This window comes from Phoxinus phoxinus (genome assembly GCF_949152265.1).
Source record: "Phoxinus phoxinus genome assembly, chromosome: 9".
Taxonomy (NCBI): Eukaryota; Metazoa; Chordata; class Actinopteri; order Cypriniformes; family Leuciscidae; genus Phoxinus; species Phoxinus phoxinus.
In genome coordinates this window covers 1,638,728-2,206,227 of record NC_136884.1, presented here as the reverse complement: position 1 = coordinate 2,206,227, position 567,500 = coordinate 1,638,728, and the positions used below count along the sequence as shown (strand labels likewise).

The 567,500-nt window shown below is 37.8% G+C and overlaps 21 protein-coding genes and 5 long non-coding RNA genes across 47 annotated transcripts in view; 17 read left to right on the top strand and 9 right to left on the bottom strand.

Annotated features, from left to right (window-relative positions):
• The window catches only part of grm8a (glutamate receptor, metabotropic 8a), a 211,615-nt gene extending 126,905 nt beyond the window's left edge, over positions 1-84,710 (top strand). The window contains exons 1-9 of one of the 4 annotated variants that reach the window (XM_079622082.1): positions 8,471-8,623; positions 13,484-13,619; positions 20,243-20,397; positions 23,518-23,655; positions 41,335-41,535; positions 55,624-55,763; positions 60,064-60,999; positions 79,563-79,809; positions 84,034-84,571. In XM_079622082.1, the coding sequence (XP_079478208.1) occupies positions 8,530-8,623; positions 13,484-13,619; positions 20,243-20,397; positions 23,518-23,655; positions 41,335-41,535; positions 55,624-55,763; positions 60,064-60,999; positions 79,563-79,809; positions 84,034-84,086 (2,100 nt within the window). In that variant the 5' untranslated portion in view covers positions 8,471-8,529 and the 3' untranslated portion in view covers positions 84,087-84,571. Of the gene's footprint in view, positions 1-8,470; positions 8,624-13,483; positions 13,620-20,242; positions 20,398-23,517; positions 23,656-41,334; positions 41,536-55,623; positions 55,847-60,063; positions 61,000-79,562; positions 79,810-84,033 lie in introns of those variants that run through there. The other 3 variants (XR_013798735.1, XM_079622081.1, XM_079622080.1) reach the window with 3 other exon arrangements.
• Positions 84,711-96,994: 12,284 nt separating this feature from the next.
• On the bottom strand, positions 96,995-100,741 carry LOC307004093 (macrophage mannose receptor 1-like). The gene is made up of 5 exons (XM_079623041.1): positions 100,692-100,741; positions 100,509-100,612; positions 98,856-99,218; positions 97,683-98,018; positions 96,995-97,567 (listed from the first exon to the last, which is right to left on the bottom strand). The coding sequence occupies exons 2-5, from the start codon at positions 100,555-100,557 to the stop codon at positions 97,179-97,181; spliced, it is 1,137 nt and encodes a 378-aa protein (XP_079479167.1). The 5' UTR covers positions 100,558-100,612; positions 100,692-100,741; the 3' UTR covers positions 96,995-97,178.
• Positions 100,742-104,275: 3,534 nt separating this feature from the next.
• Positions 104,276-107,058, bottom strand: LOC307004220 (macrophage mannose receptor 1-like). Its single transcript, XM_079623324.1, has 5 exons — positions 107,035-107,058; positions 106,572-106,717; positions 105,925-106,275; positions 105,532-105,846; positions 104,276-105,424 (listed from the first exon to the last, which is right to left on the bottom strand). Exons 2-5 carry the CDS (start codon positions 106,603-106,605, stop codon positions 105,057-105,059), a joined length of 1,068 nt encoding a protein of 355 aa, XP_079479450.1. The 5' UTR covers positions 106,606-106,717; positions 107,035-107,058; the 3' UTR covers positions 104,276-105,056.
• A 12,435-nt stretch (positions 107,059-119,493) lies between these two features.
• On the bottom strand, positions 119,494-126,608 carry LOC307004627. The gene is made up of 3 exons (XR_013799085.1): positions 126,484-126,608; positions 121,313-121,445; positions 119,494-119,784 (listed from the first exon to the last, which is right to left on the bottom strand). It is a non-coding gene; the product is annotated as an uncharacterized lncRNA (long non-coding RNA).
• Positions 126,599-198,194, top strand: LOC307004629. The gene is made up of 5 exons (XR_013799086.1): positions 126,599-126,696; positions 127,526-127,670; positions 127,747-127,942; positions 190,398-190,630; positions 197,744-198,194. It is a non-coding gene; the product is annotated as an uncharacterized lncRNA (long non-coding RNA).
• Positions 198,195-233,128: 34,934 nt separating this feature from the next.
• gpr37b (G protein-coupled receptor 37b) lies at positions 233,129-249,591 on the top strand. Its single transcript, XM_079623972.1, has 2 exons — positions 233,129-234,683; positions 245,943-249,591. The coding sequence occupies exons 1-2, from the start codon at positions 233,685-233,687 to the stop codon at positions 246,750-246,752; spliced, it is 1,809 nt and encodes a 602-aa protein (XP_079480098.1). The 5' UTR covers positions 233,129-233,684; the 3' UTR covers positions 246,753-249,591.
• On the top strand, positions 240,467-243,951 carry LOC307004626. The gene is made up of 5 exons (XR_013799084.1): positions 240,467-240,575; positions 240,867-240,982; positions 241,268-241,338; positions 242,020-242,111; positions 243,101-243,951. It is a non-coding gene; the product is annotated as an uncharacterized lncRNA (long non-coding RNA).
• Positions 249,592-275,124: 25,533 nt separating the features above from the next.
• Positions 275,125-290,488, top strand: LOC307004257. The gene is made up of 6 exons (XR_013798960.1): positions 275,125-275,278; positions 275,805-275,912; positions 276,431-280,706; positions 280,917-280,988; positions 288,184-288,225; positions 288,323-290,488. It is a non-coding gene; the product is annotated as an uncharacterized lncRNA (long non-coding RNA).
• Positions 290,489-307,737: 17,249 nt separating this feature from the next.
• tmem229a (transmembrane protein 229A) lies at positions 307,738-309,020 on the top strand. The gene has a single exon (XM_079623536.1). It carries the CDS (start codon positions 307,869-307,871, stop codon positions 308,829-308,831), a length of 963 nt encoding a protein of 320 aa, XP_079479662.1. The 5' UTR covers positions 307,738-307,868; the 3' UTR covers positions 308,832-309,020.
• Positions 309,021-321,371: 12,351 nt separating this feature from the next.
• waslb (WASP like actin nucleation promoting factor b) lies at positions 321,372-344,948 on the top strand. Of its 3 annotated transcripts, XM_079623969.1 has the most exons (11): positions 321,382-321,789; positions 329,385-329,519; positions 329,606-329,692; positions 330,881-330,977; positions 331,466-331,489; positions 334,483-334,696; positions 336,654-336,696; positions 337,778-337,931; positions 342,222-342,733; positions 343,600-343,708; positions 343,812-344,948. In XM_079623969.1, exons 1-11 carry the CDS (start codon positions 321,682-321,684, stop codon positions 343,871-343,873), a joined length of 1,545 nt encoding a protein of 514 aa, XP_079480095.1. In that variant the 5' UTR covers positions 321,382-321,681; the 3' UTR covers positions 343,874-344,948. The 3 variants fall into 3 exon arrangements, with proteins under 3 accessions (XP_079480096.1, XP_079480095.1, XP_079480097.1); XM_079623970.1 differs by lacking the exon at positions 331,466-331,489 and having other exon boundaries at positions 321,372-321,789; XM_079623971.1 differs by lacking the exons at positions 321,382-321,789; positions 329,385-329,519; positions 329,606-329,692; positions 330,881-330,977; positions 331,466-331,489 and adding an exon at positions 333,644-334,100.
• Positions 344,949-346,782: 1,834 nt separating this feature from the next.
• Positions 346,783-353,070, bottom strand: lmod2b (leiomodin 2 (cardiac) b). The gene is made up of 3 exons (XM_079623968.1): positions 352,609-353,070; positions 349,339-350,727; positions 346,783-346,994 (listed from the first exon to the last, which is right to left on the bottom strand). Exons 1-3 carry the CDS (start codon positions 352,885-352,887, stop codon positions 346,968-346,970), a joined length of 1,695 nt encoding a protein of 564 aa, XP_079480094.1. The 5' UTR covers positions 352,888-353,070; the 3' UTR covers positions 346,783-346,967.
• A 2,147-nt stretch (positions 353,071-355,217) lies between these two features.
• Positions 355,218-365,094, bottom strand: asb15b (ankyrin repeat and SOCS box containing 15b). Its single transcript, XM_079623967.1, has 9 exons — positions 364,663-365,094; positions 364,525-364,580; positions 364,309-364,440; positions 362,199-362,357; positions 360,112-360,357; positions 358,979-359,150; positions 357,108-357,669; positions 356,582-356,735; positions 355,218-356,500 (listed from the first exon to the last, which is right to left on the bottom strand). Exons 1-9 carry the CDS (start codon positions 364,764-364,766, stop codon positions 356,331-356,333), a joined length of 1,755 nt encoding a protein of 584 aa, XP_079480093.1. The 5' UTR covers positions 364,767-365,094; the 3' UTR covers positions 355,218-356,330.
• LOC307004623 lies at positions 357,314-360,169 on the top strand. Its single transcript, XR_013799083.1, has 3 exons — positions 357,314-357,447; positions 358,826-358,980; positions 360,065-360,169. It is a non-coding gene; the product is annotated as an uncharacterized lncRNA (long non-coding RNA).
• Positions 365,095-368,465: 3,371 nt separating the features above from the next.
• Positions 368,466-388,819, top strand: ano6 (anoctamin 6). Its single transcript, XM_079623954.1, has 20 exons — positions 368,466-368,743; positions 371,001-371,068; positions 371,239-371,367; positions 372,439-372,507; positions 372,798-373,076; positions 374,938-375,051; positions 376,104-376,219; positions 376,465-376,599; positions 378,177-378,282; positions 378,756-378,816; positions 380,278-380,423; positions 380,528-380,605; positions 380,765-380,999; positions 383,042-383,211; positions 384,041-384,138; positions 384,272-384,402; positions 384,497-384,702; positions 385,612-385,820; positions 387,519-387,624; positions 387,715-388,819. Exons 1-20 carry the CDS (start codon positions 368,653-368,655, stop codon positions 387,913-387,915), a joined length of 2,748 nt encoding a protein of 915 aa, XP_079480080.1. The 5' UTR covers positions 368,466-368,652; the 3' UTR covers positions 387,916-388,819.
• Positions 388,820-388,935: 116 nt separating this feature from the next.
• Positions 388,936-396,148, top strand: pwp1 (PWP1 homolog, endonuclein). Its single transcript, XM_079624239.1, has 16 exons — positions 388,936-389,072; positions 389,161-389,343; positions 389,427-389,485; positions 389,786-389,967; positions 390,250-390,335; positions 390,524-390,620; positions 391,294-391,404; positions 391,520-391,647; positions 392,947-393,011; positions 393,098-393,194; positions 393,773-393,834; positions 393,922-394,033; positions 394,105-394,195; positions 395,176-395,297; positions 395,373-395,478; positions 395,591-396,148. Exons 2-16 carry the CDS (start codon positions 389,278-389,280, stop codon positions 395,671-395,673), a joined length of 1,467 nt encoding a protein of 488 aa, XP_079480365.1. The 5' UTR covers positions 388,936-389,072; positions 389,161-389,277; the 3' UTR covers positions 395,674-396,148.
• Positions 396,149-397,381: 1,233 nt separating this feature from the next.
• On the top strand, positions 397,382-401,102 carry mrpl42 (mitochondrial ribosomal protein L42). 2 transcript variants are annotated; one of them, XM_079623495.1, is made up of 5 exons: positions 397,382-397,692; positions 397,926-397,986; positions 399,251-399,335; positions 399,420-399,583; positions 400,973-401,102. In XM_079623495.1, the coding sequence occupies exons 1-5, from the start codon at positions 397,614-397,616 to the stop codon at positions 401,016-401,018; spliced, it is 435 nt and encodes a 144-aa protein (XP_079479621.1). In that variant the 5' UTR covers positions 397,382-397,613; the 3' UTR covers positions 401,019-401,102. The 2 variants fall into 2 exon arrangements, with proteins under 2 accessions (XP_079479621.1, XP_079479620.1); XM_079623494.1 differs by having other exon boundaries at positions 397,538-397,692; positions 397,923-397,986.
• Positions 401,103-401,638: 536 nt separating this feature from the next.
• On the top strand, positions 401,639-408,777 carry ube2nb (ubiquitin-conjugating enzyme E2Nb). The gene is made up of 4 exons (XM_079623012.1): positions 401,639-401,775; positions 404,229-404,475; positions 406,083-406,223; positions 408,074-408,777. The coding sequence occupies exons 1-4, from the start codon at positions 401,746-401,748 to the stop codon at positions 408,118-408,120; spliced, it is 465 nt and encodes a 154-aa protein (XP_079479138.1). The 5' UTR covers positions 401,639-401,745; the 3' UTR covers positions 408,121-408,777.
• A 3,904-nt stretch (positions 408,778-412,681) lies between these two features.
• On the top strand, positions 412,682-422,928 carry nudt4b (nudix (nucleoside diphosphate linked moiety X)-type motif 4b). 2 transcript variants are annotated; one of them, XM_079622234.1, is made up of 5 exons: positions 412,682-413,328; positions 420,519-420,629; positions 420,796-420,840; positions 420,944-421,031; positions 421,894-422,928. In XM_079622234.1, the coding sequence occupies exons 1-5, from the start codon at positions 413,233-413,235 to the stop codon at positions 422,088-422,090; spliced, it is 537 nt and encodes a 178-aa protein (XP_079478360.1). In that variant the 5' UTR covers positions 412,682-413,232; the 3' UTR covers positions 422,091-422,928. The 2 variants fall into 2 exon arrangements, with proteins under 2 accessions (XP_079478360.1, XP_079478361.1); XM_079622235.1 differs by having other exon boundaries at positions 412,909-413,328; positions 420,947-421,031; positions 421,894-422,603.
• Positions 422,929-425,548: 2,620 nt separating this feature from the next.
• dnajc2 (DnaJ (Hsp40) homolog, subfamily C, member 2) lies at positions 425,549-436,702 on the top strand. Its single transcript, XM_079623158.1, has 17 exons — positions 425,549-425,857; positions 426,938-427,128; positions 427,327-427,402; positions 427,487-427,585; positions 428,960-429,101; positions 429,177-429,257; positions 429,352-429,417; positions 431,589-431,680; positions 431,762-431,883; positions 432,764-432,913; positions 433,018-433,106; positions 433,225-433,294; positions 433,938-434,122; positions 434,206-434,306; positions 434,871-434,981; positions 435,491-435,648; positions 436,493-436,702. The coding sequence occupies exons 1-17, from the start codon at positions 425,797-425,799 to the stop codon at positions 436,559-436,561; spliced, it is 1,863 nt and encodes a 620-aa protein (XP_079479284.1). The 5' UTR covers positions 425,549-425,796; the 3' UTR covers positions 436,562-436,702.
• pmpcb (peptidase, mitochondrial processing subunit beta) lies at positions 435,513-455,294 on the bottom strand. Of its 2 annotated transcripts, XR_013798934.1 has the most exons (15): positions 455,022-455,178; positions 454,636-454,752; positions 453,544-453,630; positions 453,324-453,453; positions 453,044-453,242; positions 449,941-450,020; positions 447,785-447,891; positions 444,392-444,535; positions 444,155-444,315; positions 443,993-444,078; positions 441,441-441,529; positions 439,751-439,826; positions 436,724-436,798; positions 436,475-436,544; positions 435,513-435,629 (listed from the first exon to the last, which is right to left on the bottom strand). XR_013798934.1 is itself a non-coding variant. In XM_079623162.1 (13 exons), the coding sequence occupies exons 1-13, from the start codon at positions 455,100-455,102 to the stop codon at positions 436,743-436,745; spliced, it is 1,413 nt and encodes a 470-aa protein (XP_079479288.1). In that variant the 5' UTR covers positions 455,103-455,294; the 3' UTR covers positions 436,613-436,742. The 2 variants fall into 2 exon arrangements, 1 of the variants encoding a protein (XP_079479288.1); XM_079623162.1 differs by lacking the exons at positions 435,513-435,629; positions 436,475-436,544 and having other exon boundaries at positions 436,613-436,798; positions 455,022-455,294.
• A 3,264-nt stretch (positions 455,295-458,558) lies between these two features.
• Positions 458,559-468,640, bottom strand: med21 (mediator complex subunit 21). Its single transcript, XM_079623166.1, has 4 exons — positions 468,465-468,640; positions 467,395-467,509; positions 465,811-465,911; positions 458,559-459,739 (listed from the first exon to the last, which is right to left on the bottom strand). The coding sequence occupies exons 1-4, from the start codon at positions 468,504-468,506 to the stop codon at positions 459,560-459,562; spliced, it is 438 nt and encodes a 145-aa protein (XP_079479292.1). The 5' UTR covers positions 468,507-468,640; the 3' UTR covers positions 458,559-459,559.
• On the top strand, positions 468,553-485,236 carry tm7sf3 (transmembrane 7 superfamily member 3). The gene is made up of 12 exons (XM_079623159.1): positions 468,553-468,832; positions 471,254-471,408; positions 471,764-471,914; positions 472,033-472,153; positions 473,884-474,055; positions 474,754-474,931; positions 475,709-475,795; positions 477,908-477,991; positions 479,641-479,793; positions 481,094-481,191; positions 481,996-482,158; positions 484,004-485,236. Exons 1-12 carry the CDS (start codon positions 468,760-468,762, stop codon positions 484,255-484,257), a joined length of 1,689 nt encoding a protein of 562 aa, XP_079479285.1. The 5' UTR covers positions 468,553-468,759; the 3' UTR covers positions 484,258-485,236.
• A 409-nt stretch (positions 485,237-485,645) lies between these two features.
• On the bottom strand, positions 485,646-491,135 carry fgfr1op2 (FGFR1 oncogene partner 2). Of its 3 annotated transcripts, none has more exons than XM_079623164.1 (7): positions 491,057-491,135; positions 489,293-489,386; positions 488,812-488,948; positions 488,614-488,731; positions 488,403-488,545; positions 488,206-488,319; positions 485,646-486,698 (listed from the first exon to the last, which is right to left on the bottom strand). In XM_079623164.1, exons 3-7 carry the CDS (start codon positions 488,944-488,946, stop codon positions 486,561-486,563), a joined length of 648 nt encoding a protein of 215 aa, XP_079479290.1. In that variant the 5' UTR covers positions 488,947-488,948; positions 489,293-489,386; positions 491,057-491,135; the 3' UTR covers positions 485,646-486,560. The 3 variants fall into 3 exon arrangements, with proteins under 3 accessions (XP_079479290.1, XP_079479291.1, XP_079479289.1); XM_079623165.1 differs by lacking the exon at positions 491,057-491,135 and adding an exon at positions 490,649-490,842; XM_079623163.1 differs by lacking the exon at positions 491,057-491,135 and having other exon boundaries at positions 489,293-489,571.
• A 633-nt stretch (positions 491,136-491,768) lies between these two features.
• gas2l3 (growth arrest-specific 2 like 3) lies at positions 491,769-515,456 on the top strand. 2 transcript variants are annotated; one of them, XM_079623160.1, is made up of 9 exons: positions 491,769-491,965; positions 498,580-498,635; positions 501,993-502,170; positions 505,407-505,516; positions 505,609-505,747; positions 508,325-508,388; positions 510,247-510,382; positions 511,526-511,633; positions 513,148-515,456. In XM_079623160.1, exons 2-9 carry the CDS (start codon positions 498,609-498,611, stop codon positions 514,039-514,041), a joined length of 1,656 nt encoding a protein of 551 aa, XP_079479286.1. In that variant the 5' UTR covers positions 491,769-491,965; positions 498,580-498,608; the 3' UTR covers positions 514,042-515,456. The 2 variants fall into 2 exon arrangements, with proteins under 2 accessions (XP_079479286.1, XP_079479287.1); XM_079623161.1 differs by lacking the exon at positions 491,769-491,965 and adding an exon at positions 498,086-498,208 and having other exon boundaries at positions 513,148-515,450.
• Positions 515,457-519,296: 3,840 nt separating this feature from the next.
• On the top strand, positions 519,297-544,395 carry arid2 (AT-rich interactive domain 2). Of its 4 annotated transcripts, none has more exons than XM_079623465.1 (21): positions 519,297-519,716; positions 519,821-519,914; positions 520,567-520,664; positions 527,800-527,933; positions 529,936-530,154; positions 530,236-530,303; positions 531,391-531,460; positions 531,579-531,841; positions 532,794-532,890; positions 532,981-533,190; positions 534,523-534,687; positions 535,711-535,786; positions 535,867-536,001; positions 536,099-536,289; positions 537,154-539,273; positions 540,173-540,315; positions 540,413-540,551; positions 541,835-541,917; positions 542,010-542,136; positions 542,217-542,308; positions 542,908-544,395. In XM_079623465.1, exons 1-21 carry the CDS (start codon positions 519,625-519,627, stop codon positions 543,017-543,019), a joined length of 4,728 nt encoding a protein of 1,575 aa, XP_079479591.1. In that variant the 5' UTR covers positions 519,297-519,624; the 3' UTR covers positions 543,020-544,395. The 4 variants fall into 4 exon arrangements, with proteins under 4 accessions (XP_079479591.1, XP_079479593.1, XP_079479594.1 ...); XM_079623467.1 differs by having other exon boundaries at positions 519,320-519,716; positions 531,591-531,841; XM_079623468.1 differs by having other exon boundaries at positions 519,478-519,716; positions 531,591-531,841; positions 540,176-540,315.
• A 6,464-nt stretch (positions 544,396-550,859) lies between these two features.
• scaf11 (SR-related CTD-associated factor 11) overlaps positions 550,860-567,500 on the bottom strand; it is a 16,883-nt gene continuing 242 nt past the window's right edge. The window contains exons 1-15 of one of the 8 annotated variants that reach the window (XM_079623653.1): positions 567,495-567,500; positions 567,078-567,138; positions 566,775-566,905; positions 565,479-565,556; positions 565,311-565,390; positions 564,749-564,819; positions 563,011-563,045; positions 562,823-562,923; positions 561,124-561,240; positions 560,741-560,814; positions 557,364-559,739; positions 556,207-556,523; positions 553,199-553,369; positions 552,106-552,225; positions 550,860-551,697 (exon numbers count right to left, since the gene is read on the bottom strand). The exon at positions 567,495-567,500 is cut by the window's right edge and continues 242 nt beyond it. In XM_079623653.1, coding sequence (XP_079479779.1) covers positions 551,593-551,697; positions 552,106-552,225; positions 553,199-553,369; positions 556,207-556,523; positions 557,364-559,739; positions 560,741-560,814; positions 561,124-561,240; positions 562,823-562,923; positions 563,011-563,045; positions 564,749-564,819; positions 565,311-565,390; positions 565,479-565,556; positions 566,775-566,905; positions 567,078-567,099 — 3,798 coding nt within the window. In that variant the 5' untranslated portion in view covers positions 567,100-567,138; positions 567,495-567,500 and the 3' untranslated portion in view covers positions 550,860-551,592. Of the gene's footprint in view, positions 551,698-552,105; positions 552,229-553,198; positions 553,370-556,206; positions 556,524-557,363; positions 559,740-560,740; positions 560,815-561,123; positions 561,241-562,822; positions 562,924-563,010; positions 563,046-564,748; positions 564,820-565,310; positions 565,391-565,478; positions 565,557-566,774; positions 566,906-567,077; positions 567,139-567,494 lie in introns of all 8 variants that reach the window. The other 7 variants (XM_079623652.1, XM_079623654.1, XM_079623655.1 and 4 more) reach the window with 7 other exon arrangements.

Genomic DNA, 567,500 nt, shown 5'->3' with positions numbered 1-567,500 from the left:
TATTTGAAATTAAATAAGCTTGACTTGACCTTTTATTTCCAGTGTAATGGCGAGCAATTGTCTACTGAGATTTGTCTTAAAAACCTTCATTACTTAATTAGACCGCCAAATTTGACCCATTTGGGTTTGTTATTGTAATTTTTGTCAAAACATAATAACTTGCTCCACCTCTGAAATGACTTACCCTTTTCTACTAAAGTCATTAAGCTATACGGGCCATTTGGATAATTTAACCAATACCCTAGCTATTTTAACTCTTTCCCTGCTAGCATTTTTTATTTTTTCGTCCTAAATAGCATGCTACTACATCTGTACATTATACTTTCAATCAATGCATTTGATCAGTGCATGCATTCCCTGATGATTTAACCCATGACCCATGAAGTTGAGCTATGGGCACATGTTTGAAATATTTATCGTTACATAATGCATGCTGTTTTACACACTATTTTGTTTTAAATAGGCAGGATTTAGTAAGCAGGAGGCTAGTATTTACATCCTGAAAGCTTCTTTACAGTGTGTTATAGTGTGTGACGTCTCTATTATGTCTCTGCTTCTGTCCTTTGAACGATCAAACCCTAATGGTCTCCAGTGCTTCAAATGTGACGTTCTTTATACTCGACGCAGTCCACATTCGTAAGATCCCTCAGAGTAATTGGGCTACGAATCCAAAGACACATAAGGGCCGTCTAGAGTGCGTCGCTGTATTTTTATGTCATATAGCAGACTCTCAAAATCTCAACCAAAGGTTCACACACAAGTCCTGCTTTGATATTCTGTTGTGAGATGAATTGTGACTTTGTGTTGCAGACGAAGCTTGTGTTTTCATCTGCTTTGTTGTCCATCAGACAGAGCACTAATGCCAGGTTCAGACTACACAATATCAGCCTGATTTTTGGCACGATTTGGTGCTTAGGTGAATGGAGGAAAAGTTTGTGGATATTTTACCGTAAAGGTAGCCTGACTTCGTCATACTGATATTCTAGGCAGAATGTGAGTCTGATACGGCTCCACAGGGCTTTGATTATGAGGTGTGTCTTAATTGAACCAGGAAAAAAAAACCCCTCTGCACTCAATTGGATAGACCTACAACCAATCAGAGCAACGCATGTTGAGCGACGCACAGTGGTCAACAGCTCAACTGCACGCATGCTGGAAGAAGTAGTAAATTAATGCGTGTAAACGATCTTTGCCATTGTTGTAAAAATAATTTAAGAATTCGCGGAGTACTTACAAGCACAAATAGCATTTGTGAGAGAAATACAAAAGGTGTATATATATAAACAAGTTCTCCGTTTAGGATTATATCTCGACAATAAAGCAAATAAATCCTGTAGGAAGGACGGCAAACACATCTTTCCGATCGACAAATGCCTTGATTGCGGTTCTCTGTTCGTCTTTTAAAATGAATGCGCTGTCGATTTCTTGTATAACAGACGCGATAGCGGAATCTAAACATCTCAATCCTCCAGCGGTAGTCATCTTCATCTTTGTTGAAAACCAATTCAACCCAAGCGCTCTTTGATGACGTGGTGATTACGTAACCGCAGATCATCTGTCCATCATCGATTAAAGCCCGCCCTGGCAATTTGATTGGCTCGGCCTTCTGGGAGCCGATAATTACTCCTCAACGGATCAAGTCCAGACCGAACTTCCGACCAAAATATGTTGTGGCCGGGTTCGGGCTGGCACCCAGGCTACCGTAAAGGGTTAGTTCACCTAAAAATGTAAACTCTGTCAGTAATTACTCTCCCTCATGTTGTTCAACCCTCGTAAGACTTTCCTTCATCTTCGGAACACAAATTAAGATATTATTGATTAAATCTGAGCGCTGTCTCACTCCTCCATAGGCTTCTATTGTAATTGAAACTTGCCGGCCCAGAAAGTTAATAAAAACATTGTTAAAATAGTCCTACAAGTGACTACAGTGGCTCATTAAGTGACAATTGTGTAAGCAAACTTTTTATATTTTGCTTACTTGGCTTGTTAAACATGGTTACAAAGTGTTTCATTCTGTTGAGTCACTTATTTACTGAGTGCCCTTTAAAAATGTGAGAAACGTGATTTTTTTTTTCATGCATCCTTTAAAAATTGCCTGTAGCAAAAAAAAACAAAAAACTCTTTTCAAGCTCTATGCATCCTAGTTAAACTCATTTGGAGATTTGGCATTATTACCCAGCGCTGTGCTAACAGTAAAGCCGGGTTTGGTAATGATGAATCACGAGCCATCGCTCTGCAGTTTTGTGTATTATAAGTCACTTTGCAAATGCATCTGCTAAATGATATGTAACATAATTTCCCTCTTTCCCCATTCTCTTCATTAATCAGTCTAATCAGAGCTCATATTGCGTGCATTTAAAAATGTCAATATTTGAATTGCATAGTGAGACTAACAGAGCTGCAAAAATCTACACCCAAAAATCATCAGACGTGACGGTAGATGGAGGGGGAAGAACTTCATTTCAATACTAATCGAAAGACATATTCTTTTCTTTCCGCCACGGCACATTCACAACCACTGCGGTCTTATTATATGCACTGAAAAGGAAATATTCTCACTCTATATTCAGTTATACTCAGTTGTGCAGCAGCAGGGGTTATGTCTGTCATAATGGAGATGAATTTTTCATATCTTCTAAGAGAAAGTCATAACGTTCCCGTGAAATAAGTGTGCTTTTGTTGCATGTCGTCTGGTCTTTAGATTCTATTGCAGTTTATGATTCATGTTCATAATTTTCAGCTGGACTGGAATCGCAGTAAACAGCAGCTCTTGTTTTAAATGGGTTCATTCTTACTAGTAACTCTTTAGAAACTGATTTTTCATGTGCTTGACAGAATAGTTGAATTGAAGGTTCATCATTTCTGTTCTTCCCTTTTTGTCGTTCAAAAGGAGACATGTTGAAGAACTCTGGTCGTTGTCTTTCTAAGCGATTACATATAATATGCGCTGAACATTTCAAGCTTCAAAAAGGGAAGCAAAGGCACCATAAAAGCAGAATTAAAGTCATATGAAGCCACGAGAAAGTAAATTAACCCATAAACTTTCTCTCCAGTGAGCCGTTCATTGAGTTGGACTTGAGAATCTGATTCATAATAGAATGATTCATATTGTTTTTGTGAACTGAATCAAATGGTTTACTGAAAAGATCTGGTTTAAAGGAATGATTCAATTACAAATAAGGCATCTCTACAACTTTTAAAGAGTCAAAGTCACGACTGTTCCTCTTTCGTATAGTTCAGAGTGACTCGTGTGAGACGCTTTTATGCTATTTATGAAGCTTTTTTGAAGCTCCAGACCTCATTAAATGCAGTTGCATGGGGAAAAATTACCAAAATTGTACTTTTTATTTATTTATTTATCCCTTTAAATAAAATCATTTATACTGACAAATATTGATTATTTGTATGTTGCACTCTTAAAAATTAAAGTTCTGGTACAACTTTAGTTTAGGGTCCAATTCTCACTATTGGCTAGTTGCTCATTAGCTTGCATATTTCTAGGATATTGACTATTTATTAGTACTTATTAGGCACATATTAATACATGATTCTATTCTGTATGACCATATTCTACATCCATTAATACCTAAACTTAACAATTACCTTACTAAATATTAATAAGCAGTAATTAGGAGCTTAATGAGGCAAAACATTATACACTGTACAAAAATATTTTCATGATTTGTTATCACAACTTTTTATCTTTTGTTGAATCAACTTCGATAACTAATGTGTGAAGATAACATACTATTTAGAGTTTCTGTTTATTAAACCATTCTTCTTCATTGTATTAAGTCAAATGTTTTATTACAACAAACTCAAAATTTTAAGGCAACAAGGTAACTTGCTTTAAGTTAAACCAACATTTTTTTTTTTTTTTTACAGTGGAGGATATTAACTATTTATTAGTACTTACACTGTAAAACAAATTTAACCTCTCCAAGTCAAAATATTCTAGTGACTGGTCACATCTAAATTTTGAAATTGGCCCAAGTGAAATTCTGTAAAATAAATTGAATTAATTGTTGCAATAGTCTGTTAACATTGGCTCAATGAGAAATAATATGTCAGACTAATTGAAAAATTTAGATGTTACCAGTCACTAGAAAATTTTGACTTGGGGATGTAATTTTTTTTTACATATTAATACATGATTCTATTCTGTATGACCATATTCTACATAGGCCTACCTTAATACCTAAATTTAACAATTACCTTAATAAATAATAATAAGCAGTATTTAGGAGCTTGATGACGCAGAATTCACTCTAAAAAATGCTGGGTTGTTTCAACCCAATTTTGGGTAAAATATGGACAAACTCAAACGTTGGGTTAAAAATGTAATTACAAAATTTAACCCAACGGCTGGGTTTGTCCATATTTGAACCCAAAATTGGGTTGAAACAACCCAGCATTTTTTAGAGTGTGCATAGTTAATTAATAGTGCGAAGTGGACCGTGAAGAAACATGAACATCCACAAAACTTTTCCATTCCACATTCTTTATAGTGGAAAAAGGTTCTTCAGATTATTTTTAACAGAACTTAAGAACGTACAATTGTCTTTCTGTCTGTTTGTGTCTTATTGTTCTCCACAGGCGAGTCTAAGCCTGCTTTACTAGCTAGACGCTTGATTAGGATTCATACGGGGAAATGAGCTTTTTCTGTCGCAGCGGCACATCTTCACAGGCTTGCATTTGTACAGCGAGTGAGAAAGAGTCTGTCGAACTCCTCAGACAAAACAAATCCCTCTGACTCATTGATAAGTGAGCACAACACTTGAGAGAACAGGACGGTGTCTGGAACAAAGAGAATGGGACAGAAGGATTTATTACTGGGATTTAGATCTGACCTTGAGGCCGTGATGACCGGGAATCTGCTGTCGGTCACTCAGATTCAAGCGTAACTCGCTTAAAGCCTGAAGACATCTGATCCGTGCCATATCGAAGCCTCTCACTGATAAACATGTTAAAACAAATGTCATTTCTACATGATAAAGGTAGTTCAGGCAAGGATTCTGAAGAAAAACAAAGCGTACTCAATTTAAGCTTGTAGAAATTAAAGCAATATAAAATTAAGTTAAACCAACTCAACTTTTCTAAAACTGGTGTTCCCATCATGCACTGGGGCGTGAATAATAAATAAGGTTGACTTTTCACTGTTTTCAAGCTGTATTTACACGGTTTTATCATTGTTTCTGTTGTTAGGTTTAGTAACTTGCTGTTTTGTGACATCTGGATTCATTTTCTGCTCAAAATGACACATTCATACTCAAAAAAACGATCTATCGAATGTTAACGTCATTGTGTATTGTGTGTGTCTCTGTGTTCACCTTCACTGTAAATACAATTGCTGCGAATATTTATCACAACTTAAAATCCAACATTGTTTCAACTTTAAAAAGTATGTATTCATGCTTGACTTAAAATATTAAGTTAGTTAACTTTAGTTTAGTTTAGTTAAGTTGGATATTTAAGTTATCTCAACAAATTTTAAGTTGTTATAACTAATCACAGCCACATTGTTTACAGTGTTGTTGCTTTTATTGTGTAGATACAGTACGGTAATCTATACAATATCTATTGTTTTATTTACTTAGATGTTTCTAAGTCAAACCTACACTTTAAAAGTGTGGTTTAATTCAGTGTTATAGTGTTTGAGTAAAAAGTTAGTTTTCTTGAATATACTTGGGTCACTGTAAAAAAAAAAAAAAGTTGGTTTAACTTTAAAAAAAAAGCAAGTTACCTTGTTGCCTTGAAAAGTTGAGTTCATTGTAATTAAAAATTTGAGTTAATACAATGAAGAAGAATGCTTTAATAAACCGAAACTCAAAATAGAATGTTATCTTCACACATTAGTTATCGAAGTTGATTTGATAAAAAAAAAAGTTTTGATAACAAATCATGAACATATTTTTTTACAGTGAGATGTTAGTTAATTCCATATGTGAAATATATATATTTAAAATATAATTAAGTAATATTTACTTAATTACTTCAATTAAATGTTAAATGTCACTTAAACGTCAAATGAATGTTAAGTTCAATAGATTTCACTTGATAATAACATGTAAGTTATAACATAACAGAGCAGTTGCAGTAAAATTGACTTAAAATGTGTTAGTGCAAATTGTTACGGGGATTTTATCACGTAAATCCTACAAGTTATTTTTTCGAGTGCTGGCGGCTGTATCAGTCACAGAAACAGTAAGCATGATCTCAGCATTACCTCAATGCTTTCCCCTTCACAAACAAGACCAAGTGTGAGTCTGTCCCAATTCGCCAAAATCCAGTCCTCAGAATCCAATTGGTTGTGGTTCCCCGAGCACGAGTGAAGAGCTATACGTCCTTCTCTGTGTGTCTAAGGCTCGTTTCTACCAGATGCCCCACTTCAAAGTCTCCGCAGCACCATTTCCAATGTGCCTCTGGGCTGCAAAACACAAACTTGTCTTTTCTTGGAGTGTGGAAAGAAGCACTAACAGGTTTTTTAGCACTACGGGAACGGCAGTCGAAACTCGTGCTGATGCAAAGACGCTTTCACGGCTCCGGATCAAGTGTGTTTGATGTCAAAGTTTGCTTCATTTTGTTGGTTTACAAGCTGGTTTTCCATAACTTGCATTGCACAATAGCAAATCTCACCTTATTTATCTCATAATTCTGACATTATTTTTCATAATTGATTTTGTCTCATAATTCCAAATACATTTTTCATAATGACTTTCCATTATGCCTTTATATCTCATAATTCTGACAGTTTTTAAGTGATAAGTGACTTTTTATCTCATAATTATAAATATGTTTTTCATAATGAGTTTCCATTATGACTTTGTCTCATATTTACGACTTCCTTTTTCATAATTAAGCCTTTACATCTCATAATTCCACCTTTATTTCTCATAATTCCACCTTTATATCTCATAATTCAGACAGTTTTTTATAAGTGACTTTTAATCTCATAATTCCAAATACATTTTTCATAATGACTTTCCATTATGGCTTTATATCTCCTAATCCCAACTTCATGTTTCATAATTATGCCTTTATATCTCATAATTCAGGTAGTTTTATAAATATTATAAATATGTTTTTATAATGAGTTTCCATTATGACTTTGTCTCATAATTACGACTTCCTTTTTCATAATTATGCCTTTATTTCTCATAATTCAGACAGTTTTTCATAAGTGACTTTTAATCTCATAATTATATATATGTTTTTCATAATGAGTTTCCATTATGTCTTTGTCTCATAATTCCGACTTCCTTTTTCATAATTGAATTTGTCTCATAACTTCAACTTTATTTTCCATAATTATGAGTTTGTCTCATAATTGTAACACTAATTCCATAATTCTGACTTTATATCTCATAATTCCATCTTTTATCCCCCTCATAATCATGCCTTTATATCTCATAATTCAGACATTTATCATAAGTTATTTTTGTCTCATGATTCAAATATATTTTACCATTATGTCGTACCATTATGACTTTATATCTCTTAATTCCAACTTAATTTTTCATGATTATGACTTTATATCTCAAAGTCTTAACATATTTTTTCATATTTTTCATATTACTCACAACTCATTCTGCATTTATTTCTCATAATTATGACTTTATATATCATAATTCAGACATTTATCATAAGTGATTTTTGTCTCATGATTCCAAATATATTTTACCATTATGTCATACCATTATGACTTTATATCTCTTAATTCATAATGACTTTTTTTTATGTCTTTATATCTCAAAATCTTGACATATTTTTTCAGATTTTTCAAATTGCTCACAACTCATTCTGCATTTATTTCTCATAATTATGACTTTATATCTCATAATTCAGACATTTATCATAAGTGATTTTTGTCTCATGATTCCAAATATATTTTACCATTATGACTTTATATCTCTTAATTCCAACTTAATTTTTCATAATTATGACTTTATATCTCATAATTCATAATGACTTTCCATTATGACTTTATATCTCAAAACCTTGACATATTTTTCACATTATTCACAACTCATTCTGCATTTATTTCTCATAACTATGACTTTATATCTCATAATTATGACGTTATTTCTCACAATTCCTACTTTTTTTCTTTCTTTTTTTTTAATGATGTATCTCACGATGTGAATTTTATTTCTCTGACTTTCTCCATTTGAAGTATATCTCATAATTACCGTTTCATTTTCAACTTCTATGCATAACTGGGCTTCCATACAATCCCTTCCTATCTCTGGTTGAGTCTCTGTCTCGTCCTCAATCCCTTTAGTCCTGCTTTACTGCACAGAAATGCTCATAACTGACTGTGGTGTTCTTCACATTCCTCAGTCGTGTGGACCGGCAGCGTATGGCAGTGAATGTGTGTGTGAAACGCATGGCGTCAGGCGCGTGCGTGTGGGTGGATGCGGGTTGTGTTCCAACACCTTTGTGAGTCGCGTGTGTGGGTGGAGATGTTGAATAAACACGTTCCCGAAGCTTCTGTGCTGCTTTCACGAGCGAGAAACGCTCCCACATTTGATGTTCGGAGGAACTGACGACCGAATCACCTCTTGCAGAGAGCGGAGGAGGTCAGCGCCGCGGGGAAACTATAACACACACGAGATATTAGCCGGTAAATATGGATATAACACACACAGCCGTTCTGATACTTGAGTACTATTGAGCGTTATTAGCTTTGCCTGATATCTGCTCCTTCAGGAAGACCTCAGTGCTTCTTCATTTCAGAGAGTGGCACATTTCTCAACAACACGAGGAAGTACGCCACAGTTTTGTTGCTTAATGGATGGTGTAATAAGCCACTATAATAAGGAGTCCTGTGCCATTATCGTCCTGAAACATGCTTTGTCACGCAGGCGCTAATGTGGAATGAATCAAATATCCATTAAGGACACGTCTCGTGACTCGAGCCCAAACTAATGTTTATGAATTTCATGTTTGCATTTAGCTTTAAAAGCTCAACACACATCCACACCAGAATGACAGGCAGCGAATCCACTTCATTTAGCGCCTCTTCCTTCGGCTGTTTTAGTGTCGTTTTGTCCAAATAGGCAGTATCTCATTGTGATTTAATATACAAAACAGTTTTGGGGTTGATAATCTGGCAGAAATGCTACTGAAAATAAATAAATTGATGACTGGTGGCAACAAATCCACTTCATTGGTAGTTTTAGTGTCTCTTGGTCTGTGTTATACTATTAGTGTCACTATTTTAAAGTATTTTAGGGTTAGGGTTAGGGTTAGGGTTAGAGGTTAGGGTTAGGGTTAGGGTTTCATTGACAGTTTTAGTGTCTCTTGGTCTGTGTTATACTATTAGTGTCACTATTTTAAAGTATTTTAGGGTTAGGGTTAGGGTTAGGGTTGGGGTTAGGGTTAGGGTTAGAGGTTAGGGTTTCATTGACAGTTTTAGTGTCTCTTGGTCTGTGTTATACTATTAGTGTCACTATTTTAAAGTATTTTACTGTTTTTTTTTTCAATGCATTATCCAAAAAAAAAGTATGCATAACCTGATGGTGATTTAATATATAGTGCATTTTTGGGGTTGAAAATCTGGCAAAAACTCTTGAAAAAGCGAATTTGGTATAAAATGTATATAAAAAGCCATTTTGGACAGACTGACTGGCAACATATCCACTTCAATGTCATTGTAAGTGTCTTGTCCTCCGTTTTATACTATTAGTGCCACGGTTTTGGGTATTTTAGTGTGGATAATCCAAAAAATAGGCATTATCTCATTATGATTTAATATAAAAACAGTTTTGGGGTTGATAAAAATGCTACTGAAAAAGATAAATTGATGACTGGTGGCAACAAATCCACTTCATTGGCAGTTTTAGTGTCTCTTGGTCCATGGTATACTATTAGTGTCACTATTTTTAAGTATTTTACTATTTTATTCAATGCATTATCCAAAAAAAGTATGCATAATCTGATGGTGATTTAATATATAGTGCATTTTTGGGGTTGAAAATCTGGCATAAATCTGGATTTGGTATAAAATGTTTATTATAATAATTTGGACAGACTGACTGGCACCAAATCAACTTCAATGTAACCTTTAGGTTCTCGTCTTTGCTCCATTTTATACTATTCGTGCCAAGGTTTTGGGTATTTTAGTGTTCAATTAAATGGATTATCCCCCAAAATAGGCAAAGCTGGCAAAAATGCGATTGCAAACGATGGCCATTGGACAGAATGAATGTGTTATGGTGTCCTAGTCAGCAAATTGTAATCTCCGGTCAATCACAAAACCGAATGGCCCCCAAAACAGGACAGTTAATTACCCAAAGCGATTTACTTATGAAAACGTTGAGTTTCCCGCCACTGGAGATGAATTACAGCATTATTCAGCCCATGTGTGTGTTTGAGCGGCGACACGCGAGGTTGGAGACAATTAGATAATTCATGATTCATAAAGCAGTGAAAATCCAATCATTAAAGATTAGCAGAGACGCCGGAGCTCGTCGTGTCCCTGATTTAAGATGGATCATTTTATTATCACACTGCATCAGTCGAGCTGCTTAAATGACTCCACACTCCTGCTTTAAACAATTAGAGACGTCGCTGTACACTCAGAGTTATTGCAGTGAAGGTTTCGAGTGAGCGCGTGACGCTTTCACGGTTATCGTGACTAAAAATAAGCCAGCCTTATTTGAATGCAATCGTTCATGCATATTAATTGTGAAGTGACTAATTTCTTGGTTTGACACGTGTGTTAGTCAGCGGTAGGCGGAGCTGCTTATCTCAGTGTTCATGTCAAACCCCAGATCTTCCCGCTCACCCGCCGCAACATGCTGCAATCCTGATGTCTGCGCATGCAATCAATGTCTGAGCTTTAGCAAAGCAGCGCTCCTCTTCTCGCCGTTTAACTGAGTGTTTGTGTCCCCGCGCAGCACAAAGGCGGCTGTGTCTGCCGTTGAACGCACAATAAATGGAGAGGCACAAAATGTATTTGGTGTATTGAAAAGCCACCAAGCTCCAGAATGCTAATTCATTGGCCTTTTGATGTTTCCCCATTTATGGCACATAAAAGCCTCATTCTGCATTGGGAAGGAGATTTGGAGAGACATCAGTGAGTCGCTCTGTGGCCCGTGTTGACGCTACGTTGGTTTGCTAGCGTGACAGTAGCTTAGCTGTGTTCAGCTTTTCTTGTAGCAAGCAAAAAAAGAAAGACTGTTTTTGTCATGTTGCAGTGAGCTAACTGAGCTATATAAAAATAACTATCATTCAATAGGTGTGTGTTTCATGTTTGGGGTCATTAAGATTGTTTTAGGAAGTCTTTTTTGCTAACCAAGGCTGCGTTTGTTTGAATTGAATTTATTCCTGCATCATTACTCCAGTCTTCAGTGTCACATGATCAGTAATCATCCTAATATGATGATTTTCTGCTCAAGAAACATTTATGATTATTGTCATTATTGAAGACACTGCTTCATATTTTTGTGGAAACATTTCCTTCTGAATTCTTTGATGAATAGAAAGGCCAGAAACACTTTATTTTAGGGTCAAATTCTCACTATTTACTAGTTTCTTAATAGCATGCATATCAATATTGACTGTTTATTAGTACTTATAAAGCATATATGAATACATTATTCTGCATTACATCCCTAATCCTATACCTAAACTTAACAACTGCCTTACTAACTATTAATAAGCAGTAATTATTGAGATATTGAATTATTACCGTATTAATAAATTAATAGTGAGAATTTGACACTCGTCTAAAGTGTGACCAAACGTTCAAAACAACAGCATCGTTTGTAAGATTATAAATGTTTTTTCTGTCACTATTGATCAATTTAATGCATCTTTTCTGAATAAAAGTATTAATTTATTTTGAAAAAAAGAAGAAAAAAAACTGACCCGAAACTTTTAAAGCTTCAAAATAGTTATTTTTGATGGTAGCATATGTAGCTAACCACATTTTCAAAAAGATAACATTAGAAGGCTCGAAACATCACCATCAGGCTTTAATGTACAGCATAAATATAACAAATACACAGAAAGAATCACAGAAACGGCTCTTGCGTGTTTGGAAATGGCAGTAATGGGCTAAACGACTGCAGTGTAACCCAAGCAAATATTGCCCTGCATAAACTCACAATCATCACGGATCGGAGGAGGGCATGAGCGCAACAGATTGGTGATTACCATTGTGAGGGGCATTAATTAAAGCTAATTAGTATTTGTCATTGTGACAGAACGCATAAGGAGCCGCGTTGGTTTAGCGGGAACGCCGGCGCTCATTAAATGGACTGTAACAGGAGGAGATTACATCCAGGAGGAAGTCCATCATTCACCCCGTGTGGGACGTTAATGCTATAATCGAGCGCTCAAAGGGTTGGCTGCTTAACTTACATTAAATATGAAATATGACTCTGTCCACCTCAATATGGCCCGTCAAGACCTGATTTTTGTAAGTCTGTCGTGTTAAGTTTGAATAAATGATGTCAAGCACCTGGAGACGCCGTTTGAATGATGGAAAGAACATCTTTTATGTCCAGGTTGTAAATGTTTGAGTCATTTTGAAAGCTTGGTGTATTTTTTCTTAATTTGACTGCATGAAATCCTGCTCCAAACCACATAGCGGTGCTTCTTTAAGTTGTTTTATTTTTCTTTTGTACAGAATTTGTTGGTTTACCATCATCCCAGAATTCAAAAGTCTGAGGCTGGAAAGAAGTCTCTTCTGCTCACCGAGGCTGCATTTATTTGCTTAAAAACACAGTAAAAGCAGTAATATTGTGAAATATTTTTAACATTTAAAATGGCTGTTTTCTATGTGAATATATAGTCAAATGTAATTTATTCCTGGGATTTATTCCAGCTGAATTTTCAGCATCATTACTCCAGTCTTCAGTGTCACATGACCCTTCAGAAATCAGTATAATATGCAAGAAACATTTCCGATTATTATCAATGCTGAAAACAGCTTCATATTTTTTTGTGGAATCTGTGAAACATTTTTCAAAAGAACAGCATTTGTTGGAAATAGAAATCTTTTGTAACATTATAAATGTGTTTACTGTCACTTTTGATCAATTTAATGCATCCTTGCTCAATTAAAGTATGCTAATTTCTTCTTTTTTTTATGTGTGTATATATATATATATATAGGCTATATGTGTTTTTAATGTGCTTACATTTTTTAAATGTGGTGTACATCCTTAAAATATGAATCATTATGTTTAAAACTATAGGATTATCTATAAGCATTAAACATTTCAGTGTTGTTGTTTTGTTTTTATTAGTTTTTGTCTGAAAGTTGCACAGTCTGAATGATATTTTGTGTGCAGAATGAACAAAGCCTAATTTCTGTGTGTGTGTGTGTGTGTGTGTGTGTGTGTGTGTGTGTGTGTGTGTGTGTGTGTGTGTGTGTGTGTGTGTGTGTGTGTGTGTGTGTGTGTGTGTGTGTGTGTGTGTGTGTGTGTGTGTGTGTGTGTGTGTGTGTGTGTGTGTGTGTGTCTCTGTCTAGGTGGCGTGTGTATCGCTCAGTCTCTGAAGATCCCTCGGGAACCCAGGCCTGGGGAATTCGACAAGATAATCCGCCGGCTCCTGGAGACCCCGAACGCTCGGGCCGTCATCATGTTCGCAAACGAGGACGATATCAGGTGTCTCCTTTCTGTTCTTAAAGACTTTCCCTGGCTAACCGTTCCCTGTTCCCTCACAGATCTGCAGCTGAGAGAAACCCATCATCAGGGCCTTGAGAAAGAAAGGAAAGAGGAAGCAAACAGGAAGCTGGCTGCGTTCACGAATATAATACCTGCATACTGAATGCTGTTTATTATATATATATATATACCGCTTACTGCTTTAAAAAAAATTTAAAGTCCCCTGTAGTCAATCATTTTATCACTTAAAACTCATCTTTGATCTCCAAAATTACATATTTCCTTGAGAAAATAAATCGTCACGCTTTAAAATATCTTGAATGTAACTCGACACCCTTGCCTCATTTAGTATGCATAGTTCTATGAATATGCAAATGAGCCCCACCTCCACTCACTCACTCACTCAGAGATCCACTGGTTGACGATCAGACGTTGATCTGATTTTGTGACGTCAGAAACACCAGCGATTTCAAACCGTGTTTTTGAGACTGTCTTTGGTTCACTGCAGTTTTAAGCAGAAAATACTCAGCAATGCTGTCGACTTATGGATTTACACATGGTTTGTCTTAAAGCATATTAAAAACACCACACTGACATATAAACAACATTAAAAACTGTATTTTCACCATGCACAGGGGGACTTTAACAAGTGAATCAGCATGCATTATATACCAGACATTTCAAACACATCATCACATTGCATGTGATTGCAGAGCTGTCCAAACACACTCCTGACGTCTCGGCTAAAACAAGGCAAAATTTGGGCTGTCAGTGAACATTTTATAGATGTCTAACCATATCCCAAGAATAGACGAGTCATCAAGAACATGAGCATGTCAAAGAAATGAAACCAGACACCTTGTAATCACTGTTTACTTCGCTTACATGATGGACTATCAAACACCTTGCAAGTTATTTTGGCTAGAAGTGTGTTACTCATAGCCAGACTATGTGACCCTGGACCACAAAGCCAGTCACATGGGTACATTTTTTGAAATTGAGATTTATACATCATCTGAAAGCTGAATAAATAAGCTTTCCATTGATGTGTGGTTTGTTAGGATAGGACAATATTTGGTCGAGAGACAACTATTGAAAATCTGGAATCTGAGGAACAAAAAAATCTAAACATTGAGAAAATCTCCTATAAAGTTGTGCATTTATGTTCACGATTGTGCTGCATTCACTCACAAAAATACATGATTTATATATTTACGGTAGGAAATGTACACAATATCTTCATGGAACATGATCTTTACTTAATATCCTCATGATTTTTGGCATAAAAGAAAAATTGATAATTTTGACCCATACAATGTATAGTTGGCTATTGCCACAGATATACCCGTGACTGGTTTTGTGATCCAGGGTCACGTATCGGGTCGAGAGTTAACAGAGACGGTGAAATGACAGCTATTGCTGGCTGGGGATGGACATCAGTAACAATACTCAGGTAGACTGTGGCATTTAGAGGTTCAATTGGTACTAAGCGGCTCAAAGTGTGCCAGATAATGTGCTACACCCCATTACACCGGCAGCTGAGGCTTTAGTGTTGCTCACAGCAAACTCTGACCCGACCATCTGAACGTTGCAGGAGAAATCAAGACTCATCAGAACAGGCGACGGCTTTGAGTTGAATCCGTGTGAATTGTAGCTTGTTTGCTGTTCTCATCTGACAGGAAGAGTTTCTGTAGCTCTTCTGCTCCACGCTTGAGACGAGTGCTTGTTTGAGTTACTGTGACCTTTCTATCAGCTTCACCAGCCATCAGCCATTCTCCTCTGACCTCTGGCGTCAACAAGGCATTTTCACACGCAGAACTGCCGCTCACGGGATATCTTCTCTTTTTCAGACCCGAGAGATGATAGTGTGTGAAAATCCCAGTAGATCAGCAGTTTCTGAAATGCTCAGACCAGCCGTCCATCACCAACAACACATGACACATACAGTATACAGTCACTCTTTTCTTCCCCGTTCTGATGCTCAGTTTAAACCTCAGCACGTCGTCTTCACCATCTCTGCATGTCTACATGGATTGAGTTGCTGCCATGTGATTGGCTGATTAGATTTTTGAGTTTAGCAATTGAACAGGTGTACCTAATAATGTGGCTGTTGAGTGTGTGTATATGTATATAGACTGCGTCTGAAATTGGATGCTTTCTTGAGTTGGTATTTTGAATAAGCAATTCTTCACGAACGCTAAATAGTACGCTCTATGTAGTATGAATGTGTGTAGTATGAATGTGTGTAGTATGAATGTGTGCAGTGTAGTATGAATGTGTGTAGTATGAATGTGTGTAGTATGAATGTGTGCAGTGTAGTATGAATGTGTGTAGTATGAATGTGTGCAGTGTAGTATGAATGTGTGTAGTATGAATATGAAACTGTGCAGTATGAATGTGTGTAGTATGAATGTGTGTAGTATGAATGTGTGTGTGTAGTATGAATGTGTGTAGTATGAATGTGTGTAGTATGCATATGAATGTGTGCAGTATGAATGTGTGCAGTGTAGTATGAATGTGTGTATATGAATATGAATGTGTGTAGTATGAATGTGTGCAGTATGAATGTGTGTAGTATGAATATTAATGTGGGCAGTATGAATATGAATGTGTGTAGTATGAATGTGTGTATAGGAATATGAATGTGTGTAGTATGAATGTGTGTATAGGAATATGAATGTGTGAAGTATGAATGTGTGTATATGAATATGAATGTGTGTAGTATGAATGTGTGTAGTATGAATATTAATGTGGGCAGTATGAATATGAATGTGTGTAGTATGAATGTGTGTATAAGAATATGAATGTGTGAAGTATGAATGTGTGTATATGAATATGAATGTGTGTAGTATGAATGTGTGTAGTATGAATGTGTGTATAAGAATATGAATGTGTGAAGTATGAATGTGTGTATATGAATATGAATGTGTGTAGTATGAATGTGTGTATATGAATATGAATGTGTGTAGTATGAATGTGTGTAGTATGAATATTAATGTGGGCAGTATGAATATGAATGTGTGTAGTATGAATGTGTGCAGTATGAATATTAATGTGTGTAGTATAAATGTGTGCAGTATGAATATGAATGTTTGTAGTATGAATATTAATGTGTATAGTATGAATATGAATGTGTGTAGTATGAATGTGTGTATATGAATAAGAATGTGTGCAGTATGAATATGAATGTGTGCAGTATGAATATGAATGTGTGCAGTATGAATGTGTGTATATGAATATGAATGTGTGTAGTATGAATGTGTGTAGTATGAATGTGTGCAGTATGAATATGAATGTGTGTAGTATGAATGTGTGTATATGAATATGAATGTGTGTAGTATGAATGTGTGTAGTATGAATATTAATGTGGGCAGTATGAATATGAATGTGTGTAGTATGAATGTGTGCAGTATGAATATTAATGTGTGTAGTATAAATGTGTGCAGTATGAATATGAATGTTTGTAGTATGAATATTAATGTGTATAGTATGAATATGAATGTGTGTAGTATGAATGTGTGTATATGAATAAGAATGTGTGCAGTATGAATATGAATGTGTGCAGTATGAATATGAATGTGTGCAGTATGAATGTGTGCAGTATGAATATGAATGTGTGTAGTATGAATATGAATGTGTGCAGTATGAATGTGTGTATATGAATATGAATGTGTGTAGTATGAATGTGTGTAGTATGAATGTTAATGTGTGTAGTATGAATGTATTCACCATGCTGTCATTATCATGTGATCTATCAGCGTCAGTTGCGTCGCCTCACTGTCATTCACAAACCCTCTCCCGTGGCCTCATGGGATATAAAGTGTCCATCATATGCACTTTTATGAGTACTGTGAATTCGGACATACCTCTTTTGTCACACACTGTTTCTCATCTACTATATAGCAGGGAAGTGTGTGATTTGGGACGCAGCCAACGAGCGGTTTAAAGGGGAGGAACAGCTAAAACTGACTCACTAACACACCGTCCCTCCCAGCAGCCTTTGCTCAGCTCCCTCCTTTATCTCAGTCTCCACCTGTATATTGTCTAAGTTTACTGCACTAAGTACAGATGGAAAGCAATTAAAACGCTGGCGAGGGTGTTGAGTGAGGCTCTCTGTGCCTGGAGGGAGGGATGCTCTACTTTCCTCTGCGTCTTCAGATTGTGGAGGTCCTCGCAGCGCTCCTGAGCCGGGCCCCGAGGTGCTGCTCTGCACACACACATTTGGCTTCATCACACAGAGACGACTAAAACACGTCGGCTTTCCTGCCGTCTATACATATGTTTGTGGATAATAACAGCTGCTGAGGAGTCCAATCTTTATTTGTATGCCTTGAGGCGAATGCTAATCTGACTTCATACTCAAGTTACATAGACTTTTAAAGCAAGCTCAGGCAAAACGGGGGCGCGGGGGGGGGGGGGGGGGGGGGTAATGTTGGACTTATTAAGGCCCCATCCACACTACTGTGTTTTCGTTTAGAAACGGAGACCTTTCGCTACGTTTGCACCTCCCGTCCAGACTACAACGGCAAAAACGAAGACCTAAAACGGAGAAGTTTAGAAACGCTGCCGACCCCGTTTTGCGTTTTAAATCTCCGGAGGGCGATTAGTGAAGACGGTCAAAACGGAGGACTTTAGAAACGCTGACGCAGAGGCTTACGCTCGGCTCTATGATTGGGTGTCATCAGTCATGGCGTATCCTTCCCTGATTCGTCAGTCACCCATCACATGACCCGTCCCCGGGAAGAAAACATACAAAAGCAGCCTGGACTACGTAACGTTAGTGACTGCAACATGGATAAAGAATTACAAGCGTTAATGATGTTGATGTGTTTGCTAGCAGCTGTTGTGCAAGTAAATAATGCATTTTACAACGCTATACTGCCTACATGCGGCTGTTTACACCGGCACGCGCATACCAGTGTTGGTGAATGGTCACGTGATCCGCATTTTCAGCAGTTTTAATGTGGACGGAGATCAATTCTAATACACAGCTAAAATGTATTCGTTTTAATTCTCCGTTTCTAAACTAAAACGCAGTAGTGTGGATGAGGCCGAAGAGAGTGACCGAGGGCATAACTATTTCCCCCTGGTGAAAATATACGGAGAGACTTCGGTTTCAAATAGTGAGAGTAGAATTATATCTAACCTTTTATTTGATGACTGATAAGCATTTACTTTGATTCTGAATCAGATCTTTTCCGTTCCGCATTGGTTTTCTCAATTTCACTTTTTGGATGTCAACTTCTGTGACATATTGGAGATTCTTTACACAGTTAATCCAGATCTGATTTAATAATTCTTGGGTTAATTTGTTCTTTCCAGTCACTTCTCTCTTCATCTTTCACAGTGACAGAATGAGCAAATAGAGCTGAACAGAAATCCCTCTCAATAATATATATATACATGCAGTACATGAGACAAGATCTTTACAAGACACTTTACGATAATGTTCATTAGTTTACGTGAGTTAATTAGTTAGCACTAACTAATAATTAACTGTATACAGCATTTTTTTATCTTTGTTAATGTTAATTTTTTAATATTTAAAGGGGTGGTTGAATATGATTTCACTTTTCTAACTGTAGTTAGTGTGTAATGTTGCTGTTTGAGGATACACAACATCTGCAAAGTTACAACACTCAACGTTCAAAGCAAAGGGAGATATTTGCTTTTAAAGAAATCGTTTTTTAAGGACTACAACAAACGGCTGGTAGGAACTACACGACATTTCTCCCGGGTTAGTGACATCACCAACCGTAGAATTTACATAAACCCCGCCCCCGATAACGTGATTTATAGATTATCGTGACAGAATATGCTAATCAATGACTAGAAGATAACTACACATAAGCTTCATAAACTCACCAACTAACCGTTCAGAAATGTCCTTTTGCTTCTACATGTTGTCACTTCTTCTTGAGTCTCTCTATCATTGTCTTACTCCAGTTTAAACATAAAAGGCTAAACGTTTTTTAAATTTTCAGTGCATGTGTGTGTGTGTAAACTGTTGAAGCTCCGCCCCCTGTGCCGGGAGCAGCAGCTCATTTGCATTTAAAGGGACAGACACAAAAACGGTGTGTTTTTGCTCACCCTCAAAAAGTGACAATTTTAACATGCTATATAAAAATATCTGTGGGGTATTTAGAGCTAAAACTTCACATACACACACACTCTGGGGACATCAGAGACTTATTTTACATCTTGTGTAAAAGGCATTATACCCCCCCCCCCCCCCCCCCCTTTAATAAAAATCTTGTTAACATTAGTTAATGCACCGTGAACTAACATGAACACACAATGAACAGCTGTATTTTTATGAACTAACGTTAACAAAGATTAACAAATACAGTAACAAATGTATTGCTCATGGTTAGTTCATGTGATACATTAACTAATGTTAGCTATTGAACTGTATTGTAAAGTGTTACACATCTTCTTAAGGCTGACCATGAAATCCCAGCTTTAGACTCTCCGAGTCTCTGACATGAGTGAGGAACGAGAGTGTGTCTTTATCTGAATATCATGATGCCTGCAGTCCTGACACACATTTATCTGAACTCAAGCGCTTCACTAGATGAGATATGTGCTGTTCGAGGCTGATGTATCATTGTTTCTGTCTACAGACGAGTGCTGGATGCTGCCAAGAGGAGCAACCAGTCGGGTCACTTTCTGTGGGTCGGGTCTGACAGCTGGGGAGCCAAGATCTCTCCGGTGATCCAGCAGGAGAAAGTGGCGGAAGGAGCCATAACTATCCTGCCCAAAAGAGCCACGGTGGACGGTGTGTGCATGTGACATTTACTATCAATGCACTAATATTTTGTGTGACATTTACTATTAATGCACTAATATTTTGTGTGACATTTACTATCAATGCACTAATATTTTGTGTGACATTTACTATCAATGCACTAATATTTGGTGTGACATTTACTATCAATGCACTAATATTTGGTGTGACATTTACTATCAATGCACTAATATTTGGTGTGACATGTACTATCAATGCACTAATATTTTGTGTGACATTTACTATCAATGCACTAATATTTTGTGTGACATTTACTATCAATGCACTAATATTTGGTGTGACATTTACTATCAATGCACTAATATTTGGTGTGACATTTACTATCAATGCACTAATATTTGGTGTGACATTTACTATCAATGCACTAATATTTGGTGTGACATGTACTATCAATGCACTAATATTTTGTGTGACATTTACTATCAATGCACTAATATTTGGTGTGACATTTACTATCAATGCACTAATATTTTGTGTGACATTTACTATCAATGCACTAATATTTGGTGTGACATTTACTATCAATGCACTAATATTTGGTGTGACATTTACTATCAATGCACTAATATTTGGTGTGACATTTACTATCAATGCACTAATATTTGGTGTGACATTTACTATCAATGCACTAATATTTGGTGTGACATTTACTATCAATGCACTAATATTTGGTGTGACATGTACTATCAATGCACTAATATTTGGTGTGACATTTACTATCAATGCACTAATATTTGGTGTGACATACTATCAATGCACTAATATTTGGTGTGACATGTACTATCAATGCACTAATATTTGGTGTGACATTTACTATCAATGCACTAATATTTGGTGTGACATACTATCAATGCACTAATATTTGGTGTGACATACAGTAAATGCATAAATTATGTCACCATGCACGAATTATATCACAAATTATAGCACGAATTATATCAATGCACTAATATTTGGTCATATTTGGCACTAATATCAATGCACTATCGCTCAAATATTTGGTGTTTTTGAAAGAAGTGTATTTTGCTCGCCAAGGCTGCATTTACTTTACAGTGAAACGGTGATATTGTGAAATATTATTACAGTTTTTGATTCTTATTCAAATATAATTTATTCCTGTGATCAAAGCTGAATTTTCAGCATCATTACTCCAGTCCTCAGTGTCACATGATCCTTCAGAAATCAGTATAATATGATGATTTTATGCTCAAGAAACATTTCTTATTATTATCAATGTTGAAAACAGTTACTGTACGCTACTTCATATTTTTGTGGAAACCATGATGCATATTATTCTTTGATGAACAGAAAGTTCAAAAGAACAGCATTTATTTGTTGTATAACGGGATATGGAGGTGGAAAAATTTTGGGATGGGAGGAAAAAGTACAGTAGTCTTCATTTGAAGTGGATCAAAAAAGTTCATCAAAGTTGTTCGAGTAATGTTCAAAATTCATGTGTAACTTTGATGAAAGGTTTTGATCCACTTCAAATGTTGACTACTGTATATATCAATGCTTTTGCATTCCCTCGCAAATGTTTTGCGTTCCACAAGAAACTTTCCATGGGCTCCATAACAATTAATTATTAATTAAACATATTATTTGTTAGTAACCGGAATAAGCAAAACGACTAGATAAATATATAGCAAAGGAAAACCTGAACATATCAGGGAATTTATTGTGAAAAAGTCACAGTAAATCATAAAAAAATACGTGTTTTGTGAGTGTAATCTCTATAAAAAGTTTTTCTTTAAATCTAGAATTTACAAACAACTGGAAACAATATAAAAAGACATGGAAAAAGTCATGGCATATATTTTTATTTTATTTTACAAAAAAGGATTCAAGTAAACGGTCATATTTTACAGTCATCTCAACAGCATTAGGTTCTCAGTGTGCCTGAATTCTCCCATTAGATCGCAATGCTCAGACTTAGTGGAGACATTTATTTCTGCTCTCCAATGTTGTCAGACAAGCACTGCTAACAATTAGCATCGCGGTCCGACACTTAATACCGTATCCATACCGTGGCGAGTGCATCCGAGCCGCCTTCTGGTGGTTGTCTGCGCTCAAGTAATCATAGCACTGTCCCTCAAGCAGCGGCTCTCGGCTCTCAGGCAACGGCTTGGGAATAGACCCACCAATTAGAGCACTTTTGTCAGAACACATTGTATAATTGTGTCTGTGGGGACAGGGATTAGACATCCAGACAGGAATACCGCCGAGGATTTACACATGCTCTGCCACTTTACTGACACAAATGTGTGTCATTCCTTCAGATGCTTGTCTCCTTTCCCAGTCCATCATTTTAATTCATTAATACTACTACAACTAATAATAATAATACATTTAAAATGTATAGTGCATATACTGTTTATGTTGTTGTAGTGATTTTTTACTGCGCCAAAAAAAAAAAAAAGGCAGTTGCTGTAAGTTGTCGACCAATCACAACAGACTGGGTCATCTGACCAATCAGAGCAGAGTAGACCAATCACAACAGACTAGGCCATCTGACCAATCAGAACAGAGTAGACCCATCACAACAGACTGGACCATCTGACCAATCAGAGCAGAGTAGACCAATCACAACAGACTGAGCCATCTGACCAATCAGAGCAGAGTAGACCAATCACAACAGACTGAGCCATCTGACCAATTAGAGCAGAGTAGACCAATCACAACAGACTGAGCCATCTGACCAATCAGAGCAGAGTAGACCAATCACAACAGACTGAGCCATCTGACCAATTAGAGCAGAGTAGACCAATCACAACAGACTGAGCCATCTGACCAATCAGAGCAGAGTAGACCAATCACAACAGACTGGGGCATTTGACCAATCAGAGCAGAGTAGACCAATCACAACAGACTAGTTAAATGCTAATTAATGCTTAATGTTAATAAATTAAACCTTAATGTAAAGTGTTACCAAAACCATGTGAGCTGTATGATTTTTACGAGAACAATACACAAGAAATACTATTTCAGTCTTTCTACTTCAAGAACTTCACACTTAATCCAATGTGTTATTTTCAGTTTCTCTGTAATGCATTCCTTCAGATGCTGATCTCCTCCTCTCTCTCTCCTCAGCGTTCGACCGCTACTTCCGCAGCCGCTCGCTCTCCAACAACAGAAGGAATGTGTGGTTTGCCGAATTCTGGGAGGAGAACTTCGGATGCAAGCTCGGGATGCACGGGAAACGGCCCGGGAGCCTGAAAAAGTGCACCGGTAAGACGTGTTCGTGTTCGAGACATTATTTATTTAGGTCAGCCATTCATCTCGGAAAGAGTTTGGGGGTTTTTAAGAGGAAGATGCAACAAAAGCCAAATGGCTTCGAGAGGTTTTTTGAAGCGAGGTTCTTTCTGTGGACAGGAAGTGACACGTCTCTTTAGGGCTGTCAGGTGCCGTGCTCGAGCAGTCAATGCAGACGATGTGTTTCCAGTGTCTGACTTCCTCCCGCCGCTCTCTCCTCTCTCCTCTCTCCTGTCCGGAAGGTCCGAGTGTGCCAGGAATGACAGGATTGAACAGAAGGCACGGTTATGGGAGCACTAACCACACATTTGTTCCACTCGTTGTGCAAGTTTCTCTGACATTGTTCAAACATGCGACTGTAAATTTCCAGACCCACCATTCTGCGGGGAATTGATTGGATGGTTAAGCCCCGCCCTCATCAACAGATGATTATTCTGATTCAAGATTATGATGCACATGAATGAAAACAAATTGGTTACACTTTATTTTACGGTGTCATTGTTACAGTGTAATTATATATGTAAGTGCTGAGTAATATTAATTAGCTACATGTACTTACTATATGGTTAGGGTTTGGTTGAGGGTTAGTTGCATGTGATTATGCATAATTTACTGTTAATACTATGGTAAGTACATGTAACATATGTAACAAGGACACTGTAAAATAATGTGTTACCAAAAAATAATAATAATGAGATTCACGGAAAAGTCATTTATGATAATTTTTGACTTGGTACGTCATCATAAGTTTTACTTTTATATAACGACGTGCATCAACTGATATGCAACTGTATTTCTTGAATGCAATGCAAGTGGCTTTGGATAAAATTCGTAAGTGTGAAGTTTGTCAATTTGAATTTCATGGTGACTAAGACTTTAATAAAAATATAGATAACCAGTATTAGTTTTTTAAAAAACAATATAGGCTGATCTCTACAGTAACTGCCAGGGGGGATGTTGTATTGTTACAACAATTGGGAACCAATCTGCTGTCAGCCTGGAGCTGCCTGTCGACACACACACACACACACACACACACACGGTCAGATGGAGAGGAAGTTCAGTGTGTGAGTCACTGTGCTAATCTGAGGGGAACACAGTGTGTGTGATCTGGTGTACCTGAGCGACCTCGTCCCACAATATGAGCTCAGACAAACCCGGGTCAGAGTAACAGTGACCGTTAGCAGAGCCTGTGTGTGTGTGTGTGTGTGTGTGTGTGTGTGTGTGTGTGTGTGTGTGTGTGTGTGTGTGTGTGTGTGTGTGCGCGTGCGTGCGTGCGTGTGTGTGTGTGTGTGTGTGTATCAACAACAAAAAATATATATTCTTACTCAGTATTTTTTACTTGTTTTACGGTACAAATATTAAATCTAGATTCATTTACTCGAAAAGCCAAAAATGAAAATGTATTCACCCACATGTCGCTCCAAACCCATACGATTTATTTTCATCTTCATAACATAAATTAAGCTATTTTTAATTAAACCTATGATTTCCTATGAACCGAGTCTTCTGAAAAGACACAATCACTTTATACGATGAATAGGTGTAATTTAGGCTTTTATAAACATTGATCAGCAAACATAGCATTGAAATATATTGAACTGAAGACCAACTGTGTTTTTTACTCCTGTACCTTTAAGGCTTCTATATGTAAATTACCTTTATTGTAAAAGACTAATGTTGTAAAGTGGCTGAATCCTGCTGCACAGGTGATGATATGTAAATGTGCATTCATTAATATGTTAAAGTGTGTATGTCAGGTTAAATTTTTTTTTTAGATATATTAAATAAGGTTTAGACGTCTGAGTGAAAATGTAATTATCATTAAAATTATTACTGTAACTGCCCTACAATAAGCTTTATAGCCATTTCTGTCAAGATCATATTTTTAAAACGCAGCTGAGCTGTGACGTCATACAAGGGAGACGTGCCAACAAAGTTCTATTCAAGTATGGAGAGTTTTGAGTCTGAGGAGATGCAAAATCCCCCTCAAACCTATACGATGGCCCACAGCCATACAATTTTGAGTCTCCCAGGCGGGAGACAGATGAGGAGCCAAACAGAAATGTAAATAATTAATATCGAAGAAACATATATCTGGTGTGAAGAAGAACCAGTGGAGAGTTGGTCAGGTGTCTGGTAAGTATAGGCGTAACGGTATGTATTCGTATTGAACCGAAACGGTACGGGTGTCACGGTTCAGTGCATGAATATACACGGAGAATACACAGTATATATTTAAAAAAAATTTAAACTCGCGAGCAAATTAATTAATGCGGAACTACTGTTAGATACGCGGGTTATTTAGGGACACCTAATCTGTAGCTCCGCCTTAGCTCTGAAGCTCCGTGGCTATAATGAACAGGCTGCGATCGATGTCAATATTGCAATGCTGGAATATGTTGGTTGGTGTGTGTGTGTGTGTGTGTGTGTGAGAGAGAGGGAGAGGGAGGGGCGCGATCGACGTGCTTCTACTACATACACCGTAGCCCGCAGTCTCACTCGGGTTTTAAATCCCATTTTATAACTCATGAGATCTCCTACCGCGTAGTCCTTCTCAGTGAAATGGGCGCTGCAAATGACCGAAGTCTTGGATACCGAGGCAGCACTGAAGTCGGCGCGTTTGGTCCGAACAAAGTTGACCCAGGCACGGAACACAGTGGACTCTGTGACCGGTTTTAACGGTGTTTTTGCACCCAGCACAAACGCAGTAATTCACCATCGTGAAAATACGCCTGCGTATACTAACGACCTAACTTAAATAACTAAATAAATGTCCTAATCACTAATTATCTCGCTCTATCACTCGTGCAATTATCAACACAGCTCAGCGAGCTGGGGAGACGTCTCCCTGTTATGACGTCAAACGATTCGTTTGGAATGAGGAGCAGTTTTAAGGGAGGACTGAAAATAACGAACTTTTTCATCTTATATTCTGCCTTTAGGAATCGAAAAACATACAAAACAATATATCAACTTGTCAAACGTGTATTTCCCCTCACTATTTTGTGTTAATCAAAATAAAAAATTTAACCTGACATACACACTTTAATGAGCTGATGTTTGTGCAGATCGACTGCAGATTACATTACAGTTTTTCTACATGCAGCAGATCAAACTTTTATTATTTCAAACGAGCAAGAAAAATCCACAGTACGACCTGCTATCTGAGACAAAACCAAATACTAACTCAGCAGAGCTGCTATTAAATCTGCAGTAAAGAGAATGAAAGCAGCGGTTGAGTCGTATAAAGCCATTGTGAGTGACACAAGATGTGGATGTACGCTTGGGAAAGTGCGCAGGGGAACAGACGCAACCCTCGGCTTTCATATTAGGAAACTTCCGCCTCTTCTGAGAGAATGTGCTTGACATAATGAACATAATTATACCATCACACACACACACACACACACACACACACACACACACACACACACACACACACACACACACACGCACACACCGCCAGCACTCGTATTCTGTGACGTCTCAGTCATATATCAGTTGTTTCTCGCACTCAAACACAACTACGGCACCGCTAGGAAAGCGGAAACGCTTCATCACATGCTTTCTTCAAACAAACAAATCAAATTACCGGAAGTTCTCAGGAAAGCAGAAGCCGCCATTACATATTTAAAACAGTAATATCCTATACTAAACCTAAACTAATTTCAACGAACTATATATCATTTGAAAGCTTACAATCTCTAGTTTACATATTTGGTGACTGATTTGGTGACAGAGGAGCCATAATTTATCAATTTGCAACAAGAATATGTTCATACTCCTGAGGCGTGTTCAGACCTTTATTATGAAATGGTGATGAACATGAAAAATCATGAAAGAATGGTAGAAACCTCAGTTTGTTTTCATGCCAAGAGTTCAAAAGATAGCATCCGTTCAATTTTTTTTTTAGAAAAAAAGGTCTGAAAATGTTTTAAATATGAAGAAAACAATACTAGATTCAGCATTTTTGATGAGGCAGCGAGCTATAATGCACATACGTGATCTTTTGTGTTTCTTAGAGGTTGAATTCATTTTAAAATCTGCCAAACTTCCAATACTACTTCTGAATAGGATGTCTACTTCATAAATTGCATGAAAATAGTAAAAAATAATGGTTCAGATCACTCAAACAACATATGGAAATCGCGGCGTCCTTATATGGGCAGTAATGTCCACTAGTGGAGAAGTGTGGTACTGCGCCCAAACTAAATCTCACTGAACGCTCATTTTTTGAGACATCAACCTAAAATTTGAAACACAACTTGTTCAGATTTTTGGCTTTGATTTTTTTAAATATTAAAAATAATATTATATTACACAGTTATGTATATTTGTTGGCCAAATATACAGATTAAAAGTTTGGGGTCAGTACTTTACAAAATATTTTTACTTAAAATTGTATTTTATTTTATTCTATAATAAAGTATATATAGTATTTTATTTTAATTTGTAAAAAATATTTCACAATTTTACTGTGTTTTTGATCAAATTAATGCAGCCTGATGAGTCTTCTTAAAAAAAAAAAAAAAAAAAAAAAAAAAAAAAAAGTATAGTCGATATAATGCCCAATTCATCAATCATACAGTTTGTAAATTGATAGAAATCAAAGGCAGATTGTGTTTCCTGAGGACTACTATCAGCTCCTGGATCCAATTCAAATCAATGACACGCTTGACAGACTGTAAAGAGGAAAGAAACACAAACAGAAACATTAAGCCGTGCACAAACTCCAATCTCATCTCCATGTGTCACCGTGATGCTGTTAAAACCCAGTGTGTTTGACTGCTGCAGACGACACAAATAACAACTCAATAACAGAACACCTCGGCATGATGGGAAAATCTCCACAATCATGCGGCTGAAGGGAAAACAGCAGCACAATTTCATCACACGTCAACACTAATGCGTATCCACCACGTTTACAGCTTTTTTATTCTTCATAGAAAAGATGCACAGACCTGTCAGGCCAAGAAAAGCTCTTTCACAACCAAAGACGCTTCAGCCTGGAAGAAGTGTGCTTTCAAATATTTATGGACTTATCTTGTAGACATCTCCGCTGTTAGGATATCAGCGCTTCTACACAGCCGAGACATTAAATACAACACACACACTCCGCTGTTTCCTAAATGAAGCCATCGATTGCCAGCGTCAATATGTCTAATGATGGAAGCGCCAGGCGTGTGTGTAATGAAGCTGCGGATGGTGTCAGGGAGTGAGTAAACAAGGGCTAGTGTCCGGGAACACCTGGACAAACACACACACACACGCGTGTCAAGAGCGCTCGTGATACGAGGTGATACTCGTCACCTCTGCATCATCAACACCGAAAACAATCACGCGGTGTGAATCCGCCGGTGTCACGGATCATCAGCTGGAATTAAACGGCCGGATTGCTTGTAAAGAAGGACTCGAGAGCACGCCTGGGAAATATATTCATAGACTCGACTATGATGCGCACAGTCGGAGAAATCAAAGCAAATATCCAATCACGTATGTCTTAATGTTACCTCAAAAATTACCAGTAGCTACTTTAATAAACATAATTTGCATCTAAAAACGTATTACTACTATTGTATTGAATTAATTATGTGCATTCAGGGTCTAAAACGCACTTCTTGCCACACAATTGCCAGTTTACCAGGCAGTTATGACACCAAAATTTAGATAGCTGTGAAAATTCACAATTCGCCTTTGGCTAAGCCACACCCTAGAATGTAGATTGACCAATCACAGCGCAGCCAAGAACGAGCTCCACAGAGGGTCCGACACTTTTTCACAGCGCTCCATTGACTTTAACACAGGCGTCTCATATGTTTGGTCTCGGCAGGCTATTACCGTCGTAGTTTTATCAAAAATATGGTTAAACTTTGTGCCTGGGGCATTTGTAACAGATACGCGTTTCCCAGAGAGGTTGGAGGGGGGTGTCCGTTTTTTTCCCTTCCCAAAACCGAAGTCAAATCCTGACAAGTGTCGTCTTTGGATTAAACTGTGTGGACGTCCTCAGTCAGCGAAACCCCTCAAGATCAACAACACACTTTTGCTCTAAGATACATTTGCTTTTAACCGTACTGTGAAGTTATACTAGTTAGACTGTTATACTGGTTTAGGTTATGATTTCGGTTCTCTACCCTAATAGTTGATACGCTAGCACACGCTAATAATAAATACAACTTTATACTCGCGTAGTCTGTTTGCTTTTCTAATAAAGATTATAGAAGTGAATAGAGACCCAGCTTTGCATGAACAGTGTTGCTCCTGATATTGTGAGTCCCAGTCTCCGTCTCCATTAGGATATGCGGTGGTGACCATTTTTTGACTGTGACCGTTATGCTTTTGCCTCATTTTTGGATGCCTTGTTGTTGCTTGCGTTTCACCGTTTGTCTTGAATAAAGCCTTCGAACGCACACTGCAGCCCCTTTTGCGTACTTCTATCGGACACTTTATTTGCTGCTTTATAAAAGTTTGATAAAATTTCAGCAGGAAGAGCCGTCACAGCATAAGCCATGTTGATACCAAACCAGAGCCCAGTTGAAGTTGACGGACGTAGCAACAGTAACTAAGGGGGGCGGGGCTTAGCCAAAGGTGAATTGACCCTTCGCTAAGCCCCGCCCTTCTTAGTTACTGTTGCTACTGTTGCTCAACCCAATTTTGGGTAAAATATGGTCAAACCCAAACTTTGTGTTAAAAATGTAATGTAAAAATTTAACCCAACGGCTGGGTTTGTCCATATTTTACCCAATTGGGTAAAAACAACCCAGCATTTTTTTGAGTGTATGCACCGGTAGTCATTTTTGGCGAACAGGTGAAATATCTGAGAGAGCGAGACAGAAGGACTGCAGTGTGCATTCGAGGGATATATCCATGACATAATATGCAACCGATTAGAGAATAATTTCATCAAAATTGAAGCTAAAGCCTACAACGTTAGGTCCCAGCACTAGCAGCAGCGCCTCATACGCTGACCATTCAAATGGGAAACACACAGATTGAGGAACAGCTATGTTCAAGTTAAATGTGGAAATACACTAATATTTATAAATCAAACAGCTTATCCATAAATCGTGTGGAATAACACTAACACCGGGAGAGCCGCGATCGGATTGGGGTAAAATTACGTCAATTAACAAAATGTTTTTTAAAAGAAGTCTCTTTTGCTCATCAAGGCTGCATTTATTTGATCATAAATACAGTAAAAAAAAACGTAATATTGTCAAATATTATTACTAATTCAAATAACTGTTTTCTATATGAATATTGTTTTCAGAAATCATTCTAATATGCTGATTTGCGTCTCTAGAAACATTGCTGATTATCATCAATGTTAAAACAGTTGTGCTGATTTAAAAAATCCTTTGATGATTATAAAGTTAAAAAGAAAACCATTTATTTGAAATGGAAATCTTTTGTAACATCATAAATGTCTGCAGTGTCACTTTTGATCAATTTAATGCATCCTTGCTGAATACAAGTATTAATTAATTTAAATATAAATATAAATAAATAAATGATAAATAAATGAATGATAGTGTATATTATAATAGTTGTAATTCATCTGTTACATTAATAATCACACATGCATTATGCCTATTTAAAATAAAAAGTTCTCTATATTATTATATTTTAATGTTAACAGTAAATAAAAGTGTTACATTAAAGAAAATCGTCAAAACATGTAAATGAAAACATGAAAAAACCTTATGAAAATAATATACATTTTAAAACATTTTAAAAAAATGCTTCCTTTTCTTCATGCAAAATCTATGATAGCAAAATGTGCTTTCATGATAGTAACCTTGCTGTAAATGTTGCCAAGTTAAAACAAGTGCAGCGCTGAGTCTTCACAGCAGTTCTTACAGAAACAAAAGACACACACATCTGTACAGTAAGTGTGTGTCACAAGGTCAGAAGATGTGTGTTAGGAAGGGCATGATGGGTAATCGAGCTTTAGCATTCACAGCACGATCCTCCAAACACCGCCTGCCGTCTTCAAACCCCTTTACTCCATTATACGTCTTCTGTGTGAAGACAAGCGCTCTCATGTCGGAGGATCAATGAGTCTGGCGTGATCTTCAGAAGTGTGATGATGAACCAGAGCAAGCGGAGGAACAGCAGAGAAAGACAAACTTCCAGCGCTGTGTCCCACTGAGAGCTAATAGTTGTGTTATCCACTGGGAGAGGAAGACACATTTCTTTGTCTTTTTATCAGATGCACATGGGGTTTATTCACTTTAGCATTTCGGATTAAACAGAAGTAAACCACACAAGTGATTTTTCTTCTACGCTACAACAGCAGATCCTCCTCGTGTTGCAAAGTTAAAGCATTCCTGCACCGTTTCTGCATGAACATCAGACTCTGCTGGACTTGTCACATCACTATCGCCGCTGATACCGCTTAAGCTCGCATTGAAAATGAATAAATACGTCAGTGCAAATCACTGTCAGAGTGACCAAGATACTTTATGACCAACAGCAAGTGAAGCTCGAAAAATTTTAATATGGTGCAAAAGTTCATTTATTTCAGTAATTCAACTTAAAAGTTGAAACTAATATATTATATAGACTCATTACATGCAAAGTGAGATATTTCAAGCCTTTATTTGTTATAATTTTGATGATTATGAAACCTTTTCACAATATTCTAAGTTTGAATTTGGGGTTTTCATAAGCTATAAGCCATAATCATCAACATTATAACATATAATAAAGAATTGAAATATCTCACTTTGCATGTAAAGAGTCTATATAATATATTAGTTTCACCTTTTAAGTTGAATTACTGAAATAAATGAACTTTTGCACCATAATTTTTCCAGTTTCACCTGCGAAAGAGTTCAGAATTGTAGGTCAGTCCATGAAGGGTTTTAAAATAAATGTAATTTAGTTGAAATAAGTTTTTTTTTTAAATATTATATATGCTATATTATATAATATTATACAAAGTATGATTGATTATAAATACTACACTAATATTAATGTACTTATTGGTTCTTATTTAGTTTAGTTTTATTGTATTTTAAATTTAATTTAATATAACTACACATACATTTTCAAATTAATATATTTTTATATATATATATATCATTACATTACAATTTATTTATTTTTATGTTCTTATTAATTTGTTGTTGTTATTAATTAGTTTAGTGTTATATATATATATATTGTAGCTTACATTTGATTTATTTCATATCATTTTTATATTTAAATATTTATTTTATTTACATTTTGTATTATTTAAAACAATATGAAATTGAGATGGTGATGTGCGCCACTGGCATAAAGTTCCTTTTGAATGTATTTTTCTCATTTCAATCTTTAGATTTTGAAGTAAAATATGACCAGGACATGTTTCATGAGTTTTATTTTCCTTCTATTGCTCCATATCAGCTCGTGGTCTGTCAGTGTGAGTGTGTGATTTGGTGAGTGCTAATTAAAAGCCAGCATCGTCAGTGGGACTCACACCTCGCTGAGGAACAGGAAGTCTAAGTGAACAAACAGCCTTGACTTCCTCTCCTGACGCCGCGGATCCGACCGGCATCAAGAGCTCAGTTGGTCTCGCATCCCCGGAAAACTTTATCCCAGCAAACCCTGGAGAGCACAAGGTGGCCCGCAACTCGTAATGCGATTTCACGCTCCGCATTATTGCCAACAATAACACTAGTCTCTAGTGCCATGCCGTGCTTTGACTCGTTCCTCGACCGGGCGAGCGCTTGCACAATGACTAAACTGCTGAAAAGAGGAGAGCGAGCGCTTGGAAATAAAATAACAGTTGTCTGAATGTGTTTAGCCTTTCCTCACATGAATCAAAGCTGTTTAAAAGCCTGTATTGCACGGGCGACAGCAGACCGTGAGCAGTAATGGCTCGGGGAGAGAGGGCATCGGGTCTCGGCCAGCGTGAGTGTCAGTCTCATTTTGAAGTTCAGGAATCCCATCAGCTTGGAGAAATTGCAGTGATGGGTTAAGAAATGTGGCAAACCGGATCGGCTGTCTGGACCTCGGTCAGAATCTGGGGCTTTTTTGGGGGTTGTTTTGCAGGTCTCTCTCTGATTTTTTTAAGCACATTTATATTATATTCATCATTTAATGTGTTTAAGTGTTTGCATCTCAAGCTAAATTTTATATATGTGACCCTGGACCACAAAACCAGTCACATGTCGCACGGGTATATCTGTGGCAATAGCCAACAATACATATGGGTCAAAATTATACATTTTTATTTTATGCCAAAAATCATGAGGATATTAAGATCATGTTCCATGAAGATATTTAGTAAATGTCCTACCGTAAATATATAAAACATGTATTTTTGTGAGTGAATGCAGCACAATCGTGAACATAAATGCGCAACTTTAAAGGAGATTTTCTCAATGTTTAGATTTATTTGCTCCTCAGATTCCAGATTTTCAATAGTTGTGTCTCGGCCAAATATTGTCCTATCATAACAAACCACACATCAATGGAAAGCTTATTTATCCAGCTTTCATATTATGTATAAATCTCAATTTCATAAAAATGACCCATGTGACTGTTTTGTGGTCCAGGGTCACATATGTGAGATTATAATTAGTGTCTCTATTGTAATCTCTCATGCTTATTATTCTTCAGGACATAAATTCGGCGTGTAACTCGTCCCGCACCATTATCATGGACCCATGAATGAGGCGTCCAATCGTATCGCTTGATATGACTTTTATAATTGATCGGGCTTATACATTTTTCACCCAAAACTTCCCATAGTCTTAACATTGGCATGGACTTTGTGAGATCGTATCTCCAGCTCAGAATGCCACAAAGATTTGTGGGTTGGGCTTATTTTGTTCAAGCAGCCAATAAGTAGTGACATATACATTCAAAACAAGACCTAGCAACCAGTTACAGCACCCTAGCAACCACTAGACTTCCATTGAAAGAGAGATAGCTCTGTATCAGAACATCAGGGGTTGAATGTTTTTTACTCAGCTCCTCTAGTTTCACTTCTACTGGTTCCTATAAAGCCCCGTTCATACAGCGCATTGATCCCAGGGAATTACCTTAAAATTGCTAGAGTGCCTTCTGTGGGAACGCAAACACGTCCCGGGATTGATGCAGAGATGAGGACCTAGTAACATTGCCGGGATCAGCAGTGGCGCCTCCAGAAATTTTTCATAGGGGTGGCCAGATGGGGCCACTTAAAATCTTGGGGTGGCACACCAAAACTATAAACCATAATTTCAGAATTTTATTCTACTGTTGTAGTAACCCATTCAGAAATGTAATATATGACATATCCCTATATCGCTAGTGACGCCGTCATATATGTTAAATATAAGACAATATATTGCTATCACATATATACATATCTCTACATATATGTTGATATAGGTTTTTAACATATATAAATTTGACATATTAAATGAGTATATTGACATATATTAATATGATGTATATGATTATTATTTATATAATACTGTATGTTTTGACCATATATGTCACCGATATGTTTAATTTATATATGCCAAACTATTTACTATTTATTTCAAGTCTACAGATCAAGTCTACATATCCACATTTCATTTCAATTTCTATCTCATTATCCACATTTCATTTCAATTTCTATCTCATTTTCGAATCTTTTATAAATAAAATGTATTATTTATGATTATTTTACCTCTTCTTGACCAGCTCATAAAAACAAAACAAATACTACACAAATTCTATTTGAAAACTGATAATTATATATGTGACATGTATGTAAAAAAAACACTATTATACATACATCAAATATATGGGCTGGTTTTATATGTCAATTGTTCCATTTTCTAATAGGTTTTATATATGGGCATATATATTTTATATATGTGGATATATTTCATATATGTATATTTCATATACCTAGGCTATGTACATATATTACATTTCCGTATGGGTAAACTGGCCTGAAGAAAACTACCAGAAAGACTTAAGGAAACTCCCACTGATATACTTTGGTTTATTGTGTTATATTTAACGGACAGTGCATCACGTTGCATGAATTTCTTAAATGAAATAAACAGAGTTCACAAGCAGGTTAATAATAATACACACACTCCATTTCATCATTGCAAATAACACATATGACTCGACTGACAAAACTAGGAACTAACAGACACATGAAGTAAACTTGTGTGTAGTTTATAAAGTCCAACCTTGCACTTGAAAACAATCTAAACTCTGTTATTATGACGCAGCTCTTATTGATGCGACTTCCCAGCAGCGAGAGATGTGAGACTCTGCTGGTGGTGACGTAGCTCCGCCCGCAATATCACGCACACAAATGCGAGTGACGCAACAGCCAATGTCGAGTTTTCCCAATTAATGCATGAATTTAACAGCATTATTTAAACTCTGTTACACATATACATGCACCAGATAACGACGTTAGCTAGGTAACTCTTGTCAAAACATGTCAAAGACGCATCAAAAAGCTGTTGTAACAGTATACTGTAACCATTTGGCACTTAAAAAGCACGTCACGACACATAATTCCCCGTCTTCTTTTACTAAAGAATATTTTTTACTTATTTACTTACCGGTAGTCTTCGTCTTCTTTCTTAACTTCTTTTAAAATTGTTGACCGACGGGCACGCGCTGAGCTGTTGCTGTCTGAGCGCGCAACAGCAGCATGTACGGAGGGGCGGGGGAGGGGCGGGCTACTGTGTGCGATCGAAAGTCAGCTTGCCTGCCTGGCTGTGCATTAGGGATGAAATGCATAACTGATGCTACTAAAATTTATACTGGCCAGTGGGGTGGCCAGTGGGGTGGCCAGGAGTCGGCCAGGGGTGGCCACGGCCACCCCTGGCCACCCCCTGGTGGCGCCATTGGGGATCAGTCCCGGAACGCGCCCTGTGTGAACAAAAGCCGTAATCAATGCCGTAAGGTGTGTGTCGTAGTGATGACGCTGAAGCTGAGATCGTACGTTAGCTTAGTGGAACGGTATGCATTGCAACTAGCCTGGGTGCCAGCCCGAATCCGCCCACAAAATTTTTTGGCCGGGAAGTTCGGTCTGGACTCGATCCGTTGAGGAGTAATGATGCTCGGCTCCCAGAAGGCCGAGCCAATCAAATTGCCAGGGCGGGCTTTAATCGATGATGGACAGGTGATCTGCGGTTACGTAATCACCACGTCATCTAAGAGCGCTTGGGTTGAACTGGTTTTCCACAAGGATGAAGATGACTACCGCTAGGATTGAGATGTTTAGATTCCGCTATCGCGTCTGTTACAAAAGAAATCGACAGCGCATTCATTTTAAAAGACGAACAGAGAACCGCAATCAAGGCATTTGTCGATCGGAAAGATGTGTTTGCTGTCTTTCCTATGGGATTCGGCAAAAGTTTAATTTATCAGCTGCTCCGATGGTCGCTAAGAAGACGGGACGCAATGAAAACCAATGGAAGGGATGCGCTCACGATCTCTGTTCTCTGAAGCCTCAGATGAACACGCTTCTTCAGCCGGCTCTCTTTCAGCGTCTTTACATTTTTTAAAATCAGTCGAGTCGCGTTGCAACCGTGTTATAAAGTTGAGACAGGGCCGACAAATGCGAGAAGATTTATTTGCTTTATTGTCGAGATCTAATTCTAAACGGAGAACTTGTTCATATACATACACCTTTTGTATTTCTCTTAAAAATGCTATTCGTGCTTGTAAGTACTCCGCGAATTATTTTTACAACAACGGCAAAGATCGTTTACACTCATTAATTTACTACTTCTTCCAGCGTGTGTGCAGTTGAGCTCTGTTGACCACTGTACGTCGCTCAACATGCGTTGCTCTGATTGGTTGTAGGTCAATCCAATTGAGTGCAGAGGTTTTTTCCTGGTTCGGTTAAGACACGCCTCATAATCAAAGCCCTGTGGAGCCGTATCAGACTCACATTCTGCCTAGAATATAAGTATGACAAAGTCAGGCTACATTGCAATGCTAGTTTATGATCGAATCAGAAAAAAACGCACGAGCGTGATTTCATAAGAAATCGCAGATCATAAGCAAACTTAGACGCTGTGGAGATATTACACGTCACATCCTGACGTCACGTGTCTTTACGAGATGTGTGTGTGAACGCACTCACCGATTCTGAATGAACCAAAATCAAACGATGATCACATTATCCGTGTATTTTCAGGAATCTCTGTGTGAAAGTGACTTAACTAAGTTTGTTAACTACCCGGTGTGTGAAAGCCCCCATAGAGACCTGTGGGTGGACTCTTTCAATAGCCGTTTTTAGATTGACTCGGATAGTGATTGTGTGTCATTTGTTTGCACATGTATTTGTTATTTTAGCTTTAACCACATGACTATAACCAGCCCTGAACACTTCAGCTCAAGTGCTGCTGTTGACAAAGACAGGTTCGGATGTGTTTCCAAGCTTGGCTTGAGTAATGTAGTCAGATGTGCATATATTATGTAGCCGAAGTGTCCTCATTAGCATAAGATAGCATATAGAATGGTGATTATTGTCTCAATGTTGGCACACACGGCGTAATTCAGTGTGAGAGTTGCATAAGTTGGAAGCCGGACCATTTGTGCATATTCATGACACTGCCAGTCATAACGGTGCTCTGGATTCAAGCCAGATCTTGTTCCTTTTATATGATATTGTCAGCCTACAAACTCTAGAGAGAGAGGAAAGTATTTGGTGTTTTTAACAGGAGTAATCTCCAGAAATGGAAGCAAAATGAAAGGGAGGGAATTTAATTTGCGGCAGTAATTGACATTTAATTCAGACTCTTGTTCGTCTCATTAAGCTGTCCGTCATCCGTGCTGTCATCAAACACTCAATAAGCGTCAGTTTGTTTCCTCTCATCGCCAACAGAGACACAGCCTGTGCACAGGCCGTAATAAACACACATACAGGACATTGTTCTGTGATTATTGTTTTATCACTCAAACCCCCTCAGCTCCGGCTCTACACCCAAGGCAACATGTGAACTTCTGTATCGTGGCTCTGCTAGTATTGCCTGGAGTAATCGCTCATGTTTCCTCATTTGTAAGTCATTTCGATGAAAGCATCTGATGAATAAATAAATGTACAAGGTTGTTCAGAATACTAGCTCACTACCTGTGGAGTGCAGTGTGTGGGCTATTATTTTTTACATGTGAGTAGTTTCCATAATTTCTATATTATGTAATATATTATATAACTATTATATTATATTATATATATTATATTATATGTTATATTATATTATGTTATATTATGTTATATTATATTATATTATATATTATAGTGTGTTGTCAAATCGAATATATTATTCGGTGAATATATTATATAGACTCACTCATTACATGCAAAGTGAGATATTTCAAGCCTTTATATGTTATAATTTTGATGATTATGGCATACAGTTTATGAAAACCCCAAATTCAAAATTAGAATATTGTGAAAAGGTTTGATAATCATCAAAATTATAACAAATAAAGGCTTGAAATATCTCACTTTGCATGTAATGAGTCTATATAATATATTAGTTTAACCTTTTAAGTTGAATTACTAAAATAAATGAACTTTTGCACCATATTCAAATTTTGAGTTTCACTTGCTAGCATTGCTTTCCAAACATATCTCATGACTGTTGAGTTTGAGTGTAAATGTTCTGTCGCTGGTGAAACCACAAATAACCGTGATGTCCACCGTGTTTTGACACTGGGAGTGCTTTCCTCTGGCCTGTGTTTCTCTCTGTTGTATTTATCACACGGCGCGGGTCAGGTAATCCGTCTGCTTTCTGGAACACCAAATGCATCATTTCTCCATTGCTCTGAAAGCGCTATAAAAGCGGATTGGATTTCATTTACAGGAGCCTATTAATTCCTCCCTGACAGCAGAAGCGATGGAGGACTCCAGGTCTTGCTAATTCACCTTCATATTTTATTTATCTTTCATTGCGTCAAAAACTGTGGCGGGAGAAGAAAGATCTTCCTGGAGGCATCCGATGCTTTTGTTAAAAACACACCGACTTGGAAAGCGCTCTGGTGATTACGAGAGAAATAATCATAGATGCCTGGACCAAATTCAATTTACGCACAACAACAGCTGGAATATTTGTTCAGAACGGCAGGCGTGATATTACTTTTGCCGTCTCCAGAGATATGGTAGAAAACATTTGTTTGGAAAGATCACATTCTTGCTGTTGTAGAGTGTGTGCATCAGATGGCCGGCACACACACACTCCTCGAGGACTTGATTAGCTAATTACTCTAACGAGTGCATACGTTTGAGGAACATTAAAGAGCAATTTATTACAAAGAGAATTACTGCCTCTGCAAGAGTGCAGTCTCCGAATTAAACCTCGTATGCTCACCAGCAACAAAAACATGTTCGGTTAACGTTCTTACGAAAACGTTTTTTTCTAAATGTTTCCTAAATGTTTTTTTTTTAAAGGGTTAATTCACCCAAAAATGTGAACTCTTGTCAGTAATGACTCTCCCTCATGTTGTTCAACCCCGTAAGACTTTCGTTCATCTTCTGAACACAAATGAAGATATTTGTGATTAAATCTGAGCGCTGTCTCACTCCTCCATAGGCTTCTATTGTAATTAAAACTTGCCGGCCCAGAAAGTTAGTAAAGACAATGTTTAAAATAGTCCAAGTGACTACAGCGGCTCAACCTTAAGTTTATCAAGCGACCAGAATACTTTTTGTGCACAAAAAAACTAAAATAACGACTTTATTTAACTATTTTTTTCTTGTGTGTGGGGCTCTGAGTGAGTTCAGGTAGTGTAACAGCGCAGCGCTTCTGAACGGAGGCTCACTATTGGCCAGCATCACACGCATCACACACATGACCAGCGTCGGCCAATAGTGAGCCTCCGTTCTGACGTACAACCCAGAAGCGCTGCGCTGTTACACTACGTGAACTCACTCGAGTGAGTTACGGGGTTGAACAACATGAGGGAGAGTAATTACTGACAGAATGTTCATTTTTGGGTGAACTAACCCTTTTATGTTTTAAAAATGTAATGTGACCGTTAAGTGAACATTCCATTTGATCAGTTGCAAACATTATCGGAATGTTACACTCTAAAAAATGCTGGGTTGTTTTAACCCAATTTTGGGTCAAATATGGACAAACCCAGCCATTGGGTTACATTTTTAAATTGCATTTTTGATCCAACGTTTGGGTTTGTCCATATTTGACCCAAAATTGGGTTAAAACAACCCAGCATTTTTTAGTGTACTTTTGAATGTTCTCTGAACATTGCGAAACAAGTGGTGAACATTTTTTTAAAAACGTCCAACTACACTGTAAAAAAAAAATGTTGGTTCAACTTAAAAAAGCAAGTTACCTTGTTGCCTTAAAATTGAGTTCGTGGTAATTAAAAATTTGAGTTAATACAATGAAGAAGAATGGTTTAATAAACAGAAACTCAAAATAGTATGTTATCTTCACACATTAGTTATCGAAGTTGATTTGACAAAAGATAAAAAGTTGTGATAACAAATCATGAAAATATTTTTTTTTCAGTTAAAAACATTTCAGAAATAAAATGTACCATGAACTGATGTATAGATAATGTTTGTGTGCTAACGTTTTGAGAACATTATTAAAGACCAGATAACTTTGAATGGGAGAAATCTGTTCATAACTTTAAAAGAACCTTTGTTATTTAAAAGACGTGTGTTGTGTGTTTGCTTAGGCCTGGAGAAGGTGGGCCGTGACTCCAGCTACGAGCAGGAAGGGAAGGTTCAGTTCGTGATGGACGCGGTGTATGCGATGGCACACGCTCTGCACCGCATGCACAGGGATTACTGCTTCGGATACCCCGGACTCTGTCCCCGCATGAGCAATATCAATGGAAAGGAGCTGCTGGGATACATCCGGAGCGTTAATTTCAACGGTGAGTGCTCAGATCCTCGGCTGAACCGATGTTTGCGAGTCTATATCAAGTCTCGAGAGTGCTGCTCACAAATCTATGATGGAGGTCAAGTTTCAAGTCAATTCATTTGCAATGTACAGTAAGTGATTCAAGTCTGGTTTCTGCCTCTGGTTACACTTCACAACTACATTTAATACAAATATTATTATACACGTTTACATTATGTAATGCTTAATTAGCTTTGGGGTGAGTAGTATATATATATATATATCTAATATAAAATAAAATAAAATAATACTTTTATTCAGCAAGGATGCATTAAATTCATCAAAAGTGCAAGTAAAGACATTTAAAATGTTGCAAAAGGTTTCCATTTTAAATAAATGCTGTTCTTTTGAACTTTCTATTCATCAAAGAATCCTGGAAAAAATGTTTTGTTATATTATTTAAAAACTTTTTTTTTTTTTTTAATCAGCACAAAATCATGTGACACTGAAGATTGATGCTGAAAATTCAGCTTTGATCACCGGAATAAATTACATTTTACAATATATTCACACAACTTAAATTGTAATAATATTTCACAATATAGCAGTATTTTAAATCAAATAAATGCAGCCTTGGTGAGCAGAAGAGTCTTCTGAACATTAGTGTACATTCATACAGTTTGAATGTCATAAAATATGTACAAGTGATTAGTTTAATGAACCATATCAAATTAGAACATTTCTTCTTGGAGCACAAAAAAAGAGATGTTGAAGAATTGTTTGAGGACTCAAATTATTTGCTTTACAAAAAAAAAAAAAAAAAAAAAAAGTCCCTTGTGCACATTGTTGTGATTGATTATACGAGATTTAAAAACCAATGACATTTTAATTAAATATCATGGAATTTTGTATTCCAAGAAATGTTTTTTTTTTTTTTTTTTTGCAACATGAGGATGAATAAATGATCAAAGAATTCTCATTTTTCAATTATTCCTTTTAAGCCTCACAGTATAATGCGTGTTAAAGCCATATTAATGAAAGTTATTATACAGTGGTATGCCATATTTTACTATGCAATGCCGCTGGCATGTCTATTACCATGCAGCAGCTTATCTTAACAGTCGAGCTTCTCTATGTACATATTAAAGTGGTTTCACTCATTTTTCATATTTCTTACCTCTAGCATCATTCATTAATTCTCGTGATCACAGATCGCCCTGTGCACTGGCACAACTTTCCCTCTTGTGTTTGTCATTTCTGTGTCTTACGGCACCCTCGGTGACCCCTGGGATCATTACACATGCGTCAAAGTGCGCGTTAAGCGCAGGGATGGTCATATTTCTTCATAATGTGCAGTTCAGTGCATTAGCTAACTCACGAGGCGAGCTGCGCGTGATTGACTGTTTTTGTTCCCCTCGTGCGCCTTGAATCATGTTGAAACAAAAGAAGTTAAACATTCCCTTTGAAACGGAATCAAACGATTCATTTAAATATTAGTTTTTCTCCGTGCGTCTTCACTACTCTTTCATTTTTCTATCCCCCAACTCCGTCGTTTTGTTATCATCTGCTTATGTTTGCCTTCAAGTTGTGTCATTTGCATAACTGCAGTGGAGCGATTGCGGCGCGCGCGGAGGGGCGGGGCTGCGCGCGAACATTAAAACCTCATTCATTCACTTTCTAGCGGCCAATGCAACCGGGATTATTTGTTCCTCCACATTGCGTTCCTCATCTGACTGTGTTTGAAGAGAAAGACAGATACGGAATATACACTGACAGACAGCATGCTTTTTTTGTGACCAGAAACGTGAGAGAGAGAGAGAGAGAGAGAGAGAGAGAGAGAGAGAGAGAGAGAGAGAGAGAGAGAGAGAGAGAGAGAGAGAGAGAGAGCGAGAGAGAGCGAGAGAGAGAGAGAGAGCGAGAGAGAGAGAGAGATTATGTTTTTCTGCTCTGCTGTGTCTGATGTGTATCGATTGCACAGTTTGATGAAGCAATGGTTTAGACTTAAAATAGTTGTGATGTGCTGCCAATAATGGCAGGCGAACTGTTTGTTTTCTCTTCCTGTTTCTTGAGCAGCAAAACATCATATTATACTGATTTCTGAAGGATCATGTGACACTGAAGACTGGAGTAATGATGCTGAAAATTCAGGTTTGATAACAGGAATAAATTACATTTTAAAATGTATTCAAATAAGTTATTTCAAGGACGCCATATACTTCCCTTTTACAAAGTCTTGGTGTTGTTTTGGGGCTCTACTAGAACAGGTTTTCATGCTTGAATGTTCAAAAAACACATTATTTTCCCTCATATTCTCCATTGTTGCGGCTCCTCTCTTCCCAGTCTGTCAGTAACGCTCTGTTTACTTCCTGTCTCTATGAAGCCCCTCCTTCTGTAAAGCACACTGTGCTCTGATTGGTCGGCTGGAGCAGTTTGTTGTGATCTGAGTCCGATAATGAAAATGTGAAAAAACATTTCCATTCTGGATTGACCAGAAGTTTTTGAAGAAGAGTTTGTTTCACTGTTTTTATTAATTTTGAGGAATACTGAATCTGTTTTTGTGCAAGTGAGATGAGTAAATGCCTGTCCTCATATCTACAATAACCATCATGTTCACACACATTTTACTCACGATTCCTCTCAACATGAGGACAGGAGAGCTGTCAGTCATAACATGGGAAAACAGAGGAACTTGCATTACTTATTTGAAGAAAGATGTTTTGTTGTATATGTAAAAGTAATGCTTTACTTTAGGTAATCTGATTATAATCTTGCATTATTTGTAAAGCGTAACCGCCACTGATTGTGCCGTGGAAGAAAACTCAAGACTACAATGGAGGCGTTTCAGGAGTTCAGAAACTGATATAGAGAAGAACTCCCGCTGGAGGGACTTTGTAACTTTGCAGATCTTTTTCATGCTCAAACAGCAACATTACACACTAAAGAGAGTTGATCATGGAAAAAAGCATGAAAGGTTGCTGCCAATAATTTCAGTTAAACTTTGTCTTCTCTCCTTATTGAGATTTACTCAGCTGACACTGACTTTTGGCTCTACTGACTGCTGTTGGATTGTCATTGTCTTTGCTGGTGATTTGAGAGTAATAGACACCACTGAAGTTTCTTTATTTGTGTGTATAGCCGCGTTTCCACCGCAGGAACTAGGAACTTTGGGCTGGTACTCGGCAGTGTTGGGAAAGTTCACTTTCTACATTAACTAGTTCAAAGTTCAGTTCACAAATTTTAAAATGAACTAGTTCAGTTCATAGTTCACAGTTTCAAAAATGACCTACATGCTGCTTTTTGTTCTGATTTTAGTGATGAGTCGTTCATGAATCCATTCATTGCGTCTGTCACGTGACAAATGAACGAAAGACTCGAAAGGTAAAGTAATTATTTATGTTCCCTGTAAACGATTTTTGACTGCATTAAAATGATTAAATAATTCAGAATATGATCAAGATTGTAAGTGGATGTGTTCGGGGAATTTGCCAGTTAATAGTATAACATTTAAAGCCCCTTAAATGAACGAAATGACTCGGGAAAAAGATTTGTTCATTTTGATGAACGATGAACAGGAGAGTCGGTCGACACTGGCGGCGGGTGTTGCCAGATTGTGTGTTTTTTCCGCTACATATTAAGGCCGTTTACGGGGAGTTTTAGCCGGTTTTTGCCTGGAAGGCTCTATAGAAATCTGGCACCCTATTGAACGAAGTTAAACTGAGAGAGCGTGCCGTTCACCGACACCAGAATGAACGAGTTCACAGTAACGTTCATCAGGCAGTAATACAATACGTTCAGTTCACGTTCGCCCAAAATATGAACGAGTTCATGAACTATCGTTCAATGAACGCGTTCAGGCACAACACTGGTACTCGGTGTGTTTACACCGCAGGAATCAGGGTCTAAATGAAGTACCGGGTAAATATTTCTCCCTCAGAAAGTCCCTGCTGGCGAGGTAGTACTTTTTCAAAGTTCAGGAACTTTCGGGGGCGGGACTTGTGTGCTGAACATGCTGATTGGTTGTGTTCACGCCGCATTTTGATTGGATGACTCAACGCAGCATTCTATTTTAACCGCCATTTTAAAAAATCTATTGCGGTTCGTGGCTTCATGGCTACATACTCTTCCCGGTACTTTAGACCGCGGTATAAACGCAGAAAGCAACCGGTCTGGGGCAAAACAAGTTCCTGGGACAAATTGTTCCGGGTAATTTCGGTGGAAACGCAGGTTATGTGTGGTCTATTGTTTGGGTGAGATCAGGTTTAGATGCTCTTGTTTAAAGTTAATTGCGAGGTGAAGAGGACTCCGTATGTTCCTCGTTAATGATAAATCCAGCGGTGATCACGGGAGGCGTGCAATTCTGCGAAAAGACAGAAACAAGGGACTGGGATCTTTATTAATCCAATTCATCAAACCAACAGCGTATTCCTTTACATTCTCACCATGCGGGAAAATCACCACGGTGTCTTAAAGGTGGTAAGAAAGGCAAACCACAAATGAGATTTCCCTTAGACATCAATAGCTGTTTCCATGGAAGACATGCACATAAACTATGATGGAGAAACATTTGCAGAATAAATCCCTCAATGCACAACAAAAAACTCACGTGATTGGATAAATGGCCTATAATCAAAGTCAAAAGTCAATGTATCTTTATTTGTCTCTCCAAGGAGAAATTTGTTTTGGATGCAAGGAAAAATTGCTACCGAAGAATTAAAACAGAGACAAAACATAGATTAAGGATTCAAACAGTTAAAAGACAAAAAATACATAAAACATTAAAGCTACTCAGAGAGCTGTGCAAATTGCAATCCACCATTTTCTAAAATCTGTTTGAGCAAAAAGAAATATCATATCATGTCCATACATAACATTCAATCACAGATTGGACCAATCGCATCGCTCAGCATCTCAAGTGTTGGTTTGGTCGTTCTGAGTCAAAGTCTGTCATCAAAATGGTTGGGAATAATGACCTCAGAGATGTGTTTTACAAGATAAAACGACTTCTTCTGCAAGTCATTTATGATATATGAAAACAGAGTCATGTGGCTTCCCTGATCGCAGCAAAAAAACAGATATTTTGTGCAAATATCCCAGGAAGTGCCGATCTTCTTCTCTTAAACACATGGGATGTAAACAGTGCTTTATTTTCAAATGTTTTATGCGCATAACTTAAATTTGCAACTTAGACGAGATCAATAGAGAGCAAATGGAGACGGAAATGAAGACCCCCAGTAATTTTAAAAGAGATATCTTATGGATCTTTTAAAGTTGAAACTCTTATTTTGTCTCCTGAGCCGCCTCAAAGCAATACAGTTTTCCTCAAATGGAAAAGGAAATCAAAATCTAAATCGTTACTCTGCCCTGGAGCATTCTGGGAAAAGGCTATAGCTGCCAAACGAGTCTGTTTAACGATCCTGCGGCTCTTTTTCGTGCTGGTGTAACCTTTCTCAGCAGCATGAGACGGGCCGCCCGCGTGATCCCACGGTCCGTTGCAGACACTTGGCTGTTATTGACACCCTCCTGGAGTGGATCAGAAACTCCCGCAGACACGAGTTCCTCAGAGTCCTCACATAACATCATGAAGCTGCCGTAGGAAAGCAGATGTGGCCAAAACAATGAGAGAAAGCACACTTGTTAATTTCACATAACCAGTGTACTGTAAAACAATTACCGTTATTTTACGGTAAAATACTGTAAAAATGCTATGGTGCAAAACTGTTAATTGGTTAAAAGAAAGTTTCTGTACTATATATATGCTAAATAACTGTGATGGATCTAACCATACATTTAATGTAAATTTAAAGTATGTCTATAAAACCTAAAATGTTGCTACCGTACTTTTTACGGTAAATTTCTGGCAACCACAGCTACCGTTTTTTAAAATAATAATAATACATTTAATTTTTATAGCGCTTTTCTAGACACTCAAAGACGCTTTACAGTTATTGGTTTACATCGATTAAAAAAAAATCGGTTGATTTTTACCGTAATTCTTTTTACAGTAGGTTTTGGTGCAGTTATAACACAACAATCTGCAGTTAATGGGTTGCTCTTGATGAAACCAGAACTAGAGAAACATTTGCGATCAGATACGCGAGATGTGATTGAATGCGGATGTGCATCGCAGTGGATCAGCATTAGGCCTGTTCAGAGGTTGCATTGCCTCTCATTGCTGGACACCTGCCAATCTGAACTCTTTGTATCATTCGCCGCTGTTCTTTTTATGTTTTCTTTGCTGTATCTAAGGCAAAGTGGTCCTTACTGTGAGAAACTGCGTTGTATACTAATCTTGTAGAGTGTCTTCTACACATGTGTGACAGAAATCTGCCAGCTGTTCTCAGGCTGAGTTTATGATTGCAATCAAAAGACTTTTCGTAACTCATGAGAAATGAGCAGTGTTATTGGTGTTTATGCCATGCTCTAGTAAAGCATTAATTAATCTGGTTTAATATTTAGGGTTAGTGTTCCAGTCACTAAACCTATTATGCAATACTAATAATAATAGTAATAAATGATTTAGAAAGCACCATTAGATTAATGGAAACACTCTTGCCGATGTCATAGAATGTCAAGTGTGACGGAGCGAAAACATTCACATTTATACACCACTAATTCCTGTACGGTTGTATTTTTGGGCTAAAAAATTGTTTTGCAAAAGGAAATAGATAGATAGATAGATGGATGGATGGAGGGATGGATGGATGGATGGATGGATGGATGGATGGATGGATGGATGGATAGATAGATTCACCCTTTTGCGCCTATTAAGGAGTTCACACACACACACACACACACACACACACACACACTCTTGTGCTATTGTGCCGTAATGGTCGACGGATGTCCGATGTCTTGGCGTTTGGCCAATTTCACAGGGAAAGCGAAAGGTTTCTCATTAATCCGTCTGATACTGTGGAACAATTACATCTGAGCATCGGTTGATGAGTTAACTCACCCGCACTGGAGCTCTCGTTACTGCCTTCAGACACCACACACACACACACACACTGCATTAACTGCTGGCCAGTGTGTGATAATGAACACAGCGCTGGCCAATTATGACGAGAGAATGGAAAGAAGTGTTCGGAGGTCCAGAAAAGACCTTTTAAAAGTGTGAAGGGTGTGAAGAGTGCATGTGTGTGAGCAACAGGTGAAATGCTAGTGCACTGCATACTGCATACTAATGTCTAATGGAATGTTGCATAGAATTATTCAATGAGTAAGATGTTTCACAAGCATTTCACAAAATTGCATTAATGAGAGGCGTTTACAGTTTCCATAATTTACTTTTTGCCAAACCTGCAAATGGACTTTGTAATAAATAAAAAAAGATTAATAAATATTTCTTACATGCCATAAACTTTATTTATAGCAACACCCTAGCAACCACCCCAAATACCTTAGCAACATCCTAGCTACCACCATGAGTACCCTAGCAATTACACAACAACACCCTAGCAACCACCTTGAGTAACCTAGCAACCACCCCAAGTACCCTAGCAACCACATAGCAACACCTTAGCAACTACCACAAATACCTTAGCAACCACATAGCAACACCCTAGCAACCACCTCAAACTGGGATAATAAAGTAATGGCAGTCGCTCTGCATACAATGTTTTCTTCTGTCTTTTTTCCCCTTCTCTTTTCTGGGTGGGGGTGGGGGGGTGTCATTGCAAACGCTAGGATTAGTATGCCGTGTTCATAAGTGTGCACACAGAAGCGTTTGGAGAGAAGAGAGGCCACAGAAGCGGTAAATGGAAGTTGATACGAAGGCAGACGTCCAACTTCGAGCCTCACACTGCCTGCAGCTCCGCCACAATTACCCCCGCTCCAGTGCTTCCCTACATACGCTTATTTTTAGATTAGTGTTTTGGAGATGGACGGAGCGGGAAGTGAGATCGTGGAAGTGTGCATTCAGACGAGCTGTGGGGAAAAAAGGGATGATAATTGTGTTGTGTAAAACAAATCCCCTTGTAAGTCGAGGCGGCGTGACGGTGAATCTTAAAACGGAGAGCGGCAGCCGGATCTGCCGTTTAACTCCGTAACAGAGATCTCTCCTCTTCTCAAATCATCCTGCGCTGAAATAATACAGGAACGGCCTTAGGAGGTGTATCATATCATGCTCACAGAAAGACATTCTCAGAGACAGGCTATACTGAGAGGAAAGGCAGTTTGGCAACCCACTAGCATTGTACTGTGTGTCGCTCAAGTATGTGTGCATTTGCATACTTGTGTGAAATATATTCCTGGGGGTTGTTCAAATTCCTGTGGGTAACACTTAACTCATTAGCTAACATTAGTTAATGTATTAACTAACATGAACTAACAATGAGCAATACATTTGTTAATATATTAGTTCATCTTTGTTCATGTTAGTTGATACAAATACATTGTTAGTTCACAGTACCTAATGTTAACAAATACAATTTTTGATTTTAATAATGAATTAGTAAATGTTGAAATTAATATTAGCCTAACTAAGATTAATAAATGTTGAAGTAGTGTTGTTCATTCTTAGATCATGTAAACTAAGAGTTAGATAAGTCCATACACACCCTTCTCATCTCCGTGCGTGCTGTAACTCTGTCTGACGCACCCACGTTAGCCTAGCTTAGCACAAAGACTGGAGGTAAATGGCTCCAGCTAGCATACTGCTCCCAATAAGTGTAAAGTTCCCAGTATGTATACGGTTAGAAGATGGCTGTGTCTCATGTGACCTTGTTATTTGTACACGCTGTGACTATACAAATCACAACATGTAAATAGGAAAATGTTGGCGTTATTTTGTCACTTATTGGGAGCAGTATGCTAGCTGGAGCCATTTACCTCCAGTCTTTGTGCTAAGCTAGGCTAGCGGTGAGTGCGTCAGACAGAGTTACGGCACGCACGGAGATGAGAAGGGTGTGTATGGACTTATCTAACTCTGGGGGATACGGTGAATAAGCTAAAGTCCCCAAAAAGTCGGCGTGTTCCTTTAACAAATACAACCTTTGATTTTGATAATTTAAGTAAATGTTGAAATTAATACTAACTAAGATGAATAAATGCTGAAGTATTGTTCATTCTTAGTTCATGTAAACTAAGGTAGTTAACTCTAATGAATCTTATTGTAAAGTGTAACCAAAAGGTGTAGTAGTAGTAACAGTGATTTTTGCTGACAGAAGAAGATGTAAGGGTTGGCAGAAAGGTTAATCCCACGAGTGGTCCATAGTTGCGTCTGTCTGGTCTCCTGTAATCCTCAATTTCCCGCTGCCCCGGTCCTCCTGGAACGCCAAGCTTTGATCAATATCAGCGGATAAACTCAGTAAGTCGCTTCGTCTTCTGTGCCACTATCCTCTCCCATCAGGACCGTTTTCTTATGCACGGATTATGTTGCTAGATTAATAACGAAAGAATCTATCAACACGCGCACTGGCTTATTTACTTACGTAGGCTTGAGAAAGCCAAACACGTTTCTTCTTCCTCTGAGAATACATTTACTCCTCCTAGAGCTTTAACTCTACAACCACCAAACTCGCCTCAGACCTTCAAACTGTTCTGACGCGCATTGCTATATCTTTTCTAACTGATCTGACTTTGGAAACTCCCGTATCGGACTTCCGAACAATCACAAATTCCCATAGACTTTCATTGAGGGGGGTCAAAAACTCTAATAGAGTATTTAAGTTGTCTATCACTCGCAAAGTATAACAACTAGCCTAGAACAACATGTTAAAAAATGCACGCAACATGATAAATCATGCTAGCAACATGCAAAAACGTGTTAGCAATGTGCTAATTTATGCTTGCAACATGGTTGCAATTTGCTGATTCATGGTAACAACATGATAAATCATGATAGAAACATGCTAAAACATGTAAGCAATGTGTGAATTCATGCTAGCAATTTGTTAATTCATGCTAACAACATGCTAAATCATGATAGAAACATGCAAAAAATGTTAGCATTGTGCTAATTCGTGCTAACAACATATTAAATCATGATAGAAACAAGCAAAAATATGTTAACAATGTGTTTATTCATGCTAGCAACATGGTTTCAATTTGTAAATTCATGCTAACAACATGTTAAATCATGATAGAAACATGCAAAAACATGTTAGCAATGTGCTAATTAATGCTAACAACATGTTAAACCATGATAGAAACAAGTAAAAACATGTTAGCAATGTGCTAATTAATGCTAACAACATATTAAACCATGATAGAAACAAGTAAAAACATGTTAGCAATGTGCTAATTAATACTAACAACAAGACATGTCAACAATGTGCTAATTCATGCTAACAACATGCTAAATCATGCTAGAAATGTGCAAAAGACATGTTTGCAATGTGCTAATTTATGATAGTATATCTATTTATATGCCTGTCTGTCTGTCTGTCTGTCTGTCTGTCTGTCTGTCTGTCTGTCTGTCTGTCTGTCTGTCTGTCTGTCTGTCTGTCTGTCTGTCTTTCTGTCTGTCTGTCTGTCTGTCTGTCTGTCTGTTTTCTAATAGACTGTATTGCTTTCAAAATTGTCTTTAAGCCTTAACTATTTTAAACTTTAAACTACTTCAAACCGAAAACCTTCAAACTTTCTGGTCAGTCTTCCTCAAGCCAACACACTTGTTTGTCTTGACAAACTTTTTAATCTAGTGTTGATTTGCAGTGACAACAAGCTCGCGTTGATCCTGAGAGAGACGTAACCACCTTTGCCACGCGGGCAATGATGTTTGCACGCAAGATATTTAAAGACGATGGATGTCGTATCTCACAGGCAGCTCTCACATGCACAGCAAACACAAAACACTCACTGTCTTGGGTTTGCAGAAAGAAGCGGTATTTTCCTTCACTTGATGTCTCCTTAAATAAAAGAACAGAGCTGTCTGGATGCTCGCTGCTCAAGCGCTTGTCGAATCTGGCTCATTATATTCAATGAAAATATTGCTTCCGGAGGCTTTGCCCTCCTCAGCTCTCACTTTCCTTCATGGTGGGCGAATCAAAGGGGGTTTTGTGTATATAGATGCCGCGACTGAGGTCCGACTGAGGTCCTCTTACGCCTGAGCTCCAGACAAACGGTCCCAAGAGCCGCTGTAATGAGGAAGACGATGGCGATGGGACTGAAGAAAGTCGTAGAAAAGAGATTCGGCTAATCAGTGGAGAATCTCGGATACAAATGAGAATCTAAATGCAGATCGAAAGCAAACAAAAATAGAAACATCTTATTAGTGATGGTTGCACGATTCTTTCAGGGGTGTAGCAGCTTTTGGGAGGGAATCGTTTTTCACTTGGCTGAAGTAAGGAAATAATTGTAGCCGGAAGCGTACATTTCTATTTTATGTAGCATAGCTTTAGCAGTGGACTAACTTAACTATGCTGTGGCTTTTTTGTTAGACTTTCATCAAATCAGTTAACATTGTAAATATTCATAAGCAAAGCTAATAATACTGTAAATTGTGTCTCTCTCACTTTTCAGATTGTTCTAATATGATCCAAACTTCAGTCCCATGTTTGGGAATAAGATGAATGCAACCTGAAATTGTGTTTTTCACATGGGCAGTAATCATAATATTATAAACATAATATTACAAAACAAAATATTTGTTTTGAAGGGGTAAAAGTCTCATAAAACATAGCCATCTATTATTAATCTAAGATAATGTTCTTCATAAATACTTCATAAATTGTGTGATTAATTGCCCTTGGGATGTTTTCAAATGTTGGATTTCAAATATTATCAGTTTACAAAAAAGTAATTATTTCCATCCCTTGTAGACTTTATAACTGGTTTGTATGAGTTTAAAGCACTATGTTCATTTTTGTGTGAGTTTTTCTATCAAGGGTATGCATGAAGACATTCAACTTTTAGATTTACTGGCCTGTTAGATTGTTTTATGTTTTTAATTTGGTATATTTGAGGAGATGTGGTTGGCTGGTTGTGTTTCAGGGCCCCGGGGACAGAGTTCCTGAGATTTGTTAAAGTGTACTGCTTTTCTTAAGCAATTAAATTGCCACATTATTGTCTTTCTTAAGGCACTTGTTTGTGTAGTTTCATAGATCCAGTCTGTTTGCAGTCTTCTAGGGTTTTTGATCAGGTTGTTTAGTAAGTTAAACGGTTTGAGGTTCTCACAGATTGTTGCACTGTGTTCATCAGTTTGAAGAAGATGGATTTACTGATGATCCTCTGAGATTCAGATATCGGGCTCAAATTTTTGTTCATGTTTGCCAGAATGAGAAGCAAATCGGATCTTTGGTCACAGGGAATTTGCTGTCTCATCGTAAACCTACGTGTCCTTGCGTGTTTTTCTGAAGCCAGGACATCTGATGGTCAAAGTGCCCTTATCAAATCCTGAAACTAATAACAACCTTTCCAAAAGTCGAGGGCATGTACAAATGTTAAAACTTTCTTAGGACATTTTGATTTGCTTAGTACAAGTGAACGTATAGGCGCTGACATTTTCCATGCATTTTTTCTGCTTTTTTCACTTGAAAGGTGAACTTTCAGCCCAGACCTCCATTAGTTATACAGAAACTTTGGCGCACAATACAGAAAGATAAAAAAATCTTAATAATTCAATTTTACCATGTACAGTGTGGTCCACATTGACAAAATGGGATTTAACATGTACATTTGGTAAAGCTTTACTTAAATGCATTATTAAAGTATTTGAATGCTTTAATTATGCCTTGTAATGCAACATGCATTGTATAATCTCATGAATAATTGTAACCACAGTTATAATACTTACTATATCTATTCACTGCTACACCTTTAGAAAGTATAATGCATTAAAACACAATACAACCAATTTCAGATGCAACAAGGAATATGCAAATGTTATAATGCATTTAAGCTTTGGTTATACTTATTTATGAACAGCTATAATGCATTATAACACACTTTATGAATACCTTTAAAATGCATTATACATAAAGGTTTTAAGTAAAGAGTTACCTTAAAGTTTAACCTGGAAATAAACAAAGGTTGAGGACTTTGAAGAAAGTAAAATTTGCTCTTTGGATCATAATCATAATCGATTCAATAATCAACATTTGTCATGAAAATATTTGTGTTATGTTTGAAAAATGTCAATTTGACATTTAGTTCATTAATTTGATCTCAAAGCGCTTTTCAAAATGCAGGTTCGAATTCAAGTTTGAGCTAAACAACCAAACCAAGTGTCAAAACACCATCATTGGATGTAGAGGTCAGGTGGTATTTCTAAGACACTCACCTCAGGGAAAGTTCACTGATTTTATGACCTTTCCACCTTCTCACCTCCTCACAAGGTTGCAATGATCCTTGCATGTACAGCAGAAAGCTGCATGTATTATTTACACCGTGACACCCGATCCTGAACACTGTCCTGCAACGCAGCGGGTTTTGTGGAGCTGCGAGAATGTGTAAATGTGTAAATATTTTAATATCTTAAAGAGGACCTATTATGCCCTTTTACAAAGTCTATTTTTATGCTCTAGAACAGGTTTTCAATGTTCAAAAAACACATTTCCCATATTCTCCATTGTTGCGGCTCCTCTCTTCCCAGTCTGTCAGTAATGCTCTGTTTACTTCCTGTCTCTATGAATCTCCTCCTTCTGAAAAGCACACTGTGCTCTGATTGGTCGGCTGGAGTGGTGTGTTGTGATTGGTCAAGGGAAATGCCCCGCCCCTTACCATAACCTCCAGTTTCAACACACTACTAACCAACTCAACCAGGCCCCGCCCCTTTATTCTGCATATTAATTATTTAAATGAGGAATATTGTGACGTGTTCATCCCGGAAGAAACTCAAGACTACAATGGAGGCGTTTCAGGAGTTCAGAAACACTGACACTGATATGGAGTATAAGTATAATCTCTTTCTGATGAAGAGAAGTCAGGCATTTTCAACTGAAGATCCAGTTATGACACTTTAAATAAATATTTCAAGGTTAAAACATGACAATTGAAACATGCACAGATGAATAATTCACAATTTTTTAGGAAACAGACATGGTGAGTTTTTATTTCACGCTGACTTCGGTGCCTCCTTCAACAGTGTGTGGGTGGGGGAATTGTGAATATGATTTTTGTGATTTATTTGTCCACGAAACTAAAAAAAAACGTGCACCTAACAAGCTCCTCAACTGTTTTACAGGAAGTGCAGGGACTCCGGTGGTCTTCAACCAGAACGGAGACGCGCCGGGACGATACGACATCTTCCAGTATCAGATCACCAACAAATCGACAGCGGAGTACAAAGTGATCGGCCAGTGGACAAACAAACTGCATCTTAATGTGAGCGAAGAGCCTTTTCTGGTCCTCATGCTGAAATCCACCCATGCATTCATGCATCCAGTATATTTCCAGAGCATAATGATGTACGCATGTTCAGATAAGATACATTCAAGCATAAATGTTTGTTGGAAATCTCATCTTTGCTGATGATGCATGTGACATGAATACTCTCGGGCCTTCATTAGTCAACGGGATGGAAGATAAGCTTGTAATGTCTGGCTGCGAAACTAAATTAATGGAGCCAGAAACGAGTGGTGTGTTCATGGCTAGGAGTTTTTCAGGAGGTGACGGAGAATCACAGCTCCTCTGGGTGTGTGGGAGGGGAAGTGGTCGCTTTACAGAACTGTGATCCAGCCCCTTGTACTTCTCTAAATCTCACTTCTTACCTCAGGTATCAAACCCGCCCCTTAAGCGCTTAAACAGATCAGCGCTGGATGTGTTTCCGAGGATGGGAAGCGGAGTTAGGGAGATTTGCATTCAGCTCATTACAGAAAAAAGACTTCGTTAGCCCTGAAAAATTGCGGCTCTTAACATTTCATTTACGGAAAATCATTTTAGCAATTTAACTGTTTACAATGTGTCGTACTGAAAGATGTGGGCCACTTTAAAGGGAAACTATTAATCGCAAACTTTCAATATGTAAAATTGCTGAGGCAGTTATATGCTTTCCACTCAGATGCAAAAGATTGAGGGTGTGTAAAAGTCAAATAAATAAGTCAGATTACTTAGAAAAGTAACTGCACATCTCACAAGTCACACAGTTTGAGGGATTTGATTATTGCGCTGCAACATTTAGCACATGGGGTTAGAGATTACTTCAAATCCCTGAGTAATACTGATGCATGTAAATGGTTAGCGTTGATTCTGACCGCGTTTGAACCTCAAACGCCCTTCTTGTTCCCCATTAGTGTGTCTTCAGGATGAATACAACCGAATTAAACAGCCTAATTGTGAATGGTCAGCGTGGCTTTTGTTTCAGACAGAATGGGAAGAATCAAATGAAGGGATTTGGTCTTTCAATTATTCTTAAATACCCTTCATACCCTTTTATGTGATAAGTCAAATTAAACTTCTGTTCATTAGCAAATTCTGTCTTTTTTCATTTTAATATGTCCCCCTTTTTTTTTTTTTTGCTTCTCTAATTAAAGCCAATCTGTTTTTGCCAGGCGTAATTTGTCTCAGGCATGAATAATTCATTCACAGCCTTCTCTTTGCAGCAGCAACAGTGAGTACCATAGAGCAGAAGTGTAGAGCTGGCCTTATTTGATTGGTCTGGCAAAATCTCGCAATAAAATGTCTTATTCTACGGGGCTGTTGAATGCTTGAATCTGATTGGTTGACGAACATTCAAAAGTGTGTAATAATTTTAGGGAAATGCAGGGCTAAAGTAGTTCCAGCAGGACTTGACCGCATTACAGATCTACATCACTTTGCCAAATAACTTCAGTTATTTCAAAGGTCTTTACAGCCGACAACAGCAAAAGAACCACAACCCACAATGAGACTGAGGGCCCTATCTTACACCCGGCGCAATGCAGCGGCAAGCGGGACGCAAGTATTGTTTGCTAGTTTCAGCCCGACACAGTTATCATTTTCACGCCCTGCGTCACGTTGTTTAAATAGCAAATACATTTGCACCCATTTGTGCGCCCATGGGTGTGCTGGTCTGAAAACGAGGTGTGTTCGGGCGCATTGTTGGCGCGTTGCTATTTTGACCAACTGAACCCTGCTCTAAAGTCAATGGCGCAATATTTTTTTTGTTATTTAAAGAGCACGTTAGTAATGTGCGCCTATAGGCAGGTCCACAACGCGCGTACACTCTGCTTATTACACACACACTCTGCTTATCACATACACACTCTGCTAATTAAACACAAGAACGCACAGCAGCACACAAACATGCCAAATATTTCGAATAAATGGATTACAATGTAAAAGATTATTATTGTGCACATGAAGATATGGTGGAATCCGGCTTGTCCCGTAGATGCTCTGCTTGCGCACTTTCCGCTATCAAATTCCGCCATGTAAATAGCGAATCCGCCATGACGCGAGCGCAACTGGCATTTAAAGGGAATGGGAGATGAGACTCTGATTTGTTTAACGCACGTAAATCCCAAAACACACCCATTACTCATTAAGAAAATAGGGACAACCCTTTTAGACCATGCGCCGGGAGCGCCGACCACTTTTCCCGTCGTTAAACTAGCAAAAGGGGATTCGGACACAACCTAAGTGCACTTGCACCCTGCGCTTTAGACCATGTGTTTGGATCTTTAAAATAGGGCCCTGAGCAAGCAAATAAATATAGTAAACAAAATTATTTTCATGGTTTTTGCCCCAAATTAAGTTTTATTATGCTCTCTTTCTCCCACTCAAACACACACACACAGTACGGACACACACTTGCACAGAAATCAGCGCTGCTCTGACGATTTTAGCAGTAAAAAAGTGTATCAACTTAAAAGCTAAATGACATTTCTCACTAGCGATGTAATAATGGTGCTGTTCTTGAAGCAGATCAACTTACAGTTTCACTATTAGTAGAGACGCTGCTGCCGTACACTGATATTTTTTTGGGAACTAAATAATAACTTTTCTTTTTATGTCTTTATTTTTTGCAACCATAAAATAGCATTTCCAGGTTGCAGGGTAGTTATTTTTAAATAACGGATGTATGGATATGTAAGAATAAACATGATGATTAGAATAACAAACCAAAAACTTTTGATTTCTGTTAAGAACTTTCCTGGCAAACCTTAAAAAGATACATTTTTGGGAACCAGAAACTAATGTGATGAGATAAAAGAAATAATAAGCATTTTAAGGACAAAAAAAACTGACAAATGTCAAACATCTGAACAATGTCTTGAGGTAACTGTAGAAATTATTGGTAATTACTGTAGAAATTATTCCACTTAACTGTTTAAGTGGAATAATTTACTCTGGTCCATTGAATTATTAGAAATTTACATCATGGCCACATTACAACCTCGGGTGTGCATTATTTTTTTAATAATTCAATGGCCCGTCATCAATTATTCCTTACTTAATAGATGTGGGCATTCGATTTTGCCGTCAATCTCTGGGTTTGTCATGTTATTTATTTCATCTCAAATGCCTCTGGCACAAGTTTGTCCCAAAATATATCTGTCATCAAAGTTGCGCCCGGGAGCCAAACTGAAGCTGCACTTAAAAGAGCAACGCTGGCTTCTTATTTTCCACAGCTTTCAGGCACTGAGGAATAATAAAATGATTTCTTCCTCAAATATGACTCAACCTACATTGGTGTGATGCATCTGTGTGGGTAATGAGACTTCTTTTGAATGCACAGTTTCTAATTCAACACTGCGCCTCTGCTCTTCGTCTTTGACAGGACTTTTTTCGTTATCCTTTGCATGTGGACGTTTTTCTGTTTACAGTGTGTATGTGGGTCACATTAAAGGGCTGCATTTACTTACTAAAACTACTAACAATTCAATATATACATTGCTGAAGCAGTTATATTCTTTCCACTCAGATTTAAAAGACCGAGGGTGTTTAAAATTAAACTACTAGGGGTGTAATGATACCCTCATGTCACGATTCAATACATACAGGTGAAACTGGAAAAATTTTAGTATGGTGCAAAAGTTCATTTATTTCAGAAATTCAACTTAAAAGGTGAAACTAATTTATTATATAGACTCATTACATGCAAAGTGAGATATTTCAAGCCTTTATTTGTTATAATTTTGATGATGTATGGCTTACAACTATAAAAACCTTTTCACAATATTCTAATTTTGAATTTGGGGTAAGCCATAATCATCAAAATGATAACATGTAAAGGCTTGAAATATCTCACTTTGCATGTAATGAGTCTATATAATAAATAAGTTTCACCTTTTAAGTTGAATTATTGAAATAAATGAACTTTTGCACCATATTCATATCACGATACTGAACTCACAATACGATATTATTGTGATGCATATGATAAAAGGGCAACAAAAAATGTAGATTAAAATGCAGAATTTGATTTGACACTGTGGGTGTAAATGAACAGTCTTGGACTTGGTGCTGATAACCCAATGCACAGGACATCGGTGACACCAGAATAACAATATTCATGATTCTGAAGCTGAAAACAGAATTATTTCTCAGTCATGCTCTATTACACTCTAGTTTGAGTTAGAAGACATGTAGGTGCAACGTTATTTACAGTCAACAGAATGTGTTAAAGGGCCCATCAAAATAAAGTGAACCCCTTATTTTTCCACTATGCCTCTGGTCTTCATCTTTCCATGTCCTTTTACAGGTGGACGGCATGCACTGGCGAACAGGCGACCCCACTCTTCCCATCTCCGTGTGTAGTGTGCCTTGCCAGATGGGTGAACGGAAGAAGGTCGTGAAGGGTGTGCCTTGCTGTTGGCACTGCGAGCGATGCGAAGGCTACCACTTCCAGGCCAGCGAGTTCATCTGCGAGCTCTGTCCGTATGAGCAGCGCCCGGACCGCAACCGCACCGGATGCATCCCAATCCCCATCATCAAACTGGAGTGGCACTCGGCGTGGGCCGCCGTGCCGGTGTTCGTTGCGGTTCTTGGCATCATGGCTACTAGTTTTGTGGTGGTTACTTTCGTCCGTTTCAACGACACTCCCATAGTCCGTGCATCTGGTCGGGAGATGAGTTACGTGTTGCTGACGGGCATTTTTTTGTGCTACGCCATCACCTTCTTGATGATCGCCACTCCGACTTTGGCCGTGTGCTCCTTCCGGCGTGTGTTCTTGGGTTTGGGAATGTGCTTCAGCTACGCGGCTCTGTTAACCAAAACCAACCGCATCCATCGCATCTTCGAACAAGGCAAGAAGTCTGTGGCGGCGCCACGCTTCATCAGCCCCGCTTCCCAGCTGGTCATCACCTTCAGCCTGATCTCTGTGCAACTGCTCGGCGTGTTCGTGTGGTTCGCCGTCGACCCGCCTCACACGGTCGTGGACTACGGCGAGCAACGCACGTCCGACCCGGTGAAGGCCCGCGGGGTCCTCAAGTGCGACATCTCGGACCTGTCGCTCATCTGTTCGCTGGGCTACAGCATCCTTTTGATGGTCACATGCACTGTTTACGCCATCAAGACCCGCGGTGTGCCAGAGACCTTCAACGAGGCCAAGCCAATTGGATTTACTATGTACACTACCTGCATTATTTGGTTAGCTTTTATACCCATCTTCTTTGGCACCGCACAATCAGCAGAAAGGGTAAGTGAGATTTACGAAATCTGTACGAAATCCTCAATGTCATAAATAATTGCTTTTCATAGTGTGCCCTGGTTGTTCTCTCAGTTTTGGTAGGAACTGGCATGATTATTTGAGTACTCAAAAGTTACAGCAATGATCGATTATGCAAGTATTTTTTTTTTATTAAGAATTGTTGCTGTTATTTTCTTTTTTTGGCATTTCAGTCCCCTAATAGTCATCAACTAAACTTTAGTCAAGAGTCTTTTAAATTTTAATTAGAAGTCTTAGTCTTCTGCGACTAAGACTTCTTCTTAGTCGCAGAAGAAAGCCCTCCACAATAAGTGGCGAAAGTCACGTAGTACGACGGACAATCGATCGTTAACATGACTGGTTCATGTAGTAATTATCTTGGGGAGGAAATGTTCGCCTTTCATTTATTGACATCAAAAATGGCCTAATAGTTCCCTAACATTGGTCACTTTGTATGGCCGCTCTCTCTAACTTTAAGTAACTTTTCTTTACAGAAGTGTCTAGTTACTACAGGTGAAACTCGAAAAATTGGAATATAGTCCAAAAGATCATTTATTTCAGTAATTCAACTTAAAAGGTGAAACTAATATATTATATAGACTCATTACATGCAACGTGAGATATTTCAAGCCTTTATTTGTTATAATTTTTATGATTATGGCTTACAGCTTATGAAAACCTTTTCACAACATTCTAATTTTGAATTTGGGGTTTCATAAGCTGCATAATGATCAAAATTATAACAAGTAAAGGCTTGAAATATCTCACTTTGCATGTAATGAGTCTATATAATATATTAGTTTCACCTTTTAAGTTGAATTACTGAAATAAATTAACTTTTGCACCATATTCGAATTTTTCGAGTTTCATCTGTATGCATCTGGTTGTCCAGTCCTCCCGTTGGCTTTAAGAAGAGGATGTGGTGTGGCACTGCGAATGTTTGTTTCTGTGTGTGTGAGCTATAGGTGGCCGTGGGCTACAGATAATAACATCGCCTGCTGGTTACCCTTTCACCTGACCCAGCAGGCGATAGCCTCCACAACATTTCACATGTTAAAAGGCTAACCTAAGGAAGCCGAGACCAGGGTTTCACGTAGGAAAGCGACAAATGGGTCAGAGGCGATCAGTTGTGTTGTGTGGCAATATTGATCAGACAGTGTGCAACTCAAGAAGTATCTCTGAAATGTTTGAAGACTTTGGATAGCTTAGCCCTAAAAGGACATTTAAGTTCAGTCATTGTTTATGTTCCAGTCCTGTATGCTGTTAGTATTGCACTGGAAAATCATAAGTTTGGAACAACATGAGGTTATGATAGCTTGTTTTTATTTTTTTAAATTTGCAATTGCGTGTTATAAAGTCAGAATTGCGTGATATAAAGTCGCAATTGTGTGATATAAACTTGCATTCTGAGAAAAAAAGTCAGTCTTTTTTTCCTTATTAGACTTTATAACTCGCAATTGACATCTTTTCTCAGAACTGTGAGATATAAACAAGCAAAAAGCGTTTATTTCTCACAATTGCAAGTTTAACACAATGAATTCATCCAAAAATGTATATTCTGTCATTGTTTACACAACCTCATATGGAAGCTTGTTTCTGCCACAGAATAATATTTTTTCAAAGATAATTGTGACTTTATATATCGCAATTATGAGATAAAAAGTCACAATTATCTTTAAAAAAAAAATAGTATTCTGTGGCAGAAACAATCTTCCATATGAGGTTGTGTAAACAATGACAGAATATACATTTTTGGATGAATTCATTGTGTTTTTAAAAGCCATAGAAGTATATTTAAGTTATGCAGTGGTTGATCGAATGCTAAAACTCTTGTGTTTGAGTTGCTTTCACAGTGGATCACGATGAAAGCTCATTACCACATTGCTCTTTAGTCACATTAGCCTCTCACTGTGACTGCTGTGCCGTGTGCTAGCCAAGAGAGACAATTATGGATATACCAATTATTCCTTACACTAACAAGCTTATTTATATTCTTATTTAACGCTAGAACTGTGGGATGGATGGCAGTCTATTAGCATAGACCCCCAACCCATCGCATTACTCAAGATAAGAAAGCAACGACATGAATCATTTGATAAGGAAACAAAGACATCTTATTGAAAAAAATGTGCAGTTCCCTTTGTCACAAATAACAAAACATGGCCTTGAGTCTATATGTATTGAACTGTCGTCTGATTGGCAACCACACCAAGCAAAAGGGCTTCATAATTGGTTAGTAATGAAAAAATGACTAGCACTGAATTAATATCATTACAAAGAGTGAGTGTTGTATCGGTTGCAGCATTTGTGAAGAGAACCATTATAGAGTTGAGAAGTAGATAAAACTCCACCACCTGTAAAATATGCCTCCATTATTAAAAATGTGCTTTGGTTAATGCTTCAAAAATCAATTTGTGTGGATTTTCATTGCGGCGTCTATTACCTCTCCATTTTCCACTAGCATAAAGATATCAAGTGTGATACGATCTACACTCCTGGATTGGAGAATGGTATCACCGCCAAAAACCAATACGTGCACTTTGACATTTCCAATGCAGAGACTCTGCAGAATCATAAAGAGTCAATAAAGTGCTGCATGAACAGCGGCCAGCGCGCTCACGACGACTCGGGAAATCAATGCCTTCCAAAGGTGACTGGTTAAGATAATCACTCCACATATCTGTGGAATCAAATTACGGGTATCGCATAAATCACTGGCAGATCATTTTATTGGGTTTCGTTAAGTTCACCGTGTGACCCGATCTCCATTCGGGAGCCCCATGCGTTCCTCATATAATTGAAATGCATGGTAAACTGATTTAAGCTTGGATTTTTTTTAGATAAAGGTTTGATGTCTCTGTAGAACAATATAATGCGCCCTATTTTAACGATCTGAAACGCAAGTATCAAACGCGAAACGCAAGTAACTTTGTGGGCGGATCCCGGCGCTGTTGCTATTATACCGGCGGGATAAACGACTCTTGCGCCGACGCAAATCTAAAATGTGTTGGTCTGAAGTCGCTTCATTACTCATAGGTGTGGTTTGGGCGTAACGTGAAATAAACCAATCAGAGCGTCCTCTCACATTCCCTTTAAGAGCCGGCGCGCTTGTTCCACGGCGGATTGCTATTATAACGGCGGGTTTGCCGGCGCACGCAACTTACATGATGGTAACGGTGATCTCACAGTCTTCAGGATTGTGTTTCCTGGTTCTTGACGGACAACACACTTTGTCAGATGTCCTTATACACCGATGTGTCTCGCCACTATTGACCAAACAGGTTTGATCCGTCATTACTACAGTTAGTCTGAATAATTTGGGTAAATGTGTAAGATAATGCCTATTTTTTCACATCTTCATGGACACCACAATGATCTCCCTCGTGTGGTAATATTTTTCCTTGTAATTATGTATGGTTTGCAAAACTGGGAACTGCTGCGTCTGTGTAGATGAGAGAAGCAAAGTGTGTGTGTGTTGTGCACACGCTACATTATGGCCAAGCATGCGCGCTTAAAAATAGCATCTGAATAACACACCACTGTCTTTAGACTGGGTTTCTCCTGGTCTGTGGCGGAGTTGTTTTCTGAAACTGTAAAATAGCACCAGGGAACGTTTGCGCCGGAACGACTCCTCTTTTCACTGAACCGCAAGTTCATTCCCTAATTTACCGATGTGCGTCTGTGGAGGGAAAAGAATAGGAATGATACATGCGTCGGTGCAAGATAGGGCCCAATGGCTGTTAGCCAAAATGGACATTATTAACAGTTTTTTCTTTGGCGTTTTTCCCCATTATACAGTGCTATTTTTCTGATTGTAAAAGATGTGTTGGAAGTTGGCTCTGCGTGCTGTAGAATCACATCACAGGTCTCATATAAACAACTGAGAGATCGTTTTATTGGGTTTTAAATTCACCATGTGACCTGATCTCCATTCGGGAGCCCCATGCGTTCCTCATATAATTGAAATGCATGCTAAATTGATTTAAGCGTGGGTTACGTCAAGATTTGATGCGAGTCTCTGTAGAACAATATAATGTCTGTTAGCCAAAATTTACATTATTAGCAGTCATGAAGATGCATTTTTCCCCCATTATACAGTGCTGTTTTTGTAATTGTAAAAGATTTGTTGGAAGTTGGCTATGCATATTGTATCATATTACATGTCTCATATAAATCGTTGGCAGATTAAGTTCCTCCCCATGCGTTCCTCATATAATTGAAATGCATGGTGAATTGATTTAAGCTTGGGGTATTTTGATTTTTTTGAAGTCAAGTTTTGATTCTCTGTAGAAATATACAATGGCTGTTAGCCAAAACTGATAGAAATGTGTTTTTCTCCCGACTTTTTTTTTTTTTTTTGGTAATTGTAAGCGATTTGGCTCAGCGTGTAAATGCACATTTCGAGCGGATCAGTGGGTGAAATACATTGATATGCACAGTCATATTACAACATGATCTGAAACGTGGCAAAGTTCTTAGTAACTGCACTCCTGTTATGATAATCCTCTCGTGGGTGTAAGCATGTTCTCGCTGGAGCGTGAAATATTGTACTATTTTTCAGTGATGAATGATGTTATGAAGATTTAAGTTTGCATAAGGAATATTACGACGATCAGCTTGCTCTCCCTGCGCAGTAATTTCAATCACTCTCTCCGAGACACCAAACTGGATCTTTATGTGACATTTAGATGTTTTAGTGTCTTTAATTCCCTGAAGGCCAGCTTTGTTCACGATCAGTTCTGCCTCCTTTGTTCTTCGGGGTGTTGTGAATCAAAGTGTTGGGTGTTTGTTTTTTACTAATTTCCACTACAATCTTTGAAACTATTTTCCATATGTGTCATTTTGGTGACCTTAGAAATAATGCTCTGCTATTTAGATCCTGTAAAAAGAATATACACCTCATTTGATCTTCATAAATGTGCTAGCTGAGGTTGTAATATCTCATATCTGTTCTAGACACACACATCACGCTATTTCTCCTCCTGTGTAGGATCATGCTGTGCAAAGTTAAAGCCGTATTACCTCAGATTAGATAAGCTTTAGTTATTTGCTCTGCTAATATCATAATACATGAAGGTGAACCTGCCACAAAAAGCACTGGTCATAATGAAGTCTCCTCAGCGGATGATATTCCTGCCCGGGTCTTTAGTGTGCCACGCGCTGTGCTATTAATCACGAGTAATCTGTGTGTGATGGAGAAAATGGCCATGAGAGAAGACACAGTATAGAGGAATAGGTAGAATAGCTCAAGGTAGAGTCACAACTGCACACTATAAGCCAGGGATCAGGTCAGATACTGCCATACCAACAACACTCGTTTGAAAAGCGATTGGCTCGGCTTGTTTGAATGGTTTCTTTATTGCTTTCTCTTGCTTTTTCTTCACAGCCCAATCTCACACTGAGAAACAAGTCACTATATGTTCTCCAGTACAGTGTGTGTGTGTGTGTGTTGTGTGTGTGTGTGTGTGTGTGTGTGTGTGTGTGTGTGTGTGTGTGTGTGTGTGTGTGTGTGTGTGTGTGTGTGTGTGTGTGTGTGTGTGTGTGTGTGTGTGTGCATGTGATTTATGAGACACAAATTTGTATAATGACATGTGTATTACACTGGTATTACAATTTCATTTCATGAGTTCTCGTAATTCAAATTTCAAATAAAATTCAAATAACATTTTCATTACTCCAGTCTTCAGTGTCACATGATCCTTTTTTTGCAGAATTTAATAAAATAAATAAGTGTGTGTGTGTGTGTGTGTGTGTGTGTGTGTGTGTGTGCGTGTGCGTGTGTGAAAAACGTAGTTTAAACAGGTGAAACTATCGTGAAACTATAACTATAGAATATCATGCAAAAGTTCCTTTATTTCAGTAATTCAACATAAAAGGTGAAACTAATATATTATATAGACTCATTACATGCAAAGTGAGATATTTCAAGCCTTTATTTGTTATAATGTTGATAATTATGGCTCACAGCTTATGAAAACCCCAAATTCAAGCTGTAAAGCCATAATCATAAAATTATAACAAATAAAGGCTTGAAATATCTCACTTTGCATGTAATGAGTCTATATGATATATTAGTTTCACCTTTTAAGTTGAATTACTGAAATAAATGAACTTTTGCACGATCGAGTTTTATACAGTATTCAACATTTGAAGTGGATCAAAAAAGTTCATCAAAGTTGTTCTAAGACGAGAGCGGGTAATGTGCAAAATCCATGTGTAACTTTGATGAAAGGTTTTGATCCACTTCAAATGTTGACTACTGTATATATAACTCGTGTTAATAACCTGTCAGTTGTTCACATTGACAATTGTTCATGTTAGACTTTAGAAATGCATTTAATTAGTTTGATTGTGGTTGCATAATGTAGTTGCACTATGCATAAGGCGTATGTGTTAAAAGTCATACATTTATGCAGATGATGTATGATAACGCAGGTCCACTTCTGTTTAGACATTTCAATTTGCGTTGATATTTGATGTGCAAGTAAAAAAGAAAGAAAGTGAAGAATAAAAATAAAAGCAGCCTAATTCAATCAGTAATTTGCACAGGAAAGCATTGCTAAAGTGATGTTCCCGTTGAGCTCTCTCTCACACACGGTTTTCACATTACACATTGAAACACATTGATTTTTTTTTTTATAGTGTTCAATTAGCCAAATGATTCTGTTTATCGAACAGGAAAAATGACACTAAGCCACTGAGCGCTCGTGCACGACTTCAGACCCGTCGGTGTTGACCAGCCGAGATGCTGACCGCACCGCTGGACAGCTGTCATTTATACACAGAGCTGATGGGGTTTTCTTTGGATATTGTGTCACTCACACATGTCATTCTCATTCAGACATGCCCTCTCAGCTTGTCTAGCAGATTTTGAAAATATCTGTATATTATATTATTTTGAGTAATGGGTTCAAAGTTTGGAGTTTGCACTCTTCTAAAATCTTCTGCACACAAAGGCTGCATTTATTTGATCAAAAATATAGTAGAAACAGTAATATTGTGAAATATTATTGCAATTTAAAATAACATTTTTCTATGTGAATATATTGTAAACTGTAATTTATTTCATGAGCTGAATTTTCAGCATCATTAATCCAGTGTGTGTGTGCGTGCGTGCGTGCGTGCGTGCATGCGTGCGTGCGTGCGTGCGATCATTATCATTTGTCACTATATTGTTTTATTGTGTTGTGCCTATTCATGACACAGTCCTACATTTATATTGGAAAATACAAAAATTAATAAAAAAGCTTTTTTTTTTTCTCCATCGTAATCTAATTAGAATTTATTTTTTATTTTTTTTGGTCTTCGGGCAGCGAATTCTGCAATCAAACATTGCGGTTCCTTCATATATCTCCTCTTTCCGTCTCGCTGTTTTATGACAGACACGATGAACAACAAAATCAAGTTGTGCTCATGTTTGCCAGTCGACTTTGAGGGGCCGAGAGCAGAAGCGGTCAGTGTTTATAGGTTTAACATCTGTGGTTAGTTAGTGCACTGGCATACAGTGTGTGTGGCTAATCCTGCTTTGATTAATTGTCGTGCAACTGCGTGCCGTGTGATTGGGTGAACAGAAGGATGCCAGTCTCGCTTCCATCACCCTGATAACACACATGAACAGGAACATCAGCTGCTAACCGCTACCGCTAGCCTGTGTGTAACCCGAGTGTGCACACAACGCACGGACACTCAGTGAGAATTAATCAGTGGATGTTATAAGTCACCATGAAATCTAAATTCTTGGCAATACTTGTTTATTCATTAGATATTGCAGTGTGTAGCTATTATAAACATGGGCATGGAGCCTTACATCTGGCATGCATCTAATATGGACTTCCTAAAAAAAAATTATTTCAGTAATTCAACATAAAGGTGAAACTAATATATTATATAGATATATTAGCCATAAAAGGTTTCCATAAGCTCTAAATCATCAAAATTATAACAAATAAAGGCTTGAAATATCTCACTTTGCATGTAATGTGTCCATGAGCGTCGGAAGTAAAAAAAAAAAGTGTGTGGGTCCTCCCCCAGAAAAATATTACTGGAGTAAATGCCATTTCATGTATTCTTCTGGTGCCTTTTAATTAAAGAAGTAAACTAAACTCTGCTTCACGTCGGGCGGTTCTTTGCCTCCACGTCATACACGTCATGCATTAAATGCACAGCTGCCGATTATCCCGCTGATACCATGGCCATTTGCCAGCTTTGACAAGTTAAAGCGGTTATTGATGTTTGCAACGCAATATTTGACTGGAATTGTAACGTCAGTTGCGGCTCGTTAAGAAAGATAATGTATCAATTCAGCGGAAATAGAGTTTAATTTATTATCATTACCAATATCATTGGTTTTAAAAAGTATATGGTTCCTGACGCCCATGAATGAGTCTATATAATATATTAGTTTCACCTTTTAAGTTGAATTACTGAAATACATTTTTCGAGTTTCACTTGTATATCAAAACAATGGCATTAAGCGATTTCTCTGATGATGAGGGCGGGGCTTAACCTGTCACTCACATGAGATCAGCCAATAGCAAACCTCAACCATCCAATCAATTCCCCACAGACAAAATCAAGCCCCGCCCACATTTGCTCTTGTTTGAGAAGCCGTTTCACTCGGATATACGTCACAATAGGGAAGAAAAGACTAGCGTTTCATGCTGACTTTAACAAGTCATTGTGATTTTGATTCAGCTCGACTAAAAGTTAACGCAGAAATCTTGATATTGCCTAATACACTCTCTTGATCTTATTTTTGTTTTACTTGCTGAATATTCTGCTCCACTAAGTTAAATGAGTCGTGAACACAATTTCATGTTGATTTAAAAGTTTTAAGTAGTGGTTGAACTCTTCTGTGAAGTTAATTTCTTCAGACAAAGATTTGCAAACCATTTAGAGAGCTTATCCACTCTGATGCAAATCTGTTTTGAACATTAATTCCACATCATGTCAGAGTTATTCTCTCAAATATGATTTAATTGAGCGCGGTTTTCAAGCCTCTATAGTTGGGCTTTAGTGACCTAACGATTTCTTTTAAACAGCTTCCTGTTTTAATTCATTCAAAGAAGGAAATCTCACACACTTGTTTATGGCGACCAGCAGATGTTGTCTCCGCACCGGTGTTTTTCTTGCTGATTTTAAAGTATGCATGCTTTAAAGAAAGAGTTAACATTGACTATTCAGCTGTTTCTTATGACAAAAAGGAGAAAATATGTTTTGTACTTGTGCATGCCGTGAGCGACTCGCACAAAGTTAACTTGGTTGCTCTCGGGCATCTGTCACTCATAGTTCGTGTTTCAGAGGAAAAGCGTGAATTGGTTACGCATCTGTGCAAGTGCTGAACACATGCAGTCAAACCCAGATAACACAAATATAAGGGTCCATTAACACAGAACACATACACACACACACACACACACACACACACACACACACACACACATTTGTTAAGCGACCTTGGGTAGCCTACCATGAAAGGCGCTATATAAGTCTACACTCTTAGAAAAAAAGGGTTCATTGGGGTTCTATATAGAACCATAGGGTTCTTTACTCAACTCCAAAGAACCTTTTATGCTAAAAAGGTTCTATAATGACAAGAAAGAACCCTTTTGGCACAAAGGTTCTCTATTATTTGACAAAACAAAATTAATGAATGAACCCCTAAATGAACCCCTTTTGATTGAACCCTTAAAAAGGGTTCTGTATAGAACCTTTTAGGGGTTCCAAATACGCAGCGCCTATAGAACCTTTTAAGGTTCTATATAGAACCTTTTCTTCTAAGAGTGTAAGTTATTATTATTATTATTATTATTAACCCGTTTGCACTGCTTTTCCATTGTTTTTCTATGTGCATTTGAGCGTTGTGCGCTGTTGCAGCGCCTCATGCATGATGTTTATCATGCACAAGTTAATAAATAAATGCACAAAATGTATTTTTTTGCAGCAGATCGCAATTTGCATGGGATGTTTATGTGGAGAAAAAAAAAAACATGTTTTACTTTTACTATCCCAAACTCCACCCCAACACGAACACATGGGGTTGTGCTCGCCGACCCAGAAAATAACATGTGCCGTCACCTGAGAAATAGCCTTTACAAACCTGATCCATTGAGTTCTGTGAGCCGCGGGCTTTGGAGACGGAGGACTATTAGAAGAGCCGGGTGAGAGTCGGCTGCGGCTTCTGGACAGGGATTCTTCAAAACTAATTAAGAGTGACATGAGGGCATCGAGAAGCTTCATGAAACAACAGGGGAATTGGCAGGCAAAGGAAGGACTGACACTGCACAGGTCATTTCTGGTGAGCGCGCAGTGTGTGTGTGTGTGTGTGCTCTGCTATTGGATCATGCAGCAACAGTAATTCAGATTTTATTGCAATCCGTCCTTCTATTTGGGTGGGCGGCGAGGAAACACATCAGCAATAAACCACAGCATCTCCTCACCGGCAACCATAACACACAAGCTCTGATCCGAACGCTTGAGAGCTGCAGACAGCATGTTATTATAGGCTATATACATTCCTGCTTTTAGTCAAGTCAAGTCACCTTCATTTATATAGCGCTTTTAACAATATAGACTGTTTCAAAGCAGCTTTACAGTGATAATTGGGAATTAAAGTAACAGAGATTGTTTTGTCTTTACAGCAGCTCTAGAAAGAGTTATTGTCCAGCTAAAGTACGTTTTTTGATTGATTCACTTGTGTGGTAAAAGTCGTTAGTTATTAATTTAGGGGCCGCTTACACGACACCGTTTTAACTGAAAACAGAAAACGCTTAATGCGTTTTGGCCGTTCATTTGCATGACAACAGTGTTTGGTGGCTCGAGAAAGCAAACTTTGAAATAGGTTCAAGTTTATAAAATGTTTAAAGCGTTATGTAAACTTCAAAAACGTGAATCTGTGAAAACGGTGACGGCGGGCACATGGATATTATGTGTTTAGTCTATAGGTATGTGCGTTTGAATATGTATGTGCGAAGGCGCGTAGTCTTTCTTTACAAAGTGACATCAACAAATGACTTGTCTGACCTTCATAATACTGATTTTTAAAAATAATTGTTTTATTAAATGTTATAGCCTGATAAGCCAGACCCACATCAAGATGTTGGGTCTGGGAACACACCATTGGCAGGGCTCAATCCGAGGGGCGGGACAAACGGTTGTCTTTCATATTCCCTCTGCACGCAATAGGATAGCGGCGCTACAACCAACCAGAGCAACGAAGAAGGTGATGAAGTCCGAACACATCTTCCTTTTTTAAGAATGACTTCAGTGCTGTTTTTTTCTCAAAGAAAAGAGAAAAGAGTCGCGGCCAAAGCCGTTTCGAAAGACCGCTGTTCGCCGGCAGCCATCTTTGTTTTGAAGTAGCAGGGAATTCACACGGAACCGTCGCAACTCTGCCGCCATTGTGTTAAGCCCGCCCACCGACTCTACACACGATGTGATTGGCCTGACTAGAGTTTGGTTTTTCCAGCTCACAAGCCAACGGAGAGTTGCTAGACGACACTGGCTGCAAAATAACATTTAGTGCCGCCAGGGTTTCGTCTAGATTTCTAGGCTAAGCATGTTATATAAAAGAAACAAAATTAATGAATGTAAATGTAAACCAAAGAAAAAAGTTTGTCTTTGTAATAGGGCTGTAAACGATTAATCGCATCCAAAAAAAAAGTTTGTGTTTACATAATGTATGTGTGTGTATTGTGTATAATTATTTTGTATATATAAATACACACACATACATGTATATATTTAAGAAAATTTTGTTATTTATATATAATATAAATATAAATGCAAATATTTCTCAAATATATATATACATGCATGTGTGTGTATTTATATATACAAATTAATTATACACAACACAATACACACATATATATTATGTAAACACAAACTTTTATTTTGGATGCGATTAATCGCGATTAATCGGTTACAGCCGTACTTTGTAATCAACATATACTTAAAGGTACACTATAATTTCAGTCAATAGCCTACTGTACATCATCAATCCTTCTTCCAAAATGTGTTTTTGTCCTGATTCCTGTGTGTGTGTATGTGTGTGTGTGTGTGTGGTTAGATGTCAAAACATGCGAGAAAGGTTGTATTTTGTCATTATCTTTGCTGATGGCAATGTTGACTATGATCTTGACTATGTCCACCTACCATGTAGACAGTGCAGTCTTGAGCAGTTTTTTCCCTCTGCTTTTTCAGCTCTGATCATGTGTGATAGTCACCGCATATCTGCAGGTTAATTAAATACACAGCAGTTGTATCATTTTATTTGTCTTTGGCTCTGAAATGCATTAAGGAAAGTGTAATTTAGACTTTAAGAACAGCTATATATGGCACAATCGTCTGTTTAACTTCAGACCTCGAGGGTTTCTGAGAGGCTTCTGGGTAATCGACGTGTGATTAAGTGCTCAGTGTGACACCATTATACAGTCATATGCACTCTGTCTCTTTATGTTGCTGCAAAACTTCAGAAATTCACCGCGTCCTGATGTGGTTTTTGTTTTAATTATTCCTCTTGCTCATGTAAGGCTGAGTCTATTACAAACCTGCTGAGAAAATGTTTTAATGGTCCTTTGAGATTTGATTTATCCTCTATTTGGCTGGGATTTCCCATTATTATTCCAACTTTAAGAGCCTACGGGGTCATATGAAGAGAAATCAAATTTCCATTGATTAAAAGAGTTTGACGTATTGTGGTATAACTTTCAGAGCTCAAAACCTCCTTCCCAGATCAGAAATAGCTGCAAAAATTAATGAACTTCCAGGAAATTGACTTTCCCAGTAATAGTGTTTCTTAAAGGTACAACTAAAAATAATTAAAAAAAAAGGCCAGAAACAGCCATAAAGTTATGATCGAGGAAATATAATGACATAATAACATTATAAATCAACCTTAATAGATAAATACAATTTAATAAATAAAACATTGTGTGACATAAAACTCTGGCTCATTTTGAAAAGACATGTTATATATTGTGACACCACAGATATTATATGACACATACACAAAATTATCTCAAAGTAGCCTACTTGTTACAAGGCAAGTATTCTCATAAACACAAATGACAGATCACATGGAAAGAAATCGGATGTGTATCATTATATTGGATCGGTGCATTAGCTCTTAAAGCGACAGCAACCTATAAATACCTGCAGCTGTCTATATCATTAATGTTTAATGGGTGGTATAATGCCCTTTTCACAAGATAAAATAAGTCTCTGATGTCCCCAGAGTGTGTGTGTGTGAAGTTTTAGCTCTAAATACCCCACAGATATTTTTATATAGCATGTTAAAGTTGTCACTTTTTGAGGGTGAGCAAAAACGTACAGTTTTTGTGTCTGTCCCTTTAAATGCAAATGAGCTGCTGCTCCCGGCACAGGGGCGGAGCTTCAACAGCTCGTGTCCTTTTACCTCACACACACACACACACACTTGCACTGAACATTTCAATGCTTATGTTCAAACCAGAGTCAGAATGATGGAGAGACTCAAGAAGAAGTGACAACATGTAGAAGCAACCGGACATTTCTGAATGGTTAGTTGGTGAATTTATGTAGATTATGTGTAGTTATCTTCTAGTCATTGATTCGCATATTCTGTCAAGATAATCTATAAATTGTGTTCAGGGGGCGGGGTTTATGTAAATTTTAGGGTTGGTGATGTCACTAACCCGGGAGGAATGTCGTGTAGTTCCTACCAGCCGTTTGTTGTAGTCCTTAAAAAACTATTTCTTTAAAAGCAAATATCTCCCTTTGCTTTGAACTTTGAGCGTTGTAACTTTGCAGATGTTGTTACAACATTACACACTTACTACACACTTCTAAAGTTAGAAAAGTGAAATCATAATCAACCACCCCTTTAATCATACAACAAAACTTGTATCAATATTTAATTTATATTAAATGCCTTACACTCTGCTGTGAAATCTCTTAAAGTTGTGTGCAGTCCCTCCTGAGGGTTTCTGGGAGTATTAAGTTCTACTTCTAACAGTATAAGCCACTGATATGTGCCATTGTCTGCCAGAGCCGCTGGTCATAATACAGCGCGATTGCACAGATCGATACATGATATTCCCGCGGAGTGGAAGATGATGGCAAATAGCATCAGAGTTGTCATATATTCTATAGTTGTTCCGGGGAAAGCAGAATCTGAAGTTTGTGAGAACTCAGAAGTTTGGTGATTAAATATAATGAGCAGTGTTTCCTCTGACTGGTATTAACGGGCTGGTTGTTAGTCTGAGGTGATTTCTTTGATCTACAGGCAAATTAACACTGAGTTATGTGTAGCTTTTAGTGGGAAATCTCCAGTCTGGATCAATATCTGCGGAGCCGGTCTCAGGCGATTACCTGCAATTTCCGACCTTAGAAAGGTAGAATTATATCCACCGATTCATTGGCGGCTGCGAGTTTGAATTGTTTTTGTGTGTGTGTGTGTGTGTGTGTGTGTGTGTGTGTGTGTGTGTGTGTGTGTGTGTGTGTGACTCTAATTGATGATATGATGTATTATACGCATATACATATCAAAATCAGTACATTAATATGGAGTCAGTACAACTTTATATTTTTGAAGTCGCTTATGCTGATTTGAAAACAGTAAAATTATTTACTAATTATTATTTTATTTTGGTCCTCACACATAATTTTCCAAAGTAAAGAAGAAAAAAAAAATATATATATATATATATATACATACATAATAACCGAAAAAGGTGTAGGCTGAAGCCTATGTTTATTATGCCTACACTTTATACATACTTATTTAATGAGCGTCACTTTCCTCTCTGGATTTGATCCATTCAAAATAAACAAACATTTACATAAGACAAATGTAAGATGCACATACATGATTACAAAAGTACACATATCAGATATTATTTCAATAGTTATTTCAATAGTTTACATATGACATACACAAATGATTCATATTGAGTTAGCCTATATATTTATTTATCACCATATTTAGTTTTTAAATAATTTACATATGAAGTACACAATTTTAATTCCTTATCACAGTTATTCCATAGGTTTACCCCTTTAACATGATCAAATATTAATAATATTTGAATAAGTTTCTATGTGAATATATAGTAAAATGTAACTTTCTATGGGAATATATAGTAAAATGTAATTTATTCCTGCACTATAAAAAAAAAATTAACCTCTCCAAGTCAAAATATTCTAGTCACATCTAAATTTTTTAATTGGCCCAAGTGAAATTCTGTAAAATAAATTAATTGTTGCAATAGTCTGTTAACATTGGCTCAATGAGAAATAATATGTCTAAGTGACTAAGTGAAAGATTTAGATGTTATCAGTCACTAGACAATTTTGACTTGGGGATGTAATTTTTTTTTTACAGTGTGTGATCAAAGCTGAATTACTCCAGTCTTCAGTGTCACATGACCCTTCAGAAATCATTTGCTGCTCAACACTATTATCAGTGTTGAAAACAATTGTGCAAATGTCCCCAAATGTCTGAGCAGTTATGCTCTATTTGCTCTCTTTGCTTTCTTTATTCATGAGGTTGTTTGAGATGTGGTTCGATTCACTTATAAGGCAGATATGTAGGTAATAGTCTGCAGAGTCACTAGCTTTAGCAGCAGAGTTTTCTTTCTGCATTAGGCTTTAGCTAGTGTGGATTGAACACTTAGCATGTCTCTTTCCCATGAGGCAGCTCATATGTTGTGATCTTGCTCGACCAGCAGCAGCTTTAGAGGTTTGCGTTCGCTCAGTAAATGTCACTAAGCATTTCCCCGGTGGATTGTCTTTAAAAGCGCACCGATCACTGCTGTGAACATGTCGGCTCACCAGCCAATGCCATCCAGTGCCGTCCGGTTACGGATCAGGGATCAGCGGCTGGCTGGAGCTTTGCTTTCCATGGCCACGCTTTTCATTACAGGATGTTCGCGCTTCTACGTTTGCACACTTATTATCTGTCTTTCAGTGTTGCTGTGCGTTTGGACTCGAGCGTGTCTCGCCATCTGCCAGCAGTCATTCAGTGTGTGGCTTTACCCCCTGCTGGAGACAGAGATACACATGAGTGTTTAGCCTTTGAGGATTCTTCTGTGTGTGTGTGTGTGTGTGTGTGTGTGTGTGTTCTCGGCACTGAGTGTGTTGCATGTGCTCATGTCTGTTAATTGAGTAAGAGCTTTCATTTTTAAATTCTAATTAAGGAAAGTTGTAAATCTGTCTCTGAGTGCGAGCGTGTGTCCTTATCAGCTGCTAATTATGCTTCCAGCATCTGAGAAGTCTTGGTGTGTGTGTGTGTGTGTGTGTGTGTGTGTGTGTGTGTGTGTGTGTGTGTGTGTGTGTGTGTGTGTGTGTGTGTGTGTGTGTGTGTGTGTGTGTGTGTGTGTGTGTGTGTGTGTGTGTGTGTGTGTGTGTGTGTGTGTGTGTGTGTGTGTGTGTGTGTGTGTGTGTGTGTGTGTGTGTGTGTGTGTGTGTGGTCTGAGGGTGTCTGTGAAACTTTATCAAGCTCGAAATGCCTGATGAATAACAAGTCCTGACATGTTCTTTAATTTTAGCATATTTATTATGAGTTTTTATTCAGAAATTAACATGTACCACGAGTACAATATTTTTTTTGCCCCTAATTGTAATGTGTTTTGTATTTTATTGATGGATTTGATGTAGCATGTGTTGTCCTGATTTTTAGATAGATAGATAGATAGATAGATAGATAGATAGATAGATAGATAGATAGATAGATAGATAGATAGATAGATAGACAGACAGACAGACAGACAGACAGATAGATAGATAGATAGATAGATAGATAGATAGATAGATAGATAGATAGATAGATAGATAGATAGATAGATAGATAGACAGACAGACAGACAGACAGACAGATAGATAGATAGATAGATAGATAGATAGATAGATAGATAGATAGATAGATAGATAGATAGATAGATAGATAGATAGATAGATAGATAGATAGATAGATAGATAGATAGCAAACTCTATTTATAACTCTATTACACTTTGCCCCGTTTTCAAAATAAAATAGTAATTTTCTACAAAAATAAAATTCCAGTTGTCCTGTCGTCGACAGACTCAAGTGCTCGAAACTGAACACACATCTCTGTATCCAGCGTACACTATAATGGCTTTTATTTGCTTTTGACACGACGCCGCATCAAGTGAAGGCAAACATGCGCCGCTCAGCGACTGAACGCCGGTGGGCGGGGCCTGTGATGCGATGATGTATAACTATGCATCGATGTCTGGCTTTGGAAATGGAAATGCATATTCCCGTTTGACGTCACAGATCCTGCAATATCAAAACAAGACATTTTTAGAGCTTGATTAAATAAATGCTTTGTTTATAATGAGGAGGATTTTGGTACAAAGACCTCAAGACAAATCTGATCTCTCGTGTCATGACCCCTTTAAACTTTAAAACAGTTGATTATTATTGCTAGAGAGACTGTGAACTCTCTCTCTCTCTCTCTCTCTCTCTCTCTCTTTCTTTCTCTCTCTCAAATTCATGCATGAGTGGAGTTTTTATGATTGGAAAGGAAAGGAAAGAAAAAGAGGGAAAACCTTAACTTTTTTTATTTGTATTTTTTTATTTAGAAACGAGTGTTGGTGTTTCTAAGATGCTTTTTCATGTCTTGAGACTCTGGTTTTTTTTTTAAAATCCATTGCTTTTTTTGTCCCACTTTATATTAAGTGGCTTTAACTACTATGTACTAACATTAAAATTAATAATTTGATACAATGGACTTATTGTGTACATATATGTTTTTAAATTGTACTTATATTTAAAAAATACCTGCTTGTAATTACAGCGGTAATTCATTTATGTAATTACATTTGTAATTACACTGTTGACCCTTCCCTTATACCTTAACCCGACCCTTAAACTTAACCATACCAGCACACCTGTCCCTAACCTTACCTGTATCACACCGCAATAGCAGAAAAAGTATTTTACAATAAAACATGAACACAATAAGTACATTGTACTTATTTTTTTATGTAAGTACATAGTAGTTAAAGCCAGTTAATATAAAGTGGGACCTAACTTTTTACTAAAAATGTTTAACACAGTCTCACCCCATAACGTCACATACTGACGGGTCTTGAACATACGACGAAAAGTGTACCCTTTAACGTCCATGTGTGACGATTCGGGTTGGGTTGGGTTTAGGTATGCGTTAGGGTACCGCTAGGAGGCGCTGCTGGTGCGCTTATGTCTGCGTCTCATATTGACGTTATAGGGGTACCCTTTTCGTCGTATGTTGACGTATGGTCAAGACCCGTCAGTATATGACGTTTTGGGGTGAGACCGGGCTGAAATGTTATATCTTTAATGTATAATTAAAGTTTCAATGAGGTACTATGTGTAGTGATGGTAATGTAACGTGATGTAAGGTTCATAGAATAATAAAGTGCTTGTTAAACCTCTCTCTCTCTCTCTCCCTCTCTCCCTCTCTCTCTCTCTCTCTCTCCCTCTCTCCCTCTCTCTCTCTCTCTCTCTCTCTCTCTCTCTCTCTCTCTCTCTCTCTCTCTCTCTCTCTCTCTCTCTCTCTCTCTCGCAGATGTACATCCAGACGACCACCCTCACCATCTCTCTCAGCCTCAGCGCGTCTGTGTCTCTCGGGATGCTCTACATGCCCAAGGTCTACATCATCCTCTTCCACCCCGAGCAGAACGTGCCCAAGCGCAAGCGCAGCTTCAAAGCCATCGTCACTGCCGCCACCATGTCAGGAAAACTAGTGCCGAAGGGCAGCGACCGGCCCAACGGGGAGGTGAAGACCGAGCTTTGTGAGAGCATGGAGACCAACAGTGAGTATTTCAGAAAATCCCTTTCAAATGAGTGACTTTCCATGACCACTTGGCTTTTAAAGGTTAGGAGGCCACCTATAGTGCTAGTTAATAAGTTGCGTTAAAAAGACACAAAAACCAAGACTGATTTAATGAATTCCCATTGCTTTACAGGACAAGTAGTTCATTTACCAATTCGCTCATAGCAGGGGCCCTATTTTAACGATCTGAAGCGCAAGTATCAAACGCGAAACGCAAGTAACTCTGTGGGCGGATCTGTTGCTATTATACCGGCGGGATAAACGACTCTTGCGCCCGACGCAAATCTAAAATGTGTTGGTCTGAAGTCGCTTCATTACTCATAGGTGTGGTTTGGGCGTAATGTGAAATAAACCAATCAGAGCGTCCTCTCACATTCCCTTTAAGAGCCGGCGCGCTTGTTCCACGGCGGATTGCTATTATAACGGCGGGTTTGCCAGCGCACGCAACTTACATGATGGTAACGGTGATCTCGCAGTCTTCAGGATTGTGTTTCCTGGTTCTTGACGGACAACACACTGTCAGATGTCCTTATACACCGATGTGTCTCGCCACTATTGACCAAACAGGTTTGATCCGTCATTACTACAGTTAGCCTGAATAATTTGGGTAGCTAGATTTATGCCTATTTTTTCACATCTTCATGGACACCACAATGATTTCCCTCGTGTGGTAATATTTCTCCTTGTAATTATGTATGGTTTGCAAAACTGGGAACCGCTGCGTCTGTGTAGATGAGAGAAGCAAAGTGTGTGTGTGTTGTGCACGCGCTACATTATGGCCAAGCATGCATGCTTAAAATAGCATCTGAATAACAAACCTTTAGACTGGGTTTCTCCTGGTCAGTGGCGGAGTTGTTTTCTGAAACTGTAAAATATCATCAGGGAACGTTTGCGCCGGAACAACTCCTCTTTTCACTGAACCGCAAGTTCATTCCCTAATTTACCGACGTGCGTCTGTGGAAGGAAAAGTCAGAATAGGAATGATACATGCGTCGTGAAAGTAATTTGTGCTGGAGCAAGATAGGACCTCAGATGTTAATTTGTCTTTTTTTCTGATTTTCAAATAGTTTTTTTGCTTTGAATCGAATGCTGTGATTAATCTCGGAGCTGGTTGGTTTGGTTCAAGGCTTAAAGCTTTTGGTTGAAGTTTATTGAAATGTAGAAAATGAGAAGGAAATATGCTTTAATAATCCAAGTGCGCTGTAAACGTGTGTGGTTTACTCTTAGCGTCACATTCATCTCTGTTTTTCCTCCAGATGTTTGGTAAACGCTCCATCTGTATGTTGAACAGCTGTTTACTACAGAATGGTAAACTCAACCAAACACCAGTCTTGTTTTAAGACCAAAAGTTTCCCGCTGAGATGTTTGCCGGAGGTAGACAGGCAAAGTAAAGCGTGACATCAATGTCCCCGGTCTGATTAGCATATCCGACTAGCTGCGGTATTTGCCAGCTTGATTAAAAAAAAATTGGCTCTTTTTGATTTTTTTTAATTTATTTATTTTTTATTCTGTAAAGTGCGGGATTATGGAGTGTTGAAAATTTAATCACTCAGAAGTGATCCAAGGCTTTGAGGGGAAATAAGCCCATTTTAAGTCATCAAGCCAATTACTTTGCTCTGCTGTGGTGATGCTTTGCCTTCAGAAACATTAAAGCACAACTCATGTGTCAGAATCAAGACCACCCAGAACTCAATTAGGCAAGTTTGTGTTATACGCTAGGCCTTTTTGACACTTTTTTTTAGTAAAGAGAGGATTTTGGGAACGGGACATGCAGGGAAAGATTAATTTCAGTGAATCTTGTGAATCCGTTCACCAAAATGATTTATTATGTAACCCTTTTACATCACAACTTCAGTAGGTAGGTCTGTTTGTGTGTTATTAACGAATCATTGAATCATTCATTCAACAGATTTGTCTTTCACAACCTGAACAAGACTTTTTTATTCTTAATTAAAATGTAACAGTGTTTATTAAGACAATTTAGACACTCAATTGAATGGAAAAATACCCAAAAGATTCATTCACTTCTAGACAAATTTAAACTTGTTTGCATGAGAATATATTTGACATTAAAAATAAAATGCCAACTATAGGCTAACTTGTTGGGGTTTTTTACATTTGATTTTTGACATTTTTGACACATTTATGACCATTTGAATTCATTCAAAAACACTGATTCATTCACAAAGAACACAGCATCGCAAACTGCTCAATTTAAACTTGACAAGATTTACACATTTATTTGAGTGTCACATCTTGTGTTGTTAAAGGGTTAGTTCACCCAAAAATGAAAATAATGTCATTATGTCGTTCTAAGCCCGTAAGACCTCTGTTCATCTCCGGAACACAGTTTAAGATATTTTAGATTTAGTCCGAGAGATTTCTGTCCCTCCATTGAAAATGTATATACAGTATACTGTCCGTGTCCAGAAAGGTAATATAAACATCATCAAAGTAGTCCATGTGACATCAGTGGGTTAGTTAGAAGTTTTTGAAGCATCGAAAATACTTTTTGGTCCAAAAATAACACAAAATAAGACTTTATTCAGCATTGTATTCTCTCCCGGGTCTGTTGTCAATCCTTCACAGTTACGCTGATGGCGTAAGACGCTGATGACGTGTTATCTGGTGCGCCCGAGCTTCATTTATAGACTGAGGGAAACGCACGCTGTAAAAGTGTCTCATCCGCGACATGCACATTTACGCACCATTAAAAAAATTATATCCACGCAAACAATGTAGAATAGCTTGAATATAGCGTGCGTCTCCCTCAGACTGTAAACGAAGCTCGGGCGCACCAGATAACACGTCATCAGCGCCTTACGTCAGCAGCGTCACTGCGGAGTCCTGAACGCAGATTCACAACAGACCCGGGAGAGAATACAATGCTGAATAAAGTCTTATTTTGTGTTATTTTTGGACCAAAAAGTATTTTCGATGCTTCAAAAACTTCTAACTAACCCACTGATGTCACATGGACTACTTTGATGATGTTTATATTACCTTTATGGACATGGACAGTATACTGTATATACAGCTTCAATGGAGGGACAGAAATCTCTCGGACTAAATCTAAAATATCTTAAACTGTGTCCCGAAGATGAACGGAGGTCTTACGGGCTTAGAACGACATGAGGGTGAGTCATTAATGACATTATTTTCATTTTTGGGTGAACTGACCCTTTAACTGTCAGGGCTCACTAGTTTGTCATGGTATTGTTGTTCGTGTTTATTGAAAAAATTACTCAAATAAGGAGGACTCGCAATGAAACCTGCAGAAATGAATCTTTTTGGTGATTCACAAGATTCACGTACTGTAAATGAATCAAGATATCCAGGACTTTTTTCTCATTCCTTCCTCCAAGTCCTCTCTTTACTAAATAAAATTGGTTAAAAAAAGGCCAGGAATCAAATCAAATCTTGTCTAATTTAGTAGGCAAAGGCAAAATTTGGAACAACTTACACTGCCGTTCAAAAAAAGTCTGGGATTGGTTTATTTAAAACCTCAAAAACAATAATATTGTGAAATATTGTTACTGTTTTCTATTTGAATCTACTTTAAAGAGTAATTTATTCCTGTGATCAAAGTTGAATTTTCAGCATCATTACTCCGGTCTTCAGTGTCACATGATCCTTCAGAAATCAGTATACCGGTAATATGATGATTTGCTGCTCAAGACACATTTATGATTATTATCAATGTTCAAAACAGTTATGTACAAAAAAAAAATCAGGATTATTTGATGAATATGAAGTTCAATCTGAAATAGAAAGCTTTTCTAACATTATACACTGCCATTCAAAATTTTGGGGTCAGTAAGAATTTTCTATTAATCAAAGAATCCAGAAAAAAAAATGGTAACACTTTATTTTACAGTGTCCTTGTTACATATGTTACATGCCCTTAAATTATGCATAATTACATGCAACTTACCCTCAGCCAAACCCTAACCCTATAGTAAGTACATGTTGTTCATTAATATTACTTAAATATATAATTACACTGTAACAATGACACCTTAAAATAAATGTTCTTTTAATAATAACAAAAAAACATACAAAAACAACAAAAATCGTACCGATCCCAAACTGTTGAACGGCGGTGTAGATACAATTGCATAAGAGCATTGACCATAAAACAAGTGAGGCGGCCGCCAGAAATGCACTGGAGTGAATGTGATTGTCTAATGTGTTTTCCCTCCAGCAACATCTTCCACCAAGACGACGTACGTCAGCTACAGCAATCATGCCATCTGAAGAGGGTCACTCTCTGTGGGCAGAGCCGAGGGCCGGCCCGTCTGAAGCGGGTCGTCTGTCATGTGACATGCGCTGACCTGGGACGGGCATCTGAGCATGAGATTTTTATATCGTTCTGCATCAATCTAAAAACCCGCAGCATCCTGGGAGACGAACGGACATACGGGACCTTCCAGCGAGACTGCGTTCAAGAGCTACCGATCCTGCCATGAACACACAAGTGAACACGCACACACTCACAAAACTCAAGGTGCAGGCTTGCAGTCATACGAAAAAATTACTTTCCACAAATAATCGTGTAAACATTCTGCTGATGGAAACATTCACGGTTAACTTTGGAAATGTGGATGTGTAAAAAAAGAAAAAAAAAGAGAGAAAATATATGAAAACTAACAGAGTCGAACTATGTTTGTTGTTATTGTATTTTTGTGGTCGTGCAGATTTTTTCATTCTTGTCCCACTTTGTCAGAAACCTGCATTCTGAGATGACGTGTCTTGTATTGGCTGACTGAACCGTAACCGCGGGGTTGTGAAGCTGTAAAATGCCATGGTTGAAGCATGCTAGTTTTTATACCAAAAAAAAATGAAGATTTATTTATAATAAAGGAATGTTTTGCAAATGTGTAGCGTTGTTAGATGTGTATTTGACAGTCAGATTTGGTTCTCGTTTCTCTCATTCATATTCAATCACCTCCACAGTCCAAAACTGTTGCGCACAAAACTCAAACTCTATCCCATATAAACCCATTTTGATCATTATGGTTCATTATGGTCTCTATTACCGCAGAAAGATATTAAGCATGAGCAAGGCATTGATTTACCATCGTCACATAACCTGAAAATATCAGGAAATTGTGTTCTGCAGATCAAGATCTTCTCTCATTTTCTGGTCATTTTGCACATGTAATTTCTATCCACCGTATTCCTGACGACCTTACTGTGTTTTGGATTATGAATACAAACACTTCCGGTTTGGGGAACTTCAAAAAGGCTGAAACAAATAATTTCAAATCATAAGGTTGCCCTGCAGATAAAGCTGATCCGTCAGTTTGACAGGATGAGTTGTCAATTTTCCTTCATGATTTAATCATGAGAATAACGTTGTTATAACAGGAATATCTACGGCAAGAGCTCTTTTCAGTCGCTGCTTTCTTTTCCTCGTGATGATTCTTTTTCACTTTGGAATCCGCTTTAAAAGTATGAAGAAGGGCAACATATTCTGCATATTTGTGGTCTGTTCTCCCGGATTTAATTGACGATATATTCCATTAATAATTCACTGGAATGCACAAATAATCTCTCGTTATTCTCCTCAAATCCTCACGTCTCTTTCCAGGTTTGTTTTCACAGGAAAAATGCAATTTATAATCTGTCGGAAATCACTTTGAAATAGTATCACGTAATGCAGAAGTTAATGAACATTTGTGATTAAGGCAACATAAGTTACATAATGCAGATATATATTACTACAAAGATATTTAACCAAAAACTCACTTTTGGGGTTATTTGGTCTGTTGAAAGTACCTTGTTGATGCTTTTACACTTTTAAATGTCCTTTTAATGTTCGATAGTTGAGGGTGAGTAGATTAATGTCATCTCGTGACACTTTTTTAACGTATTGCGTTCATAGAGCGAGCCTTTCACTGATTGTTTACAGCTTAACGGAAGTTTCACATAATCCTCAATAAAAAAATCCTCATTCAGTGATCATGGATGTCTGGAAAAGTCACATTGATTCATTGGCCAAATAATGCGGGATCAACACAGAAATACTGCACTGTTTCAAAATAGAAATAATAAAACTTCAACATTATACAAACATGCTCTGTGCGAACACGTCAAAACTCGAGTACTTCCACCATTAATTATAGGAACTATGAAAACATTCCTCTGATGCGAAAGCCTCTATAGATCTGGGCGGATTATGAAAGAATAATCCTAAACAGAGTTTGTTTGTTTAAAGGTTTCGCAGCATGTTCTTTATGGAACCATTGATGCCAATAAAGAAACCCCCTAAAAGCAATTACTTTGGAAATGCATCAATTTTACAGATGAAATAACTCTCTCTATATATAATGAGCTTCACATTTCTGCTATTAAAGGAACACACCAACTTTTTAGGACTTTAGCGTATTCACCGTATCCCCCAGAGTTAGATAAGTCCACACACACCCTTCTCATCTCTGTGCGCGCCGTAACTCTGTCTGACGCACCCACCGCTAGCCTAGCTTAGCACAAAGACTGGAAGTAAATGGCTCCAGCTAGCATACTGCTCCCAATAACAAGTGACTATATTCTCAGAAGGCGAAGCACTGCTACTTCTGTGGAGTGATTAGCAGAACTCTGAGTGAACTCTCTGCTCCTCACCGCGGGGTTTCTCAGGCGCTGCGAGCAAATCCCTCCGCAGAAGTAGTGCTTCGCCTTCTGAGAATATAGTTCCCAGTATGTATACGTTTAGAAGATGGCTGTCTCATGTGACCTTGTTATTTGTACACGTTGTGACTATACAAATCACAACATGTAAATAGGAAAATGTTGGCGTTATTTTGTCACTTATTGGGAGCAGTATGCTAGCTGGAGCCATTTACATCCAGTCTTTGTGCTAAGCTAGGCTAGCGGTGGGTGCGTCAGACAGAGTTACGGCACGCACGGAGATGAGAAGGGTGAGTATGGACTTATCTAACTCTGGGGGATACGGTGAATAAGCTAAAGTCCTAAAAAGTCGGCGTGTTCCTTTAAACTTTCTGGAATGCCTTCCCCTATAGATGTACTCAACTGGGCGGATTATGAGATAATAATCCTAAAAAGAGTTTGTTTGTTACTTTAAAGGTTTCTTTATGGAACCATTGATGCCAATAAAAAAATAATAATAAAAGCAATTACATTGGAATTGCATCCATTTTACAGCTAAAATAACTCTCTCTATATATAATATGAGCTTTCTGGAATGCCTTGCACCATAGATGTCCTCAATTTGAAATAATGATCTTGAAAAGAGTTGATTGTTAAACTTTTCAGTCCTCGCCTCACTTGACAGAGCTGTGATGAGTCCTGAGACTGAGTGTGTGTGTGTGTGTGTGCATATATCCAGCAGTGGGAGGACATGTTGTGTGTGCGACGACCTTGGCTCGAGTCCTGACTGACAGCACAGCGCCCGTGGCACGACCCCCTCCCGCTCCGGTGGAACGATGCAGCAGGTGTTGAGTGAAACTCGAGGCTGTCGGTTTGCCCCGTGCACTAATCCCTGATATCTCCACCAAGCTAATTCAATTACTCTGCCCCCCGTACAAACGAGATTCAGAGAACATCCAATCTCACGTCCGTCTGCCTCGCGCGCACTTAGATGTGTCAGTCAGTGAGTAAAGAGGCAGATGTCGTCTCGGGTAAGACCAGAATCAACACACTCGTCTTTTGGAGGGATGCGGTTGCCATGGCAACCTAACAACCGTTGTGTCTTTAGACCTTGATCTGCTCTGGATTTTCTCTAAGGCCATTTTCACACTCGATCCGACTGCTTGATCTGAAACGGGCACAAAGGGATGCAATCCACATCTGGTTTCTTCATATTTTTTCTTCATATTTTGTTAATATTTTACAGAGCACCTAAAGTGGTGATGGTGATGGGAAAAGTATGAGATGGGAGGAAAGATTATATTTGAATGCTTTTGTGAAGGAAACTCAAAGTTTCTTCGGGGGAAACACAAAACTATATAGTTTTAAATATTATTTAATATCAAATATATTTTTCCTTCCATCTCATATTCACATGTCCCTTTAGGTGCTCTGTTAAATATTAATAAAAACATATTAATAAAACTGATCTGAACCAGATCCCTTTTTGTTATTGAAGTTTTTGTCCTTTTGGATTTTTTACAACCAAATTTTTTGCATAGACAGACTTTGCGCGAAAAAAGAAAAGAAAAAAAAAAGTGCACTAATGAGCATCATGATTTTTAATCCAAAAATGCATATGCACTATACCTAAACCATTATTATTCTCTAGTCTAAATATATCCACGATTCAAAATTATTCCAGTGGAAATGTTTTCCCAAGCAGAGAACTGTGAACTCAGATAAGTTTATCTTTTCCTTTCTGTGTTTCTTCCTCAACTTTGCTTCTCTCCCGACCCGTGGAAAGCTATTTTTGTGTGTGTTGGTTTTGCCTAATAAGATTTAGCTACAGTGAAAAACAGAATAATTTTGAGTCGAAGCGCCGTTTATTGTTTGCGGGACCGAGAATGTCCGTCCCCAAAGGAGGATGAGGCGGGAAATAAGTTTAATCTCCAGACTTCCAGCTGCCAGATAGCAACACAATTGCACCCGAATATGAACGTATGATATATTTTGTCAGTTGGTATATGAGACATAATCTCTCCGGGGAACCTGCATGAAAGAGGAACTTATGAGTGAGAGAAGCTCCAAAAGCACATGCAAAACACTGCGTTTACTGTCTTAACATTCATCTTTTTCTCCTCCACCATATTCAATCTCAAAGCTATGTGGAAATCTATTTATTTATTTTTTAAATGTAAGATTAAAGTTTAAAAATCGACCATTTACTTACTTATATCATTGTTTGCAATTTTATAACCATAACCAACATGAATGACTTTGTAATATGAGGTATAGAGGGTTTTCACCGGGCGGTAACCCGGATGCGCGGCCATTATGGAGACACTCGGATGTAAACAATAGCATGGATTGCACTGTGTATGTACGACTGAACACATTGTTACACTAATAAACCACGGAAAAAAAACACGTGGAAGCTGCGAAATCCTATAGAGAAGGATTTAGTAAGCAATATATGACATATATGTCCCTATATCGCTAGTGACGCCGCCATATATGCTAAATATAAGACAATATATTGCGATCACATATATACAAATCACTACATATGTTGATATAGGTTTTAACATATATAAATTTGCCATATTAAATGAGTATATTGACATATATTAATAAGATGTATATGATTTTTATTTATATAATACTGTTTTGACCATATATGTCACCGATATGTTTAATTTATATATGCCAAACTATTTACTATTTAACTATTTATATCAAGTCTACATATCCACATTTCATTTCAATTTCTATCTAATTTTCCACATTTCATTTCAATTTCTATCTTCTTGACCAGCTCATAAAAACAAAACAAATACTACACAAATTCTATTTGAAAACTGATAAGTATATATGTGACATGTATATAAAAAAACACTATTATACATACATAAAATATATGGGCTGGTTTTATATGTCAATTGTTCCCATTTCTAATAAGTTTTATATTTATTATATGTGGATATATTTAATATATGTACATTTCATATGTGTACATATATTACATTTCCGTATGGGAAGAGCGCAAAAATTTGTCAAACTAAAGTTAATATGTGGTAAAGATCTGAACAAGCTAACGTTAGCTTCTCTAGCAATTCTTCCATCCATTTCTTATCCCGACACTCAGTCCGGCTGAGGGAGTGTGTTCCCGCGGGAAAGTGACGTCAATGCATACCCTCTATTTGCATAGTGAATTCTGATTGGCCTACTTCATTGTATTTATTTGCATACTCAATTGTAATTGGTCTTTGTTTTGCTTACATCTAATTTAACCCTAACCGTCTACAACAGAATTTATTGCACATCATGTGTTGATTCTCATTCACAATTATACACTATTTAATTCATAGTAAACCTAAAATCCCTAAAAACATTTTAAAGTAATAAATTTTTTTATGGAATATTACAGTATTTATTATAAATGAATTATCGTGCACATCATTTGTTTTGTTTTTTTCATGTTCCTCATAATCTTGAATCAGAATAACTTCTCTTCTCTGATGACGAGGGCGGGGCTTAACCTGTCACTCACATGAGATCAGCCAATATCAAACCACAACCATCCAATCAATTCCCCACAGACAAAATTAAGCCCCGCCCACATTTGTTCTTGTTTGAGAAGCGGTTTCACTCGGATATACGTCACAATAGAGAAGAAAAGACTAGCGCAACTTCATGCTGACTTTAACGCTTCAGTTTTGCTGTCTTCCTTTACGAAACCTAGTGTTTTAGTTTAATTAGTATTGCACTGAAGCTCCTCAGTCCACTTGTTCTGTTATTTTTTCACAGCCTTGTGATTTCTCTCCCTTGGCTTCGGTACAAGAAAGCGAACATATGAATGACTCCAAAACATTTAGAAAAACACCACACCTGAGACACACGAGCTGTCAGAAATGCCATTGCTGTCAATCATCACGTCTCCATGAATGCCGTCGAGACGGAAGCGTTACTGGTGCTTCATCTGGTTAATTATGATCGGATCACTCGGGATTTTACGGCGAGTGAACACACACATGCTGTCTGATACAGGAGCGCACTGTACCACTGCCTTCTAAAAACCATCATTAATTCTTATTAATACAAATGTAAGTGCTTGTGTCTTAAAAAGAACATTTTAATACAGTTTTTTGCATGATAAGTTAGTGTTTCATAACCATTTTTCTCTGTATACTAATCATGCTTTTTTCCCCATGTTCTTCTTAAGTGTGTAATATTTCTGTTTGAGTATGAAAAAGGTCTGCAAAAGTTATCAATGCACACTGTTCCTGAACTCCTGAAACGCCTCCATTGTAGTTCTTCCGAGAACGAACAAGTCAAAATATTCCTCATTTAAATAATGAATATGCAGAATAAAGGGGCGTGGCCTGGTTAGTTAGTAGTGTGTTGAAACTGGCAGTTATGGTAAGGGGCGGGACATTTCCCAAACACGCTCGAAGCGCTCGACCAATCACAACACACTGCTCCAGCCGACCAATCAGAGCACAGTGTGCTTTTCAGAAGGAGGGGCTTCATAGAGACAGGAAGTAAACAGAGCGTTACTGACAAACTGGGAAGAGAAGAGCTGCAAAATAAGAAAAATAATGTGTTTTTGAACATTCAAGCATGAAAACCTGTTCGAGTAGACACTGAAATCAAGACTTTAAAAAAGGGCTATTTTTTATGTCGCTGTGCCTTTAAGACATTGCATGATGTGAAATGAGCAGCTGTGCTTTGGTTTGCTAACCAGAAGCTGTGGTTTGTTGTTTGGGTCCAATAAAGTTTGCATCTCATCTTCATTTCTTACTTTGGGAATCTTTAGAAGCGTCTGCAGAGCTGGATGTGCTACACAACCAAGATCAGCGCAAGGTTTGGCAGACTTTCCATGTTTTACTCTTATTAGTCATTAGTTATTCTGCTGAATCACAGAAGCCTATATCCTACTTTTTCCTTACCTCATATGACTGGCAGGACCAAATTGAGCACCAAATAAGAGTTATTTATGTGTAAATGTGTGATTTCATGTGTTATTGTTTTGAATATAAGTCATATTTTTGCTGCTTCTTTGAATAGATGGTCTTTTGGGGCTGTGAAGGAAACTTGTACATCTCACTGTTTTATCCTAATTATCAAGGAAACTGTGATTCAAATCTCCATTCTCTGAGTTGTGCAATGATACCAGTCTTTTATACGAAATTGTACATGTGTATCTCAACAAACTTGTCAGTCTTGCTCTTAAAATGCCGGCATGAAGCCGTCTTCTCATAGCAGTGCGATAGGCAGCCACGGGCTCGCTGTATGTGGGCTCACAGGCAGATCCTTTCATCTTGACAGCATCGCTGAGAAATGCCCGCATGCTGCAAAAATCCCAAAGCTGGCAGAGATCTGCGCTTGTGAAGCTCGTGTTTGTCATGCTCGGCTGCGGTCGTGTTCCCTTCATGCAAGCCAAACTCTGAAAAATGAACAAGGTTATATGTTTTTTTTTGTGGGAACATTTTTGTATAAAGCCTCTGATTTATGACCTCCGATATAATGAGATTTAGCAGAAATTCTGAAGAATTTATTAAATTTTTTATTACATTTATTAATAAAAATGTTCTGTTGCACTTGTATAATTTTTTTTTTTTTTTTTTAGAAAAACTGTAAATCAACATTTTAGTAAACGTGGATGATCTTATTGGTTCACCTAATTACATTGCCAGCCAGCTCCAGCATTTTTTATCATTTTCACAAAAATTTCATGGCACCCCAGAATATTTTGCTAATATATCAAAAGAAAGAAACCCAGCCAACATTTGTATGTGGGGCCCATATGGGTATGAAATGGGCTGAAAAATGAGCCCCATGTAGGATTGTCCTCGGCTTCCATAATGGCCCATGTTACCTATGTGGGTCCTACCTTGAGCCCATGTAGGCAGTCTATATGGGACTGATTGTGTTTGCCCATGTCTGACCCATATGGTTTGACCAAGTGGGCCCCATATGTATTTACCTATTCATATGGTGCGTTCAAGTCATCTCGTATAGATCGTATTTACAAGTTGAACGCACTTGAACGCCACCACAATGTCGTAAATACCAGTGGGAAGCTCGGGATTTTCTCTAAGCCCCGATCTTTACGAGTTGTGGGCGTGTCACTGAGAAACATGGCGGAGTAACACAATACAAGGTATTTAGCTTGTCAGGCTTTTCTATTTACAGCGCAGTAAGCTAATTGCCTGCACATAATATGATAGCATTATAAAACAACAATGTAATATGTAACGATAAAGTTTGCAGTGGCTTCGAAAACTAACTAAAAACATAAAAAACCAAAGCACACCTTATGCAAATCTTTGTTCTTCATTTTCTAGAACTGTTTTAAGAACCTCGCTGTATTTTTGTGTAATTAATTAAGAGAAAGTACTCCGCCATATTACTCCGACGAAAGTGACTTGAACGCACCAGCCGTCGTAAACACGACTTCCCACATCGTGCGCACGAACTTCCCAGGAGGACTTGAACGCACCAATAGTCCATATAGAGGTTACCTATGTGGGTACTACCTTGGGCCCATGTGGGCAGCCTAAATGGGATTGATTGTGTTTGCCAATGTCTAACCCATTTGATAAACCCAAATGAGCCCCATTTGTGTTGCCCATTTTGAGCCCATGGCCACTTGGTACCCACGTAGCCCAAGCATAAACCATGTGGGTCCCACATATACATGTTGGCTGGGAAAGAGCCTCTGCTTTTAAACAAACAAACAAACACACTGTTTTATTCTAGCTTCATGCATCCTTTTTTTTCAACATGAATGTTTGAAAGTTTCATAAAAAAGCAAGCAGATCACGTGTCCTGATGGGATTCAGAACGATCATCAAAACGAAGACCGAGTAGATCGAGTCCATCGACACCCCAAAGCTTCACAGGAAGCCTCGTTCTGGGTCAACATTTCATTCAGTAACGTTACGTAGTTTTGATTTACGCAGTAAGCAATGCTTCTATCGCTTGTTTCTGCATCATCTTCACCTGTGTTTTGATCAAGAGATTCTGAACTCTTTTAGAAGAGATGTAATAGCGCCCCCTATAGTAGAACAGTGAAAACATGGAAGTGTTGTGTCATATATGATGCAAAAAAAATAATCAAAAAGTTATGAAAGAGGTAATACCCAAAACGTTTTTACAGAAATAGGCATTTTTGCAGTTATACTATGCTGTATTTATCTACAGTTATGAGAACTGAGAGTAAACAACTCTTAATGATCCTAAAATAGTTTATTGCATTTGTTTGTACAGATTCAATGTTGGTGTTTAAGATACTAGAACTGAGATTTTGATTTAAGGCCCTTGAGGACAGAGAATTATTTAGACAAACCCACCCTTTTCTTAAGGAGTCATTGACCTTTTACTATAAAATCTGCAAAACTCATGTAAATCCCCCAGTTTCGTCTCCTGTTGCTTGATGAATTCCGCCTCCCTCTGTGTTTTCTGACCTTCGGGCGATATTCAGGGTTATTGATTTAAAACCGGCTGCTCTCCGGTGCTTTGGACTGTGACACTTTCAAGCTGCAGACCAAAGGAGGCAAGAGCATCTCGGCAGAAAGTCAGAGCCTCACTTTGAGTTCCCAGCCGATCAATTGGCAAAGTGGACATCAACAACCTTCCCAGAAAAAATCCTGGTTTTACAACACAAGGCTGGTTGTTAGAAGGCTCCGCAGTACTAAGTAGTTTGTTTTATTAATGTAAACTATGAATGAAATGGAAAATATTACAAATGGAAAAAAAAAATATATACTATTATATCTCAATGATAGCCTACTAAAATAAGTGTGCTGTGCATGTCAGCTTCAGACATAAAATAATCTGATCACATAATGCACGTTACTTGTAATGCGTTACTTTACTCGTTACATCAAAAAAGTAATCTGATCACATATTGCATGTTACTTGTAATGCGTTACTTTACTCGTTACATCAAAAAAGTAATCTGGTTACGTAATGCGTGTTACTTGTAATGCGTTACTTTGCTTGTTCCATTAAAAAAGTAATCTGATTACATATTGCATGCTACTTCTAATTTGTTACTTTTTTGTTCCATCAAAAAGTAATCTGATCACATATTGCATGCTACTTGTAATGCGTTACTTTACTTGTTCCTTCAAAAAGTAAATCTGATCACATATTGCATGTTACTTGTAATGCAAATGAAAACTAACAATATTAAAATAAAAAGCAATTATAAAATACTACATGTATTATATGACAGGCTACTCAAATAAACGTGCTGTGCATGTCAGCTTCAGGCATGCTCAAATCTCCACTTCTTTTCTGGATTACGATCAGCTACTTTAAAAGCTAGTTTTGCTTTAAAAGCAGTGGCCCGTTATCGTAATGACTCCAGACCTGGTCAAATGGGAGCCTCAGAGAACCCACGGCAATTTTCCACACATAAAACTTTTCAGCTCTAACGGGATTTCTCCTCTAATGGCAGACACGAGGGACAGCAATGCGGGTCGGCTCCATTTACAAAGTGCCGAGAGCCTTTTCACTCCGAGCTCGCTGCGAGTCATGACACATCTGCTGAGCGGTTTGTCGTCAGTCACGCACTTCGGTGAAGTTTTAATGAAGGTGCTGCTTTTGGTCCTCGAGTCCACAGGGCTGTTAGAGCCGCCGTGCCGTGCTCTGGGCTTGTGTATTGATGATCCCGCTGAATAGGTGTCTCGGAGCCGAATTTTTCGCCATGTGCATTGTGTGATATTTCATTCATCTCGGTGTTGAGTGAGAGAGAAAGGTGGGGATGATTGAAAAACGAGATGTGGATGACACTGGGGGCAGATGTAAGGGTCGAGTGGGTTGATGGGCCGTGTTACGATGATGGTAGAGGAACTGAACTTGCGCTAATAACCAGCCGTGAAGAGGGAAACATCTCGCTGATGCACAACCCTTTTTAAAGAGTGTCCTACCAAGGCTATTTATTTTTTTACAGGGACAATGCACATCAATAATACATAAATGTACAATGTGCCAGAATTAGCCAAAAGGCTATTTTACATCTGCTGTTCCTGGACTGGTGGTAAAATTATCACCCTAAAAATACAAAAGAAATAAATACAATACATAATACTATACATAACGTATAAATTAGGCTAACACGTAATGTGTTTATGTTCCTAATTAATGCCACGCACTGAATAAGTTCAGGGTCCGCGCTGGTGACGGTCACCCAGAGTTTGGCATTGGATCAATCCTCTAATAATGAAGTGCTCACGAGTGCTAGTGACCTCTGTGGTTCATGTTCAATGCTGCCTATGGGTCAGAAAGGTCAGCGAGTGTGGACACGGACCCCGAGGAACATCATCAACTCCATCCACGGCTGCGACCCCGGACATTTACAGTGTCCTTTTCCCCGAGCTCAGTCTGAAATGTCATACTGTGAAATTAACAATTAAGCCAAAGAAAAAATATCATGAAGAGCTGGAGCTCCACTTATTTTGAAACGTAATTAGAACTTTTCTCATGTGGTTTCGCAAGAAAAGGGTGTGTCGTGATTTTAAATCGTGACATTGATTAGGTCAAAATAAACCCACGGTAAGATGAGAATTCACTTCACACAGAGCAAAAACCAGTTTAACTTGATGGTCACAAGCAGAATATATATTTATTAGATTTTCACACACAGAATAGTATATTCTGGTTCTGTTCTATTTCTGAAAAAAATATCTGTTTACTTTTGAGTTGGTATAATATATCTGCACACATTTTTGTGTTATTTTTCTGTTTTTTTTGACAGTTTACTGGACAATAGTTTACTATTTTGGGGATTTCAGATTTGCTTGTGCTAAACCTCAAATAAAAACAGCAGAACAACGTTTATATAATTTTTTTTAGTTCAACCTTTCTCTCTCTGTCTGTATTGATTTCTGTCATATAATACCATATCATATAATACAATTTTGAATATTTGTAGCAAAATATTTTATTGCACTGTTATTGGATCGGAAAACTGTGGGTTTTTTATTATTTTATTATTTAACCACTTGAAGCAATATTGATACTGAATGAAATAATTCACAACTTGTAAGTATTTTAAATTACATTACATATTGTGACATTGATTTGTTCAAAATAAACCCCCGGTAAGATGAGTATTCACAAAACCAGTTTAACCAGATGGTCACAAGCAGAATATAGCCTATATTTATTAAATTTTCACACACAGAATAGTATTTTCTGAATCTTTTCTATGTCTGAAAAAAAATTAAATAAAACAAATATATCAGTTTACTTCACCATTTTTCTGATTTCAGATTGTCTTGTGCTAAACCTTAAATAAAAACAAAGCAACGACACAGAACAATTTGTTTTTGTTTTTAGTCCAACTCTGTCTGTATTTGTGTCTATCATACAATATCATATAATAAAATGTAGAATATTTGAAGCTACATTGCACTGTTTTTTTTGCACTTTTAGAAGCACTTTTTTTTTAACCATCACTTGAAGCAATATTGATACTGAATGAAATAATTCACAACTTGTAAGTGTTTACATTACATTTATGTCATCACATCATTTTTAGAAATTACACCCAACAACAGAAAAAGAGAATAGAGGATACATTCATTAATGAACATTAGCAGAGTACGAGATTGATTTTCAACTTTTGATTGAGTCAACTTATAGTGTCAAGTTTATTACACTTCAAAACACGAATTGATGCATAAACTTGACACTATAAGTTGACTCAAATTAACTCAGTCAAAGCAACAAGATGACTTGACTTAGTTAAGTTGAGTCAACTAATCTTTTTTTTACAGTGCATAAGACATTAAAATTAGATCTGCAGTCTTTATCACACCATTTGTATTGACCGTCCACCTCCTCCATGGCACCGCAGTGCTCAGACATCAGATGTTCTGGTTGTCTTCCTTCTTTCCAGTTGCTGTAGCTTCCCACATTAAGCCCGTTGATCCAAATCCAGAATCCGAAGAGTCGACTCTGTCTGAGTCCCACCCAAACTGGCCCGGAGATATTCCTTCTCTTTAGCTCTTGCTCCGTTTCTGCCTGATCCTTCTCAGAATGGATGGTCAGGAGTCCGGTCTTTGGTTGAGTGTCGCAGTAATCCAGAGCTTCCTCCCAGGACATATTACTGTCACTGACATGAATTAAGCTTTCTGAAGAAAAGTATACCAAAAAAAGAGTTACATACTTTCACTTTGAATTACAAAAAGCATGTGATGTTAGACCAGAACTTATTTTAATTTCAAAGCAAGTGTTGTGTTGTCTTACTATAGCATAGAGGATAGGAGGTACTACCAGTACTTCCATACCAACTCCCATTTAAATCCATGTAAGCTTCAGGATACTTAAGTTTAGATTCAGGGTTAGAGGACAGGTTCCAGTTTCTGTAAGCAGATTTTCCTCCATCTTCCCATTCCACACTGTCCTCCAGCAGGCCGATCCAGAAATTATTTGGTTCCCGTTCTCTTGCCTCCATCACTTGTTTATTTTCCGTCTCATTTCTGATACTGACTAAATCAGAGTGATGTTCTCTACAGTACAGCTGAGCCTCAAACCAGGTCCTGTTTTCACGGATCAAACTGTAGTTTCGCCCAACATCTGGAACTGCAAGAAAATTATATTGTTTTCATTAATTCTAAACTGTAATATGTCTGTAACCCTTATTTCTTGACTTGATTTCTTGATGACCTATGCGCGATTACTCAGTCTCTTCATCATAGGTAACATAAATGAAACACGGGTTACAATGCTGATAATTCACGTTTCTTCTTTAATCAGAAGCATCGGCAAAACCGCATCAACAGCCGCCGAACTCGCATACAACTCACTTCTCTTCTCTTTTCCCCCAGCACGCTTTAAGGGGCAGGAGCACAAAATAACCTCTACACAAATGAAATATATATAAAACTTCATAAAAGACAAATAAAAATGTTTGAGAAACATTTTCTTAAAGGGTTAGTTCACCCAGAAATATAAACTCCCTCATGTTGTTTAACCCCGTCAGACTTTCGTTCATCAGAAATGAAGATATTAGGGATTAAATCTGAGAGTGTCTCACTCCTCCATAGGCTTCTGTTGTAAATGAAACTTGCCGGCCCAGAAAGTAAGTACAAACAGTGTTAAAATAGTCCAAGTGACTACAGCGGCTCAACCTTAAGTTTATCAAGCGACGAGAATACTTTTTATGCGCAAAATTTTATTTAATCAAAAATATCTTAATTTGTGTCCTGATGATGAAGGAAAGTCTTACGGGGTTGAACATGAGGGAGAGAAATTACTGACAGAGTTTACATTTCTGGGTGAACTAACCCTTTAAATACATTATTATTGTTTATGTTTCTTTTTCCCCAAATCAAATAATCAATTAACAAATAGTGAAATAAAATAAAATAATGAACTAGCAAAATTTAAGGTTGCATTTATAAGGTAATATTTTATTACCTTGTTCATAACACATAAAGGATTTATTCCCGCTGCATTTGATAGATTCCCATCCTCCATCAGCCTTCATAGCAGCACAGCATAATGCCCCACATGATGCTGGAAGACTCTTGTTAAATGTGACATTATCACCGTTCGACCATTTCTTACTGATGCTCTCTCCTCTACGAGTACCAATCCAGCCACTAGGCAAGTTTTTACTTCTCATCAGGTTAGATAGTTCCGAATTGTCCTGTTGGTTATAAACTGTGACGAGGCCAATGTAGCTTGTGTTGCAATATTCCTCAGCAGCTGCTCTAGTAGTTTTGTTCGGTCCAATGTGGAATCCTCTTAGTCGATGCTCAGAAGCTGAAGAAGGAAATGCTGAGGAGAAATATTCAATTTATAAAATTTACTGGAAAAACTGGGAGAAGTGCATACAGCATGTTATGTACATAATGAAATAATGGATAAGTTTACATATGAAAACTTGATAAAGCTTTAGATATGCAGTAAAAAATAAATCCTTAAAAGCCTTACATTTTTAAGTATAATCAAATTGGCTGTATAAGTCATTTCAACTTAAATTATAAAAAACTGACTTATAAAATCAAGTTGGATCGCTTATAACTTAAAAAGTTAGTTAAAGTAAAAGTAAAAGTACTTTAAAGTTAAAGTAAAATTTTTAGTTAAAGTAATGTAAAAACATAAGTTGTCATGACTTATTGGTCATATTCATTTTTAAAGTGTCGTCATACTGTGGAAATGCTATTTATCATTTATAAAATATTACAATACTGCCTTTTGATGACCAGTGCGATACAGAAGATAATAACAAAAATATGCAATGAAAAATTTATAATATTAATTGTGCTTGCTATTGTTTTATTTATAGCATTTATTTGCAGAATAACATTGCTGTGGCATTTATTCACATAAAAACATTCAACTCATTATCAGTTGATATAATCATTTTGAAATCACCGTGATAAATCATTTTAGATATGCAGTAAAAAATAAACCCACCAATATCAACTCAAAAAGTTTACTGTACTATGCACAATTTAAGTCTCTATCTTAATTACAGAGAAAGTAATTAATATAAAAAAATACTTTTAAATTTTCACATGCTAAACATGCATAAAAAGCCTAAATTCAATCTGTTCATAATATAAAGCGATCAAGTCTCTTAAAAAAAAATTGGACTTAACCGCTCAACTCATATTAGTTTTACAATTTCTTTATGAACTTTCTGAAGCATCAAAGTGGTAGTTTGTCGATAGAGGGACAGAAATCACTCAGAATTCATTAAAAGATCTTCATTTGTGTTCCGAAGATGAACGAAAGTCTTATGGTTTTGGAACGATATGAGGATGAGTAAATGATGACATGATTTTAATTTTTGGGTGAATTAACGCTTTAAGGGGGGCATCTTCCCTTATCTTACCCTACACATGCGTTATGTGAAATATTAACTTTAATATATGGACATTATAGACATGCACCTGTCCAGGACCTTGGTGATAAAATCATGTAACTTGCTAAGTGATCTCTATCTTAATTACACAGAGAATATCATTAACATGAAAAAACACTGTTACAATTTCACATGCTGATTTTTTCTTTTGCAAATTTGCTCAGCAACATATGATATAATCATGGTTTAATACTCACCACATAATATGAGCAGGGCGGACAGAAATACCAGAGCAATGTTTGACATATTGTAAACCAGAATCTGATATTTTATCAAACGGCCTGAATCTCGTTCTTGTGATCTGATGAAAGAAAAATTAGAATTTGAGAAATCAAAATTGCCTCAATAATAATAATTACTTGTGTTCTTTTTTTAAACACCTTCAAATATGTAGAGTATGTCCTTTATTCGTGTGCTGACTTGAGAAAACAACATTATCTAAAGGTTAAAAATATTCAGCTTTTACATAAACTGCATTCTTGACTGAAGATAAACATAGTAAAGTCTGTTCAGTCTTACCTGATGAGAAGGTGATTACAGTTGATCATGTGCTGAAGAAAACCCGATACTTTTATAGAGAACTTCATAGGGGCTGGGGCAGTAGTTAATCAGTAACTTCACGGGTGTCATATTAGTAATATTCAGTCATGTATATGCATGTTTAGGGACATCACTATTAATCACTGATCAGTTTATTCATTTGATTATGCTCAGTGTTTAGAGACAATAAAATGGTGGTTAGAATAGGAGCAAAATGGTTCAGTATAGTGGTGCAAAAAGTGGTTTTCGTCATATCAATTACTTAGGATGGTCCTAATGTGATGTGGTGTGAATGTTACATTCTCAGAACTGCTATATAAAATATAAAAATAAAAATTAAAAACTAAAAGACAATGATGCATGCAGTAAATAAACCCTTGACGTCATCTGTGCATGTTAATATACTGTACATATGATCAGTGCAGCCACTGCTTCTTTTATTTAACAATAAATTCAAATCTGTTGTTTGAATTGATAAAAAAAAGCGTTCCCTCCTCCTGTTCCACAGAGCCTGCTTTCATTCATTCAGTATTTGTATAAACAAATTGCCTTAGTCAAATATCATCTAAAATGTGTCCATATTCAAATACACTGGGCTCTGCAATGCCCTGTTCTGATGTGCCTCAACTAACTCATTTTTATTCCAGTTTCACGTTCTTTCTAAACACTAAACTGACCGTTTATTCTCTGAATTCACAGCTAACAGGGAACCTTCTGGCAAGGTTCTCACAGTCAAAAACAATAACTTTAAAATGTAGAATTAAATTCTAATTTCAGTTAAATTTTCATGTTGAGTTTACTTAAATATACAGGTACACTTGAAATGAACACTAAGTTAAGTGAACTTTATTGTTTAAGTACACACTCTAAAAAATTATGGGTTGTTAACCCAATTTTGGGTCAAATATGGACAAACCCAGCCATTGGGTTAAATTTTTTTATTGCATTTTTGATCCAACATTTGGGTTTGTCCATATTTGACCCAAAATTGGGTTAAAACAACCCAGCATGTTTTAGAGTGCATTAAATAATCGTCAAGTTTGGTGAACTAAACAATTTAAGTCAAGTCTACATAAGCACCAAGTTAAGTAGGCTAAACTTAAATATGCACGTTTTGGGAGCCCCCATTACACAATTAAATTGAGGGAACGAGTTTACTCAAATCAATTGAGTTCAATCAACTTATTAGGGTTTTCAGTGTATGATCAAACGTTCTTCCAGTAACGGTAATAGAACGTCCATTCAAAGTGATCGGGTCTTTAATAATGTGCTCGAAACGTTAGCATAGAAACATTATTTATACAAGTGAAACTGGAAAAATTGGAATATCGTGCTAAAGTTCATTTATTTCAGTAATTAAACTTAAAAGGTGAAACTAATATATTATATAGACTCATTACATGCAAAGTGAGATATTTCAAGCCTTTATTTGTTATCATTTTTATGATTATGGCTTACAGCTTATGGAAACCCCAAATTCAAAATTAGAATATTGTGAAAAGGTTTTTTAGGATTTTGGGCCCAAAGGGAGGCGTGTTGAGATAGTCAGTAGGCGTATTTCCATTGCAGATTTGCGCAAAACTTATGCGATTTTTTTCTTCTTCTAAATGTCGACAAAAAACGATTGCGAAATCACGGCGTTTCCATTAACTGATGTTATGCGACTAAAACTTAATTTTCTCCTCTCGCGATAAGTCATTCAAAAAATCATGGCAACGGACGTTGGTTTATGCATAGATATACATAATAAAGGCTAGATGTCTTACGGCGGAGTCTCTAACGGCATCACCGGCGGCCATCTTGTCACAGGCAAGCTTTCTGGCGGGCTCTGTGGTTCCTGATGTAAGGCGAGTGATCTGCACGAACACAAATACTCTTATCTCGCTGAAAACAGATTTACAAACGGTTTGGTTTCGTATTAACGTGGCTATAATTCTGGATGCTTGAACATGTTGAAATATATAATATTATAATTATTCATAAGTGTGCAGTGTCATAACTACATCTCTGACATTTATAACAAACCAACCCGTTTAAAAATCGGTAGAAAATTGAGCAAGTTATGGTTATTTAAAAAGTACATGCACCATTAAAACACAATGTTACGAGTGAGCGAGCTGACTGTGACAAGATGGCCGCCAGGTGCGGACGTCGACCTCCATTGGCCAGCAGCGCAGACGAGACATCTAGACTTTATTATGTATATCTATAGGCTATATCCCAACCACTGCACTGGCCATTATTATTAATGGATGGAGATGTGTGTGTGTGGTGTGTGTGGTGTGTGTGTGTGTGTGTGTGTGTGTGTGTGTGTGTGTGTGTGTGTGTGTGTGTGTGTGTGTGTGTGTGTGTGTGTGTGTGTGTGTGTGTGTGTGTGTGTGTGTGTGTGTGTGTGTGTGTGTGTGTGTGTGTGTGTGTGTGTGTGTGTGTGTGTGTGTGTGTGTGTGTGAGATCCAATCATTAATGGCAAGGAAAGACCCTTAAACTTGTGAGTGTTTCTGGGTGTTTCTCCCTCATTTCTGCTTCGAGGTCCTGATTTTGGCATTTCTTTGAGGTTTATAATCCAGTATTCCTGTAATTATTTTGTCTTTTATGCATTTAATAAAGAACTCTGTCTCGTATTCTGTCCAAACACACCGCGTCATCTAAGTCACGTGACTGTAAATGCGGTAAAAAACTGTTTCCATTGCAGTTTTGCTAAATATTTATTTTTGGAATTGCCTGAAAAACCTCCTCATGCGAGCGTAAACTTTTTTTGCGATAAATGGGAGTTTTTGCGAAATTGCCGTACGTGTTTCCATTGAGCGTATTTACAGGGTAATGGTAACTAGTGTCCTGCAGCTTCTGTGCTGTGATTTAGAGATAAAGCGAAGCCTATGAAAGGGTCTGGATCAGAGTTCATGTTGTGATGGATCACAGACGCTGGCCGAGTTTGTTCTCTACATGACTGATGCTTCTGTATTTGCTCACACGGGAGACTTGGGCTGGTTGTAAACTGTGTTGCTCGTGTTATTTAATCACAGTGATCAAAGTGCATCTTTCCTACAGCCTCAGCGCTATATAGGATTGTCAATAAGTGCAGCGCTGAGTCTGCATTATGTGATGTAGGGTTTCTGTCACACAGACCAGCATCACATATGCCCAACTTCACTCCCTACAGCGGTTTTTCTAACTTTATAAAGCATCGAAAAGTGTGACGCTGATGTATAATGTCCCTTTTTGTGCTGTAAATATGATTTAAATGCAATATGTTGCATTTGTGATGTGTGTGTACCATGAATTTCTGTACATTTAGAGTCTGAAATCTACACAATATCATGTTGACATCGCTTAAAATATAACATTTTATACATCTTTACAAATACCTGAATATGCACAATCACTTAACATGATATACTCTCATTTATCAGAAGAGGAACTTTGTCTCAGAAAAACCTTTTTAATAGCAAATTTATCATCAAAGCTCAACAAGTACAATTTTACAGTGTATTGTTATAGTGTTTGAAAATCTATAGGCCTATGTCTAAAATATGTAAATGTGTTAACCAACAATCTCGTTTAATATAAATACTATCATTTTGTAAGTCTCTGAACTTGTTTATAAATGGGTTTATGTTTTAGATCAACATGTATATTTCAATGTCTATCCGTCCATAGGAATAAAATGTGTTAAAATCAAATTTTTGATTTACAAGCCTACAAATAAGTTTCTTCAACCATTTTCTGAATGTATTTTATAACCTCTCCAAACCCTTAAAAATCATATCCTAAAAATACATATGATTTACATCATCATAAATAGCCACTGTATTAAATTACAACACAGTTCTCTATTGTTAGATTTGCAAGTACAAATGCTATCAACACAATAAAAGGACTCAATGATATAATATGCATTAATGAACAACTTTTAATAATCATTTTTAGTATGAGACTTAAAGGTTTACAAAAGTAAAATTATTAAAATAAATGAGATAAACATAAAAATCAAACAGGCAACTGGATCACTAAGGATATAGCATTAGCTTTATGAGCTTTATATAAGAAATGAAGATAGAGCTGTTTATTGTTAAACACATTAACTATTTTTCCTCTTGTTTGGGAGGCAGATAAATTAATATGATGAACCAAGGGGTTTATATTACTTCACCTCACATAAAACTCTATATATTTTTCAACAAGATGACTTGACTTAGTTGAGTCAACTAATCTTTTTTTACAGTGCATAAGACGTGAAAATTAGATCTGCAGTCTTTATCACACCATTTGTATTGACCATTCTCCATGGCACCGCAGTAGTGGGAAATCTGTCCTGGTGGACTTCCTCCTTTCCAGTTGCTGTAGCTTCCCACATTAAGCCCGTTGGTCCAAATCCAGAATCCGAAGAGTCGACTCTGTCTGAGTCCAACCCAAACTGGCCCGGAGATATTCCTTCTATTTAGCTCTTGCTCCGTTTCTATCTGATCCTTATGAGAATGGATGGTCAGGAGTCCAGTTGTATTTGGTTGAGTGTCGCAGTAATCCAGAGCTTCCTCCCAGGACATATTACTCTTACTGACATGAATGAAGCTTTCTGGAGGAAAAAGAATATATAAAATTAACTAATTAAAATATGTTGCATGCTTTGATTTGTTAGAGCATATGGTTCATTTTAAAGCATGAAATATTTTGTTAACTTACTATAGCAAAGAGGAGAATATACACCCAGGTTACTTTTGGACCAAAATCCAGGTTTTGAGAGAAATGTAAAGCATCCTTTAGATGAACTATTCTGTGTGTAAGCAGAATGTCCACCATCAAGCCAATCAAGGCTGTAATTGTATTGGAGGCCGATCCAGAAAGAGTTGCTCCCATTTACTGCTTCTTTCACCCGTTTATTTTCCGTCTCATCTCTGATACTGACCAAATCAGTGTGTTTCTCTCTACAGTAGATCTGAGCCTCAAACCAGCTTCTGTTTTCACGGATCAAACTGTAGTTGTATGATTGTTGCCCATCTGTATGAATACAGACAATAATTTTACTCACATGGCATTTAGATATTTATGGGATATAAACAGCTCAGGGATCATTACCTTGATCATAACACATGAAGTACATTTTTGTTGAACTACAATTGACACACCCCCATCTTCCACCAGTGTTTATGGCACCACAGCATTTTTCCTCAGTAAAAGAGCCGCTGTATTTGGTGAATGTGGCGGGATCACCATTTGACCATTTACAGCTGTTGGCACCAATCCAACCACTCACACTCACACTCTTTTTGAGAATATTAACTAACTCATTATTCTCTTCTTCATCATAGATTGTGACGAGGTCAGTGTAGTCACTTCTGCAAACATTTTGTGCTTCATTCATAAGCATTGGTGTATCGATCAAGAAGAATTTTCTCAGTCGGCCTGTAGAAGTTGAAAGGGGAACACCTGAGAAGAGATATTCAGTTTTTAGTTAATTACTATTTTACATCTAGACTGGAAGAGCATTCATATCTTTCAAAAACATTTACTTATGAAACTTTGAAAAATCTAATTTAATAAATGGAGAATGTAGACTAATGTTCACCTTGTAAAATGTAAAAGATCTATAATTTCTTTTTCTTTTTTAAATAAATAAAATGTTTAAATGGGCTACATTTTCAATAAGCATAATATATATTTTGTGAGGAGCTTTTTTTTCCAAAGCTACTCAAATTATAATAAAGACCGGATTAAATACTCACCCCAGAGCAGAAGCAGGACAGATAGAAGTACCATGGTAATGCTAAGTGAATTATAAACCAGATCTTATATTTTATTGAATGGTCTCAATCTTATTCATGCGGTGTGATGATAAAATGTTTGTTGTTCGATTCAAGGATGAGTTTGACTGATCAGTGGATTGGAGGAAATAGAAAACAGAAAAATATGAGAGAATGCAAGAAATCAAAAATGTCTCAGTAATTACTTATTAATTATTATTCTCTCGTATTAATACAAAGACTAAAGACTTCTTGTATGACACCCCCAAACAGTAATATCAATTAATACACGTCTAAATGTGTGTCGCATCAACAAACAAACAATGACAGGCAATACAATCAGATACTTTGGTTATCCAGAAGGCCTATAAACAGTTAGTATATCATTTACAGGGTAAGTAATAAAAACTGATCATATTACAGAGAGAGAAAAGATCCTTCTTACCTGTTGAGTAGTTTGTTTGTTTGTGCCGTGCTGAAGGAAATGCCAGAATTATTCAAATCATGTCATAATTTTAGGACGGGCAGAGACGGACAGGCAAATTGAGTCGGATAACACTGGGCTATTGATGAAATGCTGTATCATTGCATATATGCAAACGGTGTAACACAAAAGTGTCTCATGTTTACGTGTCAAATCACAAAAGGACAGTTTTTACTGTAGCTAACGTTTCCTGTTTTACTCGTAAATTAGGTCTACGCATATTTTCATTAAAAAAGTTTAATTGAAAAGGTAGAGTTACTGTTATATACTGTAAAATATGCACTCCAAACAATGATTGTATGAAGAGTTCACGGACATTGAAGGAAGAAAGGCAGAGAGAAAATAGTCAGCTTTTGACTTTTAAATGCTTTTGAGAAGAAACTACAGTTTTCGTCTAGACTGTGAAGTCCTGCACATGTTAGTATAATTCTCCTGATACTTTATATCTCAGAGCCTGCTTTCATTCTCGTTTGGAAATATTTGCATAAACTGTAGTTAAATATTAATAACATCTGTAATGTGTCCTTATTCAAATATGTAGTTCTGCAATATTCCATTCTGATGTGTCACGCTCACGGAAGCACTATTTATTTTACACATTTTTAACATTTAAAAAACGAATAAAAAGGGGAAATGGCACCCTGGTTTGTGAAAAATAAAATCATGTTTTTGTTGCTTATACTGTATATATATATATATAATTTGTACAGTATCAGAATGAGTTATCAGTCAATGAGTTTAACCAGAGCATTTAACAGCAGCATTCAAGTAAGAAATGTATTCGTATTAAAGCTACTAAAGTTATTCAGTCAAGAGCAGCGAGTGATTTTTGTTTTTCTTTTTGTTGTTTGATTCATATTAACAGCATATTTAATTACGCTGCTTTCACTTTTAATACACAGATATAATATACACATGCAATTTATTTACTTGCTGTTTACATTCATATTACTATGAAAGTGTAGCAAAACTCGAAACCATGATGTGAATTTGAGAACTTATACAATAAATATTCGTACTTGTATACGCTAAACTTTACACTCACTGCTCTAATGTGAAAACCTGTGAAATAAAAATCTGATGTTGAATGTTGAGATTTGCACTGGCAGACAATAGTCACAACCCTGTATTCTGAGTTTGAAGCTGCAGACAAGTAGCCATTCACAAAAATACGATGACAGACACCCCTAGTTACATTTATTCTTTCATACACGTTTGCAGTACAACCTCAGGCACTTGCAACTTCTCAAATCTGCAATTACAAATGTCACTCCTTGACTTTTCCAACAATTTCTGTGCTATATTAGATGTGCAACTAACTTTTGCATTTGCAACTCAGTGGTGGCGAGAGAGAAATGCGGGGGAGGGGGAGGGCGCAAAGGAGTCGTTTTATTGGTTGGCGCCTATAGCCAATGAAACAGGACTTCTTTTGTACACAATGATGTCACGACACACCAATAGAGATGATAATCAAAACCAAACAGCTGTTTTAGTTTTTGGCAGAGTATACATACAGACGTTTGGTCTGGGAACGCCCCGTCACGTGATGTGAATTTAGCCCGTGGGGGAGAACATTGCCTTATCCTTCCTAATAAACACACAGAACCGGAAAGGAGGCCAATCGCTACGTAAAGACGCGAGGCGTGAACCTATGGAGTAGTCGAGGTCTACACTCAATACAGACTGCAGTCTGTGAGTTAGAGATAACTGTCAGCACACACTCTAAAAAATGCTGGGTTGTTTCAACCCAATTTTGGGTCAAATATGGACAAACCCAGCCGTTGGGTTACATTTTTAAATTACATTTTTAACCCAACGTTTGGGTTTGTCCATATTTGACCCAAAATTGGGTTGAAACAACCCAGCATTTTAACTTCATACTACTGATCACCGTTTTACAAAAGGATTAATAGTTTGGAGTGAAGCATACGTACAAGTGACAATGTTTTATGGAGTTATAGTATGGAACTTATACGAAAGTTGATTGAGTTATAGGCTAATGTTACCGCTATAGCTACCGGTAACTTACATGTCATACCTGGAGATTCAACCAGATAACAAAATATGTCTGGAAACGACACCTCCGGCCATTTGGTTGGGTCATTGACCCAGTTTTTAATTAAATAAGGGCAATCATAACCTATTGCAGTTCATTTTGCAATGTACCGTTGCTGGTCGGCAGGCGTCAATGACTCGCAATACAAGATTTTTGTCATTCAAATACACATGATGATCGCTGTGTTCCCGCTGTGATATTAGAATATCGTGCAAAAGTTCATTTATTTCAGTAATTCAACTTAAAAGGTGAAATTAATATATTATATACACTCTAAAAACTAATTCAGAGGACCTTTAGTCATTACTTAAATATACATATTGTTGTGAAATAAAAAATCAAGTTCAGAGATACAGTTAGACTTTTTACTTGTAATTGTTATTTTATTGAGCTTGGATGACACACAAATTATGCCTATTGATTCAATATACTATCATGACTTGTCAGAGTTTAACATTTTCAGTCAATCAAAAATAATTTAATTTTAAGTTCTGCTAATGTAAAATACAATTTGATGACGTGTAAACGGCCCACAGTTTCCGCGCGCATGCATGTTCAATGCCAGACGACGAGTGGGACCACACAGTTGAAACTCAATCTGGTGAATGGTTAGTAATTTTAATTACACATTTGCATTCGCTCAGGATTCTGTTGGTGATAGCCTACTGTATAGTAACCGAATACCGAAATCTCGAAGTCCTTATTCTGAAATTTGAGTTGTGTTGATAGTAGGCTATATGTAACTGTGCGTTCACACCGGACGCGAATAACGCGTCAAATTCGCGCCTGCCGCGTCTAATTTGACGCTTGAACATTTTGAATGCATTCGCGCGTCCAAAGGGTATAAAAAGCAAGCGTTTGGAGCGAAATTGACGCGAGTCCGAGGCGAAATCCGCTTCTTCTGGGAGAGGCAAGTGCTGTGGGAAATTTAAAAATACTACTGTTATTGTGTCACGAAATGTAGTTTTAAGAGTTGTTCAGTCGAGAATGTAGTTGTTTAAAGCTCAAATCTGTGGTTTATTTATAAAGATAGCGCCTATTTAAAACATTTGATCGGACGTTTTCGGGTTGTGTGAGACCCAGGGGATCACCGGGTGCTCAAGCCCATGTAAGCCGCCTGGAACAGCCTTTACCTCGGCTGGTCCTCCTGACGTCTACCGCTGGTAAACGACTCGAGAAATGTTTAAATTCACAATATATAGCGTCTGTTCTATTATATGAAAAATATAATTTAAAGGACATTAATGACTCGTTATAACGTATGTCAAACGACTTCTTTAATTATGTTAATAGTATTATATATTAATATTATAGTTCATTTAAATGTTTTGAAAGGGAAATATATTAAAAGATGAATGTTACATGTATGTTTAAAAGAGAAATATATTACAATTTAAAAATGGTGCTAAAAAGATAAATAGTGATTGGAAAGCTGTTTAAAAATATACATAATTCTTTATAAAAGTCAGTCATTTCATTTGTGTTATTTAAAATTAGGGCTGGTCCGAATACCATTTTTGAGCTTCGAAGCTTCGGTATGAAAAAACTTATTCACCTAACTTAAAACATTATGTTGGATCAACTTAATTACTTGCATTCATGTTGAAAATGATTAAGTTCATGTTACTTAGAAATGCGTTTTATTGTGGACTAAAAGGTAATTCACCATACTCAAAACATCACTTTGAATTAATGTAATTATGCCAGCAGTCTTAACTTAAAAATTCTAGTGGAAAACGTTAACATATTTTTTTTTGTTGACCCAATGTTTTATTTTTTAGAGTGTAGACTCATTACATGCAAAGTGAGATATTTCAAGCCTTTATTTGTTATAATTTTGATGATTTTACAGCTTAAGAAAACCCCAAATTCAAAATTAGAATATTGTGAAAAGGTTTTCATAAGCTGTAAGCCATAATCATCAAAATTATGACAAATAAAGGCTTGAAATATATCACTTTGCATGTAATGAGTCTATATAATATATTAGTTTCACCTTTTAAGTTGAATTACTGAAATAAATTAACTTTTGCACAATATTTAAAAAAAAATAGTTTCACCTGTATATCACATCTTGTAATAAAGGGGAATAATTGGTCTCCTTTAAAGGATAAAGGCTGGCTTTGAAGGAAATAGTCAATGTAGTACCCAGAATTTTTTTATTGTTTATTTTTTCCAGACAGATCAATTTTTTAACAACCAAAGACAACACACTCATGACACTAATGAACTGTCTGTGTGTCTCTGTTTACTTAAAGATTTGCTAAGTACAAATGCTATCAACACAATATTATGAGTAAAAGTACTCAATGATATAATATGCATTCATGAACAACTTTTAATATTCATTTTTAGTATGAGACATAAAAGTTTACAAAGTTAAAATAAATGAGATAAAGCAAAAAGGCAACAGGACCACTAAGGATAGCATTACCAATAGCAACTTACGGTTAGTTAGTGCTAACTGAGAGCTTTATACTGTATAAGAAATGAAGAGAGAGCCGTTTACTGTTGAACACATTAACTCTTTATCCTCTTGCTGGGGACGCAGAGAAATGAAAACTGCATATAATAAACCAAAAGGCCTATATTACTTCATCTCACATAAGACAGTAAAATTAGATCTACAATCTTTACCCGACAATTTGTATTGACCGCCCACCTCCTCTATGGCACCGCAGTAGTGGGAAATCTGTTCTGGTGGACTTCCTCCTTTCCAGTTGCTCCAGTTTCCCACATGAAGCCCGTTGGTCCAAATCCAGAGTCGACTCTCTTTAAGTCCGACCCAAACTGGCCAGGAGATATTCCTCCTTTTTAGCTCTCGCTCCGTTTCTTTCTGATCGTTCTCCGACTCGATGCGCAGGAGTCCTGAAAAGTTTCTGTTGCAGTAATCCCGAGCTTCATCCCAGGACATATTCTTCTCACTGACATGAATGAAGCTTTCTGAAGAAAATAATTATTAAAATAAAAATAAAATTAATTGCATGTTTTGTTTCATGTAGACTTGAATTTTTAAAAGCATACAATATTTTGTTAACTTACTGTAGCACAGAGCATAATAGATACCCGCGTTACATTTGAACCAAAATCCTCCTAGTTTATTATTTTCTCTTGAGAGAAATGTAAAGCATCCTTGAGATGAACTATTCTGTGTGTAAGCAGAATGTCCACCATCAAGCCAATCAAGGCTGTAATTGTATTGGAGGCCGATCCAGAAAGAGTTGCTCCCATTTACTGCTTCTTTCACTCGTTCATTTTCCGTCTCATCTCTGATACTGACCAAATCAGTGTGCTTCTCTCTACAGTAGATCTGAGCCTCAAACCAAGTTCTGTTTTCACGGATTAAACTGTAGTTGTATGGTTCTTGCCCATCTGTATTAATAAAGACAATAATTTTACTCGCATGTATATATTTATAGGATATAAACAGCTCAGGGATCATTACCTTGATCATAACACATGAAGTACATTTTTGTTGAAGTACAATTGACACACTCCCATCTTCCACCAGTGTTTACGGCACCACAGCATTTTTCCTCAGTAAAAGTTCTGCTGTAATTGGTGAATGTGGCGGGATCACCATTTGACCATTTACAGCTGTTGGCACCAATCCAACCACTCACACTCACACTCTTCACACTATTATTGAGAATATGAACAAACTCATTATTCTCTTTTTCATCATAGATTGTGACGAGGTCAGTGTAGTCTCTTCTGCAAACATTTTGTGCTACATTCATGGGCATTTGTGTATCGATCAAGAAGAATTGTCTCAGTCGACCTGCAGCAGTTAAAAGGGGAACACCTGAGAAGAGATATTCAGTTTTTAGTTAATTACTATTTTAGAGCATTTGTATATTTGAAAAACATTTATATGTGAAACTTGAAATAAATGGAGATTATAGACTAGTGCTCACCCTGTAAAATTAAAAGATCTATAATTTCTTAATAAAATAATAAGAAAAATACGGTAAAACTTTACAATAAGGTTCGTTAGTTAACATTAGTTAACTACATTAGTTAACATGAACTAATAATGAACTGCACGTATACAGCACTTATTAATCTTTGTTCATGTTAATTTCAACATTTACTAATACTTTATTAAAATATTGCACATTAGTTCAAGCACTGTGAACTAACATGAACAAACAATGAACGGCTTTATTTCTATTAACTAACGTTAACAAAGATACAGTAACAAATGTATTGCTCATGATTAGTTAATGTTAGTTAATACATTAACTAATGAACCTTATTGTAAAGTGTTACCAAAAATACTTACTGCTACATTTTCAACATGCATAAACATATGATGTGAGAGGATCTTTTAATAGATGTTCAAAGCTGCTCAAAATATAATAAAGACCGGATTAAATACTCACCCCAGAGCAGAAGCAGGACAGATAGAAGTACCATGGTAATGCTCAGATAATTATAAACCAGATCTTATATTTTATTGAATGGTCTCAATCTTCATGCGTTGTGATGAAAAATGTTTGTTGTTTGTTCTGTTCGATTCAAGGATGAGTTTGACTGGTCAGTGGATTGGAGGAAATAGAAAACAGAAAAGAGAAATCAAATATGTCTTAATAATTACTAATTCATTATTAGTCTCTCTAATTAATACAAAGGCTAAAGACTTCTTGTATGACACCCCCAAACAGTAACATCAATTCATAAAGGTCTAAATGTGTATCACATCAACAAACAAACAATTAGAAATGCAATTAGATTTGCTTATAGGCCTACAAACTGAATTTATTTGAAAGTAATAAAAAATGATCATAAAACAAAGAAAAGATCCTTCTTACCTTTTGAGCAGGGCATTTGCTTCTGCGGAAGGAAGGAAATACCAGACTTATTTAAATCATGCCATAATTTTGGGACGGGCTAACTTAATCTTAATAACACATCCGATTATTGATGATATGCTATATCACAATCACAAAAGGGCTGTTCTTACTGTAGCTCATGTTATTATGTAACAAAGCAGACTTTGTTTAATTAAAACTTTTAAAAAAAGGTTACTGTTATATAAAGTTACATAAAGCAAAATGCACTGCAAACATAATGATTTTATGAAGAGTTCACGGACATTGAAGGAAGAAAGACAGAGAGAAAATATTCAGCTTTTGACTTTTAAATGCTTTTGAAAAGAAACTACAGTTTTCATTTGCATAGTCCTGCACGAGAATAATTATCCTGAAACTTTATTGCTCAGAGAGCGTGCTTTCATTATCTTTTGGAAATTTGTGCATAAACTTGCTGCCTTAGTCAAATAATGTCTCAAATATTAACATCCGTAATGTGTCCTTATTCAAACATCTAGTCCTGCAATATTCCAATCTGATGTGTCACGTTGTGCCCCGAAGCACTATTTATTTTACACACGTTTTGAACACTTTAATTAAATGGAAATGGCATCCTGGTTAGTGAAAAAAATCCAAAATATGTTATCAGTCATTAATATGTTTACATTCGCACAGTTCGGTTATAAACAAATCGGACGAATAAGCTTCTTTATACGCCGTTATTGAGAAAAGCTTTATTATGTTCCTGCCAGATCTTTTTCTTTTGAAATTCATCAAGGTTTGGTATATGCTCCATTTGGCCAGGCCAAGATTTGTCTCCCTGAAGAATGAGTCTCAAACACACACTTTCTGCTTTATGGAACCCAACCAAAGTCATTAGACTATTAATCCATCAGATAATAAGGAAATCAATTATGTGGAAAAATAAAAAAATTGTGTTCTGAAGTTTTGGAAGTTGCAGGGACAGTCAAGATGTGATGACTTATTTTTACCCAGTGGATTATAAAAATGCATGCAGCACCATTAAATGTTCTTCACAATATACTTGTAGATATAGTGTTGCATATGTGAGGCATGTTGTTTCAAGTGTTGTCACAGAAACTCAAGGAGGATGGACAGTCAAGAGGTAGGTGAAGAATTATCACTCAATCCCTATGAGTCTGGCTCGTCATGTCCTCTCCTCGATCCATCCCAAGATCTAGAAGATCTTCTAAAGCAAATCTAAAGAAGATCATCCCAAGAAGTCCAGAAGATCTTCTAAAGCAAATCTACAGAAGATCATCCCAATATCCAGAAGATCTTCTAAAGCAAATCTAAAGAAGATCATCCCAAGATCCAGAAGATCTTCTAAAGCAAATATAAAGAAGATCATCCCAAGATCCAGAAGATTTTCTAAAGCAAATCTAAAGAAGATCATCCCAAGAAGTCCAGAAGATCTTCTAAAGCAAATCTACAGAAGATCATCCCAAGATCCAGAAGATCTTCAAAAGCAAATCTAAAGAAGATCATCCCAAGATCCAGAAGATCTTCTAAAGCAAATCTAAAGAAGATCATCCCAAGATCCAGAAGATCTTCTAAAGCAAATCTAAAGAAGATCATCCCAAGAAGTCCAGAAGATCTTCTAAAGCAAATCTACAGAAGATCATCCCAAGATCCAGAAGATCTTCAAAAGCAAATCTAAAGAAGATCATCCCAAGATCCAGAAGATCTTCTAAAGCAAATCTAAAGATCATCCCAAGATCCAGAAGATCTCTTAAAGCAAATCTAAAGAAGATCATCACAAGGAAGTCCAAGTGAGAACGTGCTGTTATCTTCTGAACAGACATAATCAGACCATCATGTTCTCCTCATGTTGGAGATTCAGACACTGATGTGAGTTTGAGTCTGTAAGGTGTTTGTTTGGTGTCTCTGTATAAACCACTTTTCTCCCCATGTCTTTTATCTGTTTTTCTCACTTAGGCCTGTTTACACCTGCTATTAAGAACCGTTTTGGTCAATCGGATCAAGCCAATCTTGGGTCTTCAGCTGACAAAGTTTAAATCCCAGTTGGCTAGCACTCAACCAGTAATGTTTACACATTAGATCAGTAGGTGGAGAGTAGATGGTCTTTGTTTGGCTGTTTGAACGCATTCGACCACATAAGCGTTTACACTATGAAAGCAATCCGGTCAAATGTGTTTTCAACTACCTCTGGAAGTGGTCGAAAGTGGACAAGCTAAAAACGTTCTAGACATTTACACCAGTATTTAGCGTTGTCCACTTGGGATCCAATCATAAAGGGGTGGAATAATGCCCTTTTCACAAGATGTAAAATAAGTCTCTGATGTCCCTTGAGTGTGTATGTGAAGTTTTAGCTCAAAACACCCCACAGATATTTTTATATACACTCTAAAAAATGCTGGGTTGTTTCAACCCAATTTTGGGTAAAATATGGACAAACCCAAACGTTGGGTTAAAAATGTAATGTAAAAATTTAACCCAAAGGCTGGGTTTGTCCATATTTTACCCAAAATTGGGTTGAAACAACCCAGCATTTTTTAGAGTGTAGCATGTTAAAGTTATCACTCTTTGAGGGTGAGTAAAAACGCACCGTTTTGTGTCTGTCCCTTTAAATGCAAATGAGCTGTTGCTCCCGGCACAGGGGGCGGAGCTTCAACAGCTTGTGTCCTTTTACCTCACACAGACACATAATTAATTGATAAGATAATTAATTGAGAAGTTAATACAATTCTTTGGACAAATATAATACCAAGTTTAATTGGAAAATGGCATTTAAGACTTTAATACTTTTTAAGACCCCGCGGACACCCTGTATACACACTCTACTACTGAGTATCATGTCCACAGCGGCCTATGGATAAACAAATCTCTTTATCTTTCAGTTTTACAGGAGCTGTTTGAATGGTTTCACTGCTCTAGCCTGAGAGACCATTCTGTTCAAGATTTGCTAAAGCCTTTGACCTCTGCTCAAAAGAGGAAAGGGAGTATGATGTTTTGACTCTCGGTAGACCTCGAGGAGCATCTCCTGTTTAGATTTACAGCATTTGAGTTCTTAAAATCAAACTACGAGTTTAACTGTGGTGAAAACTTCACACCAGAACCCAAACATCTGTGATATTTCACTTTTATGTTTCAATGCGACTGCATAATATGGTCATTAAATATGTCTGCTACTTCAAAATGGATGCGTGGTGCTTTTAAATGCTGTAAATCGGGTGTTTGTAATGTGTCATCAGTGCCACTCGGATTATTTCCACCTGAAATGTTTGTATTACTTTAGTTAATGCAGTTGCGGTGTCAAACAGATGATCAGGTGACACTGATTATTTTGTGATTGGATGGTTATAAATTAGTCTATCAGAACCTGCTTCTAAATTTCTAAGTATTGCAGTATTAAAGTCAACATGAAATTAAAATAGACCCCATGTACATCCTGGTTTTATTGTGTACAAATGCAGTTTGAGATGGTATTTGTATATTTTACTTGTATTTCACAAGCTTCACTGAAAAAAATATCCATTATATGCCCCATATTATCACCATTTTATCTTTGAGGATTGATAAATGTCACTAAGTCCCAAACTGCAGGAGTCTGTGTTTTTAATAAATATAATATGATCATAAATTAGCTTTTTTCATGTCCATAAGATCTCGTATGTCATCATGTTAAAGATGTAAAACTCAAATATATCATCTTGTGAATAAAGTCTCTCTGAGTTAATAGGATCTTCTGGTGTGTCATAAATCATAAATCAGCTCAAATGAGACTCTAAATAGTTACCTGAGAGAAATGAGCTGTAGAGAAACAGCAGCAAACCAACAAAACTGAAAATCAATTCATGACACAGGTCAGAAAACAGTGAATATTATTCATACTGAATAAATAAATGAGCTTTAAGGCTCATCAAACATCATGAGTTTCAGTCAGGAGTTCATTACTCTGAGGAGTTTGGTTGTTACAGAGACTAACTGGTTGACTGACCAAGATCACTTGAGGCTTTCAGTCAGCTGTGGATGCTCCTGTGTTTGCAAGAAGTTGTGGGTTTAAGACAAAATATAAGACAAACTTATAAGAAAAAATATAAGAAAACACCCATGACAGAAGAAAGACCAGTGGCTCAATGGTTTGAATGTCACTCGTTGATGTGGAGATTCCTGGTTTGAATCTCACTCTTAAAAACTTTGTTTATGAATGAATAAATCAGACAAAACCACAACAAAAAAAGAGTGACCCATGGATGTGCCAGTGGCTCAGCAGTCTGAGCGTTAGTTCTTGGCATGGACAAGCCTGGTTCGAATCTCCTTCAAGATAAGTTTGTTTTTACTGGTTTTTAATGAATGAAAAAGACAAAATTGCAACAACAACAACAATATAAAGAGAGAAGTAAACGTGAAAGGACCAGTGGGGCAGCGGTCTAAACGTCAGATCTTGGTGTGGACAATCTGGGTTTGAATTTCTCAGCTGAGGTGAAAACATTGTTTAGTTTCACTGGTTTTTCAATTAATAAAGAAGACAAAATTACCAAAAAGAGCAAAGTAAATATGAAAAGGCCAGTGGCGAAGCGGTCTGAACGTCAGTTCTTGGTGTGGGCAATTCTGGTTCAAATCTCTCTCTTGAGTTGGATAATAGTTTAGTTTCACTGATTTTTCAAGAAATAAAAAAAGACAAAATTACCAAATATATAAAAGTAAGTGTGAAAGTGCCAGTGGCTCAGTGGTCTGAATGTCAGATGTTGGTGTGGGAAACCCTGGTTCGAATCTCTCTCTTGAGTTGGATAATAGTTTAGTTTTACTGATTTTTCAAGAAATAAAAAAAGACAAAATTACCAAATATATAAAAGTAAGCGTGAAAGTGCCAGTGGCTCAGTGGTCTGAGTGTGTCCTCCTTGGTGAGAAGGACCTGGGTTCAAACCCCAGCCTGGTCATTGAAACATGGTTGCGTGAAGGTCATCGGGTCGTGAGCTGTGACAAGCTGCAAAGCGGATCGGATCATGACCAGGATGAGAGAAGGCAAGACATGAAGGGGGAGTAAAGATCCAGACAGCTCCCCCTGGGACTTCCAAGACACTATCCAGCAAGGGTTATGAGGAAGGAGTCCAAATTTTCAATATTTACTTATAAAAATTTCCAGACAAACACTAAGTAAATATTTTGGGTGTGGCTTTTGGACAACTCCCCTTTAATCTTGACTGTACCTTCAATCCATCACACAGAAATCTCAACGTTACCTGGCTTTCTCTGGGAAAACACATCAGGGCATTTCCACTTACACATGCTGAAAAAAAACACAGATGCATTAATAAACTGGATTTCGAATGAAGAAAACTTAACTGGTCTATTTTAGATTGGCAATCATTAAATTACAAATCAGTCACAGCTTGTCCAAATTAATAGACATTAAACTAAACCACGTGGGCTAGACATCATCTGAATAATTTGTGAATTTGACAGATGAGCTCATATTTCATTTGAAAAACTGATTAAATAACAGCAGGTGTTGATGTTTAGAAAGCTGAAATCAGCTGGAAATCATGAACGGCACACAAATTTCACATGTATCATTTTATTGTACACAAACTGGAGTGGATCATTGTCAAACACATGCAGGTTCAGTCTGTTGAAACCTTTATCCCAGAGAATGGGTATGAGCTGGTACCATTATCAGACAGGTCCAAGAGGTCTTGCCCAAAGGCACATTACAGCAGCAGAGTTCACTCCGTTGAGTCCGGAGAAAGGTCAGGTGAATAACAGTTGCTCCCCTCAAAAGACTGCATGCCAAAAGTCACTCACTGCTGTGGCTGCTTCTCCTCATGACCTCCAGCAGCTCAAACCAAGAGATCCCTAAAAAACAGACAGCAGTGAGACCATCAAAAAAACTTCACATTTCACTAATAAGTTCCTGTAGGACACTACAAAGACATTACAAGAGTAATGTTTATAGAATAATTTATGACCAATCAAACTAATGCAGCATCTGTAAGATATCAATCAAGCTCGGCAATATAATTAACTGTCAATTTGATGTGAAAAATACAAAACAATAAGTTACCATACACAATCCACTGGATGTTTGTGAGGCAAGTTATTGCATGTCTATGATCTACACCAGTATATCCCAACCCTGTTCCTGGAGGCACACCAGTATTTCACATTTTGGATGTCTTCCTTAAGGCGGGCGTACACGGTGCGATTTTTTGCTGTTTTACGAGCTCGCAGATGATTTTTTCACTCGGGAGAAATCGAGTGCAAATCGGTGATGCTCGCATGGTCGCGGCTCGCAGCGTGTGAGAGGAATTACGAGCCGAGCCGAGCACGTTATGAGCACCTCCCCGACCTCCCGATCATTTTTAAACATGTTTAAAAAATTCAGGGAGTCGGCCCGATTTTCACCAGCGTAGGCTGTCCCCTATTGCCAAATCATACACAACCGCCTCACAGGCTAGATCGATGGGGCTATAACTCAGTGGCAGCAACCACACAGCGTGCGCATACACTGTCACACACACACACACTCTCTCTCTCTCTCTCTCTCTCTCTCTCTCTCTCTCTCTCTCTCTCTCTCTCTCTCTCTCTCTCTCTCTCTCTCTCTCTCTCTCTCTCTCTCTCTCTCTCTCTCTCTCTCATGTTTTTATGTTGAACGGAATGGCTACTGTTACAGTATCTGCATTTGCACACACATTTCTGTCATTTTTCTATCTGAAGCTATTGCCTGAAACATTGAAAGCTCTCACAGAGACTGTGTTTAACCGCCAGCTCGGGATAAAATTTGTGCAGGAGGACAGTCGTGCCGTGTACCAGCTGCTTTGACGCGATTATCAGTTTAACTGACTCGTAACGTGTGCAATATCTCACGACCTCCCGAGTGTCCGAACTCGCACCGTGTACGCCCGCCTTTATCTGACCCATACATGTCTGGGCTTGGAGTCTCTAGAAACGAGCTGATGAGTTGATTCAGGTGTGATGGATTGGGAAGAGTTGGTCTGGGAAACACTGATCTAGAAATTAATTCAAATCAGGTGCAATGATCAGGTATGAAGACAGTGCTGCAATTAAAACTTCAGGTGACAGAGGGCACTGCAACATATAATGCATTAATGGATTAGGAACATACTTTAAAATGGAATATAATTTAAAATCTTAACAACTGAATGTTCAAGAAACAGTCAACTATTTTTTTAGAAAATAAAATAAAACTGTTGCAACCACGTACTGTACGTAAAAACAAAACTGCATTTTTATGTTATTAAACAAAGGGTAGTGGTCATTCAGTGTTTATGTGAAAACAGACTTAATAATAATGAAGTACAAGAGTAAGAGAACTCTACAGGTTACTTAAATATATATATTTTTTAAATATGATTATACTTACTACATTCAAAGAAGACCTCTCCTTCAGCTCACTGCGTTCATCTGATAGATTGCATATTGGCAACAGGTTGTCAGAATATTAATCACATTTTCATCCAATGGGATCACTGCTTGTAAAATAGTCCTGGCCACTGCTGATGGAACAATGTGTGATTAAGCCAATAAGCTTCTTACAAGCATCATCAGTCATAATATATTTAGAGAGCAAGCAACAATGTAATGCACTGTTTGAAAAAAATAATAAAAATTTAACGAGCAACTCTGTGGAGAAAACAAGAGGTTTAATGTCATCCTTCTCTAATCACTTCAGATCTGTATGACCGTTTGCAGTTAATCAAGTCAACGAAACTCATCCAACAGTGTAGATGCTGCTTGTAGAGAGCAAAAACCAAACGCAAATATGCCACAGCTGAGTAACTTATATTAACGAGTTTAACTAACGAGCTGTTGTGTTCACCATCTGATACCAATTTCCAAAACTATTCTCCATCTCCATATATATTAACGTATCAGAGTTCATGATAGCCTAATGCTGGCTGCACTTTCTTGTTGTGAAATAAAGCTTGTTCAGACTTTTTTGACTGCACGTTTCTAAATAAGTTTGTTTATTTTGTAATTGCAACTCTTCATGCTAAATGCCACTGCAGACGTGTTCTCATGTGGTTGCACCACTGCTTATATATTATGCTTTTTCAATAAACAGATTAATTTATAATTAAATTACAATTATGGTTATTAAATATTGTTAATTCCAGGATATATCAGTCAACATCTTGCATGTGCAATACAATAATACAAATAGCTTCATCATCACACCACGGCTACTTGTTAGAAAAAGTAGATTGTTACTGGAAAAGCTGAACTACTTTCATGCAACTATAAATGGTTAGCTAATAGCTAGATTAGAAGTAGTTAAACTTTTAGTCACTATTTGTAACTTTTAATTAGTCATCCAAAGACTGACATGTTAAAAAAAAAAGAGCCTGTATGATTGCCTTAGGGATCCTTGGCCTGAATGCTTAGGCAGTCTACATCAATCTGGATAGATTTGAAAACTGAGTTTTTGTTTCAAAACGCTCTCCATCCACACTAGCGTTTCCCAAAAGTTTATCATCCACACTAAAACACTCGGAAAACAATAAATATTCACCTTACAGCGCATGCGTAAACCCTCATAAAGGCTCACTGAGATGATAAAACAAGACAGTCAAGTTATTATCACGCAATTCTTCTGGCAGGATCATTTTATTTTGCGAAATATCTTAGCATGATGCGCATCAGGACGCTCTCACTCACCATTATATGTTTGGTCTAAATAAACGCAACTGCTGTCATGTTTTGCCGCAGGACAGCAAATGCCAGTGAATTTTTTGTCATCTTTGCAGGACTGTGAAATGAAGAGTGTGCAAAGTACCATATTTTAGTAACTGTAAAAGTGAATAGCACATAACAGTCACAATACCACTATAAACAGGCTGCGTTTACACTTGCCATTAACATGCGATCTCCATGATCCGCCCGATCAGTATATGCCGTGTTTACATTTGTTCACATTAAGTAGCCTCTGTATCTGGATAACCAATCGATTTCTGTTTCCTGCATTATATTTAAATTAAGAGTACCGTAAAGATGATCAAATAAATGTTTTGAACGAAGGAATAGGCTACTTGCAGAGTTGATCAAGAGCGCAAGAAAAAGTTCAGGTACGCTTAAGAGTAAAATGTAAGTGCCGGTACCGTCTACCAGTGAGTACCGCCCCACTTCGAGCACTGAAGGCAGCCATATATACCTATGGGTTCAATATGAGTCACATGACTAAACTAACGTAATCGTTTTAAAATACCTCAGTTTTCACAGTCCATACTATAGCGTTTTCAAATGTATCCACTTTGGAGAACGTTTTCAAAAAAGCTTAATTTTCGTTGCTAAAAACGCCGTCTCACTGAAGGCCGAACCGGATGCTTTTTCTAACGAAAACGTATTAGTGTGGAGAAGGCCTTGGCAGGCATGGACAACAACTTGTGTTTCACTCTGATGGGTTACCTTGAACAGAGAACAGCAGAGGAAAGTACTAATTTCAGACATTTTAAAGCTGCTTTTTTTCTTCTTCTTCTTCTTCTTCTGCAGTTGAAATAAACACTACTTAGCGTACATTATCCATCTCATCAATGCAAGACCACAGCTACAGCGGCAAGCTCTCATTGGGAAAACGCATTTTATTGAGCATTTTCTTTAATAACTGCCATAAATTATAAAATGGTAATTGGGAGTGAGTGAGCCACTGAGAATTATTACACACTTGATTTTGATTAAATCTAATTTACTTCCAAATAGTAATCAATGGAACCAAACCCCAAAATGCGGCCTAAAGTCTGAATTTAGTCAAATTTATCCAGTAAAGTGCTAATTGTGTCTGTCACTCTGTATGGAACATGCTGCAAGGCTAAACAATGTCTTATTTGAAACAATGTATGAGTAGTGCATGTTGGTTCATAACATCCATTGCACACACACACAAAAAAAGATTGTGAATAAAGTGCATGTTCAACATTTTATGCTGAGTTCAGTTTGCGATGCGTGGCAAAAAAAAAAAAGTGCCTTGCTTCTGGAACGCAGCATCATGTTGCTCATGTGGGCAGTGTTGTGTTAATATGGGCACCAAAATAAGTATGTGCAACTTATGAGCCACAAAAACACAATGTGTAAAACATCTACTAAACTACAACACTATTTGGACTATATACTTCCACACTATACACTTGCATACTTTTGTTGCCTGTACCTGGTGAACAATTGCCTCATATACAGATGTGGAGGTTTCAGACGGTCCGTATAAAAACTAGTTTGCTCTTGTATGGAAAATGATGCAAGGCTAAAGCAAGCCTAAATTCACAACATAAGCAAACGTAAAATTACCAGTGTCTAAAAACAATACAGAGAAAAGCCTAAGTTAGATGTTCCTGGTTCAAAGGGACAAACTTTAAAAATGAGGACCGACAGAGGAATTGAAGCAAGAGACACTGTTCAAATACGTGAAATATATGGTCCATTTAAACTGCAAAGGTTAATTATAAATTAAAATGATTGTGACGAATGTGAAGGGGGAGGAAAGGTTTCTCAACTAGAAACACTTCAACTTCAATTGAGATGTCCTTCAAGATGGCTAACTTTGATCAATATACGGGTCATGGGCCGGGTCAATGAGGAAGCATCAGTTTGAGTATAGAGAAGCATTAGAAGCGAGGTTTTCACAGTGCATTGCGGGACTTTTTTAGGGAAGCGAATGTTTTATTGCACTGGTAGGATGTTGCAATTGAGACAGCCCTTAAAGGAACACTCCGACTTTTTGGGACTTTAGCCTATTCAACTTATCCCCCAGAGTTAGATAAGTCCATACATACCTTTTTCATCTCCGTGCGCGCTATAAGTCTGTTTGACACACCCACCGCTAGCCTAGCTTAGCACAAAGACTGGATGTAAATGGTTGCAGCTAGCATACTAATCCAAATAAGTGACAAAATAACGCAAACATTTTCCTATTTACATGTTGTGATTTGTATAGTCACAGAGTGTACAAAAAACAAAGTCACATGAGACACAGACATATTTTAACCGTATAAATACTGGGAACTATATTCTCTGAAGGCGAAGCACTGCTTCTTGGGCGGAGTGATAACCGCAGCACCTGAGACGCGCTCTGAACGAACTCTCTGCTCCTCACCACGGCACGTCTAGAAGCAGTGCTTCGCCTTCTAGGTAAGCTAGGCTAGCGGTGGGTGCGTCAAACAGACTTAAAGCACGCACGGAGATGAAAAAGGTATGTATGGACTTATCTAACTCTGGGGGATAAGTTGAATAGGCTAAAGTCCCAAAAAGTCGGAGTGTTCCTTTAAAATGGCTGACTCTCTGATCTGATCTGTCCCCTGACTTCTGAACTAGGGAGCTGATTGAGATGCACCCATACTGTTTTTTGTCAAATATAGTGAGGAATGATTTCGGACGCAGTCCATAACTGGTTTATAAAGACAGTCACTTGCCGTAATGATGTAACCTGCCAAAAGAAATCACTGGACCATTCAAAAACATTGTTGACATTGACATACACTTTAACTCTGTTGTCATTTTTGTTAATATCATCATTATTAGGGGTAGTAGTAGTAGCAACAAATCAGCCAAAAGCACATTAGAAGTCTAAAACCTTTTAAATAAATGGCAAATAACATTTTTAAACTTAGTATATTAACTTTAGCTATATGCAAGCTAAATGAGTTAAAAGTCCATATTGTTATTAATTGGAAATAATCTATGCCTATGCAAAATACTTGAATTATTAAATCATTAAGATGTGTTTTCGGAGGTCTGTTGCATAGTTGAACAAACTAGTTTCAGAGTAAGTTTAGAGATGATAAAACCATACAAATCTAGCCTGGTTTATGTAAGGTTCAGAAGGCTCACAAACAATGATCGGTATAAACGGCACAATTCACTTGTTGAAGATGAAGAGATAAAATATCATGAGAAAAAAAAATATATGAAAAATATCATACATTTAAATGCATTTACAAGGCAGGAATAAACACTGCTGCTGAAGTGAGAGTTTGGGAAGGCAGTTGAAAGAAAATATGGAAAGTTTAATATCAATTATTAATTAATTTAATAATATGAATATATTAAAATACATCATTGTAATTAATATAAAATACATATATCATAGCCTAATAAATAACCAGCAGCAAAAGACGGACAATTTTCTCTCTAAATTTGTGCCCACAATAAACTGCTTTAATTGGGTGCAAGGGATGTGAGTGGCTTCATTGCATCGGATATGTCACTTTGCTCGAATAGTTGATTGGTCCCGAATAAAACCTGCTCCAGAGACGGTTAGCGTGTGTGTGTGTGTGTGTTTTTATTTTTTTATTTGCATTTTCAAAACATTACGTTCAATATCAAGTTCACATTTGGTAAGAACAATTTGAAACAACAATAATTTAAATAAAAGAAACAACAACAAAAAAGGAACTTAAAATAGACTGTAAAAGGTTTCACCCGGGTACGTGCTTCCCATACATGCATAATAAAAGTCTCATGCAACAACTTCACAATACACAAATTGTTACACCGTGTAAACCAATCCACCCTGGCTGAGCCCGAAAAAAATAATCTCAAACTTACCTGGATAGCTGAAATCGACTTCATGGCATGCAACAGGCCTCAAACTGTCACAAAGGACGTGTTGTCTTGACAAGACGCTGACGTTGACGACGTGCGCGCTCTGGTAGACGCGCGGCGCGAGACTTGAACTTGAAGGAAATTCACCTCAGCTGACGAGAAGTTGTGTTGACGGCGTTGTGGCTTCGCAATCCAATGTACCCTCCTTTGATTAAAGTAAGCCCATTGCAGTTCTTATATTTGACAACAACGACACATTTGTTAAGGTAAGTTGAAAGTGTTTCTCGAGTTTCACAAGTTTTATAGGCAAGTGCCAATCATCGTCGTCAAGTTCACACAGTAATAAACGGCATGTCTTGAACATGACTGTAATGTTTATGTTGTACATTTATATATATTTATTTGACAGTATATAGTTATATAGTTACGTACGTGTCAACAGGCGCGAAAGAAATCCGTTAAAAAAATCGTTGGGGCGTGTCAGCAAAATATATGAGTGTGTATAACTTAGTTCATAATTACTTTTACTCAGACTTGGACTATGAAATCATCATATAGCCTTATTCAATTACAGAAAATGCTAACTTTATTTCTAGATGTCAAAAAATACAATGTCATTGAAATAAAATTTAATATATTATTTTAATAAACATTTAAATCTCAGATGTTACAATGTGGTTTTACAACTTCAGAACTATACACCAGCACCACCATTTTCACAAAGTTGAGCGTTGGCGTGCTTTTTGCTACGACCACCCTTACTTAAGTGAACAGATGAGATGTCATGTTGTAATACAAATTTGAAAAAGCATGAATGAGGCATTAATATACCATAAATGCCTTTCTGTGAAACTACCTGTACGCTTAGATGCCTTGTTCAGGTTTGTCACATCAGAAATAAGCATTTAAAGTTGCCTCCAGAAGTATTTGGACTCTGCTTTTTTCAGTTGAGGTGCACAGGTATGTGTCACTCATCTCTGGTTTCATTAAAATTAATAGAATGATTAAATTATTCAAAGCTTGACATTTTTTTATTTTATTTAAGGAATTATATCCATGCCAAAATGTGAAAAAGGTGGGGGGAAAAGAGCAGAAGTAAGAAGAAACCTGAGGAAGGACATCAATTGGTGACGACAACATTCAGTGCAGAGATGAAGATTATTATAATGATGAAAGTAATAAGAATGAGGGTGAGTATTATAGTAGTTATAACATTTAATCTGGCAGTGAAGTCACATAATTATTGTTCCTCTCCTTCTCTGACAGGTTTTAATCTGTCAAGACAAGAGCAAGAACAAGCAAGAAGCAAACTTCAGAAGTGCCCATTCCTTCACTATTCACTACCACAGTGGGGCAAATGTTTAATGATGATCAGAAGATACTGAGAAAGCAAATATAAAGAAGAGGAGAAGAGACAACGCAGGCAAGTGACTGGGGAAAAACAGCGACACCGAGAAGTAAAGTAAGTAAAGATGATGACAGCACCATACATACTTTATTTATATCCTAGCAATGGCCTAGCCACCACAAGGCACTTAAAACTTAAACATTATTAGCAACTCCATCGTGTTACGGCAGACACGCTTAAAAAAAAAAAAAAAAAAAGATGTCATTGTAATTCAAGGTATATTCAATAAAATATGCCATTTCATTTTTGCCCATTTGGCCATCTGAAATGTTCACAAACACAGTGCAAAATGACTCCCAAAAAAATTTGAATGATACTCCCAAAAAAAGAAGTAAAAAAAAAAAGTTAAACTTAGAAAATCTGTCATACTGCCTGAGCTGCTATCATTGTCCCTGGTGTCTGTAGCAGTCTGTTCAATCTACAGTAATCCAAGTGACAAATTGAAATGGCCACTGTCCAAATCTGACCTATGGCTACAGTTCTCCCCTGTCTATGTGTTGACTGAATGCTCTTCCAGCAGCTCAAGTCAAAAGTGAATGAATCCGCAGTCTTGATTTTTAACTTTTTTTTTCTTACCTTTTCTAAATAGTTTTGCAAATCAAACTTTTGGTTTGCTGAGACGCTATTAGGCAAGCATAAGTATGTAATTGATGGTGCTGCAATGATTGCGGTGGCTTTTTGAAAAATTTGCCTAAGCATAGGGAGTTTTTCCACCTTGGATTTTAGAAAAACTGTGCATATGGTCAATAGCTCTGTTAAAAAAAAAATATATATATATATATATATATATATATTACTGAATTATGCATCAACATGCTTAAAGAGTAGCTCTTTTTGTTGGCAGCAGTGAATGTTCATGTGTTATTTATTTTAGTTTAAAGACAAAATAATAGTCTCTAACTTTCGTGCTCTTGCAATATTTGTCAAATATTTTGTTGTGATATCATTTTGGACCATATTGTGTGGCATTGCTTTAATCTGGCTGTAATGTAGCCAGATTAACAGTAATAGAGTAAAAGTGAAACGCATACAAATACAAACCATGATAGACTCATTTGGCCTTCATTGTCCCCTTCTGGTGTCCAAGCTACAGCTACCTTCTCATATATTTTCAATGGCCAAATGGACAAGATTTCATAATCATCTTTTTCAACCAAAAGGCTGAATTTATTTCTGCTCAGACAACCTCATTGTTCATTAGTGTTTCTTTGCAGTTGCTATAATGAATAATGTGTCCTGTCAGGCGCTAAAACATCATAGCAGACTAAATTAATCTAAGAGGAAAAGTTCTGCTCATCATTTAGCTAGTTCATACACTAACATTTTGTGGGATGTTTCCAAAGGACCTGTGCATTGTTTATCATCTAGACTTTATATGCAGTACAAGGCTTTTTTTCCAGTACAAGAAAAAGGTTTTCTTGTAAGAAAAATTTGTTGTAAGATGAATCAGAATGCTCACTATTCTAATAATTCAACTTAAGTTATGCTTTATTTGTTCTTTTTTTTTTTCACGCCAGAACTATCCTTACACTAGGGATGTGTAACTAATCTTATTCTTGATCCAGTATCAAGTACTATCAAGGCCATTATCCCTGCTGTCGTTACCAATATTGATGCTTCTACTAAATAATTTTTTTTCTGTGGTTCTGTAATTATAGTCATTTAGCAGTATATTTTAAAGTAGTTCAGGAGAGAAATAGTCCCTAACATTGTTCACAGTTTTCACGTTGAAACTTTTATTTTTCGAGGTAAATAAATAGCTACATTGAATTTAAACAAAATTGCGATATTATAAATCTGAAAATGCCAGCCATTCTAAAAGTAATTGTTTTATTTATAATTTTAGGAGAATTCTTAACGGTGTGAAGTACACTTGATTTTTACTGTAGGTTTCAATGTGTTTTAATGTACAGTGATCAGTCATTTTTTTTTTGCTGGAATATTGTGCTACAACCGAGTGTTTTTTGATTGCAGTGTCCAGGTCACGTATTTGGGTTGCTGCTATTAAGATGCTAACAGCTTTCTCCAAATATTTAGAAAAAAATTATATATATATTTTTTTTTTAATCAAATGTTTATTTGTTACATCTTTAGCTACTAGTTCACTACCTTTAGTGTATTCAGTAAAGAGTTTTGCAGAATTTTCTAGTTGCACCACATCTTAATTTATCCAAATTGAACCATGTCCCATCAAATTTGTAATTAAAACGCTAAACAAAGCGAGTCGGCCATCTCTCTTTTTGCCCTAAGGCTGTCTCATCTGAGTTTCCATGCCTTTAAATGTCAATGCAAGAGAACTCCTTTAAAAATTGAAAAAGTCCATTACCAGTGACATTTCAACATGTGTGTGCAACACATTCAGAATAGATGAGTCTGTCTAACTATATGCAAACCTCCACAGATCTCTTGTGTGTAATTGGAATTTTTTTTCCCATAACATTACTGTAACCCATATGTCTGGTGTCACATCCATAGTCACAATTCTGCCTTGATTGTGTGCACCAGAATGATTCATGAAAGATCAGAAAGTCCTCATTCTTTTAATGCATTTTAGTTTTATGTGTAAATGTCATTGTGGACTGGGTGGGAAGGGGTCGTCTACCATTATGTTGAATGTGAATCCTCCTTCATACACTGTACCCGTTTTTTTGGCAAGAACTGATATATAAGTTGAGTAGAAAGAATAGCAAGTCAAATGCATCTTAAGCATTTTTCTTTTTAAATTAGGACAGGAATCCATGGTGTTTAATTGTCGAGCTCTATGCCAAGGATAAAGAGTAATGTTTTCTAATACATTAATGTTGGTTTGAGTCTTTGCTCAAATATATCTTTGACTTTTGATCGACTGTAACTGTTCTATAATACTGCCAAATGACCATCTGTCTTCACTGGTTAAGACCCAAGCAATTAGTAAATCTCTTTCTGTAAACCTTATAGTAATGCACAGCATGGATAACATAGCTTTGAGTCTTGTAATGTATTCCTTTATAATCCCAATTCATTATATCACGACTGATGTGCCTGTAATAAGTTGTCAGAAGCTTTTTGGAACTAGGATATGAAACCTTTATCTGCTTCAGGGTCTTGATCGCCAGGCAAATATAAGCATGCTGTCTGATTCAGATGACTGGCAGCCAATTACTGAACAAAATGCAGAATCTATATTTTTACTCTGAATATGACAGAATACAAGTTACTTGTTATGAAAGGGGAGCCATTTACCCAGTCCTACCTCTATTTTCTGTCATGCGAACATTGCTTATTTTCAAATAACCCAGTATCTGATCCTGAAGGTTATTACAAGAATTTGAAACACTTTGCTGGTTGTGTATCGTTCAACGTCGTTCAGAGGCAGACTCAGTCAAGATTCTCTCCAGGGACACTTGAGATGAGATACAAACACAAGTGACAAGCCTGAGCTTAGCAACTGTATAGCACATTGTTTGATAAATGGATAAAACAAGCCCATCTGAAATCACTCAGACAAGATCCTCCAAGGAATATCACAGATCTGTTAATTCTAGTTTTGGTAAATAAAATTCTCCCACATCTTTATTTTTTTATGGGAGGGCAGCAGTATCTTATGAGGAAAGTGCAGAGGTCAAAAGTAACAACAACAACAACGCAAGTAAAACTCTGTAGGATGCTTAAATGTGCATGTTTTAAACCTCTTGTCCTTAGACTATTGGATCTCTATTTCATGAGTGGATTTAATTTTCCCTCACATTTTAACAACAAAACACCCTCAAAAATTTAAAAGCATTGTTCACGTTTAACATGGCACAATGTGACTTTTTATATCAGAGAGAGTTTACACAAACACTCTGATGATGTGCTGTTTTGGGGAGATCTATTGAAATTGTATGTCTCTTTGAAGCCTACCCTTGTGTGACCGTACTACCTCAAATTGATTTCCAGTGAATCCCACAGACGAATCACTGGCCTGTTCCTGCTTCACCTTCCTAACCTCGTTTCAATCATACTTTTGAGAAAAGCTTTCACTATTGTGCACAGTGCTTGCAAGACACTGTTGTATTGAAATTCTCCTGCACAGTTTTCTGCAGTTCAGTTCCAATTAAATAACACACAGACTTTATTTAAAAACGTTTTGTAGATAAAGTTACTTGCTTAAGAAATTGATTTTTTATGAATTGCATGACATTTAGAAACCAATTATAACACCTTAGCAAGTTTAGAGGAACACCCTGGTAACCATCCTCTGCAACTTATTGGTGGTGAAATCTACTCAACACTCAAATTGTTTATGGAAAATGTTCCTTAAATGTAGCTCAACTGACAGAGTAAAAGCTATGTGAATGGGGTCCAATTGCCAGGAGCATAAATGTAAAAATGTAGTTTAAAATAATTGTAGGACAACTGAGTAATTGCATAATACAGAAAACCATATGATTAATATTTCCTACAATTAAGTTCATACAATTAATATTTTGGTGTACCTTCATAACTTCTCCCCACCATACTTCTTTCTAACAAGTGTGTTCTGTCCAGCTAGGTGTGAAATATGCTGGAGACTGAAGCAGAATTTAAAGGAGGGCATTTGAGCAGCTTTTCCTCATTAGAGGATGCACCGCATGGTGAAAGGAGGCCTGTAGCAGCGCCACTGGTGTTCCTCTTGTTTATTCTTTTACCCGGCACTCTGACAGAGAGCTTGGCATGCCCTGTTTGTATGTGGAAGAAAGATTAGGTCCCTTTCTTGCCTTTTCCTCAGCTCCTGTGGTTGCTTTCCGAATGTAGTGGAGAATTTAGAGCACAAACTGCATCTCCTCTTGAATATAAATTGCTATTCTCTGAATTTTTAAAGGAGGGAGAAAGAGATAAATAAATCTCATTTTCTGTCCCAGCAGAGTTTCCTCTGCTCAACTCCATTTGTGTTTTCCCCCCCTGGCCTAACCTCGGCACCGAGGAAATTCAGATAGAGCTCCCCTTGATGCATTGGTGTAGTTCACCCTAAAATGAAAATCTGTAATTTACTCAACCTTCCTCATCTTGTTCCAAACCTGTATGATTTAGTTTATTCTGCGGAAAACTATTTTCGACAATATAGTGTTGTTTTGGACCCCATTTACTTTCATTATGTGGAAAAAAAGAGTCTTTAAAGGGGTCATGAACTAGCTTTTAAAAATGTTTTATATTGTTGTCTGATGTCGACTTATGACGTTGGCTTGGTTTTTAAATTTAAAAACATCAAAATTAATAAGTAATACGCTATTTTCTACCCTGGTTTTGAGCCTAGCTCCTGAAACGCTCGGTTTTTATGGGCGTGCCGCATTGAAGACTTGGAAGTAAACGCCCACTGCTATGATTGGATAACAGTTTTGCATAGTATAATGAGTTTCATGTAATGCGTGAATCGGTGGGCGGGGCTAAACAGGCGGTGTTGAAGTAGGCATTGATCTTCTTCTGCGGAGGCAGGGTTTGTTACCCTGTGACGTCATAGATCCCCACTTTTAAAAATCTGTCGTTCGCTGTGCCTGGTGTCAATAAAAGCTTTTATTGGACTAACAAGGAAGTTTTCAGTTCTGAAACTTACAGGATATTCTTATAGTATGATGACCTCTTATAAGTCAAAAGCTCAAGGAAATTTTTATTTCTCAGTTCATCACCCCTTTAAATTTTGTGGCCTTGTTCCTCTGTCAATAGGTGTAATCTTAGTTGTTACTATTTTTATTTTCTGGAATTTAGGAGAAACAGGTTGATAGCTAAATAAAAACTCTCTGGAGACTTTTCCTTATCTACTGGAGATTCATTGAGGGAAGACAGAACAATGCAAGAGAGAGAGAGTACGTAAGCCTTCTCAACAATTACAGTGTTTTAAAACTTACAAAGAAAATGTGTCAACAAGGCCCCATTCATTTTACATCTCTGCATTCATATCTATGTCTATAATCTCTGTTACTGCAGCCTGATTGCTTATGTCTCACTCAGCACATAATAGCACTTCCCTGGAGAGAGTCCCTGGCTTTCAATACACCATGCCTCTTTCGTTTGTTTCTATAAGCACTCGGTTATATAAATTCTCTTACTTCTGAACCAAAGGTTGAAACAGGCCAATTGTAAACAGGCCAGTATGTGAAAATATGAGGTCTGCTCTGAGTGATTTAGAGGCAGATTATCTGACTGAAGAGCTGGAAGAATGAAGAACCAGAAAAGTGCTTAAAATAAGTGGCATCGTTGAGAATTAGAGAAGTCACTATGAGTTGTGTGCGTGCTTACTCGTATAAAATGTAAAAATACAATGTGTTTATTAATTTTGAAAGGGACATTTTAAACATATCGACTCAAATGGCATTTGACGCTACCGACGCTAATAAAGCATCTTAACACTCCCATTGCAAGTCGCTAGAAAAGTTAGGATCTCAAAGCTTATACAACAAAGCTTGAAAAAAATTGTGCAATAAATCATTGCGACATTCACAGTGTTGGTTTATTTTATATTATCATTTTAAATGATTTCAAAGTTATTTGATATAATGGCCTGACCTAGATTAAACTTATTGAATGCTATAAACCCTTGTGAGTGTTTCAAGAAAAAAATAAAAAGAATTCTGCAACCCATTCAGTGAGCAAACATGACAATTGCTGCATATTTTAGATAACAGTGTGGGAGTGTCTAATAAATGTCAGGAATGTGCGTTTGAGTGGGTGGGTGCATATGTATTATTCAGTAACTGCATTGGCATACTTTATACTATAACTGTGCCTTGAATACTCTGCTTTGATTGGCTGTTTTCTTTCCTCTGAGAATGTTAATATCTGGCTCTGATAAAAGCCCAGTCAGTTTTTTTTCTTCAGAAGGTTACTGCTAGGTCACGCCTGATTAGTAGTCCTCAAGCACAGCTCCACAAGAAGTGTTAAAAGCAACGTTTATGCCAGAGTGAGCAGTATTTTTCTTCTCCATAACTGTCAAAGCTGGACTTTTAATTGATCCAGTGGTGTTCCCCACCTCCTAGACTACTGAAGACTCTGAAGACAGGATTTCTATTTAAGTTAAAGTATTTTCCTAAGCCATATCCTTCAGTATGTCTTCCTCTGGCTCTTCTATTATTTTCGTATTGCCAAGCCTTTGCTTAGGTGAGCGGTAACTCACAAACTGATAATGAACTAGACCCTTAAAAAGGGAAGATCGTTGAAGGATAAATAGTTTTAATTTTGCTCTCCACACCCTAACTGGAAGCTAAAACGTGAAATAATTCAGGCAGATTGGTGATCGAAATGATTCCAGAATGGTTCATCTTTGATTAAGCTTATGGTTGGTGAGATTTTTTTTTTATAGATTTTGGCAATTTATGTATTGTATTCCTGTTGGTATATATGCTGACTGTATTACATTCCATATTGCATGTACTAAAATTCATTAATTAATCCCATACCTTTTGCTACAGACGTGAATGATTCTTTAAAGGGATGGTTCGGAGTAATTTCAACCTAGGGTCCTTTGCACCATGACCTCGAGCCAAACACCAGGACTTTTACGGGCTTTTCCCAAATGACGGAAGTGACCTCGACGCCCGGGTTAGCGGTAGCATAAGCCATCAGGCAAGTGTTATTTAAATAAACTCCTGATGTACTTAACTTTCCAATGCCTCGTTTTATGAGTACAGAACCTATTTGTATCTACTGTATTAGGTTGGTACCATTCTGGGCATTATTTGTGGGGTAATTTACGAGATACAACCTTGGATCCATTAGCGCCTGCACTAAGCCATTCGGCTGATATCTCTAAATAAGCTCTAAGTTTAGCACGAGGTCATGGTCCAAAGGACCCTAGGTTGAAATAACTCCGAACCATCCCTTTAAATAATGTGGCCCATTGAGGAAATGCTGAGCTATTATTTTTCTAAACTATCTGATTTAAGATTTTGACCTGGCAGGCAATAAAATAGCACAACATATCTCAAAGACTCCTAAATATTTTGGGGTGGGGACTCCCTTTTCGATCCTTAGACTAACACCTAGGCTATGTACACACTGTCAGTCCATATCTGATTATTTGTGTATCCGATTGGAATCTGATCTAAAATTATTGATGTCCACATTGTGTAGCGCAACTGTTCAGATCCGATTTGTGTGTCTTTGCAGCTCTTGGTAGGAATACGCCAAAAACCACAACAACCGCAACATAGAGGGGTTTGCAATAGAGATGTTGTCTTATTTGCGTATTCTGAGGCAGCGGCAGAACCGTAGGAGGATTGTATTTCAAAATATGTTTTCGTTATATTGTCATTTTTCAAGAGAGAATTTCAGCAGGTTTCCTACAACAACGTCTGACGTGGCGTGAGAAAGTCACATAAACCACGCGAGATCCGATCCGAATTTCCAGAAATGCAATATGGATTTCAAACCACATATGGATGTAGCTTGAATCGCATTTCATGTGATATTTTGCCATTCCAGCAATCCAGCTAAATCTGATCGGATTTCAATCGGATATGCACAAAAATCGGATGTGGACTGACAGTCTTCAACATAGCCCTAGAAACCGCTTAGAACAAAGCTGCATTGTGGTGGTGAGTTTTGCATGGGCAAGCACTTTTCCCCCTTTTTTATGTTTTTTTGTTGTTGTAGGAATTATAATGGCATGATGCAGTTTGGTAAATCTCTGAAGAAAAGTGCTGGTCAAGATACACTTGCCAAATGTTTTCTTAACACATACCACATATATACAGTATAGTGTAATGTAGAGTAGGCACGTAGCATCACTGTAACCAAATGCAACAGGAAGACGGAAACAAGATATGGAGGGGGCATTGGTTTAATGATTCAGAGGCTGTTTTCAGGGTATTTTTGTCTGGCACTTTGTTGTTTTGTTCAGACCCTCCAGACTGCCTCAAGGGCCCAAACACTGTCCCTGCCTGGCCTGAGTGCTTACTTTATCTTCCTGTCATGATGCAAACCAACTACCTACAAACCACCCAGCATTTCTTCTCAGGAATTCCTATATGCATCTTTCCTACGCAGTCCGCGTCTTTGCAATGTACTCCATTCCCTTCAGCATGCATTTAGCATTCCTTGCATGTTACTAAAGCTATTATAGAATTTGTCGTCTGTCCAACCGTGTGCTTCGTTTTGGTCAGAAATACGGAATCCCCAAAGTCTCCGGGAAGCCGGCGTAATGCGTAACATTTACAAATAACCCCACGTCTCAGCAGAAATGCTGTTGCGTGAACAGCATCTGTAATAGAGCTACATAAATATTCTCCCGGAGCAAAACGCTGCTCCTCGCTAGTACTGATGAATAATGGATCCTATAGGCACGATTCTGTCAGTTTCCACTTCTTTGGCACAGGGTTGAGGATGGACAGATGTGTGTGTGTCAAATTAGAGGTATAAATTTTAACTGAAACCCACACAGATCTAAACCCAGCAAAAAAAGCGCTATATGCACATGGTTGTGCTGAAGAAATGAAGAGCCCTTGAATATTTTTTCTCTGTAATATAGTGTGTATTATAATTCACTGATGACAGACTCATTTTCAATTACATAAATTGGTCAGGCTGAGTTATCCTCTCTTATTGTTGTTGTAAGCTATAATGGCTCTTGTTGTGCTTCTCCTAATATGCTCATGAAGTAAACTAACGTATTTCCTTCAGTGCTGTACAGCTTGTATAAATCATTGTTATTATCCTTGGGCGAAAGCCCTAAGAAGCCGTGCTGTAGCGTGTTTAATTCATCTACATAAAGTCTCATCAGCCCTCAATTCTTTGACCGATGCTCACTCTATAGGTCCTTCTTTGTTATCTATAATAGTCCATAATGTGGAAAATGCACTGGTTTCTAGAATCCATTTTATCATTCATGACAGGACTTAAACTGCTTCCAACATTTCTACATGAAATACCAAGCTTTCTGGGATTTAGGTCTATATTCCAAGCCAGGTAATGAAATCTGTTGGGATGGGGGAGTTTGCACTTGCTTGATCTAGGAAAATTGAATTTTTGACTTAGAGATGATTAAAATATTTGAGGAAATAAAACATTAAGCATTTATTTTTTTAAATTAGTTTTTACTGTTTCAGGCCTAATGAGGCATTGATAAAGGAGAGAAAGTGTGTAATTTCTGCAGTGCTACTATCACCAAATGTAATTGCCAAAGTAAGGACCGTTTTCAAACTTCTGTCAAACAAATGATCAGGGTGATTTTGAATGTTTTACATATAGTTGACTGCATATTAAGCTGGGATTTTTTTTATTTTTTTTTTATTAAATTACCCACATCAGCTGTGCAGTTTTAGACTTCGACTCCCTGACATGTAGTTAAGGTCTGATGGACACTTTGGGTCTCATTCACAAATAATTGCATACGCTATTCATATTCATATGCACATTTGAACAAGCCCATACAACGTCTTATATGAGAATTTGTGGAGCCATGAGAGCACTTCAGCATTTGTCTTATGCTTACATATTGACTCTGTAATCTTATAAGGTTGAAGGCTTATTTGATAGTGCAAACTGGTGGGGGTGACAATCAATAATGCAATTTTCAGTAAAAAGAGCAAAGCAAGAAATTTGTGTCATGGCCTCCTGAAGCAGAAAGCAATGTGGAGGTGTGCATAAATCTGCAACAAGACAGAGAGACAGAGTTAATGCATTAAAGCGCAGCCTGCCACATTTATACATCCCTGTCCACACTCTTAATTATTCATATGCCTCACACGGTCACGTGCAAGTGAGGAAGAGGTGAGGTGGATAAATAACGGCTGTTGTAACTTTTATCAACAAAAACAAAATGGCCAATCAAACATGAAAACAGTCCACTGGAGAAAACTAAACGTAACCCTTACACACATCCTAACACCGTTTTGATTGATCATATTAAATGGAGACCCCAAAATACACTTGAACATTCCAGACACATTCATGTGTGAAATTCATATAAATAAAAAATGAAATGGTGTGGAAGAGCAACTTACCTGCTTTTTATTTAAGTCACAAAAAGTGCTAAGTGAAAATTAACAGCTAAAATGAGAGGAGAAAAATGGAAGTGCTGCAAACCGCAATCCCAGGCTTCTCCCTGCACACACACACACACACACACTTGTAAAGGGCTCGCGTTGCCATGGCAATATGGCCTGTACGGAACCAGTACAGATTCTGTTTCTCTAAAGCTCTTCCCTAGAGTCTTGCTGAATCCATCAAACTTGTAGTCAAAGGAAGTTAAGTGTGTACCATTGTGTTCTGTTGTTTCTTGCCTTGCTTTCTTCTAATGTTGTAGTGTTAGATGCTCATCAGTTCAGAGGCATGCCAATGCATTGCAGGCATCTATGACGTCCATAAAAAAAATTGTTTGTAGTTACTTATTTAGCTAGAATTGTACATTTTTGGAGACAAACATTTATTATTAAGATGCTCCTGCTAGGCTATTATGGATTATAATGTTTTGTATACTCCATGTACAGTTAACTTGAAGAGAACTTTTTAGACATACTGGTTTGATGCTGTCATGTTCTTGTCTCGAACACTGCGCTGGTGAAAAGGTTACGCATATTGTCATTTTCTGAGTGACTCATACCTGTAAAATTTCTTTAGAGACTCTTCTAACTGTCTCATGCTCAGTCTCGCTCTCTTTGCTCCCTGGTGTTAGGATCTGGGCCTGTGGTTTTCTGCCTAGCAGGGTGACATTTAATAGATGTCTCTCATCAGAATGTTAAAGGAGCCCTGCAGCCTCACCATGCCTGACAGATCGTGTGTGTGCGTGCGTGCGTGCGTGCGTGCGTGCGAGAGAGATGTGGCAGTCCTTCATTCATTTAGCCTGACACATATTCCTGATCTCCGAAAAGTCCTGAATGGGTAAATGAGTCTAGATGAGGATTAGTATAAAGACTGACAAGCATAATCTAAGTGCTTATAAAGACAGAGCAGTGCTCATTGATGTTGAAGATGATACAAAGTAATCACATACATTTGAACATCTTGAGTCCAGAGATACATTTCTGTCATTTACAGATGCAGGAGTTTGTCAAGAACAAACATGTCAAGCATAAAATACCATGACCTTAATAGCAGCAAAGATTAGGGATTTTTTTTTTTTACAGCCGATTTCTTGTCTTGAATATTTATCATCTTAATTATTATTTTGAAGGAGATATCTCTGCTCACAATAGAATGGGAATTAACCAAATTAAAGTAATGCCATTGCTGTCTAGATTTCGACACATTTTCAGAATAACAACAAATAAGTCTGGTTAGACTAACACAAAACCAAACTAGATTAAACCCAGTTGGTCCATTCCTATTATGATCAGCGGCACTATTTACACTTGATGCATCTGATTGCGACACACATTCACTAGACTAATGTTTGCAGAGCAACTCCAGCCACTTTTATTTCCCCTATTCACCTGATGTAATTTTATTTACAAATATGTGAATTGATTAAATTGCTTCAAATGTTAAAATATGTTATCAAAACCAAGAGCATGTTTGTTTTTGTAGGCTGGTTATGTAACAGTCAATCAGTAGCTATGTTTCAGTCCAAAATTGCGAATTTAAAGGGGTGGTTGAATATGATTTAATTTTTCTAACTTTAGTTGGTGTGTAATGTTGCTGTTTGTTCATAAACAACATCTGCAAAGTTACAACGCTCAAAGTTCAAAACAAAGGGAGATTTTTTTTTTTTCACATGCACACTCTGGGGACATCAGAGACTTGTGAAAAGGGCATTATACCCCTTTAACTCTGCGCGGAATTGGAATATCGCATATGTTTCCAACCAGTGTGTTCAAGAGAACAAAATTGTCACTTCCTGTGAAATTGATGCAAAATATCTGTAATAAAAATGGAACTTGCTGCATTTGGGGAAGCCACTGTGGCTCTTTTTTTCCTCCATCATAAAATACCTTGTGCCTCAAAGCGCTCGGACGAAACGCAATAAACGCTGTCATGTTATCTTGCGTGCCGATGCCTGGTGTTTGTGAACGCAATCGTGTGAGACTGTTCTAGGAGGTCATTATACCAAATACCTCTGCAAGGAAATGAGTCGGCTGGTTAGTCCAGGTCCATCACATCCTCTGTTGAGGCAAAGTCACTTGTTTATGTTGCGTATCGAGGGATTTATTCTGTAAATGTGTTTCCATCGTAGTTTATACGCATGTCGTCTTTTCGGATAAAAACTTACCCGACTTGATTGAGCGCATATGGGTTTTTTTTAATGAACTTTTTATTTTTTATTTATGTGCATCTTAGCTTTTCCATTCAGCATTTCCATCCCAAAATTTGAATAAAAATAGGTAAATGAAAACATGGCTAGTTAGTTTGTCGTAAAAGCTCACATTAGTGGAAACACTGGCTGATTCTGAGAGTTTCATGTGTGTCCAGCTGTCTATCAGCAACATTTCACACTACATTTGCTTTGTACAGGTAGAAAAGCTTGTTCATGGCATTGAGTTGTCCCACTAGATGAGGGTGAAAATCTATTAACCCAGCTCGGCTGCTGAGTCAGTTTTCCACTCTGTGTTGGGACATGCAAAGAAGACAACCTGATGATTCAGCCATAGACTTCATTTTACGAACTTGCTTATTCCATAAAGCAATAATTTGTTCTGTTATAAATCCACTGTGTGCCGTGTTAATGGTCATTTGTCAGCTTTGACTTGTCATGCATATGAATATTGATTGTGTTGGGTCTTGGACCATTTAGTGTTTTTTTGTTTAAAGTATTCTCGTTAACCCTTTGGGTTCAGAGCAGAAATTTGTGAACAAAAGCTTCACCCTGTTTGTTTTCTTTATTTTACAAAAAGATTTTGGTTTTATTTTGAGTGTACACAAATAGAATTATGTATAATATTATCTGTATGACAAAAATTCACTGAGTATTTTGAGTCTCTTTCGCACTGATAAGAAAAAAGCGCGGTGTGCGAGCTGGCGTCTAACTTTTAGCATATTGTTCAGGGTCCATTTCTTTTGAGAGTAACTCCATAGTTAGAACTAACAATTCTGCAACTCACAGCTGACAAGTAGATAATTCAGAGATATTTTCAGCCAATTAATAGATTTTGTGTATGACACAGCAAAAGTATCAAACCACATTGTTTATATTGTGTTTGTGTGATAATGAAGAATTTCAGCCTCTTAGTAACACCACAATCCTGTAAAACTATCATATATGGTTTAATTAGTGGTGTATAATTATGTGTGATCATTAGAGTTTTGTGAAATACTGAATCTGTGGACTCTGTAGGTTTAGAAATTGATTTAATTGGACATTGATTCTGACAAAGAAAGCAGCTGTAGCAATTTTCATTTTTGATTCGACAAGCCTCTGAATGCCATCTGAGAGCTTGAGCGTTTGTAGCAACAAGCAACTGAACTTTACAACTTTTACATATACAAAATATTTTTGGAATGGATTTGGATGTTTTAACATACAAGTTGCATGATATATAACTTTTAAAAAAATTATATATATTGGTAAACTCATTTTGCAAAGCACCTAAACTAAATTATATTGCACTTTTTAAAATAGTGTTGGTTTTTAATGCATTGAAAGTTGCTTCTCAACTGGTAAAAGAAAAAAAAGGAGACTGACCTGCAAGATGCTAATGAGATGCAGCTTGAAGGTTATAGCACTGTGCTATGTTATGACTATTCAAATATGCTTTAAGTCCAACCCATTTTAATTGTTCACAATTTACATGATTACTCTGAACCCGCTGATTATGTATTTCAGACTGTGAACCACAATTTGCACTAAATATGATAATTAACATAATTGTAGGGGAATAATTGGGCAATTCTTAATGCTTGCTTGCCATAATGTTATCATAATAATATCCCTTCTGCTTCAGTGGTTCTTTTTAGAAAAGGTCTTCTTGTCTTGTTTCTTGGTTACAGTATGAAATCTTTTTACTATTATTTCTTCCTTTTTTTTGGAGATGACATAATTGGGTCATTGCCAAAGGAGATTTAGGTGAGTGTGAAACAGAAGCAGACTCTGTTGTTGTGAGTTTGAGTTTGGGTTAGCTTGTGTAAAAGAGTAGTTTACCCATAAATAAAATATTGTCATCTACTCACATTCATGCGGATCCAAACCTATGATTTTTTTCTTTCTGCTTTAGAACACAAAGGAGCAGAATGGATATGTACTGGAAATGTCGAGCTCCAAAGTGACTAAAACGTCCAAATGTTAGTCTATACAACCGGTGTATATTCCAACTTCTCTAAAGGCACACAATATACTTTTGTGAGGATTAGATGAAGATTTAACCCTTTATGGTATGGAGTTTCCATATGGCAACAATATTCTTATTTACTTGTTATTCAGAGAATATATTGCACTATGGGAATTAAAAGGGCAGGCCTTAATGATGTGTTGTTTTTAAATGTTTTGAATGTCCCTCCAAAACTATCTTTCCCACTGTCACCATCACCCGGGTCTCCAGAAATTGCTTTATTAACCTAATTTCTAAATATCTCCTCTTATCTTTGATAAGTAAATTATATATTTTTATTCACAAATCAATTATCTCTAACCTAGTTTTACTGTAAAATGAGAAAATATAAATGTTTCCCATATGACAATGCTGCACCATTATGGAAAAATAGGTATGTTGTCACATGGCAATGATGTACCACAGTGGAATTGCAGTAATGTATTTCCGATTTTTTTTCCATAGATGGTAGCATCAACAATATGATTGCAGTTATGTATTTATTTGAAGTGTTTATATAGTTGTATTTATGTTTAAATAACAAAATGATTTCTTCTTTTCAGAGTGAGGATCAGTTAACCGAATTATAGGGATCAAATGATAGGGATCTTCTTATTTTTGGTTTGCATGAGTTCCAAGTATTTACAGTAGATCTATCAATTTCTAAAAGAAATGTGCATTTAAATGGATAACAAAAACTACTTTTTTTTTTACCATTTTCCATTGTGGTATAGCATGGCCATATAGCAATATTTCTCTAAGTACCCCCGAAAAAAAATCCTTTTTGACTTGCATGATTGAAGCTATTTCATGTAATTAAAACTTATTTGAAAAAAATATTTCATGGTTATAACATAATGCATACCATAGAGTCTCTGAATTCCTGCCTTACCAAGTTTTGAGCAACGTGGTGAGTAGATGACATAATTTGGATGAACTTTCTTTCAAAATTATGACCTTCCACAACTATTACCAATGAAATGTTCTTTTCCTCACAGAGCTACAAAGCTCTTAAAATAATAGTTCTGAGATGTGTAGACATGGGTAAGGGTTTTCAGAGCCAGCAGAAAGCCCAGAGCCTTCGAAAGTTTGAACAGTGTGACTTGATTGATAATCATTCACTCTGAAACAAAATCCGTAAAAATAGGGCACAATGTACTGTATTAATTTAACGGAATTTTCCGTATTGATTATTTTACAGGTGTATTTTTAATTTTGCACGTCATTACATTGTGTTTTAGGGTTAACTTGTAACACTTGTCCGATATCAAAGACAAAACACAACAACAAAAAATAAGGGGGGAATCGCATCCAAATTTAATTGCCAAACACCAGCTCAAAATGGAAATATATCAAAAAAATATATCACAACACCATAAACCAATAATACCCTACAATCACCCAAAACCCGGTCCAATGAGTCCTTCAATATTACTTCAGTCCATACAATGTACACACAAAATCATAAAATGATAATATGGACAAAATTACTGGATAATGTCCGGGTAATGAGCTGCCTGTACTTTTTCTGTTATTTTACAGATTTATTTTTTACAGTGTAGGGTATAGGATTGATTTTTTTTTTTCTCATAACATAATCCCACCTACAGATCAGAATCTCCTCACTCTTATTTTATTGCACAGATAGACATTAGACGTATGTTTAAGAACTTTGGTTGGTAATTAGTGTTTATACCATTATTTACTTAACTTAAAAGTAGCCCCATGATCATTACTTTACAGAACAGTCTGTATCTTCCATCTAACCTGAGAAATCAAGAAACAGACAAACTCCATAAATAATGTTTATTAACAAATTCATACTTCTTACAACTAATTAGGCACTTCAAACCATGCATTTGCATGTTTATATATTAATATGGAAATAGGCCAGCCACATCACTCACTAAGCAAATGTCATGTTGTCTTGTTTTCATCTCTTTCATTAGTGCCTTCCTTTCACTTGAATGGCTAGACAACTCGATGCATGCAAAAGTTCCTCTTCGGGCTTGAGAAATTTAATTGGAATATGTGGGTGGAGGCTTTCAGACCACCAGAGGTTGAAAACATTTCTCCATTGTGATATTAGTCACGTTGCACGTTCCCTAATATTCGACAATAACGCTGGACATAATTACATTTTGATAAAATGTAAATGAAAGTGTTTGATCTAATTTCACTGCATTTATGAGACTTCCACCAAAATGCAATCGCCCAAAATAAAATCAATGTGCAAACATTATTGTGCAAATTAAAATATGTGCCTGTGCTTTGTGTGGTTATGCTGCTAATGTTTGTGAATTGGTTTTTACATGTACATTCTCAAGATCTCTGCTCATGCACTGTAAAACCATGGATTGGGCAAGTCACCTTTAACAAAAAATTATAAATCTGATACAGAAAGGACAAGATTGTCATTTGCAAGGGGGTGCTTTCCAAACCTGTCCTAAAGATGCGCATTTACATGTCTGCCTAATTGAACACACACTCATTTCAGGTTCTTATCACGGAGCTGACAAGTTGAATCCGGTGTGTTAGATTAGGGAGACATACACAATATATATTGGTTGGGGATCTCCAGGACAGGTTTGGGAAACACTGCACTATAGTCAGGGTTTGAAATCGGCCAATTTGGCTACTAAATTTTTAAGTTACCGGCCATTCAGAACTTCTACTAGCCCAAAAAAAGAAATAAGAATAGGAAATGAATGTATGAAATCCAGTCATCCATCCTGCCTAACCTTCCTCTTTTATCCTCATCACCAAAAATGTATTTTAGGTGGACAGATCAATACAGTACAAAGAACATCCAAAAAAAATGAGGATTTTTGGAAAATAACAATGTCTTTTTTGTTAACCAAATGCTTTTAAATCTAAACAACAATAGGCACCAAGATGCTTCCGGGTGTCAGAACGCGAGCGGCTTCTACTGACCAACTGAAGAGATCCAGCCAGCGACTGTAACAGTTACATAGTTAAAAACATAATTGTTGATCAAAGTTGAAACGATGATGAAAATGTGTTGTGTTTGGGGTTGCGCTGCCAGATATAACTTTACAGCAATAGGTTTAGGGTTTTATTGATTTCCTGTGGGTGAGGAGGTTAAACGGCGAGTGGACGTCTTGTCGTGTCGTATCGTCAAAAGTAGGAAATCTTAATGATCCCCTAAATTATATGATTCATCCAACGTTTACCTTTCTGTTGCCAACCCTGCTTGCCCTTCTCTGCTTCGTGTATTCTCAAAACGGTCCATCGATCATAGCAGAGCATTTATCTTCAGTCGGGGAAATTCGAGACTAATATTAGTAAACTTGTCTCTTTTGAAGATCAGACTCATTGCCAGTCACTGCCTGAAGGAAAAGAGGACTGCCAACTCTCACGCATTGATCGTGAGACTCGCGCACACATCCATTTTCTCACGCAACTTACCGAAATGTATAATTCTCATACATAATATCAACCAATCAGTGTTTTTCAACCGCGCAAAGAGGTCCATATAACAAATGGAGAACAATTATGGAAAAGCCATTTAATAACCATGATATATAACACGTTATTTTGGCTAGAAAAAAGGAGCTATATAAGAGAGTATTTTGCTAATTATGTGTAGGCCCTCTAGATTACATATTTATTATATGTTTTACTTGTATCATAAAATACAGTTGTTATTATGATAAAAAAAAAACGCATTTAGATTTAATTAAAAAAATACATTTTATAAAAAATTTACTGCCGACGGTGGGTCTCCTTTCCAAGCAATGTACTAACGTTGCCATAGGAACGCGTCGGCTTTTGCCACCCGGAAGAACGTCTATTACTGTTGTGACGTCATGGTGAATTGTCGTATTGCTTCAATGCAAAGGAACAAGCGCAACGTTATTTTTTACGTAGTGGCGTGTTCAAGTAAGCCAGATATGTGCAGATTATGCGCAATACTCTGTATTTAATATATGAAGACTTCAGATGCAAAAGCCTTTAAGTGCCATCTGAAATTTTCTTCTAAAATTAGCATTTTTATCAAGCTCGTATATTTAGTAATTTCACTTTATTGACATTTAATAGGTAATTTTCATTGCCATTAAAGTGAAATAATTGAACATAAATATACGAGCTTGATCAAAATGATCATTCTAGAAGAAAAATTCAGATGGCTCTTCATATCATGATGACTCATGAGTTAAGTATTTGCGCTAAATCTGCGCGGACTTGGCTTACACGAACTTCCCCAGAAAAGTTAGTAAATATAATAAGTGTCCCCGCTACATTGGCAAGTGATTTGACAGCGTTACCCGGCAGTTGTTTTTTTTACCCACATTTGGCAGATGTTCATTTCAAACCCTGAGTAGTATTACAATTATTGTTAAACCAGCCCACTAACAAGGAGGTATCCGACTAATAAGAGTGCCTGAATATGAAGCGCAATACTTGATACTCCTTAACTGTCGACATCTTTATATCTAGCTATCCGAATAACATTCAACTTAAAGGCACAGACATTTGAAGGTAATGCTATCACCCCCTTGAATACACCAGTTATATATATTGGGATCACATTCTTGCAATACGTTGGGTAAGAATTCATGTTTTGTGTGCATGTGTCTGTTTCTGGTCTGAGAAAGTAGAACAGCTTCTAACTAGCAAGACATTGGATATTTCACACGTCATGTGCTGTCATGATTATTTTCCTAAACAGTTTGTCCATGCAGTGTGGAAGAGTGAAGGCCAGGGAGTCTGGTGAGTGTCCATGCCTCAGTTAACATGCCGCTTTTGGTGGGAGGGACCGGTGGGCTTTGGGAGACTCGGGATTTGGGGGCCAGTTTGACTGACAGCACTGAGCTTGATGTTTGTCCACTGGTAAAAGCGGAGCGTCTCTCAGGAGTAGGCCGTAACTCAGCATGTAAACACTCTCAGTGCCTTTGTGCGAGCTGTCTTCTCATAATGGAAACTCGGTCTCGGAGCTGACCAGCTGTGCTTCTTATTTTTCAGAAAGTTGGGATTACGATACAGCGACATGCCGTGAATAGTAGAGTTTAATGTGGTTAATTGAATGGAATGAGCTTTGACGCTGCTTTTTACACAAAGGACTTTATTATTAGTCGCGCTTGCTTAAGAGAAGTATCACTGATATTGCTCATACTATACGTAAGGTTCAATATAACTTTAATGTTATTATGAGACAGCGCTTTTTATCAGGACAAAGTTTTAAGGACTTATTTTTTACGATTTTTAGCACAAGTACATAATATTTTATAGAATTGTAATTATGTAGAATTTGTGGATAGGCCTGTCGCGATAATCAATATATCGACTTATCGCACGATATATGGAAATGAGCGTGATCATTTTTGGTACCGCGATATATTGCGACTGATCATTTTTTTTAGAATTAAAAATAATGAAAATATTTATTTTTACAGAAAAATGAATGTCACAAACATTTTAGTCGGAGGCGGGGCTCAGGCAGCGTCTCTGTCTCCACGCACACACACACACACACACACACACACACACACACACACAGAGCAGACACCGACAGGTAAAGAGAAGGTGTGAACCCACTGTGTTATAAAGTGTTCTGTTTCGTGACATCTACAGTCAGTTAGTAAGAAAAAGTCCAACATGGATTTGGTTTCAAAGCCGCAATCTTCAGCTCCGGTGTGGGAACATTTTGGCTTTAAGCCGAATGAGAGAGGAGAGCCAATTAACGTGAACGAGCCGCTATGTCGACTTTGATTTTAAAACAGCGGCAACGAAAAGAGGCAACACAACTAACCTAAAATCTCACCTAAAACATAACCATGATCCCACCACAGCTGGTAACATTGTAAGCCAAGAAAGATCCTGCCTTAAGCGCCACAAGGTAAACATGTTGGTTCCTTTCTCAGAATCTGCCTAACAATTAAAAACCGACTTTGTTAAACATGTTACTTTGTTTTAGTTAACTTTGTTTAGATCTAGTTCTTGTACCTTGCACTTTTTGTTGTTAACAAAAGTGTATTTATTATTTATTTGTTTTATTTATTTAGGATATATTTTTTCACATTCCGATTCCAATTTCTAAATTTATAAAAGATTGAATAGAATAGGAATAAAACGTTCTTTGTTCTTTGAAAGAGTGTACTTGCATTATTATGCTATTATATTGTCATTGTGTTATCAGTGGCATAAAATGGTCTGAAAATTACAATAATATTGTTTATCGCAATTAATTTTGGTGCAATATATCGCATAACAAAAAGTAGTTATCGTGACAGCCCTATTTGTGTATGTACTTTTTTTGATGTTGTCTAAGTTGGTTTTCATTATGTTTTACTTATGATGAAAACTTCCTTTATAGTTGCAATAAAAGGTCTTATCAGGAGACCAGAATGTAGACACTAGTTGGGATGTGCTTTATTGACTTGTGGTCAAAACCATCTGGAACACCACGTAGCAACACATTAAAATACTCTCATCCAATTGCCATTTCTGATAGAAAGCAAATTGTGTGTGTAGGAGCGTGTCACTGTCCTTCACATTAAACCAACATGTCTTTTCATACATTTATATTTGACTGGAAAAGCGGTTGCCATGGAAATGACGACGACCCTGAGGCTTTTTAGTCAGTCTTTTGTTTTGATGCCTGCTTGTGTTTGCGGGATGTTGGCGGGACTGGGCCTGCCAGATAAGACGCAGTATCAATAGCAGGAGTCGTGACTGTACTGTGATGCACCATTGGGACCGCTCAACACAGTTATCGTGAGAACGCCATAGAACAAAACGCATATACTGTCTTTGTGACACACCAAGATCATAATAACAAAGAATGAAGAACAAGTGACATGTTTATTGGATGTAGGTGCCATTCCTGGTTCAGCCTCAACGAATTCAATGGACTCTTATCAGGGAGAAAAAAAAGGCAATTAATTTGAGTTCTGAATATGTTCTGTCTAATTATGCAAAATTGACACTGGTCTCATAGCTCATTAGCTTCGTTTGCAGAGTTGGATTTACTGTATTGCTTACTGTGGTCATTGCTCCTTATTGCATTTTCCTATAATATATATATCTACATCTGATTGCCTCCTGTAATTAAAATGAAATATTTGCATAAACATAAAACCTATTGTTTATTGTCTGTCATTTAATGAAGACTCCACTCATTTACATTTGTATTTCCTCTTTATTCTACAAATGAATTAATTCGGCTCCAGCACCACTAAACCTCTCCAGTTAATTTTTGCTCAGGAAAGGCTAACTCCCTGGAGTGGTCAGATGATATTAATGGATGAGTTTATTTATTTATTTCAATGTTTTGTGGAAATGCACTGTGCAGCCAGGCACTGTGAAGCTATGGGTCTCTCCGCATTGTTTTGGAGCACAAAAGAAAATAAATGAATACTGTTTCCTCCGTACCACCTGATGGTTTGGTGTTGTGCCTGTGGCAATATAGGGCTCTAACAGGCAGCCATATTGGTGGAGTTAATGACATACCTTTTGTGTCTGGTTTAACATTTAGCACTTCATCTCAAAGCTGTGACTGGGCTCAGAACTGCAACATATCACTGTCTATTTAACTAGCCCCATGGGCTGGGTCAAAATCTAGCCACTTTTATTTCACTGAAGTAATTTGAATGCTTATACTTATGTTCTATGTTTCTTGCTTTTGGTTTTCTAGTATGATTCCCATGCCGCATATTACTGCTACACATTCATATATAGCGATACTGCAGTCAAATGCGTTCTTCAGGCAATGCTTGGAGCTAGAATATTCTCTTTTCTATGATCTATAATCACCTCATGTTTTATATGAATAGAATTCTGGCACACGTCTCATTTACCATGTGATAAGTGGAAAGTATTGGCAAGGAATAATCTTTCTCAAGCTTTTTGTGTATTTTTAATTAAAGTAATTATTATATTGCTATGTATTTTTTGTATTGCGTTAGCTTGGACATTTGTTAAGTGCCAAACTAAAGTTGTCAAAAGTACTGAGTCTAAAAAATGTGTCGATACCCTCTAGCATTTTGAGCGCTGTTGAACAGATTCTTAAGCACCTCTGATTGGCCGTTGTGTTGACGCTCTCAACATATGTCTCTGATTGGCCATTGTGTTGTCGCTTCAAAAACATGTTGTCTTTGACGCTCTTCATCGAGCGCTTGCACAGATACACACGGGAGTGTTTAAAAGCAGGCAGTGTACCTGCATTTACAGTAGATAGAGCATTTTCCTTCAGGTCAGTCCTATATATTCATTAAAAAAAATCTGTTTGAATGTCCCCTGCGATATCTTGTCCTTTTAACAGTTAAGGGGTTTCCCCGAGCCCATAGTCTTCTGTCAGTTGCGTCTTCCTTCTCCGTGATCACAAGTTTGAGTCCTTTCAAAGTAAAAGTCTCCTCTACTGACTGACTCACTCATAAACACAGTCTTTGCCGCCATCTATTGGCGAAATAATGTATGTAACTTCTGTTGCTGTTTACGGTCAGGGACTATTTTGTCCAGCGGAAGGAAGGCTTTTAGTGATTTTACTTCATGAAAGTTGCATAGATACAGATTTTTGGCTTTAATAGTTGTATTGTGTGGTAACCATTTTATAAAAGCAATAAGGTACTCGATGCAAGTGCTGTATTGTGAATAAGTCACATCTGTAGGGGTTACTCCGCTTCGCGTCGTGCCTAACAATGCCCTTCAGCCGTGACTTATTCACGATACAGCACTTGCCTCAAGTACCTTATTGCTTACATAGATTATACGCCTGCTTTTAAACGCTCCCATGTATCCATGTAAGTGCTTGGTGAATAGCTTCAAAGATGTCATTTTTGACCATTGTAGCCAATCGCCAAGACATATATGTTGAGCGCGTCAACACAATGGCCAATCAGAGGTGTTTAAGAATCCGTTCAACAGAGCTGAAAACGCTAGAGGGAAATGTCACATTTTTAAATTCCAGTACCGAAGTCGGTACTTTTTGACAACTCTAAGCCAAACTATTGGGAAAAAAAAACTGTGAGTCGAGTCTCTCATGCATGACAGTTTCGTGCTGCCTATGTAGAGCAATTCAAATCGGCCACCTATGAAATTCCATGACAGTTTGGATAAAAACTAGGCAGTAGACAGTTAGGCAACTGAGTTTTGGAAAGAGCTATTAAGAATATGTCAGTTATAGCTGCAAGCTTTGGACATTTGATATGGGCAAAACCCTGTTCCAGCATTGAAGCTGGAGCTTTTCTGCGTTTAGGCTGACACACTGTTAAACAGATCAAATTCACACAAGCTTCTGTAAACAACCTTTTCATTACGCTGTGGCAGCTAGGCTGAACCATGGGATTGATCTGACTCCATTGCTCTCTTAGGTGGGTGGCAGACACTATTTATATGTTCTTTGAGTAAATGAATACATTGAATGAATTCAGTGTGGAAAATTAATTCATTTAACCCTTCGATTTGTGTGCAAACTTCTGTGGTCCCAAAGACTGCAATTGTGAGCTGAAATTCTGCCTGTGTCAAAGGTAGATGATGCATGGCTGAGTCAAAGGGGTTTTTCCCTGAATTATCAGACATGCTTTTAGATTTACAACATACATTTCTATATTGATTGTTAGTTTGCTTCATTGCTGCAGAGTGAGAGGTATTGAACTAGAAAAAAATTTGGTAGACAATGGATAATCTATCGTACTGCTCTACCCTTAATGGCTGTAGCATTTAATAGTGAGATTAGGATTAACAGCTTGCCAGAGCAAGCATCACTAATAAGTGCTGATTTTAAATGTTAAAAGGATAGTTCACCCAAAAATTTAAATTGTCATAATTTGCTAACCCTCAAATTGTTCCAAACCTGAACATTTCATTTAAGTACCAAGTATTTATTTAACAAGGTGTTTTGTGACCCATTGCACAATTATTCAAATAATGCATTAGGCTCAGAATTCTGAATATTAATTAGAAATGGTTCAACTAATAAAAACCAAAAATAATTTTTGGTGGGGTACAATTATTATTATTATTATTATCTCAATTATTGTTTTGTTGTAACCAGTTACCATTTTGCAATGTAAAATACTTTTTCTGCTCAGGATGAACCAAAATTTTTATTTTATTTCTGGCACTTTTCTGCCATCTCTCAAATTTCCTGCATTCGTGAAACACTTTTTTTTTTTTTTTTCGTTAATTTCCCCCTAGTTTCATAGAATCGTTGTACTATAGAAGTCCAACTAATTCCTCAATTTGCCAACTAAGTATATGTTTACACGTCAACGATGTACTAAAAATGGTGTTGTGTAAACGTCCCTGAATAAATCCAATGTCAATCTCCCTACTTTTATTCCACTTGATGTGTAAGATTGGCTCAATATACAACACAAACAAATGTCACTCTCTGGAATCAATTACCTATTTCAGATGCTTTGGAGAAACCGTTTACTGACACGCTTTTTTGCGTCAAACAATCAGTGAACAGTATGGGTTTATTTATTATTTTTCCTGCAACTGCTACTTTTTTTTCATGTAGACAATGTCCAATTGTGAATGCAGTATGTAAATAAGGAGTGTGGTTGATTAGGCACAGGTTATTTTTTCAAACCTAAAATACACGAGAGATAACACTAACAAAATGATGCTCCTGGACTTGGTAATCCAACACCAGCTGTGAGTTGGAGTCAGGAAATGGGAAATGACACTTCTATCCCACTCATTGCTTTTAAGCTTGACATTTTGCTCATTGTTAAATGTAAATGAAACCCAATGCAGAGCTCCCTTAAACCTTTCAGAAACACACTGCTCAGACTAAAAAAAAAAAATGAACCTGTCTGAATAGTGCTACAAAAGAGCAATGGCTTCCTTCCTGACAGGAAGTGACTCATGTAGTGTCTTAGCCTTCTTTAATTGGCATTGACAGATAAGAAAATATGACCGGAGAAGCAGGTCTCATGAGAAGCCACCCTCTCTAGTAGACATGCCACCCTCAGGCTGTCAATCCCACAATCCTCAGGAGGAATCTCAAAGGCGGCAGTCGAACGGTGTCCCCCTACTGAGTTGCACCTGCCTGTCTTTATGCCAGAAAAGCTTACCAATGCACACATGTGCAAAGCATACAAATTCATACACAGCTGCACACCTTTGGGAATTACTGTCTTCAACTTTGTTCTGTATTTCAATAATCCCTACACCTTCCAGGTGTGCTATTTCAAAGAGTGGATTTGTTCTGAAGTTGGGAAGCCCATTCCCTGAGCTCAGACCACTAGTAAATGACTGTGAGGGTTGTCAAGCAGGAAATCAATATCCTGGCCAGGGATGTCAAATCAAATTGTCATTTCTCCATTTCCAATTCCTTTTGATTTTTGGAAGCTAGTAGAGTTGCACTGACAACCACAATGAGGGGAAAGAAAACTCTTGTTTGTTTCACCATATCCATGTCAGAACTGTGATCTAAGGAGTGACACATTTTGCATGTTCATATTTGATCTGATAGCGCTTGGTGAAGACCGTGCATTAAGATTGAAAAAATAGACTAACACCATTCCAGCTGAAGCGAAAGAGAGGTTTTCTCCTTTCTGCAATGAGAGACAATGTTATATGTACTGAAAATGTTTTTGACAGCTGACATCTCAACCCTTGATATTTTTTCCTCTTCTTAAAACTTTAAGCTCTTATCTGATTGACTATCTTCTGAGTCAGGGTGCACATGTTTTTATTATTCCGCAGGTAGACTGTTACATATACAGTGTGTTTTCTGCTACAAAAAGTGTTTCAAAAAGAGGAAATAATCGCTGGATTTATCCAAGTTTCAAGGTTAAAGATGGAAACTTAGAAAGTTGTTTAAGCCTCTTTTTTTTAGACCATTTAAATGATATATGCTCGACCACACCTGTACTGTATATTCTTGGTTTATATTTCAAAAAGAGAAGGAAAACCTCTTTTTTCCAGTTAAACTTTATGTAGCAGCCAACAGAATGCAAAGCTTTTCATTCCACTAAAATGTCTTATGGCTCAAATGCACATTTATGAGGAGGGGCGCCAGACATATTGTCAATCATGCTGACCCAAATTTTAAAGCCAGAGATGGCACAAAAAGGGTCTGTCAGCCTTTTTAAATGGGCCTTTCAAGTCTCTTCACAAACTTGAGGATGGTTTGATGACCCTTTATACTGTATCGTCTTTCAGCATTATAGACTGTCAGCTTGTATGATGTGTCGTTCACGTTTTCAGTGTGCTGATGGACAGCTTTTAGCATCTACTGGTTCCCGACAGAGCTTAAGTGTCGGTGTTCTCCTTATCAAAAGTAGTTTTACTAACAGCTGTAAAATTGTAAAAGAAAATAGTAGCGATTACAGCGTATGTCTCGCTCAGTTAAGGATGGCACAGAGAAAAAAAGAATTAATCTTTTTGTTTCAAGCACAACAGTGTTATCAGGCAAAAATTAATTACCACAGGTAGCTGCTTGTCGAATAATTTTGCAGGTGAAAAGTTCAGTTCCCTTCTCAAGAGTTATAATCCTCTGTACTTATCCAGTAATGGGGAAAAAATCCATTATATCACCGATTTAGTCCATATCCAAGGGGCACGACAAGATTGGGGGTGTTTCTTAATTAGCCGCTATCTCGTACATCCCTTAAAACAAAGTCTTTTGTTTTCCGTAGATCAGTTACGTTTTGCTGCAGAGATTCTGACGTGGAAAAATCTCATAAGCCACAATGCAATTCAAAATGTAATAAAAGAACAACACAATTCAGTTTCAGCAGTTAAGCCCATAGTGATTTACTGAATTGCACTGGTTGCCTTCCCTGAACCCGTATTGAGTTAAATGGCCAAAGAATGCGATGGGTTGCACACATTGCATCTGCTTTGTTCTGCTTTAACTCTTAAATGAAAGGAGAATTGAAAAAAGTGCCACCAAAAAAAGAACTGGCAGTGTTTTAGCTTAAGCAATCTGCAATAAAGTGAGACTTGACAGGGGCCATGAATCATATCTAACCGTGCCTCAAGCTGGTGATGAAAAGGATTGTCTGTATACTTTCTCCACTTGAAAAAACCTTAGGCATCTAGGTGAGGTGAAAGGTGACCGGGTCATAGTGGAAAAGCAAGACATACTTCCACATTTCACCACCATTCCTACTCGAGTCTTCTTGGGTGTTCAGGGGCCGGGGGTGATGAATGGTCCGTGGAATGAAGCCGGACGTTCAGGATTACCGCAATCTGTTCCGCTCTGCCACGATAGCATCTTCATTAGGAAATCATCTCGTAATTCAATATTCATTACTTTTCAGAACCAGCTGTCTTCATTTGCCTTCACATGTTCCCCAATAGATAAGTAATAATGAAAGACATGCTGTGATTTTTATATCTACGGTTTTAAGAATTAGTTGTTCAAAGAAGAGCATACATTTGATTTTGTCTATTTTTGTCTGGCTTTAATTCCACCCTCTTACCCCTGCTACACTGGTGTCTTTTCACATTGTACTATTTGGATCCAAAAGCCAAGCTAAAGAACCAAAGTGTGAAAAGCTCACTGAGAATTGTTTCAAGATAATGCAGTTTTAATGTGTTTTTGTTCCATATCATAAGCAGCCCATGTATTGTTCTTTCAGCTACAGAAAAGTTAACTTGTCAGTTATTTATAAGGGAAATTGGGTATCCCTAACTCTTAACAGAGGGTACTTTTTTTTTTTACCGTTGCAATATTTCCTGATGAGAAACTTTGTGCGCATTGAACATTAATAGTAATGGCACTAACATTTGTAGTATTTATTTTTCTAGTTTTTATGAGCAAGAGGATTAGTGATTCACTAAATTTCAGTATTATATTGAACTACAGATTAGCACTGGCAAATACAGAACACACACACATTTCTAGCTCGCTGGCTGAGCAGACGGTTTATATTTGTAAATGAAATACTTTGATTCTTTCTTTTCTCTCAACACAAGAGGTACACGAAACCATAGCTCTCAAACGGTAAAGGATTTGTATTGTGATGGCAGGCAATTAATTTTCTTTTCAGGTCAAATCCTTGATTACTTCAACAAGATCTTTTGTAGTTTAAATAGTGGTCTTGTGTTTTAAATGTCCTCAGTACACCACTTTCAATGTAGTTACCGTAATGCTCACCTACCCATTGATGTCTGCTTAAAGCTTACCAGATTAAACTCTCTGAAAGATCGTTTCATGTATATACTAAATTGTTTTAACGTAAGATGAAACAAGTTATTAAGGTCATTCTTTATGCATTAAAAACACTGTCAGTAAGCAATTTTATGCCTTTTTTCCTCTGAACAGAGATAACGAGCTTGGTATGGCCCTCTTTTCTTTGAGCACTTGAAAGTGTGCTTGTAGTAAAGAGACAGACTTTGTGTTTTCAGAGGCAGTAGGGGGGCTTCTGATGAAGAGATGAGACTTTAGGAGTGGAGGTCAGCTTGTCCTTTCCTTCTGACAATCATTACCGGTGTGCCTATGTGAACTCTTTGTAAATGAGCTGTTGTAGCACCAGAGAGTGGCAAAATAAATACTATGTATGGAAACATACTATATGCCACTTCACATCTCAGTTGTATATAACCTATTATTGGTATACCCTTTTAAAAGGGTATATCCTTTCCACTAGTCATAGCCAGACTATGAGAATAAAGTCCACATGGCAGAGATCTGGAATACACTACACAACTTTTACAGAGAAAAACTGTGCATCATAGACTACCAGACTTTCAAAACGTCCCAAACATAAAAACTGTGCTTCATTGATAGTAGAGGCATGACAGATGAAACAAACATGGATGTGCAGGAGATGATTTAGTAACATCTGTGTGTAAAAGAAAGATTCATAAGGAAAAAAAAACAAGCCAAGCGCATTTAGAGGTTGTATTGGGTGGGTATACGGTCAGTATGAACTTTACAGATTACAACGGGAGTTAGAGGTGAGAGGCGCCGACAGTTTGATCTGTGCTGATGACTTAAATGTTTTAGGCTAATTTCTTACGCATGTTCTGATGATTTACTTGTAAAAAAAAATTCATTGCAACACCAGGACAGCTTTGGTTTCAGTAGCGACATGTCCTACACTACAATATGCGTTATAAAATCAGCTCAACATATCAAACTAGTTTTGATCTCCGACTGGATGAAATCATAATCTGAAGCTTAAAAATCAGAGTCTGTCCATGATACATGCAATTTTCTTTGAAATCTGCCAACTGCCCAAAATCTGCAGACTGTTGCTGACTTTTGGCAACTAATTTTGACTCAAATCTGCAAATTAGGGCAAAAACCTGAGCAAATGTTCTGTTGTGTATTCCAGCCCTTAGTTATATTAGTCAATGGGACTGTAATTGCTGATTTCAAACAGCTATTGCCAGTTTTGTCTGCGGTATGTTTGAGATGCTCAGTAAACAGGCCAACCGGTACTGTCTGAGGGTCTTTTCACTTATGATCTGGAAATATTAAAAAGAAGTGAGTTAATACATGCCGAATAGAAATGTTGGCATTCTCTTTTATGACCATTCTCTGGGGGGGAAAAAAGCATGCGACTTTAAATGTGTGGAAAATGAGAAAATAATATTTTATTGCCCAGAAAGTGTTATTACTTATAAAAACTGTAGAGATCGTCTCTATTACGAGCCTAATAGAGTGCTGACTCCTTAAACTGCCATTCAGACGGAGCCCGAGCTTGGGAGTAATTTAATGACAGCCGAGCTGCCAAAATAACAAATGATAGTGCCACAGTAGGCTGATGTGCCGGAAGCATGGTGAGACACTAAAGAACCTGGATTCAAACCCTTCAAGAAAAAAAACTTGTCTCTGGATTCTTTCATCTTCATTCGACAAGTAAAATGTTAATAACTCTTCCGCAGTGAAATGTTCAGAGTGCTTTAAAAGCTGTTGATTCATTTGTTCTTTGCTGGTGAGGTTGCCTAAATGATTATAAGTTACCTCTTGAGTTGGCTGTTTTGTTCATGGTTGGCATTTCCAGTTTTACTGCTGATGCAAATTGTCTGTTTTTCTTGGAAGCACCTGAGGGAACGCTGTGCAGGTGGGTCTTTATCTATGCTGTGTTTCGTATTGTGCAGTAAGCAGGCTTGGCCAATGCTAATGATGACTGAAAAAAAAAACTTAATAATGCCTGAATAAGCTACACAATAGCCCTCCACTGCTTCTGAAAGTGTATTGTATACTGCAAATTAAAATTACTGGAAAAAACAACCCTATAAAAGCTCATTAGGACTTGCTAATGAATATTGCGCCAGTGGCGTACTGGGAAGATGAGGCCTATACAAAGAAATCAGACCAGTGTAGGTGCATGTGAATGTTTAGCTTTTTGTGATTTACACAATGAACCTTTGTGCATCTCGTTAAGAACTTTATTTTTAATGGAAGTAAACATATGTCAGCTGTGTGTATAGTGCTTTATCAGTCAATGACGAATTTAAAATCAGTGACGACAATTATTGCCTAATGAGACTTTAATGAGTCAGGGTTATCTGACTTCTGTATGACAGCAAAAACATAATGATAAAGATGTTTTAGAGAGCTGTTCTTCAAATGCATGCTTGAATAGAAATGCATTTAAGTAAAGATGTTTTTTGATAAACATTATGATGCATAATGTGATGAGTTCTCTGAACAATATTTTAATGTATTTTAAGTCAAGGACATAAACATAAGAACATTTGTGTGGAGGATGTTTTTAGCCCTTACAATTTAGTCTTTTTTATTAATTATTATTAATGATTTATTAATAAATCAGGTTATTTCCCAGTAGTGAGGTAAAAACATATCCCAATCATACGTGTATCTGACTCTGAGTATTACATTTATTATGTCTGTTGTTATGTTAAGTTAAGCATTAAAAAAACAGCAGAAATTGTTCTTCAGACTGTTTTTCTGCATGAGATAAGAACACATATTTATAATTTCTCGGGTCAATAGTCAGTTTTTACGATATATTTCCTCCTCCCTATAGCTAACGCGAAAAGCTCGCCCTGTCTGGATATCCTTAAATTCTTTCCTGTAAGTATACAATTCTTTTTTTTTTTAATCATAATTTTACAATGCAAAATTACATTATTTTTGCACAATATTTTATACTTTTTATTCTGAGGTGAAATACAAACCATAGTTGACACCCCAGCCTTCCTGAGATTCACCCAAATGCTTTAATGTTTCAGTTATTTTGTGGTTACAATAAACCAAGGTAGTGTAAAATGGCAATTTTTGGCTAAATTGTAAGATAGCACTGCATATCTTCTTGGGATATATATATATATATATATATATATATATATATATATATATATATATATATATATATATATATATATATATACGTATCAGAATCACAGTGACAGCTTGGCCTGCTCAGCCCTTCTTTTTATATTACATGAACGCACACCCTCCACTCAATTTAAAGTTTCAGCCCCTCAGAGACACTAAGGTTAGCAACAAATTTTGAAAGCTGCCAAAATGTTTCTCTTGGCCTTAAAACTCAATTTCATTGTGCAGTGTGTTGGATGAAATCTGTTAATTGCCAAGCTCACTGAAGACCTAATGCATATAAATGAACAGGAACCCCTTCGTTCCCTTCCATGTCATAGTCTGCACACAAACAGAATCAGAAACATTGATTCTTAATCTGAACGCCAGTCGAGGGTGAGATTTGCCAGTGTTTACTGTTGATCGTGAGCGGTTTATGCCCAGGGGTCTGGTCCATGTTACGCCTAATGAAGTTTTGCTTATACTTGCTTGTTAAGACGCCACCTGTTCCTATCCTAGTCAGCTGAACGTTTTGGTAAAAGTGAAGTGTAGTTTTCAGACTTATTGGCACCAAGTGGATTTGCAGTTTGATTGGGTGACCAGCATTGGCTCAAGTAATGTTTGCCAGCATTGGCACAAGTTTGGGGCTGGACTACTTGTTCTTTTTTTTTTATCATTCTTTTTTAATGAATGATTAACATTTCAGTGAGTATAGCTTTTCCATTATACACTTATGTGCTAAATGTGCCTGAATTCTAGGAACTGAGGAACTAGGAAAGTTTGCAGGCAAGATTGTGGAAAGTGTAATGAGATATGAGATATCCAACTGAGAACATATCCAGCACACAGATTTCCATGTTCAGAATATGCTTCTTGCCACTCTCCATTGCAGAGTTAAAGGGGTGGTTGAATATGATTTCACTTTTTTAACTTTAGTTAGTGTGTAATGTTGCTGTTTGAGCATAAACAACATCTGCAAAGGGTACTATACGGTTATCCGGACCACACGATGGCCTACCCCTAAACCTACCCGTCACTGTGGTTAAGACCAATCATACGATGGCCTACCCCTAACCCCGCCCCTAAACCTACCCGTCACTGGGGTTAAGACCAATCAGGGATGACTATACGGGACTAAAAGACACACGTGTGGTCCGGATAACCGTATAGTTCCCTGCAAAGTTACAACGCTCAAAGTTCATAGCAAAGGGAGATATTTTCTTTTAAAGAAATTGCTTTTTAAGGACTACAACAAAAGGTGGGAAGGACTACATGACATTCCTCCCGGGTTATTGACGTACGTCACTAACCCTAAAATTTACATAAACCCGTCTCCATCTTTCTTAATTCGGTTTTAAATTAACTTTAAATCAGCATTAATCAACCATCTTAACACCAACAAAGAGTTGTCTATTTAAATAAACCTATAGAAAGTTATTTAAAACTGCTTACCAGTCAAAAGGTCATCTTCTCTGTCTTGACTGCATACAATAGCTATGGTGTAGCAGTCATTAAATTCACAGACATATTTTTATTACTGAGTTTCAAACGGAGGCTGTGAAATTACACAACGAGACCCAGTATTCCACCTTTCTTGGAAGCCAGCTACTGTAATTAGAGCTGAGTAATTACTTGAGCTCAAACCTCCTTTTTTCCTTGCTGATTACATGACCTTCATGGTCACACTAAGTTAGCCCAAACAAACCCAGTCTCTGGCTCCCTGTATAATAAGAACACATGAACTGTGGACTGCAAAGAGTTTTCAAAGTCAACCCACCACCTGAATTTCGATGCACCTTGGGCCCAGTATGAAGTCAAAATAACCACTAGGCTAGCATGATAATTGCTACAGCTAATTAGCCTCTTGTGGCAACCAGCAGGATTTCCAAACTAGGGGAAATCTATGTAAGTCTTGTTTTGGGTCTTGATAATTATAGAATAATCAACATGAATTATGTCCTCCAAGTCAAACAGGGACTTTTTTTGTTAATAATTCATACATCACCTTTCCATTATACACATTTTTAATACCGCAATAACCTGGTATAAGACAGCATGGGTTATTTAAAGTAAGTTTTCTCATAAAAAGAATAGTTGAGATTGCAAAGCTGAGTAATATTCTTGCTTTTAGATGAGTATTTCTGAAATGTAAATGTGAGTTGTACGTGTTGCTGTGATTTGTAGAGTGTTGTGGGTGGTTGCTATGGTGTTGCTATTAGAGGTCGACCGATTCATCGGTTTTGCCGATTAATCGGCACCGATTGTTGACTGGTGGAACTATCGTTATCGGCAAAAATATATACCGATAGTTTTTCCTGGTTGCGTCCATTGCTGGAGCGGCTGAGAAGCGCGCGCTGTCATTCATTACACAGTGTAAGAGCTGAGAAGGGTCTGCTGGCATGATGCAGTACAAGAGCGGCCTCTAGAGGTGTAATAAAAACTTGTGCCTCGTGTTGTTTATTTCGACACGTGATTCTGCGTGCTGCACTGAGAGCACATGCTGCGTGGAGAGCGCTGACATCAGACGCGCGTTTAAAGCACCGACAGCTCAAATGTATGTATACAGTACATTGTCATATCATTATAAAATGATACATTTGTTGACTAAATGCTGCATTAGTAGAGAAAGAACAGCACAACAGTATGTTTGTTTGCCTTCGAGGCTGAGAGGACGCTAACATCAGTAGTAGCCTACCTCAAGCGGTTAAAACACTGACAAACATAAACGTAAGTCCGACCCGAATGTTTAATGTCACAATTGTTACCTCTATATTTGCATTAGTTCATATCCAGCTGGTCACTTTTATGCATTAAATATGCAGAGAAGTTGCATATTTAAAGCTAGAGACGTAAGCAAACTGATATGTTCATACAGCCGACAGAAACATAAACGAATCAGAAAAGCATTCGATTTCTTTTTTTTTTTTTTTTTTATCTTCACTTTAATACAAATTTTGTTACTTTATTATTAATTAAGTTGGCTTGAAAAGAACAGTTAAATAGTAAAATTTTGAATGTAACTGGTTTTATTTGTTATTTAGAGTATTACTTTTTGTTTCAGTTTGAATGAATGTCTTTTGACTTAAATATTTATTCACATTTATATATTTATTTCATTTAGCATGTTTTCATGGTTCAATACAGTTTTTTTTTTTTTATAATAAAGTTCAGCACTGTTTTACTTGGAGTGTTATGTTTGTTTTTATCCAGTATCAATTTTAAAAACTATCGGTTCATTAATCGGTTATCGGCAAGTATGGCCCAACCTAGCTATCGTTATCGGTAAAATCCACTATCGGTCGACCTCTAGTTGCTATACTGTTGTGAACGTGTTCTTTAGAACTGTGTGGTTGCAAGGGTTTTCCAGTTTCTAAGTGGTTGTTTACTGTCCCATGTCAAAAGAGTCTTTATGATATTCTGGCGCAGCTACCTCCCTTATATTTATGGATTTTTTTTTTCCCACCTGTTTTATTGTCTGGAAAAATCACAAGTCTGATCATTTTGGAAAATAATAGCACACCTCAGCAAGCCACAAAATGTGAGGTATAATTCTAAACCGTGCAATGAGTTGCATTTATTATTTGTTGCTAGATTAAACACAGAAGGCAATTCTTATATTTGATTTTGAAGAAACGTGTTTCGATATAAAATATACTATTAGGATTAAGCACCACTAATAAGTGATGCTTGCACTGCTAAATGCAATATACTCTGTTCACCTATGTATACCTACAATATTAAAAACCAGAATATCAAAGAGGGCATGATGTCTGACTACTTTAAATGCAATGAAACATTGTGTCTGTTCAGATGTTTGTGATTTGCTGTAACATAAAACGTGTTCTGAGTGTGCGGTTTAAAGTTTTGAGGGGATATTTTGTGTTTCTAGTAGTGAAAACATAAACAAGTCAATAAATAAACCATTAGAATACATTGGAAATACCTTGAGTCATGAATTTCATGTGTACTGTTGGCCATCTCCCTTGCGAGGTGCATCGGTGATATTGCTGTGAATTTCTCATTTTAGGTTATCATATTATTAAAGCTGACCTTGCGTTCCTGCCCCAGACCTCTCAGGAGAGGCAAGGGCGATTGTTTCACTATCATCAAAGGTCAGCGAGGTGACGTACAGCCATCTCAGGATTGTTCTCGCAAGTTTGCTATCGTGTCTTCTCATCACTCTGCTATGTGTGTTGCTTCAAACTCAATAAGAGACTGTGGCGTGTAAGGTCTGCCTGCAATCTCTTTTCATTTTCAGCTGACAGAATGCAACTCAAACCTCCAACCAGTGAACAGCCTTAAACATGTAACCTGACAATGAACTCACAGATCCCATCAAATTCCAGTGTGGATGCAAAGCAATTGCTGATTCTTTGATAAAGCTGAAGGTTTTGTTTATTACATTTACTGACCTGTGATAGTCTGAAATGTTATTTGCCAATTATTCTTACATGCATATCTTTTTTTTAAGCTGCCATCAGACTGGAAGGATGGGTTTAATACCACTTTACATATGCAATAAATTGCCTTCACTCAGGTAGATATTGTGTAAGTCATGAAGGCTCACCTGTTCTCTGATGGCGTTAAAGAGTTCTCCAGTGCAGAACGGATGTACAGACAAACTCATTCCTGGTGTTCATTGTGTCATATTATGTTTCCAACAAACAATCGCTTCTCATGCATAATTTAGCATAATTGCAGACACTTACAAAACATGCTAATGGAGAGGTCTCATCTTTTTGAGTGGGTAGACTACTGAAACTTTACTACAAATTTTACTACAATTATTTAGCTGTTAGTTCTGAGATAAATGGCTTCGTATTGTAAAGGCTGACATGAACATGCTCACCATACAGTATATTATGATTGGTGTCAGTGGCACCCTCTCACTTCAAATGCCGACCTATAATGTTTGTCCGAATGTTGTTATTTTTCTGCCAAATCCACTCAAAAGCATCTATTTTTGTAAAGCGCATGTACATTAGCTTTACTCTTTACCCAGTCCTTTTGCCAGATGAGTGATCTGTGATTGGTAGATTGGGGTATGGAAGGTTTATTTGGATTGCAGATTAAAGGAGGTATGATTATATTGTTAGCCTCAACAATTTGAGGCTGAGATAGCAATTTTGGCATTTTCACCAGTCATTTAAACCAGTTGGTAGTTTTTTTTTATTATTATCTTGAAATCTAGGAGTGTAGTAGAGTTGTCAAAAAGTCATTACTTGAATTAAAAAATGTGACGATACTGGCATTTCCCTCTAGCATTGAGTCTGATTGGCTACAATAATCAACAATGACATCTTTGACGCTCTTCACCGAGCGCTTACATAGATACACACGGGAGCGTTTAAAAGCAGGCATTCTAGACGCCGCTTTCAAATGCTCCTCTGTGCATCTGTGTAACCGCTCGATGAAGAGTGCCAAAGACAACATGTTTTTGAAGCGTTGATCATTGTAGCCAATCAGAGACATATGTTGAGCGCGTGAACACAGCGGCCAATCAAAGGTGTTTAAGAATCTGTTCAACAGCGCTCAAAATACTAGAGAGAAAATCGTCACATTGTAAAAATGTCAGTACCGAAGTTGGTACTTTTGACAACTCTTGAGTGTAGGAGACTAAAAATTTGGTAAAAGAGGATTGCTTAATTTCTCTATGCAGCATGTGGATTCGGCTCACTGAAGATCATTTATTATGAAACATAGGCTAAATGCTGGGTCTGCAACATGAGTACTTGCCCTGCCGTGATTCAGAACAAGAGGGTCAAAGCTGAGCTTCCAGCGGTCTTCCATAAGCCATACTTATAACTCTCCAGACTAAAAGAAAACTGAGCAATCACATTCTGCTGGTGGGTAATTGGACTTTCAAACACCCATCAAGGATGAATCGACGACAGTAATTTTAAAATCAGACCACCTTGTTCTTTTCAACCCCCACACAAAGACATTCATGCATACCACTGTAGTTTTGCTTTACTGAAGGACACGGTAACAGAACATTGTGAATGTTGGAGGTGTTTTTGTCTTCAAATCAGAAAGAAAATGAGCTCAACAGTGCAGCGGATTCTGTGCGTGTTTGATGCATTCTATCAGCGAGACATTCATAGATTCTGGGAATCCACCCGTGTTGCCATTTATCGCACCCCTTTCAACCACAGAGATTAAATACAGGGCAAGTGGCCCAACGTCTAAATTATTGCATGCTGAAATCGCCAATTTCTTAACTTAGCTGAAACATGTAGATTCATTTTTGCAGTTGTAATATTTCAAAAAAAAAATCGAAATGTAAATTCCTTCATGACAAAGCAACAAATAATGAAAGGCATTCGCAAACCAATTTTAATAGGAGTTTTTGTCCCAACCTACTCGCAAACACTGCATTTTCTTTGTTTCTTCATTTCTATTTTTGTGCTGTTGCACTACCCCTGTACACACGGAAATCTCATTAGACCAAAGTACTGCTCCAAATGTAGAAGTGTTATTCCTATAATAATATACGTCAAACATGGTCGATGACTGATTGTTGAAGTTGAGAAACGTTGGATATTATGACACATCCCCTTGAGGTCTTCAAGGAGAACCGGTCCAAATTGAGTCTTGCAAATAATAAAGTATGTGAATTTTAGATGTTTCATCTTTAATTATGTAATACATTTATTTTGTGTGACTGCGGTCATTGCTACATATAGGTCACTAATAAAACGGCTCTGACGTAAACCAAATAATTGTATGTGTTTGCCACACTCCTCAACTCCATAGACCACTAAGACCTCCACAGCCTGTGACTCTTTCAGTGCCTATTTTTGAGAAGCTTTTGTCAGTCTTGACAGAGATTATGCAGATGAGGCAGCCACACGCATCCTGGAACGGTTTAAACGGGTCGGTGTAAACAAAGAGTGTTGACTGCTTACATGCTGACAGGATCTGCCTCTCCATCACCACTTTCCCTCAGGGCTGTCGATGAAGGGGCTGCATCTCCTCAATTCAGAGCTCGTTTCACAGCCAACGCAGCGTTGTAAGCTTTTCTCCTCACCCACACAACCTTTTTCAGCTGCAGAAGGGATGGTTTTAATAAGCGATTATATATGTACTCATCATATAGTGCTTTTAAAAACCTCCACATAGCTACTGTAAAATCACTCAAAGGGTTGAATAGGCTGAAGGATAGATTCATTTCAAGCTGGTTTTGTTTAAAGATCGTGCATTTCCTTTTTCTGAGAGCAGGACAGATCACCATTGCTCACAATTGCTGTGTTTCTGGACCTCTGCCCCAAATTTGCATTATTTTCAAGTGGTGAATAGAACCACAAAATATTTACCTGTGGATAAAACATTTTGTTTTAAATATTTTTTTAGCATGCATTAAAAAAAAAATACTATTCTAGTACCGACTCTGATTTAGGACACATTTTACTTCAAAGGAGGACCTGGCACAGTTTTAAATTTGTTTGTTTTTTAAAAGAAAAAAAAAGAGTTGAACTAGTTAGCATGGTTGCTACTGTGTAACTGCTTCTGTGTTGTACGTCAGCACGTAGGCTCACTATTGGCTGATGCTGGTCATGTGTGTGATGTACAGCACAGAAGCGCTTCGTGAACTCCCAAACAGAAGAAAATGAATAGTTGAATAAAGTCGTTATTTTTGTTTGTATTTGCGCCCAAAAAGTATTCTCGGTGCTTGATAAACTTAAGGTTGAGCCAATGTAGTCACTTGGACTATTTTAAACATTATCTTTACAAACTTTATGGGCCAGCAAGTTTCGATCCCATAGAAGCCTGGAGGAGTGAGACGGCTCTCAGATTTTATCAAAAATATCTTCATTTGTGTTCCGAAGATGAACGAAAGTCTTACGGGGTTGGAACAACATGAGGGAGAGTAATTACTGACAGCATTTTCATTTTTGGGTGAACTAACCCTTTAACATATAGCACATTTTTCATTATAGACTAGTAGATTTTTACCAGTTTATTCTTGTGGACCCGTCATTTTGGTATCCTACCTATATTCCAGTGTATAGTTTGTTGCATTTTATTATCTGAGTTGAGAGAATTTGTTTCTTTCTGCGACCCAAGAAACAAATAGCTGCTGGCCAAGACCGCTTCTCTCAACAGGTGTGTATCTGGAATTTTTACAGCTCAGATGAATTTTCAGTTTTATGAAACTCATTAATTCTTTCACTTCAAAGACCTGGTGATTTTGAAGAGGATCAAACATGAATGATATCTAAGAAGAAGGGGCTTGCTTTTCTAGGTCAAAAAACCTTCACCGCTCAGGTCTGCCCTGAGCTTTGAGGAGATTTGCGTTCAACGTGATACACAGTTCACATATTCACTGGTATCTACTGTACACAGAAGACATTCGCAGTAGCCTAAGGCATGTTTACTGCAATATTCATCATAGCTATAGATTCTCTTTTTAATTTTATCCACTATCTTGTAGTTTTGTGTAAACTGACTAAAAATGACAACTCTCAAGGGTTTTGTTTTACCGTTTTTGTTCTCAAACATTTGCTAACCTGCTATGTTCTGCTTTAGGAGGCAATCAGATCTAAATAGAAGAAACTATTGCAATATACATTTCAAGATGCAACTTTAAAAGTGCTTCCAGCCTCTGGTGAGAAAGTCACTCCATCATTGAAATGTATTTGAATGTACATTTTTCCACCTTGATTATCCTTTATATGAAACTGAGTATGTATTTAAACCTGCTATAAATTTTAAGATTATGAAATGCAAACAGTATAAAATTGAACCAGTGCAGTACCAAGTATATTTTAACATGTATCATTTGCTATTTATATATATTTTTAAAACCAACATAGTATGTTATATTCCAATTATCTGAATAAAATCTAGTGTGACTGCACCTCAAGATTGGGGTCTCAGTCTGATCCATAGACGGATCTTTTCACGGAGGTGAGGGACTCATCTCTTCCTCTGACCTTGCATAAAACTTTATTTTATAGTGGACTAATGATGCCTGAGATTGTATTTCTTGAAGATTACATTTTATTCCTTTCAGATCAGACAGGTAGCAGTCCCATTAGGAGACCGGAAACATCATAGCCTGGCTTTGAACTACCAGTCAGGTATTTAAATAAAAGAACTAGAAAATACATGGCAATTAATTCACATATGCAATTTGTAATTAGAAGTCGGCATAAAACGGAAGTTGCAATCAGTTTTTTCTTCCCTGTTGTGACATAAATCGAGTGAAATCGAAATCGGCTTGAATTCGTCCTTAGGGAATTGATTGTTTAGTTGGCAATGCGCAGCAATCCAGAGATGGATCTGAATGCCAGTTTGCAGTCAGTTGTGGAGGATATTTAGTCACACCTTCTGGCGAGACGTACGTCATGAAAAGAACAGTTGCCATTTGGAGGGGGAGGGCAGGTTAATGTTTTTGATTAAAGAAGAGTGCACATGAATTTAAAAATAATAATAATTGTGTGCAAGGATAAATCCTTTATAATAAACACTGCAACATTCTGTAAAAAACTGCAGATGTGTATGTCTTCCTCTGATAGACCTGTAGTTTACATACAGGCAGATACAGGTATGACACAATAAAGAAAAATGTCATTCTGTGCTTCCTTCCTCCTAATGAACCTAATTACTGTATGTGCTATTAGAAAAAGATGCTGTTTCGCTTACTGAGTTTTTGCATTCAGATGGTTTTCAAATGTTTCACTGAGTTTAGCTGAGCACCAGCTTAGGGAACCGTCTAGGTTCAGCACAAGCTTATGGTAAAACATACAGTACTTAGTAAGCGTAGTTGTGCAACACTTAAAAATGTACCCTATCTTGTTTGTATATACATTCTTGATCTTGTTGTGAAATAATAGTTTGCAAAGGTGCCCCCTTTGGCGTGACCAAATATGCATGTGTTCATTATTTAGTGGCAGTCGTGGCCTTATGGTTAGCAAGTCCAAAAGGTTGCTGGTTCAATTCCAGTACCGGCATTAATTAACTGGGTGCCCTTGAGCAAGGCACCTAACCCCTTATCGCTCCACGGATTGCCCACTGCTCCGTGTGCGTGTGCGTCTGTGTGTGTGTGTGTGTGTGTGTGTTCACTACTCACTACTCTGCTCCTAATTTGTGTGCACTAACTTGGATTATAGGCTTGGGCACTGTTTTTGATGAGCATCTTAGATTTGATCTTAACAGTGCTACCATTGTAAAGAAAGGGCAACAGAGAATTCACCTTCTTCGCAGACTAAATACTTTCTCCGTCTCACCGGTCATCCTGTGCAGATTTTATCAGTCTTTTATTGAGAGTCTTTTAAATTTTTCTTCAATCTGCTGGTTTCATAATTTGAGCATCAAAGACAGGAATAGCCTGAATAATATTGTAAAGATTTGTTCTAAAATTATCGGTGTGAAACAGAGAGACCTAAATGTCTTCTGTAACCAGCAAATACTGCGGAAGGCAATGAGCATCCTGGCCGCCCCGGACCATGCTCTGGCAGGTGAATTCTCTCTGTTGCCTTCTGGGCGTCGCTACGCGCTCCCGGCATGTAAGACCAATCGTCATTCTAAATCTTTTATTCCTTATGCGATTAAACTCTTAAATTCCGCATAAAGTTCCTGGAGAAAGGAAAAAATGCACATAATGATGAACTTGTACTGCTGTACGTTATGTATGTGTGCGATGAACTTGTTACTTGTGTGGATAATGTGTGTGATTTGTATTATTTATTGTTGTTGACACGCTGCTCTTAACCAATTGCCCCGTGTGGGATCAATAAAGTTGATTGAATTGAATTGAATTGAATTGAATTGGATGGGTTAAATGCAGAGGACAAATTACGAGTATGAGTTACCATACTTGGCCTTCACATCTCACTTTCAAAGTGTGCCATCTAAATATAACTATATGTGAGGCGACTTTCTGTATGTACGCTTCAGATGTGTGCGTGAGTACCGAATTGATTTCTCTTTCTTATTGTGCTTGAATTTTTTTTAAATAACATAAAAATGCATCAATCAGCAGAATCAATTTTTTTTTATTTATCCTATTTTTTTATTATCCTATTCCTGACCTTTTCAATTCCCAATCCTAGAATCTTTAAATATTGTAAAGAATGGTGCAATGTACATGTTGGTTTGTTGAATGGAAATCGTTTATTTTTTTGTATGACTTGTAACGGACACTGTAGTCTTTCTGTTGTTCAAACAGTTGCTGTTGGGACTCATGCCACAGTGGATGGCAGGGTTTTGAACACACTGCGGTCAGTGAGTCATCTTTAAGCAGAAACCTGAGTGCTGGTGAAGTAGTCCGGCCAGCCTTTGATGAGCAGATAAAAAGAAGTGCTGGAACTCTGGCTTTTGCTCTCCCCCTTTTCAGCCTTTGAATCAGGAAGGGACTTTTCAGATGATTCCTGTTTGTTTGTTTGTCTTTTTTGACAAACAAATCCAGCTCTCTGCAAGCCCACATCTCTGTTTGATGAGGAAATGAAAGCCCAAGAGGGTGCATTATTCCCTCCAAAATTTCTGCCACTATCGGCATTGTTTTTCTGTTTTATCTTTGTTTGGCTGTATAATTCAACCAAACCTTCATCCTCTGTTCAGTAGGAGAATTTGGCCACGTGACTCTTCTCATAACCTCTCCACATTGCCTCCAGCATGTCATCTCTCACCCCAAGAGAGCAGAACCCTCTTTCACAGCTGTCAGACATGACCGAGAACTTCTGGACTTGCGTTGTGCAGGGCTCTTGCCACAAGGTTATAAGTTATCCATGCTGTGCCTTGGAGTCTCTCATACGATTGCCTTATAGAAGTAATCGCCCCCAGATGATTCAAGAGTCCAGTATCTTTCCCAGCCCACCCCACACATCAGCCAAGGTTAATATACTGTATCTGGAGACTGATTCCAGTGTGCCTTCAAGTCAAATAACACTGCGATCTTATTAAATAAGAGCAATTACATTCATGTGAAAAGGCCCAGGGGCTGAAATAAAGGGTGGAGGCAACACTGTTGATTTGATGTAATTCAAAAGCAAAAACCATGGGAGTGTACGAGGTAAGCATTACTTTTACTATTGCTTATACAGTGGCTGAGTACAACACCTCAGCACATTGGAGAAAGATAATACTCCCTTTTAATGAGTTTAAAGAATATTTAGTATTTTTAAGGTTCCTCTGTTCAGTTGCACATTGTATGTTCCCAGTGACATTTGTAATGATGTTCTTTAATTCTGAAACTCACAATTCAGACTCTGGTTTCTTAAGATCCTTCTTCATTTCTCTACAAAAGTTCCTTCTTTGTCATATTATATTCCCTTGGTCGTGCTGGCATTGTCATCAGCCCATTTTATTGCTTAGACAGGTTTTGGTTTGCCTCCAGAAGGGCTCCCCGGAGTCCATCCAATCACAATAAGCAAATGCGAATCCATCATCCCCAGGAGGAAGCTTGTCTTTACATTTGCCATTACATTTAGGTGAATTCCCCATGGAAAATACTGTACGTGTTTGTTTGGTTCAGTATTTAAGTTAGAGATCTCTCAATTAAGTGTGTTATGATTTAGAAGTTAAAAGGCATAAGTAATCTTCCATAATTTCTATAATGTTTATAGGTTCACACACAATAAGTGTTGTCTTCCATTGCATGGACACACCAGCAGGGAATATTGACTAAATGCATTAAAGGAAGTGTAAGTTATTGTGTGCAAAATAGCAGCTTGGACATTCTGCCTAACTCCTTTTGCATTTTTTGAGGTGGGTAAATGACAAGTTTTAATGTTCTTTTAACATTTAAGTAATTTTATGATCACATTTGTCAACTGAACTTAATAGGTGATGTCTTATTTCCCAATCAGGCAAAGTAAGACATGTATTTTCTACAGTGCAATCATCATGACACTTTGAGATAGCCATGACACAGTGAGATATATCTTTGCAAAGAAAATCCCGACAACACTTGTGCATTATAAATGGAAGTGACAACCATCATTTTGCATCAAGGTAATGAACCACCTTCAAATGCTAATAACAACTCAATGGACCAGCCCTGGGTCTGACAGCCAGTATACATTAGTAACTATAAAGCACAATTCAAACTCACTCAAATGCACATTGTGCTGTTTTGTTTTCGTTGTTGTTTGTTATTGTTGGGTTTTTTTTTCACTGCATCACCAAGATGTAATGAAGCCCATCGGATGTACTGGCACAAAATAATATTAGTCTTTATTTATCAAAGTCAAATCAATCTTGTAGTGAAAGCCTCTGCACACAGTTGATAAAGAAACATGAAGATTTTCACAAAAAGGAAGGCATTTCACAAAGGGGTAGAAGGGATCCTTTGACCCTTTTTAAAACCTTACTATCATTCAAAAGGGGGCACCCCATATCTTCAAAGGCCGCAGATGTTTATGCACCCAGATAAATCAGGAATTTCAGTGTACTAGATCATTTTTGTAATTACAACCCCTGGGCATCTTCACTTGTTTGCGTATATTTAATTTCTGCCAGTAACTTCCTCTGATATTACTCCATTGAAACTAAGCTCTCTAAAACACTATTTCTTACATCTTTTTTTTCTTTCTTCCTTTCAGTAAATGAATGTATAAAAGTATATGCTCAGATGCTTTAAGACTCCTTATTTACCTCCCTCTCTGCACTCATCCATAGGAATTGCCACTTTCCAGAAAAAAAAGTAATCTGCCAAATTTTGTTCATTTCTACATGTGGTTGTTGTATATATTCAGAAATGACTATGTGGCACCATGGGATGTCTTTGAGCTAGTGTGGTCTGTGTCTAATACAGAAGAAAAAAACTGTAGTGAAAAACACAGCCTGTCTCCCTTGTCATCTAAATAATGAGTTTCATTTAGTCTGACACCATACTGGGAAAGTTTCAGTATCTGCATCCAAAAATTGACTTCATTTGCCAGTCCCTTGCTCTCCCAGACAAGACGAAATTAATTAGAGCCAGATTGATATTACACTTCTCTCATAATGTGGTCCGTGGAGAAAACGTGACCCGCTGCCTACACCTTGCCTGAGGACTAATAAGTGATCTGGGAGGGAGGGAATCTAGGTCCAGCGTTTTCTTTCTGTAGTTTGCTTGTGCAGAAAGATGGGACACTTTTTAAATCGGAGAGCCATCTGCTTTGATGCAGACCGCCTGTTGTATTTGAACATTTAATTTCGTTGGAAGTGAAACAGAGATAATGACCCTCTCTCTTTGTGGGAAGCTTCCGCATCCAATGCAATTGTGTGTGAGTGTGTGTATGCATGTGTGTTGAGCACCAACATTTCTCTCCAGGATTAATTAGTTTGATTCACACTGTGACAGCCATGCCAACGTCCCTCCCTGGGGTAACTGGCAAACAAACAGCAGAAAAGAGATACCGTGTGTGTGTGTGTGTGTGTGTGTGTGTGTGTGTGTGTGTGTGTGTGTGTGTGTGTGTGTGTGTGTGTGTGTGTGTGTGTGTGTGTGTGTGTGTGTGTGTGTGTGTGTGTGTGTGTGTGTGTGTGTGTGTGTGTGTGTGTGTGTGTGTGTGTGTGTGTGTGTGTGTGTGTGTGTGTGTTAAGCTTGGGTATATGTGTGTGTTTCTGTGCTCAGCTTTGTCAGATGTGTTGCCCTGCATGCATTTACCCCCCTGAATTCTTTAATTAGCGTACAGTAAATACTTTGACGACAGCAGAATGCTTGGGAGTTTGAGAAGGGGAAAAACCCAAGGCTGCGTTAAGCTCTGGTAGAATGGGGAGTAAAAAAAATAGTGGCATCCGGTCTAACAGCTTGCGTAGCCAGCGATGCACCTCAATGATCTTGTTGCACATGGCACATTTGTGTGGCGGTGCGTATGCTCGTAAAAGCACGCTCTCTATTGTTGTGCAGCATTACACTTTGCGGAATGAGAATTTAATGAGTCTTAATCCGAAAGAACAAATCTGAGCCCAACCATTATAAGCATGCCTGGTTTGCATCATCTCTGGGAAAACCGCTCCAAGGCCGTTTACATGACGCGGCCATCCTGACAGTATATGTGTTGGGATTCATAATAAGTCTCTTATCTGCACTGGAATTGGCTACTTGTTGGTGGCTGTAAGTAATTGATAATATGGAAACTTGATGAAAACACTACTGTCACTGAAGCCTGGAGGCTGTGCTGTGATATATGTTTCCTAGAAGACAATATAATCAACTCCATAAAGCTAAGGCTCTCAGTTAATGGGGGTGACTGGTAAAAGAGGGAGGGAGGGGTGGATTCAGCATTGAACACCCACCAGGGAGCAATCTTTTTAGTTCGCATTTTAAGTGTCACATCCTCATTATATACCATATTGTTCTGAGTATAAGACAATGGTTTTTTGTTTTGTTTTTCGGAAATACATCTAAAAAAAATGTGGTTATATATGGGGTCTAAACTTTTACATGTCAATAATACACCCGAAACAATAGGTAATGCCAAATATGTGTAAAACGAGTGTGTTTCCCCCCTGGACTTATAAACGCAGCGGAGTCATCAGACAACTCTCATTAAGCAGTCAAGAAATACTCTGTCAGAGTGTAAAGTCAGTAGCCTGACAAGCCAGACCCACATCAAGATGTTGGGTCTGGAAACACATCATTGGCAGGGCTCAATCCGAGGGGCGGGACAAACGGTTGTCTTTCATATTCCCTCTGCACGCAATAGGATAGCGCTACAACCAACCAGAGCAACAAAGAAGGTGACGTAGTCAGAGCGGCAAAGATCCGGTCGGCAAAACTCTGAACACATCTTCCTTTTTTAAGATGACTTCAGTGACGTTCTTTGTTCTTATCTCAAAGAAAAGCTTAACTCCAAGTCTTCCAGAGTCGCGGCCTAAGCCGATTCGAAAGACCGCTGTTCGCCGGCAGCAGCAGCCATCTTTGTTTTCAAGTAGCAGGGAATTCACGCGGAACCGTCGCAACTCTGCCGTCATTGTTTAGCCCGCCCACTGACTCTACACACGATGTGATTGGCCTGACTAGAGTTTGTTTTTTCCAGCTCTCAAGCCAACGGAGAGTTGCTAGACAACACTGGCTGCAAAATAAAATTTGCTACCGCCAGGGTGCGTCTAGATTTCTACGCTAAAATCTTAGAAGATGGCGAGCCCAAAAAGACCGTTTTAAAAAAGATACAATACAAATATGTATTTATAAAGCACATTTAAAAACAATCAAGGCTGACCAAAGTGCTGTACAGAACAGAATAAAACTAATACAAATAAAAACTACCAATATGATAACAGTCAAAGAAAAACTTACCGCTGTCCTAAAAGCAGCCGCTTTGAAGAAACTGACAGGCAAGTTTGTCTGTACGTAGCCGGAAAAATAAATGAGGGGTTGCCCATAACCAGAGCCGTCATCCAGCTGAAGGCAGTGGAAATCGCCAAAGAGCTGAACTTGCCCACCAGCAAGGACTTCGTTTCTTATTTCGGCTACGTACTGACGCACTTGCCTGTCAATATCCTCGAAGCGGCCGCTTTGATGCGTCGTACTGAATTAGCGCTTGCCCTCCAACTTCAGGGAGAAACTGCTGTCTTTTCTGCACTGTGATCGGTCTATGGAAAAAACATTCATATCCCCTGAATCAGATGTAATGCTGATCAAACAGCGTGTTTTTTGACACTGTACATAAGAAAAAGTTTATTTCTGAATTTGATTGTTGTTGATACATTTTACCATTATTTACCATACTTTAAATACAAAAAGAAAATGTTTAAATATGCAATATGAAAATTATTTTCAAATAAAGCCGTTTCTTTAAAAGACAAGATTTGGTCTTCAAAAAGCCTTTTCCCAAACAGTACATCTTGAAAAGGGTTGTCTAATATTCAGGGTCATCTTATATTCAGAACAATACGGTAATAATGATAGAATCCATTCCAATTTCTTGCTTTGCATTATTAAAGCATAAATGTATAATTCTGTGCCACTAGCATCACTAAACAGAAAACATACACAGTTCAGCTATAATTGGTGGTGGTTTTAATTCATCCCCTAACCAAAATGATTTGTTCATTGATTCATTCAGTGATCACATCAGTAATATAGGTGTAGACCACTGAGTGTCTTTTAAAGGAATTTTGTATCATCATCAACTAATTGTTCAACGCATTAGGTCATTACTGAAACTAGTCTATTATGGTGTATTTAAAATGTCTACAGAACTACTAAGAGACTGTCTCCACAAATGACAACAACTCTACATTTTGTCAGCTGCTGAGAAAAGACAACAATAAAAGCCTACATAAATAATGAGTTTACCATCCTTTTGTGATTTTAATTGTGTTGTTATCAGTCATTTACAGATTCATAAATCAGGATCGTTCTTCATCCTCTTTTCTCTTCTTTGTTAGATCCAGTTGGCTTGTTGAAAAAGATTGACTCTCATGCCAAATTGAACAAATGACATGGCCCTTTTCTTCTGTCACTGTCGGAAAGTATTTCCTCATTCATGACAGGCATGCTTTGTTCAGTTCTTGAACGGCGTGTACCATTAATTTACAAATAACATCCCAGTTTGGTCAGTGCACCGTGTCCTAACCAGGCAATGCGATAAAATTCCAGCGACAAGTAATGTCTGTCCACACTAGACGCGACTGCGAGGTGCGTAAAAATCAATTAAACCCCACAGCCAATCAGAACAGCGTGTGGGCGGAGTCTTGCGGCGAGTGCACGGCACCAGAGAGTAATCTTGACTGCAATCGCAAGAAAATTGATAAGTAGGCTATAATCAAATATTACACAATTTAAACAGTATTCAAATACATAGGCTACTAAGTTACTAAAACAATCTTTGTCAAAGAATACACTTTTTTATTCACAGTTTGAACGTTCTTGTTTCCATTTGTTTCATTTCAAGATCTGAGGTGAATTATCCACTGTATCTTTTACAGCTTCAAAGCTGGAGCACTAAATGATATTCAAAGTCACATTACACACTTTTAACATTAAATAAAGCACATAAACAGTGCCTGAGATTATCATTGCCACACTTTGTGTTTGTTGTTCCAGCGCGACGCCGGAGAAAAATAGAAACCGTTTCTAAAATAGAGTCGCCGCGTGTCGCCGTCGCGGCTGGTTAGGACAAAAACTCTGATTAACATGGAAAAGAGGCATTTTATCGCGTGTCACGTGTAGTTAGGACACGGTGTTAGAGTTGCTTACTCTCAAAACATGAACATAAGGTCCTACCACTGATATTGCTCCTTTTGTAACCATCAGGTTAAAGATATGTGTTGGTGCTGCTATATGGTCAGTGTCTGAAGGCAGGAAAACAGTCACACATTTGAAAAGAGATGAAACAAAAAATATCTTCAGTGCATAGAGCACTGAAGATGATCATCAAAAATGATTTGTTTAAAAAAAAAAAAAAAATTCACTCATGATTGAAACACCACTATTGTTAATGCATTTGTTAACTCTGCGTCTCTGAACTTGCGGCCTGGAAGAATATGAGTCACCTGCTAATGTTGTGTAGAAACCCGAGGATGCAAATTATCTACAACACTGAGTTTGACATTTTGTGTTGACCATTCATCTTGCAAATGTCTATTATGAAATAATGGCTTTTAAAGCAGTTTGACAGTTACTCAGAGAGCACGGCTGCCTGTAAAAGTTTCTGTGTTATAGTTTACTTTTCTGATTTAATCATAGCACCGCATCATTAATCTTCATCTGCCGAACACTTTGGCATACACATCAAGAGATAATGGGGAATAAGAAATTGTGGGACGGGAGAGTTGGGGGTTCTAGTTTCAGATTGTGCTGAATCAGTGGTCACCCATAAGACTTGGTGCCCTGCGTGACTCTGAGAGTCTGTCAGTAATGAGAAACTGTTGGAAGCGCTGTCGTGGCGCTTGGTTCCTCCATGTACTGAGCTGGAAATGCATCGTCTGAACTACGAGTTTCAGTGTTCAAAGAACTTGCATATTTAATGAAGACGGAAGGCTAGAAGGTGAAATGTTGATACAATGCCGCTTAATCTTGACTAGACGTGTACCGGTATTCTGTAAATCGCGGTAATGAATATGCACAGTATTGGTATCAAGGGCACTTCAAAATACTGAGAATAATTATAGATGGCGCTATGCACATTAGCGTCTTTTCCATCAACCTATTAAAAAAATACAGCATGTATTCTGTGCAAAAAAGGCATGCACACTGATGTACTGTAAACAATCCCCACATGTAGAAGCACTGCTGCTCAAAAGAGGCACGCTAGTTTAATTTACAGGTGAAACTCGAAAAATGTATTTAAGTAATTCGACTTAAAAGGTGAAACTAATATATTATATAGACTCATTGCATGCAAAGTGAGATATTTCAAGCCTTTATTTCTTATAATATAATTCATGATTATGGCTTACAGCTTATGAAAACCCCAAATTCAAAATTGGAATATTGTAAAAAGGTTTTCATAAGCTGTAAGCCATAATCAAAATTATATCAAATAAAGGCTTGAAATATCTCACTTTGCATGTAATGAGTCTATATATTAGTTTCACCTTTTAAGTTGAATTACTGAAATAAATGAACTTTTGCACCATATTCTGTAAACAATCCTCACATGGAGAAGGAGGAACGCTGCCAAAAATGTATCCCCCTTCTAAAAGGGTAAAGTCAGAGGTTTGGAAATATTTTGGGTTTCCAAAAAATGCCGAGGTATTGCTGGTCGAAGACAGTTTTGGTCTTGACCCTGAAGACATAGGTGGAAAGTCGAAACACGTTCACTCATCTTCGGACTAAAGACCGCGAACACTTTATGAACTTTTTTTAGTGTCAAAGTGGTTATTGCGTAAACAGTAAATGGAGGAACAGAAATCACTCAGATTTAATTCAAATGTCTTCATTTGTGTTCCGATTAAATACAAATTTATTTCAAATTTCAGGCTTTAGGACCACAACATACTTTTGAAATTGAAGTGCAACATGCAACAAATAAATTTTCAGTGCTCTAAAATAAATAAAAAGAGAGATAACACAATAAATTTTAAAGCTTTTCATGGTCTTTATTTTACATCCAAATTCCCGATTTGGTGCTGCAATATGTAGGCTGGAGTGCTATGGCCATTGTTTCACAACCCACGGGCTTGTCTCTTCTTTGTCTCTACAGCTGTTTGTGAGTGGGGAGCTAAATAGGATTTTAAAGGGCTATTTTTTTATGTTTGTCACACACCATGTTAAACAAATCTCTCATCAAAGCCTCCTCTGCAATTAAGCCCACGGAACATAGAGCCGTTCATAGTCAGTTACAATTTACTCAACCACAAACATGATACCCATTCTTCAAGTCAATATGTCTCAAAATCCTTACAAGCTGAAGGTTGTGAGTGTGCATGTCTTGTTAAAATTTGTCATTAGTCATTCGGGGGGGAAAGTCATCCACACTTTTTCTTAAAATCAACTTATTTGCTTTTACTGTAAAAGCATCTTCTGGGTTCAAACGCAAGTTCTGCTGGCAACATCTGTGACGTGACATTTTTAATGAAATAATTAATTCATCAAATTATGAGATTTCTGCTTTTAAACTATCCGGAATGCCATGCACCCTTGATTTCAATTTGTAAGTGCATTACTGTAAACATTGCATGACTCATTTTGATTTGTTTTTTTCTGACTAAGAGTCAAAAAGTCAAAATTTCAAAAAGTCACAATTATTTTCTGTGGTAAAATACAGCATGCCACAAATGCTGTTTATAAAACTTGTACTGAACCTGGATATGGCCAGAGAAACTCTTGACCTAGATGAAGAAGTTATAATGGCTGACATAAGGCTGTCAACGCTCTGATTAGACTTCGCTAGAAAGGCCTTGTGAGTTTTAAAGGTGTGCTGATTGCAATATCTTTCAGAAGTCCTTTGAGAAGTAAATTGCCGTAACCTTGGAGTTTGGTAATTACCCCAGACTGCTATCATTCTGGTAGTAAAAGAAAGGCCTTTCTAAACTCATGCACAGCGTCTTCTTTAATAGGATATTCAGCCGGAGGCTAAGCAAAGGGTAATGACAAACGTCTGCTGTGACTTCTAGACACTTTAGTGCTGGACGACTGCTTCTCAGTGGGCTTTCAATGCTAAGTGATGATGGCTTTATGAGGGTAACGTCTTGCACTCCATCTGTCAGGAGTTGCCCTCACCCTTGCGCTTATGTAGAAGTCATCAACTTTGTCCGTTGGCACTTCATTATCCAACTTTGTTGCATGAACTTTTTTAGCAGTTCTATAAGGGGTTTATTTTGAGAGAAATGTTGCTTTTAATGTCTAACAACTTATTGGTATCAGCGTCTACACCAGTGGTTCTCAACCTCTCCTGCAGGGACCCCCTGACAGACCATATTTCTGTTTTAACCCTGAAATGGCACACCGGATTCAATTAATTAAAGGTTTAATGAGTAGTTGACTGATTAATTGACTAATTCCTTCTCTAATAACTACTCATTAAGCCTTTCATTTAATCAGGTGTGCCATTTCAGGGTTAAAACAGAAACATGGCCTGTCAGGGGGTCCCTGCAGGAGAGGTTGAGAACCACTGGTCTACACCATAGACTGTAAAAAAAGATGGACGACGCCCATTCGCTCTCTTCCATTGGTGAGAACTGAAGCCGACACTGTCCTGATATGGCGCTGACATCTTGGGACTTGAGTCTGTGCAGTAGCGATCTCGGGTCCAGACAAACAAGACGTTTTGGCTTCACTTTTCAGGGCTTGTACGGCACTCTTGGTCTACATCAGTGAAATTGTCTTTAAAAAATTATCTACTGGGATCTACGCCAATCTAATACGAACAATTTTCTGTATTATATAGTGCAATAAACAGGATTGCAACTTCCACTTCAAATTGCTTCTATCAGGGTGGCCACAGAATAGCAGCACAGAGTATTTAAACTTCTCATGGAAATCAACCTACATTAGTATTACTTAAAATTGTCTCTCCATAGCTGGGATAGGAGAAAGCATTCTAGCATCAAAATAAATGCACACTCCACCAATAAAATCTTTGTATGTTTACTTAGGTTATAGGGAGCACCGTTACTTTTCCAACTTTAGACTCAGTCAATCTGTGGCTTAAAGGGTGAATGACAGCGGCATACTTGATTTTTGTCATTACCGATGCTAACATATTTATAGTCACTGACCACCTGAATTTCCACTTTAAGACTGTAAATGTGTTGCCAAAGGCACAGCTTAGACCTATAGTTCAACAGCACCACTGAATATAAATGTCCTTTTCCTCTGCAAGGCACCACTTGCCACAAATGATTAAGACTGTTTTTATTCTTCTATATTTTTTTAAAGAAGTTAAATTACTGGCTTGGCAGCACGTAAGAGCAAAACTTCAGTTTATTTGACAAAGAACAGGTAATTGCTTTTTGTGCTAGACATTTACACCGGCCGGGCAACAGTTTGGAGAGTGCAAGCTAACGTTTCTATTCTTAGTGTGCTTCCAGTTATGTTGAGTTCTTTACTTTTCAAAACACTCACAGGTGCTTATCTGAACCCCAGATAAACCAGGAAACTCATGACAGAGACTCCCATTACCTAAACTTTGAGAGACAGAGCCGCCCTTTGCCTTGAGGGAGAGTAATGTTGAGCTCTGCTGAGGCGACCGGTAATGAAAGCCAGTGGCTCAGTGACGTGAGAGTGTCTCTCAGGCTGGGGGAATGGATGTGGATGTCTGTGGTGACACAAGCAAACATGTCAGCCCTGTCAGATAAACCGGGTGATGTGCTGCAAGCCGTTCTCCTTTTACAACACGCTGCCTTTTTCCACCCCAGCAACTGCTATTATACACGTCATCTTGAAGGGAAGACATAGGGTAGCACTGCAAAAACAATGCAAATAAATAAATCATCTCAGCAGATTTTCTGTATCTGAAACATAGCGTTCCAAATATGTGACCATGGACCACAAAACCAGTCAATATTTGGCCGAGATGCAACTATTGAAAATCTGGAATCTGAGGGTGCAAAAAAAGCTAAACATTGAGAAAATCTCCTTTAACCTGTTAGCCTTCACCAGAGCGAGGACGCTCTGAAGCGTTTTTTTTAAAAAATAGTTCAAAGTTACTATCAGATTTAATGTTATTACCTTGACAAACTATACATCTTTAAAAATATATAAGTCTCACGTTTCAGTATTTGACCACTATTGTATTCTGAGAAACTTATAGTGACAGTTATGTCTTAATTTGTGTCAGGATTTATGTAATGAAAAAATGAGTCGATACCTTTAATATGAATTATGAGCGTCAGCTGCTCCATTCAGAAAAAAACTCCGGTGCTGTTGTCTTGAGAACGCGTGACAAAACAACGTTCCTCAGGGCTTTTGGCTCAAAAATGTGCAGATTTGGAGAAATATTGATATATTATCATAGGTTTACATCATATTTCTATAGACAGGAATAATATTTATTGAATTTATATCCAAATGCGTCGATGTATACATAAAGAGCGCTGGATACTCTGATGTACTGTGTTTTCAATCCATACAGCAGAATGAGGGCGCTCTATGCACAGTTTTTTCCAAATATGGGAGCTCACGAAGAAGAACAATAACCTGTGACCTTCCAGGACGTCACTGACATAAACACAGCTAACGTTAGCTTTCAGAGATCGCTATAACATGCAGATAAAGATGTTTTGAAGACAATAAACATGATTGCAATGATATTTGATTTACCTGTGTTCTTCGAGCCATGTCAGGTATTTTTATAATAATAGATTATATGTATAATGCAATGCTAATCGATATAGACTTTACAAACATGCAGAATACCATAAACTCATTTATTTTCTGTCTGATTTTCTTTTCTGAAGCCAAATAAGCTCATAGAAGATTGTTTAAAACACTCGACTTGCGCTATAAAGTAAGTTTGGAGCATAAAACAGGGTTTTAATCTCATAAATTGTCGTGTATTGATGGTGTGCTAAGCTAACATGCTAGCTAGCTCTCTAGTTGCACCTGCCATCTAGCTGTTATTTTTTATGATTTTTTTTCTAAATCGGAATGCTTACTGAAATATTTCTTTATTTGAGAAAGGCATTTGATACAGTTTCAAATGTGAAGTGAAGATTATGAAAGAAATTAGGGGGTGAAACACCGTGATTAGCCAGTCGTTAGCGATTATAATGGAGACAAAGGAAAATAATATTTATGGCCATAAGCCGGCTGGAAAGGTGTAAATGTGAGCAGGAGAGAGTGACACTGAATGGGGCTCGTTTACACCACAAAACAATAGAGACAATAGACTGAATAGATGCTAATAGATGACAATAAACACAAGTTTGCATTTTAGAGTCAATTCAAAATAAAGTCATTTGAGATGATCTTGAAAAACATTTAACAAAATACAGAGTTTTAGACTTATCACCTTCAAATTTTAAATATAACATGGTCAGACATGTGTCTTTAGCTGGAGTGCATTTCTAGAGTGCTGACGGGCCAACTTCAATTTAATTTTCATGAAGATGTTTCATAAAAATAAATTTCTAATAACTTACACAACTTTGAAGCTATTCATAATTTTTTTTTCATTATGACAATAATTCATTCTACATTTCCAATAAAGTGCCAGGTGTCAGCTTTCAAATGAGATCATACTTGAGCTTTTAGGACGAAGGGTCAATGAATTGAATCTTTTTTAGGTTGGGTATGCAATTTCTGGGGATTTTTCAAAAGTGGCGCTGAAGGCTAACAGGTTAAAGTTGTGCATTTAGGTTTACGATTGTGCTACATTCACTCACAAAAATAAATGTTTTATATATTTACGGTAGGAAATGTACAAAATATCTTCATGGAACATGATCTTTACTTAATATCCTAATGATTTTTGGCATAAAATAAAAATCTATAATTTTGACCCATACAATGTATTGTTGGCTATTGTCACAAATATACCCGTGCGACTCGTGACTGGTTTTGTGATCCAGGGTCACATGTAGTCAAGCTGATGAATTGCCCAGTTTTGTAATGAAACAAAGAATCGGAGCATATAAAAAGACTCTCCCTGAGATGCGAATCCACAGGCGTTCAGAAAACCCTATCGCAGGATTTTGTGTTTAATATGGTTATCTACAACATTTTGGTGCACTACAGTTAGGCCGGTTCCAGCAGCAGATAATGGCCACCGCTGTCTTAGTTTCATAATAATGCTTTATTTCCTCATACTGTACATACTTATTAGTGAATGCATTTTGGCTCAGTTTTGTGATTCCAACATGATTTCTAATGGTTGTACATTTTTTCTTTGCCATTACTGAATTGCCTTATTGCAATACATTTGACTTTGCTCAAAATAAGATGCATTGCCAGCTTAAAGTGGGGTACTAAAATTGTTTGCACTCTTTCTTAATTTATCAGCTGACGATTTTGCTGGAAGCATTAAAATTCATTTTTGTTACTGGCAAACAAAACATGTTTTTGCTTAATATCTTTAAAAAAATGGCTTACAACAAAGTACTATGGAGCTATATACAGCTTTCCATGTGTGTGAGAGAGGCACTTGTTTGTGGTAAGAGTTTGTTGTGTCCCTGTTAGTGTCTGAGCTTAATCTAGGGCTTCACGATTAACCGAAATTAAGTGTTGAAGTTTTAATTAAATAAATATATGTGCAGCATATCTCATGGTGAAGCGCAGCACTGAGATCAGAGTGGAAAACACGCGCAAAACGTAATAAGAAGCATTTATAAACCTGCTGTCCAACAAAAGAGAACATTTTAATTACATATTTTTACTTCAAACTTACTTCATAACATCACTGCAAAGGCTTATGTAGTTGTCACCTGATGCAATGAATCCTACCACCACAGGAGAACATAAAAATAAAAAAAATGACTTGCCTCTGATGGAGGATGATTTTTCGGCCACTTGTTTCTTGGGAATATCCCGGACGAGCCCCCAGATCTGTTGCCGATTGTTTGAAATAACTTCCTTTTGTGATCTGATGTGGCTTCATGTCATAGAGTCATAGAATCGCAGAAATTATATTATTTTATAGTATTCTATACAGTGATAAAAACTATGTTGATTAGCATTGCATTATAAATGTACATACATTTTATGAAATACCCCAGATATCTTAAAGAACCATATATTGCCGCATTTGAATTTCCCTTTCATCAGTCAAACGTCTCTATCTGTGCTTTATTCTTCTACAGTGATATCTAGATGCATTTGTCTATATTAGGGATTTCCTGTTATGTCATAAGTTTTATGAATTCTTTGAGTCTCACTTGTGGACTTCCCTCCGGCTACCATGCATTCATAAAACTGTATGGAAAATTAATATCCTTTGTCTGAAGCATGCCTGTTTAAGTGATGAACTCCACTATTTGTGGTTGTTTTCAGAGGTGGTAGCAGACATTTTATACTTGTGCTACAACTGTGTGGCCTGTGCAATGTACAGCCGTGCATATATAGTAGATATGTAGTCAGGCTACATGTACGCCAAAATAAAAGAGTAATGCATTTTTGTGTGTAACTATAAATAGTCATTTTTCTATTCTGACAGGTGGAAAAATATTTTTTCCATGTGGTACCTCTGCTTTAAAGAGGACTTTCCTAAAGAAAAGAAAAATCAGTACTTGGTGAATGTGTGTAGTTGGCAGTTGTGCCATATATTGTCAAAGAAATGAAAAATATCATAAATTGAAAACTGTTGACAGGTATAAACAGTGATAACAATGATTTATTCTACTCAATTTTGACCGGCTGTTTTTGTCGTTTTAACCCTAAAGGCAACTGTTTATTTGGATGTGGGCGTAAAAGGTTTTCGACGGGGGACAGACAGACAGTGCAATTTACCCAGCTTTCCTGCAGCGATGCCGTCCCCATTTTCTATGACAGGAAGTAATGACAGGATATGACATAACAGACAGCTGAGCCTTAAGCAGAGGTTGGGAAAAAAATCCTTCGGTTTTCCTTCCCAACCCCTTTCTTCTTGCTTTCTCTCATTTCCTACCTTTACTGGATCAACTTTGAATGAGAATTCTTCTCACAAAGTAAAAGCCTGTAATGTAGACATACGTCTTCATACAATTATAGGAACTTTTGCTATTTTGATACAAGTAGTTTATTGATCTGGCTTCAAGTCTTCCTGTTTAAAGTAACAAAAAAAAGCCCCATTGGATTGAGTGTGAGGTTTCCATGAGCAGCATAATTTTCAATAAATATTGTCATAACCTTCAAACTTTGAATTTGAAGTATTCAGACATCACAACACCTGAATGACCTTAACATTGTTGTCATGCACGCCAACATTGCACTGTTTCTTTTCTAGTTTTTCTTCTTTTCCATTCCTCTGCAGGCTTGCTGCTGCTCTCTCCCCTCTCATATTTCTCCCCAAAGGAAAGTGCTTTTTTACGTTTAATTGCATACTTGATTATAAACATCTTTTCTTTTTTTCTAGCAGAGTATGCACGTGGTTTTTTATCATTAGCAAAATGCATGCTTAAGTAAAGTATAAGGTTTTGAAATGCTTACCTGTCAATTCTTGTCCGCCTCGTTTCAGCAATTTAACAGGAAGTTAATATAGCGTTGAATGGCTATTTGGAAGATATTTGTTGTTTTATGTCCACGTTGTTAAAGTGGGCGACCATATGGAACTTTAGTGTTATTGAATCACAACAGCATATGGCCGGAATCCATTAACTACATAGTCCAGAAATTTCCCATCATATTTATTTGAATCAACTCTCTGCGCTACCTTGTAACTTCACTGTTCTGCTGTATCTTGTGAAACCTGTAAATTAAAAAATAATCAATATGCTTGTGCACTGTAAACCCAAACGCTCAAAATAATTAATTGGTTTGAGTAGGACAAACTTAAATTAAACTAATTAGTTTAGTCAAATTAACTTTTATGAGTATTTGGCACTTTCTTTTTAAAGTTCACAGAACTGATATATTTTAAGTAAACTGAACTGTTTCATTGTTTTGAGTTTTATGAAATTATTTATTTTAATTTCGAGAAACTTAAGTTTAAGTGAAATGTCTATTTCCCAGCATCTTTTGCCGATGGCACTCGAAAGGGAGAGTAAATGCTAAAATTAAGTGTAATATAATGGGGTTTTTTTGTGCAAGATAAATGTTAATTTTTTTTATGTATTACTATAAGAAGAATCTAGCAGACTTTCAGAAGTATGGTCACAATTGATTAGTTAGAGTGGTTTTACAAAAAACTTAATGCATAGGATATTAAAGCGAGGAAAAACTTTTTTGTTTAAAAAATCGATTAGAGAAAATAAAACGCCTTTCTTCAATAAATTTGAAAGTTTGTCTTGTGCAGCATCCATCATCCACTCATTACATGTAAAACTGAATTAAGTTGCCTTGATACTGCATAGGCAGCCCAAGTTTTATTGAAAGCCCATTTTGTCAGCGGTGAAGTACCTCTTTAGGACATATATGATGATGAGGACATGAACATTTAATGTATAATGACCCCCATACCCTCTAGACATCACCCTGCATTAGATAAGCAAAAGGCACCAAAATGTGACAAATGACTCCACACAGCATTGTGTCAATCTGTCAGTGGATACCACGCACAGAATGAGCATGTGTGACCACGGTGCTCACTAAGGATAACTGGAGAGTATTGAGTATGACAGGCCTATTAACTTGCGATATGCATAATGCTACTGAGTTTGCGTCTGAAACGCTCTGTTTCCACCAGCGCTTGCTGCTCTCTACCTGTGGATGAAGGATGACGGTTGGGCATCTCTCGCTTCCCCTTAATAATGACAGATGAAACTCTTTTGCAAACACATGGCTGCACATGAAAGGAGAACAGAAGTTTTTTTGTGATTGGGAACGCTTTATTACGATGGTCCACTTTAGACATTGACTACGTAAGTAACTTTGCAACTTATTCTTCTAACCCTAACCTAACAGTATACTAATAATATGAGAGTAAGTTGACATGTAGTTACTTGTAGTTAGTAGAATGTTTAAAGTGGACCATCAAAATAAAGTGTTACCACATTTTTTTCTGTGAATCTTACAAAACATGTCAGGAACCTCAAAAAATTTGAATATCGTGCAAAAGTTCATTTATTTCAATAATTCAACTTAAAAGGTGAAACTAATATATTATATAGACTCATTAAATGCAAAGTGAGATATTTCAAGCCTTTACTTGTTATAATTTTGATGATTATGGCTTACAGCTTATGAAAACTTTTCACAATATTCTAATTTTGTATTTGGGGTTTTCATAAGCTGTAAGCCATAATCATCAACATTATAACAAATAAAGGCTTGAAATATCTCACTTTGCATGTAATGAGTCTATATAATATATTAGTTTCACTTGTATGTGTCTTATTTCACCTCAAAATCAAATCTTTTTGCTTGAAGGAAATGAAGCCAATTTTATTTTCATGAAATTCACATTACCATAATGCATATAATTGTAACTGTCAGCAAATTAATTAGAATAATTGTACATAAAAAGTATTTAATACAGTACATCATTGTAGTACTACTTTTTCTGTCTTTCATGTATGCTGATGTAAATTAAAAATATATCAAATTTTATATATATATATTTTTGTAATTTTATACATTTTATAGAAAATGTAATGTAATGACATTGAGAATAATGGAAAAGGCGAAATGCATTTATTTATTTTTTTCACAACAAATTTAAAACAAAAATAAAATATGATCCAGATGAGTTTTAATAATATAGGCTGGTTTGAATAAAACATGGCCTGTGTTTTTTTTTTTTTTTTTTTTTTTTTTTTTTACAAAAACATGCTACATTGAATAAATAATTTAAGAGTATTAGACATCTCAAGCAATCAGTTGCTGTTTCCCCGTATACTAAATGCAAGACGAGACATGTTCCTTAAGTATAGTCTCCTGTTATGTCACTGATTCAAACAGCTTTTAAACAATTGATAAAGACTGTATTCTTGCAAAGCCTCAGAAAACACCTTAAAATAGAACAATTTTCTTCAGAGGCACGATGGTCCTAATGAGTCTTGTCTCTTTTCTGGAAGAATCTGTCCATCTGGAGGTGCATTTGCTGCTTTTGAGATTTCACTTGGATTCGATCAGGTTTAGCAGGTTTAAGACTTTTCCGCTTGCCATCACTCCAGGTTTACAGAGGAAAGCACTCACGCTGTCTGACTGCTGTTTCTGCTTTCATTTTAACAGATCTGCCCTCTGCACTTACCTGCTCCCTGCCTGCCAGGTGCATGCTGGGTAGGGGCACCGCTGCTCTTCATGAGCCAAAAAGCAGCACTAATGGTTGACGAGAACTTTGCCATCACCAAAAGTGCCACAAGGGACTCTTAATAACACCATCACCCCGGCTCTCATTCTTTCTGCTCTTCTGTTCCCTCTTCATTGCACTGGCTTGAGGGATTTCAGAGGTTCACAAAACACCTGTAAGTAACATGATGAATGGAGCTGTTGTGTGGTTTCTGCGCTCCTGTATGAAAGAAAAATCACAAATAAGATCAAAGACATTTCATCTAGAAAGCAATTAGATTGAAGGTCAAGGTCAACATGAAATCAAAACTGACCCAATTAAATTTCTTAGTGCTTGTTAAATATTTAATCAAAAACTCTATAGATATTCCCACTTTGTTTTGTTTTTTGTTTTTTTGCAACCCAATCGATTCCTGGTGAATGAGATTTTCCCATCTTATTTGTTCTTATTGAATGTACAGTTTTACTCAGAAATATGTCTACATTTTAAAGTAATATTGGTTATGAGTAATGGTTATGAGTATAAGGGTGCTCTGATCTGGATTTTTGGGGTCGATCACCAATATCAATGTCTCAAACTGTGCTCAGATTTGCCAAGAAAACAAAGTTTACAGTCAAGTCCCAAAATGAACACATTTCTCATCCAATTGACCGTTCGCAAAGACCCGCCCCCCTTAGTTACTGTCGCTATGTCCGACAAGCTACGCCGCTCTCACTCAGTGAAAAATACATCGCGGAGCAGAGAGGACACTGACAACACACTGACAGACAGGACAGACCAGCTTACTTTTCGGTAACTTTTGATATTAAACATATTAAACAAAGTCTCACCTTTTAAATTTGGTAATTTTTTTAAAGAAATTTAAACAATAAATACATTTTTGTGGCTCTTTAATGTGTCGTGACAGATCGCTGTGTCGCCTCGGTTAAAGCTGCTCGTGAACCGATCATCTCTTCCTTCTAGTTCATTTATAGCATCAAATAAACATGAATGAACATCAGAAGGAATGTTGTTTTAACCGCGAAAAGACGTCAGTACACTCCGCTTCTCAAGTTCAAATCCTCCAATGTTAATCTACTAACTCTCTGCTTTGTTCGACAAAATGGTGGATTTTTGTCTGACAAAATGGCGGATGGCAAAGTTTGATTGGTCAGATCACCTGTCAATCAAGCTCCCTGCGAAGGGTCAATTCTTCAGTGTTAGCTCCCTATTCTTACTGCACGTCAACAATATTTCATTTATATAGCCAGAGGAATTTTAGAAGCAAAACTGATACTTAAATTAAGCTTGAAGAACATTAGAGAATATTACAATCTTCTTTTGGGTTGAGCCTGATGTTTTTTTTCTACAAGGAGACCTAGTAAGGTGGAGGTTCACACAACTGACCTTGTGTACAGCATGTGCTCTGTACGCCCTCTCACCTCTCTATACGGTACACAGGAACATGATGATGCTTTAGGAGAGACATCTCAGCGTAATGAGAGCTGATACACTTTTATTTACTCCACTCTTTCACACACTCTGAGCTAATCTGATTGAGGTTTGTTAGTTGCGCACACACAGACAGCAGCACTCAGATTTAATGAGCTGTTGTGTGTGTGTGTGTGTGTGTGTGTGTGTGTGTGTGTGGCTTGCTTTCACCTATGAGCCAGAGGGTGATGTCAGCAGCATCTTCTGTGACTCATCCGCCTGCCCTGGTGTTTGTGCATCAAAGCTGTACATATCTGACCTCTGACCTGAAAGTGCTGGACACAGCTTTCTGCCTTCTCAGCACACTGTGTGTGTGTGTGCGCCTACTTAACTATATTTTGGGGACAAACAGTAGTGACCGAAATCTCCAAAAACCTCCCTTTAAGGATGTCCTCATTTGTACATCTGGTATAAATATAAAGTAATTAACGTTTTTTTTAATGTAAAAATACATTTGTGTTATGTGTAGGGGGATAGAATACAGTTTGTACAGTATAAAACTATTACGACTATGGTATGTCCCCATTTAGGTGTGTGTGTGTGCGTGTGTTTCTGTTTAGTCAAATAAACATCAGCTTCACATGACAACATCAATCCTTTGTTGACAGTCATGAGATTTACTGTGTGTCACAGCTGGACTGTGACTCTACTTTCTTCTGGAAACAAACTTTGTTGCATTATTTTCCGGTTATCTCTGTAAAGCTGCTTTGAAACAATCTGTATTGTAAAAAGCGCTATATAAATTTTTGACTGTGGGTGTGTTTGCATTGTAATGACCGGTACACGTTGTATGATTTTGCCCTGTCTCAGATGAAAGATGACCAATCGTGCTGATTTCTGTGGTCGTGGCTCCTTTGGTCGTACATTTTACAGTGAGAAAAGTTCACAGTCTGCCATTGTCATTGTCTTGCAACCAAGCCTGTGATAATTGTCTGACAGTGTCAGAAATTTAGCATGATCATCTCAGTATTATGTCTACTGGCTAGCCAATAAAAATACAACGTGAAATGGCATATTGATCAACGCGACATGGTGCTAAACTTAAAACTACTTACCTCAAGCTCCATTTGCAGAATTGGTAAGCCAAGTTTGCCTCTTTTCTCTAGTCATGACCGCGTCCATATTCTCCTCTTTTTTTCAGCACACATAAAAACCACGATTGCCAAAGTATGATTCATCTTGCTCTATTTGTTTACCACTAGCGCATGCTGATGACGTTTTATTCTTCTATACTATACCTTGCGTCGTTGCCTACAGATCAATAGGTGTCATCATCGTACAGTCTACATGCATGTTGTACAGTGTGATTTGTAATGAACTTATAGGATTGTGAAATAGGCATAAAGTTGCATAAAGGCTTCTACTGTACGCCGTGTAGCTTTTGAAGTTGTATTCTTTGTATTGAGTCAAGAAGTCAGTATATGCTATATGAATTCACAGATCTGGATCTTTGGTTCACAGTGAAAAACAAAATACGCTTGTGTTTCTGCTCTCCCACAAACTGTAAATGGCTTATGGTTAAGATAATGAATTATATTGTGTGATTGAAGAAAAGTTTCAGTTAGTTCCAGTAGGACACCCATTACTCTTGGAGAAATCCCAATAACACGTTGCATATTGCTTCATTTTTTTTTTTTTTTTGGTGCCACAGAGAATTAGCAATTTAGTTAAACTTCTAGCAAGCTTTGTAAATAAAACTACTCTTTATTAATAGTAATCAAAATGTGCAGCAATTAAATTGTAATGTCAACATTCACAATTACAGTTTATTATGATTAATAAGAAGCAACTTATGCCATTCTCTAACTGACCAACACTGCAAAGTCAAGGACACAAATAAGTTTCCCACTGGTAATTATGACACTGTGGTGGCGTTCATGGGCATTCATCTCATAAATATGATAATTCCAACATGATTGGGAGAGAGTATTGAATGCATAGTATTGGTGCATGTATCAACACTCACAAACACACAATTACTTGGATCTTTGACTAGGCGCTGGATAGACCTCGCTGTATTGCTTTTAAAATCAACAAAATCTTTGACAGCCCCCCTCCACTCTTGCCCTTTATATAAACCATGCCGGGATCTCCATGGGACCCGTCATGCTCTTGTGAAGCTCCATGCATTATGTAATGCCACGTGCAAAGTGTTGTTGTGCTGTTGATGTTGCGCACCAGGGAAATGTAATGTAGGTCTGCTTGTCTTTCTTGGAGTGATCGATAAAGTGCCTCTCATTAGACCGTGGTTTTAACTACCGTATTTTCCGGACTATAAGTCACACTTTTTTTTCATAGTTTGGCTGGTCCTGCGACCAATTTTGACTTGTATATCAAAATTAATTCATACTGACTGAGATGAACCAAGAGAAAACATTACCGTCTACAGCCGCGAGAGGGCGCTCTAGTTAGCGGAGTTGTTCAGAAGAGACACAGAGGAAGAACTCAATGGATTCAGTGTTGTGGAGTGAGATCGGGAGCTTGGTGAACTTGCTTACCGGTAACTTGTTGGACTCGATGGCTAATGTTAATTTAGCCTATTCAGCCTCCCAGTATATGTTCTTTATTCTATTGTGTAGCTGAATAACTGTTAATGTGTTACGTTAACGTACCGGACACCTTCAGCCTGTTGTGAGCTGAATAACTTGCCTTTACAGATTAAATGTTTGTTCCTGGTCTTGGATTTTGTGAAATAAATTTCTAAATAAATGCGACTTATAGTCCAGTTCAACTAGTTTTTTTCATTTTCATGCATTTTTTGACTAGTGCGACTTGTACTAAAATACGGTAAGTAAATATTGGGTATTCACCTTAAAGAGGCCATATTGCTGCTAATTGCATGTAATTGAATGCTCGTAATGCTAGACTCTTTTCCAGAATAAGTTGCGACAGGTTGTTCAGAACTTGCAGTGTGTTGGCACAATTCCAAGCTCATGTGACCGCCTAGATTTAATGCCACTCACAGTGTCTGAATTGTAGATGTGTAAAGGATTCCACTGGAGACAGAGTTGTAGAAAGAACCCAAGTGCAGTTTATTACGAACAAGATCAAATATGAAACAAAAACATGGCGTGTGGCATGGCAAGACAAAAAAAAACGAGACCTTGAATTCGCACAACAGTGGTCACAGGAAACAAAACTTGACAAAGCACATGGCAAACAAGAGGGTTTAAATATACACAAGACTAATGACAAGACAAGGGACACCTGTGAACAATGAAACAATCAACCAATGACACATCAGACAAGGGAACACATGGCAGGATCACATGACTAACAGGAAAATCACATGACAGGAGACAGAAACATGACAATGAAAAAACCAAAACATTACAAGATGTTAGCCAATCATAACAGAGACTATTTACATAAACAAAAATTGCCAGTTGAATAGGTTGAACAGAGAAATAGTCACGAAAAAGGAAATTACAACTTTTTGGTGTGAGAAATCAACTAGAATTGGCCTCCAGTGGGAAAGTATAAAATGGGAAAACACAGTGGGGAAAATATAAGTGTTGAATATGAATATGTTGAATATGGAATATGAATATTCAAGTTCAGTTCAGACCACGAACAAACTAAAGATTCAAGAGAACCGCATTTAAATGCGGGACTGAGATTATTGTTATATAGGGGTGGTGATGGCGCAATGGATAAGACACATGCCTTTGGTGTGAGAGACCTGGGTTCGAATCCACTGTGAGACACCAATGTGTCCCTGAGCAAGACACTTAACCCCTAGTTGCTCCAGAGGCGTGCGAGCTCTGACATATATAGCAATTGTAAGTCGCTTTGGATAAAAGCGTCAGCTAAATGTAAATAATAATAATAATTCGTTACATTTATATAGCGCTTTATCTGAGACCTCAAAGCGCTTTACATAGAAGGGGGAATCTCCTCCACCACCACCAATGTGCAGCATCCACTTGGATGGTGCGACGGCAGCCATATTGCGCCAGAATGCCCACCACACACCAGCTTACTGGTGGAGAGGAGACAGTGATGAAGCCAATCAGTATATGGGGATGATTAGGAGGCCATGATGGACAGAGGCCACTGGGCAAATTTGGCCAGGATGCCGGGGTTACACCCCTACACTTTTTCGAAGGACATCCTGGGATTTTTAATGACCACAGAGAGTCAGGACCTCGGTTTAACGTCTCATCCGAAGGACGGCGCTCTTTTGACAGTATAATGTCCCCGTCACTACACTGGGGTGTTAGGACCCACACAGACCACAGGGTGAGCGCCCCCTGCTGGCCTCACTAACACCTCTTCCATGTAAAATGTTATATGTCCACATGACTAACTCCCGAAACTGCGATGATTGATTGACATTTTTTTGTAGGCTTGTTCTTGTTCGCTGTTGCGGTCTGACAGGCAGGGCTATATTTGAATTCAGAGCCATCGCAAGAGCCTCGCACCAAAATTAAGTGACAGCTGACTTGATGAACTTTAAAACTATTGGCTTTACATCATGTTTTTGTCCTTCGAAAGACTATAATGGCTACAATACAGAGCTAATAGTGAGACTGTGTATCATGATGCTGTATTATTCTGCTTGGTAAAATGTATTATGCAGTACAAACTTACAATTTGTCGCTGTCGGGCAGAAACCTTGCGTATCTAAAACCTCTACTTTTCAGGAAATGGAAAAAACTTTCTTTTTTTTTTTATAATTAAACACTGTGTTGTCAAAGTTGATATTTTGGCTTTATATATGGTCAGACACTTGCATATGTCATTATATAATTAACATTAGACCAAAATCAAGTGGAGGTTTTTGACCAGCGAATGTCGTGTTTTGTCCGTCATTAACGTCCGCATCTAACGCAGTAAGTGCATCGCATTATGTTTTCATCAATTTACAGATTATAACATTTATTGGAGCTATGTGGGCGCTCAGTTTTGTTTTGTTTTGTTTTTCGTTTGGCCAAAATGTCATGTTATTAAAGACGAAAGTGCGACACAGGTTATTTAGGACTTGCTATGAGGACTTATATGACTCGACGACAAATGCTAAACTCTCCGCTCCTCAAATACACAGTGTATTTAATGCATAAACCTTTATTTTTATATAGTGTTTATTGAGTAAAGAAAACGCTGAAGAACCTGTTCTTTTTTTAACCTTGCATTGCAAACAAGCAGAGATGGTCCAAATGTACAATATGCTGCACTTCTTTTAAGCATGAGTTAGTTTTAGTCACAAGCTCTTTTTAATAAGTTTCATTGGTGAAATATTTGCAAACCCTACGGACCGAAGTAAATGGTGACCAATAGTAATGAATTATGAAAAAAAATGTGATTCTTACCATTCATGTCAGAGCACGGCATCCTACGTCAAGTTCGTAGAGAACTTTTAATTGGTGCATTTTAAATTACAATTTTGGCCACCTCTGAAATGGGTCAAACCATAGATATTACTTGAAGTTCAAGTAAAAGCGCAATAAACCCGCGCTCATTCAACGACGTGCATTAATTGCATGGATAGAGAAGGAACATAATTTTGGCTATTTCTGAAACTGATGTGCACCATTTAGTTGAATAATAAAGTTTATCCCCGGTTTATCGGTCAGTCAGATGTGCATGAAAGTTGCGTTCATTACTATTGCACACCCTACCACCGCCCCTTGGGACAGCCCTGATTGAACTCATACCTAACTTTCTCTGCAGGCCTCGAATGCTAGCAACCCTTGGAAATGTAATGAAATTTGGTTTTCAGCAGAGATTGTTTGCTCAGTTTCCGGATGCCCTCAGCAGACACGACTTCCATCGCAATATTTCGAGGTATTCATTTTCTCCAGACGTTCTCTCCTAGATGCTGCTGATGTGAGAACAGAGGGAATTAGCTGCAAACCTCCACACACACACCCCACAGAACAAGGACATGACGACCACGGAAAATCCACGGAGAGTGTAAAAGGAGGGAAAACGATCACAGCAACTCATGAGGAGACGGGATTGAACTGTGACTGAAGATATGTGGCACTGACGTGACAATCTCTCGAGGGACTTGCTCACGTTCTCTGTCACCAATCTACTACAGGTAGTAAAATTAGTGTGTGTTTATGGATGTGTGAATATAAACGTGTTGGTGTTTTGTTGGTTATGTAAAAGTGAAGTGGAAATGTGCAAAGAGAGTCATTCTTCTTTCTCTCATCTTACTCTGTAATCTCGTTTATTGGTGATAAGATCAGCCCCCTCCTCTTCTTCATGTGTTCTCCATAGATGAGCCACGTGTCGTGAATATAGATACCACAGCGCCATCTGTTGAAAAATATATGCATCTGCATTTAATGCCATCCAAATGTCTACTAAGAAAATTAATGTTTTTATAACACTTTTTTTTTAAATTAAACCTTCACATGGGAAAAAATATATAACTTTTCAATGAATGATAATGTGCGATCAGCCAATAATTATTGCAAAATAAACCTTTGTGTGCTCATCCTGAAGGGGTTTATTTTGCAATAATGACCACCTGACTGTGTCCTATCCTTTTATTAAATGGCCACTTGGCAAATAAATGTAAAAAAAGGTCATGCAATATTGATTTGAGAGGGAATTGTTTTATCGAGACAGGAGTGATTATGTTTGTATACATACTGTTTATATATTAGGTTTCACGGCTGGTAAGAAATATTTCTGGCTTGTAAATATTCTTGATTCACTTTCCATTGGCAGACATGACAAAAGTTAATTTTCTACCATGCTCACACACATCTGACCATCCCACTGTGCTCATAAGATGTGGTGGTTTTGTCATTGGCAATGAAAAGCGTCACCTTAAATCCTTCTTGATCAATTCCTGTAGTAAATTGGGGGTTAGCGAAACAGAGCCGCTCAACCGTCCTCCACTGCGTGGCACATGTGATTATCTGCTCCTTAGCACATTTAAATCATTGATCGACACTTGGCCACGGTCACAGTGTCAGTGCAAGAGTGACGGGCAGATAAATTTTTATTCCACCCACTGGATGTTTGACTGGGTTTTGACGGGAGACTCTTCGGCTCCTCATCCAGTTTTAATCAGGAGCTTTTGTGTGGTGATTCAAAGGATCAATAGAAAGCCGCCCAGGAACCGATGTCTGCTCCGCGACAGTAAAAAATAGAGGCTGATTTTTGTTGCCGGTACTTTCCGAAGCCTCTTTTTTTTATTTGCGAGACTTTCTTTGAGTCGGGGTCCCTCTTCCTGTGAAATCTCTTCACGCAGCAGTGGATTTTCTGACAGATGATAATCAACGCTGAGCCTCTAAGATGCACAGAGAAGAAGCTGTATAAATTATTTGCTGTGAAGGGATCTACCACGCATTCATTGGACCCTCGAGGTGCTGTAAATATTGCCTGCCTCAAAAAAAACACAAAAAAAAAGATGAAGAGAAATGAGCGTAATATAATGCATGTTACTTATAACCCACAGAATCCTCTTAAATATTAACCAGCCCTACAGTATACCCAAACATCACCATCCTTAAGTACCAAACGTCACAGAGGAATAGAATCACATTAAACAAATCAATGCATCCACTGCACATTTTACATTCAACAGTTTATTTCTGCTAACTTAAGTGCACAATAGTCCAATGATTTGCTTCAGGACCTGCTGAACACAGTACCAGAATTCATATCATGCATATAGTAAATTAATTAAATCAGTTGTCAGTTCACCTTTTCGTGCATAATTACATTCTGTACACACACACACACACACACACACAGTTCAGTAATTAACAGGAATGACAACTGAATTAACTCCCAAAAAATGCAGGTAGTGACTATCACATTTACAAATATTGTAGAATTGCGTGATATAAAGTTGCAATTGCGAGAAAAAAAGTCTGAATTGTGAGTTTATATCGCGCAATTCTGACTTTATAACACTCAATTGCTACTATATATCACGTAATTCTCACTTTATACCATTCAATTGCTACTTCATATCACGTAATTCTGACTTTAAAACACTCAATTGCTACTATATATCACGCAATTCTGACTTAAAAACACTCGATTGCTACTATATATCACGCAATTCTGACTTAAAAACACTCGATTGCTACTATATATCACGCAATTCTGACTTTAAAACACTCGATTGCTACTATATATCACGCAATTCTGACTTTAAAACACTCGATTGCTACTATATATCAAGCAATTCTGATTTTAAAACACTCAATTGCTACTTTATATCACGTAATTCTGACTTTAAAACACTCAATTGCTACTTTATATCACGCAATTCTGACTTTAAAACACTCAATTGCTACTTTATATCACGCAATTCTGACTTTATAACACTCAATTGCTACTTTATATCACGCAATTCTGACTTTATAACACTCAATTGCTACTTTATATCACGCAATTCTGACTTTATAACACTCAATTGCTACTTTATATCACACAATTCTGACTTTACAACATTCAATTGTTACTTTATATCATGCAATTCTGACTTTAAAACACTCAATTGCTACTTAATATCATAAATAAATATCACGCAATAAGGTCAGAATTGCGAGATGTAAACTGTCGTAAAAGTCGCAATTATATTTAAAAATGTTTTATTTTGTGGCAGAAACAAGATTCCATTGAGACGCCAGAGCTTTGATATGGTCACTGTGCTGTCAAACATTGCAGTTTCGGGAGTGAGTCGTATTCAGCACACACACACGTGACGGACCGAATTTAGGGGGTTCACTCCTGCAACTTTACAGAGTGAACAAATGTCCCTTGAATTGCTCTCAATTTGCAGCAAGGATCATGTCTTAAGCACAAACAATTTTTGTCCATCTTCCAAAGGAACTTTTGCAATTTTGGGTCATATTTTCTTGTGTAGTTTTCTTCTTTTCTTCTTCTTTTTTGTCACACAACCTTTCCACGTTACCATCAGCCCAACTGACTGATGAATTCTGAATTTCAATTATAGACACTCAACCTTTGATGTTGACAACACATGACATGGTAAGAGTTTTCACTATGCTAAGTATGAGATTATACAGTTAGTTGTATTTGATCATTTCAGTTGTTTTGAACCTGCAATCTTTTTCTGGGTTGCGACCCACTGATACAGTGTGCATGCAGTGTAGGAGTGAGGGTTGTATTTCAAAGGCAGTTTGGACATGGTTGAAGTGGCTCATGCATTAGACAGCCTGCCTGAGATATAGGGAGAACTGTCCATCAGTGAGGCCCCCTGTAGGGCGTCCTTCTAAGTGCCTGTAGTGAGTGGCATGTTGAATCCCTGGATGGCTAGCACACTCCAGCAAAGCTTAATGCCTCGATGTCAGTCTTGCACTAAAAGAGCTCTATTCTTAGCATGTATTTCCATCAGTGCAACAAAAAAAAAAAAGGAAGGCCTCTTTTAAAGAGTAGATAAAAGTTTTTAACGTTGGTGCGGGTGCCTCCAGAGGTTATCACTCTGTCATGGTGGAATTACATGGATAGTGCTCGGTTATATATGGCAAGGCCACAGTATTTTATGATGCATAAAATCATGCATGTCTAGAGCATTGCATCAGCACTTTCACTCTGGTATTTCTAAACTTCATTTTCTAAATAAATTGTGAGTTGTACTTGCCAGTGGTGTTGTACTGGGTTGCCAGGGTGTAGCTATGCGGTTGAGAAGGTGTTGTGAGTGTAGATGTTTTTTTTTATAATGTTGCTATGTGGTTGCTAGGGTGCTCTTAAAGTCAGAGGGTTCATGGTAATATTATGAGTTAAAGTCCCTATGAAATCGAAATAAAAAATTTTTTTGGCTTTTAGTATAAATATGTTAGCCCTACTTTTATCTATAAGCTAGTGCTCTCCAAAACAATGAGAAAATTCGCATTTAGAAGATATAAGTGTTCAAAACTTAGTCTCTCACTTCCACCAATATGGATCAATGATATTGATGACATCACTCTGCACTTCAGCTTCTTATTAGATTTTCTGTCCAATCAAATGCTCTCTAGAATCTGAAGCTCCGCCCCCTACATTATAAATGAAGCTGCGGCTGAAAACGGTCACTTGTTCACATATTTACTATTTTCTACATGGTGAATGGCACATAGTACACTATATAGGGAACGATTCAGACACACTGTAAACCCTAACACTCAAAATAATGAATTGGTTTGAGTAGGACAAACTTAAATTAAAGTAATTAGTTTAGTCAAATTAACTTTTATGAGTATTTAGCACTTTCTTTTTCTTTCAAGTTCACAGAACTGACATATTTTAAGTAAACTGAACTGTTTCATTGTTTTGAGTTTTATGAAATTATTTATTTTCATTTAGACGAACTTAAAGGATAATTCCGGTATTTAACACCTTGAGTCTATATTGTAGTTTGTTTTGGATGAACAAGAGTGGTGGACAACATTTTTTTGACAATGGTTCCTCTCTCGAGTTTTTGACTATAAAAGAATTGGCCATGGACCCATTTAACATTGGAGTCAATGGGCATGTCCGAAAATGTCATTAAAACAACCTTTAACATTAGTTTTCAAAACTGTGCAACTCACCGAGTGATTAGTGATGTAAGTTGATGTTCCAGAAACAAAAAGTGTTGCGAAATACAGTTTCTGTTGTGTTTTATTCGTCATTTTCGAGCACTCAGTCCTTCAACAGAATTCAATGGGATTTTACAAAATGACGAATAAAACACGACAGAAACTGTATTTCGCAACACTTTTTGTTTCTGGAACATCAACTAACATCACTAATCACTCGGTGAGTTGCACAGTTTTGAAAACTAATGTTAAAGGTTGTTTTAATGACATTTTCGGACATGCCCATTGACTCCAATGTTAAATGGGTCCATGGCCAATTCTTTTATAGTCAAAAACTCGAGAGAGGAACCATTGTCAAAAAAATGTTGTCCACCACTCTTGTTCATCCAAAACAAACTACAATATAGACTCAAGGTGTTAAATACCGGAATTATCCTTTAAGTTTTAACTGAAATGGCTGGGATGTCTATTTCCCAGCATGCTTTGCCGATGGCACTCGAAAGGGAGAGTAAATGCTACAATTAAGTGTAATATAATGGGTTTTTTTGTGCAAGATTAATGTTAAGTGGGAGATTTAGTTGTGATTAATGTTTTGTTATGCTAATTTAGAAGAATTTCTGTTAATGTTGGTTTTAGGATAGTTACATCATGGTGACGAGTGGAGCATGAGATTGATTTGAGAGCAATTAATACCTTTATATTGTTGCACTCATAATGCAAGTACTTCTGTATAACATACTATTGCTAATGTTAGCAAATTAGTATGTTAGCAAATTAGCTTGTTAAAGCTTACTAAGTTTATACTAATAAAAGTGTTCACATTGAGATTACATGAAAGTTTAAAGTTAATTGTATGAAATAGTGTACTCAAACATTTCAAGTTAAGTACAATTAAAATGTATAAGTACAAAATAAAAATCTGCTAGTTCTTACTTAAACTTTGAATCTCATAACTAAAAAAAAATGGATTGACTTTAATATTTTGAGTTCTGCCAACTAAATATGTTTTCCATTGGGGCGATTGAAGTCTGGTTTGACGTTAGTGTCACGTGAACCGCCGCAGCCGCGGTCCAGAGACACGACACACAGAGCGGATCATGTGATCGAGTCGCCGCAGACCAGAAAACGTATCGGACCCGTTTAAATTCTGCACAATGCTGTATTTTAAAGCAATATTGAGGTGATTAGGAGGAGAAACGGTTAGAAATTAGGCAGATTTACCGAGCTTTAAAACGCTATTGGCTATTTTAAAAAGGGGGAGGAGCTGTTCAATATGCCCCGCCTTCACATAAAGTTATCAAATGACTTCAGAAGACAATCAACAGAATGCTTCGTTCAACAGTGAGCATCAAAAACCAGTCGAGGAACATTTAGATGTTCTCTAATAAGCTGAGATAGGACACTAACTCAAAGCTTGATTCCAATTGACAGTCTTACTCATATTCATTTCATATTGATTATTTATTTTGCGGAGTGCTGTAAAAAAAATATAATTTTTCAATGCCGACGGCCATTACCTTGAATATCTTCTAAACTCAAGGCTAAGCTTTTTTTTTCCTGTCAACTCTCTTCAGTTCATTTAGTTTCATTTTTAAAAACGTGTAATACATTTTTTATTGATTTTTCTAAATGTACAAGCTCATTTCTGAAGGCTGTAAACACGCAAACAAACACAAATCACAGTCAGTCAATATCCTTATACAAACCTTGTCTGAGGGCACAAAACAGACAGATGAGGAGTCGCTCTGCTGAGGTAAATTATCCTTTGAACATGAACGTCTTGAAGGAAAGGAAACGGAAAGCTCTGAAAAAGGCTCCCGCTGGGAATAGGTCTTATAATTGACAACAGGCCGTAAAAAAAGGGGGTTTTGTTATCTGGAACGTATTGAGCAGGGCAATGCTCTACCTTATTAAGGAATGGTTTGACATTAAGATTGAGTGCTGGGAATGAATTTGTGTGGGACTGGAGAAAACCCTTTGATTGTCTGATCCACTGAAGTTAAATTTGTTGCTGCTGAAGCCTAGACAAAATGAGATCACGCGTGAGTAGATGAAGAGAGAAAGAGTGATGGAGCGCTAGCGACTCAATTAGCTTATCGATCTACCAGCCAGCTGCTAAAATGATGCATGTGGCTTTAACAAGTCTTTTTTTCTCAGTGATGAGAATTCAAAACAACAGTCTCCATCTTTCTTATTGAGTTCAACCATGGAGAAGTTAAACCTCTGGGGTCTGAGGGGGTTTTGTGGCCCTGGAGAAGTTTTGACATGCCTTGACGTTTGTGCTTTTTTTTTTTCAACATATTAATGGCTAATGTCTGATTACACTGTACAGCACAAACAGGACTACAATAATATGTGAGCAGCATGTATGTACATGTGTGTATTTATGAGAAAATAACGTTTATGCGTGTTTGTTGAAAAAAAAAAAAAGAATGTTAAGTCACTGAAATAATGCCATATAACACATAGTAAACATTTGTTCACAAGACTTTTCAGAGCTGCATCTTGTAGCCTAGAGTTCCTAAAAATCTCTCTCAAAGATGAGACTGTGGTGTTTAACAAAACCTGGAATCAAAATGCACCCTATTTATTAACTTAATGCATGTCACTGCAAATCCGGTTTTACTTTGAAATTAGTCACTATACAGCAGGAAAATGGGATTCTTTGAAATCTCTTACTTTAGTCTGAAATGCGGGCAAATATTTGATATATGTGACCCTGGAAAACCAGTCACGTGGGTCAATTGCAATTGAGATGTATATGTAATCTGAAAGCTGAATAAATAAGCTTTCCATTGATGTGTGGTTTGTTAGGATAGGACAATATTTGGTCGAGACACAACTATTGAAAATCTGGAATCTGAGGTGCAAAAAAATCTAAACATTGAGAAAATCTCCTTTAAAGTTGTGCATTTATGTTTACGATTGTGCTGCATTCACTCACAAAAATACGTGTTTTATATATTTATGGTAGGAAATTTCCCAAATATCTTCATGAAATATGATCTTAATATCCTAATGATTTTTGGCATAAAAGAAAACATCTATAATTTTGACCCATACAATGTATTGTTGGCTATTACCACAAATATACCAGTGCGACTCGTGATCCATGGTCACATATGGATATGTGATTCATATTTAGCATGAGTCTTCATTGCATGTGGGTTTTTGCTTGCCCTTTACATGCACTTATGAGACATTCACAGTGCTTTAACCCAACAACAAATAAGATGGCATCTAATTGTTCCAATCTACCACTTTAAAGACCAGTTCTGATGACATCTTTGAGCTCTTATGGATCCAACTTGACCTCTTTTTCTTATTTTAGTTGTGTGCCTAAATGTGTGCACACAACTAAAATATGTATATGATTAAGCACAGATGCATGGTTGGGTTAATAACACCTTGGCATTTCAGATAAAGAAATATGAACAGTATCTGCCAGTTAATTGCTTTTCCTCTGTCCAGCAAGTGTCCATTTAAAAAACTGAATTTAGACATGTTGAAGACCTATAAGTTATTTGATATTATTATGCTATTATATAATTCAGCACAAATCTATGTAGGAGGAGGATATTTCTAAAGCGGTCTCAGCATGACAGAGTTTAGTTTGTGACAAAACCTCTTACAGTGTTTGCATTATATTGTTGTCTTTCACTGCTTATAATAATTCATACTCTGAGAGTAGAATTGAAGTGACATATTCATTACAAGTCGTTAAATCATTTTAAAATGCACTTGCATTGTTTTAGCCTACATTTTTTTTCAATGTTGGCTAAAACAATGAAAATGTTTTTTCAGATAATTTTCTTAAAAATAGTGTTAAAATCTTGTCTCGTTGATTTGATTTTTATTTGACCACTTAAATATAAAAATATGAAAACAGTACTCTGTGTCATATATTAAAATACATAAATAGTCAGGGATAACACAATAAAGCCCAAAGACTTATTTCCATTGTGGTCCCTACATTATCGTGAACCCAATCGTGTATCACACCCCTGATTATAATTTTTTTTTTTTTTTTTAATCAATGGCTATATAAATTTGATGTCACATTGAAAAAGTATTAACATCATTTGGTTTAGTCAGTCAAATTCAAACCCACTTGACATCAATACTTGTCCTAGTTCACTTGTTCATTTTCTGCTTGAAACCTCAAACATTTAACACCCACGGTGGGATTCGATGCGTTTCCAATGTGTTTTTATCACCGTAGACAGTTTTCCAAAATTACAATGTCCCTTTTCATCTTATTTACTTATGTAACGATTTAGTCACTGGAGGCAAGTTGTAGTGAGAGCCCAAATGCAATTTAGTAACAAAATGTGATCAAACATAAAACAAAGGCATGAAACAGGAAAACAAGAACATCGACATGAAACATTCAATACTCAACAAAGACACAGGGGCAAACATGAGGGCTTAAATACACAGACCAGGAACACCTGTGAACAATGATCAGACGATTAACCAATGACAAGACACATGGCAGGATCACATGAGCAAGAAACAAAACCCAAAACATGTCAAACTGCTATTTTGCAATATTTCCTTCCCCTGCTTTTCCTTTCATTCTTTCCCTTTATCATTTCTCCAGTTCTCGGCCAGCATCCCTCAGCACGGCCAGTGGTGATGAATTATTGTTTGCTCGCCTTGTGAAACTGCTAATTCATCTGTGTGGTCAGGCTTTGATGTGTTATGATGCAATGCTTAAGATGCATCATCAATTCAGTCTCTAATGCGCTCAAACGCCTCTGCGCGGCCCTTCCAGTGAATGCACAATACCCGCAGGAACAACAGGCAGGCCACACAGCAAACAAAAGCTGTCCTCCTCCGTTTCAAACCGTCTGTAGTGTTGTCTTCCCAGATACTTTTTCTTTTGCAAAGAGCTGATGGACATTTCCAATGTGCAGTGCCACAAACATTTGAAGATAACTCTGGCCAAGTTCACACTGCAACAGAATACGGTTGTCAGCTGTCTCTTGCAATGCTTTGCGCAACAAAAGCCCTATTCTCACGCGATTAGCATTACCTCGTGACCTCTAGTTATTTGTAATAATTGACCCTTCGCAGGGAGCTTGATTGACAGGTGGTCTGACCAATCATACTTCGCCATCCGCCATTTTGTCCAACAAAGTAGGCAGGAGAGTTAGTAGATTAACATGGGAGGAGAAGCGGAGTGTACTGACGCCTTTCCGCGGTTAAAACAACATTCCTTCTGATGTTCATTCATGTTTATTTGATGCTATAAATGAACTAGAAGGAAGAGATGATCGGTTCACGAGCAGTTTTAACTGAGGCGACACAGCGATCTGTCAGACACATTAAAGAGCCACAAAACGGTATTTATTGTTTAAATTTCTTTTTAAAAATGACCAAATTTGAAAGAACTTTGTTTAATATGTTTAATATCTAAAGTAGCTAATCTGGTCTGTCCTGTCTGTCAGTATGTTGTCAGTGTCCTCTCTGCTCCACGATGTATTTTTCACTGCGTGAGAACATGGTGTGTGTGTGAGAGCAGCGTAGCTTGTCGGACATAGCGACAGTAACTAAGGGGGGTGGGTCTTTGGGAACCTTCTTAATCCCGTGCCAATCCAGCCCGGTCTCACCCCAAAACGTCATATACTGACGGATCTTGACCATACGTCAACATACGACGAAAAGGGTACCCCTATAACGTCAATATGAGACGCAGACATAAGCGCACCAGCAGCGCCTCCTAGCGGTACCCTAACGCATACCTAAACCCAACCATACCCGAATCATCACACATGGACGTTAAAGGGTACCCTTTTCGTCGTATGTTGCCGTATGGTCAAGACCCGTCAGTATGTGACGTTTTGGGGTGAGACTGTGTTAGCCAATCGGCCATGTCTGTAATTTGTGAAGTAAAAATTCCCCTGCAAATGTCCTACCATATTTCTCCGAACTCAGTGGTCCTGTCATATTAGTCCCGTGTGAATCGGCATATCTGTGATTTGGCGGGGTCGTATATAATTTTTCATGTTTTTTTGTTTCCTGTGTACTTTTTTTTTATTAATCTTTCATGAAGAATGGAGTCTGCGTTGGAGTGTTTTGATAGTATTTTGGGCGCTGGGTCATATCGCTATACACCATACAACAATAAAATTTGCAGAAAGAGAAATCTGAAAACCATCAGAAGAATGATAAAAGAATGCTTAGATGGAGATTAGAGATGTGACAGGGATAATATTCTCCCACCGGTTAATTGACTTGTGACAACAACGATTAATCGCAACTAATCGTTTGCAGAACAAAAGTTTTTACATCATATATGTGTGTGTACTGGGTAAAATAATGATGTATTTATAAATATACACACATGCATGTATATATTAAAAAAATATTTACATGTTTATATAATTTTTTTTATTTAAATATAATTTATATTATATATAATTATAAATGCTTAATATATAAATATTTATTTTTTTCTTAAAAATTATACATGCATGTTTGTGTATTTATTTATAAATAATTATTATACACAGTACACACACATATATGATGTAAACAAAAACTTTTATTCTGCAAACGATTAGTTGCGATTAATCGTTATGCAGCCCTAGACAACACCGGTAATATCGGTTTCATCGGGTGGGAGGAGCGATGTAAAAAAAAAAAATCAAAATATGAATAAAACTAAATGTACTCTCTTACCTTTGTTCTTTGATTAAAATATTAATGACACTTTAAGACCAGCCGCTGCTGACAGACGCGATCTGACACGCGTCCCATTTCCTCACAAATCTCTAAATCACACGAGGTCCCCAGATAATACTAATCCAGTGCGAATAGGGGTTAATTGTTAGAAAAAAGTAGCTTGTTATTGTATGCTACTGGAAAATGTAATGTTACATGTTAGTTATTCACTCCCCAACACTGAAAGGAGAGAGGTAGGGTTTTGTTCTCCATGTGTTGTTGTTTATCTTTCTCTCTAGTGTTTCACAGGATGAAGCCTGTGAAAGTGACGCTCGCAGCCGATGTATCTAACAGGTTTTTTTTTCTTTTTTTCTCCACTTTCTCATCTTATTGAGGCCAGGAGGCTGCCGATGTTCCTCATATTTCTAGCTGACACGGGGAGTTGAGTACATCCCCAAAGAGAAGTCTGAGATGACTTGTTTAGAAATTGTCTTATACTTCAGTGCTTTCCTCCAGTTGTCTAGCTCACAAATCCATCCATGATATCCTTCAGCACGGTAAATATTTGAACAGAAAGTTTGTACTTCCAGAGCAATTTGGAGAATTCCCATGTGCCCTCGTGCATGAAATGATTTGATGTTCTCGGAGGAAGAGCCGCACACCGTCATGACGGCTGGCAGGTTTGATTTCTGAACTGTGATACAGTTTATGCTGAATCGAAGGGACTACGACCAGGTTTATGAAAGCAAAGATCCCTGATGTGTGAATCTGTGTTCTCTGCGCCTTTTTCCAGAGCTTTCTCTCAGTCTCCGAGTGGCTGGTCATTCATTATTTTCTTACAACCTTTCCCACATGAGATAAAATACTGTGGCGGGGCAGGTATGTTGTTGAATGAATGCACATGCATATTTCATGATGACACAAATCATATTAGATATCATTCAGATCTACCTTGCAATTTACATTTTTCAGTTTGAAAGGTCTCACCATGACTATGGTATTTCTTGTTGATACTAACTTAGCACTTTCTTCTTTTGCATCGCAAGATGAAATTCCAATATAATCAGAAATATGATCATATTGGATTGTTGTTTTTTTTCCGTTTTTTTCAATGCATTCTCGGGTTGGCTTTTCCACAAAATTTTGCTATAGCAATGAAGCTTGAGAATTTGTCCATGCAGGGAAGGTGTCTTTGAAGGCAGGATAATTATGCTCCCTAGCTTTTGAAACAGGATTTGCATCAGAAATGCATATGATGCCTAAAAATGTTTTCTAGGTCATCTTTTGAGTTTAACCAAATGTTCTTTCTGCATTTCTGATGTCAACATGCCAAGTGCAAATATAAAGCACAAGCTACACACACTCTAAAAAGTGTGGGTTGTTTCATCCCAATTTTGGGTCAAATATGGACAAACCCAGCCATTGGGTTACATTTTTTAATTAAATTTTTAACCAAACATTTGGGTTTGTCCATATTTGACCCAAAATTGGGTTGAAACAACCCAGCATTTTATAGAGTGCACCGTGTTCATTTGTTTTCCTCCATAGTATTATTTTTAGCATTTGTCTTAAATCAGGCAATGTTTTATTGTCATATTAATTCATTTCAATTAATTTTTTTCATCAGCCAAGTCTTAATTGGAACGGTTTAATTATTTTCATCATGTGCATTTTCATGTCATTGTTGACAAAATTTAAGAAACCACTCTAAAAAAATGCTTGGTTGTTTTAACCCAATTTTGGGTCAAATATGGACAAACCCAAAAGTTGGATAAAAAATGCAATTAAAAAATTTAACCCAATGGCTGGGTTTTGACCATATTTGACCCAAAATTGGGTTAAAACAACCCAGCATTTTTTTAGAGTGACCCTTTAACATTTTCTTTAGTAATTTTATGAAGCAGATGAACGTATTTTATGTTATACATAAAACTTTCAATCTTATGAAAAGAAATGTCACCACCAAAATGATCATCATAAAAAAAAATGGCCTTTTCCTCTCCAAAAAAATAATGAAGCCATAACTCTGTTATAAACAAACACTCAAAAATGTGCTGATGAAAGGTTTCAACCGCTGAGCCATTTGTCAGAATTATGAATATGGCGTTTTTGGAGGACATTAGTAATCAGACGGCATAATTCAATCAGGGAGATATTGAATTACGACCAGCGATACAAACACGTGAATATTAATGAATGCAAGCTCCACTGCAGTGCACTGCGCTGATATTGTCTCAAAGTGGCAAATAAAACTCCTGAATCAGCTGCGTGTGCCCAAGTCTTCACCATCTGTCCTCTCTGTAGCCCTCGTCTCATCCCTGCGGAGCGTCAGATATCGAGGCAGACTGCAACACTATCCACCTGAAGCACTGCTGAGCCGGCAAACACTTTCTCTGACGCCTCCATCAATATCTGAGTGCAGAAAACTCTCCCGACAGAGAGGAGGACACCTGTGATCATTCACCTTTTTTCATATGTTAATAGTTTTACATAATGCGGAGAAATCTCGATCTGTGGTCGCACAACCTGAAGGTGGACCGAATCAATGCATAAGTATACGTTAAGACTGAACATATGAAGGTGGATTGGATTAGTGTTAAAGATCTGGACTGGAGACCATGTGATTGTTGGCTCAAACCCAAAAGGGATCCATTATTGTGCACTTCAGTTCACGTCAGAGACGCCAGTGGCTAAATGTAACCCAAATATAAGCGTATGCAAAATGAAGAATAATAATGATATGCTGCAACAACAAAAACAGTACAAATATCTAAACTTGCATTGGCAGACATTTGTCATTGTAAATTCACTTAATTTTTCAGGAAAACTTGATTTAGATCATAAAAACAAGATATTTTTTGTTGTTTTTTGCAGTGTAGGTTTTTTTTACAGTTTCTGATGGGGGTTGTTTACATTTTTGCCCAAAATTTGTCTAAGCAAGCATCAATAAAAAAATATTTTCTTTAATTTGCCGACCATATTCAACCATATTGTCTTTAAAGATAATGTTGTAACTCAGTATCTTTGTCTTGTTTTCCTGTAAAAGTCCTTTGAAAAGCAAAATGCCATAATGTATTACATCTTAGTTTCAGAGTGAATATAGAATATTGTGAAAAGGTTTTCATAAACTGTAAGCCATAATCATCAAAATTATAACAAATAATACACTTTACATGTATTGAGTCTATATAATATATTAGTTTCACCTTTTAAGTTGAATTACTGAAATAAATTAACTTTAGCATGATATTCAAATTTTTCGAGTTTCACTTGTTGTGGCAATGGCACAAAGCATAAATTGACTGCCAAATACAGTATACTCCCCAAAATATATTGACTCATATAGACTGTATAGCGGTGCCACTCCTTAAGCCAATATCTCCCAGTACTAGGAGAGTTCCTCCCATTTCCTCGAGGGCCAAACTCATCCCTCAGGACAGAGTGAAACAAGGACAACGCTTACCGCGAATCCAACACAATGAGCACATCCACTTTTATCTTACACACGCATACAAACAAGCGGCTCCTGAAGACCAAAAAAGCTAATGACGTGTATTATTATTGGGATTTATTACATCGCTTGGTTGAATTCTAATGTAGAATGCGTTCTGTTAAGGTCCTTGCACACTGAGTCCGAAATTTTCGTATATGTTTTTTCATATTTGTAATTCGGTGGCTCTGAATTGTCAAAGCGCCATTCAAACTGCTTGTTACGGATGCGAAAATCGAACCCGTTTCAAATTTTTTTTTATGACGGACGAAAGTTTGGAGGCAGTGTGCAAGCATGATTGACATAACGTGAGGTCGTATTTATTTTTTAAAGTGCGAAAATTTCGGATGCGGATTTCGCACTCAGTGTGCAAGGGCCTTTATCAAGAAATAAGTATAACTCACTGTTGCCATGAAAAACAGAGCGTTGCCATGGACACAGTGTTCTTTAGCGGAAGCAATACAATCGTTTTTAAATCAATAAACTCCTATTTAAATCAATATTTTGTGTCAAATTATTGATTTATTTGGTAGTTAGCCATGTAATAAGCGGGATAATGTATAGCGAGGCGGTTGTTATATACACTCCCTTCAGGCTCCGCTTAGCGCCGGGGTCCCGATCAGCCTGTCGGTGTTGTGTTCACTATAACAACCGCCTCGCTATACATTATACCTTACTCATTAACACGTGCTTCAGACATCGGTCATCAACTCCACAAGATCCACTACAAACGTGAAATAAACGTTCCCTTTGAATTGAGATTAAACCGCCTTTTCATCCCTCACTCTTCACCCTCACCACATTCTACCTCTTCCTCCGTTCAATAGCACTGCTGATCGTTTCCCTCCCCCTTCGTGTGTGTGTGTGTGTGTGTGTGTGTGTGTGTGTGTGTGTGTGTGTGTGTGTGTGTGTGTGTGTGTGTGTGTGTGTGTGTGTGTGTGTGTGTGTGTGTGTGTGTGTGTGTGTGTGTGTGTGTGTGTGTGTGTGTGTGTGTGTGTGTGTGTGTGTGTGTGTGTGTGTGTGTGTGTGTGTGTGTGTGTGTGTGTGTGTGTGTGAAATGATTGCAGGCGAGCACAAGTGTTTGGTGTCGGTCTCTGTTACGAGGAGATGATGGGAAAGAATAAAGACTGAGTCACTTTCACTTCTGCATCACGTGTGGGTGAAGGTCACATTTCACCACATCACCAGGAAAAAAATGTGAAATTATAAGACATAAGGAAGGAAATGTTTTTAATTGTTAACTGTCAAGTTACCTTAATTTATATAGCGCTTTTTACAATATAGTTTCAAAAGCAGCTTTACAGAGATAACAGGACATTAATGCAACAGTTTGTTTCTGCTGTAGTCCAGCTTAAGTAACTTCAGTGATGGTTCATTCTTGTTGTAAAAAAGTTATCAATTTAGTTAATTTATATATCTAGCCGTTCTGGAGAAAACAGTGAAGTTATCGTCCGGCTCAGTTCTCATATAATGCTGTCAATGCAGGCAGATCTATAATATTGTTGAATATTTCACCACATTACACAATAGAAATTATAAGACGATAAGGGGGGAAATTTACCTAATTGTTAAAATGTATTATTATTTTTTAATAATGTGGGGTGAAATATGACCTGGACGTGTGTATGCGTGTCTTTTGATAATATGCATATTTGCTAGGGCTGTAACGATTAATCGCGATTAATCGAAAACCAAAATAAAAGTTTGTGTTTACATAATAAATGTGTGTGTATTGTGTATAATTATTTTGTATATATAAATACACACACATGCATGTATATATTTAATAAAAATGTGTTATTTATATATAAAATAGTTCTATTTATATATAATATAAATCATATAAAAATATATATGCAGTATATAAATGCAAATATTTCTCAAATAAATACATGCATGTGTGTGTATTAATATATACAAAATAATTATACACAATACACACACATATATTATGTAAACACAAACTTTTATTTTGGATTTCGATTAATCGCGATTAATCGTTACAGCCCTAATATTTGCCGCATTATTCGAACCCTATCGTCTCTTTATTTACAGTGTCGTGATTGAACTCGACGCACCGAACACAAATAGATTTGCTCAGTGCCTGCAAGCTTTAATGTTCCCCTTTCAGAGCGACTTTTAACAAACCGCTGTAAACAGAAATGGCAGGGATGTGGCAGAAGCATCTGCAGAGTTTAATCATGCTGTGCCTGCACTTATTGGCCACCGTTTCTCTGGTGCAAACTAATGCTCAGGTCTGTGCTGTTTCTTCACAGATGCTTCTTACATGGTGTCAACCTTAGGCTTTGCACCAAGTGTGATGGTTTGGAAAGTGTCTCAAAGACAGAAGGACGTCAAAGACAAATTGATCTTAAGTAAACCGCACATGTGAACTCCTAACCACAATGATGGCTGATGCTGATTGGGATGGTGTCGTATTTCACCTTTTATCCCCTGGATTCTCACTAGGTAAGAACACAGTGACAACTAGCTCAACACTAAAGAAGAAAAAAATTATTTACTTAATTTTCCTTTTGGCAAGTTTTTGCACGCATGTTTTTTAAGTACACTCTAAAAAATGCTTGGTTGTTTCAACCCAATTTTGGGTAAAATATGGACAAACGTTGGGTTAAAAATGTAATTTAAAAATTCAACCCAACGGCTGGGTTTGCCCATATTTTACCCAAAATTGGGTTGAAACAACCCAGCATTTTTTAGAGTGTAGATTTCACATATGGAATTAAGTAAACTACTTTATAAAAAAAATATATATATATATATAAAAAAAAATGATCCTACCTTGTTTGGATCTGTGCGATGCCTGACCTTTGTATTTTGAGCACTTCTTGCGTTATTTTTGCCTCTTCACGATAACTCGCTTGCTGTAGTCCTCAGTTGTAAGTCGCTTTGGATAAAAGCGTCTGCTAAATGACTAAATGTAAATGTAAATACTTAAGTTAAGTGAAAGTAACTAAGAAAATAAGTAATTTTAACTTGGCTAGTAAAAGGTTGAGTAATATCTATTTAGTTGAAGTTTCCTTTGCAATACATTTCACTCAAACAATATCACATTGAATTAAACCACACTTTTAAAGTTTATGCTTTACTTAGAAACATCTAAGTTATTAATACAATAGATATTGTGTGAGTCCACATATCAGAAGATATCATGTGAACGTAGAGAATTCAATACTTGGACAATACACAATGACGGAAACATTTGATGGATCGTTTTTGTGTTTGAATGTGTCATTTTGAGTAGAAAATTTACTCAATGTCACAAAATGGCGAGTTACTAAACCTAACAAGAAGCAATGATGAAACCGTGTAAAATCAACCTCATTAATTATTCAAGGCCCAGTGCATGATGGGAACATTAGTATCAGAAAAATTTTTACTTAATTTTATAACGTTGATATTTACGCTTTCATTTCTACACGATTAAATTGAGTACTAATATAGAGTTTACTTAGTTTTTTTTTTATTCTTGCCTGAACTGACTTTGTCATGTACACTGTAAAAAAAATGTTGGTTTAACTTAAAAAAGCAAGTTACCTTGTTGCCTTAAAATGTTGAGTTCGTTGTAATACAATGAAGAAAAATGGTTTAATAAACAGAAACTCAAAATAGTATGTTATCTTCACACATTAGTTATCGAAGTTGATTTGACAAAAGATAAAAAGTTGTGATAACAAATCATGAAAATATTTTTTTACAGTGTAAATAAAAAAAAAAATCTGTTTTTTTTTTTTTTTTCGTTTTTTTTTTCATTTTTATCAGAGAAGAAACACCCAGTTTACTGCTGATTGACATAACTTTATGATAAGTTATGAAATGGTTGATGAAATAGTGAGTAGCACTGTGTGTGCAGTAAAGTGCAGGGCTTTCACAATGGAGAGATTAATGATGCAGTAAAGCGGAGCACACACACACACACACACACACACTGCAGTCTCTGTCATACAGCACTGGTTCCCATACACACTAACAACCAGACAGACTCGCTCAGTGTGGCGACTTCAGCCCACACACACCCACGACATGAGTCTTTATCATTCTCTCGCTGTCACACACACTCATATGCTTGCACATCACACATTTCAACATTTGTTAGTAGTTTTAGTCAAGCATCACTTTCTGTTACTACTCATACTTGGGGGGTTAAAGGGATTGTTCACCCAAAAATGTCAATTTTGTCCTCATTTACTCATCCTCAAGTTGTTCCAAACCTGTGTGTTTCTTTCTTCTGTTGAACAGAAAAAAAGATATTTTAAAGAAAGGTAATCAAACAGTCGACAATAGCCATTGATTTCCATATGAAACTGTCTGGATATCAATGTTCTTAAAAATATCGTCCTTTGTGTTTAAACTCATACAGGTTTGGAACAACATTAGGTTAAGCAAATTATGACAATTTTTATTTTGGGGTGAACTATCCCTTTAAAGTCACTGAAGTGCCTTGAAAAACGTAGCATTATTCAATGTGTTGACGTAATTTAAACAGGAAAACTGGGCGGGGGCATATCGAACCGCTCCAGAGTCCGTCTACGGAGAACCTTGGCACTTCCTATTAGCCCCATTGTCTATGGAGCTAGATGGCTAAATGTGTCTCTTTCTCCTGCTTGTCGTTGAATCAACGTACATTTTATTGATTCCACAAGTTCAATATAGATTATAGTCCAAAAGTCGAATGAATGAGTACTTATGTACTTTGATTTCTTACAGGTTGGGCCGTTGTTGGTCGGAACACGCATTGCTAATGAATGCTGATTGGTCAGTGACGGACTTGTGACTGATTACGAGCAGAGACCCCGTTTGATGGCACCTGAACCTAAAGCAGAATCAGAAACGTTAACACATAACTCGTGTATTAACCGAAAGAGCCTTACCTCCAATAGCAGCTGGTGTTATCGTTGCCGATGCCACGAGAAAGGAAGCCATGAAGCGGAAGTGCCGAAGTGACTCAGAAATTGATTTTTAGAACAGAGAAGTGAACTTAAAAATGCAATTTTCCGCTATATTAGCTGTATTATCTTGCCCCCCCCCCCCAACTTTCAAATTACTTGACAAAAAGAGCGCCCCCACATGGACAGAGACGTGTTACTGCAGCCAGTCCAGAAACCGGAAGTAACCAGAGAGTGCCAATTCTCTTCCTATTAGACATTCTCTGACAGCTCCTCCCCTTTTTTTAAATAGCCAATAGCGTTTAGTTTATATCACAGCTCTGCGAGAGCTGTTGAGCTTGGTAAAGCCGCAGTTTCCTCCTAATCTCTATCAGTTTCTCCTATTCACCTCAATATTGCTTTAAAATACAGCATTCTGTGCCAAATTCAAACGGGTCTGATACGTTTTCTGGTCTGCGTCGACTCGATCACATGATACGCTCTGTGTGTCGTGTTTCTGGACCGGAGCTGCGGCGGTTCATGTGATGCTAACGTCAATCCAGGCTTCATTTTCCCTATATTTACACTGTCTGAATCGTTTCCTGTCCCCTATATAGTGCACTATGTGCCATTCACCATGTAGAAAATAGGAAATATGTGAACAAGTGACCGATTCAGCTTCAGTAGGGGGCGGAGCTCTTGATTGGACAGAATATCTAATGAGAAGTTAGCTGATTAAGTTTTGAACGCTTATATCTTCTAAATATGAATTTTGTCATTTTTTTCGTAGAGCACACTTCGGGTTTGTTTAAATCACTAACCTTTAGCATCTAACTTGTCTTACATCGTTTTTGTTGCAAATCCCTTGCAACTGAAACCAATTTAAAATACCATTGCATCCAAATGCACTGTAGCCGTGACTTTTGCATGGGCAAACACCCCTCAGATTCCCTGAAGAACATGTAAAATCCTTGTTTATATTGTCCTCGATCTCCTACAGGTTTATCCACACATGCACATTCCCTCACACTATCAAACACACTCCCAATGAAGCATGCTAGAGCCTATTAGTGGCTATAGCACAGCATCTCTCTCTCTCTCTCTCTCACTCTCTCTCTCTCGCCTCAGGCACTAAAGCGGAGAAGCACAAGAACTGCAGCGGTGTAAAGAGCTCTACCTCTAACACTTAATTGTTTCCCCCAGTGTTTGTAATTGCGTTCTCTCGCACACTTGTAATGACGGCGCATCTGTCACTGCGCCACAGTGCCATCTGCTGACAGCTTGAGTCATGAGCCTTTCCACACACAACACAACCTTGTAATAAAAGTTAAGACGCCACCGATCGGCGTGACAAATGGCCCTATTTTAGTTTTTTTTTGGCCAAAGATAACAAAGCCGTAACTCTGTTATTTACAAACACTACAAAAAGGCGCTGATCAAATGTTTCAAGTCCGGAACCATTTGTCTGAATAAATGACGTTTTGGGGGAACGTTAAGATTACATAATTCAATCTGTCAGAGGAGATATTGAATTATGTGCAGTGATCTTCTGTCTGAGCTCTGGATCAGAGTTTGAATTGGACAGACGCACTGTGGGCTCAGCGAGGCTTTGGGTCAACGCCCGTCCAATTCCTATCCCATAATCCTCGCTGAGAAGCCCCTCCGGATGGGCTTTGTTGTTGATTGGCACGTAGGCCTTGGATTACAAGTCTTCCGCTTGATCAAATCTTGTAGTTCTGTTGTTAGTGACACTTTCGAAGGCAAGATATCGTTCTTATTTAGTTTTACAAACTCAAATTTGTGACTTTTGCCTGGCAGACGATAAAACAGGCAAAAACGCCATCGATTTACACGGAGCCGGATTCACGAAGCATTCTTAAGAATAAAATGTCCTTCTTATTTCCTAATTTAAAGGGGTGGTTGAATATTTCTGTTTTCTAACGTTAGTTAGTGTGTAATGTTGCTGTTTGATCATAAACAACATCTTCAAAGTTATGACGCTTAAAGTTCAAAGCAAAGGGAGATATTTGCTTTTAAATAAATAGTTTTTTAAGGACTACAACAAACGGCTGGTAGGAACTACACGACATTCCTCCCGGGTTAGTGACATCACAAACCCTAAAATTTACATAAACCCCGCCCCCTGAACACGATTTATAGATTATCAAGACATATGCTAATCAATGACTAGAAGATAACTACACATAAGCTACATAAATTCACCAACTAACCGTTCAGAAATGTCCTGTTGCTTCTACATGTTGTCACTTCTTCTTGAGTCTCCATCTTTCTGACTTCGGTATGAACATAAATGGGGCTAAAAGTGTGTGTGTGTGTGTGTGTGTGTGTGTGTGTGTGTGTGTGTGTGTGTGTGTGTGTGTGTGTGTGTGTGTGTGTGTGTGTGTGTGTGTGTGTGTGTGTGTGTGTGTGTGTGTGTGTGTGTGTGTGTGTGTGTGTGTGTGTGTGTGTGTGTGTGTTAAAAGAGCTGTGTCGGGAGCAGCAGCTCATTTGCATTTAAAGGGACAGACCCTCAAAAAGTGACAACTTTAACATGCTATATAAAAATATCTGTGGGGTATTTTGAGCTGAAACTTCACACACACACTCTGGGGACATCAGAGACTTATTTTACATCTTGTGAAAAGGGCATTATACCACCCCTTTAAGAATAAAGTTAAGAATATTTTGTATTCCCCAAAAAACATTTCTTAATGTTCTTATCTTTTATTTTAGGATCATTATAAAGACACGTTTTTTCTTTAAGAAAAACTTAAATTCCTGAAGAGCGAGTTCCTAAAAATCCTCAAAAAGGCAGCATGTTTTTGATTTTATAATTATTATAACAATGTTCTGCAACATTCAGCACTTACAGGACACATTCATTCTACAGAGAGAGAAAGAGAGACTAAAAAGAGAGAAAAACTGAGATCAAATGAATCCAACAAGCTTTTTAAATATAATTATTTAAAATACACATCAAAAAATGTTTTGATTATTAAGGTAATCTGAAGTTGGCATACAATCTTTTAACACCAGAGCCGTTCATTTTCTTCTTTAGAAAAAAAGTAAGATGTTCTCAATTAGACATTTGAGAACTTCTTCTTTTAAGGTTTTTCAAGAATTGCACATAGAAACATTTTAATCTCAGGAAATTGTATTCAAAGTGAACCTAACACTATTTCGATGGTCCACTTTAGACATTCTTCTAACTTTAAGTAACTTTGCAACTACATTTCAACTAACTCTCATTATAATATCTGAACACTTTATTCTGACACTTTTATTTGATTTTATATTGACTCTGATCTCTGGCAACTATAGCATTGCTGTGCTAGTTTTGCATGGGAAAGCCCAATGCATTTTATGTTATTATGTAAAAAATATAATTATATCTTTAGTTTTAGTGATAACACAACTTTTTTTTTGGCCCAAACTCGTTTGTTAAATGCAGCAGATTAGACTTTCAGAGGTGAGAAATAAATCCAAACAGGGCTTTTGAAAATATGCTTAAATATTTCTGTCACGCTTTTGTCTTGCGCTGGATCAGGATCCTAATCCGTTGTCTTAGAGTTGTGGCGACCGGAGACGTTTTAATGAGCGAGTTTTCAGATCTCACACTTTGGTTTGGAGCAGTTGTCCCAGCGCTGCCGTCACGTCAGGTTTGACGGCCTCGATCTCGAGGGTCAGACGTGCCGTTGCCACTGGGAAACTTAATTTGTGTAATTGGCCATTAAAACTATTTGTTGAGAAAGTTAAAGCCCAACTTTACCGGCATCACACACTGCTGGAGATGATACAGGTGTCACTGCAAATCTCCCTTATTCATTCTCTGCACCTTTTCTCAGCAGTCAGCAGTTTCACCGCACACTGAATCCGAATAAACCGTACTAAGGTGGCAAAGACGTGTTTGTGTCGCTAGCACTTTAATGAAATATGACAGGAAGGCGTACTGCAGAAAGAGTTATGATTTATACAACCATTCGCCTGGTGACTAGATTTCATATGGGCTATTGTAATATGCCACCGGTTTCATTTAGAATTGTTTTTGTTTTCTTTTTATTATTTTTCTATCAAACATGATGCATTTTTCCTTCAGTGATGATGAATTGTTGCCGTTTGCGGCAATATGGATATGAATTGTTCCTAAGGGAGAGAATATTTCGGTAGTTTGGTGTGGATTTGTTAGTATCGGACTGTTCAATAATGCCGGCCTCCCTCGGTAAATGTCTTGTTTTGATCCCACTTAGTCTTGCTTCGTATTTACTTCGTCAGCGTATTTTGACGTTGCTTAGACAAGCATCGCTATACTTCTCGTACTTATGGTAATAATCCCACAATTATTCCATGTCGATGCATAACTCACTGTTTCTGCTACTGGCATAAATGATACTTCAAATGCATTGCTTTTCCTTTTCTAAGCAATTTGAATGTAAGAATTTAGCCTTTGGATGATAGAATGGGTGCAAATGTTTACGTTGCGGATGCATTTCTAGAGACTAGAATACAATTCACAATTGAGGTTTTGACTTGGGCCAGTAAGCATCCCATGGAAGCTTGTGTCCGCCACAGAAAGAAAAAAATATAAAAAAAGGTGATTGCAATTTTTATCTCACAATTCTGACTTTTTTTTCAACAATTTGGGATCTTGTGATGTAAATTCGCAATTGCGTGATATAAAGTCGTAATTGCGTGTTATAATGTCAGAATTGCGTGATATAAAGTCGTAATTGCGTGTTATAATGTCAGAATTGCGTGATATAAAGTCGTAATTGCGTGTTATAATGTCAGAATTGCGTGATATAAAGTCGTAATTGCGTGTTATAATGTCAGAATTGCGTGATATAAAGGCAGAATTGCGTGTTATAATGTCAGAATTGCGTGATATAAAGGCAGAATTGCGTGTTATGTCAGAATTGCGTGATATAATGTCAGAATTGCGTGTTATAATGTCAGAATTGCGTGATATAAAGGCAGAATTGCGTGTTATGTCAGAATTGCGTGATATAATGTCAGAATTGCGTTATAATGTCAGAATTGCGTGATATAATGTCAGAATTGCGTGTTATGTCAGAATTGCGTGTTATAATGTCAGAATTGCGTGATATAAAGGCAGAATTGCGTGTTATGTCAGAATTGCGTGTTATAATGTCAGAATTGCGTGTTATAATGTCAGAATTGCGTGTTATAATGTCAGAATTGCGTGATATAAAGTCGTAATTGCGTGATATAAAGTCGTAATTGCGTGATATAAAGTCGTAATTGCGTGATATAAAGGCAGAATTACGTGATATAAAGGCAGAATTGCGTGATATAAAATCGTAATTGCGTGATATAAAGTCGTGATTGCATGATATAAAGTCGTAATTGCGTGATATAAAGTCGTAATTGCGTGATATAAAGGCAGAATTGCGTGATATAAAGGCAGAATTGCGTGATATAAAATCGTAATTGTGTGATATAAAGTCAGAATTGCGTGATATAAAGTCGTAATTGCGTGTTATAAAGTCAGAATTGCATGATATAAACTCGCAATTGTGAGAGAAAAAGTTACATTTACTTTTTAAAAATATATTATTTTATGGCGGAAACAAGCTTCCGTACCATCCACCTAGTAACCATTTAGAAACCTGTAGGGATTCACAATATATCGGCCTGTCGGCCACCATATCGGTATCGGACGATATATCAGGCTGGTAAGAAAAGTTGGCCGATATATTAAAGCCGATAAATAATGCATTATTTCCTTCAGCTGAGACACACACTCACACACACACACACACACACACACACTCTCACACACACACACACACACACACACACTCACACACTCACATACACACACTCACACTCACACACACTCACACTCACATGTTCAACATGATGTTATTGAAATGCTTGAAATATGATTGAAATCACTTCAAAAAAGGAAAATACAGATCAGTGCAGCACAAATCTGTCATATTGGCTACATACAATTATTATGAGAACATTATAATTGTGTGTTTGTGGCGTGACTTATATTGGTGAAACTTTTTTATAATCAGGCTCTCAAAAATTATATACAAATTTGGAATTAGATTTATCGGCCAATAAATCGATTATCGGCTTTCAAATATAAAAAATTATCGGTTATCGGAATCGATATATCGGTACCAAAATTCATATCGGCGCAAAGAAACCTGCTAAAAAGCACCCAGGACACTTTATAAACGGCAAAGCAGTGCGTTAGAAACCGTCCACAACACTGTAGCGTCCCCATATCTCAAGCAAAGCTTTGTTAGTGGCATTCGGGGGCGAACTAACACTAAATATTTGAAAAATACCTTATTGATTCAGGACTACGGGATTGACTTTATTCCAGAAACTGAATGTTGATCAATGTTTGGTCTGTGGGTTAGATGTCGAAATCATAAGTCATAACCATGCAGAAGGTTGAAATGATCTACTCCCTGTGAAAATGCTGATATGTTTCAGTGTGAGGGAGAGTAAAGTGGCTCCAGTCATCCTCTCGGCTCCGTCTGTGTCTCATCTCGGTATCAGTGTGTGTATCATCCTTCAGCGCTGTCTGAGTCGAGCCTGCAAACCCGATGATAGCAGGATTCCTGTACGGCTGCCAACACACTCTCGCTCCCTGGCTCGGCTTCAGCCCTCAATTTGAGCCTGTAATAGAGACGATGTAAGCGAGATGCTGTTTTTTCTCTTTTTATGAGGGCTCTACAGTCAGCCAAGATGATAAGATTAGAAGTTAAAATTGCAGTCTTGTAAGAGAGTGTCAAATCTCTTCAGGAATGACACTTGAGGATTGACTAGTGAGCGCCATCATGTGGACAAGTTAAAAAATACACCTTAAGGCTGTAAAAAAAGATACTGTGACTTACCTTACTATATACTGTAAAAAAAAAATGTTGGTTTAACTTAAAAAAGCAAGTTGCCTTAATTTTTAGTTCGTTGTAATAAAAAATTTGAGTTAATACAATAAAGAAGAATGCTGTAATAAACAGAAACTCAAAATAGTATGTTATCTTCACACATTAGTTATCGAAGTTGATTTGACAAAAGATAACAAGTTGTGATAACAAATCATGAAAATATTTTTTTACAGTGTTTCAAAAGTAAACGATACATAAAAATGTTTAAAATACATTATACTGTAAAAGTGTTATTTTTTTAATTGTTTTTAAATAAAAAATATGAGCCGCCTTATTTATTGTAACTTAAATTATATTTAGCATATTTATCTATATTTAAGCACACTGTAAAAAAAAATATTTTCATGATTTGTTATCACAACTTTTTATCTTTTGTCAAATCATCGTCGATAACTAATTTTGATATGAATATTGTGAAAAGGTTTCATAATCATCAAAATGATAACAAATAAAGGCTTGAAATATCTCACCTTAATGTAATGAGTCTATATAATATATTAGTTTCACCTTTTAAGTTGAATTACTGAAATAAATGAACTTATTGCACGATTTTTTTTTGAGTTTCACTATTTCTTCATTGGAACACAAAAGTTAATGTTTTTCTTTGAAAGTGAATGGTGACCAATTTGAACTATAAAAAAAACAGTAGTTGTTCTTCTAAAGCCATACGATAGGAGGCCTGATCTTTGTTTTGGCAAAGGTTGCTTGAGGAATGGTGTGTGTGTTATAAAGGTGAGTTGGTCTTTGTTAGTGATCAGCTGGTTGATTGAAGAACAATAGCTCCTCTATTGTCATCCGGCACCGAGTTCTCGGCTGCGCTCCAAATGGCTTTTTGTAACGAGGTTCTGTGTGTCTGTGAATAAAGGGAAGTGTGTTTCTCTCTGCTTTTGTCAGTTGTCAATATGTGTGTGAGTGTGTCAAATGCGAAAGGAATTGTCCTTGAGGAAGCGGTGGAAAACAAGACAGCTGTTTGCATGTCAGAAAGCGGCGGGTTTACGATGATGAGTTAGTCTCTGACAGATAGATCCTGACGTACCTTTTCACCGGCACATATTGATTGAGATTTCCACCGAATGCATTGTGACACAAACCTCAGACGTATTGTATTTATCAAAAACTAAATTAAAAGCTTTCTTGCATCGTGTCTGGTCCAATGTGGATCAACAACATAACATGTATGATAATGATCCTCTCTGGTACTGTTTGTGGGCTTTATTTAATGTAAAAAGCACCTAATGTGAGTGTGAATATCATTTATAGCCGTACTGAATGCAACAATTATCTTAAAGAGGTGGTATAATGCCATTTTCATAAGATGTAAATTAAATATCTGATGTCCCCAGAGTGTGTGTGTGAAGTTTAAGCTCAAAATACCCCACAGATATTTTTATATAGCATGTTAAAGTTGTCACTTTTTGAGGATGAGCAAAAACGCTGTATTTGTGTTTGTTCCTTTAAATGCAAATGAGCTGCTGCTCCCGGCACAGGGGGCGGAGCTTCAACAGCTCATGTCCTATTACCTCACACACACACACACACACACAAACACTGAACATTTCAAAAACGTTTAGCCTTTTATGTTCAAACCGGATTCAGAAAGATGGAGAGACTCAAGAAGAAGTGACAACATGTAGAAGCAACAGGACATTTCTGAACGGTTAGTTGGTGAATTTATGCAGCTTATGTGGAGTTATCTTCTAGTCATTGATTAGCATATTCTGTCTTGATAATCTATAAATCGTGTTCGGGGGCGGGGTTTATGTAAATTTTAGGGTTGGTGATGTCACTAACCCGGGAGGAATGTCGTGTAGTTCTCTACCAGCCGTTTGTTGTAGTTTCTTTAAAAGCAAATATCTCCCTTTGCTCTGAACTTTGAGTGTTGTAACTTTGCAGATGTTGTTTATCCTCAAACAGCAACATTACACACTAACTACAGTTAGAAAAGTGAAATCAGATTCAAACACCCCTTTAAAAACACTGTTAACTTAAGGCCAATTTATACTTCTACGTCGGGTGCGCACAGTAGGTACGGCGTAGCATACGCATAGACGTGTACCATACGCCGTACCCTTCGCCGTACCCTGACGCGCACCTCCTCAAAAATGTAACTACACGTCGCGACGACGCGGACTGCAAGATCTGTGATTGGTCGGCTTGGTAGCATTGCGTTTCCTCCTACGCGTTTCCGGCGTGTTCTTCTGCACCGCCCGCCATTTTTAAATTCAGAAGTTCTGTAAATTCAGAAATTTCACTAAAATTGACTGTTTTTCCAACTCAATAAGCTCCAGCTCCAACATGATCCGCTCTCTTTCAGTCGCCATTGCTCTGCATAATGTACAACTACCACAAAAGTAATGGAGAGGTGTGCTATTAGATCTCTATTTAATCTGACAGACAATTATAGCCTGTTGGATTCGCAATAAAGGAAGAACTCGAGCCATTTCTAGAGATCGGAATAACAAAGACTGGCTTAGCTCATAAGCAACTACCTGGCAACCACTTAAAAACACATTATAAACTGCTTAGCAACGCCGTAGAAAACATTGCATTGTTATTTTAATTGGTGCTTAAACATTGCATTACTGTTTTGTAATAGTGTTTTGCTCTTTTTAGCAATTGAATGGCGAATAATTCACATTTATAAAACAAAAATCTCATTGGACAAATCCTGAACAAGCTCCGAGACGTATTTTCTGAGTCATCCAGAGCAATCCGAGAGCCATTACTGACCGTCCTCTCGCACTCGCCACTGCTGTCATCACACCACTTCTCTAACGGACGCGATGCTTCGGCCCTATTGTGTGGAGAATTGAATGGCTTTTACTCAGACCTCTGCTGACCCAGTATGAGTGGTCATGTGACATTTTAACCCATTAAGCGGCGCCCCCTTTTTTTTAATAGACATGAAAATGCACATTCCGAACTTACATGGTTGTAATTCAAGAATGCTTTGGAATAAAGATGTAAGATCTTGTTTTAAAGAAGACATTTGGCAGATGTTTGTAGAAGTGAAATAAATTAAGAAAGTTAAAGAGAAAAAAAGTTTTAGAAGTTTGAGTTTATGAAAATGTACAATGTTAAAAATTTAATTATTCATATTTTATATAAAATATATACATTTTTCAAAACCTGGTGGACTCTAAAAATGCAAAAAAATCAAAGCCAAAAATCTGAACAAGTTGTGTTTCAAATGTTAGGTTGATATCTCAAAAAATGAGCGTTCAGTGAGATTTAGTTTGGGCGCAGTACCACACTTCTCCACTAGTGGACATTACTGCCCATATAAGGGCGCCTCCATTTCCATGTGTTGTGTGAGAGATCTGAACCATTATTTTTACAATTTTCATGCAATTTATGAAGTAGACATCCTATTCAGAAGTAGAATTGGAAGTTTGGCAGATTTTTAAATGAATTCAACCTCTAAGAAACACAAAAATATCCTGTATGTGCATTATAGATCGCTCCCACATCACTAATGCTGAATCTATTATTATTTTTCTTTATTTGTAAAACATTTTCAGACTTTTTTTTTCTAAAAGAATTGAACGGATGCTATCTTTTGAACTCTTGGCATGAAAACAAACTGAGGTTTCTACCATTCTTTCATGATTTTTCATGTTCATCACTATTTCAAAATAAAGGTCTGAACACGCCTTATAGGAGTATGAACATATTCTTGTTGCAAATTGATAAATTACGGCTCCTCTGTAAGTTATTTTGAAAATCAATCACCGAATATGTAAACTAAAGATTGTAAGCTTTCAAATGATATGTTTGTCAAAATTAGGTTAGGTTTAGTATATATTACTATAATATTATATAATGTAATATTAATATAGTTTTAAATATGTAATGGCTGTGCTTCAATATGCCAATATAAGGGGTTTAAGATATTGTCCTGTCTTTCTCTGTGATGCTGTTATGAATGTTTCATCTTTAAATTATGTAAATGTTTCATTTCTTTTCAAATATGGAAAACAGAAGCCTAGACATTTTGCTAAACTTAAAGAGAAATAAAAGAAATAAAAAGTCAAACAGATTTGGAACGATACGAGGAAGAGTAAATGACCAAAGATCTTAATTTTAGAGGAAATGCACTCCGACTGATTGATTGATTGATTGATTGATTGATTGATTGATTGATTGATTGATTGATTGACTGACTGACTGACTGACTGACTGACTGACTGACTGACTGACTGACTGACTGACTGACTGACTGACTGACTGACTGACTGATAAATGCCGACTCTTATCTGTGATATTGTGAATCTAGCAGTGAGGTATAGCTTCTGCTTGTTCAGATATATACGAGTCATTCATCATCTCATGTGGACAGCGGGTGATTGATCACAGAAATATACACCGTCTCCGGGTGTTTCCAGCTTCATTCTCCTCAGTAACCGTTAGATTTGCATCGTATTAGACACCCTGTCTTCCATAAGTGTGTCTCTTTCGAGGGTGAGTTTGTGTTTGTCTCTCTGTCAGTTCTCACACTGCATTAATTATGTTTCTGCAGTATTGCTTTACACCGCCAGGTGGCGCTTTAGATCGCGGCAATATCTGCTCAACTCAATGACCAACCCAGTTGCTTAGTGATGCAAACAGCTGATGCTTTTTGAGCCTGTCATGTCTTCATATTTGCCTAGTTAAATCATCTCCAAACTACAAGCATATACAGTATATGAGCGTCTTGTTTTCTCATAAAGGTAATCCCAAAACAAAATTACATGACAGAAGCTTATTTCAGAAGATATATCTCGAATGTAAGTGTATTTTGGCCTTTTGTTTTCATCTTAATGTGATGAAAAATGCATGTTTAAAAGAATATGACAAATTTTGATATTTGGAGGTGGTCAATCATGTTTATATTCAAGATATTTATATATCATGTGTATATAAGATCGGCCTATGTTCTTTTGCAAGTTTTGCTTCTCATGAAACTATTTTTTTTTTTTTAAGGTTCACTCTAAAAAATGCTGGGTTGTTTTAACCCAATTTTGGGTCAAATATGGGCAAACCCATACGTTGGATCAATAATGCAATTTAAAAAGTGAACCCATTGGCTGGGTTTGTTCATATTTGACCCAAAATTGGGTTAAAACAACCCAGCATTTTTTAGAGTGTTGTTTTGTTATCGTCTTTCTGGATTGTTTAAGATTTTTAAGGTTGTACTGTAAATTTTACAATATTCTACTGTAAATATTTTACAGTAATGTTACTGTGAAATCTAAAGTAAATAACTGTAGATTTCACAGCCATTTTTTACAGGATCTCGAATGTAAGTTCGTTTTATATCTTAATGTGATGAAAAATGCATGCCTAAAAGAATATGAAAAATATTGCTATTTGGAGCTGGTCAAAAATGTTTATATTTAAGACATGCTTTATATTCTTTAGCAATGCAGTTTTGCTTCTCATGAAACTATCTTTTTTTTTTAAGGTTGTTTTGTTATCGTCTTTCTGTAAATCAGGACATATCGGCCCTAGTGATTAGGGGAAGAAAAGCTATTTAAAGAAGGCATAACAACAGAACAATGGTTTTAATGTCATTTAACTGAGTATACAAATATATCTTTGTTGATATGCATAAAAAATGCTGGGTTGTTTCAACCCATGTTTGGGTCAAAAATGTACAAACCCAACAGTTTGGTTAAAAAAAACATTTTTTAATTCAACCCAACAGCTGGGTTTGTCTATATTTGACCCAAACATGCATGCAATTTTTTTAGAGTGCATGAAACAAAAGAAACTCAATTCACTAATGAAATAATCCCGAACGTCTGGCTCATCATGTTGCTCAAATCATTCCACACGCAAGAACATTTCAGTGCTTGTCAAGTACAGTATCTGACCTTGCGTCTCACGCTGTTATTTGGCGTTTTGAACCCCATGTTTCGACTTGGCAGCGGAGTACCACTGCCAGTGCCAGCTCCAGCACTGTGTTCTGCACCGGGCCTCGCTGTTTTACTCTTCAGCTTTACTGCCAGGATCTCAATGACCAGCACGACTTAGAGGTGAAACTTTGGACCCGGCCGAAACAAAGAAACTAAAGCATGCCTGAGCTTAAATAAGCAGCGTTTCCACATGATGTTTTGCAAGGCAATGAAAGGCCGGTTTGCAAAGGTTCGCCGCTGAGCCCAAATTTCTGTCCGTCAGGAAACAAACCTGAAGCAAGTCGGCTCTTGCCCTTCCGCTCGGTTATTGTGACATTGCCACAGGCTGAGAAAACCTGTTCGACATACCAATGCACCGGAGAGCTTTCAGAGAGTAACTTGCTGTTGATGCTGTGAAGTATTTACTCACTTCAGTCGCTCACATAATGTATAAATTGCATTGCACTTGCATAACAAAGAGATCACAGCAAGCGGCGCCTGCATGTGGACTCAAGTGTTCACATCCGAGGGCCTCGATTTTCAAAAGATGGATTTGAATGTTGTTGTTTGTATTTATATTAATATATTTAACTTCTAAATCAACTTACACTTTATTTGGTGACACTTTATTTTACAGTGTCCTTATGTTACATACACTTACAATAGTAACAGTTAATCACAGTATGCATAATCACATGCAACTAACCCTCAAGCAAACCCTAACCCTATAGTAAGTACATGCACTTTATTAATATTACTCAGCACTTAAATATATAATTGCACTGTAACAATGACACCGTAAAATAAAGTGTAACCCTTTATTTTAAGGTGTCCTTGTTACAGTGTAATTATATATGTACGTACTGAGTAATATTACAGGGTTAGTTCACCCAAAAATGTAAATCACTCCATGATTTCCTCGCCCTCAAGCCTTCCTGGGTGTTTATGACTTAATATGTATATTTTTCTCACAAAAAAACGCATTGTTTTGCTTCAGAAGGCCTTTGTTAACCCCCCGAATCCGTGTGGATTACTGTTATGAAGGATGCGTGTACTTTTTTGGCCTTCAAAATCATATCCTCCATTCACTGCCATTATAAAGCTTGGAAGAGCCAGGGCGTATTTTTATTTCTATACGTCTGACAGAAGAAAGTCATATAGCTACACCTGGCTTAAGGGTGAGTAAATCATGGGGTAATTTTCATTTTTGGGGGAACTAGCCCTTTAATTAACAACATGTACTAACCATGGGGTTATAATTCGGTTTGGTTTAGGGTTAGTTGCTTGTAATTATGAATAATTTATAGTAATTACTATAGAAACTACAAGGTTCTGTTTTAGGACCAATTTTATTCTCTCTTTACATTAATGACTTACCTGAAGTATGTAAAGATGTAAATATTCAGTTATATGCAGATGATGTAGTTATTTATACCCATGCAAAGAACTTTGAAAAAGCTTCGAGTACTTTGACCTCTGCTATGACTAATGTACAGGATTGGCTTAACAGGACTGGCTTAATATTGAACACAAAAAAATCTGTGTGTATGATGTTCTCAAAACGGTTAGTAGAGATGACGCGTTCAAATGTTTTTTTAGGAGGAGAGGAATTAGAAGTTGTGAAAGAGTTTACGTACCTTGGAGTTACTTTAGATGCTACCCTTACTTTTAAAAGCCATGTAAAAAAGTTGTCTAATATTGTGAAATTTAATTTAAAAAATTTTAGGTACATTAGGTCGTTCTTGACAGTTGGTGCTGCGAGGTTGTATTTATATTCAATGATTCTTTCACATATGCAGTACTGTTTCAGTAGTTGGTCATTCACGAGTGACTCAATTCTTAAGTCAGTAGAAACACTGTATAATAAGGCGATAAAAGTGTTTGATAAAAAAAAACTTTCATTCCACCACTGTAAAATCCTAAAAAAACATAATCTATTGAGTTTTGAAAATTTTAAAAATTTGAATTACGCGTGCTTTGTTTATAAGGTCTGGCATGGGCTTGCTCCACCTCCGTTGAAGGAGTTCATTAAACAGAGGGCAGATTGTGGTATTGGAACCAGATCTGTCAGTAGAGGGGATTGGGAAGTACCAAATAGGCGAACATCTTTTGGCCAGAAAGTTTTATCGGTGATAGGAAGTAAATATTTAAATAGTTTGCCACAGTCCATAAGACAATGTTCTACTTATCACACTTTTAAAGAACATCTTAAGAAGTGGCTTTTGAAAAATCAAGTGTGTAAACATTTTTCATAGTAATTTTTTTTTTTTTTTGTGATGTATTTTAGGTATTGTGTTTTAGTAGAGTTTTGTGTATATTGAGTAGTATTTGTTATTGTGTATACCTGCCTAGGGACTACGGACGTAAATTAGCAATACTGCTATAATCCGGCTTGTTTACATTTTGTATTTTGTACAAATGTACATCAACATGCTTTGTCCCTATCAAATAAAGAATAATCAATCAATCAATGTAACCTAACCTGTAAAAAGACAGTGTAAAACTTTTGTTCGGTTTAATGTTGGCTATAATCTTTACCTTTTGTGTATATGCATGTTCAGTGCACATGTAGACAAAAAAATTCTAGTTTCGCTTATATACCAACAACATATTATATATATTGATATTTATGTTCAAGTATTTTGCATGAACTATGCACGTGTTGAATCTTAAGCCTACACTATATAACGATTATTTATTTTATGAAATATGAAAAAAAAAAATTGACGTTTCACTTTCACTATGTTACTGTGGCACAAGGTTGTAATTTAACTCGTATAAGCCCGTGTTGCACTCTAGACTGATCGGATTATGATTCTGTTGACATGCGTAATTACGCATGGTAATGAGTGTAGTGCGCACGGGCGGGGCGGGGTCGCTCCAGCTGCGGTGGTCCACGGGGCTGATGCTGATGGATCCGGCTTGACAGAACAAGGTTATCCACCAGGAGAGAGAGAGAGCCCGTCCATTTTCTTCATCAGCGTCTCACTCGCAGCAAAGCAACTCCCCGCACGCTCGCGCCACGGAGCGCGTCCCTGGGACTCCGCTTCTCCGCGCACGGCAGACTCCAGGTTGCCGCGCCCAACAGATCCCGGGATGCGACCGATTCCTGCAGCTGGCTGGGATGCAATGCGCCTCAGAAGCTGAAATAATGTCATTTGAAGGGAATAACGCCTCGCTGTCACTTCGCTAAGACGAGGAACGCGACGGGAGAGTCTCGAGGAGCAGGTTTTTTATTTGCCGCACATAACCGGAAAAGTCATTTGCATGGATCTAATTAGCGTTTCCCGATCATTCACGTGTGAACTTTTTCCTCTGACCATGTGAATCTGGGAAGAAACAAATATTGTCTTTTATATGCAATGCATCACATTAGTGTGTTTTTCTAACATCTTCAGCACACTGACTCGTTGAAGATGCAGATGCTGCTTTTGAGAACGATCTTTGTCATTGCAGGATGTCCACATGTTTTGTTGCATGGAGAAACCCGTAATGCACACACCAAAGAAGCAGGCAGTGTTACTCTTAGGAGCCTGCATGATCCGAAAGCCAGCGGCACACACCCTGCGAGGCATCGAGCCGCAGGTACACCTGCCTTTGACATCAAACACACTTCAGGAGACAACATGAACCTGTCCTCGCATCTCTGGAGTGCAGGTAACCCCGTTTACCTAAAAAACCTAAAAGATCTCATGTCGGCCACAGACAGTGGCACAACCCGACACAAGCGCTTGCGGCGACATAAAAGGAAAAAGTTGAATGGTGAGATGCCTGCTACCATGGGAACAGCAGATGGACACAATAACTCTAAGCCATATTCAATGAGCAAGAGAGGGGACCGCGAGAGAAACCACAGACGGAAGCGAGGCACAAAGGAACACCACAAGAAAACGTTTAAAAGGGGCCCGAATAAAAGCACTGCCTCACTGACACCCGTGGAAAGTTATTATAGCGCCCTGACGTCCTCTTTAACCCTGTGGGAACCGATGCCCAAGCCTCAAGCCCTCACCTCCACAGATTTCCCATTAGATCTCACCAGATACACCGAATCCCACACCAAACAGATCGACGACCCATGGGACGCCACGCCGATGACCCCTCCGTACGCCGAGGACGAGGAGAGCGAGTTCTTCCCCAATCCGTTCTACCCCGTCACCAGCGAGACGTATGGGGCGTACGCCATCACTATCGTTTCGCTGCTTATTTTTGCGGTGGGAGTAACGGGGAATGTAGCAATAATGTGTGTCGTGTGCCATAACTACTACATGAGGAGCATCTCCAACGCTCTTCTGGCGAACCTGGCCATCTGGGACTTCGCACTGCTCTTGTCTTGCCTGCCTCTCGTGGTGTTTCACCAGCTCACCAAGACCTGGCTGTTGGGCCAGTTCACCTGTAAAGTCATACCATATATTGAGGTAATGCATTGTGTTCATTCATATTTTGTGTGCATAATGTTGCAAAGGCATTGCACATACATAGAGTAAACATTTACATTTTCACACTTTCCACACAAACTTTGTCATTTCATTTGCTGTCATGTTGTTCCAAACTCTTGTGGGACACAGGAGGAGATATACAAAAATAGACAGTTTGAATTGCATATAAAATTTCCATCCGTTTGGATGATAAACAAACTTAATGTGATGCATATTTCTCAGGCATGCACAAATGAAACCGGTCTGCCCTCGAAAAACCATGCTGTAATTTATCAGCACATATTTGCATCGATTTGATTTGATTTGAATCGTATTTTCAAGATGCACTCATTCAAATGACTTGATCAGCATACATCTGTTCACATTTACTCAGTTGTCGGTCATGCACACGAGTGTGTTAGGTTTGCTCTTTTTGTTTTGCACAGAAGGGTGAGGTATTGAAATTGTGGCACTGTGGGTAATCCTGTCTCGTGTGGAGAGACGTCATGTAAAGGAGCATCCACCCTGGCCTCGGGACACCTGCACTGACCTGTCACACACACACACACACACACACTGTACAGAACCTGAAATCTGCAGGCGCTCATCTGCTCACCACACCCAGTTTCTGCACAGCTCGCTGATCCACAGACAAACCTCACGCTTCTTTACTGTCAAATCATTGTGGAGCCAAAAGTCACAGCCTCTCAAAAAATATCCAGATCATATTTCACACCAAAATCAAAATAGAAATTGCATACACAGTGTAAAATGAATGAAGCCTATATCATTGCAACATTATTTTCCTGAATATTATAAAATATTTAATTTCTCCAAATCGGGGTTGCAGATATACAGTATATTTTTTCATCTAAATAACTTTTCCTATGAAAGGTTCCAGGTATTTTTTTATTTTATTTTATTCAAATCTGAATTTATGTGTCAAGGTATTTTTTATTCCCATTGTTAATTGGTTTTCATTTTATATATATATATATATACACACACACACAGTAATTTACACACAAATACAATTATTTTACATTAAAATTAGCATTAATTTTATGTTGTTGTTGTTGTTGTTGTTGTTTTGTTTTTTTTTACTTTATGATCATCAGATTTAAGAAGTAAAAAACAATGCAGTTAAATGCAACCCCAAAACATTAATGTTCCTCAAAACAGGCCTGATTTTCTTTAACCAATATATAACTTATTTATTTAGAATTTAGGTGTGAAATATGAATGTTTTTGATGCTTTCTTGTGATCGGACGACTCGTGAACGAAACAAACAAAATCGTAATGCTCAATATTGCATCATTGGAGGCATCAGTTTACATGACAACGATGTGCTAAAAATTTAAACGTTTTTCAGTTGCATTTTACGCGTCGCAAAAAAGACAAAAAATGTTGATGGCGGTCAGCAGTGCCACTCTGGAAAGAAACATGCGCATGACGTCACTGTTCTTGTAGTTTACACAGAGACGATAACAGTATTGTATACAAAAACTTGCACGTAAAAACTGTTTGGGTTTTTCAACATGAATATTTTGCTGGCCGGACGTGCTTCATTCAAGCAGATTGGAGCTGTGCTTGTATACACAGATAATCTCTGCTGAGGGGCGATCCAAGATGGCCACCGACTTGCCTTGAAGACACTTGAGATTCACTCATCCGTTTGCTTTAGAGAGTGAGACTGTGTGAGTTGCTATTGTGAACGTGAAGGCGGTGAGGGGGATGTTGAGACGTTCGTGTGTGTTTTGGAGAGAGAGCGGTGCGAATGCGGTGTCCTGGTGGCACACACACTGCGTTCCTGCTGTGATTAGGGACAGGCAGCGAGGGCCTGTAGGCTCGGCCTGACAATGGTGAAGATGAATGAAAACAAGCGCGTGTGCGTGCATGTGCGTGTGTGTGTGTGTGTGTGTGTGTGCAGCGCAGCTACTGTATGAATGAGTTCAGGCTAAGTGGTGAGTAAAGTCAGTCTTAAGGGCAGATTGTGAGCGAGTGCTCCTCTGGGAGAAAACGCCTCCGGCTACATCACTCAGACCAATGTATCACACACACACACACACACACGCATGCATGCAAGCTTAAAGGTGCAGTCTGTAAGAATAAAAACTAGTGGTCGAAATAGGTACTGCAGTTCAAATTCAAAAATCTGGGAGATCATTGTTTCCCCGCCTCCTCAGACTCGACGCTCACACGGGTTGCCAGATTGAGAAACACAACGGGAACGAGCGCAGTTGTCAATAAATACCGAGGTGTCTTACACACTTGTAAGTTGAAGAGTTGATTCATACGCGTTTTATTATTCTTTCGTATTTTTAGATGGATACCGAGACTTTTTAGGTTGGGTAGAATCTGCAATCTCTGACCCAGTTTGTTTGCTGGCTGAATGCTGGATATATATAATATCCAAGATAATAAGATAATATTATATACTACTATAGAGGCATATTTAGGCCACGTCCACACCGGGGGGGAACAATCCAACCGTCTCCATTGACTTTGCATTGCACCTATCATTTGAAACACAACTTGTTCAGATTTTTTGCCTTTTTAGAGTCCACCAGGTTTTGAAAAACCTTTTCTGTTTAACTGTCTTAATTTATTTCACTTTTACAAAAATCTGCCAAGTGTCTTCTTAAAAACAGGACCAATCTTACATTTATATTCCAAAGCATTCTTGAATTACAACCATTTAAGTTTGAAATGTGCATTTTCATGTCTATTAAAAAAAAGGGGGCGCTTGATAAGGGGAAACCAACATGGTGTGTGATACAACATGGCTGTTGTCTCCGGAGTGTTTCGCGGAGGTCAGTGCGTTCAGTGGAGCTTGTCTGATCACTGGGCTTGTTTTATCAGAGGTCTGACATTTCTTCCTAAGAAAGGTCGAGGGAAAGCGTGTCGTGCAGTGTTTTAACTTGACTTGTGTTTTGACTGGCCTTTAGCTTTTTGGAGATCGCATCAGTCACAACATCTGCAGGAAGGCCTCGTCTCATTTGAGCAAACACGCTGTCGAGACGCATCTCTCCAGCAAACACTCTAGCAACTGCATAAGCCTTGCATGATGATGAAGATGATGATGATGAAGAGTTTTAGACAAGCAAACACCACTTACATTTTCTCCAGGTTTCATTTTGGAGATATTTTATTGTTTTATTATTTTATATTATTCTATTTCTCAAAACCGCTTTTCTTATGAAGTGTTTCAGGTATTTTATTTTATTCATATATTTATTTATTTATTAATTTAAAAACATTTCTCTCCAAATCGCTTTTCCTTTGAAGGCTTGCAGATTCTTTTTATTTATTTTTATGTCATGTTATTATTTATTTTATTTTTAATTTTTTATCCAAATCACTTTTCCTTTGAAGGGTTACTTACGGATATTTTATTTAATTTTTGTATCCATCTGTTTATTCTCCAAACCTCTTGTCCAATATAAGGTTGTAGGTAATTTTATTTAATTTCAGTTTATTTTATTGTTTGGCTTGTTTACTGGTTTTTGTTGGCTTTCAATTTTATTAGTAACCCACCATGTGTTTGTGTTTTTGATCCAGGCTGTTGACTCCCATTCTAATGGCCTGAATATATGTAGCTGAATATATCATATATAACACTATTACTGTAATAGCTTTTGTTTCTAGCTCGCTCATGCTTCAATGCCGTCTCATTTGTCAATATGTAGGAATTATTGCCCTCGCTGCTGGCAGTGGCCCAGAAATGGCCTCCAGTCTGAAAGTAGCCGTTAAACCAGATTAATAACCAGCACCTCCATCCTTCTAGAAAGCCTCTTAATCAGAGAATTAATGATGCGTTAGTAAAGCCCATCTCAGCAACACCATCATCTCCTGCTGCTAGAAGATGCCTGCGAATGTCAGGGTCGAGATCTGGACTGTGGTGTGTGTGTGTGTGTGTGTGTGTGATTTACTTCAGTTCAAGTCACATGTGTGAAAAAAATCATGATGAAATGAATCAAACGTATGAATCAGAGCCATTGCATTGCACTTTTTAATTCCCTTGCATGTTGTGCGACATAAGAAGAGTTTGATCCATAGGAAGCTTTATGGGCAGATGAAACATGCAGTTTGAACAATAAAATAAAATTAGCTACAACCCTACATAGGACAAGCGGTTTGGAGAATAAACAGAAGTATAAAATAAAATAATAAATTAAATAGGCATATAATAAAATATCATCAAATCTTCATAGGAAAAGTGATTTGGAGAAATAGAATTAAATAATAAAATAGAATATCTGCAACCCTTCGAAGGAAAAGCGGTTTGGAGAAAATTAAATGCATACAAAAATTCATGAATTGAACTAAATAAAATATCTACAACCCTTCATAGGAAAAGTGATTTCAGTCTAAAAAATGCTGGGTTGTTTCAACCCAATTTTGGGTCAAATATGGACAAACCCAGCCATTGGGTTGCATTTTTAAATTACATTTTTAACCCAACTTTTGGGTTTGTCCATATTTGACCCAAAATTGGGTTGAAACAACCCAGCATTTTTTAGAAATTAATTCATAAAAAATGATAAAATCAAAATATGTACAACCCCTCATAGGAAAAGTGATTTGGAGAAAAAAAAAATGAAAAAAAAAATGCAATAAATAAAAAAATCTGCAACCCTCCAAAGGAAATTGAGTTTTTTGTTTCTTTCATCCGGGAAGCAGCACTTTCTGGCCTTCTCTTGAGCTGAGCATCTAGTGTTGCAGGATGGATGTGTTTCACACCTATGGAAGTAATGCAGCACCATTACAGCATCTTAATGGACACAATAGTGCATAATGGATTCTGAACACTGTGCTTTTTGTCAAAATGATGACGCGTCTAACCAATGTGCTTTTGGAGATGAATAAGGCGGGCTGGTTTTCATCGCGAGCGCGTTCCGCTAATTGTCTCCTCCTTGATGCTGATGTGCCTGATTGCTCTGTAATTATGATAATGAAGACAAACACTTAGTTGCCTCTTTCATTTGGGTTTGTATGATCCGCTGGGAGGCAGCTGCGAGAACGTGGCCAAGAATCTCTCCAGGCGTCGCCTATTCATTGCTGTTGTTTCTTTTGTGTCGTCTCTGTAAATACTCGTTCAAATCACCCAATTTATTGTGGCAATATTCAGGGCGAATGTCCCGGTTGACAGTGGGAAGTGCGCGTTCAGAGGGTTTTAGGGCCGTTCTCTGTGCCGTGTGAATGAATTGCCGGGCCACGGGAGGTTGGCTTGTCTGTCACGATAACACACTCAAAAAAATGATTCTTTGATGTTGTTCACTTTGTTTAAACCATTCATTTCGATTTAACACCATTGTATCAGGTTTAATGTTCAAACACTATTGCATCATGTTAAACTGACTTGTAACGGTTACTCTTTGGCTTAACTTGATGTTTTCATTTTAATAGAACAAGTTCCAATCAAGTAACTCAGAAATTAATTTAATCTGATAGTTTACGTCTATGCCTGACCACAATATATATATATAGCCTATATATATATTTTTTTTTACTTACTCCATGATTTCTAATTTCTTTTAAATAATTGTCTCTGAGAAATTACGTTTGTATAGCATAAGGGCTCATTTTATTATGCCGTTTTCTTTTATAACTAAACTAAAAGCTAATCAAATAAAAACATAAACAATAGTAAATACATAAATCTAATTTAAATCATAAAGCCACATAAATCATTAAGACTTAACTACTTTTACTCATGGCAAAATATTATCCAGGAGTGTTTCACAAGAAGCAAAAAAAAAACGCGCGCATTTTCTCTCAGGCAGTCGTTTGTTTGCCCAGGGCCCCAGGCGCCCATCCCCCACACTGGCTGCGCGCTCACATCACTCACGGGTCACAGCAGGACTGCTAACGGTCAAGAAAAATAACAGGTGAGCATTTCGAACTTCTTTATCCCCATTTAAAGCACATTTGAACGTTTTGTGTCTTATTGTCGTACTTCTTTATCTGAAGGTTAACCATCCCAGTAGCTAATGTACGTAGCAGCTAATGTTAGCTAGCAAAGAAACGGAACCAACGCGCGCGCGCCATTAAGTTAACTTACGTTAACGTTACATCAAAGACAGTTATTAGCGGCATGTGTTACGTTAAATATGCAGTGTTTTACACCACCACAGTTTGTCAGTGGGAAATTAATAAATATTGTGTTTGATTTCTCACAGTTGGACAAACATTTTTTATTTTATTTTAAAACGGAGACGGCTGACGGACGGACCATCTTCTAACGTTAACGTTAACGTTACATCTCTAACCGTCATTCACACCACATAAACAACAGGTAACGTTAACGCAAACCCATCCATTCATACATTACAATGTTAAAACTTTTTGTTAATCGTTTTATGATCTGTTTCGTCAATTTTATCTAGCATATCCATGTAATGCTTATTACTAAAGCAGCCGAAGTCTCGGTGAACAAGTGGCTCGAGGACCGATTATGATGGCTGTTTTGCTAACATTAGTTAACATTTTAGACTGTTATTTGCTTCTCACGTTTTCTAATTTGAAACCCAAACCCACACTAACAATGTTGTTTTCATGCTTTGTAAATAAATATTTTCAGAGTAAAGGCAGTGAGGGATGGTGTGATATCAATGTCAACAAGATGATGCAATACTATGAGCCTAAAACGAAGTAAGTAAAGTTAGAATTCACATAATAATAAAAAAAAACTGATTGTTTTTAGTGTTGTATGAGATGTAAATGGTCACATATTATGACCAGTTATTTAAATACATTGTTTGTTACGTTACATTGTTCAGTTTCAGAGATGTCTTGCAGCACAAGTGGCAAAAAAAAACCTTCTGAAGAAATGCAATATTTTTAGAATTAAATTTAAATCTTTGATCAACTCATACACAGGCCAAACGAAAAATTACGCAAACCTCAACTAACATCAAACCATTTTGTTTCTTGCACCACATGAATAACATCATGACATCCAAGGACTAATGATGTTTTATGTAATGAAGTGTGCCACCATTTTTTATTTAGAACCTATTGGCTAAGTTCAATTTCAACTTAAATTTCAGTCTGTCTATGATTCAGAGTAACTTTGTATTACTTCAGAAGAATACCAGTGAAGTCTTGAATATTCTAGCTATAGTATACTTTCTTAAAATGGATAAAAATATATAATTTGTGTTATATTTCCACTTATCCTGAAGTTTGCCTTGGATTTTGTATAAAGGTGTCAGGTAATTGCTAATACTAGGTTTGCAGTCGTTGAAAGTTGTCTTATGAATCATAAAAATAAACTCAATAAATGTTGCTTAATTGTGTTACATTATCATTGTTTTGTGTTTTGCCTTCAAGTGCAAAAATGGCATTGATGTCATTAGAACTACGATCCTGACATGTCTACTATCTCAAAGGAAGAGTCAGCTGATGATTTCAAGACACACAAGGTAGGAAACATGTCAGGACTACATTATTTACTTAGGAATACTTTATCCTTTTAGCTGACATTAGCATACATGCATGACTTGGATAGTGCACCTAAAAATAAAATGAAAATGGTCATGATTTACTCACCCTCATGTTCCAAAACCATAATTTTGTTAATCTTAAGAAAAATAAATAAATAATATATTTCATCATTTTTGTCATATTTTATCCATTGAAAGTCTAGGAAATCTTTATTTTTAAGCTTCAGAAAGTAAGTTAATTTAGTCTTTTATTCACATAATATACATTCAACAATACACACATGTAATGCAAATATTTTAAAGGGAAGCTCAATCGTGCTTGCTTGACACAAACCTCAGTTTGTGCTATCTCAAGCTTCTCAATTAAATGTATTAATCAAGCCTGTGTCTTGTTGGAAGGCTTGTATAAAACTGCTTTATTCGTATGGATTAGCTATGTCTTTATGTACTTGAAGCTAAACTGATTGTCTAGACTTTTGATGGATGGTCCCATGGATATATATATATATATATATATATATATATATATATATATATATATATATATATAAAACAAGATTCTTGTGTTTGGTATGATGTGATAGTGAGTAAATGATGACAGAATTTTCATTTTGGGGTGAACTATCCTTTTTAAGTACCACTTTACTTTCTACTTTGTAATAAAGAAACGACTGATGCCAAATTACATTTTATTTTTTATTTTTTAAGCTCTAGAACATACAACCGATAAACCCCTGACATTTTTTCCCAATAAAATCCTTCTGACAAACATCTCTGGAAGACGTGTTGTGAAAACTACTACAGGGTTTTAAATGGGCACAAACCCTACTGAATAAACACTACTCTGATCCTTCACGCCTTTATTTTAATTTATGAAAATTTAAATGTCTGCCCTCAAAAGGGTTGTTTTTATGATATGTGGTGACATACACTAACACTTTACTTTTTTTTTTTTTTTATGCATTTAGAAAAAGGAGTTTGACCAGGTGCAGCAGTGTCGCCATCGGTGAGGAGGAACGTTGTCTTTAAACTCACTGGATGTTTTGATTGAAGATGAGGTGGTGATGTCTACCAAGTCTTGGTCAGTGCACTGCTGCTGTTTTTTGCACTTATTTATGCCCATATTTAGAGTACACTAACTTCTCAGTTTATTCATAAAGTGCTGTTGAATCTATAGGAAACATTTTACTTAAAGGGATAGTTCACTTTGAAATTAAATGTTGGTATGTTTTATCTTACCTGAAGTGCATCCAAGATGTAGGTGTCTGTCTCTGCAGTAGTTTCAATTTTGATATTTTTAGGTCAAACCGTTCTTGTCTGTCAGTCATATAATGCAGGTATATATGTACTGTATCCAAAAGCATGCAGAGAAAAGTCCAAAATAAAAAATTCCCCATCGTAATTGCACATTGATGGCCTAAGCTCGCGCGAACTTATCCGGGAGTGTTGAGTTTTCACTTATTCCCAATTTGTAAGCCTTCTATCTTGACACACTACTCGCTTCATTGTTCAGGTCAATCAAAGGCATGCGTTGAGCCGTACAGCCAATCACACGCGTTTCTGCTGAGTTTAAAAATGCAACGTCCAATCGAAGGCGGTTAGATTAGTTTCTGGGGAAGAAATCCGGTGTAAACAGATCACTTGGACGTCGTTGTGTAAAAGAGATAAAAACTATTTAAATACTGTTCGTTTTATCACACAAACCGCTTGTTTAGTGTCTTAGGCCATCAATGTGCACTTACGATGGGGAATTTAAGTGGGACTTTTCTCTGCATGCTTTTGGAGACAGTGCCTATATACCTGCATCATATGACTGACAGACAAGAACAGTTTGACCTAAAAATATCAAAATTGAAACTACTGCAGAGACAGACACCTACATCTTGGATGCACTTCAGGTAAGATAAAACATACCAACATTTAATTTCAAAGTGAACTATCCCTTTAAATTTTTTAAAAACTTCTGTTTCAGTTATTTTATTATTATAATATTATTTTATATTTACACATTTTGACCATTTTAAAATGGAAATTTTAAACAAGCATATTTTCTTGTTTGTGCAGTTTTCACTTATTTGGTGAAAAAGTCTGATAAGATTGTTTTAATGTTATTTTAATTATTTTTACTATAAAGCCCGCTGATTTTGTTTTATGCCTGAGAATGTTTTGTAAAGTAAATGTTGTATTTCAATAAATACTTAAGAATATCCTCCTGGTCTGTCGTAATTGCTTTGTGCAGTGTTCTTTGATAAAAAAATAAAATAATTCTATTATGTTGGTATTTTAAATGACTTTCTTATATGTAGGTGTTTATGGGTGAGTTACCATTGTGGTAAAGTGTCCAGCATGTGCTTCGGTGGAGGACCTAAGAATTTAAAAGCACTTTAAAAGCAACTCCAATGGGTTTGCTAGTGATGCAATCAGTACCATCTTTAGACTGCCACCATTGTATTAAAAGAAAAGCTATATTTAGGTTGATGGTATGTTATTTTAACACTGTCTATTAAATAGACACAAATAAATAACTTTGGCTGAACATGATTCAAGCATGGACAGTGGTTCCACATGATGGAACCATGTTATCTCAACCCAAATACTTCATGTTGGATGAACTTAAGCGAAGTGAGTAAACTCAATTAAAATTAGACTCGTCCAAATAATTTGATTTAATCATGTCCAAATAACCTGATTCAGTCGTGCTCAAATAACTTGATTTAATCATGTTCAAATAACTTGATTCAGTCTTGTCCAAAAAAACCTGATTCAGTCGTGTTCAAATAACTTGAAGCAATCACGTGGAACCACTGTCCATGATTAAATCATGTTCAACCAAAGAGTCATTTTTTTGAGTGCACGGCAAATGAAGTCTGGAAATGTGAGAGCTGTTAGTTTCTCATCCTGCAATCCAGCTGTTATGTGCCGAACGGTTAATACGGAGAGTGTTTCCAGCTGTTCAGAGAGTTGCCAGACGAGATTCAGACTTCCTCATCAAGCGCGTGTTTACGCCACTGGCCTTACCTGTGTAGGATCACACACACCGCGCTGTCGTGAATCGTGATAACAACATTTTAACAGTCGATACACCTGTGAAATTTCATGGTTGTCGATGGCTTTGCAGAAAAGCAAAAACAAATTCACACATTCCTTTAAAAAAAAAGATCAATTAATCCCATTTTATCGCATATTAATTCAATTTAAACAATGTTAATAGTAATAATAAATCCATTTAACTTAAATGCAACAATAAACAATTAAATTTAATTAAAATGTATTTAATTTAAAAAACTTAATTTTTCTGAATTTTTATTTAATTGTTTGTTTAAATACATATATTTTTTAAAATTAAGTATTAGGCCTAGTAATATTTAATTATGTGCATATATAGAAAAACATAAACAAATGTTTTCCATTTATGTAAAGTTTAAATAAACAAACGTAACTTAAATAAATTGTTAAAGAAACTGTGTATATATAAACGAGTTAAATTAAATAAAAAATAAAAAACTTTTTAATTCATTAAAATGTATTAAATATATTAAAGGGATAGTTCTCCCAAAAAATGAAAATTCTGTCATAATTTATTTACCCTCAAGTTGTTCTAAACCTGTATGAGTTTCTTTCTTCAGTTGAACACATATCTTCACAAAAGAAGATATTTCGAAGAATGATGGTGTTACGTAATCATGTATCAATGGTGCCCCACAACTGTTTGATTTATTAATCCAACTCTTACTTTTTAATGAATTAATTGATATATTATCAACCCGCCCATTTAATGAGCAAACTGTGTTTGTGTTCTTGTATTCCCAGGTGGCGTCTCTCGGCGTGACCACCTTCACGCTCTGCGCTCTCTGCATCGACCGCTTCCGCGCCGCAACCAACGTCCAGATGTACTACGAGATGATCGAGAACTGCACCTCCACCGCCGCCAAACTAGCCGTCATCTGGATCGGCGCGTTACTCCTCGCCCTCCCCGAGCTCCTGATCCGCCAGCTAGTGTCGGAAAACGGCGACGGCACGTTAGCATCACAGCGTTGCCTGATCCGTATCTCGACTTCCCTCCCTGATACGCTATACGTGCTCGGCTTGACGTACGAAGGCGCGCGTTTGTGGTGGTGTTTCGGCTGCTACTTCTGCCTGCCGACGCTCTTCACCATCGGGAGTTCGGTTGCGACGGCCCGACGGATCCGACGCGCCGAGCGCGGCTGCGCAAGAGGCAACAAGAAGCAAATCCGATTGGAAAGCCAAATGAACTGCACCGTCGTGGCGCTAGCCATCGTGTACGGGGCGTGTGTGGTGCCGGAGAACGTGTGCAACATGGTTTCGGCGTACATGGCGGCCGGCGTCCCGCAGAGCACCATGGCTCTGTTGCACTTGCTCAGTCAGTTGTTGCTGTTCTTACGGGCCGCGGTGACGCCGGTTCTGTTGCTCTGCTTGTGCCGACCCTTCGGACGGGCTTTCCTCGAGTGTTGCTGCTTCTGCTGTGGGATCTCGACACACTCCTCGGCCACCGCGAGCGACGACAACGAGCACGAGTGCACGACTGAACTGGAGCTGTCGCCGTTCAGCACGATCCGCCGAGAGATGTCCAACTACACCGCGACTGGATCCCACTGTTGAGTCCAACACCCTGGTCAACACAAGCAGGGGCGCCGCTAGCCCTTTTAGCCCCTATGAAAGAATATAATAATAATAAAAATTAGGGCTGCCCGATTAATCGCAATTATAATTAAATCGCGCTAAACCGATTTGGCTTATCGTGATTTTGAAATCAGAAGGCTGTGATTATTTGTAATGTGCAGCTTGTCAGAGACGCACGGCTCTGTAAACACTGCTCACTCTGAAAGCTCTGAGTTTGAGTCGCTTATTACGTGCATTTGAAAAAGCAACACACATCTTTACAAACATGAGAAGCATTTATGAACCTCTTGTCCAACAATAGACAACATTTAATAACATGCTAACTCACTTCATAACGACAGTTGAGCTCCTCCTTCTGTGAGATGATGTGCTTCTTACACAGAATAAGGCAGTCGTGTGTTTATTAGTTTAATCAATCAGAGCGTTTCAATCTTCTGATTATTCAGATACAGCGATAGGGATTTCCTGGAATGATGTGTGTGTGTGTGTGTGTGTGTGTGTGTGTGTGTGTGTGTGTGTGTGTGTGTATGTCACCCTCTGGCTTTTACTACTGAGCATTTACTACCGATAACAGTCGCGTTGCACTGACAAGCTGCGCATAAAATAATCGCAGCCTTTGCCAAATCGCGTGCGGTTTAATTTCGATTAATCGTGCAGCCCTAATAATAATAATTTGTTAACATTTGTATAGCACTTTTTCTGGGACTCAAATCGCTTTACTCCTCAAACACCACCAATGTGACGCACCACCTGGATGATGCAACGGCGGCCATTTTGAACGTCCACCACACACCAGCTTACTGACAGAGTGATGAAGCCAATCACACTCTTAAAAATCCTGGGTTGTTTTAACCCAAATTTGGGTCAAATATGAACAAACCCAACAGTTGGGTTAAAAATGAAATTTAAAAATTTAACCCAACGACTGGGTTTGTCCATATTTGACCCAAATTTGGGTTAAAACAACCCTGCATTTTTTTAGAGAGTGTATATATGGGGATGATTAGGAGGCCATGATGGATGGGGGCCAATGGCCAAATTTGGCAAGGATGTCGGGTTACACCCTGCTATTTTTTCCGAAGAACATCATGGGATTTTTAATGACCACAGATGGTCAGGACCTCGGTTTAACGTCTCATCTGAAGGCCGTTCCTCTTTGACAGTACAGTGACCCCATCACTATACAGGGGTGTTATAATGAGCGCCCCCTGCTGGCCTCACTAACACCTCTTCCAGCAACGCTGCTTAGCTTCAGTGGGCAACCAGTTTTGGGCTACTGGGTGATATGGCTTCTGGACAAGATGAGGTTACCGCACCCATTCCATTAATAACATCGATCTCTTTGGGGCTCGAAAAGTGTGTAAGCCCTTATAATCATCCTAACTTCCCCCCCTTAGCGGCGCCCCTGACCACAAGCACATGCTTTTGTCTCACCCGTGTAAATACTGTGACCACGACCACGTTGCTCTTTTAAAGAAAGTCATGTAGACTGAAAGTTATGTAATTACTTCTTCTTTTTTTTTCTTTTTTTTATATTATTGTCCTTAATATATATATATATATAAATATATATACACTGAACTAGTGACTGCTTTAATTTTGCAGTTTGTTTGCACTGCCAACCACTTTAGCTTTCTCTCTCTGCTCTGTTTTCCACACGTACACCGTGTCTACACTGGAAGCCGTCGACATTGAGTTGCACTAAAAGCGTCCATCTCTAACCACTAACTAGACCGACCAATCACATGCACGCTTGAGGCTAGACGCAAAGTGACGTTATTTTTAACAAAAATCCATCTTTTTATCATTTTAATATGTATTATTTAATTTTTAAAACATAAAAATTAATTTCAATTAGTTTTTTTTGTTTTTTTATTAGTTTTTTTTTTATTTAAAAAATCATTTTTATTGACTTTACCTAGGTTTTCATGTTACTTCCAAATGTTATTTAAATTTGTAACGAATTAAGAAAACTTATAGCAAAAAAAAAGGACACATTTGATATTGTTAATAAGATATTTATAAGTGGAAAATACATGGTTTCCACAACTTTCGACAAGTGAATTACAATTATTTTACACTAATTTATAATTGTATCAATTTGAACAAAAATGCTACTTTTATTTTTGCCAACTTTTATTATTTTTAGTTTTAATTACTTTTTTTATATATTTTCATAAAAAATCCATTAGTAAAAACAAATAGGTTATTTGTATTTCACATAACTGCCAAAAGTTATTTAAATATGTGATGAAATAATGAAATTCATAGCAAAAAACAAAACATTTTCAGAGTTTTGACAAACGCAATTATTTTACAGTAATTTTTTTTAAACAATTTAGAGTTGTGCATCACTACAAATAATTAGATTCACTGTTGGATTTGCCATGACTTTTTAAGATTTGGCCTGAAAAATCTCAGATCTTTATAGATTTTTCCATGAAAATAACGAACCGCTCGGCTAAAGTTCAGATAGTTCGCTGATCTGGCGTGTCGAGCGCGTCCGGTGTCCTCACGGTGTTCCTGTCGCACGGTGAGTTTCTGCATTTATTGAAAGTAACATTTCTCTAATGTTTGTAAATGGCTGTGTGTTGCGTGCCGTGACCTTTCTCTTGATAAAGGTGATTCTTGTGAATCGTTCTTGAAGTCTGTATAGAGCAGATGTGTGTGTAACGATCTGTATGTGTCTTACACCTGTGAACACCCACACCATGCTCGTTCTAGTTAACGGTTTCTAAACGTTTTTATATAACCAAAACAAAATGTCTCTTTAATAAACGGGAAACGTTTGCTTGAAGAATGGCAAACCGATCAATTAAAATGCCAGTGTGGTCGCGTGCATTTCTTTATAGCCTGTGCTCACTCTGAACTGGCTTTTGTGTTTCCAGGAAGATAACTCTGAATACAAACCGTGTTTTGCTTGACTAAAGTCTCCAACATGTTTCTCTAAGCAGTCACACTCGTTTTCCCCGTGCATTATTCAAGGCCAGCCGCACACATCCGTCCCCTCGTGTGTCTGAGGAATTGTTTATCCACATAAAAGCATTAGCTGTCAGGCTGCACATTGAACAGGCCCAGATGAGATCTTACTCGGAGCTGGTCTTTTGTATTTCAAAAGCATTTGAGGTGTCAGATACTGCTATTTTTGGGACGTTTTGTGGGTAGATACAGATAGTGACAGACAGGAACGATTTACATATGAAAATATCTCTCTAGAAATGCCAAGCTTTGATTTTTTGTGTGTGAAAATGTTCACCTCCTCATGTTATATCTCAATCGTGCCTGTTTCTGGGAAGCTTTGAACATTTGCACGTCTTGCTAAAAGGGATACATCTCACAAAAATGATGCATGGGTCACAGTTGGCCCCCAAAAACAAATGATTTGCATAAAAAGTGAAGCCTATTTTAGTTTTGCATCGTGACATTAAGAACATTTCCCTTCAAATTCTCATTAATGCATTAATGCAATGTGTGTATTGTCTTACTTTTCTGTCTTTTTGTTTTTTTTATTCTCATTCTCAAGTGTTTTTAATTATTGGACTACAGTACAAAATGAACTTTTTATTTAAATCAGCATAAATTAAAGCTATGTGCCACCAGCATCACCAAATGGATTTTAAATTAAGAGAATTTAGGACCAGCTTCTATCATTGGTCGAACAAACAGATAGTCCCGCCCCAAACTCACGCCATTGGCTGAGCCAGTGTTCCAGTGTCAGTCTGATCAAGATGCTCAAATAAACAACCTCTTATTTATTGAATTTGATTTGAAATCAAACAAATGATTTAAGCATTTTAATCATGCAGAAATATCTTATTTTTTTCTGTGGTAAAATATAGCCTCGTTCAAACTGTCCGTCGAAATCCAATTTTTATGCATATCCGATTGAAATCCGATCAGATTTATTAGCATGTGTGAACAGCAAAAAAAAACATTTTTACAAATCCGTTTCAAGCTACATTGATATGTGGTTTGCAATCCTATTCAAATCGCATTTCAGGAAATCTGTTTGCCTGACTTCTCTGGTTGGATTTCGTGTGGTTTATATGTGACTTTCTCACGCCACTCAAAACATAAATGTCAGAAGTTGTTATAGGAAACATACGGCAAGAAACAAGATTGTGTTGTTGCAAATGTTCAGCATGTTTTCTAAAAGCTTTTACGTGGCGTGAGAAAGTCACATAAACCACACAAAATGGAAATCCAGAAATGCGATCCGATTCTAAAAAAAATTCTACATATGAATGTAGCTCAAAATGGATTTGAAAAAATCATATTTAATGTGTTTCACACTTGCTGAATTTGATTGGATTTAAATCGAATGTGCACAAGAAATCAGATTTAGACTGACAGTCTGAACGAGGCTTTAGACTCATGACATGTTCTTGACCGGTTTCATGTGATTCCCCCAGACAGACTCTTGTTCACACAGCCCTGTTATAAGAAGTGTTTTCATCCGTCGGATCACAAGTGGGCGTTCCCCATACTGCCTTTGCGCAGCGCGATTTTATTCACGCTGAAAGGCAGTCTGGACACCATGGACCATTTTTTCGCCTCATCTAGGGAACCAATCACAGAACGGGGAGGGAGCAGCAAGACGATGACGACATCTATGCGACACAACTAAGCAGTTTGTTTATATCCATATATACCTTCGACCCTCATGTTTATCTTGCACAAACGGCAATAGTCGCTGAACGTCATTGTTTACACAAAAATATCTTACCCATCGTCTTCTTCCTTGTCTAATTTCTGTCGCTCTACATACGTCATCTGGTATAATGGAAACGATTGGCTATGAGCTACGTACAGGCGCATTTGATAGACATTCTTAGCACCCAATAAACGGCGCCGGGCATTCGTAAACCACGCCTCAAATACGAGAAAATGCACATGTGGTTCCCAGACCCAAGTCTCAACGAGAATTGGGTCTGGCGTTAGCCAGGCTAAAATACAGGTGTAAACGGGTTTAAAACGTTTTGAGCTTGTCCACTTTTGACCACTTCCGGAGCTTGTTGAATATGCATTGCTTTTGTAGTGTAAACGCTCATATGGTCAATGCATTCGAACAGCCACAAAAGACCTAATGTGACTGACCTCATGCGTACACATTATGGGAAGAGCTCTAGCTCGACAGGATTTAATCGTTGTCAACTGAAGACCCAAGTTTGGTTTGAAGACGAAAAACGTACCAAGCACAATGTTCTCTCACCATTCCTGATTTCTAACACACACACACACACACTGTTCGGCTGGTTTTGCGGCTGTCAGAGCAGAAACTTCCGCGTGTTCCTCCGTTGTTTCTTTTCACGATCATATGTAAATCGCGTTGAGCTTATTTCATCCAATATATCGAAAGATCTGAAAAAGCCCTTAGATTTACCCGTCCACCTTCTCCTTGAAGAAATCAGGACAGAAGTGGACTAAAGAGACTAAGGTGCTTTCACATCTGTAGTTCGGTTCATTTGGAGGGTGAAAAATTATACTTTATACTTTTTTCAGGTGTTTTGCTTCCTTTTCAGACCACACTGATCGCACTGGTCCGAATCAGTTGATGAAACGAACCAAAATGCAGTCACGTGACAACATCCACATCACTCGTTGGCCAGATGTGTCTTGAACGCATTTCCATAACTGCACTTCGATTGGTCATAATTAACGTGCGGGAAAATTCACACAGAATCTATGAAACCCGCTTTCCTTGAGCTGTTTGCTAAACAAAGCCAAGATTTTGAGTTTTTGAAAGTTGGGATCTAATGTGGTCATCAGACCAAATTTCTATGAGGCTCCGCCCCTCCTCACAACTCCAAGTTTGTCCGCAAGCTGCCACGCTAAAAGTGTAAACTGTCAACAAACATTAGTCCTCATCCCATAATGCACAGCGCCGCTGGTTTGGCCCAAACATGCGCAGTTCTTTGGCAGTCGGGTCTGTTCGAGGTCGGATCACGTTCTCACCACAAACGCCCCCCTTAGAGTTAATTTGAAAGCGTATCGTACGCTTGTTTGGTCCGCTTTTAGTGCGCACCGAGTGCGACTGCTGCATTCACACCGGCCCAAACCAACCGCACCACGGGGACAACGGACTCTAGTGCGATTCAACCCAACCCCGTTTCACACATACTCCGTATGCAGTGCGTTTGCGGTGCGTATTTTTTTCCGTACCCATGTTAACGGGTTAGAGCTTTCACACTGCACACGGATGCGGTCCGGCAATCCGTTCCAGTTGCGGTGCGTATACAGCAGTGCAGCGATCGTTTACGCACAGAGTCTATTTTCTGCTGTGCTGCACCGCACCGGAGCGTATTGTTGACATTGAAATAAATATAGATTGACAAGAAACTGTAATAATTTGATCATAGCTACTCATAATTACAGTTAATGTGTTCTACATTTACTAAATTACAGGATCAATAAATTAAAAACGTTTTAAACGAGAATATAAATATATATTATTGCTGCATGTTGTTCTATTTAAACATGAATATGTAGCCTACTGTGTTGCCCTTTTTTATTTATTTTGTTTATCGTCACATTCAACCTTCATGTCATGCGAATTTATTAAATGTAAATGAACATCTGAATATGTAGTTGTAGCCTATATGAATTCATAAGTAAATCATATTATATAGTTTTATTTTTGAATATAAAGAAGTTAAACCGGGTGTAATTATAAGTTTGTTATAGTTATGTAGGCTAGTTATAATTAATTTTGACTATGTAATTGTAAATCAAAATGTTTAACTTTTTGGTGCTACAGCCAGCCTTATTTATAGCAGAGGATACTCGTTTTAATGTAGTGGCATGTGCTAACAATAATTATTATATCAAATGTTAATTTCCAAAAAGGTCCTTTGTCTTCTGGGGGCTAGCCCTCTCTCCCGGTTCTTATTTTTTTTTTCAGTCTTAAAATATGCATTTATAATCAGTATTTATACATTTGTATTCTAATTTAAAATATCTGTGTATTATATCTTAGCAACAGGTATAGCGTGATAGCTTTTCTTCTGTCAACAACTCGAACTAAAACAAAGAATCACAATGATTAAAGTTAATTTCATACTGTTGTAATGTCTGTAACAATGTCAAAGTTAAAGTTTGGTTTTAAAATCAAAATTACTTAGCCTACCCATTTTTTATTTTGTGACACAGAAACTACGTATCAGTAGCGCACTGCAAACGCAGCATATGTGAAAGCACTATAGCGCTTGCTGCTCCAGTACCGCACACGCACCGCAACACGCACCGCAACACGCACCGCACACGGAGTATGTGTGAAACGGGCGTAAAAAAGGCAGGTGTGAAAGCACCCTAAAACACCAGGATCGGGAATGTGTCTCCTCGTCTACTCGTGATCCAAAACACATCTAGGTGTAAACGGGGCCTAAAAGTCCTTTGTTCTCTTATTTCTGTCTTCTGGTCAGATGAACTTGTCACGATTCGTCCTCAGTGGAGATTGATCTGCCATATTTCACTGGTAATTGTCCAGGAACAGCATAACGTCTATCATTACAGTGTCTCCATCAAACCCCCCTGCCCCGCAGAAGCCATTGGCTATTGTATAACCCCATTATCTGGGAGTCCTGGCCTCCTTCAGACGCTCCAATAATAACAAAGCGAGTTATAAGAAAGATGTGATGTCGTTTTCTTCCAGGGCTCCTTATGGCTTTTATCCAGCGCTGTCTGAGAGGAACAGGTGTGTTTTGTCTATTTTAATGAGGTTAGTTTTTGAGAAACTGCCAGGAATAATTCCCCCCCCCCCCCCCCCCCCCTCAGACCTTGTTAGGTTGCAGTGGATGTCTGCAGTCTTCTCCGTGTTCATGGTAATGTGTTCGGCCGGGGCTGAGAGCAAAGCACACTTACTCAGGCGGAAACTCTTCTCTTCCCATCACTGTCAAGACATTGCTGTGTCTCAAACTGAACCATCGCTCCTACTATATTCTCTTTTGTATTCTGTTTGCACCTGGCTATTGTCAATAAGTTATTTAAATGAATGTTTTCATTTACTGATGCATTCTCCAGACGGATGGCCTTGATGTTGCTAGCGCTTGTACTTTACCAGTTGAGCTACAGAAAATAAGCTTCTGAAAACAATATACAGAAGTCATCATTCGAAGTGGATCAAAAAAAGTTCCTCAAAGTTGTCCTAAGAACAAAAATTCATGGATGAAAGGTTTTGATCCACTTCAAATGTTGACTACTGTACTTGATCTGTAACAATTAACAAAAAGGGATTTTACAGTTATGCACTTTAAATGCAATGGAACAAACATGCATAAAATAAACGAGGAGGGAAAAGGCTAAATATAGCCACAATATTATATTCAAACACTTTGTGTAACAAGACTATAGTGTGAGATAGTTACTTATAACCTTGTTTGTGCAAAGTTATATACAATATTTCCCACGGGTCCTTGAAATCCTTGAAAGTTTGTGAATCTGAAAAAATAAATTCAAGGCTCTGGAAAGTTTTTGAAAATAAACACACAGATACAGGTCCTTGAAAGTGCTTGAATTTATTTTGTGCAAGAAGTTTTCTGGAAAAAATATATTATTATTTCCTTGAGTCCACTAATGTGTTATTTTATTTTGCCAACACTTCGGGGCCAATGCCCACTAGCTTGCTTGATATACGCTAGTTACGCGCATTTATACGTTACGTTAAGTGTTTCCCGCGTGATGTACCTTGTGTTGTACGTTGTCATGACGAACAGGGGAAAAAAGCTGACACATGAAAACTGTAACAATGTATCTTACAAGGTAACACGATGTAACCTTGCTCTCACTTGAAATGTGTCTCCACAATAAATCCTTGAATTTGAGGGTATTGGACCTGGAAAGTCCTCAAAGTCCTTGAATTTGAAGTTAACCGAGGTGTGGGAACCCTGATTTCAACTCTAGTCATGAGTAGCCGGGAAAGACAGTAAACGATAAGAGTAAAAGCACCATAAATATATTGTTTACATGGAGAAATATTCACCCAAATAGAGTTATGCTGCCTAGACAATGTTATTTTCGGTATTGGGGGTAACGCTTTATAAGCAACGAGAGTTATGTAATCAGATTACTTTTTTCAAGTAACTAGTAAAGTGCGCTGTGTGAACATGATGGTTATTGTGGATCTAGACTAAATGTGAACATGCACTTGCACAAAAACAGATTAATTATTCCTCAAAATAAAGAAAACCCATGAAACAACCTAAGAATAATGCAAACCTGCAATAATAAATATTAAATTACACAAGTATACTTTATGCATTTAATCTCACTTTATTAACCGGTGTCTTTGCTGCTGACCTTCGATGATCCACTTTAATAATACTAATAAGACAAAAATGACTTCAGATAAACATCGCATTTGTATTTTGCTGAAGTAACAGTGTTGATCTTTCTTCTCCTGTCCTATTCCTCTGCAGAACAGCTGAAAGCTTTGTTTGAGTAGCGTTTGCTTCAGCCTGAGGCTTATTCATCTCACTTTTAGTGTGAAAGGACCCTTACAGTTACCAAAATATAACTTTTTTTATTAAAAACAAACAAACATGCAAGCCCAGTCCATGTGAGAATAGTAATGCAAAAGGAACGTAACACACAAAAAGTAAATTAGTAACACAATTTTGGGAAGTAACACAATATTGTCATGCCTTACTTTTATTTTTAATACGTTTTATTTTAATTTGAGTCATTTTTGTAATGTACCTAATTTTTGTTTGTTTTTCCATGTAATATTTATATTTTAAATTATTTTTTAATAAAAAAAACTATTTTTTTATAGTTTTTGTTAAAAATAACAACGCTGTGCCAGTCAACATGATTAAATAACATATTTTTGTATGGAAGAGTTAATAAGTGCTTTCAATTTAAAATGTCTGCTTTTAAACCATCTCAATGGACCTGTATTGTAAACATTTGTTTGTATAAACAGAACTTAACGTACCTTAAATATTGCTTTAATTGTGGACATCAGGTTGTTTAATAGCCCACATTTCATTGGACATGAAGCTCTCCACCACTGATCAGGAATCATTCATACATTTTTATAGACATATTCAAAGCTAGTTTTAAAGAACAGAAACTCCAGTGTCCATTGAGAAAATGCATAATTCAACAGCACAAACGAATAATTGTTGAAGTGAATATTTCCCAGATTCCTCGGATGTGTGGGTTCTGGCATGTGGATGAGGGAGCCAGTTTTTCTATGTTTATTTATAAGCGCTTAAACAGGATCCGATCCAATGAACTGAAACCTCCACAATGTCTGTGAATGTGCGAAAGACATTTGGCGCTACCGTATATAGTTTGTAAGAAACTTTCTTGGTGGCTCAAAGCGATACGCATGCATGCCAAATGTTATGAAAGACATGTTTCCTCTCTCTTTGATTCCTCTGATATATGGTTTGCTGCATTCTGGTTCAGTTTGTAGTTGTAGTGACCATATGAAAGTCATCCTGAGGGAACGAGTGACTCTTCTTTTATGATTCTCTTCATTTCTGGGTCAGCGCTGGAACTGAATGCTTGAACGAGTCTGAGTTTAAGAGCCTCCACTGTTTCCGCTGGAAGAGGTGGAATGAAAAATGCAGTAGTCGTCCTTCACAAGACATTTTTCTCCTCCGTGGCTCATCTAGGTTAATGAAGATGTTGGTTGACGGCGGGTTTAGTTTGTCATTCCCTCCCTCCTTTCTCATCCTTTCTCATCTTGGAGGATGAATTCATGGGCGTTCTCCTCTCATTGATTCTTTGCTGATTAGTGTTGCTTTTTTATTGCTCGAATGGCCCGTTGCCATTCACCTCTAGCCATGGTTTTTGGCACAATTCAGCGCCACGAAGAGCCAACACCTTTCTGGAGATGCGGATTAAAGAGGTAGTAACGGCCATGATGCTTGTTCTTCTGCCAAGTGCTCCAGCACATTGAATTAAACAATCTTAGTGTAAAACCTGCTGCACAAAAGCAGAATATTTTCCCAGATAAAAGGGAGACGATCAAATAGTTATGTCATTCTGCAAGCGAGAATAAAAATGCTCTTTAAAGGATAATTCTGGTATTAAACACTTTGAGTGTATTTTGTATTTTGGTTTGGATGAACAAGAGTGATGGACAAAGAAATTTTGACAATGGTTCCTGTCTCGACTTTTTGACTATTTTAGAATTGCCCGTGACCGCTTTATAATGGGAGTCTGTGGCCATGCACACACATGTCCTTAAAACACCCCTTAACGTTCATTTTCAACTGTGCAACTCGTTGATGATTAAAAACAAATATATCGGCGCAATGTATGATTTCAATCCGTTTATTTTTCTATAGTGGAACTACTTTTACAGATACCTCACAACCGCGTATAAACTTCCGCTCGATATTTGAGTCTGAAGCGTTGGCACACTCCCGACCACTTGATGGCGATAACCACTTTGCCGTACTCCAGAATCCACCTTTCATAATCCATTTTAGATGTAATGATTTTTTTGTTTGTTTATTTCGCTAACTTACTCCGGGAACACAGTTGCTCTGCTCACGCTAGCCTTCTGAGAGACGGAGAACCGAGCGGAAAGACCATAAAAGACTACAACCAAATGTAAACAGCCGCCTTTCCGTTTCCCGTAGCGCAGTAATATCAACGAGCAATGAGTCCTCCAACGGAAATCAATGGGATTTTACAAAATGCCAAATAAAACACGACAGAAACTGTATTTCGCTACGCTACTTGTTTTGGAACATCAACGAACAACACTAACCACTCGGTGAGTCTTACAGTTTTGAAAACGAACGTTAAGGGGTGTTTTAAGGACATGTTTGTGCATGGCCACAGACTCCCTTTCTAAAGCGGTCATGGGCAATTCTCAAATAGTCAAAAAGTCGAGACAGGAACCATTGTCAAAATGTCTTTGTCCACCACTCGTTAATCCAAAACAAACTACAAAATACACTCAATGTGTTCAATACCGGAATTATCCTTTAAAAGAGTGTAAATGAAAACATGAAATGTTATAAATGATGAGGAAGTACACTCTAAAAAATAAAACATTGGGTCAACAAAAAAAAATATGTTAACGTTTTCCACTAGAATTTTTAAGTTAAGACTGCTGGCATAATTACATTAATTCAAAGCGATGTTTTGAGTATGGTGAATTACCTTTTAGTCCACAATAAAACGCATTTCTAAGTAACATGAACTTAATAATTTTCAACATGAATGCAAGTAATTAAGTTGATCCAACATAATGTTTTAAGTTAGGTGAAGAAGTTTTTTCCTACCGAAGCTTCGAAGCTCAAAAATGGTATTCGGAGCAGCCCAAATTTTAAATAACACAAATTAAATTACTGACTTTTATAAGGAATTATGTATATTTTTAAACAGCTTTCCAATCACTATTTATCTTTTTAGCACCATTTTTAAATTGTAATATATTTCTCTTTTAAACATACATGTAACATTCATCTTTTAATATATTTCCCTTTCAAAACATTTAAATGAACTATAATATTAATATAAACATAATTAAAGAAGTCGTTTGACATACGTTATAACGAGTCATTAATGTCCTTTAAATTATATGTTTCATATAATAGAACAGAAGCTATATATTGTGAATTTAAACATTTCTCGAGTCGTTTACCAGCGGCAGACGTCAGGAGGACCAGCCAAGGTAAAGGCTGTTCCAGGCGGCTTACATGGGCTCGAGCACCCGGGTCTCACCCCTGGGTCTCACACAACCCGAAAACGTCCGATCAAATGTTTTAAATAGGCGCTATCTTTATAAATAAACCACAGATTTGAGCTTTAAACAACTACATTCTCGACTGAACAACTCTTAAAACTACATTTCGTGACACAATAACAGTAGTATTTTTAAATTTCCCGCAGCACTTGCCTCTCCCAGAAGAAGCGGATTTCGCCTCGGACGCGCTTCAATTTCGCTCCAAACGCTTGCTTTTTATACGGACGCGCGAATGCATTCAAAATGTTCAAGCGTCAAATTAGACGCGGCAGGCGCGAATTTGACGCGCTATTCGTGTCCGGTGTGAACGCACAGCCTACTATCAACACTCAACTCAAATTTCAGAATAAGGACTTCGAGATTTCGGTATTCGGTTACTATACAGTAGGCTATCACCAACAGAATCCTGAGCGAATGCAAATGTGTAATTAAACATAAAATTACTAACCATTCACCAGATTGAGTTTCAACTGTGTGGTCCCACTCGTCGTCTGGCATTGAACATGCATGCGCGCGGAAACTGTGGGCCGTTTACACGTCATCAAATTGTATTTTACATTAGCAGAACTTAAAATTAAATGATTTTTGATTGACTGAAAATGTTAAACTCTGACAAGTCATGATAGTATATTGAATCAATAGGCATAATTTGTGTGTCATCCAAGCTCAATAAAATAACAATTACAAGTAAAAAGTCTAACTGTATCTCAGAACTTGATTTTTTATTTCACAACAATATGTATATTTAAGTAATGACTAAAGGTCCTCTGAATTAGTTTTTAGAGTGTAGGAACAACCAAATGACATTTATATTAAGGTACACGGCAAAAAAAACTGTTTTAAATGAATGAGATAATTAAGTGATTAGTGATGAACACCTGCTGTTAACAAGCAGAATCACTGATCGGTGTTTGCTTTAGTTGAGCTCTTGACCCATGACTATTTAACATATGTTTGCTTGCTTTAGTCTGCTTTAACTCTGTTTATAAATTATGATTTAATAATCTCATTAACTTTAACACTCTTTAGTGTGGACTCAAATAAACTACGAGGAGAGTTAATTTAACATTGGGGGTTTTGCTATTCAGGAGAATGATTAAATCAGAAATGTACTCATTATTCATCATAATGTACTGGTAAATAACATAAACAAACAATGTCAGAAAGATGTTGTACAAGTAGTGCTGTCGCCAGAAATATAGCCATGCTTACCAGTGCCCTAGTTAGTGTACACGATATACCGATTCACGACCTAGGGACGAACCCAATGTTTTTGCCCATGACTAAAGCAATGTGAAAACAGAAAGCTTTAGATTTAAACCGACTGTATCCGGTGGATTAGTTAGACATCTGTGCATGGCTTGACTATGTGTCTATTCTTGTCTTTGGCTCTTAAGTGTGCTTCTGTTGTTTGTGAAGCAGGTGCCAGTTTATCTTGTGATCTTCCAGGCTCCGTGGAGTGTGTGAGGATTAGGGCGTGTGCCGTGTCGTTCCTCTCGGTCGGATACGACTCGGTCACCGCAGGCCCTCCCTCCTCGGGTCGGGATAATCAGACTCGGGATGACTCCTGAGGAAACACCTGCTGCTCTCGCTTTAATTGAGGATCTCTAATGAGCAGTGGGACATGTGGGTGCACACACTCCCTGCGCTGGAGGTCCGTGTTCGGGCTCAGCCTCGGTGGACTCGGTGTGTGTTGTGTGTTTGAATTAGTAATGTTGATATGATGTTGATCATTCAATATTAATTTGATTTATATATGTTCTTAGGAAATTGTAAGTTGCCTTTGCACATGCAAAAAAATTATTTTTTTTTTTTTTTTTGTGCTTCTCTAAGATATTTTAAAGGTTTTTTTTGTGTCCATTAGTAATGCCATTTGAGACCTATCAGCAGCAAAAAAGCTGTTTATACTGCAAAGAAAATCAGTATTTTTGTCGTTTTCCAGTACAAATCTAAACTTTTCTAAATCAAGATGCATTTACCTGAGAAGCAAAAATGACATAGGATATTAAATCTTGTTTTCTGGAGAGAAAAAAAGTTTAAAATCACTTAATTTTGATTAAAAAAAAATCAGAAAATATGAATAGTCATTTTGCTTCTAAATTAAATGTATCTTGCTTTAAGAATGTTTAAATATTTGTAAGTTCTTTCTACATCAATTCACATTCAATTCAATGCGTTCTTGCCATTTCTTTATTTTTATTTGTGAAATTTACTCGCAATTGCTGATTGAAAATTCCCAAAGTCATTTTCAGTGTATTGGAAAAACAAGACAAAAATATCAAGTTACAAAATATTTTTATTGAAGTGGAATATAGTTTTGAGTTCAATGGTTGAAATTTGCATTTGGCAGACATTTTTATCCATTGCATTGCATGTTATGGAGACCCTAAAGGGACATGGTGATGGAAAAGAGTCAAAAGGGGGTAATTAAATGTCACAAATCATCATAATCATATTTTATTGGAAAATTAAACAACATTTTATCAAACTTAGATAATTTCCTTAATATTTGAAACAACTGAGAAGATAGTGATCAAACTATATTTTATGAAAAATCACCTGTTAAGGTAATAATGTATATTACATCAGCATTTAAGTCAAACTGGATGACTACAGAGACTCAAGGTCAAAGGTCAATTTTATTTCTATAGCACCGTTAAACAACAAAAACACATACATTAGAGACAAAGCATATTAAAAAAAATAATAATAATTTGACCAAAAACAGAAAGATAAAAAAAAACATATAAAAAGATTTAAAACTTTATATCGACTTTTAGACTGCAACCATATAGTAGCTATTTCAAAAATGCATACAACATTTAAACGTGTTGTTTTAATATGCTTGATCAAAAATATACGTTTTATCATCAAAAGACTCATTTAACAATTCATCAATTGCTAAAATGAAAAAATCAGTTCTTTGCGAGAAAATCCAAAGTTTCTCGGATGAACGCAAACCTTTTTTCCATGTCCCTTTTGGGCCTCCGTAGCATTTAGGATATACACTTTATTAGTTCATGCATTCCCTAAAAATCAAACCTGTGATTTTGGTGTTGCTTCTGTTTGAGAAAGAGGAATGCTCAACTTGATAAACGCCCTGATTGCATGAAAAAGCAAAACATTTCCAGTGGACATATTCAGTGATTTACACTGTGCTTCTAATTGCACCAGGCAATCTACAGTAATCATTCACCGCAATTACCCGCCACCCTCTTTGGCATCTCCAAATGCCCGTTGCTGTGGTAATGCCACAAAAGCTCATACCTGCGTATAATGCGTATAGCAGCCAAAGTTATCTCCGTCTGCGTCTGAAGAATATTAATGCAGGCTCATGGCCGACTGGCTCAACTCCAGGCCTTATATCAGCCGGTCCTAAATCATTAATCTGTAATACAGCGAGCAGGCTTGCTTTACACACACACGCAGCCGTGCCACATTAAGCTCCCAAACAATGAGATATTGATTGTGTTTGATAGCGAGCGCTAGACGTGTGGTGTATGGCCCTCGTGTTATTGGCTGAGGCTCATCGGTGTGGTTTGGTGAGTAGCGCTTCATAATCCTCCTCTTTAAATGACATGGATGTTTAGCAATTTCTCAGCCCACTGCCGCAGAAAATACTTCCAGATATACGGGAGCTGATGGAAAACTGATGGCATTGTCACACGGCGGCGAGCCTGAAGCCTTGCAGTGGATATACGGGTGATGGAGGAGACTCGATCGCCCCGAGCCTGAGACCGAGGAAGAGGAATGCAATGTGAAAATGCACGAGTAAATGACAGTGGACCTCCTTGACAGCTTGTTGCTTCGCATCACTGTGTGGTTTTAACGACAGCCTATTTAAAGTTCCCACTCCCTGCAGATGCGTCCCACCAGCCGTCACGACAGCCGCAGTTTGTATAACCCGCAGTCCACACACACACACACACACACACACACACACACACAAGCATCATTCAGCTGATGTTTAGGGAGCAAATTACTAAAATTAGCAAGGCTACTAAATGCATTTTTCAATTCCAAGACAGCTGTGCACCAGTAACAAGCTAGTTTCTCCAACAAACTGCATTTATTTGTATGCATTTTATTTTATTCATTTTATTTTGTGTTATTATTATATTTTGTTTTCTTTTCTTTTTTTCTTTCTTTTTTTATATTATTTTATGCATTTTATATTTTACTTTATTATTGTTGTTTTTTTGCACTTACAATATCCTCTCAGTTAGCACATGGTAGTCATTCATTGTAATTAATCAGTTTGTCCAGATGGTTAAGATAAAAAAAAAAATAGTTTTGCCAAATCATGTTAATAATCATCGCTCAGCAATGTTCACAAAAGATCCTGCGCATCATTTTACAATCTATTATAAGCTGTAAATATTAACATTAACATTAATCACTGTATTCAATACAGTGAATGTTGGTTTTATTACTTGACACTGTGTTAATATTTTAGTTTCTACTTTAAATTATAAGCAGTTTGTAGCTTTTTTCTTTTCACACAAAATCTCTAAATGCATACAAAATGGACTTCATGTATGTGTCTGCCCCTCTTCCCTTTTGCCAGGTATTGTAGGTCTTTAACCATAGATATACATAATAAAGGCTAGATGTCTTACGGCGGAGTCTCTAACGTCATCACCGGCGGCCATCTTGTCACAGACAAGCTTTCTGGCGGGCTCTGTGGTCCCTGATGTAAGGTGAGTGATCTGCAATATATAATATTATAATTATTCATAAGTATGCAGTGTCATAACTACATCTCTGACGTTTATAACAAACCAACCCGTTTGAAAATCGGTAGAAAATTGAGCAAGTTGTGATTATTTAAAAAGTACATGCCCCATTAAAACACAATGTTACGAGTGAGCGAGCTGACTGTGACAAGATGGCCGCCGTGTGCGGACGTCGACCTCCATTGGCCAGCAGCGCAGACGAGACACCTAGCCTTTATTATGTATATCTATGTTTTAACTAGCTTCTTTGTTTTTACCTTTTAAAGTAATTTTTGCTTATATTTTCTATATGCATTTGGTATAATTTGTCTCAGTTATTGGTCAGTTTTAACATTGTGCCTAGTATTGAACTTTAACCCGTTACCTTTACTTGTACTTCACAGGTGTATGAAAGGTGACCATGCACACACTTAAAGGAGTTCACTGTTGATTTCCCATCAAGTATGTTGATTTTTATTCTTTTTACTCCCTGGATTGTTTCATAATCAGCCGTTTTGGAGTTGATTACAATCGATTTTGACAGATTTTCTTACTAAAAATGATGATAAAGCCACATCTACAGACAAGAATATCATAACGTGAGGTGTACCATCCACCCACAGCTCGATCTGCTACAGTGACTCACCTTAGATACCGCACTGCATCGCCATGGCAACCGCCCACAACTCTCATGAATCATGGCTGGGAGTTTTGCACTGGCAAACACCACTCACATTTTGCTTCACAGAGATTACTGACCTGTGAACTGTGCCTGACGTGACATTGGATGCTTCTTTGTTTGCTCCAAGTCATTTAGATAAGTGGTCTCTAATCCATTAATCCTCCAGGATCACAACCTGCGTCTTTGTTCGGCCTCAGTACCTTTACAGCCTGCGAAAGTTGATCCAAATATTTGAGCGTTTCCAGAGCTGGATGTTTTCCACACTGACTGACAGTGTATCTCTGAAGAGAAATGTCTCAAAATGTCTCAGATTCTGGCAAATGTCGATTCTGTGAACGACTGTTCAGTCAAGCTAAAAAAATTACAACCTAAAAAAAAAAAAAAATCCATTTACAAGATTGAGATTAATATCATAAAATTGGAAAAATATTGTTTTTGAATGGAACAGTCAGGCTGAATTATGAATGTCATACTACCATACCATTTTTACGATATTACACAAATAAGATTAATATGCAACTTTGCTATTCCAAATTTGACCAGTCACTTGTTTTGTTCCTGAATGAGTCAGTTGAATGAATGATTCAATGACTCGCTTACTTTTCTGGCAAATGTCGATTCTGTGAACGACTGTTCAGTCAACCTAAAGTTTTTACAAACTTAAAAAAAGAGAGCTCTGGCTTTAAAATTGTTGAGTTTTTGTTGCTGAATGAGTCAGTGTTTTTGAATGAATCAGTTGAATGAATGATTCAATGACTCTCTTATAAAGACAAGCATGTGTTTTCGTTCCTTAGTAAATCGGTGTTTTTGAATGAATCGGTTGAATGAATGATTCAATGACTCGCTTATAAAGATAAGCATTTGTTTTCGTTCCTTTGTGAATCAGTGTTTTTGAATGAATCGGTTGAATAAATGATTCAATGACTCGCTTATAAAGATAAGCATTTGTTTTCGTTCCTTAGTGAATCAGTGTTTTTGAATGAATCGGTTGAATAAATGATTCAATGACTCGCTTATAAAGATAAGCATTTGTTTTCGTTCCTTTGTGAATCAGTGTTTTTGAATGAATCGGTTGAATAAATGATTCAATGACTCGCTTATAAAGATAAGCATTTGTTTTCGTTCCTTAGTGAATCAGTGTTTTTGAATGAATCGGTTGAATGAATGATTCAATGACTCGCTTCTAAAGATAAGCATTTTTTTTCGTTCCTTAGTGAATCAGTGTTTTTGAATGAATCAGTTGTGATTGCGATTGCGAATTAGGAATTACTCGCTCATAAACACTTTTTTTGTTGATAACTGAATCATTGACTCATTATATCATTGATTCAGTTGCTGACTTGCTGTTAAAGACAATGATTTATCGCCTCCTACTAGAGAATCTTCTACAGACTCTTTAATTTGCTCTCGTATTTGAGCGTGTCCAGAGCACTGGAACTATTTTTGACACTGACTGACAGTGTATTTCTGAAGAGAAATGTCACAGATTCTGGCAAATGTCAGCGCAATTGCGACTGACATTTCTGCTCCGGACATTGCTCCACTGCTAACAGTGCTAAAATTAAATGCAACTTTTTTCCTTGACGGTGAAGTTATCCGTCTTATTCATGCGGCAGTTTCCAAGACAACCCTTGAAAGTGGAGGACCGTGTGCCTTACTGGTTTATCAGGGCTCTAAATTTAGTTCCCATTGTGTTTCACATCTCTTTTTAAAATCAAGACTGAAATCGTCTGCTAGTTTCGCAGTCTCTCGTGCTCTTTTGTGATGCCTTGTGATATAATGAACCCGTCTCAGTGCCGTTATCCTCATTGTTTCGTGACGAGAAGCTCTTGAATAAGTTTCAGATCCACACCTGTACGTTTGCAATCTCCTGGGTCTCCTCTGCAGAGAGCTGCCCTCTTTTTCACACACTTTTTGTTTTCTCCTTTCTCAGGGATTTTTCTAATTGGGAATTTTACTGATACGTTTCGTGGCGTTTCGTATATTTGTGTGCCGGGTGCGCAGGAATAGTGCACAGGCTAGAGAAAAATCCTGCTTATCCATTTTTAATGAGGATTCTCCTCATAGATGCTCTGACCCAGTATCTGTTGTGCAGAGAGTCAGTCTGCAGGAAAGCAGGTGGTAATGGAGACTCCATTTAAAGCCCCCTGTGATGAATTAGCCTGCTGACACTGACTCACAACACACACACACACACACACACACACACACACACTTCCTCTACCGCCCTCTCAAGCCTTAAGCCTCTTCCAAGAAAACCGCCCCTGGGGCGACATTGAAAGGATGTTGTAAACGTGTGTGTGTGTGTGTGTGCTTGCTTATGCTTATGCTTATTATTCCTTGCACAGTTTATGAATTTTGCCAGGTGATGTTTTTTGAAAATGCAGAAAGCTTTCTATGATGGGAAGGTTTCAGGTTAGGGGATAAAATATACAGTTTGTACTGTACAAAAGTCATCACATCTATAGAATGTCCCAGTAAAACATAAAAACTTGGTGTGTGTGTGTGTGTGTGTGTGTGTGTGTGTTTGTGTGTGTGTGTGCAGGTCAGATGTTGACTGTGAAAATTTTAATCCATTTACAAGATTGAGATTAATATTAAAACTGACTGGAACAGTTAAGCGAATTATTCACCGACTCTAAAGATGATGTATGTCATATTACTATTTTTACTATTTCTGCCATACCTTTATATGACACAAATAAGATTAATATGCTATTCCGAATTCGGCCAGTCACTTGTTTTGTTCCAGAATTAATTTTTTGAATGAATCAGTTGAATGAATGATTCAATGACTCTCTTATAAAGACAAGCATTTGTTTCCGTTCCTTAACGAATCAGTGTTTTTGAATGAATCGGTTGAATGAATGATTCAATGACTCTCTTATAAAGACAAGCATTTGTTTTCATTCCTCAATGAATCTGTGTTTTTGAATGAATCAGATGTGAATGAGCAGTTACTCACAAATGGGTTGAATCAGTGAATCAATGACTCACTCAAAAACAAAGGCAATTGTTTCATTCTTTAATGAATCAGTATCATAATTTTTAGTTGAATTAATTGTTTGTGAAAGATTCAATGACTCACTCATAAAGACATTTGTTTGTTTTGTTGCTGAATAAATCCGTGTTTTGAACAAATCGATTGTGAATGATTCAATGACACTCATAAAGACGGGCACTTTCTGAACAAATCAGTTAAATCATTTGACTCATTCACTCATTGATTCAGTTGATGTCTCGCGCTTAAAGACAATCATTTGTCTCCACCAGACCACTACAGACCCTTTAACATCATTAAAAAAAGCAAGTTTAGAGGAGCAATCTTACATCAATTATGCTTGATGGGCTGAAAAGGTATAAGAACGTCTGATTGACACCTCTAGAATATTGTGCACATAAGTGTTTAATATCAAGTCTATAACCACCATACGTTTAAAATCACACATGATGTCTGCTGTCGGGTTTTTATGATGTGCTGCTTTTTCACATCAGCATTTTTTGCAGTACAGGATGAACTGGTACTTTATTAATCTCCGGGGGGAATAGAGGCGGTACAGAAACAATCATAAATCACAGAATAGGAAATAGCAATGTTTACAATTCAAGACCCTGCCATAACAGATAGACTACAAATAAATAAATATACTTTGAAATGTGCAATATATAATACTGAATGGTATGTAAACACAAAGCGGCAACCTTCCTGTCTCTCTCTTAAATCCTACACTGCAGTTCATCGACTGGCCACTAGAGTCCGGCTCCAAAAGAGAGTCAATCCCATAGACCTCCATGTTAAAATACCCAACTTTACAGCAGAAAAAAACATGTTTACAGTCTGGTGCAAAAAGTGGTTTTGGTCTATATAGCTAGTTTTGCCCTTCTTGACGACTGTGAGGAGGGTGAATGTTTTTATAACTCATCCGTTTAAATTATATTAAGCCTTAAAGTTGTGCATAATTAAGGGCGTGGCCACTTGAGTGACGGGTGTATTGCCACTGATGTCACTACTAGACGTTTGCCTGCTAGCGTCACGATACCTCAGCTAATCTCGTCTTTTTGCCCATTTTTGTTTATCCGGGAGTGACGCTGCCAAGATGGCGACGACCGGCTCCGCCCACTTTAGGCTTTAAAAATGCTCTTCAGAAACATACCAAGGGGGTAATCCATCCGCCGGAAACCGAAGCTTCCCCGTGGGCCCGCCATTGGCTATCAAGCCATCACCTGCTGTCAGCACTCCATTGACTTCCAGTCATCACTTGTAAATAACTTTACATCTGAGGCGTTTAAAGACTCCATTTGTCCAGTATTTATTTCTAAAGAAACTCGACAATGTATAAAAGGCTCCGTTACCTTGTATCTTACGTTATGGCCCCGTAGAAGCAGTTTTTGTAAAAATAGGCTAACGATTGCGTCATAACCACTCGACTCTCTGTCGCACAGTCGAGAGATTACCGTATAGACCGGCGGAGAAGCTCACAAGCAATCGGGGGGACGTGGAGGCATAAAGTCTGATAAAGTCAAGAGAGAAGCCCATAGAGAGATAAAGTTGCTCCCGCTGCTAGCTCATGGACAGCTAATGCTCACGCTCTCCGTCTCTGAGAGATCCGGAAGATGATTCAGATTTCTCTCGGCACAGCGACTAGAAGACTGACAGCTGTCAGACCGGTTGCTCACGCACATCTACGTCATCAATCAGGAAGTGATGCTTCTAATTGGCTTCACTTTTCTCCATTGAAACCTATGGGGTCGCTGTTTATATACTGTCTATGAAACATACGGGTGACGTCACGGACACTACGTCCATATTTTTGTACAGTCTATGGTAAACACACAGCCTCTTATTTTGTTTGCTATAAAATTAGTCCGGATCTGATTTCTGATTGAAGTTTTTATATTGCTATATTTTCCTATAACGTATTTATACGTTTCCTGCAAGGTCAATGTTCGACCAGTTCATCAGATTAGACACTTCTCTCTCAAATAACCGCTCCTGCTGGGCATCAGAGGCGCTCGCTCGGCCGATATCCAAGCCGTTCAGTGACAGACCAACAGAATTGAGAAGTCACATGCTTATCAAGCTTGGCGATCGGAGCCGCTGGAGATCATCTGAGCTACACCTCCTCCCTGAAGAGTGGATCCCGCTGAGACGGGGGAACACACGAGAGAGGGAACACAATGCCCCGTCCCAGAGCCGGCCACAGAGCGCTCATTGTTCCCGACTGTATAAGCATTTGTGCCACCGAGACCTTCTGAAGCTATGGCCATGCCACGCCACTCGTGTGCGGGGGCGGTGTGTGTGTGTGTGTGTGTGTGTGTGTGTGTGCGCTACACTCGCTCTGTGATTTCTCCATCTCAGCTTTGACAGCGTATCTAAGCCGTGGAGACGTCAGCTGGTGTTCTGTGCACTTCTGTATCTCATGCTCGGCTAAATACTTTCCACATTCTCACTCAGAAATGGCTAAACATGATCAAGCTTCAAGGATCGTTTACTAATACTAAGGTAGCTTTTAGTGATCTGTAGTTTGCCTGGCCATCTTTATCAGACTACAATGAGGACAACAGTGGAAATAAGTTTGAGTTATCCTCGCCGGTTCTAATACATGTATTATGTCACTTGTATTTATTTTTGTTACTGTCTAATAAATCAAACTAAAAAAAAAGGTCACGGTCAAAACATAACATGCAAACATTCACCAATAAAACATTAGAGACTAGAGTGTATAAGTAAATGGCACAATAGCAATAAAATAGTGGTGCGTGATAGTGAGTGTGTGTGTGCACGCGTGTGTTTGTCAGTGTGTGTGTGTGTGTGTGCGCGCGTTTGTGTGCACGTGTGATTGTGTGTGTGTGCGCGTGTGTGTGTGTGTGTGTGTGTGTGTGTGTGTGTGTGTGTGTGTGTGCGAGATAGTGAGTGTGTGTGCACGTGTGATAGTGGGTGTGGGTGTGGGTGTGTGTGATAGTGAGTGTGTGCACGTGTGATAGTGTGTGTGCACGTGTGTTTGTGTACGTGTGATTGTAAGTGTGTGTAAATGGCAAAATAATAACAAACTAAAATAGACAATGCAAGAATAAAAACAGTGCAATAAATAGTAATTGCATGAAACATGAAAAGTTGAAGTAGAAAGAACTTTTTATCTACAACTTTCGAACAATAGTTGTTTTTTACAATGTATTGAGTGTTATTTTCTGAGGCCGTCTTCTCAATGGGTGGACAAGCAGAGGTGGCAAACGCCAGCGTCCCGATCACATGCCAGCCGGGGAACAATGGCCGCTCTGTGGTGTTCTCATGGGTCGGGTGTGCAGGACCTCGTCTCCTCGTCCTCGGGACACGTGCCATCGGGCCGGCCGGAGGAAGAGACACACACGTTTGGACGCTGTGTGTGAGTAGATGCACAACAGCAGTCGGCTGAGGAACACCAGTATCAAACCACCAGTGGGTTTTGCTTCCGGATCCAGATATTACTCTGGAAATCAAGTAACGACCCAAAACAGGACACACATATTTACTGCAGGAGTGAACGAAGATGTCCCTAAAAGAAAAGTTTAGTAAAATGAGTGTGTGGGTGTGTGCACGTGTGATAGTGCGTGTGCACGTGTGATAGTGAGTGTGCACGTGTGATAGTGAGTGAGTGTGCACGTGTGATAGTGCGTGTGCACGTGTGATAGTGAGTGTGCACGTGTGATAGTGAGTGTGCACATGTGATAGTGAGTGTGCACGTGTGATAGTGTGTGTGCATGTGTGATAGTGAGTGTGTGTGCGTGTGATAGTGTGTGTGTGGGTGTGTGCACGTGTGATGGTGTGTGTGTGTGCATGTGTGATAGTGAGTCTGTGATAGTGTGTATGTGTGTGTGTGCACATGTGTGTGATAGTGTGTGTGAGTGTGCACGTGTGATAGTGAGTGTGTGTGCATGTGTGATAGTGAGTGTGCACGTGTGATAGTGAGTGTGTGTGTATGCGTGTGTTTGTCAGTGTGTGTGTGTACGCGTGTGTTTGTCAGTGTGTGTGCACGTGTGTTTACGTGTGATAGTGTTGTTGCACGTGAGATTGTGAGTGTTTGTGGGTGTGTGTGCACGCGTGTGATAGTGTGGGTGTGTGTGCACGTGTGATAGTGAGTGTGTGCGTGTGTGTGTTTCTGTGGTTAAATAATTAATTAAATGTTATTTATATAACACAGAGAAAAGCTGTACAGTACATAGGCTTCTATATGATTTTGCTGTGCATCTACATGTGTGTTACTGTTGTGTGTTAGCTGGCTCTGATATATCTTGTTGCTTTTTTGTCAAATGCAACAATATAGAAAAAAATAAAAAACAAGTTCCTCATGTCGTGAATCACTTTTAACAGGTGAAGCGCCTCTGAAGAGAACAGAGTGACATTGGTCTGGTAGTCGAGCGTGATCGGTGGTTATTTTCTGCTCAATTTGAAGTGAGGACAGGAGGTTTCCGCTAACGTGTTAAAGTGCTTTCTCCTGGAGTGAGGTTACATGGCCTCTCCTGGGCGTTCCCGTAATTGCTCGGGAATGGAAATTTCCTGCTCGCCTCTCTGTTCTTCAAAAGAATATGATCCATTGCCATAGTAACGAAACATCTCCCCTTGACTTTGCCGTCCTCGAGCTCGCTTCAGGTTGAAATGAAAGCGCTCGTCACTTCTCTGGAAAAGGCCGTGATGCTGAGGTCGTCAGTGTTTAATAAGCTGAGGCGAAGAGCAGAGATGCTTGTTGCCGGGTGAACCGGAGAGAATATGGTCCTGAGACCCATTCAGACGAGGACAGAGAAAATGGGAAACAATAAAACGGGAAGAACAGAGAAAATGAAGATAAATAAACAAGAGCGGCTGATACTGGGGGAGGATGAGCTTTCTGTCGCCCACTGAGATGATTCATCGTGTGTGTGTGTGTGTGTGTGTGTGTGTGTGTGTGTGTGTGTGTGTGTGTGTGTGTGTGTGTGTGTGTGTGTGTGTGTGTGTGTGTGTGTGTGTGTGTGTGTGTGTGTGTGTGTCATAAGTCCCCAGTTATATTGAGTGTAAAATGTCAGAATCATATTTCACCTTAAAATCAAAAGAAAGACTGAAATTATGTTTTGCATGGAAATAAAGATTTTATTTTTTGAAAGAGAATTAAAGAATGAAAATCACCATTGAATTACAAAGACATTCAGTTAAGTCAGTCAACTGAATTACCAGTAGGCCTTATGGTAACTTAGCAGAAATGTTTTTAATTTACTAATACTTTAATTGTCACGAAAATGCCAAATTATATTGAAATTTAGTATTTATTTAATTGTAATAATATAATTGTATATATAAATGAACTATAAAGATCAATATATAGTTAAATAAATTAAATATAGGCCTAATATATAAAATAATTTATAATGCAAATCCTGATGTATGGATACTGTAATTTATTTCTTTGATTTTGAGTCGAAACATGAACTGAATCTTTTTTTTTTTTTTGAGATTCAAACAGAAGAAATATCCCAGAAAGCTTTAGAGGGAGGATCTCTCAAGTAAATACAGCTTTGAAAATATATTTTTTCTGTGGGAAATATCATTCATGTCAGCCCAGTTCAGCTTTAAAATCTTGTGTGTGTGTGTGTGTGTGTGTGTGTGCGTTGGTGCGACCGGATTATAAGGACAAAAACCATGGATACATACCGACTCTATGAGGACATACCGTAACTACGAGGACAGCACTAATGTCCTCATAAGTCGAGCAGTGTAGAAAGGCTTATCAGGCTGCGCCTAACCACCTCCCGCTTTTTCTCAATATGTCCTTATTAGAGTTGTGACGTTCGCGAACGAACCGATTCTTTTGAACGGCTCATAAACATGAACGATGGGAGCCGAGTCGCGGCGGGAGGGGAGCCGTTCTTTCTGTCGTTCTTTTTTTCCTATGCGTGTTTCACACAGATGCACACAAAGGCTGCGTTTACACTTGGCATTAACATGCAATAACCATGATCCGATCAAGCAGATCGGATCATTAGCCAATCAGGACACCGTGCGTTTACATTTGTTCATATTAAGTAGCCTCTGTATCTGGATAACCGATCGGATTTCTGTTTCCTGCATAATATTTAAATCAGGTCTGTAGCACGACACCAATAAGAGTAAAGATAATACAAATAAAGCAATGTCCCAATTGCTTTCACTCACTTTACTTTTCTGTGCAATCTCCATCCTTAAATCAAATTACGTTTTTTGAATGAAGTAATATTTAGGAATATTAAGGAGTTGATCATACAAAAATAACCATATAAGTCACATCATCGATCATCGGGTGATGTCCTATTTGCAAAGTTTATAATTAATAGTATTATTAATAATATTATAAGTAATAGTAGTAATAGTGGACTGTATGTAGACATTTCCATTTTATTTATTCTAATTTTATCTACAGTATATATTTAAAACTTTAAATATATATATATTTTTATCAAAATGTTCTTGTGTGGAAGTGTTTGTAGTAAAAGCTGTTTTGCAGCCGGCTTTGTTTTTTATGTTTATTTGTGAGTAGGTATTGTATGAATAACATAAGTCAACATAGCTTTACACATAGGCCTACACACACTTTGTACTAAAGGTAAATCCAAAATAGTGATGTTACTTTCTAAGCAGAGGGATGTTGTGCAACCCTATGGAATATAGTCCACACATGACAAATGAGGGAATAATCCATATTCAGAATAATTCAAACTCAGATATTGGTGTTTTAATTATTTGACTACAAATCTCACCTCATCATTCCTCCCACTGATTATTTCCAGGATAAACTGAGATGCCCCCAAGCTGGCTTCTTAAAACTGACTAAATATTTAAAAAGAGCCAAAAGAGCCGTTCTTTTGAACGGCTCTTTGAAAGGAACGGATCGCCAAGATCCGGATCCCCTCAAAGAGCCATAAATCCCATCTCTAGTCCTTATAAATCCGTTGCACCCGTTTTTCAGTGTGTGCCAGTGTATGCTCAGAGTGTATAATCTCCCTCTATGTGAAAGTCGACGCTACTGCAGTATCATACACATTTCATACACCCAGACCACGCCCAAGCGCGATTCATTGGTGGAACGCTGGAATCCTCGTCAGTGATTGTCTATGTGAAATTCGACGCTAATACACCCAGACCACGCCCAAGCGCGATTCATTGGTGGAACGCTGGAATCCTCATCAGTGATTGGCTGCTGGAATCCTCGTCAGTGATTGGCTGCATTTCACATCCGTCAAAGTCAGCGCGCCTGCGCCTCTGATCTTCTATCGCAGACGTGTGGTGTGACGGTGTGATTAATCCACTGTCTATGGATTAATCTGAAGGTTAATCATCATCATGAAAGATTAATTAGCAGAATTCGAGCGAAGTTGACGAGCTATAGTGGGAGATTTTCACTTTATCACGAGGAAGGTAAGTGCGTTTATTTATATATTCTACCTTTGTGGAGTTAACGTTAAGTGTCATGAGTCAGACAGTTTTGAATAACGTTAGTTACATTACTTTAAACGTGGCCATTAATCGGGCTAATATAAATCTATAAGCAGTTAAAATGGCGTCTCCAAACAACTTGCACATGCTATTCACGTTTTTTGTTTTGTTTGGTACTTAAACGAAATTATCTTGTTGTTCATAGACACATACAAGTATTCGTATTAGTTAATGAAAGATACATCTCCATGGTATTAAAATGGACTGAATTTGAAATCGGAGACTGTTTCTTATCAAAAGTAGCAAGCCTCAAAACCTCACTTATCAACTATTTATGTGTAAAATGTTGTATTTATTGATATAGACTACAGTCTGACAATAATGTACTGTATATAAAGCATCTATATATCTATATATATATATATATATATATATATATATATATATATATATATATATATATATATATATACACACATACTAATTATGTTTTCTGGAATGTTTTCAGTCAACATGTTAAGAAAGAGAATAAAACCTGAGCAGGATGCAAAAGAACACATATTGTCGGGCAAAGACAAAGCCTCCATTGAGGGACGACAAATCAACACATTCAAAGGTAAATTGTGCACCACAAGGCAATTTGACTATGTTCAGACTGCAGGCAAATCAAATCATAAAGTAGGCATGCACTTGTCTGGACATGATCTTCCACATTCACACATTTTACCCTTGGGTAAGCCGCTCATTTTCATAAAGGTTAAGAGATGGGAAAAAAAAAACTTTAAACAATTTTTTTATTATTATTATTTTAAAATAAATACTTAACTATGTATACAGAGAATAATGTTTACATTATTCTCTGTATACATAGTTAAGTATTTATTTTTATTTTATTTTATTTGTTGTACCTAATTTGGTTACAACCAAATTCAACTAGTAGACTATATCACAGTGAAAACCAATGCTTGATTTTTTTCCTTTTTTTTTTCTTTTTTTTTCTTGCACCTCATATTACATTACACAGTTTTACAGGATTTAACTCTTTAAAAGGATAGGTTGGTTAGCTGTGTAACGTATAGGTGCACTTGGATTCATGTTTTATTTGTATTATTATATATTATTTTGCTCTTTTAGGGAGAGGTGTGTTTGCACTTGAGCACATTGAACCATCCACCTTTGTTGTTGAATACCGTGGGATTCTCTCTCAAAGTAAACATGTTACAGATGTTCAAGGCAACTACTTGTTTCACATGGAATGTAGGGATGGCCCGATACTGAGCTCATGTACTCGTACTCGTAAAAACGCCCCGATACCAACAACCGATACCAGGCAGCGTGTGTACAGTGTTTGTGTCCAGACAAAGAAGCACTGACAACAGAAAGTATAATGGGGATAAAAAAGAAGGCTGTCTATGAAGTAAATGTATCATATTAGTGAAATATTAAACAGAATATAGTAATGCCTATATAGATGTGGTGCGTGAGCTGATAAGAGAAAAACGCGCAGTGGATTGAGCGCGCCGCGGCACCGAAGCGCGAGCTGGTCGAGCGCATCAGACGTCAGTGGAAAGTTTGTAGTTCAGTCGGATATCAATGGCAAAGAAAGTAAAACGAGGCATGTAGCTTATTATTAACATTAACTGACCAGAGAGAGAGAGAGAGAGAGAGAGAGCGCACTTCTGTTGAATGCTCTGGATTGCTGATCGTTCACTCGGCACGTATATTTGGATTAAAACTAAATCGTATATGTAAGTAAAACATGAACTGTTACCTTATTTATGTTTAACGACATTATTACAGGACATTTGCAGGTCAAGAAGTTACATGAACTTCAAACATCCAAAGCGCGCGCCCCGAAAACCATCGCCTCAGACAGCGCGTGAACACTGAGTGGAATTCTTTCACTATTGCGCTTGTACGGATGAATTCACACAAAACTATGTAAAAACGCCCGTCTTGGCGAGTATCCTAGTAAACAAAGTATATTATATGTCAAGTGAACGTAGACAGTATAATTCAAATGGGTTTCAAGTGCGTTCGGTCTTAAAGGGGCAGCAGTTGAATTAATCTGCTGCTGTGTTTTAATGTTAACCAGACAAAGGATTGACTAAATAGGCTACCTTTTTTTGTAACTTCACAAAAAGATCCATCTGTATTTAATTTATACAGTAATGAATATGCAGTGCATTAAATATATTTGATGAACAAATTAAGTTTACATTTAATAAACAAATATGATTTGACATTCTTTTGGTTTCTCTACCAATACATTTAAAAATGACAAATGCATGAATTAAATTAATTGAAAATAAAAATACAGGTATCGGTTACGGTATCGGTATCGGCGAGTACCAAAAATTAAAGTATCGGTATCGGACTCGGCCTGGAAAAAGTGGTATCGGGCCATCCCTAATGGAATGGAACACGTTATTGGTAAGCTGGCTGTTTCTTTTTTGGTTTATTTATTTATTTTTGGTTCATATTCAGAGCAAACTAGTTGCATGTCATTCTAATAAAAACAGTTATGATTATGATGATTATTATTATTACAATATAGGGCTGCACGATTTGGGGGTAATGTCATATTGCGATTGAGGTCAATATTGCAATTGGAATATGCAATTGCGATATAATAAACAAATGGTTTCATGAGTCTACTTGCTTGGATCTAAAGCAAAATGCACACACAGATTAGTGATAATTCTGAAATGTGTATTTCTCAACTCAAACTAGCAACAACAACTAAATGATTGATAACATCGAAGCCATTGATGTCTGGATATAAATTAATCCACCCCCATTAAAAACATTAATTATAGCCATCCAACATTACAGTGATTCCATCATTACAATTGAAAGCTATAATAAAAAATAAAAAAACATTTATTAGACTTCATTAAATATAACAGCTTTTAATTTAAGTGAACTTCAAATAATCCTCACATAAACCTATAATAAATGTCATATTTACCTGTGCCCTTCCTGTCTTTCAGGTATACAGAAATTGAATAAAGTTATCAAACATAATAAATAGACTAATCCTTATTAAAGCTACATAAGTTCTTTAGTCAAGAGCAGTGAGTCATTTTCTCTGTCCCCTTTGTTCTTTGATTAACTTTACTGACAGAAAGCTTTGGCTGCTGGCCCTTTAAGAGCAGCCGCTGCTGACAGAGACGCGGATCTCACATGCGCCTCATTCTCTCACAACTCTATACGTCCATCATAAGACTGCTCTTATGTTATGAAGATACTTGACAAACGACATTTTGGCATAATTGTGTGTTATTGTTCGTTCAAGCGCGAAAGAGAACTGTATTTCTGGCGCGTGTCTTTCTATGAGTCACAGTCGACATTCAGCGCTAGGCTTGGGAATCGGTTCCAGGTTCCGGTTTGGAACCGGTTCCAAACGTTCCGATCCATCGGAATCGTACACGTCCACACGTTAACGATTCCACTAACGATTCCGAATGTTCCTTTCCATTAGGCTGGGCGATAAATATATTTTATTGATTAACTCGAATGTGTAGTGTACGTCGATATGTTTGAATGAAAATCGGTTTTCTCTTTAACATCCGCCGACGCTCGGTCTGGGCTCCCGTAGTTCCGAATGCGCTCAGCGCGTTTGCCATAGAGATACAAAAACAACAAAGCAAATGAACAAGATCGCGGCTGCACAAGCACACCCGCCAAAAACGTTTACAAACTGAATCTGCACGCAGGGCTGCCAACTCTCACGAATTCACCGTGAGACTCACGCAGTTGTCACTTTCCACACGCTCTCACGCCACACATCCATTTTCTCACGCAGAGAAAGCACCGACAGAGAAGCGTACGGTACTATTGACATGAAACTAATTCCCAGCTCTCAGATTCTGTCAATTTAATTACAAAATTCAAACAATAAACACCGTTTTGGTGCTTGTAAATTGATGTGACAGATTTCAGTTCAAGCGGCACGTGAGCCGATCATCTGTTAGGCTACTACTAAGTTAATAGTAGCCTAAATTAACTTAAGTTCGAATGATCAATAGGTTATTTGAAAGATACAGTTCAACTTACCGAAATGTAATAAAATCGATCGATCAAGTGTTTTTCAACCTCAGAAAGAGGTCCATAAACACTAAACAGCTCAGTCACGTAATGTTACGTTCACCGGAAAGCCATTTAATAATCACAGCACGTAGGTAGACTTAAAAAATTGTCTGTTGAGAGGAGTATTTTGCTAAATATAATCTATTACATATTTATTATATTTTTACCTATATCATTAATATATTATAAGGCTGTCATAAAAAAACGCATTTTATTATAATTTGAGATGCTATTTTTAACCTTTAATAATAATACCAGCTGACAGGGCTCTGCGTTAGGTGAGATTATTTTGGGAGGAGAAAAATTTACATATTAACGCATCTACTGTACCTAATATTCATCCAAAGGAATCGATATTGAATCAAGATCAGAATCATTGTTTTAGAAATGTTTACTTTTTTTAAAATTTCAAAGCATTTAACTTCTGTATTGATATTCCACACTTGGTTTTCATTCTCTAAAACCACTTTAAATGAGACATTCAAAGCCAACAACTCTCAAAGCCACCCTGTAAGTGTTCAGCAAATAGTACAGGAATCGATATGGGAATCGATAAGGAATCGCATCGATAAGCAGACTTGACAATGGCATCGATATCGATAATTTCTTAACGATGCCCATCCCTATTCAGCGCGCTCTCTTTTGACTTGTCTCGCATGAATGGTTTTAAGCAATCGCATGAGAGCATTATCATGTAACACTAGCCAAAGGATGACAAAAAATAACAGATGCTGCGTTAATTGCGTACCAGCCCATTGTTTATTTTACATAAAATCGCAGCATTTTGCGTCATATAATTGCACAGGCTTGACATCGCGATTACGATTGCGATAAGATTAATCGTGCAGCACTATTACAATAGCAGATTTGCTATGGTTCTCATAACATGAGGAACTTATTAGTTAGTGATAATCAATAACATGGTTATTTTTCAACTGGGGTATTATTTTTTTACCTTAAGTGGATCATCTGACCTATTAATTTCTTAGGAAGTCAAGTTAACTTTCACAATGTGTATTTGAATAAAGGTTAAATAGGCCAAGGTTAGCCTAACCCAAATGTTCAGTTAGAACCGTATGTTTCAGTGTGTGTCTATGTTTTAAGTTTCTTACTGCACTATTTTTATCACAGCATAGATGCAACAAAAGAGTACGGTGGACATTCACTTGGACGACTGGTGAATGATCCAAATTGCAAAGTCAAGACAATCATTGTTGACGGAAGGCCACACCTGTGTCTGTTTAGTATAAGACATATCTTTCCAGATGAGGAGGTCACATACAACTATGGGGATTCCTCTTGGCCTTGGCGTTTAAGGGTGAGTCTCTTAAAGAATTTATCACTGAAAGTCAACCATGTTCTGTATTTCATGAATGTTAGTTTTTTATATGAAGCAGATTATTTTTTTATCGGAGCAATGAAAGGGACACTAGATATTTAGACTTTGGTTGATACTAGAATTAGTTGCGGTGACCAATTGGCAAACATCCTTGCCTCAGTGTTGTACCTGTCTTTCTCATAATTACAGGAATTGTGTGACGAGACATCAGTGGCTGTGACTGAATGCAGTGTGAATCCTTCCTCATCAGTGAAACAGAAAGTAAGTGAGCGCATGTTCCTTCATTGTTTTCTTCTCTTTGACACAGGCAATGTTAAGTGTAGGATGGTTGGGCACCATACTAGACTGGTTGACGTGGACTGTCGTCTTAAAGACCCTGTTGTGACGTCTCAAATTCGAGTAAAATGTACCTTGCTCGGTTCATTCATTTTCATAACTCGTGCGTTGGGGGATGGGCATGACACTGACCTGAAATGTAAGGACAGTTCTCCACTACGAGGACCGTCATGTCAGGGATAGGGTTTGAGGAAAAGATGTTGCTTTGGGTATGTGTCGGCTGCTTCTTTATTGTGGATAAGCTGTAGACCCAATATGCACACTTTTCAATCTGGATATGCTTTGTGACTTTCAGTCACAGAGATGTAAACTGTTAAGGCCCATTCACACTAACCATAACTGTGTTAGGGTCCAACCAGCAGACGGTAACGTTCTGTTTATTGTGATCGCATCTTTGACTGCCGCTTATATATTGAAGCATGTTATAGCAGAATTGATTCCGATTGGCTGTCAATTAAGCAATGTATCGCAATACAAAAATGCAACAATATATATTGTGGATAGTGACAATATGTATTGTGTATAGGACACCCAAAATAAAAATTACTGTTTGAGGGGAAACAATCAAGTTTACAGAGTTTTGATGTCAATACGACATTAAACTACTATATATATATATATATAATGCAGTGGGGGAATATTTGTGGGTCCTGATAATGCTAAATGTCTTTTGTTACCAGTGAAAAGTGGCCTTCATTAATTTAAATATATCTAGTTGGTGACAGAGTGCAAGCATATTTGTCTAAAACAAATCCATCCATCCATCTTCTTCTGCTTATCCGGGGCCGGGTCGCGGGGGCAGGAGTCTAAGCAGAGATGCCCATACTTCCCTCTCCCTAGCCACTTCCTCTAGCTCTTCCGGGGGGACACCGAGGCGTTCCCAGGCCAGCCGGGAGACAGTCTCTCCAGCGTGTCCTAGGTCTTCCCCGGGGTCTCCTCCTGGTGGGACGCGCCCGGAACACCTTCCCGGGAAGGCGTCCAGGAGGCATCCGGAACAGACACTCCACCCATTTGCATTAACCCTTTGAGCCCGACGGCATCGTCCACGACGCCACACGACTCCTCCGATAAATATTTATATTATTTGTTTGATTTTCTTACCGTTTTTTGCAGCAGAAAGCTAACGAGCTAGCCGTCACGGGGGTGTCTTTGGTGTCTTTCTAGCCTTTACAGAAGTTTTTCTATCCAGCCTGGAACTTGTGCGTCCTTTCAGAGTGTTTCAGCAATAAATCCAAACGCTTATATCCAAGTTTTATCCACTTGATGTCCATAATTTATACATTTTCTGTCATTTTTGCCGCTAGCTCGATGCTAGCTGCCATTTTGGATATCACGTGATTCTTTGCGTGAGGTTTTTGACCAATGACAGGCTGATCCGTCGTCCACGTTGGTGTGCGTCATTACGCATGAACCAAGGCTGATATTGTGGAGAGAGAGAGAGAGAGAGAGAGAGAGAGACGCATGGCACAGTGGTTTCGAGGGGGGAGAGAGACGCACAGAGAGACGCGAGTTTTGAAGAATACACGGAGAATAATGGATCGTCAGAGATTGAGAAACATGGATCTAAATCAAGCGCTGGCCTTTTTTGATGCCATGGAGGATGATGGATTTTCTGGAGAAGAGAGCTTTTTGACTGATGAGGAACTAGATTACCAGGATGGTCTAGACCCTGCTGAAGAGTAAGTTCCATTTATTTATTTACTGTAAAAGTATATAAAAAAAAACGAATATAATAAAATATAAATTTTCTAAATATGTAATAATAAGTTCTGTAAAAGTAGTATTTCGTTTTCTATGTTTGTTACAGAGTAGTAAGAGTTGTGGATTACACTTTGTCTCTCAGCCATTGTTTGTCTGAGTTTACCTAGAGATACAAACAAAGGATAGTGGGGGGTTGGTCACACCTTTTAGCTGTGGAGAGAATGTCTCAAGGATGTTGTAGTGGGGGGTTGGTCACACCTTTTGGCTGGGGAGAGAGTGCTCATATTATAGCTGTGGTGGGTTGGGGGGTACAGTAGCAAATCTCAGCCATTGTTATCTTATGTGAGAAATCAAATACAAAAACACTAATTGATCTGAAATGTATGATCTAATATTTTGCTTTATTTGTTTTACAGTCATGATAATGAAGACACCAGCCCACCCACCCGAGCCAGACAGGAAAGCTCCCATTCTTCCGCTGAGGAGGGTCCTCCCACTTCTGCTGCAGCATCCCAGCCTCCCACTTCTGCTGCAGCATCCCAGCCTCCCACTTCTGCTGCAGCATCCCAGCCTCCCACTTCTGCTGCAGCATCCCAGCCTCCCACTTCTGCTGCAGCATCCCAGCCTCCCACTTCTGCTGCAGCATCCCAGCCTCCCACTTCTGCTGCAGCATCCCAGCCTTCCACTTCTGCTGCAGCATCCCAGCCTCCCACTTCTGCTGCAGCATCCCAGCCTCCCACTTCTGCTGCAGCATCCCAGCCTCCCACTTCTGCTGCAGCATCCCAGCCTCCCACTTCTGCTGCAGCATCCCAGCCTTCCACTTCTGCTGCAGCATCCCAGCCTTCCACTTCTGCTGCAGCATCCCAGCCTCCCACTTCTGCTGCAGCATCCCAGCCTTCCACTTCTGCTGCAGCATCCCACTTCTGCTGCAGCATCCCAGCCTTCCACTTCTGCTGCAGCATCCCAGCCTCCCACTTCTGCTGCAGCATCCCAGCCTTCCACTTCTGCTGCAGCATCCCAGCCTTCCACTTCTGCTGCAGCATCCCAGCCTCCCACTTCTGCTGCAGCATCCCAGCCTTCCACTTCTGCTGCAGCATCCCACTTCTGCTGCAGCATCCCAGCCTTCCACTTCTGCTGCAGCATCCCAGCCTCCCACTTCTGCTGCAGCATCCCAGCCTTCCACTTCTGCTGCAGCCTTCCACTTCTGCTGCAGCATCCCAGCCTTCCACTTCTGCTGCAGCATCCCAGCCTTCCACTTCTGCTGCAGCATCCCAGCCTCCCACTTCTGCTGCAGCATCCCAGCCTCCCACTTCTGCTGCAGCATCCCAGCCTCCCACTTCTGTTGCAGCATCCCAGCCTTCCACTTCTGCTGCAGCATCCCAGCCTTCCACTTCTGCTGCAGCATCCCAGCCTTCCACTTCTGCTGCAGCATCCCAGCCTCCCACTTCTGCTGCAGCATCCCAGCCTCCCACTTCTGCTGCAGCATCCCAGCCTCCCACTTCTGCTGCAGCATCCCAGCCTCCCACTTCTGTTGCAGCATCCCAGCCTTCCACTTCTGCTGCAGCATCCCAGCCTTCCACTTCTGCTGCAGCATCCCAGCCTTCCACTTCTGCTGCAGCATCCCAGCCTTCCACTTCTGCTGCAGCATCCCAGCCTTCCACTTCTGCTGCAGCATCCCAGCCTTCCACTTCTGCTGCAGCATCCCAGCCTCCCACTTCTGCTGCAGCATCCCAGCCTCCCACTTCTGCTGCAGCATCCCACTTCTGCTGCAGCATCCCAGCCTTCCACTTCTGCTGCAGCATCCCAGCCTCCCACTTCTGCTGCAGCATCCCAGCCTTCCACTTCTGCTGCAGCCTTCCACTTCTGCTGCAGCATCCCAGCCTTCCACTTCTGCTGCAGCATCCCAGCCTTCCACTTCTGCTGCAGCATCCCAGCCTTCCACTTCTGCTGCAGCATCCCAGCCTTCCACTTCTGCTGCAGCATCCCAGCCTCCCACTTCTGCTGCAGCATCCCAGCCTCCCACTTCTGCTGCAGCATCCCAGCCTCCCACTTCTGCTGCAGCATCCCAGCCTCCCACTTCTGCTGCAGCATCCCAGCCTCCCACTTCTGCTGCAGCATCCCAGCCTTCCACTTCTGCTGCAGCATCCCAGCCTTCCACTTCTGCTGCAGCATCCCAGCCTTCCACTTCTGCTGCAGCATCCCAGCCTTCCACTTCTGCTGCAGCATCCCAGCCTTCCACTTCTGCTGCAGCATCCCAGCCTCCCACTTCTGCTGCAGCATCCCAGCCTTCCACTTCTGCTGCAGCATCCCAGCCTTCCACTTCTGCTGCAGCATCCCAGCCTTCCACTTCTGCTGCAGCATCCCAGCCTCCCACTTCTGCTGCAGCATCCCAGCCTTCCACTTCTGCTGCAGCCTTCCACTTCTGCTGCAGCATCCCAGCCTTCCACTTCTGCTGCAGCATCCCAGCCTCCCACTTCTGCTGCAGCATCCCAGCCTCCCACTTCTGCTGCAGCATCCCAGCCTCCCACTTCTGCTGCAGCATCCCAGCCTCCCACTTCTGCTGCAGCATCCCAGCCTCCCACTTCTGCTGCAGCATCCCAGCCTCCCACTTCTGCTGCAGCATCCCAGCCTCCCACTTCTGCTGCAGCATCCCAGCCTCCCACTTCTGCTGCAGCATCCCAGCCTCCCACTTCTGCTGCAGCATCCCAGCCTCCCACTTCTGCTGCAGCATCCCAGCCTCCCACTTCTGCTGCAGCATCCCAGCCTCCCACTTCTGCTGCAGCATCCCAGCCTCCCACTTCTGCTGCAGCATCCCAGCCTCCCACTTCTGCTGCAGCATCCCAGCCTCCCACTTCTGCTGCAGCATCCCAGCCTCCCACTTCTGCTGCAGCATCCCAGCCTCCCACTTCTGCTGCAGCATCCCAGCCTCCCACTTCTGCTGCAGCATCCCAGCCTCCCACTTCTGCTGCAGCCTCCCAGCCTTCCACTTCTGCTGCAGCATCCCAGCCTTCCACTTCTGCTGCAGCATCCCAGCCTTCCACTTCTGCTGCAGCATCCCAGCCTTCCACTTCTGCTGCAGCATCCCAGCCTCCCACTTCTGCTGCAGCATCCCACTTCTGCTGCAGCATCCCAGCCTTCCACTTCTGCTGCAGCATCCCAGCCTCCCACTTCTGCTGCAGCATCCCAGCCTTCCACTTCTGCTGCAGCCTTCCACTTCTGCTGCAGCATCCCAGCCTTCCACTTCTGCTGCAGCATCCCAGCCTTCCACTTCTGCTGCAGCATCCCAGCCTCCCACTTCTGCTGCAGCATCCCAGCCTCCCACTTCTGCTGCAGCATCCCAGCCTTCCACTTCTGCTGCAGCCTCCCACTTCTGCTGCAGCCTCCCACTTCTGCTGCAGCCTTCTACTTCTGCTGCAGCATCCCAGCCTCCCACTTCTGCTGCAGCATCCCAGCCTCCCACTTCTGCTGCAGCATCCCAGCCTCCCACTTCTGCTGCAGCATCCCAGCCTCCCACTTCTGCTGCAGCATCCCAGCCTCCCACTTCTGCTGCAGCATCCCAGCCTCCCACTTCTGCTGCAGCATCCCAGCCTCCCACTTCTGCTGCAGCATCCCAGCCTCCCACTTCTGCTGCAGCATCCCAGCCTTCCACTTCTGCTGCAGCCTCCCACTTCTGCTGCAGCCTCCCACTTCTGCTGCAGCCTTCTACTTCTGCTGCAGCATCCCAGCCTCCCACTTCTGCTGCAGCATCCCAGCCTCCCACTTCTGCTGCAGCATCCCAGCCTCCCACTTCTGCTGCAGCATCCCAGCAGCTGCCAGGAATAGGCTAGAGGATGGATACCCGACCCGAGCCCGACGGGACCCGCCGGTACCCGACGGGCCGGGCCGGGTTCAGACAGATATTTAGAAATGATGTTCGGGTTCGGGTCAGGCTCGGTCACATCAGCGCGAAGGCATTGAACATTTTAAATTTAAAACAGGTTATTATGTAGGTAGCCAATGTGCCTGATGCTTTCACTTGATGCAAACGTTCGTTTTTGTGATTAAAATATATGTAAAATATTACCATAACATCTGTCTTCCTGTGTGCGGAAATTTGTTTATGTTGTTTATGCAGCCCCAACTCCATCATGGAACAGTAAGAGTCAGCCAGACATCCCTCCAGTGCCCAAAAGGTTCGTCCCAACAATAAAGCCAGGACATCATCCATATACACACCATTGGACCTTTTCAAACTTTTTGTCAGTGACAGTGCAGCAACCACTTTGTGTAATAACACAAACACAAACGCTGCAAAAAAAAACATTGCCAGTGGCAAAAAATATTCCTGGAAAAAATTAACTGTTGAAGAATTTTTCCAATATTTAGGACTGACTTTCTTTTTTGCACTGGTGAGACTGACAAATATCCGGGACTACTGGAGGACAAACACCATTTTCAGCCAACAGTTTCCCCACTCAGTGATGGCACGTGACAGGTAGCAGGTCATTTCCTGGAACATCCACATGAGCGACCCTGATGAAGATGTCCACAACGACCGGAAGAGAGGGACACCAGCTTATGACCGGCTGTTTCGTCTGAAGCCCCTTTTAGATGACATCAAACATGCATGCAGAGCATTTTATCGCCCACGGCATAACCTTTCAGTGGACGAGAGGATGGTGGCAACAAAGGCTCACACTGGTATGACGCAATATATGAAGGCGAAGCCAACTAAGTGGGGCTTCAAACTTTTTGTGCTGGCAGACAGCAGCATTGGGTACACTTTAGACTTTGCTGTATACACGGGAAAGTCTGTGTTTGCTTCTGCTGTAGGACTGGCATACGACTCGGTTATGTCCCTCATGAACAAATCATTCCTAGGGAGTGGCTACAATGTGTATGTAGACAACTTCTACACAAGTCCAAAGCTATTCATGGATCTCTACAGCATGAACTTTGGAGCATGTGGCACCTACAGGGACAACAGACGAGGATGCCCCCGCACAACCACAAATGCCATGAACAAAAATGATCCTAGGGGCACCATCAGGTGGATCCGTGACGGCCCTCTGGTTTTCGTAAAGTGGATGGACACTCGGGAAGTCTCTGTCTGCTCCACAATTCACCCGGCCTTCTCTGGCAACACAGTTCAGAGAAGGGTAAGAACTCAGGATGGAGGCTGGAACACCAAATCCATTCCATGCCCAACCCCTGTCACTGAATACAACAAGAATATGGGAGGTGTTGATCTTTCTGATCAACTCATCCAATACTACTCAGTTCACCAAAAACCATTTCAGTGTAAAGTGGTCCTTTTCGTGTTACACAGGACCAGAGACTAGTTTTCCCTGTGTACTTATCTGCTGATATTTCACATGGTCCGAAACTGTTTAGATTGTAGGGCTGGAATACATTTTAATTGTTGCTTTTTACCCCTCAGGAAAAAGCCAAATGAATCAGGATGAAACTGAGAACTCCAGAGGTATTTAAACATTTGGGTATATTAAAGTTATTCCATGTATATACATATAGGTGTATAGGTATACATATGTATGTTTGTTTGTTTGTTTGTTTTACAGAGACCAAATTGAGGAGAATAGTGAAAAGGCCATGGAGCCCAAATGAAGTGAATGCTGTCATGAAACATTTCAGAGTCCATATTTCAAAGGGACACCTTGCAACAAAGGCAGAGTGTGAGCAGTGCAAGACTGCAGAGGACCCTGTTCTGAGAGAAAGAACGGCCCAAAATATAAGGGATTTCGTGAGGAACCGAGGTTTGATGTTGAAAAAGAAATCATCTTAGAGTTCTTCGAGAGATCAGTGTTGCCTTCCATTAAAGGTTGTATCAGCGATTTTAGGCCCAAAAAAGGCCCAAATATAAATGATCACATTCATCTAATTTTTCCTAACGATCCGCTAGCTGCCCGCCCCATAAGTATGCCGTCCAAAAACCGCGTCTCTGTAGGCAGCCTAGGCTCTGAGATCTGCACACAAAAGGTGGGGTTGTTGTGGTTTGAGATTTTGCGGTGATTGGTTGGAACACTGTTTATTTTGGTTTTGGTGGTTGGTGAAACCCATTGTTTTTGTGAACCCATTTCATTTTCTTTTCTGACATAGCCTATTCCAGTTCTTGTTAAAACACACTAGACATGCAAATTCAGTGCATTTTTGGCACTTTTTGTGTGAAATCATATTTATTTTGCACATAAAAAAAAGTGTGCTTTCACTTTAATTGAGTGTGAGCAGCGTAGACTCTGCGCTTCACTGCTGCTCACGCGACGCTCCTGCTTGACGCTCACGCTCTGCTCCTGCTCCCGGTGTGGTGCACTCATTGATTAACATGCACGGCGGAAAAAATAAGCGCCTCTCACGCTTGCGGTGTGAAACTGACGTAATTCATGAGGTTTTCTACATGTGCGTTCCGTGTGCACGTGTGATGCTGATGTTGCGCGATGTTAATCATTAGGGGTGTGCCAAAAAAATCGATTCACAGAAGAATCTAGATTCTCATTTGCAACGATTCAGAATCGATCTGAAATGTCCAAGAATCGATTTAATAAATAAATAAAATCAGCTGGCTGTTCGCCTCCATTTTTGTAACTAGCCTATATGGGACGTGAGCGGCAAATCACTAAAACAAAAAGGAAGCAAATGGATGAGAGGGAGATCTTTCGTTCCTACCATTTGCATGTGTTTTAAGTCCTGTCAGTTTAACAGGGCGCGCTTGACAGGGCATAAGAACGAGCAGAGAGAGAGAGCCGGCCGCGCGCGCGCACTCACCCGAGCGCTGTCTGCTCTCTCTCTCTCCGGCCGCGCATATTAATCAAAATCAATTAATACGATGGTGTCGGGAAAAAAACTCTCCAGTGATGAAATGTTTTCTGTGTTGACAAATCTTGTGCGATATCCTAAACTGCCGAATGCATTGCTTGTTTTTTCTGTTTACATTTCATTGTGAATGCTGCTACGTCAGAGCGGCCAAAGCGTCAACAAGATTCCCCGTACTTTTTGACAAGCGTCCTTGACAGGGCGGCCATAGCTTTTTTGCAGCTCAAGTCGGCGGCGGTGTGAACGTACAGTCAGCCGCCAGCTGCAGACCAACGCACACTGCAGTGCTTCACGAAACTCCCTGCCAACTCCGAGAGGGCAAAAAAAAGAAAACCTCGGCCTATCGCTACTTCATCGCCAGGTAGCTTAGGGGTAGGACTATTATTCATTTTGAAAGAAGCACTTTATTTTCATAACTTGTTATTCTTTAAGTTACTGAGTCTGACTGAGAAATATAGATGTTTTTTTGTCTTCACCGGTTGTGTTCTACATGATATATTGTGGTAAACTGCATCTATTTTCAACCATTTTGTATTATGAAGAAGCACTTTTGTTTTGTTCCAACTTATTTTATAGCTAGCTACTAATGAGTAGCAATTGAGAACCAGACAATGTTTTTGATAAAAGGCACTTCACTGAGAATTGAACTTAATAAATGTGAAAAAGACACTTTAAAGTCTCCGTTTGTCATTCTGTATAGCAAAGCAGATGAGAGTAGATCATGATCAGAAACCCGATTAGAAATCATTATGGATAAAATCGAATCGTTTTGAATCAAATCTTTTTGAATCGAAAATCGTTTTTGAATCGAATCGTGGCCTCAAGAATCGGAATCGAATCGTGAGATGGTAAAAGATTCCCACCCCTATTAATCATGCGGCGCCAGAGTGCGTTTGACCGGTATATGTCAGACTGACTGGCCGATCGCCGGTCATGGCCGATCACGTGAAAATCGGCCAATTCCGGTCCCAAGCCGATCAATCGGTGCATCTCTAATAATGGCCTTATTAGACCTCAGTTGTTGAGCCTTTTTTTTACCATTTGCAAAATAAAAATTGCCCTTTCAGTTTAATTTTGTTAGTTTTTATTGGCTGTCTAGTTGCATTTCTTCATCTAATTGTCCTTTAACTAGTCTTCTATGAAGTGTAAAACTTGCTGATCTTTAATCCTTTTCTCCAACCAGGTTCATTTTGCACCACGTGTATATGTTGGTTGATATAGCAACAGCACATTGTAGCACTATTTCCTTAGGTGTGCGTATTACTTTTACAGGTTTAGTGGCAGCAAAAAGATGCACAATCATTTGTGAATTCACTCTTTAACGTAGAATAGTTGATTTGGTTTAGTATGGTTAACTCTAATACAGGTACTCCTGCTATGTGTGGAGTGTATAGTGATGTCCATTGTCCTCATAATCAAGGGTTAGTCAGGTGTTTGTGTGTGTTTGAGAGTGTGTGAGTGAGGTCCAGTTAAACCCAAAATGTCCTCATAATCAAGGGTTAGTCGGGTGTTTGAGAGTGTGTGTGTGTGTGTGTGAGAGAGGTCCAGTTAAACCCAAAATGTCCTCATAATCAAGGGTTAGTCAGGTGTTTGTGTGTTTGAGAGTGTGTGTGAGTGAGGTCCAGTTAAACCCAAAATGTCCTCATAATCAAGGGTTAGTCAGGTGTTTGTGTGTGAGAGGTCCAGTTAAACCCAAAATGTCCTCATAATCAAGGGTTAGTCAGGTGTTTGTGTGTTTGAGAGTGTGTGTGTGAGAGGTCCAGTTAAACCCAAAATGTCCTCATAATCAAGGGTTAGTCAGGTGTTTGTGTGTGTTTGAGTGTGTGTGTGAGTGAGGTCCAGTTAAACCCAAAATGTCCTCATAATCAAGGGTTAGTTAGGTGTTTGAGAGTGTGTGTGTGTGTGAGCGGTCCAGTTAAACCCAAAATGTCCTCATAATCAAGGGTTAGTTAGGTGTTTGAGAGTGTGTGTGTGAGTGAGGTCCAGTTAAACCCAAAATGTCCTCATAATCAAGGGTTAGTTAGGTGTTTGAGAGTGTGTGTGTGTGAGCGGTCCAGTTAAACCCAAAATGTCCTCATAATCAAGGGTTAGTTAGGTGTTTGTGTGTGTTTGAGATTGTGTGTGTGAGAGGTCCAGTTAAACCCAAAATGTCCTCATAATCAAGGGTTAGTCAGGTGTTTGTGTGTGTTTGAGAGTGTGTGAGTGAGGTCCAGTTAAACCCAAAATGTCCTCATAATCAAGGGTTAGTCAGGTGTTTGTGTGTGTTTGAGAGTGTGTGTGTGAGAGGTCCAGTTAAACCCAATATGTCCTCATAATCAAGGGTTAGTTAGGGTTGTGTGTGTATGCATGATTCATATGGTTACAGATGTACAGTTAAACCCAAATGGTCAGCAATGTTCATTTAGATACTAATACCAAGTCTTGAACAATCTTCTCTTTTCACATTAACAAAACCCAAACCCAATCAACTGGAAATATTTAGCTTTATTCAAAACTATCTTTAGACAAAACTTCTTAAAATCTAATGAATAAATTAAGACTGACATTCAAGGTTCAATTATGAAAAATACTTGTGGGTGAATGCATTTGTCAGTGATGGTTAAATAGTAAACTCTCCTTTTGGTTTTTTATTTTCTTAATTTTTAAAGCTACAATATTTCCGTATTTCACTTTCCCTCTTCTCTCTTTGCTCTTCACTCACTTCACACCTGTTAAATCTCACATTACAAACTCAGGTTAGTTTTCCGAAATCTCTCTTAAAGTTTAAGCCAGGGTGAACAATTGCTGATAATTTCTTGTTTTGTTTTTCTATATGCTAGTATTGAAACAAACTTAAGTGATGTGGCACTCTCATGGGTAAAGTTAGTCCAGGTTATACCAGGTTAGTCCTCATAATTAATGGTCAGATGTGTGTGTGTATGTGAGTGATGTCCAGATAAACCAGGGTAGTCCTCATAAATCATAATTGAATCAGGAAACGCCCACTCCTGCCCTGTCCTTACAGTGCTTTAGTTTGTCAGGTCTTCATATTACCAGACTGTGTCATTAGAATTAAATTCTGAGCAGTCAGATTTTTACCCCATGCCATAAGGAGCAGTTTAATATTTTTTATTAATGTCTATGACAAAGGGAAAGGTGGGTCCCCATAAACCAGGATGGATCTTTTTAGGGGGAAAAGTCCTTATAAAGCACCCGTACCAGTATGTGTGTGTGTGTGTGTGTGTGTGTGTGTGTGTGTGTGTGTGTGTGTGTGTGTGTGTGTGTTTATTTATATTACATTGTGGGAACCAAATGTCCCCTCAAGGATACATAGTAAAACCTGAGATCACCTCCATTGTGGGGACCAGCCAGCGGTCCCCATGAGGGGAATGGGTTAATAAACATACTAAATTATATTTTTTTGAAAATGTAAAAATGCAGAATGTCTCCTGTGATGGGTAGGTTTAGGGATAGGGCAGTGTAAGTGTGTGTGTGTGTGTGTGTGTGATGGGCAGGTTTAGGGATAGGGGCAGTGTTAAGGGATAGAATAGCCTATATAGTTTGTACAGTATAAAAACCATTACGCCTATGAATGTCCTCACAAGGATAGCAAAACAAACCTGTGTGTGTGTGTGCGTGTGCGTGTGTGTGTCTGTGTGTGAGAGAGAGCGAGAGAGAGAGAGAACGAACATGAATTGGGTGAGTGTCTGTGTGTGTATAAATCATCATACATCATCTGGGATAAAGCCTGTTACTTTTATTAGTCTGATCTGATATGCTCGTCTCTGACTCCGCGACGAGCAGCCACATTACAGTGAAAGCTCTGGTTTATTCAACTCTTGAATGTCATTCTGCGCTAACATGAATCTGTGTGAGTGATGAGCGGCGGGTCAGAGACCGCGGACTGTGCCGTTACACTCACATTGACTGACAGCACATTATCTCAAATTAGAGCCACTCATTTATCAATTAGTTCCAATCGATTCTCTCCACAGCCGATGCATTTACATCATTTATGCACCGGTAGCTGCATATTCATAGTCTCTGATAATCTAAGATAATGAGAGCAGATTTGGTTCATAATGAGAGCAGATTGGGTCCATAATTACACTGGGAAGACTTTAGCCGTGGAAACGAGATGAAAATACTGAAGAATGCTGAGAATGAACACTGCGGGTCATTGTGCAGGAGATAATTCAGTAATCCACCATGCTCTGAAAAACAGACATAATGTAGTGTTTCTCAGCCATTCTCATGCACCTTCTCTTCGACCCTGTTTTTGTGTACTGTACCTTTAAGACTTCTTTATGTAAATAATGAGCATCTCTGCTGCGTATTATGGATGTATCGATTCCCTTATGTCACGATTCGATACATATCACGATACTGACCTCACGGTACAATATTACCGCGACCCTCCAAGACACATGATAAAAGCTTAAAGGGGTCATGACATGAGAAACCAAATTTGCCTTGATCTTTTGGTATATAAGAGGTCTTTTTACCATTAAAACGTCCTGCAATTTTCATAGCTTAAGAAAAGGTGGGGTATGTGATTTGCAAAACGACCGGTAGATTTTGAAAATACACAACTCAAATGGTCCTACCTTCTTTCCTTTGACTCCACCCATTCAAAGAACATGGACCAATCAATGGTACGACCGATTGATTGACACACTTACTGTCCAATGATTCTAGGTGGTCTTGGAAATGATTGGCTGGTGTTTTTTGAGTCCTGCCTGTTCCACAGATGATTAAATTGCTTAATTTTTATTTCAGTGCTTCTAACTCAGTGGCTGTAAGTGGGTTAGGAATAGGATTTTAAGTGATTTTGAAAAAATGGCCAAAAAAGAGAATTACATACCCCACCTTTAAGACGTCCTCCCCATTATAAACGAATCATTTATTTAATCAAGCTCTAAATACAGCTCGTTCTGGATCCATGGTAAGAAGTGACGTCACGGTACGAAGTGACGTACCAGCGTTTGCATATGACCGCCTCCAGAACAAGACAACTACGCTTTAAGCGCAAGACAACTACGCTCATTTCGTATCGTTGTCACGCCGCGCGCCTCACAAGTGTTCAGTCGACGGACAGCGAGTGGGTCTGTGTACAGGGAGATTACGACGCCGCAGATGTGCTGTTCCTGGCTGTGGACAAACAACATCTGTGAATACGCTGCGAAAGATCCAGTCGTCAGGGAAAAATGGATGCACTTTATTTTTTGCGGACGTCTCAGTCACGGCAGTGTTAGTTTAAGCGTTTCTATACATTTGAAGAAAACTGTTGCTCAAAGATAAGTCCGTGCCGACTATTCTGGGCTCAACAACGACGACGCAAACTGTAAGTAATGTGTTTAAAACTTTAAACTACTTTTTAAATACGCTGATCCGCAAATGTTCTGGCTGGGGGCGTTAATAATTGATGCATAGGCACTGACGTTAGCCAATCATATCAGTGGGCGTTAACACTGAACTCTTAAAGGGGAAACACCCCCAAACAGACTGTTGGAATCAGAGGATGAGAAACAGGGAAAAGGTCATAAATCACTACATTGTAAAAGTTTTTTATAAAAAAAACTATAGTAATACTATAATTGCACCTAAGGTAACATAATAATAAAATTAAAAAGCCCATGTCATGACCCCTTTAACAAAAAATGAACAGTTGATTAAAAAATTGTATATTAGATTGTGTGTAAATGAATAGGTGCTGGAAACCCAATACACCGGACAACAGAGACACCAGAGTAACAATATTCATGATTCTGAAGCTGAAAATACTGAATCATTTTAGACGAATATGCTTGCACTCTTTCACTGACTAGATATATTTAAATAATGCAGCACTTTTTACAGGAAACATCAGACATTTGCATTATCAGGACACACAAATATGCATTATTATACATTATATTCAACATTATATATATATTATTTTAATGTCGTATTGACTCTAAAACTCTGAAAACTTGAATTTTTTCTCACATAGAAAATTTTATTTTGGGTGAACTCTACACGATACATATTGATTGACACTATCCACGATACATATTGATGCAGTTTTGTATTGCAATATATTGTGACATGATATATTGTGACTCCCCTTCTGCATATTGTATCAAACTCCAAAAAGCAAGTTGTTTTTGATTGCATGACCCATTTAGGTGTGTGTGTGTGTGTGTGTGTGTGTGTGTGTGTGTGTGTGTGTGTGTGTGTGTGTGTGTGTGTGTGTGTGTGTGTGTGTGTGTGTGTGTGTGTGTGGGGCTGAATAATTTATGCAGACTGGCTGGGACAGGGAGAGTAAATATTAAGCTAGTTGAGCGATGCATCCTCATGCACACACACACACACTCACTCACACACACTCCTGTGGTTTACAGGAGCTGGCTCTGTGGCATTAGTGTCTCCAGCGGAGGCTCGACAGCAGATGGATGTTCACAGGGTTTAAGATGTGTGTCAGTGGGTCAGACACTACCCAGAATCCTCTGGGGCTTCGATGGCGAGGAACTCTGCGATGATTCCTTCCTCTGCGGACGGACGGATGCATTAGAGAACGAGTGAAAGGTCGCTCTGCAAAATCAGCCAAACTAATGCTTCGGTTAACTTAAGGTGAATCTCACAAAAACATGACCGACATTACACACCTGAAGAAAAGAGGAAAAAATTATATAATAATGTTTATATTATAAAATTAATCTTGTAAAGGCATTCAGATTGCATCCCAAAATAAAAAGGGGAAAATATATTTTTTTATATAGTATAATGTAATATAATATAAAGAAGTTTATTTTAATAAATAATATAATAACAATTCAGTATTTAATAATATATATTTTTTAATATTATTGTTAAGTAATAAAAGTATCATTTATTTTTTTAGAAAATATATTCATACACTTTCTTTATGAATTTTTAAAAAATAATATACAATTATAATTTATTTCATATTATTATTAATAATAAATTATTATAATAATGTTTATATATATATATATATAAATTACTGGTTTTATGTTGTTTTTTTGTATGTATGTGCAAATTTATTCACATTCATTGATTAATTTCTATTCATAATATGCGATTTAATGAATCAAAATCAATTGCAATTGAGCTGTACAATAATATTTATTTATTTGGATTTTAGAGTGAAATCTGACTTTATCTTGCGAGATGATTCATCCGCTAGTAAATGAATGTCAGCATCAGGATGATGATAATAAAGCATGTCATCTCAGGACAGGAACACTTGTCCAGGATCTCGGCTCTTCGTGTGTGTGTGTTTGATGTTTAAAGGCCGTCACCTGTGGAGATCGGCCTCCGTCTGAGGCTGTTAATCTTTTATTATGCAAATCCTAATTGGTCTGTTCAGATTCACTTCGGCCCAGTGACCTCGACGCGGGGGAGCTGAGAAATTACCCAGAATTCCCTGCTTACCGATGCAAGCGCGTACACACCACACAGCGGGAGACGCACACACACACACACACACACACACACAACCTGTGAACAGCATGTTAATTTGACTGTTAAAGCAGAACACAGCAGATATATGGTTAACAATGATAGAAAATACGTTTGATTCACCGGGTGAATGTTGTGCATTTGCAGGGCTTTAATAATTGAGTTTGTGTGGGGCTGACGGAATGATTCTGGCATTTTAATGGATTAACATGAAGCCAATTTTCTTTCTGGATGTGTGACGCGAGATGTTTGTCCTTCCGCTGTCAGTCAGTCGATCAATCACGAGAGGTTTGGGATTTGGGATTTGGGAATGGAAGAAGAGCCTCACGCCTCAGCGATTTATCACATAAATCTCAAGCGCTGTGCCTGAATATCGGCAGTTGAAGCTGCTAAACATCTCTCAGTTTGCGATACAGTTCCTTTGTCTTTTACTTCTAATGTTATTTTAAGTTTTTTAGTTTAACTTATAACCCTTATAACTTATATTTTGACAAACAAAATGGCATTTTGTGAGGGACTCGAGCCAAATATAGAGACCAGAATGTTATAGAGAGACGCTACCTCGACTTAGCATTACGCTAATTATTTATTATTATTATGGTAATTAGTAATAGGCCTAATTAATAATAAATAGAGAAATGATGGATCTGAAAAGAAATGCTCTGACTTTATAACAAGGCTAGATCTTTTGATGCTAAATCAGGCGTGCTAATTTATGTTAGCGACATCCTAAAATGTGTTAACAGTATGTTAAATCCTGTTAGCAACATGTTCGTTCATGCTAGCAATATGCTAAATATGCTAGCAACATTATTCGTGTTTTTAACTTAATCGTGTTAACAACTTGCTAAAACATGTTAGCATCATGATAATTCGTGCTAGCGATGTGTTAAATCATGTTAACAATGGTAATTCATGGTAGCAATATCCTAAAACATGCTAGCAGTATTAAATCATGTTATAAACATGCAAATTCATGCTAGCCACATGCTAAACCATGCTACCAACATGGTAATTCAAGCTAGCAATGTGTTAAATCATGTTAACAATGGTAATTCATGGTAGCAATATCCTAAAACATGCTAGCAGTATTAAATCATGTTATAAACATGCAAATTCATGCTAGCCACATGCTAAACCACGCTACCAACATGTTAATTCATGTTAGCAATGTGTTAAAAATTCTAACAACATGCTTAATCATACTAGTAACTTGTTAAAACTTGTTAGCATCATGTTAATTTATGCTAACAATGTGTGAAATCATGCAAGCAATGCGAATTCATAGCAACATCCTAAAACATGGTAGCAACATGTTAATTCATGTTAGAAGTTTGTTAAAAATGCTAGCAACATGCTCAATCCTGCTAGCAACTTGCTAAAACATGATAGCATCATGCTAATTCATGCTAGCAATGTGTTAAATAATGTTAGCAATGTTAATTAATGGTAGCAACATCCTAAAAATATTAGCAGTGTGTTAAATTCATGCTAGCCACATGCTAACCCATTCTAGCAACATGTTAATTCATGCTAGCATCATGTTAGAAACTTGCTAAAACATGCTAGCATCATGCTAATCCGTGTTATCAATGCTAATTCATGGTAGCAACATCTTAAAACAATGCTAGTTAAATAATTTGCATTGTTAAATAATGCAAGCAGTGTGCTAATTCACACTAGGCTACTCACATTTTTTGTAAGAAAGTGCCAAATCTTAATGATTATTATGCAGTATTTGCCCATGCTGGAAGGATGGGAATTAATTTGAGCGGAGCAGATATCTGTAATTAGATTTGGAGAGACGATGAGTGCTCGTTCTCACTGTCACTTATACTGCCTTATCTTAAAATGCGAAATTGTTTCATCATCTCGGTTGAGCGATTAATAATAATTAACAAAGAGAAATGATGGTGCAAAAAGCATGTGAAAACGGATGCCCTGACTTTACAAACAAGGCAGATGTTTTTCCCGTTTGATGGATGTGGAGCTGCGGAGGATGCAGATTGTGAATCCGGTCTAATTGCTGACATTAGTTTGACATTTCCACCAAACGTTTCTGAAAAGGCGGTATGAAATGGCCTATGCAGCTTCAGATTTGTGCATTTATTACGAGTAACGCTGTGAATAACAATCGAGTTCTCCAGGGTGAGCAAACGAACACTCGACCCGGCAACAATGCCTGACCTTCATCGAGACAAACCTCCGTCCTCATTACGCTCATGTATCTGAACTAGCATGGCCACTCCCTTCTGATTTGAATATTCATGTCTCGATTATCTTTATTCAACAATTGTGTGGATTCTGAAATGTCAGCAGTTTGAGACCGTGTCCATCTCTGGTGATGCAGCACCGCTTTTTGTTCCTTCTCTCAGCAGTTTTTGTTGCATTTTAATGAACAGTATTTTAGCAATCTTGTGTGTTTTCCAGCCGTTCTGGTGTGAAAATCGATTAATATTGCGGATTTTCATTAGGCAAGCCAATTTGTCAGACTGCAGACTTTGCATCAATCTAGTTATTTATATTATTAAAGATGCAACGTATAACTAGAACAGTGCAATCCCAGAATGCATTGCATGGAAGTCTCAAATGTACAGAAGCAGTGTTTTTTTTAAGTATCGCTGAGATACTATTATTAAAGTCTAAGTAACTTTGTTTTTTTGTTTTTGTCATTTTTATAAGTTTTATGAGTCTATATTGTATAATTTTTTTCAGTTTTAGTAAGCTTTATATTTTTTATGGTGGCGCATTGTTGCCACATATTTTTTTCCAATCAATTATGTCGTAATTACTATATTTTATGTCGTTGAATCTTTTCTTGTCAGAGCGAGATGTTATGTCATTTAAACTATATATTTTCTCGTAATTATGTCGATGCAATATCGTTAAAACGAAATATTTTTATCTTTAAAACGGCATTTTCATTAAAATGACTTTTCTCGTAATAGAGAGATTTGTAATTTTAACAATATATTTTCTCAGAAAGATTAGATGCTATGTCGTTAAAACGTAATTTTTCTCTTTAAAACGACATCTTTTCTAGTAACATATTTTACCGGAAAAAATTCTTTTTAACGCGATTTTTTTTTTACAACATAGCATCTCACTATTACGAGAAAATATATAATTTAAACGACATAACATCTCGTTATTATGAGAAAATATCGTTTTAACGAGAAAAAAAAATTCACGGTATAGCATCTCGTTATTACGAGAAAATTTATAGTTTTAACGAGAACATTTTATTTTAACGCAATAGCATCTTGTTATTACGAGAAAATATACAATTTAAACGACATAACATCTCGTTATTATGAGAAAATATCGTTTTGACGAGAAAAAAAATTATTTCACGGTATAGCATCTCGTTATTACGAGAAAATGTATAGTTTTAACGAGAAAATTTCATTTGAACGCAATAGCATCTTGTTATTACGAGAAAATATACAATTTAAACGACATAACATCTCGTTATTATGAGAAAATATCGTTTTAACGAGAAAAAAATTTATTTCACGGTATAGCATCTCGTTATTACGAGAAAATGTATAGTTTTAACGAGAAAATTTTAATTTTAACGCAATAGCATCTTGTTATTACGAAAAAATATACCATTTAAACATTATAACATCTCGTTATTATGAGGAAAATATCGTTTTAACAAGAAAAATTGTGTTTTCACGATATAGCATCTCGTTATTACGAGAAAATTTATAGTTTTAACGAGAAAATTTCATTTTAACGCAATAGCATCTCGTTATTACGAGAAAATATACAATTTAAACGACATAACATCTCGTTATTATGAGAAAATATCGTTTTAACGAGAAAACATTTAATTTCACGGTATAGCATCTCGTTATTACGAGAAAATGTATAGTTTTAACGAGAAAATTTCATTTTAACGCAATAGCATCTCGTTATTACGAGAAAATATATAATTTAAACGACATAACATCTCGTTATTACGACATAATTGGGTGGAAAATATATGTATGTGGCACCACTGTAGGTTTTAGCTTTAGTTAATAACGTTGTCTACATAGAAAGCAAGGCAACTAGGTTTTGAAACACGATGAACAGATAAACTCTCAGTTGTCACTAAGTGGCCATTTCCTGCAGATAATCCGGTTGCTGACGACATCACTTCCTGCCCCCGTGACCTCTCAATGTAAACCAACACTAACCATCGATAGTAATGTCCATCTTCAGCTAGTTAAAGCGTCTCCATGTCCTTACTGTATTACACGAGTCCCTCAGGCTGTCAAACACTGTTTCTATTCCTCAAATTGCAATCAGACTTGAGTTTCACTTTTGATGAACAACAAAACAAGCAAAAGATTGAATGAAGGACTAGATTATCACATTTATTATGTATGTAGCTGATATTTTAGTTTTTTTAATCACTCTTGAGTATGCTAACAATTGCTTAGCAAGTTCAAAGCAAGATTCACCTTAGTATATGATACCATTCATTTTTTTTAGGTTTTTGAAGTCTCTTCTGCTCACTAAGGTTGCAATTATTTGATCAAAAATCAAGAGTAAAAATTAATGTTAAATAATGCTAGCAATGTGTTAAAACATGTTAGCAACAAGCTAAATCATGGTAGCAATGCATTTAAACATGCTAGCAACGCATTTAAACATGCTAGCAACATGCTCATTCATGTTAGCAAAGTGTTCAAACATATTTGCAAATTTGGTATGACGTACTAATAACATTATTCATCTTAGCAACTTGATAAAAATGCTTGCAACTTGCTAATTCATGCTAGCATGCCAATTCAATGTACTAAAACATGCTACAAACATGTTAGCAAAATGTAAAATAAATCCAAGATATGTTTATAACAGGATCAAACTTACTAGCAACATGATAAAACAAGCTTATAAAACTTTCAAAAGGCTTTGTCAAGCCATAACCATCAGAGTTTGTCCTGACGAACTTACAATTTTAATTAGCGAAACTGTTTTCTATATGAATATAGCCTATAGTAAAATGTATATTTGTGAATTTCATTACTCCAGTCTGCAGTGTCACATGATCCTTCTAATATGATGATTTGCTCCTCAAGAAACATTTCTTCTTATTATTATTCTTGTCAATGTTAATATTTTAGTAGAAAATGTGATTCTTAAACAATAGAAAGTTCAATAGAAATCTTTTGTTCATCATTAATAAATGTCTCACTCTAAAAAATGCTGGGTTGTTTCAACCCAAATTGGGTCAAATATGGACAAACCCAGCCGTTGGGTTACATTTTTTAATTAAAAATGTTAACCCAACGGTTGGGTTCGTCCATATTTGACCCAGATTTGGGTTAAAACAACCCAGACTGGTTTTTATCCGTTTAATGTGCCCTTGCTGTACAAATAAATAAATATATAAACCTTTGAACAGTAGCATATCAACCCGATTATTATAGTGATGAATTTTGCATATGCAAGCACACATGCTCTATTTCTAGTGATATTCTACATCCTCTGACAGTTTATTCTGTATTTTTCCTCTATTAAACGTCGTGTTTTGCACATTTGGCAGGTTGTTCTCACTCAAATGAAACGATTGCTGTATAGCCTTTCAACCTGACATGCCTTGTTACCTCCAGTTCAAACACAACAACATGCAACCTGTAGTTTCCACCTCATACTCGAGCTGCTCATTAAAAAAAAACACATGTCTTATTTCTCACACATGCAGGGCTAATGCAGCGTTCAACAAAAGCAGATGAATCTGGAGAAAACACAGACCCTGTCTATAAACGCATGATCTGGCCTCAGCTGTAAACATGCAATCTGACCAAACGTGAAACTGTGCATGAGAAGCACTGCGGCTGAAGTCGCTGTCTCCATGGCGATGACCTTGTGCTGCTTTAATGACCTCTGAGATATGAGGAGCTTCAGTCCGCTCACTCTCGGCTCTGATCCAAGACGGATGCCGTGCAAATCATTTAAAACCGCTTTTTATTATTGCATTTTAAGAAGAACATCACATCATTTACATACAGGAGTATGCATGTCAGGGGGGGGGGGGGGGGGGAACAGGCATTTTACAGAATAAACTTGCACCTACACTGTAAAAAAAAGGATTGATTATTTATCACAACTTAAAATTCAACATTAGAATAAGAAATAATGTGTACAACATACAACAAAAAAGTTTGGTTTGTGCTTAATCTAAAATATGAAGTGCAGTTAACTTTACTTTAGTTTAATTAACTTGGATATTTCAGTTATCTCAACTAATTTTAAGTTGTTATAACTAATTACAGCAAAAAGTGTATTAAACAGCTGTGTAGTTTTCGTTGCTTTTAAGTTTTTACTTAAAATTGTTGTTGTTTTTATTAAAATTGAAATTGATATTGTTTCTAAATATATTTTATTTAGAGCTGTGAAACGATTAATCGCATCCAAAATAAAAGTTTGTGTTTACAATATGTGTATAAAAAAATGCTAAACTTTGACAAAAAAAGTTATTTTTATTGTTATAATTGTGATATCATAATATTTAGATATGAATCCAACTGGAAAAACTTGAGAAAATATATCTTTCAGTTAGTCAATATATATAGCCATCTAGTGGCTAAAATTATGATTTTTTTACTTTTAAAACTACATTTTCCAAAATATGGGCAAAAATGTACACTTAACCAAGTAAAATTATACATGTTATCCCCATAAATGAAAATTAAAGTTTTTGTGTAAAATCCTATTTAGAAAAATATATATATTAATTTATATAAATTTTAAATATATCATAAATCCTTCAAAAACAGCACAAATGAGGAGTAAAAACATTAATAAACAGAGTAAAATTACATTAAAAAATATATATATATTATTCTTTTAGAAAATTACATGTTATTGTCTGGGGTCCCAGGAGACCCCAAATATCAATGTTAAAACACTGTACCACAAGTGACTTTTTAATAAAAAAAAATTAATATGTAGGCTACTATTCACTTTATTTCCAAATTGTACTCCAATCTCTAGACGTTTTTTTTATTTAAAATTCCAGTAACAGCAAGTACATTTAGATTGAAGAAGGGAATTTAAAACCTCGTTACGGATGCAAGGCCCATGATGAAGTGAAGGGAATAGCTAATAAACCCCAGGAACTGTAAACAAGAGTGACTCTCCCCGTGGGACTTTTATCTCTCCTCCCCCGCGCCCCGTCACGTGACCCGGCGACACGGAACCAGACGCAGAGACTCAAACCAATAAGAGCCGCAAATTGGAGGAAATGGGATCTGAGATTAGATTTTTAGATATCTATTAAAATCGTGCAAGGAGTGAGTTCATCTTTTTCACTGACCGAAACATCAGTCATCTAGACTAGAGCCATGTCTACAATAATAAAAACGTGATTTTTTTTTTAATCACCATAAAACCAATATTGACCGTTCTTATTTTTTAATTGAATATTGCAGTGTTTATTATAAATGATTTATCAGTGCACAGCATTATTTGTTTAAATTCATGTTCCTCATCGTTTTTAATCAGAATAACTTCCCCTCCCTCTTGCAGTGACATCATCTCTACTCTGATGCCGAGGGCGGGGCTCAACCTGTCACTCACATGACATCAGCCAATAGCAAACCACAACCATCCAATCAATTCCCAAGCCCCGCCCACATTTGTTCTTGTTTGAGAGGCCATTTGTTAGCTTAATTTTAGCTTTACAAAACAGCTCGCTATGCTAATTGATATTGCAAACTGATTTCTTAAAATATAATTTTAATTTATTGTCCTAATTATAAACACACTTGTTTGTAGCACATCTAGTTTTACCGTGTATTGAATTTTATTATTCTTAGGTATATATCTACAGTGGCTAATGACTTGGAAGTCTTGCACATTCACAGAAAATAACTATGGATATTAAAACAGAATATTTGCTAAATGTAGCTAATACGCTAAACGTAGTACGTCACACACTACCTTGTAACCAATCAGATCAACGTGTGATCGTCAACCAGTGGATCTCTGAGTGAGTGAGTGAGTGAGTGGAGGCGGGGCTCATTTGCATACTCATAGTTTCTGACGTCACACATTACCTTGTAACCAATCAGATCAACGTGTGATCGTCAACCAGTGGATCTCTGAGTGAGTGAGTGAGTGAGTGGAGGCGGGGCTCATTTGCATACTCATAGTTTCTGACATCACAAACTACCTTGTAACCAATCAGATCAACGTGTGATCGTCAACCAGTGGATCTTTGAGCTGAGTGAGTGAGTGGAGGCGGGGCTCATTTACATATTCATAGAACCGCGCATACTAAATGAGGCAAGGGTGTCGAGTTACATTCAAGATATTTTAAGGCATGACGATTTTTTTTTTTACCCAAGGAATAAACGTTTAAATATGTCATTTTGTTGATCAATGATGAGTTTTAAGGGATACAATGGGATTAAAAACTGGGGACACAGCAAATTTGAATCGAGATAAACACATAGGAAAGTCTTATTTGATCGTGATTATAGCGGATAACATTAGTGTAAGTGAACATACACCATCCAAACACCCATAGACATGCATTAGGGAAAAAATAAATCTGATAATAGGCTACATTAGTAACGTTTTGGGTGAATTGAGATTTGATAATGGTGAACATTTGATGCTAATCTGAAATGCCGTGGCCATGCTGGGTTAAATTAAAGCGATTTATTGCTGTAATGTTCTGAACGATGTCATGCACCAGCATGCAGATAATGTGCCATTCACATTAAATTATTGTTTCTTTCCTAAGGGCAAAGATGCATCATGACTTTACACGGAGTTAAAAACGCGATTTGCTCCCATCTAGTGTCGCTTTAGAGAACTGCAGCCGAGCCAATGAGAAAGTGTAGCCTACATTAGAGACATGTGTTTGTAATAAAACAAAAATTTTCCCTCTAAAAAAAAACATTAGTTATCTTATGATATTTTCACAGTTAACAAAAATAACACATTTGTGTTGGATATACAGGTGATACTCGAAAAAAATTATTTCAGTAATTCAACTTAAAAGGTGAAACTAATATATTATATAGACTCATTACATGCAAAGTGAGATATTTCAAGTCTATATTTGTTATAATTTTGATGATTATGAAACCTTTTCACAATATTCAAATTTTGAATTTGGGGGTTTTCATAAGCTGTAAGCCATAATTATCAAAATTATAACAAATAAAGGCTTGAAATATCTCTTTGCATGTAATGAGTCTATATAATATATTAGTTTCACCTTTTAAGTTGAATTACTGAAATAAATGAACTTTTGCACCATATTCTAATTTTTCGAGTTTCACATGTAGGCTAGTTTGATTGACAGTGTCAGCGGACTGATGTTCTCTGTGACTTTTTATATATATATATATATATATATAGCGGTATATGTACTACTTATATGGAGCCAGTGAAGACCTCTGAGCACTTGTTGTTGTTCTGTTATTGCCGTGTCTCTCACTGATAACACACAGGATGATCACTCAGAGCTAATCTTTCACCTCAACACGCAGCAGAGGAGAACCGAGAACTGAGATAATAACTGTGTGTGTGTGTGTGTGTGTGTGTGTGTGTGTGTGTGTGTGTGTGTGTGTGTGTGTGTGTGTGTGTGTGTGTGTGTGTGTGTGTGTGGTGTTTTTCAGTCATGCAGGACAGTCGAGAGCCTCACTGTGGCATTTTATTGCTTTCGATTTTGCAACAATTACGTAAATATCGTATAAAATAACGCTTAATCAAGTAATGTACAGTATATATAATTCTTGTAACACTGTTTCTAATATGTATGTTGAATTACACTTTACAATACTAAGCTGATCAATGAGTTTGAGAACAGAGGGGTCCTAAATATGAATGAAATTCTAATTTTTTGGGCCCTCATGTTCTGACGGGGAATTGAGTTTTAAATTAACTAATGTCAAGTCCCAAAGAGAGAGATTACTTCAGAAACCCAAGGGTCGTTTCCATGGAAAGGATAGTAAAAAAAAAAAGTAAAAAAAAAAGAGAGAGAGAGAGAGAGAGAGAGAGAGAGAGAGAGAGAGAGAGAGATTACTAATAGTATTATAAAAATAATTGTAATATAATTTATAAAAACTTAATTAATTATATAATTTAATAAACTTGTATAAACTAAAAAAAAAGCAAAATATATAGTTAAATAGTATTTTAAAAACTAAGATAATATTTCACAATACATTTAAAGGTATTACCGTATATATGATTATTTATAAATAATATATTTAAAAAATCTAAAATACTATATACTAATATGATATCTAATATAATAATATCATATAAAATATAAAAAAATATAAATATTTTTCTGCATAAAAGTATTACTAAATTATATAAAATATTTTTTATATAATTTATAACAAAAAATAACATTTATAACATCTAAATGTTTTTAATTATAGAATAAATATTGTTGAATATTATTATAAACAACAACAATCATATTTTACAATAAAATAATTTTTACATAAAAATAACATTTATAAAACTTATAAATATTTTTCCTTTAATTTTGAAGAAAATAACCAATACACAAATAAAATAAATAATCAAAAATAATATAATATAATGTAATATAATATAATATAATATAATATAATAGTGTTGTTGTGAACTGTGTATGATGCGTATTCAGCACTTTAGGGACGTTGTACATTTGTATGAATAGGACAGCACCACCTGGTGGAGGGTGTTATTACGCCTCTGTATTTTCTTCTCTTGTCATTCCTCTCCTTGCAATGATAGAGCAAGAATGCGGTTAGTGAGATCGAGTGCCTTCGCGGGGGTTCAGCGGGACACCAGCGACTCAAATGGCCTTTAAACGAAGACGCATCGACATCTGAGTGTGTTTTAATGAGAGATCTGACGATGACGAGCCCGGGGGCGCGCGACACAGCTCGCGCTTTACCGCAGTGGATGCGCATGTATTTCTACGGGATGCACGGAGTCACGCTGGACATCCTCCTGTCCTCCGCGCGCCACTTCCAGGATCACACCGACCCGAAGCTGCTGGGCTTCTCCTCTCCGTACCTGTGCGTCGCGCACTCCATCACGCATCTGCTCCTGGAGAAGGTTTTCCTGCAGAAGAGATGCTTCCACGGGCGCGCGCTCGTCTTCCACCTCGTCTTCTACCCGTCCCTGTACATCTGCCTGCAGATTTTAATCGGGAATCTGGTGACCTGCACGGAGAACATCCGAGTGGTGTCCATCACGCAGCTCGTTGTGCATTACACGCTCGCGTTATACTTCTCACACATCTTTCATGAACGCGTCTTGCGTCTGCGGTGGCAGAATAACACGGTGTCGTTGAGATCCTCGCGCGCGCACGGGTTACCCGGACTCGCGCGCTTCGTGTTCTTCGGGATGCACGGGTTTCTGGACGAGGTGGTCTTCACTTCTGTGTTTAATCTGTTCGAGAAAGAGGACCGGACCTTGAAGGGTCACACATCGCTGTGGTCCTTCCTCATGTATGGAAGCTGCAGCTTCGTGGTGGAGAAGCTGTACCTGCACCTGCACTTCAGGAGAGGATGGAGAACCTGGCAGAGGCTTCCCATCTACATCTGCTTCATCTACGCCTGGGAGTTCAGCTGGGGCCTCGCGCTCCGGCAGCTCGGCGCGTGCTCCTGGGATTACTCCCATTATCCCCTCAACTTCATGGGACTGGTGACCTTGCTGTATCTTCCTGGATGGGTTTGTCTGAGTCTGTATCAAGACGTGCTGTCTAATATTCTGATGAGGGTTGTGTGTGATGATGATGATGATGATGAAGAGGAGAAGGACAGATTGCATGCTGGACCAGGAAAAAAAGGCATTTGAATGTTTAATGCTCGAGAAAGCTTTTTATTATTATTATTATATACAGTAGGCTAGTCAACATTTGAAGTGGATCAAAAAAGTAATTTAAAGTTGTCCTATAAGACGCGCACGGGTATTGTTGACAAATGTTGACAACTGGGAGGCCTGGTTATAGTTGTGATTCCAGTGAATATCTACACTCTAAAAAATGCTGGGTTGTTTCAACCCAGCTTGGGGTAAAATATGGACAAACCCAGCCGTTGGGTTAAAAATGTAATGGAAAAATTTAACCCAACGGCTGGGTTTGTCCATATTTGACCCAAAATTGGGTTGAAACAACCCAGCATTTTTTAGAGTGTAGTTTTGAGAGTCAGTTTCTGTATTGACACACACCATAAAGCCCTTTAATCTATCCTTTTAACCGGGGCATGTTGTCACACTGCATGGGGTAAGTTGACACAGTGTGAACTTCTAGGCGATCAATTTAAAAATCATGAAACCATAAAAATGTGTACGCTAGCATAGACAAATAGATTTAAAATAAGTATATTATTAATTTGATAGTAATTAATAATTATTATATTTTTATATAATAATATTTTATAGTATAATATATATAGTAAATTAATAATTAAAATTATTAATAATAATAATACAATTAATTATTTAAAATTGCAACGTTTTACATGACAGCTTGCCCTGAGAAAAAATGGGACAACTTAAAATATTATAATGTTTTATTTTTTTGCTTGCAGGACTATTAATATATAGTCTATATATATATATATATATATATATATATATATATATATATATATATATATATATTAGGGCTGTCAAATCGATTAATCGCATCTAACATAAAATATATATTATATACATTTATATATAGTGTGTGTGTGTGCGTGTGCGTGCGCACAGACATGCACACATTCATATATTTAATACATAAATATAAAAATATGTACACACACACACACATATTATATAAACACAAACTTAAGATGCGATTAATCGATCTGACAGCATGAGTTGTTGAAGTTTCTCGATTCTCTATTTGGATGTTATTACATTTTTAAATGTCATATGATATAATTTTTAAATGTTATTTTAATAATTCCCCTTAATGGCCATTTGAAATCTCCGAAAGCCCACAGATACACACAGGTAAACACCGCTGGTCCTCAGGGACACTTGCACCAGCCAAACCCTCAGAGAAACGTTTCCTCAGAGAAACAAGCGTAGCTGCATTAGCAGCGTTAATACACCAACTGCCATTACACACACACACACACACACACACACACACACACACACAGCAGGATTTCACAGATAACACTGGGCTTTGATGGCTATTGGGCGTGTGTGTGATTGTTTTACTGCATGACGCGTCAGGAGTTTCTGCATGTGGAGATTCAAGCATCTGATCATGCTAACCATAGCAAGAGTGATCGTGAGAGATAAACTGAAGCTTTAAACAGGACGAGCGCAACTGAGTGCCTTCATATGAACACTTCTAGGCAGCTGGACTTCTGTAATCGAGAACTATTACATCCACATCTGGAAACAAGTTCAGGCATATCTCAGTTTGTCTTCTGTGAAAACAAGGCATTGAGATGAAGACGATACGAGGAATAAAGAAAACACCGTTTATAGAGATGGCAGCTAAAGCCGGGCGTTTAGGAACAAAAATACTGAGATTTTATCCAACTTTATTAAACTTATGAGCACCGTACACTGTGAATAATACTGTGATCCCGTCGGTTTCTGACTGAATTTATCTGTATATCTTGTGTTTTGCTCTTTGTGGGAGAAGAATCAAAGATAAACTGCCAAAGCTTAGAATAACTTCAGCCTCAAAACTTTGTGACTTTAGCAACTTTTTAGAAGAAAAACAAACATCCTGTGAGAGGAATATACAAGCTTTCTATGATTATAAGATTATTATAATGTTTTTTCTTCATGCATGTGTCACTTGTTGATGTAAGTGCTGCTCAAATGACCGGTTTTGTACTTTAAGAGGGAAAAAAATCACTTTGTATAATTCCAGGAATGAGATTATTATAATTTTCATGTCTGTCTGTGTAATTGGCACTACCACTAGATCATTTTATGAATGTTAGTCTGAGTCTAGAATGATAGAAATCATTTAATGCACTTCTTATTTTTTTTCATTACTGTAGCACATCTTCATGGTTTCATGCACTCATTACCCTGATCAAATTAAAGAGATGAAATATGACGTGTCTGTTGTCGTGGTGACCGTGTTCTCGGGGCAGGAGAGATTTGGCTGTTACTGAAGGGACTTGAACACTTTCCATTTCTGACGTCAACAAACAAAACAGCCACTGTGTGATCCTTGTCCCTTGAGACTCAACAAGACCCGACTCTATAGAGATCCTCAACTTAATGTTTGTGATCGCATCTGTATTCTGACCGAATGTCTCAATTCTGAGAGGAATTTGCTTGTTGCATTTTCAGACCTTAACGTGTTTACCTTTCTTTAGTGTGTTGCTGCATGAAAAGTTATTCTCTATATCAGTGTCAGTGTTTCTGAACTCCTGAAACGCCTCCATTGTAGTCTTGAGTTTCTTCCGGGAATGAACACGTCACTATATTCCTCATTTTAAAAATGTATACGCAGAATAAAGGGGCGTGGCCTGGTTGGTGTGTTGAAACTGCGTCCCAATTCGCCTACTTGTACTATGCCCTAAAAGTATGTAGTTTTTGTGAAGAATAAGTACATACTTTTGAGTGTGTAGCAGAAGTGGCAAGCTTTGGGACAAACTACTTTGTCATAATCGCATCTTTAACGGATCGCTCTGTCGCTTAGTTACGTGCTTCCTGTCAATCATCTTCAATCACATTCAATTTCATTTAATTTCCTGCCGTTCGGAGAGAAATGAAGCAGCAGTTTGATCTGGCAGTCGTGGGTCTTTCATGCAGAGACTCTTCTCATGTGTTTGCTTAATGATACATTTAAAAGTTAATGTCCAAACGTATCATTACAAAATGAAAAATAATGTGGATAACACTGAATAAATATCTTTTCGTCAGGATATTGATTATTAATCTTTAAACCCATTTATCTTAACCTCTCTTCTAACTGTTGGACTCACACATCCGCCATGTTTGTAGTTTTTTAACAACTAATGTTAAGTATGTTAACGGCCGGGACGTTTCCCAAACACGCTTGAAGGGCTTGACCAATGACAACACACTGCTCCAGCCGACCAATCAGAGCACAGTGTGCTTTTCAGAAGGAGGGGCTTCATAGAGACAGGAAGTAAACAGAGCGTTACTGACAGACTGGGAAGAGAGGAGCCGCAACAATGGAGAATATGAGGAAATAATCAACATTCAAGCAGGAAAACCTGTTGAGAGCCTAAAAACTAATTTAGGTCTTAGTAAAAGGGCATAATATAGTCTCTTTTATCCTGGGTCGCAATGTGTCATTGTTAACATGTGACATTTTTCCTAAGACCAAAAAAAAAAAATATGCATGGCTACTATTCAAGGTTTGTCTAAGGACATTTTCTTAAGTAGAGCATAACAACTCTGCTTTAATCCGCTTTAGTGTTTAACAGGGCTTTACTAAATGCCCTCGCTCGTTCAGCCCGGGTTTAAAACATCTGCTGTTCATTAATGAGCAGTGTGCATGAATCCCTTTCTTCCCTCGTGAATCATTGGTAATTTGTTTAGAAATGGCTTCAGTTTGAAATGAAAGGATGCTTTACGAAGTGTTTCTCAGAGGTGCCAAATGCAGCAAATAAGCATTTCTCACTCTCAACACCCAAATATTTACATGATTTATTCAAACATTTAAATGATATTTCACATCGTGGCACGTGCAGCCGCTCTCGTCTCCCTCGATCAGAAGTTGATAAGAGGAACTGTTATGTATTCATGTTACTCATTTACCAATGGTTTAAAGTAACCGACCCATCAATAACAAACATGGCTCTTCAGAAATGGTGAATCTTACAAAACCTCTCACAAAATCATATTTGTCCTATAATCAAAAGGAGGAAAAAAATATTTAGATTTGAAGCCTTTTTAGCAACTTTTTTTGCATTGTGCAATTAAGTACTTTTCTCCCAACTCTCATTTCTGTTATAAAAATGAATAAATACAATTCTAATTGTCACGTAATGTAAAAAATAAAGCAATCCTACAACTTTTTTAATGATATACATCATGATTACTTTATTAAATGTTTTTTTTTATCAACATAAAGGCAGTACAACAAGAAAGTTATGTTCATTGAAATAAAGCTAAAATAAAAGATATATATATATATATATACACTGTAAAAAAAATATTTTCATGATTTGTTATCACAACTTTTTATCTTTTGTCAAATAAACTTCGATAACTGAAGAGTTTCTGTTTATTAAACCATTCTGCTTTATTGTATTAACTCAAATTTTAAATTACAACAAACTCAAATTTTTAAGGCAACAAGGTAACTTGCTTTTTTAAGTTAAACCAAAACATTTTTTACTGTGTATATATAAGTAATTGTTTGGATTTAAACAGGCAAATGCTTAAGAGTCTGATTGGGTCATTATTGCAGTAATTATTATGTTTCTAGCATGTTATATGTTTGTAAACAGTTCTTCTACGCATAATTGAAGGAGTGTGTATATTTTCATTTCTTAAACAACCATGTAAAGACACATCATGCCCATATGGGATGTGCTGGACTCTTGCATTAACAATACAAGATATTGACCAAAAATGTATGCACCTCTTGATAGAAATAACATCACAACATTTATTTCTATGCTAGTGAACTCCAGCCAGAAATGTATTTTTCGTGTTCACACTCGTAACGTATACAAGAGATATACGATATACTTAAGTTATTTTTCCTTCTTCGCTTAGAAGTAAAAAGAAGTTAAAAATACCTTTGCGGCGATATACTTTTAACGAATAATCCCGATGGTTAGATAGATATGTAAATATTCATTAATAACACACACAACAATGACAGCGGAGAGAAAACAGCAGTTCAGAAAGCATCTGATCGTATATCGATGTGGAAATGTTTGCACCACTTCTGGCATCATGTCGACAGATGAGGTATTAAAATGTTATCAAAGTATATTTGAGATTATATAGACTATAGATCTGGCAATGTGAGACTATAATGTGAATTAATCCCGTTTCTTTGCATGACACATTGACATTACAGTACAGAATGGCTCTTTCAACATTATTCCTGAACATTGTATAAGCATTCATGTGTCATAAAACAGAAGAGAAACTGTAAACGTCACATCCTCTTGATTCAGTATTCACATAAAAATCAGCCCACAGACAACCTAAACTCTCAGAAAAAAAGGTACAAAAGCTGTCAATGTGGTGGTACCTTCTCAAAAAGTACACCTTTGTACCTAAAGAGTGCATATTAGTCCCTCAAATGTACATATTGGTACCAGAAGTGTACATATTAGCACCTAAATTATACATATTAGGACCCTTTTGAAGGGTATACTGTCCCAGTGACAGCTTTTGTACCTTTTTTCTGAGAGTGGAAGGTCTCATTTGTTAAAGCTGGAGTCCGGCACTTTTTTGGGTTTAAAAATATCAAAAAAGAAATTTTTGGAAAAAAAACGTAACCAGCCAGTGTTCAAAACGATGTGCTTGCCTTACCTCGATTCAAAACGGTAAGCTTGTAATAATGATTTTAATTCCAGTGGTACTGGTGGATTTCCGCGGGAATTTCGATCATGTCTTTGCGTCATTACATCACTTCTGTACACATAGAAAAGGAGTCCCGGCTAGTCGGCTATATAGCCTGTGTGGATGATGGAGGTGGAGATTTGTTGGTATGACAATTAGAATTTATACTGCACAGAAATGAAAACTGAACTACAGGTAGCACTAATACACATTAAATGTAGTCACGCAATAATGATGTAGTTAACATTAATAATTTTAGAACAAAATATATTTTTCACGTTTTGACGTGATATAAGCAATCGTTAGATTTAATCAGCATGATATAGCCTACTCCAATGCACCCCCACCCCCCGAATTTGGTCAGAACAAAAGTGAATGTTACTTACTTGTTCAGATGACATTTTCCGATGAAAATTCAAATGTTGGTTATACACTTTCAAAAATTCTGAGATTGCTGATGACAGTACAGTATCCATAGCGACGCGGCAGCGACAGGTTCTCCTCAATACATTGTGTTCATCCGCGCTGTTTCATGCCGATTTACTACCCACGCACAGTTAATAATTCCGCGAATAACTGCAATTGCAGATTTCGAACAGAGATGGCGACAAAGAGGAAAAACGACGGACTGCAGCTTTAAGTCACATTGCCAATAAACAAGAAATTAACACATAAACATTCTTACATCTTAGCAAGCCTCTACCCAACCAGCCTGTTCTCACGTAAATGCGTCTCTATACCACGCGGTGTGTTTATCGTGCAATGTATACGCGAAAATGAGTTTTTACGTGCATATGATACGCAGTTTTCGTGTGCATTGAAGTGCGTATCATATGCACGTAAAACTCATTTTCGCGTATTGCACGATAAACACACTGCGTGCTATAGATCCGCATTTAGTGTGATCGGGTTGACCCAACAAAAAAAAAAGGTACAAAAGCTGTCACTGTGGTGGTACCTTCTCAAAAGGTACACCTTTGTACCTAAAGAGTGCATATTAGTCCGTCAAAGGTACATATTGGTACCAGAAGTGTACATATTAGTACCAAAAGTGTACATATTAGTACCAAAAGTGTACATATTGGTACCAAAAGTGTACATATTAGCACCTAAATTATACATATTAGAACCCCTTTGAATGGTATACTGTCCCAGTGACAGCTTTTGTACCTTTTTTTTTCTCTTGTTTGTTAAGTTTTGTTACAAGCTGTTCACACATTGCCAATAAACAAGAAATGAACACATGATAAACATTCTTACAGTCTTAGCAAGCCACTACCCAACAAGTAAAGCCGTCATTTCCCCGTCTGTGTTAACTATAGACCCGGCCATGAGTAACACACTTCCTGCCAGAATAACCTTGAGTTTGGTTACCTGCCAAAATAACTTGCGAGACGTATAATATTCCATCATGTAAGCAAAGTCAACAGTGATAACAAGGTGTTTGGTTTCATTTCTTCACTCATTTCATTTCTTTATCTAATTGATGACTAGTCTATTCTTGGGATATGGTTAGACATCTATTACATTTTCACTGACAGGCCAAATTTTGCCTTGTTTTAGCCGAGACGCCAGGGCTGTGTTTAAACACAATATTGCTTGCTGGGTCTTTATCTAAACGTACTTTTTTTGAGTATGTAGTGCAGTTGTTGTCTGATTGAGTTTCAGTATCTTGTCATCACCGGCCCCCCCACGGCCCCCAGATCCCCCTGAAGACGAGCACAAAGGTCATCCGGAAACCAAATCCCTTCTAATGTGCTCCGAATAATGGATCTGTAACCTCAGACCTTCTTCACCTCCGGCAGCGCTCCTGATGTCTTCTCGAACCGGGGGGTTTCCAGCGCTGAGCATCCGACACGCGGTCGAGCACGTGTTCAACACGACATACAAGAACACATCTCAATCTTCTCCTCACACATATAAACCATCATAACCAGTCAGTATCATACTGCAGAAAATAGGTCATGAAATTATTGTTGTTCTTGTTTTGCACTGAGCAAAATCAGTTCTGTTTGTCCTAACATTGACACTTGAGTGTATAACAAGCCCACTCTGAGAGATTTTCTCAGGAAAAAAGGTACAAAAGCAGTATACCATTCAAAGGGGTACTAATATGTACACTTTTGGTACTAATATGTACACTTTTGGTACTTTTGGTACTAATATGTACACTTTTGGTACTTTTGGTACTAATATGTACACTTTTGGTACCAATATGTACACTTTTGGTACCAATATGTACACTTTTGGTACTAATATGTACACTTTTGGTACCAATATGTACACTTTTGGTACTAATATGTACACTTTTGGTACTAATATGTACACTTCTGGTACCAATATGTACCTTTGACGGACTAATATGCACTCTTTAGGTACAAAGGTGTACCTTTTGAAAAGGTACCACCACAGTGACAGCTTTTGTACCTTTTTCTGAGAGTTTAGCATTTCAATAAAATACTTAACGTGATTAAAAACGTTTGTGTGTACACTGTAAAAAAAAAATCTATAATTAATAAGTTATGACAACATATTTTTTACATTGCTTTAACTCATCAAAATAACTTTTTGTTTATAAGTTATAAAATATTTAACTATTTTTTAAGTCATAATTTAAGTTGAAATTACTTAAAATCCAAGTTGATTGTACTTAAAAATGTAAGGCATCAACTTTTTTTTTTTACAGTGTATTTTTTTCTTCTTTTTTTTGCAGGATAAAAAATAATCATGTGCCATTTATGACTAAATGCTTTAAGAGATTATATTTTGTGTAGCTTATTTAAAATACATAAATAGGCTACATTAATATGTAATTTTATTGTTAAATAAGACAAGAACTTTTATCGACAGGACTACTAAATACAGGTTTAGGTGTTTTATAGGCTACCTCATTTTATATCAGTTTAAAGGGGGAAACCTTGACATTCATCTGCACATCTTCAAGGTATTTACATTTCATCTGAACCATAAGAGGGCGCCACACCTTATACATTTGTTTGAATTTGTGTAGTATGCAAACGAGTGGCTAAACTGGCATTTTCTTTTATTCTGACCAAATGATTCATGTCGACTTCATCAAACATTGAATCATCACTCGTGTTAGTTTATTGGCTACTGATGAATATGATTGATATTGTGCCTTGGTGTAGGCTAAGTAGTTGCACTGTTTCCTTAGAAAAATAGTATGGTGAACATCGCCGCCCAGAGGACAAGAGGAGAACTACAGCCTAACAAACACTGAGGACGAACACTATAGTGCAGTGCTGACAACTTTAGGTAAATATTTAGCCAGTGATGGTGCTGTCAGCTGTTCAGGAAATGGTTTATCTGCCTAATATTCCTGCCACGCTATGCTGGTTTTCCTGATGTGACCTCAGTGTTTACAGTGGCGGTGTCCAGATCCTCGTGACCGCGCCCTGCCTCGGGAATATATGAGGCAGGGCGCGGTCACGAGGATCTGGACATATGATGGTGCTGAGAGCGAAGTCTTGTCTAATGTTCAGTGGGGGGGGTTTCGGACATGTCTGAATGAGGGAATCATATTTTATTCATAGGATGTTTTAAGATTCTAAGAAGAAGTCAATTATGAGATAGAGGACAGCAAATGTTCAGAACTACGACCTTAGAATTTCAACTTGAAAGTCATTTCAACTGAATGTCATAATCAGTTTTGAATCATAATTCAATTTGTCATAATTGTGACTTTTTATCTCATCTTTTATCTCATAATTTTTACAAAAATGAATTGTGTACTTTTTTGCATAATATTTTTTCTCTTAACTTTATCATTTAGGCCTATAACTGTAATCCCGATTATTTTGTTATAGCCAATTATGCAGTATATAATTTTAATAATTAAAATAATTAAATAATTTTTTTAACTTTAACTTTTTGTCTTATAATTTAAACTTTCTGTCACTTATGACTTTTATCTCATAATTTTTACTTTTTATTTCATAATTATGATGTAATATGTTATAATTTGACATAAAATTAATAGTTAGGCTATTATGTTAAAATTGTAACTTATAATTTTAAACTTTCATAATTGCGTCTTTTTATGTCATAATTCCGAGTTTTATTTTATAGCTATGCCTTTTAAGTTCATGATGATTTAGCAAAAACTGAATTAATTAATTAATTAATTAATTAATGAAAATGGGCTTTCCATACATCTTTCTATATTCTCTCAATGTCACTGGTCTCCATCTTTCTCACTATTATAATTTGTCTTTGTTATAATCAATTAGTTTTGTTCTGTGGGCATTCTGGGATTTCTCTTGATGCGTTACTTCCTCCTGTGTGTGTGTGTGTGTGTGTGTGTGTGTGTGTGTGTGTGTGTGTGTGTGTGTGTGTGTGTGTGTGTGTGAGTGTGTGTGTGTGTGTGTGTGTGTGTGTGTTGCTCTCTGACTCTCACACATGCATGTTCTCCTCTTGTTAAACAGTAACATCAGCCTTGCATCTTCTGTGTCTTCAGCTTCCAGAAGTCTCCTGTTTCTCTGATCCTTTGTCCTCTTTTATATTTGATTTCCCTTTAAGAGTTCCAGTAGAAGCAACACAACACACGTGACATAACTCCAGCCGATTCCCTCACAGATCTGCAGGAGAATACAAGCAACCCTGCTGTACAATTATTGACTTTTTTAGCCTTACAGGACCAGTTTAATCTGAGAAGGCAGGACTGATGCTGTTTAAATGGTGTATGATTTATGAACTCAATATCTGCACAGTGTATACAGTTATAGATATTGAATCTGGAGTAAAAACAGTCAGCAGAGATGTGCATGTTCTCCAAAGCGCTGTTAACATGTTTGATTTTTGAGTTATAATAGCGCGTGCGTGTGTGTGTGTGTGTTGGACAGTAGACTGTGTGTAGAAACAGCTGGTCTTCATAAGCATACTTGCTGCATAATCTAACACTGCTGTGATTCAGAAGAGCACATTCAGCTTTCTCTGGTTCAGCATTACACCGTAGAGAAAATATTATGCTTGTCCAGAATCAGCCGCAAATAGCAAGAGGAAACATGTGAAGGTGAGGACTCAAATAGTACAAATGGAGATTTGCAAGGGAAACCAGAATTTAAAAATAAAAAAAAATGATGTGGATATATGCTACACTTATTATGATTTCTGATTAGGCGTTTATATAATACATTGCATAATACATTTCAGTGTGTTAACAGTGAAGTGGTTTGATTGGTTGTGTATTAGACCATTTTTTTTAGGTTTAGTTATATTTTATTATTTAATCTGTATGTTGGCAGGTTTACTTATAGCCTGTTTAATATATAATACGACTTTACATAGACTAATGTACAGATGTGCAATGGCAGGCACAACGAGGAGATGTATTTGCTCACAGAATAGCTTATGATTTGCCATTGGTTTAGCTGTATAACGTTTGACCAGTAGGTGGCGCTATCAACTATTAGACCTGCTGGGGTCACTAGTTTTTTTTTGTTTTTTTTTAGGTCAAATGACAATTTTTTATCATATATTTCAGAAAAATCACAAACTGAGAAAAACGCATAATAATATCAACAACAACTTACCAGTAGTGTGGATAATGCACCTTTTGTTTAGTCACTAATCAGACAAAAGTCAAGCTTCCTCTGACTTTTTTTGTAATGAATATGTATTTTCATGACTTTTGTTTTGGCATATTCAGTTTTGTCTACTACTGACCCACTGACCCTCTCTCTCTCTCTCTCTCTCTCTCTCTCTCTCTCTCTCTCTCTCTCTCTCTCTCTCTCTCTCTCTCTCTCTCTCTCATCTAACTGGTTTTTCAGGTTTCTGTTTATTTACCTCACAGCTCAACCATGTTTGGGAGTGACTACCTTCAAGCTGTGACTGGAAATATTCATAACTGTTATCAGCAGCAAATATTTTCTTACACACACACACACACAGAGAGAGTGAAACAGTCAACAAAGCTGACAAGTTTCTATAAATTACTGAATTCACCTATCATATACGTCAAGTAGCCTACATGACGTCAAGAAATTATACTAATACTAAAGCCCATTGTATATGGGTTATTGCATCAATACTATATCCAAATCAGAGGCCATATCCAGCTTTTGTTGTTCTTTGACATATTTAAGCTACACTGCTGATTAGACCAATAGTCAGGGCCAAATGAAGTTCAGGTGGCTAATTTTAATTAGGAGTCATTGTTATTTTGATGGTTCACTTTGTGAGTCTGGCCCTGAACTTTATGTGCCAAGTGACACATTCCTCCTCTGATTAACCTTCCAACTTGGCTTTATTGTTGACAGTTATTTCCTCTTCTTTACACCCACACACACACACACACACACACACACACACACACCACTGATCTATATAATGTCATTCTATATAGATCAGTGACACACACACACACACACAAGAGGGATATATATAAATATATATGAAACAAAATAACATTAAATTATAAAAATCACCCTCTTCACTCCACGTCATGACTCCGCCCACACAGCGTTCGTCTCAGAAACGGCATTTTCATCATTGTCAACAATGCCTTGATTGCGATTTGTAAGCCTACAGCTGTCTAACAAACAACAAATATGTTTACTTAAAGCGTTTAAATGCTGAAAGCTGACTCTTTTACATTATACGCAGACTAAACACACGACCGTATCCTACTATAGCGAGGGCTTCAGTTCATGGTTATTTCATCGCTCGTGCTGGCGTTGCCTGGTAACCTGCCCGGAGCGTCTAGTCACATTATTTATTCAATATTCCCAAGCCACGCCCAATAAACGCTCTGATTCGCTAACCGACTAGCGCCCGCGTCCATCAGCCAATCAATTCGCTCTGCTTATTGAACGCCACGCCGTGTCATTAATATTCATAAGCCTAGCTTTCGCCATAGTAGGATGTGTAATCCGCTGCGTCTCACTGTCATGCGCAGCGGTGGCACTGCCATGTTGGATTGAAAGCTCGGTGCACAGGAGTTCAGATGAAAGTTTAGAGGCTCGAGACGACACTGGATAACCAGACGAGGATCCTTTTTTATTCGTGAGACGCAGGACTTCTCTCAACCCATTCCCGACCGGAACACACACAGGTCTGGATATGAAAGGCTCCGGATACAAGCTGCGGTGATCAAAGATCAATGAACGCATATTTTCTGGTTAACACTTCCTGATCACAAGTTCACACCATCGGATTGTCAAAAATGAGTGGTCCGCCTTCAACCAGGAGGCCTGTGAGTAACATCGGCTCCATTCTTCTCACACACCAAGAAAACGAAGTGCTCTTCAACCATCTGGGCAGGAAATGCACCGTAAGTTCTCGAGCATTTGCTTGGTTTCTTTTGCCAGGTAGTTTTCAGTCATCATGTTCCAAACTCGAACTGATATGAATGTATCACTGATGATGATTCCATTGGAACGGATCCATCAACAATGTATCATTGTATCATTGTCAAATATCATGATGCATGAGTTCATGAGCTCATTACTGCTTCTCTATCGATGCTGTGAAAGTTTCAGGTGAGCTCATGGGCCTTGTGCTGGTGACACTGAGTACTTTAGATGATGTGCTTTCAAACTTTTAATGCAAATATTGTATGATGAGTGATGACCCACGTCATAATATATGACCACAGCTGTTTTCACCTAAAGTATAAACCCAAATATTATCTGTCAATATACAGGTGAAACTCGAATTATTAGAATATGGTGCAAAAGTTCATTTATTTCAGTAATTCAACTTAAAAGGTGAAACTATATAGGCTCATTACATGCAAAGTGAGATATTTCAAGCCTTTATTTGTTAGGATTTTGATGATTATCGCTTCCAGCTTATGAAAAACTATATTATATAGTTATATTATATAGTTATATTATGTAGTTATTATATTATATAGTTATATTATATAACTATATTATATAGTTGATAGTTATATAGTTTCTATATTATATAGTAAATTTTGAATTTGGGGGTTTTCATAAGCTGTAAGCCATAATCATCACAATTATAACAAATAAAGGCTTGAAATATCTCACTTTGCATGTAATGAGTCTATATAGTTTCACCTTTTAAGTTGAATTACTGAAATAAATGAACTTTTGCACCATATTAAAATTTTTCCAGTTTCACCTGTAACTGGTTCTTATAAAGTGCCTTATTTTGCATCAGTAGTTCGTCTTGTTTAATGAAATGTAATCAGGTAAACTTGATATAGTTCATGTCATATTGGTACTTTCCTTTTATCTTTAAGGCTGATATAACCCAGCTCATAACACTCTTCCTCCTTCAGATTTCACAATAAAACACACAGTCCTGGTTCCAAATACGAGACTTTTCACCTCAGCATTGCCATGTAATGTGTGCGATGATAATCCGCGCAGCTTTCATAACTGTTTTATAGAGGAAACTGTCATTGGTGTATCTGGTTAAACTTAAGAATATATTAAAGTATTCAAGATTGGGAGGAGCAAAGGGAAAGTATAGGTTAGGTATACTTAGGTATAGGTATATATTTATAGAGAGCAGATTGCTATAAATAATACAACTTAATTTAATGCATGCACGTTTTTTCTCTAATTTTACATGTTGGAACTAATGCTAGGAAAACTATTTCAAAGTCAATACTGATTTATGAGTTTATACTTCTTTATAAGTGTAAGTTGCACCATATATCATTATTATGCATGCATTGATCTGCAGTTTTGCACTGACATGTTGTGCGTTTATGTTTCATCATCACTGCATGTCTGAATGCAGGTGTAAACTTCTGTTTCCTCATTCCTCTGCGTTACCTGTTCGGTTCCTATACAAGATGAAACTCACGTTGTTCGGATAACGAAACCGAAGCTTCCTTTGTCAGACGAGGACATGCATGTTTCCAAAGGGACTTGCCGCCCAAGATTCCCGGTTTCTCGGGTCCTTGAATGCTTCACATTCCTAGCGGCGTTGGACGGTGACATTGCTGTGCTTATCATGCGCTTGCAATATCAGTGCATCTCAGGGGCTTCGTCACCTTTTTGACATGCATTCATGAATTTGTGTCGCAAGCCTTTTTATATTCAAGCGGCGTGTCGTGGCACGATTGAGGTGTGTGTGTGTGTCCACATCTCCTCTGAGGAATCAGTTGAATATGCTCTGAATCACAGATCTCATGCATTTTTTTGTTAGCATTGTGCCAGCTAGCATTAGTTTTAGAGCAGGACCGCTCGGTTTCTGGGCACATGTGGTTCTCCTGCATGGGAATGAGTGTGTGTGTGTGTGTGTGTGTGGGGTGGGGGGGGGGGGGGAGAACCAGTCCTCTCTGGTAGTTCCTGCTGGCCAAGTTTCTGTGAAGTGAGGACAGCTAAAATTGCACATTTTCAGCCTTATCTTCGTTTGAGTCTGTAATGCGTAGAATTTGGTAATAATAGGGTCATAGACATTTCTTAATGACCGATTCTTCAACTTTGACCTTTGTCTTCAGTATAGTGGTGGTGGGGCATATGGCAAAAATATCATATCACCATTTTAATCACGATTTTTCATGTTGGTTTTACTATTTTGCAAGTACTTCAAACTATATTCCTTTTTTTTTTTTATGTGGCCTTAAAAGGTAATAAAATATACAAGAAAAAATAATGACAGACAGTTTAGGCCGAAGAAGGGGTAAGCGAAGATGAAAATCTTTATTTTTAGCTTTGTTATTAAAAATAAGAACAAAGATACACATACAAATGAAATAAAATTGGTGTATTTGAGAGTATACAAGTAAGAAATTGAATAAACAAATGTAAAAATAAAACATTACATAGACTGTATAAATTATATGTTGATTCTTATTACATCTACTGAAGTTATTCAGTGAAGAGCAGAAAGTGTTTTTTTTTCTTTTTGTAATTTTTTTTTTTTTAACATTAATGATAAGTGGCTTTAAGACCTCATGCACGGATCTAATATACAGACACGCATCTGGTTTACCACCAACTATTTGTTCACTTAAGACATAACCGACTGTTTATGTAAACCTTTGTATGAGAGTTTAAAGAGGTGGTAAAATGCCCTTTTCACAAGATGTAAAATAAGTCTCTGATGTATGTATAAATACACAAACATGCATGTATAACTTTAAGAAAAAAATCTATTTATGTATTAAGTATTTATAATTATATATAATATAAATCATATTTATATTATATATATATATTAGGGCTGCATAACGATTAATCGCAACTAATCGTTTGCAGAATTAAAGTTTTTGTTTACATGTGTTTACTGTGTAAAATAATTATGTATTTATAAATACACACACATGCATGTATATATTTAAAAAATATTTACATTTTTATATTTAAATATGATTTATATTATATATAATTATAAATACTTAATACATAGATTTTTTTCTTTAAATTATACATGCATGTTTGTGTATTTATATATACATAATTATTATACACAGTACACACACATATGATGTAAACAAAAACTTTTATTCTGCAAACGATTAGTTGCGATTAATTGTTATGCAGCCCTAATATATATATATATATATATATTTAAGTCTCTTCTGCTCACCAAGGATGCACTTATTTAACCAAAAATACCGGTAATATTGTGGAATATTATTACAATTTAAAATAACTGTTTTCAGTGTGAATATATAGTAAAATGTAATTTATCAAATCTGAATTTCCAGCATCATGACTCCAGTCTTCAGTGTCACATGACCCTTCAGAAATCATTCTAACATGATGATTTTCTGCTCAAGAGACATTTATGATTATTACAACGGGACTTATTTGAAATAGAAATCTTTGGTGACATCATAGTCACTTTAATGGCTCCTGTTATGCATGAAATAAATAATTGTATTCAGTGCATGTACGTTACATCACCAGATTTCTTCCAGCTGATGATGAGCCATAAACCGCGAGATATGAAGCGATGACTGTCTGCTGTTGGTTCGGATGAATGCCTTTGAGTTTGAGTAACGGCTCGAATGAACCGATAATGGGCGGCAGCTTCATTCAGCCAATGAGAGACCCTCTGTGTCTCTGTGAACCTTCCTCTGGCTTGTATCGTGTGGTTAATGGGAGCTTTGAGTGTCTCTGTAGCAGTTCGGCGGCTTCATTCCTGACCCGGATCCTGGCAGGACCGTCTGGCTTTGCTTTTTGCTGGTCCGCACTGCGCTTATGTAAATCATCTGGCCCGTCCTGAGGATGGATGCCGGTCATTAATTCCCTAAAGTGGCTGTTTGGCGAGAACGTCTCCGTGCATTTCGCAGCTGTTCACTTAAAAGTGCTCGGAAGTGTCACCGTCGCACAGTTTTTAGGAGAAATATTCACTGGTTCTTCCTCGTAGCTGGTTCATCTCGGGTCATTTGTGAACTCGGGTTTCAACTCGGGGTGTATCCTTGTTTTTCCTCAAAGGCGTCATGTCTTGCAAAGCAGGATTTCCACTTTCACTTTTCTGAGTTTCCTTCCCATGTCCATCCGGAGTCCAGACCTTCTGTTAAAACTAAACTGCGGAAACGAATCATTCAGAAAATGTAATGCTTTTCACATTATTCCTGACGATCTCACTGCGTTTTGAGTTATGGGGTGGCACTTCCAGTTTGGGGAACTTCCATTCAAAAACGCTGAAACTAATCATTTCAAATCATAAGTTTGCCAAACAAATAAAGCTTATCTGTTAGTTTGACTGGATGAGCTGTCAATCTCCTTCATGGTTTATTTTCAGGCATCATGAGATTGAGAATAACACACACTTGGTATTTTAATGTGACATGTTATAACATGTCGAGCTCTTTTCAGTCGCTGCTTTCTTTTCCTCGTGATCCTTTTCTTTTTCACTTTGCAATCCGCTGTAAAGTATGAAGAAGGACAACATATACTGCACATTTATGGTCTGTTTCCCGAATTTAATTTACGATATATTCCATTAATAATTCACTGGAATGCGCAAATAATCTCTCGTTATTCTCCTCAAATCCTCACGTCTCTTTCCAGCTTTGTGTTCACAGGAAAATGCAATTTATAATCTGTCAAAATGACGGAAATCATTTTGAAATAGTAACACGTAATGCTGAAGTTAATGAACATTTTTGATTTAGGCAACATAAGTTACTGATATATTACAGTGATATTTAACCGCTTTTGGGGTTATTTGGTCTGTTGAAAGTACCTTGTTGATGCTTTTACACTTTTAAATGTCCTTTTAATGTTCGATGGTTGAACGGTGAGTAGATTAACGTCGTTTTATGGTGACACTTTCTTAAATTGCGTTCAGAGCGAGCCTTTACACCGACTGTTTACAGCTTAACGGAAGTTACACACATAATTCGCGCAAAGCGTCATGGGGCGCAGGAATAGTGTGGATAGAAATAGCCATGAGCTCATTAACATATGCCCGCCCACATATACATTTCAGCATCTACATGGTTAACAGCGTTTTATTTTATTTACAACTTCGAAAAACTTGGTTCTCCCTGATAATACGATTTTTTTTACATAATATACAAGGTAAAATGTCTTAGAATTTGTACCTTTTTATTAGGGGTGTAACGGTACGTGTATTCGTACCGGACCGTTTCGGTACAGGGCTTTCGGTTCGGTGCACGTGTGTACCGAATGACTGAATGCAATATTTTGTGTGCGGAACATAGGTACATTTTCGTGTTTCCACACGAACATATTAAGTGGCGGAAGTCTCCGCGTTCAGCGCAAATCCCGCCCTGCAGCTGATTCTAAAGTTTTACCAGTGTTTTACCCATGGTTTTACCCGTCGTCACTGTAACCTAAACCAATGAAATATACTGCAGGGCGAAAAAAAGCTTTTCCGCTCTGCGTGCGCCGCCGCACTCTCCGTTCCGTGTGTGTGTGTGTGTGTGTGTGTGTGTGTGTCGGCCGGCCCGCTGCGCTCTCTGCTCAATGTTCGAGTCCGTGTTTGCGCTGCGCGTTCTGCTCTGTCGTTAACGGCCCAAACACTCCAATCAATAATCATGTACCGATCACGCACTGGAAAAGCAAAGTCCGCTCAAATAAGGTGAAATTTCTCAGTAGGTACACTTCTATTTGCTGAGCTGGTATAGTTATATATATTTGAGGAATTGCAATTTATAACAGCAAATTGTGCAATTAATTAGTTCATTTTTTTATCGATTCCCAGCCTTAATTTTTAAATATGAGCAGGCCTACAAGCTGGGATTGGTAATGCTGCACTGTAATCATAGTTATTTATTTATATTTTTCATTATATTTTATTATGTGATATTGGTTTGAGACTGAGAGTATTTTATTTAGTGGAGAACTTTGCAGCAGTATTTTATTTCTTATTCTTTTTTTATTTTATATATATGTTATTATATTTTATTAAAAAGTGTTTAAAAAAGTGTAAACAAACTGTTAAAAAAAAGTTTATAGTAATAAACAACCTGCAATTTAATGTTTGCATTTCTTTCCCTTACTGTACCGAAAATAAACCGAACCGTGACTTTAAAACCGAGGTACGTACCGAACCGTGATTTTTGTGTACCGTTACACCCCTACTTTTTATATATTATATAGTCATGCTGGATTTAAAGTCACCATGAAATCAAACTGGACAATTCTTGTTTTCATAGATTATGCCGTATTTATTTTAAATGATTCATCTGTACACGTTATTATTTGTTTTTAATTCACGTGCCTCATAATCTTAAATCCGAATAACTTCCCCTCCCTCTTGCAGTGACGACATCTCTTCTCTGATGACGAGGGCGGGGTTTAACCTGTCACTCACATGAGATCGTCCAATAGCAAACCACACCCAATCAATTCCCAAGCCCCGCCCACATTTGTTCTTGTTTGAGAAGCGCTTCACTCGGATATACGGCACAAAAGGGAGGAAAAGATATAACACTATAGTCTAAAATGATCTGTGCTCTCAGCCAAGAGCTTGGACCGCAGTGGTAATGCGCATAATGACCCGCGCTCCTCATTCTCCTCATGATTAGTCTGAGAGTCTTCATTCCCTGGCGCTGTGACCGGCAGCTTCGTGAGGAGACTGTCAAAGTGTCTCGGCGTGGACCGGTTTCACTCACACCGTCATGCTGAATGACACTGCGGTATAATCATGTCCTTTACAGAATAACCACCGGATGTCCAGGGCGGGTGACCTACACAATTTCTGGTAGTTTTATGGCATTAAAGGTTTCTATTTTATTGACCAATTGTGGTGACCTTTTATCATGGCACATCAATTTATTATTAACAAGCCTTATTTTTTTTATTTTTTTTTGACATGTATGCACAATTACATTCTTTGGATTTTTTATTTATTATTATATTTTATTAATGGGTTCCAAATATGCTGCTGCTTTTTTTGTTTTGTTACTAGTATTGCTGTTTTGAGCATGAAAAAGTTATTCTCTTTATCAGTGTCAGTGTTTCTAAACTCCTGAAACGCCTCCATTGTAGTCTTGAGTTTCTTCCGGGAGCGAACACGTCACAATATTCCTCATTTAAATATTTAATATGCAGAATAAAGGGGCGGGGCCTGGTTGAGTTAGTTAGTAGTGTGTTAAACTGGCGGTTATGTTAAGGGGCGGGACATTTCCCAAACACACTCGAAGCGCTCGACCAATCACAACACACTGATCCAGCCGACCAATCAGAGCACAGTGTGCTTTTCAGAAGGAGGGGCTTCATAGAGACAGGAACTAAACAGAGCGTTACTGACAGACTGGGAAGAGAGGAACCGCAACAATGGGGAAAATTAGGTGTTTTTTTTACATTCATAGTGGCGTGATTGGCTCCCTTTGAAATTCATTCTGAAAGTGAAACTTGGGCGTCTGTTTTCACCATGAGATGAGCAGGTGCAGGATTTATTTGAAGTGAATCACGATTGCTGATCGAGTTTAATTCTTCCGTTTCCTCCTTGTGTCCGCAGAGTTTGAGTTCAGCGGTGGTGCAGGTCTATGGGGCCGACAGAAACGCGTCCTGGGTGAAGAAGTGCTGTGGTGTGGCATGTCTGGTGAAAGACAGTCCTCTGAGATCTTACTTTATCAGGGTGTTTGATATGAAAGTAAGTCAGCAGATGCTCCATGTGTTTTTCGTGATATTATTTTGCTCTTAGTATCAAGTAAATGGTTTCTTATTCTGCTTCGCCAGGAGGGAAAAATCTTGTTTGATCAAGAGCTCTACAACTCCTTTTCAATCAGCAGCTCCAGGCCTTACTTTCTCTCGTTTGCTGGAGACGTAAGTGTTCAGATCTTGTACATGCTTGTCCTTTACGTGTGTCTGTTCATGTGTTCGTATCTGTTTTGTACATTTGTACTTCACCTCAGCAGATGTAAGGTATGTGTCACGGCCACAGACTGATAAAGCTGGAGTTAAAGTCAATGTGAAACTGAAATTGGCTCTATTTGCTTTGTTCATGTACATCTCTGGTCTTATTAGTGTGCATGATTTCATCCTCCAAAAAAAGTCAGACCTTTATTAAAATGTAATTACTTTTTTCCTCATTAAGTTGGCTTGAGAGAGCAAACTTACTGAAATGCTATTTAAACTTTTTATTATTCTTCCGAGACTAATTATTTTGACTGCTACTCCTCCTAGAGCTTTAAAGCTAGAACCTCCAAACTCGGCTCAGACCTTCAGACTGTTCTCACTTGAGTTGCTATATCTTTTCAAACTGATCCGACTTTTGCTTTTCCTAAAAATTAAGATTCTAGCAACATGCTAAATCATGCTAGCAACATGCTAAATCAGGCTAACATGTTAAATCATGCTAGCAACATGTTAAATCATGCTAGCAACATGTTAAGTCAGGTTAACAACATGTTAAATCATGTTAAATCATGCTAGCAACATGCTAAATCAGGCTAACAACATGTTAAATCATGTTAACATGTTAAATCATGCTAGCAACATGTTAGCAATGTGTTAAATCTTTTCCCCAACTTGTTAAATCATGCTTAATTATGCTAGCAATGACTTAAATCATGTTAGAAACATGCTAGCAACATAGAAAAACACCATATCAGTCTGTCTGTCTTATCTATCTATCTATCTTATAGACTGTATTGCCTTCAAGACTTTAAACTTCAAACTGAAAACCTTAACTTCAAGCTTTTAAACTTTTTCAAACTTTCTAGTCAAGCTCTCTCAAGTCATCAAAGTTTGTCTTGACATTTTTTTAAATCTTGTTTAATATTGTGTTACTCTATAATGCTGCTTATTAAAAAAAGTAAAATGTTGCAAATGTCTTTTTTTTCTGTTTTAATAACTGAATCATCTGTGTTTTGATTTATGTCTTATTGTCTGTCTGCTGTTTCTTTCTTTTTGTTCTTTTTTTTATTATTATTTTTGTTCGCTCTTTCTTTCTGTTTCTGTCTTTTGTTTCTTTGTGTATATAAAGCATCTTTAATGTGTGTTTGTCCTCAGGCGTCGCAGGTCGGTCTGAATTTCGCCAGTGAGGAGGAAGCCAGGCGCTTTAGGTCTGCAGCAGACGATCTTCTGTTTAGAAGAGGGAGGAAAACCGGTAAATACAACAACAGCATAACTGTATCTCTCCTTCTCCTCACTCGTGTCCCTCTGCTGGAAAAACCATTATCATCCGGTTTTCTTCTGACATGATTCCCCCTTTGTCTACTTCTATCACTCTTTCTGTAACACTATATGCCTTGTTGCTCCCAGTTCTTTTTTCCGTCCTAACTAAGGCTACTCAAGCAGTTAGTGTGTTTCTGCCGAGTCCTGCTGTTTGATGTGTGTGGGACCCACAGGGGTCTGTTCGTGTCGGTCTGCTTCTGATTAGTCTTCTCTTTAACCACTTCCCCTCTGTGTGTGTGTGTGTGTGTGTGTCGACTGACTCAGCAACATCTGCCGGGACAAGGAGACGATTGTGCATTTAAATATCTCTCCGATCTTTCCTACGCCACTAAATCTAATTCTTCCACTAATAAACCTTCCATTTTTAAGTCATACAGTGGTGAATTTAGTAATGACAGTTATCTTAATTTTGTCTTGCAGAAAAAAGACGTGACCCACCTAATGGTAGGTTGTTTACTAATGAATTACATGAACGTTAATTCTGTCTAGACTAAACTTTACATAGGACTGACAAAGTTTTCCAGTTAAAATGTTTCTGTCTGCAGATTCTTTGAAGATAATGCTAGTTATGAACATAATCAGATATGATATATTTTACTGAAAGAAAATAACGAGTGTTTTTAGGACCATACAATTTTTTTATTGTGCCATTCATTTAATTTGGGACTTAGTCACAAAAATAAAATGCTGCCATGCTGTATAGGCACGTTTTAATTTTACAAATATAATTTATCAGATATTATTAATTTAATAATAAAAAAAAATTGTTTATTGAACTTTAAATGTTTCTTTTGTCATTAAAATAATGTTACAATACAAAAATCTATATATACATCACCAGGCCATATCTTGATATTTTCGCCCAGTTCACCACGTAGCTTTAAAGGTGCAGTAAGCGATTTCTGGGAAACCCTGTTATTTAAAAGCAAAAAGAAACACACCCCTCCTTTCATTGCTCCACCCCCAAAATTCACATACCCACAATGATTGCAATGCCCCCCTATTGCTGATTGGTTCACTCTCTCTCTCCTCCCCCATCATGAGTGGACACACCCCCTACTGCTGATTGGCTCACTCTCTCTCCTCCCCCATCATGAGTGGACACACCCCCTACTGCTGATTTGCTCTCTCTCCTCCCCCATCATGAGTGGACACACCCCCTACTGCTGATTTGCTCTCTCTCCTCCCCCATCATGAGTGGACACACCCCCTACTGCTGATTTGCTCTCTCTCCTCCCCCATCATGAGTGGACACACCCCCTACTGCTGATTTGCTCTCTCTCCTCCCCCATCATGAGTGGACACACCCCCTACTGCTGATTGGCTCTCTCTCCTCCCCCATCATGAGTGGACACACCCCCTACTGCTGATTTGCTCTCTCTCCTCCCCCATCATGAGTGGACACACCCCCTACTGCTGATTGGCTCACTCTCTCTCCTCCCCCATCATGAGTGGACACACCCCCTACTGCTGATTGGCTCACTCTCTCTCCTCCCCCATCATGAGTGGACACACCCCCTACTGCTGATTGGCTCTCTCTCTCCTCCCCCATCATGAGTGGACACACCCCCTACTGCTGATTTGCTCTCTCTCCTCCCCCATCATGAGTGGACACACCCCCTACTGCTGATTTGCTCTCTCTCCTCCCCCATCATGAGTGGACACACCCCCTACCGCTGATTGGCTCACTCTCTCTCCTCCCCATCATGAGTGGACACACCCCCTACTGCTGATTGGCTCTCTCTCCTCCCCCATCATGAGTGGACACACCCCCTACTGCTGATTGGCTCTCTCTCTCCTCCCCCATCATGAGTGGACACACCCCCTACTGCTGATTGGCTCACTCTCTCCTCACCATCATGAGTAAACACGCCCCCTATTTCTAATTGGCTACAAGTGGTTCTACCCAGAACCACTTTCAGTAGCGTTTCCCAGAAATCGCGTACTGCCCCTTTAAATGCATACAGGCAAACACTAGCAAATATAATTCACAAGCCCACATTGACCCCCCCCCCACCAAAACTTGATCTTCACAGTGTTGATGGTCTTTCAACATATGACCCTCAGGGGCTGTCAACTACCCTGCCCAACTAACGTATGTTAACACGTCATTTGCCTTTACCATCCTCCCGAGAGGCAGAAATCCAGCTCTACTGGAAAATCTGCCACATTTGCACTACCATCCTATATACTTACCGAAGTTTTGAAGTAACACTATTGTGTGTGTGTGTGTGAAGATGCTGTTGACACTCACAGTTCCCAAACTGGGTTATTGAGAGTCTGTGTATGTGATTCATATGTACTCCAGTCTTTACAAACTTTTGACTGGTAGTGTGTGTGCATATCAGCACTGTGACCTCTGACCTCTGTTTGATGTCTATGGATGAGCAACATGAGCTCTGGTGCAACCAGTTAATCTGTTTTATGCTGGTTACACCTGCTGACCTATATATTTTGACTGAGGAGCAACAGGGTTTTTCCCCATTGATATTTTGTTTAGTCCTCTAGTATTGACCGCCTTTTTGACTCGCACCCTCTGTCTGCGTGGAGGGCTTTTTGTTGTTCCTCAAATGTAGCGTGTCCTCAAGAACCCAGGAGATTTTCCGCAGCTTATTGCTGGCTTTAACGGTTATGTAAAATCCAGCGGTCGTGTATAATTTCCTGGGATTAAAAGAGGGCGTGTCTTTAGTGCACAGCAGCCTTCAAATGCTGGCAGAGAAGCCTGACCACACACACACCTGCGTCGTGGATGTCTGCGTGCGTTCAGAGATGATGTTCTGCACCACTTTTTTGTCAGCGCCGACGGATGAGAAACTAGACGGGGCTTCGGATTTGAGAGGTTGTCTGGCTCCCCTGCAATGCCTCGTTCTCCCACAGGACGAGCTGTACGGCCCGTTCTCCGACCCCGCGGTTAACCTGCGGCACAGCGAGCGCACCTGTGTGGTGATGGGTAAAATCCTCCTGAACGTGGGTTTAGGGGGTGGAGACATTAGCGGGCGCTATAGCCCGTCGTTTTTACTCTCGCCTGCGTACAGTGTCAAGCGTGAGGACACAGGTAGGTCGCGACCTGAAGTTTACCTGAGGACTTGAATAATTGGACAAGATGGAGAGAAGCTTTATTGGGCGGTTTAGACGTAATGCAGTGTCTTATGATCAGTGCATTTAAACCAGTTTGTCTTAAATGCTTGGTCTCTTTTTAAATGCTTGCTCTCTTCTTTAAAAAGAGACCAAGCAGTTAAAACTATTATTGTGAAAGTGTTTAAGTTTACTGTCAAGCAAATTAATGAATTTTGAGTGTTAAAGCTTTTGAATGATGCCTAATGGAGAAAAAAGGCAATATAAAAGTGCTTCCTGGACACTGACAGTTAAATAGCATTCACTAATGTGATCAAAGTTAATGCTTAGTTTAAAAATGAATTTGATTTTGATTGTTTCAGGACCTTCAGGACTTTTAGGACCTGCACTTCCCATGGCAACGGTGGACATAAAGAACCCCGAGATCAACAACCAGCGTTATCAAAATAACACTCAAATGAACAACCTCAACCTCCACACCAACTTCAACAGGAAAGACAAAGCCAAAGGCAAAAACAACAACAACAAGAAGAAGAAAATATCCAAAGCTGAAATTGGCACACCAAGCAATTTTCGGTGAGTTTTATGTTCAAAATCAACTTGGAATTGGTGTTAAGATGTGTTTTAGTTGATCGGGTCACAAGTAGACGAGGGAGACGCATTCCCGTTTACACCTGGATTTTTAATCCGACTCTTGTCCACTTTCAACCACTTCTGTCCTGATTTCTTGAGGCGAGGGTCTATGGGCGGGTACATTTTAAGGGCTTTTTTTTTTTTTTAGATCTTTCAATTTAATAGTCTAATTATTCTTGCGCAATTTACACATGAACGTAAAAGGACATATAAAAAAAACACTTCTTTAAAACAGCTTTTCGTTTCTGACTGTGTGTGTGTGTGATGGGCAGGTTTAGGGGCAGTGTGTGTGTGATGGGCAGGTTTAGGGGCAGTGTGTGTGTGTGATGGGCAGGTTTAGGGGCAGTGTGTGTGTGTGTGTGTGTGTGTGTGTGATGGGCAGGTTTAGGGGCAGTGTGTGTGTGTGTGTGTGTGTGTGATGGGCAGGTTTAGGGGCAGTGTGTGTGTGTGTGTGTGTGTGTGTGATGGGCAGGTATTGGGGCAGTGGAAGAGGACAGAATATACAGTTTGTACAGTATAAAAACCATTACGCATATGGAGAGTCCTCATAATGTAGTTGCACCAGTGTGTGTGTGTGTGATGGGCAGGTTTAGGGGCAGTGTGTGTGTGTGTGTGTGTGTGTGATGGGCAGGTTTAGGGGCAGTGTGTGTGTGTGATGGGCAGGTTTAGGGGCTGTGTGTGTGTGTGATGGGCAGGTTTAGGGGCTGTGTGTGTGTGTGATGGGCAGGTTTAGGGGCTGTGTGTGATGGGCAGGTTTAGGGGCTGTGTGTGTGTGTGATGGGCAGGTTTAGGGGCAGTGTGTGTGTGTGTGTGATGGGCAGGTTTAGGGGCAGTGTGTGTGTGTGATGGGCAGGTTTAGGGGCAGTGTGTGTGTGATGGGCAGGTTTAGGGGCAGTGTGTGTGTGTGTGATGGGCAGGTTTAGGGGCAGTGTGTGTGTGTGTCATGGGCAGGTTTAGGGGCAGTGTGTGTGTGTGTGATGGGCAGGTTTAGGGGCAGTGTGTGTGTGTGTCATGGGCAGGTTTAGGGGCAGTGTGTGTGTGTGTGTGTGTGATGGGCAGGTTTAGGGGCAGTGTGTGTGTGTGTCATGGGCAGGTTTAGGGGCAGTGTGTGTGTGTGTGATGGGCAGGTTTAGGGGCAGTGTGTGTGTGTGTCATGGGCAGGTTTAGGGGCAGTGTGTGTGTGTGTGTGTGTGTGATGGGCAGGTTTAGGGGCAGTGTAAGAGGACAGAATATACAGTTTGTACAGTATAAAAACGTGTGTGTGAGATATTCAAACCAAACTTGGGTCTTCTCTTCAGTCGAAAGTTTAAATCCCGTCTGGCTAGCGCTCTTCCCATAATGTTTCCGCATGAGGTCAGTAGGTGGAGAACAGGTGGTGTTTTGCAGCTGGGCAATTAACATTTACTTTTATCCAAAGCGACTTACATTGCATTTCAAGCTACACTTACATCTTATCAGGTCTTGCTTTCCCTGGGAATCGAACCCATGACCTTGGCGTTGCAAGTGCCAGCGCTCGACTGTCTGAGCAAAAGGGAAGTGTTGAGCGTTCGCACATGAGCTTTACACAACGAAAGCAATCCGATCAAATGCGTTTTCGACTACCTCTGGAAGTGGACAAGCTCAACTTTTACACCGGTATTTAGCATCGTCCACTTGTGATCCAATCAACCAAAACGCATCTTAATACCAGTTGTAAACAGGGCCTATGTTGTGATGGGAAGTGTAATCGGACGCACACTTGTTTTTAATCCCATGTAATGTATCCCAGACGTGATAATCTGGCAGGAATCATGTTTAAGAGTCCTCCGTAACCATGTTTATGTCCTTTAATCTCTGATTAATGCACTTCAGTTTCTGAGCTGTGTTTGCTGAATGTTTCTGGTTGTGTGTCTTTTCCCAGGCATGTTGGGCATGTAGGATGGGATCCCAACACGGGCTTTGACGTGAGTATACATGTTTGTATTTAATGCGGAGCCGTGATGTTCAGTGTTGCCTTGTGTCGTCTTAAGATGCTGTTGTTTACATGATTTCGTCATGGATCAGAGGTCATGACGGGATATGATTCACAAATGCAAGTCATCTCTTACACAATGTGATTGCAGCGGGTGTATCTTCATAATCCAAAGCAATCATTCTCCCAAAAAATCGAGGATCATATTTCAGTGTGTGTGTGTGCTAGTTTGTAATTTTAACTCCCCTGGATGAGAGATTACATAAAGGGGATTTATTCAGGGTTATAGTGTGATTGCGCCGGTAGACTATCTGCAGGAGTGCAGGGAAGTTTTTCATAATCAGAGGAAAGAATTAGCAACTTAAGTTGAATTAAATTGAAGAATTTGGTGAAATATTGTGGCCACCGAAAGTACATGTACTCTTATTCTGAATCGCATTGAGCTAAATAACAAATGAGAAAACATTTATTTTAAAAGAAGATGGAACAAGCACCTGTTTAGAGCAAAATATTTCACAAAAAGGGATATTTAGTGATTAAAAAATAGATATAATCTTCTAAATAAAGGCTGGTTACTGGAATACACTTTTTTTTAATTTTTTTTTATGTTTTTGAGTCTCTTCTGCTCTTCAAGGCTGCATTTATTTGATTAAAAAATACAGTAAAAACTGTGAAATAGTATTACAATGTAAATTAGTGAATATGAATATTACATGTGAATATATACTTAAATGTCATTTTTTCCTGCGATCAAACCTGAATTTTCAGCATCATTACTCCAGTCTTCAGTGTCACATGATCCTTCAGAAATCATTGTAATATACTTCAGAAAATTTCTGATTACTATTATTGATATTAAATAGAAATCTGTTGTAACATTATACATATTTAATGTAACTTTCGATCAATTTAATGCTGAATAAAAGTATTAATTAATGCGGTAATGTATGTTCAAAGTTAATGTGATGAACTACCCTAACGAATGAGGTGGACTAATAAGTTGATATTAATTTGATGTGTATTTAGATTCTTTGCAGTCGTTTGTTGACGGTTCACTCCTTGTCTTTTCTCAGTTGAATAACCTGGACCCGGACCTAAAGAACCTGTTTGACATGTGTGGCATTTCTGAGGACCAGCTCAAAGACAAAGAGACGTCCAAGGTCATCTACGACTTCATTGAGAAGAAAGGAGGAGTAGAGGCCGTGAAAATTGAACTTCGACGACAAGGTGAGGCTAAGAGTTCATGTGCAGCTGCCAGGTTGTGATATTAGCACGTATCCAAGCTAAAATGATCGTATGTTGTGGTATTATAGAGTAATATTTAAATAATTTGTCCTTCAGGACCCCCGAGGTGGTGTGGTAGGTTACTTCCCCTTTTGCATGAGTCTGCAGTGATAAAAAGAAACCCCTTTTTTTTTTTTTTTTTTTGCAGTGGCCTAATAAAGAGGCTTGCATTCAGTTTGTGTGTGTGTGTGGAAAATACGTTTAGTGCCTCTAGTCAGAACCAGAGTTGGAGGCAAACCTTAACACGCACCAAAACTAGACCTTCACATTAGGGGTGTGCAAATATATATATCGTCCATGATAATATCGTGATTGTTGTTTTAACGATGTGTGATCTGACATTGAGTATGTCCCTCACTTTACAAAATCACTAGGGCTGTAATCAACCAAAGACAATCTTGGTCGACAGAAGCCCTGAAATTTTCGACAAAAATTAACGTTAGGAAAAAAGTTAAATTAATTAGCTGCGCACTGTGCACAGTACTCGGTAGCCTTGTTGTCCGCCTAAATGAATTATAAATACCGTATATACCCAAGTATAAGACAACCCTGAATATAAGACGACCCCCCCCCATTTCCAGACTTATTTTTGGGACAAAAAGATTTTTGTGGAAAAAATCTATTTTTCAACAGAAAATAATTTTATTTGAAAATTGCACTGATAATTCATTCTCTCTTCCAGCACTCGCGCCTTTCTCTCGCTCGCTCTGCGTCTCTCGCGCGCACTTCTCTCTCTCGCTTTGCGTCTCGCGCGGCAGAGAGGAGCAGCGTTTTAATTCAGTTAAACACAGATATTATGTTGCTTCTCTACTTTTACATGCAAGTATAGCCGAAATCACAGCACAGATATTGTCTATCTTATGTGTATTTGATTTCATCAGACGACGCCTCGATTATCAGGATTTTTGTGCAGATTAACATCTTGGAAGGGAAAGCTGGTTTTGTATTAATGGCTCGCGTTTCATTCACTATTTCATATTAATTCCGTTGTTCTTTCTCCCTTTCCCCCTGTGATTTTGTCTATATCGCGAATATAAGACGACCCCCCATTTTTCAGCCTATTTTTAGGACAAAAACCTCGTCTTATATTCGGCTATATACGGTAAACATAAAAAACTAGTAGGCTATTTGCAGTATATTAAATCGTTTTTGACCTAATTATTTTCCACAGAAATGAGTCTGACACACGAGTCTGTCGGCTCTGACAGCTTTGCGTCACGTGAGATCATAGCCTATCATTTCTGAAAATGGTACTATGTTGTCAACTAGTGATATCATCACAAGAACTTTTAAGGAATATGCAACATGATTTAGCCTGGGAGATTACAGCCCTAAAAATTACACTGCATAATGTAGTCTATTTGTTTAGCGCTTTTAACAATACACATCGTTTCAAAGCAGTCCACATCGAGTCCACATTTCAATTTAGAGTGATCTGTTATCAGGTAACTAAGTTATGTATTTAAAAAATGTATATATACACAGTTAGCAAAAAAAATAATTTAACAATGTAGTATATCAAGTAGCAGTAACAATGAGCTCATTGAAGTAATGAATGCTTGTTTGAATGAATTAATGATTCAATGACTAACTTTTTTTCTTTTTTTATATAATTTCGAATATCCATATTAAACGTTTTGTTTAAAACATCGAAGCATTATATCTGCATGTGTAACCGCAGGTTAAACGCGTGCATGTCCCTCTGAGCTGCGTTCAACAGTCTTGTGTAGTGCGTATAACGCCTCTTCAGATGCAGCGTCTGTTTCCTCTACATTGCAAAGATGACTTTTGTTGATACTGATTTCATTTGATTGGTAACAGCCCTAGTGTGTCATATTATTCCAATTGAATACATGGAAGAATACAACACACAAGATGATACGCACATTTAAATAAGGGGAAAATATGGCTTTATGGCCTAAACCTGCCACGATATATAAACACACGCCGCAAAATATCGCCTAATTATCATTATCGATGTCGACGAGATCTATTTTTTGGCCGATCCCGCACACCCCTTCTCCAAACGCCCACATCCAAACCAAGCTGTGTTGTTTGAAGAAACGTCTGACAAAGATGTAGAGAGATCGAGACTCCAGCTCTGTGTGTTTGAAGAACATCTTCTGTCTTCCTCGCTGAAGGCTCTCCAGTACAACTGATGTTTCGGAGTCAGCATTTACATTAGCGTCGTGTTGCGGGAATAAGTTGAGCTGTGAGCAGCAGCCAGGATGAACACTTCCCGTTTCAAATCTCCATTTCTACGCTGAGTTTGACTTTAAAGTGGTTGCCTGCGTCAGCGAGTCGCTGGACAAGGATATCTGATTTTATTTGTTTAACACATAATATTTTGTTTTATGCACAAACCCGCACAAAATCACTGCAATGGAATACACCACTGTTAACACTTTTTTTTTTTTTTTTTTTTATGCATGTACACTACTGTTTTAAATCTCTTTTTTTTTATACAAGTTAATAATTAAATTCAGTAAGGATACATTAAATTGATTGACAGTAAAGACATTTATAATGGATTGATTTCGGTTGCAGATAAATGTATTTTTTAAACTTTGTTCATCAAAGAATCCTGAAAAATCTATCATGATTAATCCAATAATATTAAGCTGTTTTCAACACTTAATCATAATCATAAATGTTTCTTGTGTGCTGATTATTGGATCATGTGACACTGAAGACTGGAGTAATGATGCTGAAAATTCAGCTTTGATCACAGGAATAAATTACACTTTACTAGATATTCACATAGAAAACGGCTATTCTAATTGTAGTAATATTTCACATTTTTACTCTTATACCGTATTTTCAAACCAATAAATGCAGCCCTGGTGATCATGAGACTCAAAAAAAATTTTTTAATCATGTAACACAAGAACGGTTTATCAGTTTAATAGCGATGCATGACCGCCTAATTTTGGAAGGAAACCAGAAGATAAAATCATTCATTACATATAAATTATTCTCACATTATTTGATGTTTAAATTTAAAAACCTTCTAGATTCTGTGATTGTAAGTTGCTGTGTTGCTTGGCAACTGTAAACAACAGTTCTTAATTGACTGTTCGCAAAGACACGCCCCCTTTAGTTACTGTCGCTATGTCCGACAAGCCACTTCTCTCTCACACACCATTTTCATGTTTCATGCACGCAGTGAAAAACACATCGCGGAGCAGAGAGGACACTGACAATAGGGCTGCATAACGATTAATCACAACTAATCGTTTGCAGAATAAAAGTTTTTGTTTACATCATATGTGTGTGTGTGTACTGTGTATAATAATTATGTATATATTAATACACACGCATGCATGTATAATTTTAAGAAAAAATCGATTTATATATGAAGTATTTATAATTATATATAAAATAAATTATATTTAAATATAAAAATGTATATAAACATGTAAATATTTTTAAATATATACATGCATGTGTGTATGTATTTATAAATACATAATTATTATACACAGTACACACACATATGATGTAAACAAACTTTTATTCTGCAAACGATTAGTTGTGATTAATCGATATGCAGCCCTAACTGACAACACACTGAGACAGGACAGACCAGGTTACTTTAGACATGAAACTGTCTCAAATTTGGTAATAAATAAAAATGTAAACAATAAATACCGTTTTGTGGCTCTTTAATGTGTGTGACAGATCGCTGTAGAGCATCAGTTAACCGATCATCTCTTCCTCCTAGTTCATTTATAGCATCAAATAAACATGAATGAACATCAGAAGGCATAATGTTGTCGGTGTAAACCGTTTTTTCAAGTTCAAATCCTCTAATGTTATTCTACGAACTCCTGACTGCTTTATCGGACAAAAATGGTGGATTCGGCGATTATGATTGGTCAGGTCGCCTGTCAATCAAACTCCCTGCGAAACGTGAATAGCAGCATGCTACACCACCTTAATATCAACTTTATAATCATGTTTTTGACATCATTCATTACACATAAATTATCCGCACATTATTTGATGTTTAAATTTAAAATCCTTCTAAAATTCTAATCCTAGATTCTAAATTCTGTGATTGCAAGTTGCTGTGTTGCTCGGCAACCATGATCAACAGCTGTTAACTGCGCATGCTTAATAGCATCGTCCTCTTGACATGTTTCGGGAAGTTTTTTTCACATTAGTCCATGTTTGTTCGCTACTTTATATTAACGTTTACCGTAACGTATTGTTGTATTCTCTTTCTCCCAGCACCTCCACCTCCACCCTCCAGAGGAGGACATCCACCTCCTCCACCCCCCCATAACTCTGGCCCTCCTCCACCCCCTCCTCCCTCCAGAGGTCGAGGAGCTCCTCCTCCTCCTCCACCATCCAGAGCCCCCACCTCAGCTCCACCCCCTCCTCCACCCTCCCGGCCAGGCATAGCTGCACCACCTCCCCCCCCCAGCAGAGGTCACGGGTCAGCTCCTCCACCACCTCCACCTCCCCAACCCGCCTCCCTGTCTCCACCGGCCCCTCCACCCCCTCCTCCGTCATCTTCAGCGGGTGGAGCTCCGCCTCCACCACCTCCTCCTCCGGGACCGCCTCCTCCCGCGCCTCCTCCACTAACGGAGGATCTGCCGGGGGGGAAATTTGCACTCCTGGACCAGATTCGAGAAGGAGCGCCGCTGAAGAAGGTGGAGCCCAACAGCAAGCCGGCCGTGTCCACTGGAGGCCGTGGCGCTCTCTTAGACCAAATACGACTCGGCATTCAGCTTAAAAATGTGAGTAGAGCGGCAAAGAACCAATGAGAAAAGACGAAAACTATTTTTTTTTAATTTCTTTTTTTATACTTCTATTCTGCAAGGATGCATTAAATTAATCAAGTGACCGTAAAATAATAATAATGCTACACAAAAGATTTCAATAAAAAAAAACGCTGTTCTTTGATAAATTTTTTCAGGATTCTTTGATGAAAAGTACAAGTTTCAACATTGATAATAATCATGTTTCTTGAGCAGCAAATCATCATATTATACTGATTTCTGAAGGATCATGTGACACTGAAGACTGGAGTAATGATGCTGACAATTCAGCTTTACAATATATATTTACATAGTTTCTCTAAATTGTAATATTTCACATTATTACTGTTTTTACTGTATTTTTTGATCAGATAAATGCAGCCTTGAGCATTAGATTTTTTTTTTTTTTTTTTCAAAAGCATTAAAAAAAATATTTCCAAACACATACTTTTGAATGACTAATGCAAATTAAGCAGATAATTATGCTAGTTATACAATATTAGGAAGTTTTCCAGGCCATAAATTAGTTGTGGAAAAACACAAAATTATAAAAAAGTAAATTTTAATTTATTTTATCAAAATTCCCAGTTCATGTTCTCTGTGGTATTCTTTACATTTCTAAATGGACATTATTTAAGCAATTCTGCTTCTGCTAAGTCACTATTAAGACTTAGTCGTCTTATTGATTTATGAACTGGTGTGGAAATACAAATCGCTGATTAATTGATGAAATAGAACCAGAGTCCTTGTTCAAATCAGTTTATTTATTTTTTTGCACCAGTCATTTATCACAACTGCATGGCATGCCGGTGAACAATAACATTGTGATCATGTGACCCTTACAGGTACCGGACTCTCCCGACTCGGCTCCGGCCTCTCCGGCCCCGTCCGCTGGGATCGTGGGCGCTCTGATGGAGGTCATGCAGAAGAGGAGCAAAGCAATCCACTCTTCAGGTGTGTGTGTGTGTGTGTGTGAGAGCTTTATGACCAGTACAGTCAGACTCATTCAGCTCTGTGTTACACTAGAAAACTTAACATTGAATCCATGGTTTTGTAGATGAAGATGAGGATGATGATGACGAAGAAGATTTTGAAGATGATGATGAGTGGGATGACTGATGACCAGGGCTGCCCAAAAACAATCAAGACACTACATCGCTCTTGTCTTTATAAATCTTATCAAATTGTAATGTAAATGGATGACCAATTTGCTGTACATGTTTTTTTTTTTTTTTGTTGCCTTTATGCTTTTTTTTTCTTTTCTTTTTTTTTTATCTGTGCAATACCTCATTTAATCTGTAAAGGTTTGTCATGTATCTCTTGTAAAGGTTTCCCCTCCTGGATTAACGTGCAATTTTACATCAAGTTTCTTGATTTGTAAAGTTGATTTTTTTTTTTTTTTTTCAATCATTGAAAGGGAGGTCGACTCTAAGGAACAAGATGAGCGAGACTTTAATGTTGATATTGTGAAGCAAGAACACTATTTTCATACTTCTCTCTTATGTAACTTACCTTTTCTTATTCAGGACGTAGTTTAGCACTATTATTTTCTTAACGAGAAAAAAAAGCATATTTAGCCCTGTTGCTTATTTGTAAATTTGCTCAGAGTTTGAGTCGGTTTATATTTTTGCACGATTAACGGAAAAAAAAAGTGAAAAACATTAATTGTGGGGATACAGCGCAATACGGCGGATATGTTTACACATTGTGTGCTATAGCTACTATGTCAGGACTCTCCTTAACATTAGATGTGAGAAACACTACAGTTATTATAAAATATCCTGTTTGCATTTTACTGGCATTACAACAAATCTCACAGGCATGTGTTTTCTTTTCTCCTGTTGGTCAGATACGGTTCATGTTGAAATTTAATGTTCATGTGTGCCATTTAAAAAAAAAAAAACGAACACCCCGGAATCGTACGGTTTGTACGTTCTCCATGTTATATTAATAACGCACTGTGATCCTGTACTAATTCAAAGAGAGGCTCCGGCTCGCTCGATGGTTCGCAGTGGCTCGTATCACATAGTTACACTGTTTTTAACAGTGTTATAGAGCAATTAAAATATCTTTTCCGGTTTTTATCCTTCGTTCAACCAGGGTTGCTTTGCATCGAGACTTGAAACCTTTGAAATGAGGTTGAAAAAGAATTATTAAAAATTGTACACTCAAATAAATGTTATTATTTACAGAACCTTCATGTATTTGGTGTTTTTTTTTTATTCTCTTATACAGTAAATGTGACTAATACATTAAAAGCCAGTTTCCAAGTAGGTGATTAAAAAAAAATAATTGATTGAGTGAATTTAAAGGTCATAAAATACTAGAACATAGTTTGTTTAAACCCACAGCCTGATATGGTATTTCTGGAGTTTAGCCAGCCAGCTGATTGCATATGACATTTTGTTTTGTTCTATTTTTAAATCACTAAAGTTATTTGGCAGACATTAGAAAAAATATATATTAATCAAAATAATATTGTTTTAGCTTGTGCAAATGTCTTTTCAGGTAAGTTTTACCTGCAAATTATTTAAAGGGGTGGTATAATGCCCTTTTCACAAGATGTAAAATAAGTCTCTGATGTCCCCAGAGTGTGTGTGTGAAGTTTTAGCTCAAAATACACCACAGATGTTTTTATATAGCATGTTAAAATTGTCGCTTTTTGAGGGTGAGCGAAAACGCACGTTTTTGTGTCTGTCCCTTTAAATGTAAATGAGCTGCTGCTCCCGGCACAGGGGGCGGAGCTACAATAGCTCGTGTCCTTTTACCTCACACACACATCCACTGGAAGTTTCAAAACCTTTTAGCCTTTTATGTTCAAACCGAAGTCAGAAAGATGGAGAGACTCAAGAAGAAGTGACGCATGCATAAGCAACAGGACATTTCTGAACGGTTAGTTGGTGAATTTATGTCGTTTGTGTAGTTATCTTCTAGTCATTGATTAGCATATTCTGTCTTGCTAATCTATAAATCGCGTTCCAGGGGCGGGTTTATGTAAATTCTAGCGTTGGTGATGTCACTAACCTTTTGTTGTAGTCCTTAAAAAGCGATTTCTTTAAAAGCCAATATCTCCCTTTGCTTTGAACTTTGAGCTTTGTAACTTTTTAGATGTTGTTTATGATCAAACAGCAACATTACACACTAACTAAAGCTAGAAAAGTGAAATCATATTCAAACACCCCTTTAAAGCTAGAATGTTAAAGCAGACAAAATTGGAGTGAAAGTGTTTTAATATTTTCTGTGCTTCCTTCATAACCTGTTCAGCAGCTTTTATTTTTCCCCATGTGGTCTCATGTCTTCAGAAGTTAGCCATGCTTTAAATGTCTGTTGCAGGCTGTGATGTGCATGGAAATAATGTTAGAAGTCTATTAAAGGGATTGTTCACCCAAAAATGCATTCACTCATCCTCATGTCGTCCCAAACCCGTTCATTTTCGGAACATGAAGATCTTTTTGATGAAATCTGAGCTTTCTGTCCCTCCATTGACAGTCTACGCAACTACCACTTTGATGCTTCAAAACTTCACCCGTTTGGTTTAGGAGGGACGTCAGGTTGAGTAATAATGACAGGATTTTCATTTTTTGGGTGAACTAATCCTTTAACGATTCTTCTGTGGGAAAGTATGTGTCTTTCAGATACACTGCTGCTAAAAACATTTCTCTGTTCACGGTGAACAGCTGCGGAGTGGATTTAGTCCCCGGGAACTTTTCCAAAATACACAAACATACAAGGTCCGGATTAAGAGACTGTGATATTCATACAACCAATACTCTCCCATTCCAGCGAAGTCATTTCGGCCCTGCGTTTGTTTACGGAAGAGTCTTCTGACCTTTGCCACTGTTTTGGTCAGTTCTGCTAAGTATAGCGGAAATAACGATGCTCTTATTATTTTATTCAATTATTAAATTGATGATTTTTTTAATCCTTTAAACCAAGGCAGATATTTACATTTATACAGACATGAATCATGTTAAAAATCATTAACAAGGCAAAGTCGTTTTTTTTTTTTTTCATTTAAGAACAAGGAAGTACAATCACAACAACAGCACAAACTGCCTCAACGACTATAAGTGATATAAAAAAAATGAGTACAGTGCAAATATCCAGGTCATTCTCAATACAGAAAACCCTTTCATTTTAAACATTAAACAGAAAAGCACACATGTGTCTGTGTTTGCAGATGATGCCCAGGAGGTCTTGCCTCACAGTCTGGTTACTGAAGATACTGAGGAACCTCCACCTGCGGAGAAGCAAAAGGTCAGATCCATCTAAATTTGTTCACAGCACAATTAGATTACCATGACCTTTTTTTATTATATTTATATTTAGTGCTGGGCTACGAGTAATCGCATCCAAAATAAAAGTTTGTGTTTACATAATGTGTGTGTGTACTGTCAAATATAAGTATATTAAGAAATATTTGCATCTACGTACAGGTGAAATTTGAATATGGTGCAAAAGTTCATTTATTTCAGTAATTCAACTTAAAAGGTGAAACTAATATATTATATAGACTCATTACATGCAAAGTGAGATATTTCAAGCCTTTATTTGTTATAATTGTGATGATTATGGCTTATAGCTTATGAAAACCCCAAATTCTAAATTAGAATATTGTGAAAAGGTTTTCAAGCATAATCATCAAAATTATAACAAATAAAGGCTTGAAATATCTAATTTTGCATGTAATGAATCTATATAATATATTAGTTTCACCTTTTAAGTTGAATTATTGAAATAAATGAACTTTTGCACCATATTCTAATTTTTCGAGTTTCACCTGTATTTAAGAAATATATATATTTATACATAATTTATATATGAATAACACATTTTTCTTAAATATATACATGCATGTGTGTCTATTTATATATACAAAATAATTATACACAGTACACACACATATATTATGTAAACACAAACTTTAATTTTGGATCGGATTTATCGTTGCACAGCACTATATTCAATCAATAATAAAACCTAGGCAAGCATTCTGTTTTTCATTCTTCGGTTTACTCAAACAGTTTTAATTTTCCACGGCACCAAGGCATCTGCCTTCTTATCGAGACGGGTAAAATGGTTTCTATTCATAGCAGCTCTAAGTGTGAGGAATGTGTGGGGTCAGGACGCTCGTCTGAGGATAACACTGAGTTTTCCACTGCCACCGCGTGAACAGAAGCTACGCTTGAGGTTTGTTCTCTGCCATTTTGTCAAGGCCGTATACACCATAGACACTGAGAGCGACGCAAGTCCACCCCAATAATTAGAAATGTCCAAATTGGAAAAAAACATGGGATCATTTTTGGCAGCATATAAAAATGGCGTAAATGAATATGACTGCTTAAAGGAGAACTCCGGGCAATTGTTAAGTTAATCTTGATCGGTATACCTTTGTGAGAACTCTCTATATAAAATAAAAAAACGAACCGGATTGGTGCTTGCAACACAGAGCTGCTACCGCTAATGCCCAGAGCTCACTCAGCTAACGGCAGTTATGGGGCATATTCATAAAGAGTGTTTGTGTGCCTCTTAACAGACACAAAATGCAATTAAAATGTCTGTCCAACATGAACAGGGTCCTTGCATGACAACAAGATGCGTTTAGCAACTTAGCCATTGTTTAAATTCACCTAAATAGTGTTTTAGACGCTAACTGTAGTCTCACGCTGAAGTCCCGTGGGAACTCCCGTTGTAGCCGGTTGTGTGTGTGAAGAGTGTAAGGCTAGTTCTTCGTCTGTATACTCGGGTTCGAATAAATAAGGATGACCATCAAACTCAAAAGCCTCTTCCATGTGTTCAAAATCTTCTATATTCTCCATAGTTACGTTACGAACCATTTCTTCTTCATTTGTGAGCAACTCCAATCATCACTCTTCACACACACGACGCTCCTCCTCCTGCACACACTTCTATTCACCTTTTTCCGGCTACAACGGGACTTCAGCGCGACTTCACTAATGTATCAGTGATCTGAACCATTATTTTTACAATTTTCATACAATTTATGAAGCAGACATCCTATTCAGAAGTAGTATTGGAAGTTTGGCAGATTTTTAAATGAATTCAACCTCTAAGAAACACAAAAGATCACGCATGTGCATTATATATCGCCGCCACATCACTAATGCTGAATCTATTCTTTTTTTCTTTATATTTAAAACATTTTCAGACCTTTTTTTCTAAAAGAATTGAATAGATGTTATCTTTTGAACTCTTGGCATGAAAACAAACTGAGGTTTCTACCATTCTTTCATGATTTTTCATGTTCATCACTATTTCAAAATAAAGGTCTGAACACGCCTTAGGAGTATGAACATATTCTTGTTGCAAATTGATAAATTACGGCTCCTCTCCTTCTCAAAAATGAAAACTAGAGATTGTAAGCTTTCAAATGATATATAGTTTTTGTCAAGATTGGTTTAGTATAGGATATTACTGTTTTAAATGTATAATGGCCGTGGTGCCAATAAGACCTTTGTATTTGGCATAACTGCCTGTATAGTTTTTTACAAGTCAGTCATTTGAGGTTCCCTTTCAGCGCCGATGTTGCCTAAGAAGACAACTATGTGTTGGGAGATACTCACCCTTCTGAGATTTTTGATGCTGCTTCCTTTGATGGCGTCCATGAGTTGATCATGAGCGCAGCGTAGAGGCGTGGACGGCCTGGAGCTGTCTCTGTCATTGATGGGTCTCAGCGCGTTCTTCAGTTCCTTTAATACGCTGTTAGTCTCTGTTTGCTTTGCAGTGCCGTTTTTGCCCTTTTTGGATTTGGATTTGGTGGGCCCATGCTGCTGCTTCTTGGAGGTCTTCTCTTGCCGTTTGATGACCTCTGCGATCATTCTGGAGGGAGATTTCTTCTCTGGGATTGAAGCTTTGGGTGGAGGAGGTGGTGGTGGTGGTGGTGGAGGAGGAGGTGCTGGTGGAGGAGCGTTCTTCTTTGCCATGTCGATGTGTGGCAGCTTTGGAGATGACCATGGTGAACTTCGAGGAGAAGAGTTGGGCGTGCTCTTCTGAAGCGCGACCGTTCTTGGGTTTGAGGGAGTCGCCGCAACTCCTTGCTGTTGACGCATCTCCTGCATTCTCCTCTGTCTTTGGAAGTCTTGGTTGCGCGTGAGAATGGTCGTCATGCTTATACGAGGGCCTGGAAGATCGAACTGGTATCCCAACTTTAACAGAGTGGTATTCTCCCTCAGTAACTTCACAATCTCCATTTCCACCTGACCTCCACAGATGTGCCGTTGGTTGTGAAATCGCATTTCTGTGAGTTTACCGTTTCGGGCGAGGGCCTGCACTAGTGCCATGATACCCTTCCCTGTAATAAAGTTGGATTCAATGTTAAGATTGGTGATGTTGCCGTTTTCTCTCAGCATCTTGGCAATGGCAAAAGCCACCTGGTCATCTGCGTGTGTGTTGGCAAGACTAAAGAAACGTACGTGTGTGTTAGATCGTAAGGCCTCTGCGAATCGGATGAGAGTGTCTTGGGAGATGTTGTCAATGTTGTTGAGGTTGACTTCGGCGGTGTCTGGGTCATTGTTGAGGATGTTTTCCAGAACCTCGTCCACCACAGTGGGGTTTCCTGACATGCGACTTGGCTCCTGAACTTGGACTTTTGTTTCGTCTATCAGGGGAGAGTGTCGTCTTTCAGGCTCTGCCATTCTGGGATTGGACTGACCATTGGAAGACCAACACTGCTGTGGTTGAGTAGCGCAATCTAGTGACTGTGCTATTTTAGGACTGGTGTCTTCTTCTTCTTCTTCCACCTCCTCCTCCTCCTCCTCTTCTTCTTCCACCTCCTCCTCTTCTTCTGTCACTGGATCATCCGGTTCACTTTCCTCTTCTTCCTGTTCCTCTTCATCATCCCGATATTTCTGTGCATCTTTCTCATTTTCTTCAGCCTCGTCTTTTTCATCCCCAGATTCTTCAGTGTCACTCTCTGTCAGACCTTCTTCCTCTTCTCTGCCGTCTTCGTCTTTCTGGAATTGAGAAAGTCATTTTTTTTTTTTTTGAAAAGCATTGATCCTGGTGCTATTATGAGAACTTGAGTCCCAGACCCATGGTGTCTCAACCCCTTTCAAATCATTCCTTTTCCCGGATTATAGAGCTATGTACATTTTTGGGGATATTTGATCAAATCTTTGGCAAATGGCGACTGCTATTCAACAATTCAGATCAAAATCCTTAAAGGGATAGTTCACTTTAAAATGAAAATTATGTCATCATATACTCACATCTTCATTTATATATCGCTTTTAACAATGTAGACTGTTTCAAAGCTGCTTTACAGAGATAAACGTATAATTTAAGGTAACAGATTGTTTTGGCTTTATAGCGGTTCTTGAATAATGTTATTTTCCAGCTAAAGTTCGTTTTGATTGATTCACTTCCGTCGAAAGGATCATTAGTTATTCAATTAGAGACCGCTAAGACGACACCGTTCTCTCTACACAGACTTTAGACGCTAACCTGTGAGAAACACTGACGGCGCTCACGTGCGCATCAAGAATTAATTCTATAGTTATGTGCGTTTGAATATATGTGCGCACCAATCCTTAACAAACTACTTGTCCTGCCTATAAATTGGATACAGAAATTTTTTTTTTTTATCACTACGGGGTAGATGCGTAGATACTCACCCTCAAGTTGTTTCAAACCTGTATGAACAACAAACAGTTAACTGGTCCCATCAAATAAATACAATGGCAGTCAATGGGACCAGTTAACTGTTTGGTTACTGACATTCTTCAAAATATCTTCCTTTGTGTTCAGCAGAAGAAAGAAATCCATACAGGTTTGAAACAACTTGAGGGTGAGTATATAATGACATAATTTTCATTTTAAAGTGAACTATCCCTTTAAATATAGCATCCTTTAGTTTTAACCCAACACACTCATGAAAAGATGAAGTAGTCTCCGATGTAGATGGCACTTTTCCTCCTTCTCGCTCATCTTTCCGTGACTTCTTAAAGTGTAATATTGAACTTTGTGCATACGCCATTTTCACTGCATGTTAATGAACTCACGCGCAAAGAAAATAGCATCGTAGGCTAACCCTAATTCACATTTATTTGTATAGCGCTTTTCATAATAAATATAATTTCAAAGCAGCTTTATAGAAAGAGTCCACATTAATATTTAGATCTTTTCTCAGATGTGACTAAGTTATGTATTTCAGAAGATAAGAATGTATTAATTTAAACAATGTAATAATTTAAAGCAGAAACAATAAGCTCATTGAAGTAATGAATACATGTTTGTTAAGAAATTATTATGGCATATTGAAAATTGTAGCATTGGTGTATGTTAATCAAACCAATAAGTTTGAAAACATAACTATAGAATTAATTCTTGATGCGCACGTGAGCGCCATCAGCGTTTCTCACAGGTTCGCGTTTTAAGTCTGTGTAGAGAGAACGGTGTCGTCTTAGCGGTCTCTAATTTAATAACTAATGATCGTTGCGACGGAAGTGAATCAATCAAAACGAACTTTAGCTGGAAAGTAACATTATTCAAGAACCACTATAAAGCCAAAACAATCTGTTACCTTAAATTATACGTTTGTCTCTGTAAAGCAGCTTTGAAACAATCTACATTGATAAAAGTGCTATATAAATGAAGATGACTTGACTTGAAAATACCATGCATCAATCTAAATTATAATGTACCAAACTCGTATCGAACCATGACCCCAAAACCGAGGTACGTACCGAACCGTGACTTGTCTACCTTAAGGGTGCATATTACTACCTTAAGGTACCAAAATGTACCCTTTATGGATAAATAAGGTACATATTTGTACCTTTTGAGGGTGACAAGCTGTTGTAAACTGTTAGTGTTTGAGGTTGTGGATCACTGACCTGTCCAGGGCTTGTGGAGCCGATCCTCTCCTCCTCCAACAGTTTCCGTGTCTCGGTTTCCCAGTATTTCATCAGAGCTTCCCGGCTGAACGTTCCAGTGGGAGTCTTAGCCGTCTGATCTCTCTGTCGCAGTCCGATGGGAAGATTGTCGTCTGGGTCAATATCAGCCAGCTCCTTCTCCAGCTCCTGTAGTTCCTCAGCAGTCAACGAGGCCAGCAACTCATCTTCATCCAAATCCTCGTACTTACTCAGTTCCCGTCGGTAGCCAAACGTACTCATGGTGGTCTGTTTAAAGTCTCTGTTTAAAGTTTGGTCTCAGTTATTGGGACATCAGATGTTTCGAGTGGTCTGGGATCTGGGATGGTGCGATTGAGAGTGAGCGCTCGTCTACTGTGGCGGGCAGCTGGAGGGGTCTTAAGCAAAGCCCCAGCCCATGATGTCGTTGCTTTTTTGGGAGGCAGGAGTCAATCAGACAGAGCTGGAAAAAGCATGTGAGCTCACAACATGGCCACAGCGAGGCCTGTCAGTAAATGCTGACTGCATTGTTCATGTCCAAAATAAGCAGATAGACTCTGGCTTAGAGAGAAATGGCAATGTCCTTATAATAGCGAGTCGTTTTTTTACCAGCGTACTTGATTTTGAAATATGTAAAACCTATTCTCTTTACTGGTGCGTTAAATGAAATCTCATTTACTGTGGTCTAATTATGCTACATTTTAGGGCTGCACAATTTATCGAAATATCGCAAATGTATATATCGCAATATGCATATCGCAAAAGCTTGCAATAAATGGGGTCATGAACAAAAGACAGGTTTTTTTTAGCTTTAATAAGTATCAGGATATATTCAATTGATACAGTGAAAACTAAGCAATGTTTTATTTTTATATTTTATGATTCAGTTTATTTTATTAAATAAACCTAATGTAGATAACCTGAAACCCTGTGGTTTACACTGATGTTAAAATAACACTTCTTATGCGACAGTAAAACACTGATGTTCACTTTCAGAAGTTATAAGGATGTTTTCTTGCAATAAAAAGAATGTGAAACACATGTAGGTTATATTATTTTAAATATATTTAAAAGATAATTTAAGTTTATTTTACACACTTTAAGCATTATCGTATCGCATATCGAATATCGCATTATTTAAGGAGTTATCGCATATCGCATTTTTCTTCAATATCGCACAGCCCTAACATTTTAAAAGTACCATTTTTGTGTTGTTGACATCCTCAGTTTTGATTTGGACTACCCAGAATACACTTTAAGTGTTTTTAGCTTTTATATTAAGTGTTTTTTTTTAATTTTCTATTTATATCAACGATCTAGGTCATGGAATAGATTCCGCAAAATTACATTTGTATGCAGACGATACAATTATTTATACAACAGCATCTTCTTTAAATCAAGCAATGAAGCAACTACAGAAGGCTTTTCACGTACTCATTGTCACAGTTAAAATTGGTTTTAAACTCAAAAAAGACAAAATACATGATTTTTAGTCGGGGTCGCTCTTAAGTAACCGATATTTCAATTATAACTTCAAATGGTTTACCAGTAGAAAGAGCGAGTTCTTATAAATATCTAGGTATATGGATGGACGAAAGATTAGCAGATTTAGATTTGGAAGGAATTGCAAAATGTTCTTAACTTAGACGCACTTTTAAACGTCTTTTGCAAAATATTTTACTGGACACTTAATTGTTTTAGCTAATTTGCTTTTACCTGATCGTTGTAAATTGTGGTGTTGTCTTATTGTTATTTCTTTTGTGTGAAACTATATGTGCCGCTGTCTTGACCAGGTCTCTCTGGAAGAAGAGATTGTAATATCTCAATGTGATTCTCCTGGTTAAAATACCACATCAAGCTAAAGTAACACGTCACAGGCTAATAGTGAAGGGCAGATTATCCCAAGAACTGTTATCTGCCTGGCATGAACCATTGTGAGGATTAAAAAAAAAAAAATCCTCTTCCCTCTCTTAGCCTTTTTACTGGGTTTGTCTCGCTTTTGATGTCATAATCGGGATTAAAATTTGCTTTATTATTGCATTCATCAAAGCATACGTCATACTATTAAATCCTCAGCTTGCCTAAAAAGTAGTGGATCTGGAAAGAGGCTAAAGGTTAATAAGGTGTAGATATGAATGGATCTCGAAGGCCATAAGCCCTGTGTGTGTGTGTGTAATGATCAGATTTGGACTGAGTGTGAACGCTCAGATAAGCTGTTTGTTGTCCCATAGGATCCGAACATCATCGAAAGCCTAGATCTGTGTTTATGACAGGAACACAATGTCTGCTGTATCTCTGGAGCCGCCGACTGGCGTTGACACTGCAGGAATGTTGTTGCTCCGATAACACGAGTCTTTAGCAACAACAGCTTCAGTAAAGTCCTCAGTGTTTTTGGATTTGTATGAATGTTGATTAAATTTGAAATGTATGCCAAATTCTTATGGTTTAAGAAAAATAATGCAATTTTTAGCATGTGATAAAAATCCAATGTCAGTTAACGTCAAACTGTTTCCATAGTAAGTGATGTATTTAACGTTGCACGTATTTAAATCATGTCCAGGTCAATTTTGCATAAAATAAATTATGCCTAGGAGTAGCATAAAAAAACAAAAAAACATTTTAATTGTAAAATCAAAGACATTTACATTTATTCATTTAGCAGACTCTTTTATCCAAAGCAACTTACAAATGAGAAACAATAGAAGCAATTAAACTAGCAGTAGGACAACAATATGTAAGTGCTATGACCCTTCACAGTTCAATCTAACGCAATTTTTTAATTTTAAAGTTAGAATAGAGAAGAAAGTGTTAGTATTACTGGATCAAGTGCTGCCGAAAAAGATACGTCTTCAGCAGTTTCTTAAAAATGGCTACGGTCTCAGCAGCTCTGAGAAAGACATTCGCATTACTATATTTATTTATTAGTATGGTTTCAGGTTGAAATTTGACCTACACATGCTCTCATTTTTGTGAGCAATGAAATGATACAATCACAAATAGGGATGCATAACGATTAATCGCAATTAATCGTTTGCAGAATAAACGTTTTTGTTTACATCATATATGTGTGTATAATAATTATGTATATATAAATATACAAACATGCATGTATAATTTTCAGAAAGAAATCTATTTATATATTAAGTATTTATAATTATATATAATATAAATTAGATTATAAATTATATTTAAATATAAAAAATAAATATTTTTTAAATATATACATGCATGTGTGTGTATTTATAAATGCATAATTATTTTACACAGTACACACACATATATGATGTAAACAAAAACTTTTATTCTGCAAACGATTAATTGCGATTCATCGTTATGCATCCCTAATCACAAATACTGTATATTGATTTGAAACAAACAGACAAATAAAGCGAATAAAATGCATTTACAGGTGAAACTCGAAAAAAAATGATATGGTGCAAAAGTTCATATATTTCAGTAATTCAACTTAAAAGGTGAAACTAATATATTATATAGACTCATTATATGCAAAGTGAGATATTTCAAGCCTTTATTTGTTCTAATTTTGATGATTATGAAACCTTTTCACAATATTCTCATTTTGAATTTGGGGGTTTCATAATCTGTAAGCCATAATCATCAAAATTATAACAAATAAAGTCTTGAAATATCTCACTTTGCATGTAATGAGTCTATATAATATATTAGTTTCACCTGTAGATGTATATCTAGTGTTCATCCATTCGCCCATAGATATCATATTCTTTGTAGAGCAGGAAGTTCTTCAGTGTCGGGGGGAAAGTAACGGTGCTCATGAACTCTGGGTCATTCAGTCTCCTCAGTGTCATAAGTCTCCTGATAACCAACCTGGCCTGGTGTTTCAGAGGCTGTGGGTTCCCTAGCACCAAAGAAATAGTTATCTTTTGTGTTTCATACAGGTTTGCAACGACATGAATTGTGATGAACAGAAGTGTCTTACTGAGGGAGTCACAGATGTTGGGCCACTCCTCCTGTTTCTCCAGAATGCATTGCAGTTTAGAGCAGATGTGCACGTGATTCACGTAATCCAGGAGTGTTTGCACCACCTTCCCAGCCAAGTGCGCCATCCACGACACGCTAATGAACTCGCAAAACTTGAAAACACAGGACAGAGTGCATACTTAGGCCACATGTAAATGCAGAAATTGAATATTTCAAGGATGAATTGAAACCTATTGTTGCAGTGATCACAATAATAAGATGCAATAATGCACATCTCTTAAAACAAATTAAACAATGCATGCTTTAATTCAATGCATGCTGAAGTAGTGCTATTTTAGTGAATTCATCATTCGGAATGTGCATTTTCATGTCTATTGGCGCGATTGATAAGGGCTAATTTACGCAGATATGAGGTTTTAAATGGCTTTACCAGCACTGGTTAGTGAATAAGACGCAGGTTTTGATGCATGCATAACTGGTGCAATCCACTCCATTGCTTTCTAGCCCCAAAATATGATGCTTACGTTCACTTTGTTTGTGACTCTCTTGATGTGGTATGACTGGCTGTGAAACTCTCTCCATGTGTATGTCATTACAGGGCTGTCATGATGACACTCGAAGCAGCTTTCTGCATCGTAACCATTGTTGAGGAGCAGACGCAGCATCATTTCATCTTTGAGGCAGTATTGCAGCGCCGTGGGAAATGCGGTGTCACTGACGACAGAGAAGACGCAGTTGACGTTCGCTCCGTGAGCGAGAAGCAGTCGCACCAACTCGTGTTTCCCAGCTCTGACCGCCACCAGGAGGCTTCGCAGAGGGTCCAGGTCCGGTTTGGCTCCTGCTTTCAGAAGCATCTCAGTGCAGGTGACGTCTCCATTACAGATGGCGAAGTACAGCGGGGTTTTCCTCATGTCACCGTAGTTTTCTGAAATATGGCAGCCTAAGATTGAGTTGACGTCAAAGTCTTTTTCGATGAGCAGCTCGAGACAGTCGGCGTGACCTCCGTCCGCCGCAGAATGAACCGGACTCATGCCAGACAGACGAATGGCTCTGCTAGTGGTGATGGGAATGAAGGTCCTCAAAGCCCTGTCAGTTTAAAGAGACACAGGGTTGAAAATTAACACCCGCCAACCGCGGGTAAAAATCAACTGTGGCGGGTAACGCTGTCAAATCACTTGCCAATTTGGTGCTACTTATTATGTTACTCACTTTGCTGGGAAGGTTCGCGTAAGCCAAATCTGTGCAGAACTCGTGGGTCATCATGATATATTAAAGGAACACGCCGACTTTTTGTGACTTTAGCTTATTCACCGTATCCCCCAGAGTTAGATAAGTCCACACACACCCTTCTCATCTCCGTGCGCGCCGTAACTCTGTCTGACTCACCCACCGCTAGCCTAGCTTAGCACAAAGACTGGAGGTAAATGGCTCCAGCTAGCATACTGCTATATACATACTGGGAACTATATTCTCAGAAGGCGAAGCACTGCTACTTCTGCGGAGTGATTAGCACAACACTCTGAGCAAACTCTCATGGGGTTTCTCAGGCGCTGCGAGCAAATCCCTCCGCAGAAGTAGCAGTGCTTCGCCTTCTGAGAATATAGTTCCCAGTATGTATACGGTTAGAAGATGGCTGTGTCTCATGTGACCTTTTTATTTGTACACGCTGTGACTATACAAATCACAACATGTAAATAGGAAAATGTTGGCGTTATTTTGTCACTTATTGGGAGCAGTATGCTAGCTGGAGCCATTTACCTCCAGTCTTTGTGCTAAGCTAGGCTAGCGGTGGGTGCGTCAGACAGAGTTACGGCACGCGCTGAGATGAGAAGGGTGTGTGTGGACTTATCTAACTCTGGGGGATACGGTGAATACGCTAAAAAAGACGGCGTGTTCCTTTAAATACAGAGTATTGCGCAGAATCTGTGCATATCTGGCTTGCTTGAACACGCGTCACTACACAACAAATAACGGTGCGCTTGTTCATTTGCATTGAAGCAATAGCGAAGATTAAAAAGCATTTGGTTAACAGAAAAGACAAAAAAAATTATGTTCTTTGTACTGTATTGATCTGTACATCTAAAACACATTTTTGGTGATGAGGATGAAAGAGGAAGGGAGGGGATGGCTGGATGACATGATTTTGTTTGAATAAGAAATGAATGTAAATCCAAATTGTATTTTTTTATATATAAAAGCTGTAACGTAGTTAATCTGGTCTTATTTCTTCTTCTTTTTCTAGGCTATAGTAGAGGTTCTGAATGGCCGGAAACGTAAACATTTAGTAGCCAAATTGGCCGGTGAGTGAAAGTCAATTTCAAACCCTGGAGACACACACAATGTTTTTCTCATGGCAGACATGTTGAAGTTTGTGAGATTGATTCGGCGTGCTCACAGGTAGTGCCCTTCATAGGCTGCACGGTGAATTGGCAGTTGAGAGCAAAGGCTGGCCTCGTTTGGACTGGCACCGTGTTGTAAGAGCAGATTTATACAGTCCAGGTTCCCAGAGCCTGCGGCGTCATATAACACACTGTCTCCGTTTGAAGCTTGTGTGGTGGCGTCGCCCCCTAGAGGAGAAAGCAAATGCATTCATTGTAGGGGGAATCAATCTGCAAATGCCTTGTTGTCTCAGTCTGCATGATAAGAGAAATTATTATCACTGCAAAAATAGTTGGTAGCACTTTATTTTACAGTCATGTACACACTATGTACTAGCAATTATAATAACTTGGGGTTACACTTTATTTTAAGGTGTCATTGTTACAGTATTTAAGTACTGAGTAACATTAAGCAACTACATGTACTTACTAATATGGTAAGGATAGGATTAGGATTTGGTTAAAGGGTTAGTTGCATGTAATTATGCATAATTTACTGTTATTACTATGGCAAGTACATGTAACGCATAACAAGGACACTGTAAAATAAAGTGTTACTGCACTTTATTTTACAGTCCTGTTCCACATGTACATGTACTTATTATAGCAATTATAATAACTTGGTCATAATTAGGTACTAACCCTGAACCTTCACCTTAATCTAACCTTATATTACCAGTACTTTCCTTACTTTACTTTAACAGTACTCTAAAATAAAGTGTAACCCACGGTTTTATACATTGTGAGACTCTTTTTACTAAAATATTGCTGGTAAAATCATATTTTCAGCATATTTAAGATCATGTATGTTTTCTGTCCGCTGTTTGGAATCAGAATTAGCTCTGCCAGATTTGCGAACTAATCAAAAGAGTGATTCATTTTGCAAAAAGATTAATTCGGACAGTTCACTCATGCATTGAAAATCTAAATAAAAATGTACCGATTTTTTAGCTATTACCGGACTAATTTACTAAGAAGTAAGGCAACATTATTGCCAAGTTTGCACACCAATGAAATGATAATTCACTGGATGATGATTAATTTGTTGAATCATCTGTAAGTAACATTTAAGTCTAATTAATTAATGCTCTTTATCATGTTAGTAAGACCACTTCAGGGACGGATAGAGTTGATTCGTGGTCAGACTCACCATGTTGGATGAGGATTGCCAGTATTTGTGGATGCCCGTACTCTGCAGCGATGCCCAGCGGTGTGACCCCGTGCCCGTCCCGTCCCATCACCTTCCCGCCGTGTGTCAGCAACAGCATCAGGACGTCCTCGCAGCCCACCCTCGCGGCCTCATGCACGGCCGTCCACTTCTTCAAACACACCTGCTCCGTGAAGGCACCTCCCGTTATGAGTGCATGAACCGTATCATAAGAGTTTGACCTCACGGCTGCAAAGGGAAACTTGGGATTATGATCCATAAGAAGTAACTAATGCAGCCACGTTTTCAATATGCTTGTACAAATCCACAGTACACTTTCTTGATATGTTATAAAGTAACATTATATTTATTTAATATTTCAGGAACTTTTTTTGCAGTGACATTTAATTTCAAGATAATTATTTTCATTTATCCTAATTCTCAGTAGTCTACTGGGATGGATGGATGGATGGATGGATGGATGGATGGATGGATGGACACTACATACTAGATGGATAGATAGATAGATAGATAGATAGACACTACATACTAGATTGATGGATAGATAGATAGATAGATAGATAGATAGACACTACATACTAGATAGATAGATAGACACTACATACTAGATAGATAGACACTAAATACTAGATAGATAGATAGACACTACATACTAGATAGATAGATAGATAGATAGATAGATAGATAGACACTACATACTAGATAGATAGATAGATAGACACTACATACTAGATAGATAGATAGATAGACACTACATACTAGATAGATAGATAGATAGATAGATAGATAGATAGATAGACACTACATACTAGATAGATAGATAGATAGACACTACATACTAGATAGATAGATAGACACTACATACTAGATAGATAGATAGATAGACACTACATACTAGATAGATAGATAGACACTACATACTAGAAAGATAGATAGATAGATAGATAGATAGATAGATAGACACTACATACTAGATAGATAGATAGATAGACACTACATACTAGATAGATAGATAGATAGATAGACACTACATACTAGATAGATAGATAGATAGATAGACACTACATACTAGATAGATAGATAGATAGATAGATAGACACTACATACTAGATAGATAGATAGATAGATAGATAGATAGATAGACACTACATACTAGAAAGATAGATAGATAGATAGATAGATAGACACTACATACTAGATAGATAGATAGATAGATAGACACTACATACTAGAAAGATAGATAGATAGATAGATAGATAGATAGATAGATAGATAGACACTACATACTAGATAGATAGATAGATAGATAGACACTACATACTAGAAAGATAGATAGATAGATAGATAGATAGATAGACACTACATACTAGATAGATAGATAGATAGACACTACATACTAGATAGATAGATAGATAGATAGATAGACACTACATACTAGATAGATAGATAGATAGATAGATAGATAGATAGACACTACATACTAGATAGATAGATAGATAGATAGACACTACATACTAGATAGATATATAGATAGATAGATAGATAGACACTACATACTAGATAGATAGATAGATAGATAGATAGATAGATAGATAGATAGATAGATAGACACTACATACTAGATAGATAGATAGATAGACACTACATGATAGATAGATAGATAGATAGATAGATAGATAGATAGATAGATAGATAGATAGATAGACACTACATACTAGATAGATAGATAGATAGACACTACATACTAGATAGATAGATAGATAGATAGATAGATAGATAGATAGATCACTTTATTACATTGGGAATCACATTATCTTTAAGAAAAGGTCCTTAATTGTCATGAAAATAATGTTTACAATGCAAAAAATAGTAAAGATCCTAAAAAAAAAAATTTGTTAATGCCAAATTTTTTTGTTGTTGTTTGGATTTGGGGTGAAATTTTAAATTCTTTAATTTCTTCACTTGGTGAAATAGATTTTTAATTAGTGTAGTCTAAAATGATATCTGCTTAATTGCTTGTTAGAGAGCCAGACTAATTAGATGTCTCTTTTGTGTGGTTTTGTTGTTACCCAGGAGAAGCGGAGTCTCGTTCCTGCTGTTCGTGTTGTGTGGAGACGCCCCGTGTTGGAGAAGAACCTTCACGTTCTCCACGCGTCCCGCCTGAGAAGCCAGAGTCAGAGCGGTGTCTCCGCCGGCCGTCAGCTCCTCCATGCTCAGCTCATAGGAGGCTGTCCAGGACACGTGTGTATAGGTACCACTGCTTTATTAGCACATCACAATAACTGTTTGAACTTTAAAGGGATACCGTATTTTCCGGACTATAAGTCACACTTTTTTTCATAGTTTGACTGGTCCTGCGACTTATAGTCAGGTACGACTTATATATCAAAATTTATTCATACTGACTGAGATAAACCAAGAGAAAGCATTACCGTCTACAGCCGCGAGAGGGCGCTTTAGTTAGCGGAGTTGTTCAGAAGCGACACCGAGGAAGAACTCAGTGGATTCAGTGTTGAGGAATGAGATCGGGAGCTTGGTGAACTTGCTGACCGGTAACTTGTTGGACTCGCTGGCTTATGTTAATTTAGCCTATTCAGCCTCAGGTATATGTTCTGTGTGCTATTGTGTCGCTGAATAACTGTTAATGTGTTACGCTAACACACCGGACACCTTCTCCCTGTTGTTCTGTGTGCTATTGTGAGCTGCATAACTTGCCTTTCCAGATTAAATGTCTGTTCTTGGTCTTGGATTTTGTGAAATAAATTTCTAAATAAATGTGACTTATAGTCCAGTGCGACTTATATATGTTTTTTTCGTCTTCATGAAGCATTTTTTGACTGATGCGACTTATACGCGACTTATAAATACGATAGTTCACCCAAAAATGTTATTTACCCCATGATTTACTCATCCTCAAGTCATTCTAGGTGTATATGACTTTCTGCTTTCAGACGAATACAATCAGAGTTATATTAAAACATGTCTCTTCCAAGCTTTATAATGGCAGTGAATGGCCGTATAAGTCCATCAAAGAGCATCCATCCATGATAAAACTGCTTCACACTGCTCTGGCGGGTTAATAAAGTCCTTCTGAAGTGAAGCGGTGTCTTTGTTATAAGAAAAATATCTATATTTAAAACTTTATCAACTAGCTTCCGGGCCGGCAGACGGCCTACGCATGTCGGCTTACGCCAAAAGAGTAACACTTGACGATGTATGACGTAGGATGTAGGAGTAGCGTAAGCAAACAAACAGGTCTGTGCTACAAACTCAAGCTCCTCCGACATTTTTCTTAAAAAATTCTCATTTTAGACTTTTAATTTGTGACTGGTGTTTTGTTTTGCTTTATCCTCGTCATTATGTTGTGTGTCAGCTCAAGTGTTACTCTTTTGGCGTAAATCGATGCGTAGGCCGTCTGCCGGAAGCTAGTTATTTTAGTCGATAAAGTTTTAAATATAGATATTTTTCTCACACAAAGACATCGCTTCGCTTCAGAAGGCCTTTATTAACCCGCCAGAGCAGTGTGGAGCACGTTTATCATGGATGGATGCACTTTGATGGACTTCAAAAAACTGTCATTATAAAGCTTGGAAGAGCCAGGACATTTTTTAATATAACTCCGATTGTATTCGTCTGAAAGAAGAAAGTCATATACAATACATAGATGGATAGATGGATGGATGGATGGATGGATGGATGGATGGATGGATGGATGGATGGATGGATGGATGGATAGATTTTTTTATTTGTCCTCGAGAGGAAATTTGCTTCCACCATAGACGCGTACACAATACAAACACACACAACACATCAAGAACATGAACATACAAACATATACAAAAAAACAAGAGAGCATACCTGACGTATCAATGGCAGATTTCCTATGTATTTAGAGCTCGTATAGATACAGGAACATATCATGGGGTAATTAAAATTTTTGGGTGAACTATCCACTTTAACACATTGAGAAGAATCTTTTTGTTGTACATGGACATCAATGTAACACTTGTCGACAAACCTTTGGAAAGACCAAACCAAAGAATGTCTCTGTATGACTGGGATTGAACTCTGTATATTCTGTGTATTTACTTAATGTAATTAAAACAATGTTCAATAAAAAAAATAAAAAGAGACAGGACAAAAAAATCCCTTAAACACAGGCACATTGCGTCTGCTCACCCAGAAGGACGACGTCCAACACATGGGCATCCGGCTGGACAGACGCTCTGTGCATCGGAAGCCAACCTCTGCCGTCTCTTTCCTTATAGGCATCGCTGTACTTGTGCAGTTTCCTTAATGCCGACACATCACCTGGATAACATCACGGCACATGCGGAATATCATTGTCCAATCAGAGCATTGATGATCAGATAAAAGGCCACACGTATGAAGTACCTTGATATATAGCAGATAAAATCTTGAGGTTTTCATCACTGGCTGATTCTAAAGTGCTGCATGAGAAAATTAAATATGTTTGGAATATGTTTGAAATAAATCAATGCTGAGCATGCAAGATGTTTGTGTGTACTGTACCTTAGCGGTTCATTAAAAACAGACAAACTGCAGGCATCTTGGAGGCTCATTTGAATAGCAAACGCAATGAGCGGATCTTCATCCATTTGTTCCATGTAGTCCATTGTGTTTCAGAGGTCAGAGAACTTCAGACATAACTCTGTTCTGAAAGTTTATGATAACCGATAATCGGAAGAAATGTCATGCAACACGCAGCGCTGCGAGACACACACTGAGTTTGTTATTGCATGTCCTGAAGGATATATTTAGTCCTGACCTGCTTTCTTTAGACACTTAGAGAATGCGGGTCACTTTGACACGACCAGGCTTTGAGTTCCCACACAAACACAGTGTTTAGTTTGCTTTCTTAAAGCCTAGACAGAAGACATAAAACATATTAAAAACTGCACATGTCTGATATCTGAATGAGAATTATTTCATGATGTTTAGTTGTTTTTATAGCCTAAAAATTATTATTATTTTTTTTTTAATGTGCAGGTGATGTTGCCCATGTTTAGTCGTTGAATGAAGTCTTGTAACCAAATACATTTGACTGATTTGTGTTATTGTTCATGTGTGTCAATAGCTCTGGGACATGACATAAAAAATATGGGTAACACTTTACAATAAGGTTCATTAGTTAACATTAGTTAATGTAGGCTATTAACTGACAACAATGAGCAATACATTTCTTACATGTATTAATCTTTGTTAATGTTAGTTAATAAAAAAAATACAGCTGTTTATTGTTTGTTGTTAGTTCACAGTGCATTAACAAATACAATATACATGTATAAACAAATTAATGTTAAGAAATACAACCTTTGATTTAAATAACGTATTAAATATTGGAATTAATATGAACTAAGATTATTAGCCTTATAATAAGTTAATAGTTCATGTTAACTAATGAACCTTATCGAAAATATGTGAAACCACTAAAATCGTGTTATGGAATTGATATATTTGAATTATGGAGTCCTGAGTTCGAATCCCACTATTGTTTATATTAAATTGTATTTTTCTTTATTTATGTTGTATAGCTAAACTAAAAACTCGAACATCATTCATTGCTTGGCAGTCATTGAGTTCTTGGTTCGAGTCCCAACAAGAGCTTTAAAGTCTGGATATTCACAAATAATGGACCAGGCTTACTTTGGTCTAGTTTAGATGAATAGTTTATATCATTTTCATCATATATATATATATATATATAAAAAACTCTCTGTCTTAGGAAATAAAACATGTCAAACTAATCTTGGAGTTCTGAATTTGAATCAAATTCTACATTAAATTGTTGCTGTAGTTAAACTGAAATGAAATAAACACTTATATGACATCACAAACTCTGTAGCTCAAATGATAACAGCTTGCCTTTTAAGTTTGTTTATGGGATGGAATTATGTGCTGTTTAATAACACAGTAATATTACATTGAGATGTCATCTGCATTACGTAATTAGTGGGCGTATGGAAAACTGGCAGTGCACTTCAGGGCAGCACTAGAGGGAACCAAAGTGTAACTTTATGTGTGTGGTGGAATGTGATTCTAATAAGACCTTATTTAATTTAACTTATTTAATTTAATTTAACCTTGATGTTTTTATATTGTAATTGTAGGCGAATTGTTGTTTTATTGACGTCTTTCATCGGTTGAAGCTTAGTTTCATATCAAAAGTTACCTCTGTCGTTATCAGTAGCCTATCTGAGTCTCAAGCTGAATTTTACTTTATCATAGTTCATCATAAGTCACAGGAAGGGCGCAAGATGTAAACAGGAACTTCGCGGTTTTCAGGTGGATGCAAAAAATGTCATGATAATAAAGGATAAACCACCTTTACCACTGTCTTCAAATGCATATCTGACATCTGAACAATACACTTTTGAAGCAGCTTGACTATATTATAGACCTTTTTTCATCTGTGGTCAATTCATGGCAGTGCATGAGAGACAAGAAATTATTCGAACAACTTCCATACACTAGACTAGCCTATACAAATTCGGAGCACCAAGGCTAGATTAGACCACATTATCTTCTTAAATTCAAATGTAACGTTAAAGGTTTTATGTAAGGTAGATTTGTACCCTAATCATGAAATTTTCATATTGTGCTTGTAGACTCATTATGATACTGATGCATTTGCGTGCTAGCATCACCATCAAGTTTTTTTCAACTATGTATAATAAACTCGTATTTTAACAAATAAATTACACATAATTAAGGATTATAAGATTATTATTATTTTTTATTATTATTAAAGGGCACCTATTATGACATTTAAAATGTTCCTAATGTTGTTGTGGGAGTCCCCAACAATAGTTTTACATGCATGCAATGACAAAAAACACTTTTGTTTTCGTATAATATGCATTTATTTTTACCTGATTTGCTCACCGACTCCCAAATGATTCGTTCAACGACTCGTTTTTCAAACCCCTCCTCTGCACGACGCTAATCTGCGTTGATTGGTCAGATGACCCAGCAGTGTTTACAGAGATAATACTTATTTTTAACACGGAGTACAATGATGCTTTTATCAATTAAATTGTATTATAATAATGATTATAGTCCACTGCTTTATAGTTTGTAGTAAAAAACGAAAAATAATATAAAGAATTTAATGTTATGTTAGCGAGCATAGCCCAGAGTTCATATTGTAAAAGCACAATCAGTCTTTGTTTGCGTTAGCCCGATGCATAAACATAACGTTTTTACACACAAAAAAAATGCAGTTACGTTACTACGAGGTATTACTCTATTCTTTAGACAACTCCGAAAACAACGACAAACACTTCACATATCTCAATACAATTGTCATTGAAGACCTAGAAGCTAAACGGTGCTTACACAACAAACAAAATAATTATTAAGCATGCTACATAAAATATAAAAGCAAAAATTATTAATAACACTTACAGTGATACGGAGGAAGCTGATGCAAATACACAACTGAACCTTCCTTCAATATCAGCCAGCTCGCGAATCCAAGTTTGATTGCATTTAAAAAGCAATCGTCTTCAAAATGACGCGAACAAAGCACAAGGCTCGGACTATACTTCTGTGGTATAGTGAATTGTAGCCACTTAGTCTTCAAATGCTCCTCCTTGGGCAGATGAAAAAAGTTTGCTTTTGAGCCGCACTTCAGAACACAGCGTCTCGTCGCCCTGATGTTTTCATGTTTTCCCTGGCCTTGGAGCGCAATAAGTGGGCGTATCGTATTCAAATAACTTGACAAGTTGACGTCATCTAGTCAGAGAAAAAGCTTCGGTCTTCTAACGATTCATAAAAATGACTCAGAGTCGACTCTCACTTTTGAAAGACAATAACTTTATATACGGTGCACTTTCATATTTCAAACTTTGCAGGATGTTTTTGTTCACTTAGATCTATGTTACACACTACATGAAAGGTAAATTTCAAAATTCCATAATAGGTGCCCTTTAAGGATTATAAGATATCAAAGCGCGCATTTGGACACTTCCGTCGCACAAACGCTCCGGTGTGAAATCGAAGACACGGAAATCGTTCCTAGCGCGCAAATACGTTCTATCATTTATATATTTAATCAAACAATATGCAGAGTTACTAGTTTTAATATATGCGTTATCTAGTGATAGAAAAAAATATATACACAATTACTTGTTCTGAAAAAAATATGTAGGCTACCTTTTATATAGACATGAACTGTCTGTCTGTGAACCTGTATTACAAACTTATGGAATTATTGCAAAAGAGGAAACTTATCAAGTAGCTGCAGCAACTAAATGTTATGCAATAACTGTCTGCCAGTGACAGCCTATACCTAAAAAACCCTCTTCCGACCCCACCTACTCCCTAGACTCAGCAAGTTCTGACCGGCAGGGGAAACTTCACGCATTTTTGGATTTTTATTTTTTTTTGTACGGTCATACTTTGTATTGCTGCAGCGCATCTGTGCTGTCCGGACTCCTGGTATTATCTTCTGTTACATGTTGCGTTGCTTTCTCAAGTGTTTCGTGCAGAGTTTTAATAATGAGTGAAGCAGAAGAAGACATTAATGAGCTGGACTCAGAAACAGAGAACGGAGATGTTGAGATGTGTTTAATGTCTGAATCTGAAGTGGGTGAGTTCAGCATCTTTACAACAATGTATCGCTATCTTACACGATTCAGAGAGAAAGAGGACAACGTCCCGGGTTACAAAAATAATATGTTAAAGAACGTTTTGCCAACGTTCTATTTTAGAGTTTTGTTCATGTTTTAAAACTTTTTTTCTCGGCTATGCGAACGTTCCATTTTAGAATTTATTTTATACATTTTGGGAATGCTACTTTTGAATGTTTTCTGAACGTTCTGAAACAACCAGTAACATTATTTTAACGTTCTGCGTCACTGGAAGAATGTTTGTTCATAACTAATTTCGAGAAACCTTGAACCCAGGACGTTATCAAATGCTCACAGAGGAATGCCTGTTAGCTGTTACACTTTTAGTTTCTTTTTCGGTGCTGCAGGCGCTACAAGAAGGCATCATTCGTTTTTTCAGAGCTATAAACGCATAAACAATGTGCTCAAACTCGTTCAGTTGCATAGAATACAACATAAAGGACTAGTCTCGAACTCATTTGCATATGTCAGGCCCGAAACAATGCAAAACGACCTAAGCAGAAAGACAAGTTACACACTACTAAACTCTCTCTTTACTGAAAACATTGACATCAACCTTTGATTCAAACTAAATGCATGCATGTGTTTTATATATTTTGTGTGTCTATTTTAATTCTCAAGTATGTCAGCCCTACTTTTGATTCTGTTGCATTGCAAGAACTGCACAAAAATGTGATTCAATTGTACAAATCCACGTATTTATTAATAATATATGGTGATATACATTGCACAAATAGGCTACACATGTCTGAAATGCACTAAGGATTTCCCTGTGTGTCCGCCCTGCTGTTCTGTTTTATGGACAGTTTAACTTCATAAGCTGGAATGAGTTTGTGTGGTGGAGGCGTGATGGGACAGATGAGTTTTCCTTTTCTGTTTTCAGGCCGTTGCTATAGACTTTTTCCATCCAGCCGAGCAACATCTGATTTGAGTTAATGTTTCCCCATTATGCTTTGCTCTCTGGTTAGTTTGTTTTGGTTGGGTTTTCCCTTCACTGTAAGTAAACATTAAATCAGAGAATTCCAAAGTGTTCACATGCCGAGTGTAATGTAGTTTGATTTGTTTGAAGGGAAAAATGTTTAATGCTGTATGCATTGAAAATATTATGTAAATCAATAATTAATTTAACCCCTTAAGCGACACCCCCTTTTTTTAATAGGCATGAAATGGTTAAATTAAATGGTTGTAATTCAAGAATGCTTTGGAATATTGATGTAAGATTGGTCTTGTTTTAAAGAAGACATTTGGCAGATTTTTCTAGAAGTGAAATAAATTAAGAAAGTTAAACAGAAAAAAAAGTTTGAGATTATGAAAATGTACTATGTTAAAAAAATAATTATTCATATTTTGTATAAAATATATATTTTCAAAACCTGGAGGACTCTAAAACGAAAAAAAAAAAAAATCAAGGGCAAAAATCTGAAAAGGTTGTTTCAAATTTTAGGTTGATATCTCAGAAAATGAGCTTTCAGTGAGATTTAGTTTGGGCGCAGTACCACACTTCTCCACTAGTGGACATTACTGCCTATATAAGGGCGCCTCCATTTCCATGTTGTTTGAGTCTGAGCCAATTTTTTTACAATTTTCATGCAATTTATGAAGTACACAACCTATTCAGAAGTAGTATTGGAAGTTTGGCAGATTTTGAAATGAATTCAACCTCTAAGTTCACGTATGTGCATTATAGATCGCTGCCACATCACAAATGCTGAATCTATCATTTTTTTCTTTATATTTAAAACATTTTCAGAGCTTTTTTTCTAAAAGAATTGAACAGATGTTATCTTTTGAACTCTTGGAATGAAAGCAAACTGAGGTTTCTACCATTCTTTCATGATTTTTCATGTTCAGCTATTTCAAAATAAAGGTCTGAACACGCCTCAGGAGTATGAACATATTCTTGTTGCAACTTGATAAATTACGGCTCCTCTGTAATGTATTTTAAAAATCAGTCACCAAAAATGAAAACTAGAGATTGTAAGCTTTCAAATGATATATAGTTTGTTAAGATTAGTTTAGGTTTAGTATAGGATATTACTGTTTTAAATATGTAATGGCTGTGGCTATGCCAATATAAGGGGTATAAGTATGTTGATAGTAATGTGATATTGTTAGTTATCATCGACAAGGGCTGCAGATTCTTCATATCTGATCACAGAAGTTGTGATTCACCTTTTGCATGTTTCCTTTATTTATTTTTGAATGCTTTTTTCCCAGCATATTCTGAACAGGTGCCAACATACAAAACCAGACCAGATGGTGAAGCTGCGCCAAAAGTGAAACAGGTTTGTTTATTTTCTGTCCATCTTAAAAAAAGACAAAACTAGACGAATTTTATTAGTTCAAAGCTATTTATTAAGGAACTTTAATGGACCTTTATTTCATAAAGGATCGTTTTGCATGACTAAATAAAGATGACTTTGAGCGTCCTCTGATATCAGTTTGTCGTTTGCAGGTTGATTTCAATGGAAACGCAGACTCGCTGTTTTTCAACGATGGAATGAGAAGGATTGACCTTGTTTTGGTCTATGAGGATGAGTCTAAAAATGCATCAGAGAAAAAAGGCTCGATTTATAAGAGAAAAGTAAGTCAAGGTCACATGAACACTTCATTTACTAATCTTCATGACTAATATAAACTCCCAATCAACAACCGATGCATAGATCCAAGTCCCCGTCCCACTCTTTTTCCACCAATAATGCGTTATATTCAGATGTATGTCACAACACGGAAGAAAAGATCTGTTGCTACTTCCGTTTCATCGTGACTTTAGGCATTAAGACTATTATTGGGTCAACACCCTCGACTGTTGACCCAATAATAGTATTAATAGCAAGTAGCAACAGATCTTTTCTTCCGTGTTGTGACATACATCTGTATATAACGCATTATTGGTGGAAAAAGAGTGGGACGGGGACTTGGATCTATGCATCGGTTGTTGATTGGATGTTGAGATGTGGGCGTGGCACTCAAAATATGGTAGGGGCGGAGTTTAAGTGCATTAACTGACAGAAGAATTCCTGCTTGCGTTACCAGAGAAAAGTCGGTCACTAAACATAAGCATTATGATGTAAATTAAAAAAAAAAATAAATAATTATGTATAATATATATATAGGGCTGTCAAATCGATAAATCGCATCTAACATAAAAGTTTGTGTTTATATATAATATGTGTGTGTACATGTATATATATATATTTATTTATGAGTTTGTATGTATGCATATATCTATTATATATAAATATATATGTACATGTATATATAAATACACACACATATATATACACACATTATATAAACACAAACTATTATGTTTGATACGATTAATCGATTTGACAATACATATATATACACATGTACAGTATACTGTATATACATACACACACACATATATATATATTTACTGTTTTGTTATGCCTCGATTTTGTTATTTCTCTTCTTATCAATAAACATTTGATGTGTATTTTCATTTCATGCCAACTTTAAACTCTACATGAGTAATAATCTGTGAGATTCACACACATAGAAACCTTAATCACTAAACCTAACATTAACTCAAGCCCCAGACTATTTTCTTAACAACGCCATCGTCATTCATACACAGCAAAAATGTCACAGTTTTTATCTCTTCTCTCTTTTTTCATTTATCTTCTAGCAAAGAAAAAGAGAGTGTTTTGAAGGAAGCCTGATGGATTTCGGTGTGGAATTGGAGTCGACACAATCCGTAAGTTGTTTAATCGCACATTTAAATAAAGACTTCCCGTAGAGTTGTTTTTCTTCCGTAAGTATCAGACCCTCAGTTCCTCTTTCTTTATTGACATTCTTGTAATCTCCAGCTTTATTTATGCCTGGTTTACATCAGTTCCTCCAGTAAATATGGATTCTCAGGAAGGATACAGCGGATCATGTCTCAACCTGTTGATCCGACCTGCAGGAATGCTATTATTTTAGACGAAGGCACGTACACCTTCCTGTAGCGCTGATGGGACAGTTTCCCTTCTCTGTGTTTTGCAGGTGATAGATGAGAAACTTTTCTATGTGAAACTGCACATGCCTTTTGATACGCTGTGTTCTTACGCTGAAGTCCTGCACATCAGACTGCCAATTGCGCTCAACGATCTGGCCCCACAATCCTCCGGGTACAACTGCTTCACCAAGCACTTCTACCCCGACGAGGACGTCATTGCTAAAGAGACGAAGTACTTCACGGCCGCCTTCAAGAAGAATCAGCTGGACCGTTTTCACGAGAAGGACAGAGATAAGTTCTTCACGCCAGCCATGAGGAGCAGAATGGTGAGTTGAACATTTTATCACAAACCCTGTAGTGTACGCAAGTGTTTTATGCTAGTTTCAGCCCGACACAGTTATCATTTTCACGTCCTGCGCCCCGTTTGCCTTTGCGCCCATCTGTGCGCCCATAGGCCTGCTGGTCTGAAAACGAGGTGTGTTCGGGCCATTGTTGGCGCTTTGCTATTTTGAGGAACAGAAATGACCAACTGAACCCTGCTCTAAAGTCAATAGCGCAGTATTATTTTTTTTGTTATTTAAAGAGCGCGTTAGTAATGTACGCATAGGCGGGTCCACAACGCACGTACACTCTGCTTATTACACACACACTCTGCCTATTATTACACACACACTCTGCTTATTATTACACACACACTCTGCCTATTATTACACACACACTCTCCTTATTATTACACACACTCTATGCGTCACACAGGGACGCGCAGCAGCACACAAACATCCCAAATATAAAAAATAAAAAGATTACAATGTAAAAGATTAATATTGTGTACATAAAGATATGGTGGAATCCAGCTTGTCCCGTAGATGGTCTGCTTGTTCGTTTAACCTCACACACACACACACACAGACACACACAAACACACACACAAACACACACACACACATACACACACACACACAAACACACACACACACAGCTTTAACCTCGCGCAAGAGCAGATCAGTCTCTTGAGAAGCATTCAGTCTTTCCGCTTGCAAATTGCGCCATGTAAATAGCGAATCCGCCAATGTGCGAACGCAACTGGCATTTAAAGGGAATGGGAGATGAGACTCTGATTGGTTTATTGCACGTTACGCCCAAAACACACCCATCACTCATTAAAGGGGTGGTAAAATGCCATTTTCACAATATTTAAAATAAGTCTCTGATGTCCCCAGAGTGTGTGTGTGTGTGTGAAGTTTTAGCACAAAATACCCCACAGATATTTTTATATAGCATGTTAAAGTTGTCACTTTTTGAGGGTGAGCGAAAACGCACCGTTTTGTGCCTGTCCCTTTAAATGCAAATGAGCTGCTGCAGAGGGCGGGGTTTCAAGAGCTTGTGTGTGTTAGCGGCTGCGATAACCTCACGCACACACACTAAAATGACAGAAACTGTTCTGCCTTTAATGTTAAACCGGAGTCAGACAAAGATGGAGAGACTCAAGAAGAAGTGACAACATGTAGAAGCAACAGGACGTCTCTGAATGGTTAGTGGATGAATTTATGTTGCTGATGTGGAGTTAACTATCTTTAATTAGCATATTCTGTCATGATAATCTATAAATCGCTCGTATAGGAACTGTTGTGAGATGCACACAGAGTAACTTTCTATTGCATGTGAAAAGACGGATGCTACAGTTTGAGCCGACTCACAAATGTGCTCGACTGCAACAACTCTTCCTCTTCTCAACATGGACTGCGTGTTCCCGGGGGCGGGGCTTATGCACATTTTAGGGTTGGTGATGTCATTAACCCGGGAGGAATGTCGTGTAGTCCCTACCAGCCGTTTGTTTTAGTCCTTTTCTTTAAAAGCAAATATCTTCCTTTACTTTTAACTTTAAGCGTTGTAACTTTGCAGATGTTGTTTATGATCAAACATCAACATTACACACTAACTAAAGTTAGAAAAGTGAAATCATATTCAACCACCCCTTTAAGAGAATAGAGACAACCCTTTTAGACCATGCGCCGGGAGCGCCGACCATTTTTCCCGTCGTTAAACTAGCAAAAGTGGATTCAGACACACACTAAGTGCACTTGCGCCGTGCGCTCTAGACCATGTGCTTAGATCTGAAAATAGTGCCCTAAGAGTCACTCGCACTTTACCTTCACCTGTCTCTTACTGATATACTGTTGGTTACAGGCGTACTACGTCCTCAACCGAGCTCCGTACGATGTCAAAGGAAACGTGAGGAAGTACGGCTTCTCCAAACTGCTGAACGGAGGCGTGTACAAAGATGCGTATCCATTACATGATGTAAGTAACCTTCAGAAAATATCAACATACTTTCCCCAGTCACAGTTAGGGTTAATATAGTTTACTGAAAGTATTAAAAAAAAAAAATAATTTAATTGAAATAAAGCTGACATGAAAAAATTACAAACATATATATATATATAACATGGAAAACTTAAACTAATGAAATTTTCTAACTGAAGTTTAAGCACAATAAATACTAACTGTAAATAAATAAAGACTAAAATTTAAATAAAAATAAATTTAACCTAAATAGTAATATTTAAAAACAATTATAAAATTACAAAAGCACATAATAATTATTACTACAATTAATTTATTTAAATAAAAAAGTTTAAAAAGCTAATTCAAAATACTAATAAAAACTATAATCAATATATATATACTGTGTGTGTGTGTGTGTGTGTGTGTGTGTGTGTGTGTGTGTGTGTGTGTGTGTGTGTGTGTGTGTGTGTGTGTGTGTAATAAATAATAAAAAAGATACTAGCTAACTAAATCAATTTGTTATAAACATAATAAATGATTAAAATATAATATAAATTATAAAAAAACAGTAACTGTGTAAATATAAATAAATAATTTAAAAAACAATAACTATAGCCAACTAAATAAATTTGACTATATAAATATAGTAAATAAATAAATATAAATAAATCAAATATCAAAAAAAATTAAATGCAATAAATAAATAATATTACAGTGCAATACTATAGTAGTGAGTAGAAAAAAGGGTTACACTTTATTTTAAGGTGTCCTTGTTACAGCGTAATTATATATTTAAGTACTGAGTAATATTAATTAACTACATGTACTTGCTATAGGGTTGGGTTAGGATTATGGTTTGATTTATGCAAAGTATGTGTAATATATGTAACAAGGACACTGTAAAATAAAGTGTTACCAAAAGTTGTTACCGAAAACAGTAGTTTAAACTGGATATTGTTCATGTAGAGTAACTGAGGGGATGCATGAGTACTTTCCTGCAGTATTAAATGATCACTAATGTGCTTTTTCTTTTTTTTGTGTGTGTGTTTTTGTGATTGATGTAACAGTGCAGATTTAATGTGAAATCTGAAGAGCCCGGTTGCCCGAATGAACGATTTCTGCTTTACAACGAGTGGGCGAATCCCAAGAGCTTCTACAAGATGCAGCCGCTGAACCTCATCAGGTGTGTGTGTGTGTCAGAAGACTGTTGCATTCATGCAGTTTGTGTTTTTAGTGTCTAGTCTGACTTCTGCTTCTATTGATAATGCAAACTCATTAATTATCCAAAGAGCTCGATTCAGCAGCTCTACAGAAAACAATAGTGTCATTCAGTTCAATGTTGATTTAATTCAGTTCAAGTTCCTCAATTATGAAACGAGCTATAAAGTCAGTTCAGTTTCATTAATATGCACCTGATCTTGCTTTCAGGAAGTATTTCGGTGAGAAGATCGGCATTTATTTTGCCTGGTTGGGTTTCTACACGGTCATGTTGACCCTCGCTGCTGCAGTCGGCCTCGGCTGCTTCATATACGGATTCAAAACCAGAGAGAGCAGCACATGGAGGTACAGCACTCTCATAACATCCCGCCGTTCTGCCCGGATACACATCACAGGACTTCCTTACTACTTACAAATCAGTGATGGGAATAACGGCGTTATTTTTTTCAGTAACGAGTAATCAAACTAATTACTGTTTCCTCCGTTACAACGCAGTTACCGTTACTGACAATAAAATGAGGCGGGAACTCAAAAGAGTTAGACAGAATGATGATCTTGACACACACACACACACACACACACACACACACACACACACACACACGAGAAAAAAGTTTTACAGAAAAGAAGAGTAACTCAAAAGAGTTAGACAGAATGATGATCTTGACACACACACACACACACACACACACACACACACACACACACACACACACACACACAAAAGCAATTATTCCCCAAAGAATAGGACACAGCAAAAGCATTCTGGGTGAAAGGGGGTTTCAAAAGTTTAAACTGTGTGTGTGTGTGTGTGTGTGTGTGTGTGTGTGTGTGTGTGTGTGTGTGTGTGTGTGTGTGTGTGTATGTGTGTCAAGATCATCATTCTGTCTAACTCTTTTGAGTTACTCTTCTTTTCTGTAAAACTTTTTTCTCGTGTGTGTGTGTGTGTGTGTGTGTGTGTGTGTGTGTGTGTGTGTGTGTGTGTGTGTGTGTGTGTGTGTGTGTGTGTGTGTGTGTGTGTGTGTGTGTGTGTGTGTGTTTCTCGAGGAGTCGGACTGGACAAAAGCGAAGCGAACGTCGTCAGCGTGCGAGAGAGACGAGTGTGTCCGAGCATAATATAGTTTATTATTCACCTGCAACGTTTTTATTAGTTTACATGGTTATAAAATAAAACTCAGGGAACGTTCCCAGAAAACATCTTTGTTTGACCGGTCGTGAACACGTGCGGCAAACACGACTAATTTGTCTTAATAACTTAAACTCCTAAATATTATATTTTATTATTATTATTATTATTTATGTTGGTACATTGTTCAGTATTATATTGAGAACACTTTTAGTTAAACTGTTTACTTTAGTGAGGAAGAAAATACTTCAAGTAGGCTATACACAATATGTCTTTGTAAAGGTTTTATTTTAATTTGCATGTGCATGTATATTTTTTATTACTATTTATTTATTTTTGGTACATTTCTTAAGTATAATTTATTTTTGGATTTGTTGGCCAGTTGTGGTCTGTGCAATAAATATTAAAAGTTCTAAACCATCTATTGTGTTCTGTTGTTCCACTATAGTAATGATAATATTTTTATATTTAATGTTTCTCACATTGTCCCATAGCAACATTAAACTAGTGTAGATAAGTGTACAATATTTTATTATAATAATTTGTTCTATTTAGTGTCCATTTCATTTATTTAACATATTTAATATTGGGGGTATCCAAGCTATTTCACATATTACTTTTTATTTTTTTATTTTTTGTAATGCAATAGTTACTTTCCCTGGTGATTAGTTACTTTTGTAATTATATAAATCAGTTACTTTTTGTGAGAAGTAACTAGTAACTATAACTAATTTCTTTTTTTAAGTAACTTACCCAACACTGCTTGTAATGACTGATTATAACTCTGTTTGGGCAGCAAAGAGGTGTGCGACCCTCTGATTGGTGGACAGATTGTCATGTGCCCGCAGTGTGATCAAGACTGTCCGTACTGGAGGCTGAACATCACATGTGAGTCCTCTAAAGTGAGTAGTCAAAATAAAGTTATTCTGGGCCAAAACCCAGAAATTAGCATTTTAGCTGAAGTCAATAATAGCCATTTTTCCATTCAAAATTGCACATTTAACTTGCATGCAAGATTTAAAATATTGCTTAAAATCTGCAAATAAGTCACCGTTCACATCCCATGTGTTCAAGAGAACAAAATCGATGTGATGTGGGTCATTTAGAGCCTATGTTTAGCTTTTAACTGCTGCCAGTTGTATTTAGGCCTAAGATTATCGTGATGAACAGAACGTGTAAGAATCATAAACGTTTGCTGATCACAGAGCCATAATCCAATAGCCAATGGAAAACACATCAGCGCTCTTTACACGTTGCGTATTTCACAACGCCTCCTCTGGATTTCATGTCTGATCTAGGTTTTAACTTCTGGTGTTTGCGAAACTCTGTTGTTCTGAAGCTGATCATGTGTTTCTGTTCTCGTTTTCCTCCACAGAGACTGTGTGTATTTGATAACTATGGGACATTAGTGTTTGCTGTTTTCATGTCTGTCTGGGGTGAGTGAGGATGTCATGCACTGGTCACATGTGAACCCTAATCCTGGCCTCATTATGCGAAACCTTTAATTACTCAACATTACATCAACAATGCTTTTACATCAACATATGCTCAGCTTATTCTGGCCGAGAACCAGCAAGCTTACATGCAAAAGTCTTTTTTTCGCCAACACTTTACAATAAGCTTCCATTTATTAACATTAGTTAACATATTACTAATGGGACCTTGTGTAAAGTGTTGCGATTTTTTGTTATGCAACATTTAGGTGCATTGCATAACTATGTTTGGAGCTTTTTGCCGTTTGAAATTCTAAATAATAATGAAAAGGTCAAAATTCTGACTGAAAAATACGTGATTATGACATAGAAAGTCAATATATATACGTTATCTTTATGTCATTATGACTTAATATCTAATTTTGACTCTTAATGTCATAATTTCGACTTAGTATGTCATAATTTCGATTTTTTTTAAGTCTTTTTAACTTTTTATGTCAATTTTGACTATCATAATTTTGACTTTTTAATGCTATAGTTTTAATTTAGTAATTTTAACTTATTATGTCATAATTTAAACTTTTAAGTCGTAATTTCTTTTTAATGGCGTAATTATGAATTTAAGTCATAATTTTGACTTTTTAAGTCGTCATTTTGACTTTTTAATGCAATAGTTTCGATTTCGTAATTTTGACTTAGTATGTCATAATTTAGATTTTTTAAGTCATAGTTTTAACTTTTTATGTCAATTTTGACTATCATAATTTTAACTTTTTGATGCAATAGTTTCGATTTTGTGATTTTTACTTAGTATTTCATAATTTAGATTTTTTAAGTCATATAACTTTTTCTTATCATTTAGCAAGCCGTAATTTTGACTTTTTGTCATAATTTAAAATTTTAAATGGTAATTTCGACTTTTAAATGTCGTAATTATGAATGTAAGTCATAATTTTGACTTTTTATGTCATAATTTTTACTTTTTAATGTCATCATTTCAGCTTTTCATAATTTTCATAAAGTCATAATTTTAACTTTTTATGTCAATTCTGACTATCATAATTTTGACTTTTTAATGCTATAGTTTCGATTTAGTAATTTTGACTTATTATGTCATAATTTAAACTTTTAAGTTGTAATTTCGACTTTTTAATGTCGTAATTATGAATTTAAGTCGTAATTTTGACTTTTTGTCATAATTTAGATTTTTTAAGTCATATAACTTTTTCTTATCATTTAGCATGCCGTAATTTTGACTTTTTGTCATATTTTTAACTTTTAAGTCGTAATTTCGACTTTAATGTCATAATTATGAATTTAAGTCATAATTTTTACTTTATATGTCATAATTTTTACTTTTTATGTCATAATTTTTACTTTTTTAATGTCATCATTTCAGCTTTTCATCTCATAAATATGACTTTTTTTAAATATCTTGTATGCAATGTGTTTTATCTTTCACAGTGACACTGTTTTTGGAGTTCTGGAAACGATACCAGGCCGTTCTGGAGCACGATTGGGACACGGTGGAGTTTCTTCAGCAGGAGGAACAGCCACGACCCGAATACGAGGCCAGATGCGTCCATGAAAGAATTAACCCTATTACAAAGGTGTGAGTTTCACTGGATGCCGTGGCTGTATTCATCATTTTACGTGTATGACTTCAAAAGAAAGCTTTAAATATGCAGTGTGCTTCTGTGTTTGATTAATACAGTCTATTGAGAAGGTGCCGCACACGGCCTGTGGGAAGTGCATGAGAGTGTCATGTGGCATCAGCACTGTGTTATTCTGGGTAATATTACACTTTCAGTCTCATCATATATACTAGTCAGCCTAGTCTAATGCATGTTCTAGACCATTATCACGTGCATTCACATTACGCATGCTTTTCAGTGTCATTACATGTTGCATCATCTGTCTCTCTTTTGCTTTTTTCTCTGATCTCGTGTAGGTTCTGTTGATCATAGCGTCAGTGGTCGGGGTGATCGTGTATCGCTTGGCGATGTTTCTCGTTTTCTCTACGAGGCTGCGCAGTGATTTGGAGAAACACAAGGAGCTGGAGCCGTTCAAAGAGTACGTCACCCCTCAGATGGCCACTTCCATCACAGCCTCCATCATCAGCTTCATCATCATCATGATTCTCAACAACGTCTATGAAAAAGTAGCCATCTGGATCACAGATTTCGGTAAGTCACCAGTTTCACCCGTACAACTGTAGTTTGATGGTTTACAGCAGGGATTTGCTGAATTAACTTGACTTCAAACTATTTTTTTACAATAAAGGCCCTATTTTATCGATCTAAGCGCATGGTCTAGAGTAGACTAGAGCGCACGGTGCAAGTGCACTTAGTGCGTGTCCGAATCCACTTTTGCTAGTTTAACGACAGGAAAAATGGTCGGCGTTCCCGGCGCATGGTCTAAAAGGGTTGTCTCTCTTCTCTTAATGAGTTATGGGTGTGTTTTGGGCGTAACGTGCAATTAACCAATCAGAGTCTCATCTCCCATTCCAGCCAGTTGTGCTCGCGGCGTGGCGGATTCGCTATTTACACGGCAGAATTTGCAAGCGTAAAAAACTAACGCTTCTCTTGCGAGGAAACGGATCTGCTCATGCGTGAGGTTAAAGCTGTGTGTGTGTGTGTGTGTGTGTGTGTGTGTGTGTGTGTGTGTGGTTAAAAACAAGCGAGACCATCTACGGCATCGGTTCCCAACAGGGGGGTCGCGGCCCACAAGGGTCCTTAACTTTTTTCTGTTCAAAATGTACAAAATGTATATAATGAGCGAGTTCATCATGAGTTCATTTTCCAATCCATGTTTTTGTCTTATCCTGAACCGCTATGGTACTCCTATAATAAGTGTTTACATTAGGACTATTTTACACTGGTTCGAATGTGGAGTAGCCCAGTGCCGGCGTGACTCGTCATAGACGTACACAGAGAGAAGTAGTTCCGGCTACAATGTTCTTCCGAAAGATGCATTATTCTGTTAATAAACGCAAGTTTATAATCACTCGCTATAGCGCCAAAAGCCTAAAAAATAAAGCCTTACATTGATAAAGCCTCACAAATAACATGCAAGTATTGAGGTCCCAGACTGCACTTATTTAGTAATAGACTATATTCTTTCTTTTTTTACCTACACACCAGTGTGAATAATGATAATTTTGTTATTGCATTTCAAATAGGGTCAATTTATAGGCTACCCCTAGGCTTACGTTTTTAAATTACAAAGGGCCTACTGATGTTTTTGTTATTGTATTTTCAATATTATAGGCTATTTGTGCATAAACATATCTGGTTATAGTAGCTAAAAATACAGTTTGTTTGAAAACAACATATTTTGTCATCCTTGCTGCAAGCTTACAAGAGCGATAATATCATTCAATGTGAAGGGGGGCCCTCAAATATTTTCTTGGGAAAAAGGGGGTCTCAGACAAAAAAAGGTTGGGAACCACTGGTCTACGGGACAAGGCGGATTCCACCATATCTTTATGAACACAATAATAATCTTTTACATTGTACTCCTTTTATTTTTAATATTTGGCATGTTTGTGTGCTGCTGCACGTCCCTGTGTGTGTAATAATAAGCAGAGTGTGTGTGTAATAATAAGCAGTGTGTGTGTGTAATAATAAGCAGAGTGTGTGTGTAATAATAAGCAGAGTGTGTGTGTAATAATAAGCAGAGTGTGTGTGTAATAATAAGCAGTGTGTGTGTAATAATAAGCAGAGTGTGTGTGTAATAATAAGCAGTGTGTGTGTGTAATAATAAGCAGAGTGTGTGTGTAATAATAAGCAGAGTGTAAGTGCGTTGTGGACCCGCCTATAGGCACACATTACTAATGCGCTCTTTAAATAACTAAAAAAATGATTGCGCCATTGAGTTTAGAGCAGGGTTCAGTGGCTCAGTCTATTTCTGTTCCTCAAAATAGCAACATGCCAACAATGCGCCCGAACACACCTCGTTTTCAGACCAGCAGGCCTATGGGCGAACACATGGGCGCAAACGCATTTGCTATTTAAACAACGGGGCGCAGGACGTGAAAATGATAACTGTGTCGGGCTGAAACTAGCATAAAACACTTTCGTCGCGCCTGGCACTGCATTGCACTAGATATATAATGATAGGGCCCTAAGTGTTAACAGTAATTAACTGCATTAGTTATTTTAGTTTCATACTGAGTACAAGTGTTTATAGGATCCTCTGTAAATATGTGGCTCATTCTGTGCTTCAGAGCTGCCGCGGACCAAGACGGAGTACGAGAACAGCCTGACGCTGAAGATGTTCCTCTTTCAGTTTGTCAACTACTACTCGTCCTGTTTCTACATCGCTTTCTTCAAAGGAAAGCTGGTGGGCTACCCGGGAAAGCCCGTCTACTGGTTCGGGGAGTTCCGCAACGAGGAGGTGAGAGATTTCTGTGAGATTACGAGGAACTAGAGGCAAAACAATCCTGTTATTATTATCAGAAATTCTGAGTATAAAATACATGCCAGCTGCTTCAGTAGTTACTACTCTCTCTTCTTGAAAAGTCATAATTATAACATACTAATTACTAAGTATGACATTAAAAAGTTGAAATTCAAATTTAAAAGGTCAAAATTCTGACTGAAGAATACATGATTATGACATAGAAAGTCCAATGTATACGTTGTCTTTTTAATCTCATAATTATGACTGTCATTATGACTTAGTATGTAATTTTTACTTTTTAAGTCAGAATTTTGACTCGTGTCATAATTGCATAACTTTTTAATGTTATAGTTATGACTTTTTAAGTCATAATTTCAACTTAAATTGTCAAAATTTAGATTTATGTCATATTTTTTACTTTTCATCTTATATCATTTAGCATGCCATAATTTTTACTTTTTGTCATAATTGAGACTTAAGTCATCATTTCGACCTTTTTAATGTGTGAAATATGACTTGAAGCCATAAGTTTGACTTTTCATGTCAGAATTTTAACTTTTTAATATTATAATTTTTTATTTTAAATGTAAAAATTATTACTATAAGTCATAATTTTTCCTTTTTAATGTAATAATTTCTACTTTTCATCTCATAAATATGACTTGATATGTCATAAGTTTGACTTCTATTTAGCAACATGCATCAACTGATATGCAACTGAATTTCTTGAATGCAATGCAAGTGGATTTAAATAAAAAGTGTAAGTGTGAAGTCTGTTACATTTCTATTTTGTTCATATAACATAAAACATTATTGCGTTCAGTGTGATCCTGGAGGCTGCCTGACTGAGCTGACCACACAGCTGTCAATCGTCATGACCGGAAAGGCTGTCTTGAACAACATACAAGAAGTCATTCTGCCGTGAGTTTCACGCAGCGAATGAGACCATTTTGAAGATATTATAAAAATTAACATCATGATAAATTTGCCTCGACTTGAATTATTAGCTCAGATTTTAAAAAACACAGCAATTAATTAACAACCGTGTTTCTAGGTGGTTGAAGAATCTGATATTTCGTCGTTGCACCCAGGTGGGTTCAGAAAAAGCGATTCCTCGCTGGGAACAGGACTATCAACTCCAGCCAATAGGAAAACTCGGCCTGTTTTATGAATACTTAGAGATGGGTGAGATTTTGCGCACACATTGAAATCATCCAATCAGCTGTGAGTGCCCGAACACTGTTGTCTGAATGTGTTTTTGTCTGTTGCATTCTCACAGTGATCCAGTTTGGATTTGTGACTCTGTTTGTGGCGTCTTTCCCATTGGCTCCTCTTCTGGCGCTGATCAACAATCTGTGTGAAATCCGTGTGGACGCCTGGAAAATCACTACTCAGTTTCGTCGGATAGTTCCGGAAAAGGCCCAGGACATTGGAGCCTGGCAGCCGATCCTACAGGGAGTGGCGATTCTCGCAGTGGCCACAAATGTGTGTTGAAAATATTTTAATCGATTCTCATTTCGATGAACCCAATATCGATTCTTAAAAGGATAGTTGGATCCCAAAAATGACAATTATCTCATTATTTACTCACCCTCATCCCATCACCGATGAACATGACTTTCTTTCTTCAGATAAACACAAATGTGTCCCAAGGGGCAGCAAATAAATAATAAATAAAAGAGGGCCCAAGACTGAGCCTTGGGGAACTCCAGTGGTAACAATAACGTAAATTTCAGCTCATTTAAAAAAAAAAGTACACAAACTCATTTTAAAATGTACATATACATGAAAATTCAATATTCAATTAAATTTTCTGGTAACAATTAAGTAAATTTCAGCTCATAAAAAAAAGGTATAAAAACTAATATAAAAATATACGTATGTGTAAATTCAATACGTTGTGAGAAATTAAAGTATAATACAGAAGGATACTTTGATTTGCTTTCAGATTCTGTCAATTCTATTATGACAAACAATAAATGTTGTTTTAATGTTCTTTAATGTGGCACGTGAACTGTTTATCTCTTGCATTTTATTTACTAAATCCTAGTTTATAAAAAAAAAACTTTAAAAAAAAAATAGTTTTCATGACGTCCACCATTCAAGTGTTTATATTTCAAAAAATGTATTGAAGTAGAAACATAATTAACAGTTACTATTATAACATATTACATTATATTCAAATGTTTTACTTGTTGGACTGTACCTAATAAATTTCCAAATGAATCAATTCAATTTGTATCAAGATCAGAATTGAATCAAATCACAAGTTTGTGAGTCGAAATCGAATCTCGAGATTTGTGTCAATACCCAGCCCTAGTTCAGAAGTAGTTTTTGCAACTTGTTGTGTGAGTCATGTTCACTCACTGTCTGCGTCTGTGTTTTCCTCTCCAGGCTGCCATCATTGCCTTCACTTCGGACATGATTCCTCGGCTGGTTTATTACTGGGCGTTTTCTGTGAACCCTTACACAGGCGGATCAAACCACACCATGGCGGGCTTCATCAACAGCTCGCTGTCTGTATTCTACGTTGAAGACTTCAAAAACAAGAGCAGACCAAATGATGATATCAGTCAGCAGTGGCCCAACATCACCACATGCCGGTCAGCTTGTAAAACATCACCAGTTATTACAACGTTATATTTGTGAATGCATCTTATATTTGAATTACAGCTCGCTCGTGGTTTAATACACAGCATGCATGTTTCATAGATTTATCTAAACATTTAGAAAAGTGTGTACCTTGTCGCATTATAAGTGATCAGCAACAACTGTATGTTTGGATCATTTATATAAAACTACCCAAACATTACTTTTATAGACTTGCATAGAAAAGAGCAAAAGCTTGTCTAATGATAATATGGCTGGTGGCAACCGATATTAAAGGATTAGTTCACTTTAAAAATAACTTTTGCTGATAATTTACTCACCCCGATGTCCTCCAAGATGTCCATGTCTTTCTTTCTTCAGTCGAAAAGAAATTAAGGTTTTTGATGAAAACATTTCTCCATATAATGTACTTCACTGGGATCCAAACGGTTTCAACGTAATTGCGTATTACGTGACGTCACGAATGCGCATCACAGAACAGAGCAAGGCGAGCATTTGTGCTTATAAAATATGAAACTTTTTGATTTATTTTTTAAATGACCGAACGTTTCGCTAGATAAGAGCCTTATTCATCGTCTGGTGTCGTTTAAAGCCGTTTGAAGCGGCGCTGACACTGTCATTTGGACCTTGAACCGTTTGGGGCCCATTGACGTCCATTATATGGAGAAATGTTTTCATCAAAAACCATTATTTCTTTTCAAATGAAGAAAGAAAGACATGGACATCTTGGATGACATGGGGGTGAGTAAATTATCAGCAAAAGTTTTTTTTTAAAGTGAACTAATCCTTTAAGGTCGGATTGATCTGTAGTTTTTAAGGTGGAGTTTTAACTATTTAATGTTGTTTATATGTCTGTGTTTTTTTTTTTATATGCTTCAAATCATGTGCAAATTCATAACTCGACACCATTGCTAAGTTTTGTCTCTTTTTAAAACTGCAGTGAACCAAAGTGAACAAAAAAACGCGGTTTGAAATCGCTGGTGTTTCTGACGTCACAAACTACCTTGTAACCAATCAGATCAACGTGCCGGCGGGCTTTCGCATATCATTAACAGTGAACTAGTAGGGGAGCCTCAAGAGAAGCCAGGTTATCCCCGCATATTTATCTGTTGATATGGAAAATCGGGTAGATTTAGCAATATAGCGGGTGTATGATATATATATAACGATGTTATGATGAACTATATGGATTTCTCCACTGATGTTCCTAGTTGTTCATAACGATTCTGATGATTGTTAGAAGGCAGTTGTCTAACTCTGAGATGGTGAACGGGAGCATGGTTTGTGTAACATTAGCAACACATTATTATCCGTTTGATAACATAGTCAAGCAAAAGGCTAATCACATTAATTACCGTTACGTGTCCGACGTTGTATAGAGCGATACATAAAACCGATACATGAACTTGTGGATGAGCCGGTATGAGTGAGTGGAAGCAGGGCTCATTTGCATATTCATAGAACCGCGAATACTAAATGAGGCAAGGGTGTCGAGTTACATTCAAGCTTTTTTTTTTTTATCACTGTAAAAAAGCATTTAAATATATGCTATTGTGGTGATCAAAGATGAGTTTTAAGGGATACAATTAATGACTACAGGGGGACTTTAAGATTTTACATTTTTAAATATAAAGAGCAGTTAATTCATGAACACTGACAGATGTATTAATTTGCTTTTGTTATGTTCTCAGGTATCGAGATTTCAGGAATCCTCCCAGTCATCATAATCAATATGAGTTCAGCATATATTATTGGCACGTAATCGCCGCCAAACTGTCTTTTATGATTGTGGTTGAGGTATGTGACTAGATGTGATACGCCTGATTACCTCATGAAACAAACTTTGTGTTTTATCATTCTAAATATGCTGTTTTGTTCTCCTCTCAGCACATCGTTTATTTCACAAAATTCATACTGTCCTACATAATACCGGATGTGCCGGAAGCGCTGAAAGAACAGATCAAACGGGAACGTTACCTGACGCAGAAGAACTTGCATGAAACCAACATCGAAAAGTTTAAGGAACTCATGAAGCCCGTCACGGAGAAGCTTCACAACCAGGTTGAAGAGCCGGACCTGATGCTGTGAAGCCTTTATTTACCGTGCTTAATCCCTGTCCCACGCCCTCATATTCAGATCCATGCGTCTTAAACCTCAAACAAACAAGCTCAAGAATGTTTGCATAGTCATTTTAATTTTACCGGACACAGTGTATAAATGTGCCGAGTGAAATATGCCTTGAAAACAGGTTTTGTGTGGAGCTGGATTCTGCCCACATCTTAAAACCACTAGTTTTTGTTGTTGTTTTTTTAGAAATAGCTTTTTACAAAGTGAGATATGTTGTCATAATTCTTCGTTTGTTGCAGACGACTGGTAAAAACCAATAGCTTTTGTTCTGACAAACCATTGCAATGCATATTATTGCAGATGTTACTGATGTATTATATATTATGAAAACAAGTATGTGATCTTTTTATTGAACTAAATGTGCAAAATCTGGTATACAACAATGCAAGATATTTTTTAAGAATTTAAATGACTATCAAGTATTATGCTGACAAATCAAGTTTTTTATGTGAGGTTTATACATCAAATCAAATAAACAGAGCATCTAATGCTTTTTAAAATATACTAATACTAACACACAAAAAAAGTGCCTTAAATAATGTTACAATGGTAATACCATGTGTTTGGATATGTTAAACTACTTTGAAGTACTATATGAATATTGTGTTTATAAGTAATGTTTATTATTGTAATATCAGAATCAATCATGACACTGTGAGCATAAGATGCCATAAATTAACTTTTTTATTATTATTGTTACTATTTTAGTCAAGCTAACATTTATATCATGCTCTGTATGTTTGTGAATATTCACTTTTTTGTGTGTTAGCTCTTTGTACAATACAATGTTTACAAATATACGTATATTTGCACATATATTGACAATAGCATTTTTTATAAATAAAAAAAAAGGTTAATCTTGTACAATGTTATTCGTTTACATAATTTCATTGAAATAGTTTGCTAATTAATATCCACTCAAACTTAATCAACCAGAATGACAAAATAATAATAAAATAATAGTTGATATCCACACACACCACCATCTTATTAGTAAAATAATAATAATATGGAAGTAAGGGGACCCTACAACTGTTTGGTTGTCGACATTCTTCATAATATCTTCTTTTAAATTTAGCAGAAGAAAGAAATTCATACATGTTTGGAACAACATTAGGGTGAGTAAATAATGACAGTATTTTTATTTGTATGTGAACTATGCTAGTACTAGCATACATAACACACTAGCGCAACTTTCCGCTCTAGGCATTTTAATTTCTGCGGCCTGGCGCCACTGTGACGCCATCATTGCGCGTCGCGGTGACAACTGCAGCTCGGGGAATCCTCGTGTGTTTTATCATCATAAATCCGTACAAATCAACCATGAGCTCTCAAATAACTTGTGTCGGTTGGGTGAAGCGGGGAATCGCTAAAGAAACGCCTGATAAAGTGAGTCTGTCACGTGATTGAGTTTAAACTGGTTGTTTATGTGGCATCGCACACGTGTAACTCGAATACAATCTTTATTACAGGTCGAGTTGAGCAAAGAAGAGCTGCAACGCATCATATCAGAGGCTAAAGATGGGTTACAGTGAGTTTTACCTGCTCAGACTGAATCTGACACTTACTACTGGTTCATGTACGAGATACGTTACAGTTTAAAACTGGTTAACAATAATAATATTGTCAATATCAGCCTCTCAACCACCAGTGTTATTCCCATTTTACCCTGTTTTTCAATTTAAAACCTTTAAGCTGGCTGACTTTTTGTGATATAAACTTCATATTTGGTTAGGAGTTGATTTTCCAGCATTTTTGAGTGAAAATTATTTCATAAAATTGTGTATGTTCAGCTGTTTAATTTTAGGAAACCTCTTTGTGATTTCTCCAGGGATCATGATGAGGATGATGATGATGAGAAGGTTGATGAAGGTGTGGTTAGTGGTCTGGACATCAGTGAAGAAACATCAGCAACTCCGACTGATGCAGAAATAAAAGAGGAGAAAGATGCGAACGAGCCGGAGGATGATCTTGCGGAGTACGGACTAGACAAATATGATGAGGAAGACATCGGTATGTGATGAAGACACACATTATTCTTTCCCTGACTGATTCATCTGCCCTAAAGACTAAAGAGATAGTTCACCCACAAATGTAAATGATCCCATAACCCACAAGCCATCCTAGGTGTATATGACTTTCTTTTTTCAAACGAACACAGAGTTATATAAACATAATATTTAAGCTCTTCCTAGCTTTATAATGGGAGTGAATGGAGGATGAGATTTTGAAGCTCAAAAAAATTGCATCTATCCGTCATATTTGAAGATTTTCATCTCTTCTTCTCTTGTGCAGAGACATCTAATCTTGGAGACAGTCTGGCGGGACTGACAGTGTTTGGCACCAATGAAGAAGACCCGTACATCACCCTCAAAGACACAGTGAGGAAACACACACACACACACACACACACTCGACTTTATGAATGACATACTTTCTGGAGTTCTGCGTTCTCTCCGTTCTATTCTCTGTGTTTTCTGTCGATCTGATCGATCATCGCTGTCAGGTGTGTGTATGTGTGTGTGTGTGTGTGTGTGTGTTTACGTCTGACCAGCGCTGTGTTTTGTAGGATCAGTACGAGCGAGAGGATTTTCAGGTTAAAGCCTCAGATAACCTGATTCTAGCAGGACGAGCGGAGAAAGACTGCTGTAACCTGGATGTTTACGGTGACCACACACACACACACACACACACACAGTGTTGTTTTACCATCATTCAGATGCTATTATAGTTTTTCTTTAATATTTCTATTTTCTGTTTTCCTTTTAAAATGATAATTAGTCATTTTCTTGTGTGTTTTGTCATTTTTATTAGTTATTTTTTTACAATGTTTATTTATTGCGTTTTTATTTATTTAATCATTCGATAAAATAATATTCATTTTGATATTAATCAAGTAAAATTAAATGAAACCGAGAAATGTTTATGTCGTTTTTTAGAAGTTTGTTATAATTAAATCAAATTAATTAATTATTAATCAAGTTTAAATAAAAATGAGATATAATTTATTTAGAGTATGTCGTTTTTTTAAATCTTAGCTTTTTATTAATTAAAATCTATTTGATTAATTTGATATCAAGTTAAACTGAATGGAAATTAGAAATGTTGATATAGTTTTTATCAATTACTAAAATATATTTAGATATTAATCAAGTGAAACCACATAGAAATGAGAAATTTAATTAATATAAATTGTATTAATTTGATATTAACGACATTAAACTTAATGTTTCTTTGGCAACAGTGAGGTTAACATTTTATTTTATTTCAAGTAACACATTTTTAGTTTGTTTTAGTTCCAGTTATATAATAACCCTGAAGATCTGTGTGTGTTTCCAGTGTATAACTCTGAGGAAGACTCGCTGTATGTGCATCATGACGTCCTGCTGCCCGCGTATCCGCTGTGTGTGGAGTGGCTGAACTTTGACCCCAACCCAGAGGAAGGACCCGGTGAGGATTCAAACATAAAAATATCTTGTAATGCTGGAAAATTTGCTTTAAAGATTGAAAAAGAATGGGGTAAAGTGCACGATAAGAGTGTGTGTCGATGTGTGTTACTCTCCAGGGAATTACGCAGCGGTGGGAAACATGACGCCGGTGATTGACGTCTGGGATCTGGATGTCGTGGACTGTTTAGAACCGGCTTTCTCACTCGGGGGGAAGAAGAAGAAGAAGAAGAAGAAAGCTAAGAAGGTGCTTGATCCATCATGATACAGTGCATTCAATGGGCTTTATGCACAGCTGCACTACTTCCTGAACTTTAGCCAGCTACTTAGTTTCCTGTCTGCCATTATTGGACAAACTGATTAATCCAGGTGTGCCTGACCAACAACAACAATAATCAGACACACCTGGATTAATCAGTTTGTCCAATAATGGCAGACAGGAAACAAAGGAGCTGGCTAAAGTTCAGGAAGTAGTGCAGCTGTGCATAAAGTCAATCATCCAACTGGTTAATATCATTAATAACACCTCATAATTGCAAGTTAGAAACACCTTTTTTCACTTTATGTTGTAATGTCATACAAAACAATAAAAACAAAGGTAGCTTATATGATTAAAGTCTGAAGAAACTGAAGTTGCACAGGTTTTCTTCTCTATTGTGCCATAAATTCGAGAGAAACGCTTCTCGAACAAGAAGAAATGTGGGCGGGGCTTAGTTTTGTCTGTTGGGAATTGATTGGACGGGTGTGGTTTGCTATTGGCCGATCTCATGTGAGTGACATGTTAAGCCCCGCCCTCGTCATCAGAGAAGAGATGATGTCACTGCAAGAGGGAGGGGAAGTTATTCTGATTCAAGATTATGAGGAACATGAATTTAAACAAATGCTGTGCACGATAAACATTGCAATATTCCATTTTTAAAATAATTGGCCATTTTGATTTTTATTTTTCATGCTATTTATGTGCTTAATTGACCGTTCGCAGAGACCCACCCCCCTTAGTTACTGTTGCTATGTCCGACAAGCCACGCCTCTCTCACACACACACCATGTTCTCACGCAGTGAAAAACACATCGTGGAGCAGAGAGGACACTGACAACACACTGAGACAGGACAGACTTACTTGAGATATTAAACAGTCTCAACTTTCAAATTTGGTCATTTTTAAAATAAATGTAAACATTAAATACTGTTTTGTGGCTCTTTAATGTGTGTGACTGATCGCTCAGTTAAAGCCGCTCGTGAACCGATCATCTCTTCCTTCTAGTTCATTTATAGCATCAAATAAACATGAATGAACATCAGAAGGAATGTTGTTTTAACCGCGGAAAGACGTCAGTACACTCCGCTTCTCAAGTTCAAATCCTCCCGTGTTAATCTACTAACTCTCCTGACCGCTTTGTTGGACAAAATGGCGGATGGCGAAGTATGATTGGTCAGATCACCTGTCAATCAAACTCCCGGCAAAGGGTCAATTGAGTTAATTTTAGCGTTATGAATGTTCCACTGTGTAGTGAAATAGACTGTATAAGTGAGTTTTTTCCCCAGGCGGCGGAGCCTGTCGACGGACACTCGGATTCTGTGCTGGATCTGTCCTGGAACCGGCTGGTCAGGTGACATGTCTTCAGCTTTCCTGAACCTTTTTCCCTGAGCTGCTCTTCCTCGTGTGACTGATGGAGTGTTTGTGTTTGTGTTGCAGGAATGTTCTAGCGAGCGCGTCTGCGGACGAGACTGTGATCCTGTGGGATCTGGAGAAGGGAAAACCAGCCGCGACCCTCTCCAAACACACGGATAAGGTACAAACACACACGTCACGGCCTCTTCTGCTCAACCAGGCTGCGTTTATTTGATCAAAAATACAGTAAAAATAGTGAAATATTATTAGAATGTAAAATATCGGTTTTCTTTGTGAATATACGTTCAAATGTAATGTATTCCTGTAATCAAAGCTGAATTTTCAGCATCATTACTCCAGTCTTCAGTCACATGATCTTTCAGAAATCAGTATAATATGATGATTTTCTGCTCAAGATTAATTTGATTATTATCAGTGTTGAAAACAGTCGTGTTGCTTCATATTTTTGTGTAAATATTGTTTTTCATGATTCTTTGATGAAGAGAGAGCTCAAATCAACAGCATTAATTTGAAATATACTATTTTGTAACATTATAAATGTTGATTTTAATGCATCCTTTATGAATAAAAGTATTAATTTCTAATAGTTTGGTCACATACACATCATTATTTTGCATTATTGATCAGAGGATTGTACATATTTCAGGAAATGCTTAACCAACACCATTGACCAATCAGAATCCAGTATTTCAGGAGAGTGTGTTTATTCTGATCATATTCTCTTGTCGTCCGTCGCAGGTTCAGACGCTGAAGTTTCACCCGTTTGAGGCTCAAACTCTCGTCAGTGGATCATATGACAAGTAGGTCATGATGTCACCTGTCTATGTCTTGACCAATCAGATCGCAGCGCGACTGAGCCTGACCAATCAGAGCGTTGTGTGTCACAGGTCAGCGGTTCTGTACGACTGCCGTAGTCCGAACGACGGCCACCGGATCTGGCGCTTCAGTGGACAGGTGGAGCGTGTCTGCTGGGACCATTTCTCTCCGTGTCACTTCCTGGTGAGAACCTGAGCCGCTCGGGATGTTGAATGTGAACTTTGACCTGGAGTAATGTGTGATGTGTGCTGCAGGCGAGTACAGACGACGGCTTCATTTACTGTCTGGACGCTCGCTCGGATAAAGCCGTGTTCACGCTGAGAGCTCACGACGGAGAGGTTTCAGGTCCGTACAGTCGCTCCAAAACCTGAAGATTACTCTTTCCTTACTTCTAATACACATTAACTGACATGTTTAACAAAGAAATGCAACAAAATTACTAAAACTTTAACTTAAATTAAAATATCAATAAATAAAAACAACAGTATATCAATTACAATATAATAGCTCAAATATTCATGGTTACTATCATTAACTAAAAGTAAAACCATAAAAAATGTTTCAATAAAATGAGCATTAACTGAAATAAAATAGAATATGAAAAACTTTTTTCAGTTTAGTAAAAAATAATTAAGGAGAAAATTAAAAAAGTAAAACCTATTTTTTTTTTTATATATATATATATAAAAATTAAAAGTAACTAAATTAAAATAGATATATAAAATAATATATCAAAATGGGGGGAAATAATAAGCATTGAAATTAAAATTAAAACAGAAAATATACAAATAAAACCTATTCAAAATATAAAAAACATAGGCCTATTTCAGAAAGAAATTATAAAAATTAAGAAAAAAACTAAAACATTAAAATTAAACCAGATTTTTTTTTAATAAAACCTATGCAAAATGTATAAAAAACTGTAATAAAAATAAAAACCATGTAGACATATTTCAGAAAGAAATTATAAAAATTAAGAAAAACACTAAAACATTAAAATGAAACCAGAATAAAAATAAAATAATAATGTACAAATTTTAAAACCATGTAGACATAATATTGAAGTTGCTAAAACATTCAAATACAATTAAACCTATTCTAAATATGAATAACTATAATATTGATTTATTTTTTATATTATTATTTTATTGTTAATTTTTAATAAAACTAATAGTATATAAATGTACTGAGAACTTTTTTGCAACACTTCTTATTTTAGTTTAACTTGATGTACTAAAATAAAAATCACAACAACAACAAAATGATTTAAACTTGAACTAAAATGAAAGCTACCCCTGGTGACCCCGGTGTGACCTCTGCCGCAGGGATGGACCTGAGCAGTCAGATCCGCGGGTGTCTGGTCACGTCTTCAGCGGACAAACACGTGAAGATCTGGGACATTCTCGGAGACAAACCCAACCTCATCCACTCCAGAGACATGAAAATGGTAGAGTATCTCAGTTCTCCGAGCGTCGGGAGTGTGTGAAGTCCGGCTTTAACTCTCTCTCTCTCTCTGTGTCAGGGTGTGTTGTTCTGCGGCTCCTGCTGTCCCGATCTTCCCTTCGTCTATGCGTTCGGAGGACAGAGAGACGGACTGCGCGTCTGGGACATCAGTGACGTCGCTGCTGGTATGTGTATAACTGTGTATATATATATATATATATATATATATGTATTTAGTGTATATATACTGTATAGAGTCTCCAGTCTGTTGCTCACTGTGTTCTGTTGTGTCTCCAGTTGCGGAGGTTTTCGGCAGTCGGGAGCGCTTGGTGGCGGACACAGTCTCTGGAGCGTCAGGGAGTCACATGGAGGTTTCGTAACGGCAAACATAACCAGAGACTGAATCAATGGATCATGATGGATCACTGCGACTGAAAATATGCAGAACATATTTATGCCATCAGATGAAAAGATTCTCACTGTGTTTATCTGATATATGCGATATCTGAGATATATATATGTATGTGTGTATATATATATGTATGTATATACACAACTATATCGGTGTGTATTTTATATATATATACCGATATCAGATCTTTGCTGTTTGATGCTGAACAGATGCTTTCCTTTAAGAGGGAATTTTAAAATCTCCTCTAAGCTTGCGGATTTAACTTTCTTTCCATGTTTCCTCTTTTTAGGAAGTGTATGAATTATTATGATGAATAATTTGTAATACTGGTTTCCCATTTTTGGGATAATGAAATTGCAGTTGTTATAGGAATACCAATTAATAAAACTGTGGACTCCCAGAGAACTGCCTGTCTTTGTATTTCTCAAAGTTATCAAATGCTTTGATTTTTTTCAGAAATTAATAGATATTGAGGACCAATTAATGAAATATGAATTATCTCTATGGTGGTGGTTTTGCTGCCCTTCAGTGGGCAATTGTGGTACTGTAGGCTTTTAGAGGTTTTTTTTTTTACCCCCTTTAAAACAATTCTTCATAAATATTATGAATATCTGTCTATCTACCTCCGTCTGTCTGTCTATCTGTCTACATCCGTCTATCTGTCTACATCCGTCTGTCTGTCTACATCCGTTTGTCTGTCTACATCCGTCTGTCTGTCTACATCCGTCTGTCTGTCTACATCCGTCTATCTGTCTACATCCGTCTGTCTGTCTACGTCTGTCTACCTCCGTCTGTCTGTCTACGTCTGTCTGTCTACGTCTGTCTACCTCCGTCTGTCTGTCTACGTCTGTCTACCTCCGTCTGTCTATCTATCTACCTCCGTCTATCTATCTACCTCCGTCCGTCTGTCTACCTCTGTCTGTCTGTCTATCTCCGTCTGTCTATCTGTCTACCTCCGTCTGTCTATCTATCTACCTCCGTCTATCTATCTACCTCCGTCCGTCTGTCTACCTCTGTCTGTCTGTCTATCTCCGTCTGTCTATCTGTCTACCTCCGTCTGTCTATCTATCTACCTCCGTCTATCTATCTACCTCCGTCCGTCTGTCTACCTCTGTCTGTCTGTCTATCTCCGTCTGTCTATCTGTCTACCTCCGTCTGTCTATCTATCTACCTCCGTCTATCTATCTACCTCCGTCCGTCTGTCTACCTCTGTCTGTCTGTCTATCTCCGTCTGTCTACCTCTGTCTGTCTATCTGTCTACCTCCGTCTGTCTGTCCACCTCTGTCTGTCTGTCTATCTCCGTCTGTCTAGCTGTCTATCTACCTCCGTTTGTCTGTCTATCTATCTACCTCCGTCTGTTTATCTATCTACCCCCGTCTGTCTGTCTGTCTACCTCTGTCCGTATCTGTCTGTCTATCTATATCCGTCTGTCTAGCTGTCTATCTATCTACCTCGGTCTACTCTGTATCTGTCTGTCTATCTATTCGTCCATCTATCTATCTACCGCTGTCTCTATCTATCTATCTCCGTCTGTCTATCTATCTATCTATCTATCTATCTATCTATCTATCTATCTATCTATCTATCTATCTATCTATCTATCAGTTTCCTACCCGGAGGAATATTAGTGTAACACACTCGATTTCTACCGCTAGGAGGCGCTCTAAAGTTCAAATGACTGAATTCCCAGTTGAATTTCATGCGAATCCTCATGGCATATATTTAATCGAATTGTCAGACAATTTGATTTATAACCACAACACTAAACGAAACGCATAAAATAAAAAATAAAAATGTTTGATCCATAAAAACATGTATTAACGTCACAAAACCGTTGTGTTCCTCCCACTGCGGACTCCGGCTTGTCTTTAATTTCTCTTCCACCGGTTGAGTTTGCGAACGGAAAGCATGGCGTCGGGTCACATCAGCAGGATCGCTAACCTGTTTAACCGAGTCAATACTAGCAGAAATATAAAACAAATCAGAGGTGAGCTCTCTCCTACAGAAAAAAATACATTTTCTTTATAAATAATCTGAAGTGTAGCTATTGTAAACGCTGCTAACACAGTCACAGTAAAGCACTGTGTTATCCTGTATAACCTACAACACTGACATGACACCAGACAGTATTATGAGTGATTTTGTGCTTGTGTGTGTGTCTTTATTCAGTTCAGAGGTTATAAGAAGGGACTAAAATGCACTGTTTCTCATTCTAAGCAGGAATCTTTGTGTCATCTCACAACAAGTCTACAGTTAGAGGTCCATTCAGTGCCGACAACAGGTCAGTGTTTATTATTTAAAGGGATAGTTTTCATTTGAAATGAAAGTACTGTCATTAATTACTCGCCCTCATGTCGTTCAAAACCCGTAAGACTTCCGTTCATCTTCTGAACACAAAGGAGGATATTTTATATTAAATCTGAGAGGTTTCTGTCCTTCCATTGACAACCTACGCAACTACCACTTTCAAATCCCTGAAAGGTAGTAAATATATTATTATAGTAATCCATGTGACTCCTGTGGTTTAACCTCAATATTATGAAGCGACACGAGTGTTTTTTGCGCTAAGAAAAAACGTAATTTACCACTATTTACAAAATATGAATCTCTGAAGCACATGCTCTCGTGAACATGCGTTGGGAGATTCATATTTTGTAAATAAAGTGTAACATTTTTTGTTTTTTTGCACAAACAAAGCACTCTAAATTTGAGGTTAAACCACAGGAGTCACATGGATTACTTTAATAATGTCTTTACTACCTTTCTGGAGTTTGAAAGTGGTAGTTGCATAGAATGTCAATGAAGAGTCAGATTTCATCTAAAAGATCTTCATTTGTGTTCTGAAGGTCAACGAAAGTCTTACGGGTTCTGGATGACATGAGGGCGAGTAATTAATCACAGCCAGGGGCGTAATTTGTGGGGGGGTTGGGGGGGACATAACCCCCCCAATATTTAAATCTATGCATTACAACCCCCCACAACCCCCCCAATATTTATACCATGATCACATGAAAACCCCCCCAATGTTCAAACCAAATCTACACCCTTGATCACAGTACTTTATTTTTTGGCATTCTTCATAAATGCGCATTTAATTTGATACACAGGTGAAACTTGCAAAATTAGAATATTGTGCAAAAGTTCATTTATTTCAGTAATTCAACTTAAAAGGTGAAACTAATATATTATATAGACTCATTACATGCAAAGTGAGATATTTCAAGCCTTTGTTATAATTTTGATAATTATGGCTGACAGCTTATGAAAACCTTTTCACAATATATTTTAATTTTGGGGGTTTTCATAAGCTGTAAGCCATAATCATCACAATTATAACAAATAAAGGCTTGAAATATCTCACTTTGCATGTAATGAGTCTATATAATATATTAGTTTCACCTTTTAAGTTGAATTACTGCAATAAATGAACTTTTGCACCTGTATATTATGATGCATATGCAGTTATTGTACGCCTCTATCAGATAAAGTGTTGTTTTGTTGCTCATAATGAGCCGTTTACCTAAAATGTGTCATTTGTGTTTCAGTAATGTAGAGATCGCAGTGACGTCCGATGGAAACACAATAGTGTGTTACCATCCGACAGAAGACGTACCCTATGAGCTCACGCAGGTGCAAACTCTCTAAAGTCCTCACGCAAGCAGAGCTGGAGTGTTTGTGTAATGATATATAGTGATGTTTGTGTCTCTGTTGCAGGCGATTGCCAGACCCGACGCCATCAGTGATCACGCAGAGACTCATGAACAGGTGCTGAAAGCCAGGCTCGGGAAAGAGATTTTAAATAACAAAAAGGCCCCGACCATCGAGGAGCTGAGCAAGATGTTCTACACCACCAAACACCGCTGGTATCCCGTCGGACAGTGAGTTTGCCTCCGGTGCAATGCAAAAACACGGCTCAGGTGTAGGTGTTTATTTTCGGTGGGGACGCGTACCCACCCGATTTCGAGTCATTTTGTACCCACCACCTTTTTAGGGTTGCTAGTAGGGCCGTAACGATACACCAAACCCACGATTCGACTCGTATTATCACGATTTTTTGGGGGATTTTTCGCCCATTTTGGTGACCCGTTCATGTAACATGTAAGAGTGGCGCTGCCAATAAAGCACCTAAAAGCTGTCACAAAGAACCGGCAAAAGTAATGATTATAAATATGTCGGTAACACTTTACAATAAGGTTCATTAGTTAACATTAGTTAACTTCATTAGTTAACATTAACTAATAATGAACTGCACTTATACAGCATTTATTCATCTTTGTTAATGTTAATTTCAACATTTACTAATACTTTATTAAAATCTTGTTAACATGAGTTAATGCACTGTGAACTAACATGAACAAACAATGAACAGCTTTATTTATATTAACAAACATTAACAAAGATGAATAAATACTGTAACAAATGTATTGCTCTTTGTTAGTTCATGTTAGTTAATACATTAACTAATGTTTAATAAATGAACCTTATTGTAAAGTGTTACCAATATGTCAAATATAGCAAGGAGACATTTTAATTATTTATTAATAAACGAGTGTTTTCTGTGTCGGCTGCAAAGATGAAGTTGACGATGCTGACTCGCGATCTTCGCAGTCGTGAACGCGGCAGAGAGAAATGCACATTTCATACAGATTACATTTCGTTTTGAATTGTTCTGTTTAAAAGTATGATTTCAAGCGTTCTGTAGATAATAGATATATTTCTCAGGTCTGTGAGGCAAGTAGGCTGTGCTGAGTTTCTGTTAATTTATGAGACGAGCGCCAGTTCACGCGCCGGCGCCTCCGTGTCGTCGTGATATCTATTCTGCTTTACTTATTATTTATTAAATCCAGGCAATTGGTTGATGAAACATTGATCAAAATGAAGATACAATTCATACAAAACGAAATTCACTTTAAAGAAAGGCTTTGTTGCTTTCTGATTGAGGTCTCTGTGACTTTTAGTGCCGATTTCAGAGCGGTGACGTTCGTAACGAGAACTGTCACGTCCGTAACATCGTTTTTTTCCTCATAAATGTGAACACGAAAAATAAATTAGAATGAATATTTTATGTTCTGTGGAGAGCATAGCTTGGAGAGCTTACATTAGTAAGCTACAGGGCATCGTCTTTCAAAACTTGACCTCCGCGAAAGAGGGAAAAAAATTAATGTCCCCAGCACATTTCTAACCAAACTGACGCCTATGGGCTGAGGGCTCAGGTGTAGAAAATGCTGTTGCTGTGCGTATGAACTGGTTTGTGTTTTCTTCCTCAGGTATCACACCAGACGCAGAAACCCAAATCCACCCAAAGACCGATAGTTCTGGATGGTTTTCCTGTCTTCTCTGATGTTTGTTTTGAATTGGATTCTGCTGTGCATGAAATAAACCCTTCCTTCTGCTGTTGCTGCTCTGTGTTGTGCTTTATCATTTCCTCACGGGAACTTCTAAAATACCGTAATTAAAGCAATTTAATGGTGCAATAATGAGTGCTGAAACTCAAGAATAAATTGCTGTTTGATCGAATGTTGTTTAAAATAAATGCAAACATTTTTTTTTTAATTGCATTTAATTACGGTACTTCAATGTAGTATAAATGTAAATTTTGTACTGTTTGTGACGAGATCAAATTATTAGATAATTTATTTAGGCAAGGCAGATTTATTTATATAGTACATTTCATACACAATGGTAATGCATTACATAAAACAAACTTTAAAAGAATCAAAATAAACAGAACAGATGCATAGAAAATAGAATTAACAATAAAAAGTCAAATTAATGTATTAAAAAATAAAAACGGGGAAGAATACATCAAATGATACAATAAAAAATTCCGCGGGGAGGAAAGTATAAATGTACATTATTCGAAATCCACATACTAATTAAAACAAGAGACAACGTTAATTTCCCAGAAAACTACATTTCCCAGAAAACCCTTTGGAGCGGATGGTGACGTGTTTACCGGAAGACTTGCGCGCATGCGCTGTCAACCTCAACGCGAGGAGTAGGGAGCGGGCCACGGTGTAAACCGCAATAATAAAACAAGATGGCTGGATTGCCCCGCAGAATTATTAAGGTATAACTCTCATAATGTTTCTTTTGTGGGTTCCGCTGGGCAATTTGTACGCGCTTTAAAAACTACGCGTTAAAAATAAATGTAAACGGCACGTGCTGCTGGCCCGAGCTCGCGCTGCTGCAGGGTGGCTCCCGCGCGCGCACTGTTTTTAAACATGCACGTTTCCTAAAATAAGCGCAAATAACCTTCGTAAAAAAGAGCAACATGGACCAATGTCATCAGATATGTGTGTTTTGTTAAGGAGCCAGTAATCTGAGCGAACTGCGATGCTCCTGTCACTGAGTGATTCTGGGTGTGTTTAAAGCCTCTGCATGACACATGAACATGTTTACAGATGCAGATCTCGCGCGCTGCGGTGGGAAACACTGGAGAAATGTGTGTTAGTGTTATTATTTGCATGTGGGATATTGTGTTCTGTAGAGCAATGTGAGTTTACATGCGACCAGGAAATGAATTCAGACTCATAAAGTAAATATTTGATTATTTAAGCACGTTAAGATTATTATTTTCCTGATACCTTCCTAATTTTGCATCGTCACATTTTTGATTGTCATCCAGTCTGATCCACACTGCAGCTTATTCTGGCCAAGAGCCGCACACTTAGTCTGACTGACGTTTAAAGAGACCAAGAGTGCCATTTTAGGGTTTGTGTTTCTTAAATGGATTATAACATACTAATAGACCGCTATAAATCATACATTTGGTGTCTGTAGTAAACACTGAAAGGGTTGCTATAAAGTATGCATGATTTATATCCAAACAGTAATAATAATGTCTCAGACATAAGTCGAAATGTGCAGTTCTGCTTCTTAAAATCCCAGCAAACACAGAATGTTCCCCTAACGTTAGTATTTGGTTCCCATTTGGTTATTGTTTTGAGAACCCATATAATAATGCTTCTAGGAATGTTCTTTTTTGGTTTTATTTTTTTGCAACCATAAAATAACGTTCCCAGAATGTTGCAGGGGTGGTTGTTTTTAAATAACTTATACAGAACGTTCTCTAATGGTTATTATTTAAGGTACTATACGGTTATCCGGACCACACGATGGCCTACCCCTAACCCCGCCCCTAAACCTCCCCGTCACTGGGGTTAAGACCAATCATACGATGGCCTAGCCCTAACCCCGCCCCTAAACCTACCCGTCACTGGAATTAAGACCAATCATATGATGGCCTACCCCTAACCCCGCCCCTAAACCTACCCGTCACTTGGGTTAAGACCAATCATACGATGGCCTACCCCTAACCCCGCCCCTAAACCTACTCGTCACTGGGGTTAAGACCAATCATACGATGGCCTACCCCTAAACCTACCCGTCACTGGGGTTTAAGACCAATCATACGATGGCCTACCCCTAACCCCGCCCCTAAACCTACCCGTCACTGGGGTTAAGACCAATCATATGATGGCCTACCCCTAACCCCGCCCCTAAACCTACCCGTCACTGGGGTTGAGACCAATCATATGATGGCCTACCCCTAACCCCGCCCCTAAACCTACCCGTCACTTGGGTTAAGACCAATCATACGATGGCCTACCCCTAACCCCGCCCCTAAACCTCCCCGTCACTGGGGTTTAAGACCAATCATACGATGGCCTACCCCTAACCCCGCCCCTAAACTTACCCGCCACTGGGGTTAAGACCAATCATACGATGGCCTACCCCTAACCCCGCCCCTAAACCTACCCGTCACTGGGGTTAAGACCAATCATACGATGGCCTACCCCTAACCCCGCCCCTAAACTTACCCGCCACTGGGGTTAAGACCAATCATACGATGGCCTACCCCTAACCCCGCCCCTAAACCTACCCGTCACTGGGGTTAAGACCAATCATACGATGGCCTACCCCTAACCCCGCCCCTAACCCTACCCGTCACTGGGGTTAAGACCAATCAGGGATGACTATACGGACTATACGGGACTAAAAGACACACGTGTGGTCCGGTTAACCGTATAGTTCCTTATTTAATTAGGCGTCTATACATCCCTCTTCCACGCCGCTTATACTACACTGGGTCGCTGGATGATTAGTGACGTACAGCAGGGGAATGAAATCGGAGTAAAGAGGCTTGGGGAATGTTCTGGGAACGTTGGAATAACGTTAGAGCAACGTTCTACAACAAACCAAAAATGTTAAAATAACTTTTCCTGACTAACCAAAACCAGATCTTTAAAAAGAACGTTCTGGGAACCAAAAATTGTTAGCTGGGAATTGGGAAATGGTTAGCTTGCTACTAAGTTGATGCCTTTTAATGGACAAACTTTATTAAATCCAAGTTTTTAATTGTAGCAACAACTCAATACCTTCTAAATGCACTTTGTTTCCAGGCAGATGAAACCCAATATTGTATCTGAATTTTTACATCCACATTTATGCATTTGGCAGATGCTTTTATCCTATGCATTCGAACCCATGATGACCTTGTGTTTGCTTCTCCCTCTGTAGGAGACGCAGCGCTTGATGGCGGAGCCTGTGCCTGGAATCAAAGCAGAGCCGGATGACGGGAACGCTCGATATTTCCACGTGGTCATCGCCGGTCCGCAGGATTCGCCCTTCGAGGGGGGGACGTTCAAGCTGGAGCTGTTCCTCCCGGAGGAATATCCCATGGCGGCTCCGAAGGTCCGATTCATGACCAAAATCTACCATCCCAATGTGGACAAACTGGGGAGGATCTGCCTGGACATCCTGAAAGGTGCTTCATCTGATGCTGTTTTGGGCTGTATTATTATATATATTATAATATAATATTCATAATAGTCTGAGTTTATTGATCCTTTGGACAGAATATTAAAAAATCTTGCACGGTTTGTATCATATTTGATACATCAGGCTTTAATGGCTCATATAATATGATATAGTGGGAAAACAGGTCTTGTATTCAGAGGATCAAACTGAGCAAAAATATGCAATTTGCTGCAAATACTGATATTTTTATGGACAGAAAGTAAAATGAATGAATGATATTTGTAATGTTAATCAATGTGGTGTTTATAACTGACATAAAATGTATATATGTGTCAGTCGTCAATAACAAGTCTTATTATAAAGCTTAGTTTTATGATCAAAGCTCTGTCGTTTTAAAACATATGATGCAATGATGATTGACCGATGAATAAATAAACCTTCCTCGGAAGCCTGATGATCATATTTAAGACTCACAGATTTAAAAAAAAATGTAAAAAAGATGTATCAAGTAAACCTAATTCCTGGTTCAGATTACACGATTTTGACGTGTCGTGGACAAGAAACATGTCAGACTACACGTTGCTTACATTTACATTTACATTTATTCATTTAGCTGACGCTTTTATCCAAAGCGACTTACAATTGCTATATATGTCAGAGGTCGCACGCCTCTGGAGCAACTAGGGTTAAGTGTCTTGCTCAGGGACACATTGGTGTCTCACAGTGGATTCGAACCCGGGTCTCTCACACCAAAGGCATGTGTCTTATCCATTGCGCCATCACCACCACCGACCAGCCATCGCGTGCCGTCTCTCTCACACACACACACACACACACACACACACACACACATACATACATACATACACACACACACACACACACACACATTCACTCGCACACATAAATACGCACACACACACACTCGCTCACTCACTAGCGCACACACACACAAACGCACACACACTCTCTCGCGCTCACACACACACAAACGCACACATGCTCACTCACGCACACACATGCTCACTCACGCACACACACACACACACACACACTCTCGTGCTCACTCACTAACACACACAAACGCACACATGCTCACTCACGCACACACATGCTCACTCACTAACACACACTCTCGCTCACTCACTAGCGCACACACACTCTCTCGCTCACTCTCGTCGTGGAGGACCGGAAAAAAAATCAAACATGCTAGTCTTTTTGTCATGATGTCGTGAAGCATCGCAGACACGGGTCGGTTGTCGCCCACTGTGACACACACACTGTACGAGATGAAGCGATCGAATATTGTGTCCTGATGCCCGTTGTCGTTTACGAATCCCCATGACACCCGACGTCAAACGCATCGTGCCAAAATCTAACTAAAAATCAAAATCTACTTCATAAGATTTCACAGCAAAAAGCTGAAGGATGACGTTTGTACAATAATACTAAAAGGTCTTATAATTGCTAAAAGTCTGAACTGTCAATCAAACAGAACGACTGGAGAAGATTGTGTGCGACTGTTTTTTTTAGCAAAGTTTTGATCCTATTAGAGGCTTCTATGTATGAAATACGACACGGTAAGCTTTACATTGACCTCTTCCTCTCTTGTAGACAAGTGGTCTCCAGCTCTCCAGATCCGTACAGTGCTTCTCTCTATCCAGGCTCTCCTCAGCGCCCCGAACCCGGATGATCCGCTGGCCAATGATGTAGCCGAGCAGTGGAAGAGCAACGAGGCTCAAGCCATTGAAACCGGTGAGCAGCGCTCAGCAGCGTTACTGTGGAGATATCACCACTGTGCTATTTTTGGTGTGTGCTGTTTGGTAGAAAAGTGGATGAATCTCACACAAAAAACAAGTTCAGGCGACATTTCCCCCAGGAAAAAATAATGAATCCTATTTTAGAAACATTCATGTTTTTTTTTCATTTAAATTAGTCGGATTTTACTGTTAGGTTTTGTGAGATTCACCCAAATAAAGTAAATCTGATATTAATTGCTGTTCTTGAAGGTGTTTGAGCTTTTCAAGATTCTACATTTATTGATAAGGTAAAAAAAAAAAAAAAATTACATTGCCAAAGCATTGGTTACATTTAATTAAATATTCGGTAACACTTTATTTTACACTGTCCTTGTTACTACATATGTTACATGTACTTACCGTAGTAATAACAGTAAATTATGCATAATTACATGCAACTAACTCTCAACCAAACCCTAACCCTATAGTAAGTACATGCACTTAATTCATATTACTCAGCACTTACATATATAATTACACTGTAACAATGACACCGTAAAATAAAGTGTTACCAAATATTCTAATATGGTTGGTTTAGATTTAGCTTTAGCTTTCAGAGGTTAAAGAATAACAACAACTTTAAGCCTGGTTCACACGGGACGATTTTAAAATTGTCGGCCGATTTTCCAAACCTGAGAGACCCCACACACGGCGATAAAAAAATCACGGGTCTAACAGTTTTGGTTGAACAGTGTGTGGTGCGCAACCACACGGCAAAATCAACACATCACACACCAACCGATTTGACTCCCGAGCATTCCCAGGTCAGACGGGAAATCTCGCAAAATCCCTCGAGATCAAACGTGACTTCAGAGTAAACAATCATGGCGGACGAAGAGGATGCAATGGCGATAGTTTGTTTTTAACCGACAAAAAACTTTATCAAAAGAAAAGGCGACGGTCAAAGAAGTGGAGACTTTCCGGTGCGCCATGCCGGCGGCTGTTTTGATTTTGTTTCCCGGTGCTTTCTCGCCGCCTCGTCACCTCGCTTTCTGATTGGCTACACGCTACAGTCCACAGGCTGCGTGCTCGTTTGTCCCCGGGGGACACCACACGCGAGGAGAAATCAGGCCAAAAAATCCAACATGTGAGATCGGAGCGGTCCCGACGTCCTTCCGAGCAGACGAGAGCAGTCTTAACACACCACACACGGCAGGAATATCTGATCAGATTATTTTACCATAATCGGAGCTTAAGATTGTCGGAAGGGGGGAATCGGGGCTAAAATCGGCCTAATTATCCTGCCGTGTGAACCAGCCTTTAATGGAGCCAGATTAATATTTGATTATACATGTCATCCTTCAACTGCCTTTTATTGGTTCGAAATAGCAGCGTAAGCTTCCAGCTTTACAGTTTCTGATAATTACTGTACAAAACTCCCATATTTTTAAATGTTTTAAAAGTTTTTTATCTTGGTTATACGAACGTTTAAGTGAACATTCCATTTGATCAGTTTGCATTTCGGAATGTTACTTTTAGAATTTTCTCTGAACGTTCCGAAACAAGCAGTAACATTAAAACATGTTAGAGTAACGTTCATTTAAAATCTTTTGGAGAAAAAAAAAAACATTATATAAATGATATTTGTGTGCTAACGTGTCGAGAACATTACTAGCGTTGATAAAATGTTCTATTAATGTTACTGGAAGAACGTTTGTTCATAACTTTGAAAGAGTCTTGCCAGAACGTTCCGTTAGCTGGGATAATAAAACCATAACAATGAGAAGCGAAAGATTAAAAGTGCACAACAGTTTGTTTTGTGATTTAAATGTTGTTCAGTGTTGATGTTGTTCTTTTCTCTCGCAGCTCGAACATGGACCCGGCTTTATGCCGGCAACAACATTGAAGTTTAGAAGAAGGAAACGGTGGCATCACGTGAGAGAAGTGGAACAATCTCCTCCTGTCTTCTTTTGCATTTAAAGAACACTTTCTCAGACAAATTAAAACAGCAAACGAAAAAAATTCCGATTGAAAAGCATCTACTGCGGCCGTTTGGGTGGTTCAGCTCAGAGCTAATGTTCGCTCCACTATATGATCTCTCTGCTTCTGGGTTCGGCCAGGAAGTGATGCGTGGTCACTACACTGGACCCTGTCAGAATGGGTAGTACAGTGTCTGGTACAGTGGATTTCACTGGATCCAGGCCCTACACCCAGGTGGATGGTTCATTTTTGTTAGTTAGTTTTATGTTACGGGGCGTAGAGGGGCTGTTAACATGGGTTGCATATATGCTGCTTCTTGGTCAGGGACAAAATGATGTGAATTTCTTTCTTTTTTTAAACCTTTTCCTTTCTTGTGAAACTCTTGAGTTCATTAAAAGCATGTGGTGAACCCGTCTAAATCATGGCCTATCTGACAGAACCTGCTCTGACGCTGTTGTGTTCCAAACAAAACGTGTGTGAGTGTGCGTGTAAAGCTTTGTGTTTAGGCCGGTGTGGAAAATGTATGACTTGTCTGGGAAAATTAAATCTGTAAATGTTCAGTTTTAGTAAAAATATTTTTTGTTATGTTATTTGGTTTGTTCTCTTTATTACTGAGGTTTTTTTTGTGCAATGTCATTGAAGCTTGATTGTTTTTTTGCCACATAATTACTTTTTATCTGACAATTCTGTGTATATTTCACAATGCTGACATTATTTCTCACAATTCCAAGTTTATAACTCACAATTCTGACTTTTTTCTCATAAACCCTAGACATGAAATCACGATTCCGAGAAAACAATCAGAATTGCAAATTATAAAGTTGGAATTGCGAGTAAGATTTCACAGAATTGTGAATTATAAAATCTGAGTTTTCAGGATAGTGAGTCATAAAATAAAGGTAATTGCAACTTTATTTCCCGGAATTTGGTCTTTATAACTTGCAATTGTGATTTTATATCTCAAAATTCTGAGGAAACGTGTCAGAATTGTGAGATATAAATAAAAATTCACAAGTCTTGACTCATTTTCAGGCAATTGTTTTGTTTATATCTTGTGATGGTGACTATCTTGTGAGATTATCTCACAATTTATACCTTTATCTTGCAATTGCGAGTTTATAATTCGCAATTCTGACCTTTTTTCTCAAAATTTTGAGATATAAATAAAACAAAAACAGTTTAGGTCAAATAATTTCATAACATGAATGCCATACATACATACATACATACAAACACTGCCTTACTAGTGTGTTCATGTGAAAGTTCACTTGTGCAAATAGTATAAAAAGGAGTAATGTAGTAGGCCTATATTTTCAATATTTGTATATACAAAATGATAGGCTTAATATACATTAGTAGATATGAATCCTTTAAAGCTTTAAATGAAAAAATCAATACAATTATAAAAAGAAAGTTCTGTGGTAATGTCTTTTTTACATGCTAAAATAGGACTCAGACTTCCACTGCATTAGAGCCGCAGGATTTATGAATCAAGTTCAGTATTCGTATCTCTTATCTCTGTTCTGTTCCACGCGACTTGGTTTCGACAGGTTATATAACTGTCTCGGTGGTGCAGAGCTGCAGTTGAGGTTATTCCTGCACTTACGACAGCAGGAGCGAGGGTCCTGTATGTTTGTGTCTGTCTGCAGGCCGTTTAGATGATTGGGACATCGAGAGCAATCAAAACGGCCTCTTGTTTCTGTCTTCTCATATCGAATGAGCCGTTTGTTATGTCTGCAGTGTCCGAATGGCTACCATTACGGGATTTCTAAAGACATTGAGAGTATAACTTGAGTGTTTGTATACGGTCACAAATAGAAATGATTACTATTTACTATTTAGTCTGTTTGAGCGCTGTCAGATGAATAATTGTGACCAGTAAACCTTCATATACATTGTTTAGATGGGAGCTCATTTCTGAATTTACAAATACAATTTTGTTTGGGAGAGACAGTAACTCTCATTTAGTGTTGTCTAAATGCTAGAGGGAAATGCTGGTGTCGTCACATTTTTTTTAATTTCAGTACCGAAATTGGTACTTTTGACAACACTACTCATTGCATTTGCGAGAAAAAAAGTCAGAATCGCAAGATATAAACTCACAGTTGCGAGAAAAGTCAGAATCGCAAGATATAAACTCACAGTTGCGAGAAAAGTCAGAATCGCAAGAAATAAACTCGCAAAAAGTCAGAATCGCAAGAAATAAATGAGTAATTGTGAGAAAAAAAGTCAGAATCATTAGTTATAAACTCGCAATTGCGAGAAAAGTCAGAATTGCAAGTAATAAATTCGCAATTGTGTTAAAAGTCAAAATCACAAGAAATAAACTCGTAATTGTGAGAAAAAAAGTCTGAATCATTAGTTATAAACTCGCAATTGCGAGAAAAGTCAGAATTGCAAGAAATAAATTTGCAATTGCGAAAAAAGTCAGAATCACAAGAAATAAACTCGCAATTGTGTGAAAAGTCAAAATCACAAGAAATAAACTCGTAATTGTGAGAAAAAAAAGACTGAATCATTAGTTATAAACTCGCAATTGCGAAAAAAGTCAGAATCGCAAGATATAAACTCGCAATTGCGAAAAGTCAGAATCGCAAGAAATAAATTCGCAATTGTGAGAAAAGTCAAAATCACAAGAAATAAACTCGCAATTGTGAGAAAAGTCAAAATCACAAGAAATAAACTTGTAATTGTGAGAAAAAAAAGACTGAATCATTAGTTATAAACTCGCAATTGCGAAAAAAGTCAGAATCGCAAGATATAAACTCGCAATTGCGAAAAGTCAGAATCGCAAGAAATAAATTCGCAATTGTGAGAAAAGTCAAAATCACAAGAAATAAACTTGTAATTGTGAGAAAAAAGTCAGTAGTTATAATCTTTCAGTTGTGAGAAAAAAGTCAGAATCGCAGGATATAAACAAAAAAAGTCAGAATTGCATTTCATAAATTGCAATTGCGAGAAAAATGTCAGAATCGCAAGATATAAACAGAAAAAGTCAGAATCGCAAGATATAAACAGAAAAAGTCAGAATCGCAAGATATAAACAGAAAAAGTCAGAATCGCAAGATATAAACAGAAAAAGTCAGAATCGCAAGATATAAACAGAAAAAGTCAGAATCGCAAGATATAAACAGAAAAAGTCAGAATCGCAAGAAATAAAACTCGCAATTGCGAGAGAGAAAAAACAGTTGTTAGTCATAAACCTGCAATTATAAAAGTCAAAATTATAAATTGCAGAAAAAATTTCAGATTTACAAAAAAAAAGAGTCAGAATTGTGAATCTGCAGTGTCTGAATGGCTACCATTACGGTAGAGTATAACTTGGCGGTTTGTATACGGTCATAAATAGGCTACTATTTACTAGTTAGTCTGTTTTAGCGCTGATTAATATTTCTGACCAGTAAACCTTGTTAAGATGGGAGTTAATTTCTGATTCTACTAAAACAACAACTTTATTATAAACAGCAACTCTGTTATTCAATAAATGTGAATGAAAAGTCACGTTCAGTGAGTGTGCAGATGTTGCTCTGATCAGATCCATGTAATCCTATTAAGGCCGTGAACAGATTCACTCTTCTCTGATCTGTCTCAGAATCTGTGGAGCTGAAAGCCGATGGCAAACGTTTATTTCCATTATGCTGCTGTCTGATTAATGTGATTAATGAGTTTGACCCATGTTTGAGGTTCTAGTAGTCTGTGTCATCATGGTTCATGACACTAGTTTACTCACTAACCCAGATGTCTGTAATTCACTCATTAAACGCATGACGACTGCAGGGATGTGTGCATCTGTCTGTCTGTCTCAGGTTAGATGTCAAAAACAATGTATTCACTTGAAATGTATTAGTGTCAAGAAAGATTATAATGCATTCCAGGGCAAATCTCAAGTCAGATCTATAAGTAACTATTTGGGTTTGAGTCAAATGTCCAAGTACAAATGATTTTAAGATTAAACCCACATTGAAAAATATTGTGTAAAAGTAATGAGTGTTTATCATTAAAGGTGACACTCAAATCTGATAACGGCATTCTTCATCCTGTTTGCACATTGATTACACAGAAAATACTTTTCTTGTCAAAGTTAATCGATGTCAACAATCATAATTTAATCAGATCGGTATCTGTATGCCAAAGTCCAGTACCCACTTAGCATTACATTAGAGGGGGGGAAAAACATGGTATTACCATGGTACTTTTTTTCTTTTTCTTTTACATTGAATCCTCATTACATTGGGAATGGTGCACAGTATTAATTTAATATTATTTTCTGCATTACTTTATTTGTATAATTCTTAATATAGCCTACATATTTTGTCGAAACACACGTGACTAAACTGATTTGTGTTTTTTTTTTTTTTTTTTTTTTGTGGTCGGCCTTCTACCGTTAAATACAGTTTACTCAAATTACGTGTTTGGTCTAAACAACTCTTCTTAAATTACCAGTAAAAGATCATACTCTCTGTCATATATATATATCCGCGGGATATGTGACAGGAGGCCACGCAGTAATGCAGTAACGGACTTGTGTGATCGCAGTTCACGGACCCGCCTGACGGAGAACAAATCCTACTACGAGGAAGGTGTTGCTCATGTATATTAATTAGTTGATGGTGACGTCGCGGCATTGCCTTCCAATGGTGAACGCCGTTGGTTAATGTATGCTGACGTTGCCTGGTAACCTTCCAATGCTAACGGTTTAACTTATGAATATTAAGGAGCAAGCCGTCAACATACCACCGTTAGTAATTTCGCACCCGGCCCACCACACACACACGTATATATACCGGGGGAAGACAAGATATTTTGACCTGGGGATGGGTAGCGGAATGCAGAGTTGTCGTTAACGAATCGAATTTACCGGACTAAACGCGGAGGAATGCTTTAAATTGGATTTTAAACCAACGCTAACCCGTAGGCTCGGTCCAGCCCGGTACTGGTCCGTCTTCCTGACCGTCGGTGGTGACTCACGGAGCTCGGGCCGTTCACGGAGCATTAGTGACCGGCGGTCGGATATATATCAACCGAAGGACCGACAGGATTTCAGCATGAAGTTCAAACCGAACCAGACGCGAACGTACGACCGGGAGGGATTCAAGCGGCGGGCGGCGTGCCTGTGCTTCAAGAACGAACGGGAGGATGAGGTACGGAGATATTATCTAAACCAGACATGATGCTCCGATGATAAATCCGTGTATCAACACGCACCGTGCCGTTCACCTGAGTCCCAGTCGGAATATATGACAACATACAGAGTATATATGTGTGTGTGTGTATACTGTATATGAGGGCTATAAATCAGGTGTCATGTGATGTCATCTAGTACAGGGGTTTTCGATCAAGGACCCCCGAATATGATCAACCTGGTTGACCCCATCCTAAAATATAAAAGGCATCCATCTTTATTAATATACACCCAATATTTACTCTGAAAAAATCTAAAAATAGTTTCTATCAAGCTATATATTTATTTATTTTCTACTCACTGTGGTTATGTACGTTACTGTTAAATGCATTATTTTTTGTATGTTTATTTATTTAATTTGAATCTAATTTTATTTATATTATTAATTTTAAAAAAAGTATTCGTTCATTTTAATATAATATATTATTAACTAACTTATATTTTTTTTAAGCACATTTTTATTTTGTTCACTGAGTTATTCTAATTTTGTCTACTGAGTTATCTTATTATGTAATATTTTTTAATTTTAGATTTCTTTTAAACTGTTTTTCTTTAGACTTTTCCACTCCTCTGATCCCTGATCTAGTACATCTGTGCGGTTTCATCTTAGATGGATGGATACATAAATTGATCAATTAATCACATCTAGATCTAACATAAAAGTTTGTGTTTATATAGTGTGTGTGTGTGTGTGTGTATACACATGTATATATGTTTAATATTTATGATTTTGATTTGATTATTCCCACTTGAAAATCACAGCACATCACACAAACAAATATTGCATTATGCCTGTTTACATTTGGAAGTGATCTGAGATCAGTTTGTCACACTGTCAGGTGTTCTCAGAAAGTGAAGTTTCTGCAGCATGCGTGTGTGTGTGTGTGTGTGTGTGACTGTTCAGATCACAGCACAGCGTAATCTCTAGAGCACATCTGGTTATTTAGCTCTCATCTGTAATCTCTGTCACACAACGCTGGACAGGCCAAAATCCCAGCGATCATAATTAGTCATGTAAACCTGTTTCAACTGCATTAGAAAACTGGAGTGAACCTTTTCTTTTCCATCCATCCATATCCTCGCTCCGGCCGTCACTATGACTTGTTACCCATGAATTAAAGGGATAGTTCACTTTAAAATTAAAATTCTGTCATCATTTACTCACCCTCAAGTTGTTTCAAACCTGTATTAATTTATTTATTCTGCTGAACACAAAGAAAGATATTTTGAAGAATGTCAGTAACCAAACAGTAGTCTGTACCCATTGACTTCCATAGTAGGAAAAAAAAATACTATGGAAGTCAATGGGTACAGACTACTGTTTGGTTACTGACATTCTTCAAAATATCTTTGTGTTCAGCAGAAGAAATAAAGTAATACAGGTTTGAAACAACTTGAGGGTGAGTAAATGATGACAGAATTTTAATTTTAAAGTGAACTATCCCTTTAAAGGCACTTTAGACTGTCGGTCACTGGGCTTCCGTAGTGCAGTTATGCAATAAAAGCACGTCAGACTGCAGCTCTGAGTTTCTGCATATTCAGGTTAGTACTTCCAAGAAAACCCTGTCATGAAAAGACATGCAGCTCTCTGGCATATGACACTTTAGAAGAATTACAATTTAAAAAAGCACATATTGATCCATTTCGGATGTTGTTCGGATCTCTATATAAGCCGAGGATAAAGGCATTGCTTTTTATGAGGGCAACACTGAAAAAAAAGTTGTTGTTTTTAGGATTTACTTTGAAACATTCAGAAATTGCTAGTACATTTTATAAATAAGAAGCACATTGACTTAAACATGAAATTTTGAATTAGAAAGACTGAAATACTCTAATAATCTTTATACTTTGAAAAATAATGTTGTACAGTGCAGTTTTTGTGTTAAATGTGCGATGCATATATAGTAAAACACAAATGCATGCAGTAAAAGGTTTTAATTATCTTGTAGGTGACCAGTAAAGTCTTGAGTGCATCTTGTAAATAATTAATGGCACCATAAACCTGCAGAGTGTTAGTTTTGTGTCAGAGGTTTCTCTCGTTCCTTGTATCCAAGTGACCGGACAGAAGAATCTGAGTTGTTGTGTGGGATTGCTGGAGTAAATCTGGGGTTTCTGCGCATCTCACCCGCTGATCTCAGACCAGCTCCACACACACATTCCTGGCACAGCGTGCCAACTCCAGGCTGATCCGCAGTCAGTGTGTGTGTGTGTGTGAGCGAGGGGAACTCGTCTGAAATGGCTGCCCTTTGTGTCGGGGTGAAAGCGGGCGAGAGGAGGGCAGAGGATCAGGAGCGCTCCAGTCAAACCCCCTCCCGCTCCGCTCACTTCATACACTCGCAACGGCAAGAGTGTGTTAGGAGAATTCAAAGGGGTGGTCCTTTTCACAAGATGTAAAATAAGTCTCTGATGTCCCCAGTGTGTGTGTGTGAAGTTTTAGCTCAAAACACCCCACAGATATTTTTATATAGCATGTTAAAGTTGTCTCTTTTTGAGGGTGAGCGAAAACGCACCGTTTTTGTGTCTGGGGCGGAGCTTCAATAATTTCAAAAACTTTTAGCCTTTTATGTTCAAAGCGAAGTCAGAAAGATGGAGAGACTCAAGAAGAAGTGACAACATTTCTGAATGGTTAGTTGGTGAATTTATGTAGCTTATGTGTAGTTATCTTCTAGTCATTGATTAGCATATTCTGTCTTGATAATCTATAAATCGCGTTCAGGGGGCGGGGTTTTTGTAAATTCTAGGGTTCATGATGTCACTAACCCGGGAGGAATGTCGTGTAGTTCCTTCCAGCCGTTTGTTGTAGTCCTTAAAAAACGATTTCTTTAAAAGCAAATATCTCCCTTTGCTCTGAACTTTGAGCGTTGTAACTTTGCAGATGTTGTTTATGTTCAAACAGCAACATCACACACTAACTACAGTTAGAAAAGTGAAATCATATTCAACCTCCCCTTTAAACAGTGGTTTGTCTATAGTACAAATGCTTCTCCCAGAATGCCTGTTAGCTACAGGTGACTAAGGACAAATGCCACTGCGTTACATAATTTAGCATCATGCGCCGCTGTTTATGATTAAATACAGCCCTGCTTTCCTCTGAGTTACTGTAAACATACAGCAGATTTCAAATAACTCTGACATGCTACTGATAAAATAGTCACATGATTACTTTACACACTCAGGAAGTGTTTCAACCTTTTATTAAGTGATGATATTGATAAGTTTTTTTTTTTTTTTTTGGGGGGGGGGGGGGGGGGGCTATTTCAGGGTTATTATAATCCATTAAACTAAAACCATAAGAAACACTGGTAACACTTTTCATTAGTTATCATTAGTTAACTACTTTCATGATTCTACAGCATTTATTTATCTTCGTTCATGTTTATTTAAGTATTTACTAATACATTATGTGTAAATGTTATAAAACTAATACATTTAGTTTAGACTATTTATTTTATTAACTAACATTAGCATAACAAAGATGAATAAATACTGTAACAAGTGTACTGCTCATTGTTAGTTTATGTTAGTTAATACAGTAAACTAAGGTTAACAAATGAGACCTTGTAACTTAAAAATTATATATATATATTTATATTTTTTCAGCTAGTTGCAAAAGACATTTCTCATTTTAATTTAGTTTAACTTGATGTACTAAAATAAAAATGAACAAGTTTTATATATAGGCTATAACTTGTTCATTTTTATTTCAGTTTTAGCTATTTTAGTACATCAAGTTAAACTAAATTAAAATGAGAAATGTATCTCTCTCTCTCTCTCTCTATATATATAGAGAGAGAGAGAGAGAGAGAGAGAGAGAGAGAGAGAGAGAGAGAGAGAGAGAGAGAGAGAGAGAGAGAGAGAGAGAGAGAAAAAAAATACTCTAACAAAATTACAAAAACTTTACCTAAAATCACAATGAAAATGGAAAATCTAAAAATAAAACTGATTCATAAATATGAATAATAGTATTTCAGTGATGTGGTGTGGTGTGGTGTGGTCTATTTGTGGTGTGGTCGGGTCAATAAGGGCTGAAGATCACATCAGATTCCCACTATTGTGTCCTCAAACGGGACTCTTGACCCCAGACTGCTCCGGGGTTTGTCCTTGTAATAAGGTCATGGCGCTCGGCTGAAAGTCCCTAAAGCGCCTGTGATCTCCACCGGCTCCGGGACGATGTGGGAATGTAATCCTATTCATCCCGATATGACTGACGATAGTTCTGCTGCGGTGCTTTTACATGCAGAAACCAGCCGTGTCTGTTGTGCTTGTGCATTAAACTCCTAATCAATACGACACAGCTGGAAATAAGTGTGATTCAATTAGACACCTGATGATTCATGTTCTGCACACACTTACTTATCATTACAAACGTCATTAATGCGTCATGGAGAACCTCTTAATAATGACATTCACAGTACATTTTACTACAGTCATAAAAAATGGATTTTGTCCATCAGGAATTGATGGATCATAACAAGTAGTCATGGAGCCTTTTCACTTTTCTATGCGTGTCCACAGTTAACATCACGATATTTATTAATAAAACCAATTTCTAACACTATACTTTGTGTTATATTAGGCATTAAATTACACAAAATGAGTTGTGTTTCTATTATTTGACATCTTTCTCTCTTCTGACCAACATAATCATTCCCTCTATTTTCCTCTTTTAAAGAAAGTGGTAAATGCTGTGATTTGTGTTGTCAAGGTGAATAATGTGAAAAAACTCCCAATGATATATAATTTAAATAGTGAATAATTTACCCAGCAGCAGCACGGCACTGTTTGTTTCACTACCTTTAATTTATTCTGATTGCTTTTTGTAAAAAGAAGAGAACAGTAATTACAATCACCTTTGAGGATCAGAAAAAACATTACAGTAATGAGAATTTGAAAATGTACTTATTTGTCATAGAAATAATGCCATTATGCACTTATAACGAGGTTTTATGCATAATATGCAACATATAATCTAATCTTACACAGCCGTCTAGTTTGACTTGTTTATTTATTTGGTAAACCACCATGGAGTGAGTCAAAGAAACCCCTGTCAGCGATGATATGCCTGTGTGTCTGCACATTATCCTGGTTTTATTCGTGGTGTTTTGGGGTCAAAGGTGATATGGACATGTTTTCAGCAGGGTGGAATTATGGGACTGTAAATTACAGGTTGTGGTTGAGTTATTCTCAAACCTGTTTGTACAAGAGAAGAGGTTTCTTTGTCATCCACTTTTCCTAAACTGTATGGTATTGTACTTCATCATCACAGTAACAGGAATACACAGGTCGTGGTTGTTTTGTTGAGTGTGTGTGTGTGTGTGTGTGTGTGTGTGTGTGTGTGTGAGAACAAGCTCTTCTGTAGCTTAAGCTGATGGTCATGTGTGACGGACCCTGGGAAACCAGAACTGGACTAACATGTTTCAAGAAAACAGCAACGCAAACAGAGGAACTCTGAACACACAACCTTAAGATGCCACGTATGAAATCAATTTTGCATTTAAAAGACGTTTAAACACACTCCTGGCGTCTCGGCTAAAACAAGGCAAAATTTGGGCTGTCAGTGAAAATGTAATAGACGTCTAACCATATCCCAAGAATAGACTAGTCATCAATTAGATAAAGAAATTAAATGAGTGAAGAAATGAAACCAAACACCTTGTTATCACTGTTGACTTTGCTTACATGATGGAATATCATACATCTCGCAAGTTATGTTGGCAAAAACGGCATGTACCGTAACCAAATTCAAGGTTATTTTGGACTATATCGGGTCTATAGTTAACACAGACGGGGAAATGACGGCTATTGCTTGCTGGGTTTCCTTTGTGGTTTCTGTGACACAAACTCCAGCCTTGAATCTGATGGAGACCTTTAAGAAAGCAGACCGTGTAAAAAATAACCCCAGACAACAAGTGTCATGAACTTGTCAGACGCATGTGATGATGTCACTGTGCCACCACCACCATCAATCCCACAATCCTCTTAGTGCAGAAGACACCTGAGGGCCAATCAGAGAGCAAGATTGCAGTTCTGCTGCGTCCATCTGTCAAAAGTCACTCACTCCAGGGTTATTATCGTTAACTAAAACTATTAAAACCCCTTTTTTGATTATTATATTATTCAAAATGGATACCGTTTATTAATTATTTTAAATATACAGCAATAATTGAACCCAAACCCCCACTTTAAAAATAGATAAAATATTTATACATTTTTTCCACACCATTATTTGTGTTAATCTATAGGTTAGAATGTTATTGTATCGGCAAATAAAAGTGTAGGCTACAATTTGGAAAACATAATTTAATTTATGTTAATTAAAATAAAGCTGAAATAAAATATGAAAAGCTAAATGTTGTCCTTGTTAAAGGTGCTCTAAGCGATCTCGGTTGGCGTAACCTCTTGTTGATGTTTGAATTATTATCAAACAAAACGGAGGCTAGCTAGACCCTCCCTCCTCCTCATCCACACAATAACCCCCCAAACCCCACCCCACATCATTCTTGTTGGTTATTGGCTGGAACAGTTTGTTATGTTTCGTGCTGCGGGTTGCTCTGTTTATTGCTCAGTTTGTTTGTGGAGCTTGGGCTCTCTGCAGAGACCGCGTGTTTTTACAGTGTGTTCAGGGGATAGGCAGCTAGCGGATAGTGAGGAGATGTTTGCGGTATGTGAAAAAAAAATGTTTTGGCCTAAAAAACGTGCGAGATCGCTTAGAGCACCTTTAAGTTTGAAGCACAAAAATTACTACTTGGACATAAATAAAAACTGAAATTGTCATATATAGGCTATATATGAAAGAACAAAACTAATCAAATTGACAAAAGCACATCATTTATTTGAACTGAAATAAAAATGAAACGTGAAAATATAAAAATTAAAAGCTAATTCAAAGCATTAATAAAAACTCTATTAAAAACAGTATATAAATAAAACTACAATAACAATATTGATATTGACAACACTCATATTAATAAATACATATATCCAAATTGTGCAGACACAAACAAGCACAGCAAACCTTTTATTTTTTATTTTCACATTTCACAATTATCACATTTTAATCAGAAAAACCACACTTTGACAATTGTGTATTATTGTGCAGCTCTAACATCAGTTGTCTGGGCCTGACCCTGTTCTGTTCTGTTCCCGCAGGTGTTGCTGGTCAGCAGCAGCAGAAACCCGGATCAGTGGATCGTTCCCGGAGGAGGAATGGAGCCGGAGGAGGAGCCCTGTGGAGCTGCGGTTCGGGAGGTCTTTGAGGAGGTGCGACTACACATCATTATCACTTCACATCTACATTTACTCATTTAGCAGACGCTGTTTTGATTGATGTTCATATTCAGTGAGGTGAAGAGTTTGATGATATTCGCCAGAATCTCACGGCTAGATGAAGGATTGTTGTGGATTTGATCCTATCTCTCTCCCTCAGGCTGGTGTGAAGGGTAAATTGGGACGTTTGCTCGGCGTGTTTGAGGTACGGCTCTTCTGATTGGACGGTTTAGACTCCTGAATTGATGTATCATGAGATGATGTGATTACAGTCCCTCATGCTGATATAGTTTATTTTTCAACAACAGCAGAACCAGGACCGGAAACACCGGACGTACGTGTATGTGCTGACGGTCACGGAGACGCTGGAGGACTGGGAGGACTCCGTCAATATTGGTGTGTGTGTGTGTGTGTGTGTGTGTGTGTGTGTGTGTGTGTGTGTGTGTGTGTGTGTGTGTGTGTGTGTGTGTGTGTGTGTGTGTGTGTGTGTGTGTGTGTGTGTGTGTGTGTGTGTGTGTGTGTGTGTGTGTGTGTGTGTGTGTGTGTGTGTGTGTGTGTGTGTGTTCATTTACCCCTCATATTCTCATTATTGTATTTTAATTATCTCTCATTCTCATGACTGCTTTATTTTATTATTTTATTTTTTTACTTAATCTCTCAAATTCCCATGATTATTTTATTTTATTGTATAACATTGAATTGTATTATTTTATATAATTTAATTAACCTCTAAAATTCTATTTTATTTGATTGTATTTTAATATTTTATTTGATCAATCAGTCAAATTCTCAACACTGTTTTATTTATTTGTATTGTATTTTATTATTCAATTTAATTGAACTAATCCCTCAAATTCTCATGCCTGAGTGTTGTATTTTATTTTACAGTTTAATTTCATTTAATTCAAACACTAATGCATAATGATGATCTATGTTTAAAGAATGATTTAAGAACAATCCAAACGGACACAAGGTCATGGTTTTCTTCAGGACGATTTAACACAAATGTCACGATTTTCAGAATCCTGCGTAAAAGTCAAAGTCTTTACAGAGTAAAAGTACTTTAAAAGTCAAAGTCTTTTCAAAGACTTTCTGTAAATGTCTAGTTTTAATAGCAAAAATTCCACCTTAAAAAACACCTTAAAAACCGTACCACCTTTAGAGCGTTGGACCTCACCACACATTTGTAATTGTATCATACTAATATTTGCCAGATTTGCCGTTGTATTGTGCTAACGCTAGAGTGTTTGTCCCGTAGGCCGTAAGCGGGAGTGGTTCCCCGTCGATGAGGCCATCAAGGTCCTGCAGGGCCACAAACCGGTTCACGCCGAGTACCTGAGACGCCTTCGCATCAGTCGCCCGTCCACCAACAACGGCAACCTCCTCCTCCCACAAACATCCCCCAGCAGCCTCACACCACTGTTCAGCGCTCCGGCATCAGCCGCACGCAGATAGGACACGCACACACACACACACACACCAGCACACCTGTCTACACCAAACCACCACTCCCCGGAGACACAGCGCCTCTCAGAAACCTTTGGGACGTTCTTTAGAGGGACAAACCAAAGTCGTTACTGAGGCTGTGTGGGATTTTTAGTGAAGAATGCCTTAATTTTTTTTTTTTTAGTTGGTTTTTTGGAAACGAATTGTTTTACTTCATTATTGACCAGCTTCACAAACCAGTTACATGGAAGTGCACTTCCATTTTCCCCTCCAGAGCTCGGCATTCTTGGATTGTGATGTAGGGAATGTCCGTTTGATTCGATGCGGCTTCAGCGCTTGACCTCTCCCTCTGTTAGCGCCGTCACGACCCTTTAAAACGAGCCCTTTAAACGCCCCGTCACTGCTGCTCCGCACCGGAGAACCGCATCTCCGAACGCATCCGGTCGGTGAGATTCTGGGGTTATTAGATCTGAGCAAGATGGTCGTAATCTGGGCACAGTTACTCATTTTATGCTTTGATTTAAAAAAAAAAGAAAAAGAAAAGAAAAAGTTTGTAAATATACTAAAAGACTGAAAATGACAAATAATGTATCATGGTTTTTAACTAAAATGCAAATGTATTCATCTTTTCTGCTCTTAACTATTTCTATAAGGTCTTTCTTTAGGTGACTTTGAAAAAAAAAAAACCTGAACTGTGAATTTTGTGGAAAGAAAGAAATGTTAATGGGTGAATCTCACGCACACGGGTCATATTTCACTACAAAATAATACAAAATCGAATTACTTAAAGGGAAAGGAAGCCTATTTTTATGACCATTAGAATTCTCATGACACATTTTCTTCTCTCAAACAAAACTAATCTTATTATTATTATTGCTATAGTGCAAAATAAAGTTATATTATTTAAAATATATAGTATTTATACATTATTTGTTGTGCATGCTTATTTCATTTTAAAAAGTTGTATTACAGTTTTCGTTTACAGTAATAAGAATCTAACAAGAATCCATTAAATATGGGAACTAAGATCACAGTATAATAAAAAATGGTCATTTAAGTAGGATTCATTTCCTTTGTTATATATATATATATATAACATTATATGAATATATATATATTTGTGTTAATTTCTTTTATTGTCTTTATTTTCTTTCTTTTTTTGGATAAAAAGTGACCTGTAAATGTTTTGTGAGATGAATTTTTGGCGCCTGCAAAGCCTTGAATATCTGCGAGATCTGAGGATTGGGTGCCTTTCTCCTCCTTTAGAACTTTAACAATATATTGTACTGTCATTGTTTTGTTTTTTCAAACACTGATAAACATTTGTTGATGGATGCTGCTCTGAATGGATGTTCCTGTTGTGATTGCGTGAGTGGGCTGATCTCAGATCAGAGTGAGGTCTTCTCTGCTATAATCTCACACACTAACATGCACTCTCTCTCTCTCACACTCGCATACACACACACACACACACTAACATGCACTGTCTCTCTCACACACTCGCATACACGCACTCGCATACACACACACACACACACACACACACACACACACTAACATGCACTGTCTCTCTCACACACTCGCATACACACACACACACACACACACACACACACACACACACACACACACACACACTCGCATACACACACTAACACATACTCTCTCTCACATTAACACTTACATTCTCTCACACACACACACTCGCATACACACACTAACACATACACATTCTCTCTCTCACACACACACACACTCGCATACACACACTAACACATACACTCTCTAACGCTCACACACATACACACACACACACACACACACACACACTAACACTTACACTCTCTCTCACACACACACACTCGCATACACACACTAACACATGCACACTCTCTCTCACACACACACACACTCGCATAGACACACTAACACATACACTCTCACATGCCCACACTCACACACACACAGACACACTAACACATACACACTCTCTCTCTCACATACACACTCTCTCTTTCACACACACTAACACTTACACTCTCTCTCTCTCACACACACACACACACACACTCGCATACACACACTAACACATAGACTCTCTCTCTCACACACACACACACACTCGAATACACACACTAACACATACACTCTCTCTCTCACACACACACACACACACACACTCGAATACACACACTAACACATACACTCTCTCTCTCACACACACACACACACACACACACTCGAATACACACACTAACACATACACTCTCTCTCTCACACACACAGAACACATCACACATCAGTCCTGCTCATGTTTAGGTTTAGGTTCTGTGTGTGTGTGTGTGTGTGTGTGTGTGTGTGTGTGTGTGTGTGTGTGTGTGTGTGTGTGTGTGTGTGTGTGTGTGTGTGTGTGTGTGTGTGTGTGTGTGTGTGTGTGTGTGTGTGTGTGTGTGTGTGTGTGTGTGTGTGTGTGTGTGTGTGTGTGTGTGTGTGTGTGTGTGTGTGTGTGTTGCGTATGTGTTTTGATATGTGATGAAGAACAGGTTGGTGCCGTTCTGTCATTTGCGTCGAGCGACTGTACAAATTACACTTGTCTTTAGATTACACTGAGATGTGAAGTGTCAAAGGCAAAACTAACTAACTAAAAAAAAAAACTAACTAAATGTACATTTCCTAAAACATATGGACTACGTCTTTTAGTAAAACTATAAAACAGGAGTGTTATGAAGTTATTTGCCACAGAAAATGTACAGTCTAATATTCTGGGTATTCACAATGAATTTGTGAGCTGTAAACTGCATAAGGCCTGAAGAGTGTTTAGGGAGATTTACAAGGTTTGACAACTGTCTCTAACCTGTTCTGAGATGCCAACGGGTCCACAGTTTCTGAACGTTTACTGTAATCTGATGTACAGATGTTCATAATGGATATTTTTATTTGTCAATAAAGATTGTATCACATTACAAGGAAGAAATGTGAATTGCTTGGATTGTCAGAAATTAATTGTGTGTTAAATCTAGTGCTAATTCTAATTTATCTGCCATCTTTAAACCTTATAATATATATATATATATATATATATATATATATATATATATATATATATACACACACACACATATATATAAATATGCATATATACGTATATACAGTAGTCAACATTTGAAGTGGATCAAAAAAGGTCATTTAAAAGTTGTTTTAAGACAAGAACGGGTATTGTTCAAAATTCATGTCTAACTTTGATGAAAGGTTTCGATCCACTTCAAATGTTGACTACTGTATTCTGAATATATTATAATAATTACCAGCAAAATACCGTCGTTTGACTTTGACTTGTTGTTACTATACACTAAACCTGTGGTGTCAAATTATCCGGGCACTCTCGTTACAAAATAAGTTTATTCTGCTTCTTACATTGTTTGAAAGACAAATTAATGTATTAAGGTTTTACAGTAATAATGTTAACTGGTGTATTGGCGGGAACTTTGGTTAGCATGGTTAATTCCTCTAACTATCTGTGGAAGCGGAACCAAATGTCAGCGTCGCCCCGCTGCGCGTCGGAAGACTGTGAGTGTAACGCAGTTTCCCAGCAGACAGCTGTGCGCGGCCCATGTGGATCTGAGACCCGGGCTAAACAGCAGCGTAAGAATATCAGCATCAAGCCTCTCGTTTCTGCGAATGCGAGCTCTTCTGTGTCGTCTGTGTGTCTGAGCTAATGAAGATGCTGAAGGAGGCGTTAGACGGGCAGCTTACAGAGCTTTATAACGCCGTCGCCGGTAAGACACACTGAGTGTGTGAATCTGCAGCATCACACACACACACACACACACACACACTCATCTGGACACATTTTTATAAGAGTGTTTAGTTGATTCGCAGATGATGTGTTTAGATCGTATTGCGCTGTTTTGTCACTGCGATGAATCCGTTAGACCTCAGATTAATTATACGGTTTTTCTGTCACCAAACTTTCTTTATGCTTCTTGCTTTTTATTTTTATTTAGAGCAGTTTTGTTATAGCGTTTGTCAAACATTCCCAAAATGTATAGAAAACAAAAAAGCTTGGAAAATCCAACGTATATAATTTAGAGGATACGCAGATGTATTTAATGAGATGCAAGATAGTATTTAATAAGTAGATACTGAGGAATGCTAAATAATAATGACTGAACGTGTGTGTGTGCATGTACATGTACACACACACATATATATATATTATACACACACACATATATATATATATATATATATATATATTAAACACAGACACACACACACACACATCACACACACACACATATATATATATATATATATATATACATATACACGCACACATATATATATATATATACACACACACACACATATATACACACGCATATATATATATATACACACACACATATATATATATATACACACACACGCATATATATACACACACACGCATATATATACACACACACGCATATATATACACACACACACATATATATATATATATACACACACACACATATATATATATACACACACACACACACATATATATATATATACAAACACACACATATATATACACACACACACGCATATATACACACACACACACACACATATATATATATATACACACACACACGTATATGTATATATATATCACACACACACGTGTGTATGTATTAAAAATACAATTTTAAAATTGTATATTATAAATTTTAGTGTGGCAAAGTTGTAATTGTTCTGTATTTTGTGCTGTTCTTTGGATAATATAATAAAATGAAATTCAAAATAAACGAGCGCCTGTGGAACAGTGACTGGACGAGGAGTTTATGAGTGTTGTGTCGCCGCAGCCTCGGTGCAGGTGCAGGTCGAGCCCGTCGGGCGCTGGTTCGAGGCGTTTCTGAAGCGCAGGAGTAGAAATGTGTCGGCTTCATTTCAAGAGCTGGAGGAAGAGGAGGAGCTTTCTGAGGAAGAGGAGGATGAGGAGCTTCAGCTGGAGGAGTATCCAATGCTAAAGACACTGGACCCCAAAGACTGGAAGGTGTGTGTGTGTGTGTGTGTGTGTGTGTGTGTGTGTGTGTGTGTGTGTGTGTGTGTGTGTGTGTCTCTGTGTGTGTGTCTCTGTGTGTGTGTCTCTGTGTGTGTGTCTCTGTGTGTGTGTGTGTGTGTGTGTGTGTGTGTGTGTGTGTGTGTGTGTGTGTGAACTGGATGCATTGACACGCTTCTCTCGATGTTACAGAACCAGGATCACTACGCTGTTTTAGGGCTACGACTCGTCAGGTATAAAGCGACCCAGAAACAGATCAAAGCTGCTCGTAAGTGTTTGTTTTTCCTGTCCTCTCGACTGTACTAAAGAATACGCGGGATGTTTAGCGGTAACATGCTGTTGTCGTGCTCAGATAAAGCCATGGTCCTCAAACATCACCCGGACAAGAGGAAAGCAGCCGGAGAGCAGATCGTGGAGGGGGATAATGATTACTTCACTTGCATAACAAAAGGTTTGACTTCAGTGCTTTATTATAAGTGAAATTAATGCTGAAAATGATTATAGGACCTGTTATGCTCTTTTACAAAGTCCCGATGTTGTCGTTTCTCCACTAGAACAGGTTTTCCTGCTTGAATGTTGATTATTCTCCTCATTCTCCATTGTTGCGGCTCCTCTCTTCCCAGTCTGTCAGTAACGCTCTGTTTACTTCCTGTCTCTATGAAGCCCCGCCTTCTGAAAAGCACACTGTGCTCTGATTAATCGGTTGGATCAGTGTGTTGTGATTGGTCGAGCGCTACGAGTGTGTTTGGGAAATGTACCGACCCTTACCATAACCGCCAGTTTAAAGGAACACAACTTTTTTGGAAATAGGCTCATTTAAACAGTTTTACCGTTCTCGAATCCACTCAGCCGATCTCCGGGTCTGGCGCTAGCACTTTTAGCATAGCTTAGCATTGATCATTGAATCTGATTAGACCGTTAGCATCTTTCTCAAAAAAATGACCAAAGAGTTTTAATATTTTTCCTATTTAAAACTTGACTCTTCTGTAGTTATCGTCGTGTACTAAGACCGACAGAAAATGAAAAGTTGTGATTTCTAGACCAATATGACTAGGAACTATTCTCTCATTCCTGCGTAATAATCCAGGAACTGCCGTACAGCAGCGCAATGATATTACACACTTAGTGCCGGTCACGCTGGAAGTTACTGAGCTGGGGACTATTTTCAGCGCTGTGTAATATCATTGCGCTGCTGTACGGCGGCAGTGCCTGGATTATTACGCAGGAATGAGAGGATAGTTCCTAGTCATATTGGTCACTAATCAAATCACAACTTTTTATTTTCTGTCGGTCTTAGTACACGACGTAACTACAGAAGAGTCAAGTTTTAAATAGGAAAAATATCGAAACTCTTTGGTCATTTTTTTGAGAGAGATGCTAACGGTCTAATCAGATTCAATGATCTATGCTAAGCTAAGCTAAAAGTGCTAGCGCCAGACCCGGAGATCGGCTGAGTGGATTCGAGAACGGTAAAACTGTTTAACTCTCGGGGAGCTGGAAAATGAGCTTATTTCCAAAAAAAGTGTAGTGTTCCTTTAAACATATTACTAACTAACTCAACCAGGCCCCGCCCCTTTATTCTGCGTATTAATTATTATAATGAGGAATATTGTGACGTTCGTTCCCGGAAGAAACTCGAGACTACAATGGAGGCGTTTCAGGAGTTCAGAAACTCTGATACAGAGAATAACTCTCTTTAATGCTCAAACACAACATTACACACTAAAGACAGACGAACATGTGGAGAAGCGGAGTAGGATCTCTTTAATATCGTTCATATGCTCTCGTATGATGCTTTCTGAATGATGATGATGTTTGTTTGCAGCAATAGAGATCCTGTCGGATCCTGTGAAGCGCCGAGCGTTTGACAGCGTGGATCCAACATTTGATAACGCGGTTCCTTCCAAGGCAGAAGGCAAAGAGAAGTTTTTTGTGGTGTTTGCGCCGGTGTTTGAGAGGAACGCAAGGTAAAAAACAACTATGAGTGATTCATCATGACACATTCAGTGCCCAGATCTCACACCGCCGTGTTTTTCAATCAGGTGGTCTCTTAAAAAACACAGCCCGAGTCTGGGAAACATGGAAGCGTCTTTCGAAGACGTGGATAATTTCTATTCCTTTTGGTATGTGAGTTTAACCAATAGATTTTGAGCCAGAATTATGTTTAATTCATGCCTGAGTTATGAAAAATAATACCTTTTCCTTTCATTTCTGAAGGTACAACTTTGACTCGTGGAGGGAATTTTCATATCTAGACGAGGAGGAAAAGGAAAAAGCTGAATGGTAAATGATTTTGTCATTATATGCTATTGGTTAGATTGTGACTGCACAGGGTTATTATTAGAGGTTGGGGAAAATATATTCACATAGGGATGGGCGATATGGCCTAAAATCCATATTGCGATATACATTGCAGCCTCTTGCGATAACGATATATATCACGATATATAAATTATAATAAAACCATTTCAGAACAGGTTAAACAGACCCTAAGGAAAGCCAAACAATTTTTTAAAGAAAGAAAGAAACGGTGTATGTAGTTTTGAGAACATTTATTGTGCAAAACTGTAATTATACAACATAATGTTGCAGATAAATAAAATGCAAGTACACTAGCCGCAGAGACTTTGTTTAAATATTAATGTTTGTTTAAAGAAACTAATGTTTAAATATTATGGCTAGCAGCTTATAAAAACCCCAAATTCAAAATTAGAATATTGTGAAAAGGTTTTCATAAGCTGTAAGCCATAATCATCAAAATTATAACAAATAAAGCCTTGTAATATCTCACTTTGCATGTAATGAGTCTATATAATATATTAGTTTCACCTTTTACTTTTGCATGATATTCTAATTTTTCGAGTTTCACCTGTTATACGTCAACTAAAGAATATGCTTCAGGTATAAAAGTTTGTTTACAGTAGTGCCATGCCATAGACCGTAACAAGTGCAGAACAGTGCAGAAGGCGCTCCAAATGTAGTTTGGCTATTTTTTTTAAAGGACACAAAAGATGCAAAGAGCAGAAAAACGGATGTCTTCTCAGTTGTAAAGCAACACAACAACGAATCTTAAAACCGGGCACACACAGAGATGTTGTGTTTACACCACTATTTTGTGAATACGCGCTGGTGTTCAGTGACATGTTTCGTTTTGAGGTGGTAGAACAGATTAGTCGTGTGTGTTACCCCGAACTGTTGCCCCACGCACTCTGTATAGTTTGCTCGTCGGACGGCTTGAATCCGAACCAAGTCCAAATAATGGATGTTGCACCGATCTTTTTCACCAGCGCCTCCGTTTCGCTGTCAGCCATGTTTACTCAAGATGACGACGAATATGATGCGCTTCAGCCGGTTGCAGCTCGTGGCTCTAAATTTCGCGGGTAGATTGCGTCATCAACATGCATTATCGCGATAGTGCAATAGGATTAAAATCTCTATCGTAGGCCAATTTTGTATCGTTTATATCGCATATCGTTTATAACGCCCATTACTATATTCACATATGAATCACGATTCTCTCTTCCACTGATTCAAATCGATTCACAAATCGATTTTCTGAATGTGACTCAGGACCACAAAACCAGTCACATGGGTACATTTTTTTTTTTTAAATGGAGATTTATACATCATATGAAAGCTAAATAAATAAACTGGATCACAAAACCAGTCGCACGGGTATATCTGTGGCAATATCCAACTATACATTGTATCAAAATTGTCCATTTTTCTTTTATGCCAAAAATCATGAGGATATTAAGTTAAGATCATGTTCCATGAAGATATTTAGTAAATGTCCTACCATAAATATATAAAACATGTATTTTTGTGAGTGAATGCAGCACAATCGTGATCATAAATGCACAACTTTAAAGGAGATTTTCTCAATGTTTAGATTTTTTTGCACCTCAGATTCCAGATTTTCAATAGTTGTCTCTCGACCAAATATTGTCACATCCTAACAAACCACACATCAATGGAAAACTTATTTATTCAGCTTTCAGATTATGTATAAATCTCAATTTCAAACAAATTGATCCATGTGACTGGTTTTGTGGTCAGGGTCACATATGTCTGTCGACTTAATGATCGCTCATTTTAATAAGTCAAAAGAAGAGTGTGAGAGGCGAATATGAACGCTGAGCGGCGGCGGGCTTGATTAAATTAATGCAGTTATGAGGTGTATATTAATGTTTTTAATTTCTCTGCTGTTCAATTATCGATTTTGAATAAAATTTCAATGCATAGATTTAATTTTAGAGTTTGATCATAGATTTTAAATCAAGAATCGAATTGTGGGATTCTAAAAAATGTCCACCGCTAGTTGTGATAGTCAACTAAAACCATAACAAAACAGCGTCCCTTGATATAAAATGTATTTAAATAAAACTAAATATATATATATATATATAAAAAAAGCTGAATAACTTTCTAATTGTGTGTGTGTGTTTCTGCAGTCGAGATGAGAGAAGGTGGATTGAGAAACAGAACCGAGCCTCTCGAGCTCAGAGGAAGAAGGAAGAGATGAACCGGATTCGGACTCTTGTTGGTGAGTGTCATCGGGTCAGACACGACAGATCTCGCTGTGAGCGGCTGTGTAAGTGTGTGTGTGTGTGTGTGTGTGTTGCAGACACCGCCTACAACTGCGACCCGCGAATCAAGAAATTCAAAGAGGAGGAGAAAGCCAGGAAAGAGTCGGAGAAGAAGGCCAAAGCCGAGGCTAAGAAACGGGAGCAGGAGGAGAAGGAGCGGGTCAGTGCCATTAAACACTTCCTGTTTCAAATCACAGAAGTGCTCCACTTTATTTACATCTTTTACTTCGTGATCATTTTAGTCGCGGTGCTTTAATAAGTGTGCTTTGCTGTAGCAGTTACTAACCATTACTAACTACACCCACACACACACACACACACACACACACACACACACACACACATATACATATATACACAGTAGTAAACAGAAGTGGATCAAAACCAAACTTTTTTGATCCACTTCAAATGTTGACTACTGTATATATATATATATATATATATATATATACACACACACGTACGTACATATATATATATATATATATATATATACACACAGTATTTACACTTGACCAATAACCATTTTTTTTCTGTTAATAGTTGCAAATTTTCTGTTTCCAAATTTTTTGGAGTAAATTTATATTTTAATACTTTACGTTTATTTTACATTCCTGTTCTACATACCATGTACTTGCCATAGTAATTACAATAACTATGAATGAATGAACTAAACCTAAACGCATGTTAAGCTCCCGGGTAGTTATATATAGTTACTTTACAGGACTCAGTACTTCACTGTAAGTGCACATACTCTAAGATTCATTTTCATTTCCATGAAAATATACTTGTTTGCAATCAGCAACCCTGTCGTCTAAATCATCTCTTATTATTTTTGTTTCAAGTTTGGTTTATTAAAACCGCAGGAGCTGACCAATGCGCTTTACAACATCGGAAGAAATAAATACAAGCAAAAGCAGTAAAACTAATTTCACAAGTAAAATCAAACTGAATAGCAAGAACTAGCACAAGTCAAATACCAAAAATATGTAATGTGATTTTTGCTGTAATGCCATCTTTGCGTGTGTGTGTGTGTGCAGGCGCGTCAGGCCGAGGCGACAGCGGCTCGAATGCTGAAGGAGAAAGAAGAGGAGACGGCTCGACAGGCGGCACAACAGGCCAAGAAAGAGAAAGAAGCGCAGAAGAAAGCCTTCAAGAAGGAGCGGCAGAAGCTCAGGACCACGTGCAAGGCAAGAATATATATCTATAAATTACAGGATCAATTTTAACGCGGCTCCTGACATTCAGCTCTCTGTCAGCCATTCATCTTCATCTCTCTCTCTGTTTCTCTCAGACACAAAACTACTTCACAGAGAATGAAGCCGACAGCGTCAGGATGATGGAGGAAGTGGAGAAACTGTGCGACCGGTTAGAACTGACCAGGTGAAGGAGTCGTGTTGTGAACGCTGGAGAGCCTTTAAATATAATGTCATTTAACAACTTTTTTTTATGTTTTATCGAAATGTAGGAGAATCATTATAATTTTTTTGGTCATTTGTAGTTTGCAGACTCTGAATGAAGCTTTGTCCTCTGGGAATAAAGACCAGAGTAAAGCAGCTCTGGAGAAGCAGGTGAGAGAAACACGTCTGTTTACTTCATCAGCAACTCATCTGTGCATACACACACACACACACACACACAAGTTTGGGGTCCGTAACACATTTTTAATGTTTCTGAAAGAAGTTCTGCTCACCAAGGCTGCATTTATTTGATCAAAAATACAGTAAAAACACTGAAATATGATTACTGTGTAAAATATCTGAATATATATTAGTGTATTTTATTCCTGTGATCAAAGCTGAATTTTCATTATCATTACATATGTCACATGATCCTTCAGAAATCATTCTAAGTTGATTTGCTGCTCAAGAAACATTTATGATTATTATCAATGCTGAAAACAGTCGTGCTGCTTCATATTTTAGAGGAATAGGATGTTAAAAAGACCTTTTATAAATATAAAACAGTACTACTTTATACAAATACTACTACTAATAATAAAAATAGCTTAATATTATTATTATAATATCTGAAATACCTACTCTTGTTATAGTTTTACTGCCATTTTTGATCAAATTAATGTGTCCTTCCTGAATAAAAGTATTATTTTTTTTGGTCTTCTGGACCCCAGTCTTCTGAATGGTGCTGTTTTCCTGAAGTCCTCCTGGTTCAAGCGTCGCGTGTGTGTGTGTGTGTGTGTGTGTGTGTGTGCAGGTGCAGGAGGTGAACGTTCAGCTGCAGAAGGAGAAGGATGCAGAGATCCAGGCTCAGCAAGGGTCTCGCAGCGCTGAACACGCCAGCGGAGGAGGAGGAGGACTCAACAACAGAGGCTGGAATGAGGAAGATCTGCAGCTGCTCATCAAAGCTGTCAACCTGTTTCCCGCCGGAACCAACGCCAGGTGAGTCTCCATGCTAACCTGCCATACCGCAGATCGCGCGGACGATCCTGTGTTCCTGACTGAGCTGTACTGTGATTGGTTAGGTGGGAGGTGATCGCCAACTACATGAACCAGCACTCCAGCAGCGGGGCGAAGAGAACCGCCAAAGACGTCATTAATAAAGCAAAAACACTGCAGAAACTTGGTAGGTAACACACTTGTTGTTTTTATGGGCTTGAATTATGCTTATTTTGCTTAAAGGGCTCATATTATACCCTTTTTTTCGAGTCTTGCTGTAGTTCTCAGGCTCGACTAGAACAGGTTTTCCTGCTTGAATGTTGATTGTTTTCCTCATATTCTTCATTGTTGCAGCTCCTCTCTTCCCAGTCTGTCAGTAACGCTCTGTTTACTTCGTCTCTATGAAGTCCCGCCTTCTGAAAAGCACACTGCTCTGATTGGTCGGCTGGATGAGTGTGTTGTGATTGGTCAAGAGCTTCGAGTGTGTTTGGGAAATGTCCCGCCCCTTACCATAACCGCCAGTTTAACACACTACTAACTAACTCAACCAGGCCCCGCCCCTTTATTCTGCATATTCATTATTTAAATGAGGAATATTATGATGTGTTCGTTCCCGGAAGAAACTCGAGACTACAATGGAGGCGTTTCAGGAGTTCAGAAACTATATAACTCCCTTTTTCTTGCTCAAACACAACATCACACTAAAGAAAGATGATGTAAAAAAGCATAATGTCTCTTTAATTTGTGACAGATCCTCACCAGAAAGATGAGATTAACCGAAAGGCCTTCGAGAAGTTTAAGAAGGAGCATTCATTCGTTCCTCCTACTGTAGACAACGCTGTGCCATCAGAGAGATTTGACGGTAAGTCGCCACAGTTTACACACTGCAAAAACAGTTCAGCTTTACAATGTGTGACGCTGGACCACAAAACCAGTCACATGGGTCAATTTTTAGAAATTGAGATTTATACATGATCTGAAAGCTGAATAAATAAGCTTTCCATTGATGTGTGGTTTGTTAGGATAGGACAATATTTGGTCGAGACACAACTATTGAAAATCTGGAATCTGAGGAGCAAAAAAATCTAAACATTGAGAAAATCTCCTTTAAAGTTGTGCATTTATGTTCACGATTGTGCTGCATTCACTCACAAAAATTCATGTTTTATATATTTACGGTAGGAAATGTACTAAATATCTTAATGGAACATGATCTTAATATCCTAATGATTTTTGGCATAAAAAAAAAAATCTATAATTTTGACCCATACAATGTATAGTTGGCTATTGCCACAGATATACCCGTGCGGCTCCAGACTGGGTTTGTGGTGCAGGGTCACATGTAAGCACTTCTCCCACTGTGTCCTGCAGCTCAGGGCGAGTCCAACGCCGCACCCTGGACCACAGAGGAGCAGAAGCTTCTGGAACAGGCTCTGAAGACCTACCCGGTGAGCACCCCCGAGCGCTGGGAGAAGATCTCCGCCGCGGTGCCCGGACGCTCCAAGAAGGACTGCATGAAGAGATACAAAGTAAGGCTTTTCTGGCTTGACTGTTCAGCCAATGTTTTTTTGTTTTTTTTTACAAATAACAAGAAAAAGAAATGAGCAATAAACATATCAGTGACGGGCCTGATCCGTCTTGACAAATGAACGAAAGACTGGAAGTTAAAGTAATTATGTTCCGTCAATTATTTTTGATTGTATTATGATTCCTTAATTCAGAATATGATCAAGAGTATGGACGTGTTAAGGAAATTTGGCTGTTAAAAGTTTAACATTTAAAGCCACTTGAATTAACAAAATGATTCAAAAGATTTTTGTTCATTTTGATGAACGAGAGTTAGTAAAACGATCAGAACTTCCCATCACTAGAACATATTAATAAGGTAGAATTAGAAGCTATCAAATGTTTTCATTTTAATAAATACTACTAAAAATATTATACTCAGCATATATGATATAAAATCTGTGACACTTTTTTTTTTTATAATGCAATTTTTTTGAAAAAAGCATTGCACACTAATATTAAACAAATGACAAAGCAACAACAAATATTAGAGGTAGAATAAGGTGCTAAGCAATAAAATAAAATATTTTAATATAATACAATTTAAAATTTATAGTATGATATTGCAAGCTGACTGCTAAAGCATTAAACAATTTAAAATGTTTTTATTTGTATTAAATATCTAAATCTAATACTGCTAATTATTATATCTGTATATTATATAAATTGTATAATATTCGTAACACTTTTATTATAATGCAAGTTTATTATAATAATGCAAGCTGATTGCTATAGCATTGATACACAGAACAAATAATGACAAAAAGAAATAGGCAAATATTAATGTGCCTGTTTCTGTGTCTCCAGGAGTTGGTGGAGATGATCAAGGCGAAGAAAGCCGCCCAGGAGCAGGTCTCTGCTAAAAACAAAAAATGACAAACGTGCCACAGGGAAAGAAAACACACATACACACTCTCACACAAAACGTGGTCTTTTAACTTTATTGTGTTGTTCTTTATTTTATAATAAAATAAACATGGGAAAAAAAAGCACATTAAGTTCTCTCGTTTTTGTGACTGTTAATACTATAATATTCACTTCTCAGTCCTCACGGCCTTCACCAGCTCATGCCACTGCGGATCCTGTTGTAGTCTGGGAGCTGCTCGATCGGACCTGCAAACATCAAGTGTTCGGTTATCAGTGCTTCTCTACTCCGGTCCTGAGGCAGGACTAGTATTACAAGTTTTACATCGACCCACGACGGGGCCAGTTAGCAGAAACAGCCGTTATGGTAAGACTGTGTCTTAAATACTACAGAAGTTGACATTTGAAGTGGATCAAAACCTTTCAAAGTTATACAGGTGTAACTTAGAATATGGTGCTAAAGTTAATTTATTTCAGTAATTCAACTTATTACAATTGCACCGATTACAATTTTCTATTTTTAATGGAGTTTGACCAGCCGATGCCGATTTTAGCCGAGTCTGATTAAATGTTTTACCCTAACCACTTTACAGCACACACAAATATTTATTTTCTATTAAAAAATAAAATAAAATGATAACACCATATACTTTTACCCAAACTGAATAATTAAAGTTTAAATGGGTAAATGTTCTACAAATATTTGAGTCTTCAGTTTCTTTTCTGACACAGTCTACTCCAGTTCTTGTTAAAACACACTAGACATACAAATTCTGTGCGAAATCATATTTATTTTGTCCTTTCACTTTTGAGTGTGAGCAGCGCACTAAAAATAGACTCGGTGCCGCCGAAACCCGCTTCACTGCTGCTCACGCTCCACATATTTTTTATGCCGTGAATGTTAATCAATGAGTGCATTCACACCGAAATATGCGCCGCTTTATTCACGAGGTTTCCTACATGTGCGTTCCGTGTGATGCTGATTTTGCGCGATGTTAATCATGCGTGCCCGAGTGCATTTGACCGCCATATGTCAGACTGACCGGCCGGTCACGTGAAAGTCAGCCAATTCACCAGTCACCAGCCGATCAATCGGTGCATATATTATATAGACTCATTACATGCAAAGTGAGATATTTCAAGCCTTTATTTATCATTTTTATGATTATGGCTTCCAGGTTATGAAAACCCCAAATTCAACATTTCAGAAAATTAGAATTTACATGAAATCAATTTTTAAAAAAAGGACTTTAAATACTGAAATGTTGGCCCTCTGAAAAGTATAATGATGCATATGTACTTGGTTTGAGATGCTTTTTAATGAATTACTGCCTCAATGCGGCGAAATAAATGAACTTTTGCACGATATTCAAATTTTTCCGAGTTTCACCTGTACATGAATTTAACAATACCCGTTCTTGCCTTAGGACAACTTTGAACTTTTTTGATCCACTTCAAATGTTGACTACTGTAGTATGAGCAACTAGCGGTTAGTCGAGGGGGAATCAGTCTTACTTTTTAGTATCAAATTAGACCAATCTACATTTCTATGTAACTGACTTAAAACAGTTCTGAACCGTCTTAAAGAAAGAAATGTGATTAACTTGTAAACAAGTCTTAGCGGTTTAGGTAACCGGCCGGTTTCACAGACAAGGGTTAAGCTAGTCCCAGACTAAAATGCATGTTTAGGCTGTTTTAACTGAAAGCATATCTTAAAATAAGTCAGTGCCATTGTTTTGTAACAAGGACATGTTAATAAATCTTAATCTAAGCCCTGTCTGTGAAACCAGGGCCCGTATCCCTAAAGATTCTGAGAATCCTCTCAGAGAGCTCCTAACTTAACCTAAAAATTCCTTGCCAGGAGTTTTAGCTTAGAAGTGATTCCAGAACATTTTCAGTGAACTCTGAGCAAGGAATGGATGGAAAATCCTATCTTAGTGAGGAGGTGTGGTTGACCCCGTTGCTAGGTATGAGTCATCATTTCAAAAGCCGTGATTGGTTGATCCTACAAGTTTGATGAAAATGAACTTTTGGTGATAATGAGCAAAGGATGTATCCTCAAATCAATAAACATAATTATACACTCTAATCTTATGCAGACTGTAATTGTAAATAATATTTCACATTCAAGAAAATATCTGGAAAATGAATAGTAAGCTGTAGGGGTTATAGCCTATAACATTAGAATCTAAAATATGTGAAAACTTAAGCTCATTACACCCTGTTCAAATAATGATTCGTGTCTTATTTGCTCATATTAATATCCTAGCTGGCATATTTTGTACTTTCACTCCCATATGGACCCCATTGAAAACAAGATGGCCTATCTCAAGGGGCTGTCCTTAATGAAGTAGAAATTGCAACGTTACAACTCAGTGTGGTCTTAAGGAGGGTCCACGGCTCAGCTTTTATCAATGTCTGTGATTGTCCAGTGTTTGCAGGACATCTCTCCTGCCTCTGTGGGCCATTTTGTGCAGCTGCTTAGGGGAACTCCTAAGCCACTAAAAGTCCTCTTCCCTGCTCTTAGCAGATCTCGCCTTAGGAGCCCTTTTAAGCACTAGGAATCTTGAGGAATAGCTTTTATATTAACTGGGATTTTCGTGTCACTTTTAGGGGAAATTCTAAGAAAACGTCATGACTCTGAGAATTTTCTTAGAATTTGGCCGCTAGGAGCCACTTTTTGCACAAAAATTCTTTAGGGATACGGGCCCAGGCCTTTTTTTTTTTGACTGGTCATAACTTTAAGTCAGTTAGTCATTAGTGCTAACTAATTGCTAGTTAGTCAGACTAGTAATTAAGACAGGCTGCGTCCGAAATCACATACTCATGAGTAGGTACTTATTGTGAATAAGTACTTTGCAAACACTAAAAAAGTATGTTCTATATAGTATGTGTGTATAATCTGGACGTACTACCTTCGCCTTATCATGTGACCTACCAGTCGCTTCACTGCCAATCACAAACCCTCTCCAGTGGCCTCATGGGATAGTAAAGTGTTCATCGTATCAGAATCTCACCGGAAGTAATGGGTCATTCGGTTACTTTTTGCCAATTTTTATTTTTGGATTACTGTGTAATTTGGGACGCAGCAGCTGTGTTTATGCAACTGGCTCCTACTAATAAGCTGATGAGTTGAGTCAGGTGTGTTTAATTAGGGGTATAAAATATTTAATCATAACAGATTTAAAGGTGGATACTCACCAACAGCTGCTATAGCAGGGGCTTTATTGTAGATATATTTCATACACACGTCCTTGATGGTTGTGGCGTCTATGGCCTGAGGAAAGAAGCATTAAGACTTAGGGTGTGTTCACACTTGTAATTCGGTTCATTTGGTCAGTTATGACGTATATTTTGCGACTGAACATCCAAAACAATGTTGTGTTCTGGGATAAATGCACTCGCTGTATGTGCGTAGCTACATACGATGGTATTTTGACCAGCTGAGAACTTGTGAAGAGCTTATAAAGTGTGTAAAGGAGTGAAAACGGACAGGAATCTCCGTCACACAGAAACCAGGATCTGTGGCTCTAATGCCTGAACTGTGATGGGCAACATCACTACTATGTTGAGGAAAAACAGGTATGCTTAAGACGTCATGTCTTGTTTTTGGTTCGTTTACATGTGTTTAGTCTGTCTTGCGTTTATAGTTCGTTTGGAAGTGGATCGAGACTCATCTTTTCAGCGGTACGGTCTCTGTCTGCTTGTTTGGTGCACCAGGGTTTATTTTAATCCAGCCAAACAAGCCAAGTGTGAACACACCCTAAAACCCTATTTGGACCGTAATAGTTTCTCATGGGGACCTAAGGTCACGAACACCGAGGTGTGTCGTAATTTATTTGCGGTCTAAAATCAAAATCCCAGTTTAAAAGGAAACCATCAAAAAGTAGTTTTGTAAATCCTTTTTGACCGCTGCCAAGCACCGTACGCTAACTGTTGCACGTCGCGGTAATGTGCACGCATTTTAAATATGAACCCTTTACAGTAATAATGAGTGGTAGCTATTAAGTCGCGTAAACTTTTGGTAACACTTTAATAAGGTCTCATTTGTTAACGAATAATTATGAGTAATATATTTTTACAGCATCTATTAATTTTTGGTTATGTTCATTAAAAATAGTTTTGTAATTGTGTAATGTTCAGTGCATTAACGAATGTTAACAGATACAACTTTTTATTACTAAAATGTATTAGTAAATGTAGAAATGATCTAACTGAAGTTAATAAATGATTTAGATGTTTTGATTATTGTTAGTTGATGTAAACTACTGTTAAGAAATGAAACCTCATCGGTTACTTAAATATGTGGTAACACTTATAAACATTATTATTATTAGGGCTAGCACAACTAATCATTTTACTAGCTGAACAAGTAGGTCGGCCCGGGTCAAATGTTTACCTTCAGTAAATTATTTCTGCTTATTTTTAAAATAACATTTTGCAACATAAAATGTTAGAAACTGTTTACAATAATGTTATGATGTCAGAGAAGGGTTCTGTTAAAGAGAAAAGGGAAAAACATGATCATGGTATGAATGTACTTTAAAAAAAAGTATTTCATGAGGCCCTAAACATATAATTTTTGCTAGTTACATGACTTTACCAAGACATGCTTTTTGATTACTTCAATTTAATTTAACCAGTACAATGGAGAAATTTAAAAGGAAAACAGAAAAAAAAAAACTGCATTTGGGAAAAAAATAAACTTGATTTCATAGGGCCCTAAGCATCACAGAACTCGCTCCTCCACCAATGTTTTACCTGTTAGGTGCAAATGTAATTTTACAGATATCCAATGAGAAACGATTCCCGTCCAAATAGGGATAAAGCGGTGAACTCTTGAGAAACTCATTTAAATGTGGGTCAAACGTCAGCATGTTGGTTTACTCACATCTATTCTGGCCTCCAGCTCATGCAGAGGAATCCTGCGACTGTAACACAGCATCTGCCGCCCGATGTCCTCACAGATGGGAGTGGATCCTAGACGAGACAAACAAAGTCACCATGAAATCAAAATCGACAGGTCTTTATTATTGCAGTAATTATTATAAATGATTAATCCGTGCAATCAGAATAACTTCCCTCTCTCTGATGATGAGGGCGGGGCAACCTGTCACTCACATGAGATCAGCCAATAGCAAACCACAACCATCCAATCAATGGAGAGCCTAAGCCCCTCCCCTTCCGGTGGACCATGGGACCTTATTTTAGAAAAATATTGTATGGTAGTCAATGGCGAGAGACAACAAATATTTTGATCTCGTTTGAATTGTGCCCTGAATTACACACATGATGTTTGTCAATTTAAAAGATACATTTTCAAGTCAAGAAAGTCTCAGTTTGATGTAAAACTGTTGAGGTAAAAGACTGTGAAAATACATAATTACAAAGACTACAAACCCAAAAGGCGCACATGTGACGTCATTCCTTTTCTCTCAATGAATGAAGCTAACTTTACTGAAGCTAACTCTACTGAAGCTAACTTTACTGACGCTAACTCTACTGAAGCTAACTTTACTACTGAAGCTAACTCTACTGAAGCTAACTTTACTGAAGCTAACTTTACTGACGCTAACTCTACTGAAGCTAACTTTACTGACGCTAACTCTACTGAAGCTAACTTTACTGACGCTAACTCTACTGAAGCTAACTTTACTGAAGCTAACTTTACTGACGCTAACTCTACTGAAGCTAACTTTACTGACGCTAACTCTACTGAAGCTAACTTTACTGACGCTAACTCCACTGAAGCTAACTCTACTGAAGCTAACTTTACTGACGTTAACTTTACTGACGCTAACTCTACTGAAGCTAACGTCTGTCATGTTTTCTACAGTCTTACGTTATAATCGTAACGTGATGCCGGAGTGTGTTGTACCAGACTGCACACACACGAGCAACGGTGACGTATAGTGCGAGACGAGAGATGAAGTTCATTGAGCGATTTTCACATAAAACTAAACGTTACTCTTCTGTTTTATGACAAACTGCGACTTTCTTGACTTTCATAATTATATTTTAAATTGGCATACATCATATGTGTAATTCAGGGCTCAGTTCAGACCAGGGTTCTTGCAGGTTTCAGTAAGTCAAATTTAAGACCTTTTTAAGACATTTTAAGACCATAAAGATTTTAATTTAAGACCTACATGATGCATTAACCAGCAAATAACAAATACAATTAGCATCAATATGCACTTTTTGTTTACATAAACATTAAAATAATAACGTAAAAAATGATGGCTAGATTTTAAAAGAGTGTCTTGCAACATGTTATCTACTAATGTACAAGTTCAAATAAAGTTTTGACAAAAAAGGTTTTATAAAAAGATAAACCTCACGTATTTCAGCCTTTAAATAATCTTTTATAGAATGTGTCAAAAAAAGATAAATGACTGACATTTACAATGCATATTAGCTTATCTTTTATTATTAATAGTAAGATTTGGTCCGATTTTCCCGTTGCGTCTGTCGTTGCTATGCAACCATGCACTGCGCTCTCCACAACGACAAAAAAGTTTTAGTAGCTAGCTAATGGATTTCCACTGATAAACGCTTGCTGTAGCCATTATTTATTTACGGAGAAGAGAAAAACACCTGTAGTGTTTGGGTGCACGGTGAACCCCCATCCTTTATGTTGACTGAGCTTTCAATGTTGTTACGGAAAGGGTGAAGCGGATTGGTTGGTTCTTGTCACATGACCTAAAAGTTTAGCTTTTTTTTGTTTTTGTTTTATCCGTTTATATACCGTCTATGGTTTTATCTCGCTCCGCCTGGAAAAAATGGCCGCATTGCTTCTAATATGAGTGCGCTTGGCGCGCGCCTAAATTTGAAATAACGAACTTGAGTGCGCAAAAGACGCAATATGTGAACGGCCTCTTTGGTAGCTACCGCCAATCAGGCCACGAGCTGCTGGAGCTCGCGAGCGCCGTGTCAGAGACCCCTGCTACAGCTCCGCTTTGTAGGCTACGACTCAATACTTTTTTGCTACTTTGTAATAACTTTCTGTGGCCAGCATTTCAGGAAATGAACGAGGGTAAAACCTTTTTAAGACCTGACTAAATTAAATTTAAGACCTCGGCTGAAAATCTGGCCATTTTTAAGACGTTTTAAGGCCTTAAATTTAAAGTTCAGAATTTTAGACTTTTTAAGACTTTTTAAGACCCCGCGGGAACCCTGTCAGACGGAATAAAAAGATAAGTTGTCTCTCGCCATTGACTACCATACATATTTTTTCCGAAATAAGGTCCCATGAGCCGGAAGCGGAGGGGCGGGACTTAGCCTCTCTATTCCCCACAGACAAAATTAAGCTACGCCCACATTTGTTCTTTTTACAGAATCATTTCACTCGGATATTCGTCACAATAGGGAACAAAAGACTAGCGTAACTAAAAAAAAACAGCTCTACATTAGCGTTCGTGATTTATGTGGCGCTGCACTTACCGTCCAAGTGAAGCAGCATGTTTGTCTTCAGCAGGTTTTTAGCTCTGTTCACTTCGCTTTCAGTCACGCTCGTACACAGAGACATCCTAAAGCAAACCGTATGTTAATTGCTCATCCGTGCTTTCAGCTCAACAGAGAAGGCGAGTAACGTCGAGCTCTCACCACTCCAGCTGAGTGAAGCGCATCATCTCGTCGACGGTTCCCGGCTCGCACACCATGTAAAGCCCCCACAGACCCGTGTCCGTGTAGCACGTGTTGAAGGACTGGAAACTGTGGCACAAGTTGCCCTGACATGCCATCTGTGCCAGTTTACTAGACAAGTTCTACGAGAAAACGAAGTCTGGTTAGTTGACTTTCATGATTTGTCGGTGTAAAGTGAGTTTAGTGAGAGCGTCTCACCATCCCGCCACCGAGCGACCGATCCCAGTTCCCAATGAGCGTGTTTGCCACCATTAGAGGAATAGTGTCTGGATGTGACCAGCCGACAGCCTCAACGGCAATGGCTATATGTGCCAGAGGCATCTTATCGTCTCGGACACGAATCTGTGAGGAATTAAGAGCAGAACACATAGGCAAATCTTTTAAAGAGGACCTATAATGCATTGCTGTTTTCAGGCTCGACTAGAACAGGTTTTAATGCTTGAATGTTGATTATTTTCCTCATATTCTCCATTGTTGCGGCTTCTCTCTTCCCAGTCTGTCAGTAACGCTCTGTTTACTTCCTGTCTCTATGAAGCCCCTCCTTCTGACAAGCACACTGTGCTCTGATTGGTCGGCTGGGTCAGTGTGTTGTTACCATAACCACCAGTTTCAACACTACTAACTAACTCAACCAGCCCCCTTTATTCTGCGTATGAATTATTTAAATGAGGAATATTGTGACGTATTAGTATATCAATACGTATATGCCCTTTTTTTAATTCACTGCAAAATGTATCTACATTATTGCCCAGCACTTTACAAAAAGTTTATAAAGAATCTACAAGTATGTCCAATTTTATCCACATACATGCAATATTACTATATAGAAAATCTTAGCTGCATGATTGTCGTCTTTAATTTTTTATTTTGTTTATATCGTCACAAAAATATAATTACTATTAAAAATACTATTACCTAGCTCTATAAAAAGTGTGATATATATATTAGGGGTGTAACGGTTCACAAAATTCACGGTTCGGTACGTTTACGATACAGCAAAAAGCAAGAAATGCCAAAGAAATGTGATAAAAAATGGCCACGTTTTTATTAAAACTAAGTATGATTTTTTTTTTTTTTACTTTGAACAATGATGGAGCTATACTTGGAAGTTTGGCAAGAATAGTAAAATGCTTTCATGGTTACAGTGAGTGTTACTACATTAAATCCATGGTGAATGTTGCTGATTTGTGGACTTATAACTAGGCTTGGGAATCGGTTCCAGGTTCCGGTTTGGAACCGGTTCCAAACATTCCGATCCATCGGAATCGTACACGTCCACACGTTAACGATTCCACTAACGATTCCGAATGTTCCTTTCCATTAGGGCTGGGCGATAATTTGATTTTATTGATTAACTCGAATGTGTAGTGTACGTCGATATGTTTGAATGAAAATCGGTTTTCTCTTTAACATCTGCCGACGCTCCCCTCTGGGCTCCCGCAGTTCTGAACGGTGCTCAGCGCGTTTGCCATAGAGCTACACAAACAACATAGCAAATGAACAAGACCGCGGCTGCACAAGCACACCCGCCAAAAACATTTACAAACTGAATCTGCAGGGCTGCCAACACTCTCGCATTCATCGTGAGACTCACGCAGTTGTCACTTTCCACTCGCTCTCACGCCACACACCCATTTTCTCACGCAGAGAAAATCCCGAAGCAAAGAGGACACTGACACCGACAGAGAAGCTTACGGTACTATTGATATAAAACAAATTCTCAGCTCTCGGATTCTGTCAATTTAATTACAAAATTCAAACAATAAACACCGTTTTGGCGCTTGTAAATGTGATGTGACAGATCTCAGTTCAAGCGGCACGTGAACCGATCATCTGTTACTATTAACTGTACAGATTTTCATCTGTAAATTAACTTCGAATGATCAATAGGTAATTTGAAAGATACAGTTCAACTTAACGAAATGTAATAAAATCGATCGATCAAGTGTTTTCAACCGCAGAAAGAGGTCCATAAACAGTTCAGTCACATAACGTTACGTTCACCTCAGGAAAGCCATTTAATAACCATAGCACGTAGTTGGACTTAAACAGTTGTCTGTAGAGAGGAGTATTTTGCTAAATATTTATTTGGCTAAATATGATAACTATATTACATATTTATTATATTTTTACCTATATCATTAAAATATTATAAGTATTTATATATTATCATTATAAAAACACGCATTTTATTATAATTTGAGATGCTATTTTTAACCCCAAGGGGGACTGTGTGATTACAATACAAAGCTTTGTTTTAGAAATGTTTACTTTTTTATTTTATTTTTATTTCAAAGCTTTCAACTTCTGTATTGATATTGCACACTTGGTTTTCTTTCTCTAAAACCACTTTAAATTAGACATTCAAAGCCAACAACTCTCAAAGCCACCCTGTAAGTGTTCAGCAAATGGTACAGGAATCGATATGGGAATCGATAAGGAATCGCATCGATAAGCAGACTTGACAATGGCATCGATATCGATAATTTCTTAACGATGCCCATCCCTACTTATAACTTAGTTATAGGCTTACTTATTTGTAATCCTATAACTAGTTGATTCATGGCACAATGCTTCTCCTGGTTTCCACATCAGCGCTGTTTGATCTAATAGAGATCTACGGTTAATAACGGAGAAATTTGAATGCTTCTCACTAGATTTCCCAGCGATGTTATTACTTCTGTGGCGAATTCAAATGCTTTCTTTACTAGATCTCTCAGCGCCGTGTAGTAACAAGTGTCGCTTGATCAAGGTCGGCTCGCGCTACACTCACATTGATGGTCCAAACTGCTGCACGGTCCGTGATTCTGAGTAGCGCAGTTTCGTTCCGCTTTCATTACGTGTGCCATTTGATGTTGGGCAACGTTGTGGTGGTCTAACAAAGTTTTGGTCAGGAAAAATTGACCAACAAATCTCCTTGTTAATTAGTTTTCAGACTTGCCATTGTGTTTATAGTTTTGTTTTTGGATTTGTGATTTGTTTTGCTCCTCTCGGACACCGTATCGTTCGGTTTGTAAAGCGTACCGAACCGAAAGCCTCGTACTGAACGGTTCAATACGAATACGTGTATCGTTTCACCCCTAATATATATTATATCCAACTTTATCCGCATACATAGTCACATAAAGTGATATACCGCATATACTAGCAAATCTCAAGTGCCTTTTTTTATTTTGTCAATCTATTATCACCCAGCAATGTATATAAAGTTGGATATTACCGTATATACCCGAATATAAGACAAGGTTTTTGTCCTAAAAATAGGCTGAAAAATGGGGGGTCGTCTTATATTCGCGATATAGACAATCTTATCTTCTTATATTCGGGTATATACGGTATAAGTATTTTATCTGCATACATACAATATGCTAGCGTAACAATATATATACTATATAGCAAATCTCAACGGCTTGAGTGTCACAAAAAGTAACTATTATTATCCAGCTCTAATCACTATAAGGAAGTAAGATATTATAAACATTAACATCATGATTTTCAGTAAATCATGACAATGTGTGTGAAAAGCATTCAAAACATAACCTGTGTAATGACCATTAATCTGAATTATAACTCTGTTAGTGGTGCGTTTACCTCACTCCCGGTGAAATGGCAGTGCAGTAAAGTCTCTCCACTGTATCTGGCCGGCAGCTTTCCAAAATGAAACTTGGCCAAATCGATTAACTCGTTATGTGACACTCCTTAGAGACAGAAAAACAATACTGGCTTACTAATGGTCAAAATCTGGTGCCAGTATCTGAACAATTAAACTAAAGAAAATGACTTACATGAACATGTTCAGTGATGCTGAGCTACAGTGGCCGCATCCGAAATCACATACTTCCCTACTACGGTATATAATCGGTGAAAAACAGTATGTGACTGAGGCATCGTGAGAGGGTATGTCATAGAGGCAAGGTATGTGCCATCTACGTAGGTGGTTGCAGCAATGAGGACTACAAACTATGGCTGTCATTTTACGTTCGAAAATCGATTAATAGCGATTAATCGATAGCACAATCGATCGGACCAACCAACCCAAGATTCGAAAATAAAAATAGGGAATCGATTTTAAAGGGCTTTTTTTTTTTTTTACCAAAAAAGTAGTTTTAGGTGGACAGATCAATACAATACACAGAACATGTAGGATGTTGGAAAATAACAATGTCTTTTCTGTTAACCAAATGCTTTTTAATATTCGCTATTACTTCAATGCAAGTGAGCAAGCGCACCGTTGTTTGTTGCTTAGTGACGTGTGTGTTCAAGTAAGCCAGAAATGCGCAGATTCTGCACAATACGCTGTATTTAATATATCATGATGACTCACGAGTTGCATATTTGCGCTAAATCCGCGCAGATTTGGCTACAGGAACTTCCCCAGAAAAGTGAGTAAACATAGAAACACGCTCGTGATTTGACAGCGTTACCCACCAAAGTTAATTTTTACCCGCATTTGGCGGATTGGCGGGTATTAATTTCAATCCGTGAATGTTGCACTCCTGTTTGTCATTGTGCACGAAAGTTCACGCCAATAAATCATCAGAAATATTGCGGACTTGTGCGCATCTCAAGCGCCCTCTTTACGCTCGTCCTAATGCCTGTTAGTTGTCCGTGGATTTGCCTATATTTGGTTGGAAAATGGAAACGTCTTTAGACATGGAAAATCGATTTTACAATCGATTCAATGAACACTTATGTCTCAAATCGAACAGGATTTTTTCACAAAAGTGACAGCCCTAATACAAACCAAGATGGCCACCTGGTCCCGGACTACAGTTACCAGGTTCCTCAGCGGTGGGGACGCAGCTGTTGCGAGTGAAGGAGAAAAGCTGTTAATGAGCTGGGAACAGAGAGACTGCCTGTTTTTTGTTAGAGAGCATAAAGAGAAGCTGGAGGAATGGAGTTTGGAGTTGATTATTAAAAAGAAACCAGTGACTTGATCTCTGCCTGGACTTGATTTGTCAAGCAACACACACTTCGGTGATACCCTACCTCTCACGATGCCACAGTGACAAAACTAGTATGTCTGAATTCACAGTACTCATAAAAGAGTCGGCAAAAAGTACCCGGATGACCTACTACTTCCGGCGAGATTCTGAAGTGAAATACGATGGACATTTTACTATCCCATGAGGCCACGGGAGAGGGTTTGTGAAGGGCAGTGAAGCGACTGGTAGGTCACAATGACAACATGGCGAATGTAGTACGTCCAGATTATACACACATTCATACTATATGTGACCCTGGATCACAAAACCAGTCGCACGGGTGTATCTGTGGCAATATCCAACTATACACTGTAAGGGTCAAAATTATCGATTTTTCTTTTATGCCAAAAATCATGAGGATATTAAGTAAAGATCATGTTCCATGAAGATATTTAGTCAATTTCCTACCGTAAATATATAAAACATGTATTTTTGTGAGTGAATGCAGCACAATCGTGAACATAAATGCACAACTTTAAAGGAGATTTTCTCAATGTTTAGATTTTTTTGCTCCTCAGATTCCAGATTTTCAATAGTTGTCTCGACCAAATATTGTCCTATCCTAACAAACCACACATCAATGGAAAGCTTATTTCATATGATGTATACATCTCAATTTACCATAATACTTGTTTTGTGGTCCAGGGTCACATATAGAACATACTTTTTTTTTTAAGTGCTTCGCAAAGGACTTATTCGAAACAAGTACCTACTCAAGAGAGTATGTGATTTGGGACGCAGCCACTGTTTCTGATGCTTTACCTCCGGCTGCAGCTAACACAATGCGTGGCCCCTTGTAGTGTGTTGTAATGTATTCGACCAGATCCCCTCGATTTATAGTTCTGAAAACCAAAATTAAAATGTAGGAACATTAGATTCTTCATACGGCAAGACACTACAGTCAAAACCAGGGTTTTTGCATGCACTGGTCAATTGTGTGATTGGGGCTATTTTGCTTCCATAACAATCGAAATGTGTTTATTTTATTGCACTTTATCTATTTGCATCTGTAGATTACATATCTTTAAAGGCGGTGAGTGTTTTCAGAAATCATTTACTTTTTACATACACCAAAATGTACAGTTTTATTCCTATCTGTATTCTGAAGGTTTCTACAGAAATGTTTGTTCGTATATCATTCGCCTGATTTTCTAAAAACAGGGTGACTTTTTTTCTGGCTGCTGACAATATTTTTTGATTTATTGAGAGATAGAATGAAAAAAACCTTTCATGTTTGACATATTAGAGTTAAAAACTTTAACTCTGTGTCGTCAAAATTATTTTGAACCTGTCTTGATCTAATGTTCATCAATGTTATCTTTCTTTTCTGGACATTTATGCTAATTTGTGCATATTTAATTATGTAATATTAAAATGTTTGTATATAAACATTACAGAAAATCATTGCTCTAAATTATTCAAATGATTGCATAAATAGTTATATAATGCCTTGCTTGCATATTTAAACATGACATTTCAGAAAATCTTGATTATTGAGAGCGTTTAGACTTTTTGAGGATAAAATTTTTTTTTGTTTAGATTTTTTTCATTGTATGGTGGTTGTGTCCACACACAACAAAGACACATTTATATCCAAACACCATATAAAAGTGAATTTTGCATCCGATGACCACTTTAATTTTGATCAACTGGTGAAAGTATGGTGATTCATACTAGGGGTGGGAATCACCAGAGGCACCACGATACGATATTATCCCGATACTTGGGTCACGATACGATATTATTGCGATTTTAAACATAATGCGATATATTGCAATTTTTTACCTTTTTCCAACTTCAAATTATGTCCGCAAAGGAAAACTGTCAACATCTGTTTGTTCATGTCACATCAATTTTATTGCCGCAAAATGTGATTGTCAAGCGGACTAACTAACAAACACTTACATGAACCTGTGATAAATGTTGCATACACCTGGCAAACTGAACTGTTTGCATTTAAGGTAAACTAGACTGTAATACAAACAGGTAACTTATGCACTGCTGTGTTACTACAGGTATTGATGAGATGCAACAACGCCCGCAATTGTTATATACCGGTATAACGCCTGTTATTTGCAAAAACGCCCACAATTTGCTCTTTTAGATAAGGAAAAAAACGTCTGTGTCTTTGTTTCCACAGTATTTTCAATTTTGATATTTTTAGGTCAAACCGTTGTTGTCGGTCAGTCATATCATGCAGGTCTATGGGGTCCACCTCAAAGAGCATGCACAGAGAAGTCCAAATTAAACATGATTTAATGACTCGTAAATTAAAGTACACATTGATGGCCTAAGACACGAAACGGGCGGTTTGTGTGAGAAAACGAACAGTATTTATGTCGTTTTTACCTCTTGTAACATAGCCACGACCAAAGTGATCTGAGGGCACGGGCGCTTCCTTCTGTGTGACGTGTGCGCAGACTGGTGCATAGACATATATATACACTAGATGTCGCATTAAAGACATTCGTTCCAATGAACTGCCGTAGCCAAGGCGACATCTAGTGTATATATATCTATCAGTGATGCGCAGGTCAATGTATAAACAACCCGCACCCGACCGACGTTTTCAACTTACCCGCCCGCAACTCGGACCGCAAAAAAAAAGAAAGAAAATATTGTACCCGACCCGCTTCCTGACCCGCATTTTTTTACAGTAGCTATAGTAAATGCTCATCGCGTCATTGGGCCATAGACGGAGGAACTAGGGGTGCGCATTTTTCTGAATGCTGTATGATATCGCCTAGTGTTATGTAATAAAGGCTTGATTTATTCATTTATTTCGTTTCATTTTCTTAACAATTAAGATGCTGCATGTGTTTATCCAGTCTAATCGAAGTGTGCGTCTCTCCCCCGACTTTCCCAACAAAAATCCCCCCCCGCCCCCTCTCAGAAAATACATAAAACTGACATTACTGAGCTATATGCGTTTAAAAGTAGCCTATTAAAATGGCACAATGGCATTGCTCAGTTCAATGTGTTGGGAAATCGGGCATTTTGTCCCGCGTCAGTTTTTATTCAAAAGTTAATAACGCGCTCAACATTCAAAAGGTAAATAAGGATTTCCCACTTTCATCTCTATCTTCTGCAGACTGCTCGTGCGTCATCCTCGCGCATTCAGCCAATAAAGTGAAATTCATAGAACATCGTGTCTAGTACTATATAAATTACAAAGGTTTAATTGGCCTCTTTATTTCAAACGACCCGACCGACCGCGACCCGAATATCATTAAAAATATTTTTGGATGACTCGTAACCGCGGGTGACCGCAGGCACCCGCTCATTTTGGATCAACCCGCGCATCACTGATATCTATGCACCAGTCTGCGCACACGTCACACACCAGGATGCGCTCGCGCCCTCAGATCACTTTGGACGTGCCCTGTGATTACAAGAGGTAAAAACGACATAAATACTGTTCGTTTTCTCACACAAACCGCTCGTTTCGTGTCTTAGGCCATCAATGTGTACTTACATTTACGAGTCATTAAATCATGTGTAATTTGGACTTCTCTGTGCATGCTCTTTGAGGTGGACCCCATAGACCTGCATGATATGACTGACCGACAACAACAGTTTGACCTAAAAATATCAAAATTTTAAATACTGTGGAAACAAAAACCTACATCTTGGATGCCCTTGAGGTAAGCTAAAACATATCAAACATTAATTTCAAAGTGAACTATCCCTTTAAATTCTCATGTGTAATTTAAATAATAAAAGATCGATGCTTGGCGCCCGTGTATCGATACAGTATTGCCACAGAAAGTATCGCGATACTATGCTGTATCGATTTTTTCCCCCACCCCTAATTTATACCCTGTCGTTCACCCCTTAATTGAAGACGTAAACCAGTGACACATACTTGATGTTCTCCGAAGGGCCCAGGATGGTTCTCCCGAGAGGTGTTTCCTGATAGGCTGTAGCGTGCAGGTAATCGAAGACCACTTCCTGTAGGTTGGTCTCCACTTCCTGCATCTCTCTGAGAATAACTCCACGCTCTCGCTCGATCTCCGCTTCTCCCAGCGTGCTGTTCTGGATGATGTCAGCCAGGATTTCCACCGCTGGGAACAGACACTGAGAATTTACAGCTCACCCATAATGCAGTTCTGCCAGTTCACGACGGGCTGGTGTTTGGTGTTTACCTCGGGGCAGATCTTTGGAGAAAGCTTTAGCGTAGTACACCGTCTGCTCTCGGGAGGTGTAAGCGTTCAGGTGAGCGCCCATGTTCTCGATCTCCAGTTCCAGGTCGAGCTGTGACCTCTTCCTGGTGCCCTGAAACAATTCAATGATTTCTCCACTAAATTGACCTAAACTGTTTTTAATATTTAGACAGGGAATTTTGCAACTCATAATTTCTCTTACCTTAAATGCCATGTGCTCCAGGAAGTGAGCCGTGCCATTATTGCTCTCATTTTCATACCGGCTCCCAGCATCAATCCACAGACCAACCTGGATCATGTGATTAGATTTGAGATATTATGATTATTTATAATTATTTATTAAATCCTACTCAAAAATCCTTATCATTATTATTTATTAAATTTGTCTGATAACACTTTATTTTTATGGTCCACTACCATTTAGACATTCTGTTGACTATAAGTAACTTTGCAATTACATGTTGACATGTAACGAGTGTTGGTTGACATAAGTGCAATGTTCCTTATAGTTAAAAAAATAAAGGGGACCATCAAAATAAAGTGTAACCATTTGTATTATCTACTACTTTTATCTACTATTTACATATTTAATGCACAGTCTAAGTAGCTGACCAAGTTTACATCATACTGCAAATTGTATTCTATATATAACGGTGTATATGACAAATAAATATCTTGAATCTACTCCTTTAAAGTCACTATGAAAACTAAATTGACAATTTTTTTTTAATGGAATATTGCAGCAGTGTGTATTATAAATTATTTATCCATTATTTAAATTATTGAGTTAAGTCATGTGCCTCATAATCTTTAATCAAAATAACTTCCCCTCCTTCTTAGAGCGACATCTCTTCTCTGATGACGAGGGCGGGGCAACCTGTCACTCACATGACATCAGCCAATAGCAAACCACAACCACCCAATCAATTCTCTTGTTTGAGAAGCCATTTAACTCGGATATCACAATAGGGAAGAAAAGACTAGCGCAACTTCAGATCCATGTTGACTTTAAGATGTGACACTATGATATCCAACAAATGCATTATGACATTTTCTCTCGTTTCAATTAAATAAACTACACCATTTGGATCTTTTGTTATTCATATCATTATTTCAGACACTGCCGTATGGCACCTCCCTCAAAAAAAAAAAAGTCCCAGTTTGAGAATTTTGTTTAAAAAAACACTAATAAAATTGTCTTTCTAATTTTAATGTTTAATAATCAAATTAATCAGACACCTGGATGTGAGACTGAAATCTCTAACTCACTTAGATGTGATGATGGTGAACTCACCGTGCATGTGTTCAGGCCAGAGTCTTCAGATGCCACCCTGAGCCCGTTATCAAGGGTCGTGACCTTCGTCTCAGGTACATTTAAAACCACGTGACTGACAGCCTGAGTGGAGCCAGTCTGAAACACAGACAACACTTTAACACATTTTATATACTCATGATTTGCTGAGCAGCATATAGAAGATAAATATTAAAACGGATTTGAGTGGTAATAAAATTAAATGTTTAGTCTTTTTCCCCCCTTCATATTATGATGCAAGTTTCGCATCATTGAGACCGGCGTTCATACCACAGTCTCAGCTTAGCTGTTTTAAATGATTTCGAGGACTTATTTTTCAATATTTCGACATTTTAAATTACATTAATGTTGTGTTTGTAATCTCTCACCCTCTTGCTGACTGTCGTGTTCAATAAAGTCTTTATAAAGTGTCTCCCAGCTGCGCCGAAACGCTGCACGGACGCCGCCATGTTTCCTGACCGACTGGATGACGTCGTTGAAAATACGAGTTCCGATTGGACAGAAGAGCGCTTACGTCATGCGTTATTCAACGCGGCTGCGTCACACAAGATTAATTATGATAATTTTATAATAACTTATGATAATTTTATAATAACTTAGGTCACATGAATAAGCGCCATCGTCCCTTCCAGTTTGACCCTGTTATTCGTACTCCGTCTAGTGGAGAAATGTAAAAATAAAAGATAAATATATCAACTTCATGTGACATGTTAACGTTAATTGCATTTATTTGGCACTTGAAGTGATTTATCACAATGAATAATATAAGCCTAAGATTATATACAATTGGTATTTGACATGATATTGTCATATTTATCTGGCTAGTTAAAAAAAAATCATTTTTATGCAAAGTATTTTGAATTACCTTTGTGTATGAAATGAGCTAAATAAATAAACTTGCCTTATTATATCCTTTCTAAACTGCCTGAATGTGTTTTGTACTTTTAATAAAAGTTACATAATCAAAAATATTTGTCTCTGCTGGAAATTACATAGATTTTCAACACATTTTCAGGGACGTAAGGTCTGAATGATGCCATAGTGTGATAATAGTTTATCACTGTTTTGATAAAGAGTTTAAATTTGAACTTAACAAAGCATTAATAGATGGTTTGGATTTTTATGGGAGTCTGAGAAAGACCAGTTCATAAGAGACATATATGAGTCTCTGAATATGGACATATAATAAATAACTGAGCTCTTTGACTCCTCATCATACTTTCAGCATTGCTTAGATGTCAAAAGATCTTGGTAGTTTTAGGCAATAATTAGGCAATTCACACTTGTTGTGATGTTCAATGTTTCATGTGGTTGTTTGAAATGTTCACTTTTAAGCTTTTTGTAGCTCATCTGATAAAGCATGGCACTAATAATAACAATAAGGTCAACAAGGTTATAGGTTCGATTCACATGCAACACATGCAACTGAGATCTCATATGTTCAAATCTTCAGTTTGTAGTCAAAGTCTTGCTCAGGGTGAAAAAACACTTGACTTTCAGGTTTTGAAGACCACATGAAACTGCACCGGCGGCTCAGCGGTTTGAGTGTTGCGGTTACATGTGGGAAACCCTTGCTTTTATGATGCTTTAGTTTCACCGGGTTTGTCCGAGAGAGAAAAAAAAGACGTGGAGAATCCCGATTCGAATCTCTTGTTGATACAAATGTTTAGTTTCATAAGTTTCGTCCAAATAATAAAGACATGCCCCCAAAAAAAAGAAGTGTAAGAGTGAGCGCTCCAGTGGCTCAGTGGGTTGAGAGTCGCTCCTGGACATGGAGAATCCTGGTTCGAATCTCTTGTTGATACAAATGTTTAGTTTCACCGGTTTGGTCCGAATAATAAAGACATGCCCCCAAAAAAAAGCAGAGTTGATGTGGAAGGTCCAGTGGCTCAGTGGGATGAGCACGTTCTCCTGGTTGGGAGGTTCCCGGTTCGAAACCGGCCTGGACACTGAAGCGTGGTTGCGTTGAGGAACGGTCTCCTGGTCCTGATCCGAGACAGGCGTCGGGAGCGATCGGATCAGACAGGAGGACGAGAGACGGTCAGACACAAAGGGGGGAGGGAATATCCTAACTCCTCCCCCTGGGGAATTCTGGGAAGAAGATCAGCAGCGGTGTTATTTTACAAGATGTTGACTTAAGCCCAGCCCAGAAACAAAAATAATTTTATCCCCCTTTTTCCTTTTTCCTTTTTCCTTTTTCTGATCCACTGCTCCCACACACTCTTCAATCCTCATCCAACTGGACTCTCCAATCTCCAATCTCCAGATCCTGGCCACCTGCATCCATCACTTATTTCAATGACCAGCCCAGGATTCGAACCCAAGTCCTCCACACCAGAAGGATGTGCTCATTACCACTGAGCCACTGGCACATTCACACTCTCCATGCTTTTTTTTGGGGGCATATCTTTGTTTTTAACACCCACTGTTTAAACACAGACACCCACCAAAGGAACTCCAGGACCGGATCAGGATTCGGATTTCAAACCCGGATCAGGAGGACCACTGAGCTCCTCGACGACTCCTAAAACTTCGAACCAGCGCTCAATGATGTGAATCTCGAACTTCAGGGACCTTTGTGGCAATGACTGATCACTGTAACAAGCTCCTGAAAAACCCAATGAGTTCAGAGTCAGACAGGTGATTAATGCTGCGTTACAAACCCTTACAGATTTGTTTCAGGTTCATAATTAATAAGGACTTTGTTAATGCAATTTTTTTTTTTTTGGAATGAGTGGATGCAAAACCTTTTAAATATTGTGTATCTCCCGTTCACTCCCTCACAATAAAATCTCAATGTTTGATCTGTGGAAATTGACATTCCCACACATGCTCACCATTATAATAATAATGCTCATTATATATATTAAAAAAATAATAATCTTAAAATGTATTGATGAGTCAAGCAAACCCATTTGACGGAGAACATGAGAAAACTAGAATCTAAATTTAAGAAAATTGAGAGAAAAAGCTTCAAGTGACAATCAAGTTCAGCTTTTATTCAAAAGTCCAAATGACAAATTAGGATTTACAAACACGATCAATGCAGAGATTATGAATGCCATCAGCTGACACTTTCCAGCAGTATTACAAAAGTTAATTTCTGGCAATATGAATACAAAACATTAGTGTAAATATGAGGTAGCAGGTGAAATACTTCCTTATCCTTAATTCTCCATCATGTACATTCAAGTTAAGTCAGCTTTTACAGACATTTAACCTCGTGTGTGGATTTAATGAGTACACGTGACTTATAGGCCCCGGTGTTTATTTTGCATAAAATGTAACTTTATGGCAGTTACCACAGCATAAATCAGTATACATTGTGCAAACATTATACATAAAGTATCAATACATGTTATTAGTCTCAGGTACATTTATATCACTTGACTGACAGCCAAAGAGGACTAGTTAGGCTAGTTAATATGACCTAACGTTACACCACGTGATTCTAAATTAACGACCATTCAAATAAAAAAAAAGTTGTGTATTTGTTGTGTTGTGCACAAAGTTGTGTTGTGTAAAAGTTGCTGATTATGTTTACAAGTCATAAATCTACATGTTTTTACATTCTAAAGTTTGATATACGTTTTCGTGTACTTTTTATTATTATTATTTAGTATATGGCTTGGAAGGGACGATCTCAGTTTGCGTCCCAACAGACTTGAATGTTTAAATGTTCGTCAGAATTTTTTTCTTAATATTTAGCTAGTTCTAAATGGGATTAATAATAATAATAATATTCCAGTACTGTAGACTTACCTCGTCAATGACTCGTTTACATAAATCTTCTGGAAAATCCCCCACTTCGCGAAGACGACACAGTTACGTCCTTAAATTGACGAGCTCTTATTGGATGAAAATACGTAAACGTCATATGCTAATCACGTTTTTTTTTTTTTTTTACTTTATTGCAAGTTTTAATTTACTGGAAAAGAAAACTGTTGAACTGTTTTGAAGCTTTCTATCACCACGACGAAGACATCAAAGTCTGTTTTCAACACATTAATTTCGCTTATATGACCGGCAAATGGCAACACTCACACTAACAGTAAATAATAATATATACATTCAGTAAAAATATACATAGACAGTATATAAGAGGGTAAAAAATTACTTCCTTAGAACACCTTAAACCAAAAATATTAAAGGTAATATTTCCAATTTTTTGGACAGCATATAACGTACATTTCAGAACCAAAGCATTTGTTCACAAAATAACTTAAGTTGGATAAATGGGAACAAAATAAGAATACGGTTTTAGATGTATGTGTGTGTGGGTGGGTGGGTGTATGTGTGTGTGTGTGTGTGGGTGTGTGTGTGTGTGTGTGTGTGTGTGTGTGTGTGTGTGTGTGTGTGTGTGTGTGTGCGTGCTAGACATTTGTTTAAATCTTGTTTTTAAAGAATAGTCTCTTCACTCATTCAGTGACAATGGCATTGCATGCAACAAATGACCACATTCCCAATTCAATTTGCAATGAAAAACAAGCACTTTATATATACAACAATATTTTATTGGTTAAACACAAAGACAAAATTCCTTTCTAAACAAAACAAAACAAACAGCATGATCCCGGAAAGACAAAAAAATAAAAATAAAAATCATTAAATATACAAAAAAAACAACTTACCCGGCCGCTGACTGTTAGTAGCAGACAGGGGCTGTTTGATGGATGCTGAACATATACTGTTATCAGGTAAAAAACAATGCCGGATGTCACATAATAAACATGTGCGATGGGAAACAGGGGCACTTACTCTGCCATACAGAATGAAATCAGAATCATTCTTCAGTCCAGAAACAAACGGTACATTTAACAGAAGATCTCCTGCAGTTGCTGAAGGATGAGTATAAAATCCCTGCTGTGTACAGATGATATATAGTCCATGTTTGGTTGTGTCAGTGTCAGGACTCGGGGGGTGTCGGCTGACTCGGGGCACCGCTGCGTGTGCGAAGCTGTGATTGGGCGATGTCTGCAAGCGCTGATTGGATCTTCTCCAGCAACATGTCTCCTCTGTAAACCACTTCCTCCAGACGGGCCGCCGCCTCCTGGTTCTCCTCTTCTAACTGCCTCAAACTGGCAGCCTGTCAAACGAGAGCGAGACGACGGATTAAATGACATGTAGAGAAAAGCAGGGTTCCTATACCTTGGTAAACTTCAAATTCAAGGACTTTCCAGGTCCAATACCCTCAAATTTAAGGACTTAAAGGGTTAGTTCACCCAAAAATGAAAGTAATGTCATTAATGACTCACCCTCATGTCGTTCTAAGCCCGTAAGACCTCCGTTCATCTTCGGAACACAGTTTAAGATATTTTAGATTTAGTCCGAGAGATTTCTGTCCCTCCATTGGAACTGTATGTACAGTATACTGTCCATGTCCATAAATTAATAAAAACATCATCAAAGTAGTCCATGTGACATCAGTGGGTTAGTTAGAAGTTTTTGAAGCATCGAAAATACTTTTTGGTCCAAAAATAACACAAAATAAGACTTTATTCAGCATTGTATTCTCTCCCGGGTCTGTTGTCAATCCTTCACAGTTACGCTGATGGCGTAAGACGCTGATGACGTGTTATCTGGTGCGCCCGAGCTTCATTTATAGACTGAGGGAAACGCACGCTGTAAAAGTGTCTCATCCGCGACATGCACATTTACGCAGCATTAAAAAAATGATATCCACGCAAACAATGTAGAATAGCTTGAATATAGCGTGCGTCTCCCTCAGACTGTAAACGAAGCTCGGGCGCACCAGATAACACGTCATCAGCGTCTTACGTCAGCAGCGTCACTGCGGAGTCCTGAACGCAGATTCACAACAGACCCGGGAGAGAATACAATGCTGAATAAAGTCTTATTTTGTGTTATTTTTGGACCAAAAAGTATTTTCGATGCTTCAAAAACTTCTAACTAACCCACTGATGTCACATGGACTACTGTGATGATGTTTTTATTACCTTTATGGACATGGACAGTATACTGTATATACAGTTTCAATGGACGGACAGAATGCTCTCGGACTAAATCTAAAATATCTTAAACTGTGTTCCGAAGATGAACGGAGGTCTTACGGGCTTAGAACGACATGAGGGTGAGTCATTAATGACATTATTTTCATTTTTGGGTGAACTAACCCTTTAATGTAGGGACACGTTTCAAGAGAGAGTAAAGTTACATTTTTACAATGTTTCACGGCGTGTCTGAAACGTTGAGGTAGGCTAACATTGTAGTAGTTTCGTGCACATGTAAACGTCATGGCAACGTTCAACACAAAAAGAACCTCACGCGGGAAACACTTGACGTAATGTGTAAAGCTAGTGCGCATAGGCATAGATATACATAATAAAGGCTAGATGTCTTACGGCGGAGTCTCACCCGGCGGCCATCTTGTCACAGGCAAGCTTTCTGGCGGAAAAGCTTTTCACAATATTATATATAAGCCATAATCATCAAAATTATAACAAATAAAGACTTGAAATATCTCACTTTGCATGTAATGAGTCTATATAATATATTAGTTTCACCTTTTAAGTTGAATTACTGAAATAAAGGAACTTTTGCACCATATTACAGGGGGTAAAAATTACTTAACATCATGGCAACATGATGGTAAAAGATGGCAACATCATTATTTTATTTTTTTTTACATAGAAATTGATATGTTTGTTTGTTAAATATGTTGACTTTAGCCATATTTGTTGCATTATATGCCAACAGTGACCGTTCAAAGATGGTGGAAAGCACTTATTGTGTTTTTTTGCCCCAAGTTTGCATGCCCGTCACTCCAGAAGATATCTTAATATAATTTTACATTACATTTCATTTTAGATTCTAGTTCTTAAAACTTTTCTTTAAGCATCTTATGGAAATCTTAATGCGGCTCTGTGAGTAAATTGGTCAATTATACATATTTTCAGTGGTCAAAAAAGGTTGTATACAGCTGATACTTTATTTTAAAGAGGAATATCTGAACAACAAATAATGTTGAAAACTAGAAATGCATCCTGTTTTTTTCTATCAACACAATTGCATAGATTAGAATATACCTGTCAATACTCAGCCAGAATATTAAATGTATTACTTCTTCATTTATGCATTTCTTCCACCAGAAAAAAAAGTTTCTCTGGTTGAATTGACACGGAATAACCCAATTAGACTAGATTCAACTCTATTAGTCTTGGACTCAACAACTAATAAAGTACACGTAAGAATATATGCTTGAATGACATAAAAAAAAAAAAAAAGCTGAACTCAATGATACTGTAAAGTCATTTTTTATTTGATTACATCAATTGAAAACCCCAGTTCATTGCCTTAAATACATTTAATAATAATTTACGTATGTCAAAGTTTGTAATATTTTGATTAATCTTTGGTTACCATATTCACAGATAAATGGCGCCATCTTGTGGGCATTTTCAGAAGTGCGCGTCCTGTCCCAGTGAAGACTTAAATTTACATGAATTAAATAAAACAGGGCATGAATGAGTGTGTGTTGGAAATAAAAGCACTGAATTGAATTCTCTATCTGTTGTCTATGCTCATCATTAGTCTCATGCCGTTCACTCACGGAGTTCAGATGCTCCAGTATGGCCTTCGTATGCTGCTTTAACACGATCCACTCCTTTAAAACTCCTTAAATTATATTTACATCTACTATATAACCTGTTTTTTTTGCTAATAAACATCTTAATAATCACAGCTCTGTGGAAATTACTATCCCCACGAGAGAAGTTCTATGTAAACGCAGATAAAAACAGCGCTCTGTCAGCAGGGATTTCATATTCCAAAACATTATTAATAATTCTGATAACATGCCAGATGAAATGGAAGCATAATTGCGCTGATATTTTTGCTTTTTTGTTTATTTTTCTGATAATGTTTGCGTATTCCAGCGAATATTGTAGTGTGTTTTATTCTCTTCACTATTTATTCTATCAAACAACACCATAAACCTTTTAAAACTGTAGTTTAAAATGAATGCATGTATTTATGGGAAGTTGATGTAATTTAATTATGTTCTCCATAAATGTATGTTGACAGTTGTTTAGTGCTGTAAGTAAAAAGATGCAACTGTAATTATTAAGATACATTAAATTAATTAGTAATGTTTTTTTTTTTTTATCCAAATGTTTTATGCTTACTATACTTTGTTATAATTATTTTTACATCCTACCTTCGTTACCTGTTTTTATCTATCTGATCAAAGATTTTATTTAAAAAAAAGGCATTTTAGTGACTTAAGCACTGTATTTTTTTATTTTCTGCACTCTTTCAGACTCTATTTATTGATGTAGAAGTGTGTTTTGTTTTGTATGTAAGGAGGAAATGAAATTGCAGTCTTTAACTCCTTATCAAGCGCCCCCCTTTTTTTGAATATACATGAAAATGCACATTCCGAACTTAAATGGTTGTAATTCAAGAATGCTTTGGAGTATAGATGTAAGATTGGTCTTGTTTTTAAGAAGACATTTGGCAGATTTTTGTAGAAGAGAAATAAATTAAGAAAGTTAAACAGAAAAAAAGTTATAGAAGTTTGAGTTTATGAAAATGTACAACATTAAACATTTAATTATTCATATTTTATATAAAATATATATTTTCAAAACCTGGAGGACTCTAAAAATGCAAAAAAATCAAAGGCAAAAATCTGAACAAGTTGTGTTTAAAATTTTAGGTTGATATCTCAAAAAATAAGCTTTCAGTGAGATTTTGTTTGGGCGCAGTACCAAACTTTTTCACTAGTTGACATTACTGCCCATATAAGGGCGCCTGCATTTCCATATGTTGTTTGAGGGATCTGAACCATTATTTTTACAATTTTCATACAATTTATGAAGTAGAAATCCTATTCAGAAGTAGTGTTGGAAGTTTGGCAGATTTTTAAATGAATTCAACCTCTAAGAAACACAAAAAGAACACGTATGTGCATTATAGCTCGCTGCCACGAATGGTGAATCACAAATGGTAAATCTATAATTTTTTTATTTATATTTAAAACATTTTCAGACCTTTTTTTCTAAAACAATTGAATGGATGCTATCTTTTGAACTCTTGGCATGAAAACAAACTGAGGTTTCTACCATTCTTTCATGATTTTTCATGTTCATCACTATTTCAAAATAAAGGTCTGAACACGCCTTAGGAGTATAAAAATATTCTTGTTGCAAATTGATAAATTACGGCTCCTCTGTAATGTATTTTAAAAATCAGTCACCACAAATGAAAACTAGAGATTTTAAGCTTTCAAATGACATATAGTTTGTCAAGATTGGTTTAGGTTTAGTATAGGATATTACTGTTTAAAATATATAATGGCCGCGGGCCCGCCGGCGGGCCGGCGCCAATATAAAGGGTTAAAGGATAATTCCGGTATTTAACACCTTGAGTCTATATTGTAGTTTGTTTTGGATGAACAAGAGTGGTGGACAACATTTTTTTGACAATGGTTCCTCTCTCGAGTTTTTGACTATAAAAGAATTGGCCATGGACCCATTTAACATTGGAGTCAATGGGCATGTCCGAAAATGTAATTAAAACAACCTTTAACATTAGTTTTCAAAACTGTGCAACTCACCGAGTGATTAGTGATGTTAGTTGATGTTCCAGAAACAAAAAGTGTTGCGAAATACAGTTTCTGTCGTGTTTTATTCGTCATTTTGTAAAATCCCATTGAATTCTGTTGAAGGACTGAGTGCTCGTTAATATAAATGCGCTACCGGGAACGGAAAGGGGGCTGTTTACATTTGGTCGATGTAGTCTTTTTGCTCGCTTCCGTTTCTCATAAGGCTAGCGAGCAGAGCTCTTTACCGCAGTTTTTGACCGCACAAATTCTAACCATATTGAAAGACGTGACCACTGACCAGTGCAATATGAAGTTGAACTCGACTGTGACCGTGAGTGTCCCGCGAGACATAAACATCGGTTATCGCCATCAAGTGGTCGGGAGTGTGCTAACGCTTCAGATTCAAATATTGAGCGGAAGTTACACGGTTCTGAAAAAATAGTTCCACTATAGCAAAATAAACGGATTGGAATCATATATTGCGACGATATATTGTTTATAATCATCAACGAACACCACTAATCACTCGGTGAGTTTAACAGTTTTGTAAACGAACATTATTGGCTGTTTTAATGACATTTTCGGACATGCCCATTGACTCCAATGTTAAATGGGTCCATGGCCAATTCTATTATAGTCAAAAACTCGAGAGAGGAACCATTGTCAAAAAAATGTTGTCCACCACTCTTGTTCATCCAAAACAAACTACAATATAGACTCAAGGTGTTAAATACCGGAATTATCCTTTAAAACGTATTAAAACCGTTTGTTCAGTTCAATGCTGTTGTTACAATGGTCAAAAACATAAATGAAACATAAATATTCAGTTCAATATCGGTTATCGGGAACATAAGCATGCAGATAATTGGTATCGGTTATAAAAAAAAAAAAAATCTATATCGGTCGATCTCTAATTATTTTGCTGACGGATAAAATTAGAGCATGGTGAAAAAATTACAGCAAATCCAGGCAAACAGACGCATAAGGATTTTCTGTAGCGCAACCTTATTATCAAAAATAATTTATTTTATTTGTTTTTACAAAATCTTGATTTTAATGCTAGGCATTAAACAAAATAAGTGAAAAAAAGACTTTTTCCTCATATTCTCCATTGTTGCGGCTCCTCTCTTCCCAGTCTGTCAGTAACGCTCTGTTTACTTCCTGTCTCTATGAAGCCCCTCCTTCTGAAAAGCACACTGTGCTCTGATTGGTCGGCTGAAGCAGTGTGTTGTGATTGGTCAAGAGCTTTGAGTGTGTTTGGGAAATGTCCCGCCCCTTACCATAACCGCCAGTTTAACACACTACTAACTAACTCAACCAGGCCCCGCCCCTTTATTCTGCGCATTAATTATTATAATGAGGAATATTGTGACGTGTTCGTTCCCGGAAGAAACTCAAGACTACAATGGAGGCGTTTCAGGAGTTCAGAAACACTGATATAGAGAATATTTGTAACTTTGCAGAGCTTTTTAATGCTCAAACTGCAACATTACACACAAAAGAAAGATGAATATGGAAAAAAGCAGAATAGACACCTTTAAAATGCAGTAGGCTCGTTTTGAAAAAGTGTATAATTATGCACATGAATGTACCTGCAGTGCAGCGGTAGACTCTTCACTAGGCAGGGAGTCGATCAGCACGTCAACATCTTTTGCTGTTCTTGCTATCAGTGCGGCAAACAGCTGAGCGTACTCTAGAACAACACACGGCAGACATGTCAGTTACACAACTAGGCAATATTTCCTCACACCCATTAAATAATGCGATACAAAAGTGTGATTATCTTTCAAATATATTTAAAATTATATATATATGCATTTCACACTCTTTTTGTGACATGAAAACACCGCTACAGCTTCTGAAAGTCAACAGCAGTGTTTTAACAGCATTTTTTTTATTATGTTGTATATATTTTAGGCTGTGATGTTTTTTTATTTGTTTTTCAGTTAAACATCTAGTTTTAAATGATCATTGTTTAACTAATATTGCATGTATTTGTTGTGCTACTGACAGTTATTTGTAATGTAATGTTTTAATATTGTGTGCACCTGCAGATGGAAAATAGCATTTGCTAATAACTCTGGTACAAAATATATTTTCGTAAGATTAATTTATTTTGTACATTGTCCATGACAAATAAACTAATTCAATTACATTAAATTACTGTCGCATAAGAAGTGTTATTTTAACATCAGTGTAAACCACGGGGTTTAGGATATCCAACAACAGGGTTATTTAACAACAGAAACTGAATAATCAAATGTAAAAATAAAACACTTAGTTTTCAATGTATGAATTAAATATATATATACTGTTTCTTATTAAAGCTACAAAAGTTATTCAGCCAAGAGCAGTGTGATTTTCTCTTTGTCTGTGGTTCATGACCCCAGTTATTGCATGCCTGTGTGATATGCATATCGCAATATATACATTTGCGAATATTCTAGTGTGTTTCATTCTCTTCACTGTTTATTCTATCAAACAACAACATAAACCTTTTAAAACTGCAGTTTAAAATGATTGCATATATTTATGGAAAGTTGATGTCATTTATTTATGTTCTCCATAAATGTATTTTGCCTGTTGTTTATTGCTGTTATTATAAGTAAAAAGATGCAACTGGAATTATTAAGATTTTATTATTTATTATAATTATTTATTATTAAGATTTTATTTTATTATTTATCCAGGCGATTTAGAATGTTTTATGCTATGTTATCATTATTTTTACATGCTATATTCTAGGACTGCATAACGATTAATCGCAACTAATCGTTTGCAGAATAAAAGTTTTTGTTTACATCATATATGTGTGTGTACTGTGTACAATAATTATGTATATATAAATACACAAAAAAAAACATGTATAATTTTAAGAAAAAAATCTATTTATATATTAAGTATTTATAATTATATATAATATAAATGATATTTAAATATAAAAATTTATTTATAAATACATAATTATTTTATACAGTACACACACATATATGATGTAAACAAAAACTTTTATTCTGTAAACGATTAGTTGCGATTAATCGTTATGCAGCCCTACTATATTCGTTACTTGTTTGTTTATCTGATCAAAGATTTGCAAATCGCAATATATACATTTGCGATATTTCGATAATTTCTATATATTGTGCAGCCCTGATGTTTAGTGCAGATGTGCGCACCTTCTGTGGGGTTGGAGGGCTGGTCTTTATTGATGGCGGTCTGTATGTTGCTGAACGAGGCCGGTGGTGCGCACTGCTGCAGGACTCCAATCGCATTACAGAACTGATCAGCCAGCTGAAAAACACACACACACACACACACACACACACACACACACACACACACACACACACACAGCGCAAGCATACAACACACATGTGCATTTTGTTTACTGGGTATTTGTCTATGCTCAATAAACAATGTTGTAAAATTTCATTGCTTACTGCTAATATTGTGAATAATATGTGAATGTTTTTGATAACACTTTAAAATAATAACTCATTAGTTAATGCATTAACTAAACTAACATTAACAAAAAAATGTACAGTACAGACACAACTTTTGATTTTATTAATGTGTTTTGGTAAATGTTGGAATTACCATTGAATAATAACCCTAAGCAAAATTAAGAAACACTTCAGAAATATTTGTCATTGTTAGTTAATGTTAAATAAAGTTAACAAATGAAACCTTAATGTACGGTGTTACCATGTTTAAAAAAAAATAATAATAATATGTAAAAACAAGAGTAACGTTACATGACAAAAGACTTTAAAGAACACCCGAAGAAAAGAAACTATTGTTTTGAAATGTCACAAAGGAATAATAATAAATAACGAAATAATTGTATATTCAAAACAGACTGTATACCAGGAAAATTTATGAATTACTTTCATATATTTTATGTATGCATTTATTTAACTCAATGTAAATTTAAGAATGGCATTTTTAATCCCACATGAGCTAATATTACATTTAAATTTCCCATTAAAACATATTTTAAAATAACATCTACTAATTTAATTAAAGTATTAGCTTCTTTCTGTACAAATTAATGTGCAAACTTTAACTGTTTATTCATTCTCAACTGAATGCTATGCTAAAACCTTCATACGCTGCAGTATATTAATATGACCTCTTCCACATAATATGACTTTATGAACTAGACTACTGAATAAATATGATTTGACGATATTTGCCATCTTCTGCAACTTATAAATCATGAAATAAACGTTTAAATGAGTCTTACGGAGTTAACAGCATCCTGAAGCTGCGTTAGCCTGTCCGCCATGTTGGCGCGTTCTCGTTACTTTTCCGTTTCCGCCGAGGAGGAGTTCAAAGTGAGATCACGTGATGCCATTGAGTCGCGCCTGCGCAGTGCGCACTACAGCAGGCGAAACGCTCGTTTCTCTCAAAAGTTGTTGCATTGTACCGCAGTACAGGAGTGTGAGTGATACTTCCGGAGGATAAATGTGAAGCTTCAACATGAGTCGCGCATCTGATCGCTGCTAAAGCGTGTTTATGGACTGGACTGATCCGTGAAAATGCCACTGAAGAGGGAATGTTTGGTTTTGCTCGTCTTGTCGTGGGTCAGTTCTGTGCGCGCGCAGGATGAGAGTGAGTAAACAAACATTAAACATCTTTATCATAATCACAAATACAAACGCGTATATTTAACAAATGTCAGCCGAGACATTATTTAACAACTTAATGCTGATCTTCCCCTTCAATTCAGCTTATTATTACTACATAATGGTACAAAAGCTAGTTTTTCTAGGCTGTTTTTATGTTTTACACCTGTATTCTTTATGAACTGGACTAAACTAATGAACGTGAGGTTTTGAGAGCTCACTAAACCCCACAGTAAGACCAAGTGTACATTTCAATTCAATTCACATTTATTTGTATATCGTTTCAAAGCTGCTTTACAGAAAATGCATATCTTATCTGTAATCAGAGGTGACTGTGTCCAAGTAATGTCCATATTTCTGAAATGTACAGGTCTAAGATAATACAAATCACGCATGTATTAATTATTACTTTATTGTGAACATATTGATTACAATATACAGAAAATCTGGCAAGTGGTGCATGCAGTAGACAATAATAGGCAGAAAAATCTGGAACATTTATTGAAAATGTAAGCAGAATATATATATTATTAAGTTTGCATATGTGTTTTATGTTTCTGTTACATGCATCAGGCTTTTATATCTCATAGTATGAAATAGTGAGAAGATGAAAGAGGTAAAAACATTTTATTCAGAGGCCCAAACTGAGCAAAAATAATAAATTGGTGCAGATACTGATATTTATATGGCCATAAGGTAAGATGAAATTCAGGTATAAATCTTGAGATCTTTATAACAGTAACATAGCAGACTACTTCCATAAAATGCATATAAATATTAGTCGTCATATATCTGCCTATAATATGTCTTATTATAAACATATAATGATGATTGAGATATGAACAAAATCCTAATGATCATATTTGAGACTAAATGATGGATATTAATGAAGTTAAGCTAAGTTGCTTCAGTCCAGTTGAAATATTACAAACAATATACAAGTTGTTCTCACGTTTACTTATTAAAAATCATTAAAGATTTCACAGCAAAAAGACATTTTTATCTTTTAATAAACTTCATTCCTGCTTACGATGCACCGACAACAATGAAACAGAGCAACAATCCATGAGATGCAATTTAGAAAGTATTTGCACATTCCTAAAAGAGAAAGGGAGAGATTCTTCCAGAGCAGTGAAGTGATTTCCGTCTTCAAGACCTCAAAACAAAGACTCTGCGGACATTAAAACTGTTTGTTAGAACCAATTGAACAAGTTTTAGAGGAAAAACAAGAACATGTTAAGCGGCTTCAGACCCCCTGGCCTGCAAAGGTTGCATCTTTCTTCGTTTGGTTTCAGGTTTTCTGTGTTTTGACCAGGTGTGAGTCATTGTGAAATCAGAAGACTTGATTATCGGGTAGGATTTCACAGTCAGGCAGGAAGTCAGAGCAACCGTGACCCTTCTTTCTTCACCAAATCACATAAACTGTCAAAAGCCACTTCCTCTTTTATAAGCGTTCAGTGACGTCTCTCCTCCGTCTGAAGTGAACTGAAGCTCTGTGCGAGAACTCTTTATATTGAGGGCAAAAACATCCCTTGTTTATTTATATATAATGTTATAAAACTAAGCTATATAAGACAAGTGTATAAAATATTTAACATTCTAATACTTTATGCAATATGAACTATTCTTTACAGGGATGATTTATATAAAAAAAAAAGTTTGCTCCAGTATTAAGACTTTTTGCATAGAGATATTAATTTAGATTTTTTTTTATATATATATATAATTACGGTAAGTAACTGTGAATATATGATATGATATAAAAACTATTTAATTTTTTTAGCTCATTGTTTCTGCCTACAATTAATACATGCGTGATTTGTATTATCTTAGAGACCTGTACATTTCTGAAAAATAATTATTTCTTAAATATTTAAATTAGGTCTGTAAACGATTAATCGCGATTAATCGAATCCAAAATAAAAGTTTGTGTGTTTACATAATATATGTGTTGTGTATAATTATTTTGTATATATAAATACACATGCATGTATATATTTGAGAAATATTTGCATTTATATATATTTATATTATATATAAATATAACTATTTTTTTATATATAAATAACACATTTTTCTTAAATATATACATGCATGTGTGTGTATTTATATATATATATACAAAATGATTATACACAATTCACACACACATATTATGTAAACACAAACTTTTATTTTGGATTCGATTAATCGCGATTAATCGTTTACAGCCCTAATTTAAACATATAATATGTAAGGATTTAACATAAAAAAAAAAAAAATCACAGTGTTTTTTTAGGGTTAGATTTTTTTTTTTTTTTTTGACAAATGGGAAAACCAGCTCCAGGGGTCAAATATTTTAGCTTTATTATAATATTGGCAAAATCAGATACAGATACACAATCATGTTCTTGTATGTGTTTTGCAGACCGCGTGGTGTTTTCTTTGGGAACCTTCCAGAATGTGAGTGTCCCAGTGAACGGGACGGTTCAAGCGGTTGTTTCCCGGATTCCTGCTGACGTTTCCTTCATAACACTGCAGTTTCACACACAACACAGCAATATTACACTCTCATACTCTCAGGTAAGTTATCACACACTCACACACACGAGTAAGACATGCACACAAACACACACACACACACCGCTGACCCAGTTGCATGGGGGTTGAGCGAGCAAGACATCATGTGAGAGTTTAATCACAAGCTCTGATCACACACACACACACACACACACACACACACACAACCCTCCATGCATTCTATTCATAATGTCAGCAGTCACGCAGATGTAGTGCACCAAGTTCAGACACGTAGTTAAAGTCAACATGAAATGCTGTTCAGAACCCATATTACTTCCATATATAGAGTGCGTATTTATATATATATATATATATATGTGTGTGTGTGTGTGTGTTTGTGTATGTGTGTATTGGTCAGGTCCCTCTTTATGGTTTTTCGGTCACAGCAGTGGATGCTGGACTGTTGTCCAGCTTGATACCGAGCCAGACCACTCTCTCCTGGTTCCTGAAGACACCCGACGGGAGCAGCGCAGCGGGAGTTGGTGTGATCCTGCCGTACACCAGCACTGGTTAGAGAACTAACACTTTACCTGCATGCCACAACACACACACTCTCATTTACAGACTATTATTGACTGGAACAGAGAATATTCAGTGTGTATGTGCAATGTCTTGTTGTGTGTGCAGATCCCGTTCCAGGAGCGTGTAATCTGGAATTTGCACTGGATAATGATCCAAACATCTATCTGCTATACAACCTGTTTGAGACCACGATTACCTTTGCACCTGCTAACATCGGATATGAAAGGTGAGAGAAATTGAATAAAGTCATGAACTTATCAGGGGGTCATGAAACCCATCCATGACTGTACTTGATGTCACAGTTTTAAGCCTCTATCACATGAAAAGCAACACATTTTGCCCATAAATAATTAATAGAAGCGTCTTCTCATTTGATAAGGATGCGAAAGTCTCATTAATAATTAGAGACTGATGAGTCATTGATGTACTATATTGTGAGAACTTCACATCCTGATGATCTTAAAGCCAGAAGACTAAAATAGCGCAGAAAAAGCAAAAAATTAACCAGCTTTCTTCTATAATTAAAATCAATGGATGATCAAATCATCGTCTTCTGTGATGTGCAACACAAGCACCTCTGAAGTTGCACTAGTCTTTTCTTCCCTATTGTGCCGTATATCCGAGTGAAACGGCCTCTGGAAGAACAACAAATGTGGGCGGGGCTTGATTTTGTCTGTGGGGAATAGATAGCCTAAGTCCCGCCCCTCCGCTTCCGGCTCATTGGACCTTATTTCGGAAAAAATATGTATGTATGGTAGTCAATGGCGAGAGACAACTTATCTTTTTATTCCGTCTGAACTGAGGCCTGAATTACACATGATGTTTGTCAATTTAAAAGATAATTATGAAAGTCAAGAAAGTCGCAGTTTGTCATAAAACAGAAGAGTAACGTTTAGTTTTATGTGAAAATCGCTCAATGAACTACATCTCTCGTCTCGCACTATACGTCACCGTTGCTCGTGTGTGTGCAGTCTGGTACAACACACTCCGGCATCACGGCATAACGTTACGATTATAACGTAAGACTGTAGAAAACATGACAGACGTTAGCTTCAGTAAAGTTAGCGCGTCAGTAAAGTTAGCTTCAGTAAAGTTAGCTTCAGTAGAGTTAGCTTCAGTAGAGTTAGCTTCAGTAAAGTTAGCTTCAGTAAAGTTAGCGTCAGTAAAGTTAGCTTCAGTAAAGTTAGCCTCAGTAAAGTTAGCTTCAGTAGAGTTAGCTTCAGTAGAGTTAGCTTCAGTAGAGTTAGCTTCAGTAAAGTTAGCTTCAGTAAAGTTAGCTTCAGTAAAGTTAGCCTCAGTAAAGTTAGCTTCAGTAGAGTTAGCTTCAGTAAAGTTAGCGTCAGTAGAGTTAGCGTCAGTAGAGTTAGCGTCAGTAGAGTTAGCGTCAGTAGAGTTAGCGTCAGTAGAGTTAGCGTCAGTAGAGTTAGCGTCAGTAGAGTTAGCGTCAGTAGAGTTAGCCTCAGTAGAGTTAGCGTCAGTAAAGTTAGCTTCATTCATTGAGAGAAAAGGAATGACGTCACATGTGCGCCTTTTGGGTTTGTAGTCTTTGTAATGACGTATTTTCACAGTCTTTTACCTCAACAGTTTTACATCAAACTGAGACTTTCTTGACTTTAAAATGTATCTTTTAAATTGACAAACATCATATGTGTAATTCAGGGCACAATTCAAACGAGATCAAAATATTTGTTGTCTCTCGCCATTGACTACCATACAATATTTTTCCGAAAATAAGGTCCCATGGTCCACCGGAAGGGGAGGGGCTTAGGCTCTCCATTGATTGAATGGTTGTGGTTTGCCATTGGCTGATCTCATGTGAGTGACAGGTTGCTCCGGCCTCATCATGCCCTCACTGCAAGAGGGAGGGGAAGTTATTCTCATTCAAGATTGCGAGGCACATGAATAAATAAATAAAAAAGATGTGCACAGATAAATCATTTATATGTTTTTTTTCAGAGGGGAAATTCCTCCAGCGTGTGATGTGGACACGGGCTCGAGTACTCGTTGGCGTCTGGTTTATGAAGTGTATCAGTATTTTCTCCCGGAAGGCGACCTATCAGAGAAGAGTCTGATCAGCGGTATGGAGAGAGTGGCCAATGTGCAGAACCTGCAGGACAACAGCAGAAAAGTGTGTGAAATCTCTCTGTTCTTACTTACAACTTTCTGTTATGCTGTTTAGTGTGTTTTTTTCCCCTTAGTTGTGTGTGTTTATTCAAATATGAACATGCCAGTCACACTCGTTAACTGTTTCAACATTGATGATAATCATAAATGTTTCTTGAGCATCAAATTATACTGATTTCTAAAGGATCATGTGACACTGAAGACTGGAGTAATGATGCTGAAAATACAGCTTTGATCACAGGAATAAATTACACTTTACTATATATTCACATAGAAAATTGCTACTTTAAATTGTAATATTTCACAGTTTTTACTGTATTTTTGATCAAATAAATGCAGGCTAGGTGAGCAGAAGAGACTTCTTTCCAAATGCAACATTGTAACAATTTAAGTCAATTTTTTGGAACAAAGCTAATGATCTATTGATCTAGTTTGTAATTTATTTAGTTGTAACTTTACATTAAGGTTTCATGAACTAACAAACAACAATAGTTAATGTTTATCTCAACATTTACTAATACATTTTAATGATCAAAGATTTGCATCTGTTAATGCACTGTGAACTAACATGAATATTAATATTTTTTATAAAGTAAAGTTTAATAACGGCTGTAACAAATGTATTCACTCATTGTTAGTTAATGCATTAACTAATGTTAACGCGTGAGAAGTGTTACTGATTAGTTTATTCCACTCTTTCAGGTGGTGACTTTATCCTCTCACGACCGGACGCAGTTCTCCTTCAACTCTTTGCCGGGTCAGGGTGTGATTTTCTCTGTTATTGTGAGAGATCCAGTGCTCAACTCCTCGGCGTCCTACATCCCCGTACACACGTACGCCTGCAGCTTCAACTCCTCGCTGGACGGATGCAGCGATTTAGGTTAGAAGACCAACGAATCCTTGCAGAGATTCACTGCGTGATTTTATTCATATATTAAGAATTAATATCAATAATTTTATCACTTAAAACTCATATTTGATCACCAAAATTATATATTTAAATGTTCTTCATGCCTTAAAACATCTTGAATGTAACTCGACACCCTTGCCTCATTTAGCATGCGCGGTTCTATGAATATGAAAATTAGCCCCGCCTCCACTCACTCACTCAGCTCAGAGATCCACTGGTGGACGATCACACGTTGATCTGATTGGTTACAAGGTAGTTTGTGACGTCAGCGATTTCAAACCGTGTTTTTGAGACTGTCACTGCAGTTTTAAGCAGAAAATACTCAGCAATGCTGTCGACTTATGAATTTACACATGGTTTGCATTTTAAAAACACCATATAGACTTATAAACAACATTAAAAACTAGATTTTCAGCACAGGGGGACTTTAATATGTGAGGTCAGCTCCTTCAGCTTCATCATGCGTGAAAACATTGTTCTTTAATAGTTGACAGGTTTATGGTTTAACTGGGTATTTAAATGTGTTTTTATTAATTTATTGGTTTTTATGTATTGAATGTTTGAGAATGCATGTTTAGAAAGTTATTGAATGTATACTTATTGATAAGCTCTTTGAGTTGTTTTTAAAATGTGCTACTAAAAAGGTGATTGATTGACGATTTTAATATTGTTGTGATATAATTATATGGTATTATATTGAAAGAGAGAAGAGCTGAAATATGTTTTCTCTCTCATTTTCTCTCACAGGGAGAGTTTCTACTAAAGTGTTTTTCACTGTGATCGGTTTGGCTGGGCTATTTGTGTGTTTTGTGGGCCATCGCTTCTTCAAATGTGGTAAGTGATGTTTTTATTTTTTTCTTTAGAAACATGCCATGTTACTGCTATTAATATCTGTTGATCTACTAGAGACACCCCAAGTATTTTAGGTCTGAGAAAGACTTTGCCACAGATTTAAAGAGTCAAAGTTTGACTCTATAGTTACTAACATGGACCACGAAACCAGTCACATGGGTAAATTTTTAGAAATTGAAATGTATACATAATCTGAAAGCTGAATAAATGAGCTTTCCATTGATGTGTGGTTTGTTAGGATATGATAACAATATTTGGTCGAGATAAAACTATTGAAAATCTGGAATCTGAGGTGCAAAAAAATCTAAACATTGAGAAAATCTCCTTTAAAGTTGTGCATTTATGTTCACGATTGTGCTGCATTCACTCACAAAAATACATGTTTTATATATTTACGGTAGGACATTTACTAAATATCTTCATGGAACATGATCTTTACTTAATATCCTCATGATTTTTGGCATAAAAGTAAAATGGATAATTTTGACCCATACAATGTATAGTTGGCTATTGCCACAGATAATACCCGTGCGGCTCCAGACTGGTTCTGTGGTCCAGGGTCACATATATAGGATAGTTACTGAACACTGAAATGGATTGCATGTTTTTAAAGGGGTCATAAGATGCATTATTTCTTCACTGGAAATGTTAGTCAAGGCTTCTTGCACAACAAACAGTCCATTCAGTGTTTATTACCATTTCAACACTCTCTCCATTAGAAATAAATAGCTGTTTTTTTTTTACTTCTGTCTCTTTAAGACTTTTATGTAACTTTTAGTGCTTTGTTACGGGTTAATGTATTAGGTGAAGCTAAATAATATGGTAAGGTTTCTAATCTGTTAACATGACTCCTATACCAATAGTATATACCAAAGTAGCTTCGATATAAAACACATGTGAACTTGGACCACAAAACCAGTCACATGGGTCATTTTTTTGAAATTGAGATTATACATCATCTGAAAGCTGAATAAATAATATTTCCATTGATGTGTGGTTTGTTAGGATAGGACAATATTTGGTCGAGACACAACTATTGAAAATCTGGAATCTGAGGATGCAAAAAATCTAAATATTGAGAAAATCTCCTTTAAAGTTGTGCATTTATGTTCACGATTGTGCTGCATTCACTCACAAAAATACATGTTTTATATATTTACGGTAGGAAATGTACTAAATATCTTCATGGAACATGATCTTTACTTAATATCCTAATGATTTTTGGCGTAAAAGAAAAAATTATAATTTTGACCCATACAATGTATAGTTGGCTATTGCCACAGATATACCCGTGCGGCTCCAGACTGGTTCTGTGGTCCAGGGTCACATATGTAGTATAGTTACTGAACACTGAAATGGATTGCATGTTTTTAAAGGGGTCATAAGATGCATTATTTCTCCACTGGAAATGTTAGTCAAGGCTTCTTGCACAACAAACAGTCCATTCAGTGTTTTATTACCATTTCAACACTCTCTCCATTAGAAATAAATAGCTGTTTTTTTTTTTACTTCTGTCTCTTTAAGACTTTTATGTAACTTTTAGTGCTTTGTTACGGGTTAATGTATTAGGTGAAGCTAAAAAATGGTTTCTAATCTGTTAACATGACTCCTATATGACACTGTTACAGCCACACAAATGGAAAAGTTCAACTTTTTTTCGATAATTATTGATCAGTAGAGTCCAGAGAGAATTGTCCTAGACTGGTTTGGTTACGATCGGGCGAAACTAGTTCGCAAAAGTAGATTTTGGACAAAATTCGACATAGCAGAACATTTTTCCTGCCTAAATCGAAATTGGAGATATATTTTGTCCGTCTTGAGCCAAGGATCACAGTGGTGTAAAAACCTAAGACAAATGGTCTAGGAGTTATGAGCAATTTAGTACTTTTGGTTGCTGTAGCGCCACCTATGGGCCAATCGGGCTCATACTCTGATAGGTTCTCCCAAAATTGAGGCCTACCATCTGGCCATGTTTCAAGTCTCTAGGCATTTCATAAAATAAAACTGATTGAGATTGATAAAAAAAACAAATGAGTGCATATATAAACACACCTGATGTTACCAGTAAAAATGTGCATTCCTGTGTTTTCTCAGAGCTGTTCTGCATGGGCTTCGGGTTTATGGCGTTTCTCTTCTTCATCCTGATCACCAGAACCACCACAACGCTGGAATACGACAGTGAGTCGTTACACACGTACTGAGCATTTAGCATTAGCTTTCTGATCATCTCTTAGATCTGTATGTATTTTAGCTCATATTCACAGTTTCATGTCATTCTGGATGGAGCTAAATATCTATAAATAGTTTCTGGACACATACATTTAGTTTTTCCAGTGTTTTTTGTGTTTAATATAACTGGAACTGGCTACACAAACTGGTTCGGCCGGCAGGGAATGTCATTACGCGTCACGAGCTCCCGTCGCAGAGGATTGAGGTTATCCGTAACTCTCTGAAGATCAGTCATGTGCCGTGGATTTCAGCTGGAGCTGTGAAACCAGTCCGTCTCGATCAAATGCAATCCATGTGAAGGATGTGTTTGTGTGTTTGCAGTTTTATTTATTTTATTTTTGATTCTTTGACATAGTTTTAGGTTGTGTCCTCTTGAGTAACCAGATCGTTTTAATTAGCTCAAGTTTGTTCTTAAAACACTTTTTTAAGTTTTAAGACACTACAAGCAAAAGCGTAATTTTTTTTCGTGCACTGATCTAGCTTTCTACCATAGCATGTCTTCTTTTAGACTAGTGGAAGGAAAACATTTAAGTCTATTTGGGTCTGTAGATTACATCTCTTTTAAAGGCCACAAGTTATGAGTTAGAACGCTCAACTTCTGCAGCTTTATTACACACACACACACACACACCAAACTTTATCTATATTCTGAAGGGTAGACATTCACCTGATTTTATTCTTTATAACTTGTTTTTTTCTGACTGTTGACAGTATTTTCTGATCATGGATGAATAAAAAGAGATTCAAAATCACTAATATGTCAGTAAAATGATACAATAATTCTGCACCAGATTTCTATTTTGGAAATGTATGCAAATTGGCATATATTTAAATATAAAAAACTATCATCTCAATGTACTGTGATTAATCAACTGGTGAAAGTATGGTTATATCTATTAGTTCAAAAAATAAGAAAGAAGATCCGCACACGAATATCGGTCAAAAAGCTCACAAAACTTATTTTCCAGAGGACGCAGATAAAGTGCCAGAATGCAAAAGGTTTTCAACCCTTCATCAGTGCAATGTGTTACCAAGCTGAATAATGACCTACACTCATTTGCATACTCATTACCATAATCCATGTAGCATACCGGAATCTGATTTATCCCATATACAGATATTCACATCAATAATCCACATTATTATATATATATACATATCACAACAATCCTCCATTCCAAAAAAAAATAGTATTTTTTATTTATTTAATATATCTATTAGTTAAAATTCTACCCTGTTCACCTTTAGCGTTTCAGCTTAAAGGGATAGTTCACCCAAAAATAAAATTAACCCCATGATTTAGATTTAACCTGAAGCCATCCTAGCTGTATATGACATTCTTCTTTAAGACGAATACAATCAAGAGTTATATTAAAAAATGTCCTGGCTCTTCCAAAAAAAATACCCATTCACTCCCATTATAAAGCTTGGAAGAGCCAGGACATTGTTTAATTTAATATAACTCAGATTGTATTCGTCTGAAAGAATAAAGTCATATACACCTATGATGGCTTCAGGGTGAGTAGATCATAGTTTTAATTTTTGGGTGAACTATCCCTTTAAACGGCTTGTTTTGACCTATGATCGTCTCTCTGCAGTCCGATTGGCTCTGACAGCGCTGATGGGCGTGGTCGGGGGCGTGGCCCTGGTGATGAGCTGGTGGCGGTTCGGCTCGGTCATGGCCTGTGTGTTGGTGGTCGGACTCATACTTGGATTTCTCATCTCCTCTATTGCCTTTTTCACTCCACTTGGTAAGAAATCACGTTCAAAACCTTTAGTTGTTTCATCTTCTATTCAGAATCACATCTTCATAGTCTTGATGGTAAAATGCGGCGATGCAAACAAACTATTATTTTGATAATCGATTCATCTGTCTTTGATTAATCAGATTTAAAATGCTTAATTTTATTTTCAGCATTTTATATTTTATTTTAAGAAAGTTATTACATTCTCCAAACAATCTGCAAACTGAGGAATGTATCTATGCAGGCTATATGTTATACATTATGTGCCAAAAAGGTTCAAATGTAAATGTTAACATTTACATAAAGAATGAAAATGTGGACCTTGAAATGCAATGTAAGTCGCTTTGGATAAATGTAAAATATAAACATTAGATTTAAAAACTTTCCCATCATAATAAAGTAAAACAAAATCACAGACTAATAAACATGTACTTTCAGTTTTCTGGATATAGTCATGACATTTTATTTATACCTCATTAAAACAGTTTATATTTTAGTTGTATTAATATTTTGAATGAGCTTTTATTTTAAAAAAATTATTTTCATGTTAACTTTAGTAAAAAAATAATAATTCTAATTTCATTTCTATTTTTTAATTTCATTATTTGCTTTTGTCATTTTATTTGTTTTTAATATATATATTTCTATTTAAGATTTATTTTTATTTCAGTTTTAGATTTTATTTATTTCCAGTTAAAAAAATGTAGCGCTTCTTTTTTCAATTTATTGCTCAGATAACGTGTCTAATTTTCATTTAGTTTAAGTTTTTCAACTAATATTTATACTTTTATTATATTTTAGCTTTATTTAATTTAACAGAAATGTTAAAGGTAATAAACCTGGCTACACTTTAAACATACATTTAACATCCAAAAAAAAAAGCATATTTATGATAGCACAACAAAACAACAAAATGCAAACACTCATGCGAGTTTCAAACAAAAGTATATAACCTAAAAATAAAAGTTATGCTGTGAGGGAAACGTGTATTAAATGCGTTTAAACAGATCTGTTAGAGACCCTGACAGGGCAAGCCACGCTTAATGCCATGAAGTGGAAACACTGCAATGAAACACAAGAATCATATTGTTTGCAGTATGATCTATAACATTCATTTAGATAAAAAGATGATTCCTACCGACATAAAAATTAAAGCATGTCTCATGTTTAGGATAACTTATATCGTGCACTTCTCCCGCAGCAGCGTCAATTCAAATGTGTTGCCAATAATGTTCATTATTAGTTATTTATACATTTTTACTTTATCAATTAGTTGCTTAATCTCTTTTTTTCTTTTTTTCTCCAGGTGATATTCCTATATTTCATAACGATGCTGTGTTCTGGGTGGTGTTTGCTTGCATAATGGTGGTTGTTCCTCTGTTCTTCATCAGGTGGCCCAGAGAGGTGAGATTTCTGTTTTTTAAAGAAGTTTCTTGTACTCACCCTGCATTTATTTGATCAAAAATACAGTAAAAATTTGAAATATTATTGCAATTTAAAGTAACTGTTTTCTATTTGAATAATAAATTATACTTGATCTTTATATTATACTGATTTTTGAAGGATCATGTGACACTGAAGACTTAAAATTCAGCTTTGATCACAGGAATAAACTACACTTTACTAGATATTCACATAGAAAACAGATATTTTAAACTGTAATAACATTTCACAATTTTTACTGTTTTTTGATCAAATAAATGCAGCTTTGGTGAACAGAAGAGATGTTTTAAAAAACTTAATTATTCCAGACTTTGACCAGTAATGTACAGGTGGAACTGGAAAAATTAGAAAATCGTGCAAAAGTTCATTTATTTCAGTAATTCAACTTAAAAGGTGAAACTAATATATTATATAGACTCATTCCATGCAAAGTGAGATATTTCAAGTCTATATTTGTTAAATTTTGATGATTATGGCTCACTTATGAAAACCCCAAATTCAAAATTAGAATATTGTGAAAAGGTTTTCATAAGCTGTAAGCCATAATCATCACAATTATAACAAATAAAGGCTTGAAATATCTCACTTTGCATGTAATGAGTCTATATAATATATTAGTTTCACCTTTTAAGTTGAATTACTGAAGTAAATTAACTTTTGCATGATATTAATATTTTTCAAGTTTCACCTGTTGTGTTTATGATATTTAAGAGTTCACATCCGACATCTAAACAACATGCGCACACGTTTATCTGTGTGTTTTAGGGCAATATAGTTACATGTGGAGTGGTTGGTGCATATGCGGTGGTCCTGTCCGTCAATGCCTACACCTACACCAGTCTGTCCTACATCACGCTGGACGTCCTGAAGCGCCTCCTCAACAACAACTTCAGCCGAGCGTTTATCTCCGTCCCACTGCAGGATATCGGTAGGTCACTCAAACATACTGATGGATGTAATTTAAAATTGAATGTACATTTATAAAAAAACACTATATTTTTTACCTTAACCCTTTAGAACCTGAAGCTAAAATGGGTGTATTTCACATATTTTGATTTTTTGACTGTAAAATTCTAAAACAATGTGCTATCTTCATGTGCAAGGTGTCATCTTTTTCAGAAAAAGATTAGCTTTCAACAAATTACAGTTATTGACCATTATTGTGTGTGGTGAGTTTGTAAATAAAATTTAAATAGACAAAAATAAAAAAAACGAGAATATATTTTCCGATTTTTATTTAGAAAAAAACAGAAAAATCACGAACAAAAGAAACTAACACTTTAAAGTTGACAAATGAAGTATAATACAACTATACAAGTCTTTTTTGTGACATTGGGTTGCACAGTTTTCAGTTAGGACACTTTTTTGCATACACGTCGCACACATACAAATGCGTCCATTCATATTAGCACACATACACATGCATACACCACATGTAAAGATTCGGGAAAAAGTAACGGCCATCCGCCTCCCAAGTTTCATTAAAAATCATCCCAATCCCCTCTTCTGCTGTCTACCACTTCTTTTACCATGTATTTGTTAGTTTCTTTTATTATTTTATGCAATCCAAAACACTCTAACCCGCCGCGCTTCGCATCTCTCGGTTCAAATCCTTCCTTCCCGCTCTGCCAGAAAGCGTGAAAGAAAGCATTTGCTGACGGAAAGCATGAAATTACCATAATAAGCCGTATATTGCCGAAAAGCGCATGTTGTCTACTGTCAGGGGCAATTTGAATGGTTTTGATAGTGCAAACGCTTGAAGAGTTACGGTACAATGAATATGAATAATACGGTACATCCGGTTCTAAAGGGTTAAAGGGTAATTAAACCCTTTGTCAGAGTCTGACTCCACCCACTGGCAATATTTGAAAAATAGTAGAGGGGGCGTGCACCTGAGACACGTCTCTCTGTAGGCAATGGCTTGGTTATCTGGTACCCTCTTACGTCACAGGGTACCACAACTTCCAATAGGAAAATTCAACTGCAGTAGCCACCGTTCAACCTGAAGAGGGCAGCACTCCGACGTTTTTACACCACATATTGTAGAATTAAAACACTTTATACCCAAATGTCAAAAACATTACTTGAATCAATGAACCGCATTAATAAAGCCCCAGTCTTACAGATCATTAACTAAAAAAAGTTGTTTTAGGGTTTAGTCATTCTTTAACTGTAATAGCTAAGGGAGTGAAAACTTTTCTTAGAAATTAAGAAAATAATTAATTGTTTTCATGAATTAAATTAATTAGACATGTTTTTTATTATTAAAATTTTATTAAACCATTAAAATGGAATACAGAAAACTCAAAAATTAGAAATTTCTGAGGAAAAAACAATATTTCATAGCGCTCTAAACGGAATCCAGAAAAATTAAAACAGAAAAAATAATAATAAAATGGAATTTGGATTTTAAAAAATCAAATATTTCACCGGACCCGAGCTATTTGGGCAAATGGGAACGCAAAAATATGTGTTGTAGTTTCCGTTTACCACTAAAGAAGTTTGTCATGTCTGATATGCTACCAATGCTACAATTTTCATAATCATTTGTTAACCAACATGTGAGCCTTATTATTACATTGTAAAAATAATACATTTTTAGCTAACTGTGATTTGTATATCTACATTTCTGAAATGCATAACTTAGACAGTTTCCTCTGATAACACATCAATCTAAATATTAATGTGGACTTTCTGTAAAGCTGCTTTGAAACGATGAGTATTGTGAAAAGCGCTGTACAAATAAATGTGAATTGAACTGATATTTCTCCAGATTTCATCCTGATCACCGTGTGGGCCGTTCTGGGGGTTTCGGGAATCGTGGTTCAGCTTTACCGGGAGAAGGCACGGGCGTTTTTCCCGCCGAGCCCGTACTTGATGTGGAAGCAAGAACGAGAGCGCCGGAAAACCAACGTTCTGGATCCCAGCCACCACAAGCCGTCTCTGTCCACTCGAATCCTCGATCGCATTCGGCAACTCACGCGGCGCACCGAGCCGGCCGGCGAAACCACACCTCTCCTGCTTTAACCCTTGACCTTTTGACTGTTGATCCTTCCAGTTGCTCAAACTCGTGGAGAACCGTTACATTAGGACTGTGCTCGATTTTAAGAGCCTGACGACGACGACTGTGGAGAAACTCACACACATGAAGCACTAATTAGCACAGGATTAGCCATGTTAAGCATAACCTCTACTATATACAGCAGCTGCCACAGCCGGATTTTAGATGACTTTTAGCAGCTTAGAGGAAACATTAAACTTGGTGCACATCTTCAGTCCTGTCCAGTGGAGATTTTTTTTTAAATATTTTTATTGTTTACTTAGCATAGGGTCCTCAGCACAATGTGCCTGTCCGAACGAGTGAGGGTTTTTAAAGACATGCAATTTGTTTTTCATGTTCACCACTAAAATGAATGTATAAGACGCTGCGATTGCCGACGGAATGAACAGGTATTCAATAGTAACCACTGGTGTGTGTGTGTGTGTGTGTGTGTGTGTGCGCGCGGATCCTTTGGAGCTGGTGATGGAAATAATGAGCTTATTTTGACCGAGTTCCTGTGGGAATGTGCACTCGAAAATGAGGATTTTAAATGCTAATTAATTTTGAGTGTAAGAGGAATATGGAGTTTAAAAGTGTATGTACTTTCAGATGCTCTTCATCTGTGCTTTATAACTGAATATGTAGCTCTCATGGAGACACGAACCCAAGTTCAACGTTTTCTCTCTCTCTAACAAGACTCCATAATCGGTAATAATTATGCAATACAGTGGCATATGAGCCTATTCATTAATTTCTGGTATCCTCTCAGGGTTTCTTCATGTGATATTTGTGTCTCTCACAGAAGCAAACTGACTTATCTTATTTTTCTAAAGCATTTAATACGTGCATTGAAGACTTTACACGTTGAAACTGTTTTTAAGTGATAGCGGTGTATTATTTCTGTATTGTTTTGTATAAAATTGTCTAATAATTAAATGTTTAATAAAGTTGTTATTTGTGCCATAATACCTAAATAATATTGTTTTCTATTCCAAGACCGATTAGAGTCAGAGTTATTTTATTAGCTTATTACTGAGATACTATTATTCATATTTGAAAGTTTCAGTAATTTACGGCACGTTTACACGACAGTGATATACTTTAGAAAGAACAAAGGTTTTCTTTCGTGTTAGTAATTGGTAATGTCAGTTTGTAAACAAACACCACTCGCCTATAGACTGAACACGTAATACACATGTACAGTAAAATGAGAAATGTTGCCTTGGCAACTAGCTGAAATAATAATGTTTAATAATTAATGCTTCATTGGCATATTAAATAACACTGAACTGATCATCTCACTGACATCTTTCAAATCATTTCTGTATAATGTCACGTAATTGTGAGTGAAACAAGATAGTAAATGAGACCAGTGTCGCGCAGGAATAGGGTTTAATCGTCTGGAATTAATAGGATTGTGAAAAGAAAGAGTTTATAGCAGTGTTTTAATTTTATTAATATTTTGAATTGGCTTTTATTTTACATTTTTCATGTTAATTTTAGTCAAATTAATTAATTTTAATATTGCTATTCATATTTCAGTTTTAGTTATTTACAGTTAATAATTTTGGTACTCACACTTAACTTATTAAACTTCACATTGCAAGGCAACATTTATAATCATTTAGTTTCAACTAATATTTTTTCAGCTTTATTTCAATTAAAAGGACCGTTTTTTTTTAGGATTTAGCCAATTGTAATAACCCCGGGTTTGCAGTGGATTAATACTGCCGCTGAGAAGGACATTCGTTTCAAAGGTGGGACAAATTATATTTTCTTTGGAATAACACACACTAAATATCTGAATCTTGAATGAAATCAGCCAATGAAATCTGTTCATTCAACGGTTTTAATAACTTTCAATGCTACTTCCGCTCATACTCAAATAAAACACTGTTACAAACACAACAACAAGCACAAAGAAACAAGATTTTTCAATAAAATGGCACATTGTGACATTTCCTTTACAAAGTCCCATGTTCAGGTAAAGTAATCATTCACAATCTGCCTATAGGTCATTCCACAAATGATTGTTTTCATACGGCTGAATCAGTCAAATTGGTCATTGGACTTTTCCAGCCTGAAGACATGATGATGGAGAGATGGAAAAGTAATCGAATCCCAGATTCCACAAGCTCTTCCTGCAAAACCCCCCTCATGACAGCCGGAGCGCAGTGTGTGTGTGTGTGTGTGTGTGTGTGAGGTCATCATGACCATGTAATGGAGGATTGTGGGATTGCTAGGGCAGCTCTGAATGATGGTTTGTAAACTCTTGAGTCTCGGTTGGGCTTTAGCTCTTCCTCAGACTGACATCTGTGCTGGTGAACAGTGGAGACAGAGACGTGCTGTCAGACGAGTCGTCTCTCTTCAGCACCAGAAACGCCTCGCGACTGATTCCCAACAGCTCGCGTAAACCGCTATTCTCCAGCTGCACAGAACAACATCAACATATAAACATAACATCACAACTCCAGATTCCCCCGCTTTTACATAGTCCCAGACTAAAATGCATGTTTAGGCTGTTTTAACTAAAAGCACATCTTAAAATATGTCAGTGGCCTTTTTTTGTCTCAAGATGCATGGTAAAAATCAAGCTTTTAATGTTGTTTTATGTGTCTATGTGGTGTTTTTAATATCCTTTTAGACAAACCATGTGTAAATTCATAAGTGGACAGCATTGCTGAGTATTTTCTGCTTAAAACTGCAGTGAACCAAAGACGGTCTCAAAACTACGGTTTGAAATCGCTGACGTCACAAACTACCTTGTAACCAATCAGATCAACGTGTGATCGTCAACCAGTGGATCTCTGAGTGAGTGAGTGAGAGGAGGCGGGGCTCATTTGCATATTCATATAACTGCGTATACTAAATTAGGTGAGGGTGTCGAGTTACATTCAAGCTATTTTACGGCATGGAGAAAACAAATTCAAGGAAAAAACGTTTAAATATGTCATTTTGGTGATCAAAGATGAGTTTTAAGGGATAAAATTATTGACTACAGGGGGACTTTAAATGCCCTAATTAAACTAAAGCCAAATTATGCCTTAATCTAAACCCTGTCTGTGAAACTAGGCCTATAAGTGTTTAGTTAACCGCAGTATAGGCCTGGTATGACGATATATATATCATGCAAAGTAACTTATTGTATGTAATCTGCATTATGTAATCAGATTCCAAAAATTAGATACTTTTCAATAAAAATACTCGTAATCAGACTACATTTATTTTATTGATAACATGATTACATATTCACACAATGGCAGTAAATTACTTTTTGTCAGATGAACCGCTTTATTTAAAGTACATCAGATTCACGATTCTGATATTGATTAATGGTCACACATGACATGGTAAACAAATCAAATATTTATATAATATATATATATATATAAGTGGCTTATTTAGAAAATTATAAATTTTTTAGCTTTTCATCATCTCACAAAACCTTCCTTCGTGAACTCCTTATGTAACTTAATGGTTAATGCACTTCATGTTGTTGATCGCAAAAAATAGAATATATTTTCTTTCTCTTTGTATTTTAATATTAACATGCTACTGACATCTGTCTAGGTCAAAACTAAAGTAATCTCAAAAAGTAGTCAGATTACATGATAAATGTGACATCTAATAGACAACGTTACTAAATATAATTTTCTGTCTGTGTCTTTAATGTTAATCAAACAACAAAAGACGAAGAGAAAATCCCTCACTGCTTTTCACTGAATAACTTTTGTAGCTGTAATAAGAATCAGTGTATATGTCATTCACAAAGTGAAGTGTAATTTTACATATTGATTTTCTGCAGTATTTCTTACTTGAATGCTACTATTCAACAGACCTAATGTACCCAACGTAATCTTAAAAAAACGTTATGTCATTTGTATCTTGGCTCCTCCTATATTGTGAAATAAAATGACTAATTTAGCGCATTTCACCTGCAGACGTTTGATTCTCTCCTCATCCTCACACAGTCGCCCTTCATCCACCTCGATGGCTTTCCTCATCACCGTGGCCATTTCGTTTATTTTCTCAATGTGCGCTTGCATCTCCTGCAACATAAACACAGTAATAAATGCCTATTTGAGCCATAGCACTAGGGTTAATCTCAGGGAAAAGCGTCTGCAGGACTGACATTAGTGTGCTGTTCCCTGAGCTGGGTGACGATAGCAGGATCATCTTTCTTGCTGGTCATCAGAAGGCGAAACACCTGCTCTCTATATTTGCTCATGATCAGCTCCAGCGCAGACTGATGCTCCTCCAGCGACGTGCGCAGCTCTGCCGAGAGACACGTGAGGATTTAGATACAAAACTTCAGCTTTTAGTTGCAAACCCTCCAAACACACCTTTGTTTTCATGCTGGAGTTCCCGTATTTGCCGGTTTTCCTGCTGGATTCCCATGACCAGAGTAGAGCGCGGCCGATGTCTCGCGACCTGGTTCAACACCTCGATCTCATCCTGATACTGAGAGAACAAGCAATATGAGGTTGAGATCATGTGACTTGATTTAATTCATTGGGCAGATTGAAAACAAGCAATGATACCTGCTTCATGGCCTCCACTCTCTTATTCAGCAGTGTGGTTTGTTCAATCAGGATCTCAGCAGCATTGTCATGATCTCGGAGTCTCTCCACCAGTGATTTGGCATCGGCCAGCACCTTCTCAAGTGTACAGGTCATTCCTGAAGAGCACAAGAAACACACTTGGACTGACTAGGTGTCATGATTACATTAATAAATACAGAAAAAGAGCCAGTGAGCAGTCTGATACTCTACATATCAAAGACTCCTTTACTGCCATTGTTGGCTTATATGTCTTGATTTCAGAAATAATGAAAGGTAAGTGTCAAATGTTTTGGTAGAAGCCTAGCATTAGCATCTGCGAAATACAAACCTACCATTGTCGTAATCAAATGTTAGATCGTGTAAATAAACACTGACCTGTAGCCAGACATACTTTTTTGCTTTATTGTATTTACTAATAGCACCGTGAATCATTTTAAACGAATGTAAAAACCTATCTTACCTTCTCTACAGCAACGACTCAGTTAGAACACTTCCTGTTGCCGCGGTCGTGACGTCACGCGCAAAGACTTCTGGGAGATGTAGGCGACAACTTCCTGCGGAGCACACAGTCCACATGAGGGCGCAATGGACACATTTACTGAATTTAATGGTAATATTGTGAATGTGTAATACTGTAAAATTAGCAAATCCCTTTGGTGAAACGTATTATATTTTTGTATTATTCTCTAAATATCTCTGGCCTTAAAATCCCATTATAAAGCTCCTGCTAATGTTCTTTTAGTAACTGAGTTTTAAGGGATTTTATAAGTGGAGAGAGGCCAGTTTAATCCCCAATGTGACTCAGAGGGGGTAATCAGATTGTACCTGTGCAAACTAATCCTGCTTTGTGATTATGACTCAATTTTATATCCAATGTCCAATTTACTAACCTCACAAGAATCTTTTCAAAGTTTCTTTTTCTGCTGCCTGAAGTTATTTGAAGCATTTTTGTTCACACTTTCCCACACAGAAACACAAAAGCAGTGAGATGGATAATTCAGTACGTGTTTTATTTAACCATAGGCACAGGCAAATCTTAAAATATTTTAATTAGGGCTGTCAAAAGATTAATCGTGATTAATCACATCCAAAATAAAAAGTGTGTGTACTGTGTAGAATTATTATGTATAAATACACACACATTCATGTATATATTTAAGGAATAATTGCATTTATATACTGTATATACATTTATTTAATTTATATTACATATAAATATTTTATATATAAATATAACAAATATGTCTTAACCCTTTAGGCGCCAGAGTTTTTTTCCTAAAACGTTCGATTTTGACATCTTAATTTGAAAAGGCTATATCTTAAAAGTGATAAAAGATAGAGACTTTCTGTAAATTAGAGAAATATTAAGGATGACCCAAAGTTTATGTAGGGATTAAATTTTCCCATCTAATTTGCATATTATGACGTCATATGGTGGCGGCTATCTTGGATTATAGAATTTTCATGAAAAGTCACAAGTTTAAATGATAAAATGCAGCACTTCTTTCCTCCAAAATGTCCCTCACCTTCTGTATGCTATATTGCACAATACTGAATGCTCAGGTAAATAGTAAGTAGTAAACAAACAGTGTAAATCATTACTAATAAATGGTAGAAACAAACCGAATGCAGGTAACGTTAGTGGTTGGCCTTTTGCTGTAGAGATTTTCCATTTACTACATACAGTAGGCACTCTGATTATATATATATATATATATATATATATATATATATATATATATATATATATATATATATATATATATATATAACATATATATATTATTCATATGACACACAAACAAGTAGACAAGACCTGTTTAGTTGCCCCGTGTCACACCGCCTCTGCTCCTGCTACGAGCAGCGCGGGCGCGGCCAGATCTGCCTCGCGCGCGCGCGCCGAGTGCGCACAGCTCGGACTACTGTCATTGTCAGCACTGCGCGGCAAAGATGTACCGGGAGAAGCGCGAGCTGCACCATTTCGCGGCAAAGATGTACCGGGAGAAGCGCGAGCTGCACCATTTCGCGGCAAAGATGTACCGGGAGAAGCGCGAGCTGCACCATTTCGCGGCAAAGATGTAACGTTACCGGGAGAAGCGCGATCGTCATTTTCAAAAGGCAAATATTCCCCTTCAGAGTCAGAATCGGCGAATAACATTTGCAACACATCCTCACGATACAAGGTTTTATTAGCCATTTGATGATTTTCTCTCACAAATCTCACAATTTACTTAGACGCTCTGAACTGAACTGCTTCCGCATCAATGACACGAGCGCTCACTTGCTCTGCTGTTTTCTCCAATACATTGAATAGGAACATGACGTAATTTTGGTCTTGAATCAAAGTATTACATGTCTGCCATCTAGTGGTAGGGAATACAAACGAGATATTACACCATATTAGGATCTACAGCCTGTTTTATTAAGTATGACGTCTTGTCGCAATTTTGCGACTTTGGCGCTTAGAGGGTTAAAAATATACATGATTGTGTGTGTTTATATATATATAAATAATTATACACAGTACACACACACATATTATGGAAACACAAACTTTTAATCGCGATTAATCTTTTGACAGCCCTCATTTTAATATATCATTAATATTAGAATTACATGTCATTTTAATATCGTTTTCTTCAAAAGTTTAAATTACTTGTTTAATAACTTTAAATAAATTATTTTATTTAATCAGTGACATTTTCTATATTATGTATTAGCTATCTATTGTTATTTTTTTTATACATTCTTGTACTGAAGCAAATACAAATAAAGTTATAAATAAAATAAATAAAATAGCGGCCATTTATGTTAATTTGTTATATATTTCCCTTTTTTCAGTCCTATCATGTACTGCGTTGAAAGAAGCTCCGCCCATCTGCTCTCATGTCCCCGCCCCTTTCCATTGAATCTTTTGATGTGCGCTCTGATTGGCTGTTTTGAACCGCGAATCCCTCTCAACTGAACATTCCAAGTCGCGTGGAGGAAAAGCAACCGAGATTCAGCTGATGCGCGCCCACGTACCCACGCGCGCGCCCCCCTGCCTGCATCCGCGGAGCCAAACGTGGATCAAACTCAGTCAACTGAAGAGAAAACAACTAGTGAGACAACTAAACAAACACATTTAACCCTGGTGAGTTTAATCGTGTTGTTGTTTTTTCAATCCAAACCCTCGGAAACCAGTCCGGAGTTAGTTAGTGAGAGGTGGGGGGGCTTTGTTTTTCTGAAGATTATGCTTGTTTTAAAAGATAATTTCCTCCAGAAAAGGAAATAAAATGTCAACAAACCAGACTTAAGTGATAAAAGACGGTCTCTGTTGTTTATATTTGGTAGTTATACTAAAAGAGGAGGTTTCAAGGAAGTTGCATGACTTTTCCATGGAAAATGCGTAATGTATTAGCCTACTATGCATTTAAAAATACAACTCGCATATTTGAGATTATGATCACATCTTTATGGTTTGAGTTTCAAAAATATACAGCTGTGTGTCTTTGTATGTGTCAGTGGTGAGTGACAGATAGACATGTTTCTACATGGACAGTGAAATTGCCCAAACATGTTAAACACTGCCCCATATTCAGCCATATGTCTCATTAAAATGGCTCATTATGAAGCTCATCTGAGTATTATACTCCCTGCTTTTAGAGATGTGTGCTGGATATACACAGATGAGGGTAAAACTGCAGGTGTTTCCTGATGGGAACTACATCCATAAAGATTTCAGCATGTCCTTGAGCTCTGGCAGGGATTTCTGTTTATCACCAAAGACTTTCTCCGTCATGCTGAAGTGCTGTTAACAGATTAAATGTGCCAGAAAAACATCTCAGGAAGCTGAATTATTCTTTTGTGCTGTGTTGTGAATAACTATTTATGGAGTAGACACTTTTTATAACACAACTTGCAATGACAATACTATGCCGCTGATATTTGGACATTTCAAAATGGATAATACTATAGGGCTGGATAACCCCAGTTGGTAAATCTCTATAATATTACATTTACATTTATGCATTTGGCAGACGCATTTATCCAAAGCGACTTACATTGCATTATCCTATACAGTCATTTATACATAGGTATGTGCAATCCCCTGGGATCGAACCCACAATCTTGTGTTGTTAACGCAATGCTTTTACCACTGAGATACAGGAAATCTCATATTAAAGAGTTAATTCACCCAAAAATTAAAATTATCCCACAATTTACTCACTCTCAAGCCGTCCGAGATGACTTTCTCCTCTCAGCCGAACACAATCGTATAATATAGGCTATATATATATATATATATATTTAAAAACTCCTGGCTTTTCCAAGCTTTATAATGAGATTTTGGAGCCCAAGAAAGTGCATGCATCCATCATAAAAGTAACCCATACGACTCCAGTGGGTTAATAAAGTCCTTCTGAAGTGACGCGATGTGTTTTTGTAAGAGAAATATTAGGGCTGTAAACGATTAATCGCGATTAATCGAATCCAAAATAAAAGTTTGTGTGTTTACATAATTTATGTGTGTGTATTGTGTGTAATTATTTTGTATATATAAATACACACACATGCATGTATATATTTAAGAAATTTTATTTATTTATATATAAAATAGTTATATTTATATATAATATAAATCATATAAAAATATATGCAGAATATAAATGCAAATATTTCTCATATATATATACATGCAGCATGTGTGTGTATTTATATATATACAAAATAATTATACACAACACACACACATATATTATGTAAACACGCACTTTTATTTTGGATTCGATTAATCGTGATTAATCGTTTACAGCCCTAAGAAATATCCATATTTATAACTTTATAAACCATAATCACTGGCTTCCAGTGCAAGACATGCATTTAGAAAATATGTGAATTTATTTTTATTTCATGCCGACTTTATTTCCCGTTGTTGTTATGTTTGTGTGAACACTAGCACATGTAAGCCGGCCCAAAAAACACCCAATTTCTGCTATTTTTCCGACCATCTGCCTGATACGTGGCATCAGGGGGTTCTTGGGGGGGGGATCCTGAAATAAATGAATGCTGGGATTAATTTCCCATGATCTCTGGTGCACATGCTGGTCATTGTTATGAATCTTGGATTACTGCTCGTTTATTAATGACCCAGTAGCAGATGATTAGTGGGTACGGGGGGTGCAGCGGACTGTCTGGTTAATTGTTAGTGTCTTATAACATGTCATTGCATCACCATGACATCGGCTTCTGTTTGCATTATGCCATTGAGTATCGCCATTGTTTTCAAGTGCCTGTGTTTCCTTGTTAGTCAACTTCTTCTTTAGAGAGCTGCCTGTACTGGTAATATGTATTGGTCTGGTATTTAACCATTTTAATATTGGTCATCAGATACCATGCTCTCAAGTAGGGCTCTAAACGATTAATCGCGATTAATCGAATCCAAAATAAAAGTTTGTGTTTACATAATATGTGTGTGTATTGTGTATAATTATTTTGTATATATAAATACACACACATGCATGTATATATTTAAGAAAAAAGTGTTATTTATATATGAAATAGTTCTATTTATATATAATATAAATCATATAAAAATATATATGCAGTATATAAATGCAAATATTTATCAAATATATACATGCATGTGTGTGTATTTATATATACAAAATAATTATACACAATACACACACATATATTATGCAAACAAAAACTTTTATTTGGGATTCGATTAATCGCGATTAATCGTTTAGAGCCGTACTCTCAAGATAACGATATCAGCATTAGCCATTATAAATCTAGCCTATACTAGTCTGGGCTGGATTTCCCCAAAATCATCATAAGCCTAACTAGATCTGATTGGTTTCTATGTTATATGTTTTTGGGTAATGCAGCTTTGAAAAGTTGTATGCTTTAGTCTGGATATTTTATTTCTGAGTCATTGCGGTGAGGTCATTGTTATGGTTGATCAGACCGTCAGCTTTGTTTTGGTCAAATGCTGCTTTGTTTTGTAATTGTAGAAGCATGAGAAAGTATTTTTCTTCTCTTCTTTTCAACGGGGATTATGATTCTCTAAAGCCTGTTGTGTCAAGTTTTCGACCCCTGTCTTGGCAACCAAATGGTTGCATCTCAAAACCCAGTGATCTGCCTAACTAGACAGAATTCTGGGTAATTGTAAGTATGTTCGATAATGTTTTGGGCATCACATTATGTGTCTTGGAAGTTGGAAATATGGAAGCTTGTTTCTGGTACAGAATAAAAAATAAAAAAGGTATTTTCTAGGTATGGACAACGATTAATCGCATCCAAAATAAAAGTTTAAATCATGTATGTGTACTGTGTATAGGCTAATTATTTTGTATATAAATACACACTCACAACATATGCATATATATGTTTAAGAACTATTTGCATGTATATATTTATACATTTATATTATATATAAATATAAATATTTTATATTTAAATAACAACATTTTATAATAAATATATACATGCGTGTGTGTATTTATATATACAAACTAATTATACACAGTAAGTACACATACATATATTATTTAAACACAAACTTTTATTTTGGATGTGATTAATCGCGATTAATTGTTGCCCATCCCTAATTGTGACTTTTTATCTCACAATTCGGACTCTTTTTTTCCGCAATTGCTTGATATAAACTCAGAATTGAGTTATAAAGTCAGAATTACGAGTTATAAATTCAGAATTGCATGATATAAAGTCACAATTCTCAGAAAAAAATATTTTTTTCCCCCTCAGAATTGGACTTAACTCGCAATTGCAAGGTTATATCACTCGGAGAGATAAAAAGTCACAATATTTTAAATTGTTTTATTGCGTGGCGGAAACGAGCTTCCACATGATGAATGCACATGATGCTGTCTAGGTAGGCAACTCACAATAGATTTCAAGATGCAGCCGGTGTCTCTTGCTGAATATACTGAATTTGTCTTACTGCAAAAGTTCATTTATTTCAGTAATTCAACTTAAAAGGTGAAACTAATATATTATATAGACTCATTACATGCAAAGTGAGATATTTCAAGCCTTTATTTCTTATAATTTTGATGATTTTTGCTTACAGCTTATGAAAACCTTTTCACAATATTCTAATTCTGAATGTGGGGTTTTCATAATCTGTAAGCCATAATCATCAAAATTATAACAAATAAAGGCTTGAAATATCTCACTTTGCATGTTTGAGTCTATATAATATATTAGTTTCACCTTTTAAGTTGAATTACTGAAATAAATGAACTTTTGCACGATATTCGAATTTTTCGAGTTTCACCTGTAAGTGTCTCACTGTTTATGTTTAATTGGGGTTATTTTTTCCCAAATCCTGATCCTTATTTTTATAATTCATTAGAAGTGTGCGTAGACTGATCCGGAGCTTGTGGCAGGTGTACAAGAGGGGTTTTAATCTGGTGTACGGGGGATGGGCTTCTGACCCATCCTCTCCTGGACCATTAATTCTGTATGTGTGTGTGTGTGTGTGTGTGTTGAGACGTCTGCCTACTAATGAAAGCAACTGACAGGCCAATTAAGATCACAACCAAAACCACAAAAGAGCAGGAAGAGGAGGGGCTTTGATTGATGGCCGGCTTTTTTGGGACCCATGTGCGAGCCACTGGTGCACGTATACAAACACACACACACACACACATGTGCCACGTGTCGACTCGCAGCGTCTGAAGCGTGATCCTCTTACGTGATTATGTGATGACCTGAGGAACCATGTGGACACCCCAGCCCTCGCTCCCTTTGTGTCTTCGCATTTAATTAAAGCAACAAATCGACTGCATCTCACACACACGTTCATTATAGCGGATTACAGCGTTCGAGCGCTTTGTGTTCCGCCCAGCCTCATTTCTGCAGGAAAAGTCACTCTTTATATTGTCCTGTGTTTGTGGGTGTGTCTTTTATTAGGACGCCGTTTATACGAGCAGATCGTCTGCTGAGAGGTTACTCATGCTTTTATCTGCTTGTGATTTGGACTGAATGTAAAATAATTTAATTATGTCATCATTTATGTAATGTTGTTTCAAATGGAACAAAAAAGGAAATTTTAATGCACTTTTCATCAGTGTTTTCAAATTCCAACAAAGTGTCCAGGGACTGTTAAGCTACATAAAAGTGCATTTCAAAACCAATCCTGACTCATGTATACCTTATAAAAAATACAAATAGTGTTGTTAATTTTAACACACTCACAATTCGTTGCTATTTTTCTGATACTTTTTTTTATTTTTTTCTATTAGAAGTTTGTTATTGTCTGCTTTTGAGAATCTGTTACATTTCATATTCTTTTTCAGAACAGGAAATATGAGATTTGGGCTGAAACTTTCAATTAGTCGTCTTAAAAAAAAAAAAAAACAGTTACAAAATTAGAATCCTCTCATCATGCATCATTTCAAATGTTTCCTTTGATCTTCCATGGAACATAAAACCGAAAGAATCAATAGAATTTTCACACTCTTTTCTGTTGAAGTGTTTTAAATGTTCTTTTCGGAATCTTCATTATTTGTTCTGATCCTTTGAAGTTGCTATTAGTCATCGTCGTCTACTTTTAAGAATCCGCTAAATAACTGCGTGTCTGAAAAAGGATAATTGCATGTTTTGGAACAACTTAAGAGTGAGTAAATTATGACAGATTTTTAAATTTCAGGGAGGAGGAACAACCCTTTTCCTTTAAAGAGACGCAGTGGATTTGGTTGTAAACAAACGCAGACGCGTGTCCGTTAGTGACCGACTCTTTCCACCGGCCGTTGGAGGAATGTGGCCCTTGAGACCCGGAGCCACACGGACCCACTCCATCAGTTCTGTGTTGTGTGTGTTTTCTGCCGCTTCTCCTCTGCGTGACATTTTGTGGGCTTGAAGTGCACAGAAGACAGACTTGATTCGAGCTCGCATGCTGTTCCTACGGTAATTAACTCCCGCTCTCTGTGGCATTTTATGTCTGGCCGAAGAGAGAAAGCCATTGTTTGTTCTCTTGGTGCACTTCAAAAAAATGTCAGATTCTTTTGTGTGCTGTCATGGAGGAGTTTGTTGTGAAGGACTTCCCGAGCGATCAAACCTTGGACTGTGTGTGTGTGTGTGTGTGTGTGTGTGTGTGTGTGTGTGTGTGTGTGTTTGATCGAGGGGGTTGTAACAATAGGGCCATTGTAAATGCTTGGCTGGGATTGGATGGGGGGTTTTCTGAGCGACTTCATTAGTCAATCTATCTTTCTCTCACTCTCTCTCTCTCTCTCTCGCCCGCGCTCATATCCTCTGTCAGCGAGTTGTTGCAGGAGTGTGTGTGTGTGTGTGTGTGTTGGATCTACTGTGTTCAGGTGTGCCAGGTGGACTTTCTGGACTGGATTCTTCTGAGTGTGTTTCTCAGGTGAGCGTCTCTCTGTGGTCTGATGGAGATGATTTGAGGTTTTAGGATTCACATGAGCTTGTCACTGACAGCGTGTGTGTGTGTGTGTGTGTGTGTTTAGTGAAAGGAAGCATTTGCTTTGTTTCCTCAGCTGTGCTTATGTTGACTGAACTGTCTTAATCTTGCTGCCTGTCTCTCCTTCTTTCTCTCTTTGTTTTTCTCTCTGGTATTTGGTCACAGTGATTTAGATTTTTCCTCATTCCTTATTTGATAAAAACATATTTTAACAATAACCTGCTTTTGATGATTGTCCCAAAAGAGTTTGACAAGTAAACTGCAGTGTGTGTGTTTCTGTTTGCAGGAAATAACTGGCGCGTCTGTTTCTCTTTCAGAATGTGGACGTGAATCTTTCTTGTAACTAATGATGGCGGTTCAGGCTGGTTTGCAGGTACAATTTATGCCTTTTTATGTTTTATTTATGTGCTGTTGCATGCTTTTTGAAAAGGCGGGACAAGATCCTGCATCTCCACAGATAGTTTGTATATGCTCCGGCTCATAGTTTGAACGTTTACTTTTTTTCTTTCCTTTTTTTAGATGATTTTTAACTTTTGCTTCTGCTGAGATTTGTATGGTTTGTTTTACACCATCCCGCCTGTATCACAACTGATGTGTAATCCAGCACGTGTGCATCTGTAATTATATCTGATTTCATGTGTGAACTGACCAAATTATGTAATGCCGGATGCATTTGAAACTTGTGCATGTGCGATTGAACACACCAGACTGGCCGGGGTCGGTGTTTGCATTGAGTTAGCGACCGAGGCAAAGATTAACATTGAATAAAACTTTAGCAGAGTTGAGCTGGCCGTAATCTGCTGTGGAATTATAATCTTGGACGTTTTATGTAATATGAACAGAACAACCCATCATGCAAACACTTTCCTGTTTAATTAGTCAGGCTTTGTGCACGAGCAGAAGAAACGTGTGTGTGTGTGTGTGTGTGTGTGTCCATATGTGTGTTAGTAGGAGCCCGAAGCTCTCGCTCGCTCTGTTCCTCCTGGGAGTTTGATGCATGTGTGGGAACGACAGGATTCATGCTCATTAAAGTAGCAGTGAGGTTATGGGATTTCTCTTGGAGTGGCATGCTTGTGTTGTGTGTGATTTTTTAAATGTGCTTTAGTTTTTCAGTCATTCCCAACACAGAGGTTGGATTCAGGCTCCTTTAAAGAGGTGTGTGTGTGTGTGTGTGTGTGTGTGTGTGTGTGTGTGTGTGTGTGTGTGTGTGTGTGTGTGTGTGTGTGTGTGTGTGTGTGTGTGTGTGTGTGTGTGTGTGTGTGTGTGTGTGTGTGTGTGTGTGTGTGTGTGTGTGTGTGTGTGTGTGTGTGTGTGTGTGTGTGTGTGTGTGTGTGTGTGTGTGTGTGTGTGTGTGTGTGTGTGTGTGTGTGTGTGTGTGTGAAACAGATGTTCAGCCTCAGTCTCTAAGGGGCCGCATGAATGTGAGACAGAAATGAGATTGTTAGTGGTGTTTACTAAAGCATCACTATTAGTATTGCTCATACTCGAGGTTCAGGGTTTGTTTAAATGCTTAAACCCAAGTATTTAACTTAAAGTGCAAATAAAGTCTGTTCACAAAACGTTTTTTTTAGTGATGCATCATTGTTTTTTTTATACCAAAGTTTTAATTTAGCTGAGAATACTTAACTAATCTGATTTTTTTTTATATAATCAACACTCAAATAAAAAAGATGTATATAAACATTTAAATTGCAGTTTTGATATCAACATTTTAATGATACTAACAAGCTATGGACATTTGAATGGTTTTCCTGAGGTAAATGTAACGTGACATTGCTGTTTTAATGACATCTTTTCCTGGTTGAAATGATAACGAGACATAAATGCATTTCACTAAATTGTACTTTATCTTTCAACATACACTCTGATGTTCATACACGTTTATTTTGTGCTGTAACTAGTAGTAAAGAGATCGGTTCGTGACGTGGCTACTGCGATCTGCCACTTTAAAGAGCGTCAAAACCACATTTCATCATAAAATTGACAGAATTTGAAAGCTCAGACTTTGTTAAATATCAAAAGTAACATTAGATGGCAGGCGCGCCACAAATAATGTTTAGTGAAGTTTTGTTCACGCAAGAGAGAGAAAAAAGCACAGACTAAAAGATCTCGGTTCATCAAAATGAAGATTGGTTGAAAATTGGAAACCAATATATGATCAACCCGGCGCTAGTGTCCACAGAGCTGACATGCTGACCGCATGAAATAGACATTAGCTGTTTTTATCCGAAGTTGCTAATTTAACTTATGCACAAAATTGGAATATTGCATAAAATAAAACATTTGCGAACAAAGTACCGTTTAGAATACATCATAAATGACTAGCGCCTCAGAGCGCGCAGACAAAACGCTATAAACTCTGTCCTGAAATCCTGCGTTTGGATGCCTGGCGTTTGGGAATGCACTCGTGCAAGACTCATTTCTGAGGTCATTTTACCCAACAATCCTGATGACCGACTCAGGCATTGCAGAATAGCTAAAACAACATTTAAAATACTCTGCAATGAATGGAATGGACTTTATGCACAACTGCACTACTTCCTGAACTTTAGCCAGCTCCTTTGTTTCCTGTCTTCCATTATTGGACAAACTGATTAATCCAGGTGTGTCTGATTATTGTTGGTCAGGCACACCTGGATTAATCAGTTTGTCCAATAATGGCAGACAGGAAACAAAGGAGCTGGCTAAAGTTCAGGAAGTAGTGCAGCTGTGCATAAAGCCCATTGATCTGCAGGTTAGTCCAGTTATGCAATAATAGTTTCCAGTTTTTTTGCGCATCATGGGACTTATTTGGTAAATGTGTGTCCATCATAGTTTATGTGCGTCTTATCAGATAAAATGAAAAAAAAAATTTGTTTGCATTTTTAGAATTTATGAACATCTTGGCATTCCATCCAGCAATTTTTTTTCATGCAATATCCCAAAATTTGCATAGCAATAGCTAGATGGAAACATCACTAATGACAGTCAAAACGCAACATCGGAAAAAGCAAATGAAACGTGTCAAGTCATCTTCATTTATAGCGCTTTTAACAATGTACCGTAGATTGTTTCAAAGCTGCTTTACAGCGAAAAACGTATAATTTAAGGTAACCGATTGTTTCGGCTTTATAGCGGTTCTTGAATAATGTTATTTTCCAGCTAAAGTTAGTTTTGATTGATTCACTTCCGTCGCAACGATCATTAGTTATTAAATTAGAGACCGCTAAGACGACACCGTTCTCTCTACACAGACTTTAAACGCGAACCTGTGAGAAACACTGATGGCGCTCACGTGCGCATCAAGAATTAATTCTATATTTATGTGCGTTTGAATATATGTGCGCATGTTTATAATTCCCTACAAACCAAGCCTAAACAAACTACTTGTCCTGCCTTGTTAAAGTTTCGATCATCCCTCTAAAACCGTTTCCGCCAAAATCAGAGAATAAGGGTTTTTTTTGTTGCGGTTTCAAAAAAGTCTGTGCATCACTAGTTTTGTCTAAATGTTATTGTGTTGAATCTCTCTCCTCCATGTGTAAGTGTGTTATTTGATTAGTCATGCTTGTTAGCTTCACTTTGATGAATGAGTGTTTGCTAAACTGTCCTGATTTCAGCAGATCTTTCCGGAGAGGGAGCGTGGAATCCGTGAGGGGTCATTGTGACAGTGTGTGTGTGTGTGTGTGTGTGTGTGTGTGTGTGTGTGTGTGTGCACATGCTGATCTGTCTGCTCTTCCTCTTTCTGTCTCAGGCATGGTTCGGCGAGAAGTTCGATGTCCCGTTGCAAAGCCCTCGCAGCCTGCGGTCTCCCCGTCCCGGCCCAGGTTTGGCTGATGTGTTCCAGTATGACCAGTGGTTGTCCGTGCGACACGAAGCAACACTGGTGCCCATGCAGGAGGATCTCGCCATCTGGCTCAGCGGCATGCTGGGTAAATCTGTTCACGCAAAATAAGACGTCCGTGACTCGCTCACTGCATCAAAGCTAAGAATCACTGCCATTATTTGCCTAAACGCCTCTTCTTTTTGTCAAATAACTGAAACCTAAAGCCCCATAAATCAAGCGAAGAAGTGTGGGAAACGACGTATGCTCTGTACACCGGTGACATACGACCCCGGAAACAAGAACTCAATCTCTCAGTCTTTGTGGGATAATAGAGGGTGTTGCCCTTACCTGTCTGTCTACATGCTTTACGCGGGCCAGAGGAAAAAGTGTCACCCGGAAAAGCTTGTTCACCCGTAAACCTGTTGCACTGTTTGCTGCTTTTTTTGTTCATTAAGTCCTTGTAATCCCATAGTCCTCTTTCAGTGAGGAATTTGAACAAAATACTAAAATGTGACCACACTGTGCTTATCGATCTTATCCATTTTCCAATGACGGTGCTGACGAATGCCCTGTCACAAGTGTGCATTTTATTTGTTATATATTGTTTGTTTTTTTGTTTTTTAAATCTTTTTATTGGAGAATCAAGGATGTTACATTTTACAGGAAATAAAACAGTTCTCCAGATTCATTTTATCTTAAACTACTAAAACCTTATACACCCCCCCCCCCCCCCCCCAAAAAAAAAAACCTTAATGGCAACCCTTCACCCCCATATTTTGACAACATTCTGGGAAAACAATCTTTTTCTATTTTGTTTGTTACACAGTACTTCAAAAAAGTTTAAGGATCTACACATTGAAAACAAGCACACAGCTGCACGCCCACATTTCGACCCCAGTTGATTAACAGGGCTTTAAACTCAGTTTCACAATTGTCAGTCAGGCTACTCAGTTCCCACTGAGGTGATTGACCATTGATTTGAATAAACATATATAGAAAAAATAAAAAAGGAAACCGAGAGAAGAAATAATAAATTGTAAAATATAAAGGAGTCTCATACTTCAGGCAATACTTTGAGATTCTCAAAATATGTCACAAATGGTTGCCATTTTAAGTAAAATTTCTGGACGGACCCTTTCAACGTGAATTTAACTTTTTCTAGTTTAAGAAAAAATAAAACATCACTTAACTATCCGGCTACCGCTGGTGGAGTAGCGGATGTCCAAACCAATAAGATTCTACGACGGGCAAGAAGTGATGTAAAAGCGATAATGTCCGATTGGTCATATATATCGATTTTCTGACCAACACATGATGGCATAATGATGCAAAATAAATTGCCTGATTTTTATTTTTAAAAATATATTATCGGCCAATACGTTTTTCTGTTTGCCTGATATACTCATTAGAAAAGCTCTTTTTCGTTCTTCACTTGGGGGTATAAAGTTCAAAATGCCTTTTCAGCAGTTAAGAAAGCATCTGATCATAGTGATGTGGATGTTTCCACGCGCTCTGCAAGTCGGCACTCCTGTCAAGTCACGTTACGTTTATTTATATAGCACTTTTATTGAACGTGAAATCAGTGTAGGGGTGCACGATATATGGAATCAATATCGTGATCGCGATATCGCGTTGCCCGATATTATATCGAAAGTCTCACGATAAATTTGCGATATTTTGTTTGATGCGTCCGACATGCACCTCTCGAAAAATACACGTCGCTTGGTAGCGTTGCATTTCCCCCCCGACTCATTTCCTGGTTCTCCTTCTCCATAAACAACATACAATCAAGGAGAGGGTTAACTTTTCATGCTACAGATTTCCCACAGTGGTCAGAAAGAAGACACTTTGTTTCTCTCAATATGACTCTAGTCGCTACTCGCTCCAAAGCTAATCGCCGTCACTCTCTCTCTTCTCCCTCGCTCTACCACACAGTCCCCACACACACACACACACACACACACTTGCCGGCTCGACGCACGCACCAGCGCACAAGTATAAACATCAGTCCACTTCATGTGTTTTCTCAGATCGGATAGCTCTCTGATTTATCAAAACGATTGCATGTACACCTGGTCACATAAATGTGTTTTTGCAAAACGGATATAAATCCGATCTTCAATTCCCGCGCTATATGCAGATTTAATGTCCACGTCACTGAAAGCAACAGTTATGAGCTGCATTTTATTGATCGTCAGCTAAAATTTCTAAATCAAAGACCGCAATAAGAGAGAGCGGCAACAGCCCTGGTAAGATCATTTAATTTCTTTACTTTTAATGAAGATGATTGTGTGTTAAGCGGCTGCGACTTACTTTCACTTTGATTTGCGATAGTTTGCACGTTGGCTTGATGAATCGATGCTCCGCTTCGGTGATGTGTGCTGCAGTAGCGTCGTCATATCTGGCTATAACACGACATATAGCCTATAACACGCTCTCACACGTTTAATTTTTGGAGTAAAATGTACATGTGGTTTCAACAACCAGATGCATTTATTACACTTGTCCAGTTTCGTCTGGAATGCGGCCCAGACCTCCAGAAGTGGTTTGAGCGATCGGAATTGAAATATCTAAATTAATATCGATATCGCAATATTCATTATCGATATCGCAATATCACATTTTTTCAATATCGTGCGTGCACCCCTAAATCAGAGTCACTTTCAATTAGAATTACAACTTCAGCTTTTACTATAAAGCAGCTCTAGTGTGTTCGTCTGACCTCGAAGCACTGAACAGAAGAAATGATTTTCACATCAAAGTAGGCGGAGCCTCAGAGCCACACCTACCTATTACATCATCACCACATGGACCAATGGCAGTTCGAAGGCGTTTAACAGCTAGTGTAAACTTTTCCAGAAAGTTTGCTTTGGCAAGCGGTTTCAAACTCCCTCAAATAAACTCCAAACTAAACGTTTTGCCCCGATTTTGTTCGAAATTAAAATTTTATTTGATTTTGCTTGAAGTATATTGAGGCCTTAAAGGGATAGTTCACCCAAAAATTCTGATAATTCTGTCATTTACTCAAACTCAGACTGATATCGGTCCAAACCTATAAGACTTTTTTTTTTTTTGTCTTCGAAACACGAAGATATTTGAATGAAATCTGAGTGATTTCTGTCCCTCCATTGACAGTCTCCGCAACTACCACTTTGACGCTTCAAAAAGTTCATAAAGTAAATCATACAAACTAATCCATATAAATCGAGCGGTTTAGTCCAAGTTTTCTGAAGAGACTCAATCTGTGTTTCGAAGATGAATGAAAGTCTTACAGGTTTTGAAGGACATGAGGTTTAATAATTCTCAAGTCAACATCATGGAAACAGTTTTCTGTTTTTACAGACGAGCATGTGAAAGCCGAACGCTTCATGGAGGAGCTGGACAACGGCGCCAAACTGTGTCGTCTGGTTGGAGTTCTTCAGAGTAAAATCCCACAGGATTCAGAAACACAGGTGTGTGAGGAACATGTATAACTGTCTGGCAGCGCAGCTCCCGTAACCGCAGGGCTGTTTGGTTGTAATTCCCGTCTGTGTTTTGTTAACAGATTCCCTCAAAGAAAATCCACTTCAAGAAAAACGCCTCCCCTGGATCGTTTTTCGCCCGGGACAACACCGCAAATTTTCTGTCCTGGTGTCGTCATATAGGAGTGGATGAGACGTATCTGTTTGAGTCTGAGGGTTTGGGTAAGAAAACCAGTTTGAGAACTTTTGAACAGGTGCAAAAAAAAAAAAAAATGTGAAAGTCTCCACAACATTAAAATTTCTGTCATGCTGGATATCTCATGCAAAATCTTCTCCAGATAGCGGTGCATTAAACGTATCGTATTAAATATATATATATATATAACACCGCATACATAAATATATATATATATATATAATAACACCGCAATTTCCCCTTGGGGATCAATAAAGGTTTTCTATTTAGAATTCTCAATATAGAATTTCAATTAATTAGAAATGCTTTTTGAGTGTTTAATTTAACGTATTAAAATGGAATCCAGAAAATCTAAACCAGAAAACATAAAAGAAATAAAACTGATTTCATAGATCTGCTTGCTGTGATACATGATTATTTGTATATGCATATCACAAAATGTGATTTCACAAAATTTGTGAAAGTACAAAATTTATTCTATTCTATAATATATATTAAACAATGTTGTTTACATTGTTGCAACAAAACCTTATGAAGTGAAGCGATACTCTGCTTACTGCCCTATGTTTCCACAATTCGGGAAACGCGGATGGAGTTGCGAAATCTGGTCATAAAGGAATTTACTGTATAATACAGAATGTCACCGAATTTGGCAAAATTTGGATGGAAAAAAAAAATCGAAAGTATGCCTGTGACCAAAAAAAAGAAAAAAAAGTCAGTTTGACTTGAAGAAATGATGACAGAAAAAATATTGCTATTGTACTTTAGAATGTACTTCTTAACTTTACTAATAATAGTTAATAATAACAATTTATTACTCATAATTTTTGAATGAGTATCATAATTTTTCATCCACATTTTAATTTCAACAGCAAACCTTTTTTATTACTTTATCATCACAATTTACTTGTGGTGCTTAATGTATGTTACAGAAAAATTAAACCAGAAAACACAGAATTTAAAAATACATAAAAATAAAATATTTTTTTGGGGGAAATGGTAACAACACTTTACATTTTTAAATATGAATTGTAAAATATTTTGAATGCATTATAAGATCTCATGACTAATTGATGTCACCACAGTTATAATACATTATAATACTTAATGTACTTTTTCATTATTACACCTTTAGAAAGTATAATTAATTAAAATGTATGACGAACAACCCATTTCAGATGTAACAAGGAATCTGCAAATATTACACTGCATTTTTACTTTGGTTACAATTATTTATGAAAAGATTATAACATACCTTTATAATGCATTATACATAAAAGTTACCAGAAATAAATCTGATTTCATATATATATCGTTAATGATGATTTTTATATGAGTATTGTAACAAAAATGAGACTGAACCACTGTGTTGAGTGTTTGCCAGCGTCCGTCAGTCTCTCGCTGTAGTCCATTAGAACAGGACTTTAATCATGTTGGCTAAATTAATGTGTTTAAACAGAGACCGGCGTCCGTCTGTCCGTCCGGTGCTAGTGTGTCTTCCTCTGAGCCGTTTACCGGGCCGTAATCGTTTCAGAGGATCTGTGGCCGTGCACGTCAGTTAAGCTGCGGCCCCGAACGTCCTCGGCTCGCCGTAAATCCCCGATCTTAATGAGTGTGAGGGATCTGGGGTGTAAGTCATTAACCTGACGGCCCTGAGACTTTGTGTCCTGAGGAGTGTGAGTTACTAGTCCATGTGTCGTAGTGCATTATGGGACGGGAACTGGACGAAATCAAGTTTTTGGTTTCGAAAAATCATCTTTTTGGAGTTTTAAGCCCTGAAAGTATGATTATATAGTACTTCTTTTTACACGATTTGAAACTTTAAGGCAAGACAGTACAGGCAAAACCATTTTTTTTTGCTTCCATAATTAGTCGTCTTTTAGATTAGTGGAAAGAAAACATGCAAAATAGACATTTAAGTGTTTATTTTATTGCACTTTATTTATTTGTGTCTAGATTTTTTAGTTTGAAATTTTCACTTCAGCACCTTTACATTCACCAAACTTTAGAGATTTATTCCCATTTATGTCTTTGTTTATAAATCATTTGGTGAAAATATTGACAGAATTTGATTACCACGTTTTTTTTTTTTTTGGTTATACATTTGTTTTTAAAACATAATACACACATTAAAACAGTTAGTGTGGAATTACTGACAAAATAAAACTCGTTTAATAGGACACTATTCTATTTTAATGATTTTAAAAAAAAATTATGAATTCAATTAATTAGACATGCTTTTTGAGTGTGTAATTTCAAGTATTAAAATGGAATCAGAAAATCTAAACCAGAAAATATCAAATGAAAAAAAAAAAGGAATTTGGGGAGAAATAAAACTGATTTCATAGATCTGCTTGCTATGATACATGATTATTTTTATATGAATATCACAAAAATTTTGCATTTTTAAATGAATAAAGCCTTTGTTTGGCTATTTAAACATAACATTTCAGAAAACTTGTAATACAAATCAATTTTCTTAACGTACTGTGATGAATCAACTGGGGAAAGTATGGTGATTTTTTTTTTTTTTTTTTTTGCTCTCTCTCTCTCTCTCTCACACACACACACACACACACACACACACACACACACACACACAGTTCTGCATAAAGACCCTCGTCAGGTGTGTCTGTGCCTGCTGGAGATCGGACGGATCGTCTCCAGGTAAGTCGAGCGGCTCTGATGATGATCCCACAGGTGACAGATGTCTGGTTGTGCTTTGGGGTCAGAGGTCGGGGCAAATTTACGTGGATTTTACAGGATTACAGTGGATTGGTTCAGTGCTTAGAGCAACTATTGTATATTTTGTGTCCTAGAGAATCTAAAACCGTGAATTTATAAAGCGTTTCAAGAATAACACAACAATCAAGGATAATGTCTAATGTGAAGCTTTATTTTGTGATAATTATCATCTGATTGTGATTAATACGTACCTTTTAAATTCTGATTTGAGTTTTAAATGTTTTTATGTGAGAAAATCACAATTTAATGGTAATTATACACAAGTATATGATAGCATAATTAACAATTATATTGTGATCAGCTGGTTAGAACAAAAACTCAAATTAAAAACAAGTTTATAGGGTTAGTTCACCCAGAAATGTAAACTCTGTCAGTAATTACTCGCCCTCATGTTGTTCCCCGTCAGACTTTCCTTCATCTTCGGAACACAAAATTATTTAATTACATAATTGAAACTTGCCGGCCCAGAAAGTAAGTAAAGACAATGTTTCATTGTTCAAAGTACACAACTTCCTTACTTGAGTAAAAGTACAGACACTACTGGTCAAATATTACTCCGTTACAAGTAAAAGTTGTAAAGACCGATGTTTACTTAAGTAAAAGTACAGAAGTACTCATTTTTAAAAGTACTTAAGTATAAAAGTAAATGTCAATGCATTGTTTTATTATTGTTGCATGTAATATTTACAGTACCTTATGCCTCTGAATCTCTGCCTGCCGACCCTCATATCAATATCACATGTATTTCTAGAACACAGTTCCAGTCGTGGGATTGAATAAGTCACTTAATAACGTCCACAATGGTTTCGGACACACAAACGGCTGTTCCCATTTTTTTGGCTTTTAGTATGAATATGTCAGCCTTGTTATCTATAAGCTGTGCTCCAAAACAATGACAAAATGCACATTTAGAAGACCAAACCCAACGTTGAAAATTAAAATCATATTGATGTCAGAATCCAGTGGCAGATTGACGTTAATCTCCAACTTTGGACAGACGTTGTATTGTGGATGAATATCGGGTTGATGTCAGAAACCAACATCAGTCGAGTTCTGACGTCAAGCAGACTTTCATTTCCAACCAAAATCATCCCTGACGTTATACTTTCTACTCAAGGACCTTGTCAGAAATGTAGTGGAGTAAAAAGTATGATATTTGTCTTTCAAATGTAGTGAAGTTAAAGTAAAAGTTTCCAGAAAAAATAATACTCAAGTAAAGTACAGATACTCAAAGTGTACTTAAGTACAGTACTCAAGTAAATGTACTTTGTTACTGTCCACCTCTGCCGACCAGAATACTTTTTGTGTGCAAAAAACAATAAAAAAGTTCAACAAAAAACGTGAGTTCATGTAGTGTAACAACACAGCCTTCTGGGTTGTACGTCAGAACGGAGGCTCACTATTGGCCAGCATCACACACATGACCAGCGTCGGCCTGGTTGAATAAAATCGTTATTTTTGCACACAGAAAGTATTCTGGTCACTTGATAAACTGAAGGTTGAGCCGCTGTAGTCACTTGAACTATTTTAAACATTGTCTTTATTAACTTTCTGGGCCGGCAAGTTTCGATCCCATAGAAGCCTATGGAGGAGTGAGACACTCTCAGATTTAATCACTAATATCTTCATTTGTGTCCCGAAGATGAACGAGTCTTACAGGGAACAACATGAGGGAGAGTCATTACTGACAGAGTTTATATTTCTGGGTGAACTAACCGTTTAAGAATACAGTATTTGCTGGTAGGCCGGTCTGTTGACAGGTGTGTTGTGACTGGTTCAGGTATGGGGTGGAGCCTCCGGTTCTGGTTAAACTGGAGAAGGAAATTGAACTGGAGGAAAGTCTGATGATGACGGATCCCTCTTCTCCGGTGAAAACGTTCACCGTGTGCTGTCAGCACGGAGCGCTGTACCACGCTGTGAGTATCACACATTAAACCACCAACATTTACTGAGTTTGAGTTTTAGGAGCCACTTTAACTCCTAAAATCTTGTTGTGTCGTGGACAAAACACATGTCAGACCACACGTTGCTTCCCGACCAGTCATCCCATGCCGACTCACACACACACACACACACACACACACACATTCAGTCACACACATACACACACACTCAAACGCACTCACACACACAAACGCACTCACTCACTCACTCACACACGCACACTCACTCACACACACACACACACACACACGCACACTCAAACTCAGTCGCACACTCCCACATACACACACGTGCACACACACACACACACACACACACTCACTCACTCACTCACATGTTTACATGCATGTATTTCATGTTTGTTCATTAACATGCACTGTCCCAATCAAAAAAATTTTTTAATTAAAATAAAATGAACTAACTGAGATAAAATCAAATCTAAAACTTTTTAAACTTATTTTAAGTTTGCCAAGGCAACATTTTTCATTTTCATTTAGTTTAAGTAAATGCTGTAAAATAACTAAAACCAAATAACTTAATAAAAACGATTTAAAAAAATTATAAAAAAGGCAAAATTACAAAAAAAAATTGCTTTTAAATCGATTAATCACGATTAATCGCATCTAACATAAACGTTTGTTTTTGTGTGTGTGTGTGTATATATATATATAACAAACTTTTAATGCTATTTAATCGATTTGTCAGCACTAATTAAAATGAAAACAAAAAAAAGTAAACAAAATCTAATTGAAAGTATTACCAAAAACTGTCTATAATATCACTGGCATAATCTGAAATATTGTAAATATATTGTGATTTTGATCAGATTTGTTAGATGAGGCTCGGCGTCTCCAGTTATCACACATCTTCTGTTGAGTTTATTATTGTTAGTTGAGTGTGTAAACAGCAGCTGTTGTTTAGAGACCTCATGCTTCACACGGGGAACATTTTTGCCTTAAACTCTAACAAGTTCAGTGTCTCTGGGCCAAATAACCAGTGGGACGCCCTCGGGTCCTGGGTCTGGAGCTCTGAGCAGTTCATGCACAATCTGCAAACTAGCAGTTATTTGTCCATACTGCAAATGAGTGAATTTGTTCTTCTCCTTTCGTTTGTAGGATCGTGCGGACCAGGACGACCCTCCCTGTAACTGCTCGCAGAAGTTTTCCATCGAGTATCTGTCTGAGGGACGCTACAGGCTCGGAGGCAAGATCCTGTTCATCAGGGTAAGAGCAGCTTTTATGCCTGATTTTACACAATTACACGATGTTTTTGTCTGTTAGGATAGTCACTGTGTCAGATTACGTGATTTTGACTTGTAAAATCTTGTGTCGTGGACAAGAAACATGTCAGACTACATGTTGCTTTCTGACTCACACATACATACGCACTCACTCTCGCACGCACGCACAAAACACACACACTCTCTCTCGTGTTCACTCACACACACAAACGCACACATGCTCACTCACTCTCGCTCACTCACTAGCAGTGTTGGAGGAAATGCATTACAAGTAACTTGAGTTACGTAATCAGATTACTTTTTCAAGTAACTAGTAAAGTAACGCATTACTTTTCAAATTTACAACAAAATATCTGAGTTACTTTTTCAAATAAGTAACGCGTGTGTGTGTGTGTGTGTGTGTGTGTGTGTGTGTGTGTGTGTGTGTGTGTGTGTGTGTGTGTGTGTGTGTGTGTGTGTGTGTGTGTGTGTGTGTGTGTGTGTGTGTGTGTGTGTGTGTGTGTGTGTGTGTGTGTGTGTGTGTGTGTGTGTGTGTGTGTGTGTGTGTGTGTGTGTGTGTGTGTGTGTGTGTGTGTGTGTGTGTGTGTGTGTACATGATGTTTATTGTAGTTCTAGACTAAATGTGAGCATTTACTCGTCTCACTTGCACAAAAAAATATTAAATATTCCTCAAAATGAATATAAAATCAGTGAAATGCAGAATCAGAATACTAAGCAAACCTCCAATAACTAAATATGTTAAATAAAACATACATTTTTATGCATTTAATCTCACTTTATTGATCAATGTACTTGCTTCTGACCTTTTGTGTTATAAAAAAACAAGCCCAGCCCAGGTGGGAAAAAAAAGTAACGCAAAATGAACGTAACGCATTACTTTTCTAAAAAAGTAACTAAGTAATGCAATTAGTTACTTTTTAAGGGAGTAACGCAATATTGTAATGCATTACTTTTATAAGTAACTTTCCCCAACACTGCTCACTAGCGCACACACACTCTCTCGCGCTCACTCACTCACTCACACACAAACGCACACGTTCACACACGCACACATGTTCACACACGCACACTCTCTCTCGCGCGTGCTCACTCACACACAAACTGCATTTAAAGGTGTAGTCTGTAAGAATGACAACTAGTGGTCGAAATAGGTACTGCAGTCCAAATTTTAAAATATCAGAGATTGTCGTTTCTCCCGCCTCCTGCTCCTCAGACTCGACGGCGTTCACACGGGTCGCCAGTTTGAGACACGCAACAGGAACGATGACAATGAAAATTGGCAACATGCAGTATCACAGACCAAAACAAAAACACACATGCCAGCCTGGAAACACACATTTCAAAGTAAAATAACTGTCTGTAGAAGTGTTGTTCAGAGAAACGAGTATGTGAACTTAGCATGTTTCCTCAATATATGTAAACATATTATGGTATTTTTATGCTTTAGTAGAGTGAAAAAGTTACACACAGCACCTTTAATCTCTCTCTCTCTCTTAGATGCTCCATGGGAAGCACGTGATGGTGCGTGTCGGTGGAGGTTGGGACACTCTGAAAGGGTTCCTGCTGAAATACGACCCGGACCGCGTGCTGCAGTTCACGACTCTAGAGCAGAAGATTCTGGCCTATCAGAAAGGCCCGTCCGGCTCAGGCTCCGCCCTCAGCGCACAGCCACCCACGATGGACCCCATCGCAGCCGTTAACCTCCTCCCAGAGTCCTCCTCTTCATCATCATCATCATCATCAGTCTCCACGACGTGTGTGTCCAAACCCAACACGCCCACACCGCGTGTCTACGCCCAATCGCCGGCATCCACGCCCTCCATGCCTCGTAAGACTCCCGCACCCAAGAAGATCTTCCACACGCCTGCTTCTTCCCCGAAAAACACTCCGCTTTCATCACCCATCCCGAAAAGAATCCCAATTCCTCCATCAATCCCGACATCTCAGAAACTCCCCGGCTCAAAGACCAAACTGCGTCCGCGCGGATCTCCATCTCAACCGCGCAGTCCCGTCTGCCCCGAACCGACCTGCAAACTACCGAAACCTTCAGCACCGCCTCCTCAGAAACCTCCAACCGGACCCGTGCGCTCCCGCCTCGCTCAGAGACGCCCTCCTTCCCCCGCGTCAGGACGCTCAGCCGACCCTAAACAGACGATTCCTCTCACGAAACCCTCTAAGAGTAAATCTGTAGAGCAGAGCCCAGCTGGACCTGGCCAGTCAGGCAACGCTAAAACAACCCTCAGGAAACCTTTAGCTAGCAGTAACCCGCCCACTGTTAGCATCCCGCTCAAACCCGCGAGCACTTCCCACAAACACACGACACGGACTAAACCCGGCAGACGCGAGGACCCCTACTTTGAGATGAACAATAAGAGAAGGGTGAAGAACTGAGAATTCTGGGATATATAGTCTTTTTATTATGTGGGCTGAGGGTCACACATATTTAATTTGATTTGAATGAAAAAGAGGGTGTGTGTGTGTGTGTGTGCTGTAAATTTAACTGTGTTGTATGTTTTTGAAAGATTGAAAATAGGTTTCTAATAGGGCTGTCAAATTGATTAATCTCATTTAACATTAACATATATTTATTAATGTGTATATATTTACATGCGCACAGCCGCACACACATTTATATAAGCAAATTTTTATGTTAGATGCGATTTAATCAGTTTGACAGCACTAGTTTCTAGTGATGGAAATCATGAAAACTAGACTTTAAATACAGTACAACCTCATTTTCATTCATCAAAATTCAATAATCCATAACTTTTTTTTTTTTTTTTTGCATCTGTCAAAACATTCGCTTCATTTGTGCCATACTAAAAATCGCCTCGGATGCATCTTACAGGAATGAACTTTTTTTTTTTAATTCTTCTTTTGCTACTGTAATTATGATTATTTTAGCTAAGAGGTTATAGATATGTTTAAAATTATGCATGGTTACAAACTCATATTTGTGTTTAATATCTGTTACTCTTCAAAGTCTGTTATATGATCTGATGGTGATCCACTGATAATGTATGTCTTCCTTCTGCACTCATAACCAGCAGAATGTTGCAGTGTGTGTGTGTGTGTGTGTGTGTGTGTGTGTTTACACTGATGTGTGTGTTCATGTATGATGCGCTGTGGGCATTCAGATCACGTGATACTGAAATACACGTGTGTTCTGTTTCCAGTTCATATTTACATTGAGAGCGCCTTACATAAGAGACATATGTAGATGGAAAACCATGACAGCCCATAATATGCAGGAACACATCTCTACGGCAACCAAAGCTAAAAATTCATGTTTGAATCTCAAATTGCGTCATTTTTAGAGCACATTTTAAACTCATTTTTAGAGTATTAGGGTTTTTTGTGCCTTAAGTTTGATTGTTGGAATATATGTGCGTGTGGTTTTATTATCAGATGCCCAGGAATAACTTTATTGGGTTAGTTTGGCAGGTACATGTGGATTAATGTGTGTGTTTTTGAGTTGGTCAAGCAGCCAGCTGTTATTATCTGAACTGCTACCTCCTTTACTACTGATGCCCATAAACACCTGAGCTTTTATTATCACACAATGCGAAATATTTTTCATTTTAACCAAGAGTTGTGGTGTATACAGAAAGGTTATATTATTATAAAATATTAATTTTATGTGTAATGGTTTTTTTGGGGGGGGATATGGTGATTTTAATTGTATTTTTGTGTCAGATTGTGTATGAGAAATTCTTCCAGCACTTTAAGAAAATGTTTGTTTTGAATGTAGTTTGTTCTGTTTGTTTGTGCTCAAATAAAGGTCTATACAGTGTTTAACTCCCTGCATGTGTGGCCCTAGTACTTGAACATCGAATAATTCATTCAGAATAACAGGAAAGTGTCATTTTAGTCTTAATTCTTGTACTGGCATTGTGTACATTTCAGGATAATATTACTGGGAAAATATTACTGGAAAAAAAAAATCAAAGCGAAGCAAGTTTCCATAATTTATCTATATTCTCCTGAGACCCAGGCATAGAGTGTGTGTGAATTTCTTAGAGACCATAAAAGTTTTATGTTTTGCAGTTTTATGATAATATTTTGTACTTAGAATTTAAATCTGATTAATTTTCAAATTGCTTGTTACAAATAAACATCAATACATGTCCACTGTTGAGACACCAAGACATACAGCTTATCAGACACAAGTGAATAGGGAAAGAAATTATATATCAAAATTTAATATGGAAAGAAATGATACATCAATATTCCTATGAAAATGTTGCCAAGTTATTACTACCATTGTTACACTTCTTTTTTAATTACATGTTGCCCCAAGAACATAATATGCAAATTAGATTGTATATCATGGGAAAATCCATTTATTTTCAATTCTTTCCAAAAATCCATTTTTATTTGTAAAAATGTTATTAGTGTATCAAATCATTTAGTTACATCTTTCATAGTTGAGAATCATATTAATACAAAGTTTGGTTTAAAATTGTCGATAAAACCTAAAAATTGATTGGTAAACAAAACAAAAATGATCATGCCATTTTATTTTCTTAATAACTCAGTCCTTGTGTCTTCTATAGAGGTCATAGCATAAAATATGAATAAAAAATCTCCAATTGTTTTTTATGCTCCAAACAATGTAACGCCACACACATTTATTTAAATAAAAATGTATATTTAAAACTAACTTTACCAAAAAAAAAAGGATTTCTGGTTCTCAGGAGGATCTGGTTCTTCATGAGATGAACATATTTATAAATTTCCATTACATTTCCAGGCCTGTACATCACAACTGTAAAATCCCCTTTATAGTGATATTGCCGTGAAATGGGTTTTACTACACCAGTAACTGCACCATTCTCTTCTCTATTATAATCTATTTAACGACTTAAATCTATAATGCTTCCTGATATAATGAGATTATAACATCATTTGTGTGGAAGTGCTGCATCCTAGTGGCTAAAAGACTAACTACAAGCTGAGCTTTCAACTACCTGATTTTTCTATTAAAAAAACGAATATTATAAATGTGCAAAAGATTTAGTTTGTATTACATTACATCATTGCGCTTTTTTTACTACTCACTGTAAATGTATTTATTTAATTCAACCTTTTATTTATTTTAATCTATTTATATATTTACTTTAGTTTAATCTCATTTGTTTTACATTTTACACTGCTTTCCTTATTTTTATTTATTAGTTTCGTTTTATCAAATGTATTTATTTAAATGTATTTTATTATATCGAATGTTTTTATTTATGTAGTTATTTTTTATTTTAATCCAATTGTATTTATTTTAATAAATATACCTATTTATTTCGTATTATTTAAAATTGTATTTATTTAAATAAACAAATTTTAATCTAATGTAATAATATTTTTTTATAATTATTATTTTTTGTTTGAATCAAATTTAGTTAGCTTAATCTTATTTTAAAAATGTGTAGTGCTTTTTCCCAAACCTTTTTGTCCCAAAGGTTGAGTTTACATTAAGTCCCTAAATGTAAAAAACAACAATATTGAGGCCAAACGCTTCAAACGTAATTAATAACGTGTTTATATATTTTAATAACGCTATTAACACGTAATTAAAGTGTATTAATAATAACGTGTTTATATATTTTAATAACGTTATTAACACGTAATTAAAGTGTATTAATAATAACACTTAATGCAGAATTTTTCGATTTTAAACCACAAGGCGGCGCACTTTCCCACTATTCATATAATATCTCCCTGCTCGTCTTTCCCATAGACTGTAAAAAAATAGGTCTTTCCCCCACAAAACCTTCATAGCTGGCAAAGACTGAGATATAATAATTCTGTTTTAGTCGTGCATCCTTCAGATTATAGACTAATACTAGACAGATTAGGTGGACAATCTGGTACAGTGGCTTATGTCTAATAACTCCTCTGATGAAGCAGGTTTTTGAGTTTGCTGAAGTAAAGCTGCATGTAGTTCAGGCTTTAATGCATTTCAATGTGCAATGGTTGCATGACTTTTCAAGTCTTCACGGATTTATAAAAATCATTTAAAAGAGGTTGCACTCACAAAATAAAAATTGCTAGCCGATGGAATACTAATCTGACTATGAGCTGATAATATTTATCAATTTCCATCACATTTTGAACGGCACCATTTTAAAATAGCTACCGATAGTTTTAGGTTTTCCATCGCCTTAAAAATCCAGTACATAAATGCATGGTTCGCGCAGATGTGCATATCCAGCTGGATTACTTAACATACATAAATATAAATTTTTGCAGATCATAAAACATATTATTAATATATAACAAATAAATGGACACAAACAATTCTAACCGATCAGAACATTAAACAGCAAAGACTCTAGATAAAATGACTCCCTATCAAGTTTATTAAGTGTTATTCAAAATGTGATATAAATCTAATCTAGTTTATAATGTGCCTTCGCTCGCGCAGATCTCGCGCCGCGTCAAACCCAGAGCGCGCGGACATTATTCTCCACTCTGGCGCGCGACGGCACAACATATCAGCACGCGCGGCGAAACGCATCACCAACTCGCTCAAAATATCGTTAGAAAAATAAAATTCCGCTTTTTCGGACGGTTCTTATCGTCTGCTTGACAAAATGGGGTCTTTCGCGTCGAGCTCCGCCATTTTGTGGCAGAATAACTTGCGAGAGGGGTGCGTGTAATGGTTGAATGTAGTCACCCCGTGTCGTTTATATCCGCCCGGCGGTTATCACAAGGGACCGGGAGCAAATAACTGTCCATTTACTGTAACAAAGCGCAGATTGTACTACTTTAATTGCAGACACCACGATGTAACTTAAGCTAGCAGTGAGCAGAGCCAGATATGTGATGTTTAGCAACAGACTGAAAGACTTATGCATTTCATAAGTCATTATATTACATATTATGAAAAATATTGGATATATTATATTCATTATGAAATATATTGGAATATCGCAATATTGCGAATAAAGCACCATTTCCATCCCATGTGTTCATCAGAACAAAATCATCACTTCCTGAAAAACTGGGACCAAATATATGTAATAAAAAAGGAAGTTGCTGCAATGAAAGCCACTGTGTGCCATCATAAAGTATTAAAAAACACAATAAATATAATGTAATCTTGTTGTGTTTGGAATAATTATTGCGTCTTTCTTGCGTCCCTCCATCGTAGTTTATGTGCATGTCTTTTTACCAGATTTTTATTTTAAACATTTTTTTTAATGCACACTTTTGAAATGTATGCACATCTTAGCATTTCCATCCAACTTTTTTATTTTTTATTGCAATATCCTAAAATTTGCATAAAAAAGCTGGATGCAAACAGCAAATGGAAGTTATCATAAATAAATAGTCAAAGTAATTCAGATGACACTGAGTTTTAAATACAAACACATTAATTTAAACTCCCTCCTCATAGCCTTATAGTCAACACTTTGCCTGACTCAAGTTTTATTAATTTTATGACGCTAGTCTAAACTGACAGTTCCCTTCCCCCCACCGACGCTCATGGCCGGTTTCCGTTTTTAACGGTTTGGAAGAGTTTCGCGACTCCCCCTTTCCTTCATCGAGCTCCGTCTATTGTTCATGAGCGGCGCTGTGGCGTTGCAATACCGGCGCTCGCCTGCTGGGGGCGTCGCGGAGCCGCGCGGCCTCGGGTCTTTTTGTCTGAACTGGATCCCGCTGCCGCTTCACAGTGTGCGCGATTAAACCGGAGCCGCGTCCGTCCCGCACTGTCAAAAAACCCACTCCAAACCCCTACACAAGCGCAGCCGGTACCGTTGTTTTCCCGTGCAGCCATGAGCGGCTCCGCGCTGCGGTTGGGCTGAGCTCGCTCGAGTCCGTTCGGGCTGCCGTTGGAGCGGGTTTCTCCACTCTCATCCTCCGTCATTTCTTTAACTTTTCAAAACACGCAGCCGCGCCGGACCGGAGCATGGGATCCCCGGACTCTTAGGAACCGAATCTGAGCTGGGGGTTTGACCGAATTTCAGCGAAACGATGGCGAACTCGACGGGGAAAAACCTCCCCGAGCCGCGGAGGAAAGGACAGGCTTTCCTGGACGAGCTGCGGCAGTTTCACCACAGCAGAGGGTGAGCGGGAATTTCGCGCTTATTCTAACTTGAGTGACCCGCGCCGGGCGCGTGAGGGGGTCCGGACGGATCACGGGTGCTCATTCGGTTGTTTTTCTCCACAGATCTCCGTTTAAAAAGGTTCCCGTGGTGGGTGGGAAGGAGCTGGACCTGGGTGCTCTCTATGTGAGAGTGGTGTCTTTAGGGGGCTTCGCGAAGGTAAGTTCCTTACAAACACACACACTCCCCAAACTCAACATTTCTCATCTCACACACACTCTTCTAGCTCAACTCCCTAGCCCGGTTCGGCGGATCTGCCTGCGGTTCTGCCGAGCATCGGCCTGTGTATGTGTATGAGTATGTGTGTGTATTTGAGTGAGCGAGTGTGTATGTCTGTGTGTGTGTGTGTGTGTGTGTGTGTGTTGGCGCACACTCACTTTCACACACTCTCACTTCAAAATTACCGGGCGGCTTTTACATCGATTAAGAGAACCGAAGCTGAGGCACCGAACCCCGTCCGGACCCGCCGTGTGCATCAGCGGGTTTATGTCTCCCGTGTGGCGGAGGACTGCGAGACTGTAGGCCGCACACAGGCCTGTGTATTCCGCGTTGTAAATACACTCACTAACCGATCTGGTCCGGTCCACTCGCGGGGGTTCGGACAGGTTCGCCCCGGAGCACGTTGTTTTTCGACAGCGGGTCTGATTTATTAATTTCACATTGGAAAGTGTAAGTTAGCCGGAGTGCTAATTGGAGTTAGCATGCACACACATACACAACACATACACTATCTCTCTCTCTCCCTCTCTTACACACACGGTCCTGCATCTGAACCGAACCCCTCTCTCATCTCTGTCTCATCACCCTACAGGTGTCAGACAAGAACCAGTGGACCGAACTGGGCGAGGATTTCAATTTCCCCAGGAGTTGCTCGAATGCTGCTTTTGTTTTGAAACAGTACTACCTTCGGTGAGTCTTTCTTATTCAGTTTCTCTCTCTCTCTGATCAACTCCGGCACATGTGCTCAATGTTTACAGACGCTTCTCTGCTCTCGTGCTCGCGAACATGCGGCTCGGTTCCGACTCAAACGCCTGTGTTTCGGGGGGATCGTGTGTTCGTGTTGCTGATTTCATTAGGGAGACTTTTTACACTCTTATTAATTTTGTCTTGTTGTGTTCTACACATGCTTCCTAATGCATTAAGTGTCAAATGCAACCTAAAATCAGTGAGTTTTGTGGTTCTAAATGGACTTTTATTCGGGTCACTTTTAAAGTTGCTTCTGTCACTTGCATTGGCATATTGCTTTGTTTTTGTGGTTTGAAGTTTATTTTTAATACAAGCGTTACAACATGCATGTGCTAATTCCTGTGTATTTGAAAAGAAACACAAACTTATAAAGGCTTTAGGTTTAGACAATTTTTGATTCTCTTAAATGTCCCAATGCAACATTTCTTGTGTTTTAATATGTGGGATTTTAAGAGATTTACAGCGGTAGATGTTGTATTTAAGTCACTTTTAAGGATGCATCTGTCAAATATAGGAGTCTTGTTTTGTGCTTTTGTGTTTAGTAGTTTTGTTCACAATGTGTATTTGCTGATTCCTGTATTTGAATAAGAGATTTAGTTTAGTTAATTTATGCTTGTGAATTCTACTTATTGTTCCTAATGCAACATAAACCAGCATAGATGATTCTTTTGGACTTGTATTTGGGTCACTTTTAAGCATGCATCTGTTCATTGGAGTCCTTTGTGTTTGGAGGCAGGGTTTTGTGGTCTGATAAGAAGTTTCTCAACATGCGTTTGCTGATGTGATGATTGTTATGGATTGGTGTGTTCAGACTCTTAACTGTCGCTTTATTTTTGCTCTATAGAAGAGCTTGTTTTGTGCTTTCTAGGTTATCATCTGCATGCTTATGAATGTGGTTAATGGTGTTTTACAACACGCACACCCTTGATTCATGTGTAAATATGTCACCAGCTGTTGCACATGCAGAATCGTTCTGTTCTTCTATATTTGTAGTATCCGAAGCGTGGAGCGTCTGCTGGTTTTCCACGTGCGCTTCTCTCTAGTTTAGTAGGTTATGGAGGGGGTGAGACAGACAGACTTGGCAGCGGAGAGCGTTTAGGCTGTGAGGAGACGTACACCTGCCATGCAACGGACTAAATGTAATTATCATTCTGCAAAGTCTCCTTTACCGTCATTGCAGGAGAGAGTTGTTTGTGAGATGAGCACAGAACGCCGAGGGATGCAAACTACATTCTCCTGTGTGTGTGTGTGTGTGTGTCTTTCCTCATGAGGGCAGAAGAGTGTGTTGCGTTTCATTGTCTCAGAACTTTAACTGGTTTTATTTGTAGCATCCAGTCTTATTTTGCCTTTAGTTTTATAATCATAAGGTCTTAGTGCTGCTCATTTCTGATGTAATTCTGGTAGTTTTTGAAATCCTGGAGAGGTTTGTTGTGTCATGTTGAGGTGTATCCGTCTCTTAGGGAGTTTGAGCGCTCGGTGGAAGCGGATCCAAAGCTTTTAAGAGTTCAGACACTTATGATTGTTCAGAGGAAATCCAATACCTGTGATGGAGAATCTTGAAACTTCAAGTGAGTGAAAATCATGGTGTTTGCAGTAGAATAAAGCATCCCTGTTTAGTGTTTATGCAAGTATACATTAGTAAAACACTCAACTAGAAGCGTGATTTGAGCCCTGTGTTTTAAGCTGCAGGTGTTTTGATTGGATCAGGATGTTGGAATGTTTTAATTACAGATGTAATTTACACAAAGACCTTTTCCCAGAACAGTTCAAGGTTTATCTCAAAGCCTCGGAAAACCTTGGGAGCGTCCCACACACATCCAATGAGGAAAAGTCCAGGCTATTCTGCATCCGAAGGGACTCGTGTCTGTCGGATATCACTTCACTCACACACACACACACACACTGAGAAATGCATGCTGGGTCCATAACGGCTGTTTTTTCAAGCAATTTAATGCGCTCTTTTTTGACGGATTGTAGTAGGACAGGTGTCTCCGTTAGGAAGCGGTCTAAGTCTCATCTCTCACGCTGAAAAGTGGAATTGGCTTCACCGTCACAGCTGAGGAAGAGCTGCGAGGGATTTGAACTTGGGTCTTTGGGTTCGTGGTGTGATGCTCTTTCTGCTGAACCGGAGCGTGTGAAATGAGTCATTTAAATGTGGCATCTGCATTCAGGCGCTCGGTCTGCCAGCTAAAGAGAGGAGAGCAACTAAACAGCACATGTCAATGTCTCAGTAATTGGCAAATAGTGCATTTTAAAGCTTTATTTTGTGCGCTCGGCGCGTTTGAGCATGTGTGTGTTATTCGTTATACTCGTTGTTTGGTACAAACCATCTAATCATTTGTTACTCTTGATTAATTTTAGTGAATCAATTGATTCAGTTCATCATGTCAATGAGCTGGTTTGCAAAAAGTATTGATTGATTTGAGTCATAAGTATTCACAGAAACATTTAGCATGTTTTTTTTATACTGCTGTCTGTGTTCAAATAAGCATAGCCTAGTCTTTATGCTTTTGTCGCACACGTTTTACTCCCAAACAAAGTTGTTCCTCCTAGTCAAGTGATTTATAAATGCTTTGTGAATGTGTATTTGCAGATTGAACATCACTTACTCTTAAAATTGCATACAAAAGAGCCTTAAAGGGGTGGTTCAGGAGTTTGGACATCGGATCTCATTTCCAAGTTAGCTTGGGTGTCATTTACAGTTTTCAACATTTTTCATCCAGTCCTTCCAGTTGCATAGTTAGCCAGTGCTAGGCTAGCGCGAGTCAACGGTATCTGCTAGCCTGCCATTAAAAGCAGTTTTACCCACTCCACAGTACACCAAAAGCAAATAAATTATAACGCCAGACTATCGTAATCGATGTAAATGTCTGTTGAGAGAATAATGTTAGAAGTCAAACTACCCTTTCATCGCATTACAATAGTTATACTTTGTTCCCTGTATTTATTGGCACAGTCTACAGCAGCGGTGGAGTGATATTAAGTTACCTAGGCAACCGAGAGAGCCGGTCCACATGTCAATCATGCAAGAAGTGTATTTACCTGCCGCTGACACTCATCACATCAGAAGCAGAGTATATTTCACGAAGAAATCAACAAGACATAGGACCATGGCCACGTTTGAAAGCCATGCCAATGTTTCGGACTTTGAAGATGAGGAATGTGTGTTGTTCAACTTTTATTTTTATCATATTGCCAATTCCTTCGTTTACAATCAAATGTTTCAATATCGTTGTTCTAGGCTACTACTAGCTAGCTAGACGTCCTGACAGTAGTGCGCTTCTGTTCTGTGTTTACTTTTCGCCGCAGTACTACTAACCGGAGCAAAGTAAAATTCCGCCGCTGCTGAGAAACTAGTTCCTGTAAATGTAATGCGATCATTGAGATGCAAAAGTAGTTTGATTTCTAACATTATTCTCTCAACAGACATTTACATCGATAGTCTGGCGTTATAATTTATTTGCTTTTGGTGTACTGTGGAGTGGGAAAAACTGTTTTTAATGGCAGGCTAGCAGATACCGTTGACTCGCGCTAGCCTAGCACCGGCGAACTATGCAACTGGAAGGACTGGATGAAATTTTTTGAAAACTGTCTCCACTGATAAATAACAGACAGGCTAACATGGAAATGAGGTCCGATGTCCAAAATCCTGAACCACCCCTTTAAAAGCAGACCGAGTGTCTATACGCATAACTAGTTTGATTCCTCTCTTCATGTGCGCGTGAAGCCGAACAGTCGTTGGTCTCGGATGTGTTGTGGTGGTCAGTCTGCTCTCAATTTTGTTGTTGTTGTTTCACATAGTTAGATGGAAGTTGCATGTAAATCTGTGAAGCCTCATGTTATGCTCATCTAATATTGAGGAGACTTGTTCTAGTTACTGCAATGTTTAGGTGCCGCACTGCATATACTCAGTTTAATTCTGTGTGAGGATATATTAGTCTGTTTGATTTTGTGCCAGACACAGAGCTTGTATTCAGCAGCTCCTGCAGGTGAAACTTGACCTTTCCCCCTGTGTCTCCAGTAGGGGGCAGTGAATCTCTGTCTGGATCCGGGGCCGTGCACGTGAGCGCTGACTGACTGAATGCCATAGTTCCTGATCTGCCAGATTCATTTCTGTATTTACTTGTCTGGGTTGGACAGCATATAGTAGATAGATACTAAATCTGCCTTATTAATTTTCAGGTTTGTGAGTGGAAAAGAGATTTCTGAAACCAGGGCTACGCCTACTCGATGAAAGTTCGCTGTAGCAAACACACCTGTTTGTAATTATCGAGTGCCACTGAAGATTTGAGTTCGCTGGTTCAGGTGTATTTGATTAGGATCGGAGCTTAACTTTGCAGGAAGGTAGATCTGCAGGATCAAAATTGACTTGTGTTGTACAGAATAGGTCTGATGTGCTTTCAGAAGGTCCTCATTTAGTGTCTGGAGAAACATCATCCTGTAATCAGCTGTGGGTTTGTCTGAACTCTCACATTGAGCAACCGTACAATCTTCAGCGTCTACTTTTTTATTTTTTTTATTTCTCAATGGCAAATACTGATGCAGGGCTCGACATTAATGCTTGTCCGGGACAAGTGGATATGTTTGTAGGACAAGTGGAAGTGAAAATTAGCTGTCCCACTGGACAAGTTAAATTTCAAACAAAATAAAATGCCACGTTACTTTACTTCACGTTATTTGCCACTCATTACGTCTATTTTACAGATTTAATTTTACCGATTTGAAACGAACACATTTTTCCCCCACAATCTGTCGAACCAGCGTCCAACTCAGAATGCTTTGATTGGCCAATCAGGAGTCGGTCCAAGTTTAAACATTTTTACCTGCCTCAAAGCGCCAGGAAAAGCTCCAAAAACAAGTCACCGTTACACCAACAGCACCATACAAATTAAAACGGGAACGAAAATTTGTAACCAAATGGAAATGAATTTGACTGGGTTATTTATGAAGACGGAGTAATGGTCTGTGGCGTCTGTCGGGGGAAACCCAACCCGGCTGACAAGTAAGTGACGTTAGCTAGCTAGCGTCGACAGCCGTGTACTGTAAACAAGCATTAACAGCATTTGTATTGGTTAAATGTACATAGTTAAATATTAGCTAATGTTCAGATGTAAAGCAGCCACACGTTTTAAAGAGTCCCTTGGTAAATCAGCCTCTGCCGGGTAGAAAGTGGCATTTATCAAAAATAAATGATAAAATTATAAATCTTTACCTGGACAAGTGAAACATAAATTTACTTGCAAAAAGTTAATGTCAAGCCCTACTGATGTATAGTTATATATTTGCACCTGTTGAAAAAAATTAACACTGATATACAAATAAAACAATTTTTTACGAACCCTCATGTTGTTCCGAACAAGTGTGTCTGTCTTCTGTGGAATGTAAAAGTAATTTTTACCAAATAATTTTGGTTCCAATTGATTTAGATTGTATGCACAAAGTCAATGGGAACCGAAATGGTTTGATTACCAACATTCCTCAAATAATCATCTTTTGTGTTCCACAGAAAAAAAAATAAGTCATACAAAATCATACATGTGTTAAATGACACGACATACATTTTTGGATGAACTAACTATTTACAGTTTAGGATTAGTCATTTGGACACGCTTTCTTGTGATTAGAACTGGGATTGATTGCATTGATCATCTGAAGCGTATACAACACAAAGTGAAAGCGCAAAAATCATAATTTAAATCACCATATCACATCTAGTTTTAGTTGTATAATTATTGAAAGTGTTTCAGATGGTTTGGTATATAATTAGTGTATGGTGCATTAATAATAGCGGGAGAGTCTGTGTAAGAGATCCAACGAATGTCTGCATTGAAAGCGCGAGTAATGCTTGAGTTTCAGTGATTACATTAAACTACTATATATATATATATTTGAATATAATGTACAATGCAGTGGGGGAATATGTTTGGGTTCTCCTGATAATAATAATAATATTTTAATAATAATAACAAGAAACTTGTTTAATTTGGCTTAAAATATTGCGATAGTATATCGTGAGTTTGTATTGAATCGAGACATGAGTGTTTTGTTTACTCTAATATATATTCATATCAACTCAATTCACAAAGATTTGATTAAAGAAATTGACACTTATCTTCCGATTGTCTTGAATATCAGCTATCACTAATTAAGCTATCCTATACACAGTCCTGTGTGTGTGTCCAGTGCAGTGTGTTGTTTTCTAGTGTTTATGGTGAGCAGATGCCTATTTATAGTGTTTGTATTGTAGCACGTGGGAGGCGTGTGTGTGTGTGAGCGCAAAAGTGAAAGCTCATTCAGTTGAGGGAACCACTCATGAGTCACACTCAAACACGCAGCACTGGACTGTCTGTGAATATTACTATTAGACTCACAATACCACTTGATCCCTGATTCTCTGGAATAAACCACGCGTGCTTTCTGAACGCCATGCAGTATGCAAGCTGTGTGTGATGTGGTAAAGTGTGTGAGTCTTTTTAAAATGTGATTTATGTTACAATGGGAGTGGTGCAGACATTTTTGCATTTGCATATTCTCTTTGCATTTGACAGGCCGATTAATCGGTCATTGTCTTCCCAAAAAACTGTACATGTTGCCTTGTTACTTCCAAAATCCTGTCAAATTAAATATTGTGCAAAGTAAGTTCAATGCATCTTATTTAAATTATGTGCTATATGTGGTTATTACATTGGCAATCAGCCACACTGCTCTCTAAATATCTTTTATTGGCATTAATCACCAACAGAAACATAAATATTTTTACTCAGTCCCTGAGGTGTGCAGGTTTGGAGCAATATTTTTGTTTGTGTGGATTTTGCAGTTGAAGTAAATGACGTTTGCACATGCTATCCCTCCAAATACACGTCTGAGTACAGAAACCGACCTCCGCTCATTTAAAACATCTTATAAAATGTATACAATACTGTTATAACCACTTAATCTTTTTAACAGGTTCTCACTGGTCAGCAAATAAATGTTAAAGTCTTCATGTCTCTTGAATTTCCGCCCAGGCGTCATCATGAGCGTATATCCATCTGTCTGTCATTCAATGTGTTGATGTGTTTTTCTGGTCTCTCTGCAGATATTTAGAGAAGTATGAAAAGGTGCATCACTTTGGAGAGGAAGATGAAGAGGAGCAGCCGGGGAATCCTAAACATTTGCTTCCGATTGGTGCAATACCCACGTCGTACAACTACCAGCAACACACTGTATCAGGTACAGATGAGCCCTTCTCTGAGGCTTTAGATTTATATAACACACACACCAAGCCAAGCATATTTTTTACCGGCCAAAATAAAAAAACAGCCTTTTTGTGTCACATATACATTAATTTCAACACATTTAATTGAGATAATAAGGTATTATGTTGAATACAAACATGCACAATTTTAAATTTATAATAAATCAATATATTTATTTAAACCGTATCTGGAGACAAACATTAACCTGATGTTACAGAGCCATAGGAAAGCATGGAGCTCTCAATGTCAGCATCAGCAGGCCTATTATTTTACTGATTTACACAATTATTTTGAGGTAAACCAAAAGCTTAACAAAATCTGAGAAATAACCAATACTGGCCCACGTCTGCTAAATAGTCTTTAAAAACTACCTACAAAAACACTAGTCTAGCTACAGGAGGAAAACATGTTCACTTAAGGCGGGCGTACACGGTGCCATTTTTGCTGTTTTTACGAGCTCACGGATTATTTTTTCACTCGGGGGAAATCGGTGATGCTCGCATGGTCGCGGCTCGCAGTGTGTGAGAGGAATTACGAGCCGAGCAGGGCCTCCCGATAATTTTTAAACGTGTTAGCACGTAAAAATTCGGGGAGTCGGCCTGATTTTCACCAGCTATACCTCAGTGGCAGCAACAATACAGCGTCACACACACACTCTCTCTCGTTTTTATGTTGAAAGGAATGGCTACTATTCTCTGCTTTTCAACAAATCATTTACACACATTTCTGTCATTTTTTTTATCTGAAGCTATTGCCTGCAACATTGAAAGCTCCGGTCTCTGTGTTTAACGCTAAAGCTCACGTGATTGCCGCCGGCTCGGATTAACATTCGTGCAGGACAGTCGTGCCGTGTACCGGCTGCTTTGACGCGATTATCAGTTTAACTGACTCGTAACGTGTGCAATATCTCACGCCCTCTCGAGTGTCCGAACATTTTATTACAAATTTTATAAAATCTACCCGCATTTGGCGCTTGGCGGGTGTTAATTTCGGACCCTACACACACACACACACACTTGGCTCGTGTGTTAGTGTGAACTGGGGCTACACCTGTGAAAACTGAATGCCACAAAGGAAATGGTACTTCTGCCACACACTCATTTCAGACAGATGATATTTCTCTTTATACATGGATTGGTGTAGGTTGTAGTTTAGTTTGAATGTTTTTCTTGTTGTGCATTGTCAAATTTTCTATTCTTCCATACCCTGTGTAAATGGCTTTTGCTAAGCCACTCATACTTCAAGTATGGACTCGTTTCTGTCAGTATTAAAGCGCAAAAAGTCTATTTACGTATGAAGTTGGCATGTTCTTTGTGCGAATGAGAAGAGTGGTGCAGTTTGGTCTACTAACGTGTGACGTTCGTGTATGAGGAAACTACATAAGAACTTCATCTCACTTCACCAGCATTTCACAATTTTATTAGAGAAACTATCACCACATACACACAAACTCAAAGCTCATTCACTACAACCTGCCAAAATAAAGATTTGGTTTTACTTGAAGAAAACATGACAGAAATATATTATTATTGTACAACAGAATGTAGTTCACTTTGCTTGGCAAAAAAAGGAATTTTTCAGATTTCATTTGATAATTTTTTTTTAATAATTCAATTGTTAGTTTTATGCATTCATTTGATTATTATTTTAATTTTTGAACACATAATCTGGAAAATGTAAAAAAGACCACATATAATTACTGAAAAAACAAATATTTCATAGGGCAACTTGTTCAAATTAATTATGAATGTATTATGAATTCAATTGATTAGATATCCTTTTTGATTTCATTAAACGGTTTAAATAAAATCCATCAAAATAAACCCAACAAACACCTAACTTCCATATTCTGATGTAGTGAGGAGTGAAGTTTACATTTATGGTGTCTAAACAACCTGATGGATTCACACTTGACTGAGTCTTGTTTTGTAAGAGTCTCTGAGAACCAACTCTTTTTGCTCTTCTCTTTTTGACAGACTATCTCCGCCAAAGCTATGGGCTGTCGACGGATTTCATCCCTCCATCCGATTACAACAAACTGGTGCTGTCTCTCCTGTCCGGTCTCCCGAACGAGGTGGACTTTGCCATTAACGTGTGCACGCTGCTGTCCAACGAGAGCAAGCATGCCATGCAGCTCGAGAAAGAGCCCAAACTCGTCACGCTGTTGCTGGCGCACGCTGGAGTCTTCGACGACTGTACGTTTGCTTCTGCGCTTACTAGAGTATTCACGCTTCGGGACTGCATGCGTTTTAACATTACATGTGTTTGTCTTTCAGCATTAGGCAGCTTTTCAGCTGTATTTGGGACAGACTGGCGGGAGAAAACGTCACGAGACTTTGTGAGGGTAAGAATTGCATATTGGGATGCATGCTTTTTGCTTTCTTTTCACTGTAACGGTATTAAAAAATCTAGGAAATCCTCTGTGATTCTCGTTTGCAAGTATTTATAGGGCTCTACTTTAACGATCTGAAACTGTTGCTATTATACCGGCGGGATAAACGACTCTTGCGCCCGACGCTAATCTAAAATGTGTTGGTCTGAAGTCGCTTCATTATTCATAGGTGCGGTTTGGGCGTAACGTGAAATAAACCAATCAGAGCGTCCTCTCACATTCCCTTTAAGAGTCGGCGCGCTTGTTCCACGGCGGATCGCTATTATAACGGCGGGTTTGCCAGCGCACGCCAGGAGCGGTTCACAGCCGAGGAGACTGACATTCTCGTCAGGGCCGTAAAACAGAGAAGTGACATTGGGGATGATGGGAGAAACCCACCCAAATTAGCTTCGGTTAAACGGGCGTATAATAATTTGGGTAAATGTATAATCTAGATTTATGCCTATTTTTTCACATCTTCATGGACACAACAATGATTTCCCTCGTGTGTTAATATTTTTCCTTGTAATAATGTATGATTTGCAAGAATGAAAACTGCTGCGTCCGTTTAGATTGGAGAATCAAAGTGTGTGTGTTGTTCACACGCTACATTATGGCCAAGCATGCGCCCTTAAAATAGACTAACTCGCAACACGTCTTTAGAAGAGGTTTCTCCTGGTCAGTGGCGGAATTTGTTTTTTTAAACTCCAAAATAGCACCAGGGAACGTTTGCGCCGGAACACGCTCCTCTTTTCACTGAACCCCCCGCCATAGTTCATTCCCTAATTTACCGACGTGCGTCTGTGGAGGGAAAAGTCTGCTGTGTGCGGGTGCAGAATAGGAATGATTCATGCGTCGGTGTACAAAGTCAATTGCGCTGGGTGCAAGATAGGGCCCAATGTGTTCCTTGTTTTCCTTGTTTTATTATAGTTTTGACCTGACTCATTTAGTCTTTTCTCTTATAGGTGTGCGATGGTGATTTTGCTAATTGATTGATACTGTATCAATGATAAGTTGCTCTTCTTGTACTCTTAACTCTCTTGTTGTCCTGTCTTCATAGTTTTGGAAAGATGTCATTGAAGACAATGAAGTCAAAGATCTCATCTCAGACAAGAGCAGCACACCCCAAAGTATGTGTTTTCACACGTGTCGGCTACTCTTGTTTCCTTTGATGTGGTGATGGCGTAGTTTCACTTTGATTAGTCGCGAGGTTTTAACCGAGCATTACTTCACACTAAGCGTGCGTAGTTGTTTTTTCAGTTGGATCGGAGACGAGGGACGTCTGCACTTCTCTCTTCCACCCGGCACGAAGCGTCGGCATCGGAGACGTAGAGGGCCAGCGGGTGTTGCAGGTGGCAATGATCCTGAGGAACTTGTCCTTCGAGGAGGCTAACATCAAACTCCTGGCAGCTAATCGCACATGTCTGCGCTTCCTCTTGCTGTGTGCGCACTGCTCCTTCATCCAGCTACGGCAGCTGGGTCTCGACACGCTCGGCAACGTCGCCGGAGAGGTCAGAGTTCACCATCTAAAAGATGCATCCTAGTGTTGTTGTGATGACACATTTTTTAAGTTAGTTTCATGCTGGTTCCATCAACAAAAACCTAATAGGATTTTTTCATTGACTTTTGACAATAGCACATTTACATATACAATGATAACTCTCAAAAATCTGCTTATTGAATTAACCTTTTGTCCTGGTTTACGTGCAAACGAATAACCCGGCAACTCGAGTAAACGACGTTAACGAGAGTTTAGGTGCGTCCCAATCCGCGTACTTGTGCGTGAAGGCGTTTTCTAGTTTAAATAGTGCTAGTAGTGTGTTCACACTGAAAATGCCCAAAAGACTTTGCACTTTAAATGTCTAGATAAACCACTTAATAAATTGAAAAAACTAAATGTGGCTTGTTGGACACTTCATGCACTCAATAATCGGACTCGGATGCTGAATGACAAATAACTGTATAAAATTCATATAGTAGATGGTTGAGTGCATCATGTGGGACACAACTTTTGCATAATAAAAGCCAGGTTATTGCCTGGTTGTGATGTCAACCTAGTCATTATTGACAGCCTAGTATAGTATTGCATTTTTTATGTGAGATGTGGTGTTAAAAAATTCAGCTGTGTTTTGATTGTACACATTGTTATTTTTTTTCTTGGGTCAAGAAAGAGTCAGAGTTTGCAATATATTTCTACCGTGCGGTGCAAGGCCCACTCTGTCTGGATGAGCTTAAATCCTCAGTGTATCACACATGCACACTTCAGAAAGCCAACTGAACATGGGTTAATACATGCCAGGTGCATTAATGGGAAAAACCCCCATTGACTTCAGGATGATGGAACCGGAATTACTAAAATGCAAATTTCTAGGTTTTGGCCTACAAAAATTGTCCATGACTGTGTGGTTTTGTGCGCTGTTTGTATCAGATCTTTTGTTAAACGGTCTGTTTGTCCTTTTTCAGCTTCAGTTAGATCCAGTTGATTTCCGAACAACACATCTGATGTTTCACACCATCACGAAATGTTTGTTGTCACGGGATCGTTTTCTCAAAATGAGGGGTAAGTAGTATCTTTTTGGGTGAGCCGTTCGTCCAGTAAAAGCTTGTGGTTTTCTGTGAAAGATGCTGAATGTCCATTGTGTTCCTGCAGCCATGGAAATCTTGGGTAACCTGAGCAAAGTGGAGGATAACGGCGTCCTGATCTGCGAGTATGTGGATCAGGAGTCGTACCGAGAAGTCATTGCCCTCCTGACGCTGCCGGACATCATGCTGGTCATCTCGGCTCTCGAGGTTTTGTACCAGCTGGCCGAGCTCGGGGAGATCACATGCTCAAAAATCTCCTCTGTGGAGAGAAGCATAGGTACCCGTTCACCTGCTAAATATGAGAAATGCATTATGCATCAGTAGTGATGCATTGAAATACAGAAACACCAATCCCAAAATTAAAGTTTTTTAAAAAAAATCTATTAATTCATCAAGTTTATTTAAAAAGAAACATTCAAATAAATACAAACATTTAAATTGTACATTAGCCAGTTTTTATATAAAACAATTGATATGTTTCTGCTCCAGTTTAAACAGTGGCTGTAATAACTTTTTATTAGAGGTTTATTAAAAAATACATTCAATTGTGAGGACCATTGAAAGGTTAACTAAAATATAACTAATATATATTATAGTTATTTTCTCTCTATAGTTATTTCTTAGCTTAATAATGAGCTATGGACAATTTTGAATGGCTTTCTTGAGGTAAATCTTTAAAAAATGGTCATGAACTAGCTTTTTGAATTTTTGTATATTGTTGTCTGATGTCAACTTATGATGTTCGCTTGGTTTTTACATTCAAAAACATCAAAATGAATCAGTAATAGGCTGTTTTCTACCCTGGTTTTGAGACTAGCTCCTGAAACGCTTGGTTTTTATGGGCGTGCTGCATTGAAGACTTGGAAGTAAACGCCCACTGCTATGATTGCATAACAGTTTTGCATATTATGAGTTTCATGTAATGCGTGAGTTGGTGGGCGGGGCTAAACAGGCTGTGTTGAATTTGGCATTGATCTTCTTCTGAGGAGGCGGGGTTTGATACCCTTTGACGTCATAGATCCCCATTTTGAAAAATCTGTTGTTCGCTATCCCTAGTGTCAATAAAAGCTTTTATTGGACTAACAAGGAAGTTTTCAGTTCTGAAACTTACAGGATATTCTTATAGTATGATGACCTCTTATATGTCAAAAGCTCAAGGAAAATTTGATTTCTCAGTTCATCACCCGTTTAACGTTACATGTCTTTCCATGGTTAAAACACTGATTGAGCAAGTACATAATACATTTCAGTTAGTTGTACTGTTTATTTCAACATACCTTCTGATGTTCATTCATGTTTATTTCGTGCTGTAACTTGTAGTAGAGGAAGAGATGATCTGAATGCGCTGATGCGCTATAGCGATCTGTCACGCCACATTAAAAGCATGAAAAGAACATAAACAATTTTTTTATTTAGTTGTAAAATTGTCAATTTGACAGCTGTGCCTTTTTCAGATTGAAAAGTTATAAAGCTTATTGCGATTTAGTGGATGACGGGCACTACAAATAATGCTTAGTGACTAAAAGATCAATCTTGGGATTTAAGAATCAATATCTGATCGTGACCATGATAAGCAGTGAACTGACTAGTTTGTGTTGATGTGTGTCAGATCTTCTAGTGCGGTTGGTGTCAGTGGACCTGCACACGTTCGGACCCGACGCCCTGACGGCAGTCAAACTCATCGAGCATCAGGCCTCCAGCTGTCAGGTCTCAGAGGTTCGACCGCAGCTCGTAGAGCACGTCCCCCCTCCTACGCAAGGCACTCCTGGCACTGGTACGCAGCATATGTTGTGATATTTCAAAAAAATATCACAGGAAGTACTTTTGGTTACTCTTTATTTTAGGGTGACCATAGATACATTGTACTTCCTCAAATAAGTACTGAGTAATATTAATTAACTACGTGTACTATAGAGTTACGGTTAAGGCTTAGTTTAGGGTTAGTTACTTGTAATTATGCATAATTTACTGTTATTACTATAGTAAGTCACCTTAAAATAGTGTTACTGTACATTTTCTTTTGATAGCCATTGGGAGTAATAGACAAAAGTAGACAAGTAATTGACAAAATGCAACATAGGACAGACACACAAAAAAGTTTGTATTTTAATAACTTTTGTCATGGGAATATCCAAAGAAGCTGGCATGGTGTTAAAAAACATACAAATATAAAAAAATACATATTCAAATCGACTAGACAGATAGTCACTAGACATTAATCTCCTTTAAAGCACCACTTTTAACCATATTAAAGTTAAAATTAAGAGAAATCTAGATAAGCGTGTCAACCTCAGTAATTGACTAGTCAGTGGTCATTTTGAATCACTCTTATTGTATATTTGCATCAGTTGATTGTGGAAATCAGAACTGCAATCTTATATTTTTTCCAGCAGTTTGGTAACGCACCAAGATAAATTCCTTCATCAGTGTTTTGTGATGATATTGAGTAATTTGATCACAAAATGTTGCTTAATGCCAGGTTCAGACTTCACAATAATTTGTTTGTCTGTTACTATAGATACTGTCAGATTATACGATTTCGGCTTCTGAATTCGTGCCGTGGACATGAAACAAGCCAGAATCACCATGACACTTAGTCAAACGGATTTTGTCTATATCATGTAGTCTAAACTCGCCGCAATATATGATGTAGTGTTTGTTGTTTTTAAGTCTTAAGATCCCACAAAAATGGCTGAGTTAGTAAATGAATGAGGAATACTCCTACAGTGAGCAGTAGCTGTGTAAATGAGTTTATGTAGTCTGTATTTACATTGTGTTTGGGGTTGTTTCGTTGCAGTGAACAGGACACCTGTGCAGTCTACGCCTCCGCCTGGGATTGTGGAAGTAGATGGAGAGAAATTCACAAATCAGTGGTAAGCATGCCTCTCGTTCTTGCACTTCTCAAATCCGTTAGATGTGCGGGTGATTTATGAATGCTTTCTGCTCTTGCTAGGCTAAATGCTCATTTTGAGGTTCATCCAGACTGTTCGGTCTCTCGCTCTGAGATGTACTCTGAATATCTGGCAACCTGCAGCAAGATGGCGCGGGGTGGTGTGCTGACATCCAACAACTTCTACAAATGCCTGAGGTGAGATTAATGGACCTGTTGGGCAGACGATGCTCTCCTAAATGGTATATATTGAACTCGGAACAGAATATCAACGCTGTGCTTGTGTGTTTCTCAGGACGCTGTTTCCTAATCACACGGTGAAGCGTGTTGAGGACACACGGCTGAGTGGGCAGGCTCAAATACATGTGGTTGGTGTGAGGAAGAGGTCGATTCCTCTTCCCGTCCAGCTTTATTATCAGCAGCAGGCCAGTCCTGCACCAGTTCCTAAACACGAAGCCCCCTCAGAAACCCCTCAGGCCCAGTCAGGTAGATATATAGTTAACTGGATTAATTACATTTCACACTTGTCGTTTTGCAGTGGCTGGCAACAACCTGGCTTATGAAACACTGTTTTTATGGAGCTAACACTAAATTTTGGTGCCAAAACTGTACAAAATGAAAGTTTTACAATGTTATCGGGAGTTGCTTAGTAACACACCGCCAATCATAAACGGCCTCAGTGCTAAACTCATTAAATATTCATGGAATTTGAACAGTCACAGAAACTTTCACACATTCTTTTCAGTGTTTAATGGAAAAACAGAATGTCAAAATGATGCCAGTAATACAGAAATTATTATTTTTCAGACAACAAAAAAGGCTTTGTGAAATCAGTTTAAAAGTTTTTCCATTTTAATTTTTCTGGATTCCGTTTTAATAGTTTAAATACATTTTTTATAATTAAATAATTAAATTCATAAAACTTTAACAACCCATTAATGTATTTAACATTTTAACACTGATAGTTCACTATGAAATGGTTTATTTTTTTCAGAAATTCTGTTTTCTGATTTTTCTGGATTCGATTTTGATTTAATATGAAAAATGGGTAATCAAATGACACATGCTTTTATATGACAACTTTAACAATTGAATTAATCGTTTAAAATTAATCAAATGAAATTTAAACAAGTACTGCACAACAAGTATGGTTTAAATTAAAACACGGATGAAAATTGTGTGAAAGTTATACATTAAATTCCACTTTTTATGACTGGATTCCGCAATTCGGTCTGTGTTTTCTACATTGCTTAAATCATAGGCCCCTAGTTAACCTGATTATGAGAATGAAACAAAACCCCTACAGTGCTGAATGTGATGATAACCCAGTTGTCTTGTTTATTCATGCAGCGCTGCCCCCTGGTGTGGGAGTGCAGCTTGTCCGGGCACCAGCACCAAGCCTTACTGCCGGCCCGGCATCACCACAGGTGGCCTTCACCATTCACGGATCGTCACACGCCAACGCTCCCAGTGCTCCTGCGCCATCCCTGACTGTTTCACGACTCCCGATGAACCCGCCAGGAATAGCAACGCATCCCCCTTGCCCTCCAGCCACAACCCCAGTTCCCATACGACCCAATGACATCCTCAAAACAGCCATGATCCAGAGCTCCATCCCTACAGCATCTGCTACACCTGCAGTTCCCAACCACAGCGGCACACCTACCCAGCAGCCCTTGCTCCATCACGCCCCTCTTACACTGATCCAGCAGGGGCCAGCGCCCCAGGGACACGTATTTACAGGTCGAGTGCAAGGAGTTTGTCCTTCATTGGCACAGCAACGCTCCCAAGAGGCTGTGGTTCTTGCACCGCCTCAATATGTGAGTGCGCCATGCACTTCCCTAATGGCAGGAGGGCAGGTTGTGACTGTTGCAGGCGTGACGAGCACTCGTGTCGCATTTCAAAACATCGCCCCCAAACCAGCACCTCAAGCGCAGTCGCCACAACCTCAACAGCAAACGCAACAGCAAAGCCTAGTCATTGTCAGTCCAAATCAACAACCCAACACCGCATTCGCCCCAGCCATTCATCAAATTGTGTTAACCAACCCCACTTCTCAAACCATCCAGACATCTCCCTCTTCCCCAAACACACCGATCCCCAACCCTGCCCCGGCCCAGCCACATACAGTCAGTCAGATGCTGTCCGTCAAACGGCAATTTCAGCAGGCTCCGCCCCCTCAACCCCCGACCCAACCTACCTCCACAGAATCCAGTCTGATCAAACAATTACTGCTTCCGAAACGTGGTCCTTCCACCCCTGGAGGAAAACTCATCCTCCCCGCTCCGCAAGTTCCCGCTCCGGCGATCACCAGGGCGCCCAGTCCGCAAGTCGTATACCAGGTGACCAACAGCGGTTCAATGCCACCTCAACCGCAGTTGAACGTGCAGCTTATGCAGAGTCCCGGTGCCGTTCCCATCTCAATCCTACCTGGCCAGATCATTTCCACCTCTACTCCTGGTACACTCCTGCAGGCTGCGCCCAACAACCAAGTTACCTTCACTGTTGTGCCAAACTCTGGCTTCCCCGGCCAGGTAGCGCAGACCCCGCCCACAATCGGCCTGCAGTTGACTCCGCCTCTGCCAATCGCGGGAGCCACGCCCATTCCACCTTTCCGAGGTGACAAAATCATCTGCCAAAAGGAGGAGGAGGCCAAGGATGCCACGGGATTGCATGTGCATGAACGCAAGATCGAGGTCATGGAGAATAATTCGGTCCCCGATGGTTCGGCCAAAGCCAGCAATGGGGAATCTGCAGAGGTGGACGGACCGAAGCTGCTCAACGGGAGGAAATTCGACTCGAGTCTACCTCCATATCACTCAGGGAACAGCCAAGAGGCTACACAGGCGCCGAACGGCCCCCAGGGCGGCAGCGAAGGCCCTGGAAAGCAGACGCCCTGCGACCCTAAAAAGCTAATGGTGAACGGGGTGTGTGACTTAGAGCGATCGGACGCTGGTTCCCATCCTTGCAAAAACATTCCAAATCATAAGGCTTCCAAACACATGGGGAACGGTGAGGTGTTGTCGCCTCAGAAAGCGCACGGGCTCACGGACTCTCTCATGGACACTGCCAAAGCAGAGCAGGCAGAACGCCTGGCCAACGGGCCCAGCCACGGCGCTGAGATCTCCAACGGCCCAAACTCAGAGACATTGGGCGTGAGGCAACAGCACCCACCTCATAACCACTCCCCACCTCCGCATGTTTCCGAGCCGCCTCCCGCTAACGGCACCATGGAGAGCCGGCCGCTGAAGAGACCGCTGGAGGACGGGGAACGAGGTAACTCCGGCATCCCCGCGAAAATGGGCGTACGGATAGTGACCATCAGCGACCCCAACAATGCTGGCAACAGCGCCACCATGGTGGCCGTGCCGGCGGGCGCAGACCCAAGCACAGTAGCAAAAGTAGCAATAGAGAATGCAGCACAGCAGAGACCAAGTGTGCCCTCGCCGCTTCCTGAAACCAATGCTCAGGTAATGCGTTTCTGTGTAAATCTGAAATCTGTGGTTTTATCCAATGTTCAGATTTCCTTTCTGGAAATGTATGCAAATTAGTGCATGTAATATTTCAGAGATCTTGTAATACAAAACAACTTAATGTGTCTTGAAGTGCTTAACCAACTGGTGAAAGTGTGATGATTACTCTCTTCACCTGTAGTGTCTTGCCTGATCAGAAACAAGTTTGTTGATTTTTGATGCTTAGTTGTTTATATATTTTTCAACGTGGTGTCATCAAATACTCAGTCGGGATATTCGGGTGAATCTCACGAAAATTGCTGTGATGGCAGTGAGATTAAAAAAAAAAAAAAAAAAAAAATCACATTGCAGAAATGAGACTTGACTTGCATCGATCAAAATTTCTTAAATGGGCTTAATTTTCTGCATTCAAAATGTAGTTGAGCTATTTTTCTGTTTTTGGACTGATGTGACCTTTTTTGCCCTTGTATCCTTTTCTTTTCAAATTGTTTTTTTCTTCTTCTTGTACTTAATGTATAAATCTTGTACAATACTTTAAATTGCATCATCATGAATTTTTATCAGCACCGTTTCGGCCATCGACCTTCCTCAGGATTAACAATCATGCCAAAGTATCAGCAAACTTCAAATCACTTTGTTACATTTGATTAAAAAGAAAAAGCTTAATTCTACATCCGAAAGAAGTGCCCAGTTTGAGTGGATTTATACATCTCGAGTTTATATTGGATTTTTATCTGATGCACAAATATGAATAATTCATTTTCTATTTCTTGCACTTCACACAAAATAAAACCGTGCTTTTCTATAATTATTGTTATAACTATGTGCCATAGTTGATGTTTTCAGACTGCATAATCAATTTTAAATTAACCTTAAGCCTTCTACCCGCTGTACAGCAGCCTGTGTCAGTTCAGACTCCGCCTCCAGTGGATCAGGCTTCAAAGGGAGCCAATCAGAGTTCTCCAGCACCCGCCCTCTCTCCAGAGCAAGCACGCAAACCTGGACAGAACTTTAAATGTCTGTGGCAAGCATGCAAACGGTAGGAAAATGTGATGTGTTTTGTTTTAGAGATGCTGTTCTCGTCAGTGATGGTTAATGTGACTAACACGTTTTTTCTTTAACATGATGTGTTTCAGGTGGTTTGACACGCCAACACAGGTGTTTTACCATGCAGCTACCCAACATGGCAGTAAAGACGTGTACCCAGGGCAGTGCCAATGGGAGGGCTGTGAACCTTTTCCTCGACAGAGACTATCCTTCATCACACATCTGCAGGCAAGATCCTGTCTCTCTGCTTGTATTGATGTAGTGATCATGACATCCCTGCTTGCTAAACCACCGGTCAAAAGGGTTTTATGTTTTTGAAATAAGCCTCTTATGCTCACCAAGGCTGCATTTATTTGATCAAAAAGAGTAAAAACAGAAATATTATTAGAATGGTAAACAGCTTTTTTTTTTGTGTGTGAATATGTAATAAAATGTAATTTTTTTCAGCATCATTACTCATATGATCCTTCAGAAATCATTCTAATGTGATGATTTGATGCTCAAGAAACATTTCTGATTCTTATCACTGTTTTTGTAGAAACCGTGATGCACTACTGTTAAAAAATTTAGGGTACGATTTAAAAAATATATATAAAAAAATTTTATTCAGCAAGGATGCATCAAATTACTCAAAAGTGACAGTAGTTTTATAATATTACAAAAGATTTCCATTTCAAAGAACTTTCTATTCATTAAAGAATCTTGTTATAATAACTCTGTAATGTCAGTATTAAAATAATACTGAGGCTGAGTTTCCACAAAAATATGAAGCAGCACGACTGTTTTCAATAATCAGAAATGTTTCTTGAGCAGCAAATCTGCAAATTAGAAGGAATTCTGAAGGATCATGTCATTTTTTTAAATGTATAATTTAAAAATATATTCAAATAGAAATTGTTGTGCTATTTTACAATATTGCAGTTTTCACTCTTTTTGATCAGATAAATGCAGTGTTGGTGAGCATAAAAGACTTCAATAACAATTCCAAACTTTTGCCAGGACATTTTTCTTAAAACCACATTATTCTCAAGATTGATCGAAGATATTTTTTTTTGTAACTTACAATAAGGATTCATTTAACATTAGTTAGCATGAACTAACCGTCAAAAAAAAGGTCACGCTTTAGTTTAGGGTCCAATTCTCACTATTAACTATGACTTTTGTCTCAATAAACTTCTAATTACTGCTTATTAATAGTTAGTAAGGTAGTTGTGAAGTTTAGGTATGGTGGATTAAGGGATGTAAAATATGATCATGCAGAATAAGACTTAAGTGCTTTATGAGTACTAATAAACAGCCAATATTCGTTTAATATGCATGCTTATAAGCAACTATATTAAAATAGAAATAGAAATCGTTGTACTATTTTACAATATTGCAGTTTTCACTCTTTTTGATCAAATAAATGCAGTGTTGGTGAGCTTAAAAGACTTCTTTCAATAACAATTCCAACAGTTTGTCAGGTAGTGTGTGTATGTATGTGTGTAACTAATCGGAGAGTGTGTTTGCAGGATAAGCACTGCTCGAGGGAAGCGCTCATAGCTGCACTCAAACTGGAGGAGCAAACACAAGGCAGCAACCCCAACACTTCCAAGTGTGTACATCTACTTTATCTCTGTCATGCTAGCTTGTGGTCATAGATGATTGAGATGGACGTGTTCACTGTGTGTGTGTGTGTGTGTGCAGGTCTCCTCCAGCGGCGGTCAGCAGTCCTCCTCCTCCCAGACCACAGAAAGCTCTCGTCAACCACCCCAGCGCAGCTCTGATGGCTTTACGTCGCGGCTCCAGGAACCTCGTGTTCAGGGACTTCACAGTGAGTACAGCAGGGCGTCTCTGCGGCTTTCAGACGTGTGCAGACAGGAACTGTAGTTGATGTGTGTTTTCTCTGTTCAGGACGATAAAGAGGGACCAATGACCAAACACATTAGACTAACCGCTGCCTTAACGTTAAAGAGCATCGCCAAGTACTCGGATTGTGGACGGAAGTAAGTAAACCGTTTGCATTCTGTGGCATAGAAGATTTTTTTTGATTTTCTTTAAAAAATATATATATATATATATTTGTTTTTTTTTGTGTCAAGTACATTTTGGGTCATAATTCACACTAAAATAAAGAAATTGCGTTTTGCATTTTGAGTTTATTGCATTTACTTGGCCTAGAAAAATGTTCTGCTAATTCTTTTTACTGCATAGCCAAAATATATATTTAAACTAAAATATTTAATTATCATTCACTTTTTACTATATAGAGAATTTGATAATTTCATTTTATATACAGTACATAATTACTACTTTACAGACATTTTGTTTAAAAAAATCCACATTACTCATTAATGCATTAACTAATATTAACTTGTATAGTTTTATCCATAATGTCAAAATGCAAAAAAAATTGAATTAGTCTTACTGTATTTGTATTATTATTATTAATAATACCATAAGAAATGTTATTAATAATTATAATAAATATTTTCCATTTTGGTGTGAAATGTGATTTTTGATGAAGATTCTCCTGTTGGAACATGCACATGTATTCCAGCATCATGCAGCAGACTTGTTGAATGTAATGTGTGTGTGTGTTCAGGCTGGTGAGGCGGCATGAGAATCATCTGTGTGTGTTGGCGCTGAGCACTATGGAGGTCTCCACCACGCTCGCTAAATGCCTTTACGAACTCACGCGCTCTCTGCAGGCCTGAGCTCAGCTCAACCCAAAAACCTTGGGACGCAGATGAGAAGAATCCGGTTTCCCCGTTCTGCTGGCCGCCAGCGTTGTTGGGTCACGGGGCGATACCTCTCGTCTCCCTAAAACACCTCTCTCTCTCTCTCTCTCTCTCTCTCTATCTCTCCATTCCCAGTCCCTCTCAAACTGCCACGGGTCTTCCACCAGCCACTCAGAAACCAGCGCCCATTTCACTCTTCTAACCGCCTCTTCACGCCTGGCCCTACGAGCACATTTTTATAGTCCCGAACGAGCGCCTCTGATTGGACGGGGGGATTTGTGGGCGGGGCAAGTGGACAACGGGGCGGGGCGGCGGAGGTGTGGCTAGATTCTTTTTTCTTTGTAACTTGATAGCTTGGTTTTCTTACTTGAGCCGATTATATTTTCACTTATTTATTATTGAAATAAATACCAATATGAGTAAATGAGAAAAGAAAAAAAACGTGTACATATTTGTGAATAGATATAAAGTTAAATCACCCTCCTTCATGCCGCTGCTGCTGCTGCCCACTGGTATCAGAAGCATTACGTTAGTATATTCAGACTCACTTTTTTTATTTCAACCCCTGGTTACTCGTCTGAGATGTGATTCTGTACTCAGCAGTGGATGAATGTACTTAAACCCTGTAAATATTCTGCGAAGGTACTGATGCTGTAAAGGTTTGGGAGGGCTGGCTGAGGGCTACAAGTTTTTCTTTGTGGAACTGTGATTTTTTTTTTTTTTTTTTTTCTCCCCTTTTTTGTACTATTATAACTTGTAGAACTCATTTTGCTGGCTGAAAGAGTATGAAATAATATATCATATGTCATTTTGTAGAAGAGACAAAAAACAAATATTGAAGGTATTCCCCTCAAACCTGTATTCACTGTAACCGTCAGAGTACGAGCCGCCCGCCCGTACGTGATTCTTTTTGTATTTGTAAATTGGTTTAAATACATGGAGTTTTATACAGGTTTTCTCCTGTGTTCTTTGCTTTCTGTGCAGGTATGATATTTTCCTCCAGACCTTTTTTCTATCTTAATATAGTGTGGGATTTTATTGTACTTTTTGCGTTTTTTTTTTTTTCTTTTTCTTTTTCATCCATTCTTACGACCACGCCACATTCCGGCTCCCGGACCCCAGGCTGTCCTCTCTGCTGTGTGTTGTGTAACATTTATTACTGCCTGTTGTGTTTAGCATCCCAGCGGGGTCGTGACCCCAACCCCCCCGCCCCCCCACCACCACCACCATCATTTCTGCAGTGTCTGTAGGGTGTGCGATGATACATATATCTAACAGTCTGATATAGATTGGCTTCATTTACTTTGGTGACTGTTTATAGTTTTTAAATAAAAGACTGAACATTTTTGACACACTGTTGACATGCCTTTTTTTCTTCAGACCCACCAACCCCCCCAACAATTAAAAAAAAATCTTTGATTCAGGTGTTTGAGATCTCCGGGAGCTAAACTGAGCGCACACTTTTATTATGCATATGGAGGAATTCAGGTGTGCACAAAAAAAATGAAATATATATATTTTGTCTGCCTTGCTCTAATATTGATGTTTGATTTGCTGAAAGTGGTCGGGCAATGTTTCTCTACTGGTCCAGATCATGGATTTGTTGTAAAAGATCTCATTCACACACTTATATATATATATATATATATTATATATTCACACACAATATATATATATATTAGTGCTGTCAAAATATTAATCGCGATTAATCACATCCAAAATAAAAGTTTGTGTTTACATAATATGTGTGTAAACTGTAGAATTATTATCTATAAATCCACACACATTCATGTATATATTTAAGGAATAATTGCATTTATATACTGTATATACATTTATATTATATATAAATATAACCAATTTTTCTTAAATGTGTACATGATTGTGTGTGTTTTTATATATAAAAATAATTATACACAGTACACACACATATATTATGTAAACACAAACTTTTATTTTGGATGCGATTAATCTTTTGACAGCCCTAAAAATAATATATATGAGAATAAAGCTTATGGGATGTTCCTCTGAATCATAAATCAAGTTAATGTGAGACTTAGAAAAGTTATGATTAATTTTCTTTGTGGGGGTGGGTAATAATCTGACCCTTTTTCTGAACTTTTCAAAGTGATATGGATGAAGAAAAGAATGACGCTTAACATTTCAGATTTAATCATAATAGTTGCACTCAAACGCGCTTATTATCATAATAAGCAGAAATAATCTGCCATGTTTGAGTACAATGTCGAACTACATTGTTGCTGGAGGAATGAGGCACGAGTCTGCGAAACACGTAAGTTCAGAAAGATTGATTTGGTTTATTGTAAAGTGAACGGCCAGCCCAGAGATATTAAAACTGGTTTCTGCTTCTGTATTATGCATTATGATATGCCTGTCACGTGATGCAGTTAATCGCTGGCAGGTGCACGTGATTACGCCGCTTCGTTCTCGTCACTTCCGTGTTTTCTACATATTATTTTTGTCGTTGTTCTAAATATTTTTAAATACTCATAACTTTAAAAAAGTTATTATTTAATAAGGTAATGAAAATGGACAGTTGTTGTTTTGTTATGAAATATTGCCGTGTTATAACGAATTTATCCGAAATTGGCGTCCAATCAAAATACATAAAAAAATACTCTGCCTCTGCACAAAATAATCAATAATATATACATGTGAATTTATATAAAATAATTTAAAGCAAGATTGATTCCCGTAGACGTAAAGTTCACAGCAATGTAATTCACATAATTCACCACAGGAGGACGTTCAATAATAATATATTTCTACAACAACAACAAAATGGTAAATGCCAGATGTTTTATTGTTACACGTGATCATGAACCGTTTATTAAAACATATTAAATAATCGCAAAATGATTTAATGCAAGGTTTTTCCTTTGGCTCGAGTTATAGTTCCAGAAATAAATTGTATTAGTGTTATTCCTACAAATCGCCACAGGAGGGCGTTCAGGCTCGCAAATGTCTATGACTGATATAAGAATATATTTATACTTGGTCATCATGGTCATCAACAAATTATTGTTCAACATTAAGTCAATGCAAGATAAATTACTGCAAGGTTTTCTTCTGACTCGTTTGCTGTTTAAATAAGATGGAGATTGTAATGCAAACAATTCACCACAGGAGGGCGCCCGCCTTTTTCTTTAAAATATATGATTGTAACAAATCGGGAGATGAAACGCATATCTATCTATCTATCTATCTATCTATCTATCTATCTATCTATCTATCTATCTATCTATCTATCTATCTATCTATCTATCTATCTATCTATCTATCTATCTATCTATCTCTCTATCTATCTGTCTATCTATCTATCTATCTATCTGTCTGTCTATCTATCTATCTATCTATCTATCTATCTATCTATCTATCTATCTATCTATCTGTCTATCTATCTGTCTATTGTCTATCTATCTGTATTATTGTAGAAGCAGTGTAATTTACACAATTCACCACAGGAGGGCGCTCGGTTAAGTTCTTTTGACTTGCAAGTTTTAAAAATATATATTTTATAAAGATGTTTTTACAATAATAGGAACGTTTTCATGACAAAATCAATAATTTAAAAAAATAGTGTGAATAAATGCAAAACAATTTTATGTCAGGTTTTCCTCCAAAAGTAACAGCAGTTGTAATTCACACAGTTCACCACAGGATGGCCTTTCAACTCGAAATTAAAATGTATTAGATGTAAAAGTATATTTCTATTAAATAAAGGGTGTAATTTGACAGACGGTTTGCTGATTCACGAGGTAATTAACAATTTATGAAATATTAAATACATTTAAATTAGTTGAATGCAATATTTCCCTCTGCCTCGAGTTATAAGTTAACTGTAGAAATTAATGAACAGCCGTGTAATTCACACATACACACACGGTTAAGTTTAACTAGCTTGCCTCTTCTTTTTTTTTAAATGTCTTATTTATTTATTTGAACAAAATAGGTGATTGAACACAACAACACACCGCGACTGATATGAAGGACTTTTGTCATTTTCTTCCTCACTTTACAGATCTAACAATACTTCCTTTGAAAATACATGTTTGCCAGATGTTTTGTGACTGCACCGGACATTCATTGAGTTGTTAAATAATTCTGAATCAATGTAAAATAATAATAGATTAATAGACGAATTTAATTAGAAGCAAATCAGAGCAGTGTAATTCACACAGTTCACCACAGGAGGGCGTTTTTAAATGTATAATACAGATATAAGAATATATTTCTACATAACAAAACTGGTACTTTGACAGATGTTTATGATCATGAACAACTTATTAAATCATATTAAATCAAGGGAAAATAATTCCGTGCTCTTGTTGAGTCATGTAAAAAAAAAATATCCCAATCCGAATCTGAATTAATGCAAAATAATGCACGGTTTGAATGTTGCTCGAGTTACTGATGTAGAAATAAATTGCATTTGTGTCATTCCTTCAGTTCACCACTGGAGGGCGTTCTGACAAACATCTCTATGGTCTGAAACTGAACCATTGACTATAAAAAGAGCCCATAGATAGAAGACTAGTGTTCTGTAATAATGTTGCTAAAGTGTAATTCCCTCACTCACCACACTCACCACAGGAGGGCGTTGCATTCCGCTAACGCGATTTTTATTTATTTATTTATTATTATTATTATTATTTTACATACTAGTCCTCCACAGTCCACTGCAGTCACATGCAGCTCTGACTCCACTGAACATGAATCATCATGAATAAATAATTTAACTTTAATCCTTGTCAAACATCATCTGCTCTGAGACTCGTTTTTTAGGCCTATTTATATATATTTTTTATTTAAGTTTCAGTGGTTCTGAATGTTTAAGATTAAAATCCACACAAAAAGACACACTGAAGAGGGTATATAAGGCTTCAGTTTCACCTGTTTTGTCCAAATAAAAAAGACAAAACTCCCAAAAAGTGTGTGGAAGCTTCAGATGTCTAAGTTTGAATCTCACTTTCATGGTGTAAAAATGCTTTAGTTTTTTACTAAATAAAAAAAGACAAAAGTTCAACAACAACAGAAAGCAGGGTGAGTGTGGAGTTGCCAGTGGCTCAATGGTTTTAGTGTCGCTTCTTTGTGTGGAGGACACTGGTTTGAATCTCACGTCAGAGACGGCAAGTGCTTTTCTTTCATTGTCTTTGAATGACAAAGTTGAGACAAAATCCCACCCAAAAAATACATGTTGTGAGTGTGTCTGCTCCAGTGGCTCAGTGGTTTGAGAGTCGCTCCTGGACGTGGAGAATCTGGGTTCGAATCTGGTAAAAATGCTTTAGATTCACTGGTTTTGTCCAAATAAGACAAAACTTCAATAAAGATCATCAGGGGAAAATACTTTAGTTTTATTGGTTTGATTGTTTAATTGAGACAAAGAGAAACATTAAAGTGAGGAAGCTCCAGTGGTTTGAGTGTCGCTCTGTAAAGTGGAGAATCCAGGTTCAAATCCTGCTTTATGTGGTAAAAATGCTTTAGATTCACTGGTTTTGTCCAAATAAAAAAGGCAGAACTTCAAATCTCACTTTTGCAGTGGAAAATGCTTTAGTTTTATTGATTTAATTGATCAAGTGAGACAGACAGAGACACTAAAGTGAGGAAGCTCCAGTGGCTCAGTGGTCCCAGCGTCGCTCTTTAACGTGGAGAATCCCGGTTCGAATCTCTTGTTGATACAAATGTTTAGTTTCATAAGTTTCGTCCAAATAATAAAGACATGCCCCCAAAAAAAAGAAGTGTAAGAGTGAGCGCTCCAGTGGCTCAGTGGGTTGAGAGTCGCTACTGGACATGGAGAATCCTGGTTCGAATCTCTTGTTGATACAAATGTTTAGTTTCACCGGTTTGGTCCGAATAATAAAGACATGCCCCCAAAAAAAGCAGAGTTGATGTGGAAGGTCCAGTGGCTCAGTGGGATGAGCACGCTCTCCTGGTTGGGAGGTTCCTGGTTCGAAACCGGCCTGGACACTGAAGCGTGGTTGTGTTGAGGAGCGGTCTCCTGGTCCTGATCCGAGACAGGCGTCGGGAGCGATCGGATCAGACAGGAGGACGAGAGACGGTCGGACACGAAGGGGGGAGGGAATATCCTAACTCCTCCCCCTGGGGAATTCTGGGAAGATAACCAGCAGCGGTGTTATTTTACATCAATGTCGACTTATCAAAAATCCAGCCTAAAATTGATTCTATCCCACTTTTTTCCTTATATTATCCACTGCTCCCACACACACACACTCTCTCTCTTCAGTCCTCATCTTCTGGACTCTTCAATGTTCAATCTTCGATCTTCAGATCCTGATCAACTGCAACCATCACTTATTTCAATGACCAGCCCAGGATTCGAACCCAAGTCCTCCACACCAGAAGGATGTGCTCATTACCACTGAGCCACTGGCACATTCACACTCACAATCCTTTTTTTTGGGGGCATATCTTTATTTTTAAACACAGACACCAGCCAAAGGAACTCCAGGCCCGGATCAGGATTCGGTGTTGTTGACTTATATTAAAAATATCCAGTCTAAGTCAACAATTTTTGGTTTTCCTGGATAACCACTGGGATCTTGACTCCAGCTCCTCCTCGTCACTCCATCAGCTCGTCCTCCAATCACTCATTTCTTGGAGATCTGACCAGTGTTCAAACCAGTAACCTCTGTAACCATGAGGCAGCGCTCAAACCAGTGGGCCATCCAGGCCTGGGACCCACGAGTGAATATAACCCATGTGATTCCTCATGATAGAAGTCAAATCCATTAGGTGAAGTATTTAAACCAGTGTTTCTGTGGCTCGAGAAACACCGTCACTGGGAGTGCTGGGAGTGCTGGGAGAGCTTTACTCATGACGCAGTTTCACTGATACTGACGGCTCCACAAGGGTTTCTTTCGGATCTAGAATAACCAGTGTCTATAACAGGAAGATTTAATATGCATGGCAGGATTTGCTTCTCCTGATTTGAAGTTTAGACTGCATCTGAAATTGCAGGTCATGGTTTGGAGAAAGTAGTTTGCGACCGCTATAAAAGTATGTTCTGTGTAGTATAAAATGTGGATGTAATCCGGAAATACTTTATCTGTTGTCATCATGTGACCTTCAGCTTCAAATCCTCTCCTGTGGCCTCAAGTATCATCATATGTGCACTTCAGATCTCACAGGTCCTCCGCATACTTTATCCCTACTCTTTTATGAGTATTGTGTAAAATATATATAAAAAAATGTAAAAACATTAATATAGATCATTTAAAAAAAGTACAAAAATAGATTTGACTATAATTACCATAATAAAAATAAATAAACGAACCTAATATAATCAAAATAAATAATATAAAATATATATTTTAAAGGGGCTATGTGGAGTTTTTAGCGGCATCTAGCGGTGATGTTTCAGATTGCAACCAATACGTTTACAAGCGAGTTATTATTATTATTATGTGGAGTTTGTGTTGGAGTCTGTGTTGTGCTGGTCGTTTCTTAGTGTTAGCAGACTCCATGTCATAAAGTTGCAGTGTCGTCGAGTGCAAAGTCAGTATACGAGGCGAGAGGCTCGGGAGCGCGCATGCACGTCTCAGTCACGGCACTGGATTTCGCGGCAAATCCGACCCGGAGAATAGCATTACCCGCCAAGTGGATCATTTTATTGTGTGATGTGATTACAACCCCTTCACACACAGGCAATAAAAAATTGATTCATTTTAGTAGCAAAACTCCACATCACATTTAAAGATTAAAAAAAAAACAATGAGTCTATATGTGTAATTGAGTTTAGTGAGTGTTTGAGGAGCTCAGAGAACGGACACAGGACGGGATTCAGAGCTGGTTTATTTCATTGCTTCTGGGAGGGTAAACAGACACAGTGATTGAACTGCATGAACAGAAGTACAGGACTTAAACCTGGATATGACAACAAAATCATCTCAGCTCACCAACAAACTACCCGTGTTCTTTCCACGTAAGATTACGACTGAATCACACACACACACACACACTCAGACACACACACATTCAGCTGGGAATAATAAAGCTAATGCACATGTACTCCAGATTGTTTCTATGCTGCTAAAAGAAAAGGAGTTTAGGCCTAAAGGATGACTAATGAGAGAGAGAGAGAGAGAGAGGGAGAGGGAGAGGGAGAGAGAGAGAGAGAGAGAGGGGGAGAGAGAGAGAGAGAGAGAGAGAGAGAGAGAGAGAGAGAGGTCCAGTCGTACCACTTGAATCATTAGCCTTAATTTTTTTTTGTTTGCTACTTTAAACTTAGAAGCAAAATGCAATAATAGCGACACCATTACAGACCGTAACCTTCTCCCGCCTCACACACACACACACACACACACACACACACACATACACCCATAAGATACAATCCAATAAAGGGCATTTGCACTATATCAAATCCAAATTAAACAAAATATGTCATCTCTAGAAAAATCTTCATTCTTGTATGCAAATGTGTTAAGAACGGCTCCAGTCAGTGACACCGCGGTGGAGGAATTGCACTTGTGCATTCAGCAGAACAGAGACGCCGCAGACCCTCGGCTCTACTCCGATTTGTTTTTGCGGGTGCGCTTGTATTTGTCCACGTACGCTTTCACCAGGTTGGCCACTTTGTCGGCTTTCACCTCGCCGCTCTTGCTGTGGCACACCTGAGAAGAAGAGCGAGACATTTGCTGAGTGTGTTTGAAGACACGTGTGCAAAAGTTCATTATTTGAATGCACATGAACATGAACTCAAGGAATAGATGCACTAAAATCAAACTCAATATGCAAAGGTGCAACTGTGATGCGAGAAATGCGGCAGAGAGAATCAGTGAATGTGACTACAATTTAAAAATCATAATAAAATTAATAAAATAAAATGTATATTACAAAAAAATACATAATAAAAATAAATATCATCAAATAATATAACAAACATAACCAATAAATATGATATATTTTACTATAATAAAAATAAATTACCGTAATAAAATATAAATCAAATAAATAATATAAAATGTAAACAATAATATATAATATTAAGTTAGTGTGACCTATATAACATCTAAACTTACTTTTTCCACAGCTTTGCGTACAATCTCTTTATATTCCTCCTTGTTGATTTCGTTCTTCTGGTAATATGGCTTGATCGCTGCCTTCACCTCATTGACGGCCCGCTCTTGAATCTGCAATTTCTGCTTGAAAGGGGAACATGTACTTTAGGAAGCGCAGCGCAGGATACGGACATTCATTCAATTCAAGCTTATTTGTGCAATACACATCATATTTCAAAGCAGCTTTACAGAAAACGCACGAGTCTATATTACAGTTTAGAGTCTGTTATCAGAGGAAACTGTCTAAGTTATGCATTTCAGCTCAAAAAAGTTTTAATTTAAATGTACTAAAGTAATGCAGATACAATGAGCTCATTGGAGTAATGAAGACTTGTTTGTTGTTAACCCATTAAGCGCCCCCCTTTTTTTTTTTAATAGACATGAAAATGCACATTTCGAACTTAAATGGTTGTAATTCAAGAATGCTTTGGAATATAGATGTAAGATTGGTCTTGTTTTAAAGAAGACATTTGCCAGAGTTTTGTAGAAGTGAAATAAATTAAGAAAGTTAAGCAGAAAAAAAGTTATAGAAGTTTGAGTTTATGAAAATGTACAATGTTAAAAATTGTATTATTCATATTTTATATAAAATATATATTTTCAAAACCTGGTGGAATCTAAAAAAAAGTCAAAGCCAAAAATCTGAACAAGTTGTGTTTCAAATTTTAGGTTGATATCCCCAAAAAAATGAGCGTTCAGTGAGATTTAGTTTGGCCGCAGTACCACACTTCTCCACTAGTGGACATTACTGCACATATAAGGGCGCCTCCATTTCCATATGTGGTTTGAGTGAGTCTGAACCATTATTTTTACAATTTTCATACAATTTATGAAGTAGACATCCTATTCAGAAGTAGTATTGGAAGTTTGGCAGATTTAGAATTGAACTCAACCTCTAAGAAACACAAAAGATCACGTATGTGCATTATAGCTCGCTGCCTCATCACAAATGCAAACCCCAATATAAGGGGTTAACAAATGATCATGACATTTAGCAAATGTAGCATTGGTGCATGTTGATTCATTAGCATGAATATTGCACATGAACTCTTGCCTTCTCTTTCTTTGAGCTGTCGGCGTGGGCTTTGCTGTGAGTCGGTTGGGTGGTGGAGGACGGCTGGGACGCACTGACCGTCCCCATAGGATGAAGTGGCCCTGCAACTACTTTAGTCGGCATGGGCTTGAAAGAAGCTTTGCCTTGTATAGAAAAACTGGGCATCACCTGCTGTAAAATATGGAAATGTTACAACCAAATCAACTAAAGCAGCACACAACATTCAAATCTTGATATTCACAATATTGCCTGATTTGATATTACCAGCACAATCCGTGCATTTGTTTTATTTAAAGTAATATCATTTTAATGGTTTTAGTTTTACTTATGCCGAGATTTTCAAACTCTTCAGATCACAGTTCTTTTCACTGCATTACTTTAAAATAGGAAGAATCGCAGCAATTCTGTCAGGTCCGCAAACTACGTTTCACAACCAAACACAAGCGAGAAGTGATAACGCAAGATCACACGTGCGCGAGACTTGGATTGTTATTAAAAATTATAGCCTGCAAGATCATTGCGATCCAAATTGTCTGTGTGCTGAAAAGAAGAAAAAATAAAAAGATTAAGGAGGAGGGAATGGTTGGGGAGACGAGGGGAACGAGGATTGTGTGTTCTGCACAGAAAGTTGGGGGTAAATAAATGATTTTGCAAAGGTCAAGCAAATTTTTGTGCTATATATATTTATATCTATATATTAGGGCTGTCAAAAGATTAATCGTGATTAATCGCATCCAATATAAAAGTTTGTGTTTGCATAATATATGTGTGTATACTGTGTAGAATTATTATGTATAAATACACACACATTCATGTATATATTTAAGAATTATTTGCATTTATATACTGTATATACATTTATATAATTTATATTATATATAAATATTTTATATATAAATCAACCAATTTTTCTTAAATATATACATGATTGTGTGTGTTTTTATATATATAAATAATCTTTTGACAGCCCTAATATATATATATATATATATATATTAAAATGCTGATATTCTGGTCTATAACTCCTCCCCGAACATCCCGCTCCTCTGTATCCTGCTCTCTCATTGGCTGTAGGCAGGGACGGATTATGGCGATGATGTGCCCTGGGCACGGATGTCTCAAAGGCCCCCTTACACACATTTTTATTTTTGCTAAATCGTACATATTTCACGAGTTGCCCAAATCGTATGAATTCAGTGTGGGCACAATACCTGCTCTTCCCCTCTCATCTCCTTCTCTCAGTCTCTTTATCTTGACCTGTATATCTGCCCTTCCCAAAGCTGATCGAGATTTGATTGAAACAGTCTTTGCAAACTGATTATTTTTGTCGGTCGCTTAAAACTTCTATCTTAAAACAGCGGTTTTGCCTCTTATCTCACAGTGTATGACCGATAACTGAAGCGTGAAGCAGCGTCTCGCGCTTCTGAGAACATAAAGCCCGCCTACTGTGATTTGATTAGTCATCTGGTCACTCTGTGTTTGAGTCAAGCGTGCCGCACGAGTCCTGAAAAGTGAAGGCAAAGCGTCTCGATCGCCCCCCGGTGGCTGGTTCTAGTATAGCTCATAAACCCCGCCTCCCCGTGTTATTCAACTAAACAATAAATTACACTTCAAATATATTTTTTCCAAAGGTGGTTTCTGTCGTTTTTATCACGCTGATGTAAGTTCAAGTGTCTGTTTTTAAAACAAGTTTGTTTTTAGTTACGTGATGCTATAAAAACGGTGGTGTAACGTCAATATTGACAGCTGTGATTGACAGGTTCTCTGAGCGAAGTAGTCACTGAAGCACCAACAAACTTTTTTCCGGGATCTTCGGAGTATTGACGAGATTGTATTTACTTTATTTTAACAAGCCTCGTGTCGTACTGCAATCGACAGATATAAAAATTGGAGAACGGAGGAACAGAGCAGACATAGGCCACTTGAAAGGGCGAGTGCATTCTGGGAGAGTGAGGGCGGGGCTTTACTTCCTGCTCACGACTGCACAGGTCTGGACCCGAGATCGCTACTGCGCAGACTCAAGTCACAAGATGTCAGCGCCATATCGAGACAGTGGCGGCTTCAGTTCTCACCAATGGAAGAGTAGCGTTGCCACCCATCACGGTTTTCCAGGGATTGTTCTCTTTTTTGAGCTTTTTTTGTGAAAATGTACTTCTAAAATAGAATTTCCTGGTTTAAAATTAAACCGTTTCCGTCTACTGTTACTTTGTTTTCTTCATGGTTGTGTACATCCAATCCTGTGTCCGTAAACGGGTAAAAACGGGTAAAACAGTGGATTGGCCAATGCCAGGCGTTTCTTTTATTTGATTGGAAGCTCAACTTATCGCCTAGCAACTGCCTGTGCTGTCGGTCGGTCGGTCGATCGCGCGCGCGCATCAACACACATCCAGGATGAAACAGCGCGAGTTCAGTTGCTAGGCTAGCTTTTTAAAAACTTTCTATTTACATCTTTTATGTGAAATGGGGGGGAGAGACGAACAAAATCGGATAAGCCACCAGTGTCAAGGAAAAACCTATTTACAACCTACAACTCAGACTGGGCAAAAAGAGAAAACTTTTCTGAATGGGAAAATATTTACCCTATAACCAAACCCGAATCATCAAAATGTGCGAATCATTGCCGCCCAAATAAATAATTATTTGAAAATAATATACATTTGTCAGGGGCCCCTGCATGCCCAGTGCCCTGGGTAAGTGCCCAGTAGGCCCGTGCGCTAATCGTGCCTGGCCGTAGGTCATCGCCGATGTCATTGTCAGTCAGAACACATTTCACACAACAGGATTTTGAATCACAGACAGGTCCAGATATTTAGCATGCCGAATATCTCACGGGCGTCGGCAAGTCATCGGGCGATTCTCTCAGATCGCGTGTCTTTGATAATTCACGGTGTGTGACTATGATTTCGGGTATTTGTCACCAATTTCGCAAAACCTGTCGGTGAGTGAAAATCGGGCCTAAAATCCTGCAGTGTGAACTCGGCTTTAACGCTAATAACCCTGGTGCTCACCTGAGACGGGTGGCTTTCAGGCGGTACTATGGTGAAGCCGGCCTGCACCGGTGGAGGCGGTGGAGGAGGCGGAGGCAGGCCCTGCGCGGCTATGGATGGGACCTGGAGGAGCGGGCCGGGGTGCAGCTGTACTGGACCTGGAGGGGGTAAACTGAACTGAGGAGGCTGTAGACCCACAGCTGGAGGTCTCGGCAGGAGAGGACCCATGGGGTAACGCAGGACCCCCATCACACCGAGCTGGTGGGGCATCAGGGTGGGGGGTAGAGCTGGCACAGCCTCGGTTGGCAGGGGTACATTTGGCTCATTCTGTGGGGGATCTGAAATATAGAAAACGATGTGACCCAAACATAATGAAGTCAATCAACTGTCTGGTTATGACATTCTTCAAAATATCTTCTTTTGTGTTCAGCAGAACAGGTTTGAAACAACGAGGGTGAATAAATGATGACATAATTATCATTTTGAAGTGAACTAATCCTTTAAACTTGACGGTCTGTGTAATAGAAATGTGTGCAACATGAACACTCAATGCACTTTTGAAAATCAGCATATTTATGCTTCAAGGATAAAACTAAGGACATTCACACTGATGCAAAAATCTAATTGTTTTAAATAGCGCTCATGAACAGAGCATTCTTTTTAAACAAATAATTAAATCGTTAAAGTTTTATGATTTCAATTGATTAGACATGCTTTTTGATTGCTAAGGTTTAAATGTAATAACCATTAAAAGGGAATCTAAAAATTAAAGCGGAAAAAACTTTAAAAAACACAGATAAAAAAAAAAAAAAAGATTTTATAGGGCCCTAAAAATGTAACTTTTCTTAAACCATAATAATTTGTTTGATGTTTCATGATTTCAATAACTTAGATATGCTTTCTGATTACTAAAGATAATTCAAAATGGAAAAAAAAAAAGAATGAGTAAAAACTAGAAGCTAAAGTTTGATGTTGGCTTGAGAATCCAGAAAAATTCAAATGGAAAAAATTAATTTGAGAAAAATAAAATGATTTCATAGGGCCCTACATCTATTATCAGAGAATGAAAGTACATTTCCATTCAGCCCATCAGCCGTTTCTTTTACGCATTGGCGTCACATACAAATCAAATTGGTTTGTGTCGGTGAGAACAGGCCATTATTTCTATAAAGACAGACCTGCTTGTTTGGGGACACCTGGTGCACCTTGATCCTCCTCTTGTCTGTTCCAAGTATTGTTTCCGCCGCCTCGGTCCCTGCGCGAGTAGTAGTTCTGCACATCGGCGGGAAGAGTTCGGCGCACGGCCCAGCTGGACGCCGACGACCACCCCGACCGATCCATCGACATGTCGCCACCATCACACTCTTTTCTCTTTCCTCCGCCTCTGTTTTCGTTGAAGCGGCTATAGGAATCCGTGTTATTTGCGGTCCCTGAGAAAGAAGTGCGTTGCCTCCAATTATCTGCTGGCTCGCTCTGCTGGCTAGCCGACCAGTTTGAACCTCCTCTCCCGCCGCGTCCAACGCTCCAGCCCCCCCGACACCAGGCATCGGAAGGTGGATCGGACAAAGTATCATCCTTTCGTGACTCACGCCCTCGAGTATCAGTATCCGGCCAGAGCTTCTCCCTGTCTTTTACCCAGTCCGGGTTCTCGCTTCGGCTCCGATCAGGCGACGCCTCATTGAAGTTGCCGTTGTCGGAAGAAACATGCTCTCTTGTTGATGAATTCCCAGGTTTTTCCGCATTGTTCCTCCAGTTTGAATTGCGTGAACCTCGTCCACCACCACCACCTGTGCTCCGCCATCCATCCGATCCCCAAGACTCCCTCTTGCGAGGAGAGTGTCCGCCGTGATCCGAGCGTTCCTGGGACGGGCTCCGGCGTCCGGGTCGGTTTCTGTTCCTGGAACGGCTACGTCGCCTGTGACTTCGCTCCCGGCTACGACTACGGCTACGGCTTTTGTTCCGCCGGCCTTCCCGCTCTTCCTCTTGCTGCTCGCGGCTCCGAGACGTGGATCGGGTCTTGTGCCTACGGTCCCGTGATCGAGACCTTGACCTGCGTGACCCTTCACTCTTAGACTCCTTGGTAGGCGACCAAGTGGTGGTAGGCGAGTGAAAGCGAGACCTGCGGGATCGTCCATCCCGGTCCCTCTTATCCGCGCCTTTCGCTTCCTTACAGCTGTCAATCTTGGGCTTTTGATCGGCAATCTGAGCCACGTTCGCAGTGGGATTTACTTCAGCTTCAGCAGCATGAGCTTCACTCTCGGATGCAGGAGAATCGCACTCCATGGGAATGAGGTCAGTGTTGTCCTGAGGACTTGCATTAGTGTCCTTAGTTTCTGGAATAGCTTTCTCTCCCAGTGCTGACGGTCCAGCGCTCTGATCCTCTTGGAAGATACTGGATTCCTGCTTGTCTGCATTATCTTCCGTGGTGTCAGGCTCCGGTTTTGGCTCCGCAATCTCTTGGAGAGTTGGAAAGCTACTCGATTCCTGCTTGTCTGCATTGTCTTCTGTGGTATCCAGCTCCGAATTCAGATCCACAATATCTTGGAGAGATGTAGAGCAACTTGAATCCTGTTTGTCAGAATTGTCTTCTGTGGTATCCGGCTCCGGTTTTTGATCCGCAATCTCTTGGAGAGCTGAAAAGCTACTTGATTCCTGCTTGTCAGAATTGTCTTCTGTGGTATCCGGCTCCGAATTCAGATCCGCAATATCTTGGAGAGGTGGAGAGCAACTCGATTCCTGTTTGTCGGAATGGTCTTCCTCAGCATCAAGCTCCGGTTTCACATCCACCACCTGGTCAGAAGTTACTGTAGATGGTTCAGCTGTTGACTCCACTTGCAGAGGTGATTCAACGTCCTGGGAATCAGAGTGAGACTCTTCCAGTTCAGCAGAGGAACGAGATTGGGAATCGTCCTCCACTATTGGTGGAACGTTCTCCAATTCAACTTGGTCTGAATCATCTGTCTCCACTTCTTTCTCGCTATCATCTCGTGAAAGTATCTGATTGTCTTCATCTTCAATCATACTCTCAGCTGCCATTTCTTCTACTTTTACCGTTTCCTCATCCTGGTTATCGGCCTCAGTAGGACTCGTCTCATTCTCCACCTCCATCTTCTCCTCCGTATCCACTGGGTCTTGGTCGCTGTCAATCTGATCAGGACTTGCTTTCTGCTCTGTTTTTGGTTCCTCAGATTCTGCTTCCTCATTGACTCCATCTTCCTCATGATTCCCAACCTCCTCATCTTCATGTCTCTCCACAATCTTCTTTTTTGGACGTCCTTTCCTCTTCGCTCCAGACCTCGGATTGTTCCCCTGCTGTCCTCTGCTCGTAGAAGCAGGAGTATCGTTTATGGTTTGTGGTGTAGAAGAGGTTTTGTCCGAATCTGTTGGTTGCGACTGCGCAGATGAGGAATCCTCTGCCTCAGTGCGATTGTGACGAGAGGAACGTCTGGTCGCAGTAGTTTCTGGCTTCACAGAGGTCTTTGACCCAGAACCCCTGGTTCCCTTTCTCTCCTCACCTTTGGGACAGGTGACGGCACAAACTATGCCATGAGGAACTAAGAAACAGGAGACAAAATAAGTGTTAACTCTAATGAAAATAAAAACTAAGAAATAACTGAGGGAAGAAAAATGAAAATAAACCCGGCCACAAATTCATTTGAGTTCACATTTTGATATAATAATAATAATTATATATTAGGGGTGTAATGATACCCTCATGTCACGATTCGATACATATCACGATTCAAAATCATAAATATTTTTATTCTGGTGTCACTATTGTCCTGTGCATTGGGTTACAAGCACCAAGTCCAAATCTATTCATTTACACCCAGAATCTAATATCAAATTTAGCATTTTAATCAACAGTTAATTTTTTGTTAACCTTTTACCATATGTCTTGGAGTATCGCGATAATATTGTAACGTGAGTTCAGTATCGTGATATGTATCGTCCCTATCCACGAATATGCTTGCACTCTGTCACTGACTAGATATTTAAAAAATAATGTAGGCCACTTTTTACTGGTATCAAGACATTTGGCATTATCAGGACCCACAAATATTCCCCTATTGCATTATTTTACATTATATTGAACATTATAGTAGTTTAATGTAGTACCGACACTAAAACTCTGACAACTTGAATTTTTTCCTCACACAGAATTATTATTTTTTGGGTTAACTATACACAATACATAATGTCACTATCCACGATACATATTGTTGGATTTTTGTATTGCGATATATTGTGACACGATATATAGTTACACCCCTAATATATAATACAACTTTTACTACTATAATTATGGAAGCTTGATAAATTTAAGAGCGTTAATCATTTTTAAAGAACACTATTCAGCACATTAACTTTGGCAGCCCTAACACACTAAAACTGAAATAACAACTAAATAAGTTGAAACTTGATAACAACGAAATAGCAAATTAACGCAAATTAAATCAACTAAGTGGTAAGTCAAATTGATAATAATAACAAAATAATAACCGGATTATTACACACGTCTTTTAACAAACAACTCTGTTTGTTGTGACCTCACCTGTGTGTTCAGAAAGCAGCAGATTCAGAGAGGAGGAGACCGCTGACAGGAGCAGATGTGAGTCGAGTAACACCCTAAAAGTCAATAAACCAATGTTCATAACCCAATATAAGAGACATGCACACGAAAAGCAAATAGCAGCTAAATGGTACAAATACAAAATTTCAGATTTTCATTTACACCCATAGAATGAAGTACTATAATTGGTACTTGTATGTAATTTCAAACCAAAAGCTGAATCAGAAAAAAGTCAAACTACACTTGTGAACACAGGAAGAGATCATGTTAACGTCATGCGTGCATTCGAACTGGCGTTTTCAGTCGTTCTTGCCATTTTTGAGAGCACTATCTATCAGATTGTCTGTTTGAGACATGCTTCTCACCTGGGCACACCTGTAGAGAGGACAGGTACAGAAGCAGAAAGCCATCTGCGTTTTCTCTCTAATCTCCTCCACTGAACGCCATCTGGGCCCTCCTCACAAACCTCAACAGATCCTGCCCTACAGCGCAAGACAGAAATGATAAACAAAACACTTTAACCTTTTAACAAAGTCTTGATGTTTTCAGGCTCTACTACAACAGTTTTTCCTCCTCGAATGTTCACTATTTTCCCCATATTCTCCATATATATATATATATATATATATTCTCCTATAAGCGTGTTCGGGAAATGTCCCGCCCCTTACCATAATCGGCAGTTTCAACACACTACTAACTAACTCAACCAGTTTCCTTTATTAAAAGACCTTTATTCTGCATATGAATTATTTAAATGAAGACTATTGTTCATTCCCAGAAAAAAACTCAAGACTACAATGGAGGTGTTTCAGGAAGTTCAGAAACAGTGACACTAGGCGCGTTTCCATTACAGATTTGCGCAAAACTTTTCTAAATGTCGACAAAAAACAAAAAACGTTTCCAGCAATCGATGTTATGCGACTAAAACGTAATGTTTTCCTCTAAATCATAGCAGCAGACGTTGGTAGGTTTATGTATATCCCAGCCACCGCACTAGCCATTATTATTAATTAAAAGATACATACGCATATTATCCAATCATTAATGTTAAGGAAAGCCAGTTACCGTATTTTCCAGACTATAAGTCACACTTTTTTTCATAGTTTGGCTGGTCCTGCGACTTATAGTCAGGTGCGACTTATATATAAAAAAAATGTATTCATACTGACTGAGACGAACCAAGAGTTGGAGTTGAAACAGCGGAGTTGTTCAGAAGCGACACCGAGGAAGAACTCAATGGATTCAGTGTTGAGGAATGAGATCGGGGGCTTGGTGAACTTGTTTACCGGTAACTTGTTGGACTCGCTGGCTTATGTTAGTTTAGCCTATTCAGCCTCTCAGGTATACGCTCTGTGTGCTATTGTGTCGCTGAATAACTGTTAATGTGTTACGCTAACACAACGGACACCTTCAGCCTGTTGTTCTGTGTGCTGTTGTGGAGCTGAATAACTTGCCTTTCCAGATTAAATGTCTGTTCTTGGTCTTGGATTTTGTGAAATAAATTTCTAAATAAATGCGACTTACAGTCCAGTGCGACTTATATGTTTTTTTCCTCTTCGTGACGCATTTTTGACTGATGCGACTTGATTGTGGCATTTCTTTGTGGTTTACAATCCAGTATTCCTGTAATTATTTGGTCTTTTATGAATTTCATAACTCAGTCTCGTCTTCTATCCAAACACACCACACCATCTACGTCAGGTGACCTGTAAATGCGCAAAAACTGTTTCCATTGCAGTTTTGAGAAATATTTATTTTGCGAATTGCCTGAAAAACTTCCTCATGCGAGCGTAAACACTTTTTTTGCGATATATGGGAGTTTTTGCGAAATTGACGCGTTACCATTGGGCGTATTTTCCATTTGCGCAATTTGAAGAGTAATGGAAACACGATAATATAGAGAATAACTCCCACTGGAGGGACTTTGCAGAGCTTTTCATGCTCAAACAGCAACATTACACACTAAAGAAAGATGAAGATGGAAAAAGCATAATATGTCCATAATATCGGTAAGAGACACTGTTCAGTCAACAAAGAAACAGAAGACACATGATGTTCACTCACATGATCTGCGTCAGCGTGCCGAGCGCCGCTCCCTGTTGGCTTGGCAGTGATGAGTGAAAATGCTGAGTGAGCAGAAGAGAGTGGCATGAGTCTCCTCTCACCTGCACACATAAACACTGATTAACACATTTCCCGTCATTCATATGCATGGTGCAAAAAAAGGAGGAATACAACAGTGCAATACTAACCTTTCTGTTGTTATCCACAGACGCATCCGAGTCACCTGCCGGGGAACAGAAGACATTTATTTCGGAAAGCTCTTAATTCGCTAAACGTTAATCAGTTCTGTTATATAGAGATTAGGGCTGTCACTTTACGTTCGAAAATTGATTGCACAATCGATCGGACCAACCAACCCAAGATTCGAAAAGGAAAATAGGGAATCGATTTTAAAGGCCTTTTTTTTTTTTTTACCAAAAAAGTAGTTTTAGGTGGACAGATCAATACAATACACAGAACATGTAGGATGTTGGAAAATAACAATGTCTTTTCTGTTAACCAAATGCTTTTTAATATTCGCTATTACTTCAATGCAAGTGAGCAAGCGCACCGTTGTTTGTTGCTTAGTGACGTGTGTGTTCAAGTAAGCCAGAAATGCGCAGATTCTGCGCAATACGCTGTATTTAATATATCATGATGACTCACGAGTTGCATATTTGCGCTAAATCCGCGCAGATTTGGCTACACGAACTTCCCCAGCAAAGTGAGTAAACATTGAAACACGCTCGTGATTTGACAGCGTTACCCACCAAAGTTCATTTTTACCCGCATTTGGCGGATTGGCGGGTGTTAATTTCAATCCCTGAATGTTTGTCATTGTGCACGAAACTTCACGCCAATAAATCATCAGAAATATTGCTGACTTGTGCGCATCTCAAGCGCCCTCTTTACGCTCGTCCTAATGCCTGTTAGTTGTCCGTGGATTTGCCTATATTTGGTTGGAAAATGGAAACGTCTTTAGACATGGAAAATCGATATTACAATCGATTCAATGAACACTTATGTCTCAAAAATCGAACAGGATTTTTTCACAAAAGTGACAGCCCTAATAGAGATCAACTATTAAATAAATCTGTGTTAAAAAGCTCTCACACCTCAAACCAGAGCTGCACGATTCTGGATAAATTGAGAATCAAGTTTAAAATAGAGATCACGATTCTGAATAAACAGTTAAACAAAATAATGTGTAATTTACTAGATGTTCCGACAACATGTCAATTTCATTCATTTGGATTAATCTTTTGTTTGAGTGAATGATTCAATGACTCCACTTGTTTCATTACTGGATGAATCAGCGTTTTTGAACGAATGATTCAATGACAAATACATTTTAACAGTCACTCGTCGCCACCTACTGGAGTAACAATGTAATGATACAATCTTTATTTAAAGCATCAAGTTACATTCAAAGGTTGATTTATTACATTTTTTAGTGATTAATCATGCAGCTCTCCCTCAAACATAATCTAATGCGAGTCGTTTCTACAGGCAATATTCTGGTTTATGCAACTTCTCCCGACAGCATATTTGGCAAGATCAACACGTCTCATAGTTCGTGAAACAATAAGTGAAAACATTTACGATGGAAATATATGGGTAAATGTATTGTGCTGTACAATCAAAATAAAAAATTCCAACACATTACATACCAATTTTCACGTTAAAATCTACATTAATGTTAATTTATGTTCATGTTAATTCACAATAATGCATTCTATAACCAATCCAATGTAGTTTCGGTTCAATCAACAGAAATGTGTTGTATTGATTAAGCTGGAAAGCACTTTGATCAATGGCAGTTGTTTTAAATGTGCTATAGAAATAAAAATTGTATATATTGTAGCAGAACTTGGAATAACCTTTCATATTGAAATATCAACATAAGCAACTGATGGACAAGACAAGAATCAATATTTAAGCACATACCTTTTCTGTGGCATTTCTGTTTGGCATTTGCTCTTTTATCTTGCGTTCTCTCCAGAGTTCCTGTCTCTGCCCTGTTAACAACACAGTTAACTATTAAATGTGACCCTGGATCACAAACCCAGTCTGGAGTCGAGTCTCGTATATCTGTGGCAATAGCCAACTATATATTGTATGGGTCAAAATTATAAATTTTTCTTTTATACCAAAAATCATGAGGATATTAAGATCATGTTCCATGAAGATATTCAGTAAATGTCCTCCCGTAAATATATAAAACATGTATTTTTGTGAGTGAATGCAGCACAATCGTGAACATAAATGCTCAACTTTAAAGGAGATTTTCTCAATATTTAGATTTTTTTGCATCCTCAGATTCCAGATTTTCAATAGTTGTGTCTCGACCAAATATTGTCCTATCCTAACAAACCACACATCAATGGAAAGCTTATTTATTCAGCTTTCATGTGATGTATACATCTCAATTTCACAAAATTGACCCTTGTGACTGGTTTTGTGGTCCATGGTCACAAATGATCAGATGAACAGCAAACGCAGCACTTACACACAGACACGACGCATCCGTGGACCGTCCGGACTGCCACACGTGTTCAGCTCCGGCAGTCTCAGCGCCTTCACAGGAATCTGAAACACAGAGGAGAAGCTCGGCTGAGTTTGATCAGGAATCAGAGGCTCTTACAGGGACGTACGGGACATCAGGAGGACGTCTGACCTTGATGCACTGCTGCGAGGAGCCCTGCAGGAAGATCGCGCTGAAGGGTCTGCGGTCCACCGGGCAGGACTGAACCATCTGTGGCCCGACACACACAACATCACACATTACAGGGTGCAGGGTATATCCCTCGGGTAGTATGCAGATTATATATAAACACACACATACACTACTGGTCAAAAAGTTTGGATTTCTGTAAGGAAGTCGCTTATGCTCACCAAGGCTGCATTTACTGGATCACATGTAATTCAAAACAGGAAATTAAATAAAATACTAAAAATGTATTTGATGTAAATAAATAGACGAGTGAATAAATAAATACAAAAATAATTAAAGCATCTAACAGTACAGTACTATAACGAGGAGAAGAAAATGATAACTATTTCTTGAAATAATTTTTCAGAGTATAAATAAAATTGTTGCGATTCATTTTAGGGATTCTTAGATGAACAAAGTTCAAAAGAACAGCATTTATTTGAAACTGTCCTGTCTTTATATTTAATACAAATATTTATGTCGTTTCTTGAGTATCAAATCATCATTATGAGAATGATATCTGAAGGAACGTGACACTGGAGTAATTTTGATCAAAGTAAAATTCCACTTTGATCACAGGAATAAATTACATTTTACAATATAAAATATACAATATATTGTATATTGAATTTTCTATATATACAATATTCACACAAAAAACAGCTATTTTAAATTGAAATAATATTTCACTGTTTTTACCGCATTTATGATCAAATAAACGCAGCCTTGCTGAGTAAACATTATAAAAATCCAAACTTTTGACCAGTAGTGTGTATGTGTATGATTATACAAGTGAATCTGTACTTATACTGTGCAAAAGTTCATTTATTTCAGTAATTCAACTTAAAAGGTGAAACTAATATATTATATAGACTCATTACATGCAAAGTGAGATATTTCAAGCCTTTATTTGTTATAATTTTGATGATTATGGCTTACAGCTTATGAAAACCTTTTCACAATATTATAATTTTGAATTTGGGGTTTTCATAATCTGTATTTCATAATCCATAATCATCAAAATTATAACAAATAAAGGCTTGAAATATCTCACTTTGCATGTAATGAGTCTATATAATATATTAGTTTCACCTTTTAGGTTGAATTACTGAAATAAATGAACTTTTGCACGATATTCTAATGTTTCGAGTTTCACCTGGATAGATAGATAGATAGATAGATAGATAGATAGATAGATAGATAGATAGATAGATAGATAGATAGATAGATAGATGAAGTGTTTTGAGTCTGTCAGCTGACCTGAGCCCAGCGGAGGATGCAGGCTGAACAGTAGACGTGTCTGCAACAGTCGGGTACGGCTCGATCCGCACGTCTGGGACGGTTCAGACAGATCGGGCACCGCTGATCCTCCTCATCCTCCAAACTGCCCTCTGAAAATCACACAATAACTTTTATTAAAAAGCTTCAACAAAATGTAACCACATAATTATGCATTAAAACATGCAATGCATAACAGTCAAATTCAATTACTCAGTCCTATGAGCCTTGTTCACTTTAGTGTGTGTGTGTGTGTTAAGTCGATGAGCATAAAGACACACTCACCCTTTCCTGGCCCCTCTTGCATCTTTGGCTCCGGGTCACAGCAGCTCTGAGCCCTGATTTACTGTACCACCACATTAAAGAAGAAACATAATAAAATACAATTCACATACATTAAAATCAATATAACGACGCGTAACTCTGTCACTGTGTCTTTATTTGCTCTGTTTATTTACTCTCTCTCGCTCTGTCTCAGCACAGCTGAAGTTTGAGTACTTCATTAGCCGTCTTTAGCGATAACAGAGGCCTTTAGAGCGTTTTATGCTCATTTAAATCCGTCTAATACTAATAATTCGTAACAATAATACACCTAGACACACACAGGGATGTTTACAAGTCCTGTTTATAAGTTCAGACTCTTGTTTATCAGTGTGACGCGGCTAGCTGTGTTAGCATCTGCTGTCATTAGCGCGCACTCACCTCCGC

Bases quoted from the DNA above. Each gene is read 5' to 3' on its own strand.
- tm7sf3 (XM_079623159.1), top strand. From the start codon at position 468,760: ATGCCACTGAAGAGGGAATGTTTGGTTTTGCTCGTCTTGTCGTGGGTC. The intron at 468,833-471,253 runs GTGAGTAAACAA...TGTGTTTTGCAG, and splicing joins TGTGCGCGCGCAGGATGAGA to ACCGCGTGGTGTTTTCTTTG. The intron at 471,915-472,032 runs GTTAGAGAACTA...TTGTGTGTGCAG, and splicing joins CCTGCCGTACACCAGCACTG to ATCCCGTTCCAGGAGCGTGT.
- tmem229a (XM_079623536.1), top strand. From the start codon at position 307,869: ATGAGAGATCTGACGATGACGAGCCCGGGGGCGCGCGACACAGCTCGC.
- mrpl42 (XM_079623494.1), top strand. From the start codon at position 397,614: ATGGCGTCGGGTCACATCAGCAGGATCGCTAACCTGTTTAACCGAGTC. The intron at 397,693-397,922 runs GTGAGCTCTCTC...TCTCATTCTAAG, and splicing joins AAATATAAAACAAATCAGAG to CAGGAATCTTTGTGTCATCT. The intron at 399,584-400,972 runs GTGAGTTTGCCT...TTTCTTCCTCAG, and splicing joins CGCTGGTATCCCGTCGGACA to GTATCACACCAGACGCAGAA.
- gas2l3 (XM_079623160.1), top strand. From the start codon at position 498,609: ATGATGGCGGTTCAGGCTGGTTTGCAG. The intron at 505,748-508,324 runs GTAAGAAAACCA...ACACACACACAG, and splicing joins GTTTGAGTCTGAGGGTTTGG to TTCTGCATAAAGACCCTCGT. The intron at 510,383-511,525 runs GTGAGTATCACA...TTTCGTTTGTAG, and splicing joins ACGGAGCGCTGTACCACGCT to GATCGTGCGGACCAGGACGA.
- dnajc2 (XM_079623158.1), top strand. From the start codon at position 425,797: ATGAAGATGCTGAAGGAGGCGTTAGACGGGCAGCTTACAGAGCTTTAT. The intron at 429,258-429,351 runs GTATGTGAGTTT...TCATTTCTGAAG, and splicing joins GATAATTTCTATTCCTTTTG to GTACAACTTTGACTCGTGGA. The intron at 431,884-432,763 runs GTCAGTGCCATT...GTGTGTGTGCAG, and splicing joins AGCAGGAGGAGAAGGAGCGG to GCGCGTCAGGCCGAGGCGAC.
- ano6 (XM_079623954.1), top strand. From the start codon at position 368,653: ATGAGTGAAGCAGAAGAAGACATTAATGAGCTGGACTCAGAAACAGAG. The intron at 373,077-374,937 runs GTGAGTTGAACA...TGTTGGTTACAG, and splicing joins CAGCCATGAGGAGCAGAATG to GCGTACTACGTCCTCAACCG. The intron at 381,000-383,041 runs GTAAGTCACCAG...TCTGTGCTTCAG, and splicing joins CATCTGGATCACAGATTTCG to AGCTGCCGCGGACCAAGACG.
- gpr37b (XM_079623972.1), top strand. From the start codon at position 233,685: ATGCAGATGCTGCTTTTGAGAACGATCTTTGTCATTGCAGGATGTCCA. The intron at 234,684-245,942 runs GTAATGCATTGT...TTGTATTCCCAG, and splicing joins AAGTCATACCATATATTGAG to GTGGCGTCTCTCGGCGTGAC.
- ube2nb (XM_079623012.1), top strand. From the start codon at position 401,746: ATGGCTGGATTGCCCCGCAGAATTATTAAG. The intron at 401,776-404,228 runs GTATAACTCTCA...CTCCCTCTGTAG, and splicing joins TGCCCCGCAGAATTATTAAG to GAGACGCAGCGCTTGATGGC. The intron at 406,224-408,073 runs GTGAGCAGCGCT...TTTCTCTCGCAG, and splicing joins GGCTCAAGCCATTGAAACCG to CTCGAACATGGACCCGGCTT.
- arid2 (XM_079623465.1), top strand. From the start codon at position 519,625: ATGGCGAACTCGACGGGGAAAAACCTCCCCGAGCCGCGGAGGAAAGGA. The intron at 533,191-534,522 runs GTACCCGTTCAC...GATGTGTGTCAG, and splicing joins CTCTGTGGAGAGAAGCATAG to ATCTTCTAGTGCGGTTGGTG. The intron at 542,309-542,907 runs GTAAGTAAACCG...GTGTGTGTTCAG, and splicing joins TACTCGGATTGTGGACGGAA to GCTGGTGAGGCGGCATGAGA.
- fgfr1op2 (XM_079623164.1), bottom strand. From the start codon at position 488,946: ATGACCTGTACACTTGAGAAGGTGCTGGCCGATGCCAAATCACTGGTG. The intron at 488,732-488,811 runs GTATCATTGCTT...TTGTTCTCTCAG, and splicing joins GAGTGGAGGCCATGAAGCAG to TATCAGGATGAGATCGAGGT. The intron at 486,699-488,205 runs GTGAAATGCGCT...TGTTCTGTGCAG, and splicing joins AGAGAATCAAACGTCTGCAG to CTGGAGAATAGCGGTTTACG.
- pwp1 (XM_079624239.1), top strand. From the start codon at position 389,278: ATGAGCTCTCAAATAACTTGTGTCGGTTGGGTGAAGCGGGGAATCGCT. The intron at 389,344-389,426 runs GTGAGTCTGTCA...TCTTTATTACAG, and splicing joins CTAAAGAAACGCCTGATAAA to GTCGAGTTGAGCAAAGAAGA. The intron at 395,298-395,372 runs GTAGAGTATCTC...TCTCTGTGTCAG, and splicing joins ACTCCAGAGACATGAAAATG to GGTGTGTTGTTCTGCGGCTC.
- med21 (XM_079623166.1), bottom strand. From the start codon at position 468,506: ATGGCGGACAGGCTAACGCAGCTTCAGGATGCTGTTAACTCC. The intron at 465,912-467,394 runs GTGCGCACATCT...GTGTTGTTCTAG, and splicing joins GCCCTCCAACCCCACAGAAG to AGTACGCTCAGCTGTTTGCC. The intron at 459,740-465,810 runs GTACATTCATGT...CTCGTTTGACAG, and splicing joins AGTCTACCGCTGCACTGCAG to GCTGCCAGTTTGAGGCAGTT.
- pmpcb (XM_079623162.1), bottom strand. From the start codon at position 455,102: ATGGCGGCGTCCGTGCAGCGTTTCGGCGCAGCTGGGAGACACTTTATA. The intron at 453,454-453,543 runs GTAAGAGAAATT...GAATTGTTTCAG, and splicing joins TGGAGCACATGGCATTTAAG to GGCACCAGGAAGAGGTCACA. The intron at 444,536-447,784 runs GTAAACGCACCA...AATTCCTCACAG, and splicing joins GCCATTTCACCGGGAGTGAG to ATTCGTGTCCGAGACGATAA.
- LOC307004093 (XM_079623041.1), bottom strand. From the start codon at position 100,557: ATGTCAAACATTGCTCTGGTATTTCTGTCCGCCCTGCTCATATTATGT. The intron at 98,019-98,855 runs GTAATAAAATAT...ATTTTCTTGCAG, and splicing joins CTTTATGTGTTATGAACAAG to TTCCAGATGTTGGGCGAAAC. The intron at 97,568-97,682 runs GTAAGACAACAC...ACTTTTCTTCAG, and splicing joins CTCCTATCCTCTATGCTATA to AAAGCTTAATTCATGTCAGT.
- LOC307004220 (XM_079623324.1), bottom strand. From the start codon at position 106,605: ATGGTACTTCTATCTGTCCTGCTTCTGCTCTGGG. The intron at 106,276-106,571 runs GTGAGTATTTAA...ATCTCTTCTCAG, and splicing joins TGTCCTGCTTCTGCTCTGGG to GTGTTCCCCTTTCAACTTCT. The intron at 105,425-105,531 runs GTAAGTTAACAA...TTTTTCCTCCAG, and splicing joins ATATTCTCCTCTTTGCTATA to AAAGCTTCATTCATGTCAGT.
- nudt4b (XM_079622234.1), top strand. From the start codon at position 413,233: ATGAAGTTCAAACCGAACCAGACGCGAACGTACGACCGGGAGGGATTC. The intron at 413,329-420,518 runs GTACGGAGATAT...CTGTTCCCGCAG, and splicing joins AGAACGAACGGGAGGATGAG to GTGTTGCTGGTCAGCAGCAG. The intron at 420,630-420,795 runs GTGCGACTACAC...TCTCTCCCTCAG, and splicing joins TTCGGGAGGTCTTTGAGGAG to GCTGGTGTGAAGGGTAAATT.
- asb15b (XM_079623967.1), bottom strand. From the start codon at position 364,766: ATGGACTACATGGAACAAATGGATGAAGATCCGCTCATTGCGTTTGCT. The intron at 364,581-364,662 runs GTACAGTACACA...TTTCTCATGCAG, and splicing joins GTTTTTAATGAACCGCTAAG to CACTTTAGAATCAGCCAGTG. The intron at 364,441-364,524 runs GTACTTCATACG...GATGTTATCCAG, and splicing joins TTTATCTGCTATATATCAAG to GTGATGTGTCGGCATTAAGG.
- waslb (XM_079623969.1), top strand. From the start codon at position 321,682: ATGAGTGGTCCGCCTTCAACCAGGAGGCCTGTGAGTAACATCGGCTCC. The intron at 336,697-337,777 runs GTGAGTATACAT...GTCTTTTCTCAG, and splicing joins ATCCCAACACGGGCTTTGAC to TTGAATAACCTGGACCCGGA. The intron at 337,932-342,221 runs GTGAGGCTAAGA...TCTTTCTCCCAG, and splicing joins AATTGAACTTCGACGACAAG to CACCTCCACCTCCACCCTCC.
- lmod2b (XM_079623968.1), bottom strand. From the start codon at position 352,887: ATGAGTACGTTTGGCTACCGACGGGAACTGAGTAAGTACGAGGATTTG. The intron at 350,728-352,608 runs GTCAGTGATCCA...TCTCAATTCCAG, and splicing joins GCTCCACAAGCCCTGGACAG to AAAGACGAAGACGGCAGAGA. The intron at 346,995-349,338 runs GTGAGTATCTCC...GCTTCTCCGCAG, and splicing joins GCATCAAAAATCTCAGAAGG to GTGGAGGTTCCTCAGTATCT.